The sequence below is a fragment of the Lepisma saccharinum genome, chromosome 16 (assembly GCF_977018435.1).
Source record: "Lepisma saccharinum chromosome 16, izLepSacc3.1, whole genome shotgun sequence".
In the NCBI taxonomy this organism is placed as follows: domain Eukaryota; kingdom Metazoa; phylum Arthropoda; class Insecta; order Zygentoma; family Lepismatidae; genus Lepisma; species Lepisma saccharinum.
The window spans coordinates 57,033,455-57,570,896 of record NC_139244.1 but is presented as its reverse complement, the minus strand read 5'-3'; the positions used below and the strand labels follow the sequence as shown (position 1 = coordinate 57,570,896).

The window sequence follows — 537,442 nt, the reverse complement described above, 5'->3', positions numbered from 1 at the left end:
AGACATGATTTCGACTACATCACAAACACTAACAGTAACACTAACTTAAGTCCCATGATTTCAAGTTTGTCACCATTATTTCCGTTTGTCGATCGTGACAGATCCTGTTACTGTAGTAACAATTTTTCGAATACGCCCTTCTGATTTTTTAAAAAGGTGTCCCCTTTTTCTTCCTTTTCTAATACCCTTCTGGAATCCTGATTCAAATTTTCAAAATTTGTCCCTTTTTTTTTAGACATTTTATTTCCTCCCGTAATCGCGATTCATGACAATTACTCAAAAGGTGTTGGCATAGTGGTAAAATCTGGCAAAATCTACAAATCTCTGGGAGGGTTTGTGAGGAAGTAAAAATAAAAGTATCTCCACTTTAGATCCTTCTTTCTATTTTGCTTGCGGGGAAATATGCCGACCTGTTTACCGCCTGCCTTGAGAGGCCTGTGTGTGTATATATAGCCCCTTTATGGAAATGGATACAGCTGTAATGTTTCACGTCAGAGAAAGGTCGTCGCAGAAAACATAGATACATGCCTGCTTAGAAAGGAAAATATACTTGTGTAATTTTGTTATTATAGTATATTCGTTTGTTTCTTATAACATCGTAGTGTCTAAAAGTAAATCTGTCCGCAAGTACATGTTGAAACTTCTAAAATATATTTTTTTTAAAAAGAAACATTCATTTTCCATGTTTCATTCCGACAAGAAGTAGCGAAACGTTATTGAAAATACAAATTTGAGGAAGCAAATTGTAAATTTGACCTTTATTTATTCACGAGAGTGGAGTGATACGAGCGCAGTTTAAAATCTGAAGTGTTTGGAATATCGCCTAATAAGGGACTAAATAAAGATTGACTACAGTCCAATGTAGCGAATCGTTCGCCTAAAAATATCAGGAAATTACCATACATGCAGAAAAGCCCCCCAAAAAAAACACAATGAAAAAAATGTTTGCAAATTGAATGCTACAGTCATATTTCAGTGCATGATAGTAACAGACAAATTATATTTAGTGTGCCAGCAAAAGGACTGTTCTCAAACGTATGGTATGTCTTCTTTTTCCTGCTTTTCTTATTTTGCGTCGCTTTTCTGCCTCTTTAGGCAAATCGTAACGATGAGCATGAATGAAGGCTAGATGAAATTGAAGAAGGGACACGTGCACACTATTATATAAAATTGATGGACGCTCACAATGAAACACGCTCGTGTCATCGAGTCCCATCGCCGCTTCTTCTGGCTTTAGAGACTGGCTACCACCACATTTTCTTTTCAAGTACGTAGCTCCTCAATTGTCCTCACTACGCTGGGGCCTGGGGCTACACTAAAATTTGGGGGGTTCCCACCGGGACAGGGGCAGCTCGCACCAAAGCTGGAGCACTAACCACTGTGCTACACGGGAGCCCTGTTCAGTAGGCCCGGATTCTCATTTTTTTTACCTATTTCATTCCTTACTTGGTAACGTCACTATTCTAACATATATTTTCTTTTCAGACATTTCTTAATGAAATAAATGAATCCTATAAGTCCTAAAAACGGCTAAAAGGAGTTAAGATCCTAAAAAAAGTCTAAATTGAACTTTTTAGCTAAATAAATGTGAAAAAAATGCTGAAACCTTGTTTTGTTTCATCAGAGTGAACACATCGTTAACTGTAGGGAAATATGAAAACTTATTCTCTCTCCCTCACACACACACACAGAGAGAAAGAGAGAGAGAAGGGGGGATGGAAATGAGAGAAGGGAAAGGGCATAAGAAAAATAGGGAAGCAAAGAAATAGCTTAACAATGACACGTTTTAAATTTTCCGGAATTTCATTGTTGTTGTGATCCAACAGATTTCCGTTTAAGATTGTAAATGTAAGAAAAGCAGTTACAGTTTAGAATAGAGAAGATAACAAAGCTAATCCAAGTTATTTCTGCTGCAACATGTCTAAAGTGAAAGCCGCAAAAAGTAATTTACTTCGACAATGGATTGTTAACGATTCTAATTTTTCAACAGATGGTAAGGTCATCTTTGTCAAGTGTGTCGAAAACAATTAAGTTGTGACAAAAATCACATTTTGAGCAACATAAGGAATCGACAACCCACAAAAATGCAGAAAACATTGATTCAGCTGTATATTTCTTCATCTGTGACAAGTTCTACGGTGGATATTTTTAATATGCGGTTGTGTGAGGCATTTGTATCAGCACACGTGCCATTGAATGTGTTGAAGAACAAGGTTTTACACAGTTTCCTTGAAGCAGTGTTGGATCTACAACCCGCAAAACCGCCGGGGGGAGGGGGGGACGGAGACAAGTAAACCTTAAGGGGGGCCCTCAGCCATTGACATAATAGAGAGTTCGTATATGCACATATAAAAAATAAACGTAGTTACTCAGGCGTACAGAAACGAATATAATATATAGAGGTAAAGGTAAAAGTAAAGTTCCCTGTGCATATAGCATCGTGCCATGAAGGCACATTTAGGGTATGTGGGGGTAGGGCTCACGTATCTTCGATGCCGGACATCTTGGAGGTGAGGTGATCAGCACCACGCTCCGGCCGCACCCCCCCCCCCCCCAACGGGTACCACTTGATTTATGCTGGGTGAACCCTGGATCAGCTTTTTGCGGGGACAAAGCCGGAAAAATTCCGACCTTAGATCAAATCAGGCTAAAATTTCACGAGAAAGCTGTGGTGAATGTTTCTTCAACCTATTTTTAATCAGAAAAGAGTTTTGACTGCATGTTTGTAACAAATGTATCATTCTACAGCTGTGAGAAAATTTTGTCATATACACAGTATATCACATCATCACCGGTGCCGAAACCGGGATGGAGGGACAGAAGGACCCGGGCCCATGCAGTTCTCGTTTGACCCCCTATAGGGGCCCAGTGAATATCTTCCAACATATTACATCACTTTTGCACACAGAAACTTCGCACACAACAGGTGGGAAATTACGCAGGATTCTGCTCTGAAATGAGCAGAATCAATAATGTGGGACTATCACTCAGTTTGAGGGTGTTTCTTGTACTTGTGCTTTTTCTATTTCAGTATTTCCTTTTTGAAACTGACAATGAATTAAGTAAAACGCATGGCATGTTATGAATGAATATGTGCGAGAATAGAGGAAGAAGCATTGGAATACTGCAGTCTTCATGCTCTTGAATGATCCAGTCCATTGCAAAATAGACTCCTTTGTTTCCTTTCGGAAATGTCAAAAATCGCTCCGCCAGATGAAAATTTTATCTTGGGCCTTCCTTTTTATGTAAATATGTGTGAAGATATTAAACTCCTATAAAGGATTGTAAGAATAAGTATTATAAACAGAATACGATAAAAAAATTCTCAGTCAGAAGTTAGTTATATAATTACATAATCACAGTAGTGCAGTGAATTTTTTATCCAGCTAATAAAGTTCGATGTACCCTGATATACTTATATATATATATATATATATATATAAAGAGAGAGAGAGAGAGGGGGGGGTCCTTTGGTAATATTTTGCGGGGGGGGCAAGATTTGTAGATCCGGCACTGATCAAAAGTACGAGCATTATGATTTTTAAAACGTGAATAAAAGTGACTTTCTTTGCTTCAAATGTTTCTGCGCAAGCCAATCATTGATGACAATGGCATTGTTGATAAAATACAAGTTTATTACCATCAGGATAAACAGCAAAGGTAACATTTCATTTTAAATCCAGTTTCCTTACGTTTGTGACATAAATAAGTTTGTTGGTACAATTTGTTCATATTTTCTGTTCTATACTGTGCGTATATATTTTTAAAAAGTCTCACAAGTGGGTTAACCACCCAAACAATTTTTGTTATGTTTGCGGTGAGTCAGTGGCGAATTTCGTTTGGGAACCTCACCTCACCGAGAAGCTTTTCTAACCTGTACTGGCATTGTTTTAATAAACAATTTTTCGTACTGTAAAAGTGAAACAAGCTGACTTCCATGTTCTAGAGATTAGAGTATTGTTTCTCAAAAATAGGTATCCATGGCTGGAACAAATCGTTATTATTGTGTGCAAAGAAATAAAAAGTGTGAGTAAAAACTAGATTAGGTCTATACTGATTTATTGAGCATGTGTAAATATTTACTTCTTGAACTTGTTTGGATGGCAATCAGGAAGATACTAGGGATGGCCAGATCCGGATCCTAGCGGATCCGAAATCCGGATCCGGTTGGTGCCGGATCATAAAATTTTTCGGATCCGGAATTTTCAGATCCGGATCCAGAATTTTCGGATCCGGATCCGTTTTGCCATCCCACATGCGCTTCTTTGGAAAGTAAGAATGTGCTTATAACATATTGTTACCTGCTAATATACATATATATATAATATACATACACGTATATATATAGTGTGTGTGCGCGCGTGCGCGATTTGTGATTAATTAATACACTTACAAGGAAGGTCTAAGTCTCCCCCTCCCATTTCCATGAAACTTGGCAGGTGTAGAGAGGCCCCCCCCCATAAATGTCAAGATGAGGAGAAATTGAAGTGGGGATCTCACTCTGAAATATGGCATAGGAAGAAACAGGGCGCATAGGGCCTCTCTATACACCTGTCAAAAATCATGGGAATCGGAGGGGGACACAGGGGTCAGATGATCCCCACGTCAGTTTGTCCTCATCTTGACATTTGAGGCGGGTTTTGCCCACTAAATAAGTTTTTAGCTGAAACAAAAAAACACGTGATTCTTCCTTTGGACCCCTCTATACACGTTTCATGGAAATCGGAGGGGAACACAGGGGTCAGATCCCCACTTCAATTTGTCCTCATCTTGACAATTGAGTGGGTTTTTTGCCCTGTAAAACCGTTTTTTAGCTGAAACAAAAAAACACGTAATTCATCCTTTGTGCCCCACTACACGCCTGCCAAGTTTCATGGAAATCGGAGGAGGACACTTAGATAACCTCCCTTGTTAGTCTTACACTTTGTAATTATATAACACTGCATATATTATAATGTTTTATTTTAATTTGTAAAACTGTAACTGTAGAACAATTGTATAATTTTTGTATAACATTTCTATCTTGTTATATGTGTTAAAGGTTTCATCCTGGAATGGAATGTCTCACATTTATGTGTGTTTTCATTTCCAATAATTCGAACGAATACATATTCGTTTCAATGGCATTTACAAAATCACCTCTGACATTTTATGTTAAACAAGTAAGATTATTTTTGTGCACGAGTGTGTTAGCTGATGCGTAGCAAAGTATTTTAGGAACAACACTTGAAAAAAATTCTTGTAGGACTAACTAATGAAAAATTTCTTTGTAATCGAAGATCATAATACCTTTTAAGGTGTGGTAATATTATAATGGGATTGAGATACGAAACTCTCGGATCCGGATCCAGATCCGTAACTTTCAGACCCGGATCCGGATCCGGAATTTTCGGATCCGGATCCAGATCCGTAACTTTTGGATCCGGATTTTTCGGATCCGGATCCGTTTGGCCATCCCTAGAAGATACGGCTATTCTCTCAAAGGGTCTTCGGTTCTATCCCATTTTGAGGCACATTGCACCGTTGTTCGGGTGCAAATTTACACTGTAGGTCCAGTTGCGATTGACATATCTGAGGATAAAATTGATTTAAATCAAATTTTGAAAAATATTCTCGACACGTGGTGATAAATGAACAATTGAACCTTTAAACACATTGGGCATAATAATATATATCCAAAAACCTGCCAGTTCTCCCCGGGGATCCGCACTTGCTGAGACAGTGGCGTATACTGGTTTTAACGAGTGGGTAACCTCCGACCCTTGATTCATCCACCCATTCCTGAAGTCTCCCTGCAAATTTACCTCATCATCCAGACAGGATTTATGAACATATGTGTGAAAAAAATTGACCTTATTGTTGCGACCACTATCGACTAATTGTTGTCATTGCAGTTAATCTACGTTTAGAATTTCAAATAATAAAACAAGAAAGTGTAAAAAACCTATAAAAAACAAGCTGTAACATAGAATATGAAAGGAATGTGCTAGTGAAATAAACCATGCTGTTGGATTGATTGAGTTAGGTTATTTTACGTCGCTTTTCTGCCACTTTTGGCTAATCGCGATGAGTTTGATTTGAGTTGGTGTTTTAAGTCCACTTTATGCACAGTAAGGCTAATCGGGACTGGACCTACAGTTTAAATTTGAATTTTGAATTTGAATTTAAAATTTTGTGAGCGTCAGCACTTAGGCTATTTTGTTCCCGTCACATTATACGGGGTCCAGCCCCTTACCATTACAAATAACAACTCTAACGTTGCATAACTAAAAATTTTAAAACCTTAAAATGTTCTGACTTCTGTTAAAAGCTGAGGCTGTAAACGCGCACTCCGCACACAGAAGGACATAAAACAGGACAACACACAAAATTATACTGGCCATAGTGCCAGTCGCCAGAGCCTCGTTAGTCTCTTGTCCAGGGTGCACTACGTGGAAGTGAGGTTGACTTTTGGGTGCCTACGTGGAAAGTACCCCTTACACCCCCCTACAGTTTAAAGTGGGATCAAATTGCGATCAGTGCTGATATGATGAAATTGATGAAGGAACATTTGCAAAGGCCGGTATTCGAACCCTGGACGTCTGACGTTGTAGGGAGCTGTGCTAAGCACTCCGCCACGGAGGTCGGTGTAATTCCTTGAAAATTTAATTTATTTAATTAATTATCTTCATCTTCAATATTTAAGCTTTTTCCCTTTGACAAATTCTGTTGAAATAGCAGAGATGAGGAAGACAGAAGCAAATGTAAAATGAGAATTAACATGGAATTGGTTTACAAATGTTATTCAGATTTCCCTGTTTCTCGCGCACTTTCAGATGTATTTCCCTACTTCCCGTTTCAGTACGTAATGTGTGAACCCAGAATTCCCGTTCCTGAGAAATTTCTCTCCTGTAAACAACAGAGCTCCTACGATACAAAGACCATCGCGGAAGAATATGCAGAAGAGAGCGCCAGCCGAAGGAAGGGCAAAGGGTCTTAGGTGGAGAGTTCGACTGGAGGACTCTCTCTAGAAGGAGGTTACCTGCACCTTCCCTCCCTGCCGCCAAGGAATTTAAAGGGAGCCGGTGAAATCTCACTCTGCCGAGATTCCACCAGCTGGAGAAAGCCTCCCGGACGGTTGAAAACATATTGGGATGAAAATAAAACTTCTTTCGAATTATAGCCGGGTCATCTCCGATTACCTAGATGACCCAGAGTATACGCCGCTGCTGTGAGTCAACTTTGAAATCTCAAAATAGAAACGTAACTCCATTGATTAGAAAATCATATTAATTATATTTTGGCTGTAAAATAGGTGCCCAGTATAAACCTTGGGCTCCTCTTATCTGGTGTGCTTTATGAGAGACATTGATATGTGTGGCTGAAGGAGTTTGTCATATGCCACTCGAAGTGTCCATAGTTTCGAGAAAATCGTTGAACCACTTAACGGATTCCTATATTTGCATTACAATAATCTCTGGAATAACAGCGAAGCAGTGTTGCCAACAGCACGAGAGAAAAACGGGCTAAATCGCACCCAAAATGGAGCTAAAATTCACATCCAAGGGGCTAGATTTACTAATCTTGGGTGTTTTGGTGCAATATTTCTGAAACTCAAGAACCACAACTAATCAATTGTCAAGATGAGGGGCATACGGTCAACTATATTAAATTTTCTTACCTTAAATAATTCATTTCCCCCCCGTAAATTGTGGTGCAGTAAATTACACAAAAGCATTACACATTTTCGGCATATTCCTCCTTCATATGTATGCACACGCACAGTCACACGAACTAGTCTCTGGTTGAGCCTCACTGTTACAAACGATTCGTCGATTCCGCATCGCATTTCTGTGATCTTTCAAGTCCAGATGCAATACAACTGAACAAAGATTCGCATTTTCTGGAATCTACGCTATCCGTAATTCGCCTCGGGCTACACAGCATATCAAAACCAGAAACAAGGGGATAAGTGACAATGTGCACTTGCTACCTGCTCCCCAAGAGGGGTCGCAGGACGAGCTTGCAGGTGCAGAGGAGGGTCGTCTTTGCAGTTTACTTTACTAAAAATACCATAAAACATTTCATTACTGAAAGGGCTAGATTTGTAGCAAGATTTCTCTCTGTAGGGCTAAAAAGCCCCTTGGGGCTTTTGCTGAATTTTGGGGCTGAGTACGTACTCAAAAGGGCCAGTTCTGGCCCCAAAAGGGCTAACTTGGCAACACTGCAGCGAAGACTAGCTATATCATAAAATACTATGATATTACTTCAGCTAAGGCCTGTGCTTCACGGACCAGCCCTTCCCATGTTTGAATTAAGCTGAGGTGGCAGCAAGGAGATCACTCCAAGAATTTGTGAAGAATTTTCTCGGAAATCATAAGGCATCTACGACTACAAATAACTTGTTAGGTAGCGTCTTAATAACTACAGAAACTGGGATGTAATATGCTCCTAAAAATCAATTTGTTGGTCTAACATTTGGACTTATTCCTCTCCCAAAAATGTTAGTGTAAGTGACGAACATGGAGAACACTTCCATCAGGAAATATACATCATGATATACCGTTACCAAGGTAAATGGAGCCCACAAATGTTAGCCGACAACTCCTGGACTCTCAAGAGATGTTCCTCAAGATAAATACAGCAGAAAATCCTTAAGAAGTAAATTTTTGGTCAGTAAGAATATGTAAAATGTATTAAGTTTCAATAAAGCAAAGTTATTTCATTACAACAAAAAAATTGAATTACAAAAATGTCAGATGGAGAAAACAGTAAACAGGTTTGAAATCAGCGGGAAAAGTACTATAAGAATCACCTTTTCTTTTCCATTTCACAGAGAAAAAGTTAAACTCTGTAGCCCAGTGTTATTATTTTACATAAAAATATATTTACATCATTTTCCCCCTGATTTCACAGAAGTTATAATAGGCCTATCACGAGAGAAATACAAACTTTCCTCTTTACAATCGTAATTATATGCACTGTTTTATAAATGTTAAAAGGTTGAATCTATGAGGAGGTTGAACATCTGAATTCAGCAGTAAACTTGAAAAATTTGTTGGAAATTCTACCTTCAATGTATGTGAAGATTTTGTGTAAGATATATCTCTTCCTGTTATACTTCGAGCATTTCAGTGTTGTATCGTTGGACCAATACGAAAATCCAAAACCATGAATGTCCTAATTCTTACTTTGAGATAAACGCATTTTAATATTCAATTTTCTAGAAAAAAACTAGGTTTTGCATTTGGATAAAGTTTGTCATCGGTAAAATGTGTAATTATTTGTGACTTGATTAGGCCATGTAAGTTAGCATGGGAAAACATAGTCCGAAACTGCACTTAGGTGTAAAATAAAAATTTGGACTTTGTGTTTTTGGCATTGGTGTGAGATATGTTGCACGACTGTACTTTTCCATCCACATTCATATCACATATTGTTCGTTATTCTAATTTTGCATGAATGGTAATTAGTACATAAATGTCCAGATATTAGACTGTTAAATAACACAATTACAATACTTGTATACCACTGATATGACGAGACCATCGTTCGTGTTGCTTGAATTGATCAATGTATTTGTATGATTTACCAGTTGTTACAAGTTCATATAAACATCAATCATGATGAAGATTTCATGCCTGTAAACATTCACCATAGTTTGTTGATTTTTGCTCTGGTAGTATCATTAATATCACAGAATCTCCCCCCCCCCCCCACCTATTTACTGCGAAGAGCAAAAGTAGGAAAAGTAGTGGCCTTTGATTAGGGTACTGTACTGCTACACAACGCATGCATAAGTTAACATTGTTCTTAGTAGAATGTAAAACATCGTTAGTCTATTTTTGGTTGTAAGTGCCGTGCTTTTCCATATTGGATATAATTGCCCTAGACGCACGTTCCCTTTGTGCGATAGTGTCTTGAGATGTTCTTTAAATGTGAGGCCAGGTAGGTTGTTGCCTTTCAATTCTGAGGGATGTCACTTCCTCCCATTCGGAGGTTTAGTGGATCACGTTTTCACTTTTTTGTGAATAATACAGAGATGATTTTATTCGCATTTAATCTTATTCTTATTTTTTTAGTCAAATCTTTAAAAGTTCTTGGATAACGTTCATCTTAAGGGAGGCCACGCGGAGATTTGTGCTACTTGTGAAAATACGTAGCAGTATCATCTGCATAAACTGCCAGCGTAGCATCCCTACTTTTACGCATATTGGACATAATGGCTAAAAATGTATCCTTGCGGGACCCATGCAGTTATGTCCTTCGCTGTTGATTTGTAATTGTTGAATGTAGCTATAAGAGTTCTGGCATTGTGTATTAAATATCTAGCAAAAATTCCAAGCGCAGCTCGGTTTAAATACCGGATCTCAGTCTGGTTTATACTTGTCTGTGTTAATACGGGAGCATTGTCTCCAGGCGAAATTGTTGGATTTCCTTTGCGTGGTAACTATTGCCTTAAGCCTAGGCTGGGTGGAAAGGTGTTTAGGTTTGAGCTCGCGGCTATATTTGCTTATAGTGGTGCTTAATTTGATTGCGTAGAACAATAATGGGTGTTTGGGTAGAGGCCCTAAGCCTGCTGTTCGCGGTGCTGCTTGATGCAAGTCCTTGCGTCGCGGCGTTCCTCATTTCTTGTCCGACCACGCTCTGGATCTATCTATGTCGTCGCATATGGCAAGCAGCAATAGAGCGTCAAGTGACCCGTCGCCAAGAAAGAGCCGAAGCAGAGAGGAAGCTCAACTTCTTCGACTGCCACTTGGGAGGACTATTGTCCCTGGACGGGATTCACAATAACCCCATTACATACTGGAATTTACATAAGTCATTCTGCGAAGTGGACGCAACAACGCTCTGCTTCGTACAGTACGCTTCTGCCGTTGCCTTCTGCTACAACGAAATCTCGAGCTGGTCTGGTCCCTCGTTACTTGTTGTTTCAGATGTTTGCTTCCCCCTTAGTCCAAAGGCTGTGTATTTTGCTGACGACGGGTCTCGATCTGATGCAACGGTCCTTTCTTCTTGTCACTCGGAAGATCCAGGATCAAATTGCATGGTTCTAGGAGACGTCGTCTTGGGAGGCAGCCAATCTTTGCTTTATCACTTTCAATTGCGCAATCGCACTTTGTTGGTATCACGTAGCATTGTCGGTAGAAGCGATTCTGTCCCTCTAGCAGCCATCGAGTTTCCCAGAGATGACCAGGACCAGAATAGGACAGCTGCTACAGATACAACGAATGATGACAAAGGACAAGACGCTCCAAATAGCTCAGTCAATGTTGCAAGCTTCACTTCAGACCATCCCACAGAGAAGGTAACGGAAGCAAATCCAGCAGGGTACCGGGATGGCACTGAACCAAGTACTTCAGACGCGAGCCGTCAGAGTACATTCTCTGATGTTTCTGCTGCACACGCCCAGATCTCCGAAGATCCTCGATCTCAGGAACAAGCAGTTGAGAAGAAGGAGGAGAAAGAAGAAAAACTAGGAAACGTGGAAGAGCCCTTTCTTCCAGATTCTCCTGCTGCAAGGTCTCCTGCTGAAAACAAGGAAGGTGAAAGTGAAGATGAAGCTGCCGAGAGATTTCCACAAGAAGAAATCGTCCGAGAGCATGAAGAAAGAGATAGAATGGTGTCTTATCTCAACGCAATGTTTGAGAATCTTTGCTCGACTGCTGTGAACGATCAAGAGGACAACATACAGCAAGAGTACGCAGTGTATGTACGTCAACTGGCGACTAGGAAACTGAACATTGCTGTAAATAAGAAGATTAATGAGAGAATATTTACTTGCAGAAGGAAACTGATGAGCAAGCTCGAGTATTTCTTAAACACCTTGCAATTGGAAATTTCTGAAAAGAAGGACGTTAAGAAGCGCGCGGAGTACGAGAGATATTTCAGAGACAAAGTAGACGCAGAAGTAAGTGAAAATCTGCGAAGTTTCAGACACAGGGTCCTTGCTATAGACGTGGTTTTGGATTCGTCCGGGAAAGGATCTGGTGGCTCCGTGTCAAAGGACAAGAGTAAAACACAGACGGATTCGGAGAAGCAGACAGGCACCGACGATCTGTTGTGGTTTTATAATGAAATACGTTTGCAGTGTCTCCGCGAACTGCGGCAAATGCTCAACTACTGCGTGAGAGTGTACACGAAATGCTTGAAAACGAGGGTCGAGGATGCCGAAATGCTCAAAGAAATGGTGGAAGTGGTTTCAGTAGAAAGGCAGAAACACATTGCATGGCTGAAAAAACTTTTTCGCCTTTTCAAGAACGAGATCGAGGAAGTAGTGAAGAAGAAAGGAGCTGAAGAATGGAAGGGGTTCTTCAAGAAGGAGGCAGAGTTGGCCGTGCTGGAGAACAGAAAGGAGTTCTTGTGGTTCCTGTACGGCATTAACAAGATGCTCCTTGAGTTTGAGGGATGGCGTGAACCAACAGCTCCCACTTGTGTTTGTCTTCGCAAAGTATTCAAAGTACTCCGTCGTGGCATTCGACGCTGCTTCTGCTCATCGTAGATATTTCTCACAACAGTAGTATTAGTAGTCATTGTATACAGGACACATTTAGTAGTTTAAGTTGTTATTGAGAAGACAATATAGTAATCTTAAATATTACTGGTAATATTTTATTTAAATATATTTTCGACTCATTTTTCACGAGTCAACCTTAGTTTTTATGAAAAGTGATTTTGATCTTCCTACTTATTTCAATTGTAAATTTTATTTTATTATTTCGTGGCTCCAGACACTAATGTCGAAACATGCCTCTGTATCATTCTACTGCAAATTTTCGAATGCATGTTTTTTTTTATTATTTCATTTCCTATTGGCTATTAATTTTGGCAATTTCTTCACACGGAGCATTGCATTCTAATGTACTACATTAGAATGTTAATGATAAGTGCACTCCTCTATACATAAGAATAATTAGCAACTTAACTAGGGTCGGAAGTTGATGACCTAAAACATCTACAAAATTACCTATGACCTTAAAATTGTTTAAAAAAATGGCCTAATTTTTTTTATAAAATAACCAAAAAAAATTCACTCCTAAATTAAAACCTTGCTTTTTTCCATACATTAAAAGAGACTAGTTAAATAAGCTCGGCAAAATCTGTTGTTTGGTGGCTTATACTACCGAAGCAAAGGCGAAAAAACAATTACGTACTGATGTAATGTTCTATATTTTTACTTCAAGATTACGTAAAATACAGCGCAAGGCCTTTCTGCAAAAGGCATTCACCTCCCTTTTTAAGTGGGCCTTGTCCAAAACAGTAGTCAGTCAACATCTGAAACTATAGTTTTGTTTCACGGGCATCAGATTATACAGGGTGTTTCTAAAGGTCGTTTACAACGCTTGGGAGGTGATTCCTCACACGAAAACAAGCAAAAAGTGTGAGTTCCATTTTTACGACTGAGGCTTCGTTTCCGAGATAGGAGCCTCGCAAAAGGTGACAAAGTGAACGTCACACCTAACTGGGACGAATACTATCACAGATAGAGAGGCGGTTCCAAGGGAATCATCAAGGAATCGTATGTGCTCAGTCTGGAAATCACTATGAAAAGTTCACTGCACGCATGCGCAATGGGGTCCTCAAAGGAATTGGGGATTTCCAGCAAGAACAATGCATGGAAAGGGTATGTAACGCAGCAAGAAGGACTGTGACAATGAGACATACGTTAAAGACAACACATCCCGACCTCAAACATCAAAACATGAGCACGGAACACAAAATTCGAAAAGTTGAGCACGGTTGCATACCCCAGTTACACGCGAGGAATGAACGAATCATGTCATGTGGCATACGAGAGACACACTACTCCACCAGGAGGAGGGAAAGAAAAACACAATATCAGATGATTGCGGGTACAGCAGTCATGAAGGTCAAACGTAGACTACGAGAGCCAGACTTGCCTGCACAGCGCTTCCAAAACTGGTCTCTTTTAAGCCACAGTGATCGCGTGCGAACACTCTTGGTATTGCTCCCCACCCCCTTTGTGTGGGGGTGTACAGTGACACGCACTGTCTGTGCATAAGACATTGTAGCATTTGTTGTTTGTTGTGTGTGTGGGGGGGAGGGGGATATTACGTAGTTGTTGCGTGTAAAAATACACGATGTCGCAATCATCTGATATTGTGTTTTTCTTTCCCTGCTCCTGGTGGAGTAATGTGTCTCTCGTGTGCTACATGACATGATTCGTTCATTCCTCGCGTGTAACTGGGGTATGCAACTTTTCGAATTTTGTGTTCCGTGCTCATGTTTTGATGTTTGAGGTCGGGATGTGTTGTCTTTAACGTATGTCTCATTGTCACGGTCCTTCTTGATTCCCTTGGAACCGCCTCTCTATCTGTGATGGTATTCGTCCCAGTTAGGTGTGACGTTCACTTTGTCACCTTTTGCGAGGCTCCTATCTCGGAAACGAAGCCTCAGTCGTAAAAATGGAACTCACACTTTTTGCTTGTTTTCGTGTGAGGAATCACCTCCCAAGCGTTGTAAACGACCTTTAGAAACACCCTGTATATATGTTTTGTTGTCAAAGATAGTTATTGCAATTACTATTCTTCAAAGATTTATTCAACTGTATTAGGTTCCACTTTAAGGGGGAAAAACTTCCCGTCTTCCCGCAAACAGAAAGAAATCAGTATTTATGCTTTACTTAGCTTTACCGCCCCCCCAAATCTCTTTAAAAATCGGCGCCAATGCATATCGCCCCCATCCCATTTAAAGAAAATTGAGTTGAATTGAATATGGCGGCCACTAATATGCTGGACGTCCGCTTGGAACACAACAATGGGGTTCCCCTTAAGCCTAACCTGTTTCTATCAAGTGTACCCAGCCTAACTCCTTTACTTTTTATAGGGGGTGTTTGAATCACCCTGTAGGCCCTCGTATGTCACTCTGTCAACATGAGATCAAGAATTACACACGCAGACATTATATATGTGTAATACATACATACATATATATATATATATATATATATATATATATATATATATATATATAATGTGTGTGTATGTGTGTGTGTGTGTGTGTGTGTGTGTGAAGGTAGGTAATATTTTGCGAGGGGGGCCAAGATTTGTAGATCCGGCACTGCCTTGAAGATATTTGTAGTTGCCAAATTCCAGATGAGTCTACCTTGGGGAAGAACTATTTGAAGCCCCTCTATGAGAAGACACTACCATTTTTTTTTTAGATACCATTAGTTTGTAGGTGACCATTACATGTGGCTTTGTGTTGATGAGACCATGGATAGCTGCGGCCGTTACATTTTCAATGTTGTCATCGGGAAGCTCGATTCTGCCGAACCTGGAATCCAGTCCTATGCAAAGAACCAGAGAAAACAAATCACAACACTATAGCTTGTGTTGTTGTAGAAGCCCTACGTATCTTGTGGCCTGCAGAGAATCGAGATGAAAAGTTTCTGTTCCTGCTTAGTGATAGTGCCGCCTATATGATTAAAGCAGGTGAGGTTCTGTCAAGTTTCTATGGGAATATGATCCTCGTGACGTGCCTAGCCCACGGTTCACATCGGTATGCAGAAGAAATAAGAAACAATTTCCCAGGAGTAAACGATATTGCCTCTTCTGTCAAGAATTTTTTCCTGAAATCACCAAGTCGCATTCAGACATTCAAAGAGTTGCTACCAGAAATATAGCCTGACAAGTAAAGACCCGATATGCGCAGATCGCTGCGGAGCAGTTCCTATTACGTCATCCTCCCCACCACTCTTCTACGTACTGATCTGGCCTTGAGACTACGAGTGGTGCCAACTCAGCAAAATTAAGCTAAAACAAACACGATAAACTATTTTTACTGAGTAGATTGTCGGTGCCGGCTCATATCAGTTTATCCGTGGTTCATTTGATTTAATCCGGTCTTTGAAAATGCGAGCAGTGCGCGGATCGTAAACTGCAGTATTACGCACGCGCCTTAAGGTTTATAACGAAGAGAAACTACTGGGCGAATGACTTCATTTTCTAAATGCGACATCGGGCAGTGGCGTGGTTTTTTTTTTTTTTTAAAAAAAGCCGAGTGGAGTGGGGGTTCTTTTGTTTATCGTATAACAATCGCTACGAGAAGGCAATCTGATATCACGCTTGCCTGTGTTCTTTTTTAAAGCATTGAAATGTTCTTGCTCTTTACTCTTGGCTACATATTTTTGAAATGCAAAAATCAAATCATGCCGGGTCCAACGAAATCCACAATCTGCTCTGGAAAGCCCCTTAGAGGACAGGCCAGATAAATTGTTTACAATGTTGCAACATTTGCGAAATCAGGAGTTACACAAACTTAACTATAACGTTGTTGAGTCCACAAGAGCCGCCACGGGAGTATCTAAATGGATGGTTTCTCAAGTTTTAAAAGAATTGGATTGGATTGATTTGTTGTTTTAAGTCCACATCATGCACAGTAAGGCTAATCGGGACTGGACGTAAAGTTTAAAGTGGGATCCGAACCACTATATGCCCCCACCGGGAATCGAACCCGGGATCACTTGATTACAAGGCGACGACGCTAGCACTACGCCATCGGGGAGGCCAAGTTTTAAAAGAAGGAAAAGAGTCGTTGGCGAAAGGTGAGCTGAATTTCTGTACTCCGACAGGTAGAAAACAGCCCAGGAAAAAGCGAATACAAATTTCGTTGAAAATCCTCAAACCATTCCGCTCCCTCCAGGTTGCAACACTGAGAACCAACGTCGCTGCGGAGAATGGAGTGGGGAAATGTGGTGTGAGCTGCGCAACAGCTATTTGCATCGTCTTGTTTTTAAACTTGTCAAGTTATACCTCTTCCTCCAGAGCCAATCACCACTCGCTGGGGAACTTGGTTGTCAGCTGCACTCCACTATGCTGAATATTATCAGGAAATAAAAAGTATTGTGGATAAATTGGACACATAAAGAAAAAAGACTATTCTTTATACTATAGCTATAATAGCGAAAAAACAGGGCACCTAGGAATCGGATTTATGGTACGAAAGAAAATCAGGAAAAATGTATTAAGCTTCACACCTCACAACGACAGGAACTGTAAACTTAGAATGAAGGGCAAATTTCATAATCTTTCGTTAATATGTGTTCACGCCCCTACGGAAGACCCATCTGACGAAAATAAAAGTCAATTTTATGAACATTTACAGTTGATACAAGATCAGACACCCAGACACGATATAACAATAATACTAGGAGATATGAATGCAAAAGTAGGACGTGAAAATTCATAGTTGTCAATAACAGGCCTACCACTCTCTACACAATGAATGCAATAAGAATGGTGAGTTATTATGTGAATATTCAGCTAGTAATAACATGATGATAATGAGCACAAGATTTCATCATAAAAATACCCATAAAGGAACCTGGATCTCACCCAATACAAAGACTTTGAACCAGATAGATCATGTGCTCGTTAATATAATTAAGAGTAGTACGTTCCAAGACGTTAAGACTAGACGTGGTTTTAATTGTGATTCGGACCACTTCTTGGTCCAACTGGAAATAAAACAAAAACTAACAGCAATTAAACACCAACAGATTCAACTACAAAAATGGAACAAGAACAATCTAAGTGACTCTAAAATGCAAAACCTATATAGACAGTGTTTGCAAAGAAACCTAAAAGGAAAGGATGAGTCTCAGGATACTAACATATGTAATGACCCCGAGTTTGCCATTACTTCGTGGTTTTATATTATTATATTTTATATTATTATTATTAGTAGTATTATACAGTTAATAATTCATATATATATTCATAAATATGGCCGCCTTTATAATCAAAATTATACACATATCTACAAGTATGAAAAGCGGCAAATTTAAGCAATTTACATAGTTTCAACATTAATCGTTTCATTTGCTTTTAAATGTTCTAAGGAGTGTTATAAGTTTCATTTTGATCAGTGAATTGAAGCCGAAGTTAATAATTTCTGAGTTAAATTCCGTATATCTATTTGTTGTTTCATGTTTCTGGCAAACGCCGTTCGTTTCTCTTATATTTTGAAAGCCATTGTTGATGTATTTAAACTCTTGTGGGGTGAGAAGATCACGTGCTTTTCATTGCATTGTTGCCACCACATACCTAAATTCACTGTGCCAGATTACTGTACTTTTCTAATATATTACTGTTGGCTTTTATAGAACTTCCTAGTATTAAAAGGGTTATTGTGTCTGGTAACACTGTGTAACTGAGGAGGTGTTTTCGCCTTCCAGGAAAACGGTTAGTAGTCGCGCGGAGAGATTTGAAGTAGCCAGAGGTGCTTCGCGTTACGGAAAAGATAGGCTTACGCATCTCGTGCTGTACCGTTCAAAAGTATTTGAATTGTAATTTTTAGTCTGACATGATATACGTGCGTGTCTAAAATAAACGTAAAGTTGAACATATTGCGGTTTTTCTTTATTTCGAAAGTGTATTTCGTACTTGTGGATACCTGCATCAGGAGGAAAACCTCGTGGGTTGTCATTGGACTTCACCTGTGGATCCAAGGGGAAGGAACGCGGTAATTCAGCCCGATCCCTGGGATTATCCAGCATGCTCTGCTGAGCTTATAAGGTAAGTGTACTGGTGAAGTGCACCGCTACGTGGGACGTAGCACATAGAATGGAAGGAATCAATACTTGAAGCAACTAATGAAATATTCCAACCCCAGAAAAAGAGAACATTCAATGAATGGTGGGACGAAGAATGTAGATTAGCTATAGATGAGAAGAATAAAGCAAGAATGAAATGCTTAAACAGAAGAACAAGAGCAAACCAAGAAGACTACATAAAAAAAAGCAAAAATGCCACAAAGATCTGTAAAAGAATAAAAAGAATGGATAAATAATAAAATCAGAGAATCAAGTAGGGAAAATGAAACTAGGAAATTCTATAAAGAAATTAAATTTTTTAACAAAGAAAAAAATTCAATGATTCCACTATGTAGAGATAAACAAGGTAAATTAATTTCAGAAAAGAAACTTGTATTGGAAAGATGGAAACAATATTTCAGCGATATTTTAAACAATGAAGAAACACATAACAATACCTACCTAAGAAATGTAAATCAGATAAATTATGAAGAGTTCGACGTCCCAACATATACTGAAATAAATACCATAATAAATAAGCTTAAGAATAACAAAGCTACAGGCCCAGACAAAATCTCAACAGAATTAATTAAAATGGGTGGACGAACCTTAAAGAAAAATATGTATGACCTTATAATTAAAGTATGGAATAGTGAGCAGATCCCAGATGACTGGTTGGAAGGAATAATTTGCCCTGTATTTAAGAAAGGTGATCGTAAAGACTGTAAGAATTATAGACCAATAACTTTGTTAAATGTAATCTATAAAATATACTAACTAACTAACTCCCTAGCCTTCTTAAACCCGAAGGTTCATGGCTGCAGCAACACAGGCCTTCCATCTTTCCCTATCTTGATCAAGTTCTATATACTCTTTTCCATCCCCACCGATTTCCATTAGGTCCATCTCAAAATTGTCCCTCCATCTTCGTCTTGGCCTTCCTACAGGTCTCTTACCATCAGGTTTCCCAACAAGAATCCTGTAAACTCCTCTTTCCTCTCCCACATGGTCTGCCCACCTAAGTCTTCTTGATTTAATTATTCTAATAATATCTGGACATGAATACAAATTATGTAGTTCGAAATTATGTAACCTTCTCCACTCACATGTCTCCTCATCCCTTTTAGGTCCAAAGATTTTCCTAAGGATCTTATTTTCAAATACTCTCAATTTATGTTCCTCTTTCAATGTAAGGGACCAAGTTTCACATCCATATAATACTACAGGCAAAATTGCTGTTTTGTATATTTTAACTTTTAGTTTCTTAGATATTAAACGAGAAGACAAAAGTTTATGAAGAGAGAAGTAACATGCATTTCCTGAATTAAGCCTACTTTTTATTTCCTCTTTAATATAATTTTCATTTGTTAATATTACTCCTAAGTATTTGAATTTGGAAACTGGTTCAAACGAGTTGTTATCAATAATTAGATTTTGATTATTACCTAACACTTGGTTTCGGCCTGTAAGCATATATTTAGTTTTCTCTTTGTTAACTTCCAAACCTATCTCTTTAGCAGTTTTGAAAAATATTTTAGCATTATTCTTAATTGCATTCACATCATCCCCCAGTAAGTCTACATCATCTGCATATGCTAATTATATATATATTTATATATAATCTATAAAATATATGCTATCTTATTGTACAACAGACTAAATGAGTTTGTAGAACATAAAATTGGTGAATACCAAATGGGCTTCAGATTTAACCGATCAACTAGGGATGTGACAAAGCTGAAAATTTACCGATGCCGATGTACTCACCGATAATTTTTTGAACAGATGCCGATATTTAACCGATTCCGAAACATAAGATTATTAAACAAAAATGGGATGTTATTTTCTGCATAACAAAAATAAATTTGGTATGTACATTTCTATTTCATATCATATGTATATACATATAAATTCTCAAAAGATGCGAATGTACATTTGCATCTACAAAATGTTATGTGAACCTAGAGATTTAACTTTAGTATACAAGCAGTTCTTTGAAATGCAAAATGAATTCCTGTTCTGCCAGATTCAACTTCAGAAATACGAGATTTGGAAGCACTTCAGGAAGTAACCTACTTCTTCTCTTATCGCAAATCTGTTCAGCAACACTGAACACTCAATCACTGAATACTGATGCAGCAGGTATGCTCAAGTATTTTCTCACCACTTGCTTACGGTTTGAACACTCATTTTTGAATTTCCAATACAACGGCAGATCCTGGTTCAGCAATGTACTGTTTTATTTCCAATTTATAGTTAGGTTGATCCTCTGAATGAGAGTTTGCAATAATTTTATTACAAAAACTCTACAATAATGACGAATGATAACCAAATTTTCAATAAATCTTACAAAACTAGAATATAAAACTTATTAGAAGGTTAAACTGTAGTATAATCTGTACCGGTTTAAATATCGGATTTTTGCCGATTCCGATACCGATATATCAATTTCGGTCGATTTTCATACATCTGTAATCGGCTTCGGTACATCCCTACGATCAACCATAGACAATATTTACATGATATATGTAAATTGTCATGAATTTAATATCGAGCTACATAATGTGTTCATAGATTATACCCATGCCTTTTGATTCTATTAAAAGATCATTAGTCTCTGAATGCCTATTACACTTTAATGTTCCAGTAAAACTATTAAACCTGATCCAAATTACACTACAGAATACTAGGGCCAAAGTGAAAATTAATAATGATCTTACTGATCAGTTTGAAGTAAAATCTGGAGTGACCCTTTGGCAGCACTCCTATTCAGCATCGTAATGGATGTGATAATATCCAAACTTGAAATAAGAGGTAATATCTCTACCCGATTAAAACAGCTATCTGACTATGCTGATGATATATTAATAATGGCAAGAACAAAGCAGGCCATGCTAGACACATTCATAATGTTGAAAAATGAGGCAATAAAATATGGTCTAATAGTAAATGAAAGTAAAACAAAATATATGAAATGTGGGAAGAAACCAAATAAAGAGAATAAACTAATAATATACACAATGAGTATTGATAATGTTGAATCTTTTAAATACTTAGGCTCAATTTTGAATACCAATAATTCAATAGAAGAAGAAATAAGAGAAAGAATTGTAGCAGGAAACAAAGCTTTTTATGCAAATAAAAAAATATTACAAAATAATCTACTCTCAAAAAAATCAAAACTTAAGTTATATTGGACAATCATTAGACCAGTGACAACATATGCCTGTGAAACATGGGCACTGAAAATTAGTTTAATACAAAAATTACTAATATTTGAAAGGAGAATATTTAGAAAAATATTTGGCCCCTCCAAATTGAGCGATGGCTCTTGAAGAATAAAAACAAATAACGAGTTACACCAGTTGATTAAGCATAAGAATATAATTCGATTCATAAAAGCCCAAAGATTAAGCTGGTTAGGACATATCGAACGATTGTCCAATGAGAGAACAGTCAAAAAGATGTATAAATGGAAACCATTTGCCAAGAGGCAGTAGGTAGGCCTAAAGTTAGATGGGAAGATGATGTTAGAAATGATATGAGAATAATGAAGATCTCGAATTGGAAGAAGGATGCCCAGGATAGAATTAAATGGAAGAAAATTGTTGATCAGGCCAAAACTCATAAAGAGTTGTAGCGCCAAATAAGAAGAAGAAGAAGAAGAAGAAGAAGAAGGATAAATTTGACAGCAGCGAAGCTGCTTGCATCTCGACGGCGAAAAATGCTCTACATAATAGCAAAAATATCGCTTCTCTTGCATTCATAAAATCCAACTTCCCTGACTTTCCTGCTACCATTGAACACCTGGAAGGTGCATCACTTCCAATAAACGAAGCAATGAACATCATCGAAATACTTTCAAAGAAGGAAGTACCAGAGGTATTGGGCGGTGTATTCTCTTCAAAGCTCTCTAAAGTCCTGGAACGAAATCCTGGTTATGTGAAAATGAAGGACATATCTGCAGCTCTCCAAGGAGAACAAATAAGTGGAGAATTACCATGGGGACCTAAAGAACTTGCATGTATGAAGTATGCACCACAAGAACGTCGTTAGGGAGGGGCCTGAGGGGGGGGGGCACTGGCTCTACATAATAGCAAAAACTGGTCCCCCGAAACGTTCACGTGGCCCCGACAAACTGTTCTACATTTGCTGAAAATTTTACTTTCATGATAAATATTGCAAAATAGTTTTTCATTATTTTTTTTCTTTCAGTTAGAAACACTGTTCTTAATTTGAGTGGCACGAACCCAAAACCACATTTCTTTCTCGTTTTCCTGGTTCTAGCTATAGTGGATGTCAGTGTAGGAACCTAGAACTTCGTTGTTTCTCGGAATTTTGAGGGAGCGGTCTTTCCACCAAGTGTTATCCCACTTGAAGACCAAGCGCCGTTATATTCCTGTGTAATACAAGTTGAGGTTGAGTGTATACAATCTGAAGCTCATGGATTGGTCTTGTAAGGAACGGGCCATGTTTCGATCACACTCCATGTAGGAATGGTCCCTGATCGGGTAAGTCACTGTAACAGTTTTTAAACGCTTTCTGATGTGGATAAGATAATACAAGAACCTGATTATTGTATAGTTTTTATTTTGCCCACAGAGCAATGTTAAATGTTGAACATCATCTCCAAGGATATGAAATACAAAATCAGAAAGCATAGATGCGACATCGTCTGCACCTTTCTTCCCAATAGTCTCATCGTAAGTGTAAAACACTGAACTGTTAGTGGAATGAACATGAACATTAAATAGAAAAAATGACAACTGTCTCTTATAATATACATCATTGGTACTAATATTGGGTAATTTGAAATTCTTTTGAAAGTCAAAACATACTGCCTCACGTGAAGTCATCTTCTGACTTGAGAGATGTGCTTGGCGTTTCCTTGTAAAGAAAGAATCTGTCCTTCGCAAATGGAGCTCTTGTTGAGTGTTGAGGTCTTGCAACTGTGCGTGTAATTGAGGTTTCTCTTCATGAACGGATGAGTTAGACAGTTTGTTCTCAAGAGTTTGTTTATTGACTTTGAATGCATCACATGTGCTGCACGTATCTGTCCGTGGATAACCAAATGCGATGTTGAATTTTGTGTTGAAGAGATGACGATACGTTTCATATGATACAGGGTTCGTGTTTTTTTCCCCTTATACATGGCATGGAGCTTTTTTATGTTCAATTCTTCTGGTAGATAAACACATTCACTGTCATGAAGGCTATAATGAGATCTCCTGCTTCTAAGGGATTTTATGTCAGAGTATGGCATTTAGAGTTTCCCGTTTTAATTTGTTTGTTCTAATTTTATGCTTCCCAAGCTCATTTTTACCAACAGAACCCGTCAGTGCTAGTTTAGACTGAATTGTCTGTACACGACTTGCACTGATACCAAGTAAAGCCAAAAATACCTTGTAACAAACAGGTAACTCAGCCATTACACCACCTCTAAGTACACGGACTTTGTAACTGTATGAATGTGTATGTAAATTGGCGTCATCCTGATTTTGTCTTGGCCTTCTTCGTGAAACATCGTTAACAGTAATTAAACCCCCTAGATAAGAGTTTTGTGCATTATAATTGTCCATTCTATTAAATTGCACAATTATGTTATTTCTTTCTGTAGGAGGTATCACCGCAAAGCATTTCAAACGAGAGCACTTGCAGTCTGTCCTGTTTCGTGAGTACTACACAGCATTTTCTTTCTAACATCACTCACCCTTCCAAGATGGGGCCTCTTCTTTGTTCTTCCAAAGTTATCCACTTCTGGGTCACTCATGGCGAACACTGTGAAATCAACAAAACCTGCATTCAAACTGACAATGTCAGAACTGAGACGACAATGCGTCTGTGAAGTAAAGGCTGTTGTTATATTGCGCAATGAGTCCGTATCGTACGCGAATATCTATTCCTACACAATGGATGGACAATCATCATTTTTGCCCTGTAACCCTAGGACATCTATCGTTTTTCCCCTGCACACGTTTTTTTAAACCTTCATTAAATATGTGTCTCTCAGCACTTTTAGCCTGTTTTGACATTTTAAGCGTTAGTGTGGACTGCCTTTAATATCAAGGAGGCAAAATATCAATTTTTGTGATTTTGTGACATTCATCTTTTTTCCCCTGTACCCTTCATATGCAAACAGTTACAACTGGTCCCGAATCAGAGCGCAATACACGCTAAATAAGTATAATGGTGGCAGGATGCCTCATATCTTCGGATAAGTAGTATTATTCGCACCAAATATCTATTCTACTATTGACACAGTCTAAAACACGCAACGTGTTAAAAGTAATTATCTTCACAAACTGTACGATTTCTCGAGTCGCATATTTTTCTCGATATCGTGAAGACCGATTTTGAGAATCCTCCTAAACAAACTATGCCTCCCCGATTGCGCAGTGATAGCGTTGTTGCCTTGTAATCGAGGGATCCCGGGTTCGATACATGAGTGGAGGTGCACAGTGGTCCGGATCTTACTTTGAACTGTAGGTCCAGTCCCGATTTGCCTCACTGTGTATAAAGTGGACTTAACTCAACTCCTTAACAAACTTTTCGAAGAATCGAAAATTTAAACAAGAACAAGTAAATACATTTTTGTAATTTTGAAGTAAATTATTATTATTATTATTGTTATTATTTTGGGTATTTTTGGTTCGTATGAATCTGCCTCTCACAGTAAGCTTATTTTGTTGAGTCAAGTACAATAACAAAGCCTTGCAATAAGTCACTGGAACGACATGTGAGGTTGCACATATATTTAAGCATCTATAAATAAATAATAACCCGTGGTTCGACAGCACTGAAAGGGCCTTGGTCTATCTCCCGACTGCCAGTCTCCCTCCCACAATCCTACCTAGAGGTGTGGAGATCTTCAACCAGTAATGGGGTGACGTGGAGTCAGCACGTCGAACCCCCAACCGTTATAGGGGATATCCGTAAAGAATAATTATATTCTTGAGGTAAGGAGTCGTTGTCATTGAACAAACTTTATTGATTTATTCCATCAGCATTATTTAAAATGTAGTGCCATACTAACTTACCAACTTAACAAAGGCACATTGATTGCTAAATGAGGCATTTTCCTTGTGTTGCAGAGCAAGTTCAGTTTTTGGAGTATTACAATGTTTTACACAGTCCGTTCGAAGGATTTTTAGAATATTGATGTTTTGTCAAAGGGACCACCCCTGTGGATCTTTTACAGGTTTCATCGTATTTAAGAAGGTAATTTTTCCGGTGCAACTTTCCTGCGTACAACATGTCTTTTGCCACTCAAGCTGAAGAGCCGATTCATAGGTGCAACGACCTTGGCAGAAAGAAACTCTGATTGGCACCATGTTGACAAAACACTCAAGAAGTCCCGCAACCGACAGAACTCGAAGCGCTCGGATCCTACGGTGACATACACTTTGGTTGAACACAAACGGATGCATTGGTAGAAAATGCGGTGATTTTATGGGCCGTCCCTTTCTGGGAAGTCGTGGACCTTTTGAAAACACACTTTCCCTTCATGCACACCAGGGGGCCTAAGCCAAGTCACCCCTTCCCACAAAATCTTCTCTATATCTGGCTCTGTTTATCGGCCGCGCCGAAAGGCACTGCAGGTAGCTAGGACTTCCTGGGTTAATTACTTTATGGTTCAGCATGGACATAGGCTTTCTAATTGCAAGAGACAAAATTCTACTGTTTGTCCCTTTTCTGGCGGGAGATGAATGACAAAGATGTCGCGGTTCCTTCATGTTCCCACACTCAACCCTTGTGCTCATAACCTGCAATGAAGGGAAAGGCCATAATAAGCCTTTGTAATGTACCGACTTTATATCCTTCTGCTTCTTTTTGCCCTACTGTGTTGATTGGTCGACAATTGATGACTGTCAGCTAGTTCGAAGAACAGTTTGATCCAAGAAGTGGTTTCATAGCTTCTGTAAACGTGAGATTCCGGTAGAATCACGGAGTGCTTGAGATCTCATTTTCATGCATTGCGAGTGAAATTTCGATTGATTTGGTTCATTTTACTTTGCTCTTCTGCCACATTTGGCTAATTGCGAAGATGGGGATGAGTGATGATATGATTAAATTGATCAATGGACACTCACAAACACCCATGCTCAGTCCGGAATTCGAACCCACCACACCTGGCATCGTAGCCAGCTCTTTTTTCTCTGGAAAAAATTGAAGTAGGATCGACTGATCGACCAAATGTCCAACACATTGATTTTCTAAATTGGTGTCCGACTACCACACAGGAGACCGGGTTAACTCCCAGGGCGGTTGATCTCACATGTGATGAAGAATAAGTCACATTTTAATTAAGGAAGGAAACGAGGTATGTAGTCAACTTTATATAGTAGTGTGCATGCTCTAGAAATAATACGTTTCAAAATTCTGCATATTTTGTGATTTTTCTTTATTTAGCCTCCACCAGGGTTGTCAAAGGTCCATCTACCCATAACTTCTATGGGTTTTATTGGGTTCCGTTGCAGGACCGGAACCTTTCTTCTCGCACAATTTAAATTCGGTCCTAGTAGTGTATTGATCCATTAAAAAAAGGTTACTGGATCGTATTTAAATTGACCCGGAAAATATTCCTGCACCGAATTTTAATTGATCCTGAAAAAAAGGTTCTTGGACAGTGTTTAAATTCAGCCGCAAAACAAGGTTCCTGCACCGTATTTAAATTCATACGGAAAAAGGTTGCTGGACCGAATTGAGGCCTAGAACCCATTTACACTTGCTGATTTTCTCTCCCGGATGGGGAATGAATTTATTTACAATACCTGGACCAACAACCCTGGGATTGTTAAAGATTAGGGAACGGATACATTCTAATTTGTTCTATAGGATTCCGTTATAGGACCGGAACCTTTTCTGTCGCACAATCTAAATTCGTACCAAGTTGCGAATTGTTTCAATTCAATACGGAACTTTGACCTTATTTAAACTGATCCGGAAAAAATGTTCGTTGACCATATTTAAATTCATCAAGAAATAAGGTTCCTGGACCGAATTGAAATTCATCTGGGAAGAATATTGAATTGAAAACGTTACAGATGAAGAGGTTCCTTACGGTTCAGAACCCATTTACGCTTGCTAATTTTCTCTCCTGGATGGGAATTGAATTTACTATTTAAAATTCCTGGACCTTGAACAACTCTGGCCTCCACCCGCAAATGCAGACGATGTGGCTGCTGCTTAAGCGGGAAAGTTCACTACACATACAAATAAAATTATTCAAAAGTTATATAGCGAGTAATAGTTACTTCCATAATAATATCATGAAATATGGAGAGCCAAATTACTTATCAAGCATTTTCTATTTCACTATTCTAGTGGGAGCAAAAATCTTTTGCCCTTGCTGGTGAACTCGGTTCCAGCACATTCAAGACGGCATTTTCTAATTTTCATTTCTATTTGGGCCGACAACTCTGTGGTGGAGTGGTTAGCAGGTTACGCTACGAAGCAGAATGTCCCGTTTTCGAATTCCGGCCTGAGAATGTGTCTTCTTTGTGATGGTCCTTTCATCAAGTTAATCTTAACTCATTCTCATCTTCACGATTAGCAAAAAGGGTCAGAAAAGTGAAGTAAAATTAACCAAGTCAATCAATAATTTCTATTTCGTTATTTTACGCCGCTTTTCTACCTCTTGGGTTAAATGCGACGATGAGATTGAATGATGATCCGAAGAAATAGCGATGCGAGACATGATGCAACTACACCTGTCCAAGGTCCGAACTTTGGACATCTGGTTTAGTAGTGCGTCATGCTCATGCTTCGGGAGCGGAATCCTTTGAATGAAAAACTATAAAAGTAGGGTGAAAGAAAACAACATTGTACTGTGCAATAAAAGTAGAGACAATTGGAGAGTTCTAAATAATCTTTTGAGGCTCGAATCATCATTTGAGGCTTGTCGTAGCCTTTTATGATGTATATTTTGAGGGCACAGAGTTGGCAACACTGTGGGCTCTTACTGTAGCTTTTTATGAGGGGGGCCTATTGCCCCCCTGTTTACATCTGGCAACACTGCCGTAGATTTTTTGACAGTGTTGTTAACCTACTGGGTTTTTCACTGTAAATTTTCATCAAAGGGCCTGAGGGGTCCATGTATTTTTTATGTCTGGCAACACTGTTGGGGGCCTAGTGTTGGCGACCTGTGGGCTCTTATTGTAGCTTTTTATGAGGGGGACCTATTGTTTTTTTTTATATTTGGCAACTCTATTGGATGTTTCTTTTTTGAGGCTTGGGTTTTGCCAACCCATCCGAAGAAAATTCCACTATATGATCTTTCACTGGCTAAGCTAACCTACAAATAGGAGTTGGCAGCACTGACGAGGCTCGAATTATTATTTGAGGCTCGAATCATCATTTGAGGCTCGAAATCATCATTTGAGGCTCGTCGGTGTTGCCAACCCACTCTACAAAAATTCTACTATATGATATTTTGAAGCCTTTCACGGTGTATGTTAATTTTACTAGCAGTGTTTCCTACTAGCAGTGTTTCCAACTTGTTGTAGCCTTTCACGGTGTATAATTTTTTTAGCTTTTTGTGTGTGTGTGAGTGTACGTGTGCCCGAACAAAACGTAGCTTTTCACGATGTGCTTTTGATAATGTATGTTAACATCACTAACAGTATTACCAACTTGCTCTACAAAACACTAAACTCGCTGAAATGGCGCTTGCTGAAATGATGCTCGCTGAAAATGGACGCTCGGGGTCAGTTCTCGGAGAGAGGTTAATTTAACCTAATTTTTTTTTGTACGAAGCAAACATACGTAGGGGGTAAAGAAAAAGGGCTTTAGTAGTGCAGGTGGGCCGGTTGAACGTTATTAAGTGAGGATCAAAAAAAAACCTCAAAAAGTCACTTTCTCTCCACGTTCCGCGACTCATTTATTGCGGTGATGATGTTTCGCAGCGAAGAAAACAGCACCAAAACATCAAAAAACTCACTTCAATTCACTGAAGTAAACCACAGTGTTGCAAAACCTACGAAAATTTCATCAAAACCTCAAAACCTCACTTTCTCTCCACGTTCCGCGCATTTATTCGTTGCGCTGACACAGCGTGATGAGTAAATAATGCACTCTCTCATCCTTTGAAGGATGAATGCACCTTATTGTAATTTTCCAAGTCCTGGTCAAATGTTTATATATCGTGACCTTTGTAAACCTCTTTCGGGAACGATGTGCCACACACACACACGCGCGCGCGCGCGTGTATTGTGACGAATGCACTCCCTCATCCTTGAAGGATGAATGCACCTTATCGTAATTTTCCAACTGTGGGACCAAATGTTTATATATCGTGACCTTTGTAAACCTCTTTCGGGAACAATGTGTCGCACACACACACGCGCGCGCGCGTGCCTGTATTGTGACGCAAGCAAACAAAAAAAAACTTTGCGTGTCATTACAAAAAAAAAAAACTTTGACCGTATTCTTAAATAACTAACAAGGACAATGAATCTTTTTGGCTTCCGCAAACAGATCAACATGGAAAGTGCACCACCAAATTCCAATAACCTCTTACCTTCCATGTTATCCAAACTCAATGGTTTACTGATCGTTCACCTCAACAGCATTTGGACGAAACTGGACGACGATGTGGGCAAGATGTTTTATGTTTTTAATAACAATTTACATTTCTACGAAATTCCGATCGACGGGAAACTTCGGATCACCGTGAATCCCGAAAACGCAGGCGAAATCAAAATTTCTACCGGCAAGAACATTTTTCGAATCAAGCACGACAAGATGCTTTCTAACATTACGTACGATGTGTCTGCAGGAGATTATCTTTACATGGAACTCCTCGGAGATTACGACAAACTCATTCCTCTCTTTGTAGAATTACGAATCGTCTATCCTATTATAAATAACCGTTAACCAAAAATGCCTAACGACATTTTCGGCAACACCAAGCGTGTAGACCACGCAGAAGAGATTCTCATGTTGGACATTCGAGTTAAGAAGTTGAGGACCGATTTGATCGCTTTGCAGGAAACCTTAAACAAAAGTTTAGAGTCGGAAATCGCTACGCTCCAAACGCAATGTCTCGACCCCATTCTGAAAATCGATTCCGAACTGAAGACGCTGATAAAAAATTATGTCGACGTACCTTCTTACGACAACGTTCAAAATATACAGTTGAGCGTGGATTCGCTTCAAAATGATTTGGCCAAATTACAGCAATTTCAATCGAAAAATGAAGATTTGGAAAAATTGAAACTCGAAATCGAAGAACGAACTTCCGCAATAGAAAATAATTTCTCTGAACTTCAAACCGTCGTGAACGATATAGATGCAGAACGCTTACATGTCGTCGATTCCAAATTACAAGAAGAATTCACCAGCACGTTGGAAGAAATTAAATCCAAGTTGCAGACTTTGGAAGATACAATGACGAACCTACCTTCGTCGGACGAACTGCAGGTCATCGGTAAAAGCGTCGCGAACATAAAAATTCAATTGGAGGCGTATCGAGATTTCGAACACATTCAAACCACCATCGCTACGCTTCAGGCGTCCTTGGAATTGATCAACGAAGAAATTAAAAATATTCACGCTGAAGCAAGAGCGTTGACGAGCATTCAAGACACGTTAAGCACGGTTCAGCAAAAGATCGAATATTTAGAAAATTTGAACGTCGAAACGAATCTCGCTCATTTTCATCACGTACTCGACAACATACAGGGTGACTTGGAATCGTTACGGACGAGCGTGCCTTCGAGCGAAGATTTGGAAAAATTGAAAACGGCGGTGACGGCACTATCCGATTCGAACGACATCAAAAGTTCATTGAGCGATCTCGAGAGTAGGGTGGCCAATCTCCCCACCTCCAAAGAATTGCACGCTTTGAAAAGAAACATATCTCGAATGCTGAAACGACTAGAAACGGAAACGGCGAACGTGGAACAGATTCGAGACGAAATTAGTTCGCTGGTGTCGACGCTGCCCACTTCGCAGAGCGTCGCCGACCTTCACACGCAGTTTACAGAGATGCGAAGGATCGTGAACGATCTTACCGAGAAGAGCTCGAAATTGAATCAAGTCGAGAACCTTCAGAACATCGTCGTCAACATCAGAGATCAAGTCGGAGTGCTGGAATCCACGCAGGAATCGACGCTGGCTTCTTTCGGTGCCAAGTTACAAGAACTCAACGAAAACTACAAGCAGTTGAACGTGGAAGTGAAAATCAAACCGTCGTTGTCTGCCGTAACGGATACCATAGTCGAGCATTTGCTGCCCATCGAAAATAAACTCGGACACGTTCACAGTAATCTGCTCGGCGTCGACACTAAATTCGCTAAACTGCATTCTCTGCAAGCCATCGAAATCAACAGCGTACCCAATCAACAGAGAATCTCCACGTTCGTCGAAGGTAACAAACTGTACATGTTACATCCTTATCATCCGTACTACAAGTTTCTCCTCGATGGTACGATTCAGATAAACGAATTTTCGTACTGGTCTCACGGTAGAAAAGCTAGCGTTCCCACCATGACTTTGATATCGAATCGTGGTGTCCAGAAAGCAGGAAACATTCCTCTGGCACGTTGGAACGAAACGCGCAACATATATGAAATACACGAAGACGAAGATCTTACCGTTTTCGACGTGAGTGCCGGCGATAAGCTGATCATTCAAAACACGAGCGAAGTGCCACCCTCTTTGAATCCCATCACGCTTGTGCTTCTCTTGAAACGTAATCTCTAAAAAAATGTCTAGGCAAGCCATCGTCGAAGAATTGCATAAACCTGCACGCCGTAACTACGAACGTTTGGCTGTGGTAACCAAGGGCATCGACGACCTCTGGCAAAGTGACCTCGTGGAGATGAGTAGCGGCAATTTGAAAAACGTACATAAATTGAACAAGGGCAACAAGTACCTCCTCACCGTCATAGACACATTTTCGAAATTCGCATGGGCTCTACCTTTGAAGGCGAAAACGGGAACATGCGTCACGGAAGCATTCAAATTAATTTTTCGCGAAAGCGGCGGCAGACAACCACGGTTTCTGCAAACGGACAACGGTAAAGAATTTTACAACGCCGTATTCCAAAAGTTTATTCAAAAACACAAGATTCAACATTATTCGACCTTCAGTCACATCAAAGCCAGCATCGTGGAAAGATTCAATCGAACCTTGAAAACACACATGTGGAAACGATTCACGCTTCGGGGAAATTACAAATGGGTCGACATCCTGCCGGAACTCGTCGACACCTATAATGATACGGTACACAGAACGATAGGCATGAAGCCAGCCGACGTTACCAAGTCCGACGAGCAGCGTTTAATTTCTACAGTTTACTGTCCAAAGTACACACCCACGACAAAAAAAGCTAAATACAAAATTGGAGACCAGGTGAGGATCAGCAAATTCAAACGCACCTTCGAGAAGGGGTTCACAAAAAATTGGAGCACGGAACTTTTTACGGTGGTTCGAGTTTTACCTGGAAACCGACACACGTATATAATAAAAGATAGTAGCGGCGAGATTTTGAAAGGAAGATTTTACGAAGAGGAACTCTCTAAAACGAAACACCCCGACACGTACCTCATCGAGAAAGTATTGCGTAGGAAAGGTGACAAACTGTTTGTCAAATGGCTGGGACTTCCGGAAAAGAGTTGGATCGACGCGAACGAAGTGATCTTGTGAGTACGTGGAACGTGGTGAAGCGTCTACCGGATCCGGAAAGTCAAACGAGAAAAAAAAAGAACGGTGAGTTGCTTCCCGACAGCATCCGCTGTCTGATCGTAGGTCCTTCGGGGTGTGGGAAAACGACACTGCTCGTGGACAATTTTCTCCTCGCACCGAATTGGTTAGATTGGAAGAACAGGCACCTGTACGTGTTCTCGAAAAGTTTGGAGCAATCCAAATACCAGCAACTGATGAAACTGTACGATGGTCTGGACATTGCAACGTTCGCCTCGGAAATAAAACCACTCGACGATTGTCGTGAAAATTCAGTCGTTGTGTTCGACGACGCCATCCTGGAAAATCAAAATGAAATTCGCAACTTTTTCACGCAAGGTCGTCACAAAGGAATGGATTGCTTCTACCTAGCTCAAACGTTTTCCAAAATTCCAAAACAGTTACGACAACGCTAATTTCATATGTTTGTTTCGTCAAGATCACACCAACCTCAAGCACGCGTACGATGACTACGTAGGCGGAGATATGAACTACAATCAATTTTCGGAACGCTGCTGCTCTACTTGCTGGAACGGTGACGATTTCGGATTCGCGACGATCGACATGACGAGGAAACCCATCGACGGAAAATATAGAAACAAAATCAACGACTTTCTAAACGTTGCAACGTTGTGAGAAACGATGTGTATAAATAACGTCATGACGAAACGGAAAATCGAAGACGAAAATCTCAAGCTTCGCGATTACCTCGCGAAACGCTTCAAAGGTTGGAAATCCGAGAATCGCGGATTCTACGAAGAGAAGAAACGTCAGGATCAACCTGTGATCGATGCCATCAGCGGTCTAGGTAAAGAAATTAAAAGTGTCACGGAACAAAATAAAAATTTGATCAACGAACTCGTACCGCTCGCAGCTAAAAGTTACGCTGTACCCACGCCCATTTCGAGCATTCCTTCGACGCCGTTCGAACTGAAGGATGCACCGGCACGACGTCGAGCCATTGGTAGCACGTCGTCTTCGGATAAAATCGAGTTGGGACCTTTGGCACGAGACTACCTGAGTACGGGGAAATTCGACAAGGATGAAGTGTTCGGATTGTATCCTAGCATGGAAACCAGCGAAGGCGGTGGTGTGGTGTGGAAGATTGGGAAATCGAAGGTGACCTTCGAAGGCAACGATATTAAAGTTAATTTAGGCGAGAAGGATAGTTGGACCAGGTATCCGGGTACGATGGGACTGTGGGAACTCGTTGCCAAAAAGCAGCCGAAAGATTACACCGACGAAGATTACCAGAGTTACAAGGAAATTCTGATCATGACGGATGCCTTGTACCAGAACAACGACGCCTCGCAGAATAGGGTGAAATCGAGCAGCGGCGAGAAGTACAGGAATCTCATCAAACCGATTTGGAACCAGGTCAAAACAGGCAGCGGCGTCAAACGCTACAACACGTTACCCAAAGAATTCGTTTGGGTGGACGACGTGAGGAAGCTCGTGGACCGATTGTTGGTGATAGCCGGCGAAGAGAATGCAGGCAACCGTAATTTCTACAACGAGAAGGTTGGCATCGTGGACATGATCAGCACGAAACTTTCCAACTTCATCGTGAACGACGACAAGGGCATAGGTTACCTGATCAAAATCATCAACACGCTGCCTCCGAAATTTTGGAACGTGGCCGAAGGAAAAGGACTCGTGAACGACATCATCAACAAGTTACCTTTCGAGATGCATTTACCTGGCTACCAGTACTGCGGACCGGGTACCAAACTCGAGAAAAGATTGGAGAGAGGAGACAAGGGTGTGAATCCGTTGGACGCCGCATGCAAAGATCACGACATCGCTTACAACACCACGCAGGCGGATCTGGATGCACGTCACGAAGCAGACAGAAAATTGGAACATGCAGCTTTCGAAAGGTTCGTGAGCAGAGACGCATCGTTGGGTGAACGGGTCGCCGCACTGGGTACCACCATCGCCATGAACACAAAACAAAAATTGGGGTGGGGTATATAAATAACATACCGTAAAAAAACTACACAAGAAAAAATCTCAGAACATTTATATATAAATAACATACCGTGAAAATAACACATAGAGCATCAACATGAAGCCCAAGGGTGTCGTGTACCAGATACCATACTCCAATCTTAAAAATCTAGGTGCCCTCGATGGGTTACTCACCAAGAAACAACGCGAGAAGAAACGTTCTTGCTTGTCGAAAGGACACGGAATGAAATTGCTGCTCAGCACACCTCAATTGAGACGCTTGCAGCGTTCGCGGAAACAGCAAAAGATCGGAGGTTTCATATTCAGCATCCCGGCCATCCTAGCAGCATTGGGGGCCGTTGGAAGTTTGGCTGGCGGAAGTGCCGCCATTGCGAAAACCGTCATCGACTCGAAGAAGAACAAGGCGGAATTGGAAGAACAGAAACGTCACAACCTGGCCATGGAGAAGAAAGGGGGGAAGGGCGTGATGAAGAAGTTTAAAAAAAAGAAACAACAGCACTCACCAACCGAGACATTGAATCTCTGATCGAGCCGTTACAAATCAAACACTTCAGAGGAGTTTTCATGTCCGACTCGTTACCTTCAAGCGTTAAAAGAAGAGAATGCGGAGTAGTCAACTTGGACGGTCAAGAAAATCCAGGCACGCATTGGATATGTTACCACAAAAATGATGATAAAGCATTCGTTTTCGATTCTTTTGGAGGTGTTCCACCTACAAATTTAATTCATTATCTGAAAACGAACAAAACCTCTATATACTACAACGACGAACGCATTCAAAATTTCGGAGACGTGAACTGCGGTCATCTCTGCCTCTCCGTGCTCGCGTTTCTCTCTAAAATAAATAACCCTACGATCGAGGATTTCCAGAAAGCATTGTGGAACCTCAAACAGCATCACTAGGATGGGCGTGTTCCATCTCACGAGCGAATCTTCAATCTTGAAACTCACGCTGCACGACGACATCGTCTATCCTAAATCCGTGGCTCTGCGTGCATTCTACAGCATGTACCTCATACCTAACGTCACGCAGCACAACAACAAAATTAGCGTCGGAAGCGAACACATCGTCGTCACGCCAGGACAATACAATCTTTCCACTTTGCAAGCTCAATTACCCAAAGGCACATACCTTTCTCAAAATTCGGTCACGCACAGAGTGGAAATCCTATCCGCGACGGAGACCGTGGACCTGGGCACCATGGGAGAACTTTTAGGTTTCGAGAACAACCACCCAAAACTCGAAGCTGGCATCAAGCACGTAGCAACCAACATTCCTAAATTCTTGGCCATAGAGACTCTGAACGTACACTGCAACGTGGCGGAAGGCATGATCACGAAATCTTCGGACGGATTATTAGGAAGTCACAAGCAGACGGGAATCATAGCCACTTTCAAACCAAGTTCCGAGTTCATGGAACCGATCATCTACACGCCCTCTTCGCCGATCTATTTTCCAGTATGTCGCAACCGCATAGACGACATAGAGTTGGTGGTGACGAACGAGAAAGGAGACGTGGTGGATTTCGCAGGTGCCACTACGACGGCCATCGTGGAGATCAACGTATAATAAATAACCATACATGTAAAATGGAGCAAATCGAAAGTTACGAATTGCAATCTTTCCCTCCCAACCGTCGCACGTTCGCCAATCTGAACGAAGCGAACAGGGAGATCGAATACGACGTGGACGTAGGCGACGGGTTCATTCATCCTCACAGAGCGGACCTCTACCTTCAATTCGACGTGGTGAAGAAGGAAAGCGGAGACGCGTTTCCTGCAGCAGCAAACTTGATACTCGTGGACAACTTCGTGCCTCACCTGTTCTCGCAGGTGGAGGTGAGGAAACACAACACCGTCATCGACAGAATAGATTATCCAGGCATCACGTCGACGGCAGTGGGAACGTTGAAATTATCCAAAACGGACGCAGCGTACTACCAGGCCGGGGGATTCGAAGCCGGGACCAAAATATCGACGAGAAGTCACACGGTGCTATTTCCCATGCGTCTGCTGCCTGGTTTCTTCTCGGACTACAAGGAGATCATGTGGAAGGGAGGACTGAGGATCACGTTTCGAAGAGCGGCCAACGACAACGACGCACTAATGCGATACGCTACTTTGGGTCCGGACGGCACCACGCCGATAGCCAATACTTTACCCGAAGCAGCGAAATGCGTCATCCGGAGCATGGAATTGAGAATGCCGGTGGTGGAATACGAAACGAACTACGCCCTCAAGTACAAAGCGGAGATCTTGAAAAGTCCGCAGGTGCCGATTCACTTTCACGGTTACCAGTGCGTGCAGAAGATGGCGTCGGGAAGTCACATGGAATTCGACGTGACGACACAGTTCAACAACATACAGTTCGACATGCCAGATTTCGTCGTAGTGCTTTTTCAGACCGGGAGGGACAAGAATCAGGAAAAAGATTCCAGCAAGTTCGACGACTGCAAGATCAAGAACGTTTATCTGAAGAACGGTAGGAACGAAGTGTTCCCGCGCGAGAATTACAACCTCGACATGACCAAAGACGATTACCTCAAACTTTACGAAGCTTACACGGCTTACAAACGCGTGACCGAGGGAAGCGTGGACGTGTACTACGCGCCCAGCGAATTCAAAACACGCAGGCCGATGTTCGTCATCAACACCACGAAAAGAAAGCAAGTGGTGGTCAACGATCGTACCAACATCAAGATTGTATGCGAGTTCCACGATGCCTTGCCTGCAGATACTCTGTGCAGTGTCATTCTTATTGCAGAGAAAACATTTGTGTATGACGTCAAGAATGAAAGAGTGACTGAACAGTTTTAAATAAATAAAAAAAAATAGCACACAATAAGAAATGTGGAATTTTATATATATAAGTACAAATTGCAATTAGCAGTTTCCAGAAGTTTAATTTTGCTGTGCCATGCATGCATGTAATCGAGGAAGTGGAAGTAAATTAAAATTGTTTTTTTTTTTCGCATTGCCTATTACTTTTTGTTACACTCTGGGCAGGCCTTACTAGTTTGGAGGCGATAGTGGCCCCACGGAAGTGTATGGACCCCACATTCAAGAATACACCTCTTGTCGTCGTGTGCATCCAGAGCAACTTTCCTGACAATATTAGTTGTAAGCACATGATCGACGCTTTGGATACGATGCTCTTTTTGTAGAATGGGCGATTTTGTTCTGAGGCACTCGAGGTAATCCTCAAACTTGAGGTGCTCCCGAACCACTTGCCTGCTTACACCCTTTGCCTTTTTTGTTACAGAACCCTCAGCCCGGATCGCATAGGCTTTGGCACGAAGTCCAGCAAACTCCACAATCACATCCCCGTCTTTCTCGTCCTTGAGTTTGCCGGGTATTTTTTTGTTCCGGGGCAGAATTCCATACCGGTTTAGCTGGGGATAGCCCGATGTGTCGAAGAGCTTGACAAGAGCTGGAACTTTGGCTATATCACCATACGCATCGGCCGTGCGAACATGGTACACCAAGCTGTCTGTGTCTGTGTAGAGGAGCGAGATATTGTGGTTGTAGTGTGCACGTAGTATGCCGTAATATGTCTCGAACATGCACAACTTGCTCAGATCCAAAACTGCAGCTCCCACATAGATGGGCTTGTTGAGTAGCACCTCGCCCCGGTTCATGTGAATCAGAGACATCTGTTCGTTGTAAATTGTTCGAGACCTGAACAGCGGGCTTGCAACAAGTCGACGACACTGTGTTTTCTTCGTCACCAACCTCACATCAACGCGATTTCGCACATTCTCCATGGTCTTCCCAAATACCGCATTGTTCATTAATTTGAAAAAATCGCGATCAAGTTCCGAAGTGGCAGTAGTGCGATGTTTGGTGTTCAGTTCGATGTACGGCTTCAACCATGGAGACTGCCTGAACAAGAGCACGCGGTAAACTGCTTTGACCGAGACCCCTTGCTGCATTAACCACTGGAGGTTCCGGTAGTGTAGCACATAACGCTTTTTGGGCTCCAAGTCCATGACGAGCTTCGGTTGATCCGAGCCAGGTGGACACTTGAATTCCGGAGCAGGCGAAAGGTCACAGAATGTATCCTGCAGCTTCTCGGGGAAGTCAAGGTCCACCTCGGCAAAAAACCCAAACTCGTCGCACTCTTTTTCGATGTCGTGGTATAAAGGATCAACCCACTTAAACTGTCCTGTTGGGAGTGGCTGCATCATGGAGTGCCCGTAAAGATTATTCACATCAGTGTACATGATGTAGCTTGATGGTTGGGAGGGGTCGTAACCAGTGGCCATGTGGTGATTGTTGGCGTGTGCGAAGCGTTGCGACACTTGGACCATGCCGCCCCGGATAGCTCTCTCGATGAAAAGCATGATATCAATATCGGAGATAAGTAAAAGTTTAATTTTAGTCAGCAGGAGCATGGCCGACCATGCCAGTCCAGGAAGGCTGTAAAAATATACAGGGTCCATGTTGTAAATTTTTATCGCAGTCGCCCGAAACGCCTGGAACACATCGGCAAGAAGCGTCACATCAAGCTTCAGGTATGCATCGTGGTAATCACCAAAAGTTCGGCAACCCAACTTGACCCACATAGACTGAGCATGCTTGTACTCCTCGTCGGTAATACCTGAACCTCTCAGCTGGCTGTAGAACTTATCCTGGGGAGGCAGCAACTCTTCTTCGAACTTGGAAGGGTCGGTGACGTATTCGTAGGGGTAGACCCCTTTACGTCTGATGAGTGCGACATCTAAGTTCGGGAAACTTGATGTGGTAATGGCTAGTTGGTCGTCTCTGAGCTTCCCAGCAAGAGCATCCAGGCTTGCCTGGAGGAACCTCAGAGAGTCGAGGAACCGAAGCTCGATGCTCCTGCTTTTTGAGTCGGGGATCGGCACCCACTTGCTGACGCTAATATAACGCTCCTCGTTTTGTGCCAGGACATTGATTCTTGCATTGTCGTACCCTAGATGTGTGACCAAGTGATGGAAATCATATCCCGAGCCATTGTGAAAAAAGACCGGTATGAAGCGCGGGTCCCTGGCTCTCAAGTTACACCTGTTGCACCACGGGCCAATGTAGCTTCCGGTCCCATAATGGTCATGGTGGTGGACCTTTTTGTTATCGTCATTGAAGACTGAGTTGCAAACAGGACAATTTAGAGCCATTTCGTGCTGATGCTTGTCTTCCGGAGACAGAGGCAGCATGGGCTTGGGGGCCAACAGCACCTTCCCTATCTTGATGCCTTCCTGTTGCATTCTCTCCAGGAAGTGTTTGACCGGGTCGGGACCGCGATACACATGGGGCTCGGAGGCAATATGTTGGTCTCGCCACACCACAACATAGGAGTAACTCGAGGCCTCGTGGATTTGGAAAGGAATAGTAGAGGATGTTTCGGGGTTGGGATGGCAGTTAGACAGAGGTTGAAGAAAGGCCTCGAAGTCTGCTACAATATAGGCAGGATGCTTCACCATAGCACTGTGCATGCGAAAACACTCTACTGCACCAGGTTCGGGCAGGATAGTTCGTGCAGGCTTGTTGGTACCACAGTAGAGCATGTGGCGAGCTAGCTTCTCAGCAGCAATGTTGGGTCCTCGAGAGTGTTTGAATTTATAATGGTTTCGGTTGTCGAAAGTGGACAGGCACCTGCGACACACCACGATGTGACCATTATGTCTATTTTTCTGATTTGAAACAAGTCTGGAAAAAGAGCGAATAAGCGTATAATGGTGGCAGGTGTTATTCTTGATAAGAAGAAGGTCAATTTGCTGTGCACTATCATCATCTACATCACTTACCCGAATAGGGTAGACGATGTTTGTTTCGGTGAGACCGTAAACATTGATGGCTAATTGCAGGCCCAACAAGTCACGAGCACGAACCTCAAACTTGCGAATATGCGAGACTTCTACAGGGTAGGCAATCCCGGCCATTGCATCCTCCAGTTCCGACTCATACTGCTTGTAGTGTGCAACATAGCGTGGACTGTTTTCCCAAGGTATAGGGTGCAATGCTGCCAGCACCGACCAGAGGAAGCATTTGGTGTCTTTGTTCTGAATATTGAGAACAGCTTTCCTTGCTTCAACCTCGGGTGGCAGGGCAATATAGCTAGACCCTGCCAGTGGCAGGAACTTGTTAAGTGTCAGACAAAGTTCGTGGGGGTCGCCACACAGCGAACCGCCCGAGCCTTCAGCCTGATGCTCCTCGTGCTTTGCCACAAGCTCCTCGACAAACTTGTCGTAGATGCTGTCGAGGTCAGTGACATCTGCCTGATGCAGTGTTTTTGCTTTTGTGGCATGGAAGAATTTATATATTTCATCAGACGGTTTCTTATACTTGCAGCATAGCACAGCATAGAATTTAGTGGAGTGTGTGGCCAATGCATCGTTGAGGATGGATATTATCTTAGCTCGCTCACTCTCCAGAAAACTACGCACATCGCAGAAGCTGTCTGATGTTATGTCAAAGTCTTCTAATAAATGCTCAAACGCAAACCGGTCTGCTTTCTTTGCCAGCTTGACGCGTTTGGCAGGTGGCGATGCATCGAGGGAGGTTACTTCTACCTTTCGCTTGGAAGGTTGCGGTAGAGATGTTCCAGTGCCCTTGCAAGTAAGCTGGTGTCGCTTGAAGTTGGTAATAGTAATATTTTTTCCACACTTAGAGCACAGTTTGGTCGCACATATTCGCTTTCCCGGCACACAAGTACGACAGTGCCTTTGAAAATTTTTACTTGACACAGCAGTTTGGCACGTAGGGCAATTTTTTACAGAACGCATAATGCAGATATTTTTTGGGGGTATGTTATTTAATACCCAATGCTGTGCAATGCAAAATATAATTGTTAACTTTTTTTAAAAAAATCTATTTTTGAAATATTCTCTATGACCTTACTTGGGTTTTTCCGCCAAATTATATGCTTCTAGTCTCCTATACTTTGGTGGAGTCCGTTCAGGTTCTATCCCCCGCCATGTGGGTTCCTTTGTTAATTTAGTAAAGGTGAGATTTAGACAGCCAATAGAAATCTTGCTTACTTAAACCAATCAGAAAACACCACGTATAAATTATTAGCCAATCAAAATCTCTGTTTTTTACTCGAGACACTAAGCCAATCAGAAAACAACACGACTGATATGACATCATTATATTACGTAATAACTTGTTGCTACACACTACAGCTTACAGGTTGGCAAAATCTGATATGAAAGCAGATAATACGCTTAAGTCTTATTTATATATAATTTTCACGAACGTACAATATTGTCAACAGTATGATATTTGAGCAGGTCGCTTGTCACCTAAACACTACAGCTTACAGGTTGGCAAAATCTGATATGAAAGCAGATAATACGCTTAAGTCTTATTTATATATAATTTTCACGAACGTACAATATTGTCAACAGTATCATATTTGAGTAGGTCGTTTGTCACCTAAACACTACAGCTTACAGGTTGGCAAAATCTGATATGAAAGCAGATAATACGCTTAAGTCTTATTTATATATAATTTTCACGAACGTACAATATTGTCAACAGTATCATATTTGAGCAGGTCGCTTGTCACCTAAACACTACAGCTTACAGGTTGTCAAAATCTGATATGAAAGCAGATAATACGCTTAAGTCTTATTGATATATAATTTTCACGAACGTACAATATTGTCAACAGTATCATATTTGAGCAGGTCGCTTGTCACCTAAACACTACAGCTTACAGGTTGGCAAAATCTGATATGAAAGCAGATAATACGCTTAAGTCTTATTTATATATAATTTTCACGAACGTACAATATTGTCAACAGTATCATATTTGAGCAGGTCGCTTGTCACCTAAACACTACAGCTTACAGGTTGGCAAAATCTGATATGAAAGCAGATAATACGCTTAAGTCTTATTTATATATAATTTTCACGAACGTACAATATTGTCAACAGTATCATATTTGAGCAGGTCGCTTGTCACCTAAACACTACAGCTTACAGGTTGGCAAAATCTGATATGAAAGCAGATAATACGCTTAAGTCTTATTTATATATAATTTTCACGAACGTACAATATTGTCAACAGTATCATATTTGAGCAGGTCGCTTGTCACCTAAACACTACAGCTTACAGGTTGGCAAAATCTGATATGAAAGCAGATAATACGCTTAAGTCTTATTTATACATAATTTTCACGAACGTACAATATTGTCAACAGTATCATATTTGAGCAGGTCGCTTGTCACCTAAACACTACAGCTTACAGGTTGGCAAAATCTGATATGAAAGCAGATAATACGCTTAAGTCTTATTTATATATAATTTTCACGGGCGTACAATATTGTTAAGAGCACCAGTTTTTGTAGAGCTCTTTTTTTCCATCTTCCCTCTATACAGTGAAGCTGTAGAAGACACAATTAGCTAACCTAGCATACAACATACCTTCCTAATTAATATGGATATTGTCACACATTCCTCTTATTTTATACTGTTGTAAATGGAAAGAATTATGTACGGTAAATGTTTTGTACATTATAGGGAAAAAATGCAAAATATCCCCCAACTTTAATTCGATCCACCTCTGAATCGAATTTTTTACATATTTTCACGCCGGCACATATGTTGTTCTATTTTGCTTCTTTTACTTGCCTTGCTTAATTAACTCTCGCTAATTAGCATTTTTTTTGGAAGAAGTCAACTAGAACAACATATGGCGGTATGAGAAATATGCAAATTAAAGAATATTTTAGTAATATAAGGGCCCTAGCAATTAGCTTCGTCGACTAAGAGTACTCTTTTAAACGTCTTCAGCTAGATCGTATTACTAAGCGAAGACGTTTAAAATGTTTGGGTGTTGAAAAAGTTTGACTTACTTTTTATTTCTATTGTTTGCTAATAGATGGCGCTGATAGTACCCCCTCCCCTCCCTCTCCCTCCTCCTCCTCCTCTGCTGTATGACAAATAGCACAAACATAAAATCAAGATTTTGGAGAGCAAAACATAAAATTTGCATGCATCTGATGTCGAACTAGGAACTTTATCTTTCGGGGAGTCAACATTATTTTTTTACTCAGTCGTCATATAACATGAACACACGCAAACATTCACATGTGCTTTTATTATTTTGTGTTCGGTAAGTACAAGTATATTCTTACATAAATTATTGTTTAATTTAATAAATTGTAAACTCGGAGCCTGCTATACTAACATTCCTTCTGTGTTTCATTATACTATTGAAAGCAAATATTGCGTGCATACGGAAATAACACAGAAAAAAAAGCGGATGGAAGCAATTTAAAATCAGTGGAGCAAGGTTAGTATTACGAGAGCGTAAAAACATGTGCTTTCATTCAACTTCGAAAAATAAGAATAAATGTGTGCATACAGAACACATATGCTTTCTTTTCACAGTTGTAAAATCATATAAATTGTACATGAAGTAAGTTGCGGGAAGGCTCTCTCTTTTATGTCTGTGTATATGTATGTTGTACAATTAGGTACAAGTATTGTACAATTAGGTACAAATTGTTGTACAATTATTTCCCCCAATTGCCCAGTTGGAGTTGGGGGCACAACACTGGTACTATTTGTACCCACAGTGCTTACTCATGTATTTTGTTTAATATTTTATTTCAAATTCACTGTCAGAAACTAGTGTTGCCAGTTCCTGGATGTAGGTTTACCTACTCTGTTGGTTGTCACTGTCAAGCTCCCAGTATTCGTACAGCATAACAAGCCATAACCCCCCCCCCCCTCAAAATATATACATTGTATACGCCAAGATGCCCAATAGCGTAGCAACACATCATGAAAAAACATGCCAAAAGAACCCAGTGGGTTTATAAGTCAGTGCTGCCAACTCCTATTTGTAGGTTAGCTTAGCCTGTAAAATATCATATAGTGGAATTTTTGTAGAGTGGGTTGGCAACACCGACGAGCCTCAAATGATGATTTCGAGCCTCAAATGATGATTCTAGCCTCAAATAATAATTCGAGCCTCGTCAGTGCTGCCAACTCCTATTTGTAGGTTAGCTTAGCCAGTGAAAGATCATATAGTGGAATTTTCTTCGGATGGGTTGGCAAAACCCAAGCCTCAAAAAAGAAACATCCAATAGAGTTGCCAAATATAAAAAAAAACAATAGGTCCCCCTCATAAAAAGCTACAATAAGAGCCCACAGGTCGCCAACACTAGGCCCCCAACAGTGTTGCCAGACATAAAAAATACATGGACCCCTCAGGCCCTTTGATGAAAATTTACAGTGAAAAACCCAGTAGGTTAACAACACTGTCAAAAAATCTACGGCAGTGTTGCCAGATGTAAACAGGGGGGCAATAGGCCCCCCTCATAAAAAGCTACAGTAAGAGCCCACAGTGTTGCCAACTCTGTGCCCTCAAAATATACATCATAAAAGGCTACGACGAGCCTCAAATGATGATTCGAGCCTCAAAAGAGGATTTAGAACTCTCTTATTATGTCTACTAATAAAGCCATATTTAGGTCCTCTAAAGAAAACTACAACTATTCAGTAAAATTAATTTTGAAGGACGAAGCCTACGAAGTGTTTTTCCATTCGGTGACGCGTGGTCATCACATCGAGTCCCATCTAGTTTTGAGAGTGGAATTCGCTTACATATTGATTTTAAGTAGCTTCTCAATTGTCCTCACGATGTTAGGCCATCACAGGAAGTTTGGAGTTTCTACCATGGATCGAAGCTTGAAAAACTAGAGCGCAATAATTTGAGCGCGCGGGAATTTTGTTGTTTCTATTGTCATCATATATTCAGTTTTGCACGCGCAAAGAAGATTACTTTTAAGAAATTAGATGTGCATAAAATTTCATATATATCGTCATCATTCTCCAATGTGTACAGTACGACGCCACAAAAGACTCGTGCATGTCCCATAGAATAGTGGTTAAGGGTGTCGCCTTGCACTAAAGGCCGCCGGATTCGATTCTGGTATAAATAATATACATGGGATGCCTATCTTGAACTCATTACACAAACATTTCATTTTCGCACCGTTGTCATACTTGTGCACCTGATTCCAGCACCTTTTTATATCTAAACTGACGGAAGAGGGTTCTCTCTACTTCTCAATTTTCTTCGAGCAAATTTACAAATCTAAGGAGTAAGGACTAATGACATTGGATTCACTGTTGCCAACTTCGCTCTTTTGGAGCCAGATCTGGCTCTTTCGTGCACTCGTTTGACTGTGAACTGTGGCACCAGCCCTCTGCCCCACCATAATGCCACCACTGGGTCCGGCCCATAAAGACCAACCTTTGCCATGAGTGTACATTTTGACGTGACGTCATATTCATATATGGGCTGCGTCACCCACCCCTCTTTCCTCCTCAGGTATTTTTATATATAGCGCTGTGGCTAAGGTGAAGATGCCAGTATTATTATCCGGGAATCCTTTATTTTCGATTTCATATAAACATCATTGGATTTTTGAGATTGGTGATGATGCCAAATCTAGGCGGTGAAAACTAAGAATAAATTGCCATCACTTTTAAGCTAACGGTAATAGCAGCGCCCCCACCCCTCTGACCCTAGGAGGCACTTTATGCAGCCTTCGTTAATCTAGCTCCTTGCAAGTCATCTTTAGCTCTATTAATGGTAAATGTAGCTCTTTTATGCACATCAGGTTTGGCAACACTGCCAGAATGGCCCTTTGAGGTAAGGAGAAATGCATTAGGTTTATATGACCATTATTTTATTCGTTCTCTCGGGAATATCAAACATCCAACGTCGTAGAAAAGTACATGGATTGAAAAGGATACGTTGAACTATGTCATAGTAGAAGGAAAAGTCGAAACTCCCATTTGATTACCCGTAACTTGAATTGATAGATTGATTGATTTGGTGTTTTAAGTCCACTTTGTGTACAGTAAGGCTAATCGGGACTGGACCTACAGTTTATAGTGGGATCCGAACCACTATGTGCCTCCACCGGGTATCGAACCCGGGACCCCTAGGTTACAAGGCAACGACGCTACCACTGCGCCATCGGGGAGGCCCCGTAATCTGAAGTTGATTTCCCATAAGGAATACATGGGATTCTGTAAATACTTATTAATCATATGTTTCAAACATCGTGTCTAGCTTACTAATCAACTTGAAAAACAGTTTCCACTTGCAACATGGAGAGAAATTCATACTCTCTTGAATACTAAACCCTTTTCTAAATAGCAGTGCCCAATCCGACGATATTGAAATAAATGCACAACTAGTGCGTAATTGTCCCTCCTCGCCTTGAAACGTTGTTATTGAATTCGGCTGAGCGCCGTAGAATTGGTCAACACATTCCATTGAAGCCAGTATTTCAGGATGTATGTGTCCTACTTTTATTGCCGGTGAGTGTACATGAAACAAGCCATGCACACATCAAGAAAACTGCAAGTCAATGCAGTTAGTTGTATCACAAGGAGATGAGCAAGCTCTTTCACATCATTCATGTCCTCTATCTTGTGTTGGAAATAACTTCTGATAATATTTGTGACAGAAATGAAGTTTTGGAAATGTTTGCAATTTTTGTGTCTATGGAGCTTGACAAACAGAAGATGGTATAACTCCCTATGTCTACAATGTCTTTCATGCACTTAAAACGATGATAGTAGTTATGGTACCGCGTTGAGTCCGATAAATCAATTGATTGGAAAAGATCGATCAAAGATCAATTGATGATGTGGGTCTATTGTTCTTTTTTTTATTCTGATTGGTGTGACGTCATAAAATGGGCGGGGCTTATTTCGTAAGGAGGATTCTGATTGGTTGTTGGGGAGGAGGAAAAATATTCGGGGTTTTCACGGTGACGGTTGGTCGGAATTGGAGTTTCCGGCGTCTGAAAACAGATGACGTTGATGAGCCAGAAATTCTGCGAATTTGTAATTTTGTGAGGAGCGTTTTGATTGGTTGTTGGAGGAAAGCGAGTGTTTGACGGTTTCTCGGAATTTCCGGCGTCTGAAAACAGATGGCGTTGATGAGGCTTTTAAGGCGTGCGGTGAATATTTCGGAACTGGAGTACGTGTTTCCGGTGTCTGAGGAAATATGGCGTTGATGAGTTTGAATAGTGATACGTGTTTCCGTTATTTGAGGAGAGATGGCGTTGATGAGTCATTCTGGGGAGGAGGTAACTGTTTTTCTCAGAATAGGGATCTTTCCTGCTTGGCTGAGAGATATGGAATTCTTGGAACGGTTGAGTGATATATGTGGCGTGTTTGTCGGGCTGAAGATATGGGTTTCCGTCTGTTAATGGGTCTGTGACGGTTGAAGAAGAGAAGGGAAACGGTTGGGCGTAATCTTCTAGGAATTGTGCCTGTTTGATATATGTTTAACGGCAAACGTGATGTTGGAAAATAGAAGGTACAAATAGAAGGGATAAACGATAATAGGAACTGGGAACGTTTCTTGTGTGGGGAAATGTTTGTTCGTTTGTTGTAGGTAAGAAATGTGGTGTCTGTTGAAAATAAGGAGGATAAAAAGAGGAATAGGTGAAGATGGGGTTCGATAAAAGGGGAAAATAATATATTCAAAAATATGAATTATTTGGAGGAATCTCGTATGGGTTATGTAACACTCAGGATAAAAAGAATTGGAGGAATATTTACCATTACGAGTATATAAATTTTGGGATAAAAGATTAGTTGATGAATAAATGGGGGTGCGACAAGAAAAGAATATATGAGGGGTGTTCACAAATAGGGGAATTGCTGTCAATATTATTATATAGTAGTGGAAGGAACTATTAAGGGATATACTACATTTTCGGAAAGGAGTTAAAGTTCAGGGATATACTAAAAATATTGGAAAAGAGTAAGGGTGTTATTGGTTGGATTTAAAATAATGTGTGGCGGCGAAGAGTTTTGAAAATGTTATGTGATATTGAGAGGTGTATGGATATTAAACACCAGCAAGTTTGAATTTGATGTTTTCAAAATTCTTCTAAATATAATCCAGATGATATTCCCGTATTTCCATATATGTTTGTAATTTCTTGTGCACACACGATTTCGTAAGAATTATGAAATTCAGTTAAGGATATAGCTATTTGATATATAAAAGGTGTCCTAATAGGGTTATAATAAATGTTTAAAGAGTCCCTGTTATATCCATACAATGCTACGAAAATTTCCATAATATGTTCCAAACAGGAAACATCTTTTGTACATTCCAATAACACCCAGAAAATGTTAAAAAAGAACAAGTTTTATTCATATCTAAATCGTGTCCAGATAAGATTCAAATGTAGTCTAAAATGTACTTTTTGTATCCACACAATATCCAAAGTACGTACAAAAATGTAACGAAAGTATATTGTCTATATAACGTCCACTTGGTGTACAAAACATTCTAAATATGATCTCGAATTGCCCATAACACATCCAATTCTGGATATCCCCTGGGTCCTGTCCCAATTACCCTATATGTGCATAAAACTGAAATTAAGCAACAATCGAGCCAAAAACAGACCCCGGTCCCAATCACCCTAAATATGCATGAAGTGAAGGTGGACACATTGGTCAAGATATTCAGCTTCATTATCGAAAGGAAAAAAAATGCGTCAGTATTCGGTGATTTTGTAGAAAACACACAGAGAGCGCAATATGTACCTTCGCATTTGTCGTTAAGAATTTGGTTCGCCTACCCACTTTTTGTCATTTGTGTCCCCGCACTATGCTAAAACTCACCTGCGAGGGAAAAGTAAACTGTCCTTGCCTCCCAGTTTTGTCACTTTGCTCCCCTAGTTTGGATGCCCCCCCCCCAGTTGTGGCACTTTGCCCTCCTAGTTTTGGAACCCAATCGTCGCCACTGTGAAGAACCTATACTAAAGAACCCGTATGTTAACAAAGAATGCGTAAAGAAATATCTAAGAAACTGTACTATAGTTGAAGTAATAGAACAGTTTGTACATACAAGTAAATGTTAGTATTGTGTCGAAATAAATAGAAGTAATATACGTACAAAATTCTCTCCCTCCATCAATACAACACTGTACCAGTAAAGACGTTACGGAAGAATGAAAACTCTGCAGTGATGGTCAAAACACATACATATCAGTTCTGTGTAGGGTTTAGTCATTAACAGAACAGATGCAACTTCCTTGCTGATTATGCATTCCAGAGATAACCAACCACAACTTCCTTTCTGAGTCTGCGGGCAAGAGATAATTTTAATTGCGGTGTACGGTTTAGACATTATCGGAACGGAGGAAACTTTTTGGTTGGCCATGTGCTGTTGAAGCGTCGCCAGAGAAGGAAAACTTTGTAATGGTTACAACACATATGATCGATGTAGACTAAGTTGCTCTTGCTTCTATCGTTATCATATAACGATTTCCGTCTGGAATGCGAATTCGATAGAGGTCTATTCATAGAAGCACGACTTCCTTGTTACATCCTGCCACAGAATCACTGGTGTTAAAAATTAAACACTCACAACCGAAAAATGGAGAACGTGCCTGTGAAAACAATTTAGCTAACCGGGGGCTTTTAGTAGAGGGCCTACAGTTTTAAAACGTGGTACCGAACACGCCCAAATCTGTAATTAGTTTTAGGATAGACAGGACCGGGGTCCCTTATCTGCAATTAGTTTTACTCGGGGACAAAGAGAGTCGGAACAGGGGTTCTTTGAAACTTGAGTACGGGGCCTACAGTTTTAGAAAGGGGTTCCAAACGCACAGACTCCGAATGTATAATTACTTTTGAGGCAAAGAGGATTGGAGCTGGGGCCCTTATCTGCAGTAAGTTTTACTGTGGGCCAAACAGGGTCGAAACATGTGTACAGAGCCTACAGCCTTATAAGTGGGGTATGTGTAGATTCCGAATGTACAATTACTTTTACTCTGGGGCAGACAGAACTGTAAGTGAGGGCAATTTGAAACTTGAGGTCTGGGGAAAATAGGGCCGTAACTAAGGGTCCCTTTGAAACTTGAGGTCCAGGGTAAACAGGGCCGTAACTAAGGGACCCTTCGAAACTTGAGGTCCAGGGCAAACAGGGCCGTAACTGAGGGCCTTCTTATTTCACGTTCTTTAAAAAATGTCAACTTTTTCAAAAACGAAAATGTCAACTTTTTTAAAAAAAAATCTACTTTTTTTAAAAAGAAAAAAATCAACTTTTTTCAATTTTTTTAACATTTTAAAAAAAATTAACTTTTGAAAAAAAATTAAACTTTTTTTAAAAAATCTGGAGGCTTTGACGATTCCGGTCACGACGAACCGCGAAAACTGCAGACAAGCTGGTACTACTGATCGATTGTAACTTGCTCCTCCAGGTACCTCGGAACGGACCTGGTGAGCTCTGCGAAATCATCTGCGTCTTCAACGCCTAGCACATAGTGATGGTAAGCATTTCGCAAAGCCTCCCATGTCGTATCACATGTTCCTGAAAATATGTGTGAATTAATATATGACAGTGATTACAGTCTGTGTAAAATAACTAACATATTAATCTATCTATTTTCAGATGGCAACACTCCCGCTGAAGTTCAGTTTATTGTACGGTGATGTAAAAGAGGAGACGGCTGCAACGGAAGAACGGAGAAGTCTATGGAACAAGGGGCATCGACGACAAGTGATTGCATGCTACGTAAATTTATGTGAAGAGAATGGTTTAGCCGAAGATCTACTGGAAAAACTGGAAGAAACGTGCAAGGACATGGAGATACGAATAGATTCACTTGTAAAAATATTTACGTATATAACCGGAAGAAAAAGAAATACACCTGTGTTTTCTGATTTTATAGAAAATGTACGTCTGTCGCTCAGAATACGTTTCGAACTGATGGAGGTAGTTAAGAGTGTGAGAAATGAAAAAACAGAAAATAAAAAAGCGGGGGGAGAAAAATGGAGGAGCGAATGTTGGAAATTTTGAAGAAAAGGTAAATAAACGAATAAACAACACTAACATCGTTAACAAACTAACACCATTTATTTGTTTATTTTTTATATATACAGTGAGAGCCATGAGTATTACTCTTCAAATTGTCTATGACTATTTTAAGCAATAATGTTGATGTAGAAGCTGTTTTGAATTTATGAAGCTCTTATTTGGTCAAATAAAATACTGCATAATACTAATGGATCCCACTGTACATGGTGTTCGGATGTTGGTAGTATGAACATAATAATTATGGATGCCACTGTACATGGTGTTCGGATGTTGGTAGTATGATTTGTAAATAGAGTAAATATATATATATATATATATATATCCAAAACCTGTATCGAATATATAGTCCGAGTAATAAACAGTTTATACATACAAATTAATGTTATTGTGTAGAACTATACTTACAAAATTCTCTCCGTCCATCGTTGTACTATAACTGCTGTACCGTTAAAGATGTTGAGGAAGAATGAAAACTTTGCAGTGATGGTCAAAACATATGCAAATATATCACTTCTGTGTAGGATAACGGAACGGATGCAACTTGCTTGTATCATTCCTGAGATAACCACAACGTCCTCTTGCAGGCTGCATGAAAGAGATAACTTGATTCACACAACTTCCGTGTTACACTGTGACCAGAATATCCAGCACGAATACAGCCTTCTAAATGAATATAATGCTAAACTGCACTTATTTCATTGTAAAAACATAAAGGAAACGGGAATTGTTTATAAACATACGAGGGTATCATAGAAAAGGTGGTACCTTCTCGGGGTCCGATCGATTGATCAAGTGACGAATTGAACCGATATTGCAAATCCGTTTTATGCACTACGGCTAATCGAAACATAACTATATGAGGGCGTGGTAGAAAATGTATTTTCTTGAAGGTCCGATCGAATGACAGATTGAACCGATGTTTCAAATTTGTTTTATGCACAGAGATGCACAGAGACTAATCGGAACAGAAATATAGGAGGGCATTGTAAAAATGTTGTATTTTTTGAGGGGCCGACCGAATAACGGATTGAACCGTTGTTTCAAATCCGTTTTAAACACTGAGGCTAAATGTAACAGAAATATACGAGGACATGGTAGAAAATGTGGTACCTTCTAGAGTTATTTTGACCGTAGACCCCTTCCATATATGGAAAGGTCTTGATGTGCAGATTCCGAATCTACAATTGCCTTCACTCTAGGTCAATTAGGGTCGGCTGGACAGCTCTTTAAAATTTTCCGGACACGTTTTTCAAAATTTTCAAATTTACCTACAACAACTAGCTGACAATAAACATCACCCACGATTACTGTGTAATATTATACAATAAATTGTCATCTCAGCTCCTCATGACAATGGGGGCCGCCATCTTGGCCGCCATGTTGGTTTTTGTTATTTTGACCGTAGACCACCGTCCATATACTCTATGGAAAGGTCTTGACGTACAGATTCCGAATCTACAATTGCCTTTACTCCAATTCAATTAGGGCCGGCTGGACAGCACTTTAAAATTTTCCGGACAGGTTTTTCAACTTTTCAAATTTGCCTATCTTATGCCTCTCAAAACACTACTTCGATAAAAGTTGGAAACAACCGCCTACGCGCCTAAAAATTCGCTTTCTCTTATCGCCTCGAACGCGTTTTGAGAGGCATAAGATACAAGCTATTAGCAGGGTGGGGTGTCACCTTCGGGTATCGAAGAAGGGACGGACCACCTTGATCATAACGTGACGAAATTAACATTATCTATACTTATGTTCTTTACCACTATTGGCCTCCCGATTGCGTAATGGCAACAGCTTCGTCGTCTTGTAATAAAAGGGTCCCGGTTTCGATACCCGGTGGAAGCACATAGTGGTTCGGATCCCACTTTAAACTGTAAGTCCAGTCCCAATTAGCCTTACTGTGCATAAAGTGGACTTAAAACACCAACTCAATCAATCTTTACCACTATTCCTTTGCCTTCGCGATAATACAAAAGTGATAAAACATAGATCACATGACATCACAAACTATACCTTATCTAAAAAATTCATATGCATCCTTTTGCAATTTCTTTCCCAGTATGGCGTGCCAATACTCCATATTTTACCAAATATCACTTAAGTGATAACAAATCCGTCTTGACACATTTTTCAATTGCCAATCATCCGATTTGTAACAATATATCACATGACGTGTAGAAACTGTTCAATTTCCAAAAACATAATTCGCCCTGGAACATTTTCGGATAATAATTCATGCTCAATATTATAAAAAGTTTGTTCTCTGATCAAATTCAACACACGCCCATTTCTTACTTCCATTCATTCCCAACTGTTTTCCCTATTCACTATTAAGTCCTCCAGATTGTTCCAACGGTTTTTCTTATCAAGGTACGAAAAAGACATATAAGGGGAATATAAGATGTCCGTAGGCGAATGTCATCGAGTATCGAACCAGGGATCCCTTTAATATTTTCAAACTTGTCAGTTTACTGTTCAGTTTTCTGCTAATCAAAGGTTTTGTGTTGTGTTTAATTGCTTTATCGCAGATCTGTGTGAATCTAATGGAAAAGAAAACACAACAGTGCAGTAAAAAAAAAATATAATCTCTTTCATTCTCAACATTTTCCCACTACCACTATTAAAAACCACCCCCTGCTTTGTCGCAGCTCTGGTGACTGCGATAGGAACATTTACTTTCCTGTTCAGACTGACAGCCTCTTCAACATATTTCCAGTTCACTAAAACGATGTCCTGATTGATGAATACGACTCCTCCGATCATTATATTTGGGTCAGTCATTTTATCGAGAAAATCTTTCAATTCCTTGATGATGTTTGTCTGAGAAACGTTGTCCCGTTAGCAGAACTTGCCCCATAAAATATTAAGGCAGAGTTTAGCCAGAGTACGATTTCCAGGATTGACTTCGATACTGTTTTCTTCCAATAGAATAACCTTCTTATCGAAATATTCCTGTATGTACTTCTTCTTATCCTCGTCGTTCTGACACCATGAAGGCCAGCCGTTCGCTTCCTGTTTATTTTCAAGAAGGTGTTGACATAACCAGCAAAAGTCCTCCAGTTTTTGTGACAGGGTCGTACATGGTTGTTTTATACTTCCACGCATCCGACAACACTTTGTAGCCTAAACTGCAAGCTTTACGCACTTCGGCGATGACCCAAGTCGCCGAAAGTGCACGTTGTTCATCGGAATGCTGGCACGTACCATCACATTTTAATCTGATAGCACATTCCTTACACAATATAAACATCTAAAAGTTGGAAACAACCGCCTACGCGCCTTAAAAATTCGTCTCTTATGCCTCGAACGCGTTGTCGGATGTGTGGAAGCATAAATATAAATATAATATTTTATGGGGCAAGTTCTGCTAACGGGACAACCTTTCTCAGACAAACATCATCAAGGAATTGAAAGATTTTCTCGATAAAATGACTGACCCAAATATAATGATCGGAGGAGTCGTATTCATCAATCAGGACATCGTTTTAGTGAACTGGAAATATGTTGAAGAGGCTGTCAGTCTGAACAGGAAAGTAAAGGTTCCTATCGCAGTCACCAGAGCTGCGACAAAGCAGGGGGTGGTTTTTAATAGTGGTAGTGGGAAAATGTTGAGAATGAAAGAGATTATATTTTTTTTTTACTGCACTGTTGTGTTTTCTTTTCCATTAGATTCACACAGATCTGCGATAAAGCAATTAAACACAACACAAAACCTTTGATTAGCAGAAAACTGAACAGTAAACTGACAAGTTTGAAAATATTAAAGGGATCCCTGGTTCGATACTCGATGACATTCGCCTACGGACATCTTATATTCCCCTTATATGTCTTTTTCGTACCTTGATAAGAAAAACCGTTGGAACAATCTGGAGGACTTAATAGTGAATAGGGAAAACAGTTGGGAATGAATGGAAGTAAGAAATGGGCGTGTGTTGAATTTGATCAGAGAACAAACTTTTTATAATATTGAGCATGAATTATTATCCGAAAATGTTCCAGGGCGAATTATGTTTTTGGAAATTGAACAGTTTCTACACGTCATGTGATATATTGTTACAAATCGGATGATTGGCAATTGAAAAATGTGTCAAGACGGATTTGTTATCACTTAAGTGATATTTGGTAAAATATGGAGTATTGGCACGCCATACTGGGAAAGAAATTGCAAAAGGATGCATATGAATTTTTTAGATAAGGTATAGTTTGTGATGTCATGTGATCTATGTTTTATCACTTTTGTATTATCGCGAAGGCAAAGGAATAGTGGTAAAGATTGATTGAGTTGGTGTTTTAAGTCCACTTTATGCACAGTAAGGCTAATTGGGACTGGACTTACAGTTTAAAGTGGGATCCGAACCACTATGTGCTTCCACCGGGTATCGAAACCGGGACCCTTTTATTACAAGACGACGAAGCTGTTGCCATTACGCAATCGGGAGGCCAATAGTGGTAAAGAACATAAGTATAGATAATGTTAATTTCGTCACGTTATGATCAAGGTGGTCCGTCCCTTCTTCGATACCCGAAGGTGACACCCCACCCTGCTAATAGCTTGTATCTTATGCCTCTCAAAACGCGTTCGAGGCGATAAGAGAAAGCGAATTTTTAGGCGCGTAGGCGGTTGTTTCCAACTTTTATCGAAGTAGTGTTTTGAGAGGCATAAGATAGGCAAATTTGAAAAGTTGAAAAACCTGTCCGGAAAATTTTAAAGGGCTGTCCAGCCGGCCCTAATTGAATTGGAGTAAAGGCAATTGTAGATTCGGAATCTGTACGTCAAGACCTTTCCATAGAGTATATGGACGGTGGTCTACGGTCAAAATAACAAAAACCAACATGGCGGCCAAGATGGCGGCCCCCATTGTCATGAGGAGCTGAGATGACAATTTATTGTATAATATTACACAGTAATCGTGGGTGATGTTTATTGTCAGCTAGTTGTTGTAGGTAAATTTGAAAATTTTGAAAAACGTGTCCGGAAAATTTTAAAGAGCTGTCCAGCCGACCCTAATTGACCTAGAGTGAAGGCAATTGTAGATTCGGAATCTGCACATCAAGACCTTTCCATATATGGAAGGGGTCTACGGTCAAAATAACTCTAGAAGGTACCACATTTTCTACCATGTCCTCGTATATTTCTGTTACATTTAGCCTCAGTGTTTAAAACGGATTTGAAACAACGGTTCAATCCGTTATTCGGTCGGCCCCTCAAAAAATACAACATTTTTACAATGCCCTCCTATATTTCTGTTCCGATTAGTCTCTGTGCATCTCTGTGCATAAAACAAATTTGAAACATCGGTTCAATCTGTCATTCGATCGGACCTTCAAGAAAATACATTTTCTACCACGCCCTCATATAGTTATGTTTCGATTAGCCGTAGTGCATAAAACGGATTTGCAATATCGGTTCAATTCGTCACTTGATCAATCGATCGGACCCCGAGAAGGTACCACCTTTTCTATGATACCCTCGTATGTTTATAAACAATTCCCGTTTCCTTTATGTTTTTACAATGAAATAAGTGCAGTTTAGCATTATATTCATTTAGAAGGCTGTATTCGTGCTGGATATTCTGGTCACAGTGTAACACGGAAGTTGTGTGAATCAAGTTATCTCTTTCATGCAGCCTGCAAGAGGACGTTGTGGTTATCTCAGGAATGATACAAGCAAGTTGCATCCGTTCCGTTATCCTACACAGAAGTGATATATTTGCATATGTTTTGACCATCACTGCAAAGTTTTCATTCTTCCTCAACATCTTTAACGGTACAGCAGTTATAGTACAACGATGGACGGAGAGAATTTTGTAAGTATAGTTCTACACAATAACATTAATTTGTATGTATAAACTGTTTATTACTCGGACTATATATTCGATACAGGTTTTGGATATATATATATATATATATATTTACTCTATTTACAAATCATACTACCAACATCCGAACACCATGTACAGTGGCATCCATAATTATTATGTTCATACTACCAACATCCGAACACCATGTACAGTGGGATCCATTAGTATTATGCAGTATTTTATTTGACCAAATAAGAGCTTCATAAATTCAAAACAGCTTCTACATCAACATTATTGCTTAAAATAGTCATAGACAATTTGAAGAGTAATACTCATGGCTCTCACTGTATATATAAAAAATAAACAAATAAATGGTGTTAGTTTGTTAACGATGTTAGTGTTGTTTATTCGTTTATTTACCTTTTCTTCAAAATTTCCAACATTCGCTCCTCCATTTTTCTCCCCCCGCTTTTTTATTTTCTGTTTTTTCATTTCTCACACTCTTAACTACCTCCATCAGTTCGAAACGTATTCTGAGCGACAGACGTACATTTTCTATAAAATCAGAAAACACAGGTGTATTTCTTTTTCTTCCGGTTATATACGTAAATATTTTTACAAGTGAATCTATTCGTATCTCCATGTCCTTGCACGTTTCTTCCAGTTTTTCCAGTAGATCTTCGGCTAAACCATTCTCTTCACATAAATTTACGTAGCATGCAATCTGTTTCTCCACTTGTCGTCGATGCCCCTTGTTCCATAGACTTCTCCGTTCTTCCGTTGCAGCCGTCTCCTCTTTTACATCACCGTACAATAAACTGAACTTCAGCGGGAGTGTTGCCATCTGAAAATAGATAGATTAATATGTTAGTTATATTTTACACAGACTGTAATCACTGTCATATATTAATTCAAACATATTTTCAGGAACATGTGATACGACATGGGAGGCTTTGCGAGATGCTTACCATCACTATGAGCTAGGCGTTGAAGACGCAGAAGATTTCGCAGAGCTCACCAGGTCCGTTCCGAGGTACCTGGAGGAGCAAGTTACAATCGATCAGGAGTACCAGCATGTCTGCCGTTTTCGCGGTTCGTCGGACCAAAATCGTCAAAGCCTCCAGACTTTTGAAAAAAGTTTAATTTTTTTTAAAAAGTTAATTTTTTTGAAAATGTTAAAAAAAATTTGCAAAAAGTTGATTTTTTCTTTTTAAAAAAAGTTGACATTTTTGTTTTTGAAAAAGTTGACATTTTTTAAAGAACGTGAAGTAAGAGGGCCCTCAGTTACGGCCCTGTTTGCCCTGGACCTCAAGTTTCGAAGGGTCCCTTAGTTACGGCCCTGTTTACCCTGGACCTCAAGTTTCAAAGGGACCCTTAGTTACGGCCCTATTTTCCCCAGACCTCAAGTTTCAAAGGGCCCTCAGTTACGGTCCTGTCTGCCCCAGAGTAAAACTAATAGTACATTCGGAATCTACACTTACCCCACTTATAAGACTGTAGGCTCTGTACACATATTTCAAAGAACCCCCATTTTCGACCCTGTTTGGACCACAGTAAAACTTACTGCAGATAAGGGGCCCAGCTCCAATCCTCTTTGCCTCAGAAGTAATTATACATTCGGAGTCTGTGCGTTTGGAACCCCTTTCTAGAACTGTAGGCCCCGTACTCAAGTTTCAAAGAACCCCTGTTCCGACTCTCTTTGTCCCCGAGTAAAACTAATTGCGGATAAGGGACCCCGGTCCTGTCTATCCTAAAACTAATTACAGATTTGGGCGTGTTCGGTACCACGTTTTTAAACTGTAGGCCCTGTACTACAAGTCCCCGGTTAGCCTGATTGTTTTCACAGGCACTCGGTTGTGAGTGTTTAATTTTTAACACCAGTGAATCTGTGGCAGGATGTAACAAGGAAGTCGTGCTTCTATGAATAGACCTCTATCGAATTCGCATTGCAGACGGAAATCGTTATATGATAACGATAGAAGCAAGAGATTCCAGAATTATACTCCATATATTTCATGCTGTTCAGTCAGGCATCACATGCCTCATAGTATTATCTAATGACACTGATGTAGTTGTTCTCGTCCATCGATATCTATTTGAACTATTCACAAAAGGATTGGAAGAAATGTGGATTAAAGTGGGAGTGGGTGACAAAGTGCGTTATGTGCCTCTACACACGCTGGGGAGAAATCTGGGAGCTACGCTTTGCATCACTTTAATTAAGGCACACATCGTTACAGGTAGTGATGTTACAAGCAAGATAGGAACAAAGCCATCTTCACTGAAAGCATCACCAGAAATATTACTAATTGGAATTGCAGAAGAAAATACTCTTGTCTGAAGAAGCACTTGATAAAGCAGAGGAATGTGTTGTTCAAGTTTTACATCCCCCCTCAAAGTATAAGACATTTGATGAGCCACGTTATTAATTACACAAACAGAAGCACATATCTAAGCTACCACCCTCATCTTTCTCAATAAGAAATGGACATTTGAGAAGTTGTTTTTTTTGTTCTGCAGAAATGCTTAAAACTTTTACGAAGCTACTTTCCTGATGGAACCCTGCAACCAACCGATTATGGATGGTGAAAAGATGCAAATTGCGTACTAAAGCCTGATATCTGCCTTCTTGAAGTGTCTTCTGAGCTACTAATACAGTGTACTTGTAAAGCATGTGCTACTAGTTATTGTAAATGTCGTATGAAATATTTACCATGTACTGAGTATTGCAAATGCGGCGAAGAATGTAAAAGATATTGCGGGAGAAAAATAAGAAATTATATTATTTTTGCAGATTGTTGCAATAACTTGCAAAAAATATTTAAGTTCAGAGTTTTCATAATTACCATGTGTGCTTTATTGGAATATGATTTTTTAATGTGTGCTTTATTTTATTTTTTAAAAAAATCCTTTATGTTGTGTAAATGTAACTTTCCAAATAATTGTAGTCAGTATTTGTTCATATTATCCTCTATAGATGCAAAAAAACAGATTTTCTGAAATAAATAACAATCAGACAACTTCAGTAACCATTTTATTCCATTCCTCACCCTTCAAAACATATACCGCGTGAGGCACCTAAAAGTACCAGCTGAAATAGCGAAGAAACCAGAAACAGTAGCGATGTGAGGTTTGCGGTAAACAATAATATCAAATGGGGCTCGTAAATCGGAGGTATGGGGTGGGTCGAAAAATATCGACAAATGGGGCATCTGGAGCAAAGTCATATTTTTTTAAATGGAACGATATACAATAACATGCATAATATAAAAGAGCACACGCAGAGAAACACAACGCCGTTGGTCTCATGCATCTACTGCACATAGGAACAAAGATATGGCCATGTGAAAATATGTAAACAAACTAACAAGTGGCCCACTTGACCGTCAGTACCACGGCATGTACAAGTATGAGATGTCGGAAGCCATTGGACAAGATGAAGACAGAACGTGTTAAAGGAAGAAAAAATACAGTAGACATCGTCAGCACCATGTATTTGACAGTGTTACAGCATAATGAAAATGACCATGACAGTATGTCGAAGAACCACTGCGTAAGAAGCGAAAACCTGTCAAAGTGTGTGTTCGAAGTGGTGGCCGTCAGCTGCGATACAGGCAACGAGGCGCCCACGCAAAGATCGTTGCACAGAATGTAGCATCTCGTAGGGAATGTCCCTACAGGCCGCAGTAATGCGGTGTTGCATATCCTCTGGAGTTGTTGGCACATCCCGGTAGACAATGTCCTTCAGCTTTCCCCACAGGAAAAAGTCTAACGGTGTCAATTCTGGGGAACGAGCCGGCCATTTGACAGGCCCTCCACGTCCAATCCAACGATTTGGAAATGTATTTTCCACACATGCTGTAGCGCGTCTTGCACTGTGAGCTGGGCACCCGTCATGTTGGTACCACATTTCCCTCCTTGACTGAAGTGGTATGTCCTCCAATAGTACAGGCAGTTCATGTTGTAAAAACTGTATGTATCGGTCAGCATTCAGTGTCCCTTGTATAAAAAAAGGGCCAATGAGATGTTCACCCACTATAACACACCACACGTTCACACTCCATGGGCGCTGACGTTCCATTTGGCGAAGCCAATGTGGATTTGTCACCGACCAATAGTGCATGTTCCTTAGGTTGACATTTCCATGATTGGTAAAAGTTGCCTCGTCAGTGAAGAGGATACGTGACAAATCGGGTGTGTCGTGTAGTAACATCCATGTGCAAAACCGAACACGGTCCACAAAATCATTCCCGTGAAGTTCCTGATGGAGGGAGATATGATATGGGTGAAACTTGTGTGTGTGCAGAATGCGCAATACACTTGGCTGACTCATCCCAGCATCCCTGGCAATTTCACGGGAGCTAACGTGCGGATTCACAGCAACAGTGACGAGAACATTTGTTGCACCTGCCTCACCTGTAGTTGGCTTGTTCCGCACACGTGCTCGTGGTGTTACACTTCCGGTGTCTCTTAATTTAATAAATAACTTACCAAACAGACGTCGAGATGGCTGTCGTCTGTCCGGATATCTCTCTGCGTACACACGGTAGGCTTCTGAGGCATTCTTTCGGCATTCCCCATAAATCAGGATCATGTCTGCTTATTCTGTATTTGTGAACACCATAATCTTCGCTGTTACCACTACGACTGCTTGCTATGAACTAACACGATCTCGTGGACCTGCTATCAAAACTTGCTCTGCGTAAAGGCAGTTCTGTCAGGCACCTGAGAAGTCTTACATGCCGTGGTACTGACGGTCAAGTGGGCCACTTGTTAGTTTGTTTACATATTTTCACATGGCCATATCTTCGTTCCTATGTGCAGTAGATGCATGAGACCAACGGCGTTGTGTTTCTCTGCGTGTGCTCTTTTATATTATGCATGTTATTGTATATCGTTCCATTTAAAAAAATATGACTTTGCTCCAGATGCTCCATTTGTCGATATTTTTCGACCCACCCCATACCTCCGATTTACGAGCCCCATTTGATATTATTGTTTCCCGCAAACCTCATATCGCTACTGTTTCTGGTTTCTTCGCTATTTCAGGTGGTACTTTTAGGTGCCTCACGCAATATATATATAGTCTTGTAAAGAAATGGCGAATGGTAGCATCGTCGCCTTGTAATCAAGGGGTTCCGGATTCGATCCTTATAGTGGTTTGGATCCCACTTTACACTGTAGAACCAGTCCGGATTAGCCTTACTGTGGATAATGTGGACTTAAAACACGAAAGGAACATCTTTTTCTTCTGTAGCCCTCGCGAAATCCACAGCCATTATTCGGGAAACTAAATGCAGAATGAACTCATTAGCTTAATGGCTAATACACCAAGAACAATGTTATTAGTGTTTAGATTTGTAAATTTGCTGGAAGAAAATTGAGAAGTAGATAAAACCCTTTTCCGTGGTTTTAGATATAAAGTGCTGGAACCAGGTTTACAAGTATTGGCAACAGTGCAAATATGAAATGTGTGCGTAATGAGTTCAAGCTAGGTATCTCATGTATACAGTTCATACCGGAATCGAATCCGGTATCTCTTAGTTCAAGGCAACCGCGTTAAGCACGATTCTAAAGGGCTGGCCTGAGTTTTCTATGGCATCTGATTGTTCACTTGGGAAATGATGACGATAAGAAATTATATGCACACGTCTAATTTCTTAAAATTAATCTTATTTGTCTGTGGAAAACTGAATATATGATGGCACTGGATAAAACAAAGTTCCACACGCTCATATAATGACACTCTCGTCTTTGGTTCGGCAGGTTCAACAACCTACCCGGGTTCGATTCCCGATGAAGGCACATAGTTGTTCGGATCTCACTTTAAGCTGTAGATCGAGTCCCGATTAGCCTTACTGTGCATAAAGTGGACTTAAAACACCAGTTTAATTAATCAATCAATCGAAAGGTTCAAGGTTCGATCGCTGGTGGTCAGGCCGGTAGCCAGAATTTGATTTCGGAAGGGTAATATCGGCAGCCGCCATCTAAAGACGAAAAGGTTGTGTGATTGACTTTTCCCAGCGTCCACCCCAATGTTTTTTTTTTGTTTTGTTTAATTTTTTTTTCTTACTTTCGAAAGTTAGCGTGGGTCGTGGGAACTGTCATAGACGTCACCCCTATTTTTGACCACCTCCTTCGCACAGCATGGTGCTGTCGCAGTATGTGAATTTACCACCATGCGACTTTCACGGCCGAGGGACAGAATTCAAGAGCCAGGCTAGAAAGCTGAAAAAAATGTAACAATAGAGCTAGGTCTCCTAAACGCAATGCGCACCTGGACGTCAGTGTTGCCAGGCATGTCAAAATTTCACCGGCATAAGTACGTAAACGTATCAGTGTGTCTTTTTCTCTTTCAACTTTCTAAATCTAGTGATTTTCTTCCATCTTAGATGGCTCCACACCCTCCATTCTAGGGGGTAGTCTCTTCCGATTCGAGTCGCACCATATTTTCAGACATTCTCACGTCAAGCCTTTTCTCTCTCCATCTGTGCGACCATATATTTGTCTCTCGAATATTTACAAGCCTGTCACCATTTCGAAAGCATCCCTTGCATGTAAATTTCAGAATTAAGCTCAAAGGAAAACTATTTACCTTCATAAATTTCGAACCTAGGCATGTTTCTGTCAACTTTAATAAAAGGGTGATATATATATATATATATATATATATATATATATATATATATAACTTTGTAAACTTGCGAGGACACACACCCTCCATGTTCATTGTCAATAGTGCGTCAGTAGTGCATATTGGAGAAGAAAGTGCAAGCTCCTGATTGGTCAGGGGAGCACAATAGTGCAAAATAGTGTTTCCAGGAGTGTGGAGAGTCCTAGGACAGGGAGTCTAAGTTTCAATGGTGAAGAAGTAAGGAGGCGAAGTGGTCGCTCTCGAAAAGTTCTTTGATTCTTTGCCTTGTACGCATATGAGAGCAGTGCGGATCTGTTGACGCTCGGACACGTGAACGGGCAAGTGTTGAAGCAGCGTCAAGTACGGCGAGTCCTACATTAAGATGCCTGCAGAACAGCTTATACAGTGATCAAGCGCGCTGAAATGGACTGAACCGGAGACCACCAAGGAACCCACCAGTGGTCCTAGCTGCTATACTGCATGCATTATGTAATTGGCCAAATAATTTCAACTCTTCATTGCTAATTTAGTTTGTGACAGTGTGTGTAAATTTTATAAATGTGTTTGTAGGTCATTATTCTTGGATCAGTTTTGTTTCATGCATCAGTTAGCCAAAATAATATACATTAAAATTATGGAAATAATAATGATCAGGGACGTAGCTAGGTTGATCAGTTCGGGGGGCCCAAAACTTAAGATTTTTTTTTCTATCAAACCATTAAAAACTAACAAACTATTAATATACCATATAGGCCTACATAAGTATATTATGTACAGTATATATATATATATATATATATATATATATAATATATATAACATCTTATTGGAAGAGAACATTATTTTCTCCTGTAGCCCCCAAACATTTACGGATATAGACTCGCGAAATCCACGGCCATTATTCGGGAATCTAAATGCAGAATGAACTTATTAACTTAATGGCATCTAGACAGTCTTTAAAAATCCATGTATTTTTTGAGACACCAAGAACAATGTTATTAGTCTTTACTCCTTAGATTTGTAAATTTGCTCGAAGAAAATTGAGAAGTAGAGAGAACCCTCTTCCGTCAGTTTAGATATAAAAAGGTGTTGGAATCAGGTGCACAAGTATGACAACGGTGCGAAAATGAAATGTTTGTGTAATGAGTTCAAGATAGGCATCCCATGTATATTATTTATACCAGAATCGAATCCGGCGGCCTTTAGTGCAAGGCGACACCCTTAACCACTATTCTATGGGACATGCACGAGCCTTTTGTGGCGTCGTACTGTACACATTGGAGAATGATGACTATATATATGAAATTTTATGCACACATCTAATGTCTTAAAAGTAATCTTTGCGCGTGCAAAACTGAAAGTGCTCAAATTATTGCGCTCTAGTCTTTCAATGTTCGATCCCTGGTAGGAACTCCAAAATTTTTGTGATGGCCTAACATCGTGAGGACAATTGGGAAGCTACTTCAAATCAATATGTAAGCGAATTCCACTAAAACTAGATGGGACTCGATGTGATGACCACGCGTCACCGAATGGAAAAACACTTCGGAGGCTTTGTCCTTCAAAATTAATTTTACTGAATAACTGTACTTTTCTTTAGAGGACCTAAATATGGCTTTTTTGCACACTACAATGTTGTTTTCTTTCACCCTACTTTTATAGTTTTTCATTCAAAGGATTCCACTCCCGAAGCATGAGCATGACGCAGTACGAAACAGTTCGGACCTTGGACAGGTGTGGTTGCATCATGTCTCGCATCGCTATTCCTTCGTATCACCATTCAATCTCATCGTCGCATTTAACCCAAGAGGTAGAAAAGCGGCGTAAAATAACAAAATAGAAATTATTGATTGACTTGGTTCATTTTACTTCACCTTTCTGACACTTTTTGGCTAATCGTGAAGATGAGAATGAGTTAAGATTAACTTGATGAAAGGACCATCACAAAGAAGACACATTCTCAGCCGGAATTCGAACACAGGACATTCTGCTTCGTAGCGTAGCCTGCTAATCACTCCACCACGGAGTTGTCGGCCCAAATAGAAATGAAAATTAGAAAATGCCGTCTTGAATTTGCAGGAACCGAGTTCACCAGCAAGGGCAAAAGATTTTCGCTCCCACTAGGATAGACAAATAACAGGAAATGCTTGATTAGTAATTTGACTCTCCATATTTCATGATATTATTATGGAAGTAACTATTATTCGCTATATAACTTTGGATTAATTTTATTTGTACGTGTAGTGAACTTTCCCGCCTAAGCAGCAGCCACAGCGTCTGCATTTGCGGGTGGAGGCCAGGGTTGTTAAAGGTCCAGGAATATTAAATAAATTCAATTCCGGTCCAGGAGAGAAAATCAGCAAATATAAATGGGTTCTGGACCGTAAGGAACCTCTTCATCTGTAACGTTTTCAATTCTGTCCATGAATTTTATTCCACATGAATTTAATTTCGGTCCAGGAACCTTATTTCCTGAAGAATTTAAATACGGTCAACGAACATTTTTTTCCGGGTCATTTTAAATAGGGTCAAAGTTCCGTATTGAAATGAAACAATTCGCAACTTGGTACGAATTTAGATTGTGCGAGAGAAAAGGTTCCGGTCCTATAACGGAATCCTATAGAACAAGTATGCGTTCCCTAATCTTTAACAATCCCAGGGTTGTTAATGGTCCAGGTATTGTAAATAAATTCATTTAAAATCCGGGAGAGAAAATCAGGAAGTGTAAATGGGTTCTAGGCCTCAATTCGGTCCAGGAACCTTTTTTCGGTATGAATTTAAATACGGTGCAGGAACTATTTTTTCGGTAAAATTTAAATACGCTCCAGGAACCTTGTTTTGCGGCTGAATTTAAACACTGTCCAAGAACCTTTTTTTCCAGGATCAATTAAAATTCGGTGCCGGAATATTTTCCGGATCAATTTAAATACGATCCAGTAACCTTTTTTTAATGGAACAATACACTACTAGGACCTAATTTAAATTGTGCGAGAAGAAAGGTTCCGGTCCTGCAACAGAACCCAATAAAACCCATAGAACTTATGGGTAGATGGACCTTTGACAACCCAGGTGAAGGCTAAATGAAGAAAAATCACAAAATATGCAGAATTTTGAAACATATTATTTCTAGAGCATGCACACTACTATATAAAGATAACTACATACCTTGTTTCCTTCCTTAATTGAAATGTGACTTATTCTTCATCACATGTGAGATCAACCGCCCTGGGAGTCAAACCCGGTCTCCTGTGTGGTAGTCGGTCACCAATTTAGAAAGTCAATGTGTTGGACATTTGTTCGATCAGTCGATCCTACTTCAATTTTTTGGAGAGGAAAACGAGCTGGCAGCTTCACACTCGAAATTTCACTTCGCCTACCCCCGTGGTGGAGTGGTTAGCACATCGTGCTACGATGCCAGGTGTACCGGGTTCGAATTCCGGACTGAGCATGGGTGTTTGTGAGTGTCCATTGATCAATTTAATCATATCATCACTCATCCCCATCTTTGCAATTAGCCAAATGTGGCAGAAGAGCAAAGAAAAATGAACCAAATCAATCGAAATTTCACTCGCAATGCATCAAAATGAGATCTCAAGCACTCCGTGATCCTACAGGAATCTCACGTTTACAGAAGCTAACTATGAAACCACTTCTCGGATCAAACTGTTCTTCGAACTAGCTGACAGTCATCAATTGTCGACCAATCAACACAGTAGGGCAAAAAGAAGCAGGAGGATATAAAGTCGGTACATTACAAAGGCTTGTTATGGCATTTCCTTTCATTGCAGGTTATGAGCACAAGGGTTGAGTGTGGGAACCTGAAGGAACCGCCACATCTTTGTCATTCATCTCCCGCCAGAAAAGGGACAAACAGTAGAATTTTGTCTCTTGCAATTTGAAAAGCCTATGTCCATCCTGAACCATAAAGTAATTAACCCAGAAAGTCCTAGCTACCTGCAGTGTGTTTCGGCGCGGCCGATAACCAGAGCCAGATGAAGAGAAGATTTTGTGGGAAGGGGTGATCTGGCTTAGGCCCCCTAGTGTGCATGAAGGGAAAGTGTGTTTTCAAAAGGTCCCCGACTTCCCAGAAAGGGACGGCCCATAAAATCACTGCATTTCCTACCAATGCATCCGGTTGTGTTCAACCAAAGTGTATGTTACCGTAGGATCCGAGCTCTTCGAGTTCTGTCGGTTGCGGGACTTCTTGAGTCTTTTGTCAACATGGTGCCAATCAGAGTTTCTTTCTGCCAAGGTCGTTGCACCTATAAATCGCCTCTTCAGCTTGAGTGGCAAAAGACATGTTGTAGAGAGGAAAGTTGCACCGGAAAAATTACCTTCTTAAATACGATGAAACCTGTAAAACATCCACGGATATTTATTCGGGGGTGGTCCCTTTGACAAAACATCAATATTCTAAAAAATCTTCAAACGGACTGTGTAAAACATTGCAATACTCCAAAAACTGAACCTGCTCTGCAACACAAGGAAAATGCCTCATTTAGCAATCAATGTGCCTTTGTTAAGTTGGTAAGTTCAGTATGGCACTACATTTTAAATAATACTGATGGAATAAACCAATAAAGTTTGTTAAATGACAACGATTCCTTACCACAAGAATATAATTATTCTTTGCGGATATCCCCTATAACGGTTGGGGGTTCGACGTGCTGACCCCACGTCACCCCATTACTGGTTAAAGATCTCCACACCTCTAGGTAGGATTGTGGGAGGGACTGGCAGTCGGGAGATAGACCAAGGCCCTTCCAGGGCTGTCGAACCACGGGTTATTATTTATTTGTAGATGCTTAAATATATCGTCGATGTTTTCACGAACTGGCGAATATGTCAACTCCCCTGCATCACGAACCGGCGAATGTGCAAAATTTGACATTTTGAGTTTTTAACGCTGTATATGTTGGAACAACTTGTACTTTGCTCTCACAAAGTTTCAAGTTTCTATTAAATATTGCTTAGGAGATAAAGATGGACAACGTTTTGACGAATATGAAAACTAGTATTGTGATAATTTCACGAACCGGCGAATATGAAATTCGCCGCTTCGTGGAGAAAAACATGATATCATTTTACAATCCATTCAGGATGTGTCAGTTCGACTACATTTTGCCTAACAGATGCCGCTGTAATGAAATGTTTTGTATTTCATTTTTTCATAAGAAATATAACCCATTTGTAAGATATCAGTTAACATGTAAGGCACAGTTGTTTGTGTTGAACAATGTACAGTCTATATTTTGAGACTTTCAATGAAATTGGCAATCATCTGGTTTACTTCTCGCAACTAAATTATTTCGAATGGTTTATAAAAGAAATGCCATATTTCTTTGATGATATTTTGAAGAATAGCCTTCTAGTGGTGTGGCTCGTTGTGTAATTATTCAGAAGATATGAATAAGGACGTGCTTGTGAAGTGGACTGATGGCTGTACTAACATCGTCAGAAGACAAGAACTTACACTCCCCCATGGAATGAAGAAGTTGCAATATGGAGCGAAAGTAAAAATGTGGTGGGATCCTGAGAAAATTTATTATGAAGGTGTTGTGATCGGGATGGAAGAAGATTCTGAAAGTGGTGATACAGGTGATGAACTTCCTCCGTCAGTGCCAAAGAAGAGCTCAGGTGGTCTGATCAATGACTCGAGTGCAGTAGTTAGTGACGTTGACAGTTCTTCAGAAACGTTAGCGGATGATGAGGACAAGGATCCTGATTTTCTTATATCTTCCAGTGATAATGAATCGTCCGTACATTCCTCACCGAGGAATGTTCACGCTGTATGTAGTTCCTTGCATTGTGAAGAAGAAATATTTGCTGCATGCGTAACGTGTCAGGATTTGGTTTGTTACAATCACTTCATATTGGATTGCGCCGAGCACAACAGACGTGTTAGTGTACAAGAGAAAAACATCCCTCCGGGATCAAGCCACACAGATTTTAAAGTAGATGGTTCTCAAAAGGAGGATGTTACTCCAGTAAAGCGAAGGGTTTCCGAAAAGGAAAAAGTAAGAAAAAATGTAAAAGCCTGTCGTTCTTTGGGTTATGAGTATGTAAGTGAAAAGAGTCATCAAGTTATTCCTTCTCGCAGATTGCTTCGTCCACGTTGTGAGTCACGGACATGCCAAACAAGAGGATTGAAGTGCAACGATTTTGATGTCAACACAAGAATGAAAGTTAATAATGCGTATTATAATTTAGGAAATGTTTCCCGAGAATGGTTGAGTACGTTCATCGCTTCCAAAGCTCCTGTAAGGTCAACGAAGTCAGAAGACAAAAAGAGGAAGGAAAGAACGCTTCATTATTTTTTACCAGATGACCATAACGTAAGACAAAGAGTATGTCGTAAAATGTTTCTTAACACACTTGCAATTGCTGAGAGACAAGTAAGGACAATGCTAATGAAGTTAAAGAACCAGTGCATGGTAGAAGAAGAAAAGAGAGGTGGACGTCAGACAACGTTAAAAGAAAGAGACGAAAAAATGCGTACAGATATTAAAAAACACATAAATATGTTCCCTAGGATGGAATCTCATTTTTGCCGCAGAAGTTCTAGCCAACAGTACTTGTCGTCCAATTGAGTATTGCAAAGATGTATGAACTATTCAAAAAAGAATTTCCAAACAGCTCGGCATGTTACTCCTTATACAGATCAGTTTTTAAATGTATGAAGTTAAAATTTCGTTCTCCAAAAAAAGATCTTTGTGGTTTGTGTGAGACGTACAACTCATTGAAATCAGCTAATTGTTTATCTAATCATTCTGACTTGATTGAAAAATATAACAGGCACATACAGGAAAAACAGAAGGTGAGGGAAATTAAAGGTGCGATGAAAGATACAGCTCTACAAAATCCACAGGAGTTCGTGGCTGCTTGCTTTGATATGGAGGAAGTCATAAATCTACCACAGAGCAAACGAACTGAACTGCATTACAAAAGAAAATTATCAGCCTATAATTTTACAATTTATGAATTAGCTAGTAAAAACGGCCATTGCTACGTTTGGCACGAAGGATTAGCGAAAAAAGGTCCGAATGAAGTTGCAACAAACTTAAGGAAGTTTCTGCTGATGAAAGATGAACAAGGTGTAAAACAGGTAGCGTTCTTCGCCGATGGATGTGCATCTCAGAACAAAAACAGTATCCTGCCCTCTATGTTCGGTTATTTTTTAAACAATGAAGCACAAAACATCAACACCATACATGTTTTCTTCTTCGAGACGAGTCACGGACAAAGTGAAGGTGATGCTATTCACAGTACAATTGAAAACGCACTTCGACGGAGTGAAGATATCTTCATCCCTGCCCAACTCATCCCGGTAATCAGGATGGCAAGAAAGAAACAACCATATGCTGTTCATGAGTTGCATACTAAAGACGTCTTAGATTGGAAACAATATTCGCAGTACCTGCGTATGCTAAAAGTTAGAACAACAAATGAGGGTCAACCCGTGGACTGGACAAAAGTCAAGCAAATTCAAGTGCGCAAGGGTTGTCCCAATATATTTATGAAAACGTCGCATAACCTAAACACACACTCAAGTATATCACTTCCTAATCCACGCAGTGCTAAAGAGGACAATTTACCACCAAGGGCTTTTACTTCAAAGCCAAAACTGCCTATGAAAAAATACCAGGACTTGCTGTCATTATGTCAAGGAGTAATACCAGTAATTTCTCATCCTGATTATAAAGACTTCTATGTCAGATTACCTCACTAATTGTACAACAATTTTGCGTCTATTAACTTTGTATTTGATAACAGACTAGTGTTGGTCAATGTATTACCATTTTGTTCCTTACATATTATTTCCTGAATTTTATTATTCTCGAAATTTATTTGCGGGTACGTCTAGTGTTGTGTGAATTTTTCTGTTTCTCACTGTTACGTATTAAACTGTTATGGTGTATGTTATGATTAGTGTATTAAGGATTGGCCTCATATTTAACTCTGTATAAATATCCAATAAATAAGTTGAAAGTTTTAGCCTTGAACTGTAAAATCGCAGTTTCAGTGAAAATTACAGTGACGAACCAAGCTAAAAATATTCCATTTTTTTTTTTGTTTTCACGAACTGACGAATAGATTCAATGAAATCCTTTGTACATTTATTGTTCATTAAAATTCTTTCTACGGTGTTCTTTCTCATGTGAACTACCTTCTCACACAGCATTTATTGTTATCTCAAAATATAGTTTAGCTAGAATATTTTTTCAATGATTCGCAAGTAACGCAAAATTGGCTACTTTCAACTTCGTTTTTCTCAAAATCAATATTTTTCACATTCGCCGGTTCGTGATGCAGGGGAGTTGACACATTCGCCAGTTCGTGAAAACATCGACGATATGTGCAACCTCACATGTCTTTCCAGTGACTTATTGCAAGGGTTTGTTATTGTACTTGACTCAACAATATAAGCTTACTGTGTGAGGCAGATTCATACGAACCAAAAGTACCCAAAATAATAACAACAATAATAATAATTTACTTCAAAATTACAAAAATGTATTTACTAGTTCTTGTCTAAATTTTCGATTCTTCGAGAAGTTTGTTAAGGAGTTGAGTTGAGTTGGTGTTTTTAAGTCCACTTTATGCACAGTAAAGCAAATCGGGACTAGACCTACAGTTTAAAGTAAGATCCGGACCACTGTGTACCTCCACCCATGTATCGAACCCGGGACCCCTCGATTACAAGGCAACAACGCTATTACTGCGCAATCGGGGAGGCATCGTTTGATAAGGAGGATTCTCAAAATCGGTCTTCACGATATCGAGAAAAATATGCGACTCGAAAAATCGTACAGTTTGTGAAGATAATTACTTTTAACACGTTGCGTGTTTTAGACTGTTTCAATAGTAGAATAGATATTTGGTGCGAATAATACTACTTACCCGGAGATATGAGGCATCCTGACACCATTATACTTATTTAGCGTGTATTGCGCTCTGATTCGGGACTAGTTGTAACTGTTTGAATATATGTGGTTTACTGCCGCACAAGCGGTCGTTCTTCAATGTACTCAAGCTCAAAACATTGTTTGGCAACACTCAACGCCCAACCCTGCCTGTTGTTGACCTGCGACTGCTAGGGGTGGAAAGACCGCTCCGCTCCCTCAAAATTCCGAGAAACAACGAAATTCTAGGTTCCTACACTGACATCCACTATAGCTAGAACCAGGAAAACGAGAAAAAATGTGGTTTTGGGTTCGTGTCACTCAAAATAAGAACAGTGTTTCTAACTGAAAGAAAAAATTACTGAAAAACTATTTTGCAATATTTGTCATGAAAGTAAAATTTTCAGCAAATGTAGAACAGTTTGCCGGGGCCACGTGAAGGTTTCGGTGGGCCAGTGCCCCCCCGGGCCCCCCCTTAACGACGTCCCTGATAATGATTATGTTTGCATCTCGATTTACCTGCTCATATTAAGTTTCACCTACATATGTTGTGTTACAAGGAGTCAGTTGAGGTTGTATGTATAGCTAGCCGTGGATTTAATTTTTGGGAGTTCCGACATTTCCGATACCGTCATTTGCGACACTAAGGCAAAAACTGTTTTTTTCCCGTCATAAGCGACACTGCTTCGATTTTCCCCTACGATTTTTAATTTGTTTACCAGAATTAGCGACATTTGCGTACGTGCAGCAGCAATAGCGTCTCTGAAGAAAGTATTTCCCGAGGCTCAGATCAGTGGTTGTAATTATTACTTGAACCAATATTTGTGGCGAAAGGTGCAGGAGTTGGGACTGACAAACGATTACAAAACAGATCCAGGCATGCGGCTGTGTATAAGAATGTGTTCAGCTCTGACTTACCTCCCTGTGGCTGACGTCGATGATGGATGGCTGTGTGTGATGGAAGATGCTCCAAACCACGACATATTGAGAAAATTTTTGGATTATTTCGTTGAACAGTGGATGAACAACTCTGTTTTCGACATTTCCATGTGGAACTGCTCCCAACAGCGGCACGGGACTAACAATGTAGTCGAGGGATGGAACCATACACGCTATGTCCAACGTGGATACGGGCAGCGCGGTGCGTGCGGTGCGATGCGAGCAACGCGGCAGTCGTATCCGATCAAACCTGTAGTCAGCAATGAGCCCGTCCTACGTGGACACGTTACGCGTGCGATTCGTCCGCTCGCAACGCACGCAACGTTTGATTTTCAAACAGGTTTGTTTTGTATCGCATTTGCCGTCCGGTGGCGAGTCGCCGAGAAAGATGGAAGGGCTTATTGTAGAAGTGCAAAGAAGAAATGTGTTGTGGGATAAAACAAACCCTCGTTACAAAGATCGTTTAATTGTTGATAAGGAGTGGGATTCCGTAACAGTTTTCACGTTTTAAGTATTTGAAAGTCGTGAGTGGATGAACAAAAACATCAAATTGTATTCACTGAGAAGGAATCACAGAATACGGTTCGTACATTTTCTGCTGCTCTCGAAGCGCGGTTGTTTGCCTTCGAGAGCTGTAGGTTCCTGTCCATCACATTTTCGTCCAAGACGTTTACAAGAGAATCTTTTTCTATGTCAATTATAACATTATGCAGAATGCGAATTGCTTTAACAATATGAACAGCATGCTGTACACTAGTTTCAATTGGTTTCAATAGGATCCTAAATTTCGCAGAACTTATGCCGAAAGCACACTCCACTGTCATTCGAGCACGCGATAAACGATAATTGAAATATGACGCGGCTGCATTATTTGAACTCTTCTTTTAGAATATGGTCTCATAAGATATGTTCGTAATGGAAATGCTTCGTCTCCTACAAACACAAATGGGTCTTTTTGATGGAAGTTGGACAGCTGCAAATCTTTTGGTAAGAAACCATTTTCGACATTTTGATAAAGTGCTGAGTTAGAATATACACCAGCATCACTTTCTTTGCCATATGCACCCACATCGATCATTAAAAATCTGTACCTTGCATCAACAACGGCCAAAAGCACCGAACTGGAAGCCATGTTCGTCGCAACTGCTCATCACAATCGCACGCAGTAACGTTGGACACTCCCGGCGTTCACGCACATATCTGCGGTGCGGCGCTCGCATCACACCGCACGCACCATGCTGCACGTATCCACGTTGGACATAGCGAGTCCTAACGTGTACCAATTAGTGAAGACTTTAAGATTAGAAGCTGTGTACAACGACTATACGTATGTGAGAGGAGGGCCTTGAATCTTAAAGGGAAACGTCAGGGACGTCGATAGGGGGGGCACGCGGGTGCACTGGCCCCGGCAAACGTCCACGTGGCCCCGGGAAACTGTTCTGTATTTGCTGGAAATTTTACTTTGATGACAAATATTGCAAAATTATTATTTAGTAAATTTTGCTTGCAGTTTGAAACACTTCTTCAATTTTCAGTAGCACGAACCCAAGCAAGGCATTTCTTTCCAATTTCCCTGTTTCTTGCTTGTTGAACACAAACAGATGTATTGGGAGGGGATGCAGTTAATGGTTATATGGTTCGCCCCGGTCAGGAAAGTCTGAGATCTATTGAAAATGCACTTTTCCTCCCTGCTGTACACCAGATCCAGGATCCCCCAAAACCCACGCTTTCTCTTCATCTGGCCCTGCATTGGCATCATGGGCGCCGAAAAAACGACACAAACAGGAAGATTTAGCTACGGGTGGCTAGAACTTTCTAGGTTAATTATTTTATGGTTCAGAAAAGATATCCCCATGCGTTTCAAATTCCAAGAACAGAATGCTATTTCTTGTCCCTTTTTCGGCGCGGGAATGAATGACATAACGGTTCTTCTCACATGCACTCAACCCTTCTGCTAATGACCTGCCCTGCAAGGAGGAAAAGGTCACTTTCTGAAAATTCGGAGAAACATCGAAGCGATCGGTTCATCTGTTGATTTGGTGGACAGTTGATATCTGTCAGAAAAGTTTGAAGTAGGATTTGTGGTCCGATCGGTGTAAACTTCTGTAAACGCGAGAAGATAGCATCACGACGTGTTTGTGATCTCGTTTTCCTACATCACGAGTAAAATGTCGAATGACAAGCTGCCAGATTGTCTTCCTCTGGAAACAATGGATCAGGATCGACTGATCGACCAAATATCCAACATATTGGCATTCTAAAAGAGTCTGACTGCCACACAAGATCCTGGGTTCGAATCCCAGGGTGGTTGATCTCATGAATAATGAAGAATAAACCAAGTTTCAATTAAGGAAGGAAACTAGGTATGTAGCAATTGTTTTTACAGCCGTCTGCATGCTCTATAAGTATTATGTTACAAAATTTGTATATATTTCTGACTTTCTGTGATTTTTCTTCATTTAGCCTCCACCTGCAAATGCGGAAGCTGCTGCTGCTTAGGTGGCAAGGTTGGCTAGACATACAAATATAATTAATCCCTAGTCATACAGCGAATAATACTTATAATATAATCATGAGTTATGGAGAAGCAAATAACTTATCAAGCATTTTCTGTTTCTATTTGTTGTGCAGTGGTTAACAAGGTGCATTACGATACCAGGAGTCCTGGGTTCGTATCCCGAACTGGGCGTGTGTGTTCTTTATGATGGTCCTCTCATCAATTTCACATCACTCATTTTCATCTTCATCTTCACGATTAACCAAAAAGTGTCAGAAAAGCGAAGCAAAATAAACCAAATCAATCATTTATATATTTCTATATTACGTCGCTTTTCTACCTCTTGGGTTAAATGAGACGATGAGGATGAATGATGAGCCGAAGGAATGGCAATGGGACAGACATGATACAACCATACCTCTCCAATGTTCGAACCTTGGACCTCTGGTTTCGTAGCGTGCTATACTCAGTGGAATTCTTAGGAAGGAAAACTGTAAAAGTAGGGTGAAAAGAAGCAAAGTTGTACGATGCATAAAAGCCATGTTTAGTTCTTCTAAAACCTTCCAATTATCGAGTTCGTGTTTTAAGTCCACTGTATGCACAGTAAGGCTAATCGGGGATCCGAATCACTATGTGCCTCCACCGGGTATCGAACCCGGGACCCCTTGATTACAAGGCGGCGACGCTACCACTGCATCATTGAGGAGGCCGAGAAAAACTTACAATTAGTCAGTAAAATTAATATTGAAGGACAAGGACCGTGAAGAGTTCTTTCACTCGGTTGCACGTGGTCATCACATCGAGTCCCATAGTTTCGAGAGCAGAATTTGCTTCCATATCGCTTTCAAGTACTTCGAAAATTGTCCTCACGATGTTGGAACAGCACAGAAATTTTGGAACTAATACGAGCAGGCACGTACCCAGGGAAGGGGCTCCGGTGCTGCAGTCCTTTCCTGAAATCCTACAAAAATCTGATTTTAATAATGTGTAGTAGTAATTAAATTTACTTTGTTAACAGGATCAAACATCTTGTATATGGTAAGTTGCAATATACCAAGAAATTCATCTTCAGCTCATTTACTCCTCCCCCCAACTGTAATGACTGCCTACCGGTAGAAATAGGGAGCCACCGCATCATGGAGGCAACAGTGCCTCCGGAAACAAGTTGGGAACAAAACAAATCAAAAATTAAATCCACGCTAGCTATACATACAACCTCAACTGACTCCTTGTAACACAACATATGTAGGTGAAACTTAATATGAGCAGGTAAATCGAGATGCAAACACAATCATTATTATTTCCATAATTTTAATGTATATTATTTTGGCTATCTGATGCATGAAACAAAACTGATCCAAGAATAATGACCTATAAACATATTTATAAAATTTACACACACTGTCACAAACTAAATTAGCAATGAAGAGTTGAAACTATTTGGCCAATTACATAATGCATACAGTACGCGTACTTAGTGTTGTTCACGGGACGAGACGGGACAGGCTTTTAAAAATTTGAGACGAGACGAAATTGACCATGTGTCATGAGACAAACGAATATTTTCGAAACGAGACAGCATTTCCACGAGACTTCAACGAGATTAGACAAGCTAAAGTCTCGTCTCGTGGGCAACACTACGCGTACTGATATACGTATATATATATATATATATATATATATATATATATATATCATCGTTGGGGCCCAGTCTTCTGATATGGTCCTGATGTCACGTTTGAAGAGATATGGATGGGGGGGAGGTAATAGATGAAATGATAGCGGTCCTTCAGTATAGCAGATAGAACCACTGGTGGGTTCCTTGGTCGTCTCCGGTTCAGTCCATTTCAGCGCGCTTGATCACTGTATAAGCTGTTCTGCAGGCATCTTAACGTTGGACTCGCCGTACTTGGCGCTGTTTTAACACTTGCCCGTTCACACGTCCGAGCGTCAACAAATCAGCATTGCTCTCATATGCGTACAAGACAAAGAATCAAAGAACTTTTCGAGAGCGACGAGCCTCCCTACTTCTTCACCATTAAAACTTAGACTCCCTGTCCTAGGACTCTCCACACTCCTGGAAACACTATTTTGCACTATTGTGCTCCCCTGACCAATCAGGAGCTTGCACTTTCTTCTCCAATATGCACTACTGACGCACTATTGACAATGAACATGGAGGGTATGTGTCCTCGCAAGTTTACAAAGTTATTAAAGTCGACAGAAACATGCCTACGTTCGAAATTTATGAAGGTAAATAGTTCTCCTTTGAGCTTAATTCTGAAATTTACACGCAAGGGATGCTTTCGAAATGGTGTCAGGCTTGTAAATATTCGAGAGACAAATATATGGTCGCACAGATGGACAGAGAAAAGGCTTGACGTGAGAATGTCTGAAAATATGGTGCGACTCGAGTCGGAAGAGACTACCCCCTAGAATGGAGGGTGTGGAGCCATCTAAGATGGAAGAAAATCACTAGATTTAGAAAGTTGAAAGAGAAAAAGACACACTGATACGTTTACGTACTTATGCCGGTGAAATTTTGACATGCCTGGCAACACTCACGTCCAGGCGCGCATTGCGTTGAGGAGACCTAGCTCTATTGTTACATTTTTTTCAGCTTTCTAGCCTGGCTCTTGAATTCTGTCCCTCGGCCGTGAAAGTCGCATGGTGGTAAATTCACATACTGCGACAGCACCATGCTGTGCGAAGGAGGTGGTCAAAAATAGGGGTGACGTCTATGACAGTTCCCACGACCCACGCTAACTTTCGAAAGTAAGAAAAAAAAAATAAACAAAACAAAAAAAAACATTGGGGTGGACGCTGGGAAAAGTCAATCACACAACCTTTTCGTCTTTAGATGGCGGCTGCCGATATTACCCTTCCGAAATCAAATTCTGGCTACCGGCCTGACCACCAGGGATCGAACCTTGAACCTTTCGATTGATTGATTAATTGAACTGGTGTTTTAAGTCCACTTTATGCACAGTAAGGCTAATCGGGACTCGATCTACAGCTTAAAGTGAGATCCGAACAACTATGTGCCTTCATCGGGAATCGAACCCGGGCAGGTTGTTGAACCTGCCGAACCAAAGACGAGAGTGTCATTATATGAGCGTGTGGAACTTTGTTTTATCCAGTGCCATCATATATTCAGTTTTCCACACACAAATAAGATTAATTTTAAGAAATTAGACGTGTGCATAAAATTTCTTATCGTCATCATTTCCCAAGTGAACAATCAGATGCCATAGAAAACTCAGGCCAGCCCTTTAGAATCGTGCTTAACGCGGTCGCCTTGAACTAAGAGATACCGGATTCGATTCCGGTATGAACTGTATACATGAGATACCTAGCTTGAACTCATTACGCACACATTTCATATTTGCACTGTTGCCAATACTTGTAAACCTGGTTCCAGCACTTTATATCTAAAACCACGGAAAAGGGTTTTATCTACTTCTCAATTTTCTTCCAGCAAATTTACAAATCTAAACACTAATAACATTGTTCTTGGTGTATTAGCCATTAAGCTAATGAGTTCATTCTGCATTTAGTTTCCCGAATAATGGCTGTGGATTTCGCGAGGGCTACAGAAGAAAAAGATGTTCCTTTCGTGTTTTAAGTCCACATTATCCACAGTAAGGCTAATCCGGACTGGTTCTACAGTGTAAAGTGGGATCCGAACCACTATAAGCATCGAACCCGGAACCCCTTGATTACAAGGCGACGATGCTACCATGCGCCATTTCTTTACAAGACTATATATATATATAATATATATATACATATATAATGTATGTATACAGTATAGGTTTATAGGGTGTATATATAGTTTGTTAATTTATAATAGTTTTATAGAAAAAATCTTACGTTTGGGCCCCCCCCCCAAACTGATCAACCTAGCTATGTCCCTGGGAAACATAGACGACGTCAGTACATTACATTAGATGAGAGAATACAAAGAGCGTTTGCCGACTATGAAATGCATAGGGGGGAATGGCGTACGTTGAGAAATTAGAATGAAAATAGTTAAGATGTTGGTTCAACTACAAGAGAAACGACGCATTCTACATTTCTACATTGACAAGGGATTGCAGTCTGCTCCTATATTGACAAGGGATTTAAACAATCCGTCATTGACAAAGGATAAATACATCCTGCTTTTAAACACCCAGCTTCCATGATGCCAGTGTCAAGGAAAACTAATAAAGGTTTTAAAAAACACACAAGCGTCCATTATGTTGTCAGTTCTAAGTCTGGATACAGTGTGACGGGAAGCTATTTACACTTTGTGTCGCAGATGACGGTGTCGCAACTGTCATGGAATATATTTTAAATACAGTGTCGCATATGACGGCAGAAATGCTAATGTCGCATACGACGGTGTCGCAAAAGTCGTGGATTCCCCGTGCCCAACCTTCCCTCTACTTTCCTGTTGAGGGCAATGGTGTCAGGCGGCTCAGCTCATTACAGAATTCTGCGAATCCCAGGTCAGTCGACCACCAGCTCTTGAAAGAGACCTTTCTTTTCAGCCCCCATGTTTACAACCCCGGCAGGGGTTCTGTGACGTCAACAAGATGAAACTTCTCAGAGTGCCTGCTATTTCCAGCACTGTAATGTAAAGTATACAACGCTCTTGTTTTAAAGAGGATATAGACATATTGAAGAGCATCGCAACACAACTTGCATAGAATACATAAATGAAATGGTGCATAGAAAAAATTACAAGTAAAGTTATCCACGGTTAATGCTGGAAAAAGAACTGGAAATGAGTAGGGTGACCAGACGTCTTCTTTTATCCGGACATGTCCTCCTTTTTAGGTGTCTGTCCGGCGTCCGGGCGGATTTTTTAGAAATCTGTAAAGGTCCTCCTTTTTTGGAAAGAGTATGGCATCGACCATAGCAAATGTGCTGCATAGAGAATGTTTCCACACATAACGATCACCATATCACTTGGGGCGCGTAAAGTATTCTAACAATGCTCACGTAGCATCTGGGAGCTGAACACGATCACTTTTCCGACTGAGTCATTAGTAGGGTGCGGATTTATAGGCACTAAAAACCTCACAAAGAGGCACAAAAATGATGAAAATAGGCACTTAAAAAGGTACTATATACTAAAAAATACACGAAAATAGATACCCTAAAATTTAAAAAAGAAAGATATTAAAATGGGTAATGAATGTGAACTTATTTCAATTTTTTTTTACAATATTCAGTTTATACATAAAAGTGCGCTGACGATTAACAAACTATTAATACTCTTTTGACCGAAATGCACATTTGTGGGGAATCGTCAGTTAAAGTAAATCTCACAAAAAGAGCTTGTGCTAACGACTGTGCGGATTTCAACAAACGATGAAAAGAAATTGCATCTATGTGACAAAAAAATGTAAACAGTGTTCGAATTGAGAGCCTCAAATCTGGCGAATACCATATAACATCAACAAAGCCTTCTTCAATGTAGGGAAAAGGCACGTAATAAAAACCTGAAGTATGCAAAAATTGAAGAATAGCAATTTTTGACACGATTAAACGAAATAGGTACTAACCCTCGAAATAGGCATTTATAGGCACTATAAAAATGCGTTTTCGGATTAGAAACCCCATGAAACGAACTTTACACATTAAAGCCTGTGTTTTACTACAAATAAATAAAATAGGCAAAATTCCACAGCCTAGTCATTAGTATTATTCTAACTCGTTGTTTCGCCATTTGAGACTGCAGGAAAGCACGTACTCTGTAAAGGTAAAGTGCCCCCCTGTGCTTTGCACCACACCATGAAGACGTATAGGGGGTGTGGAGTAAGGGCCCCAAACTTCCTTGATCGCGGCCGAAGGTGGGGGGTGATGTGATCAGCACCAAACCCCTGGCGCCACCTTTACCCCCCCCCCCCCAGAGTTTCCTCCAGGTATCCACTATATACGACGCTGGGTGAGCGTATGAGCCGCTTGAACAGGTAGGAAAAAATCCCGGATCTCCCCCGCCAAGGATCGAACCTCTTTCTTGCATGGTAGTCAGACGCCCTAACGACTGAGTCTGTGCAGTTCCATTTCGATTGATTGATTTGGTTTATTTTACTTCGCTTTACTGTCACTTTTGGCTAATCGCGAAGATGGGTATGAGCGATGATATGATGATTTTGATGAAGGGACACTCACAAAGAACACCCATACCAGGCCCGGGATTAGAATCCGGTACCCCTGGCGTTGTGGCGCGGTGTGCTAACTAGTCCGCCACGGGGATCGGCCAGTTCCTTTTCGAGTTATATACATAGGCGATACAGAAACGCGTAGTGAGAATTTTGATTATTAAGTAATATTTACTTTCATGAAATAACGAAGTGAAAGTGTAAATTCAAAAATGATATTGCAAGAAAATATTCGGCTTTTTTTTAATTATCATGGCGTTATATTCGTGTCCATGTCCGAGACTAGTCTTTATATACACAGCCAACTCACTCTTGCAATGTAATATCTGATGCAATATAATACAAACAGCTGTTCTCGACTCTTTGCGAAACAGGAAGTAAAGCTTTAGTTATGCAGAAGATAGGGGGAGAGGGGAATTGCACGCTAGGTTACTGGGGACACGCAAAATACGTTAAGCGAACTTAGTCTAAAAATCACCATGTTCTGCACATTTGTTTGCTCCTAGATGGCGCTGGCGGCATGATCCTCCTGCCATGGCAATTCACTCTCTGTCCCCTTGGCAGCCCTTGGTAGTATCAAATTTGTCGTAATTTATACATTATTATATATTTAATACATACATAATTTGTTATATCAGCAACAGGTTTCCCACACAAAATTTGTTTTAGTGAATTTGCTCACTTTTGGACAGTAAAATTAATCAGAAATATTAACTGTACTTCAAATATTAAAATTGTGTGTATCTCATGTCGAACTAGAAATAAAGAAGTCAAACATTAAGCATGCATGCATTTCGCTTTACATTTTGAAAAGCGAATGTTGTATGAGGGAGAATAAATAAACAGGAAACTGAAGGTTAGGAGACCGGAAAATTGAACAAGATCACGGTTACTACAAATACCGTTGTGTTTTGTCACGACAGTAGGAGAAACAGGTAACATATGGAGTCTGTATAGATCTACAATTTTAAAAATTAGAATTCCAAAATTAGTGTATATTGCATTCGAGCATAGGTGCGTTGTCTTAGTCGCATGTTACGGATTAAACTGGTGGTCCTGGGTTCAAATTCCACTCAGTGCGCGTTAATCTATTTTTTTTCAGCGCCCATCCTCAGCGTTGTGAGGATACCTAGCAAGTCACGTAAAAGTAAACAGTTCTAGAAGGTCCTAGAAACTTATAGGAGCAACAGCCAGTCATATAATACAAGCAAATTGATGACAGGAAAAGCAGCTCGAGCAGCGTTGCCAGCTATAGATGTGAGTGTTGTCTACTTTCGCGTTTATCAGAAATAGACATCCAGAACCTTAGGGAGGGAGTACACTCGTTACGTGTCATCTGGTCGACACCACCAGGATTCCCCTCGCGAAACTACAGCGTAGAAGATTACAAGAGAGCTAGAATACACACAGCGTAGGAGATTGCAAGAAGCTAGAATACGCATCATAGAATATTTGCAGCTTGACTCTGTGCTTCCATGACAGTCTGCTTTTGGAACCTGAACAAGTTCATAGGCATGGTTATTTTTATGCGCGTGAGTTGGAACACTACGTCATCACTGAGCACCGTAAGGCAAGCGCCAGGAGCCCCATTCCCAGGCACAAAATCGATGCACCAGCACTACATGCCATCCATTTACGTTAGGTTGGGTTGGCAACACACCGATTGCTCGGCTAATATGAGTTGCCAGGGTAACGTAGTTCAGGTCGTAAGATGCCATCTACTTAGGTTATATACGGTCGTCATAGAGTACGACGTTAGTTTAGATTAGAGTGTGAAAGAGTAACATGACTCGGCAAATTAAGTTGACAACATCGTATGCCAAGGGCTCAGTAAGGTTAACATACATCGTGAAAGGCTGTGAGCTCCTCAAAATATACAGGGTGAAAGGCTACGTCGAGTTGCTAACACTGGCGGTGAGGTTAACATACGGCGTGAAAGGCTGTGAGCCCTCAACAAATAAAAGCTATGTGTGGGTGGGTGAGCGAGGTTAGTTTAGTTCGTAATAGATTGTGCTTGATCGATTAAGGGTTGCCAACTCACTAGTTGCAGGTAGCTTTACCTCGTAAAATATGGTATAGTGAAATGTTCATGGGTGAGTTGGCAACACTGACTGAGTCACATGACCTGGATCGACCAATCAGAGGAGGGATGCGAGCCCCACTGAGCCCCATTTCCAGTTTCTCAACTGGTCTTGTACCACTACTCTCGCCCTCATCATCGCCCCTTGGCTCTTTCCGTCGGAAGCTCTCACAAACAGTCGCTGCCAAATTACAGCTCGACGACGGATGCAAACTACACCACTCTGGGAAGAACCTCTTCGTTCTGTCCCTCACCCTCATAATCGTCTGTCGGCTGTTTCCATCGGAACATCTCGAACAGTCGCTGACGGAGTACTGCTCGACGATGGAAGCGAACTTCACCATTCTGAGGAAACCTCTTCGTTCCGTTCCTCGCCCTCATACTGTCCTCTCGGCTGTTTCCGTCAGATGCTCTCGAACAGTCGCTCGTCGAATACTGCTTGACGACAGAAGAGAACTTCACCACTCTGAAGGGAATCTCTTCGTTCTGTTCTTTGCCCTCATCATCGCCTCTCGGCTGTTTCCGTTGGAAGCTCTTGAACAGTCGCTCATGGAGTACTGCTAAACGACGGAAGAGAACTTCACCACTCTGGAGGGAATCTCTTCGTTCTGTTCTTTGCCCTCATCATCGCCTCTCGGCTGTTTCCGTCGGAAGCTCTCGAACAGTCGCTCATGGAGTACTGCTTAACGACGGAAGAGAACTTCACCACTCTGGAGGGAATCTCTTCGTTCTGTTCTTTGCCCACATCATCCCCTCTCGGCTGTTTCCGTCGGAAGCTCTCGAACAGTCGCTCTTGGAGTATTGCTTAACGACGGAAGAGCACTTCACCAGTCTGGAGGGAATCTCTTCGTGCTGTTCTTCGCCCTCATCATCCCCTCTCTGCTGTTTCCGTTGGATACTCTCGAACAGTCGCTCATGGAGTACTGCTTGAGGATGGAAGTGAACTTCACCACTCTGAAGAGAATCTCTTCGTTCTGTTCTTTGCCCTCATCATCGCCTCTCGGCTGTTTCCATCGGAAGCTCTCGAACAGTCGCTCATAGAGTATTGCTTAACGACGGAAGAGAACTTCACCACTCTGGAGGGAATCTCTTCGTTCTGTTCTTTGCCCTCATCATCGCCTCTCGGCTGTTTCCGTCGGAAGTTCTCGTACAGTCGCTCATAGAGTATTGCTTAACGACGGAAGAGAACTTCACCACTCTGGAGGGAATCTCTTCGTTCTGTTCTTTGCCCTCATCATCACCTCTCTGCTGTTTCCGTTGGATACTCTCGAACAGTCGCTCATGGAGTACTGCTTGAGGATGGAAGTGAACTTCACCACTCTGGGGGGAACCTCTTCGTTCTGTTCCTCGCTCTCATAATCGCCTATCGGCTGTTTCTGTCAGAAGCTCTCGATCAGTCGCTCATAGAGTACTGCTCGACGATGGAAGGACACGTAACCACTCTTGGGGGAACTCTTCGATCTGTTCCCCACCCACATACTCGGCTGTTTCCATTAGAAGCTCTTCAGACGAATCAGCTTTCCAGTGGCCTTTCAGTGTGCTTTGAGAATGGTTCACCTTAGCTGATGGCCAAGCCTCACATCTTGTATCTTCTATCGTGGTTTATTTGACACTTGACAGTGATTGCTCTTCACTTGGCACGTTACTCATATTCACTGCCTTTTTCTCTTTCGGTCACTATTCTTTTTCCTTTTTTTTTTTTTTTTTTTTTTTTTTTCTTACCGCAAACCATACGTTTAGTGTAAATCTGTTTTTAAACTGCTCTAATTCCATGGAAACTCTTTGTCGATTTTTAAAACTTCAACAATCAGAAATATCCATTCCTTATGCAAGAAAATTTGCATATTTCCCATTGTTTCAAACAATTCATGTACAAAGTACAAAGTAATCTAATTTTAAAGATTTAGCAATCAGTGACTGTCAGAACTACAAATTTTAGGCCCTTCCATAGAATATTACTAAAGGCACACTCTATATAAAATACATTTACTTGTGAAAGGAAATTTCACAGCCCTTGCTGTTATTCTCTCTCTCTCTCACACACACACACACACACACACACAGAGAGAGAGAGAGAGAGAGAGAGAGAGAGATATTTGCAAAGATTTTATTTGATACTTGTTGGCATCGCTTTCGACCACTTTTGGTTTATCCCGATGATGAGGATGAGTGATGATAGAATTAAATAGATAAAGGGAAACTCACACAAAACACCCATGCTCAGGCCAGGATTTGAACCTGGTAGTCCCATCGTAGCATGCTGTACTAACTGCTCTACCACAGAGGTCGGCGTACCTCTGGAGAGCTAGGTAGATTTTATTGTGCTTTTCATACAGAAGGTTTGCAAATTCATGTGAATCTGAGGGTTTTGAGAGAGAAGTCACTTTTGATAGCCGTTAAAAGAGAGAACAATTAAGCTGGGAATGATGGCCCAATACCTGTTTCATAATATTTCTGCAATTGCTCTGCTTTTGCTATCAGTGTTGGGTTGGATATGCAATGGGAGTTAGGTAAGCAAACAGGTTTGAGGGCCCCCAAGTAAAGAAAAGTTTCATTATTTTCACGGGTTTTCATCTCTAAAGTATAAAATAAATCAATTAATCAAAAACGAATATGTTAGATTTTCTCTTTCCTTCACTCGGTCTTGCAATCTCTTTGGACTACTCAAGGTGTGCCCCACTTTCTGCTTGTTCTTGATCTGTATTGTAAGGATGATATGTTTCAATAAAGTTTTATTACATCATTGGTCCAACAAAAGTGCTCACTATTTTATTAGGTGAATGAAGTAGTTTTAAGTGTTTCATATTTTTGTTATTTTATGTCCTTTTCTTGTACAAGTTTGGCCAATCGCGATGATTAGAATGAAGGAACACTTGCAAAGAACACCCATGCCCTCACCTAGACTCAAACTTGGAAACTTCAGTGGTGGTAAGATCGGAAGTCAACCACTTAAGGTGCTTGACCAACGAGCTCTTTAGAAACAGTTTTTAAATATGTTATTTACTTCGGATTACCACTCTAGCAAAGTAATTCAGTCATTCAAAACACTAGAAGGGTTGCTATGATCTTTTGATTATGAAATTTCCTGACATTTCCAGGTTTTCCAGTGCAAAAATGAAATTTATCCAGGTATGTTTATCATCATTATTTTTGCTTTCGAACCATTTGTTTTTCAATCACATATGAATGGCTTATTGCAGAAAGGGACCTGAGTCACATTTTTGAGGTATCGGAGTTAATTTTTTCATCTCCACTGTGTCTAGCAGCATACTGCAGGGGGGTGCATTGAGGGTTGCAAAATTAACTATTCATTATGTTGAATATTTGAGCCAACAACGGCACATTTCTTTCTTACACTATTAATATTATACGATTTTTCATTGTTTTTCTCAGAATTGTGCAAAAGTGACTCAGGTCCCTTTCTGCAATAAGCCATTCATATACAGAGTGTCCGAAAAGTCACGCAACCCGGTGTTTACGACCGTATAACGGAATAGCGAAACGGAATGAGAAGAAACGCTTTCTGCCAAGAGAATGCCCTGTATATTGGGAATTTAGAGAGACAAAAATATGTAAGAACATGCATGTTTTAATAACAAATAAGCAAAGTGTTGCCAAAGGCGGAAAAAAAATATTTGCAAATCGTGTGTATTGATGCACAGAACTTATTGAGGTAAATTATTGCAACGTTTCACAATACCAACGAACAATTTGGATGGCCATCTAATGAATTTGACAGAAAAAGAACTTTGACGAAGTTTCAAAAACATTGTAGAAGGGAATAAATGGGCTGTTCCAAAAATCAATGTTTTCACAATAATACGCAGGACACTGGCAACACTGTTGGTGTCACGTGTCACTACCAGACGTGTTTCACCTCAGGCTATCACACTAAGGCACTTTTAACGACAAAGGAGAAAGTTGGTTATTCTCGAACATATGCAATAAATTACATACACCTTGCAACCCTGAAATGTGGGTACAGAAGAACGTGTATCAATTGTTATGTTTTCTGTACCTTAGGTGGTTGCCGTTTGCCGCGAACTGCATTCCAGATTGTGTCTACTTATGCTGACGTCCTGTGTGTGTTTTTAAAATGCCATATTCTACACAGGAAAGAGTGTTTATTGTTGAAGAATATATCCGAACATCGTCATATTCTTGCGTAAGAGAAGCATTTAGGGATACAAACATTTCAGGGTTGCAAGGTGTATGTAATTTATTGCATATGTTCGAGAATAACCAACTTTCTCCTTTGTTGTTAAAAGTGCCTTAGTGTGATAGCCTGAGGTGAAACACGTCTGGTAGTGACACGTGACACCAACAGTGTTGCCAGTGTCCTGCGTATTATTGTGAAAACATCGATTTTTGGAACAGCCCATTTATTCCCTTCTGCAATGTTTTTAAAACTTCGTCAAAGTTCTTTTTCTGTCAAATTCATTAGATGGCCATCCAAATTGTTCGTTGGTATTGTGAAATGTTGCAATAATTTACCTCAATGAGTTATGTGCATCAATACACACGATTTGCAAATATTTTTTTTCCGCCTTTGGCAACACTTTGCTTATTTGTTATTAAAACATGCATGTTCTTACATATGTTTGTCTCTCTAAATTTTCCCAATATACAGGGCATTCTCTTGGCAGAAAGCGTTTCTTCTCATTCCGTTTCGCTATTCCGTTATACGGTCGTAAACACCGGGTTGTGTGACTTTTCGGACACTCTGTATAATCTGTTAATTATGAATATTTACTTTTGCAACTTTATTTTTAGTAAATTTCATTCTATACACACACAAGAACACATGAAAATTCAAAGAGTAAAATGTAAAATTGTCGTAGAAAATACTGCTTCTTTGCTTACATTTTTAAGTACACAGCATCTGGAGAAATTGTTGTTGTATATAGGATATATAGGAATTCTAGGAAATGTCAACAAGACTAAGATCTATAAAATAATAGACGATGATCTCATCTTCACCAACCTTTCCAATGATTTTGATAGTATTGTCAATGTATGAGTACTTTAGTTATCAATCAGATATCTGGACTGCAAGTTTTACTTTTATATTCTTTTTAATATCTAGCATTATAAAAGTGGAAATTTATTACAGAATTCGAAGGAATAATAATTTTGCACAAGACTGAAAATCATAAGAATGAAAGAAACAAGTTTCTAAACTGAATATCTTATGGGAGTGGATTCACAAGAACCGAATCCAGAAATGGAAGTGAACTGCTTCTTCATTTGCAACTTTCTCAATTGCAAGCTCCAAAATGCATGTAAATTTCAGACAATCTGCATAATTCCTTGATTTTTCCCTGACAAGCCAAGTTCCTTGACATTTCCCTGTTTTCCAGATGCGTAGCAACCCTGCACTAGGTACCGAAAACATGTTGCTGAATAAAGTTTCAAACTATGATGGTGGCAGAGGATATTTGTGTGTGTAAAAAAAAAAAATTAAAAATGGAAGTATCAGTCAAAAACGTCCATGCATTCCTATTGTTTTCCAAAGCAGAAATACTTTGTAAGGTCCTGCAGTAATAGGAAGCAATGCGAGAAAACATTTTCATTTACTTGTTTGCTTGTGGATTATTATTGTAACATATTCAAGAAAACCTGCACCCTGGCTACAGCTCCCTCTCTTGATTGATATTGTACTGCTTCTATCCAAGGAAGTATTAACTGGATCACAATTGTGTCTTATGTTGTATGTGCACTGAAAATACTTTCTGCTTTCTGAGTTAACCTGTAATGGACATGGTGCCAGATTGTAACGCAAAGGTCGTGGCATGGTCCTGTGGATCACCAAATTGAATTTACTACTTCCATGACTTATTTAAACATTAGTGAACATTTTCACAAATTATAGTCTATTTTGGACCTTCTTTATGGAATTATAATAAACTTTTATCCATTATTTCCGTTACCTAACGCTACAAAAATATGTCACATATTCCTAAACAGCTCTATAAATACATTGACACATAACAGCAAGATACAAAAAATCATTTAAGTTCTTCAATTATCACAGAACATGCATGAAGTTACCCAAAAAAGTCACATAAAAAAATGTCTGCCTAATGTCAAAATGAGGGAAAAAAAATTCTTTCATCGTAGCGAGAGTCAGTGGAAATAAGTGCTTCATTATCACTTTTATCAGACTCCAGATCTGATAACTCACTTTTGCTTCCAACTTCAAGTATTGCAAGGATATTTCCACTAAAAGATGGATTATCGCACCAGGTTCCATACCAAAAGACTTATGCAAAGGGCATTGTGTGGTCTGTGGGATCCACAAAAGTCAATTGCTGAAACTAAAATGTAGCAAGCGAAGTGGTGCCGGAGGGTTACGTGATATTCCAATATATGAAGCTACTGAAAAGGAGAGGGAAATGTGTTATTGCTTCCGAGAACAAGTATTGTTCCAGGCTGCAGATCCCATGGACCATGCCATGTCCATTACAGCTTAAGCATCATGACATTTGGTAAGATTCTTATAACTTTACTCAACAAACTATTTGTGTCAAAGAACAGTGATGCTGACTGGAATTACAGAACATTTCCAGAATCGACATTTCGCAAGACAGATATTCATGAATCCAAATCAGAATATACATATTTATTGAAGCATATTTTCCTAAAGCGTTTATGTTTCCATGAATTTGTTTGGGTGGACAGATGAATTATTCGTGTCATCCCTTCACAGCGTGCATACACATGTTCACATTTGATTCAGGGTTGCCAGCTGATCCATTAACAGCAGAGCACAAGTTCACATACAAGCTAAATTTGTCAAAAGTAGCAAAACTTTTATACTGTACAGTTATCAGAATACTTTAAAATATCACTTTGCTTCAGAAATCTTCGTAGGAAATAGCAGTGAAAGCTATGTTAACTTTTATATTTTCACGTCAAAAATAAAAACATTACATTTTATTTTAATTCAAGTGTGTGTTCTTTTTCTGTGCATTACTGAGAAGTGTGAGTCTACCTAGCACAATTTTATTATCCAGTGAAATAAATATTACAACAAGTGTTAAAAATAAAATATAGTCTGAAAAATTCATTTTCACAAACAGCCACTTGAGGTTCGAAAACAAGAACAAATAATCGATTGAAAGAGAAATTTCTCTGGCAGTATTTAGTTATTTAGAGAAGTGTTCACGTTTTATCCCCTTACCAAAAAGTGAAATTTTCAATTTTTAATGACTTTTTTGGCTTTCTGGATCACTGTGCAGTGGTAGAGATGGTTCATCCCGAATGGATTTTCTTCCTCTCTTTAACCTGTCAGCGAAATTGTAAACAGTAAGAGGGAAGGTGAAGAGTCCTTGCACACGTTAACCAAAGGGGAGGCGGATGTCCTTGGGTAGTAGCCCTTCCAACATCAAGAAATCAACTGCAACTTCCTGCTCAAAGTTGATTTGCCAGCCAGATGGAGTAGGAAGGAGTGACAGGGCACTGCATTACCTTTTACCATTTTAACTTTTTTTTTAATCAAACTTACCTCCCTATGCTTAAACTTTGACTATTCTTGTCTTATCTCCTGATGAAGCCACATGATTTGGTGAAAGCTAGAGGAAAACACTAAGTACATGACAAAACTGGACTTATTTAATGATTAAAGTATTTTTTTAAAAAAAATATGATAAAACAATAATTTACAATCATAGCATTTATTTTCATGCATTGCCCACAGTTCAACCTCAGAATTGAATTTTCTAGCAAAAATAAGGGACTTTAGATAGATTGATTGAATTATTTTTTTTGGGGGTGTGTCGGCACATTAGGTCATTTTGTACCCTTCAATGTACGTGGGAAAATATCCCCTTAGCTAAAAAATTCTGACTGGAAAATATAAAACAAGGAGCATAAAAGGCCCCTTGAGAAAAATTTTAAAGTGTGGGTGTAAACGGACCTGCACAAGACAAATATAACACATTAAAAAATAAGAATTAGCTAAAAGCTTCAGCACAGAAGGTGGAAGAGACCAGCTCTTCTCAAAAACAGCTAAAAAATATGTGATAAAACAATGTTGACATCACCCAACAGGGATGACAAACACAGCTGGGAAAATTAAAAGTCTGCCAGATGAAAGCAAATTCGGTACATTCAACAAGAATATGCCAAAAACAACATCACAAACATGACACATCAGAGAGTCCAGCACTTGCAGCAAGTGAAAAAAATTTAAGTACATATATATTTGCAACTACATGCAAAATGTTATACCTGGTGAAGTCTTTGATATTTTTATATGATTTTAACAAAAAAACAAAAAAATACAACCTACCTATCTTTGAGTCATATATGAAGTTTTCATTCTCCTTTCCTTTTTAGAACTTACATATAACAACACACACAACAAAAAATACTGACAAAATTAATTTATTACAAATTTCTGCTTGAGATTACATTTGTTTATTTTTTAATAGTTGAACTCAATATTTTATTATGAAACAGTAACAGTTCACACCTTTATTCATCTTCGTTGTCTTTCATATACTTCTCTGTAATGTCTCCAAATCTTTCATCCTCAAACTCAGCACCCACAGCACAGGCCAAAAGAGCTTGAATATTTCTCTGTTCACCACTTCCATAAATATAACCATTTGCCTTGTCAACCGCATTCTTCACTCTTAACACACTCTTCTTGTCACTTATGTTTAAAGGAATGAAGGAAACCAAACTATAGTCCTCTACTAAATTAACAATAGACTCGTTTAGTTTCTTATACTTCTGTGTGAAGGGATCATCATCTAACTGTTCCAGTAGATACCTTAAGTCCAACACTTCAGCGTAGAAGTCTATGCCGAAGGTCAATCTTCCATACTTTTCTATGAGGTCTACTTTGGAAAGCACATTCACGTGTGGCAGTTCTATCTGCAGCATAGTGGAGAGGGACATTAGAAGAATGGAAACAAATTTACCTAAAAAAGAGACAATACAAAGGATGAAAACATTATGTTGCATATTTCTTCACTTGCATTTCAACGCAAGACAATAAAAGTTGTGCCGAGCCAATACTGATGTATTAGTATCGGCAGATACCAGCGATATCAGTATTGAATGGAACTTGTAACCAATACCGGCAGATACTTTTTCATCATTTTGATGTTTCACGAGCTGTGCAAAAATGCTCGCGGGATCAAATTACCCTTGAAATTATAAAAAAAATTTGAAGTTTCTTTTCATTTTCCACCAATTTGGTGTGCAAAATTAAATTATGTGATAACATAACTTGAAATTTAATATTCTGATGCATTTCTTGAATATTTTAAAGTAAAAATCTTGGTAAATTGATACATATAATGGAGTGAAATACCGTATTTACTCATGCATAATGCACACTATTTTCCAAAAAGTTTTGCCCCAAAAACTGTGTGTGTATTATGCACAAAATAATTGGGACAGCAAAGATGAAACCACAAATGTTTTTACTATGTTACTGTATGTTAAAACATATATAACAACAGGTGCAAACACAAATTACCAGGTTGGGTTTCCTTAGTAATAATATTTTTAACACATGTAAAAGTGAAGTGGTCGTTTTCGGGATACGAAATGCCATGCAAGAAATAATAGAAAATATCTTCCTGAACACTGCAAATCCATAACTTGGATGGAGCTGCCTTCAACTTTTTTTGCTTCCGCCGTTCTCTTACACTTGCCTCACCATGTCGAATTTTTGATCTGGAGCCCTGTTGTAACGCTGTTACGTCTTATTTCCACGTTTAATAAAACACTCAAATGCTGATCAAGGGAAAATTTATTGTAAAAAAAATACACTATAAACGTAACGTTTCCACCCTCTAGCAGGGTCTTCTTCAGACAAAGACTCACAATAAATTCCAAATGAAATCAATTCAAAAATGAATTTATTGTGAATCTTTGTCTGAAGAATACCCTGTTAGAGGGTGGAACGTTAAGCAGCCCTGTTGTAGTTTTCCTGCATATACCGCAGAACTTGCAATTTGAAAACAGCAGCCCTCTTTCACATTTTGACGTCACAAAATAAACAAACTTGTTACAGAAGTCATAGCCTTGGGATGCTAAACACAGTGGGGGAGAGGGGAGAGGTGGTGGTGGGTTGGTGACTTATCGTGTATTATATATATATATATGACTATATTCTTGTCTTGGTCAACATTACGACCTACAACTAAGAAAGCTATTTCTTGAACCTGGATTGTACTGCACATTATATGAGAGATATAATTTTTTGTCACTTTGGCCCATCAAATTCAGGGTGCGCATTATACATGTACACGAATTATATATGCATAAATATGGTGCTCACCCAGTAATATTAATCAATATTTTGAACAACTTTTATTTATTGCAATTTTCAAGCATCAGTATCTGTATTGGTGGGAATCAGTTTAGAGTATCGGCATCTGTATCGGTTCAAAGTGGTATCGGCTCAGCCTTACATATAATCAAGGCTGGCTCAATCTCTCTTTCAGATGATACCGATACTTTTAAAGATTCCCACTCATAACGATGGTTGAACATTTAAACAATTAAAAGCATATTTAATTGAATAATAATATTCAACTATTCAACTGCAACTATACCACATCAAACAGCCACAACTTTGCTTTAAAATATCCACAGAATTACCATACAAGATAATTGGAATATTAAAATACATGCCATTTATTTAAATTCGTACATTAAGCATGGTTAAGCATATAAGTGTTGCTTTGTCTGTGTGCATGTATATTCTATTCAATCCAAAACATAGAAAAAGACATAAGTCTGTAAGATTTTAGTTCATATTTGAAGGTTCGAATTTTCAGATAGTATCAAGTTTAATTTTATATCATGGAACAGATGTAAAACAAAAAATAAAAGAAAATTCAACGAAAATGCTCTTTTTTTTTTGGGTGAAGTCAAATCTTTGGTTACTTTCATGGTTTATTAATGCCCCTTCATCAAATTCATCTACTTGCCACTCATCCCCATTGTAGCAATTAGACTTTAGAAGCAGAAAACGACACCAAATAACAAAGTAAAAAAAACTTGGTACGTGAACATGGTTAGCTAACTAGACGTGCTTGACTTGAAAGTGGAATTCAATTCATTGTACAGTGTGCCTCCACTAGGAATCAAACCCAAAAATATCTTCATTGCCAGTACACAATTAGAGAAGTCCACACTTTGCAGGTTTAACTGTGTTGAAAATATACAGAGTGATCCATTGAAGTGCAGACCACCGAGTCGGTGTTTGCACTATCGGCAAACCTGCGGTCTGTCAGCACAGTAGACTGTTTATAAATCTATCCCATAATAATATGGGGGTAACGAAGGGAAAATAAGGACTTTTTTCAAACTTTACTTGTTAATAGTAGTAACAACGGATATATTGTTTCGTAATTTGAGTATGTCATACCTTCATATGTACACTTAAGATAAAAAGAAGACAGACCTGAAATATTGTGTGTAGTTTTCAAGAAATGCCATGTTAATTGTTGCCACATGATGCTGTGCAAATTTACAAAATTGGACCTTTGTCCTTGCATTCCCCCTGGACCCCTAATTGTTGCATGATGCTAAAGTGTTGCTTTTTCCTCATTATTAGTGTACAAGTCAAATATATGAGGAAAAAGCACCTTTCTAAAAATCTACCCCATAATATTAAGTGTGTACAAAGGAGCAACGGTGGATATATTGTTTTGTCATTTGAGTATGCCATACTTTTGTATGTATACTAATGAACAAGAGAGACAGAACTGAAATATCATGGGTAGTTTTGAAGAAATGGCACGTTAATTGCTGCTTTGAGGTGGTGGGAGAAAGATCTCAATCCGTCATCAATGGAAATACCTACACAGGAGAAATATCTCCCATCCGTCGGCTAAAGGTTAAAATATATATAGTATTATGTCTTACCTGGATCACTGCAGTAGTGTGAGTCCACTAGATGAACTGTGCACAGATGTAAACCAAATTGAACCAGCTTGGACATAATATTCTTAATAGATTTATGGTGTGTGTACAGTTCAACCTAAAACACAAGTGAAAAACATCTTATGTTTGTATCGTATTGTATTTCGGTTGTTTAACATATTTTTTCTACCTGTTCATGGTGATCAAGTTAGATGAAGAACACACCTGCCCTCGTTAGGATTCAAACCCAGAATATTCAAATGTAATCACGAGGAGAGTACTCAAGCTACAAAGCATGCTATACATGTCTTAAAGGGCAATATTATGAGTACTTTATGTGTTGTATGTCCAATATTTTAGGGCATGAACATGAAGTACCAACACTGATGCAACTGACAATTATCCAATATGGAATGCTAAATGTTTCATGAGAAAATTGAATGATTATACCAGATGTGCCGGTTAATAATTCTTAATTATGTCGCTGGATGGCGCTGGAAGCAAGGGTTGCTGCACAGTCTCAACTGTTACGTCAGTGCATTGCCAGCACAGTACCTGTCAAAATGCCGTGGATGTGCAACAGAGTGCGAGTGATCGTGATATTGGGTTTGTGTGGTAAACATGTTGACCTTCAAACCAAATAAGGAGCATGTGCGGCACGTCCTAGTTTTCTTGTTCAATCAAAAGAAAAATGCGAGTGAAAACCATCGTATCCTTGTGGAAACGTACGGTGACAATGTCCTAACGCAAGACAAAGATCTTGAACTTGAAAGACAAAGATTGCCCGGGCCAGCTGAAAAAATTCCAAGATGCCGAATTGCAAGCACTGTTGGACAAAGATGATATGCAAACGCAACAACAACTGGCAGAGAAGTTAAATGTTGGTCGCCAAACCATATCTGATCGTCTTCATGCCATGGGAAAGATCCAGAAGGCAGGAAAATGGGTCCCACATCATCTGAACGACAGACAAATGGAAAAACGAAAAACGGCATGTGAAGTGTTGCTTTCTCGGCATGAAAGAAAGTCTTTCTTACATCGGATAGTGACTGGGGACGAAAAATGGATCTACTTCGAGAACCCAAAATGCAAAAAGTCATGGGTTGACCCAGGCCAACCTTCAACATCGACCGCAAAACCGAATCGCTTCAGAAGGAAGACACTGCTGTGCATTTGGTGGGATCAGAAGAGTGTGGTGCACCATGAGCTTCTGAAACCAGGTGAAACAGTGAATGCTACCATCAACAACTCATCAATTTGAACCATGCATTGATCGAAAAGTGCCCAGATTGGGCGACAAGACACGGAAAAGTGATTTTGCAGCACGACAACGCCTCATCACACACAGCGAAAGGCGTCAGAGACACCATTTCTGCACTTGGCTGGAAATTCTTGCCCCACCCGCCATACTCACCAGACTTAGCCTCTTTGGACTACCACTTGTTTTCATCAGTGTCTCGCTCACTTTCCCAGCAACACTTAAACAATTACGAAGATGTCGAACAATGGCTTGCTGACTGGATCACCTCAAAATGTGAAAGATTTTTCTGGAAGGGCATCCACAATTTGACGGACAGATGGGCACAATGTATAGCTAGCGATGGTGCATACTTTGAATAAAGCATTTGTTACCTTTCTCCCCAGATACACTTGTTTTCTTTCGGATCAATTACGAGTTATTAACCGGCACACCTGGTAATCTAATTTAATACAGGGACCATAAGTTATGTAACCTTGTGATCTGACAATGGATGAAACTTTAACATAAATTTTGACAGCTCTAGTAAATTGTATGAATTTGGACCATAATTAATATATAATAATATTATTAATGCAATTTACTTTCAATGTAACCCTCACCCTGATAAGAACAAAAAAAATTATGTTACCTGCAAATTCAAATTTAACCTAGCCAAAATTAAAACCTTTGGAAATACAACTCAGTTTAATTACATGTTTTTCACTCATTCTGCCAGCCCAAATTTTCTGTTTCAAGCTTTTCTTGTATTTTTAAATACATATTAAGGCACATAGTAATGATTTAACTTATTATAAATGTTTACAGTATACTTTTAGACTGAAAACATGAGAGATAAAAGTTCCCCCTACATATAGCACCATTCCATTAACGCATATTTAGGGGATGCGGGGGTAGGGCCCATGTGGTAGTCAGATGAAAAGTGACAAAACAAATCCAAAATTCTTGACTGTTTCATGACTTTTTCTTGACCTTTATTTCTTTTTCTTGACTTTTTTCCTATATCTTGACCTTATTTTACTTTTTTTAACATTTATTTAATTGCCCAATACTTTGTGATAGTTGGAAATTAAGAAAATATATATTTTTATTCAATTAAACACCCTAACCTGTACTTTAACAAGAAATTTAGAAAATTAATGCTTCAGACTTCATCCTGGATGGGGAATGGCCACATTATTGTAAGTAAATATATTAAATAAAGTAATGTAATTTTTAAGAAACAAAGTGAACAAATCTCAACTCAATACAATTTTAAATTTGCAAATATTCAATTTTATCAAATCCCAGTACAGGTATATAACAATTCACTATACTGTAAAAAAAAAAAAAAAAAAAAAAAAAATAGAAATTCTTGACCACAAACATAATTTCTTGACTTTTTCTTGACTTTCTTTACTGGTAGACAGCTTTTATAAAATTTTCATTATATGAGTAATGTTAATTTGTAAGGGTACACTTGCATGAGAGTGTGGCACAGAAAGTATTACAGGGTGGCTAGAAACAAGCAGAAATAAAATTCCCTGACTTTAAATAATTAAAAGTTGTATTGACAGTTCAAAAATGTTTATGAATTATCTTATTATACTAATTATCACAAATCAAATATAAACAAAAAAGAGATGAGATATGAAAATTGTAAAAATCACTGATACTATGAAAGATATGCAAAGTTCATGACATTTTGTAGAAATCACGTACCTGTCCAGGGCAATCAAATATGAAATAATGATCCTTGAGGTGGTTAATTTTCTCGAACAACCAATCTGTATTCTTCTCAATATACTCCATGCAATACATTAACCCCCCATTGGGGCCAAGATGAAGATTCTCCATCACATCTTCAAGTGAAATTAATTGAGAAATATCAATAGCTGGTTTATAGGCCATACCATCATTAGCAGGATCTGAAAAATGTATAGAAGTAAAAATTAATTACACATTAATTTAAGACCTTTAAAGCTTTCATTTTTGAACTGTATTTGTTAATTCTATCCTTTTTCATACAACTCTTATGAATAAAATCTAGTAGCAAATAGAATAAAAAATACACAGGGAGCAACTGTAACACATGTATCATGACGTTAGAGCACAATTGAAACATACTCCTTAAAAATCTCTCCAGTGCTTTGCACAAGCAACACACATTTTCATGACGTCTGCGTGGTGAGCTACCAAGCTTTTAAACCTGAAGTCATACATTAGAAAATGGAAAGAAAATTTCAGGAGAGATATTGAAGCAATTTCAGAAGAAGAACTGATACATGCTAGTGGAAACTTACTACAAAGATGCCGTAAATGTGTGGATTCAGGACAACATTTCTGTACCTCTTGTAAGGTACGTGCTTATTGTAATTGTTACTGTCAATGTAATTGCACGAGATTATTTCATTACATAGCTACATTCAGTTGCAAACTCGCATTCCAGCTACGCGGATGTTACATCCAGTTGGCCGGCAGATTAGCTCTTGCTGCCCGGAATGCTGGCCGCTGCTCCGCGGACGAGTCGGCCATGAAAGGCACTGTATGTTAATGACATTTTCTCCTCTTAACCCTGCATTAGGCATGTCATTTTCTTTAACATGCATAGGTGTGTAGGGTGCACATGTCCCCCAACCCTTTAACTACCTTTAAGGTATGAAATACATCATGAATTATACTGCGCATGCATGCTTAACATTCTTTCTTTGTCTTTCTTCTATGATCAGCTGTAATTATCTGCTGCACTTTCTAAGTTATGTAATTTTTAACAACCGAAGAAGTGTCATGTTCACTTTCAGTCGTCTGTCACTACCTCATACCTATGTGTCCTCCCCTTTCTGACTAACCCACTAACATATAACATCTGAATCTGCTGCATGCTCTCTCTATCTTTCTAGTTTTGATATCTTTCTTGTTATGTATTGCATAAGTTAACTTTATAATAATGGGTTAGAAATGCAACAGAATAACACAGCTGAGATTAGAACAAAAAAAAAGAGCATTCAGTTACACAAAAGCACCCATGTGCAGTATAGTTGACAGTGTTGCAATCTTGCAATGAATGTCAACTGGGAGACACTTGTGCCTAACAGAGGGATACAACCATATATATTTCTTGCTATTTAAATTATGATGCCAAATTATACAAAAGTTATTAATTTTGAAGAGTCTTAACTCTACAACCAGAAAAACTAGGATTGAAAATGTCCACATTTGTTACTCTCTCATCAGCCATACACACAAATCTTATTAAAATCTTAGTGATCAAGTTTAATTTTTACCCTTTACTGTGCGGATAGCAATGCTACTTTGAAGTGGCATATGTAAAGGAGGTTAGAGGTTACATTACCTCCATTCGGCTAGTTGTGTCACTAAATTTCAGATCCTAATAACAAAAGACAAGCTAACGTGCACTGGAATCTGAACCACTGAACTGTGTCCACTCTAGAAACTGAACCCATGCCCCCTAACTCGGAAGGCAATTTTCATGTGCAAAAGTGCACCTAGTCAGAACAAAAATTTAAAATACGATTCTCACCTATATTTACAACTGCAACCTTTCTACCAACAGATTCCAGGAACTGGCTCATTCCATTGCAGTACGTTGTTTTTCCACTACCTGGAGGGCCTATCACGAGCTGACCATATATTGCCATGGTTAAACCTTAAAGGAAATTAACAACTTGCATTTAATTATAGTGAATACATGCAAAGTGAAACACTCGTTTGTAATTAATTAACTTCGTGTTTTAAGTATATTTTATGCACAGTAAGGTTAATCTGGACTGGATTTACAGTTTTGGGATCCAAACCACTATGTGCCTCCACCAGGTATCGAACCCGGGCCCCTTGATTACAAGGCGACGATGCTACCACTGCACCATCAAAGAGGCTGCCACACTCATTTATGGTTCAACTTAAACGTTAATGTACATTCTTATTATTAAGAATGGATATTTTAAGATAAGAAAAACAAATACCAAGAAAACATTCTTTTACCGCTATTCAGGGACTACAATTTGTTTCGGTCTTGAGTGGTGGGTTATTATGTCTACATAGTCAAGTCCGAAGAAATCTTAGAAAGCACAATTGTGTTCTAGAAGTAAAAATCCCTAGGCTACATCATCTACAAACAGTCTAAAAAGAAGACCTTGTTAAAGCCATGCTGGAACTTTGACCAGTACAAGCAAAGGTATTTTAGAAAATTCCTATCCATTCTGTTATTCCAAATTCTGAAAAATTCCATCTTTTTTAATTAATGTTATTTTTAATGTGGTTTTCTTTTGCTATTGTCTAGACATGTGTAATACATTTGTGGAAATAAGGCAATTTCCTTCAAAACATGTATCCAGAAAAGACCAAAAGCAAGTGCAGATTAGCTTGAATGCTGTAGAAGAAATCCTAAACAGACAACATTTTTCTGAACATGAAATATGGTAGCAGTTTCTTCAAATGTAAGGGAACTTTAGAAAATGACTTCACTGGTGCAGACCAAAGATAGAGCATGCCTTTAATGTCTAACGGTAAACCAATAAACAGAACTAACTGGAAGGATTATCACGGCTCTATAATGTGCCCACAGCTACAGAGGTCATAAACAGAAGAATTTATTGAAATTTCCTCCTCTGTGGCCGGTCTAAGGCGCTGTGCTTTGGACTTCGACTGCGAGAAGGAATGGGTTCGAGTCCACCTGGGTTGAGTCTCTGGGTTCTCGGCTTGTGTATAGGACTGGTGGCAACCCACCACCGTGAGGAAATTGGGGAGCTACGAGTGAGGATATCTCCTATAACGGCTAGGGTACGACATGCTGACCACACATCACCCCATTACTGGTTGAAGATCTCCACACCGAGGTAGGATTGTGGCAGGAAGACTGGCAGTCGGGAGATAGGCAAAGCCCCTTACATGCTGTACAGCCACAGGTTATTATTATATTATTATTTACTGAAATATTATATCAGTTACTATTATATCTACTTTGTAAAGATGGGGATGAGTGATGATATGATGAAATTGATGAATGAACATTCACAAACATCCATGCCCAGGCCGGGATTTTTTCCAGGACTCCTGGTGTCGTAGCACGATGTGCTAACCACTCCACCATGGGGGCCGGCACAGATTCATGTGAAAACAAACCCAGGACCACTCAGTTACAAGGCAACAGAAATATTCTAACAGAGACCAAGAAAGAAAATCACACACAATCAATGACATTTATTATGCCTAAGCTGTCCAACAAAGACTGTGGCTCACAACATTGCTTAATATTTATTATTTAAACATTTCAAAATGTACGTCACTAAAATACAAATGTGCCATAAGTGTATTACTATCTTACGTGTTTATATAATAAATAAATATGGTAACATAAGGCACAAACTGGACACCTTTCCTCCATACAAGGAGAGTTCATTTAATATCCAGGCACAATTTTTTATCAATATATAGGCAAAAAATTTTATCCTAAAATGGCATATCGAAGAGACCGCCGGAGCACTGCAGGGAGATATGCTAACATCTGAGTATGATGCAACAGTTGTGGCATGACTGTAACATGTTCAGTGTGACACAAGAAACGATGGTTTGAAGGAGGTGCATGCTGTCTCATCATGCAGTGAGATGGAAGAATTAAAGGAATAGTGAAACTGTGTTCATTTTTGTGAGAAGCTTGGCAAGTGGCCATGAGTCATACTACAACATTCAAATGGCATGCACACTTCAGGGACTGACCAATTATCCATGACCTGAGCACCCTTCCATAAGTCGGAGCGAGAGGAAATTTGAAAAAGTTAGGGTGCTGGTTAGAGAAAATCGTTAACTAACAGTTTGAGAAATTGCAGAAGAGAGAAGCATCTCTGTGGGCTCATGTCACCAGTTTGTAAGGGAAGATCCTGGGATGTGGTTTGTGTAAGCACATGAAGTACCTCCGCTTCTCACTCAGGAACAGAAAGAAAATTGCGGTGAAATTTGTGAATATCTTCTTGCCAGTGCTACCAATGTCACCGTATTCACAATCACACTGTATCAACAAAGCATGCATCGATGCAGGGGATGAATCATGGGTGTATGGTCAAGACAAGGCAGATTGTCATCACAGCGGAGGACAAAAAAGTCCACCAAGACTGATAAAAAGTCAAAGTCACATTTGTTGACAACATGGATGGCCTTGTGCACCATGAATTTGTCCCATCTAGACAAACCATAAATAAGGAGTACCACAAAAATGTCCTACAGCACTTATAGGATGCTGTTCACACAAAAAGCCCACAGAAATGATATTGGAAAGATTTACCACGACAATGCTCCTGTTTATGTATTGATGTTGGGACAGACTTCTTGGTATAGAAAAGTATTCTCAGGTTCCATAAACCCTTATTTACCTGACCTTACCCCTTGAAATTTATGTTTCCTGAATTGAAAACACACTCAACAGTCAAAGACAATAAACGTAACACGATGAGAGTATTGAGGGACAATTTGAAAGAAGAGTACCACCATCTCCTTCCTCAAGTGGCAGCAACATTGGACTAATTGTACTTACTAACAGGTAAGTACTTACAAGGGAGGTCATCTAAGTATCCCCCTACGATTTCCATGAAACTTAGCAGGTATATAGAGGGGACCAAAGGAAGACATACGTGTTTCTTTGTTTCGGCTAAAAAACTGTTTAAGGGGGCAACCCCCCCCTTTCAAATATCAATTTGAGGACAAATTGAAGTGGGGATCTGACCCGTGTCGCCCCCCGATTTCCATGAAACTTGGCAGGTGTATAGAGGGTCCCAAATGAAGAAATAAGTGTTTCTTGTTTCAGCTAAAAAAAAAACTGTTTTAGGGTGCAAACCCCCCCCCCCCAAATGTCAAGATGAGGACAAATTGAAGTGGGTATGTGACCCCGAAATCACGTAAATACGACATAGGAAGAACATGCACATATAATGGGAACACACAGCACAGAACTGTAGGTATGTCGGTACCAAACGCAAGTGCTATCATTAAGGACGATGGCGGTTGAAATTCTGTGCTAATAGTATTGGCAGATACACAAGTGGGACACTTGAGATATGAAGTGCATAGCACAGGCAAACACAGCTATCACCGACCAGACGAAGAAAGGCAACTATGCCACGCGATAGCATAGAATGACAAAATGTGTTACATAACACACGGGACATGCTTGACACAAATCATGTGCAATGCACCCACCACGACGTATCACCTATGGGCAGTCTGTCAGGAGATGGCTCACAAGCAGAGGAGATAAGAGTAAGGAAACGTGAAATGGTGCCAGGAGGCCACACTTAAACACAATTATCAGGTGTGCTGTAGTGGGAAGGTATGTACGATAAGACATCATGAATAGAAATTCCTTATGTGTGACCCCTAAAGGCTCACAGAAGAAAATAACGATAGCACTTGCGTTTGGTACAGACATTCAAACAGTTCTGTGCTGTGTGTGTTCCAATTATATGTGCGTGTTCAACCTGTGCCAGACTTACGTGGTTTCCGGGTAAGATCCGCACTTCAATTTCTCCTCATCTTGATATTTGAGGGGGGTTTTGCTCCCTAAAATCATTTATTTAGCTGAAACAAAAAAAAACACTTATTTCTTCCTTTAGGCCCCTCTATACACCTGCCAAGTTTCATGGAAATCGGAGGGGGACACAGGGGTCAGATCCCCTCTTCAATTTGTCCTCATCTTGACATTTGACGGTGGGGTTGCCCCCTAAAACAGTTTTTAGCCGAAACAAAAAAAACACTTATTTCTTCCTTTGGGCCCCTCTATACACCTGCCAAGTTTCATGGAAATCGGAGGGGAACACAGGGGTCAGATCCCCACTTCAATTTGTCCTCATCTTGACATTTGAGGGGGGTTTTGCCCCCTAAAACAGTTTCTTTAGCCAAAACAAAAAAGCACATATTTCTTCCTTTGACTACGAAAGACGTGGATTGGGCATGCTGGCCGTGATGATAGTGAACGTTTGTGTTGGCCTCCATGTTCCCCCAAACTTACACCCTGCGACTTTTTTCTCTGTGGTTTTGTCAAACAACAAGTGTATCGGCCACCTTTACCACCTACCATCCAGGATCTTAGTGTTCACATCACAGAGCCCTTTGCATTAGTGGATCGTCCAATGTTACAACGTGTATGGCAGGAATTGGACTATAGGCTCGGTGTGCATCGCGTGCCACAGGGAGCTCACATTGAGCACATGTGATGTGATGTGAACCAAATATAATACAAAACTTTTTGAGTTTCCCTTTCCATTGATACCACTTTCATGTATCTGAGTGTTATTCAAGTTTGTAACCAGAAAGATCATTTGTAAAAACCTTGTATTACTATTACTCTCTGCAAATACACTGCTCTCCATAAATTAAGCAACAAATGGTGACCTCTTTCGTGCACGCGCGTCTTCGACTCCAATACCTGGTACGCCAGAAATCCGTGCGAGGGCACGATGATCGCACCTTATGACTCACCTGTTTTCCCTAACGCATTCGTTCCTTTCTTTCAGCGTGCCCACCACTCTTCTTCTCTTTTCTCCAACTGTTTTCTCTTTTACCTTACATTTTCTTGTTGTTGCTTAATTTCTGGAGGGCAGTGTATTTATAGTCAGAGTAATTTTACATTGATAAAATGTAAGTGTGCTTATATGTTTTGAATGAAGAATATTATTATAATCTTTATTAATGTCAGAAAAATTATTATCATTTCATTCCTGATAAGCCTACAATACTGTAATATTTTAAGACAAAATTATAAATTTACAAAGTTTTATTCATTTATGAAATAACATGGATTTTATATATTTACCTTTATAACTAATCCCTTCAGCTACCAAACTTTGTTCTGTAGAAGAACTTGTGTAAGAGCTTTAAGAACTTTGGGGCTGTAATCTTTAAGCGAAATTGAAAACAAAACTGGTTTTGTCACATCAAGTTGCTCTGCTAGGAATCTGACTGCAACATGAACGTCTTCATCATCTTTACCCAGAACAGGACTGCAAGAAATTAAGTTCACAAATTACCTCCTGCAATAATAAAATAGGTGAATTATAATAATTAAGAACATTACAAATAAAACATATACAGTGGAACCTCAATTTTACGTTCCCAGATTTTACAAATCCATGCTTTATATTTTCAATCTTGATGATCCCAACACAGTAAAATGCTAAAAAAAAATCCTCATTTTAAGCATTCCTGCATTTTAAGTTTTTTTCAGCTAGGTCCCATGTTAAACATAAAATTGAGGTTTGCAACGTGCCACCACAATCGCAACTCCCGGTAAGGAGTCACGAATTTGGCAACACTCTGCTCCTTGCTCCGGCTGGTCAGTTGGAAGCATGAGTTCTCACCCAGGGATCGGGATTAAGACGATCCACCCTTCCCCTGGAAGGTAACCACTGACATGTGACAGTGAATAAAACTAAATCATTATTTTGTTTTAAAAAAAAAAACATCCAAAACTTTAATACCGAATCGCGCGTTACACACTTTTTCGCACAGTTCAAACAAATGATATGTTGGGTCCTGCTCGCTCGAAGGCAATGATTAGTAAAATGTGTCACGACAGAAACCGCGCACCGCCTCTACCGTTAACAGCAAGACCTCAACTGCTACCTCAAGCGCGAGATGTAGTATAACAGATTGTTCTTTCATACAATGCTACAAACTCATACCATAAAAACAACACAAGAAAAACTGATAATTTATATGTCAGAATAATGCTAAATAGCAATAGTAAGCTTAATTGTGGTTGGCAACAATTGAGAATGCCAACGTGGAACTTTTGACGTCACCATATACATGTAGCATCATTCCCCACTCCTAACATAAACAGCCAATAGGAAAAAGTTATTTTATTGAAAACGAGAGAGAAATACTTTGCTATAATATTACAATAGTAAACTATGAAAACAAATAACGAAACTGATTTGATAAAGTGATTCACATTTGCCCTTGCACATAAAATGATTAAATAAAGATTTAGTTTACGTATTTATAACGAAGACAAATTACTTCAATCTTGTACATTGTTTAACAAAAATCGATATTAAGAAGAAATGTATTTAACTTGTGCTTAAACAACAAAATTTGCGTGAAAGATAGAAATAATCCTAGCCATCTTGGATTTGACAAATAACATAAACGTTGCATAAACTAGGAAGAATAATTATTAGCCTATAAAATATGAATTTGATGTTGCAAAAATACGGGAATAGTATAATAACATAAGATAATACATAAATATATACCTGAATTATGAAAACAATTAAATATAAATAATTTAATCCAAGTTATTAACTTGAAAGTATACGGATAATATAAATTCAAATATATGACTGAAATGTGCCGAACATGCCGGTCGTTACAGGTTCATTCCGAGACTGATCACAGGAAGCAAGAATGATGAATAGATTTTCTCGGATTAACGACCAGGTGAGTTGTGGAAAATATTCCAAGCTTTCGAGAGCTAAAGTCAATCTTGAAAGCTCGGAATATTTTCCACAACTCACCTGGTCGATAGCCTGAGAAAATCTATTCATCATTCGCCGCCAGGAAAGCTTAAAGTCTTACTTCAGGAAGCAAGAATGTTTTCCTTGCAAGTCTCGTACAACAATGAAAACATGTATATATGAACATTAACTGATACCCAGGGTGTGCTCAATTTCACACAACACTCATTGGGTCCCTTGTGTCCTAGCAACCGTACCTGTGAGGGACACAGTGTCCCAGCCAGCAAACATTGCTATTCTACATCTTTATGCAACTCTTTGAGGGGCAGAACAGCTTTTAATGAAATCACTTTAAATCTTTATTAAATGCATGATATCGGTTAGTTATTTAAATAACTTTTGCTCATTACTAACAAACGGACATGGAATTGCACATTGTGGTGTTACCAGAGCAAGGGATAGAGTAGAAGTATATAATTTTTTAAAGGGCAAGTTTGTCAAAATCCCTTTCTCCTACACATGACAGTGACGGAGGGCCTCCTTGTTAACATTGGCTTGTAATCTAAGAGTTTCGAGTCCCAGGTTCAATTCCCAGTGGAGGCACATTGCAGAATGATTCAGGCCCCATTTTTTTTAGCATAAACACTTGAATCAAACTTTATTTTTGCATGATAGGCAGTCATCAAATTGACTGGATCTTAACAATAATAATAATGACAATATATGTTATTTTAACAGACTCAAATCTGGCACGCCATAAATACAGAATCGTTCTTTCATTGATACTGTCCGACAGCAGAAGGCGAGACTAGCTTGAGAATATGAATAAACTCGTGATAAAAACATGCACAAAACAAAGCTATAGATTTCAGATCAGTATTTTGTTTGTACGTGCTCTGTTGTTTTGCTTATTATTGCTCACTTTGTTGTCCTTCATGATGTCTTCTACAACTACATGTATAATACATAGCATATTTTGCGGGCAATGATTCAGCAACAGACGATTTTCATGGAACCTGTTTCCCTTATCCATGTCACCTCTATTTTGCAACTGAACCCGTCCAGTCAGTGCATGCTCCCCTGTGCTTTGCACCACGCCATGAAGGCATAGGGGTAGTGAAGTTAGGGCCCCACATTTTATTGACCATTGCCGAAGGTGGGTATGATGTGATCAGCAACACGTCCCTGGCTGCCTTTACCCCCCAGTTTCCTCCAGGTACCCACTTTATATGATGCTGGGTAAACGTCGAAGCTCCTTGAACAGGTGAAAAAAAAATCCTGATTCTCCCCCACCGGGGGTCAGACCTTCGTCTATAGCTCCAACTAATTTCAAAATAGTCATAATTTTTCTAGGAGCAGTTACATTCTTCATTAACAGTTCAATTAATGAACCATTGCAATATAAACTGACCATATTAAATGTGAATAAAATGGTTGGTTTTACTGGGAAGCCAAATAATTCAGTTCTGGAATTAAGTGAGAGGATTGGGAGAGAATAGAACACAGAAAAATTCCTTAATGATTATTTTCATTCAGTCATAGGCCTTCCAGGGAAACCTGTCAGTTTGTGAACTGGTGTTCCTATTTAAAGATTATTCCATTGAGTACAGTACACAACGGTGACATTTATTCAGGGATGTGACCATTGTTGCTCATTATTGCATCTAATAATAGGTAGTAAATGAAGATAGGAAATATTGCCACGGTTATTGTACCATTTGCTGTTGTGATTAAGCGCATGGCAAAAACTAAATTATAGTTCAGGCGTATCATTTGTACTTATGTAGTAGAAGTAGATGGAGTGCATACGCTGATGTGCACCCACAGAAATTTGTTAGGTAAAAAAAAAATAAGTAAAAGGTAAAGTGCTCCCCTGTGCTTAGCATCATGCCATGAAGGCGTATAGGGGGTGTGGGGGAAACACCCTACACTTTCTTGATCCGGTTGTGAGTGGGGATGATGTGATCAGCATCATGCCATTGACCGCCTTTACCCACCAGGGTTTCCCCCAGGTACCCATGTCATTCGACGCTGGGTGGGTGCCAGGGCTGCTTCCAACATTACAAAAGTTCCCGGATTTGAACCGGCCGGGATCGAACCCGGGACCTTTAGCATGGTAGTAAGACACGTTACCGACTGAGCCACAGCAGCCCCGAAATTTGATAGGGTGGATCATAATCCTTAATTAATGTCATTTTTCTGTGCTAATATAACACGTTTTAAAGGAGTGAGAAAGAAGAGAGATGTATGAAGCTGTAGAGAACGAGAGACAGAGAGCCAGGGCTCGAAAAATGCCATTCGCCAGGTCGGCATGGCGACTGAAAATTTCAGCCTGGCGACTGTTATTGCAGTTTTTTTAAATTTGCATGTACAAAATTTTGAAGATTCTAAGTTCAAATTGCAGTACAGTGTATTTTTTTTATCAACGTTTATCAACATTCCATAGTATCAGTAACAATTTCGTACTCTTTGTGTCCCACCCCGTCTTCCTGCTGCTTTCTCTTGGCAAGCACTTCGTAATTAAGCACTCGCATGATTTAGCCATGTTTTGAATTCAGTGATGCTCATCTTCTTATATTATGCACAATTGCTAGTAGGTGGTTTCCTGGTGCCTGATTTTCAGAGCTGGTGCCTAGCTCTGAAGAAGATTTTTCAAGCACTGATTATTACATTATATTGTTGAGATAGAAATGAATACTGGCCAAGAGAACGGCACCAAATATTGAGGATAAGGCATAAAGAATGGCCACTCTAGGAACATAATAAAATTCAAGTATAATTCCCAGTTGTCAAGGCAAAATTTAAAAAAATTCAAGGGTACAAGCAGATGTTGTCTCTATTTCAACCTTGTGTATCATGTATTCAATATATTAACAACAAAGGTTCTCAGATTCCAATGTATTCAAAAATCATAATTCAATTAAAATACAGAGTTTACATTTGCCATTTCAAATACTCAAGACTCGAAATATATGTACAAACACAAGTCACAAATGTTACGAGATACACTCATGAACAAAAAATTTTTAACTGCGTAAGAATTTGAAACTCAAATTTACCTAATGAACTTCAAGATTCTTATCTTGCAATAATCTTCTGTATGTCAGACAGATTGTTCTGCAAAGGATATTAATGAAGTAAAGAGACTGAGAGAATTCTGCACCCACATTTCTTTAATGTCCTTGATAAAAATAAAAGTGATATGGTAAAAAACTTGCCTCAGAACATTTATAATTATGTACAAATTCAATGAGGTTTGTATTAATAAAAGTTGAAATTTTTTACGTCAACGGAGAAAAAATTCATGCAGAATTCCCAGAGCCAATAATTCATGCATAATTCCTGGAATTCAAAGAACTCCCGGTTTTGTGTTACATAGAAACAAACAAATTTACCTATAATTGATGAGGAAATGATAATTTAAAATTTGCGATGACAATAAATAAACTTATATGAATTCTTTTTCGAAATACTAGAATCAGCTGCTTGTAGAAACTGCCATTTTGAAGGTAAATCTGAGTTCTCCACTAGGAAAATGAATCGTAAGTATTCGTATATGACGCCAAAGTCATACATCCATCCTGCCTATTTATAAAAACAATTGTTTTTCGAAAATACAATGCTGAATAGTTTAACAATCCCTAATTAATTGTTTTCAGTTACTATGATAAGTAGAGCTTACTCGATGTTAAAGAAAAATGATAAGTACAGATTTAATCTAAAACAAATCCAGGTAACAATGGTGCTTAATTAGATACTATAAGGATAATTAACCAGACATGTCAAATAATTTGCTTCAATAATCTGATTAATACCTAGCACGTAGCATACAATACCAATAACTCATAAGTCCAAAGTAGAACCTAAATTCTTACGTCATATTTTCATTCAAGCACATTTTTACATTTAAGCCAAGGCTCTCATAGGGCTGTTGCGCAGTGGTTATTATATTACATTTTTACACACAAAAATCTGAAATATCGACAGACTGCATCAATAGATTACTCATATTAATTTTCCCTCTTGCATACATCAATGGATTCTACATATTTGTAGTGATCTTACACAAAACCATATACAAGATACACATTTAAAGTTGTTTAAAATAAGGACACATCGATGTACCAAATACCACAATTTACCTCGAATCGCACAGTTGAGTTTAGATTATATATAAATAATGTCTTTATCATTTAGATCCAAAAATCTATTAATTTGATACAGCTGTTTATTATGAAAAAATGAATATGTTAGTGGAAAAAAAAAACAATATGTAACTAGTCACCAATTAGTCTGTCAAAAAATATAAATGTCAAGTCGCTTAATAATATTTCAGTTTCATGAAGTAATAAGTTAGCATGCATGGAATTTATGCTCAATATAAATCTGGTTTTATTTGAGACATACAACAGGGTATACGTAATACAGACTTCTTTAAAAGTAGCAAAACTACTTAAGTGAAATAGTAATGCAGTTACATACGTATCTTTAAAAGTACAAGTAGCATTGGAGCATGATTAATTTGCATATATAGTTAGTCAGGGTCTGACAAAAATTACACATTAATATTACAATGCTAAACAGAACAGTTTTGTAACATTTGCATCCAAGTACTGCTAATTTTCACTAAGTATTTATTTATTATATTCGTTGAGGTACGAGTAGAATGCAAAACAGTTTTGGCAAAACAATATGAATTATACATATATTAATGCAGGACTTGGACAATGCTTTGTCGACTTTCAAAAATAAATAAATAACTTTTGCCATACTTCATTGCATTCACATTGTATTGGAAATACACAGGAAAAGTAATCACCTAGAAGATCCTGATTCCATAAAGCTTGGGTCACACACCATTGTCTACTCAATAGCTTTAACATGGAATTTTAGTGAATCATAGATGCCAGTGCAAACCTCCTGAACTACATGACTCAAGACAAAATCATCCTACTTCTTTTTAAATTATTATTGTGTAAGCACAGACTTAACAGCAGTGTCAACAGTTCACACATCTTTGATAAACGTTAAAACTTAAGACAATGTCTTCTTTGCGTAGTTATGTTTCAATTAATTTTTGGGTGAACACAGACGACAGTGATTACTCCTGAGCCTTCCCAGGAAGGACGAGCATTGCACTGCCAAAGTCCATGCTCTCAAAAAATTGTGGTGAGATCTAGAAAAGCTCTTCGCCTATGTACGGATAGGATGCTTCAATTTGTAGTATGTTCCTTGTTATCTTATATGCAAATGATAAATATTTGTACTAGAGTCCTTAGGAGTTATCATATTTTTATTACAGTTTTGTAAAAAAAAAAAAAAAATCATTTTCCTTACAGTTTTCCTTCAAATTTGGTAGAATTTTTTCATTACATTGTTGATGATTCGACGTAACCACCCTGGGCATATCAAATTGACCCCTCACCCTGTAAAAACACATGCAAATGGTCATACAACATACATACATATTGTGCGTCCATTTGCTTGCTAGGCCGAGATGTCGGGAGAAGTGTGGCAAGCAGCGCCATCAGAGATGCAGACATTCTCGTTCAGTAACGTCCCGCTTAAGTTTACCCTCAAGTGTTTTGCTTCTCTCGGAATCATTTGGATGTTTCTAATGTGCAACACTGTCAAGATTACATTGCAGACTAAACCGTTAAAAGTAAATGGTTTTCGTGGGCATTGTTTGCAGTCTGAAAGCTCCGAGCTTGAATTGTTCTTTCCTTCGCGACTACAGGTGCCCTGGACAGAGCTGCAAATGGAGTGAGGAACAGACCTTGAACCAAGAGCGTGTTAATTTCGTACTGCGTGAAAGAGTGTGGTTTTTGGTTACTTGCCGTGCTGCTTCTTTGTGTAATTGCAGTGTGTGTGTGTTGGGTGTAAGTGAGGCGATTGAAATGCCAGCCGCAAAGTTCACGTTAGAACAAAGAACTTTTATGTAATGACAGACTTGTGTCGAGACGTGTGTAGGCAGTTTGCACAGAAATTCCCTGGCGTTTCACCTCCAGGTAGAGAGATGGTTAAATTGTCCTTAAATTATGAGAAACTGGATCATTAAATTTTAGAGTCCCTAAGCAAAAACGACGGATGCTAACCAAAGAAAAACTCAACCAAATTGGGGCAGTGTTAGAACGCTCTCCAAACAAACCTCTACACCATGTATCACAGAAAGTGGGTGAGTCAAAATCATCGGCACATACAGCCACTAAACTACTGAAACTAAAACCATACAGTCTCTCTATAGTGCAAGAATTACAGGTCCCTGACATAAAATAAAGATATGTCCATAAAAATAACTGGGACGTTACTAGTCGAAAATGTCAACATCTCCACTAGCATGGCCTGCCACACTTCTCCCGATCTCTCGGCCTCACAAGGAAATGGACGCACGGTATATACGTAAACTTTAAAACAGACAATTCACCCGATATAGCCTGTAGGCTGAGACCTATTAGTTATACATGTACATACTACAGTTTAAAAACCTTGGTCTTTTGGTGATGCAGAGAAGCACACCTTTCGGACTCTGGGTTTGAAATACCCACCTTGGTATACACCTAAACCACTCTTCAGGTGTGAACCTCTTTTCAAAAAGATGCAACAGTTTATAGATCTATCCCACAATAATATGGGGGTAACGAAGGGAAAATAAGGACTTTTTCAAACTTTGCTTGTTAATATTATATATATATATGTATAAACTGTTTCGTAATTTGAGTATGTCATACCAAGATCAAAAAGGATAGAACTGAAATATCATACACTGTACGATACTGATGTACACTGCTGGTCAAAATATTGATCATCCATCTTCAACGGAAATACAGGTGCGGTTCCAAAATCGACCATCAGGATGCTAAAGGATAAAAGGCCGTTTCGGTGCCATCCATAGTGAACAGTAGAAAAAGAGGTTTATTTACTGTTGAAATGCGCCAACTTCAATTTTCAAACATGGATTCTAACACAGAAATATTGCTTTGTATTACAGGGAGTCCATAAAGTCCTGCAAAAAACTAAAACTCTATAACTTTTTAGCTGTTGCGTTTAACAATACACATTTTGTGGGTGAGAAGGGTGGAAATTTAAAGTTTTGTTCTGGCCACACTGCTCAGTGACGCTTGCACTGGTAATCACGTGATCATGTGACAAGATGGCACCCATCCAGGAAAAGGCACAGTGTGTTCTGTGGTTTGCAGAGTTAAAATCTTGTGTTTCAGTGCAGAGAAAGTTCCAGACAACATATGGGAAACCACCCCCAGCAAATTCAAGTATCAAGAGATGGTATGAAAAGTTCAAGTCAACGGGAAGTGTGTCAGATTTGCCACGTAGTGGAAGGCCAGGATCGAGTGACGATGTGATTCAGTCAGTGCAGGACAGCGTGCATCGGAGTCCAATGAAATCGCTGAAAAGAAGATCGCTGGAACTGGGAATACCGAAGTCACCATTACACAAGATCGTACGCAAGAAGGTGAAGGCCCAGCCCTACAAGTTCGGCAGTTTCTTAACGAACAATTTCAAGGTAGATGGATTGGCCGAAGAGGGCTCACACCTTGGCCTGCAAGATCACCAGACTTGAAACCTTGCGATTATTGGTTGTAGGGACATGTAAAGACCGAGGTGTATTCACAGAAACCAGCTAATCTGGATGACCTAAAAGAAAAAATAAGAGATGTGATTCTGAATATCCCAGGAGACCACCATCAGCACGCAATTCTCGGTTTCACAAAAAGACTGCAAGAGTGTTTGGACGTGAATGGTGCACAATTGGAGGTTTGGCGATGAACCTAACAAGCAGGAAATAAACTTTGAACCTTGCTGTAAGTACACACAAAATATCTTGTTAATAAACTTAATAGTTTTCAAGTTATCGAGTTTTAGTTTTTTGCAGGACTTTATGGACTCCCGTATTAGGGCTTAAGGTTTGCAGTTCAGAAATATTGCTTTGAATTATTCGGAACATGGACCCTAGTACAGGAATACGGTTTTCATTGGGAAATGTGGTTTGTAGCATTGTAAGGTCACCTGGGAAGATACTTGAAACAAAATAGTGTTTGCCCTTGGAATTTCTATTTTCATTATAATTATACTTACTACATTGCTTTTCTGTCCCCTTAAGCTAACAGGATGATGAGGATGAATGTTGATGAAAGAACACACACAAAGTAACAACCATGCCTGGGCTAGGGCTCAAATAAAGAACCTTTGTGGAGGGAAGATCATAACTTGACCTCTGAAGCTCTCAGCCACCCAGGCAGCTCAGGCTCCAGTCTCTAGAGGAATGATGGACCTCAATGCATCGACCAGGTGTCACTCAACAAAGAACTGCTTGGCTGTTCCTGGTTGTCAATAGGCTGTTTCGTAAACGAGTTAAATGAAATCTAGGTATATGAGAACTAAATTGGCAACACTGTTCCTTCTTCCTTCCCAATTCTTCAAACCAGGCCAAGAATAAGCTAGGTTGTTATTCCTCTCATCATAGGATGGGGTCGTTTGCGATAACACACATGTGTAAATGTGTAAACAAGGAGCAGATGGGGAGGATAAAAAAAATAGGGGGGAAAGATTTCATTTCTTTTAACTTGGTAGCAAAACAGCCTACTGAGGACCAGGTGGGGGATTACATCGAAGGAGTGTAACGTGCTTTTGCATGTATCTTCAATAAAATATCTGTACTGCCCATGTTGCCACTACTTTAATTCTTTAATGACAACTCACATATGTAATCCAGGTTTTTTCAAAACTAGTATGAAATTCCCTGACTGTTTTAGCCATATGTTGATATCCATGACTTTTCCATGTTCTGTAGGATTTCCAGGTGAGTGGGAAACCTGGATGTGCAAAAATATAAACAGATTATAAATAACTCTTTGAAATGATATGTGCCTACTTACTATATATTGTAGACTTCACCACCAACATCACGACCTTCAGTAATAAGCTCCCTATTGACTGTCAATACTGTTCCAATCTTCTTAAACTGTGTTAATACAATAAACAGCCTATCACTGAAAATATAAAGACAATAAATATACTTAATCTAATGTACACAAGAATACCAACAAAACTACAATTTTCACTAAATGTCAACTTAATATGGAGCTTTGTTTGATACACGCTTCATGTTGAGTGTTTGATACAGTTGGAATACAATTAAAATATATATATATTTAATATACATATATATAATATATATGATCTCATGAAAAAATAATAAAACTAAAATATCAAAATATTAAAAAGCATTCATAAATGTAAAAAACTCATATGATAATATTTATAATTTAAGAAAACAAATCCATTATTGTTACAACCATGTTTGTTCCTTGTTGTTTTACACAGAATGAAAGTTAAAATGAATCATTGCAAGTGTACGTTAATGATAGGGTTGCTATTTTCTGGATTTTCCAGGAATGGTATCATTTGCCCCGGTATCCCGAAAAGTTTCAGGATGCACTAATGTCCTGGAATCGGTGGGAAAGCAAAAACGATTAACATTACCCTTTCATTAATTTCATTATTTATTAATTACATTCCTGTACAAGAACCAATTAATTAAGGTAGAAAATTGATTGACTGAGTTGGTGTTTTAAGTCCACTTTATGCACAGTAAGGCTAATTGGGACTGGACCTACAGTTTCAAGTGGAATCCGAACCACTGTGCCATGTGCCCCATGGGGTATCGAACCTGGGACCGCTTGGTTACAAGTCAACGACGTTAAGGTAGAAAATGGTTTGTAACTTTAGTTGCAAACACGGGTCTTCTAAAATTAGGCTACAACTTGGTGTATTCATTTTCCTCTACATCAGGGTGTCTACAATTTTGTAAAAACAAAATTCCTTCACTTTTCCAGGTTTTCCACACCAAGAATCAAAATGTTTCACACCAAGCCATTAGGGCAATTCATGCATTTAAAAATGTGCCTAAGAAGGACACAACATTTTAGCTAAACACAAGACTTGGAATCTCACTTAACCAAAGTTTACAATATTCACTTCATATGCTAAAAGTAATAAGAGTGAAACTGGCAGTTCGAGAGGGGTATCAGAGATGAGTTTTTACGTAATATTGGTCATTGAAAAAAATATTTTTTTATAAAAATCATAACATTTATAGCATAAATAATACATAATTGTAGTAAAATTTAGTAACATATGTATTAATCCTAATATCAACCAAACACCAAAATTGCAACAAGCAAGTGGTAAATGCCACTAGCCACTAACTGTAGTAGATTTATAACTCAAAATAGTTAAAACATGACCCCTTTTTCTAGAGTATTTAATATATAAAAATCTACTGTAACTACAGATAATAATCAATTTTCCAAACTGAAGTTTAATTTAGATAAGGTATAACTTACACCACATGCCTTCATTTCACTAAGTAATGAAGTCCAGCTTTTGGCATGTACTTTGCTCTCTAGGTTTCACCACACCGTGTGGCTTCCTCAGGAGTTGGGCAAGACTAGTCAAGGTTTAAAAATATGGGGTAGGTAAGTTGAGGTTAAAAAAGGTTAAAACATAAAAGACAATGCAGTGCCCTGTCACTCATTACTTCATCTCTGGCTGGCAACTGACTGCCCTATTCAATATGGCTGCCTGGCTGACAGGAAGTAAAGAGGCCATTTGTTATTGTGATCTGACTGTCGTTTGCTTTTCAGGATTACATGTTGGTAGTTTTTTCTAATAGTAATTACCATCCTCTATCTAATGGTCCTGCATATTCATTTAATTTTTCTGGTGTTTTTAGGATGGCAAATTACTCTCTTACATTGAGTTCAATTGGTCCTTTTGCACTTTTGAAAAATTTGGTTTCTTTTAAATGTTTTTGTATTCAAATAAATGTTTTGATAAACCTGATTTTTGGTGAAAGCTAGAGAGCAAAGTAAGTACAGTACATGCCAAAAACTGGACATTATTACTTAGTGAAGTTTAATTGTCCACAACACATTTAAAATTTCTTCCTTGCTCATTTTTTCCTTTGCTCAAAACCTACTTTTACTATACTACTACAAAAATATTGAATTTTCCAGAAACATAGTAAATTTCCCTGACATTTCCACTTACTTTTCCAGAAAAAGTAAATTCCCTGACGTTTCCAAGATTTCCACACTGGTAGACACCCTGAGTAGTCAGTCTACTGCCTACTTTTGAAAATGTTTTCTAAGTGCAGTGCATAGCCATAAAAATTATAATGTACATACTTTATCGGGTCTGGCACCTCCACCCTACAGGTTTCCAGTAAACAGCATCCTGGATTGCCATTTATGAAATATAGCAAACCTAGTTAATGATGATGATAAGGATGAATGATGACGAATGAAATGGTTGGAAGAACAACCATGACTTGGGCAAGATTGAAACCCAAGACTTTCAGAAGCAAGGTAATGTGCTGGGCCACCACAGTGACTTCTAAATGCTGACCAAGACGTAGACATCCCAATACATGGAAATATTTCCTGATATGTATGTATATCCCAGGACCAAGTGACTAATATTCGCATAATTTCTCCAAAACTACTATGGATATTTCATTCCTGTTTTCTTATATCCATATGAGGGTATGTCATACTTAAATAACAAAGTAATACAAGCATTGTATATATGTCAAAAATAAAAATAAAGTGTGGGATATTCAAATCTTTTATGCAAGAGCTCCTGTTGCCCCCAGAATAAACTCATTTCATAGAAAATCTAGTATATAGGTCTAGGCCTAATACAACCTAAATTGCGCAAAGACAAGTTGAAAATAATTTTATGGTTAATTGTAAAAAAATGGTAAAATGTAGGACTGAGCTGACAGCAATTTCACCTGACAACAATACTCATGTTGACACACTTACTGAGTCCCACCAACAATGATACCTGAAAATTGTAACAATTAAAGTAGTTCAAAATATTTATAAATGTTAATATGCAACTGTTCCACTGGAATCATACCATAGCAATCTAGCAGAATTGTACTTTAAAATAGTCATAATTTCACATGAGATATTAATTTAATCACAAACTCCATTACTCCTCATTTTGCATAATTTACAGAATAATCAGACTCTGCAAAAGTGTCATACAGCAATTTTGCATGTGTCTAGAATCTCCAGAAGAGTATTAGCCATTATCAGGGATTAAATTTCAATTGAGATTTTCAAATACCGATAAATAATAGAACATTATAAAACATGAAGTCTCACCTATAATTGCTGAGGACAATGTCTGTGTGATTTCCATCAATCCTAACTGCCAGAGTTTTTGTCCTCACAGGGTTCGACATCTCAATGGTTTTCTTGTAAATTTTTATCCATTACCAATGTTCAATTTCCTGCAAAATACAGTTCAGCATGAATACTGGTTACTTGTCCCTAAAAAAAAATGAGCTCCATTCTTTCTTACAGAAATCCCTTGGTCTGAATCTTTAATAATAATCTTTATAACCAACTGCTGTTGCTTCTTAATTACATACATTACCGAATGTTTCGCATTTTTCTGGCTGCAGCTTCTCGTATCTATACTGCGTTAACATGGGGGACGATTAACCCACTGTACTCCCTAGAGAATTATGTTGAATTTTATTAATCAACAGATTTCGATGTTTTATGTAATGTAAAATTGGTTCTAGATTGCAGGAAACACAAATACCAGAGATATTTGATCCCAAAGTATGGCCCGCGTAAGTAAAAACCTGCCCTCTCGGAGTGCTTTCACTGCTTTTTATTAGTACAAATGGCATGAGTTTACAATACCGGACCACTCTCCAATTTCTATAAAATTTCGCCTACTTACTAATTTCGATGTCCTGATGACGTATCTGTAGATCATATTTGGCGGTCACTTGTTAAAACTGTACATTTACGTGTACAACTTGTAAAATAACCTTGCGATTTACCACGGTGATTGTCCATACACAGCAATTCGGAACCATCTTTCTTTCGCAATTAATTACCTAATGGTCTTCCTTTACGCACAACAATCTTGTTGACGACAGACGAGGAATGCCTACAAGGTTAGGTTAGGCCTGTTAGGTTAGGTTCCATTAGCATAAATACAAAGAAAAATTAATATTTTAGCTAAGAGAACTATACCTTATCTTGCCTGTTGATTTCCTCATGTTGGGAAAATGGCGTCTTCCGTGGAGCTATTGTTCTTATGGTAGGGTTACGTTACGTTAAGAAAACATAGTTTATTTCATTTTTTTCTCGATTTCCATACTTGACCGCCAATTATTACATGCAGATTCGTGATTAGGAGTTCACAATTAGTGAGTAGACGAAATTTCATAGAAATTGGAGAGTGGTCCGGTATTGTAAACTCATTCCGTACAAATCGTCTGCATGCATACTAAAATAGCAAAAGAATATGTCAGAAATTACTATGAACCAGTGGCGTACGCAAGGGGGGGGTTACCGGGTTTAAACCCCCCCCTTGAGCTTTTGAAATATTATGGAAAATGCTGTAGAAAAAATTAAAAATGGCTAATTTATCACAGTCAAAGATCTGCGACAGTAATAATAATAATAATAATAATAATAATAATTTGAATTATTATTCCCATGTAGCATGAAGAAAAACACAATCTAAGCGGCCGAAAAGTTCAATTTTGCTATTTTTTTTGCAAAAAGTCGCGCAGTGACTCTCGCGAGAATTGTGAAAATTCCTTGCTTCGTCCTTATTGCAAACGTTCTTCCCGGTACTGATTTCACATCCCCTTGTGAACTCTCAAGTGATGCTGAGTCTACATCCAAATCATTAAATAATGTTGAAGAAGTCCTTTGCGAATCACCTAGAAGTGATAAATGTGTTGGAATGTCTATAAATTTACTTTTCAACGAAAACATAGACTCAGTGGAATTTAGCAACATGTATTCTCGCACTTCATCATCATCCTGGGTGAGTTCCATAGGTAAAGGTAATGTAAATTCCCCCGTGCATATAGCACCGTGCCATGAAGGCACACATAGTGGTGTGGTGGGCCCCAAAGATTCTCGATCTCGAACTATTTTGCAGGTGATGTGATCAGCACCATGCTCCGGCAGCCTTCATCCCCCAGGGCTGCTCTCAGGTACCCATTGCTATGAGGCTGGGTGCGGAGACAAGGCTGGATAAATTCCAACCAATTCCGGGAATCGAACCCGGATATCCCACGAAGTTGTCAGACTAGACCAGCGCGGCTCCTTGAATGAGTTTCATTATTCGATTATTTCAATAAATTTAATATATTTGCTTGTTTTTATGGATTTTCTTCACACTTAAAATGTCTCACTTATCATATACAAATAACCGTTGACTAGACAATTATTTTGAAACAAAAGAAATGTAATTTTGTTCTATTTCTTTCATAAATAGCAGCTGAATTAGTAGTAATTATTAGTAGTAATTAAACTAATTAATTAATTATAAGAATTATTAATTTATTATTATTATTATTATTAATTAATTAAAGTATAATAAAACAATGGTAATGTGAATTTGTAGAAAGTTTTCGAAATAACACCCCCCTTGATGAAATCCTGCGTACGCTACTGCTATGAACTACAAACCTAATAATGAAAAAGTATAGCTGCTCTTGTGTAATGTTATGATGAGTGCTGTATTTACTTGGCACAGAAGCATTTGGGTTGTTTGGCTTCATGGTAAGGTAATATGCTAAGGTAACAGATGCACTCTATTTTTACAATAACACATTTCTGTGAGCTAAAAACAATGGAAACCAATCATAAACAACATAATCTTCATAAAAGTAAAGTGCTCCCCTGAGCTTTGCACATGCCATGAAGGGCTATAGGGGGTGTGGAGTTAGGGCACCACACTTTCTTGATCATGGCCAAAGGTGGGGATGATGTGATCAGTACCACACCCCTGGCCACCTATACCGCCCAGTTTCCTCCAGGTACCCACTTTATATGACACTGGGTGGGTGCTGGAGCCCTGGAACAGGTGGAAAAAATCCCGGTTCTCCCCTGCCGGATAATCTTCATAGACCATGCAAAATACACAGTGCGGCAATTTGAAATCAGGACAGATTTTTTCTCTCGGTAGGTGGCGCCACTATGATGCGAACAAGTGAGGGGTATCTCACAAATAATCAATGCAGAGCTCGTTGACCTTGAGCAATATTGCTGCTTGTGGCTTTGCTGAATGTGGGCACGTGTCGTGAAAGTGTGTCATGATTTCAACATGGAACAAAGAGCAAACATTCAAGTTTTGTGCGCTCTTGGGTAAAACTGCTACGGAAACATTTCACACGTTGCAGCAAGTCTATAGGGACAATTGTTTATCCTATATGTGTGTATTTGAATGGCACAAGCATTTCAGTGAAGCACGGGAGTCAATTGAAGACAACAAGCATCCAGGTGGAGCAAGGACGATAAGAAAACTGGAATTGGTTGAGAAAGTGAGAACAATCATTACAAATTTCAGACAGACTGTTACTGCAGCATTATATCTGGGGGTACTGAAACATTTGATGCAAAGAACAACATGAAATGTTTAATGCAAAGAATAATACATGTCACAAGACTGTGATTGTGAAGGATTTTCTGGCCCTAAATGGACTCTGTGTATTGTCATACCCTGCCTACTCACCGGATCTGGATCTGTGTGATAATTTTCTATTTCCTAAACCGAAATCTGCACTGAAAGGTTCCTACTTTGATGATGTATTAACAATCAAGAAGGCTACGACATGCATTTTAAACTGCATTACACAAAATGAATTCCAGCAATCCTTCCATGCACTGGTAGACATTGCACTACAATGTGTGAATGCAGGGGGGTCCTACTTTGAATGGTCCAAGGTAAGTAACTTTCAATGAAGACGTTTATTTTCTACAGCACCAGCCCTGATTTCAAATTGCCGCACTGTGTATATCACTTTCTCGAGGGAGTACAGTGGGTCAAGGATAACAAACAAGGTAAAGGTATCCCCTGTAATTTGTGCACTGTGTCGTGAAGGGAAATAGGGGGTGTGAAGGTAGTATTACATATATTCTCAATCTCAGGCACATAGGAGATGATGTGATCAACACCACTCTCCAGCCACTATTACACCAGTACTGATTGATTAGAGACTGGTTGGGCCCCAGAGCCACTTTATGCAGAGGCATTGTCAGAAAAATTTCCATTTGGGATCATTCGTCACCAGGAATCGAATCCCAGCCTCCTACGGACAGAAAAATTATGTTTGAACAGTCAATCAATCATCAAAGAATGGAAAATTATCCAATGAATAGCATGTTCAATGTAACTGTCATTTCAGCTAATTGTTTTTTTGTTTTTTTTAAGGTATTTTGGAATTTTGACCCTTTTCCATAATTCACCAGTGTGCATCAGGCTGGTGAAACAAAAATAACATGAAAACGTGGTGAAATCTGGACTGCTTCATATTGAAACAAATGAAGACTAGATTTTTAACTCTTTCGCTGCGGAATTCTCTGGCACACAATATCCCTTGGCTGCGTAATTAAATTTGAAAAAATATTTTTTTTATAAACAAATAATTTTCACAATTACATTGCGTTATATATGAGAGAGAAGTTACAAAATTCATTCCTTTCACTGGAAAACCATTCTGTAGTCCCTGGTGGTATGATATTTTGAAAAATTTTGAAATTTTGAGAAATTTTGAAATTTTGAAAAATTTGGAATTTTGAAAAATAAATTTTAGAAAGAATAATTTTAAAAAATTACATTGCAAAATATGTTATAGAGAAATTACAATAGTCATTCCTTGCACTGGCAAACCATTCTGTAGTCCCTGATGGTATGGTATTTCTCAAAACACGGGATGACGTAGAGTGGTGGAGCGGCGTGGAAATTCGTAAGTAGTATCAAGGTACTGGGTGGCGAAAACTTCAGTTTGTTCTGCTGTGTGTTCAAATACTGAGCGGGGGAAATATTTGATAAAACAAGAAAATGGTGTGCTAAATACTGTACTGTCACCAAGTAACTTAGCACTTGCCTGTGTCGAACTTCCCGCACCTAGATCAATGCTACTTTGCACTCTGCTCCATGATGTTACGGACGGCGGTACAAATTCTTCATCAGACACTACACAATCACTGTCACCACTTGAAGTCTCATAAAAACTGTCGCTATTATCGTCACAACTTAATTCACCTTCTGATTCAACAGTTGAGTAACATCATTATCAGACAAGTGTTGACGACTTGACGAAGCCATGTTTTTTACATTCGACACCCGCAGCGAGTGGAAGTATGAACTCGCAATAATGCGACTTCCGCGGAGCAAGGCACCTGGCGTGCTGTGCATAAATGCGACGAGCGCAGCGAAAGAGTTAAGGGAGTTGTATTTTCACATTTATTAGGAAAATGTCAGTGAAAGGAATGGAATTTAAATGATACTTCATGAAAACTGCATGTTCTCACATGTTAATCTCCAAATTTAAAAGTTCACTACAAATATAATTGGAAAACTTTGAAAGAACAGCAAAGGTTCTGGGTTCAATTGCCCCTACTTTTTTTCTTTTTTCTTAACTCTAGCAAATATTTTTTACGAATATTCTTTTTTATTTTGTTCTCCATTCTGTCATGATAATTACTACTCTATATCGTGTACAAAAAATATAAATAAAAGCATTGACTGTGAATAGTAGTATTGTGGCGAACATTTTCTCAAAAATAAAGAAAATGTATACCTTTCATTTACATATTTTGTCGAATATAGCAAATAATTTAATATGCAAATGTTCATAAAAGTGTAGTTTTTCGTGTAATTTTTACATTAGTTGAATTCAATTATGTGTAGCTTCATGTAAAACCGTCGTAAAAATATGATTTTTTTGTGATTGAACCTTGGTTATGTGGAAATATCTCAGCCAAATACAATAATATAATTGTGGCTGTGGAACAGCCACAATTAATGATTAATTATGATGTTGCAATCTCGGAAATGGTCAGTGCAATGGTCATGATATGCATATCAAAATGATGGCCGTGGAATAAAAATCAAATTTCCATATCTCATTCTTTCACACTGTGCGAATTGAAAACAACAGAGCGAATTGTTTTTCTTGGCAACCGGTTCCCGTACGATTCACATCGTTGCTAAGAGCAAGTGAGCATTGTTGGCCAGCGTTTCCACTTGCCCTTGAAACTCCGCGTCTAAGCAGCTTTGACACAGAAATGAGCCGAAACAATGTGTTGCGCGAAGGAAAGTATTGTAGAGATGCCAAAAGTTTATTTTGACACTTCTGTGTTTATATTCCTGCCATGAATATTACCTGAACACCCACATAGCCATAATAATTCTTATGTGCATTCTGTCCAGGCAGTCAGTCTCCCACAAGTTCACGAGTATTGAGCGATAGCGGTTCTGTGAAGTGATTTTTTTGTTGCATGATAGTGGCAAGACGGTAATATCATAGTGGTGCAAAAGAAATGAGTCAGTGCCAAGAGATATTTCGATGAGGAGAAACGAATGGGCACATCTCACGACATAAACCAAAGTGTCATGTGCACGGCGGATGTTTGGGGGTTACGTCAGCACAGTGAAAAAGGTATCTAAAGAAAAAAGGAACAACACAAATTTGCATCGACCCAATATTTTATTGGGCAGGTTTTTGTAAGATGTGGTGAGAAGAAAGATACAGAACTTTTATTTTAATTATCCAGTTCAACAGAATCCATTATGAACAGCATTTTATACTTTCACTCATTATATTTATTGAAAATTTACTAGTTTTTAGTCCTTCTGTCTCTCTAAATGAACCCACAACTCCTTGCTTATTACAGCAGTTGCAGCTGTGTAAGAGACTAAAATATAAAAGCAATATTTCAGGTGGAATGTATAGCAACACGTTAAATGCTGAAACCACCACCACTACTGGATACAATGCTCAAGTGAATTTTGTGATATAAACACAATTTCCATGCATTTTTGCTCAAAATATATTTTCAAATGTTAGTTGGTGTGATGGCTTCAAATGCGCAATTTTTTAAATTTTTATGTGTTGTAATCGCTAGTATGCACCTCGCTCTGTTTTCCTTGCTTATGAAATCGGTGTACACAGCAGGTGCATCATTATTGTATACAGAGAAGACTGGATCTCTCATCGAACATCGTTGCACCCAATATATGTGTAAATAAAATAATACTGGTAAAATTACGTTCATATAAATCTGAGTGGCGTTGTTTTCTCTTTCTTTAAGTTCACTTTATGCACAGGTAGGCTAATCGAGACTGGACTTTCAGTTTAAAGTGAGATCCGAACCACTATGTACCTCCACCGGGTATCGAAGGAGACGACGTTCATATGAAGTTAACAGCTAGAAGAAATCCCCCCCCCCAAAAAAGATAAACTGCAGTACAGCAGTACTACATTTGCAGTATGAGAAATATCTCATTCATTATTTTATGCTGCGACAATACTTTGGATAGGCTAGACAGAATGCACTTGCACGATTTTCGTAGCAAAGTGCAGTGAAACGGCAACGCTGTGGAAGTCGCCTGCAGCCCGCTGAGTCTGAGATTGGCTGCACCCGGGCATACGTCATACACCCGTTACCATATTAGGAGTGCGAAAGAATAATTAATATCTGGAACCATATTTGAGGTACACATGCCAAACTTCTGGAATTGGATCATATGCGTTATATCAACAGTTTTTTTACAATTTCATTGAATTTGTAATTATGCATTTCAAGTTTGCACGTTTCCCTAAAACGCTAATTTTTGAAGCATCTAGTAAAAATATGCATTTAATTTTTTCTACAGAGGTGCAGAAATAATCAAACTTCAAGTACACAAAATCTTAAAATTATATGTACAGTCGATTATGAACTGTATGGTGTTAAGTTCCCCATTCGTGAAAATTGGAAGAAAAAACTACACTTTTCAGTGATTTTTTTATTATAGTAAGACAACAAAGTTAAGATTAATTTTCAGATAACACTTATTAAAAAGTAGATACTTGAAGCTTTCCAATGAGGTATATTTGAATTTTTTCCTGCCACGAAGTACAATTTTACAAGCACGTAAACAGAGGGCTCAATACTTTTGTCATGGATAGTAGTCAACGGAGAGGTGAGACACTTTAAGTGTGAAGAAAATTCATAAAAACAAGCAAATATATTAAATTAATTGGAATAATCATAATATGGAACTCATCCAAGTTGCCGCTGAATGTCCGAGAGACTTTCTCTGGTTGGTGGAATCTCAGCAGGGACGGAATTTAAATGATACTTCATGAAAACTGCATGTTCTCACATGTTAATCTCCAAATTTAAATGTTCACTACAAATATAAATGGAAAACTTTGCAAAAACAGCAAAGGTTCTCCCGTGACATTTTTCTGGATCCTACTTAGGTAAAGTTGGAAATTAGTAATTAAGAAAATAAATATTTATTTATGTTTCGTAAATTTCATGTTGCACAGTTGGATAGTTATTTTCCAATTAATTTCAAAGCCTCACTGCCAATAAATATCCAATTCTGCAACTCTGAAACATGAAACTTCACGTAGGTACTACTTAAACCATGTTCACAGCATCCATCATGAATAGGTAGGTTAGTATTTTGAACATTGATTGAATAATATTGTCAGATGTCATGCACACCGGATACTGCCCTTTAACATGACCAATGTTGCCAGTACATCTCGTAATTTAAAACTTTTTTACACCTTATTAATTTTTTACCAATACTGGACGTTCTATCTACAGCATGATTTTCCAGTTTAATGTTTAAAAAAAGTATTAAAAAAAATGGTTGTCTTGTAATCAATGGATACCAGGTTGGTCCTCAGTGGAGACATACTGCATAAAGATTCGGATTCCATTATAAAACGGTAGGCCCAATCCTGATTAGACTATCCGAGCATAAAATGAAATTAAAACAAACTTTCACATGTTTGTGCTGATGATGTCACAAAAATGAACCAAATGTTAATATGAAACTATTATATGTATCAGGACAATTAAAGACTTGACTATTCATAATATAAAGGGTGCCTCAGAAATATTTTAGTTTTTGAATCCCCCCTCTGGGGCAATTCACACATTACAGAGAAATGAGATAGATTGCAAACGCTTGGCAACATTGTTCATATTTACTTGCCAAGGAGCACTTTATTGGGTAGCATGTGATTTTTGTGTTTGTGCGTTTTATAAAAATGATGATTCTTATGTTGTTGTGCATCGTTTGTACCGGCATCATTATAACCTGGCAGGAATGAGAGACTCCCAAGTGAAAATGTAATTAAATATTGGATGAGAAAGTTTGAAAACACTGGAAGCACTATGACGAGTAAACTGCCGGGACGTCCAAGGTTATCAAGATCGAACAGAAACGTTAACCGTGTGTGCCAGTCTGTTAGTGAGGATCCTCGCCAATCGTTAAGATTGCATGCAGCTTCTTTAAATTTGCATAAGTCAACAGTTCATCTCATTATTCGCAAGGATATGCATTTCCACCCATACAAAATTGTTATTACACAAGAATTAAAACCACACTGCCACAAAATTTGAGAGAATTGTAGCAAAGAATTACAGATTGAAATGAATGCTATTCCTCCTGCAATGCTTCGGCGAGTGATCTAAAACTTTAGTTCAAGAATAATTGAAGGTGAAAATATGAACGGTCACCATTTGTCCAATACTCTTTTCCACAAATAAAAATTTAACGTTTAATCTTTCTTTTGGTAATAAATTTATCTTTATACAAAAAAATTAAGTATTTATTTTAATAGTTTTAAAAACAAAAATATTTCTGAGACACCCCCACTCATTTGCAGAACTACATGCGCATATACCCCATTTAATACTTAAGATCAGTATGTTACTACAAGGGGATTTAGATCCCAAAGAAACTTATAATTGCGAGTACCGTTCTTAGAAAATAGCTGGATTTTTGATTGAATGATATAAAAATAATGAGCCTCCCTGATGGGATAAATAATGATGTCACCTTGTAATCAAGGGGTTCCAGGTTTAATTCCCAATGGTTCGGGTGCCATTTTAAGCTGTAGGTCCAATCCCAATTAACATGTCTGACCATAAAGTGACAAATAAACTTTACTGAGAGAAAGCCAGATTTTTTTAATGGACTCTTTTGCCATTTGTGGCCAACCTATTTCAGTCTGTGGCTCAGTTTTAGGGCCACCGTTCACTAGGACAGTGTTTCTCAACTGCCAGGCTGTGGCCTAGTACCGCAAGAGTTCATTAGATCACGTGTTTGCCAACTATTTTAAATCTGATTTTATATTTGCCAACAAGCCTACACAAATAGCATACACCAGTGGTTCACAAAGTGTGCACCGTGGCTAGCTTACAGGGGCAACGTGAAATGGTCCAAAATTTTTACTGGAATGATATGATTGTTCCAAATAGCCTATGTGCTTGTTTTGTACTTTTTACCATAGGTGTGTGCAGACCCTATGATTAGGAAGGGGAGCAAAAGCCTTGATAAAAGCTGTCGGGAAAGAAAACCTCGCTTCTTCTCACTGTTTTTAGTTTCATTGTATTTATGCTTGTATATACTCTATGTGATCAGAAGTATCCGGACACCCACCTGAATAGAAAGTACAAGTTTGGGCAACCCCTCCATCGAAAACACTGGCAGTCAATACGGTGTTGGCCCACCCTTAGCCTTGATGACAGCGTTCACTCTCCCAGGCATACTTTCAATCAGGTGCCGGAAGGTTTCCTGATGAATGGCAGCCCATTCCTCGCAGAGCGCCCAAATGAGAAGAGGTATTGATGTTGATCGGTGTGGTCTAGCACGAAGTCGGCATTCCAAAACATCCCAGGACTCTGTGCAGGCCAGTCCATTAGTGGGATGTTGTTGTCGTCAAACCACTCCCCCCACAAGCCCTGCAGTATGGACGGGTGCTCGGTCATGTTGAAAGACACAATGGTCATCCCTGAACTGGTCTTCGACGGTAGGCAGCATGAAAGCTGTTAAAATGTCAACGTAAGCTTGTGCCGTGACATTGACATGTAAATCAATAAGAGGGCCAAGCCCCCTCCAGGAGAAACATGACCACACTTTAACCCCACCACCTCCGAATTTCACTGTCGGCACTATACAGTGTGGTAGATGTCGTTCGACAGGCATTTGCTACACCCACACCCTACCATCGGACCGCCACATTGTGTACTGCGATTCATCACTCCACACAATAGTTTTCCACTGTTCTGTGATCCAGTTTCGACGCTCCTTGCACCACACGAGGCAGCGTTAGACATTTGTCTGTGTGATGTTTGACTTATGGGCAGCTGCTCGGCCATGGAAACCAAGTTGCCGCACCTTGCGCCAAACAGTAATGGTGCTTGGAGTAGATCCTGATGCAGTTCGGAATTCCTGTGTGATGGATGATTGATGGTAATGCTGTACGACCCTCTTCAACACTCGATGGTCTCTGGAGGTCAACATGCAAGGTTGGCCTGCACGCTTTTGGGTTGTACACATCCCTTCACTATAACATTGGAAACAGTGGACAGAGGGACATTTGGGAGGGTGGAAATCTCACACACAGACTTTCTACACAAGTGGAACCCAACCAAATGACCACGTTAGAAGTCTGCGAGTTCCTCAGACCAGGGCATGAAATTTCAAGTTTGAAGTCAGTCGCCGGACCAAAATCTTTGGTCGCCATTATTTTATATTGATAAATAATAAAAATATGAGCAATTATTAAAAAGAACATACCTTAGGAATTAATGTTTATGTAGCGCTGTCGTTCTGCACTAAAGTACCACTTATCAGTTGCAACTGCTGGGTCAAACACTGACGGGGGGGTTCATTTACGGAAACTCTGAGCAAATCATCCAGTGTCTCAGTCTTTAGAGAGTTCCTGTAAATAGTCTTGAGTCTGTTGTGACAGCTGAAACCTCTCTCACATGAAGCTGTGCTCACTGGTAAACAGCACAAAATGTCAAAATGTGGAGCAAATTGGGGAATCTTGCTGAACACTCCTCACTGTAAATCTTCTCCAGCATCTGATTCAAATTCAGAGAAGGAAACAAAAGTTTGTATTCTGTCCACTCTGCTAACAGAATATCCATTTTCTCATTATAAAGGCTCGGGTTCAAGTACATGTAGAGCTTCTTTATTTCTTCTATCCCAAACTGAAGAATATTTTCTTTGGGAGGCCAACCCAAGGTGTCGAAAACATGCAGAGATGCAATCACATCTGTTGATATAGATTGCAATATTTCTGTGATGTACACCTTCGCATTGTTAATTAAGTTTCCTCTAACAGTCTGAAACTCTTGCTCTCTATTTTGAATGTTTGTGAGCTGCACATCCCTGATCTTTCCTGAAATGGATACATGGTCCAAGAAATCTTGTTCGCTTGGTCCAACATTAGATTCCAGATCAGCCAAAACTGAAATACAGTGTTCAATTCTTATTTTCAGAGATGAAATCAAAAGACTCTTATTTTGTAGTGCCACGCTTAAAGGGTTCAGTTTCCTGTAAATATCCAAAAGGAAGTACAGAAGCTTAACAAATTTAAATTGCTTCAAACTTTTCAGCAAACCCTTAGGTTTAGTACTATCATTTTCTTTTCCATGGGTCATCTGTTCAAGATGGGTCACAACAGCTTCCCATGATTGCAAGAGATCTCTTACAGAACTTTCTTTGCTGGCTAACCACCTAATAGTGTGGATATCACTCAGTTTTAGAATTTCTTCTCCTATAACTTCTGCCGTTTCTCTCAAGAGGCGAAGTCTTTAGCAGAGCCATGATAAAACTGAAAAATATTCCTAATCACGGAATCAAATGCTCTAAGACATTTAACTCCAACACAGCTAACTGCAAACGGTGTGCAAGGCAGTGAATATTTATAACTTTATTACAAATATCTTCATTTGCACACCCAATCCTGATTTGTGCCCGACCATATTTGCTGCACCATCAGTACCCAAGCCTACAATGTAATACTTGTTTCTGTATTTATTTGAACCTATTGCCCAATCTAAATAATCAGTTATGGCTGTGAAGTGACCAGCAGAAGTAGCGTTTGGGAGCTCCATTACTCCTAAAATGTCCTCTTTGATGTGACCATCAATTCCATCCACTTATCGAACATACACATTTGCATGCTCGACTGACTATCTATCTGTGGATCCATCAATCAGAAGGCTGATGTACGTACTTTTCTTTATTTTCTCCACTAGATCTAACCTGAAAGTTTCAGCTATGAAATGAATAAATTCTCTGCATTGCTTTTTATTGCCATACTTAGGTAGAACACTCACACTTAATTTTCCTGCCAAACACAGCAGATCTGCAAAGTCTTTAAATGGCTTCTCATGTTTAGCTACATAGTATGCTACATTAAATAATTTGTAAGATGGGGTCGGCATTGAGTGGACACGGGGTTTTCAATCGGCTCGCTTTCCAAAACCATGTATGAATGTTGGATTGAGATGTTCGGGCATGTTTGACACGCATTTGAAACAACAAAATTTTAGTCGCCAGCCCCAAACTTTTGGTCGCCAATGGCGACCTGGCGACCGGAAATTTCGCGCCCTGCCTCAGACCATCCCATACTGCTGTCTCACACTGTCTGCAGACTACTGAGTTCGCTGACTATGTGTTCCACACGGTAGATGGCAGTACTGTGTCGCCCTCTATGATAAACACATGTTTCACGGTGTGTCCGGATACTTTTGATCACATACAGTATGTATAAAGCAAAATAGGCACAGTATAACAAATAAATAAATTGTCTCTGAAATGTCCTATGCTCCATTTCTTCTTAACAATTATGTTCATGCATTTAACATAAAACTGATCAGCAGCAAGGGTCTGAATTACTTATTAGCTATAACTTCTCTCTCTGGTAATTTGCAAAGTATCACAGAAAACAATAAAATTGCGAGGGAAGCGAGGGACAAAAATTTTAGATCCAAATTTTGGCAAATTTAAAACAATATTGAATGCACCGCTGGCTCTGGTGAAACCAGAACAGTGAAACAGTGGTGCAATCATGTGTGTTTTTTTTTTACGAGTTCCTGTTTCTAAGGGACCTTAATGGATACGGGTGTTTTTGTTTTAATGGGTTTTTATATAGTGAGTTTTTAAATTGAAACATGTCAAGGACTGTTTTTAAGTGTCTTTAACCAACCTTTTACCTAATCATCATATTACACTTTACAACACAGCATTATGTTTTAGTGCATAGATAAAATTATGAACCTGATGAATGGGGCAGTGGTACCCTGAAACATCATTCTTGAACAATTGCATACTTACGTAAGTAGTTCTTTAAACTCATTTTATATTATTTTTAGTATTGTTATTCTAAAGTTTGTGTTAACAGGTATAAATACAAATCAAACCATGTAAAAAATGTTGGTGTACCATATGCTCAGGATTAAACAATCTGAACTTGGCCCAAACTTGCAATGTGGAGTGTATCTGGAACTGAATCCACGTAACTCAACACAGAGTGGCGGGATGCTGGTAGTTTTATCTTTTGCCCTATAAGATCACTAAAATTTGTGTCAAATAGCTGTCCACCAAATAAATAAATGTAAAAAAATACAAAAACAGCAGTTTTAGGCACACCAAATAAGCTTCCAAAGTACTTTAGGTTCTAAAATAAACTCTTCTTGTTAGCATGCTGGTAGTGAGTGGTTAGAATGGGAGATCAGAGAAATGAATGCCAAACACACTTTGCTTTCACAAAGAATTCAGCCACTCCCACCCTCTATATGCAACCATTCTTCTCAGAACTGCAGAAAGGTGTAAAACATTGGTGTACACATGCATGAAAGGAAGTGTGGTGATACTAAAGCAATCCCACCTATCATATCATAATCTACTCAAAATTAATTAATAGTAACCCTAAAGTTCAAATCACCAACCCTGAGACCTTCTGTAAACAAAACCACCTGCATGCAGAAAGCATTACAAACTCATAGAAGTAAAATAATGCACACAAAAATCCAACATTGTTACAGGATTCATTACATAAGGTAAAACAACCGCCAATTTGTAGTATGGGATACACTGCCGCAAATGATGTCTCACTTTAAACCCAATGCTCTTTCTTTTGTACTTATTGCTTCACCTTTAAGGTTAACTCTTTGCACCAGTAATCATTTCCCATAAATTTAACTTTTCTTGCATGCAAATTGAATATATTTTACTTGCATTTTTTAGACAAAATGATATAACATGGTAATGTATATTTCTAAGGTTTGATATAGATAGGACTGTATTTGAAATTTGTTTGTAGATTTTATGTAAATTGTATCTTATGTAAATCAAATATATAATTGGCATAAACAGCCATATGCAATGCTGAAAGTCCAATATATTGATGATGATGATTAAAACAAGACAAAGAAAGTTCTTAAATTTATTGTGGTTGGAAACTTTGTCAAGCATCCTAATAACGATTTTTGTTCTGCCAAATAGGTAACAGTAGTATAAGCCGGAGACGGATTTCTTAAAATTTACAGGAGAAAAGACGAGAAAGTACTTACGGAATTGCGTTCTTGGGGACTTTCTGAAGCCGGGGAAATTGTTTTTTAGAATCGTGCAACGTATTTTGTCTGTAAATAAGGTATTTTTCGTCAATCATGCATCTCCATTGTACGATTGCTTGTGCCGCCATTACCGTCGACTACGTGAATCAAATGTTCCGTGTGTTCGGTTATGTAACCCCCTCACAGTGTAGCAACCACGCGGAAGTTTAACAAGATGACGTGTGAGCGGGTTGTTTTTTTTCAATGTAAGGTAAGACTCTAGTTTACGTCCTTTTCCTAAGGAATACGTGTCATATATCGTTGGAAAGCTTATTTTATAAGCAATTCAACAACGTAAATCCCAAAGCGAGCAAAAATTTCCTGAAGGAGTGAATCGAGAAAAAACGATGTTGTCCGGATATGCATAATTGAACGTACTGAGGAATTTTTTAGATGATGAAGCACATATTTAGGGGTGAAATAAGTGCTAATGGAACCTAACCTAACAGGCCTAACCTAACCTCGTAGGCATACCTCGACCCCGTGAATGGATAGTGGGGCTATCGTGAACAGAAAGTGTAAAAAGAAAAAGGTACTTACCCGAAGAGATGCCAGGTGCCGCACCGCGAACGCAAAGAAGCAATCACCATGCAGACAAGGACGTAAAGTAGAGTCTAGCCTCAATTTTCGCTTAAAAACCTTTTGTAAATAGTTTGTGCGGCATTTATCGGTTCATAAGTTTGGAAACACTGCACATCAGCTTGCGATACTGCATATCAGCTGACGACAGACAACGTGAGTCAAGATTTGCCTGCCGAATTAGCAACGACCAATAAATTATTATAATGTTAAAAATAACGCTTTTTTCATGGAAAAAAAAAGTGATCCCCAGCTTGAAAAATGTTCCGGTATGCATATGAGGTAAGTAACAATGATTTTTATTTTAAAATAAACGAGTTTAACGTGTCTCCGGCTTATACTACTGTTACCGCCAAATATAGTGCACTTCGTAAAATAACTTGGTGACATGGCAAGGCAAGATAAGTGTGAACATTTTGTAGGAATATGCATTATAACTTTCAATGAGCTTAGAGATTTGTGTACATAATGATATTTTATAACATTGGTTATTTTCTAAAAAATAGTTCATTGGTTATTTTCTAAAAATAATCATGTGAACAGCAAGGAAGTAGTGCCACTTACTAATATTGCCTGACTTGTCCTTACAATAATAACATTGCGAGTTCTATGCGTGCGGGAAGGTCTCAGTGTTCTCCGAGCTTGCTTTCAAAGCACCAGCAAGGACAGCCTTTGAAATGGGGCGATAAACAAATTCTACTCAATATTTATGTAATGTTCTGTCAGTGGTATCCTGAGAAACCAGTATAAGAAGTGGTTGGTATCCCAGTGCAGTGGTGTGTCAGTGTCTGCAGTTTTATGGGTTATGAAAGAGAGAATGGCCAGGAAAGGAACAATGTATGAGGCTGCATATTCGTCTGTTCTGAGAGCAAGTTTTCACATTCAGAGGCTCTTCGCTGCGGTGAACTATGAGTTCACAGCAGATGATTGCGGTCATGAATCAGCTGACGTGGAGTGATACATCAAATCGGTGAGATGGTTTGTTTACAGAAGGTCTCAGGGTTAGTGATTTACACTTTAAGTATATGTAGGAACTTAACAATAGTAACATTGTAAGTATGTAGGAACTAAATTATAATGCTAAGAGCATCATACTAAACATATACATTTCTATATTTGTTATATTACATTACTTCTCTGCCACTTCTGGCTAAATGCAACAAACCTACTCATAAAAGCACTGGAACCCTACACAAATTGGAACTTGTCAATTCGCCCTGCAGTGATAAAGTAATAAATTTGGGAGTCGCTGATGTTAAGTTTTTATGCATAAAACACATTCCATTCACGTTTCACCATCAAAAATGATTTACACTGAAACAACTCCTGCTATAGCTCGACCACAAGGAAAAAAAACTTTCCTCAAAAGCGTTCGCGCACCTTCCCTGCCGTTATCGGTGCTCTGTGCAGTGTTGCCAGGTCAGATTTAAAAAATCGGGAGATTGTCCCTTGGGAAACCAGAAGATCTGCTACAAAATCTGATGATCTAAAAGTAGCGAATGAATGACCTTCTGGGGGCAGCATAGGCGTGCGCACTGGGGGGGGGGGGGGGCAAGGGGATGACTGCAGATTTTTTCCAGCGAGGGGGAAACAATATATTTTTATCAGGTGGGTAAACGAGGAATATTACCCCATAATAATGTTGCCCTCTCAGAAAACACTACTTGAGTTTGAAATTATCACGTTCCTACATCCCTATTATAATAATGGATATAAATTACTGCGACTGAAATCAACTCATACGTCTGAAATAATAGGTACTTTTATGTCAACATTCATTTTCCAGAAGGAGAGGGGGCGGCGACCATCCTTGCACTTCCTTCTGGACGTCCATGGCGCTATATAATTTTGTAGAAAATGAAGTATTTTCAAGCAACTACGGGCGAGGGGGTGCATTATTTCCTTTGTAATTTAACTATGCCGCTTCGTTCTCTAGCAAATTTCTTGTTATTAACACTCACATGCTTTATTCGTCAGTTATGCTGCCTCTATGTTGCTGCATTTAATATATAATAGACACACACACACACACACATACATGTATAAAATAATTTGCCCACGCCACAAAGTCAGTGTTTCTACCTAGTAAGGCAAGGACGTTTCACTGTGTTTGTGTCACTCCATCCATTTCATCAGTTTTTCATTCATCCATGTTGTCGTACTTACCTGTAGAGGCACAAAAGCGACGTAAAATAACTATAATAGAAATAGATTTTCGGGTGGGATAAAATACAACCATCTAAAAATAGTAATGTTAATGTAGTAATAGAAATAAAATAATAATAATGTCCTAGCACAATTGAGTATTGTTTGGCATAATTTCACAGTTCAAACAGCACTTTTCATGGCTGAGTGGAGTTCCACTCTACCTCTCCCCTCCATGTTCAAGTAAGATGAGCAGGAAATGTGTTTTTGAGCAAGCCGTTGGAGGTTCCATACCAATAGTTTATTAAGGAATTCTTCCGAGAAATCAATAGGTCTGGCAACACTAACGTGAGCCGGGCTGAAGTCTCCTTCTCCCTGTCTTTTTCCCCCACCCGCCAGCGCGATGGGGTCTGCGCAGGTTTCTTTCTTTGTGGTTCCACTATACTCAGTGTTTCTCATCCTCTGCTGAAAAGCATTCACATGGAAGGGAAGAATTACGTTGATTCGTTTTACGGTAAAAGTTTCATATACCGGGGACACATTTCTTTATTTTTACAGAAGAAACTACTTACGGAAATGAGTTTCTCTAAGGTTTCCAACGTTCATCGAGGTATTTTCTTTCATTGTGGAATCTATTTGACCGGGAAATGATATATTTTTCAAGAGCAATATCTCATCTACGCACAATTGATATTGCTTTCCCTACGTGAACCGGATGCTGCATACGCTTCATGACATAACACCCTGTCAGTGTTTCCAACTTCTTTTTTTTAAACTATGCTTGCCTAACCTAACCAAACCTAACCTTATCGGAATGGTTCGTGGGGCTATCCGTCAGCTACCCGTGTATAATGTACAATTTGCACACGTGACGAACACGACAGCAGGTATTTTTCGGTGAAGAAGGTTGGAAACACTGCATACCCACTACATAGTCACGTTTTGCCCGCCATATTATGTGTTAAGTGAAAAAAAGGAATAACAAAAATTACTCTCTATGTGAAAAATTGGGTAACAGTTTCATACATCGGAGACCCATTTCTTCAATTTTACACAAGAAACTACTTATGGAAATGAGTTTCTCCAAGGTTTACGTTCGTTGAGGTATTTTCTTGGAGCGATTTTACAATACCGGGAATTTCTCCATTTTGTTTGAAATTCGGCACACTCACTAAATTAGGGCTCCTAATCACGAATCTGAAGTTAAAATTTGGCGCTCATGTGTCAAACTTGCAAAATAAGAGGGTTAGTCATCGCAACCGACAATGCACAATTGCTCATTATTTATCGCAAGATTTTCCCTTTTGAATACTTAAAGAACGAAATATATATATTCCTGATATTACTACGACCCTAAAATTTAACTATGTTTCCTAACCTAACCTAACCACGCACCAATGGTTCGGGGGTCTAGCCCCAATGGTCCGTGGGGCTAGCCATAATTCAGGAATTTCTATACGTGAGCGCCAAATTTTAAGTGCAGATTCGTGATTAGGAGACCCAAATTAGTAAGTATCCGAAATTTCAAACAAATTGGAGAAATTCCCTGTATTGTTAAATTATACCCAACCGGATGCTGCATACATTTGATGACGTAAGCCCCTGTCAGGCTAAATTTTCGTATCCCCAAAACGTATTTCTTCAATTTTACAGGAGAAAGTACTTAGCGAAATGGCTTTATTTATACTTTAGGAAGGTCTTGGAAGTTTGTTTTCACCTCGTTGAAATTTTTTTGCCGGTAAATCATGTAATTTTCGACATTAATGTCACTCCGATGCACGAAAGCTGTTCCCTTGATGTCCGTCTACTATGTGAATCAAATATTTGCGAGCGTTTCATGACGTAACAACCGGTCAGTGTTTCCAAATACGCGGTTTTGTAACTGTGTAACAGTTCTAGAACGTAAATAAACGTGAGTTACTGTTCATCATTTCTGATTACGAACTTGCGACAACATGACGTGCACAGGATCAGTGGCGTGCTCAATGTGAGGTTGATGGGGGCTATAACCCCCCCCCCTTTCACCCAGTATCTCTAAGGCTATTTATGAATGGTTCGTGGGCTATTTATGAATGGTTCGTGGGGCTATCCGTGAATGGTTCGTGCGGCTATCTGTGAATGGTTCATGGGGCTATCCGTGCATGGTTCGTGGGGTTTTCGAACCCGAAAAAAATTTCTAATTTTGAAAAACAAATTTAACTGTGTTTCCTAACCTAACAGAACCTAACCTAACCTTGCCGTGCATGGTTCGTGGGGCTATTTATGAATGGTTCGTGGGTCTATCCGTGCATGGTTCGTGGAGTTTCCGAACCTGGAAAAAATACAAAATCAGTAACACGAAAGTAGGTATTTTGGTAACAGTAGTATAAGCCGGAGACGGATTTCTTAAAATTTACAGGAGAAAAGACGAGAAAGTACTTACGGAATTGCGTTCTTGAGGACTTTCTGAAGCCGGGGAAATTGTTTTTTAGAATCGTGCAACGTATTTTGCCTGTAAATAAGGTATTTTTCGTCAATCATGCATCTCCGTTGCACGATAGCTCGTGCCGCCATTGCCGTCGACTACGTGAATCAAATGTTCCTTGCGTTCGGTTATGTAACCCCCTCACAGTGTAGCAACCACGCGGAAGTTTTACAAGATGTCGTGTGAGCGGTTGTTTTGTTTTCCCAATGTAAGGTAAGACTCTAGTTTACGTCCTTTTCCTAACGAATACGTGTCATACATCGTCGGAAAGCTTATTTTATAAGGAATTCAACAACATAAATCCCAAAGCGAGCAAAAATTTCCTGAAGGAGTAAATCTAGAAAAACCGATGTTGTCCGGATATGCGCAATTGAACGTAATGGGGAATTTTTTAGATGATGAAGCACATATTTAGGGGTGAAATGAGTGCTAATGGAACCTAACCTAACAGGCCTAACCTAACCTCGTAGGCATACCTCGACCCCGTGAATGGATAGTGGGGCTATCGTGAACAAATCGAGAAAAACCGATGATGTCCGGATATGCGCAATGGAACGTACTGAGGAATTTTTTAGATGATGAAGCACATATTTAGGGGTGAAATGAGTGCTAATGGAACCTAACCTAACCTCGTAGGCATACCTCGAACCCGTGAATGGATAGTGGGGCTATCGTGAACAGAAAGTGTAAAAAGAAAAAGGTACTTACCCGAAGAGATGCCGGGTGCCGCACCACGATCGCGCACCGCGAACGCAAAGAAGCAATCACCATGCAGATAAGGACGTAAAGTAGAGTCTAGCCTCAATTTTTGCTTAAAAACCTTTCGTGAATAGTTTGTGCGGCATTTATCGGTTCATAAGTTTGGAAACACTGCACATCAGCTGACGATACTGCATATCAGCTGACGATAGACAACGTGAGTCAAAATTTGGCCGCCGAATTAGCAACGACCAATAAATGATTATAATGTTAAAAATAATGCTTTTTTCATGGAAAAAAAGTGATCCCCAGCTTGAAAAATCTTCCGCTATGCATATGAGGTAAGTAGCAATGATTTAAATTTGAAAACAAACGAGTTTAATGTGTCTCCGGCTTATACTACTGTTACCGGTATTTTTCTATGAAGAAGGGTGCAACACTGCACAACCACTGATCATGGACTACGCTAGTCAAGATTTCTCCGCCATATCGCGTGTAACGCAAGCAAAAGCGAACAAAATAAAAATACTCGATATTTCGAAAATTGAGATTATTTGCCTGCAAAAAACGAAACGCGAAATAGAAGAATCGTTACGAATGCAGAATATGTAAGTATCAATGTGAAAAATACGAAAATAAGGGAATTAGAGACGTTTGGTGGTTACCGAAATTTTAATCCTGTCAGTGTTTCAAACCCCCTTTTTTTACTATGCTTGCCTAACGTAACCTAACCTTACCGGAAATTGTTCGTGGGGCTATCGGTCAGCTATCGTGCATAATGGTTCGTGGGGCTATCAGTGAATGGCTTGTGGGGCTCTCCGTGTATGGTTCGTGGGGCTATCCATTAGCTACCCGTGCATAATGTATAATTTCCACCGGTGACGAACACGATAGTAGGTATTTTTTTGGTGAAGAAGGTTGAAACACTGCATACCCATAACATGAGTCAAGATGTGTCCGCCATATTGTGTGTTCCAGAAGGGAAGAAAGAAATAAAAAAAAAAGCACTCAGAATGTGAAAAATTGAGTTTGTTTTCTTGTAAAATCATAATGGCACCTTGAACTATGTTCCACAATACACAATTGGTACGTACGAACCAACCGAAACACAAAATATCCGATTTTAATGTGTCTCCGATCTATGAAACTGGTACCAAAAAGGGTGTTTGTTTTCGTGTAAAAAGTATAATGGCACCTTCAACTATGTTCCGCAATACACAATTGGCAAGTACGAACCATGCGAAACACAAAATATCTGATTTTAACGTGTCTCCGATCTATGGAACTGGTACCAAAATTAGTGTACTTGCATTTATATTTCATCATTTTTCCTATTACCCTTTTTCCTTCTAATATAAGTATATACTTACTGACACAAAATTAATTTCGAACTTCTTTATTCTTCAATCAGAGAACCGAAATCACGAATTGTCCAGTACTGGCGTCATGGCACAAGAAGGCAGGTAATTTGAACATAATTACAAATGCAACAACAAATTATCTGGGGAGGGCTGTAACTGTACATTTACAGTCGAACAAATGTGAAAAAAAAATTTAGGGGTGCTGAGGAAATATTGGGGGGGGGGTGTCAGGAGTGGTGTTGGGAGTATGGGGATAAATCACTAGACAAACTTCACGACCACCTAACCTAGGGCCGTTCAAAAACTGGGCTATCTCACCATAGCATTCGAATGGGGTTGTTCCACATCCTTACTCCATGTTCCACACACTTCATGAGTTGGTCTATGGGCTGTTCATTGTCAAACTTTTCCGGTGATGGCTACGCTCATTGCGAATGCGCGCAGAGGCGAAGCGTCCGGTCATCGGGAGATGCTGCGGAAATAAAATGGTAGTGTCTGCTGCCACGTTCTTTTTCTGCTGGAACCTCAAAAAAGATGCGCGTGGAAATAGACTCGGTCTTTGTTTTATCATGATTTCATCATGCTATGTATGCAATTACGTCTGTAACACATACTGTGAAGTTGTGGCGATTACTTTCACAAAAATATTAGGTCCCTCAGTATTCTTCTAATAATAAACCTAAATGCTCTCGTAGTTAGGTTACGTTCTGTTAGCATTAAAATAATATCGCTAAATGCTTTCTAAAGAAAAAGGTTCTAAATTACCTGTACATTCATTCCCACTAATCATAAACTTGCATTTCTCTCGTCTTAATCTGTTCTTAAGATTTGTAACATTCTCTTAGCAGACGTATTACGTGGCAGGAGCAAATCTAACGCTTATTCTTACTGCTGACACGTGCGTGGCAGCAGACTCGGCCAAATAAAATTGCTTTTTAAATATTTTAGAGAAAAGTAAAAAATAAGTCAGAATACTCGAATATTTGAGCGAAATTAGTCACTCGACGCCATGAAACAGCCAGGAATTCTATGTAGGGGGGCGAAGTCAATCCTAGAGGGGGCAATTTCTTAATATATTGTGTCGCATTGGAAGGTATAGCAGGGTACACAGAGACACTTGCCCCCTCGCCCAAAATAGATAAATAACAGAAAAGAGATGATATCTTAAATCTGCAACGAACAATAAAAACTTCGAGCAACATCAAATAGCAATATTTCGATAATGATCTTCCTACATTGCCAAAGAATCAGTGGCGTGCCCAAGGGGGGACTGGTGGTGGTTATACATCCCCTTTTGGTCCAATATTTTATAAAAAGAACGTCAAAGGCAGGAAAATATGGCAAAATGAGGACTGACTACTTAAAAATGTAGAAGTAACCCCTCCCTTTCGAAAATCCTGGGCAAGCCACTGCAAAGAATATAAATTTTAACATAAATAAGCTAATAGAGACTGTATCTACTTGATATTTACAGGTCCATAATGTTAATAGATGATTAATATGTATACCAACAGCTTTGGGCCTCTCTGCAAAACTGATTAAGGGAGCCCTTTATAAATTATGCTTCATAATGATTCCCTCTAGTTTCCAGTATGCAAGATTTTTACTCACAAAGGAATCTAACGTGAATCCAACAACACTATTGTGGTGTTTCTTGTATGTACGCATTGCTTGCATTGTAGAATTATTTCCCTGCAGAACACTGGAATAAATTAAATAATGAAAATGGTAACATAGATCCAGTATGGAGTTTTCTTTTTCACAAATGGAGTAAGCCACCATCTTTAAAATTTAATGTACCAGAAAACATCAAGAGACTTTGTGAAAACAATGATGAATTTGAATTACCTGATGATATTTGGGATTCATAATTTTTTAAAAAAAATCTGAAATAAAAATAAAACAGACTGCTTGTTTTCAGAGTCAAGTTTCTATATTACAACAATGTAACATTGACAACATCCACTATATAACAGATTATTTTTGTTTAAAAAATTACTAACCATTGTTATAACTGTATCTTTAGTCAAAATGAAAATAAACGTCCGATGAAAGGAGCGTGTGTTTTCCTGAAACGCCACAAAGAAAAAACTGTTTTCTTATGCTTGTAATAACCGTAAACTACAGGAAAATAACACTATTGTGTTGTGTTATGCAAGAAAAATAGAATTAATTAAATAAAAATGGTTACATATTATCTACACTTTGATGAATTGTGTAAAAATTTGTAGTACATTTTTTTGTACTTGCTAGAACATTAAAACATGGGTCCCTTAGTCCACCACGGACTCTATTTCCTTCAAAGGGGAGACTCTTGAATCACTAAAGACAATGTTTACCTGACAAACAAATAGGAATCCCTTGATTGATCAATGACTTCTTGGATTACAGTGTCATCATTAATATTCCATATTAAGTTTCAAAGAAAGAAATTGTTTTTATAGGGTGAAAATAACTTTACGGGGACGCCATGGCATTCTCTTTAACATTTATTTTTACTATAGATCGTTTGGTTCCCAGAACCGACTTCCGCCGCCCCATATCTGTGGCTATGAACTTGGATTATAAGAATAGGAGATATTGCGAGCGAAGCGATCAAGAAAATTTTACGAAATGTATTTTATTTGTATAGAATTTGAAATGGAGGAGGGGGCAATTGCCCCTCTGTGCTCCTTGCAAGTGCCCTTGGCCATCTGGAAGAAAAATGCAAGGAACACGTAAAAACTAATTCCATCATGAGTATCCAATTGTCCTGCTATTCTTAGATTCTCCTAGTCTTGTTTTTTTACTTCAATGTTTGCTTCTCCTAGAATGGACTTCCGTCCAAGGTCGGGGATTGGGCAATCCCCCATGCCCCCTTGTGCTTGCGGTACTGTTTATGAGTGTCTCTTCATCAATTTCACGTCATCACTCATTGTTGCGATTATCTAGAAGTGGCAGAAAAGCAACGATAAGTAACAACAATTAAATATCCACGTGAAACAAAAATTTAAGCAGTTTCAAGTTCATAGCAACACATCCAAGAAAAACACCCGACACCTTTAGGCACCTTTAACACAAGACTACTCAAAATGTCACAACTGTTCTAGATACTGTTGCGAAATCATTTTCCGAAGTCAGAATCTGGAAGGGAATTCCCCCCTCCCCCCAATCATGATACGACATTATACGGAATCCCATACACGCTAATAAATCGCAAAATCAATAAGTGTCTTTGTTATATTGCTAGAGTAACACATGATATAATTGTAAAGATTATTGAGAATTTCAGGTAGGAATGTTCTGTATTTTTAACAGGGGGCAAACCAGGCTGTCGGGGGGGCAGTCGCCCCCTAACCCCCTCTAGCTACAGGCCTGGAAACAGCTAGAAATACGCAAGTTCTACTCCCCGTGCCCAGACGTCCCGCTACGTTTCCTGTTGAGTGCAATAGTGTCAGGCAGGCCAACTCATCGCAGCAAGTCTGCGAATCCTTCGACCGCTTTTCCCCCGCTCTTGAAGTTCTGGTCACAAGAGGCCTTTTTCAGCACCCTTGTTTACAGGCTTTCAGTGACGTCATAAGAAGCAAAAGCATAAATCTCCCCACAGTTAGTGCTAGAAAGAGCTGGGGGGGGGGGGGAGAGAGCAGTTCTGGATCCATTGTATTTCCTTCACAGTATTTTTCCTTTTCAATTTTTTTTTCTTCCTTTTGATCCTGCGGTTTAAATATCGTTTTTATGAAAATAATGTTCTTACTTTACAAAACACGAAGTACTTCAATGTTGTTTTGTGTTACTATGCTTACGAATGACAAGACTGATCAAGATTTTTGTTCTCGAGGTGACACTTAGACAGAACCTTACTTTCACACCAGGGATGGTCAACAACATCAGAATTCCGGAAAATTTAAAATCTCGATTCGGAAATTTTACTACCCGGATTTCGGAGAGAGACGTTTAACAATTTTTCCATTTTTCGAGTAGTTTAGTCTTCCTTATTTTACGATCATATACAACGTAGAAGAAAATGAATTTGGCCATCTCTACTTCACACTGTTAAATTGACAAGTTTAAAAACAAGACGCTGCAAATAGCTGTTGCGCAGTTCACACCACATTTCCCCCACTCCATTCTCCGCAGCGACGTTCTTTCGCAGTGTTGCAACCTGGAGGGAGCGGAATGGTCTGAGGATCTTCAACGAAATTTGTATTCGCTTTTTCCTGGGCTGATTTCTACCTGTCGGAGTGCAGAAATTCAATCACCTTTCGCCAACGACTCTTTTCCTTTTTTTTAAACTTGGCCTCCCCGATGGAACAGTGGTAGCGTCGTCGCCTTGTAATCAAGGGGTCCCGGTGGAGGCACATAGTGGTTCGGATCTCACTTTAAACTGTACGTCCTGTCCTGATTAGCCTTACTGTGCATAAAGTGGACTTAAAACAACAAATCAATCCAATCCAATTATTTTAAAACTTGAGAAACCATCCATTTAGATACTCCCGTGGCGGCGCTTGAGGACCCGACAACATTATACTTAAGTTAATGTAACTCCTTCTGATTTCGCAAATATGTTGCAACATTGTAAATAATTTCTCTGGCCTGTCCTCTAAGGGGCTTTCCAGAGCAGATTGTGGATTTCGTTGGAACCGGCATGATTTGATTTTTGCATTTCAAAAATATGCAGCCAAGATAAAGAGCAAGAACATTTCAGTGCTTTAGAATAGAACACAAGCAAGCGTGTTATCAGATTGCCTTCTCGTAGTGACTGTTGTACGATAAACAAAATAACACCCCCCCCCACTCGGCTTAAAAAAAAAAAAAGAGGCCACTGCTCGATGTCGCATTCAGAAAATGAAGTCATTCCCCTAGTAGTTGCTCTTCGTTATAAACGTTAACGCGCGTGCGTAATACTACAGTTTACGATCCGCGCACCGCACGCATTTTGCAACGTCCTGCTCGAGAAAGGGTGCCTACTAGACCTACACGAGCACGTCAGCGGGATGCAAGTCTACTAACTTGGCCACGACCAATCAGTAGCACCATACGCTCTGCAAAGTTTTATCCATTATGCTAACCTTTTCTCCAGCGGTGGTATGAGACTCTATTTCACTCAGGGTTCGGGAATAAGTACACTGTCCAACGTTAGAGAAAGTTTAATGAATGTAGCTGGATACACTTATGCAACTATAAACCTTGTAAGTTTAGCACACGCCCGTGTAGGATATTACACTCACTTGGCCAATATATTGCCACACAAAGGGGGAGAATGGCTTCTGCAAACTGCCGTAAACTGGGAACAGATACACTGCTGCTGCTGCTGCCCTCTGGGGTTGTATCCTTAGCTCCAACAAACGTCAGGAAGTGCAGTCCTTTACTAGCGCCGACTTCTGTAGCTGCAAGGTTTTACAGGGAACTGTTGGCTTTCGTGGAACAAAGGGGCATCTATTAGGGTCACCCTCACGATAACCGTAGTATTTCACCTGACCTGTAATTTTACCTTCTGGGCGGTTGCCTAGAAACCCAACACCACACTACCCTGGCGGGGTGCCGCAGGTTGATTGGGGAAGGAAACCTCTCGCAGCAAGCGGAGCGGGTCCTCTCACTCTAAAGTGGAGTTTTTCTCTCTCGCCAATAAGCGGAGTGGGTTCTCTTGCCAAAGGCAGAGTTCAACCTCTCTCGCTGGAAGGCGGAGTGCGGCTTCTCTCGGGTGCTTGGCCTCTCGCAAGAGCGGAGTGCTCCTTTCTTCCGGGTCAGTTGGTAAGAGAGATCTTATCGTGAGCCGACCTGAAAGCCAACTCAAGAAAATCTGCTCCACGGCTGGTTATATAGCCTCGGTTCAGGTAGCGCCTCTAGCGCCGTTCACGCGAACTACGTGGAACCGTGCTAGAGCAGGCAAGGCCGTCTCTACCGCAGACGATTGAACTACGTGCTCAAGGCACAAACAATAAATACATATTATAATATTAAACGTGTGCTAAACGTTAATATACAATTATAAGATAAATATTACATATTGTTTGCGACAACGCAGGGCCTTATTAACATAATAATAATAAATTACTACTAATAAACACAATTATCAAAGCCGGTATTAACACATGTAACATTGAACAAGTAAATAAAATAACTTTGAACATAATAACATGGTTACATATACACCGAGTAAGTAAACATTAGCGTTACTAATGAGAATGATCTCTCAGGATCATTACAATTTTCAAAGACCGGATTAAATCAAATGAACCACTGATAAACTGATATGAGCTAGCACCGACAATCTACACAGTAAAAATAGTTTGTCATATTTGTTTCAGCTTAATTTTGCTGAGTTGGCACCACTCGTAGTCTCAAGGCCAGACCAGTACGTAGAAGACTGGTGGGGAGGATGACGTAATAGGAAGTGCTCTGCAGCGATCTGCGCATATCGGGACTTAACTTGTCAGGCTATATCATCATTATCAATGTACGAGTAGAAATCCCCCTCCCCCTCAACGGTTGAAAGATTGCCCCTTTCATGCTCGGAACAGTGTGGGCGAAGATACCATAGAAATTCCCTTTTCAAAAAAAATAAATAAATAAAAAAAAAAAATCCCTTGATTTACGACGATGTGTGGGTTGCCTCAAGGTCCGCTGACTTGTTTGCCGCCTGCTTTTGGAGAAACTAGGGGTCTACAGACCTTGGGTTGCCTCTACTCATCTACCGGTCTCAAATGGAACGGGATTGCAACACTGCTGTATCGTGAACACAACGCTAGCAGTACCGCGATCGAAAAGAGTGAATCTTTTCTCTTTTCTTACGTGCAGCAAACAGCAGAAAACGAGCACAGGGCGACTTGTGTTCCGAGCGAACGTATCTCAGCGTCAGGCGCTGGTAATGCGAACCCGATGGGGCGATTGGGCTTCGGAACGTTTGATGTTTTGAAGGAGATAGTGACCAGTGAATAAATATAAGAAAAAATAATTGCATTGCAGATTTATTTGGGTGTGCACGTATGAATGTGCGAATAGGCAGAAGCCGCTACTGGGCTGTAATACATTAGGGAGCTCGATATTCTTCGGAATTTCATTAAAGCCGAGTATTGCGAAGTGGAGTTTTACATATTCAATAAGTTCCGCGTTCTCCTTTTCCTGTTGTAATAAGTGTACTCGCGGTCCCCTAAATGACGTATCATTCATACCCCGGCACGGGAGCCAGACGTCATTATGGGTACGGGAAACCGGTCGTGACTTACTTACGGTCCAGGTTTTTTTAGTTCGGTACTGAGACGGTCGTTTATTGTCGTACTAATGCGAGGCGGAGATAAATACCTTTGAATGTTACACTGTTTTGTTTACCTTAGATATGTAGACTCGAACAATAATAACACACTAATAGCATTATACCAGATTCCTGAAAATCATCAAATAATAACACTGACGAACGAAAAAATGTGAATATATTGTATCAACAAAAAAAATATTGGAATTAACAAACTGTTTACATCGACTCCTCAATCACTCTCTCATTCTCTCTCTCTCTCTCTCTCATTCGTACTCCTGAGGTATATTTTACATGTGAATATACATACAAATCATGGATCTGATCAACATACCATTCCCTTTTTGTTTGACCTTTACGTGAATTTAGGTCATTAGTCTGCCAGCTCCTGTGCTCATTTAAATTAAATATGCGCCAGCCCTCGGAAAGCAGTTATCTAAAACAATTGGGTCGGCGTGTTTAAACCTTTCGTTCGAGTGAACGCGCACATCAAGTCGTAAGCACGACATTTACCAAGTTTCTCGGACGGGGGTAATACACATAAGCCTCTCTCGTCCATTGAGAACAAATACACCATTACATAGTGATGCAAACCTTAATCGGCTCCAGCTGCCCGAATACACAAATCAATCGTCGGCGCGAGCAAAAATTACATCAAAAACCACTATGCAATAAATAATACTACACCCGCACGACCTTACAATATAAAATACGCTTTCCACAAATAAAAGAGACTAATCGGTCAACTATTGACAAAGCAATAATTTTCCTCAAATCATACTCAAAATTAGCACCAACCCCAGCGGGGCGGTCGGTTACACAAAAATGGAGCACACCTTGACAATGTACACTAAAAATTAACGTAATGGAATGGAGCTTCTAACTCTGAATGCACACGATCAAATTATAACATATGAACATGAAATGACCTTTTATATAACATTACTAAAAAATATCAGACACGGAAGTTAGGTTCGGGGTTCCTGAGTCACTTTGCAAATATGTGAGACTTCGGCGTTTACGGTACGGCGTTGATACAAACAATACATGTTTACATGGACATAGACCATCTGAAGAATACTCTACCGGGCTCTGCTACATCGCGTGGTCGTTCATCTTTCCTGGATGCGGGGTTTGCACTAGGTTCCTTTGCGGCGAAAATGTTCTTCGAGGTCAAACGCGGCGAAGGATGATTGCGACGATATTGGGCACTTTCACTTTCATAGAACGTTGCGTGTATCTCTTCTCACAAGCGTCGGCTGTACGTGGTCACGCGCCAGTCCGGAATCTCTCTAGTGTGTCGGGCATCAATCAAGAGTCGTCCTGGAATCATCTATCTCTCTCAATCGGGCTTCTGTCGGGCGCTGATTTGGAGTCATCCTTCTCTCTCTCTCTCTCTCTCTCTCTCTCTCTCTCTCTGGTAACGGGCTTCTGTCGGACGTCGAACTGGAAACGTTCTTCTGGGCGTCGGGCAATGTTTGGCTTTTGTGTCGGCTTTGGCGCTGGCTGGCTGGTTTCACCGGATGGTGGCGGTGCATCGTTGCAGGCGTCGGGAAAGTCGACGGATTCCTTTCTCTATCTTTTTAGCCGCCCATTTTTATGGTAGTCCACGGTTGGTAAAAACAAACCACCGCGTAATGCTTCACCAAATAAAGCGCACACTGGTAACTCTCTATCGACAATTCGCTCACGGTACGTAAGAAAAACAAAGTCCACGGAGACAAAACAATAGTCACGTGAGAGTATAGCGTAGTTAAAAAGTACTTAAAAAGTGTAGTTAAAAAGAACACACGAAACAAGATAAAATAAAATAAACAAAATATAAACGTAAATATAAACATAAGCAAGCCAAGACAGTACGAAGGTAAACAGATTACTTTCACAATGCATTACTTATGTACAATTTTTTCTAAGTTGGTGATAAAAGACGAATATGAACTGAAAATATCTACTTGGTTTGGAAAGATATTGAATTGGTTCGGTAGCCTATGGAATAATGAACGTTGTATGAAGATAGTCTGGGAGTTGCAGTGTGGAAAGTTTCCTTGCTCCGTGTTTTATGTCTCGGCACTCTGAGGGAGAGTTAGTGGAGTGGAATGCTACATCTTAGGTTTCCATTAATGATCTTATGTAGTAATTTCATATCTGCAACGTATCTACGTGATTCTAAAGTATTTATGTTTAAGTTTACAAGCAGATCTCTCTTAGGTAGGTGTCTCTAAATCGAACGATGGAGAGGAAAAAGCTGAGAACACTCTCGATTTTGGAGGTATGAGAAGGGGCAGCCATGTTCCAGATGGGTGAACAGTATTCTAGAATAGGGGACACAAAAGTTTTGAAGTAAATGGAAAGTGCTTTGAATTATGGTGGCCAACACTTTATTCTCTTTAAAAATATGTGATCTTTCTTGTAGTCAACTTTATTTTAGCTCCAGATGTCCAAATGTTGGCATACATTGCATATTGCAAATTTTGTATATCTGTTCAGAAATATTTTAGTGGAATATGATTAAGTTCCTGATAGCCTATTCCATATATTTTACACTTGAAGTGTTAATTACATATGTATTTTCCATTTTGGATATATACTCTATGATACTACACCATTACAAAACTTTGGGTGTATTATAGGTGTTCTGGGTATGGAGATATTAGTGTGCAGGTTCTCAGGCGTCACAAACATGGTTCACAGGATTTTTCCTCTCCATAATACTCGTACATGGTTCAAGTGTAAATCTCCAAATATTGTGTGCAATTAATTAAAATTTTAATCATTATTACAATTTATAGTGGTCATGTAGTATTTGATAGTGGTCATGTAGTATTTGATAGTGGTCAGGTTTGTGACCTGAGAAAGCTTATTATGTTATTATGCAGATATTAATGGCTAGATTGGTGTATTTATTTTCTATTTGAATTTGAATTTGAATATAAAATGTTGGGTGCGTCAGCACTAATGCTATTTTAAACCCGTCACATTATACGGGGTCCAGCCCCTTATCATTACACATAACAACTCTAACGTTGCATAACTAAAATCATAAAATATTAAAATCTTCTGACTTTCGTTAAAAGCTGAGGCTGTAAAGGAGCACACAGGACAACACAAACAAAATTATACTGGCTATGGGGCCAGTCGCCAGAGCGTCGTTAGTCTGCAGTCCAGGGTGTACTACGTGGAAGTGAGGTTGACTATTGGGTGCACTACGTGGAAGGAGCACCCCTTACACCCCAGTGACAATAGTGAATGCAGGTATTAGTGATTGTCAGCAGAGGCCTGCACAAGACCTGGAGCAGACCCGTTCGCGAGACATCGCTCCTAAAATGTCATTCAACCTGCGCAACACCTTCCCTTGAGCAGCTTGCCTCACCACCTGCCCAGATCGTTCTTGGCAGGTACTGAAAACCCGACGGGTACCCGCAGTCGTAAGATACCTAGTAGGTCTCAGTGCGTTCATTCAATCAACTGCACGCCCCTCCCTCTGCATGACGTAGTTGCTTCGAGTAGAAACTACACCGGGCGCACACCTGTCTGCAGTGTTGCCAGCTGCTATAGATTTTCACTACTTAGAAACGGAACTCAAAGCTTCGTAAGCCACATCGCCAATGAAATGAGATTTACGAATGTTGCTACTCCCCCCACCACACACACACACATTGAAATAGGTTTTCCGTAGCAGGATCCATAAGTACCGTGCGTCCATTTCGACCTTCAGCCAAGAGATCGGGAGAAGCGTGGCGGGCGGCGCTGACGGAGATGCCGACATTTGTGGCCTGTAATACCCGCTTATTTTTATGGACATATGCATACATTTATATAAATATTGCAAAACGAGCGCTAACCTGTGTTATAATTCATCATCTGTAATTCATTCAAGTTCTGCCCTTATATACACAAAAAAATACGCTTTAGAAACGATGTTAAGAGCCACAGATAATGAAACATTTTAATCATAGTTTTGACCAGTAACGTCCTCCTTAAGTTTATATCCTTGAAAGAGTTTTGTGTCGATCGTTTAGAGATGTCGAATGTGCAACACTGTATCAAGATTACGCTGCAGACAAAACCGTTAAAAGTCAATGGTTTTCGTGAGCTTCCTTGCAATCCGAAATCTCCGAGCTCGAGTTTTTTGTTCCTTCGTGACTAGATGAAGACAGAGCTGTGAATATAGTGGCAAACAGATGTAAACCAAGAGCGTGTTAATTTCGTACTGTGCGCAAGAGTGATTCTTGGTTACTTGCCGTTACTTGTTTGTGTTATTCCAGTGTGTATGTGTGTTGTGTCAGTGAGACGATTGGAATGCCAGCCGCAAGGTTCACGTTAGAACAAAGAATTCTTATGTATGACACTTACGTGAAAACAGACTCGTGTCGAGACGTGTGTAGGCAATTTGTACAGACATTCCTAGGCGTTTCACCTCCACATAGAGATACGGTTAGACATCTTGTCCTTAAATTACGAGAAACGGGATCGTTAAATTGTAAAACACCTAAGCAAAAACGACGGATTCTAACCGAAGCAAAACTCGATGAAATTGGTGCAGCGTTAGAACGTTCTCCAAACAAACCTCTACGCCGTGAGATGGACGTGTCAAAATCATCAGCACACACAGCTTCTAAGCTACTAAAATTAAAACCGTACCCTTATAACACAGGTTAGTGCTCGTTTTGCAATATTTATATGAATGTAAGCATATGTCCATAAAAATAAGCGGGCATTACAGGCTGCAAATGTCGGCATCTCCGTCAGCGCCGCCCGCCACGCTTCTTCCGATCTCTCGGCTGAAGATCGAAATGAACGCACGGTATATGTCATAAACAACCAATATACATATATATATAGGGATATAGGGCAGGACTGAAACATGTCACGTTCGACGCTGAGGTCGCGAGTCGAACAACACACTGTTCTACTGCGAACACCAGGGCCGTAGCCAGCCAGGAGCATTGTTTGGGGGGGGGGGCAAGTACCTGGATAAACGTGCCAACTACAACAATAGCAATAATAGTAATAAAGTAGCATCAAAGTCATTATTATCCTCATAAATCATGCAAAAAAGGGGGTAGAAGTCGGTTCTCACGCATTTGTGTTGAAACAGAGGATTAGAAATATTTTTTCAACTCGTCAATTTCACATTAGCTAATAATGCAAAACAAGCACACAAACCGTTTTTGAAAGAAAGAAAGAAAGTGCATGATAAATGCATTCGGAATGTACATACATATGGCATGTAAAATTTCCATCTACAATATTTTCTCTTTACATGGAGCGACGTAAAATAAGAAATACCTATGCTAACACTTAATTGTGTACATATTCAAAGTTTCATTAAAGTATATATATTATTCTAATACATTACGTAATCAATTCATCCAACTCGTAACAAACCAACATTAATAGCAAATAATATCACGGGCCGCCATGGCATTCTCTATTTTAAAACTTTTCTCACTTAGATCGTTCGGCGCCCAGGACCGACTCCCGCTACCCCCTAGCTACGGCACTGAACTTGATGAGACTGTATAATATATTATAATATATTTCTACTTTCATAATATTTGAAATCAAGGGGTTGCAATTGCCCCTCCGTTCCCCCTCTGCAGGTGCCCTTGGCCATCTGGAAGGAAAATGCAAGAAAAATATGAAAACTAATTCCATCCTGAGTATCCTTTAGCCCTGCTACTCTTAAATTCTGCTATCCTGGTTTTTCTTGTACTTTAATGTTTGACCCTCACCCTTGCCCCTCCGCTAGACTTAATTTCCGTCCAAGGTTGATGAGCAATGCCCCCTGCCCCCCTCTGGGTGCGCCACTGCGTGCCTGGTTAAGGCACCATGCAACGAAAACCAATTAGTTTTCAGTGAGGAGATTTTTCTTTGCTTGATCATTCAATTAGATATATGAAGCTGTAATATTGCGTGCATTTCCTGGCAATAAGATAAAAACTGCTTACACTGAACTGAAATCGCTAAGTATATAAATTCTCCTTGGAGCAGAGAGCTTCGCCTAGGACTTCGTAGGATTTAGAGCTACGTAAGTAGGCAACACTGGCTGCAGCTGTCCACGTGGTGAAGTAACGCCTGGAGCGACACGCTGCCGGAGGGCTGTTTCCTTCCAGCAGGTTTTGCATGTGCCTGGGTCTTGTTGAATGCCCAGTTACCTTGTAAGTGCAGAACGCCTTAAAGACGCAAGTCGATTCGTTGCCGTAGGCCGCATAGCAGGTATACCTGTTCTCGCGGGCAAGCGGGCAGCGGGTAGGCAAAAGTGAGACTATGCAGGCCTCTGATTGTCAGTGCCGGATCTACAAATCTTTTCCCCCCGCGCCGCAAAATATTACCAAAGGCCCCTTCTTCTACCTTCTACACCCTCAAGTTGATAATGTCACATATAAGGGCCTAGAAAGTGATTCAAAAGTCCCTTAACACCCCTATAAAAAAGCAAAGGACTCAGGCTGGATACAATGGGTCATGAGTAGTGTTTTTTGTGGTATTATTGGCACAAAAATCATACAAATGAAGAGCTTTTTGATTAACAGACCCGATTTGGCTACACTTAAAACTATGCCAAGATGCCCATATGCCCAAAATTGCCCAAGTGTGATATGCTCTCAATCCCAAGACCCCTGAATTCTAGTGTACAAATAAAGAGCCTATTTGATTAACAGACCCGATTTGGCTATACTTAAAACAATACCAAGATGTCTATATGAATCACTTGGACAAGTGTGCACACAGTTAAATCTGAAGAATCACACACTGTACAAATGAAGAAGCCTCAACAGATTGATTTGACCATGTATGCAAAAGCTGAATCTGTGATATTGTTGTTTGTAAGCCTGCTAAAGATATAGTCTTCTTGATATTGTTATGGCTACACTTCAAACTAAGCCAAAAATGCTCATAAGAGCTACCCACACCCATGCACCCACATATATTTACTTCCGGTCCACTTCCGGTTTAAGTTCAGAGAATTAATATGTTACCTGGAATATGCCCAATATTTTAATTGGGCACCAGGCCCAACTTGCATATCTAGTACTAAGACAATGTAATATGCAAAGGCCTTCTAGAATTGCTCTGTGACTCTCTCATTTCTTACATCAAAGACATATGATTTTTCACCTATAAGAATAACACTACATATAGTGTCATCAGGGAGTGTATCGTGGAATTCACAGATATTTTTAATGTTTGTCCTGTCATTAACCACAACTTGTGTCCTTTTTGAAGTATTGATGACAAACATGGGTCTCTGTGCTTTGAATTCATCTGGTGTGTAATACATGTCAGTATTGCCAGTAGTGACCCTTTTGTATGCTGTAAATGCCTCGTATAATTTAAGGAAATCATCCTTGGACTTGTTTAAATTATAATTTTCTCTAGGAAACACCTCATTTCTGCCATTTTTAAGATATATGTTCTTGATGTTGCAGCTATCAAATTTACATGAAATTTTTTCCTGATTATTGTGTCTTCCAGTCTGAAACAGTACCACCACAAAATCTGGCATGTCATATTGTATACTGGAGAATGAGTTTGTAGCATCAAATTCATAATAGCTACCAGTGGCAGGCTTCTGCACACATTGATATGTATAAAATTGTAAAGGCACCTGTGGATTTTTTAGGATATCTGCTTTGTATTTAAGAGCATAACTGGCTTCATATTCAACAACTGGAATTCTTAGCTCCATAGTCTGAATAATGCACTTGCCTTCATCAGGTAAGGTATTAGGCAGAGCTGCCCCGGTAGTGTTTAATGTACTGTACCTCATCAAAGCATTATTATTATTGGCAGCTCTTCTAAATGTAATTCTTAAACCACCCTTCCACATAATATCTTTGTAATCTGAGAATAATCCAGGCAAAAGGCGCATGGGGAACAGCACTGTGTGGCTTTTAGATATTATTTTATCACCAGCCTCAAATCCGCCTATTTTGTAGTAAGAAGCCTCGGTTTTGGATAATTTAAGTGTAGCCAAAGTTGTAGAGGTAATGACAGGGTAATCTACTCTGTTTTTAACAACACCATGTTTTCTGATCTCAATTTCAGAGAACAGATGCGGCACAAAATTGTCTACCAATCTTATATTTGAATTTGCCGGATAATCTGTACCATCAAGCTTTACAACATCAAACTTGATATATAGATCTGCTCTGTGGGGGTTTATAAAGCCGTCTCCTACATCAAGATCAACCTCAATCTCTGTGTTGGGTTGATTTAAATTTGCAAAGGTCCTCCTGTTTGGGGGGAATGATTGTAGCTCATAACTCTCAATATTTTCCATTTTTTTTGTATGTATTTTTATTTAAATATTAATTTCTATGATTGCAGTTGTTGTGGCTCCAGCAAAATCAACTAATTCTTATTTTTCATTAGTGACCATCAACTCAATGTAATCTATTCTATTATGGCACACAGGAAAATATAATGTTGGTGATGGAGTGTAGATGATTGGCTCCATAAATTCAGAGTTAGGTTTGAATGTTGCAATGATGCCAGTTTGTTTGTGAGTGCCTATACCATTTGATTTGGTGATCATACCCTCGGCCACATTACAGTGAATATTCAGAGTTTCTATGGCAAAGAATTTAGGTATATTAATAGCAGTGTGTTTAATGGCTGGTTCAAGTTTTGTGTTGTTCTCAAAGCCTAACAGCTCTCCTATAGTACCCAGATCCACTGTTTCTGTAGCAGACACAATCTCTACTCTGTGAGTGACAGAATTTTGAGTTAACACTATACCTCTGGGTAACTGAGCATTTAGAGTAGACAGATTATATTGCCCTGGAGGGATAACAATTTTTTAATCACCAACTGCAATCTTGTTGTTGTGGTGTGTAATATTAGGGATCAAGTACATGCCATAAAATGCTCTGAGAGCTATTGTTTTGGGATAAACTATATCATCATGTAATCTAAGTTTCAATATTGAATTTTGGCTGGTGAGATGGAATACTCCCATGATGCTTCAGATACCACAAGGCTTTTTGAAAATCTTCAATTGATGGTTTATTTATTTGAGACAGATATCTAAGATCAGATAAACACAGATGTCCACAATTAACATCTTTGAAATTTTGAACACGGGCATTATTGTAATAAAGATTAGTTGATTTTAGATATTTTACTAAATTTTCAGGTGGAACACCTCCAAATGAATCAAACACAAATGCCTCATCTTTTAAATATTTAAGATAACAAATCCAGTGAGTGCCCTGATTTTTGTACTTATCCAAATTAACTATGCCACACTCTTTGTTGAGTGGTTGTTCTGGTAAAGAATCAGACATGTACACACCTCTAAAAATTTTGATGCCCAGTGGCTTGATTAAAGCTTCAATATCTTGGTTTGTAAGCGGCTCTTGTTTTTTTAAACTTATCCATGGCTCTCTTAACACCTTTGCCTTGTTTCTATATAGCCAGATTATGGCGCTTCAATTCATCTAATTCTGCTTTATTCTTCTTGGCATCTATTACTGTTTTTGCTATAGCAGCTGATCCCCCAGCCAAGCTGCCAACAGCCCCCAAAGCTGCTAAGATGGCCGGGATACTAAATATGAAGCCCCCTGTATGCAATTTTTTCCTGGAATGGTGTAATTTTTTTAATTGGGGGGTACTAAGTAATAATTTCATACCATGGCCCTTGGCAAGACAAGAGCTTTTTTTCTTGCGCTGCTTTTTGGTTAAAAGGCTATCAATAGTTTTAAGAGATTTAAGACCTGCATAAGGTATCTGATACATAACACCCTTGGCCTTCATTGTAGGTTTATTATATATATATATATTCTGGGTTTACATAGCTTAATTAAGTGGCTTAAATTTATTTAATTTATCACAACCCCCACCCCAGTTTTGTTTGGTGTTCATAGCTATGGTGGTCCCCAATGCTGCTATTCTCTCACTTAAAGAAGCATCTTTGCTTACAAATCTACCAAATGCAGCCTCTTCTAATTTCTTGTCTGCAACATGTCGCCTATCAAAATCAGAATGTGTGTTGTATGCTATGTCATGGTCTCTACAAGCAGCATCTAGGGGATTAACACCAGGGTCACCTCTGTTTAGCCTTTGATCTAGTTTGGTGCCTTGACCACAATACTGATAGCCTGGTATGTGTAGTTCAAATGGCAGCTTGTTTATGATGTGATTAACCAACCCCCGACCCTCAGAGATATTCCAAAATTTGGGGGGTAGAGTATTAATAATTTTTATGAGATATCCAATCCCCTTAGTGTCATTCACTATAAAATTAGACAATTTGGTGCTTATCATGTCCATAATTCCAACCTTTTCATTGTAAAAATTGTGGTTGCCAGCATTTTCCTCCCCAGCTATCACCAACAACTTATCTACAAGTCTCCTGACATCATCAACCCAGACAAATTCTTTAGGCAGGGTGTTGTAATGTTTGATTCCACTACCAGTCTTGATCTGTGACCATATGGGCTTGATTAAGTTGTTGTATTTTGCTCCACTGCTAGACTTGACTCTTTTTTGTGTGGGATCATTGTTCTGGTATATAGCATCTGATTTTTTTAATATTTCTTTGTAATGCTCATAATCTTGATCTGTAGCTGCCAGGCCTTTTCCTAGTCATCAGTTCCCACAATCCAGGTGTGCCAGGGTACTTAACAAAACCACCTCTTTCTCCAAGATGAGATTCTGAATATACAATTAGATCATCTCCCATAAATGTTACTCTAAAATTGCCAATTCTATGTATGATGCTACCATCACGCTCTGTGTCAGCATATAAGCCAAAGACCTCATCTTTGTTGTCTTTAGGTGTGCTTAAATATTTTTGAGCAAGAAGACCCAATTCAATAGGATCCTGAGTAGCTTTAATTCTTCGAGGAGCAACAGGACTAGGTGTATGAATACTAGAAAGTGGGGTGATTGGATAATCTAATATGTTCCTAGCAGCTACAGGTACAAGCTCTGTGATCAAATTTTGATTTTGCTCTGTAACAGTTTTGATATTTTTACCTAATTCACTAATAGCATCAAGAATAGGTTGTTGTGTTTGCTTGTGTTGTTCATAGATTTCTCGGTTCTCTGATTTCCATCCCTTAAATCTTTTTACAAGATAATCTCTTAATTTAAGATCATCAATAATTGGCCTTTTCATGGTTATTTATATATATTTCAATGTCTAGAAAATTGTTGATTTTATTTCTGTATTTAACACTATTGGGTTTCCTTGTCATATCAATTGTGACAAACCCATAGCTGCCCTGGTTCCAGCACCTACTGCAAAACTTGGAAAAATCATTGTAGCTCAAGTCACCACCTACATATTCATCATGTATGTGTTTGAGGTTGGTATGATCTTGATGAAACACACATATAAAATTGCTGTTGTCTCGGATCAGCTGCTTCGGTATTTTAGAAAAAGTCTGTGCCAGGTAGAAGCAATCTATGTTTTTGTACCGCCCCTGTGTAAAAAAATTTCTAACCTTGTTTTGATTATCCAGTATAATGTCAACAAACACAACAACAGAATTATCGAGACATTCATGAAGTGGCTTAACATCTGGTTCAAAAGTGACTATATCCAGTCCATCATATAGCTTCATCAGCTGCTGATATTTTAATTGTTCCAAGCTCTTAGAGAAGACATACAAGTGCCTGTTTTTCCATTCTAACCAGTTGGGTGCCAATAAAAAAATTATCAATCATTAGTGTAGTTTTACCACAAGCCGATGGCCCAACAATAAGACATCTAATATTATCAGGCAGCAGCTTGCCATTTCTCTTAATCTGCTGTTCAAGCTCTGGCAGTCTTTTTATAACATCCCAGGTGTTCATAGTATCACTTTGTCTGCCTCGATCCAGCTGTGTTCTGGGAGTCCTAGCCATTTCACCAGTATCTTGTTGCCTTTTTTGCGGATGGTTTTTTCTATGAGATATGTGTCAGGCTGCTTAGTTTTGCTGAGTTCTTCTTCATAGAATCTGCCTTAGAGAATTTCTCCTCGGTGGTCTTTTATTATATATGTGTATCGGGTCCCAGGTTTAACTTGAACCACTGTAAATAATTCAGTGCTCCAGTTTCTGGTAAAGCCTCTTTTGAATAAGTGCTTATATTTGCTGATTCTTACTTGATCACCTACCTTGTATTTGGCTTTTCTTGTTGTTGGCTGGTATCTAGGATAATAAACAGTACTGATCAATTTTTGCTCATCAGATAAAGTTACCTCAGAGGGTTTCATGTTGATTGTGTAATGGACCGAGTTATTATATCTATCTAAAAGTTCTGGTAGGATACTGAGCCATTTATAATTACCTTGAAGTGTAAATTGTTTATACATATGATTTTTTAGGGTTTTGTTGAATCTTTCAACAATAGAGGCCTTGAGATCACTGTAACTCGAGTAATGTTGTATTGACTGGCTTTTAATAATTTGTTGGAACACCGAATTATAGAACTCTTTGCCATTATCTGTTTGCAAATAGCGCGGTGATCTTCCACTCTGATTGATGATTGTCCTGAAGGCGTCTGTAACACATGCTCCAGTCTTGGATTTGAGTGGCACAGCCCAGGCATATTTTGAAAATGTGTCTATGACAGTGAGTAGATACTTGTAGCCCTTGTTGATCTTGTCTAAGTTTTTCAGCTGTCCACTTGCCATTTCAACCAAGTCACACTGCCATAAATCATCTATGCCTTTTGTAACCACTGGCAGTCTCTTATAATTATGTCTGGCTTGTCTGTGTAATTCATCAACAATAATTTGTCTAGACATAGTATGTAAACAAGAATATTGCAACTATGGGGTGTTCAGCAGCTGATACTACAGGATTTTCTAAATATAATTTGTCTCCTATTTGTATATTAAATTCCAGAGAACCATCATCTTCAGCATAAGATGTCTCTAATGTATTGGGGTCTGTAAAATCCTCTAACTCTACACTGGTGATTTTTGCTTTGTTGTCAGCATTTGTTATTGATAAGGTAGGGTAGTGGTGTGCCTGTGGTTGTAGCCAATATTTGATCTTGATTGGTCTAAGTGTGCCCCCAACAAAAAACTGGTAATAAAATTGTGCAGGGGACAGCATATATATTTTGCCACCTGGTGTAAATGGTGAATCATATTCTTTGTTGGGGATACTGTACAATTCAAGAATTACTGTATGTTTAGGATTCTCGATTAGGCCAGTTATTTCTTTTTCTGCTGTAAGCAATCTACTTGTTACAGATTCAAGGTGCTCATTGATAGTCCTAACAATCTCATCGTGCCCTGGTTTAATTATTATGTCTACAGCAAGTTTCTTGTATTGTTGCACAATTTCTTGAAGCTGGGTGGCAAAAACAGACAGAGCATTTGCTTGGTTGGATTCCATGGTCCCTAGCTGTTGCTTGATGTTGGCTACAATTTGCTGTAGATTTTCAACAACTGCCAATTTTGAATTTTGAGCTGTAAGATCATGAACTTGTCTTCTGATATCCTCAAACAGGGCATGACTTACTTGACTTATTTCCTGTTACTCCGCTACGGAGCATAGGGCCTCAACGAAGCATCGCCAACGGACTCTGTTTCCAGCCATCTTCCTTATCTCGTTCCAGGTCTTTCCTGCTTCCCATATTTCTTGCTCTATTGTCCTTCTCCAACTCATTCTTGGCCTTCCTCTCCTACGTTGTCCTTGTGGATTCCAGCTCAATGCTTGTCTCTCTATTGCCGATGGATCTTTCCTCAATGTGTGGCCAATCCACTTCCATTTTCTTCTTTTGATCTGTATTGCCACCGGTTCCTCTTGCGTACGTCTCCATAGATCTTCATTTGAGATAATATCTGGCCAATATATTCCCAGAAGTTTCCTTAGGCATCTGTTTATGAATGTCTGTAGGTCTTTAGTAATTTTCTTCGTTACTTTCCAAGTTTCACATCCATAAAGGAGAACTGACTTCACATTAGTTCTAAAAATTCGCAGCTTAGTTCGTATTGAAATTTCTCTGGCTTTCCAAACTTTATATAGCTGAATAAATGCCACATTTGCTTTCCTAATTCTTGATCTAACATCATCTTCTGTTCTCCCTGTATTTGTCACCAAACTCCCCAGATATGTAAACTCCTTAACCTCTTCAATATTTTCCTCATTCAAGTGGAAATTTTCCATCTTTTTTACATTTGTTCTTAATGATTTCGTCTTTGTACTATTTATCTTTAAACCAACTCTTTTCCCTTTCTTATCCAAATCTCCTAATTTATTTTCCATATTACGGTATGTGTGAGACAGCAGACAAACATCATCTGCCAAACACAAGTCTTCTAGGTGTTGGGTGAGACTCGAATTTATACCTCTCCTTTTTCCTTCCGTTACCCTCTTCATTACTTTATCAATTACCATCAGAAATATTGTTGGTGACAAAATACATCCTTGCCTTACTCCTGAAATAACTGGTATTGGATCCGTAAGTATTCCCTCATGCACAACTTGACATGTGGAACTATCATAGGAGTTTTTAATAAGATCAATCATGTTTGCTGGAATGCCATATTCTTTTACAATTGTCCACATTTTCATTCTATTTACAGAGTCAAATGCTTTTTGGAAGTCCACAAATATAAGGTACATATTAGAGAAGTATTCCATACTCTGTTCTATAATAATACGCAGTGTATTTATCTGATCTATACAGGAACGGTTGCTTCGAAAGCTTGCTTGTTCTCTCCGGATCTTTTTCTCAACACATCCTTTAATTCGGTTTAAAATAATTCTACTTAGAACTTTACTAGGAACTGAAAGTAGTGTTATGCCTCTCCAGTTATTGCAGTTAGTGATATCTCCCTCCTTAGGTATTTTTACTAGTAAACCTCTTTTCCAATCTTCTGGTATTGATTTTGTTTTCCATATTTTTGCAAAAAGTGGTTGTAATATTTCTATTGTCATCTCCATGTCTTCCTTAAGAATTTCTGGTGAAATGTTATCAATTCCAGGTGCTTTACCACTCTTTTGTTCTCTCAATGCTTTTTAAATTTCTTCTTTTGTTGGTTCTTTAGTAGTTATTTCATCTTCTATTTCATATTCTGGCATTTCTTCCGGTATTTCAAGCAAATCTTCTGTCCCTTCTATGGTTTGGTTTAATACTTCTGAAAAATGTTCTTTCCATCTATTGAGCTGATTTTCCTTATTCGTAAGGAGTACTCCATCTCTATTTCTCACTGGGCAATTCCGTATGGTTTTCTTTTGAGACAAGATCTTTGTAATTTGGTATACTTCCTTCATATTTCCCTCATTTACTGCTTTTTCTGCCTTCCCGGCTAACTCACTGGTCCATTTTCTACGGTCAGCTCGCGCACGATATTTCACTTCATGATCTTTTTTCCTATATTCTTCTTGTAATTCTGCTTTCTTTTTCCTAGTTTTACACATATTAATCTTCTGCTTAATGTGTTTCCTTTCTTCTATTTTCCAAGAGATCTTATGTATATTTTTATGTGCAAATAGTGTACCTCCAATAGTCATTTCATTTGAGGCACACCAATCTACAAACATTTCCCCATTTTCATTTCTATCACCTAGACCATGCTTGCCAATCACTTGCTCCAGTCCAACATTTTCCGAGCCAATTTTAGCATTTAAATCGCCCATTACAATAATAACATCTTTCTTCTTAACCTTATTTATAGTGTCTTGTAATTCTTTGTAGAACTCTTGTTTTTCTTCTATTTCTGCTTGGTTTGTGGGTGCATAGCATTGTATGATGCTCACATTTCTAACCTTTGCCTGTAATCTGACCATAATTATTCGTTCAGATACAGGCTTCCAGTCCAATATACTTCGAGCAGTCTTCTTGTTTATGAGTATGCCTACTCCATTACGATGTTCATCATCTTCATTTGGTCTACCTGAATAGAGGAATGTCATACCACTAGATGTTTTCATCTCTCCAAATTCATTCCAACGCACTTCGCTCATTCCCAGGATGTCTAACTTATATTTCTCCATTTCTGCTTCTACTTGTTGCAATTTTCCTACCTCATATAATGTTCTAACAAACCAAAACCCCACTACAGTTTTCTTTTTAAGTCCAAAGGTCGTCAACAGTTTGTCCGTCCGGCTATTTCCTCGTTTGGTTTCTTTAATAATATATTTTAAGGGTAGTGGGTTATTGGCCCTCTGACCCCGAGTGCCATGATGGGGCTGCCGCTGCCATCTTTAGGCCTTGGCACTTGCCACTCCACAATGTGGGACATAGATGCAGATGTTCGCATTTGTTTGTTTGGGACTGGTTGGAATATTAGGATAGGATATATTAGGTAAGATGGGGCGTTGCAGAACGCCTTAGTCTGGCTTCTCTTCTGAGACCTGTCCAGCATGGGTGACCCTGCTGGCAGAAAATCTACCGCTGGGATAGCTCTCAGCATCAACAAAGCACGCAAACCCCTCCGCCCGCACGGTCAGTGCTACTTTAAGGCGGCGTTCCCTGGAGGGACAAACAGGGCATGCAGTTCATTAATATGTTGATTAGTTGGTAGAGTGGCCACTGTCTGAGTAAGCTGTTTGATCTCTGTCTGGATATTCTTGATATCTTCTGATTTCAATATGCGATTCACAGCTCTCTTAATATTCTAAAGTTCCTGTGATGTAGGCAGATTTGATACAGTATTCTGCAAAGATTCAAGTGACAATTTCACATCATTTAATTCAGAAGCATCAGCCACACTACGCATAGCATCTTGAAGCAGGGTTATGTCTGCCTGAGTAGGTGTTGATTGTTGTAAAATTTCAAGCTTTGTTTGGATATCATCGATCAAGTGATGAAAATGAGATAGCTCAGATTCAGTGTTGAGGTTTTTAAGTTTTGTGATCTGTTGCTGGACACTGACAAGGGTGTCTACAATACCAGGCAGGCGAGATTCTAGAGTTTCTTGTACATTTGTCAGATCACTTTGCACTGCTGCTATTGTACACTCAAGATGGCTTATGGTACTCTGAATTTTTCCAAAATCTTCATATGTTTCAAGTTGCAGCTTGATGTTGGCAACACTACGAGTTATAGCACTCAAAGCATCAGAAGATGGTAAGTTGTTCATAAAATTTTCAAGTGTCTCAATTTTTTCTTTAACCTCGGCTATGGCATTGTTCAAGGGGTCCAGATTAGGTATCTGTAGTGATTGAATCTGTTCCTTTAGAGTGGAAATCACTAGATCAAAATCTTCTTGTGAGTTTATGCTTTTGACAATTGTTTGGAGCTGTGTCTGGACATTATTAATCTGCTCTTCCAATTGTTGTTTCAATTGCTCAGAGTTGTTAGCCTGAGTCTTAAATTTGGCTTGAAGAGCTGCTACAGCCTCCTCTAAACTTTGAAAATTATCTAATGTGGCCAAGTCAGTATATTTTTGAAGCAGCAATTTGAGTTCTGAATCAATTTTAAGAAGAGGGTCCATGCATTGTGATTGTAAATTTGTAATTTCTAGTTGAAGACTGGCATTGAGTGTGGTTTGTAAAGCTTGTAAATCACTTCTTAATTTTTTGACACTGACATCAAGCATCAGAATCTCATCACTGTGATCTTCATGCCTTGTATGGCCAAATATATCATTAGGCATTTTTGTTTTAGTGGTTATTTATTATAAAATATCTAATTCTTAATTCTATAAAAAAAACGTATAAGCTTGTCATAGGATCCTGGGACCTCAATATATAAGCAGTCACCAGCAGAAACAGTATATGCAGTGCCAGAAAACATGTTTGAGTGCTTAATTCTATAAATATTTCTCCCTATTGAAACCTTGACATTACCCTTGGGAGTTGTAATAAATTGTAATTGACCACCTACAGGTAATTGGTAATGATTTAAATTATTGTTAGATATGTACAATGTTTTACCTGTTTCATCATCAATATCTGTAAGTATGCTGTTCAGATGAATAATTAACAAAGCACTTAGTTTAGATATTATAGATTGTATATCAGAAGAGGGTGCTGGTGTTGGCAGGTCCATAATAGCCTGTTTTTTGAACCCAAATAAGTTCATAGGCATGTTTATTTATTTCAAATCATGTTCTGTGTTTGGGTATTGTTTGCCACTTTTCAAATCACAATGACCACATGGTAGAGTATGTATGCCACATGATAAAATGCATCTCTTATCATCATGTGGGTCCAGAGCCACTTTTCTTACAACATTTGTAGTCAACAAGTGATCCACACTCTGAATTCTGCATTCTGATGTTCTGATTAAACTCTGGGTTTTGAGACAATTTTTGTAATCTTCAAATTCAAGCTCTTTTTCTACAGTATCTCTACCAATGCCCTTGGCCTTTTTGGCAACAGCACCACTACATGTTTCAAAGCTGTACATCTTGGCCCTTAACCCAGCAAATGCCACAATAACATCACCAAGTGTCTCATCTTTTAACTTGCCAGGCACCTTTTTGTTGTGGGGTTGAATCTTTGTATGTTCACTGGTATCAAAATATTCAAGCAATGCAGGCTGGGACATATCTTGATAGACATCTTCTGTCTGAATATCAAGAATAAAGCTATCTGTATCCATGTACATCAGTTTTACACGATTCCAATATCACAGCCCCTACATAAATAGGGTTATCGAACTTAATCTTTGTTTTTTCATGTTGAAAAGTGCCATATTTTCATCATAAATTCTTCTATAATTGAAATTAGGCTTTGCAATCAATTTTTTGCTCAGGCTGGGGTCAGTAATTAATTTAACATCAGTATGTTTTCTGACATTTTCTATGGTTTTGCCATACACTGAATTTACCATCAATTTAAACAAAGTTTTATCAAATTGGTTCATTGCAGTTGTTCGAAGCTCTGTGTTTGTATCAATATATGGCTTCAACCATCTTGAGTGCCTGAACCTTAAGACTTTGCCAACTTTGGTCACTTGAACACCATGATTCATTAGGAACTGGAGGTTTTTGTAATATATGACATAACCCTGTTTTGGCTCTAGAGTCATCATGAGCTTCTTCTGTTTAGAGCCAGGTGAACACTTAACCTCAGGAATTGGGGGCAGATCAGAAAATTTGTTGTGTAAATCATCAGGAATTGTCAGATCAACTTCTAAGAACAGGCCATAGTCACTGTCATCAAAATCCTGAAGATCTTCTATATTGAAATCTTCAACCCACTCAAGCCCTGCATATGGCAGTTTATCCATCATAGCATAACCATACAGGCTGTTGGCATCTACATACAGTATATAATTTGATGGCAGTGCTGGATCATAATCAGGAATATATTTGTTATTTGCTCTGGCATATCTCGGAGAACATTGCACCATGCCTCCTCTTATACATTGCTCCATAAACAGATACATATCTTGATCTTGGATCAGATCCAATTGCATTTTAGTGTTTAAAAACATTGCAGACCATGCTAGGCCTGGTGCACTGTAGAAATACATTGGATCCAGTTTACAATTTTCCATCGATGATTTTCTAAATGCCTGAAGTATATCAGCTAAGAGAGTGACATCAAGTTTTAAATATGCCTTGTGATAATCACCAAATGTCTGGCATTTTAAATTGTTCCACATCAACTGGGCATGGTGATAATCATCATCAGTGATTCCAGATGCCCTGAGTTTACTGTAGAATGCTTGTTGTGGTGGCAGAGAACACTCATCAAATTTAGAAAAATCTGTAACATAGTCATATGGATATACACCCTTCCGCCTAATTAATTTCAGGTCCTGATTTGGAAACAAAGCACATGTGATTTTGAATTGATCATCAGATAATTGACTGGCCAGTGTAGCCAGGCTAGCCGACAGAATTCTGTAGGAATCAAGAAATCTTAAGTGAATGGGAACACCATTAACTTTAATTATCTTGCTAATAGCAATATATTTCTCATCATTTTTTGCTAAAATACTTAAATTCTGCTTGTCAAACCCCTCGTACCTGATCAGATGATGAAAATCGTAATTAGATGCACCACGGCAAAATATAGGGACAAATTTTGGTCTCTGGATCTTAATATTACAGCTATTACACAAGGCCATTTTGAATTTACCATCTGTATGAGAATGGTGATGCACCTTGATATTTGTATCTGAAAATTCAGAATCACATACCGGGCATTTTTCTGCATTGTTGAAATCTTCAATCTGATCCTCTGTTAAAGGCATCATGGGTTTTGATTTTAATAAGACATTAGATGCTATGTCATGGCACTCATTTTCTATTCTATGTGCAAATTCTTTGATGGCATCTGGTCCCATGTATAAATATTCTTCACTAACAACACCATCCTGTACAAGAACATAATAAAAACTAGAAGGCTCATGTAACTGGTATGATGTAATTGAAGATTCATCAGGATCTGGGCTGCATAATGCAAGGGGTTTGAGGTTTGATTCAAAATCACAGACTATATATGCTGGGTGTTCCAACAAGGTTTCAAATTTTTTGAATTTGGCATTTTCATTTGGCTTAGGCATAGCCACAAGAACAGGTTTATGGTTGCCACAGTATTTTAAATGTTCAATTAAATTGTTTGTAGCAATTTCTGCATTTTCTTCACAAACACCATTCACCATTTTTCTACCATCAAATACAGTCAAACATCTTCTACACAACTTGAATATTGTATTGGATTTGCCTTGTTGTTTTCTGACTAAAGCTTCAAGACTGTGTATCAGAGTGTAATGATATGTGTCATCCCCTTCAATTAAGAGCAGATCAATTGGAACAGCATCATCATCATGAAGTGTACTGATTCTGAGAGGTGCTATCAAGCAATTGCCACGGCCAGTAGAACAAATAAAAACATTAATAGATAATTGTTTACCATTGATATCCCTGGCCTTTTTTTCAAATTTATCAATATTCTGAACAGACATTGGATATTCTAAGCCCTCCATAGCTTCATCAAAATCATTTTCATGCTGTTTATAATAACTTATTCTCTTTGGATTATCTGAAACTGGATACAAAGCAGCTAAAATACACCACAAAAAACATTTTTCATCATTATTTTCTATGTTAACCAAGGCTTTTTTGTTTTTGATATTGGCAGGTAATGGCAGATATGTAGATCCTTGTAATGGGCTGAATTCAGAAATATTAACATAGAGCTTGTGTGGAGTTCCGCATAGGCTCCATCCTGATTCTTTTGCTGCAAATTCAGAGTGTTTAATATTCAATTGATCTATCAAACTGCTTATTATTTTGTCTGAATTTGCATTTGAATATATAGCTACAGTTTCTGTTATGTGGGGCTGTGTAAATTTTGTGCCATTTGGTTTCTTATATTGTGTAAACAATTTGAGGGACAGCTTATTAGAGCCATTTTGTGCATTTAGAATTGCCTGCACATCAGGATTTATACTGTTCAAAAAATTCTTAATGTCACATCTTGGCTCTGATTCAAAACAGTGATCCCTAAGTTGGCCTTTAAAACTGCTATGGATAGGTGGTGCATAGCGTGGCTGCTTTGCTGCTCTAGCATTAACAGGTGTTTCAAGCTTCCTTTTCAGACCAGATGTAGATGGTTGTGAGGGCAATGTTGATGACTGCACATAACAAGTACACTTATGCCTATTGTAATATGCTTTGCTTAATATTTTATGGCATCTTGGGCACAATTTAGTAGCTTTTCTGCATTTTTCTGGATCACAATTATGCCGGTGCCTAGCCCAATTAGAACTTGAAATATTTTTTTTACACTGATTGCAATATTTCAAGTTTGGCATTTTTATTGTTTATTTATATAAAATTTCTTGCTCCAAAAAAAACAGAACTATGGATAGTATGCCAAAACAATTATAACAGCAGTTACTGGCTGAGCTGGTGCTTTTATACCCAAACAACAGCAATAACTAGGCTCTGGTGATCCCCAATATACAGTAGTTTTGCTCTATTATGCTGTTGTATAACACACTTTACCAGGTATCAAACCCGGGAGCTATCAGCTGGATATGAGCTAAAAACAGTCAAAATTGGATTTTAAATCTGCAGTGAATATTCTCAAAGTCTCACGTGTGGGGATATTATTCTGCCACATGTATTTCAATCTCACACACTTTACCAGGCCTCAAACCCGGGAGCCTCTTGATTACAAGGCAATAATACCAACACTTTGCCATCAGGAAGACCTACACACTCTACCAGGTATCAGACCCGGGAGCTCTTGATTACAAGGCAGCAATATTAACACTTCTCCATGGGGAGGCCTTAAACCCAGGAGCCTATGATTACAAGACATATAAGCCATGGGGCTATGCCCACACACTCTACCAGGTATCAGACCTGGGAGCCTCTTGATTACAAGGCAATAATACCAACACTTTGCCATCAGGAAGGCCTACACACTCTACCAGGTATCAGACCTGGGAGCTATGAGCTGGATATCAGCTAATACAGTTGTGCAGTGAATATTGTGAATATTCTCAAAGTCTCACGTGTGTATATATTATTTCAGAGCATACCCTTTTGGAATTGGACTCAGGGGGTGATGTCCTTTTAGTAAGAATTTCCCCCTATTACACAGAAATATTAATTGAAGTTTCATTCCCTTCCAGTGAATTGGAGTCAATAGCATACAGGCCTGACACATGCTATCATGCAAAAGGAATTTTCCCTAGAATTATACAGAAATATCAATAATGCCCCCTTTCAGCTTATATGCGTGCCAGCATATGAACGCCCCCAAGCGTGCCAGCAATAATGGAATATAAAAGCCCCCAAGCGTGTATAATTTATTACCAGGTCAAGCAATGCATCAATCTTCCCGATCATAACTGTCTGACAGACTAATGCATTTCTGAGCTAAGTAATTACTGCCCCGGGCATAAAACTGATCAAAGATTAGGAAGAAAACAGGTAACAGTTCAATTTGCAGCCTGCCTTTGTCCAAGGTAATCCTGTATTGTATTAGATATCTTTAGCAGGCTTACAAACAACAATCTCACAGATTCAGCTTTTGCATACATGGTCAAATCAATCTGTTGAAGCTTCTTCATTTGTACACTGTGTGATTCTTCATTTGTACACTAGGGCTCAAGATTCTTTAGATTTAACTGTGTGCACACTTGTCCAATTGATTCATATAGACATCTTGATATTGTTTTAAGTGTAGCCAAATCGGGTCTGTTAATCAAATAGGCTCTTCATTTGTACACTAGAATTCAGGGTTCTTGGGATTGAGAGCATATCACACTTGGGTAATTGGGGCATATGGGCATCTTGGCATAGCTTTAAGTGTAGCCAAATCGGGTCTGTTAATCAAAAAGCTCTTCATTTGTATGATTTTTGTGCCAATAATACCACAAATAATACTACTGTCATGATAGAAGATAGAAAAAAGTTAGGCTTAAGGGGGGCCACATTAGTGTGTTCCAACAGGACGTCCGCCATATTGAATTCAACTCAAAATTTTTAAATGGGAAGGGGGATACATTTGTTACAATCATGCAGTCATAACATTTTTACTGATTAAAGGCAGGTAGAAGGAACCTTCACCACTGCATTTCTCCCGAAATTGTAGCCTGATTTGATTCTAGTCTGACTGCCACGCAGGAAACCCGGGTTCTAAAGTCGGAATTTTCCCGGCTTTGTCCCCGCTCTAGGGCACACCCGTGTGTCTGTGTGGGGTGGGGGGTAAAGGCGGCCGCATCGTGGTGCTGATCACATCACCTCCAAGATGGAAATTGAAAATATTTGGGGAACTCCCTCACATATCTTAAATGTACCTTTACGGCACGGTGCTATATGCACAGGAAACTTTAACTTTACCTGTATATATTACGTATTCTCGCGTCTATAAGCCGCACTTTTTTCCCCCGAAAAGTGGACCAAGAAATGGGGTGCGGCTTATACACGGGAATGATAAGAAAAGCATGTGCGGCTTATACACACGAATGAGAAAACATTTGTGGCTTATACACGCAAATGAAAGAAAGTGCAGCTACTGCTAGGATACTAAAATACGTACGTTGATTTGTTATCTTTATCTCATAACGGATTCATTAACAGCAAATCCAACAACAATGCATCTGTAGAAGGCTTTGCAACAATATGATATCTTATCTTTAAACTTTTTTTTTGCAACAATATGATAATATCTTATCCTTGAACACGAATGATCCATACTGTCGTATTGATCTGGAAACCATTCAATAAAGTGAAGTTGTTAAAGAAGGTTGTGGGCCTGAGGTCAAGGTTGGTACTATCAATGGGAGGATGTCTGGCAGAAGAATCAGCTACGATGCTTATTTTAAAATTCAAGCGACAGCTGAAGGAAACGGCAACAGATCTGCAGCGCGATATTACAATGTGGACGAGTCTAACATTCGTCGATGGAGAAATCAGAAGGGACAAGTTGCTGCAACAAGTGGCAAGAGAAAGACATTTCGTGGTAAAGGAACCAAATTTCCACAGGTAGAAGAATTTTTGGCCTTTGTGAATGAGAGAAGAAGTGCTGGCTATGCTGTAACCGTAGACATAATACGTTTTCAAGTTCGTGAAGTAGCTTCAAAGTTAGACATCAGTCGTCAAGCTTTCCGAGCTAGTACGGGATGGTGTTCACGTTTTATGCGTAGGAAAAGTTTATCGCTTCGCCGTAGGACAACAATTGCGCAACGTTTCCCTGCAGACTTTGATCAGAAAATTGTTAAATTTCACAAATACGTGATTCAAATGCGAAAGTCCAATGATTATAGCTTGTCTCAGATCGGCAACGCGGACGAAACACCTATTTACTGGGACATGCCTATGTCCAGCACAGTTGCACAGAGAGGCTCGCACACCGTATCGATCAAGACCGCGGGTGCAGGGAAACAACGATGCACTGTAATGTTGGGTGTTCTCGCGGATGGAAGGAAACTGCCACCGTATGTTGTGCTGAAGAGTAAGAATGTGCCAAAGGAGGCATTCCGCAGGGTATTATCATACGTGCCGAGGAGAAAGGATGGATTGAAGAAGAACTGGTATTGGACTGGATAGACAAAGTGTGGAATAGAAGGTCTGGTGCATTGCTGAAGCAAAAGAGTTTGCTGGTGTGGGACAGCTTTCGTGGTCACCTAACAGACAAAATACAGACAAAATTCCAACAGTTGAAAACGATGTAGCTGTGATTCCTGGGGGTCTAACGTCTGTACTGCAGCCCCTAGACGTTTGTGTAATTCGCTCGTTTAAAGCTGCGTTCCGGCGTCTGTATGATGACTGGATTAGTGCAGGACGAGCTTACAGCAACAGGAAAGATCAAACGTCCGACTGTCAAGCAAGTGTGTGAATGGATTCTGGCAGCATGGGAAAGTGTAAAGTCGGAGACAATTGTGAAGGGTTTTCTGAAGTGCGGCATATCCAATGCCCTAGATGGTACGCAGGATGAAATGTTGTGGGATGATGATGATAGTGATGAAGATGACAATACCTCTTGTGCAGAAAATATTTCAACGAGTAGCAGCAACGGCAGTGAATAAGGGCTTTGAGGACTCAAACTGAATGATACGGTATTAATATGTAGATCATTGCGCTAAAATAAAGGTTAAAATACTTTTAAAATACTTACTTGAAATTGGCTACCTACGCAAAAAAAATAATTCAATCGTGCGGCTTATACACGAGAAATTTTATTTTCCTGAAATCTAAGGCCAAAAACGGGAGTACGTTTTTACACGCGTGCGGCTAATAGACGCGAGCATACGGTATATTCGTTTCTGTTCTCCTGAGTTACAAACTTTCTTTTTTACATACGCGAACCTTCTACTATGTCAATGGCTGAGGGCCCCCTAAAGGCTTACTTGTCTCCGCCCCCCACCCTCATTGCGGGATTTTTCGGCTTGTAGATCCGGCACTGCACATTATTGATCAATAACAGTATAACTTATTTGATTTAATTTACTTTGCTTTTCTGCCACTTGGTGTGTTTGTGTTTATATTGTGTTATAGTTGTGATGTGTTTGTGTGTGTCTTGTGTAGTAGTTGTGCTGTCTAATGTGTTTGTGTTCGTCTTGTGTAGTAATTGTGCTGTCTAATGTGTTTATGTTTGTCTTGTGTAGTAGTTCCTCCATTCATATTGGGGGTTAGGCGTAGAGCTGACAACTCTGCACTGTAAAAAGACATGTCAAGAATCAGCAATATAAGGCCATGGATGTTCCCAAGGTAAAATATTCCGGAGGTAAAATAGTCCCCCGTTCGGATCTCCGGGTGGGGACTACTTTGGGAGGTCCCTGGACTAAGGATAAGATCTACATTAGGAATAAGGATATTAAATTAGGCACCTGGAATGTTCTGAGCCTTTACCGGCCTGGGGCATTTCAGTGTACAGTTAATGAGATAGTTAAGTATAAATTAGATGTAGTAGCTGTCCAGGAAGTTAGGTGGCCAGGGGAAGGGAATTGTAAAACTAAAAATTATACTTTTTTCTATGGTGGTACTGAAAATCATAATTTTGGAACAGGCTTTTTTATAAATAATAGAATTATCTCGGCTCTTAAAACAGTAGAATTTATTAATGATAGGATATCATATGCAGTTTTACAGGGTAGGTGGTGTAAAATTATTTTAATAAACTTACATGCACCAACGGAAGATAAAGATGATAATACTAAAGATGATTTTTATACAGAGTTAGAACAGGTCTTTGATAAATTTTCTCAGTATGATATGAAAATTCTGTTAGGTGACTGTAATGCACAGATTGGCAAAGAAGAGATATTTAAACCCACGATTGGTAAAGAAAGTCTTCATGAATTAAGTAATGATAATGGTATAAGATTGATTACTTTTGCAACCTCAAAGAATTTAATTGTGAAAAGTACCACTTTTAAACATAAAGATATCCATAAATATACCTGGTCTTCTCCAGATGGTAAAACTCATAATCAGATAGATCATGTTCTCATTGATAAGAGAAGACATAGTAGTATAATTGACGTTCGTACACATAGAGGTGCTGACTGTGCAAGTGACCATTATTTAGTAATTGCTAAAATAAGAGAAAGACTCTCAGTGTTAAATCATAAGCAACAAAATCTAAAAGTTCTAAAATTTGATACAGGAAAGTTTACTGATGAAAGAATTAAGAAAGATTACCAAATTAAACTGTCAAATAGATTTGATATTTTGCAGGATTTAAATGATGATGAAAATATAAATGAAACAGACGTAAATAAGAATTGGGAGCACATACGTAATGCAATAGAATCAGCAGCTAAAGAAAGTATAGGATACCATAAACCGAGAAAAAGTAAGCCATGGTTTGATAATGAATGTCATAATCTAATAGAAATAAGAAATCAGGCTAGACTTAGGTGGTTAAATAACTCTGATGATACAAATCTAAACAATTATAATAGAATAAAGCGAGAAGTTAACCGCACGTTTAGAAGTAAAAAAAGAGAATACTTGAAAAGCAAAATTAACGAAATTGAAACAAACAGCAAAAATAAAAATATCAGAGATTTATATAAAGGTGTAAATGAGTTTAGAAAGGGGTGGCAACCTAAAGTAAACTTGATAAAAGATAAAGACGGTGATTTTCTAGCTGACCCAAGTGATATTCTAAATAGATGGAAGAACTACTTTAATGACCTTTTAAATGTCCATGTAGGAGATAAATCAGAAGTGAATGAAGTACACACAGCAGAACCTTTAGTTCCAGAACCTAACTTGACTGAAGTTAAAGATGCTATTAAAAGGCTAAAGAATAACAAAGCACCTGGCATTGATTTAATACCAGCTGAGTTAATTAAATATGGTGGAAATTCATTAATATGTCAAATTCATAACTTAATTTGTTTAATATGGAATAAAGAAGAAATCCCTCAACAGTGGAAAGAATCCATAATTGTTCCTGTGTTTAAAAAAGGTGATAAAATGAACTGCAGTAATTACCGTGGAATTTCTCTACTCTCAACAACATATAAAATATTATCTAACATTATTTTAACAAGACTAACCCCATATGCTAATGAAATTATAGGTGATTATCAATGTGGATTTAAACGTAACAGATCAACTACAGATCAAATTTTTCACATCAGACAGACGCTTGAAAAAAAGTGGGAATATAATCAAAATGTCCATCAGCTATTCATTGATTTCAAAAAAGCATATGATTCGGTCAAAAGAGATAAATTATATAATATATTAGTCGAGTTTGGAATACCTAAGAAGCTTGTTAGTATGATAAAAATATGCACCAGTGAAACAGAAAGTAAAATTCGTGTGGGTATTAATATGTCTGACAAATTTAGAATTCATGATGGGTTAAAACAAGGAGATGCATTATCTCCATTGCTCTTTAATTTTGCCTTAGAATATGCTGTTAGGAAGGTAAAAGAAACTAAAGAAGGAATAAAATTAAATGGTGTGACTCAGTTGTTAGCATATGCAGATGATGTAGACTTACTGGGGGGATGATGTGAATACAATTAAGAATAATGCTAAAATATTTTTCAAAACTGCTAAAGAGATAGGTTTGGAAGTTAACAAAGAGAAAACTAAATATATGATTACAGGCCGAAACCAAGTGTTAGGTAATAATCAAAATCTAATTATTGATAACAACTCGTTTGAACCAGTTTCCAAATTCAAATACTTAGGAGTAATATTAACAAATGAAAATTATATTAAAGAGGAAATAAAAAGCAGGCTTAATTCAGGAAATGCATGTTACTTCTCTCTTCATAAGCTTTTGTCTTCTCGTTTAATATCTAAGAAACTAAAAGTTAAAATATACAAAACAGTAATTTTGCCAGTAGTATTATATGGATGTGAAACTTGGTCCCTTACACTGAAAGAGGAACATAAATTGAGAGTATTTGAAAATAGGATCCTTAGGAAAATCTTTGGACCTAAAAGGGATGAGGAGACAGGTGAATGGAGAAGGTTACATAATTTAGAACTACATAATTTGTATTCATGTCCAGATATTATTAGAATAATTAAATCAAGAAGACTTAGGTGGGCAGGCCATGTGGCACGAATGGGAGAGGAAAGAGGAGTTTACAGGATTCTTGTTGGGAAACCTGATGGTAAGAGACCTGTAGGAAGGCCAAGACGAAGATGGAGGGACAACGTTGAGATGGACCTAAGGGAAATCGGTGGGGATGGAAAAGAGTATATAGATCTTGCTCAAGATAGGGAAAGATGGAAGGCCTGTGTTGCTGCAGCCATGAACCTTCGGGTTTAAGAAGGCTAGAGAGTTAGTTAGTTAGTTTCTGCCACTTTTGGCTAATCTAGAAGATGAGAATGTTTGGTGACAAGATGCAATTTATGAAAGGACAATTGCACAGATACATGGAGAGGACACAACTGAAGAGCCACAAATCATTTTGCTGGCGTCAGACCCTCGTTACATAATGGTCACACTGAATCCCATTTAAGCCGAACATTTATATTATTTGTGTTTATTTTTTAACAACAACAACAAAAAAAAATGAAGCACAGTTTCGTAGCTCACAATTGTGAAAGTTCTTGAATGATGTTTATCTAATTGCTTACGTTCATAGTCCAAGCCAATAAAGCTTTTCATTGTCCACCATTTCCACCCAAAATGCAAAAGGATGCATCTACCAGCTGCCGTTTGCAGCAGCGCGCACTGATTTGCTCCGCCCACTTGCTTTCTCCGTTTCTCTGTTGTTGTGCGGGGCCTTGTTCCACACACTCTGAGTATAGTTTCCTCTTGTAGCACCGTTCCGATTTTTCTCGTGTTCTTAAATATCTTCATTGTTGCTTGAAAGTAATACTCAACAATGGTTGTATCACTCTCGCTGTCTGAATCGACAATATTTCCATTGTTTCTCTATATCGTTGCCATGGAATTGAAATTATTCAGACGAATATGAAACAACGTATAGCATGAAAAGGTTTATAATATTTTGCCAACTCAGCTCTTCTTGTGTCAACGCACAGCTCAAGAAACGGACTTTCATGTATTAGAGGGTAGCTACAATGTCACGCTAATGGTTAATTATCAGTCGACTAGAAGGAGTGTGTTTTTATACACGTCGGGTTTCATAAGTGCTAATTCAAAGAAATGCTAACAAGAAAATGAAAACGATGAAATGAGAGATATTAATAGCAGACTTATTTCAGGTAATGTTCATTACTCTTCTATTCATAAACTTGTATCTTCCCGTCTAATGTAGAGAAATCGAAAATCTGAACGTTTAAGAAATAGTAAACGTAATTTCTTTGACTAAAAGAGGAATATAAATTAAGAGTTTCTGATCATTAAATATTTAGAAAATATTTAGAACTAATACTGCTTTCTATTCGTCTCCGTGAGGATGGAGAGGAAAGAAAGAACATTTAACAGAGATGATTCAGTCGCCAGAGCCTTCTTAGTCTGCATTCGATCTCGTTCATTGCTGTGGAGATGTTTTTATTTGAGTGACCTTACTAAATTGATCGGCGAAAGTTACACAACCTCACCCTTCTCTATAGGGCAATTGGTTCGAAAGAACCGGCTTATCTCTCGAGCAGATCCTCAATTCTTTCCGAATCAGAAAGCCTTGATACCAGGTCGCGCGGGAGAACTAAACTACTCATTCCCCTTCATAACTCCAATTTTTATTAAAATCTTTCACCGTTTCCACTTCTCGTCTTTGGAACTCCCTGCCCCTCGAAATCCGGAACTCATCTTCAGCAAATGTCTTTAAGACACAATTGAAACATGTTTTACTGGGCACAAATAGTTAGAACATTAGTGCAAGCTTATACGTTAGTGACACATTGAATACAGATAAGTTCAGAAAACCACTGAAAACCCTTACTCACCTTAATATTTTAAATCTCTGACTGCTGTCATGAATGTGTGTGTGTTTTGATGCATGCGCGTGAGTAGAGGTTAGACTTTTCTTTGTAATTTTATACTTTTATTTCTTTGTTTTCAATATTTACCTTTGTACGAGTGTATTGGTTTAATGTTGTTTTTAAATTTTCATACGGGTCTCCTTGATGGCGCAGTGGTAGCGTCGTCGCCTTGTAATCAAGGGGTCCCGGGTTCGATACCCGCTGGAGGCACCTGGCACAGTGGTTCGGATTCCACTTTAAACCGTAGGTCCAGACCCGATTAGCCTTACTGTGCATAAAGTGGACTTAAAACACCAACTCAAACTCATTTAATTTCCATACACTAAAATTTCGGTGTAAACATGGTTAAGTGGTAGAAAAGGCAGAAAGGCTTAACCACCATGATAAACAATACGTAATAAACAAATAAATAAAATGACACCCCAGTAATGAAGCTTCAGTTGGTAAGTTACAAATTCATTTCTATTTGCAAATATCTAGCCATGGAGAGGCTAACTGCCTGGGGGAGCTGAAATCCTTTCGTAGCCACTTTCCGTCCGGTAAGTCACTTTGGAGGGGTCTCTCATCTCAAAGGTCATTCAAAATGCACGGAATGCGTGAGTATATATAAGGAGAGGTATGTAGTGCTCCAATGGATTATTATAGACGCATCTCTTGTGTTCTTTACATAACGCTCTTCCCTTTCAGCAAGAAGAAACACAAACCTCAAATGAGAGCCTCCTCGACAGCCTAGTGGTTAAGGTTGTCGCCTTGTACTAAAGGATTCCCGGGTTGGATCCCGGTGGGGACTCCAAATCTCAAATAGAGAGAAACTTGCCCCGAATGCAATGGTGGTGGCCTATTCAATGTCATTCATTAGGGTCCATATTAGTGGCTGGATGAAGATGAATGGCGTTAGATGGACGGGCACTCATAAAAGAACCAGGACTCTAACCTTGATCCATCGGTGCCAACAGTGGCGTCGCGTGCGGTTCACATACGGGTGTTCACAATAAATTTTTTTACTGATTGGAGATTTACTACTCTCCCTTGTAACTTCATCTTCAATATTGAACAAGTAAGAATAACAGTTCAACTTATTTTCAACAATTTCCCCCCAAAATCATGCTATATCTGAAGTAATACAATACTTTTTTATTCAATTAACACCCTTTTAATTACGTTATTTACAATTAGTGATGGCTAGTGCAAACTAATTAGTATAACATGCAATCTCAGGTATGTACAACGCAAGATTATCATACTTCGCAATATACTTTTTAACCAACCACATTCATACAGCATTGAAAGCACGTGCATTGTTAGCGGGACAGAGAGGAGGACGCGTCCAGTCCAGAAAAAAAAATATTTTTTTTTTATTAAGGGTGGGCCTTATTGATGGGACACATTTCAAATGCATATGTGGAGCATGTAGGAAGCAACATTTATTACGAAATATATTGAAAACACTGCCAAAGGACGGGAGTTTTGCACTGTGTTCAGTGTTTGAAGATTACATCCCTGAGATGTACACCACCTTGACGAGAACATTCCTTGGCTCTAACAATCATGTTCAGCATAGTTTTGCGCAGGGTTTCGGCTGGGATGGGCGCTACTCCCTTCGGATGTTGTCCTTCAGTGCATTGATGGTAGTGGGCCTTGTGGTGTACAGCTTGTCCTTTAGGTAAACCCTCAGGAAGTAGTCCGGTGGAGTTGGATCCGGGGATCTGGATGGCCAATGGACATCCCCGAATCTCTAGATGAGCCGTCCCGGGAAGTGTCGTCGAAGGATTTTCATTGACACTACTGCTGAATGACTAGTGGCACCATCCTTCTGCAGCCACATGTCCCTTAGGCCAAGCAGTCTCATTTCAGGTATGAAGAATGTTCATAGCGTCGTGTTGTACCGCTCAGCGGTGACTGTGGCGATGTCATGCTGTTCGTATTAACAAATGTTCTCGTCAAGGTGGTGTCCATCTCAGGGATGTAATCTTCAAACACTGAACACAGTGCGAAATTCCCGTCCTTTGGCAATTTTTTCCATATATTTGGTAATAAATGTTGCTTCCTACATGCTCCACATATGCATTTGAAATGTGTCCCATCAATATGGCCCACCCTGTATAAGATATTTGGGTATTGTACAGGATGTCCCCTCGCCCCGCCCACAATAACTAAGTTGTGATGCTTGTGATTGAAGTATCAGTCAATGTGACATTGCTTGTATTCCTTCTTTCCTAGTGTTTCGTATTTTCCATCCTAGCCATGGTTCAGGGAGAGATTGATTTTCGACCATTTAAAGCAAGGGTTCCCAAACTTGTTTGCTTCACGACTCCCTTAGTTTTTTCAAGACTTTACCGCGGCGCACAGAATATAGCCCTCTCTAACACTTGCAACACTCAGTTACTTGTAAGATTCCTTAAGTTAAAAATTAAACAAATATTTCAAATTCAGAAACATTTTATATGTAAAAAAAAAGTACTAAATAACCAAATATTTGAAACATTCATAGCATAGACTAACGATTCAGTAAAAATATTGGAACATTTCGTAGCGCCCCTGTAAGCTAATCACGGTGCCCCAGGGCGCCGCGGCACACACTTCGGGAAATACCGATTTAGAGCATATAGTAACATCTGTTCGTCGTCGTCATTAACATATTTACCCGTCGTCGCCTTGTAATCGAGGGGTCCCGGGTTCGAAACCCGGTGGAGGCACACAGTCCCGATTAGCCTTACTGTGCATAAAGTGGACTTAAAGCACCAAATCAATCAATCAAACATATTTACCATCCTTGATCTTATACATTGCACGAAACGAATCGTTCCAATCCAGATGCAGTCTCTCTTTAAGCGAGTCGCATGTGCAAATGGTAACAAACGCCCAGGATGTGTCCTGTGTTTGTCCATGAATTGCCGCCTCCAAACAATAAACAAGGAAAACAAAATTGCGCGTTCACAACGTTGCACCCACATAACCAATTGTACTTCGTGTACCAGTAATTTTTGAATGTTCTTCTAATAACGCATTTGGGAGTACGTACTTACCTCTTGTATAATGTAGAGGTCCGGCTGGTGAGGGCCCATCGTTTTTACTTGAGTTCGTTCTGCTTCGCTCAATCGCGAAAATGACTTTTCTTTCAAACTCCTAACAGTATTCACAAAACACAACACTACACCACACACACGCGCGCACGTCTGAAAGCCAGTGCACATAATTTCACCCAACCGCTTGTCAATAGATATTTTGCTCTCGACATCGACACTAATCGCATTTTACCCGTTGCCGCCAAAGAGCATAGGCTTTTCTGTTGCCCCAAAAAACTAACGGTACTTGATCTTTCCAAAACAAACGTGCCCCTTACAGTTCTTCCACAGCAACTGTGTTGCCAACAATTGAAACGCAGAAGTTGCTAAATCTTCAACATGCGCTAACTAAAAATCGATGAATCAAATTTGCTGGTGGGCCTCCCCGATAGCGCAGTGGTAGCGTTGTTGCCTTGTAATCAAGGGGTCCCGGTAGAGGCACATGGCACAGTGGTTCGGATCCCACTTTAAACTGTAGGTCCAGTCCCGATTAGCCTTTCTGTGCTTAAAGTGTACTTAAAACAACAATTCAACCAATCAAATTTGCTGGTGAAAAATGCAAAATGTATTTTTAAAAAAATGCTGTGGGGAATAACTTACACCAGGTTTATTCAAACTATGTGCGTTTATATGCACATAAAAAATGCATTTAATTTCAATTGTGATAATTTAAATGCATATATTATTTCAACTTTCTAACTTCAAAAAAGAAAATATATATATATGTAGCAAAAATACAGCTCTAGTTTTTTGAAAGTTATATTTTGTTCTTTACAATAAGTATATTCTAATAACGTAGAGAATAGTAAAAATGATTTACTAATATCAATTGATAACTTTTTTCGGTAACAACTATTTAGGCCATACGACCCCATACTATTCTGAGTATAGTTACCAGAAAAATGGGCGTTGAATTGATGTAAATGTTGTCGGCACTTTCCTTTGCAATTTAAGTTGGTGAGAGTTATTTCCTTGGCATGAAAAACGTCGATTACTAAAGAAAGTTGCACAGTCTGAATTGCCCTTAGACGCACATGCGCAAATCATATAAACTTTGAAAGAAATTATGCAACTCCTGCAGACTAGTTTCTAAAGAAAAGTCGCTCGTCACTATTCCGTGAATTTTAGCGCCCACTGGAATTTAAAATCCGACAGGTTTAGCGACTTCTCACTAAAGGTTGCAACTATGTAGCGCCAATCTTTTCGAGTCCTCCTAGACATGCCTTGTATATGCTGCACCCTGGTGCCGAAAGTAAGAAGTATTGCCGCTTGGATCAGGGTTCGCACCACAATGTTCGCACAGCGAAGTGAACACTTTCGGGCTATAGTGGCCAACGAAGCCCCTTAGCTGCCAGTTCACAACACACAACACAGCAACTGTGTTCATCGCAATCCGTGGAACACCATGGGAGTCAGTGTTACCAACTATCTAGAAAAGTTATCAGACGTGAAAGACGTCGTGTCAGTAAATTGTGTGTGTATACTCGAACATCAAAAAGTATTATTTCGAAGAAATATATGTGTGTGCATTTAATATGTACGTAATTTAGAACATACACATGAGTGTTCACGTGCTCATGCGAACATTATCAGGCGACGCACCTGGGTGCCAATGAAATAGGCTGGCCAGAAAGACATTCTAGCAGTTTCTCTCTATTAAATTTAGTTAGGTGCAGGCTGCGCATCCCAAACCCAGTCAAAAAGAGATTTACAGAAGTGCACTTGTGTGTCGCTTCCAGAAAACAATATTGAACCTACTTGGAGTCTTCTTTGAAGCCGTCTGCGTGTGAACTCACCGCGAGGAGTAAGAAATGGTTGACTTCACAATAATAACCTTTTCTCACTGTTTAATGAGAAATATTTACAGATTAAGAATTAATATGCTTTCAATAACAGTTTGCTCATAAGTTCCAAGTATTATACATTTCACAGAAATTAGCAGTTAATATAAAATGTACTTTATCTGCCATCTATTTATTACAATTTAAATTCATAATGTATATTTGCCATATAACCCAGTCAACAATGTAATGTTACCACAACGTTGTGGCAACGTTAGCCCCTAACATACCTAACGTTGTTACAATGTTGATACAACGTTGTGAAAACGTTGTGTCAACGTTTAAGGGGCATTTATTTCAACGTTGCTGCAACGTAGGTTGACAACGTTGTGGCAACATATACTGAACATTATGTAGCAACGTTAGGTATGTAAGGGGTTAACGTTGCCACAACTATTTTGCAACATTACCTTGCTGCCTGTGTAATTTACGAATATAACAACAATGTATATTTAAAATATGGTTATTTCGCATGGTAAGCTATTAGCAATCTTGCCAAGGCATTTTTGTATATAACACATATGCAGAACAGAAAAAACTCATGTTTGTAACGTCACGGTTTCTTTTTACATATTATAAAAACTTTTCCTGCTCCACCAAAATAGGCAATTGTTAGTCTGGAGAGTTTGATGAATTAATCAATCTCTAACTACACCCTGGTAATCAGTTTTCTTTTCTTTCTTTTTTTTTTATTTTGAAGTATGTACTTTTTTTTCCCCCTCCGTTCATCCGTTTAGAGGGTTATGTCCCTCTCTTCGGTACGTGCTAATACTTTTAAATATATAATAATAATAATAGATAGGCTAAGTGCACTTTTTTACTGTACTTAGCTCCTGATTATATAGTCTGGGATAAAAATACGTATTTAACAGTTGGGCTGAAAAGTTCGTAGGCTAACATAGTAAAAAATATTTTTTTGACAAAATTCGATTTTATTATTCAATATAGTTGCCTTTGAGGGCGATACAACGATTATAGCGGTCATACAATTTTTCGATGCCATTTTTATAGTACGATTTCTCTTTAGCCTCAAAATAGGCCTCAGTTTCGGCGATTACCTCTTCATCAGTGCTAAATTTCTTTCCAGCGAGCATTCTTTTAAGGTCTGCAAACAGGAAAAAGTCACTGGGGGCCAGATCTGGAGAATATGGTGGATGGGGAAGCAATTCGTAGTCTAATTCATATAATTTTGCCATCGTTTTCATTGATTTGTGACACGGTGCATTGTCTTGATGAAACAGCACTTTTTTCTTCTTCAAATGGGGCCGTTTTTTCGTGATTTCATCCTTTAAACGCTCCAACAACGCTATGTAATAATCGCTGTTGATGGTCTGGCCCTTTTTGAGGTAATCGATGAATATAATACCATGCGCATCCCAGAATACTGATGCCATAACCTTGCCAGCCGACTGTTGCGTCTTTCCACGCTTTGGATTCGGTTCATCACGTGCAGTCCACTCGGCTGACTGTCGATTGGACTCTGGAGTGTAGTTATGGAGCCATGTTTCATCCATTGTAATATATCGACGGAAAAATTCGTGTTTATTACGGTTGAATATCGCTAAACATTGCTCCGAATCATCAAAACGTTGTTGCTTTTGATCGATTGTGAGCACGCGCGGCACCCATTTTGCACACAGCTTTCGCATGTTCAAATATTCATGCACAATATGTCCAACACGTTCCTTTGATATTTTTAAAGTCTCAGCTATATCGATCAACTTCACTTTACGATCATTTAAAATTATTTTGTGGACTTTTTTGATGTTTTCGTCGGTAACAGCCTCTTTGGGGCGTCCATTGCGTGCATCGTCTTCGATGCTCATTTCGCCTCGTTTAAATTTAGCAAACCACTTCTCAATGGTTGATTTTCCTGGTGCAGAGTCCGAATAATGTTTATCAAGCCAAGCCTTGGCTTCAACAGTATTTTTTTTCGCCAAAAAGCAATGCTTTATTAACACACGAAATTATTTTTTATCCATTTTTTCACAATAACAAAAGCTGCTTCACTCACAATGCTATATCTCATGAACTAATTATCCGGCAGCTGTGAAATTTATACACGTATCTTTTGAAGGTTAGTACTAAGTAAAAATCACATGGATTTAATTCTAGTAACGCCATCTATGAGTCAGCCTATGAACTTTTCAGCCCAACTGTTATCATGGGAGTTTCACTTGTATTCACCACATTTCATTTTCTGATCTTCCTTACAACTTCAGTATTCATACATCTTTTGAAGGATAATGAAACACATTTTTTCACTAATTACAATCGAAGATATCCTTATTTGTATTTACTAAAACTTATGTTTGTTTTGCATTTGAGTCGCACTGCCATCTAGTGTACGCTGTAGGAAATATAAGGTTTGGTGGTCTGCACACACAAATTCAGATTAAACAAAACACTCCGATCTGACGCTTGTGGCGCTCATGGTGGTGACCATCCAAACTAAAGCGTATTCAGTGGAATGTTTTTTTTTGTAACGTTGATGCAACGTTATCACAACGTTGTTCCCCTACATACAACATTCATCATAAATACAACAAGCATACAACGTTGTGGCAACGTTATCACAACGTTGTTCCCCTACATACAACATCCATACAACGTTGTGGCAACGTTAGTGTGTTGACTGGGAAGTATTCGAAGGATAAATTAATTTTCGTCATGCAAAAAGGAGCTTTTACACCTAAATGCACATCGTTTCAAAAGAAAAATCAAGGAACAAATCTAGGCTCTCAAAAAATGGTAAAAGTTCGGTATATCGGAGACACATTTCTTCATTTTTACACAAGAAACTACTTACGGAAATGAGTTGATCTAAGGTTTATAACGTTCGTCGAGGTATTTTCTTTCATCGTGGAATCTATTTGACCGGAAAATCATGTATTTTGCAACAGAAATATCTCACCGACGCTCAATTGCCATTGCTTTCCTACGTGAACTGGAAACTCCATAGATTTGATGATGTAACCCCCTCTCACCATTAATACTCATTGTCATGATTAACTAACTAACTAACTCCCTAGCCTTCTTAAACCCGAAGGTTCATGGCTGCAGCAACACAGGCCTTCCATCTTTCCCTATCTTGAGCAAGTTCTATATACTCTTTTCCATCCCTACCGATTTCCCTTAGGTCCATCTCAACGTTGTCCCTCCATCTTCGTCTTGGCCTTCCTACATTGTCATGATTAAGTCCGCAAAAATCCCGCGCGACTTCCTAAAACTTCCTTTTATTTTACACTAATTTTGCACGAAAAACTATATTTTGTGACTACATAATATCTATTTTAATATTCTGATGCAATTCTTGAATATTCTAAAGCAAATTTCTTGGTATGTTGATACATATAATTGGAGGAGAATATTTTGAACAAATTTTAATTATTGCAATTTTCAAGTATCGGTATCGGTATCGGTGGGAATCGGTAAGAGTATCGGCATCGGTATCGGTTTAAAGTGGTATCGGCTCAGCCCTAATCATTATTATTAAATTCCAATGAATTTGAAATATGTTTTGCTTGTTGATGGAATATGAAAATGGCTCTTGAAATTGTTCACAGGAAATTCTTGAGTCAAGGATTAAATACTTCAGTTTGTTGACATCTTGACGTTTTCCGTTCTGTGGATTTTAAGGCATTTTTACGCGTAAAATAATGAATGAAATTAAATAGCAAGGAAAAGAGTATATTTGGGGATTTATGCAAATTGAAAAGAGTATAGAGTATATGAACCTCTAAAAGAGTATAATACTCTTAAAAAGAGTATGTCTGGTCACCCTATTAAAAAAAATAGAAATTAGAATGTTTTGAGCAGGGCATTGACCTTTATAAAATGAATTTACCATTCTGTGGTCGCACAACGGTTGAGAACCACTACACTAGGTGGCCAAAATACACCACATCTTGTTCCATGACCAAGTTTAGTGGAGTGGCCGCGATTAGGGGGCGAGGGGAGGGGCAGTTGCTTGATGCACTTGAAAGCCAGAATACAAATATTTACGTTAAATATAAATGTAAAGGAGTTTGATATTAGATTTAGTTTATAGATATAGTTCAGGAAGAAACTGTATCATGAAGGATACATTTCATTAAGCGTGTTAAAAGATGTACCAAGATTTATTATTTTTCTTTGCTTTACGTGCAAATCCAAATATTGAAAAGTGCCTCCCCAAGGTGTAGTGGTAATGTCGTGGCCTTGTAATCAAGGAATCCCAGGTTTGATACCCGGTGGAGGGACATTGCGAAGCGGTTTGGATCCCACTTTAAACTAGATGATCCTATCTGTGCATAAATTGGACTTGTCAAACATTGAAAATTATACTATTTACAATATATATTTATGCAAAAGTACTCAAGTTATGTGAGTGTGTATGTATAAAAACCTACTGAAATTTGAAGATAATCAAAAAAGCAGTCATTTTTGCGAACTGCTTTGTCTAGCTATGAATTCCATGTTGAAAGTTGTACTTTAAATTTAGATATTGGCATCTTTTTACAGTAGAGAGATAAATGAAAGCTGTGAAATAAGATAAATGCAGCCAAGTAATGTATTTTCATTGATTTGAAACACTTTGGGGGGAAAAGCCGAAAAAAGCCCAGCCAAAAAAGCCGCGGAAAAAAACTCAGGTTTTTTTCTAAAAAAAAAAGCAGTTTTTTTTTCGACCACTTCCAACTCTATTAAAAACACTTCATGTACAATCTAAAATTTTGACAAAAATTCTAGCAACCCTTCTGGTATGAAGAGGATTATCCTGTATATATTCATTAATTCTAAAACATTGTGTGACTGGCAGAATTGATATGAGATTCGGCGAAACCCTGATGTTTAGGACAGACGATGTTTTGAAGCTTTCTGACCAGTGGCTGTCACAAGGGCTTTGCAGACACCGCTGTGTGAAGGAAGGTGTACGGGGAAGGTAAAGAAGACCTTTTGAACAGTCGGTTTCTTACCATGGTCAGCAAGGCAATATTTGTTCCACATCCACAATATAACGAGCATACAACGTTCCCGTCTATGAAGCTAAAACCAGCTTGCTAGAAAGCAGAAGGAAACATGATACTTTGTATTGTATACGATTCCATTGTTCCAATGTGAAGCCAACGACTCCAGCCAAGAATGATAAACAATATAGTCCATTACTGCGACAGTAGTGGGAAGAACATCTAGAGATGCGGATAATTCATCCAACATGCCATTTACAAATATTAGACAATTCATCCAACATGCCATTTACAAATATTAGACAACTCTGAGTCAGAGTCCTAAGGAAAGGACTGACACTCACTAATAGACAAAACTCGACATGATAAGACCTTAACCTATAGGGTACAAACCATTTACAACTCATTTAACAAAAGCGCAGGGCTTCCATATATCCAAACAGACTTTCATAAAGGTGTGCATCAAGCACCTGAAGAATAAATAATGTTGGTTTCATTCTAGTTGTTATTGTCCGATTCTACATTCTTAATTTTTTAAATAAATAAATAAATTCACACTGACGATAAAGAAACATAAACCTTACCAGAAAATATATTTTATATCGTCTTGCTTTGCCTCAAATTTTTCTTCGTACGAAATCCCTCCATTAATTAACACAGGCGCAACCATAGTAACATTTTCTATTCTTCATGGTAACAATAGGATTACTATTTAGGTATTAGACGTATATTTAACAAAGTAGTTTACCATGACACGTAGCCAGGGGGAGGACTCTGAAGCCCCTGGAAATCTCACAAATATCTAATTTATACTGTGTAGTGGTAATTAATTTTACTTCATTAGCAGGCTTGTATAATAAGATGTACGAGTAATATAGTGAGAAATTCATCTTCAGGGCTTCTCTATCTCCCACTTTTTGCCTTTACATAACAGGCCAGTGGTGTTTCGAACTATATTTATGATGTAAATAATGAAGTGTCCACGAATATTCACACGTATAAAAAATATTACAAACGCTTATAACCTTTTGGTAAGGGAAAGGGTGGAAAAGCGCTCATGTCTAGGAAATTTTTGAATCCGGTTTGAAAAGTTTATTTTTGCAATATAAAGTACTTACATTTTTAGAATATTTGCTGATTCGTGTTGTAAGTTAACATATGAGGGGTGATCCAAAAGTTCACGGCACATAGTTGTTCGGATCCCACTTGAAACTGTATGTCCAATCCCAATTAGAATTTATGTGTGTGAAGTGCACTTAAATACAAAAGCAATCACTCAATCAAAAAGTTCATGGCATTAAATTTAAGAGATCAATAAAAAAAAAAAATTCTCAACTTGCTTTACTTCTAAAGAACATTCTCAATTGTTTGAAGCATAACAGTTACTGCAGGCAGTACAAAGGAAACAGCAGAAAGGGTTCCACATAATAATGAGTTGTCTTTCATTTGAGCGAGTAGTATCATGACCTCTCGCTCACTAGGAGCCGTTCAAACGAATCATCACGACCCTTCTTATTTCTCGAACACATGCCTGAAAGGGGGGGGGGTTAATGGGAGAGGGTACAATTGAAACAGGTGATTGAATAACAACTTTGTCCTTGAAGATTAATATTATGTATTGTATTTGCGTGCGGGGGTGGATGTAGGCGCCTCGGTGGTCAAGCTTGTTAATTGGTTGACTTTTGACATAGTTCAGTGAATTATACAATTGGAGCCAATATGGCCGCCATAAGACTTGCAGGACTCTAGTATCTAATATAAAACTAAGTTAGTAGTCAATGAGAGCGCGGTGGAAGCCACCCTACCAGAGAACATATCGCAGGTATTTGTAAACGTTGTATTATGCAACAAAATACAGTGTAATATGTATATTTGAGAGTCTCCATTATGTGTAATTGTCTACAGCATCACAACCATTCCTGAGAAGGCTATAGGCTGCGTCCCGGTACATAGAAGAGGTGCTTCTGTTGGTAAGCGGACGTGAACAGATATCGTCACTGAAGTTCCCAGATTCGAATCCCGGGATGGGTCTTCGTGAATGTCGTTTGATGAACTTCCTCTAATCACCGTTCATTCTCATCGTCGCGATTTGCCAAAAGTGGCAGAAAAATGACGCTAGTAACTACATCAAAAAAGGTGAAAAGGTAAAGTGTTCCCCTGTGCTAAGCACCACGCCATGAAGGCGTATAGGGGGTGTGGGGGTAACGCCCCACACTTTCTTGATCCGGTCGTGAGTGGGGGTGATGTGATCAGCACCACGCCCCTGACCGCCTTTACCCCCCAGGGTTTTCCCCAGGTACCCATGTTATTCGACGCTGGGTGGGAGCCGGGGCAGCTTCCAACGTTAGAAAAGTTCCCGGATTTGAACCGGCCGGGGATCGAACTACAACAAAAAGCTAATACAAAATACATTCATGTGCATCGTTCTTAAAATTAATTCAATATGATTTCAAAGTTTCAACAAATGCCCTCTTTGGGAGAATTCACACCGAACCGACACGTGACACGTGTCGCTTGAGTATTTTACCAATTGAGCGCTATTTTCTGGGACCTATCATGCAGCTAAAGTGTGAAACGTTTCTGTTCATTAGCTCGTTCCCAAGCGACATATGTCGCGTGTCGCTTGAGTCTAGAGTCTCCGTTAGTATCATAAATTTCAATATAAATTAAGTTGAATACAATGATGGCAAGTTTGTATGCATATTATCTGTGATTGGTTGGCTGCGATCACATACCTATGTATAGACGTAACTTTTAATAATTGAGGACTAAAAGTGGTAAACGTTGTAAGTGCCAAAAGTGAAAGTGTTGGGAAATCGCATCGTTCCGCACATCAGCACGTAAGAACGTTCACACTAGTGACCTCTTTACACGCCCTTTGAACTACTTAGAGGGCTACCAGCCACATTTCACGTTTACCACATTATAAAGCATGGCACATTTCACAGTTTAACGTGCCGGCCCCTGTGGCGGAGTGGTTAGCACATCGCGCTACGACGCTAGGGGTCCCGGGTTCAAATCCTGGCTTGGGCATGGATATTTGTGAGTGTCCATTCATCAATTTCATCATATCATCACTCATCCCCATCTTCGCAAATTAACCAAAAGTGGCACAAAAAGCGAAGTAAAATAAATCAAATCAAACAGTTTTACGTGGAAAACGGTGTTTGAATTATTGTGGCACTTAATTGTGGTACCAATTTTAGTCTTCAATTACCGTTACAAATCCTTACATAGTTTTCAGTGCAACTTACGACTAAGTAAGTTACGTAAAAATAAGGGAGGGGAAATTACCGGAATAGCTGATCTTCATCACCTATTAATTGCAGTGACTATTTTTCAAACGACTTCTGTGAATTGTGTAGAATTCGTACAGAATTCGTATCAGCGACTTCCAACACAACACAAACCAATTCAATTGTTCCGTCGGTCTGGCAATGACATATATCATTCGCACTAACAATAGTGAGAATCTAAAATTCTATAAAGTTGTAGACCTAGGAAATTACAGTGTAAAGAGACAATTTATTTTGATTTCCTCGTTCGTCCCTGAATGCTTGTCCAACAGATATATTTTTACAGTTTGGATAAAACTTGGGAAATAGACTCGATCCAATCTTTATGTTACAAGATCACAACTTATCTTGACGGGTTAAGTTATTTTGAAGTTTCGACAACTTTGTTGACCTGCCTTCTATTTTCGGTAGCCTTATCTCCATGTGTTGGTTGCAATTCTTATTTTTGTCTCTTCTATTCCTGTTCGCACGGCTGTCGTGTTACTTGGGTATGAGAATCTTGAAACATTGTATAGTTATATTTATATTGCCTTGCCACTAGGGTGACCAGACGTCCTCTTTTATCCGGACATGTCCTTCTTTTTAGGTGTCTGTCCGGGGTCCGGGCGGATTTTTTAGAAATCGGTAAATGTCCTCCTTTTTTGGAAAGAGTATAGCATTGACCATAGCAAATGTGCTGCATAGAGAATGCTTCACTCGGGGCGCGTTAAGTATTCGAGCAATGCTCACCAAGCATCTATGAGCTCAACACGATCATTTTCCCGACTGAGTCATTAGTAGGACGCATATTGAAGGCACTAAAACCCCCTGAAATAGGCTCCAATATGATGAAAATGGGAACTTAAAAAGGCACCATAAACTAAGAAAAGGCACCCTAAAATTAAAAAAAGACATTAAAATAGGCAATGGATGTGAACTTATTTAAATTTTCTTCTTACAATGCACAGTTATACTGTATTAGCACTTCAGTTTATACATAAAAGTGCGCTAACGATGAACATACTATACAGGGTGGACTTTTCAATTAATGGAAGCGTCACACTGTAATTGTTCGCGACAACCATTCATAATGCGCAGCTCTTCATGGATGTATCCGATTAAAATCTTGTGCAATGGCATGCGAACTTCTCTCCCTAGACATCACTTTGATCTCGATGCATTACCGATGTGCTAAAGAAATCTTAAGGCATTTTTCTAACACCTTGAAAAGGAGCAAATTGGTACAAGAATTCAGTCGTAACTTTTTACTGGTTAAAGATACGTCGAAAAAACCTTCATCATTGCATTTCTGATAAAATTCTAGCCTGATTTGATATATCATATCACCTTCCTATTTAAAATTCTGAAGTTGAATTAAAAATGGCGGACATCAAGATGACCGCCGACCGTGCGGGTGGCGTCCATGTAGTTCCCCCTTGGCCTGATAATGATTGGTCATCACCATTTCCATGTTGCGTACTGCAGTAGCCTTGTACCGGGGGTGTTAAGTGATTTTTTGAAAACAATTTGCACCATTGTAACAAAAAAATATTTAAAACAATGTTCCAATTCAGACCATCAAATCTGGCGAATTCCAGATTTCAGTCAGTACAACATCAACAAAACCTTACATCTTTCAATATAGGGAAAGCCAAAGGCACGTAAAAAAGCTTAAGTATGCAAAAATTGCAGAATCTCCTTTTTTTGCCACGATTAAGCAAAATAGGCACTAACCATTAAAATAGGAATTTAAAGGCACTATAAAAATGTGTTTTCGGAATAGAAACTCCACGAAACGAACTTTAATGTTTACAAATGAAAGCCTATGTTTTACTACAAAGGAATAAAAAAGGCACATGCTAATTTCCGCACCACACTCATTAGTATTAAGCGCTGAGACTGCTGGAATGCACGTAGTCTGTGCAGTTCCTTTTCTGTTGATTGATTTGGTTTATTTTACTTCGCTCTTCTGCCACTTTTGGCTAATCGCGAAGATGGTTATAAGCGATGATGTGGTGATTTTGATGAAGGACACTCACAAAGTACACTCATGCCCAGGCCGGAGATATTTCAGTCTAATATCCAAGAATTAGAAAAGAAGTAAAATTCTGTGCTTCAAATTATAGATATTCTTTGTCATTTGTTAAATAACAGATTAGGAGATTGCTTTCTTTGCTTAAAGGTGAGAGATTTTCTGAAAAGTATCTGCGAGCAAAATGTTGGTAACATTTTTGTATATTGATTAAATTATGAGTAATGGCAAAATTATAGCCATTTTTTCCGATGTCCTCTTTTTTTATGACTTTGTCCTCACTTTTCGCCATGGTCTGTCCTCTTTTTTGAAGGCATGTGTCTGGTCACCCTATACTTGCCACGTATTGCCTTAGGGCCAGGTAATAGGAACAATAGGCTTAATTTAATCTACTCCGAACATGGCGAGTTTTATGTAGTAAACTTTAAATTAACAATAATTGAAATGTTTTGATTCGATAGAATAGACGGCCACTACACCCATGGAAGTGCTATCCAGACATAATACTGCTTGATTTTCCTTTTCATTGGATTCCATTAATAAACTGACATATTAGATTTGTTTCTTAAGTAAGTCTAGACATTTTGTGAATGCGTCTTCTTGGATCTCGATCGCCTATGGTATTTATGGTAGGATTATGGCGGTGATGTTGTTGTGCCCAGAATTTCAACCTTTCGCATTGTATGAATTCAAATAGCGTTTCTTGGTCTCGATCTGTGCCAGAGATTATTCTTAGTGTCGTGTTCTGGATACTTTGTAGTGGCCTTTGGTAGGTTGGGGCACTGGGCTGCCACACAACCCATGCATAAGTTAACATTGTTCTTAGTAGAACGTTAAACATCGTTAGTCTATTTTTGGTAAGTGGCCGTGCTTTTCCATATTGGATATAATTGCCCCAGACGTGTTTTCCCTTTGTACGCTAGGTTCTTGAGGTGTTCATTAAATGTGAGGCCCTCATCGAGTAGTATACCCAGATAGGTTGCCTTTGAATTCTGAGGGACGTTATTTCCTCCCATTCGGAGGTTTAGTGGATCAAGTTTTCTCTTTTTTATGAATAACAATAAGATGCTTTTAATCGCATTTATTCCTCTGTTGAGGATAGAATAATATACCTAATAATAATATTCAAATCATGGATCCGAGTTCTTGTTTGTCTATGGTGATCAAAGAATCGTTTCCTGCACGTTAAGATTTTTCAACTTGGTCACCTGAAAAACGTAACATCGAGGTTACGAAAATTAAACAATCGATATATCTCTAACCTTAAATGTTTATTTAATACATACATAATGATATTAAAATCACAGTAAACCCTTAGCTTAAATTGCTAAATGATTTTGCATGGCATGCAGAAGTAACTTCAATTAATTTTTGTCTACTCAAAACCAACTCCTTTAAAAATCAATAGCCACACTTATGTAATCATAAACAAGGTTTTGGTGCTACTCAAGGGGGACGCTTTGGTTTGGGGCCTTCCTGAAGGCGGCGCCCCGGTCGCCCGGTCATTAAGCCGCCCCTGACTATTTGATTGTAGCATATTCTGTGTCCATCCAGAAAGAAAAATCTGAATCCGCATATGTAAACAATGTAAACTTTTTGTGTTGAGCTATTAGAAAATAGGTTCTGTTAACCGCAGCACCTTTCGTCTGTCAAATTATTTGAAGTACAACTTGCATTTACGGATGTAGAGGAATACAACGTATCTCCCCCCCCCTCTGATCCTGCGTCACTGACAGTAGCCACACGCTAAACTTCGTTCATGAGTAAAAAAATATACGTATATTTTCAAGTGTAAGTTGAAATTGCATTTTAAAATTGTCTGCGGACGAATAGGAATTAACTGAATAGGTGGATTTTAAGTATTTAATACGGTGACCAGCCAGGACAGTCTGTTTTTTTAGTGTCTATGCCGATTTCTTTAACGTAAAACGAGATGCAAGAATGTCCATTTTTAGTGACAATGATTTATCGGCATAGAATTACTGCAATACACTTTCTCTACTATTACTTTGAAGTAAACACTATGACATTGTTGGCTAGAAATTATTTCACATTAACAATTTTCTTAAAATATTCGAGTTTCCTCTCTGTTTACATGGAACTAATGTATCCATTGAAAGAGTGTTTTCGTACATGAATGATTTGTGGACAAGATATAAGAAAGCTCTTTCAGTACAAACTTTGGAAGTTATGTTGATTAATAAAGTGAACTTTAATCACACGTATATCAACTTTTAAAAAATGTTATGTAATAGCATGTACTGAAGAAGATAAAATATCAATGAATTACTTTTAATTTTAAAGGACTGTTTGGATGGAGTGCAGTGCATATCACCATATTATGTAAGTTATCTACACGGCATGTATTTATTTAGTGTTCAAACAACTATTTAAGACAAACAGTTTTTACATTAAAATGTGTACAGTTGCCGTCCGGTTTTCTCCCATTTTTCCTTCAGGAAAATATGAAAGAATATCCCGTTTTGTTGTTTTAAAAAGCTGGTCTCATTAGAAGAGCGCCATTGAATTAACAAACTGTCTGCATTAACGTCAAAGTTTCCCTGTTTCTTTGCATTTCACTCTCTCCCGGCTCTTCGCAAATGCTTATCATTCGGCCTGTAGATCTTATCATGTCTAGGGCAAACCGCTACTTGAAAGCATGCCAGCAGCAAGGCCGTCGCATCAAATGTAGTGACGCCAAGAGACGAACACACCTGTTATCGTAATACGTAACAGGTTACAATGCAGCGCGCGTTAAAGAGATGTTATGAAACACTGCCCTCATTCCAGCATTCAACCCCTCCCCCCGTAGGACAACTTCATAGCCTATTCATCATGTAATCAGTTCCGTGGTTGGTGTATCGATCGGCGGGCGCCGGACTGCCTCAGAGCATGTGACCTGCGCATGTAGTCGGCTAAGTGTCAGTGTTGCCAATCACGTCATAGTTACACCAAGCCTACTACATTTGTACCTTGTCAGATATGTGAAGATCTAGCACAATTCTTAAGTATCGCATTTTAAGTATGAAGTGTTGGGATCTATAGATCTTTTTTAAAATTATGACTGCTAACCATGGGTGTCGACAGTATGTTTTTCCTATTTTTACATTCCAACCATTACATGTTTTGAAATAAATTCAGTCGTCCCTTTTCCCGAATATGTTTATTGACCGCTTCACTCTCGTCAACGAATGTTTCTTTTTGCGTTTCTTTTCTATGTCCTCTCATTAATTTAATCTAATCGTCACAATTAACCAAAAATCGACAGGGCAGTGACGTAAAATAACAAAATAATTTAATTCTCACATTTGGTATAATTTTTACTCACCTTCCTACTCACCACCTACTCAGCTAACTGAAGGAAGTTATGGGCAAATTTCAGCCACAATATTTATTTTGTATAATCTCTTACTGAAAATCTCATTTATGGAACAATTTCTATATTTTCACTTAGTTTTTTGGAGATAACTTAATTCTTCAGCTATTCTGTTGAAATAATAACAATAATAATATAATTTCTATCTCTATCACAAAAACAAGCTCTTTAGTTTTTACTAGTGCTGTCGAAACCGGTTTTTGAAAAAAAAAAAAAAAAAAAAGTGTAAATTCACCAAAACAGTTTTCGGATTTCAAAACCGAAAGTGTCCAATTTTCAATAGCACCATTTTTCCTGCTACCTGGGTTCGATATCGGGTGGAGGCATATTGTACAGTGGTTTGGAATTCCGCTTTAAATTGTAGTTACACTCCCGATGAACCTATTTGAGCATAAAAATCTACAACTCTTGGTTAATGCGATGATATAAAATCTTCTAAGGGAACAGGACCCGGAATTTGAAAACAAAAAATGTTTTAACGTAAAATAGCTCGTCAATATTCTCCCTTCTCTTGATATTTTCTGTATCTTTCCAGCCCTAAAGGAGTACAATCCAGGCCCGTAGCCAGGATTTTATTTGGGGGGGGGGTGGCTCATTCCTTATCAGCACAGGCGACACCATAAATATTTGTAGAGGGGGGCAGGCCACTGAAAAAACTTGATCAGTAGACATAATAATGCCAATAGTAATTATTACCATGGTTATAATTGTAATTTTACAATAATAACTATTATATGTTATTAAAAATTAACCAATTTTAATCCAAAATTATTATTATTATTATTATTATGTAAATGGAATGGAGAGATTTTGCTACTCGATTCACCGTATTCACAATATCCAACACAACTATAGTCAAATATTTTTCTTACATTTTGTACAGTTAGTGTACTGAAATTCATAGTTATTGTATTTTATTATTAACCTTTACACATTCCGTTCAAAAAAGGCTTTAAAAGTTTATATTGTGTAACCTCTCACATAGAAAACTATAAATTTTGGAAGCTGTAGATTCATTTATCCTTTGGATTAAATGGTAGAATATAAAAATATAACCTGGGTCCTTCCTCTTTATACACTACTTTTTTCGATGTAATGTTTAATCCTGCTAAGTAAGTAACATTAATTACCACTATACACAATTTAATTAGTTATTTGTAGGATTTCGGTGGGGGGTTCCGCCCCCTTAGCCCTCCCCTGGCTACGTGCCTGGTACAATCTCAAATGCTCCTACAGAGAGGTAGGATTCACTTCCTTTTTATATCTGGAAAACCATTTATCCTTTTTCTATCATCACGCACGATTAACCTAGAAGAGCAACGTAAAATAACCAATGCTTCTTTCACAAATTAGTATACTAGTGTGTCAAAGGGTGTTTTGAAAGTGATGGAAAATGGGTAAAAAAAATATTCTATTGTTTTTCTTATATTTCTGTGTTCTTTTATTGGAAACGCGGTAATAATGCAATTATAACGCATAACACATTCCTGCACGTGTAGTACACCTTTATCTTCACTTGGCACAATTTCTAACTGTAAATAGATTTTTTTCTCTTCGATGAGTTGGCAACACTATTCCATATCTATTGCACGTTCTTCCTTTCTGCTGGCCACATTGCTTGTTCGTCGGCGCGACAGTCGCAGTTCATTTGTTCGTGCGGAAAGTCTATCGTTCCGTGTGTCTGGATTACGATTTAAAGCAGACGAACCAGTCTGAGAAACTCGAAACCGGTTGCGAAGCATACCGAAGACAGAAATAAGCATCCACAAGAAAGGGTTTTTCTTCCGTTTGGTGAAGTGGGCCCCGTATAGACCCTTTCACGAGTCCCAGCGAAGTGGTGGATTGGGGATCGCAGACGTAAATATTGCCATTCCTGTTCTGTTTCCTCTTTTTTTCTACTGGCGCACACGTGAAAGCCGTCCACACCAGCCTGAATTGTCACCCATCCCAAACGCCACAGGACTGACTCTTCGTTACAGCACCGGCATTGTAAGAGCTTTACACGGAACAGTGTACTGAATTTCTTGTTTTTGGTGGTTCTCGACGTTAAAAGGCGTAAGACTCTTCAAGTGGAAGCCGACTGGTGAGTGATAAATTGTTTGAATTTTATATTGTTGAACTTATTGTTGAATTGTAAATTGGTGAGGATATTGCTTATTGTCATAGGGGTGTTATTAGGTTAAACGTCAATTTTCCATTTGCGATGAGGGTGTAAGGGTACCCTAAACCCCCCGTGGGGGTGTATCATCGTTTTAGTTTGTACATGTTGGAACATCGACTAAGTTAAATATGTAAATCTAATAATGTGCCTGTTGCAAGTGCTCGAAAAAAATATTTAACATGCATTTTTCTTTATTGCATAAAGTTTTATCTGTGACTGCGTTACACTTAATGTGGCTCATAAATTACGTTTTGTATATATTAATAATATGCATTACATAATAAATAAACCACACACATGCATTTTCTGTGCCACATTTTCCTGAATATGTAGACGTACGTGAGCGTGTGTGCTGTGTGTACACACATGCAGGTTTGCCCGTCCATCCTTAAACACATCAGCCTCTAAACGTTTTGAGTGCGTTAGATTCAAACACCCGCAACGTGCAAACACAACTTCTGCGACCTACATCTTCGAAATAAATGATTCTGCGACTTTCAAATCCCGGAATTACGTTTCCAGTAAATCGAAGATTATTTAGCACTAACATTCTATCTTAGAAACGATTACCCCATCCTCCCACGCATTTTACAAAAAATATCTAGCTTACGGAAGTCAGACCTGACATTATCTTCGTGCCACAGCAATGTCTTACTGGGGGACCCTTTGTTTTCACCAAAGATAATTCAGGAGTAAGTTTTCCCCCCCAAAATTTACAAATTGTTAGAATGTTAGGGGGGAAAAGTGGCGTAGCGGCAACCCCTGCAATACGGGAGGCCCCGCAATGTTTTATCTGCGCTCCTGAAATTTTATGTCATTTCAGAAATTCAACACACAGCATCGGTTATTTTCTTAAAATACCAAATAGACAAAATGTAGGTCAACAATGACAAAATTTGAACTCGAAATTCACTGAGGTGAGCACTAAATAGAAACGCCCTATCGGTGAACTTAGACTGCATATCAACAGAGTTACTGTAATTTACGAGCCAGTGGACACCACAAATAACTGCACGATTGTTTCATTTATTTATTTATTTTCATGTGGAAGGTGGTCGAGTGAGCATAAGACAGTGTCTGCGATAATAAGCAGGGGCGTACTGGCTCAATCAAATGGGCCCTGGTAACTTAACCTGTGGGCCCTCAGAAATGCCGTATTAATTTACTTGCTCGCAGATCGCCTAAAATAGGGGGAACATACCTCATCTCACACCTTTATAGATATACCGTTTGTCGGAATCTTTTAGAGTATAAATTGTCTGCAGTTATGAATCCAGTAGAAAGATTCAGTTGCTCGGACAGTCTGTTTTTCAGGTATGACTTGAGATGACCGCACCCCTCTCAGATTTTCTTCATATTTGACATACTCACTAATTGAGGCCTCCTAATCAAGAATCTGAAGTTAAAATTTGTCGGTCACGTCTAGAAATTGCGAACCACTGACGCTAGCCCCACGAACCATTGGCGCGTGGTTAGGCTAGTTCGGTTAGGTTAGGCAAACATAGTTAAAATTTGGTGTCGTGGTAGTATCAGGAAACAAAATATTTCGCGAAAATCGACTGTTTCCATTTCGAAAACTAACGCCTTATTTTAGCTTATTTTGCAATTTCTAGACGTTTCCGACAAATTTTAACGTCAGATTCGTGATTAGGAGGCCTCAATTAGTGAGTATGCCAAATATGAAGAAAATCGGAGAGGGGTCCGATCATTTCAAGTCGTTCCTGTTCTTTACAACTGAACAAGAAATGTCAAATTGTTTTAGTAAGCAGAAACGGGGAACATTGGTTCGTAAAGAAGAATTTGCTTATCTTTGCACTTGATGTGTTGGTAGGAATGGCTATTTGGTCGCTGAAATAACTGTGCAAACGATAATTAACGATAAAAACTATCTGAAGTGGGGATTGGATAAGGAATCTATGGATTACAAACTGGTCCGATCTGAACTTCCGGTAATGTATAAAACTAACAGTTTAATCATCAAACGACATACAAGAAGCTTTTGTTCGTGAAAGTTGACATTTAACGAGAGCTTTTTTGGTGTGTATCAGTGAGATTGCCACGAAGTAATTGAGTTCAGTAGTTTTATCAATCAATGAACGCTTGCGTAAAGATCAGAGTGCGAAATCACTGCAGATGGGTGGGGGGGAAGAGCAGACACACACACACACACACTATATATATATATATATATATATATATATATATATATATAATGTTATTAAATGTGTCAATTATTAAATAATCAAATTATATTATTAAATATACAATATATTATATCGATTGTCTTTAATTCAAAATGTAATTGCAACTTGAAGATTTTGATGTACTGTTGATGCTATAAACAATGATTTGCGTAAGGGAGGAGGGACAAAAATTAAGAGACATTAAGAAGATAATAATAGTTTTCTGTATAAAATTCACATATAAATGCTATTACGTGTTTTATTAATATATTTACGTACTTCGTGGTTGCTAACGAAAGGCGATGAAAAATTAAGAAGAAATAAGTCAGTCTAATTTCTGTGTTCTGGTGATTGCTGGATTCAGGGTCCTAAGAGATGAGGCTCTTTGTTGTCCGTTCTTTTTGTATGTTATCGATATTTTTTCCAGTCAAATATATCCGAATCCCATCGTTGTTAAAACAAAAACTCCTCCCGGAAGAGTTTGGTGGAGGGGGCGGATTTCAGGACAAGATCGTTAGTGGGGGGAATCCCCCCCCCACACCGGGATTTCGCACCCTGATAAAGATACAACGTTCCAATTTGGAGACAACGATGGCGCGCGTCTCCTCACAAATTGGAACCTTAATTTTTGCAGTTTTTTGTCAGTGATTTCAGGTTATTCTTGGCATGTAGTTCTCAACATGTCATTCTGCTTTGCACAGAGTTCAAGAAGGCATTTATGACGTTATCATTAGTTCAGTTAATATGTGCGTCACACGTGCAGACGTTCACTGCATGCCCGACGAGTGATTTATTGCAATAAACAGAAGAGGATAATAGTTTGGCTCATTGACATGGATGCGCTGTAACCTTGTGGCAGTACAACCGCACTCCTCATTGGCATCTTAAAGTTGCTGTGCAATTGTTATCTTTACCATTTAAGAAAATCAGAACACAAACACACAAAACTCTCAGAAAATTTTTTTTTGTAAATAACTTCGTTGCAGTTGCTGTTATACTTAAAAGTAAATGTAAGTTACTTTTCGGTCGACCTCATTGATGGAGTTGTCAACGCAACGCGCTGCGATGCCAGGGAATCCGGGTTCGAATCCTAGATAAGACGGCGAGAATTGAAAACTGAAAGTAAATATAGGATAACAAGCTATTAAATAAGGCAAGAAAACACACACACACACACACACACACACACACACACACACACACATATATATATATATATATATATATATATATATATATATATTAAATAGAGCATGTTACGTTCTCGCAATTTCTACACCGATGTTTCAGTGTTCGAGTTTCGACCTGGGTATGAGTATTCTTCGTGAGTGCCCATCAGTTTCATCTAATCATCACTCCTCCTCATCGTCGTGATTAGCTAAGCTTGGCAGGAAAAGCGACGCTAAGTAACAAATACAAATCATTAGAGATCATATACGTCACTCGTATAACGTTTTTCGTGGCATGACATTTACAGTTTTTTTCTTTAAATTTTAATTTAGCGATAAATTAAAATTAATTTTCAGCAGGTAAAATCTGAACAGTTAAAAAAGCAAACTCCATATATCCGAAAACATTCGCCATGTAAAAACATTCCTTAAAAAAACCTAAAAAAACGTTACTTTGTTGTACACATTGAGGAAAGAAATCGAGGCATGTTCGGGATTAGGCTATGTTGGCAAATATGGACCCTTATGTCTTAGTTGTAAAAAAAAAAGTTGAGCAGTGGCGGTTTCTGCATAGACCCAACCCACCCAGTGTTTCAGACAAAAGTAAATGTTCTATTGTAATAGAAAAATACAGATTATAAATTTTTAGGTTTGTTCGGAACTGAAAGCGTACAGTCAAGAAGCAGGGATTTTTTCCCCCGGGAACTGCGAATTTTTGGGGTTAAAATTAGAGGAAAGCGGGAGAAACATCCTAGGATGTGCAAAAGACAAGGAAATTAAGCGTCATGCATTATTGCACTGCTTATTTCAGACTCACGATTGCTTCTTGTTTTTCTGTTAGTGGAGAATAAAAACTTGAAATACCATATCATTCGTTTCAGTTTGAATTCAGCTGTTCGTAAATGAGCTAAGAAGTGCAAGGACTTTTAAGTTAAACGATTAATTAGTAATGAAGACTAGATATGTAGCATTTTTTTTGTTAATTTTATGCGCAACGAGGTAAAGGTGCCCGAAGTGGAAATTGCTAGTTTGGGGTTGCTGATTGGTCGGATTTGGGAATGGGTCTTACTTACAAGGGAGGTAATCTAAGTGTCCCCCTCCGATTTCCATGAACCTTCGCAGGTGTATAGAGGGGCCCAAAGGAAGAAATACGTGTTTTTTTTTGTTTCGGCTAAAACACTGTTTTAGGGGGCAACCCCCCTGAAATGTCAGGATGAGGACAAATGGAAGTGGGTATCTGACCCCTGTGTCCCCCTCCGATTTCCATGAAACTTGGCAGGTGTATAGAGGTACCCAAAGGAAGAAATACGTGTTTTTGTGTTTCAGCTAAAAAAAACTGTTTTAGGGGGCAACCCCCCCCCCCCTCAAATGTCAAGATGAAGACAACTTGACGCGGGGATTTAACCTGATTTGCCCTGATTTCAATCTTCATTAAAAAAAATACAACATATACAAACATACACACACAAAAAAGAAAAACATTCTTAATATCAATATTATGATGTGGGACATTTGGTTTAGCCAATTATGTTTGAACCCCTCCTGAAATGTACTTGTAGATTCGTGCCTGTCTGGAAACAACATTGTCATATTATTTACAAATTTAAATTCATTGCGTAAACTCCAAGTGTTGTCTTTGGTGAATACCGGCAAGAGGCACGACGAAAACAGACACGAGAACAACCAATGTGCAACCCTGCTGTACAACCAAGTAGTCGTTCTCTTCCATGTTGCAGTGCAGTCGCAAGGTGACCTTGACACCGATATCGATGTCTGCGCTGCGCATATCTGGAAATGTTGAATCTCTTTGAGTTTCGGGGTTCTCATATTTCCCCCTCCGCTGTGTGTGTCACCCTAATGTTTCCATTTTTGTAGGTTTTAATTCGGTGCCTGTTTCTATTGGTGACGAGCCAGAATGACGTGGATAGTGGAAACCCTCTGGATGTTGTCGCTGGAAGACATCGATCAATATCAAACGAGATGGAGAGGTTGCAACGTGTAGGCGTGGGTCGAATGTAGCAGACACTGCTCAAGCATGAATATACGTGTAGTGTAACTTGTGGATATGGGCGTCGCCAGAAAATTTTGCAGGGGGGGTCGGGCAAATGATAGAAGTTGAATAGTAGAAAAAGAATAAGTATTATTATTATGAACTAACAAAAATAAATTGAATTCGAAATAATAATAGTAGATAATAATAATTATTATTATATAAACGGGGAGAGACCATCCACCAAACGAGTGAATAACAGAAAAAACTATTTTTCATTATTTATTTTGCAATTTATGCAGTTCGTATCTGAAATGCATTTTGATATTAACTTTTGCACGTCTCGTTCAAGAAAAGGCTTTAAATCTTAGGGCGAATTGTTTTTCATAAATTTTGTTGTGTGACCTCTCACCAACAACTGTAATTATTTGAATTTTGAAAACTGTGGAACCATTTGTTCTTTGGATGAAATGGTAGAATGTAACCCTTGTTGCTTTATTTTTCACTCAATGTTTTCAATCCAATGCATTTTTACTTTGATTATTCTGTTCGAATGCTAACTAAATGAACTTTATTTATGTTCTTAACAATAAAAGCAACAAACTTTCGGCTTTCTTGTATCTTTATATGAACGATGTCAATTTCCAGGGGTGTCCACCGACCCGACCCGTTCGACCCCCCCCCCCCCTCCCGACGCCCATGTCCGTGGAGCCTACACAGTTGCGGATTATCGTCTCGTGGGGCGAAGGCGAATTCCCTTTAATCAAGCTCTCTCATTCAAGGTTTTCTTAGTTCTAGACGTCGTCTCCGGGGCTCTTCAAGACTTCAAGCTGGCAATACTGTATATACCGTGCGTTCATTTCGATCTTCAGCCGATAGATCGGGAGAAGCGTGGCGGGCGGCGCTGACGGAGATGCCGACATTTGCGGCCTGTAACGCCCGCTTATTTTTATGGATATATGCAGACATTTATATAAATATTGCAAAACGAGCACTAACCTGTGTTATAACACGCAAAAGTTCTTCTGTAATTCATCCAAGTTCTGCCCTTATATACACAAATAAATACGCTTTAGAAACTATGTTAAGAGCCACAGATAATAAAACATTTTAATCATAGTTTTGACCAGTAACGTCCTGCTTAAGTTTATATCCTTGACAGAGTTTTGTGTCGATGGGGATCGTTTGGAGGTTTCGAATGTGCAACACTGTATCAAGATTACGCTGCAGACGAAACTGTTAAAAGTCAATGGTGTTCGTGAGCTTCCTTGCAATCCGAAATCTCCGAGCTCGAGTTTTTTGTACCTTCGCGACTAGATGAAGACAGAGCTGTGAATATAGTGGCGAGCAGATGTAAACAAAGAGCATGTTAATTTCGTACTGTGCGCAAGAGTGTTATTCTTGGTTACTTGTCGTTACTTGTTTGTGTTATTGCAGTGTGTATGTGTGTTGTGTCAGTGAGACGATTGGAATGACAGCCACAAGGTTCACGTTAGAACAAAGAATTTTTTTGTATGACACTTACGTGAAAACAGACTCGTGTCGAGACGTGTGTAGGCAATTTGTACAGAAATTCCCAGGCGTTTCACCTCCACATAGAGGTACGGTTAGACATCTTGTCCTTAAATTACGAGAAACTGGATCGTTAAATTTTAAAACACCTAAGCAAAAACGACGGATTCTAACCGAAGCAAAACTGGATGAAATTGGTGCAGCGTTCGAACGTTCTCCAAACAAACCTCTACGCTGTTTCACAGGAGATGGGCGTGTCAAAATCATCAGCACATACAGCCACTAAGCTACTAAAATTAAAACCGTACTCTTATAACACAGGTTAGTGCTCGTTTTGCAATATTTATATAAATGTCTGCATATGTCCATAAAAATAAGCGGGCATTACAGGCAGCAAATGTCGGCATCTCCGTCAGCGCCGCCCGCAACGCTTCTCCCGATCTCTCGGCTGAAGATTGAAATGAACGCACGGTATATTAACGGGTGTAGTGTTCATTTTTGGATGACTCGGACCAGTAGTTGAATTTTAGATATAAACAGTGCAGTAGTCCCAAAATGTTCAGAGGGTATACGCTAAGTTTCTAGAAACGTTAAACGGAAACCCTGTTTCCATTAACTTGGGGTTATCTTTCCATTAAATATACAGGGTGTATCATAAGTAACGGCGCAAACTGACACAGTTGAAAGTACACGATAATAGAAGCAAAAAAGTCTCAGTAAACATAGGTCTGCAAACGAACCGCTTTCGAGATAATTGCGAATGTGTGGTTACAAGCCGCCACTGACTTCATTGTTTGTAAACGTCGTCCTAGTTGGTAAAATCCTAATAATGTGTGCGAATGTGTGGTTAGAAGCCGTTACTGATTGCATTTTGTAAACACAGAGTGCTTTACTCGTTGCGCGTTCCGAGGTTTGCTCTTTGTTGACAAAAAAAAAAAAATCCAAAAGGCGGTGTTGTAATCAACCAGGATGGATACAATCAGTACAGATAATTGTACATGCTTGTAACAAATTCCGATGAACCGGGGGTGTTCGAAAGAATTCGAAACTCCATGCGGAATCTCGTACAGTATCGCGTCCAGATGCAAGGACGACACTATGAATACCTCCTTTAACAGGTATACGAGTGTACAGTAATTGTAACATGTAACATATTAACGTTTGTTATCTGCAGTAGTCACTTATGAGCCACCGCCACCCATCTGCTTGCGGACTGAGGCCATTGTCCAACTTATGCTGGCGTAGTAAGCAACCATAGAGACATTGCAATTTCATTTACCGTAGAATGTCTATAAGCTTTAGGCTTCCAGAGAGCAAGAAACCACTGCTCTTTGCTGTGTATGCAAGAGGCGTCATCTTTAACTAACTAACTAACTCCCTAGTCTTCTTAAACCCGAAGGTTCATGGCTGCAGCAACACAGGCCTTCCATCTTTCCCTATCTTGAGCAAGTTCTATATACTCTTTTCCATCTCTACCGATTTCCCTTAGGTCCATCTCAACGTTGTCCCTCCATCTTCGTCTTGGCCTTCCTACAGGTCTCTTACCATCAGGTTTCCCAACAAGAATCCTGTAAACTCCTCTTTCCTCTCCCATTCGTGCCACATGGCCTGCCCACCTAAGTCTTCTTGATTTAATTATTCTAATAATATCTGGACATGAATACAAATTATGTAGTTCTAAATTATGTAACCTTCTCCACTCACCTGTCTCCTCATCCCTTTTAGGTCCAAAGATTTTCCTAAGGATTTTATTTTCAAATACTCGCAATTTATGTTCCTCTTTCAATGTAAGGGACCAAGTTTCACATCCATATAATACTACAGGCAAAATTACTGTTTTGTATATTTTAACTTTTAGTTTCTTAGATATTAAATGAGAAAACAAAAGTTTATGAAGAGAGAAGTAACATGCATTTCCTGAATTAAGCCTACTTTTTATTTCCTCTTTAATATAATTTTCATTTGTTAATATTACTCCTAAGTATTTGAATTTGGAAACTGGTTCAAACGAGTTGTTATCAATAATTAGATTTTGATAATTACCTAACACTTGGTTTCGGCCTGTAAGCATATATTTAGTTTTCTCTTTGTTAACTTCCAAACCTATCTCTTTAGCAGTTTTGAAAAATATTTTAGCATTATTCTTAATTGTAATCACATCATCCCCTAGTAAGTCTACATCATCTGCATATGCTAACAACTGAGTCACACCATTTAATTCTAGTCCTTCTTTAGTTTCTTTTACCTTCCTAACAGCATATTCTAAGGCAAAATTAAAGAGCAATGGAGATAATGCATCTCCTTGTTTTAACCCATCATGAATTGTAAATTTGTCAGACATATTAATACCTACACGAATTTTACTTTCTGTTTCACTGGTGCATATTTTTATCATACTAACAAGCTTCTTAGGTATTCCAAACTCTACTAATATATTATATAATTTATCTCTTTTGACCGAATCATATGCTTTTTTGAAATCAATGAATAGCTGATGGACATTTTGATTATATTCCCACTTTTTTTCAAGTGTCTGTCTGATGTGAAAAATTTGATCTGTAGTTGATCTGTTATGTTTAAATCCACATTGATAATCACCTATAATTTCATTAGCATATGGGGTTAGTCTTGTTAAAAGAATGTTAGACAATATTTTATATGTTGTTGAGAGTAGAGAAATTCCACGGTAATTATTGCAGTTCATTTTATCACCTTTTTTAAACACAGGAACATTTATGGATTCTTTCCACTGTTGAGGGATTTCTTCTTTATTCCATATTAAACAAATTACTTTATGAATTTGACATATTAATGAATTTCCACCATATTTAATTAACTCAGCTGGTATTAAATCAATGCCAGGTGCTTTGTTATTCTTTAGCCTTTTAATAGCATCTTTAACTTCAGTCAAGTTAGGTTCTGGAACTAAAGGTTCTGCTGTGTGGACTTCATTTACTTCTGATTTATCTCCTACATGGACATTTAAAAGGTCATTAAAGTAGTTCTTCCATCTATTTAGAATATCGCTTGGGTCAGCTAGAAAATAACCGTCTTTATCTTTTATCAAGTTTACTTTAGGTTGCCACCCCTTTCTAAACTCATTTACACCTTTATATAGATCTCTGATATTTTTATTTTTGCTGTTTGTTTCAATTTCGTTAATTTTGCATTTCAAGTAATCTCTTTTTTTACTTCTAAACGTGCGGTTAACTTCTCGCTTTATTCTATTATAATTGTTTAGATTTGTATCATTAGAGTTATTTAACCACCTAAGTCTAGCCTGATTTCTTATTTCTATTAGAGTATGACATTCATTATCAAACCATAGCTTACTTTTTCTTGGTTTATGGTATCCTATACTTTCTTTAGCTGCTGATTCTATTGCATTACGTATGTGCTCCCAATTCTTATTTACGTCTGTTTCATTTATATTTTCATCATCATTTAAATCCTGCAAAACATCAAATCTATTTGACAGTTTAATTTGGTAATCTTTCTTAATTCTTTCATCAGTAAACTTTCCTGTATCAAATTTTAGAACTTTTAGATTTTGTTGCTTATGATTTATCACTGAGAGTCTTTCTCTTAATTTAGCAATTACTAAATAATGGTCACTGGCACAGTCAGCACCTCTATGTGTAGGAACGTCAATTATACTAGTATGCGTCATCTTTAAAATTACAAAAATGGTGTTGTGAAGTGTTGCAGCCTTGAGGTAGTTTCGTAAATAACAGTGGATATCTCATGTAAATTTGAACTGTGTCTTGTCATTTTTGTCGGAATTTTAAGTTTTTCCTTCATTTAAGAATCTTAATATACAACGTTGTATTTTAGCTTATTCCACGTGGAAAATATAAACATACTCAGAATTCATAGGAACTTAGATTGCTAGCTGATTTCAACAGGAATGCTTGCGCTGATATAGCGGCAACTAATTTAAACGTTCCAAAACCTGCAGGTTGGCTGTTGGCTCTCTTACAATTATCTGCACAGTCTATTGCATTAGAACAATGCACGTCTTTCCGCCGTGCAATAACATTGCCAGTAGATTGGGATCTTGTGGAAGTACTTTTGGCCCGACTCGACTGCCAAGACATAACCCAAAATGTAGCAGAGTTGCAAAAATAAATTTTGTACTGCGTGTTAAAAAACGTTTTTTGAAGTTGTAGAAATGCAAGTTTAAAGTGTAAATGTGTGTGTGTGTTGGCGTGTGGCTGTTTTTTTTTTTTAGGTTCTATACTGGTCTCATTTCCAGCTGACGGCTGGGAGACAACGAATCAGCAAACAGTTGTATTCTCTTCGACTGACATCGGGCATTTTCGTGTCACAAGGCACCGAAAGTTGCTGGCGGGACGATACAAATGAGCGTCGAATGCACAGCATGTTGCCAAACGTACTGTAAAACTGGAGAGAGAAAGAGAGAGAGAGAGAGAGAGAGAGAGAGTACTACACATTGCACGGAAAATTAGTACACAAGACACCCAAACACTAAACAACTGACAAAAATAGACGTACGTTTGGCAACGTTTTAACGGGAGAGCGATGTTACCCTTGCAGCTTTTACTTTGCAACTGAGGTTGTTGATACTCAAGCCACACCCCCCGAAGACGATTGGTGGACAGATAGAGCCATGTAGGTTAGCCGCCAATCGGGCCTGCGATCAGTATAGAATCTCTGAGGCATGCTGGGAATGTAGCTCCCCGTCAATGTATTTGGAATAAGGAAGGCACGGAGCCACCATGGGCATATTTGACCTACTACTACAAAAGCGTAGAAGGGCTGTTACGTTGCTTGAAAAGGAACCAATCAATATCAACCTTGCACATTACCCTACACTTGATTAGGTCATTTCCACGCGACTTGTCACTTCGATAAAAGTGACTGTATTTGACAAATACGTTTTGCTAAGAATTTGTTGCTCCACAACAACTTGGCAACACTGAAATCCAGTTACAAGCTCCTGGCGGCGCCAGAATTTTTCGACCGGGTGGACAGAAGCTGTATATTGATAAATTAGGGTGCGCAGTACAAAAGTAAGGCATTAGGTGAGTTTGACTAACACTTCCCCCCACCCCCGTCTCTCTCACTCGAGATTTCCCGATTTGGACGCAAGGAATTCATCAAACCTAATCATCGTATATTTTTTGCAGATCATTTGGGCTGTAAGTGTGACCTTTTCGAACACACTCAAATGTCAACCTCCCTCCTGAATAGTACACCCTGGAAATTGTATCCTTGTAGGCAAATTAATCTCTGGCGCCTGTAACCGCAGTCAAGATTATCCTCTTGATGTTTTCTCTCCTTGCGTGTTTGTGTTCGTCCCTTCATGGCGTTCATCTAATTACCATTCAATCTCACCGTCACCATTGGTCAAAACTAGCAGAAAATCGAGTTGAAATATAACAATGAGTCAAATCAGTCTTGATTAGTTTCCACCTATAGTGTGTCAACAGTTCATAGCACTTGGAAAGTTGAGGTAGTAATTTCAGCTCCACAATGCTTCATTTTTTATCAAAACAGGTAACTCCGCGAACAACGACGTGGTTTTATCTAAGTCTCAAATATTTTTGTCTGTACGCAAAAGAAATGGTTTAAATCTCAGGCCAATCCATTGGTGTCTGGTAGGAGGGGCTGCAAGTGGGGCACGCCCCCCCCCCCCCTGGGGCTTATTCATTACACACATATATACTACGGGGTATCAAAAAGTAATGCCTCCTCCCATCCCAGATCTTTAATAATGCATCAATCAAGATAAACTATACATCATAGTGAAGCCTGAAGCCTCTTCTACATATGCCTACTGTTCCATATAATCACCGTTCAGTTCAATGCATCTACGCCAACGTTGAACCGAAGTGTCAAATCCATGTTGGCAAAACTCTGGAGTTTGTTGTCTGCACCATGTCATCTTTTTTTTTTTGCATTGATCTTGCAGACTTGAATTTTTTGGGACGTGGAGAACCACTATGGTGCCATTGCATCGATTGCACTTTGCTCTCTGGGTCATACATATACGCCCATGTTTCACCTCCAGTGACCTAATCTTTGAAAAAGTCGTTCTGATGTGCTTCAAACGCGGCCAGGAGCTCTTGCGACACTTCCTCACGCCTAGTGCGCATGTCTGCAGTCAGTTCTTTGGGAACCCACTTAGCACACTTTGTGGTATCCTAAGTCACAGAATAAGGCCCGGCGTTTCTTGCCCTCCGTCAATGATGTTGATTGACGTCCGCTGCGCGGTTTATTTGCAATAGCCTTCGTTGAACCTCTTCACCCAACATCTGACATTGCTCACGTCCACTACAGTGTCCCCATAGACATTTGTTAACCTCCTATGAATTTCTACAGGGGCGGGGGCAACCCTCTTTTGCCAAGAACCCAATCACAGCAGCTCTTTGTTTATGCCTCAAATCCATGGCTTCCTTCAGTCAATCTGAAACATAAAGTACACAAGTTGTTAGTGAAGGTCTAATATATCACATAGTAATAACACATCAACAACGCGCTTACACATTACAAAAAAATATACGAGGAGGCATCACTTTTTGATTCCTCCACGTTCATTTCATTCACAGTAATTTGTTAATTATTGGAAGGGTGCTGCAGGAACATGATAGCTTCCATTTTAATAAGTGTTTTTTTTTTTTGAGGGGGCAGTACTATTATCGGAGGGAATATGTCTTGTTTGCGTCCTCTTGAATAAGTTACCATGCTTGTCACTCCCTGGAAAGAATGCTGCAGACGTCCATGGGCCAATCATAATAATAGTATAATCCACCTGTTAAATGGACGCATCTTATGTTATGATAAATTGATACGGTTTAGTTCTTTCTATTTATATCGTCTCTCCGATGACATAACGCTGTTGTCTTATAATTTAGGGGTCCTTCCCCAGTTGAAGCCAATGCACACTCGTTAGGACTACAGTTTAAAATGAGGATCTAGTGACAATTAGTCTATAACCCAAGTCATGTCAGATGGTTAGTTATACTTTTCAATATTTTTGACATTCCTAATATCTTTTTTACTTCAATATATGGCTGATTTCAAAGCAATTTTTCTCCATTGAAGGCTGGGAGCTGCAACCATCCAAATCCTCCTAAATCCTGATCTCTTGATCATATAGCATACCTCAGAATTGTGAGTATCCCATAAAACTTCTAAGCCTGTTGATTGCTTCTAATCATAGCAGTGTTCATCACATTACATTTTAAAAAAGAATTCTGATAGTGCCTTTAGCTCTCCAATGACAAAATTTAGGAAATAGAAAGAAAAGCTTACATTAATTTCATTCAACAAGATATTTGCTCTAATCTTTGTAAACTTACTTATTAGACAATTCGCTAAATGACAGCAAAGCTCGTTATGGGATGAAGCTTGTGAACTTTCTAGTATCTACAATATTCACAAGTAAGATATACATGGAGCGAGGACCAGCCTATACTTACAGAACCGTTTACATTTCCCTAATTGTATATATTTATTGAATTTGATTGGGTGGGCACACCCCTGTCGCCGTCCCTGCGTCCTGTAGTTCATTAGTTGAAGAGAATTGGCTGAGAATACAATGTGATATTTTCCATGCAAATTAAGTTGTCCAATGTGTATATTCCGTACTGTCACTGGCGTACGCAGAGGTACGGTGGGGGGGGGGGGGCTACAACCTCCTTCGATATTTTGAGAGTGAGTCTACGTTTTCAAATAAAGTGCACGAACATGGTGATTGACAATTTTCACGGTAATACTCATGGATCCCATTATACTATCCACCTTTAAAATTTCAACCCCTTACGCCAGAGCGTACTGTAATGATTGATTGATTTGGTGTTTTAAGTCCACTTTATGCACAGTAAGGCTAATCGGGACTGGACCTACAGTTTAAAGTGGAATCCGAACCACTATGCGTCTCCAATGGGTATCGAACGCGGTACCCCTTGATTACAAGGCGACGACGATACCACTGCGCCATCGGGGAGGCCCTGTAGTGTAATGAGTAATCAAAGCACGAGTGGTTGGTCATCTTTTAAAACCTTAAATATGATGCGTTCAAATATTTGTACAGACTTCATTAGTGCCAGTGTCCAGTTGTCCATAGTCGCCATGTTAAACCATAGGAGCATCTCCCCTTCAAACCCCAAGGCTCGAAGAAACATCCCCCACCCCCAGCTAATATTTTCCACTTCCAAGCGCTGGTTAGTGCCGAAATTGACATAAATCTAGTTGGGTTGTTTTAAGTCCACTTTATACACGGCCAATCGGAACTGGACCTACAGTTTTAAAGTGGGATCCGAATCACAATGTGCCTCCACCGGGTATCGAACTTGGCAACACAGTTCAGGTATGCGACATGATAATTAAAAATCCAGACTCCGGTTATCTATTTTTAGGAACAGGTGTCTGTGTGTGATGTCCCAATCGAACTTGACCTTCATAAGCAGACCATGCGCAATCGCGCCCCTCCCCCTTTCTGTAGCAGGACTGCGCAGACCAAGTACAAATAAAAGAAGAGAACTAGTTTGTCTGGCTGCTCGTCGTAGGCTGCTAGATTGACCCAATTACAATGGAGCCCAGTTGCTTTAGCGGCATCTGCAGAGCCTGGAGTTGACTCTTGTTAAATAATGATGCTGTATTCTACAGAGAGACTAACCAACGGAAAGAAGTGTAAATCACTATGTAATAGTCATTTCCATTAGTCTCCAACGCGGGCACCCAAATGAAATTTTCTAAGTGTGGGAGTCAAAATCATCAAGTTATATGTGATATTGAAGTCTAGGAATGTTAAGTGATATTGACGTGTAGTCCCGTTTCGCCTAATTGCTTATCAGCACAATATAATGTGAATTATTACCTGGCCGCCATCTTAGGTGAAACAGGATTATCACCTTTCGCCAAATCCCATTTCACTGGTTGAAAGGGAAATATTTCAAATGAGGAAAATTTTAACTGTCTCTCAGCATGGAGGTACGTGCTCTGTTTTGTTATGTTAATTCATTCTTAGCTCTCCTTGATGTTAGAACGATCGGCCCTACGAATAGAAAAGGGACAGATTAGGTTAGTTTTCGTATATATTTACAGTATACTTCGTGCATTATTTACAGTATACTTCTTTTAGATTATAGAAAGTATGACAAACGCCCCCTACTGCTGGATTGTGACAATGCTCCTTTTTAGGTGCAACACCTGACTGTTCGTAATTAGCATGTTCCTAATTGTTTGCTCACTTGCAATATTTCCCTTTCAGCCGGTTTTGGCGAAATGGGATTAGGTGAAACGGGATATCCCTTTTCACCACAATGGCGGACAGCTGTCAGATCTGATTAACAGGTATTCATAGATAAGCCATTAGGCGAAACGGGATGCCATTGATACTGACGAGTAATCCTAAGAAAGAAGGATTAAGTAAAAGTCACAGACAAACTAGGGAAGAAGGAGAGTAGGAGAAATAGGAAATGACAGAAAGCAATGAAAGATGCGGGAGAGAGAGAGAATCCATGTCAAGTGGTCCAATCCTTGTTGCTCGACAATTTTTAAAAAATCTATTTTTTTTCTGTGCACTTACTTTACCATGTTGTTAGTTGAAAACAGTCATTATTTTAATTTTAGTGGCTGTAGGTTCCGAGTGGCAGCCATATTTGTTTTCAAAGATCCGCCATTTGGTGGTGTCGTAAGGGGGTTACCGAATCTGAAATATACCTATTATCTTAATTATCTTATCGATGTGGAACAAAAACGAAAATGATCAGCAAACTGTAAGCTACAAGACTGTGTATTAGCCATTGTTATATATGAATTATGAAAGGGTGAAATTTACGTTTGAAAAAGTAGGTCATTGATGCTAAAAGTCCCGATTTTAGCAGATAATATTTGCAAGAAGGCAAATGGTCAGGAAGTTGAGCTTTACTGGATAAAGAGCTCTGATATAGATGTGCTCATTCACCAAGTTTCAACCCTTAGACATGCCCCCCCTTTTTGTCTAGAAATGATTAAAAAGTTAGAAAAGTGAAAAAAGGGCACCTTTCACAGGTAGATAGATATCTCTGGTGGGGGACCTGATAAAAATATACAATCCCTCCCCATAACAATTCGGTATGAATATATTATGTACCAACAATTAGGATTTTCAGATTTCATTATAAGTACCTTTAATATTAACACAAATGTATACCTACAAATAAGCATATGCCAAGTACAGATAAATGAGAGTTTACTGTATATACATCATAAATCAATTGACAGTGGACGAATAACTCACAAAGGGGTTTATTCACACACAGTAAATATTACTTAATAATCAAAATTCTCAATATGCGTTTCTGTATTTCGTATGTATGACTCGAAAAGGAACTGGCTGCCAGCCTCCGTGGCCAAGTGGTTATCACAGAGTGCTACGACGCCAGGGGTTCCGGATTCAAATCCCAGCCTGGGCATGGGTGTTCTTTGTGAGTGTCCCTTCATCAGTTTCATCATATCATCACTGATCTTCATCTTCGCGATTACCCAAAAGTGGCAGAATTGCGAAGTAAAATGAATCAAACGAAAAGGAACTGCAGAGAACACTTGCGTTCCAGCAGTCTGGAACGCACTCAGAGGGCGAAACTACGAAATAGGATAATACTAATGATTCAGTTGAATAATACTAATGATTCAGTTGAATAATACTAATGATTCAGTTGAATAATACTAATGATTCAGTTGAATAATACTAATGATTCAGTTGAATAATACTAATGATTCAGTTGAATAATACTAATGATTCAGTTGAATAATACTAATGATTCGGTTGAATAATACTAATGATTCGGTTGAATAATACTAATGATTCGGTTGAATAATACTAATGATTCAGTCGAATAATACTAATGATTCAGTCGAATAATACTAATGATTCAGTCTGATAGTACTAATGAATCAGTCGGATAGTACTAATGAATCAGTCGGACAGTACTAATGAGTCAGTCGGACAGTACTAATGATTCAGTCCGACAGTACTAATGATTCAGTCCGACAGTACTAATGATTCAGTCCGACAGTACTAATGATTCAGTCCGACAGTACTAATGATTCAGTCCGACAGTACTAATGATTCAGTCGGACAGTACTAATGATTCAGTCGGACAGTACTAATGATTCAGTCTGATAGCACTAATGATTCAGTCTGATAATACTATTGATTCAGTCGGATAGTACTAATGATTCAGTCGGACAATGCGATCGTGTTCAGATCCCAGATGCTAGGTAAGCATTGCTCAAATACTTAACGCGCCCCAAGTGATGTGTCTTAAATGATGATCGCTGTGTGTTCTCTATGCAGCACATTTGCTATGCTCGATGCTAAAAAAGGAGGAAATTTACCGATTTCTAAAAAAAAATCCGCCCAGACGCCGGACAGGCACCACAAGGGAGGGCATGTCCGGATAAAAGAGGACGTCTGGTCACCCTGAACGTAGATACCCGAAAGTTTAGGGGTGTTTTCTTCTCATTACTTAAGCACTCACTAAGAAGGCATTGTTTGAAATTCAATCTATAAGGGGGATTTTACGTGAAAATATTTATGAGCAAACGTCCTCAACGTCAACAGTCCTCGAGATCTGGGTCTCTGGCATGCTTAACCAACTGAGCTACCGAGCCGGCCTGGCTTCGCCTGATTTTTTGATGGCACTGTTTTACCTGTGCGGAATTGTCTTTGTCAGTGCTACCACAACGGTATCTGTTGCATATGAAACAACTATAACGTCTAAGTTGCCTGGTGAATATAATTTTATTTGTTAAAGTGCCAGTTTTAATCACATCAAATAACAGTGTCTACCATAATTTCCTTTTGTTTACTTTTCGCGAAATTTCGACGCTGTAGAAAGTTTACATTTTTTGACGTATATTCTCCATCATGATTTAATTCTTTAATTAAACGAATAGTGTATATTAACTACTTTTGATTGAAATATTTGAACACGATTTTCATGTAAGTAATACAGTAAAACCTAATGGGGGGATAAGTTGACCGGTTTAACGAAAGTCCGGATTAACTTAAATAACCTAAAAGAACAGTAGAAAGTACATTAAGACTCCCTTTATAGCAACAAAACACGGTTATTATGGTGTATTTAAAGGGCATAGGCCTAAATACACTATACAGTACAAAGTCTGCGGGAAACAGAATTTCATCAGTGGTTGACTGCCTTTTCTTTGGGAAGTTCTCTTGTTAACTTCTAGCGCCATTTAAAACCTTGCATTCTGCTTTATTTATTTATTTTTTTGCCTTTTGCCTGTCCGGATTAATCGAAGTCCGGCTTATCGGGTCCGGATTAACGAGGTTTTACTGTACTTTGTTTAGAATATATCAGTAATTTGGATATTTTGGGATGCAAAACAATCTGTGGAGTAAGGAGAAATGAAATGAGTTGCTTAATTGTAAGCACCGGTGTGTTATAAACTCGAAATACACCTTACAAACAATTATTTTAATCTCGCGCAGGCCTCCCTGAAGCGCAGAGCCTCGGGCGATTGCCAGAGTTGCACCTCCTTAAGGCATATGTGCTCGCATATACATATATACAAAAAGTAAACCTCCTGCATTTATTTTTCGTTGTAGTTTTCAAAACCAACCCCATTCTTAAGAAAAAAAAATTTCATAGTGCCTCGACTTGCACCGTATAATTACGTTTAAGTTCATTTTACAATATTCTCACTAAATTTACCTACTCATGCTTCAACTCTTGAGGGTTCATCTCCACAACGGTAAAGGAAACTTGTGATTGTATTGTATTTTATTTAAGAAGTTCTGAAGAACAAAACTGTGACCTTTCGCGGAAAGTTACTACATTGGAAATCGAAAGTCGAGCGCGTGGGACAGCACACGAAATTAACCGAAGAGTTTCAACATAGGAAATGTTTTATCAGAGTCGAGTTGTTAACAAATATAATTTATTTCCGTAGGCAGATATACAGGAAGACGAGCTTCATATTATTTTTTTCATTATATAATGTGGGAAGTAGTCCAGAAAGGTCAGCTCCTTTAATTTACGCAAAAAGGAAAACAAAAACGAAAAGTTCATACGTAGGAGACTGCAATCTGATATAGAAGGAAATATTTTTAAAAAATTATGATGAAAATAAATTCTGGTGAAATGTCGGACAACAATAATACGAAGTAAATTCAATTTGTGCAACTCGTGGAAATGTGTGTTCACAGCGTTTTTGTACCTATAAAGAAACTGTATTTTGCCGACGTATGCATTCTTTCTTTCCGTTATTTCACTTTAGCCGCGTGTAATACAGGGCCTTTGTAATTCAGGGTGTCAAAGGTAAGGTACGTAAGAAGTTTCTGACTCTGAGTGATGGAAGATGCTGACGAAAGGGTGGAGTTGATTTTCCAGAGTGGCACACGCGGTCTCCAGACCTGACACCAATGGATTTTTTTCCTTTGGGGTCATTTAAACAGTGCTCGTCTACTCAGTTAAAATTCAGAACATTTAGCATCTGAAAGAAGGCATTGGTCAATCTGCAGGCATGATTACGCCGGACGTTCTGCAAAAGATTCTGGAGAACTGGAAACGTCACGTTACAGCTAATATTCTATTTAAACTACCCTTTGATTGAGGCACAGTGGTTCGGATCCCACTTTAAACTGTAGGTCCAGTCCCGATTAGCCTTCCTGTGCATAAAGTGGACTTAAAACAACAAATCAATCAATCGAAACTACCCTTTGATATTAAAATCCAATTAGCACTCATCACCAAATGCATTGATGTTCAAGGTGCACACATTAAAGATATACTATAAATCCCTGTATATCCCTATGTAACCTGGCTTTTGACTCACCCTGTAGAGTGCTGCACAGAGCATTTCGCTCGAACGCCAAATTCTCACTGAGGACTCTAGATATCGTACGGAATCGAGAGCAGAATAACAGGCAAAACGAACGGTACACGCTCCAAGCCCAGTAGTAAACGTACAACCGTAATTTGTCTGTCGTTGTGGGCCCTCAAATATGGATCGTGAAGTGAAAGACGCAGCGAAATTGCAACTTCAATAAACATAGCAACTGTCTCCATGTTAAAATGTAGTTTAGTCTATCATATCAATACAGTTCATTCATTCATCCCTCTATTTTCGACCTAACAGCTTTTATGTCGTTTTTTATCCATTACAATACACATATGAAACATACATAATTGTTTTACATTAAAATTATCAGTATTTTCCCCTAAAAAAGAGAGAACATTACCCCTTTTACAATTGTGTGCTACACTTTCTTAAAAATGTTAAAAACTATAACCCATTCGCACATCTGAATTGACAACCAATCCTTACAAATTTATTGGAAACTGAACCTTTAGATTATTTATACAAGATATTTCTCTTTCTATTATATTTTGGGCAGTATTATATGTTTCTCGTCTGCACTTTCCAAGCCACATTCACATCTCTTATTGTTCGTTATTCCAATTCAGGATAAATGTTGCCTAGTACACAAATGATCCGATCTCAATCTATTAATTAAAACAATTACATTTCTCGTACCACTAATATGATGAAACCATGGTTTGTGTGGTTTGAATTCAGCAAATGGTCTGTATGATTCAAATGTTACAAGTTCATTTCGACACCAATCAAACCATTCATTCAAATTTTCTTCTTTACTGTACGGAGAAAATCAGTATAGTAGAGTTATATGTCCGTAATATTCGGAAGGCACGTTGCTTTCTTTGCACACTCACCAGTATGGGAATTGCCTGTAATATTACTTACTATGTGCTTTAACCCAAGTAAAGTCAATGGGTTTTCCAATTTTTTTGTATTATTTGGACTAATTGAATACAATTTATAATATAAGGAAATAATTTGTAAAGGCTCTTGTAAGAGGATTTATGCACCTGTAATACACTTTGCGAGTCGTTCAGTACTAGGAACTTTCTCAAATTGAAGTTTTGGACATATATTAAAGCTTTGTAAATTGCGTTAAGATTCTGCCGTAAATATTGAACAGTCTTGGGGAAGTCGAAATAATAGGTCTGTTTTCTGTTGTGGATCGTACACTCCACATCCAACTCCTGACTCACTTTTAGATCCATCTGTGTATATGAAATAAAAACTTTGCCATTGATTGAAATATTCCGATATGTGCGAATAACGAGGAAAATTAATATTATCCAGAGACTGTTGAGGATAATCTAATAAAAAAGGAGGTTGTGAACGCAGCTGTAGAACATCCTGGTATTCTTGAGAAAAGAAATTGTACAATTGTATCCATACATCACTTTTTTTGTTTATTATCTTACCTGTTTCATACAAGTATGATGTCAATACAAAGAAAATTCCTGAGAAGATGTTTAGGCGTTATGAACAGCACTCCAAACGTAGTAGTATACATGGAAGCGAGTGAATGTTCCATTTCATGTAGACAGAGGATGTTAGCAGCAAATATACTCTTCAAAGTAAAAACGTATGTGAACATAATATGCTCTCGGCAGCACTCTACAGGGTGAGTCAAAAGGCAAGTTACATAGGGATATACAGGTATTTATAGTATATCTTTGACTTGTATGGATTTAATTTGATCCTTCCTGGTTAGTTTTTCATCCTAGATGCAGTGGCGTAGCGTTATAGTACGCCAGTACGCCCTGCGTTCCCAGATTTAAAATTTCAAAAATGCGTAAATGCTGTAAATATAAAGTAAATTTTGACTAATTTCATATATGTCTGACCTTCATGGCATTATAATAGCTATTTTTCGCGATCCGCTTGCAACGCTCCACTAACAACACTCGTTCTAGCATATTTTTTCAATGCCTTTCCTGGCCGGACGCCGAGCAGGTTCGGCAGTGCCTTCCTGCCTTTTGAAGCAGACGCATTGTATATTTTATCGCACGAACAGCGATGTGCATTAAAAACTAAAAGATCAACACAGTTTTTGTCAAATAAATTGCTGAAGTCCTCGTGGTAGAAGTTCCTGTGGCTGCTCTACCACTTAATAATAATAAAAAATAGTTTTGCGGGTTATTATTTTTTCGTTATTATGTAACTGCTTAATATTGTGTCAATGGAAATGTTTAGCATTCATTTGAAAACTCTTAACATCGAATGGTCTCTGGACAAAATTATTTTAAAATGTTTATCAACATTCTCAAGACGTAATAAACAGTGGTCTGAATTACTAATCGGCACTGTTACGTTAGTAGAGTGTACGATAGTTGGATCATCCGCCCACCTCCGTGGCAGAGTGTTTTGCACAGCGCGCCAAGACGACAGAGGCCCCTGATTCGAATCCCGGGGTGAGCACGGGTGTTCTTTGTGAGTGTCCCTTCATCAATATCATCATCACTCATATTCATATTCGCGATTAACCAAAAGTGGCAGAAAAGCGAAGTAAAATAAACCAAATCAATCATTAGTTGGATCATTCACAACAATGACGTCTACTGTTGTCCAGAGGCTTGTGATTCAGGTAGGTTTTATAATGATTTGTGTCATGCCGAAAGGTATACAACACCAGAGTTCAAAACATTTGTTGCATAGTGAGGCATCAAATTTTCTAGCTAAAAACTGCATGGATGATGATGCTTTATTGCAAACCCAGCTGACTTCAAGCAAATAAACAACACCTGTGGCGACTAATTCCATAAGTAAATCATTAAGCAAAAAAGGGCCGACCTTTCCTTCGGACTTGGCGTTCCCACCCGAAATGCCCATGCTACGCCACTGCCTAGATGACACCTAAATATTTTACTCTAGATTTAATGGGAATTCTTGTTTTTCGAGACATTGAGTGGTGTTCCCTTTTTACTGAAAATTGTAAGATTTGATTTTTTTCCTTGAAATTGAGAGTTTTTTTTACTTTCAAGCCACTTTTGAACTTTCAGTATTTGGTCCTCTAGAACAGAAAAATTCAGTATGAATTTGTGTCGTGGATATGTAGATACAGATATCATCTGCATGTTGAAGATAGTTGACTGTTGGAGTTAATAGCCTTTTCATCCCGATCATATATACCTATATGTTAAATAACAGAGGACTTAAAGGGCTTCCATGAGGTAATCATTTGCAGGTTAAATACAGTCCTCTACTTTCATTGAAAAAGTGGAAATATATAGATGTTTTACTAAATAACTTCCATAATATCAAAACATAGTTGTGAGATATTTTTAGCTGTTGTATTGTTTGTATTTTGATATTAATATCTACATTATCATATGCTGGGCTTACATCTAAGAATGCAGCTAATATCTGTTTCTTTTCAGTGAGTCGAAAATGTAAGAGGAAAGGGTGATTAATATGTTCTAATATCCTAATCCCTTTCGGAATCCAATATATTTGTTCGTACTGAAATATGTTCTGACTTTCTAATAACCATTCTATTCTTTTTTGTATCTTTCCTATGACTGACGTCAAAGCTATATATATATATATATATATATATATATATATATATATATATATAGGTCTATATGATTTACCTACTTAGGGTCTTTGCCTGTTTTAAAAATTGGAATAATCAACTGTTTGGACCAATCTTCTGGTACTTTTCCATTCTTTAAGAACTTGTTAAAAATTGCTCACATCGCCGTTAGCGCTATATCTGGTAGGTGATTAATAAATGAATGTGTAATTCCATACATCCCTGGAGCAGAATCTTTACTGTTGCCGATGATTTCATAGATTTCGTCCTTTGACATTGGCGTTGTAAAATCTTTCGCCGAACGTTGTTTTGGTGTGTAACTATGTAATTCATTTGGTGCTTCAATTACTTCATCTAACACTGTATGTATAACTTTTTGAATGAATTCAGTCTTCCAATGTGAATTTAAAGGGACTAAAGTTGAAGTGCGAGGATTTTTAAGCGACAGATTTTTTTCCATAAATAACCTGGTTTCATACTTGGATGTAAAAAAAAAAACAAAAAAAAAAAAAAAAAAAACAAATCCGTGATTTTCTCTTTGCTTTTATACATATCCTCTTTGATTTGGCGATAGCTCATCTGAATGCTCTCCAGTTCTCTGGAGTTGGATGATTTGAGTATATATTTACTAACTCAACTCTGTAATTTTGTTTCATCGCGCTCTTTCGTCCACCAATATATCTTTGGGAAGTCTTGCTGTAAAATCTGCACAGTACTTTTCTGAAATTAACGTTAAGTCTATAGAAGTGGGATTACTCCCATTTCGAGGTATATGGGTAGGAGATCCATAATTTATTGTAGTTAACTGTTCCATCTCCATCCAGTTCAACACAGCGTATCTGCTGCCTGTCGACCCCACAATGGGTGATGGCAATTAAAAATGTCCAGTTATGATTAATGGAGTCTTGAATTTAATACATATAGACCTTATTTCTTGACTGTAATTTTATGCGATGTATGAGAAGATGGTATATAAATCGAGATAACATTAAATATTTTGTTCAAACTTTGCACTTGGATTCCTACTACTTCTACCCGATACTCCTGAAAAATCACTAAATTGGGATTGAATGATATGGGTGGAAATGCCAGACTTTCATATACAAATATATCCACTCCTTTTCCGCCTTTTTGATAAAGTATTGCATGATATTTTTTTTATTTCTAGAGAAACTCGTATTCATCTCAGACTTTAGACATGATGAGAGGATGATGATGCTCTTCATCAGTTTCATGAGTTCTAATTTTCTTGAAGGGAACGAGCATAAATTCCCTTGTATGTACAAACAAGAACATGATTTTCATATAATTTTTGTTGAATATTGTAGTTAACATTGATAATCTGATGATTCAATTAATTTCAATAACTGTGACATTATATTTGCACAATCCACTAGAATATTTTTAATTTGTTGGAGATTGTCATCCACGGATATATTCGAAGTTAGTTTCGCCATTACTTGTAATAAAGTAATCATAATTTGTTTTTGAGATTCATACTGAGGCATATTTTATCTGTAATTTTGTTGTTGTTTCCGTTGTTTTCACAGGGGTTGAAAAAACTTGGGAATCTGGAAAAATATGATCTGTTCTTTCGTGTGCCTCCATTATTTTAGCCTCGTCATACGGCTTCAATTTTTGCCTGCCTTTATTTATTTGAACTTCTTTACCTTTAACGAGCGTTCCCTGTTTTCGTTCAGCATAATTATTCACTTTATAAAATTGAGTCTGAGGAGGTTTCCATGAGTATCTTGATGTATCTGGTTCCTCGCCTCTTAGAGTGACCAGCACTTCATATCTGTTACTATAGGCCTATATTAGGGTGGGTCAATAAAAATTAAGCTCACTGCGCTAAAGTTGCATTATTGCAAACAGTAACGTAGGGGAAATAAAAACAAAATCTGATAAGATCTTCAGTTCGGGCATGAAGATAAAAAAAAACAAAAAAAAAAAACAAGCAAACATAATATTCAAGTTTTCATTTTCCTATAATTACTTCATTTAATTTTTCTATCGTAAATAGTTTATTTGGCTTTATAATAAACACATATTAACAATAAAGCGTGTATAAAATAATTAGTACTTAATTTACTTATATTTAATTCTTAAATTGTGTAACAAATGTAGGGAAATTACAGAATTTACAACATTTGGGCACCAACAAAAGTATATTTTTAATGGCGTTACTTGATGGTAACGTGTTTTACAGACCACGAAACATCTTTCAATGTTTTTGCGAGAAGTGACTAAAAACTTTTGAGTCTGAAGAAACCAAAGAATATACAGATTTGGCAATAATTTTATTTTTCATCGTAAAACTCCTCAAGGGCTACAAACTTGTTCCAGTGGTGTCGAAGCGTATTTATCCTATTGGAGAACTCTTCAGGTTTGGATCATAAGAACAAAATAACTCTTCCGCGGCTTGAATGACGGCATTGGTCAACTAACCGCGGTCATGGATTGTTGCCATGCCAATCGCTGAGGTGTGCGGTGATAGGTTTATATTACACTCTCAAGAAGAAAACTTGCACGTTGTCAGGGTATATTCTGTTTCGTTGATTGGCAAGATCTAACTTCTAATAACCTTGGGTAAGATGTCGGTAACGTGAATGAAGGCGAATGCACGGATTGTGTAAAATATTGTTTTGTGGTTAATAAAACCAAATGCTTAAATAACGAAGCCGAAATCATTGTACATGGTTCATCGCTTATTTTTAAACGCTCATCATTTATGACGCAGTCGGTAGGATGGATAGAATGAATGATAGTTTGAGCAAGGACATTTAAGTTTTGAACCAGCTATGGAAGTGTGGATTACACTAACCTCATCACGTGAAAGGAATTTATTGTTTCGGAATCATGGTTCAGCGGACAGAACTGTCAGGATTTGACACAATTTATTTGGATATAAGACAAGGTTTGTCAATTACGGTAGATCATTGCTTCATCACCACAGGAAAAATCGACCGAAAAAATGGGTTGGAAGACAGGATTTGTCACAAAGTTCATCGGGTTATGTACCTAAGAATTTGTCCCGGAAATTTCGAAGAAGGTTATTAATCGAAATATTCGGTGAGATGTCAGTGTTGTGAAAAAATCTTGCTCAATGAATCATCAACTTAGTCCTTATTAACAACACAGCATTATCTATTTGTTCAATTCGTTACAAGTATTGGCAAATCTACTCTGAAATGTGCAAGGACAAAACTTGGACATTATTTGTGATTTTTTTTTACTCTTAGTTGTGTTCTGTGATTAGAGTGCATTAACTAACGAAAAAAATGGAAGTACATAAACTGCTTCATCAAACTATTATTATATCGTTATTAGGTCGAATATTGTTTGCTTTCAATTGATAAAGAAGAATGGCATTAACAGCTTACTGCCAATCCAGAATAATGTCACAATTATACATGTACCGAAATCGAAGTGATACTCATCAGAATGGTGCTCATTAGACCAGAGTAAAATATTTATAAACTACAGAAGCTTGATTATTTTGGTGGACTACCAAAGGAACTTGCTGTAGAAAGTACAGTTCATATATTCTTAACTTTTAACGCGGTTTGCGTAATATTCAACAATGTAACGCGTTTTGCGTAAATTTTCTCTGGAAACATCAATTGAAGTATATCGACGGTTAGGTGCATTTTTACATCTAGTGACTGGCAAGAGGATCACTGATATAAGATAACAGACACATGAAGAGAACTGAGGACGAATTTGGACATTAATTTTTAGTGTAGTACATGAAGTACAATGCAAGAGGCATATAGGAAATCGGCCTGATTATAACAAAGGTTTACCGATGGTCTTTTTAACGTGTATTTCGTAAGTTTATTTTACACACCTGCATTTTAAATGTTGAAGATTCCTATATAATGCAGTGACAAAGAGAATCTTTTGTATTTAATTTTAAAGTTCAATTTTAATATTTTTTGTACTCTGTAGAGGAATGATAGGTTTATATTACACTCTCAAGAAGAAGAAGACAACTTGCACGTTGTATATTCTGTTTTGTTGATTGGTAAGATGTCTGTAACGTGAATGAAGGCGAATGCACGGATTGTGTAAAATATTGTTTTGTTTTTAATAAAACCAAATGCTTAAATAACGAAGCCGAAATCATTGTACATGGTTCATCGCTTATTTTTAAACTCTCATCATGCGGGAGCATTGTCCTGTTGGAAGGGGACTCCTCTGGTCAGCATGGTGGCCTCTTTCCTTGGCTTTGCTCTCCGAGACGTTTCAGTGGGTCATAATATACTCTCTGGTGATGATGCGACCCCTTTCAGGGTAATCAATCACCTCACATTGGGAAACTTAGCGAATCCCCAAGAAACTGATGCCATTACCTTCACGGCTGACGGGGCTACCTTGGCCTTCTTTTGTGTGAAAGATGATGTATGCTTCCATTGCTTCGATAGTTCTTTTCTTTCCGGATGATAGTGGTGAACCCAGCACTCATTCATAGTAATGAATCGAGCAAGAAAATTGTCGCCATCTGCTTCAAACAGTTCCAAATTGTCCCTTGACATCTTGTGCCGAGGGCGCTTCTGGTCAGGAGTTAGAAGACGTGGGACCCATCGAGAAGAAAGTTTTGAGAAGCTAAGCTCTTTCTTCGAAATGTAATCGTCTCGCTTATACGAGATGCCCAATCTGTCTGCTACTTGACATGTTGGCAATCGGCGATCTTGCATGATCATGTCCAAAACAAGGTCAATGTTATTGAAAGCCGCTGGTCTCCCGGACCTAGTTTATGTTGAACAGTTTCTCTTCCATGAACTGTTGTATCCAGTGCTTCACTGTGGCATATCAAGGGGCAATGTCATGTAAAGTATTGAACATATCTTGATGAATTTCTGATTGAGTCATCTGGATTTCTTATGGTGACATTTCTTTGAGATGAAAGTATTTGATCACCGCGCGATGCTCCAATTTATCCATTTTCAACAAACCAGTGCACCTTCTTCAATTCAAGACCCTGCAACAGAAAAACGAGAAATGTTAGGTACATGTACACGGGACATGGAAGGTGGTACTATTAAAAATATAAATTGGTTTGCCTAGCTACCAATTTTCTGTTAGGCTCAAAAACTTTCAGTCGCTCCTCGTATATGAGAAAAAATATGCCATATCTACGTCCCAATCTACGAAACCGAAGCACCTGACAGATCTACCTTTATATGTTAGACCTTATCGTACAGTACAAGAATAACAAAACTGCAAATACCGAACATTGAAGCTATTTTTAATATTTTAAATTCATTGACAAAAACGGCTTAATATCTGCCAGTGGAAACTACAGTGGAAATGTGAGAAAATTGTCTTGCATTTGTAATCAGAACGTTTAATGTTCCTAGCCAGGTGACATTAAACTCCGTATTCTCTAATCAAAACCATACACTACTTGGCTAGTCTCCATATACAGAAACTGAAATGGGACAATAAGTTTGGATTTGTTAAGTACATTATTGTAAAATTGAATTTTTCTTTTCGGCGATTCAACTGCAGCAACTACAAAATACATTGTTAAACTTAATACTATTGTTACTCTAAAATAACTGAAACGTGTCTGTGTGGAATATTCAACCAACATTAATATTAATAAGACTACTTCTGTTTATACATTGGAACTGCATTTCTTCTTTTTGCCATGTACCTATATTATATAGTGTACTACAAAAAGTAACAAAACTTACTTTTACTGCTGCATTCCTTCATCTGGGAGCCTTGATGGTTGCATAAGTTGACGCAGATTTGCTGCGCTTAATGTTTATATACCTTTGTTTTTCTCTTTTGCCATGTCGCCGCGAACTGGAGTTCCACATTCTGATAGGTGCCTCAGCCTTAGATATTTTGGTGAGTCAATCGCTCTCATACCACCCTCCATCCTAAATCCCCCTGGCCTCCTTTTAGAGACCCCCAGGTTCCTCTGGGGGTGGAAAACCAACACCGAGGAGGAGGTCCTGGTCAATTGGAGACTTCCAGGTCGGAGGAAACTTGGGGTAATTCCGTAGTAGTAGAGGAATACGATAACGTCTGTCGCTATTTAATATTCGCAATTCATTTGCACGTATTTATAACTAATTTGCACGGGTTTTAATTCATTCGCACGTACTTAGAATTCATTTGCATGTACTTAGAGTACTTTACATTTATGTATTTGCATGTTTATAACTTTTTATGAATATATATTTATTTATTTTATGAAAAATATGTATATAGAAGGTAATTAGAGGTACTAAATGTTATGCATATGGTTTTATATTCATTACTGCAAAGTATGTAATGTATAAATCGATAATATTAATGTTTATAATATTGAAAATAAGTTTTCTATGGTTTATGAACCGCTATGAACGGTGGTAATGGCTGTAGGTACAGGTTCAATTACGATTGGGGACGGTCCCGGTACTCGAACCCGCGATATGTAATATTATTAATTAGTACTATGTAATAATTGCATTATATTATGAAACACGATGGTTTCACACGCCAGACAGGAGACTGTCTCAGAATTTCGACTCCGCTCTGATGCCAGACAGAGAGAATGAATTAATATTCCGCGCAGGTAGACGAGAAAGGAATTTGGGGGAAGAGCGGTCAAGGTCAAATGACGTCACAACGTTAGGACAAAGAACGAATCTGATTGACCAATCAGAGAACGCGTCGGTAGATTTTCAGAACCGGTTTTTTCAAGGTTAACCAGCACGCAAGAACAGGGAAAAGCTATGCAATACTGTAGGGCAGGGGGGATTCAACCAGACAACAAAGAATGTCTGAGAATGCGCAGCAAGGGCAAATCTCTGAAGCTATGCGTCGCTTGTAGAACCGGTTTCCGCCGCCAATTAATATTCCGCTCAGGTTTGCCTTCAAGGCACAGGACGCTTTAGCGCAGGTTTTTTTTTATCTGTACTATGAAGAAGGGAGAGCTATTAGGGACGGGGCCTACAGTTTTCACCATTTGCTTTTATCACGGGGTAACGAACCTAGGACCCTTTGATTATTGATTTAGGTAGTAAATGTATGTTACTGTGTGCTATTTAACTTAATTTTGAGTTTATTTTTTACCAAACTTTGACTTTATGTCAAACATTTTCACAGCTTATCCTTATTTTTACAAAAATAACACTATTTGTACTATTCAGGCAACATTTTTTATTAAATTTTGGACTCGCAAAGATATTTTTACAACTTTTTAACTTATTATTTTACAATTTTATGTTAATTTTTTACCAAAATAACACTATTTGTACTATTCAGGCATCATTTTTATTAAATTTTGGACTCAAAGACATTTTTTTCTACTTTTAACTTATTATTTTACAACTTTAAGTTAATTTTTTACCAAAATAACACTATTTGTACTATTCAAGCAACATTTTTTATTAAATTTTGGACTCACAAAGACATTTTTTTCTACGTTTAATTTATTATTTTACAACTTTATATTAATTTTTTACCAAAATAACACTATTTGTACTAATCAGGCAACATTTTTTATTAAATTTTGGACTCACAAAGACATTTTTTCAACTTTTAACTTATTATTTTACAACTTTAAGTTAATTTTTTACCAAAATAACACTATTTGTACTATTCAAGCAACATTTTTTATTAAATTTTGGACTCACAAAGACATTTTTTCAACTTTTAACTTATTATTTTACAACTTTATGTTAATTTTTACCAAAATAACACTATTTGTACTATTCAGGCAACATTTTTTATTAAATTTTGTATTTACAAAGAGATTTTTTCAACTTTTAATTTATTATTTACAAGTTTATGCCTATTTTTTACTCAAATAACACAATTCTATCTGTTCAGGATAGACTTTTAGTTACATTTTCGACACACAAAGTGTGTGTTCTCAACTTCTATCTGTTTATTTCACAAGTTTAGGCTTATTATTACCAAAATAACACAATTCAGTCTGTTCAGGAAAGACTTTTAGTTATATTTTCGACACACAGAGTGTGTGATCTCAATTTCTATCTGTTTATTTCACAAGTTTAGGCTTATTATTACCAAAATAATACAATTCAATCTGTTCAGGAAAGACTTTTAGTCGCATTTTCGACACACAGAGTGTGTGATCTCAACTTCTATCTGTTTATTTCACAAGTTTAGGCTTATTATTACTCAAATAACACAATTCTATCTGTTCAGGAAAGATTTTTAGTTACATTTTCGACACACAAAGTGTGTGTTCTCAACTTTTATTTGTTTATTTTACAAGTTTAGCCTAATATTTACTCAAATGACACTATTTATATTATTCAGGCACCATTTTTATTACATTTTGGACACACACACACACACACACAGAGAGAGAGAGAGAGAGAGAGAGAGAGAGAGAGAGAGAGAGAGAGAGATTTTTCCAAGTTTACAGGATTATTCTCCAAGTTTACTCAAATAACACAATTTAAATGTGTTGTGAATTAGATTTTGTACACACGACGTGTGTTTTGTCAACTTTAACCCTTTCATTTTTAAGTTTATTTTACCAAAGTAAGACGGCTTAGTCTATTCAAGAAAGTTTTCAATTATATTTTGGATGCAAAAGTATATTTTGTCAAGTTCTACCCTTTTATTTTACAAGTTTAGGCTTATTTTTACTCAAAGAACACAATTTCATCTATTTAGGCAACATTTTGTTTCTTATATTTTACTCACAAAGACATTTTTTTCAATTTTTAATATATTATTTCACAACTTTATGTAATTTTTTATTCTAATAACACAATTTTAACTATTCAGGCAACATTTTTTATTGCGATTTGGATTTACAAAGAGATTTTTTAAGTTTTTGTATTAAATTTTCTATTTATTACGTTTTGTATTTCACATTCACTAATTTTTAAAGTTTTACTTTTTATTTTTATCTAAAAACTAAAGAAAAAAGTATTTTTAACTAAAAGTTATTTTATAGTTTTCGGTTTTCAGATTTCCACAATGCTATTTTTGGTTCTGTATTTCTATATTAGGATATTACAGTTCTAAGGTGTGTATAATATTTCAAAGTATTTTCAGGGTGTATTTGTTAATGCATTTGGATGATAACTATTAGGTTTTTGGACGAACTAATGTTAAGAATATTTCAACCAATCAGAAAACGCGTCGGTTTTATTTCAACCAATCAGAGAAGGCGTCAGTTTGCTTATGAGGTATAAAAACTGCGTAAAAGCAAGCAGAAGCTATTTTGAGAAGTATTTCTGAAGCATTGCGTCAGAGAAGACATCAAGTTGTGATTATTGTCTGAGATTTGAAGACAAAGAACTCAAAAGAAGCTATAATTAAGGTAAGTGAATTGTTACATATATGTATGGTGCTTTTAAATAATGCGTAAATGCAAATATTGAAACGAAGAAAGCGTCAATGCAAACCAAAAAGAATATGCGTAATGTGAACAAGTACTACAACTATTTTTCTATTTTCAGGTGCTTCTAATTTTGTGTGTGTGACTGAAAGGGACCATTAGTAAAAGATGGCGTCTTCAACCTCCACAAACAAGGCTAACCACACTGCGGTGAGTACCTCGCAAGAGATTTTACCACTGGAATGTATATTTCTCCACTAGTTTTTGAAATAATATATAAATCCAGAAAACAAAGAAACGAAAAAAGTAAATACAGAAATGAATATGCGTAATATAAACAAGTACTACAACTATGTTTCTATTTTTCAGGTGTTCTTATTTGTGTACCTGTGAGTGGAAGGATCTATTACTGGAAATAACGCCAACAAAGTAACCAACAAGGACATGAGTCAAATAATTGCATCATGTCCATGTTTTTCCAATTATATCTATAAGGACTGTGTGTTGGAGACTTTGAAGAGGTATACACCTGGCAAGTATATTATATGCTGGGGATGTTATTCTAATCAAGGCAACCAATTAGCCCACGATTGTGTAGTTAACCATTTCTACGAGTGTGAGTGCGTATGCTGTAAAGATGAAGATTTACTCTCTGAACGTTATTTTATTTGCCAAGGAGAACGCTGTTTGAATAAATGCCAACGATGTTTTAAGTGGATGTGCGAGAGAATCCAGTATTATTTACAGGACTTGGATAACACAAAACATATTTTTGATTTTTATATTACTAACCATGAGGATGTTGCGGATGCTTTGACGGCACACGAGGTACAGACAGAATACAAAGCTTTTTATAGTGTATTATGTGAAATTTCAAACAATATCGAACTAGTGAAAACTCTTATAGATCCTATACGCTCAGCAGAGCTTACTTATGGTAGCACAGGATTTTTGTGAGAGTTGAATAGAGACTGACTAATAACACCGAAAATGGTGCAATACATTATTGATGTACAAGGATTTATTTATAACAGAAAATTTATATTGCGTGAGATTTGTGTGAGTTCTACAAATTTGGACACTGTGTATTATGCGCTTGTGAGTGTTCCCGATTATTTCAAAGAGAACAAAGAATCGCGCTGGGTTAAAGACAATCTCCATGCATTAATGTATGATATTCCTTGTGGATGTGAAATATACTATGTCCGGAGGGCAGTTAGGAATTTGAACTGTCAAGGTGGTACATTTTTCTGCAAAGGAAAATCCCAAATTATCAAAGATTTGTTTAATATTGATAACATTGTTGATTTACAAACTGTAAACTGTCCATCCCTTAAGAATTTGTATATGTTTCAAGGAGGATTGTGCAAGTATCATTCTGATACTTCTCCCCCAGCTGAACAAGGTTGCGCATTCAGAAATGTTCAAAGACTTGTATGTTGGTACAATAATAAAAATATTAATGTGTAATGTATTTAGTGCAAATAATAAAGATTTGTGAAAAAGAAATGTTTTCTATGTTGTTATTTAGTTTTAAAGCCTTTATTCAAGGTATTTTCAAGTATTACTGGTTTTTTGGCTGCATCAACACATGGGTTATTTCTATTTGGTTTATTATACGAGGCTACAATCACTATATGTCTATGAGGACTAAAATCCACTGATTGAACCTTAAAGCTTAGGTTTACTATGTATATTGATTAAACACAGGACAACACGAATCTTACAGAGGATTGTAGGAGGCATAGACCCACAAGCCAGAGCATTATTAGCCTGCAAGAACAACTTGTATGTTGAATTGTGACTGTTTAGCAATAATATTTATAAAGTTTAAATCATTTTCATTAGATTACATATATATTTTGGATTCAAATAAAACACTCAAGTTAAGTTTTTTAAGTTTATTTTTATTTAATATACAAATATAGAATATATCAAATTTACATATATGAAAAGTACTCTACCAAAGAGCAAAAGTCACATAGGGATTACGATTTAGCCGATGCTGAAATTCTTCCATGAGGGATTTGTAGTAAGAGAGAAATTTTTGCCACTGTTTAAAGTTGAGGGTGACTCCACCAGAGATGCTGGTGATTTCCACTTTTATATTTTCTCCACTGCCCTCGAAGGTGAAGTAAGGTTCTCCTATAATGTCTATAGATCTGAATCTGTCTTTTTGTGTGGGGAATCTGTTTTTGTAAGTGTCGAAGATCACATCTGATTTGTACTTTTCTTTATTTAGGACAATGTATTTTTTTCATGTTTCAAAATCAATTCAGTGTCTGCGAAAGTACCTCGAATAATGATATCCATGTTGGCATCGATGATGAATCTGGTTTCTGGTTTTATGTTGTTCATTTGGTGTGTGCCTCTGATAGACTGCATTTTGGTTTGGTATCAATAAAAAGTTTTAAAAATATGCAACTAGTGCTACAAAAGGAACGGAAATTATCGACAATTTCTGGATTATAACTAAAATTCAGTTTGCCTTTTACATATCCAATATTTACATACCAACACTAACTAGACTTCGATTTATATAAATGTAGCAGGAACTATATTTCTGAGAATCAAACTATATTAGGATTATATGTTAAACTTATACAAAACCAGATTATTCTATGTAAGTATATTTATATTGACTGGATTATTTAACAGATCAAACAGAAAGAAGGCAAATTCCACTAAACGTAGGTGATTGCATGAAAATAACTAGGTCAAGGAGTGACCAACAGTGAGCTGAGGTTATATATAGAGGGTCGCTCTTCATAATTCTTACCTTCGCTGGATCGGCGAAGGAACGCACTTGTGGGCGGTAGAACCTGAATGGGCTCCACCAAGACATCGGAGACTCGAAGCAGATGTCTTGATGGATGAACCCAAGTAGGGTCATAGGCGCTAGGGTCAATTTGGTTATTTCTTCTTGTATGAGGAACCAATTTGGCCAACTCCCCACATTAACTTACATTGCTTATAACTAATTAAATTTGAAGAAAAATTATAATCTCTTAGACTGTAAACATATTTTATATTTAGGCTGCACAAGATCCAATGATAAAATTAAAAAATGGTAACCACCCAGACAGGGACTCGAACCCTGGACAGATAGGTTAAAACCCATCTGAGCACAAGGTATTCTTTTTTTGAAAAGTTAGTTATGTTGAGAAATATCGTTTGAGAACTCTTTTGGTCTGGGTCGACAGAGAAGGAGACAGCATTTCCAAAATTTTACAGACTGGATGTATTTTACCACCACTATAGAGGTCTTTACTATATGTAATTCGAAACGCTAGAGTTCAGTTAGCTTTCAAAATTGAAGTTACATAGTACAATATGTTGAAGTTTTTGTGTTTGGCACGCATAACAAGTTACACTATATCTAATTACGGACATATAATACTAAAACTTTGCTAGTAGTTGATGAGATGACAGTAAATTTGAGAGTTTTAGCATTATTTGTCCTGAAATGGATATAAGTGTAACTTGTTAAGTGTGCCAAACACAAAAACTTCAACATATTGTCCTATGTAACTTCAATTTTGAAAGCTAACTGGACTCTAGCGTTTCGAATTACATATAGTAAAGACCTCTATAGTGGTGGTAAAATACATCCAGTCTGTAAAATTTTGGAAATGCTGTCTCCTTCTCTGTCGACCCAGACCAAAAGAGTTCTCAAACGATATTTCTCAACATAACTAACTTTTCAAAAAAAGAATACCTTGTGCTCAGATGGGTTTTAACCTATCTGTCCAGGGTTCGAGTCCCTGTCTGGGTGGTTACCATTTTTTAATTTTATCATTGGATCTTGTGCAGCCTAAATATAAAATATGTTTACAGTCTAAGAGATTATAATTTTTCTTCAAATTTAATTAGTTATAAGCAATGTAAGTTAATGTGGGGAGTTGGCCAAATTGGTTCCTCATACAAGAAGAAATAACCAAATTGACCCTAGCGCCTATGACCCTACTTGGGTTCATCCATCAAGACATCTGCTTCGAGTCTCCGATGTCTTGGTGGAGCCCATTCAGGTTCTACCGCCCACAAGTGCGTTCCTTCGCCGATCCAGCGAAGGTAAGAATTATGAAGAGCGACCCTCTATATATAACCTCAGCTCACTGTTGGTCACTCCTTGACCTAGTTATTTTCATGCAATCACCTACGTTTAGTGGAATTTGCCTTCTTTCTGTTTGATCTGTTAAATAATCCAGTCAATATAAATATACTTACATAGAATAATCTGGTTTTGTATAAGTTTAACATATAATCCTAATATAGTTTGATTCTCAGAAATATAGTTCCTGCTACATTTATATAAATCGAAGTCTAGTTAGTGTTGGTATGTAAATATTGGATATGTAAAAGGCAAACTGAATTTTAGTTATAATCCAGAAATTGTCGATAATTTCCGTTCCTTTTGTAGCACTAGTTGCATATTTTTAAAACTTTTTATTGATACCAAACCAAAATGCAGTCTATCAGAGGCACACACCAAATGAACAACATAAAACCAGAAACCAGATTCATCATCGATGCCAACATGGATATCATTATTCGAGGTACTTTCGCAGACACTGAATTGATTTTGAAACATGAAAAAAATACATTGTCCTAAATAAAGAAAAGTACAAATCAGATGTGATCTTCGACACTTACAAAAACAGATTCCCCACACAAAAAGACAGATTCAGATCTATAGACATTATAGGAGAACCTTACTTCACCTTCGAGGGCAGTGGAGAAAATATAAAAGTGGAAATCACCAGCATCTCTGGTGGAGTCACCCTCAACTTTAAACAGTGGCAAAAATTTCTCTCTTACTACAAATCCCTCATGGAAGAATTTCAGCATCGGCTAAATCGTAATCCCTATGTGACTTTTGCTCTTTGGTAGAGTACTTTTCATATATGTAAATTTGATATATTCTATATTTGTATATTAAATAAAAATAAACTTAAAAAACTTAACTTGAGTGTTTTATTTGAATCCAAAATATATATGTAATCTAATGAAAATGATTTAAACTTTATAAATATTATTGCTAAACAGTCACAATTCAACATACAAGTTGTTCTTGCAGGCTAATAATGCTCTGGCTTGTGGGTCTATGCCTCCTACAATCCTCTGTAAGATTCGTGTTGTCCTGTGTTTAATCAATATACATAGTAAACCTAAGCTTTAAGGTTCAATCAGTGGATTTTAGTCCTCATAGACATATAGTGATTGTAGCCTCGTATAATAAACCAAATAGAAATAACCCATGTGTTGATGCAGCCAAAAAACCAGTAATACTTGAAAATACCTTGAATAAAGGCTTTAAAACTAAATAACAACATAGAAAACATTTCTTTTTCACAAATCTTTATTATTTGCACTAAATACATTACACATTAATATTTTTATTATTGTACCAACATACAAGTCTTTGAACATTTCTGAATGCGCAACCTTGTTCAGCTGGGGGAGAAGTATCAGAATGATACTTGCACAATCCTCCTTGAAACATATACAAATTCTTAAGGGATGGACAGTTTACAGTTTGTAAATCAACAATGTTATCAATATTAAACAAATCTTTGATAATTTGGGATTTTCCTTTGCAGAAAAATGTACCACCTTGACAGTTCAAATTCCTAACTGCCCTCCGGACATAGTATATTTCACATCCACAAGGAATATCATACATTAATGCATGGAGATTGTCTTTAACCCAGCGCGATTCTTTGTTCTCTTTGAAATAATCGGGAACACTCACAAGCGCATAATACACAGTGTCCAAATTTGTAGAACTCACACAAATCTCACGCAATATAAATTTTCTGTTATAAATAAATCCTTGTACATCAATAATGTATTGCACCATTTTCGGTGTTATTAGTCAGTCTCTATTCAACTCTCACAAAAATCCTGTGCTACCATAAGTAAGCTCTGCTGAGCGTATAGGATCTATAAGAGTTTTCACTAGTTCGATATTGTTTGAAATTTCACATAATACACTATAAAAAGCTTTGTATTCTGTCTGTACCTCGTGTGCCGTCAAAGCATCCGCAACATCCTCATGGTTAGTAATATAAAAATCAAAAATATGTTTTGTGTTATCCAAGTCCTGTAAATAATACTGGATTCTCTCGCACATCCACTTAAAACATCGTTGGCATTTATTCAAACAGCGTTCTCCTTGGCAAATAAAATAACGTTCAGAGAGTAAATCTTCATCTTTACAGCATACGCACTCACACTCGTAGAAATGGTTAACTACACAATCGTGGGCTAATTGGTTGCCTTGATTAGAATAACATCCCCAGCATATAATATACTTGCCAGGTGTATACCTCTTCAAAGTCTCCAACACACAGTCCTTATAGATATAATTGGAAAAACATGGACATGATGCAATTATTTGACTCATGTCCTTGTTGGTTACTTTGTTGGCGTTATTTCCAGTAATAGATCCTTCCACTCACAGGTACACAAATAAGAACACCTGAAAAATAGAAACATAGTTGTAGTACTTGTTTATATTACGCATATTCATTTCTGTATTTACTTTTTTCGTTTCTTTGTTTTCTGGATTTATATATTATTTCAAAAACTAGTGGAGAAATATACATTCCAGTGGTAAAATCTCTTGCGAGGTACTCACCGCAGTGTGGTTAGCCTTGTTTGTGGAGGTTGAAGACGCCATCTTTTACTAATGGTCCCTTTCAGTCACACACACAAAATTAGAAGCACCTGAAAATAGAAAAATAGTTGTAGTACTTGTTCACATTACGCATATTCTTTTTGGTTTGCATTGACGCTTTCTTCGTTTCAATATTTGCATTTACGCATTATTTAAAAGCACCATACATATATGTAACAATTCACTTACCTTAATTATAGCTTCTTTTGAGTTCTTTGTCTTCAAATCTCAGACAATAATCACAACTTGATGTCTTCTCTGACGCAATGCTTCAGAAATACTTCTCAAAATAGCTTCTGCTTGCTTTTACGCAGTTTTTATACCTCATAAGCAAACTGACGCCTTCTCTGATTGGTTGAAATAAAACCGACGCGTTTTCTGATTGGTTGAAATATTCTTAACATTAGTTCGTCCAAAAACCTAATAGTTATCATCCAAATGCATTAACAAATACACCCTGAAAATACTTTGAAATATTATACACACCTTAGAACTGTAATATCCTAATATAGAAATACAGAACCAAAAATAGCATTGTGGAAATCTGAAAACCGAAAACTATAAAATAACTTTTAGTTAAAAATACTTTTTTCTTTAGTTTTTAGATAAAAATAAAAAGTAAAACTTTAAAAATTAGTGAATGTGAAATACAAAACGTAATAAATAGAAAATTTAATACAAAAACTTAAAAAATCTCTTTGTAAATCCAAATCGCAATAAAAAATGTTGCCTGAATAGTTAAAATTGTGTTATTAGAATAAAAAATTACATAAAGTTGTGAAATAATATATTAAAAATTGAAAAAAATGTCTTTGTGAGTAAAATATAAGAAACAAAATGTTGCCTAAATAGATGAAATTGTGTTCTTTGAGTAAAAATAAGCCTAAACTTGTAAAATAAAAGGGTAGAACTTGACAAAATATACTTTTGCATCCAAAATATAATTGAAAACTTTCTTGAATAGACTAAGCCGTCTTACTTTGGTAAAATAAACTTAAAAATGAAAGGGTTAAAGTTGACAAAACACACGTCGTGTGTACAAAATCTAATTCACAACACATTTAAATTGTGTTATTTGAGTAAACTTGGAGAATAATCCTGTAAACTTGGAAAAATCTCTCTCTCTCTCTCTCTCTCTCTCTCTCTCTCTCTCTCTCTCTCTCTGTGTGTGTGTGTGTGTGTGTCCAAAATGTAATAAAAATGGTGCCTGAATAATATAAATAGTGTCATTTGAGTAAATATTAGGCTAAACTTGTAAAATAAACAAATAAAAGTTGAGAACACACACTTTGTGTGTCGAAAATGTAACTAAAAATCTTTCCTGAACAGATAGAATTGTGTTATTTGAGTAATAATAAGCCTAAACTTGTGAAATAAACAGATAGAAGTTGAGATCACACACTCTGTGTGTCGAAAATGCGACTAAAAGTCTTTCCTGAACAGATTGAATTGTATTATTTTGGTAATAATAAGCCTAAACTTGTGAAATAAACAGATAGAAATTGAGATCACACACTCTGTGTGTCGAAAATATAACTAAAAGTCTTTCCTGAACAGACTGAATTGTGTTATTTTGGTAATAATAAGCCTAAACTTGTGAAATAAACAGATAGAAGTTGAGAACACACACTTTGTGTGTCGAAAATGTAACTAAAAGTCTATCCTGAACAGATAGAATTGTGTTATTTGAGTAAAAAATAGGCATAAACTTGTAAATAATAAATTAAAAGTTGAAAAAATCTCTTTGTAAATACAAAATTTAATAAAAAATGTTGCCTGAATAGTACAAATAGTGTTATTTTGGTAAAAATTAACATAAAGTTGTAAAATAATAAGTTAAAAGTTGAAAAAATGTCTTTGTGAGTCCAAAATTTAATAAAAAATGTTGCTTGAATAGTACAAATAGTGTTATTTTGGTAAAAAATTAACTTAAAATTGTAAAATAATAAGTTAAAAGTTGAAAAAATGTCTTTGTGAGTCCAAAATTTAATAAAAAATGTTGCCTGATTAGTACAAATAGTGTTATTTTGGTAAAAAATTAATATAAAGTTGTAAAATAATAAATTAAACGTAGAAAAAAATGTCTTTGTGAGTCCAAAATTTAATAAAAAATGTTGCTTGAATAGTACAAATAGTGTTATTTTGGTAAAAAATTAACTTAAAGTTGTAAAATAATAAGTTAAAAGTAGAAAAAAATGTCTTTGAGTCCAAAATTTAATAAAAATGATGCCTGAATAGTACAAATAGTGTTATTTTGGTAAAAAATTAACATAAAATTGTAAAATAATAAGTTAAAAAGTTGTAAAAATATCTTTGCGAGTCCAAAATTTAATAAAAAATGTTGCCTGAATAGTACAAATAGTGTTATTTTTGTAAAAATAAGGATAAGCTGTGAAAATGTTTGACATAAAGTCAAAGTTTGGTAAAAAATAAACTCAAAATTAAGTTAAATAGCACACAGTAACATACATTTACTACCTAAATCAATAATCAAAGGGTCCTAGGTTCGTTACCCCGTGATAAAAGCAAATGGTGAAAACTGTAGGCCCCGTCCCTAATAGCTCTCCCTTCTTCATAGTACAGATAAAAAAAAACCTGCGCTAAAGCGTCCTGTGCCTTGAAGGCAAACCTGAGCGGAATATTAATTGGCGGCGGAAACCGGTTCTACAAGCGACGCATAGCTTCAGAGATTTGCCCTTGCTGCGCATTCTCAGACATTCTTTGTTGTCTGGTTGAATCCCCCCTGCCCTACAGTATTGCATAGCTTTTCCCTGTTCTTGCGTGCTGGTTAACCTTGAAAAAACCGGTTCTGAAAATCTACCGACGCGTTCTCTGATTGGTCAATCAGATTCGTTCTTTGTCCTAACGTTGTGACGTCATTTGACCTTGACCGCTCTTCCCCCAAATTCCTTTCTCGTCTACCTGCGCGGAATATTAATTCATTCTCTCTGTCTGGCATCAGAGCGGAGTCGAAATTCTGAGACAGTCTCCTGTCTGGCGTGTGAAACCATCGTGTTTCATAATATAATGCAATTATTACATAGTACTAATTAATAATATTACATATCGCGGGTTCGAGTACCGGGACCGTCCCCAATCGTAATTGAACCTGTACCTACAGCCATTACCACCGTTCATAGCGGTTCATAAACCATAGAAAACTTATTTTCAATATTATAAACATTAATATTATCGATTTATACATTACATACTTTGCAGTAATGAATATAAAACCATATGCATAACATTTAGTACCTCTAATTACCTTCTATATACATATTTTTCATAAAATAAATAAATATATATTCATAAAAAGTTATAAACATGCAAATACATAAATGTAAAGTACTCTAAGTACATGCAAATGAATTCTAAGTACGTGCGAATGAATTAAAACCCGTGCAAATTAGTTATAAATACGTGCAAATGAATTGCGAATATTAAATAGCGACAGACGTTATCGTATTCCTCTACTACTTTCCGTCTTCCACCCTGATTCCCACCAGATCCCTCCCGCCACTTGGGGATGTATCCCCCGAGTTCCCAGACGCTGTGTCAGTGCAGTGGCGGTGTGCCCAGAGGACGATTCGCCGTGGCCAGCGCCGTAAGGGGCGAGAGAGGCTCACACCAAAGAAAGACATGAAAGGCTACAGTACTAATAGAATAAAGGACGGAAAGTAGAGGAAAAGGTCTAAATATGGGCCCCCTTTTTATGTTGTAATTTTCGGAGGGAAAAAATTAATATATCATGCACCTGCCTTTTTAAAATGCATATCTATGAAATATATACTTAAATGTAATAGCATGCTAAAGTGTAGAAGGTCTCCATTTTTTTTTTAAAAAAAGGAATTTCCCAAAAAATTGTAAAATGATGTATTTCAAATTGTGGTGTAAATATGGGCTACTAGTGGTAATATCACAAAGAGCATTATTTTTTTTTAAAAAAAAACAGTCATTTATCGCTAAAACATTATAAAATTCATATTAATGAATAATCTGTTGTTTTGAAAATCACGCGGAGTGGGAAAAATGGAAATTAAGAAAAACATCCAAATATTTGTTGAAAATGTGATCTCAACATTAGACCTCATGTCATAGCCCATATTTAGACCATTACCCTATTTTTCTTCTTCGATTTATTTTCGCTCTCTGTGGTACATATTTCACAAACAAATCATGGCATTATAAAAGCCCACATTTGTTTTATGTACCGCTAATATCATAACCTATACAAAGCAGATGAGAATTCAGAAAGCGCTGAGTTAAAACATACCTGCAAAAAGTTTTCGGAAGTCGCAATTCTATAACAGCGTCCAAGGCCGAAATTAACCACCACTTTCTCTTGCGAATTGGCGCCGCAACCTTTGTCCTTGACAGATAACCAGTTAGTTCCCTTAGCCTCTGCCAGGGTGCAGCACCCGGGAGCGCTGATAACTCCAAAACTCATATTTAAACCTTCGCCCATATTTAGACCTTCTCATCTACTAATAGAATAAAGGACGGAAAGTCCTAATAGAATAAAGGACGGAAAGTACTAATACAATGAAGGACGGAAAGTCTAATAGAGCGGAGCACTACGGGAGGAATTGAGGGAACTATAGCGACTCCAGCCACCTCCTGGCAACCGAAGAGCACCCTAATGACAAAACATTCCGCTTCATAGGAATGCTACCTCAGAAACAGTTGTAACACAGAAACTCCCCCGCGTACTCTAACAGCAAATTTGGACCTAGCTCTACGTCATTGTTCCTTGCCTCTTGTTGCCAGTGATCATCCCTAACCAGGAATAGGTATTGGAGAGAATCGGGGCATGAAGCCATGGACGCCTACAGGAAGGAGAATACCTAAGTAAACGTCTAACTGACATTATGACATTAGCGTGACCTATCAAGCCACAGATATTTGGATATTTCACGAGAGACCGTATGGAAGATCTTGCGAAAACGGCTGAAGCAGAAGCCACACCGCTTGCAGTTGCTCCAGTCACTAAAACCAGAGGAAAAAGTCTTTCTCTTGAGTTTTGTACACAATTTTAAGAGCATATGGAAGAGCATGATGACATTTATGATAAACTTGTGTTAAGTTATGAAACTACGTTTTGTCTAAGTGATACAGTGAACAGGCACAAGGTGCGAATGTGGGGAACAGAAATCCCATCCATGACGTCGTTGAGCGTATACGTGACTCTCCGAAAATCAATGTTTTTTGTGCAATCTCAAAATTTATAGGTTACAAGAGTTCCATTAGTACATCGTTTAAGCAAGGATTTAGAATATTAATTGTACTACCTGTTAAAATGTGAAGTTAATAAAACGAAAAACTGGGAGACGTACTTCAGAAGTAATGAAATATGTACTGACAGTTAAATAAATTAATATCGAAATAACTGTTGTTAAATACCTTGCAGTTATTAATGTTAGTATGTAACATCTTTATAATAACGGCTGAAATATGAATGGCTGTTGGCTCCAGAGGCACTTTAAGAGATTAAAAAAGTTTGACTGTTAAGATTGGCTTTGCCTCTAAGATAAGAATATTTGAAACTAGAAGAAATATTATAGAAGGTTAGATAAGTGGAGATAGAAATAGGTAGTGTGTGTTTCGAAGTAATCATAGATGAATGTTTTAGTATAAAATCTATTGTGTCAGCGACACAATAGATATCTTCATTCCGTCAATCAATCAACACCCTCTGGGGAAAAGAAACTGTTACATCTCCTCTGAAAATATCTTTATGGAACAAAGTTTTAAAGCACTGATTGAATTCTGCACCGAATGTTCTGTGTATCAGTGACTGCGGTAGCGGAAAGATCCACGAAGATCATCTGTTTTGTTAATCATGCTCCTTTTCGCAATTTATTCAGAGAGATGGAATAACAACGTGTAATAACAGAAAAAAGTTGCCTGAGCATATTGCGTACTTTTGATTGACTTTTCTGATAGTAGCACCATGAGTCACTGGATTCATTTTGTTTCAATGCATGTCGTAGGTAATGCTATTAACGAATTTTAAAGTAAAATAAAAGTTGAAAACGCAGCTGTATATTTTAAAACGTAACAATTCATTAATTATTGTGTGTGTGTGCGTGTGTGTGTGTAATGCCACTGTTTTCTATTTCGTAGCAACGAGAAGAATCATTAGTTTTTTAATTTTTCAAGGTTTAGTTGATGGATGAAGTCTGAATAACGAATGCTTTTATGCTAATCTTTGTAAAAATATAGAATATATTTTGTACCCTTACAGAAATGAAGTTTATACAAAAACATGAGATCCCTATTTTAATACGTCATTATTCTCCATAATTTAAGATCGGAGATGTGTAAACGAAAAATGTCATTTTAAATGCGTGTGACTTCGAGTTATAAGAACAAAAATAAGATGTCATTAAAATTGATTTTTACAATTAAACTACAATAAAACTTGTGAAGAAGTATTTCAAAATTAAGTTTCATGTAACTATATTAATAGAGACGACCATTTATAAGGAATTCCATCTGGTGCAGGCCTTGAAGATTAAATTAGAAAGCTACCTTTTAATTAGTAAATTCGCCCCTCCCCCTCAAGATCCCCCCCAAAAGTATTTAATTATGAATTAGCGTGTCTACTATTATCCTATTACATTTAATTATTATATATGCCATACTTACTTTGTTTTCCTCGTTGATAACATTTTGGCTTCAACATCTTTCTGACTGAAAAGTCAATAACTGTTCAATCACAGATTTGTATTTTTCATTATGCATAGATATTTTGGCAAGATGTATCTAGGGAAACGGTTAACTATCGTCATTGTTGTGCTGGTATATTTAAATGAGGCAACAATGTCAGAGACAACTTATTTAGTAATATTACTAGTTGAAGGCCGTACTAAAGCCGATATAATTCTATTAACCTTGATATACAGTAATATGTGTACTAGTATTATTCTCACATTAAAGTGACATTCCATTGTATACGAGCGTGGGAGACTCGAACGAGTACGTACAAGCGAAAATGGTTCAATGCACTGTGTACTGAGTGTTCCGTATACTACACTATAGTAGGGGTAATTCCGAAACGGGACAATAATAAAAATACCGCGTTGTAGTCCCAAGTGGTAAATGTCTCTCGTTCTCGGTCTTGTCTCGATTTTTAAATATTCTCGTCCTCAGTCTCGCAATATAAAATACATAAACAATATACAGTGTGTCCGAAAAGTCACGCAACCCGGTGTTTACGACCGTATAACGGAATAGCGAAACTGAATGAGAAGAAACGCTTTCTGCCAAGAGAATGCCCTGTATATTGGGAAAATTTAGAGACAAACGTATGTAAGAACATGCATGTTTTAATAACAAATAAGCAGTGTTGCCAAAGGCGTTTTTTTTTTTTTTTTTTTTGCAAATCGTGTGTATTGATGCACAGAACTCGCTGAGGTAAATTATTGCAACATTTCACAATACCAACGAACAATTTGGATGGCTATCTATTGCATTTACTAGAAAAATAACTTTGACGAACTTTCAAAAACATTGCACAAGGGAATAAATGAGCTGTTCCAAAAATCGATGTTTTCACAATATTACGAGGGACACTGGCAACACTGTTGCTGTCACGTGTCACTAACAGACGTGTTTCACCTCAGGCTATCACACTAAGGCACTTCACACAAAGGAAAAAGTTGGTTATTCTCGAACATATGCAATAAATTACATACACCTTGCAACCCTGAAATTTGGGTACAGAAGAACGTGTATCAATTGTTATGTTTTCTGTGCCTTAGTTGGTTGCTGTTTGCCGCGAACGGCATTCCAGATTGTGTCTACTTATGCTGACGTCGTGTGTATGTTTTCAAAATGCCATATCCTACACACGAAAGAGTGTTTATTGTTGAAGAATATATCCGAAGATCGTCATATTCTGGCGTACGAGAAGCATTTAGTGCCAAATTTCCGACTACTCCCTCTCCAGATAAGTCGTCAATTTTCGTCTTGTGCAAAGGTTTCGCCAAACTGGGTCAGTACATGACAGGCAATTCAGGGCGCACTTCTGTGTTACGAGCTGATGTTCTGCAGCGTGTTGAACAAAGAATGGTGACGTCGCCACAAAAGTCTTTTCGGAAGCTCGCCTCAGAATTGGACTTACGCAAATTGGACTTACGCAAGTCAACTGCTCACAAGGCTATACGGAAATTGAAATTTTACCCGTATAGAGTTCGTGTTGTTCATGAATTGAAAGCGGTGGATGTCCCGGCACAGTTGCGTTACTGTCATTGGTTTCAATCATTCGTTCGACAAAATGGTGTCAATGTACTGAATAAAGGTTGTTTTTTTTTTTAGCGACGAAGCGTGGTTTCAATTGGATGGGTATGTCAACAGCCAAAATTTTAGGCATTGGGCGACAGAAAACCCACATCAGTTGCATGAACTACCCTTGCACTCTCCGAAAATCGGTGTATGGTGTGGAATATCGCGATGTCGTATTGTGGGACCGTTATTCTTTGAGACAACAGTGGATACCGCTGTGTACGGGGATCTCATAATGCAATTCGTTGCTCTCCTGGAAGAAGACAAACGTGATGCTTGGCTACAACAAGATGGGGCAACTTTCCATACATCTAATGAATCTCTTCGTATGCTGAGAGAATTTTTTGGTGATCGTCTAATATCCAAGGATTTACGGCCCAGTCGCTCGCCCGATTTAACATCTGCAGATTTTTTTCTGTGGGGTTTCTTAAAAGGAAAAGTATACCAAACGAGACCCAGAGCATTGGAGGAGCTGAAACGAAACATTACAAAGGAAATTGATAATATCTAGTGTTGCCCACGAGACGAGACTTTAGCCTGTCTCGTCTCGTGGAAATGCTGTCTCGTCTCGAAAATATTCGTTTGTCTTATGGCACATGGTCAATCTCGTCTCGTCTCGAATTTTTAAAAGCCTGTCCCGTCTCGTCCCGTGGGCAACACTAATAATATCGGTTCTGCAACCCTCAGGAAGGTATCTGAGAACATGATCAAGCGAACCAACTTATGTATCCAAGAAAATGGTGGACACTTCGAACATTTGCTTTAATTTGTAGGGATACCCACATTTCCAGGGTGTACTACGTGGAAGTGAGGTTGACAATTTGGTATCCTACGTGGAAGGTCATCCCTTACACCCCCGTTGTTATTATAAACCGACAATAAAGAATATATATGGTGTTTCAAAAATACTTTTACAAACTTTGAGGGCTGGTTTCTCAAACCAAAACAAGAAAGAAAGTGCATATAAACATATGTCCGAAAATCCTTAGTTTTTCAGTTATTAATGAAAGTTTACGTTCAACGCATTTCAACGTATAAAGCGTGTCACAGAATACTTTCACAACGTATGGAAGTTACCATAGTAAACAACTCATGTTGAATAACATTATTCTGTTTGACGTCTCGGTGTCAATGCTATGAGCCATCGAGAAACATTTTATCGTATTTACAGCAAGCATTTGGACTGATTTTTCGATAGATTCTTTTGTAAAAGGTTCAGACAAACTGCATCATGACAAATTTTCTGTCGTTTGATTTTTGAAGTTGCTTTTGCAGGAAGTATTTACATTGTACTCTGCAATCCAAAGTGTTAAGTTCCTCTCAGCCAGCCCGTTCAAACAAAGATAAACCGGCCCCTCTGGCGGAGTTTTTAGCACATCGTGCTACGACGCTAGGGATCCTGGGTTCGAATCCTGGCCTGGGCATGGATGTTTATGAGTGTCCATTCATCATATCATCCCTCATTCCCATCTTAGCCAAAAGTGGCACAAAAAGCGAAGTAAAATAAAGCAAATCAAATCAAACAAAGATACCTGTTTGAAAATATAGTATACTTAGAAACATTATGTAGCTTGACTCACATGTAATGAAGTTTCTTTGCCAGTGGACTGAAGTAGATCATTATAACATCTTGACCAAGAACCTAACATAACAACCAGCATAGTTTGTTTTTGAAAAGCGTGTTTGATATGCTTTTGACAGTCCAGTAAACGCAACGTAGACCTAGCCAAAAAAATATGCCAATATAGTTTCCAAATATGTAGATTTTGTTTCGAAAAAGTGACAATTTCGGTTTACTTTTTTACTATCTCAACCGATATCAAATATTTTTGTCATATTGCTCGTATTGTTCAGAAGATCAATACTGTATTACATACATTTTCGGTTTGGCCGCATTATATTACAGTAAAACCTCGTTATTCCGGACTAATGGCGGGGGGATAAGTTGACCAGTTTAACGAAAGTCCGGATTAACTGAAATAACCTAAAAGAACAGTAGAAAGTGCATTAAAACTCAGTTTATAGCAACAAACACGTTTATTATGTTTTTTCTTAAGGGCATAGGCCTAAATACACTATAGAATACAGTACAAAGTCTGCGGGAAACAGAATTTCATCACTGGTTGACTGCCTTTTCTTTTGGAAGTTCTCTTGTTGACTTCTAGCTACATTTAAAATATTGCATTCTTCTTTTTTTTGTGTGTTTTTGCCTGTCCGCATTTAGCGAAGTCCGGCTTATCGAAGTCCGGATTAACGAGTTTACTGTATTTTGAAAACAACATATATAGCATATTTGGACAAATCGTAATTCCGTCACTCACTATTTTGTAAAAAATTAAGCACCAGAATACAATTATTCCTAATATTAATGTTTCAGACAAAAATTCACAATTCACAGAAATTGGGAAATGTCTGTGTGCACCTGCTTAGAAGGTTTCCATGAAGGTAATTCCGTCAAATGGATTATAGACACAATGTCTGCGTAGCACGCTTGGAGTTGTACTACATGAGTTGTCAATACATTGAGCACGGCAAGTCACATATTGTACTTTACATGTAAGTATATGAGGAAAATATGTAATTACATGGTTGTCCAAAACGTAATTACGTCATGTGAAATTGCCCTCATGATTTCTCAATGTAAATGTAGCAGTTATTCAGCAAAGAGCAAGAAATGCTATTTTTATGGGATGCAATACTTTTTGATTCTGCCTCCCCCCCCCCCCCGAATCAAACCCCAAGTTCGTCACTGCGTCCCCAAAGTTAGGGCGCGAAGTTACGCCCATGTAAATCATTAATATTTTAACATATAAGCTCTGTGGCGTAAATGGTGGAGCAGTCCAGGCTGAACTTCGCCCGAGAATAAAGAATTTCTAATTCTTGTAAACATTTTCCAAGCACTCTTAACTGAGAATCGATTGAAATACGACGCAGTTTTCCCAGCAAACAAGGGTGATTTTCCACAGGAAGTAAATCTAATTAGGTCGAGCTGTGGTCACGGGGTTTCCAGACAGGGAGGCTGACCTCATGGAGGAGATAATTAGAGTGCGTCACCTCCACAATTTTGTTTGTCAGGATTTGTTGCGTCTTTGTTTGCATTGAAGAGGCTTTGCGTTGCTTTAAACGTGTTGCGCAAATGTTGAGCAAATAGTCATAGAGGATGAACGCCAGAATGCGAATTAATAGAAAGATGCTTGGTGGGGTGGGGATGCAAAGGAATTTCCCCAATAGACCAAAGTATCCCAGCCTTCAAGCTATAGATCGCACCTCAAAATATTTAATACTAAGAGTTGCATAGAAATTGTACACCCAACGGCAAAAGAAACAGTAGGCGAATTGTCCACCATTATTTTGATTCGATCTGTATTACAGAATGTAATGATATTGAATTGAAGTAATGACGTCAATAAGCATAGGGAAATGTCTGTTTCGAACCAACATAGTTTCATTCCATAAAACAACATAGAATGTAGAATTAGAAAGTAATGAAAATAGCGGTGGACAATTTGCCTACCATTATCTTTAACGTTGACTGTACATGTATGCCTGTGTTTGGAAAGTAATTAACCGAGTTACAGTTTACAGTTAATACAGTTTGTATGTATGTATGTACCACATAGACAGGGGTGTTTCAAAAATACTTTTACAAACTTTGAGGGCTGGTTCCTCAAACCAAATCAAGAAAAAAAGTTCGTATAAACGTATGTCCTTAGTTTCTCAGTTATTAATGAAATAACATAATGACACATCTGTTAAACATTGTCAGCTTATTAGCAAGTGTTGAAACTGTCGTCAACTCTGAAACTCATAAGAAATGTTCAAGATGCCCCCCTTGCTTCCACACACGCATGCACGCGTCAGATCATGGACCGGCGCACCCTTGCACATACTCCCACACGATGTCGAACGGTTTCGCAGGCTTCCATGACACATTGATTTAGTGTCTCTGCATTAGGAATGTCTGCTGCATAAAACCAATTGTTTTAGGTGGCCCCACAGATAAAAATTGAAAGGATTGAGGTCGGGGGAACGTGCAGGTCATGGAACTGGTTCTCCTCTACCTATCCATCTGTCATGATAGATATCAGCCAGTGCATCTCGAACAATGCGACTGAAATGTGCTGGAGCCCCATCATGCATAAACCACATGCTTCTTATTTGCAAGGGCACATCCTGTAGCAAGGTTGGAACAGTGTTCTGAATAAAGTTCCTGTAGACGGCGCCTGTAAGACGTGCTGGGAGAACATATGGACCTACTAGACATACACCTACAATTCCAGCCCACACATTAATCTTAAATAGATGCTGGTGTCTAGCCTGAATTGTACCATGAGGATTTTCAAACGCCCACAAATGTTGGTTGTGAACATTTGTTATTCCATCTCTTCCAAATGTTGCCTCATCTGTAAACAAGACAGACGAGACAAACAACGGATTGGTAGTTTGTGCAACAAACCACTGTCAAAAGTTCACCCGTGGTGGGTAATCGACAGGCGAAAGACCTTGCACACGTTGAAGATGATACGGATAGAAGCCCTGGCCTGCCCTGGCCACTTGTTGTGTGCTGATACCCGGATCTTCTGCAACAACCTGTAAAATTAGTTCTTCCTGGTCAGGCATACGAGCGACTCTTGGTCTTCCTCGATACATAGTTTGTGATGCTACTGATCCTGTCTCAGCAACACGACGATAAACAGCAGCAAATGTTGGATGACTCGTCTGATTTCGGTATGGAAACGCCATCTGATACAACCGTGCAACCTCGCGTCCATTACCATTCGTGCGACCGTACATAAAAATCGCATGTGCCTGCTCACCATATGGATATCCTTCCATGGTTCACCTGACCTGCAACACAAGAGAAACAGATTACCCAGGAATGTACACAAACGACAAATGTAAACAAGTCTCCTTGGCAACACATCGCCATCTAGGATACAAAGAGTACATCGTCAGACTTCTATCGATAACATAATTCGATTATCTAACTATATTAATTTTATTATTGGTTACAAACTTAAGTTGGTGGATTGTACGTTAAAATGCGTTGAACGTAAACTTTCATTAATAACTGAGAAACTAAGGATTTTCGGACATATGTTTATATGAACTTTTTTTTCTTGTTTTGGTTTGAGAAACCAGCTCTCAAAGTTTGTAAAAGTATTTTTGAAAAACCATATATATTCTTTTATTGTCGGTTTATAATAACAACGGGGGTGTAGGGGATGACCTTCCACGTAGGATACCCAATTGTCAACCTCACTTCCACGTAGTATACCCTGGACTGCATTTTGCAGACTAACAAGGCTCTGACGACTGGCAATATGGCCAGTATAATTTTGTGTGTGTTGTCCTGTTTTTTGTCCTTGTGTGTGCTAGGTGCCTTTTTAAAGCCTCAACTTTTAAAGAAAGTCAGAATATTTTAGTAGCGACACGACATTACAGTTATGTGATTTTAGTTCTAGTAAGGGGCTGGACCCCGTATAAAGTGACGGGTGCAAAATAGCCTAAGTGCTGACGCACCCAAAATTTTAAATTCAAAGTTAGGAAACGCGAGGCCCTGTGCGAACTATATCCGCGCGGCGATTATATTTTGAAAAGTGAAAATACACACCTTTCATTCCTTGTAAAATCCTTTACTCAAACCACAGATAAATGTAATATAAACCAGATATTGAACTGAGGTAACCATCTTCTCTCAGATTTACTGTCCGCAAGAAGTTCTTCCAGTCACAACTGAGAGGCGCCACTGGCACCCTTTTGCTTTCTCGTCTAGACCAAAAGTTTTACAAGAGATCAATCAAGAGATGGCGCTGCTGAATTTCAATCACAGATATCTGTGTTTCAACCCACTGGCGAAGCGTGACGTCAGAAGATACGATTATCTGTACTCAAACTTCCTATCGCCTCCACACACACACACACACACACACACACACACACACACACATACACACACCGCCCTCAAAACTTGCTAGTCGGGCCTTGTTTCGGCATTTCCATAATTTTTTTTTATCTCGTGCAGTTTTCGAAGGGGAATTTCCTTGATCGACTTTGGAGGTAAGGGAAGGGGAAGGATTGTATGTATCAAAGTGGAGACAGTGCAAACAGGGAGGATGCTTGTGCACATTATCCTAGCTGGCAGGATGTTTTAAAAAAGAAAAATCTCAACTGTGAGTGTTAGCATCCCTCTGCGTTTCCCCCTTTCCACTTCGAGCACTGGTATATGATATATTGCTACATTCGACAAATGCACAAAATAGAAATAACTCATATTACACGTTTAAAGGGTATCATCATGAAATTCATGTTCCCGCCGCCATTTTTCAAAAGTGCATAGCTTTGATGATTTCACATCCACTTGGGTAACTTCGTAATCTGATTTTTCCACAGGTTTTTTTTTTTCTAGGGGCAGGATCTATATTTCAAGGATGATATCACCCAAGTTTTGCCAAGGCGAATAATGTGCCTAGCTCTAGACAAGAAATAACAAAATAGAAACGAAATATGATGAAACTTCTTTCTACTTTTGGATTTTCTATCTCTTGGCTTAAAAGATGAGTGTTGAAATGTTCGACGGGACAAACACAATGCCTGGCCAGAGTACGTACCTAGGGCTTTGGCTTCATGTCTCTTATCACCGTCACTGTGGCAAGAGTAAAATCAAAAAGTAGGCTATGTCTTTGCAATTCTATTTAGTGATCGAATTCCAGTTAGCAATACTATCGTTAAGTGTAAAATGTCCATCCAGTTCCAGTCCCATATTTACTGTATTCTTTGTGCTCATATATTGTTATTTTCTTATTTACATGCACTTGCAACTAATATTTTTCGCACCTCAAACTTTACATTGTTGTCCTTCTATTTAAAACATTACACGCGAGATTGCGTGTTGTGCTATCACTCCTGAACATATTTTCCTGTCATCGTTGACAAGATTTGAATATACCACATTAGCCTACTTCTCCACGTTGTTGTACACAGGATAATTTGGATTCAAGTGAGGCATTGTTTAGCTCAAATTGTCTTGAAAGTCAGGGAACGAAGAACAGTATTGTCTGCATATTTTCAAAAGCATTCCTGTGGTACACTTACCGCCACTTAGTGGCCTGTCGCCTGTCAAACGTATGTTTAGTGCAAACATGGCGACTAACCTTTAGAACTGAAAATCATAAGAAAGGAAAGTTAGTAAGTAAAATAAGTATAAACAGTTCTACAACTAGAATATGTGAAGGAGGCAATGAGGTAAATAAGGCACTGTGTCCATATTTATAGATTAATGTCCTAATCTGTCGTTTAAATTTGGCCAAATTTCTCTCCTTTCTCCAGCCTAGAGGCAGTTGATTCCATACTTTACTTGTTAGAGATGATAGTGATTTTGATCCGTATTTTACCTTGTTACATTTCGGTACTCTGATACTATTGGTGTTATTAGATCGCAGACTGGGATAACGTATGTTACTACAGGTAATTACTTTGCCGCTTATATAGTGGTGTGCTATACTACTTTCCATCTTAAGTCTTAGCATCTCTTCCATCGAACTTACTTCCTCTTTTCTACCATTTATTTCTTCCCTCTCTCTCTTCTGTCCCTGCTCTGGATTTCCCAGATGTTGTAGCGGCTTATGCGGTCATCTTGTAATCAAAGGGAGCGCGTTAAGTCCCCGATGGAGGAACACTGCACACAGGTCCAGTCCCGATTAGCCAATGTGAATGTGAAAGTGGACTTAAAACAATGCCAAACTCTTCTTTCTTTCTTTTTGCTCGAACTGCCTCTCTTCCCTACATCCTCTTTCTCTCTTCTCTCTCTCTCTCTCTCTCTCTCTCTCTCTCTCTCTCTCTCTCTCTATATATATATATATATATATATATATTCCTTTCTCTATTACTTCTTGACCTTTGTCCATAATGTAATAGCAGAAGCGGTCGACTTGTAAACATAAGGTTCGGGTATCCGAGAAACTCAATGAAGACACATTCACAGTGGTTCGGATCCTTCTTTAAACTGTAGGTCCAATTCGAATTAGTCTGTCTGAACATAAAGTAGACTTAAAATTATGTCGCGTCTATGAATCCCATAAACAAGACCACATTATGTATCTCATCTCATACGGAAACAAACTTTTCGATTTTGTAGTTTAGTATTTTGTTCATTACTTGAGTCATATGCCAAGGTATAATCAGTATTTGACTTCTATTTCAAGTTTTTCCACTTCAAACTCTGCAAATCTAATCATTGTAGTTCGCTAAGTGTAATTTGGCACATACAAATTCTTTGTTCAGCCTGTCAAAATTGTTGGATGGATTTGCATAATATCGTCAAACCCAGCACATTATTTCCGACGTTAATTTCTTAGGTTGACATTTGACCACACGAGGTCAGTCCATAAAGAAACCAAACTTTTGAAAAAGCCCGCCAATGTATCGATAATCGCTATGCCGATTGGTGGCGCCGCGTGGTGGCAAACTCTACCGGGAATGTGTGAATGCAGTAGGCCATCACTCTGAACAACTCTTATATCACAGGTTGGTACTCGTTATGCAATATAAATACAATTTTCTGCATTCTAAAGATATCGAAACTGCCGGCATCCGCGCCTTGACTAGCCGTTCTGCAGTCACGCGCTATCTCGGCCAGGTGCCAAAACGAACTCACTGTAGAAATATCGTTTGCAGCGTCACTCTACGCAGTTTCATTTTAAGTCTGCAAGCGTTTGAGTGACAACATGTTTCGCGTGTGCTCCGATTATATAATAAACTAGCTGATTGCCTGGCGTTGCCCGGGTATTTATTTATCCCAATCTTATCTTAAACAAGAAAATAATGAATTCTAACTAGAGTGTAAAATATCTTGGAGTTGAACGGCATTGGGAGTGTCACTATTCATCTTAGCGACCCCGAAAACTATGAACTCCACACTAATATAGGTCGTTTTACATGTCGCCCCCTTCCCACCCCCACCCCTATGGGTGCCAGGGGTGTCTTGGAGTTGAACGGCATTGGGAGTGTCATTATTCATCTTAGCGACCCCGAAAACTATGAACTCCACACTAATATCGGTCATTTTACATGTCACCCCCTTCCCATCCCCACCCCTAGAGTTGCCAGGGGTGTCTTGGAGTTGAACGGCATTGGGAGTGTCACTATTCATCTTAGCGATCCAGAAAACTATGGATTCCACACTAATATCGGTCTTTTTCGTTTATTTGTACATGTCGCCCCTTCCCACCCCACCCTAGGAGTGCCAGGGGTGTCTTGGAGTTGAACGGCATTGGGAGTGCGACTATTCATCTTAGCGAACCCGAAAACTATGGATTCCACACTAACATCGGTCGTTTTCGATTATTTTTACATGTCACCCCCTTCCTACGCCACCCCTAAGATTGTCAGGGGTGTCTTGGAGTTGAACGGTATTGGGAGTGTCATTATTCATCTTAGCGGCCCCGAAAACGTATTTATTTCACACTAATATCGGGCGTTGTTGATTATTTTTACATGTCACCCCCTCACCCCTAGGGGTGCCAGGGGTGTCTTACCCCCACAGTATTTCTTTCCAGGTTGCAAGTGATATGCGTACCAAGTTTGGTTGAAATCGCTCCAGGCGTTCGAGATTTATGCCGGAACAAACATACGCACGTGAGCATTTCATTTAATTTTAAAAATTGAGTTTCGGGAGCACTTTGACACGTGCCCCTTTAATTTTTCGTCTTTTTCTCCTACACGACGTTATGGTTCTCTCTTCTTGGATTTGTTATTTCACATAGAAGTCACGGATCCTAGGTTTGAATTCCTATGTTTGCTCCCTCGTCTTATGTCTTCTTAAGTTTTCTCTTCTTTCTTCCTCGTTCCTTTTTTTTCTCGCGCCTTTGTATTTACAGAAGGAAGGCTGTGGAAATTGCTAATCTTGTCACTTTGTTCCGCTAATGACTTCATTTCTCTCTATACCTTTCACAATTCACATCTTGAGCAACTTGTTTGATACAATTCATCCTGGGTGTGAGAAGGTTTTTCCTTCTGTAACTTCCTCAAACAATTCTTTTCACTATTCCTTTATGTCTCGTCCCAATTATAGAAAAATCTTAAATATCTGAGTATTATTTCTTTGTGGATAACTGTAAATGGTTGGGGCATTATGTCAAAGTGCCCCCCTGACTCTCAATTTCTGAAAAGAAATGCTATAACTTTATTTTATCTTTTGAGTCAACAATGTAGACTTGTCATTTGGATAAAAATTCAATTTCTATACAGGGTGATTATAAAGTCCCATGACATTTTTTGGAAATCGGCGACTAATAACAAAATAAATGGTACTACAGTACAGAAGAGACGCCAAAACACAAAATTAACGCTTCTCCACATGACCTCCACAAAAGTGACACTTTTCCACATGAAAAAAGTCTGTGGGCCATTCATGTTTGTGAAACAATCAATCAATGGAGGCACTTACCTCGACATGTTACAACTGTTCCTAGAGCCACAGTTGTTGGACGATGGTATCCTTGGTACAGTGGTCTTCGAACAAGGCGGCGCACCGCCCCACTGCGTAACCACTGTTCGAGAGTACCTCAACATCACCTTTCCCAACAGGTGGATAGGAAGAGGATCTCTTCACCTGACCTTACCCCATTGGATTTCTTTGCTTGGGGTTTTATCAAAGAGAAGGTCTACAAAACTAAGGTTGCCAATCTCACAGTGCTGAAAGAACGCATACGAAATGATCACTCCGGCTATGTTGGAGAAGGAGTTTAATGCTACCTTGTATCGTCGGGAGACTTGTTTTGAAATTGATGGAGGTCATGTGGAAAGGCGTTACTTTTGTGTTTTGGTGTCTGTTTACCATTTATTTTGTTATTAGTCGCCGATTTCCCAAAAATGTCATGGGACTTTATAATCACCCTGTACATAATTAAGTTAGAAGGTATTTTGCATATTATTCGTTTTTTTTTTACTTTTTATTTGTTTTGTATTGTGTCCCACCCGTGACACCAAAAAACAATTAACTTCTCCTTTAAATGTTACATTTCCCCCTCAACCCCACTAGAATATTAAAAGGTTAATTACTTTCTCTCTTTATCTTAAATAATTTATTTTTCATAGTTTGAAAATTCACAGAAATTAAAATAAATTTCTTAAGTAAAGAGGCAGTGTTTCTCTCCCACCCGCGACACAAAATTGTTCACTTAGAGCTACGTATAATTCTTGGAAAGTATTTTCAGGTTAGTTATATTTAATCGACAGTGCCTAGTTTCATAATTCATTGCGCAGAAACTGTAAGCAAAATGTTGCTTAACTATCAGTAGAATAGTTAGTTTAATGGCAAAAATGTGGCGGTGACGATGGAATGCTCTGATTATATTGTCTCTTATTTAATTATTTTACTCAATTCAATAGCTAAGAAAACGAGCCAATACTACTGATATCATTGAAAAAAAAAAACCCAGTTTGCAGAGCTGTTCTCTATGTTTACTCTGCCATGTCCGGGTTACTATTCATTAACACCTACACGACTGACGTTCGTTCTTTTTCAATGCGAACTACATTCTAAAGGGTCGTGAAATCCTGTGTCAAAGAAGTACTGTGTCTGAATATGGGAATTGCAATGGCAAACTAACACGAAGTTATACGTATGTTTTTGTCTGTAGTCAAGAATGTGCACTTTTGTCAATATTTATTCAGGACAAGTTGTATGCATTGACAATGTTACAACTAATTTGAAGCTCGTTTTCGTACGTAGTCCTGGGAGCATTGTAAGAAATCACATAAAGTATGAATGCCAAAACGCAAACGATTAATTTGAGTTTTCAGTGCTCAGTATATGTGGTAGCAAATGAGACAAATTTGAAGGTAATCGCACTTCTGTATCAGCTATGTAAATAAATGACATCACTGTTACAAGTTAACGTAACATTTACAATATTCCACCGTTAAAATTTAACAGTCTACCTGTTACTTTATAAAAACGAGAAGGGATAGTTATTTTAGTGAGTGCAAAGTAGTGCATTTGGTGTCTGCACCGTTTGCACTACGTTTTGGAGCGGTGTAGTGTTTTGTGTATGGTCACGTGGTGCGCGCTGAAGAATCAAATGAACGCTTAAAGCAGCAGACCGGCATTTGTTGAATCTTCTGCAGCGAACTAGACTGGGCCAGTAAATAATGGTCTAAGGCCGTTAATTTCCACTGTCATCCAACCACCATGAAAAACTGTCATTGTATAGTTAAGCTAATTAGTGAAGTTTTGATAGGTCAGTTTTTAAAAAGCACACCACTTCATTTTATAAGCGTATTATATAATATATTATCTTTATGCAAGATAATATTCAAATTTATATAAAAATGGTTGCGTTCTGTTTTGTAAAATAACAAAGACTGTTCAATTTTAACGATCGAGTATTGTAAATTGTACATTAGCTTGTAAGTTCTAACAGTATCGTTCTCAGATCGATTTCCGGTGCTTCTCAGATTTTTGGAAAAATTATATATACCTTTACCATACGTAAAGTAGCAGTTTGAGTGTAAGCCAGATGAGTAAGCCAGAATAAAAATACGTGATCGTAATGGAAACATTTCTCACTTGTCACAACTGAATAAACAAAACACCGATAGTTTTTAGACTGAGCAATAAAAATCAATATAGAAGCAAAACATAGAACTATGCTTCAGTAATGAATCTGAGAAAGCATTTTGTTTACCTTGACCCCTCTAGTTGTTTAAAAAAAAAACTTAAGCTGATGTAACGACCAAGCACTAATGATGTCTTGGGTTATATAAACGATTAACCGTGACACATTACGGTCATCAGGTCTCAATCTTGTATGTCCAATACGACCTTAATTCTGTAGGAATGTTTTTCTGTCGTCGTCTTCCTCGTTAATAACGTCAAATGCTCATTTTAATGCATTGTACGGGTTGATCTTTGCACTTATCTCCGTGAAGGCCAAAGTGAGTGCACTGGGTCATCAAAACAGATAGTAAGTGAGTGCTTTGGCCTTGGTCATTGGCTGGCTCGCTCCCTACGTTGTTGATATCGTCAGAATATATTTCCAATTTCCAATTGTCAGAAATCATTCCCATTGCTGAACTCTCGTTTGCTTATTGTACGAGAACAATAGGCACAATTCGTGTTAAGGTGTTGGAATTCTTGAATCCATCCTACAGTTATTCAATGGAGAGTGCTTTACAACTCCAGTTTTCCATGCGTGGCCTTGCCTACGTAACTGATAAGATAAGAAGGTTGTTGTATGACGAATTTCCGTGGGAACACAGATATGGGTGGTTTCTTCCGAGGAGAGCATGAGTAGCTAGTAAGGGTCTCAGAGATATGTTTTCTGTTGAAATTTCACGTGTTACAAAGATGTTGCCCTGTGGTTTATCTACTATTAATAAATGTTCAGTGACTTGTATCTCCGTGTGTAGCTTGAAATGTTTTCAATGTCTAAGTTTGAAAGTGAATCCTGCATGCTAACATAATTTTACTTTCTCTTGCTGCTGACGCGAATACATGTCAAGCTAGAAATTTACTTCATTATGGAGGGCTTTTAAAATAAATATGATTGAAACGCATGGTTACATTTACAAATATTTTGAGAAGTGGCGTGCGATGACATTCATAGTTGGGCAAAGAGCGCCAGAAAAATTAAGATACTCAACAATATTTAAGATATGTCTACCTTCAAAACGATCTTTAATAAATGGCTATTTGAAGGTTCGTACAGTGACACAAAAAAGCTGGCTTGTCGCTTGCGTATGACTCAGAATGGACTTTTTTCTCAATGGTGTACATCGTGTCGCCTCGGTCTGTTTACAGCGCATGCGCAGTTAATCACGTAGAGTTCCTTAGAGTTTTTCACTACAGCGCAACTTAACCAGTTAACTTTGGACTTAGTACCTTGCCATATGTGACTTAATATTGAAAATACCTACAAGTTGCTTGACACAAATAATAGTCCTCCCTCCCCTTTTCCACCAATGTTCTCCCAACAAGTTTTTCGGCAACAATCAAGAAGAGAGGGTGAAACTGAACCCTCTATTGTAGAGGCTGTACACTGAAACATTCAGGGAAAGTTCCTATTGTCGCATGTGCTCTTGTCGCCTTAACTGCGGTATGAAATCACTTTATCGCATGTTATTTGTCGCTTGTCATTTCGATCTGAAAGCTTCCTAGACAATCCGTAGCAAAACTGACAAACATTTTCTCTCTCGGACGGGAATAGAATTTATCTACAATTCCTCGACCTTTAACCAACTCTGGAATTGTGAAAGATCCAGGAATCCAAACATTCTAATGGGTTCTATTGGATTCCGTAACAGGACCGAAACCTTTTTTCTAGCACAATTTAAATTCGGTACAAGTTCAATACAGAACTTTGACCCTATTTAATTTGATCCGGAAGAAAGGTTCCTGGACCGTATTTAAACTGATCCGGAAAGAAGGTTCCTGGACCGGATTTAAATTTATCCGGGAAAATGGTTCCTGGACCGAATTTAAAATCATCTGGAAAGAATGTTCCTGGACTGAATTGAAATACTTTACAGTTAAAAAGATTATTTTCGGTTCAGAACCCATTTACGCTTGCTGATTTTCTCTCCTGGACCGGAATTAAATGTATTTAAAATTCCTAGACCTTTTAACAACCCTGACAAGCGGCACGTGTTGTCACTTGAAGAAAGGACCAATCGAATAGAAGCTTATACAGCGTCTGACGTCGCAGCAATATGTAACATTGCTATTGATTGGTTCGTTCTCGAGCGACATTTCTATATTCTGTCCCGGTAATCTGTGAAGCAAGGCCGCGCATAACGGTAGATAAGGGGAGAAAGCTAGTGGTCGGAGCAAAGCAGTACTAAGGTCTAAATCACCATCCCCGAGACCTTCTGTAAACAAACGGTCTCACCGATTCGATGTATCACTCCGCGTCAGCTGATCCATGACCGCAATCATCTGCTGTTACACTCATAGTTCGCCGCACCTATTCATTTTATATAAGAGCCTCTGAATGTGAGAACCCGTTCTCAAAATATCAGACGAATATGCAGCCGCATACATTGTTACACTCCCGGCCATTCTCTCTTTCATAACCCTTAAAACTGCAGACACTGACACACCACTGCACTGGGATACCAACTTAACCACTTCATTTACTGGTTTCTCAGGATACTACTGACAGAACGTTACATAAATATTGAGTAGAATCTGTTTCTCACCCCTTTTCAAAGGCTGTCCTTGTGTTTTGAAAACAAGCTCGGAGTAAACGGAGACTTTCCCTCACGCATAGAACTCGGCATGTTATTTTTCTAAGGCTAAGTCAGGCAATATTACTAAGTTGCACTACTTCCTTGCTGTTCACATAATTATTTTTAGAAAATAACCAATGTTATAAAATATCATTATGTACACAAATCTCTAAGCTCATTGAAAGTTATATTACTAAAAAATGTTCACACTTATCTTGCCTTGCCATGTCACCCAGTTATTTTACGAAGTGCACTATATTTCGCGGAACAAAAATCGTTATTAGGATGCTTGTCAAAGTTTCCAACCGCAATAAATTTACGAACTTTTTGTCTTGTTTTGATCATCATCAATATATTTATTGGACTTACAGCAATGCATATGGCTGTTTATGCCCATTATATATTTTATTTACATAAGATACAATTTACATAAAATGTACAAACAAATTTCAAATACACTCCTATCTATATCAAACCTTAGAAATATACATTACCATGTTATATCATTTTGTCTAAAAAATGCAATTAAAATATATTCAAAGAAAGAAGCCAAATTTATGGGAAATGATTACTGGTGCAAAGAGTTAACCATAAAGGTGAAGCAATAAGTAAAAAAAAAGAAAGAGCATTGGGTTTAAAGTGAGACGTCATTTGCGGCAGCGTATCCCATACTACAAATTTGCCATTGTTTTACCTTACGTAATGAATCCTGTAACAACACTGGATTTTCGTGTGGATGATTTTACTTCTATGAGTTTGGTTGAAGAATGGAACTTATGGTGTAATAATGCATTAGAAAGCGTTGGTGAAAGTTATCGTCCTTATGTTGATTACACTAGGAAAAAACCTTGGTTTTATAATTGTAAAGGTTCAATAAATGCAATTGTTTTAATAAATAGACTAAGAAGTGGTCACGCGAGAACATATCATCATTTATTTAAAATACACATTTTAAAATCTTCGAATTGTGACTGTGGTGATTTAAGGGGTGATGCTCATCATATTATTTTGGAATGTCCAATTCACTCAGAGAGAAGAAAGACTTTATACAAAACATTGTCAAAAATTAATGTTCCTTTCCCTATTAATATGACTTCAATGTTGTATGCTCCAGATATTAGAATTGGATATGTTATACTTGCTTTTTTGAGAAAAGCTGATATAAAATTATAATATATTTTTGTTACTGAATGTGTTAATGTAGTTATATAAAATTGTATTTAAGAGCGTTTATGAACTTTGTGAGTAAAATTTATATAAAAATGTATCTTATGTACTTATAATGTATGCTGGGCATAAACAGCCACATGTAAGCTGTAAGTCCAATAAATCTTAGTTGAGTTGAGTCTATGAGTTTGCAATGCTTTCTGCATGCAGGTGGTTTTGTTTACAGAAGGTGTCAGGGTTTGTGATTTGAACTATAGCTGCGCCAGCTGTTATCTGCACTCACTTCCCCTGTCAAGCCTTCATTGGTCGAGCTCTCTCGAGTCGGTACTTGCGCAGACACTTGTTTTCGGTTGCTTCCTCCAGCTGCTGCTCTGGTAGATAATGATCCATTTTTATTTGTGTGGGTGACATAAATGAGAAACTGCGCTAGCAGTGATATCGCCTTTTTTGGTGTTCCTTTCTCGATAATTGTTTCCGTGATTGATAATTATACAAGTTCTCATGTGTTTTCACGGATGTTCATTCTCATTTTTTATTTCGTGCAGAGGATTCTTGAATATCTCGCTAAGGACCTTGTCGGATCTACACAATGATGGAAAAGGGAGGAGGAACCTATTGCTTATCAACAACGTTTATGTATTTTCAATCTTAAGTCGCATATGGCAGGGTACTAAGTACAAAGTTAACATGATAAAATTGGCCTGTAATGAAAAACTTGCCTGAACTGCACATGATAAATTTATTCCAACTTGTTAGCGTGAAGTACATTACTAAGAGTCGTTTGTTTGACAAACAAAATATTATTCTGATAAGTTGTTCACCTTATTGTCCACTACACGCTACGAAAGTTTATCGATACTTCTTCTATACTTCACACAATATTTAGGAAAAGGTTAGTGAGACAGTGGAAAAGAAAAATCATTCTTGTTGTGGGTCAGAGATCTCCTAACCTCTTCCAGCACGCGCAGTCCAAATGTCAAGTCCCAAACCCCAAATATGACTTTTTTATTGATCTAAAAATAAGTGTTTTTTATGTATCTAATGTTTACTAGCTTTGAAGTAACAAAAATTAAAAACTGTCCAATTTTAAAGTAGCTTATAAATGTTTTCCCTGATAACAAGCCAAAAAATATGTTTACTTGTGCCAAGAACATGTTTTCAGATAAATATTAAAGGATCATAATTCAACATAATCTGACAACCACGGCTGAGTGCTGGAGCCACAATCAACTTCATGTATTTAGAATTGAAGTTGACACGTTAACATTTTTTCTTTAACCATGATTTATTTTTTGGAATGTGTGATTTGTACGTAAAATCACTATTCCAAATACAAATAACTCAGATTTTTTGTCTAATAAGAGTAGTTTTACAATTGAAAATTAAGATTATTCTAAGACAACACGGTCCTGGACGCATCGATGAATCGATCAAAATGGTGGAAAGATATTTCTGCATTAAATCACCATCTCCGAAGAACATCTACCATTGGTACAAACAATTTGAAGCGACTAAATCTGTGTATAATAGAAAGAGCAGTTGGCGGCCGCATGTACCGTATGAGTCTGTGAACAGAATTAGGGATGTGTTTGCAAGAGGGCCAATAAAATACACTCACAGTGAAAGTCGTTAGCTGCAGCTGCCCGAGAAACAGAAGCACAACCACGATATTTTCTCGGGGGGGGGGGGGGCAAATACCAGGATAAACGTACCACTAATAATAATATTAAAATTTCATTATTATTATTATAACAATAATAACACTATTATTAGTAGTAGTAGTAGAATCAAAGACGTTATTATCCTCGTAAATTACGCAACAATGGGGGTAGAAGTCTGTGCTAAGCCATTTGGGTTGAAACAAACTATTTGATTTTTTTTTCGAAACTCTCAGTTTCACATTTATGGAAAACAAGCACACACACTGTTTTTTTTAAATACAGAAAATGCATGATAAATGCATTTCGAATATAATTCTTCTATTTTTTTACAACAAATATAACTTCCATGTGCAACAAATGTTTAACACACATGCAACATGGAGCGGCATAAAATAAGAAAATACATTACAACTTGCAACACTAAATCGTACGTGTTCAAAGTTTATTTAATACATAATATACAGCATATATTATTTAAATACATTACATAATCAATTCATCTACCTCATAATAAGCCATCAGCAGAAATTATATTAATTGTCTCAAATGTGCACGCTTCTTTTCCTCAAAATAATTGTTCATACACTTAAGACAAATTCAATTAAGAGAAGTTTTACATCTCTCCCTTGTAATTTACTATGCATTGAAGAAAACAATGATACATTGCAAGCGAAGCCAGCAAGAAAATTGTAATATCCAATTCTTTGCAAACTGAAAACAATACTGATTTAATAATTTCACGGAGGCGCCATGGCATTCTTTTTTTTACAGCCATTTTAATTTAGAACGTTCTACACCCAAAGCCGATTCCGGCCACCTGCTAGTTACTGCTCTGAACTTGATAAGACGAAGAAATTGCGAGCGAAGCAAGCAAGAAAATTTTTACAAAATGTATTTTTATTTGCCTAAAATTAGAAATCAAAGAGGGCAATTGCGCCTCTGTGCCCCCTGTAGGCCCCTTGCCCCACTTAGAATTGATTTCCGTCCAATGTTGGAGGGCAATGCTCCCTGCCTCCCTCCCTGTGGTTGCACCACTGCCCAGAAAACCATATATTCCAAGATGGTGGGGATTACTACTGAAACGCATGCAGAAATGTTTTTGGACCATTGTGATCGAATCAGTCTTCACTAACTCCAACACACAATACGCCTTCTGCTGGTCATTCGACATTTTGCCACAATAGCGATCCTAGCGGAACAACGACAAAGAAGCATAAGAGCCCCAATTTGGAATAAAACTTCCAGAGTTTTTCTTTATATCGATGCCAAGTTTCATTTTCTATCGTAAACAGTTCCGTCATAATGACCGTGTAAAGTTGTTTAATTCTTTTTGACGTACCCTGTATTTTCTACTGTTATTTCCCTCTTCTGGCCTTTTCTCTTAATGTTTCTTGTTATCGTCTCCGTTGCCTTTTCATGAAATGAAAGAGTGTAACAACTTCCAGTACAACGCGCCCCTCTGAAACTTGCGGAAGTCAGTCCATGCGACAAGTCAGGATGTTTCTAGAGAAGTCTTTCTTTATGCGTTCGCGGGTCATCCGAATGCACAGGGTGTCCGAAAAGTCTTTCCCTGATTATAAACTTTATTCATATCCGCTATATGCACTGTAGAGATGTGAAAGTGGTGCCAAAATGTTGGAAAACTAACGTTTTTTTTTTTTTTTTGCAGGTTTCAGTAACGTGGCTGCAGTGTAGTGACAGACACGTGGGATGGGGGTGGTAGTATAACCGCGTAAGAGATTATAAGAGAGAACGGAATAAATGCAAAGGAATATGTGCGAAACTGATTAATTCCGAAATCAAAATTGAACAATAATAAGCGCGAAAGAAATTAGAGCGAAACGGACTAAGCGAAGGTGTAGGAGCGAAACGTCGAAACGGATTGAATAAACGCGAAGGAATACGCGCAAAAGGTAAAACCGCGAAATGGTTTAACCGCGAAAATTTCACTTTCGCGCTTAATCCCTTTCGCGGTTCTGGCGAGCCGTGGAATGATCTACACGCCGTTTCGCAGAGACGCGGATCTAATGTTCTGCTGATTGATGGAAGATGATCCAAAGTGTTACCAATATTTAGAAATTTGAATAAGAAACGGCAAAAATTCCTCACACATTCAGATCCCGCTTCCTCCTTCATATTGAAAATATTCCTGCATCCCTACTCGTTTCTTTAAACAGTTCACACAACCGAGAAGTCTGTTTGCTTCTAGGACAGTCAAGTCAGTTCCTGGCACGCAGCCAGCTTACGTCTGCTTCCTGAATGCCAGGTACTTTCAGACGCGAACGACACACGTCAACTTGTTCAATTGCCGCAAAGTGCAAGGGGAACGTGAAGTGATACTACTGGGACAGTTCCAAGGTCCAACCTGCTTATCACAAGCACACCAGTTTTATCTCTCGCCTATCTTCATCCAGAAATGCACTTCCAGTGTAAAGTGGGATTCAATTTTTTGCGCAGAACTTCAGGTATTTACAAATCATATAATTCTTTGATCGGCTGTCCTTTGATTGTTTTATTCAGTCCATTCCAACTGTTTATTACTGAAAAAAAAACACGATTTCTACAATAAAATGAATTCAGCACTGCAGACTAGGATTTATGTACGTTATGTACCAGTCTTATCCGTACAGAGGGAGTGGAAAGTGAAATAATAAAGTACACCGCTAGAGAACAAAAAAAAAATATCTTGCTCAAATGATGTTCACAACAATGGTACATTGTTATCTTCACTCGCCTTCCTCCACACCCTGTGGACACCCATCTGATCCAAAAAGTTTATTTTGGTCTCATCGGAGCAGATGAGGTTCGTTGTTCCAGAACTCCTGGTCTTTATGCACATGGTTTTTTGCATTCTCCATGATATCCCTCTCTGTACAATGCACGATGAACGTAGGGTGACCAGATATTTGTTGACCAAAAAGAGTCTATAGTCTATAGGTTTTAGGCGCGCATGCACAAAACATAAAAAGAAAACGAAAATAAGGGTGCTATTTGTTATTGCTCCTATTATAGCCCCTATAAAATAGGCCTACACTCTACAGATTCAAATTACTTATGGGTCTAATGTAATTAGCTAATTACAAATACTTACTCACCAATGGGATGATGCTTCTGGGATGATTTTGCTGTCTTGGGTACGTTGAAATCGTCCTTTATTGCCAGTCCAAACTCTTCACAGGTCATGTCCACATTGAATTTCACTTTCATTACTTGTTCGAGCGCTGACACCAGGAGAGTACTTTTTCCTCTCGCCAAGAAGTTTTAATAACACTGAAGAGTCTTTCACAATCAACATTTGAAGCAGGCAGAGTAAACAAAAAATTTATGAGAGGCACAATCACTTTTAAATTTGACTCAGCCTGTACTAAATCTTTATACACTGACCTCCACTTACCCATCATTGTTTCTTTTCCCCCCAATCTTCAAGATGTTTTTCAACGGCTTTTGAAATTGCGCAGTAAGTGTCAAAAATATCATTATCATTAAATTCCAATGAATTTGAAATATGTTTTGCTTGTTGATGGAAATATGAAAATGACTCTTGAAATTGTTCATAGGAAATTCTTGAATCAAGTAGTAAATACCTCAGTTTGTTGACATCTTCAAAAAAACTATGTGACCATGTTTCTAAGTATTTTACCACTTCACAATAAAACCTATTTGAAACAGAGTATGCATATTCCTCCTTCATGCTCCCTTGTTTTACAAGTTTCATAAGAAAACTTTTTGCTGAGAATGGGAAGATTCTGTTCTCTTCTGTCCCTGTATTTCTGTAGGAGTTGAAAATATTGAACAGAAACTTCAATTGCTGTTATATCACCCCTTCCAATACGTATTTTCATAAGGCCTGGTTATATTGACACTTTCCTCGCGACATTGTCTTCTTATTAGGTGCAGCATAAATAAAGTTCACACACAAAAACAAGAGCCACTAGTAACAGGCACAGACTTGAATGTCACTACTTCACAACAGCCACTTATAAATGATTCCTAAACACTAGACTAAATAAAATTTAACATTCCGGCGCGCTTTGTCAAAAAGTTGATTGTTGATGTCGATGCCATTCTTGTTGATATCGCGAGCGCGAGGGTAGTGCAACGGAGGGGAGAGTTTGGGACAGAGAGCACCGATGCCAGATCTTCCAAATTTTCTCCCACCGGGCGTCTTACGCACAGATTACACAGAGCAACTGTTTTGATTCTCGTCTGCTGGCCGAAAGAGGTCTCAACACAGGGTGCGGCGTTCCAACCACTTGCAATGCTTTTTCCGTTCTGTGAATCTTAACGCATTTTTACGCGTAAAATAATGAATGAAATTAAATAGCAAGGAAAAGAGTATATTGGGGATTTTTGCAAATTTAAAAGAGTATAGAGTATATGAACCTCTAAAAGAGTATAATACTCTTAAAAAGAGTGTGTCTGGTCACCCTAATGAACGGTCAAATTGCTCACTGTCTTTCCTGTTGCATTTTCCACCCGTAACCTCAATTTTGGAACACTTAATTTTGGATTAGCCTTTTCTCACCACGAAACGTTCCTCTCTTTAAGTTAGCCTCTTCTCCTTACTTCTTCTTGTCCGATTCTTTGTTGAACCCTCACATTTGAATTTATTTACTAAGCCAAGCGTCAAGCTAAGTTTGCAGCAGGTCTTATGTATCAATCCGCGCGAGAACTAAGCTCAGAATCTTCCGTGCCAGTCTTGCCACAACCGCCGAGCTGCTTACATCGCAGACACTGAGAAAATCCACAGTATTGCCAACCGCACAACACATCAAAACCCGCATGCATGTCAAGCAGAATGTATTTTTGCTTCTTTTTGTCTCCTGAAACATAAAATTTTAGAAGTACTTTCTGCTCATAGATTATTTAATAAATGTGTCATTACTTAATATAAATGCGAAATAACTTCTAAACATGAGAGCATGTGTGTATATTTCGAGCACGCAAAAAGAAAAATAAACAAAGATAAAAGTAAACAACGATAGGCCCGTATTGAATTTAATGACAAATTATTGTTTTTGGTTTAGAAAGAAATACATTTATGAAAAACTTGGTTGCTTCGTTCGCAATACATCCGTTACTGTAAGACACACGCACTTCAAGTTATAATACCAGCGAAAAAAAGCATGATTTGTTATATGTGACAATCAGGTGCATTGTCTGCTGCTATTACTCTGGTTTCAATTTATGAATCACTTCACTAAACCAGGATTCAATTCTTGGTGTCTCCATTTCTTGCTGATAATCGCCCTTTCTTTGCACGGAACAGTAAATATGCGCCTTCAACAAAGACGTCATTGCCGCCAGTGGGTGAAAAAATAAGCCTCTCCTTCCTCCTCGTCTTTTCTCGTCGGTTTCTTCAGCCCTGGCGGTGGTTTTGCACGGTGGTGTCCTTCAATGTTTGGTCGAATGTACGCCCCTCCCCCCACCGAGTTAAAGCACGTCTCGTCCAAATAATGAACATGTTTGTTATCACGGCGATATCTTTTAATACCGCGGAGATTATTTTGTCGTCCATACAACAAACAATCGTGTCCTCTTCCTAAACTTAAACCGCAAATCATTCAGCACCCGTGATACAGTTCGTGCGCACATTGACGGCAAATCACCTCACGCCCTGTTTTACTTTGATCATGTTGTCGTAAGGAGGATTATACATTTAAAACAACTTGCTTGATTTTAAGAGCTTTTCCCTTCGGATGAAGACCAAAATAACACTCGGGTAAAACCGCACGCTGAACAGGAAACCTCGATTCAGCCATTCTCGCCGCTGTATAGCACCATTATTAATCAATCACAATAATAAATAACCCATAGCGCGACAGCCCTTGAGGGCCTTGGCTTACCTACCGACTGCTGGTCTCCCTCCCACACTGTTCCTCCGTCACCTGTTATAGCGTGGAGATCTTAGACCAGTATTGGGGTGTCGGGGGGTCAGCACGACGAACTCCCAGCCGTTGTAGGTCTTCTCGATCGGGTTACGCTCACTCACTCGGAGCTTCCCAATTTCCTCACGATGGTGGGTTGCCACCGGCCCTATACGTAGGCCGAATAAATTCCGACCAGAGCCGGATTCGAACCTATGCCGTCCCGCAGCGAACGATCTCAAGACGAGTGAACGCCTTAACCCGCTCGGCTACGGAGGAGGACCAATCACAATAAACATAGGGTTAAAATAGTGGAATGTGCAACACTGGTATCACGGATTCCACGCGCTCTGCAACGTATTCAGTCTTGCTCTACTCGCTCTTGATCTTCAGCGATTCTTCAGCGCAATACAAACTCCAGTTGGCGAATCTGCGGATCCTAGCTCGTCTACACAGTGATTGCAACCGATCAAGTACATATTTTTTTGTCTGTATATTACAAATTAAATAACTGTTTTCTTGCAAGTATGCAGTTGTTTCGGAATAGAACCCGTCTCAGTGGAACTATATTCTGCGCGCACGTTTGGATCTACATATGCGAAAACCTGCTGCAAAGTTGACTCGCATTCTGTTTTTTCTTGTTTTTTTTTTGCCTATCCGGACGGGGTCCGGATTAACGACGTTTTACTGTACTGAGTTTTTCAAACATAGTTGGATTTAGCTCTCAATAACCATTATGCAAGATTTTATTCGACATAATTTTAGTGGGTTTTGGTTGCGTCGTATTCAACTGAATATCGAACAGTGTGGGTCTGGCTAAGACAAACGTTTCTCATCATTAACTGTAGTTCTATCTTAACGTTGTGTATTTGTACAGGTGTTTCTACGTCATTGTAATTTCATCCATTCGGAGGGACACGCTTCAACGATATCGTTTTTCGTCATTGCTTTTCCGTCGTTGCCACATGGCATGCATTCAGTTTTCTTTTATCACCTAATTGCGATAGCTCAGAAAGAATGTTCCATCCGGCAGAACGAGGAGGGAGGAAGAACTCCATAGTTCAGCAATTAACTTCCCTTATATGAGTTTTGTTTTTACGTCCACTTTATGCACAGAAAGGCTAATCGGAATTAGACCCACAGTTGAAAGTAGGATCCGAAACATTGTGCAAAGTGCCTTAACCGGGCATTGAACCTGCGATCTGTTATATTGGGTTGATGCATAAGTTCGTAGCGTATTTTTTTTACCGTGACAAAATTATTAATATTTGATACTAATTTGAGATGAAAAAATGACATAAATTAGTAATATATTTTCCTTCATTGTCTATGACTGTCTACCAACGCTGGGGCAGACAGTTAATCTCTTTTGCTAATTCTCGAGTCGACTTATGTGGATCCTCGTGGATTAAAGCGTTTAAACTATCTTCATTAAAGCCTGATGGTCTTCCTGAACGTGGAGAGACGCCTAAGTCAAAAATGCCCTCTTTGTAATGACAAACGCATTTTCTTGCCCTGCTTTTTTCTGCCTTGGCAGTCTCCCCGTACAGTCAACGGCAAAGATAATGGTAAGCAAATTGTCCACCGCTATTTTCATTACTTTTTTATTCTACATCCTGTGCTGTTTAAAGGAATTAAACTATGTTGGTTCGAAGCAGGCATTGTTATCTGTTTTTTGACGTCTTTATTTCAATTCAAATCATCACATTGTGTAATTCAGACCGAATGAAAATGGTAATGGACAATTCGCATACTGTTTTTTCGCCGTTGGGTGTACAAGGGACAAATGTTTTGAGTCCCCTCCGCTGCCTTTGCCCCTATGTTAAACTCAGACAGAAGAATATGTCGAAATGTTTCCCCCCCCCCCCCATAGCCCATAAATAACACCACACCGTCTTTCTTCAAATCTGTAAAATTGAAGGCGTACTCACAAGCACAACAATGCCACTCCAATTGATGAACATTAAACGATAAACAAACTCCTAACACCGCTGTGTTGCCATACCAAACACAAACGCTACGAACTTATGCATCAACACAATTTATCATAATAACGACATTTCAAATATGTTGTTACTATTATGGATGGTGAACGTGCAGCTATGGCCAATTGTAATAGTCTGTGCATAACAACTATGATGGAATTTCTTTTATGTGTGATTTTTAAGTCCACATTGAAGTGTTAGAATGTAAATCCACCTTGTTATAAGTTAAAATATATTGTTATGGAGTTCCACTCGTGACATGCGTATTTCTGTTTATTATGTAGATTAAGACATAACAGGACCCCTTGATTACAAGGCGACTACGTTGCCACTACGCCATCGGGGAGGTCCAAGAGAGCGAATGTAATGTAATATCTTGAACTGCAACGCTGGGGAAAATATGTCTATGGAACATGCCTGAATATACCACAAATTTCCCCATAATCATCTGTCTTTGTCCTTATTTATTAAAACTCAATTATGAAGTGCAACCTGCTTCTTCTCGTAAGAATACAATCCGCAAAATGTTTGCCATGTCTGGAATATATCTTGCACAGTTGTTAATAAATGATGTACGAACACTTAATACACTGCTCTACAAAACTTAGGAACACCAAGGGAAGAGAAGGAAACAAACACAAAAAAGGGTTCACCCTGTGTACCATTTTGCAATGTTATTTTTGTTGCATAATGCATCTGGAGCGCTTCAAACATGCTCGATAGGATTTAGGTCCGGTGAGCATGCAGACCTCTCAATACGGGTGATGTCTTCTTCTGTTTCCAGGAATTCCGACATAATGCGTGCATGGTGCGGGCGAGCATTGTCATCCAGGTGTCGGGAAAAATGCGCCCGGGAAAAGTGCGCTCTCGCAATAAAAGTGGGAAAAATGCGCCCTCCCAAGAGTAACCACAATGAAAAGTGGGAAAAATGCGCCCAGCACACACGACCTTCACCAATATGATAATATGTTGATTAAAACAACCTTGACGCAGCTTCCCCTCACACTTAACACAGGCTTGGTACTGTCAGGAAATATAATTTTTTTAAAAAAAAAGAACAGTAAAAATATTCTCTTTTCTGGCGTGTTTAGAAGCTGGAGATGATGTTCTTTGTCATATTTTTTTTTACTTTTGTAATTTTTATTTTATTTGATTAAAGTTTTTATTTACATTTGTATTTCCATTTCTTGCGGCCTCCGTTGATGATCTTTTACTCCATTTTTTGGATGTACGCCAGACTTCTCAGACACTTGGTAAGGTCCTTGGGTGTGCTTGTTTTTTAAGTATGTATAATTTTGCTAATCTGTTCATCCAGTTTTATGTACGTTCGTTTCCTCTTCGTTCCTTCCAAACCGATGCTAGCCCTATCATATTTGTATCCGCTGTATTCCGCTTCCTGCTTCAGCGTCTTCAGAAGGGTGTAGAATTTGGGATGAAGTCGAACTTTCTCCTGCAGCTTATTGTTCCACCCTTCGACAACATTGTTCGTGCGGTACTTTGCATCTCCACAGTGCCACACATCAACTGGCGTACTATGGATTTGGAGCCACCCATCTTCAACGTCCTGGCGGGGGATCATTGCCAGAGCGCTCCACATGCGGACATGAAGCCTTACTTCTTCGTCATTCTTGTAGTCCGGTACCAATCCAACGTCTTGAACTTTGCGCCACAGGCAAAGTGGAAGTAGCATCCCTTGATGGTACAAGTCGGGAAGTTTGAAATGAGGGAAGAAATGCACACATCTTCGAAGTCAACCATGATTCTTTCTGGATTCCAACCCGGAAAACATTCCTTCATTTTCCCCAAAAGTAGGTCGTAAGTTTCTCTTATTTTGTTGGACAGGAAGGCGAATACTACTGGAGCGATGTTAGTCTCGTTACCTGTACTGCCAAGATCTGCGTGGATTGTATAGAGCTGGGCGAACTACTTGCTACACGATTTGAAAGTCCTGTCCACGAAGAACTGATTGTGATTCTGCAGTATTTCCCTGCCTTCGGAACTACAAAAAACGAGGATTCTCTGCTCGTCTCCTTCATCTACCAAAAGGAAACTTGAACTGTCGTCCATTTTCAGGTCTTCTTCAGATAAAACGATAATCTGTCTGGAATTTGGTCTCGACGATCTCCTTGTGCCTGCCTCCTCACATAATTCATGCTGCGTTTGAAGCTGGAGTACACAGGAACTTCCGCCACGAGGTCGAATCCTTGATCAAACAAGTGATCCATTTCTTCCTGGTAGAGCTTAGACATAGATTCGTCATCTTCTCTTGCTCGCTTCTTAGCTGCCACTCGCTTAATTGTGTGCTGGGCGCATTTCTCCCACTTTCTAATGTGGTTACTCTTGGGAAGGCGCATTTTTCCCACTTTTATTGCGAGAGCGCATTTTTCCCGGGCGCATTTTTCCCTGATTCGTCATCCATAAACAGGAACTTCGAACCAAATGCTACACGGAAATTGCGAAACATATGAACGCAAAATGTTGTTTCTCATCAACCCATCTCTGCGTACGCCAGTTTAGCGTGACCATGCTTAAATAAATTTGGAACGATGATGCGCGGAAGAGATATTTTATTGTAATGTTGTTTTCAAGATTTACAATATTCTCTAATACTCTACTGCTCTCATAATTTCTTGGTGTTCCTTAAGTTTTGTGGAGCAGTGTATATCACTATCATTATAAGATGAATGTCACTCCAAATTATCATTGACTCATTGTCCTGTGTTATCAGTTAACCCTACTGTTGATCTATCTGATACTCAAGAGCGTGGCTGGGGTATACGAACGTAGGGAAATTAGCCATAGGTGAATCACTTGGAGAAAACTTGCGGAGGGCGAGAGAGTGTGGATATTTCACACCAGTAGAACCAGTGAGGAAGAAAAAGAAACATGAATAATCAAACAGAAGGGGTACGAGAATATTCTGTGGGTAGGAACAAGGTGGATTGATTTAAATAGCTTTAAAGAAATAATTTATAGAATAATGTACTTAAGGATTTTGTACATATCAGGATCACTGTTGGTGAAAGTACATTAATCTCATAAGCATTGAAAGGTGTTTATTAGGCTGTAAGAAAGGAAAAGAAAATAAACAAAATATATGTGCTGATGGGGTGAAGCTCATACGAAAAGAAATGTAATATGTAAAGTGTACACACACTTAAATTTATCTTGATTTAAAATTCAATATTTTTGATAGGCAAAAAAAGCAAACATTTTGTGTAGAAAAAAAAATACAAAATACTAATCACGTTGAACCTTAAATAGTGTAATTATCATTAAACTCTAAATAAACATGGCAGCTGATATCTTGCAAGCTATCATTAAAAAAGATCCAAAATTCAGCTACAAAGACTATGAAAAATATTTAAAGTTACAATGTTTTACTTTCACTGGAATAAAAGTTACTGAAATTATTATAGTTTCATTAACACACTCAACAAACATGTTCATAGTAGGTTATACAGTATCAGAAACAGAAAAATGTATATTCACATACATTTTTTTTATTTGCTTTAATCAAACTGTTCAAATATTTTGCAGGGTTATTTACTAGAAAAATCCTTTTGATAAACAACTTGTATGTAAATGTATGGTGCCAAAAGACATACAAATAATTTTAAGCGTGTTACTTAAAAGAAATCGATTTAAATAAAAAAAATCCGATTTAAATAAAGAAAATCACCAAAAATGTTTTCTAAATAAAAATCGTGATTTTTATCATCCCTGAGCAGGACACAAGGTTAGCTCTATTTTTTCATGTTTAAATATTTAAATATCTTCACCATTTTTTTCCCTAAGGGATCCATGCATTTTCCCTGTAGTCGAATAAAAACTCTCCATACGTCATTGATTGATTGATTTGGTTTATTTTACATCACTTTTCTGCCACTTTTGGCTAATCGCGAAGACGAGGATGATGCAATGAAATTGATGCAGGGGCACTTACAAAGAACTCCCATGCCCGAATTCAAACCCGGAACCCCTGGCATCGTAGCGCGCTGTGCTAACCACTCCGCCACGTAGGTCGGCATCACTGATGCTTTCGATCCATCGTTTCGGTTAATCTAGTAATGGAGAAACGCCGAGTAAAATTCTTAGTGAAACCAGAAAGGAAAGAAAAAGTTGTTTGAAGAACTTGCTATAATTGCACTATTACATTAAAAACAAAGTTCTCATCACAAGATATCTTCCTGTATGTTTGTATATAGGTCTATATCCTTAAGGGAGGAAAACTACGTTGTTCCTTAATGTGGAAGGGAAAGTAGCCAACACACTTACGTAATAAAAGTAGTGTGCTTAATTTGCTCCGTATCAAGCCAGCTATTCTGCTCAATTCTGTTGTACAGTAGGCACCAAATGTAATACTAAGCAAGTTGCCTAGCGCCATTTTCGTTCACTTTTGTCTTGACATATTTTTTTACTTTTTCTTTCCAACTGTTTAATCCATGTTGGGAGATGACTGTTTTAACAAATGTTGTTAGCTTTTTGAGAAGAGCTAGCCTCTTACACAATTTCTATGCCTTTTATAATGTGTTGTGTACGTCCCGTGCAACCTTGTACTTTTAACTTTTCTCAAGGAGCTCTTTACACTAATTTTTAAGCTTTAAGGAATGGATTTTAGATAAGAGTATACAGGGTGTTCATAAAGTTCCGGTACCATTACAAAAAACATAGCTCCGAAACTACATGTAATAGAACAGTGCTGTTGAGCTACAACTCTCCACGTGTATACGCCATACACCTCAATGTGCGCCCCTCTAGTTTCTCTCAGAACATCAAGGCGGTAATCCACTTCTGCCCATACACGCCCCAGCATATCACCAGTAACAGTTAGAATACTCTTCTTCGAAGAGTAGCAACATCTGGAAGAGGAGTGCGGTAAACACAATTTTTGGCATACCCCCAGAAGAAGAAATCCAAGGGTGTGATATCAGGAGAGCGCGGTGGCCAGGGAATAGGTCCATCGCGGCCTATCCACCTGCTAGAGAAATGTTTATCCAGAAGACCTCAAACATCCTTGGATCAATGAGGGGTGCCCCATCTTGTTGAACAATTATGGTTGGCTGGAATTCCTCCAACTGAGGAAGAAGGTAGGTACTGTTTTTTTTTGTAATATTACCGGGGCTTTATGAACACCTTGTATTTCAGCGTACATTTGGAAGGGTATATGTGGTAACATACCCAAAAATTTCAATTCATTCATTCAATTCCTGAATTACTGTGTAAAACAGTTTGAATACTGGTATATTTGCAGTACATCACTGACCTATAATTACTTCTTTCGTCAGCAAATAGTTCATTTTAAACGTTTGCTTTTTTCTTCTGTATGTTAACGTGCTATATTGCTGCCACTATATCTCGAGGAGTCGGTGAACTTTGGCGAGCGTTAAGGTGTGGCTGAGTAAATATTGACAACGCATAAGCCATTCGACACACAGAGATATCCTGTCATAGGGAGGCATCCGAAGCTGATGAAAAATTGTCTTGGTCGTTTAGAAGGACAATGATAAATATAATAGTGGTCTGTTTCTCTTTAGTTAGAAGTAGAGAACATTGTTTATGTTTTGAATTTCTGTGATTTTTTTTTTACCGTAGAAAAAACTTTTCTTCGTGTTATTGGAGCTGATATGCTTCACAATGGAATCCCGATGGTCACATGACAATTACATTGCTTACCCCTGTAAAAGTTCGGAGACACCTTTCGAACACACACACACACAAAACAATGACCTCATCTAGCAGAGAGATGAGATAAACATAGGCACATCTTTCTGAAATAGTTGAGCACTTTCACCAATATTTTAGCCTGCTGCTCTATCTGTGGTCTTCCCCTTCCTCTTCAAGAAATATTTGAGTAACTTCTTACGCTTTTATATTCTTCCCGAAACTATAGAGGTAATTATGCAAAGTAATAGGACAGGGTCAGTAAAACCAAACTTCCTCTGTACTATAGAAATTTAACATGTCGCATACCACACGCCGTTCCGAAGAGGTTATTCAGCCTACGCTTGTCACCAGTCTTTAGCAGTCACTTGTAATGCAGTTACAAATCTCGGTTATTTTTTTTTAAAGAATTCTAACTGTAACTATTGTAAGTTACTTTTTGCAATACAAGTAACTTTGTGAACAGTTCTTTACGGCAAATAAATTATTAAATTGAACATTCGTAACGTGGGAAAAAGGTAAATTTGGCAACTCTGTTTCCAGCTATGAGTCTTCTCTGGATGCTAAGGTGAAAGGATATCCTTAAATTCGACTAATGCAAGGAAGTTAGGCTTTCTTGCACGCTAAACTTAGAACATCCAAGTTTTATTACAAATCATCATATCTGATTGTACTTGAAGACCTCAGTGTTTTGTTCAATCTCATTTTTTATCATCATATTTACATATATGAATATGTACGAACTAACTAACTCTCTAGCCTTCTTGAACCCAAAGGTTCATGGCTGCAGCAACACAGTCCTTCCATCTGTCCCTATCATGTACAAAAACTATATATACTCTTTTCTATCCGTATCAATTTCCTTTAGATCCATCTCAACTTTATCCCTCCATCTTCGTCTTGGTCTTCCTACTGGTCTCTTACCATCAGGTTTCCCAACAAGAATCCTGTAAATTCTTCCTTCCTCTCCCATTCGTGCCACATGCCCTGCCCACCTAAGTCTTCAGTATGTACCAGAGACATAAATAGTAACTAACAGTTACGTTTAAAAAGTAACTTTCCGAGTGCTGTAGATCAAATTCCCTAAACGTATTATATAGTTGCATTGTCTACACGTGGAATGTAGAATATCGTTTTTACATGAAGATGCGTCCCGCACCGTGGTCGTGCGGTGGCGCAAGCTTTGGGCTGCGGTCACTGGACGCGCGCAGTTTAGTCTCCTGGGGAGAAGCCTAACAACTTTTCTCCTGAGATTTCGGTCTGTGTATGAGACCGGTGGCTACTCACCATCGTGAGGAAATTGAGGAAATACGAATGAGTCATGGAAACCTACAACGACGACTGGGGGGCCGTCGTGCTGACCCATGGTGGAATGACAAACAGGTGGATGCACGCGCATGGCTCTCAAGCCATACGTCAGAGCTCTGACGTCAACATAGATGCCACAGCAAGGAGAGGGGGTGCTTTTCAGAGGGTGACAAGTGGAGTTTCCGGGTTTGTTCTTTTCTGTAGACCATTGAACTGAGTGTTTCATTTTTTGTTGTCTTCGTTTCACTTCTAGTGAGAAGAATCTAAGTGCATTGCGAAAGAAAATATGCCTAACTGTGCTATTTACGGCTGTAGCAATCATTCCAAAAAGACGAAATGAACTAATATCAAGTATTTTGGGTTTCCTGTTAAAGAAGAAGAATTTTCTTACGAATGGGTATTAGCTTGGGTATTAGCTTGCAGGCGAAAGGACAAAATAAACAATTTTATATCTGTCTCTCTCTCATATATATATATATATATATACACACACACACACACACACACACATACATATAATATATATGTGCATGTATTGTGTGCTTTCACGTATCACATTATACGTTGCTTTTCTGCCTACTTGGGCTGATTGCCCAACACAAATACTCTTACCCAGTTCAGGATTCGAACCCGGTAACTTCCGTGGCAATATCGCGAGTCAAGAACCCGGCGCCCTCAGTCACCGAAGCGACTCACGTATATGTATATATGCAGTCTTAGGTGTGTGTATATTTACGTATATGTATGTGTAAGTACAGTGGGATCCAAGAGTATTACCGTCCAAATTGTCCATCACCATGTTCGTGTACTTTATGTGGCCCAATAAGAGCTCCAAGAATTAAGAAAAAAAATCAAAATAAGCTATTGACAACTTCTGCACCAGCATACATAAAAATCCATAGCTTAAAAACACGTGGGATGTAAGAGAAAAATTAATGAAAATAGTCGTGGACAACTTGCACGGTAATACTCATGGATCCCACTGTACTATACATATGTGTAATAGGGTTATTAATGCAGTCTGTGTTATATGCTCTTTCGTGCTTCAAATTTATTTCTAAGTTCCCCGTGCATATAGTACCGTACCATGAAGGCACATTTTAGAGGTTTTAGGTGTAGGGACCCACACATTCTAGATCTCGGCCATTTAGGAGGTGATGTAATCCGTACCACGCTCCGGCCGCCTCCCTCCCCCCTCCCCCGTGGAAGGAAGTCTTCTGTAGAATACAGCTGGATCGCGAAACAATTATTGCACAGTGAAAACCCTTCCGTTCCCAACACATCTAATGTTTCTCCCAATATGATCAAATGCTTACTCATTTAGGTATCTCCAGTGACGTGCCCAAGGGAGGGTTGGTGGGGTCATTACCCCATTTGACACAGTCCTTAAAAAAAAAAAAGAACGTCAAAAACAGGAAAATATGGCAAAATGAGGACTGACCACCAAAAATAGTATGCGTAACCCCTCTCCCTGCCTAAAATCGTTGGCACGCCACTCTTTATCTCCGACACATTTTTAAAAACAACTCACCAGAAATTTTTATAATTTCGTATTACAGACTGAAGTAAAGCACCTTTAACACGATCAAATGAATCATGGACAAGTCCTTGAATTGAACGCTTAAAAGGAAATGATGTCGGAGACAACTCCATTTTTCTCTTGGATCCAAGGTTCGGTCAAAGAATTTCTATTTCGGAATGGTTCTAATTAACGCGCATTTATATCCTCAGTATATTCTAGAACGTTGCGCAGATAAATGATTTATAAATATTGCCAGTAGTTCGACTCCACTTATTGAAGAACATTCCCTCTCGCGCCTTCCAGAGATTAAAAATTAGAACGAATCGCTCTACCTTTGCTGTTCAGCTTCCAAATGCTGACAAGTCTCTACATAGTGCTCAAGTTTGCTGCGACAATACTGAAAGCTCAAGAAAAGTTCACGTGCAATATTATCAACAACAGGGTTATAGAACATTCTCCGTCTTGCCTTGATAAGTATTTCTCCCCTTAAATTATCGTCAAATTATTCAAAAACCAAAAATCCTAGTTTTATCTAATTTAAAAAGAAATATTTCCTGAAGGTGTGTGTGTGTGGGGGGGGGGGGGCTCGAGCCCCTCTGATTCCCATCTTGGATACGCGCTATTAACAATAACAGGGTTATAGAACATTTTTCGTCTTGCCTCGATAATTGTATCTCTTTAAATTATCATCACATTATTCAAGAAGACAATAACCTAATTTTATCTAGTGTAAACTGAAAAAATTCCTTTCCTGGGGAGGGGGGCTCGAGCCACCTGATTCCCACCTTGGAGATGTGCTAGTAACAATAACAGGGTTATAGAACATTCTCCGTCTTTTCTTGATAATTATTTCTCTCAAATTATCATCACAAAATCCTAATTTTATTTAATGTAAACAGAAAAAAATCCTGAAGGTGGGGGGGGGGTGGCCTCGAGCCCCCCTGATTCCCACCTTGGATACGCGCTATTAATAATAACAGGGTTATAGAACATTCTTCGTCTTGCCTCGACAATAATTTCTCCTTAAATTATCATCATATTATTCAAGAAGACAAATACCTAATTTTATCTAGTGTAAACTGAAACATTTCCTGGGGGATCGAGCCACCTGATCCCCACCTTGAATACGCGCTAGTAACAATAACAGCGTTATAGAACATTCTCAGTCTTTTCTCGATAATTATTTCTCTCAAATTATCATCACATTATACAAGAAGCCTAAATCCTAATTTTATGTAGTATAAACAGAAAAAAATCCTAAAGAGGGGGGGGGGGCTTGAGCCCCTTGATTTCCACCTTGGATACGCACTATTAACAATAACAAGGATACAGAACATTCTCCTATTGCCTCGATAATTATTTCTCTCCTTAAATTATCGTCACATTATCTTATTTCACACCACAAGAAACCAAAAACCTCATTTTATCTAGTGTAAACCGAGAACTTTCGGGTGGGGGGGCTGGAGCCCACTAAGCCCCCTCCTTGGATACGTGCCTGGCTCATTACACCATGGTTATGGTTATTCCGCGTGTTTTGAAGTTATATTGAGTCTGTAGTTGAAATTTGTTTCACGAAGAACGCTTCACTGTAAAGGGAACGGACTCCCTGTAGTCCTCGTCTGCAACGATGATGACGTCATGCGCCGGAAGGGAGAGTTTTCAGGATCGGCTTGCATCCACCTCTTTAGTCTTTACACCATGGTGCTGACCACACCTCACCCCGTAACTGGTTGGATGATTTTCCACCTTGGGAGAGTGGGAGGGAGGTCGGTAGGTAGGCCCAGGCCCTCACGGACTGTTACGCCACAGTATGCAGCGCATTCCGCTCAGAGGGATCGAGAAATAAATGCTCACTGTTTAAAAACTGAGGAAATTTTCATTTTACAAGATACAGGAACTCCGACTTTATACACCAATAGCGAATACACGTGCTTGCTCATGCGCGGCAATGTGTAATGCGGAAACTAGTCTGACGCTATTCAGTGGAGCAATAGACACGCGACGGTAAAAATGTGGACGTTTAGATGTCTGCAGGGCAACTCGAGACGCACACATAAAGTTGCATTGGCCATTTTCCTAAACTCTTGAGTGTTTCTAGATCAAGGTATGTAAAGAGGTGTTAATAAACCATTTTTTACACCTCAAATTATCAAATATTTCTCTATCCCTCCCTTACAAGTAGATGCACATCGCTTTGAATTTCTGTGTGTTTCTGTCCTGTGTCAGACTATTCCAAACTGTGAATCTAATTGCATGTTTCTTTGTCTTCCGCAGCTACTCAATGTCCGACGACTCCTGGTCGCCTCCTAGCAAGAATGGTCTGTACGACCCGAGCCTGGAGCGAGAGGCGTGTGGCGTCGGCTTCATAGTTTCCATCGAGGGGAGTCGATCAAACAAGGTAGGATTTCGTGACGATGGGTAATAAATTGCTTCTTCATGTTTCAGCTTGTCCGCAATTGTACTACACGTAGAGATTGTCAATCAATACGCGAAGGTCAACTAAGTTCACCTGCTAGAATCTGTGTTCCCTAAAATGGCGCTTCGTGATGATTGTTCTGGATTTCATTGAAATAGTTTTGAAAATTGTAAGACTGAACAACTGTCTACACATTTGTCTGTTCGTTTAGTCAAGAGGGCCTTTCACTGCGGTAACAAGGGCGGGGATTTAGGCTTAATCGCATACATTGTGCCCTCTACACCTCAGGGCCTCCCCGATGTCCCAGTGGTAACGTCGTCGCCTTGTAATCAAGGGGTCCCGGGTTCGATACCCGGTGGAGGTACATATTGATTCGGATCACACTGTAAACTATAGGTTCAGTCCCGGTTAGCCTTACTGTGCATAATGTGGACTTTAACACCAAATCAATCCTCTCGATATACAAGGTGGTCATAAACTCTTTCCAACATTAGAAAGTTTTATTACGAACAAACTATTAAGGCTTCAGCTGCATGGCTTGCGACAAAAGAAAGAATAACTCATAATTTTTCCCCTTTGTTCCATGTAGAGGCTGAGTTGGTATAGGAAGCGCTGCAATTGTTGGAACTGAAAGCGGCGTTTTCCTGACAGGTGGGTGAATTGGGTCCGACACTCTGTCCACCACAATCGCCAGACATAACCTCCCTCAACTTTTGCCTGTGGAGCATGTCAAGGACAGAGCTTATGCAACACGGTACCTGATCTGGACACACTGGGAAGAATGATAAGTGATGCTGTTGCTGGTGTCACCCAAGAAATGTTGCACAACATGGCGCGAAATGTAATAGCGCTTACGCTGTTTGTACACGCTCAAATGAATATCGAACGAGTCCTTGAATTGAACTCAATTGACAGTCGTTGAAGAGCGTTCAATGGAAAATGACGTGGTCCCTTACGTCACTTCCTTTTAAGCATTCACTTCCTTTTAAGGACTTGTTCCTGAGTTATTTGATCGTGTACAAACAGCTTTATATGTTCTTCGGGCGACAAAGGGGGCACATGTGGAAGTGTATTGACATTGTAAATAAACTTTGCGAGTTTCTCTCTTTTTTTACCACAAGCTATGGAGTTGTAACTGTAATACAGTAGTATAGTTTCTTTGTTGTACACCTTTGTAATTTTGGAAATACTACATGCCCACCCTGTATATGTAATATGTGTGTGTATGTGTGTGCGTGTGCAAAAGGGCTGAACCACATAGATGTTCGGAGGATTTTTCCAGGGAGGGGCAAGCAAGGTATTTTTTTCAAGGTAGGGGACGGGGCAAATGAGACATATTTTCCCTCATAATAGTGATGCCCTCTCAAAAAACTCAGCTTTAGTCTGAAATTATCATGTTCCGTCAGTGCCCTTGTAATAATTAAAGGCTGAATCACACGGAACTGGATATCTAGTTAGTTGGCGCTGAACTGGCCCGGATGTGATGGCTGCCTGGCTGACTGCTTGACTGGTTTGGAGGAATAGGACATATTCTAATTGCTACTAGCTTTACTCGACTGGATTCTGTGGAACAGCCAATCAGAGCAAAGTTTGGCCATGTGATGATAATCTGTGTGTTTGCAAAGGAGCGTTTTTTGTCTGTGGTTTGAGAGTGTTTGTTATAGTTTCTCAGTTTCTCGATAAAAAAAAGTAAAGAGATGACGTGCAGTGCATTCGTGTTCAGTTCATTAATATTTAGGTATTAATGCAAAGCGATGAGATGTGTAGGTGACAAATGTGATTAGCTGAAAATGAAAATCTTTATTATTACAAGTGTATTAATATATGTTTGACTTGTTTTGTAAATGAATCTCATGTATGAATAATGCAAACCCGAGTTATCAAAAAGCTTTTTCGGGGTACGCATTGATTACCATATTTTTTTCGAGCCAATTCAATTTATAGTCCATACTTTTCTTTTTTAATAAAAGCACAAAGCAGTAATTCTCCTACAACATTCTTCAAATTACTCGTCCATGTTTACAGATTGTCTGATCTGCGCAATGTCTTATGGCAACAAAAGTCGATCGACAAGCACGGTGACAAGCATAGTGCTAGTCGAAAACTAGCAAATGGGAAGCCAGTCCAGTGCCAACTAGGGCATATCTACTGGAAGTCCAGTTCCGTGTGATGCAGGCTTAACATAAATTACTGTGACTGAAATGAAATTGTGTAAAATATATACTTTTTATGTGGACATTCATTATCCAGGGGGAGACCATGGCCCCCCTTGCCCCCCTTCCAGACGTCCATGTGAACTGATACCATACCATACCGATACTGATACGCTTGCCGATTCCCGCCGATACCGGTGCTTGAAAATTGTAACAACTACAAGTTGTTGTTCAAATTATTGATTAATATTAATGGATGAGTGTTCCTCTCCAATTATGAGCATCAGTTTACCAGAATTTTGTTCTACAATATCCAAAACTTACATCAGAATATTAAAATACATGTAATGTCAAATAATACTGGTGCAAAATCAATGGGAACTTCGAGTTATGCATGACTTCTCGGATAATTGGACTCAGTGAAAGTGTCGTGCGCCAATTTTATGGGGGTTATTCCTGAGTAAACAAATATGATCGATCAGACAATTCAATTATTGATGGCGGGGAAAGATCTTCCGGTTTGGCAAATTTTCCAATGTAAACAAGTGGAATACAGATCGTCACCGAGCTTATTTTATTATAAAAGCTCGGATAGAAAATGGATCACTTGAAATTTTTGAGTGATGTAGAGAAACAAAGGTACCTAGAAAAGATTGGATGCAGATATAAGGCACAATACTAACAGTTTTTGAAAATTCTTCTCCAGGTTCTAATGAAGCAATAATTATAAACATTGATATACTTCGATTACAACAGTAAAAGAAATAGCAATAATCACTACGGTTTAAATTATTGTTATACACTAATAATATATACCTAATTAAATCAATTTTATTATTATTATTGTTGTTTAATATTAACAACATGCTATTCGATCCACAAGCTGAGTGAATACAACTATTTTCCATTAATACTTTTACATTTCATAGTTACAATACTGAAATGCACAGTTATTGTATTTTGTTATTAACCTTTGCAAGTGTCGTTCAAGAAAGAACTTTAGAAGTTAGGAAAAAAATATTCACAAAGTTTGTATTGTGTGACCTCATTTGAAATTATAATTTTTCGAAATCTGAAAACTGTGGAACCATTCATTCTTTGGATTAAATGGTGGAATATGAAAATATATCCTGGTTCATGTATTTTTCACTCATGTTTTCGATCTAATGCATATTTTACATTGATTACTTTGTTCGAATACTATCCAATTGAACTTTATTTCTGTTATTAACCATACAAATAAGAAACTTTCTGCTTTTTTGAAACTTGAAATGAAGGATGCCAATTTCCAGGGGGAGGGGGGAGGGGTCGACTGACCTACCGACGCTCATGGATAGAGTGCTTATCAACAACCAAAAGGCAAATGCGTTATAATATGATTCTTAATAGTTCCAACTTTAAAATTTAGTGAACATATGTGCGTTAGACAATTATAATTTTCGAAACACGTAAAATATTTTAATTTGATTTGATGAAGTGCCGACTGCAGAGCCTACTCCCTCGTTATTATGTCCCATCCTTTCGCTTTACTGCCTAAATCCACTGATCTTTCCGTATCGGGTCTGTCTGAAAATGGTGAAAAGATATCCGAGAACAATTGTTTGTTCCCTACCTCATGTTGAAACCAAAATCCAGACAAATATTGTCGCCTTTTCCGAAGACACTGCCTTTACTCCTTTGAATTCAATGTTATTCTTTTCAAAACCAGAAGTGCAGTCCCCGCCCGCGCCATGGAAGCACAGAAATGTAAACATCCGGTGAATAGCGCCCATAGACACCGCATCAAAATGTTGGATAAGTATCCCGCTGGAATCAGTCAATAAAATGCAACCGATATTTTTTGATACCGATGCTCATCAGTCCTAATGAATATATATAATGCGTGCGCGTATGGGCGCATGAAATAATTTATTGAAAATAAACTTTGTTCCATCCCAAATCACTTAAGTCCCTACGTCACTGATTACTTCATTTTGCTTCGGTTTGTTTATTATGATATTGCTGGGAACAGTATAAAGATTTTAACCGTACCAAAAAGAATGGAGCCACACCCTATAAAACATTATTTATTTCACTGTCGTGGTGCCAGATTGTAACGCAAATGGAGTGGCGTGCTCCCGTGGACCACCAACTTGAATTCACTAAGTTATCAAAACAGTAGCGAACTTTTTCACAAATTATCATGTATTTCGGACCTCTTCATGGAATTATGATAAAATTTTTGTTCACTATTTCCGTTATTGCTGTTTTTATTACTCAATTTATCTAACGCTACAAAAATCTGTTCGTTTCTCGTAATCGGATCTGTATATATTTTCAGGGGACTGTAAGATACCAAAAATCATTTAGTTGTTCAATTATCACAGAACATACATGTAGTTACTCAATGAAAACAAAATCACACAAAAAAATTCTGCACAATGTCAAAATGAGGGGAAAAAGCTAATTGATCGTGGTGATAGTCAGTGGCGATAAGTACTTCATTATCACTTCTATGATCAGACTCCAGATCTGATAAATCACTTATTCAAGTTTATTTTTTATTTCAAGAATATTTTCACTAAAAAATGGATCGTCAACTCTGATTCTCGAACAAGGTTCCTTGCCAAAAGGATTACGCAAACGGCGTCGCGTGGTCCTTGGGACCCACAGGTGTCTTATGCTCTGAAACTAAAACGCAGATAGCGAAGTGGCGCCGGCAGGTTACGTGATATTCCAAAATATGAAGCTACCGGAAAGGAGAGGGAAGTACATGTTATTGCTTCAGAGAACGAGAGCGTTGTTCTAGGCCGCGGGTCCCAGGGACCAGGCCAGTTAGGGATTAATAGAATCTGTAATTTGTTGTGCTTGTTGCAACAGCTTATCATAAGGTCCACACTATGCAATACGCATTGTCTCTCCGTTTTATAATCCGTCCCTAACAGCAGGAAGAAAATGATAAGAAAACTAGGAATGCTTGAAATGCAATTTCACCTTTCTGTAACAACTTTCCTCAGTAACATTTATTATCGTTGGATCACCGTTTCGGCGTTACAGACGTTCAAAACGCCACATTTCACAGATTATAGGTGTTCATTGGAACTCTGGCACGCACCGCTTCACGATAGGAAGTAACGTTACTGATGCGATCAAATGGGTTCGGTTGCCAGCATGCAGGCGTCAGAACGGGCTTTTTTGAACGTCTGTAACGTTGAAATGACAAGAATGTTACTGAGAAAAGTTGTTTGTTTTGATGTCCTCTATACGTTTCTGTGGTCGCCATTAAAATGACACCCTGTGTATATTATATGTGCACATGTACACGCAACGGCAGAAGAAACAGTAGGCGAATTGCTCGTGACCATTTTCATTCGGTCTGTTTTACACAATGTGATGATAATGATGTGAAAAAAAACTTCAGTGTGTAGAGAAAAATACCTGCTTCGAATCAACAGAATTTCATTCCTTAAAACAATGCAGGATGTAGAATAAGAAACAGAATGAAAATAGCGATCAACAATTTGCCTACCATTGTCTTTGCCTTTGACTGCACATACGTACATATGTGCATATTCCTATTCTTCATTCGATATCGCAGTGTTGGAATAAAATTCGTGTAGAATGCAGCATGAATTCGTGTTCTGGGTATCCCGGAGAGAAAACATATCATATCAGCGCGCTGCAGCGACACAAACACGTTCCGAGTTTAAATTACCTTTGAAATTGCTTTGGATGCAAAAAACCCAATGCATCTGGATTAGATATTTGATCGACGCACTGCAGTGCAGCAACCTGGTTGAATCCCTGTGGGAATTTTGCAGAGTATGACGCGATACTTGCAATTTCAGCTTTCTTTATTATGTTATGTAGAGCTCGTTCTATCTCATGCCTTTCATATTCTTGTGGATGGCGGAAATTTGTATATCAAATCTGGACACAAATTATAAAGCCCATGATAGCTTAAAAAAATCTCCCATACTGCAACAAAAAGTTCTTCGATAAAGCATAATGTTATTACAACGAATTATTGCATGTATACTGTGTGTGTCGCCCCTGTCAACACATGCCTTTTAAGCAGTAAACTATTCAGTCTATGTTATAAAAATCTATGTTGTTAAGAATTAGTGTTGAATCTTTTCTCTAAATATTGTTGGATTTCTTTCCATAAAAATGTTATTGTTAATGTTACAATAGGTAATGAATTGTTTAACTTAAATCTGGAAAAAATGCTGAAACTATGGAAATATAAAACAACTATGTAGTAACCATGGTAAATTGTAAACAAAATTATGATATAAAAGAGCTAGACTTTTGTAAGCCTACGGGACATTCTCCTGGTTGCCGAAAGGCTGATGGTTCAGGGGACGTTGGGTAATATCTTGCTTCAATCTTCGGATTGGCTGGTGTACTTGTGCTCCATTTGGCAGATATTCCACAAACCCAACTCTGAATAAGGCCTTCTCCTGCATCATCAAAAAGACCAGGGTTATAAACCTAGGTACAACTAATAGGTTTAGGCCTACAAGTTGTATCGGGTGAACTGTCTGTTTGAAAAGTGTTGTCTATCATCGGAAGTTCAAATAAATCTCCGAGTAAAAGATCTTAATGATCTTTCATTTCAAACGTACATAGGTAATAATTAAAAATAAATCCTGCACCACAGACCACGCAAGGGCTTGGTTCTACTAACCCTAAGAAGCCTTTGAGAAGTCCGATAAAAGGGTTGTAACCAGAAGCCCTAAAGGCAGAAGGTGCGTGTCACGTGAAACTTGTAATAGTAATTATCTCTCCATTGTTTGTTCGCAGATCGTGAAAGATGCTGAGAAGTTGTCGTCTCGTATGAACCATCGTGGCGCCTGCGCATGTGATAATGACACAGGCGATGGAGCTGGTGTGCTGACCACGATCCCTCATACGTTGTACTCTGAAGAACTAAGGTAAGTGGGTTGTGTGTACGCGTATGTGTGTGGCTAGTTGAGGTAGGATACAAAAAAAAATATATATAAATATATGAATGTTGGTTTCATCTCTGCTGACTTGCTGAAAGATAGCTACGAGTTTCTACTTTATCGATTCACAATGATCCAAGATGGACATTTGATTACGATACCCTGAAATCCGAGTAGAGCATGGCCGCCATATTGAAAAATGGCCGCTGCACGGTTACATTTAAAGTATTGTGTATCTTGTAAGCGGCTTGTTCTATTGAGTAAATGAAGGAGACTCATTTTATTGAGCGTACAATTTCACTCAAATTATGTTCAGTGTAACTCTTTTACTGGAGCCATTCATTTATAGGTCCTCCACCCTTATAGCCGGCACGGTAACCGCCTTTATGACAGTGAACCTCTGTTACCGCGTTTACCTACGAAGGAACTTGCGGTCAAACAGTTGATTTGACCTACCGCTGCTCCCCTCTTTGGGCAACAAGCGGCAACCTTTCAAACACTGCTCCCCGAAGCAGTCAGCAGGGAAACAGGGTTTTGTCAAAGTAGCCGTTCTGTGCTATGATTGAGGACTGGTCCGTACGGCGGCACTATTACAGTAAAACCTCGTTAATCCGGACCGCGATAAGCTGGACTTCGCTTAATGCGGACAGACCCCCCCCAAAAAATGCAGGGTTTTAAATGTGGATAGAAAGGCAGTCAACCACTGATGAAATTCTGTTTCCCGTAGACTTTCGGGTAAACGTGTTTTCTTGCTATAAACGGAGTTTTAATGCACTTTCTACTGTTCTTGTAGGTTATTTCAGTTAATCTGGAGTTTCGTTAAACCGGTCAACTTATCCCCCACCCCTATTAGTCCGAATTAACGAGGTTTTACTGTATATGAAATATTTGTGATAACCTTCTTTAAAAATTGTGATATCTGCTACTACTTGAAATATGTTGACAAAGGAGCTTTGAAATAATAGTCAATGTTGATCAGTCTGAGTGATGAACATGTTTAAAATGTCATCTTCAGTTTCCGCTACTGACTTTACAAGAATAAACATTTCTGTGTGCAAAACAATGATTTCTTGATAGATGCAACACTTGCTCATTTTGAACAAATGTTACACAATCTGAGATTGTTTATGTACAGTATACTTACCGTATGACATGTATTCTTAGGAAAGAACACATGAGTTCTGAAGTGGGTTAACAATTGGAGAATCAACTGCTCTGGAGATGGGGTCTTTGAAAGTGACCATTGACATCTTCAATTTACGTTCACGCGGCATCATAACTTTCATGTTTAAAAGGACCTCATAGGGAAACCCTTTTAGAGAATATTTTTTTCACACCCATGAGTTCTTACATAGGTAAAATACCTCATTAAATTCTAGTTTGGTAGAAGGGTAGTGTGTCACCCTTTTCAAACCAGCGGTCCCAGTTGATTGATTTACTTTACTTTGTTTTTCTCTCACTTTTGGTTTGACTAATCTCGAAGATGAGCATGAGTGATGATGTGATGGAATTGATGAAGGGATACTCACGAAGAACATCCATGCCCAGACCGGGATTCGAACTCGGGGCCCCCTGGCGCGCATTTGGTAGTATCTCGAAGGCTTATTTGACTTTGAATGTGGAATCCATCAAGTTAAACTGCATGGTAACTAGCGTGCTATTTGATACTATTAACCAAGAAGTACAGAGTGGTTCAAAATAAAGTAACCGAAATTTTACTTTGTGTTTACTTTGTTTATTTTTTGTGTTATATGAATTTATACACTCTACTATTTAAGTTAGAACTCTCTACCGTACAATTACATGTTCTACGTCTTCCTTTCTTTTGAATAACATATCCCATGCACTCGGTTATTCTGGAAACCATTCCAGAGCACTGTTCGGGCGTTATGTCAGAGAGAAGCTCGTGTAGAGTTTGTGGAGGTGGTGTGAAACACTTCTCTTTTAACAGCCCCACAGAAATGCATCGGGTATTGTGAGGTCTGGACAGTGTTGCCAACAGCACGAGAGAAAAACGGGCTAAATCGCACCCAAAATGGAGCTAAAATTCACATCCAAGGGGCTAGATTTACAAAGGTGCGGCTGCGCACTGAAAAAAAAATCTGGTTCTTAATTCTTGGGTGTTTTGGTGCAAAATTTCTGAAACTCAAGAACCACAACTAATCAACTGTCAAGATGAGGGGCATACGCTCAACTAAATTACATTTTCTTAACTTAAATAATTTATTTCCCCCTTAAATTGTGGTGCAGTAGATTACACAAAAGCATTACACATTTTCGGCATATTCCTCCTTCATATATATGCACACGCACACACACGGCCGCACGCACGAACTAGTCTCTGGGCGAGCCTCACTGTTACGAACGATTCGTCGATTCCGCACCGCACTTCTGTGAACTTTCAAGGACCAGATGCAATGCAACTGAACAAAGATTCGCATTTTCTGGAATCGACGTTATCCGTAATTCGCCTCGGGCTACACAGCATACCAAAATCAGAAACAAGGGGATAAAGTGACAATGTGCACTTGCTACCTGCTCCCCAGGAGGGGTCGCAGGACGAACTTGCAGGTGCAGAGGAGGGTCGGTTAAGTTAATTCTTCTTTGCAGTTTACTGAAATACCAAAAAACATTTCATTACTGAAAGTGCTAGATTTGTAGCAAGATTTCTCTCTGTAGAGCTAAAAAGCCCCTTGGGCTTTTGCTGAATTTTGGGGCTGAGTACGTACTCAAAAGGGCCAGTTCTGGCCCCAAAAGGGCCAACTTGGCAACACTGGGTCTGGACTTCGAGATGTATAAGGAAACTCAGATCCTCTTGTCACAAGCCGATGTGGAAACAGTTGCTCTAACAGTTCTCGGTTCCCTCGCCCTATGTGTGCGGTGGCTCCATCCTGTTGTTGCTCGTCAAAATCCAAATTGTTAATTTCACAAAATGTCCTTAGGTCTGCTTGAATCCCCTCTATGACTTGCTGTCTGTATACCATGGCGGTTACGGATATTGTGTTATTGTAATTTCGGTTACCCTTTTTATGCACCACCCTGTATTTACAATAAATGAATTCACCGAGATTGGTTATGGCAGAACTTTGGGTTAATACCTACTTCAAATTATCTGGTTAGAAGCGCCATTTTTTTCTGATCATTTTCCGTGTGTGTACTATTCCGTAGTCTACCTGGAGCTGAACACAGTACAGTGGACAGAATTAGGACACACGTTCTGAGGATTCCTTTTATTAGCCTCAGTCGAGTCGACCAACTAAGGCTAATGGAGTCTGATGCTCCATTACTGGGAAATGCTTTAGTTCCATTTCAATGTAATCATTCCAAGCAACGGCGCACGCAAGTCTATTTTTATACGGAACGACAGTCCTCCCCCATCACCCTCTGGTACGGTGACCTGTTTTCGTCTTCGATCCATAGAGACATTTTTGTTTAATAGTGCTGCAGATTATATGGAATGCTTTGTATACAAAGGGTTGACATCCCACTGAGAAGAAATTCTTCCCTAACTTTAACCATACAATTTTCCAAACGGTCCTTTGATGCTAATGCCAATAAAGTTAATGCCCCCTCACATGGGCGTCCCCTGAAATATTATTTTACTTTACAAATCATAAAATTCAAATTGAATTGAAAATACTTTGTCGTTCATATTCGAGTCTACTATTAAGATAGTATAAAAACTGGATTCGCCCATCATTTTTTGATGAACAGTTCTTGGTCTTTGTACTTTTTCACAATGCACAGATATCAAACAGACACCACTTAATCAACTGTTCTTCGTGACACCTCTGGCCCATGTTTTACGTGTTGAAGGATACTGTAAAATAATAATATTATTATTAATAATAATATTCAAAATAACGGTGTGAATTATCAAGGTCAAATTCCGCCTTTTCGTAATTCCGAACTACCGAGAAATTCGAAAGGGTCTGATTTTTTCTGCGCCATAAGTTTCTGAAATTTCTTTAAATTAACAGCTTTTATCCCACAAGTGCAAATACAATCACTTAAAGGGGAAATAGTGTGTACAATTCGAAATTTTCACCGCATCGGGAAATATCGAAAATTTTCCGTCCCGATAATTTTCCGACCTGGTCGAGAAATGGAGAACTTTTTCAATCCCGAACGTCGAGATTATTAATATTTCCTTCCCAACAAAAAAAAAAAATCCGTGTAGCACGTTCCTAGTTACTTCAGTTAACATGATACTAATGTCTCATGTGAAAACATTCTCTCTGGATGTAACACTTAATTGCTGTAACTGACAGCCTGTAAATCGCAGACAACAATATTATTCGTAATAAAGTGTCGCTGCAATTTCTTCATTCGAAGTACACGAACTTTTCCCAGATATCTCATCGGGGCAAGTGCCTCCCGGCCCTCCCTCTGCGGGTGGCCTTGCCTTCTCACTTTAAACTTGATATATATATGAACAATTGTATGAGGATCATCATTATTATATCATCATAACCAAATACCTTACATACAGTCTCCGTTCAAAGTTATTACCCCGTTGGGTTGCAACTGTATTTTACATTCTGAAATAAAATCTATCTTCTCTTGCCCACCAGAGACATTGAACGACAACTTGTAAGTACGAGGAGAGAGTGAAAAGTTTTGAGCCTCGCAGCGAAGGGGTGTTTGAGCTACAGTTTCTCATTATGATTTCTCTAGATAATCACATAATCTCTATAATCACCCCCAGATCAGTGCACGGCACTTATGCATTCTGTGCTGCAATTTGTTTACAGTCATCTGGTAGAATGATTTGTCTCGAGTCTCGCACCACTGAATGACCGCCTTCGTCCGTGTGGAAGTGACGTCATCGAAGTGAATTCTTCATAGCAGGAAAAAGATGAAAATCTGACGGGGCAGGTCGGGGGAATAAGGTGGATGGGGAAGTGCGGTGAAGCCACACTCGACCAAACCAGCCTGTGCAGCGAGGCCTTTCCGACAGAGGTACCGAATCACGGCCCTGTCGGCCACTCTCTTCTCTGACACTTCATTAATTCTCAACCTTACGAAACAATAGAGGAAAACATGTGAATTTCATAAAAGTTCGCACAGAGTATTCTAAAACTCAAACCTTACAACCTCCAAAATTTTAACTACCTAGCATCAGTCCATCCATGTGAGGCTCAAAACTTTTTACTTTCCCCTCATACACAAAAGCATCTGCACCAATGTATTTGCTTTACTGAAAGTGCATCTGTAGGAGGGATACATATGCTACTAAGAGTGAACTTTTATTGCATTGTTTATCGTTGATTTTAGTTTTCAGACATCACACAGCATGTGATACCTATTCTGCACTTCAAGATAGGTTCGCCGAAAATTTTCAAAGCGATCCCTAACGTTTTTAAAATAATTTTGCGTTTAAAATATTAACATTTCTACTTTGTCGTCATGTGTATCCTAATATAAATCTGTAACAGTGTGCTTTAAAAAAAAAATACCTGTCGGAAAGTTAACATAAGTTCAAGAAGTCCGCTGATTGACTTCATATCACCTCTTACACATATGATACTCTTTCAGTTCCCATTTGGACAAATTATATAATAAGTGCTGCACCAAATGTGTGCAAAAATAAATTTCTTCATGTCGTGGCAACAGTTATCCAACTCTGTTAGAATATCCAAATAAAGTTTTCCATATGCATGAAATGTTAATTCATGGTCATGTGCGTTTACACCAAATCTTCACGTACGTTGTATTCAGCTAATTTTCACCTTCCACACCCCCATTTTTTTTACGCAGACGATATGGTGATGGAATGTTAACCTTTGGTGAAACACCGTCATTCCCAGTTTCATTTCCTGAATGGTCTCTGGTAACTGAATGTTACCGAGCGACAGTTCCCCTTACGCATTGGCATTTCGTTGTCGTCAGCATTGTCACGTAGCTTACATTCTTGGTATTGGAATTTAGCAGTATGGTTTCACCACGATTAGCCTGCGTGCTCTGCGGTTGACGTCATGATGTTTCTGGCGAAGGAAGCAACGTCTTTGCCACGCAGTTGCTGCGTATTTTTGTCAGTACCTGGCTGTTGTACAGGTTGTAATAAATGACGCTCAAACTTAACTTGGGTCGATTAAAACTAGGACATAGAGATTTACATCACGTTTTCTGCACTATATAGCCTCGTTCGTTGAAATATTTTACGACACTTTTAATTGTCAATTCACTTCATACAGGAAATTCCAGAACTTTTTGCCGGAATGCCAATTTCCAGCGAGGAAGAAGGGATATAAGACGCACCGCGTACAGCACCACATTTTTGTACACATTTTTTTTTTTTAGGGAAAAGCTTTATCACTGAATACTATAATTAATTTACAGTATTTGAAATACAGGACTACTGCAAATGAAATACACACTTTCATTGTATAAAACAAAAACTATTCGTAATATCGACAGGAATTTTGCGCTGATAGGTTGATGAACTGTGGAAGTTTCGATAAGACACATTGTTGGTGTTTGTTGTTCTGGCGCAACAATTGCTAAGATCGCTGCAAACACTGTTGAAAATTCATATTGTGTTCTTGAACTAGCCAAAACAAACTCCGTTACTGTCGTACAACGACATTTTCGAACACGTTTCGGAAAACCATCACCTATTATACAGTCGATCTACGATTGGTACAGAAAATTTGAAACAACAGGGTGTTTATGTAAAGGCAAAAGTCCGGGAAGACCCACCGTGTCAGAAGAAAAAGTGGATCGTGTCCGTGCTGTTTTCCAGCGAAGTCCACAAAAGTTCACAGGAAGGGCAAGTGTTTTCAACTACAAATGCCACAACAAACTGTGTGGAAAATTTTATGGAAGAGACTGAAAATGACGCACAAGGAGCACATATTCAACATATGTGAGTTCCCGAAACAAAACTTAAGGAATTACTTTATAAAACAGTGAAAAGTGTTTCCTGATAACATAAATAGTTTTTGATTTATAAAGCATTGTAAGTGTCTATTTCTTTTGTAGTAGCCCTGTATAAAGTAATATGTGGGTCTACTTCCAACATAGAACTTACCTAATGCAACTAGGAAAACACATTTTTATCTCCAGAGCTAAATGAAGTCACTTGAAACCTCTTCTAAATCAGAATCAAGAGTCCTCACACAACAAATTGTCCTCGGTACCATCCAGTGCATTACTAATGCCACACTTCTCCAATGATTAACCACTGTCTTAGTTTTCACACCATCCCATGAAGCTTTGATCCATTCACAAACTTCCTTCTTCCTGATGGTGTAACCTCAGTATCGGCATATAAGACGCACCCTGTTTTTCAGACATATTATTAAAGGAAAAAGTGCGTCTTATACTTAAGTACTGACCATACAACCGCAAGAAAAATCGTAACTCGTAATTCTACCAGGAAATAGCATTTCTCAAAGGATTCTGCACCTGGCTACCCTGGTTTGAGCTACAACCCCCCCCCCCCCCCCCCGAGGTCTGCACCTATGCTGTCTAATATAATTTACGAGGGACATTCCGAAAGTAAGTTTCGTCATTTTTTTCACAGAGAAGCTGTATTACAAAGTGAGAAAACACATTGCCATAACAAAATACAATCTTTCCTCAATTCACGACGGGAGGAGCGAGAGCAGAAGAGGGATGGCGCATGCGCAGAGTGCCGAAGAATAGAGATAAACGGCAGACTGGCATGCCCGAGCTTATTCGAGTGCAAACCAGTATGACAGAAAGACGTGTGCTGAAAACGTGGTCACAAATGGAAGTGCCACACACTAAGCAAAGCAGTTGTGGAACCTTCAAATGAAGAAATTGCAAGAAACAAGATATTTAGACCAGGGCTCTTGAGTTGAGGGGTTTTGTTCTTGGACGACAGTGCAAGATCCCACACAGCAAGGGTCACTGCAGAACACATTCGTCGTCTGGGATGGGAGAAATTGAATCACCCGGCCTAAAGCCCCGATCTTGCCCCATCAGACTTCCACCTTTTTCCTGCGTTGAAGTCAGCACTATCGGGACGTCACTTCGGAAGCAACGAAGAGGTGCAACAGGCTGTGAAGAACTTCCTTAAGTCGCTGGGGACCGATTTTTATTTACATTCTTCTAAAAAGAAAAGGTATCGTGCTCCCCTGTGCTTAGCACAACGCCATGAAGTCGTATAGGGGGTGTGGGGGTAACGCCCCACACTTTCTTGATCCGGTCGTGAGTGGGGGTGATGTGATCAGCATCACGCCCCTGACCGCCTTTACCCCCCAGGGTTTCCCCCAGGTACCCATGTTATTCGACGCTGGGTGGGCGCCGTGGCCGCTTCCAAAGTTAGAAAAGTTCCCGGATTTGAACCGTCCCGGGATCGAACACGGGATCTTTAGCATGGTAGTCAGATGCGTTACCGACTGAGCCACCGCAGCACAACATTTTTTAAAAAAAGAACGTCAAAGGCAGCAAAAGATGCCAAGGAGAGATCTTGACATTCTTCTGTTTGTAATAAAGCTTCCCTGTGAAAAAAAGAATGACGAAACTTACTATCGGAACGTCCCTCGTATTTAAGTTTTCTCACTTGTGCTGTGATTTGTGTCTCAGTGCTTTGCAACCTTTCCAATGTACAGCCACAGGCAATAATAATGGGGCACCTAGATCCTGAATTACTTGTTATGTGTATTGCCTAACTCGACGGCGACAAGTGATTATTAAAATAGCCAATTTCCAATTGTAACTTATACCAGCGCCGCAAAGTTAGGCAACACACACAACGCCTTGCACGGAAGCGAGTATATCGTGATTTTTATTGCCGGTGACCGTACATTTACACTTTTCACTAGCTTTACTTTTTTGAGTTCTTTCTCAGATAGGATAATTGGGAATGGACCTACAGTTTAAGTTGGATCTGAACCTCTGTGCCTCCACCGGGTATCGAACCTGGGACCTCTTAATTATGACGTTACCACTACGCAATCGAGGAGGCTCATTTTTCTTGATTTAAATGGTAGAACATTAGCGAATGATCGGCCAGCAACAAAATCAGTTCAAAATTCAATCCAAGGCACCCCACAGGAAAACAAGAACATATACAGTGGCGTACCCAAGAGGGGGAGGTTTGGACAACAACCCCCATTTTTGGCACAACATTTTAAAAAAAAAAGAACGTCAAAGGCAGCAAAAGATGCCAAGGAGAGATCTTGACTACTAAAATATTTATACTTATCCCCCCCCCCTCCTCGTTTCGAAAATCCTGTACACACCACTGGACACATAAATATGTGTAATTTGTTCAGATGAAACAAAATCCGCCCCAGCAGAACAGTCCGTGGAGCTACGACAACAGGGGTCCTGTGTTCGAATTACGGGCTGGACAAGGGTGTTTGTCAGTGTACATTCACCAATTTCATCATATTATCATTCATCCCCATCTTCGCGATTAGCCAAAAGTAGCAAAAAGCGACGTAAAATAAACTAAATCAACCAATCCATCAAATCAGAACAGTCATTTTCACGTTGGTGACAAAAAACATGAAAATTCGTGCAGTCCTCAATATTATATGGTCGCCTGGCAACCCCGGGCTACATTAGGGCATTAGCATTTCCTGAGTGGGTTAAAAAAAACATTCACGAAAAACCACGTGCCGTTCTGAGTACAAGGAACAACATCGTGCTAATTTTAAACTCTTTCTTCCCGTTAGGCTTAAGCACTCGTTTCTTTTAAAAGAACTTCCGCCGCCAGACAAAAAAAAAAGATTAGTACTACGCCTTCATTGAATGTTGTGGACCTTGACAAAACTTGCTCAAAGCAAACGCTTCTTCTTACGTAACACGGCCTTCGATGCATTGAACACACGCAGACAGTGACTGCGTGTCAGTGAAATTTATGTTTACCTTTCCTGCAGCAAATACAGGGTGTCTGAAAAGTCTCATCACCCGAGTTAAATACGTTTCTGAATATTTAGTGTAGTTCATGAGCAGTGGTCATGCGATGAACTGTGTTCAACGGTGTGTGTATCATGGCTATCAGCATAGGCGTGCGCAGACCCTATGATAAGAGGGGCAAAAGCCATGAAAGTTCAGTAGGCGAAAGAAAAAAACACAATCCATCTCACTGTTTTATTGTATTGATGGTTACGGAACAGGGGCGTATGTAGTGTGTGTCCGAACCCATCGAAAATAACTGTATTAGTAGAATCCCAACTTTAGTGGCATCAACCTTCTCTGCTCCCTTTATTTCCCATCTCTGTGGTTCAGAGACTAATTTACATATAAACATGGTTTCGTACAGCAGATTCAAAACAACTACACATAATACTCATTTCTAATGTATGGCCAATTTATTCTGCAGGCACATAGAGGTAACACAACTAACGAATAAATTAATAACAAAAACATTGCTAGACAACGAAGTGGGATAGTTCAATTATAAAGGAAATAATGCATTCTCATACCCTCCGCAGTTGCATGAAACTTTTGTGAGCTTGAAAATACTTTTTTTCTGTAAGAACACAGTATTGTTGAATAAAGGTGATAATATTCCTCTACACAAAATTTCTAAGTATTACGGGGGGCAACTGCTGCCTCTTGTCCCCCCGTGGCACGCCTATGGCTATCAGTCATCCAAATTTTAAATGCCAAAGACCTAAATATTCAGACACGTGTTTCAGTCTGGTTACAGACTTATGTGACAACTTATACTTCGAGTTTGAAAAACTTCAGATATTTATTTATTTGCCTCAAACAGAGAAAATGTCTCCAATTACAGGAAAGCTTACAGTTTTCTATTCAAATGATGAACATACAACAATATACGAGTACATAAAGTTATACACACACACACACACCCACACACAAACATTTAAGGGCGTTCGGAAATGAATTGGACAAGCTTTATATAATCCACATTTGGTATATTTTACCTGCAATACAAAGATCTACATTACCAGTAATCTCCCCCTGACTGAATGCACCGCTCTCATTTATCGGGAAGTTTCCTGATGACTTCAGAGAGCCACTCTCTTGGAGTAGAGTTGCACCATTCACGGACAGCGGTCTGGAGTTCTTCATTAGATTGAAAGTGTCGACCACGCAATACGTCCTTCATTTTGTCGAACAGTGCATAATCTGAGGGGGCTAAATCCTGTGAATACGCAGGATGTGGGAGTACCGTAAATCCTATTGTTGCCAATGCCTCCTGTGTGTGGCGGCTCGTATGCGGCTTCGCATTGTCATGCTGAAGAATCACCCCAAAAGCCCATTTTCCTTGCCACCTTGCCACCTCTGCTGAATTCTGCGTCGCAGCTTTCGAAGAGTTTCACAGTAGCTGTCGCTGTTTACAGTTTGGGTAGTGGGAAGCCAGTCCACCAGCAAAATTCCATCTTCATCCCAGAAAACTACCCATTTGCTTCTTGGGAGTGAAAGTCGGTCGAGGTTTTTAGGAGCGTGGACTTGCAGTGTGTTCCCATTCCATGGACTGCCTTTTTTCTCTGGAGTTTCGAAGAGGAACCAAGATTCGTCGCCAGTCACCAGTCTATCGAAAAAATGTTCTCTGTCTTGGTTGTAACGGCGCAAGAATTCTCTGCACATGTCCACCCGCTGTTGTTTCTGCTGATCCGTCAGATCGCGAGGCACCCACTGAGCACAAATTTTCCTCATTTGCAGATCCTCATAAATGATTGCATGCAGAGTTGCTAGCCCAAAACCAGTTTCACGTTGCAGTTGTTCCATTGTTACACGTCGATCTCCCACAATCAAGTTGCAAACACTTTGGATTCAGGGGTTTATCCAGGATTTTTCTCTTGGGGGGGTGTTGGAAACTTTTGGGGGGTGTAAGTTTGGGGATGTTAAGTGAATATTTTGGACCGTTTCTACTTCAATTTGTTCATAGATGTTTCCAGAGATCAACCCCCCTCCCTTTCCCTTCACGTATCATTTCAGTAGAAAAGATATAGTGAGTGGATAAAGTGTTTGGACTCTGCAGTAGTTACGTTAATAATGGATTCTCTTGCCGTTCTGGATGATGCTAGGTAAGCGGGATAAAAGTGCAATGGTTCTACCTCAAATTCTTTTTTTCTTGGCAAAACAACGAAATAAAAATATCAAAACATAAACAATCCATGAACAATTATAACAAAAATGCCACAAATTATGGGCACAGAAAGTCTTTGGACACTTAGTAAAAAAAACATTAAAAAGGACCTCTGTGAAACACGATCAATAAACCTGAACTGCCATATACGTACACTCGAAATCGAATGAAACGCCCCCCCCTTACGGTTATGCAACCCGGAATTTTATATCATCTAGTTTCGCCAGGAATAGCAGCTCGCGAGAAGCGTAGTGTTTCCAACTTTTGAATCTAGCCACAGATTCACGCGACCGGTTGGTGATCTTGCTTTCCTCTTGATTTGATTTTAACGGACAAGAAGTTTATTTTGAGAATGTCTCTGGTAATAATAACAAGTGTTATTAACATTTATGCTTGAGTTTTTTATTATTCTTTTACCACTTCCGAGCGAATATGTGAAGATTTGTTTTTTTCATTTTGCAATAACGCTTTCGGCATTTTTCCTTCAGAGTTATTCTTTTTGTTTTTAAATTTTTGCCGACATCTGATTTGGAAAACGTTCCACGAAGTTTGTTTTAAGTGTAAATGCATCTGGACATACAGTGTAGAGTGGGATTCGAACAACAAATATGAGCTTCCGTCGCGAATCGAACCAGCGCTCCTTTCATTATGTTTTCTTTCCACGTTTATTAAAATTTGCTTCCTTCAGCCTACTTCCGATTGTCGTATATTTCAATTCGTATTCCCGTTTTTTTTTCATTTGCATTGTTCGAGCCGTGATAACTTTCTCTGTTAATCTGGTTATTCGAATACTTTTTATACTTAATTTTTTTTTTCCTTTTCTCGATTTTCCCTTCGCACTCATTACAGATTTCGGTATCGCGCTTTTCCATATTTTCAGTAATTTAATTCTTTGACTATTTTTAATTTGCCCTTAGTCCGAATCAAGAAAATATGTTAGGAAATGTTTCCCGTGTAAATCTTATTGTATGGTGGTGTAAAATTGATGCCAGCTTTTTCTTGCGATAAGGGTTTTGAAAGTGCAAGGGTCTCATTTATTAACCATGGTGGGAAGGGGGGGGGGGCGGAGGGGTGCCAGAAACCTTCCAGTCGGAATATGCCTGAAACGAAAAGTATAGATCGACCAGAACGAAAAAAATCCTTGGGACGAAAAGTACCCGCGCAGATCTCCCTTCTTCCCTTCAGTTCGGACCATAAGGAAGCATGGTCCACTCTCCCCCGCCCCTCCTCGCGGGAGTACGGTGCACAGGAGTCGTGGGTCTGCGCAGGTTGTTTTGCTTGTGGTTCTACTCTTCCATCAGCATGTGGGTGCTGAGAAGGCTATGCTATCTGCGAGTGAGGGGGAGGGGGTGACGAGCAACACTGCCACAGCGAGTCGCTGTAAATGATTTCATCGTCTGTGCTGGGTGAAACCGGTTCTTGGTGCTCCTACACTTTTCCGATACATTTCTGCCAGCCTTTCTAGCGAAGCGAGGTCATATGTTCCAGATTCGAACTCTGGTCAGGCATGAATGTATCACTGAGTTTGTCCCGTCACAATTTTATAAATTGATAATTCATCCGTATTATCGCGATTAACTCAAGAGGCAGAAGAGTGATGTAAAATAACCGAAATAGAAATTGATGCATTTGTGCCTGGTGCTAGTGTAATGACGAAGTTAACTATTTATAAATGATGAAATAGGTAGCCCTTGCGCTCAAATACACTTATACCTTGGCACAAAAAAAAAAAATCTAACTTATCGCTGATCTCTTACTACATTTGGAATACAGCCAAGAGCGATGTAAAGCAATGCAATTACATTGTGAATGTTTCACATCCTATAGTCTTTCTTTTTCTCGTAGCGGGGGCGGGGGTTCATTCATTACAAATATCTAGGAATGGATTTAGCAGCAATCCGTGATATACTTAAATATCATAACATGCTGCGTAGCCAGGGTTCTTGGATCCTAGCCTCTGATAATTAGTTTTTCTTTTTCATTGTTTCTTCAATCTTCATCAATTTCCCTGAAGCATCATTCATCCTCTGTCGCCATTGGCTATATGTAAAAGTTGACATAAAATTAGTAAATTTTGAAAAGAAAACACAAGGATCTGCTTTTCTCATAGCTCGCCAAACATGCACATTTCTGTATTTTATGCTTTCAGCGCTATCATTATTCTTGGCAGGCAATGGAATTGAAGCAACTCGCACAACTAACGTAAACTACATATCACTCAGGCATGACAATTCTCGCGGGCAAAGTGGATTTTTTTGGCACATGGTAGCGCAATAACTATCTTCTGGCCTAGATTTAAATCCGTACTTTTTATTCCAGTTGAGTGATTGACTCACAATTTTGCCATTGAAGGTTTGGGTTGTATTTGGGTTATACGTATTGTGTTTTTGGTGCGCTAGGAAAAAGCAATCCCAAAGGTTCGCACTGAACAGAAAATTGTGTGCTTTTCCTCTCTCTCTTCCAACTCCGTCCCTCTCTCTCACCCCAAGTGAGAGGTATTTAACAGTTGGGCTGAAAAGTTCGTAGGCTGACTCATAGATGGCGTTACTAGAATTAAATCCATGTGATTTTTACTTAGTACTAACCTTCAAAAGATACGTGTATAAATTTCACAGCTGCCGGATAATTAGTTCGTGAGATATAGCATTGTGAGTGAAGCAGCTTTTGTTATTGTGAAAAAATGGATAAAAAAGAATTTCGTGTGTTAATAAAGCATTGCTTTTTGGCGAAAAAAAATACTGTTGAAGCCAAGGCTTGGCTTGATAAACATTATTCGGACTCTGCACCAGGAAAATCAACCGTTGAGAAGTGGTTTGCTAAATTTAAACGAGGCGAAATGAGCATCGAAGACGATGCACGCAGTGGACGCCCCAAAGAGGCTGTTACCAACGAAAACATCAAAAAAGTCCACAAAATAATTTTAAATGATCGTAAAGTGAAGTTGATCGAGATAGCTGAGACTTTAAAAATATCAAAGGAACGTGTTGGACATATTGTGCATTAATATTTGAACATGCGAAAGCTGTGTGCAAAATGGGTGCCGCGCGTGCTCACAATCGATCAAAAGCAACAACGTTTTGATGATTCGGAGCAATGTTTAGCGATATTCAACCGTAATAAACACGAATTTTTCCGTCGATATATTACAATGGATGAAACATGGCTCCATAACTACACTGCAGAGTCCAATCGACAGTCAGCCGAGTGGACTGCACATGATGAACCGAATCCAAAGCGTGGAAAGACGCAACAGTCGGCTGGCAAGGTTCTGGCATCAGTATTCTGGGATGCGCATGGTATTATATTCATCGATTACCTCAAAAAGGGCCAGACCATCAACAGCGATTATTACATAGCGTTGTTGGAGCGTTTAAAGGATGAAATCACGAAAAAACGGCCCCATTTGAAGAAGAAAAAAGTGCTGTTTCATCAAGACAATGCACCGTGTCACAAATCAATGAAAACGATGGCAAAATTATATGAATTAGACTACGAATTGCTTTCCCATCCACCATATTCTTCAGATCTGGCCCCCAGTGACTTTTTCCTGTTTGCAGACCTTAAAAGAATGCTCGCTGGAAAGAAATTTAGCACTGATGAAGAGGTAATCGCCGAAACTGAGGCCTATTTTGAGGCTAAAGAGAAATCGTACTATAAAAATGGCATCGAAAAATTGTATGACCGCTATAATCGTTGTATCGCCCTCGAAGGCAACTATATTGAATAATAAAATCGAATTTTGTCAAAAAAATATTTTTTACTATGTTAGCCTACGAACTTTTCAGCCCAACTGTTAGGTAAACTGTTGTTAGAAACGTATTTTCCGAAGAATATCCACATTGAAAATAATATTCCCCAATTGTTTTGATAGGGCATTTCTATTGCTCCGAACGAATTATCTCCGTAAGAGGACTAGGGCCTCCCCTATGGCGCAATCGTAGAGTCGTCACATTTTAATCAAGGGGTCCCGAGTTCGATACCCGGTGAAGGCACATAGTATTTCGGAACCCACTATAAACTGGAGGTCCAGTCCCAATTAGCCTTTCTGTGCACAAGTGGACTTAAAAAACAACAATTCAATTCAATTGAATCATCTTATCAATATTTTTAAATCTGCATGCACCTGCTTAATTTAATAGATTATACATTTATATTCATTGCGGACAGCGAGAAAACAATGCATTTTTTTAATGGAATGCATGAGTCAATAAAAATGTATATTTTACGGTATATACTCTTTTATATTGCATTGATTAAATAGTATCCTTATTTCCTAAAGCAAGCGTGAGTTTCTTTGCACACACCACGCAGGCCCTGCTTGACGTAAATCTCAGATGCAGTAACTTCACGGTTGCCTTTGCCACCACGCTTTGGCTTTAATTCGAGCCCCGGTAGGTGCTTCGTTCGAGATCCTGCAGCAGTTTTACTCGTATCTATGCCTTGAGCATGTCACTTGCAACGGAACCAATAAAATGAAACTTTCTGCACCGGAATGGGCGTGAAACTCTACATGCACCAATGATAAGCTGTTTTCAAGAGGCATGTGCCACGTGCAGCATGTCCCTTCGGTCCGAATGTTCCTTTACGGTATCATTTCATCATGCCTTACACTTCGGAATTTCCAAGAGAGGAGATAGTCCGCATGTTCTTGTGCGGCGGATCTGCTTTCAAGAGTAGATTGGCCAGCGAAGTCTTCCAATCGAAAACAATTTGGCGTTGATGGTGAGAGAGTGGGAACCTAGACAACTGAGAACAACGGAAGCTCTACTGGCTCACGTGTTTGATGTTTGGGAGATTTTAAGGAGAAGACCAAACATCTGCTCGTGGAATCCTTGCCTCGTCGACTAGATGATGTGCTTGAATCCAACGGCGGGTGGACACAGTATTGAAACTCCTCACTGTTTAACCGATGTTCTTTGCTACATCCCAGAACAAAACTAATAATTACACACATCTCCATATGAAACTTATCTTTCCAATTCTTTCTTCTTGATACCTTGGTGCTCTTGGTTACTTTTTCGCACACCTGAACCATTATATTATATTCTGTAATATTAATATTCACATTATTGACAGATTTGATTCACATGAAATTCAAATGCGCAGCACACATGCACCCATTCCTAACACTTAACTGTTAGTTACATTACACCTATCACGTTGCCACAGTTCTAAATCAGGGGTGTCCAGGGGGAGGGGCATTATGGCGCAGACTGTGATGGAAATTTGACTGAGTAAACAGGGCACAAGTTGAATTACGTCATCAATTAGCCATTGCTGTTATACAAATAGTCATTTGTAGATTGTCAGGGGAATTGTTACGGGTAATAAGTAATATTAGTGGGGGGGGGCGATATCCAACTCTTACATATTAGGCCTTAGATTGATAGGGAAATTATGGTGGGCGATTAATGAAGTTAGTGAGATTTTAAGGTAGCGGGATTGATAATTATTTGGGGGGGCAGGGAATCCCAAGTCTTGTGTATTACTATTACGTCTTAGATTGCTTTTTTGGAGGGAGCAATATCAGCAGGAAGTCTAAAATTGACATGGAAATTTTGTTGGGAAGATTGAGTATTAAATTTGAGGTGGAGGGGAGGGGAATGAAGTTTTGATAAAGTGGTATGTCTTAGATTGTGAAGGGATTTCTGACGATTAAGAAATTGACAAAGATCCGGGCGGGACTCGAACCCGAAACATTCGGTGTCTGGATCGTTAGTCCACCACTAACCCCGCTTGGCCGCAGAGCCGGTTCTCTTTGGTGGCCAAGCGCGTTAAGTGGTCCACTTCCGATACCACGAAATTTCCGGGTTTGAGCCACGGCTTCAGTATTGGTATCATGGCATCAATTTTATCTAATCGTCACTCATCCTCATTAGCCGAAAGTGGCAGAAGAGCGACTTAAAATAACAAAAGGTACAAAAACAACTTTAACACTCTAGTAATTTCTGATCTATAGATGCCTATTAGCTTTGATTGTTGACTCTTGAATGATAAGCTTACGATTATTATTGTTAATATAAATTGCCATCCATCAACAGAAGGACGGACCAATCGATCATTTAATTCATGACGTTTTTTTGGTATTTGTTGTCCCTTCGGATCAGCTTCGAAACCTAAGGAAATTATTAGATGTTTGTCTGAAGTTAGTGACAATGGTTCTTTAAATTCCTGTAGCTCTTTCAGCCGACGCGGGAACCACCTTTATGGCAGTGATCCTCTGTTGCCGCGTTTACCTACGAAGGAACTCGTGGTCAATCAACCAATTAGGCCTACCGCTCTGGCAAGAAACGATAACTTCACAAAGCCCTCTTCTCCGAAGCAGCCAGCAGGGAAACAGGATTTTGTCACAATAACCCTTTTGCTCTGTGAATGAACACCGGTTCTAACAACGTTTCTACTTAATTGGACATTATCCATTGTTTTTCCTTTTGATTGAACATATATTCTATCTATATATTTCGAGACATTTCAAGAGATCACCTCTTCTCTCATCTTCAGGCGAACAATTTTTGCTATGTCTGTAGTGTGATTGGAACTATGACAGTCCATGATTTTGCTCCAAATCCGGTCCGCTAAGCAACCAGTCTTAGATGCCCATTCGAAATCGACAGCTATAAAGCAAAATATGTTTGAAGTGAAGATCTTATTGAATGAAACATAGCTCGACTCACCCTCACATTTGCATTTTTTTAGATAACTTGCATGCACTTCGTATAGAAGACTGAAAATTCACACTATTTGGCATGGCAAATAGACCTTATTCCAGCTTCGCTGAAAGTTCGATGTATGTAATAATTGTCAGTCATGACGTTCAACGCCCTCTGCGCGTGTGTTGTGATGGGTTACCGTGTTTTAATTCCATTTCATGCTCAGAAAGGCTACCCGAAGTGGGACCTACAGTTGAAAGTGAGATCCGAACCACTAGGCAGTTGTGTCTCCACCAGGAATCGAACCTGGGACTCCGTGATTATAGGGGGTTAACGAGTTCATGGCTTTACAGTTTCGTGAATTGAAGGAAGCCAAGGTGAGAAAAATGTGAAGAAATGTCTTCTACACGGAACTAATTATGTGTGTGTATGTATGTATGTAAAACTTTCTAGCACATCCATTTTCCTACCTTCATTTTATCATCATTACGTTGAATTTTGCACCAGTGATTTTTCACTACGTTCTAGGTCACGTCACTTTGAGTCGTAAAGTATTGTCTGTAATTCAGTTTTAGTATAGTTTTTAGCCTCTCACCCAAGAATTTTTAAGGTGGGAGAAGGGAGGTGGGACTCAACTTCTGGAAAAAATAGTGCGAGTTCAATTGAGAATACGAAAATGGAGCGGAATGATTATATTGCTAAAATATCTTCAGGAAAGTAAAGCGTAAAATTGAATTCTGCCTCTGAGTGAGTCCATGATATTGTTTATGTTTGAAGGTAATATATTAAACATGACTATCAGCATAACCGAACGCATATAATGAGATGATTTATTAGTGTTACCAGGCTAAAGGTGTGGAGTGCGGCCTGTTGTCTCCTTCATTACGGAATTCCACATGTAAAAATTGATCAGCTCTTATTGCGAGTAACCATTATAGGCTTAGACCAAATTCTGGCGTTTATATTTCAATTCACTTCCTCAACAAATCCTTTCTCGATTGACTAGATTTTAAGCGGAGCGTCATTCACTTGTCTGTCAGTGTTCTTTTTTACAGAAGCAACAGCAGCTCGCTCGCACCCACAGTGCCCCGCCCACTCGACGAGACGCGTTGTCTGTGCAGTGCAGAACAGTGACAGTGTTGCCTCTCTATTCGATCTTTGTATTCTCCTTTGCCTGCCACTACACACACATTTCAGACAATTCTTCCCATACAACAAATGGAAAAGCAATCAGGCAACTGTTAAATGGCTCTTTTCTAGATTTTGTATTAACACTTTCCACGGTCAAGATATGTTAACTTGGTTCTGTTTCGTATTCCCACAATTTGGCTTCGTGCAGTAGGGCTTTATATTGCAAGCTTAAAAAAAAACGTAGGCAGGTATTTTAACATTTTAATTTTCATCAGTTGCATGATTGTATGAAAGAATATGGTGGAAAAATACACTACTTAAGACAATATCACTAATAATAATTGGCCGCCTCTGTGCCCGAGCGTGGTAAGCCGTCGGCTTTTGATCTCGCTGCCGAAATTCTCGGGTTGGAGTCCCGGCCTGGGTTTGATTGTTTACGAGTGTTCCTTCATGCATTTTATCATACACTAATCCTCATCGTTGCGATTAGCCAAAAGTAAAGTAAAAAAATAAAGATAATACTAGTAATAATAATAATATGAATCTAGCCCCCATGGTTTCTTTATGACTGTCCTCTTATCAATTTCATCGAGTCATCATTCATCCTCATTGTTGCGATTAGCCAATAAATGGTAGAGAAGCTGCGAAAAATAAGATGTAAAATAATAACAGAATTTTCTCCGCAGAATGAAAAATAAATGCTCCAGAACACATGCAATACAGGAAAAGAGTGTCCTGTAATGTGAGTCTGTAAACCAAATGTAACTCACGAATGAAGAAGTTTACGTGAAGGTTTCGTCTTCTACGAAGCAATACAGGCTTGGATGGCGCAGTGGTATCGTCGTCGCCTTGTAATCAAGGAGTCCCGGTGGAGGCACAAAGGGGTTCGGATCCCACTTTAAACTGTAGGTCCAGTCCCGATTAGTCATACTGTGTATTGTGGACTTAAAACACCAAATCAACAACCAACCAACCAATACAGGGTTGGAAACACTACGGTTATAGGTTTGGAAACACTGCTCTTCTCAGGAACTACTCTACCAGGCGAAACTAGATGATATAAAATTACGGGTTGCATAACCGTAAGGGAGGGCGTTTCTTTCGAATTTGTGTGTACCACTGACCCCTTCAACCTCTGGGCTCGCAGTTGTCAGTTCGCAAGTCTCAGTACCGGCAGTAGCTCTGCGTCATTGAACACGATAGTGCAACATGGGTTCCGGAAGGAGAGAGTTCAGTTTTTTAACGTCGGCAAGTTATCCGGCTTCACAATCAGTGCAAATCAGTGAGGGAAATGTCACGCTTGTCTGGAATTCCTAAATCAACAGTGCACGTGATCATAGATCGCTTTGGCGAAAGAAAAACAGTAGAAAATAAGCCGAGGACTGGACGACCAAGAGTGTTTTCTGTGCAAGACGAACGGTTTATTTTGCGAACTATAAAAAAAGACCCCAACGCTAGTGCTCCGACGTTGGCTGCAAGCCTTCAAGACCGAGCTGAGCAAGTTTCTTTCAGTACAGTTCGTAATATATGCCGACGAAATGCCTACCATAGACGAGTGGCAAGGAAGAAATTTTGGGTTAGTGCAAAAAACAGAAAGAAACGCCTCGAATTTGCCCTATACCACCGCAATTACGATGCAGACTTCTGGAACAAAGTCATTTTTTCGGGCGAAAGCAAATTCAACTTATTTGGGTCGGATGGTAGGCATATGGCATGGCGGCAAAGAAATACAGAGTTGGAGTCGCGAAACTTAATCCCAACTGTCAAACACGGGTGGCGGTTCACTCTTATTATGGTGTTGTATGAGTGCTGCTGGGGTCGGTAAGAGGGGAGGATGGATCAGAACATGTACACTGATATATTGAAGAATAATTTGAGCGCTAGTGCGGCTAAAATGAACTTGGGTAATGATTACTTGTTTCAACAGGACAACGATCCTAAGCATACCGCCCTTAATACAAAATTGTGGCTGTTATATAACACCCCGTCCTCCTCCGTAGTCGAGCGGGTTAAGGTGTTCACTCGTCTTGAGATCGTTCGCTGCGGGACGGCGTAGGTTCGAATCCGGCTCTGGTCGGAATTTATTCGGCCTACGTATAGGGCCGGTGGCAACCCACCATCGTGAGGAAATTGGGAAGCTCCGAGTGAGTGAGCGTAACCCGATCGAGAAGACCTGCTCGTCGTGCTGATCCCCCGACACTCCAATACTGGTCTAAGATCTCCACGCTACAACAGGTGACGGAGGGACAGTGTGGAAGGGAGACCAGCAGTCGGTAGGTAAGCCAAGGCCCTTCATGGGCTGTTGCGCAAAGGATTATTATTATTATTATTATTATATAACACCCCAAAACAACTTCACACACCCCCTCAATCCCCAGATCTGAACCCCATAGAAAATTTATGGAGTGTATTAGAGAAAGAGATAAGAAAAAGAAACATATCCAACAAATCCGACATAATATTAGTATTGCAGGAAGAATGGAATGCCATTTCACCTCAGATTAATGCAGATCTTGTTAAATCTGTACCAGACAGGCTCCGGGTAGTGATTCGTGCCAAAGGAAATCCAACAAAATATTAAATGCTTTTGTTTTTGCAGAAAATATGGACAAGAATGGCAAGTGTCCAAAGACTTTTTGTGTTCAAAATATGTGATATTTTCGTTATTATTGTTTATAGATGGTTTATTTTTTATATTTTGTATTTTCCTGTTGTATCAGATAAACAAGTATATGAGGTAGAATAATGTGGTTTTCATTCCACTCGCCTACCTGCACCCACAACCCTGAGCGGATCCCTTGTTTACGTACCATCAATGGTGTCCAAACACTTTTTACACTCACTGTATGTCAAATGCAGGAAAAGATGGAAAATATATTTTTGTGATAATGTTAACATTTCAGTCTAACGTTTCGAGTATTGCTCTCCAATAAAGTTCACCACTTGATTTAATGAATCGTTAGACAAAAGACAAGGGATGACATTGCAAAAGACAAGAGATGACATTGAAAAACACAAAATTTAAACGTATTATTACCAGAAACCATTTCATGCAATTCTTAAGCTAGTTTAGAAATTAGGAACACTTGCGCAATATTCTCTAACTTTATTTGTATGTTTCTTGTCGTAGGTGTAAGACGGAGTTCATCTTAGGGGGTGCCCAATTCATCGATGAAATATCAGTGAAAATGCATTGCATGGGTGTGTGTGCGCTTGCATGCCTGAATACAAATATAATATGACTCTTTAATAAATCAACACACTGCGAGCGAAGCGATCAAGAAAATTTTTAGAACTATTTCTTTGCAAACTGATAATGCATATTATTAATTAAACATAGCGACAATACTTTCATTTCACAGTATCCCACGATGTTTACTCTTTACAATCTTGCTTTGCTTGTTCGGCGCCCTCTTTACCTCAGCACATGTCCCCTGGCCCCTCCTGTTAAGCTTCAGTTAGAAAATATGCATATATATAATTTTAATAGTTCTATGTTGCGAGTGAGTTACAAATTCTACTGTTGTTTTCAAATCTCTATTTAAACAATGATTGACAAACTGAAATAAAGTAATGAAACTACGTATATATTTAGAGCATGGTTATGAAGACTTTAAAATATAGTGGGAAGTTGGGATGCAAGTTCATATATGCTTGGTATTGCTTTTGAACGAAATCGGTCAAGGAATTTCATATTGAAGTCCTATACCCTTACAAAACTTTGGAAAATACTCTTCACGCTGTTCAGAGTTTATCTTTCAAATACTGGACGAGAGACTCTAGGGAATTAGGAGTCATGTGTATCTCTGCCTTAAAAGAAAACTAAAAAACATGTGCAAATAAACGTATGGCATGTTAGCTGCAAAGGGAAGGCAAGGAATTTTCACTTCTAAATTGAAGGAATGTTTTATTTTCAATTATTTAAAAATTGAATAGCATTTATTTCACTTTCCAGCACAAAGAGCACAATGAACCAAACAAAATTTTTATCTCTACGTTTTCCAGCAGGTAGTGAGTGGCAAGCGCCGTCGTGCCCCCACTGGTGCGCCTATGGTTAGATATAAATTTGGGACTTAATGTAAATTAAATTTATTTTTATGTTTAATTCCTTATACTTCATTTGCTTCCTCTTAAAAGTTGCAAAAAATTAAATATGTCATTATGTCAGGGAACCGACTAGCCTACATATAAAGAGGAAGACAATTTTTACTAAAGCTATATCTTTGCAAACTGACAATAACTTTAATTTAATATGATGCCAGTAATTTCACAGGTCACCACGACATTAACGCTTTTCTATTTTTATCTGTTTTGCTTGCTCGACACCCCATTTGTCCTTAGCTCCCAGGCAACCACCTCGTGCGAACCCCCCCTTTTTTACAACTCTCTTTCTAATATATAGTTTTTTTTTTTTTACAGAGGTAAGAACTCTTAGAGCTACAAAAATGGTCACATACATCAACTATAGACGTGAATGAATCACTTCGGTTCTTCATGAAATATTTGCCGTTTTATATCGAATACTCTGTCAGTAAATTTTATATTGGTAAAAAAAGGTAAAGTGCTCCCCTGTGCTTAGCACCACGCCATGAAGGCGTATAGGGGTGTGGGGGTAACGCCCCACACTTCCTTGATCCGATCGTGAGTGGGGGTGATGTGATCAGCATCACGCCCCTGACCGCCTTTACCCCCCAGGGTTTCCCCCAGGTACCCATGTTATTCGACGCTGGGTGGGCGCCGGGGCCTCTTCCAACGTTAGAAAAGTTCCCGTATTTGAACCGGCCGGGGATCGAACCCGGGACTTTATGAATATCCGTTGGGAGAAATTATACGTACATATAGTGTCACTGCTTCTCTACTCACCCCTTTCGGTTTCTTTCTGTCTGATTTCATTCTCTTTGTCAAAATCCCGTATCTTCTTCAACCACTTTTGCAATAAAGTTTCAGACAGTTACACTAAGCAGAACGACAACACACGAACTGAGATGCTACACTGAGATTCTGACCTAAGGCCTAAGGCATTTGACAGTTCTCTTCTCTACCACTCCAAAATCATCCATCTCGCCCAGGTTACAGAAAATAGTGTTGCTAACCATAGTAACACAATTCACTACAAGAAGTCAAACCTGTATCTTTGAATATCTTCCCTTACTTTTATCGTACATTTTTCACATGAACGAATCGAAAGGAAAATGCAACAAAATGTAAATTTCATTCACTCAGGGGTTCAATTTACAAATCTGTAACGTATTTAAGAAATATTTATTTAGGTATTCAAACGCTGAACTGTCAACACTGTGTGCGGTATGTCTCCCTGGAAGGAGGGCGAGATGTCAGTTTGATATTTTCCAGATGGCAGTGTTCCTTCCAAAGCCTTGTCAAGGAAGCTGGTGTTTCCAGGAAATGACCATGCTGAACATTCCACCCTCCAGGTCCATTGGACTACACTTCTGGTAGAGCTACAAATGGTTCCTTTATGTTGGAGTATTGTTATTCTATTGCTGATATAAAAATCCATTCTTACACCCCCTACAGGGGGGTGTTCCACTTTTCTGCTTGGGGGGGGGTGTTAGGGGGGGTGTCTCATCACCCGAGTTAAATACGTTTCTGAATATTTAGTGTAGTTCATGAGCAGTGGTCATGCGATGAACTGTGTTCAACGGTGTGTGTATCATGGCTATCAGCATAGGCGTGCGCAGACCCTATGATAAGAGGGGCAAAAGCCATGAAAGTTCAGTAGGCGAAAGAAAAAAACACAATCCATCTCACTGTTTTATTGTATTGATGGTTACGGAACAGGGGCGTATGTAGTGTGTGTCCGAACCCATCGAAAATAACTGTATTAGTAGAATCCCAACTTTAGTGGCATCAACCTTCTCTGCTCCCTTTATTTCCCATCTCTGTGGTTCAGAGACTAATTTACATATAAACATGGTTTCGTACAGCAGATTCAAAACAACTACACATAATACTCATTTCTAATGTATGGCCAATTTATTCTGCAGGCACATAGAGGTAACACAACTAACGAATAAATTAATAACAAAAACATTGCTAGACAACGAAGTGGGATAGTTCAATTATAAAGGAAATAATGCACTCTCACACCCTCCGCAGTTGCATGAAACTTTTGTGAGCTTGAAAATACTTTTTTTCTGTAAGAACACAGTATTGTTTAATAAAGGTGATAAGATTCCTCTACACAAAATTTCTAAGTATTACGGGGGACAACTGCTGCCTCTTGTCCCCCCGTGGCACGCCTATGGCTATCAGTCATCCAAATTTTAAATGCCAAAGACCTAAATATTCAGACACGTGTTTCAGTCTGGTTACAGACTTATGTGACAACTTATACTTCGAGTTTGAAAAACTTCAGATATTTATTTATTTGCCTCAAACAGAGAAAATGTCTCCAATTACAGGAAAGCTTACAGTTTTCTATTCAAATGATGAACATACAACAATATACGAGTACATAAAGTTATACACACACACACACACCCACACACAAACATTTAAGGGCGTTCGGAAATGAATTGGACAAGCTTTATATAATCCACATTTGGTATATTTTACCTGCAATACAAAGATCTACATTACCAGTAATCTCCCCCTGACTGAATGCACCGCTCTCATTTATCGGGAAGTTTCCTGATGACTTCAGAGAGCCACTCTCTTGGAGTAGAGTTGCACCATTCACGGACAGCGGTCTGGAGTTCTTCATTAGATTGAAAGTGTCGACCACGCAATACGTCCTTCATTTTGTCGAACAGTGCATAATCTGAGGGGGCTAAATCCGGTGAATACGCAGGATGTGAGAGTACCGTAAATCCTATTGTTGCCAATGCCTCCTGTGTGTGGCGGCTCGTATGCGGCTTCGCATTGTCATGCTGAAGAATCACCCCAAAAGCCCATTTTCCTTGCCACCTTGCCACCTCTGCTGAATTCTGCGTCGCAGCTTTCGTAGAGTTTCACAGTAGCTGTCGCTGTTTACAGTTTGGGTAGTGGGAAGCCAGTCCACCAGCAAAATTCCATCTTCATCCCATTTGCTTCTTGGGAGTGAGAGTCGGTCGAGGTTTTTAGGAGCGTGGACTTGCAGTGTGTTCCCATTCCATGGATTGCCTTTTTTCCTCTGGAGTTTCGAAGAGGAACCAAGATTCGTCGCCAGTCACCAGTCTATCGAAAAAATGTTCTCTGTCTTGGTTGTAACGGCGCAAGAATTCTCTGCACATGTCCACCCGCTGTTGTTTCTGCTGATCCGTCAGATCACGAGGCACCCACTGAGCACAAATTTTCCTCATTTGCAGATCCTCATAAATGATTGCATGCAGAGTTGCTAGCCCAAAACCAGTTTCACGTTGCAGTTGTTCCATTGTTACACGTCGATCTCCCACAATCAAGTTGCAAACACTTTGGATTGCTGATGGGGTACGCGTTGACCTTGGGCGACCAGTGCTGACGCCTTTCTCCACACTTTCGTTTCCCCTTTTGAAATTTTAAACCCACTGAAACACTGTACTCCGTGAAGTCGCTGACCCACCACAAACGGCCACAAGTCGGCGATAAATTCCGGATGCCGAAACACCCTCTTTAAACAGGAACCACGTAGTCCACCTCTGACTACGAGAATCACCTTCCATTTCATAGCTTGTCCACGTATTCACTCACACCCGTTCACGTTTATGAGTCAGCAATTCTCTCTGGTAGTGGCGCTAGCAGACCCATCTTGTGGTGGAATGTAGAACTATATCCGACCTTTAAACAAAACAAAGTTCGCTTGACAGATGTTATTTGCAACAATGCAGTGTTGCCAGTCCAATTCATTTCCGAACAAAAGTAAAAAGAAAATAAAAGTAAAGTGTTCCCCTGTGCATAGCACCACGCCATGAAGGCGTATAGGGGGTGTGGGGGTAACGCCCCACACTTTCATTTCCGAACGACCCATATATTTATATACGTAAGATGATAAAGTGAGCATATACAACTGTAGGAATGGAACACACATCCATCCATAACACATACGTAATTTATTAATTACCGGGAATATAACCTTGACGTTTCATATAAATATTGTGAACTAAAAGCGTAGAAACGTAGTATTTCGGTTGGATGTAATAACATTCTAATATTGAACGAAAAAAAATAACAAAATATTCAGTTTATATGTAACATATACAGTCTTCAATAAATTTGATCCAGACTTATGGATATTTTTGGAAGAGTTCTCTTTCTTCATTATATCCGTTTATCTTACTTACATCGTTCAGGAGTGCTGTGTCATCAGCATATTTAAGTAAGTGAGGTAGGTCGCCATAAAGTAACGAATGAAATTTAAGTTCTCCAGAGTGGTTATGTGATAAAAATAAATATGAAGAAAACAAAGATAATGGTACGCAGCAGAAAACATCAGCTCCTAAGAGCAAACGCAATAGATGGAACAGAATAGAATCGATGAAGTGGAGGAATTTTGCTATCTTAGGAGCACAATAACTAATTATGAAAGATGCAGGCAAGTAGGATATAGTCGAGAAGAGACTTGGATGTGTTTGTCTCGTCTGTAGTTGCAAATGTCTGGTTCTCGAAGGACAAGTCGTGACCTCATCTCGTCTCTAAATACTATATAGTATGATTAAGACCAAATTCTTGAGGTATCTAAGGTGCAAAGAAGACAAAGTGTACCCTACATTCACTCCATATTCTGAGCTTGTATCGCACTTTAGAAACTTTACTTCCGCTCCTGAAATAATTACATTAGTATCGACATTACGTAAAGCTGGTAAATCTTTATGATATTTATATTCGAAATTTGATATATGTAGGTTTGCCTTTAAATTATTGTCTACTAGAATAAAATTGCAAAAATGAAAGAAAGGTTAAATCCAAATTTGATGAGCATGCTGTTTAAAATTATAAATAACAAAATAGACTGTATGGGGCTAGTATCTGCATTACAATATCGTGTACCTCAAATGAGAACTAGACCGAAACCAGAATTGTTTCATGTGCCAAAATCTAGAACAAACCATGTAAAGCTATCTCCTATTTGGAAAATGTCCAAGGGCTTGATATAAACGGTATGTCACTGCATTCATTCAAGAGAGCCCTGAAGAAAGGAGTGAGGGGGTCGTCTATATAGTAATTAGTAAAACAATTTATGTAGTAGACAAATGTATGTAATGCGCAAAAAGTATGTATGTCTCAATAGAACAATGTTCTGTGGCATAATTTATTTAATAAATAATAATAGGCCTATTAATAAATACAGTCTGTCACTGCACACCGTTTAACAGTGCATAGAGGTCATTAAGACCCACAACTTTTATTGATAACGTTTTTGTTTTTGACGCCTAGTTTTATCCCGACTACATGCAACAATACATCACAGGCTCACAGTAACCACTATGAAATGACCTTCCAACTGCTACAAACAAAATAATTAGGTATGGAGTTGGTACGTTTGAAGAAGTTGCATAATGTAACTTTGATTTCAGGTACGTTTTTGAAGAATCATACCAAAGTATAGAACGCGACCGAGAATATTGGACCCTAAGTCTCGGTCTCGTCTAGATTTGTCTCGCTTCGGTCTCGCCACTACAAGTCTCGAAGAGTTTGATCTCGGTCTAGCCTGAAATTTTACAACGCTGTCTCGGTACCGTCAAAATAGAATAACACAGTCGGAATTGTAGCTTTCCTGGCGATGTGATTCCAACAAGTGTTCTCGGGTTACCAGCCAAGTTAATTGAACGTTGGACGCTATAAGAACGTCGAATTAGCCTGGCTGGTAGCCCGAGTAAACTTCGTAGACTAACACAGGCATAGAAAACTTTTACCGGAAGAAATAATTACTAACCAGGCTGGAAGGAAGGCATTTTCTTCAGCACAGCACTGTATGGATGCGAACCACGGAAGGGATGGTGGAATAAGCGCGAAAGAGATTATGTGCGAAACGGACTAAGCGCGAAACGTAACACAACATTAAACGCGAAACGGAACAAGCTCGAATGGTTTAAACGCGAAACTGATTAAGCTCGAACGGAATAAGCGCGAAAGGAATTACAGCGAAACTGATTAATTTCGAAATCAAACTTGAACACGGAAATAAGCGCGAGAGGAATTACAGCGAAATAGAGTAAGCGCGATCGGAACAAGAGCGAAGGAATAAGATTGAAAAGATTAAGCGCGAAACGAATTAACCTCGAAAATTTCACTTTCGTGCTTGAACTCTTTCGCGGTTCTTCCTTTCGCGCTTATTCCCGTTTTCAATTTTGGTTTCGCGCTTAAATCCTTTCGCTATTATTCTGGTGATCCCATGGTCAGTGGCTGAGGCTGAAAAAAAAAATTAAAAAAAAAAAAAATTGGAGCCTTCAAAATGTCGTTCTGTAGGAGAATGTTGAAGATAGTCAGAGTATCTATCAAACGTAGATGTTTTGAGGCGTGGCAAAATCGATCATCAAGAGATGATCAGGATTGTTAGACCATATCCTAAGACATAAAGGAATAATGGAAAGTGCAATTCAAGGAATAACACAAGAGAACAGCCAGATTGGCAGGCCGAAGGTGGAATGAATGAAATGAACTGCAAGAGCTATAGACGAAATAATACATTAACGGGATATAAGAACTAATGGAGCAACGCAACAAAGTTAGAACCAGGGTGCGAAATCCTGGGGGGATTCCCCCCCCAACAATCTTCGCCTCAAAAATCCCCCCACCAAAAAAATCCGGGGAGAGTTTTTGTTATAACAAACAAAAGATAAGCAATTACTTTTAATTTCAAATATACTGTACTAAGAATAATGTCGAAAAGACACACAAATTAGTATAGTTGGTATTATTGAATGCATTCTCTCTCAAGAGATCATTAACAAATCTACATCAATACGCACGATAAAAGTAAAACAAGAATGCAAAAAAATAATAACTATGAAATCTAATTGATTTGGGCCCGAAAGCACAAACTAAACAAAAACTTACACATAATGAAACCACTTGAACTATTTCATAATTTATTTAATATCTTTAACCAGTTAGTAAAGAAATTAGCTGCTTTGCAATATCTGATATGTATAAAAGTATCAAATTAATTTCATTTACGTAATTAATAGTATATCGTACAATATACTCATATGTTTATGGGGGAGGGATTTTGAAGATGAAGAACTTTCTCCCCCCAACCAGTTTCCAATGATTTCGCACCCTGGTTAGAACAACATAGTATAAACAAATTCCACCTTCCCCCTTCTGTAAATACGAAGGCACGGAAATCAAGGAAAAGGAGAAAGAAGAGACGGACATGATGTGAGCAGGAAACTTGTGGGAGGGACGACTAGTAAAATTTTCAAATGGCAAACAAAGTTTAAGCAAACCAATGTCAAAGTTGAATACTAAAGAAGGTGATACTTGTATTATGTTCGGATTCATGTAATATGTTATTAATTTTCCAGTTAGATTCATCTGTAATAGCTATATATAACAGGTTTAGAATGCTCATAATGTGCACCTTGTAAAATTCTGAAGCTAATTTGATTCTTGTAGTAAATCATACTGCATAAACTTCCCCCTATCCAATTAGAAACTTAAAAGCTTTCTTCTGAAAACTCGGTACAATAAAACCTTCCATGTTGTTTCATGTATCGTGCTTTTTATGGGGATAAACATGAGCAAGAAGGAAGAGTATTTATAGCATTTACGTATTAAGAATATGTCTATCCATTTATCTTCCCAAGGTCTTCGTATGAAAAATGGGAATAGTCCAGAGGTATGAAGGTCGCCAAGTCTGCGGTTCAGGTCTCGGAATTAACTTTTCTGTTGCCTGTGCCTTTAGGCGCTAGATGGCGCCAGAAAATATGAGTGGGGAAGCAGAGCGGGTGTAAGTTTATTTTCTCGTGGCAGTCACATTTCGTGCAAGGAAAATTCGCATTTGTGCTAAAAGAGCGGTTCATTTATTTATTTACCTGCTTGCAAAGGAGGCGCACTGCTTCCTTTTGGTTCCGTCAGTGGCAGGGCGTAGGGATTCTAGACCAGTTCCTATCATTACAATTTGTGCATATTCCACATCACGAGACCCTCTGTAACAACGTAAAGAATCACTATCGACATAGTTGAAACTCGGAACTCGTAAATAGGGTTCAAATATTTAGGTAAATATACTAGGGTAAGTCAAAAATTATCCGCACTTTCAACATAAGTTTCTTTAGGTTGGCGACACAGCCTTCAGCGCTTGCGTGCTTAAAGGTGGTACTCTTTGTGGTTACGTGACCGAGGTTTTATCTTAATACCTTTATTTTTCTCTCATTTGTTACAGTGTAAACATGGCTGCTCCACTGGCAATGTGCTGAAATCAGTGTGACCAACCTAAAAAAAAGTTATGGTGAAAATGCATATAATTTTTGACTTCTCTTCGTATGTTTTTTTTCTGGATGTAAATATGAGCTCGCGATCGACTTAAAAATTCTGATCGTTGTGACTAGAGCCTAAATTCCGATTTTTATTGATAAAATTTCGACCCGCTAGTGTTGCCAGTTATGTCCATAAAATGTCACTTTTTCTGTTAACCATATAATCGCCAGTACCAAACCAATCCATATTGCTCGCAAATAACAGATTAACATTGCAACAGTCATCAGACGTGTAATTATGGCCCTTCGATAATTTATGATTGTTTCTCACTCAAAAATAGCATTCTGGAAAAATGTTAACGCTGACTTCTGGCATTGATTAATTCGGTAGCCGGACAATTGCGATGAACATAAAGGGAAAGGGCGGGTGAACAATTGCGATGACATTTTAAATCTTCTATCAAATTAAAGGGTGATAGTACACACCCCGTACAATACCTCTTACAAGAGAATTATGTGAAATATTGATATTTTCGAATAGAACACTGATTCCTCTCACACTTTTTCCAAGCTTGAGACTTGGTGATTTTAAAATCCACTTTATGGGCACAATAAGGCTAATCGGGACTGGACCTACAGTTTAAAGTGGGATTCGAACCACATGTGCCTTCACCGGGTATCGAACCCGGAAACTCCTTGATTACAAGGAGACAACCTTACCACTGCGCCGTCGGGGAGGCCACAAAATAGCTTGTAAACGTACTTGCATTACAACCACTTTTAGGTAAGGTTAGGTGAGGTGCACCTGGGTTAGTCATCCTGATCGTCGCAATTCCCCCACCATTAATTTGTAAAAGCCTGTCCCCGTGGTGGAGTGGTTAGCACATCTCGCTACGATGCCACGGGTCCCAGGGTCGAATCCCGGCCTGGGCAAGGATATGGATGTTTGCGAGTGTCCATTCATCAATTTCATCATATCATCACTCATCCCCATCTTCGCAAATTAGCCAAAAGTGACACAAAAAGCGAAGTAAAAATAAAGCAAACCAATCAATCAATCAATCATTTATTTGTAAAGTTACCTTTACCGTCAAAATAATCGCACTTGTCCGTAATTTTGTCTTCATTGCAATTGTCCTAGATTCGATTAATTCCTAGATTTTCCTGTATGGACTAAACTGATACGTTTAGCATTGAGAAATATCTCAATGGATGAGGCTTAATAATGCGGGAAACCCGGTGTAAATATCCCGTACGGTTTTCATGTTATATGCGAACAAAGTTTGGGTTGCGCGACTTTTGAAACACACTGTAGTTTGCTGAAAACTGGAACGAGACGACATCCAGGCGAGAACGAGACAAATTTTTACAATTCGATACAAGACCGCGTCTCGATAACATCCCTGTTGAGACTTCGAGAACAAGGTGGGCATTAGAATAGCTTTTGTGGAAAACACTGTGAACAATAACAACAATTACTTGTATTTAACAACACAATTAAGCCTTGCGTCTTCCTTATCACTATAAATAAAATATTCCAGATATATTCTCAATTGTTGCAGAATTGTAAAATGTTATATTGGTACCAGATGACATCAACATTATTTACTATAACACATATTAAGTAGAAAGATACTTCATATCTTGTGATCTTATCTAGGTTGAAAGACAAAATCATTTTCCGGTTTGCAAAATCACCGTGCCCGACTTTTTTTTTATTGTGATCAGAAGTGGATTTAGGTGAATGAAAGGTAGATGGAAAACCCACATCTTATATCGGGTAATAAATCTGTAACTCAAGACCGAAGACGAGTCTTAAGAGGATTCTACAACTATATTAAACAATTTGAGTTAAGCAATCACATGATGTTAGCAAAACCTTACAATTTGGTGTTTGTAGTAAGACAGTATGAAGTGTAACCCTAAAATAAGTTAAAGTTTTTGTTCTAAGTCCACTTTATGCACTGATAGGCTAATCGGGACTGGATCCAGTTGGAAGCGGGATCCGAAGCAATGTCTGCCTCCATCAGGTATCGAAACAAGGACCCTTTGATTACACGGTGATTATGATTACGCCATCGGGGATGATCACCCTAAAAGAAGCACATTGAAATTTCACTCGTGCATCCAAGAGCATAAGTAGGATCCACTAAATATTATAGATGGTTTGATTTGAATCTACCGATTGTTAAGGACAGTGAAACAGTGGCAAGGTAGATTTTTGCATGGTGTGCAAGGTGCCAATGCGTTGTGTAACTCTCAAAGGTTTTGGTTTGTGATTCAAATTTCTAGTTTGCACACTATTTGTTCTTGTTATTTCATATGTAATCTGTGTGTGTGTGTTTATTTCGTGCTGCTTTTCAGCCCCTTTTATCTAATTGCAACAATGAGGACAAATGATTATATTGTATTGGCGTAAGAACACTTGCAAAGGAACATCCATGCTAGGGTTATCAGACGCCTCTTTTACCCGGGCATGTCCTCTTTTTTCGGATCCTAAAAATGGTTCGGCCGGGAGTTTAGGAAAATGCGGAAATGTCCTCTTTTTATTTGTTTCCGTATTCAATTTTCAAAGTAAGGAAATACAACTAACTCTCTCAGTTGCAAGTGCAAAGACAAGATACTTTTCTTCCAACAAAGAAAGCGTTTTTACTGTTGTCGCCGGGCCGCAGTTTGGTTTCAAAGCATATGCGACTCTGCCGAGGTTTAAGTGTAAGTTTAAGAATTAAAATTGTGAGAATAATTACACCCAACACAAGAATTCAATCTAGTTTGTGTGTTTTTTTAAAAAATAATTTTGAAATATCGTATGTTTAAATAAAAGGTAAATAAATGAAAGACTACATATATAAATTCGATTGCAAATTATAAAATAGGCGTTGGCCTGAAACACTGCATTAATATTTTCGTAATCTGTAATGTAAGAGTTTAGTTGTACAAATTATATTTTCTAGCTGTGCCATAAGAGAGTTGTATAACACTTCTGTAAAATCTAAAAAGTCCTATTTTTTAAATTTTGTCATCTGTTAACGCTGATCCATGCTTAGTTCCACCTTCGTTTATTAGACTATGAGTCGATCACTCAACACACTTGGCCACCGAAGTGGCGGCGCATCTTCCTCGTCCCACCACTTCCTAAGGATTTCCCACCGTGCTATATACGTATCAACATCCCCAAAAGGAACTGCGAATATGGAAAGCATAATGTTTTCTTCCATTTATCTCATGTGAGCCTTCTTTTCTCGTACATCGATGTACAAATGGAGTTAATGGAGCCAGAAACTTCCACCTCGCTACTGGCGTACGCAGAAGGGGAGGGGGCTGATGTGGCTACAGCCCCTCCAGAAATTTTGAGAAAAATTAAAATTTTCAAATGAAAAACCAATGTAGTAACTCAAACCTTACCTTAAAAGGACCCCCATTAATTTTTTTTGTCTTTGAACAACCTTTCAGACGAAAGTTAAAAATTCTAATTGTGAAACATTTATAGCGCATGACGGTCGCCTGGAACGCAGCTATGTGATATCCACCTTTAGAATTCCAGCCCCCTCCGAAAAAATAAATCCTGAGTACGCCAGGGCCCCTCTCCTTTGGTCTTCAGTTTCCTGAAGAAAATAAGTCAGTGTAATTGTTTCACTTTATTTTCCTATTCATTTCCTGCTTTTTTTCATCAGTTGAAATCTTCACTAAGAAAATTCCTGGACGCACCTTTGTGCCATGAACTTGCACCTTTAATAATCTAACTGATAACAATGCAGTATCAGCTGCTTCATGTGAAAGGAAACAATTGTTTTTCGCCCACCCTGATAACTCAATGAGAGAGAATGAAAGTGAACAAGTTGAGATAAAGGGATAGAAGAGTGTTTCCCAAACAATCAACTGGAAAGACAAATATTTGCTCACAAGCTGAAGAGAATGGGCTGCGAGGAAAACACGCTTAAGTAATGAATGTTTCTTCCGTGAGCCAAACCTTGCTGATAATAACAAGGAAAACACTTATGATATTTATTCACGCCTTTAATGCTTCAGTTCGAAATGAAGTGTTTTCATTGAACACGTTTCTCCTTAACAGTAACGTTTTGTTTATGTCTTGGGGTTATGTAACAATGCATGCATTTCCACACTTATACAGGGTGACTATAAAGTCTGGAACCAACGGTAGATACAGGTGACTATAAAGTCTGGAACCAACGGTAGATACAGGTGACTATAAAGGTTGGAACCAACGATAGATACAGGTGACTATAAAGTTTGGAACCAACGATAGATACAGGGTGACTAGAAAGTCTGGAACCAACGATAGATACAGGGTGACTATAAAGTCTGGAACCAACGATAGATACAGGATGACTAGAAATTCTGGAACCAACGATAGATACAGGGTGACTAGAAATTCTGGAACCAACGATAGATACAGGGTGACTATAAATTCTGTAACCAACGATAGATACAGGGTGACTAGAAAGTCTGGAACCAACGATAGATACAGGGTGACTAGAAAGTCTGGAACCAACGATAGATACAGGGTGACTAGAAAGTCTGGAACCAACGATAGATACAGGGTGACTAGAAAGTCTGGAACCAACGATAGATACAGGGTGACTAGAAAGTCTGGAACCAACGATAGATACAGGGTGACTAGAAAGTCTGGAACCAACGATAGATACAGGGTGACTAGAAAGTCTGGAACCAACGATAGATACAGGGTGACTAGAAAGTCTGGAACCAACGATAGATACAGGGTGACTATAAAGTCTGGAGCCAACGATAGATACAGGGTGACTAGAAAGTCTGGAACCAACGATAGATACAGGGCAACTAGAAAGTCTGGAACCAACAATAGATACAGGGTGACCACAGAGTCTGGAACCACCGAGAGATACAGGGTGACCATAAAGTCTGGAACCAACGAGAGATACAGGGTGACCATAAAGTCCAGAACCAACGAGAGAACTGATGAACAGCAGAATTCATTAAAGCATGCTACACATGTCCGTCAACTGTCTGGAAACATTTTCTCAAACGTTTCAACATGTTTCCTTGAACTCTCTTTAAAACGCGAGGATCCAGAGCAGTGGTCATTCTTTCCAGTATATGATCCAACTGCACCATGGCTTATCGACATCTCCGGAAAACTCCTGCTGAACTCTGTCATCACTTCCCTCTGCGTCCATCCCTCTCGTCCACAAAGAAGAATTATCCGCATTCGCTTGTCTTTGGTCAATGCTGTAGCTCCACTGTAATCAGAAAACAATACCGTTATTGATTCTCAACTTCATAGCCACCCTGTAGCATTTACACAATATTAATGAATGAAGTTTCGAAGTACATTCCTACTAGCGGATAAAAAATATGAATACGTACTCTAGTTTGGTTCCCAATTAAAAATTAACCTGTAGACCGCTCGCATTGACAGCCCGCAGTTTCTACGGTTTAACGGATATCGAAGTAGCGACAGCACGTGCGGTGTTGCCACGTTCAACACACATTTTAATCCGTTGAATAAAAATCTGTACAAAATCGATTTCACAATGTGGACTGACAATGATAATGGGTTTTTAAAACAGTTGCAAATAGGTTCAAAACGAGACCAAGATCGTATTTGTAGGACTACCGAATACTAAGGAAAAGTTGTTTCACAAACTTGATAAGAACTTTGTTTTGGTCGATGTAAAAAAATAAAATATCTGAAAATTAAGAATTGTATTTAAAACCTTTCAACCTGCACTATATTTAAATTTCATTACGATCGGGCCACAAGTCAAGGACAAATCGAAAAGTCTTTGCCTCAATTTTTTTCAGCCGAAATAATAAACATGCAGGGAAATCAAAATATAGGAATTGTTCTATGTACCTTGCACTATTTTTCCATATAGTCACCACAGCGGTTCAGGTATTTGTCCCATCGCACCACTAGTATGGAGATGCTGCAGTTGTAGAATTTGGGCGGTTGATCGTGTAACCACCGTCGGACAGCGGTCTTCGCTTCGTCGACGCAAATGAACCTCTGTCCTGCCAGGAACTTCTTCAGTGGACCGAACACGTGGACATCACTGGAGTCAAGGTCTGCACTTTAACGCAAGTTCTGAGCTGCCGGTGTTTTGGCGAGGCTTAGTCCGGGAGACCGCAAAGTCACCTTCCTAGATGCCGTGGCCAAGCTCGAGCTAAACGGTTTGATTCCAGAGTACGTGTGACCGGATCGGTTTTTACCCCCGACGAATAGCCGACTCGTGCATAAGTGACGTTGAATAATAATAATTGATGTTAGCCAGCGGAAATGCTTTGCTGACTTAACGTTGTACAAAATATTAATACCAATAGTTATGAGGATTAGTATACTATTTGTATAAACACAAATCATAGTCAAACATAGATAACAAAAATGTATATTATATAACACACAAAAAAATACCTATTACACAACCCCTCGCTATCACTCAGCATTCACACACTCTCTCATACCGCAGGGGAAAGATTACATTAAGATAAATACATTGGCCCTTTTTTTAGACACCATGCAATATTGAGTTTTTCTTATGAATATTAAACTGCACCCGCAAACGTTAATGTGCTTAGAATTAAAGATACTAATTACATTCTGCCAACGGGCATGATACGTAAACTATTATATTTTTGCAATTTATTAAAACATTTAAATAATTGTTGTAGAATTATCACTAATGCGCCTCGGAACTTCAATAACATTAGGCATGGCACGCAACTCGTGCAACTTAGATATCAACTGCAAGGCATACATGTTTACAGAATGAAAAAAATGAAGACACTGAACATATGAACATACAGGGTGATTACAAATGATTAATCGGGTTTTGACGTATTATAGCTTCAAATATATAATGTCCACCCGTTTGTACTAATAACCAATGAAAAGAGCATATTTTAAAGTTTTGTTTATGTCAATGCAGGTTTCATTGTGATGCACCAGGCGGCAGGGTGATAACAGTTTGCAAAATGGCGACTAATCAACAGAAAGCATTTTGTGTGTTGCAATATGAGAAGACTGAATCCGTCACTACCGTGCAGCGTGCGTTTCGAAGACAGTACAGCATACAGCCACCAACCCACCAAAGCATTCTGCGGTGGTATCGACAGTTCAAGGACACAGGTTGCCTCTGTAAAGGAAAAAGCTCCGGACGACCAGGTGTAGCAGTTGAAACAGTGAAGTGTGTCCGAGAGGCATTCCTTTGTACCCCAAAGAAATCTAGACGTCGTGCAAGTCGCGAACTGGGCATTCCTCAGCCAACTTTGTGTGGAAGATTCTGCGCAAGCAATTACATCAGAAACCATATCGCATACAGCTGCTGCACCGTTTACGGGCAAGCGACCGCACCATCAGACGCAACTTTTGCGAACTTTTCCAGGAAGCAATGGAAGATGACGAATTTACCCCCCGAACTCGTGTTCAGTGATGAGGCAACGTTCCACGTAAACGGTCACGTGAATCGTCACAACGTCCGCATATAGGACACGGCAAATCTCCATGTTACAGAGGAGATTGAAAGAGATTCTCCAAAGGTGAATATCTTCTGTGCTGTTTCACGTAGCAAAGTGTACGGGCCCTACTTTTTCCCTGGGAAAACTGTGACGGGTACAATGTACCTACACATGTTGCAAGACTGGTTGTTTCCTCAACTGATAGCTGATATCCCCAACTTCATATTCCAACAAGACGGAGCTCCGCCTCATTGGCATAGAGAAGTGCGTCGCCATCTCAACGAGGAACTTCCAAACCGGTAGATAGGGCGCTGTTCTCAGGATGATTTGGCACTCTTCAGGTGGCCCCCAAGGTCTCCTGACCTTAAAGTTTGTGATTTTTTTCTTTGGGGATACGTGAAAGACAATGTTTACGTACCACTTTCGCCGACAACATTGCCTGAACTCCAGGATCGTATCACTGCTGCGATGGTGAACATTGACAGGGACATGCTCGAACGTGTATGGGTCGAACTTTACTACCGCATAGATGTTTGTCGTGTAACACAAGGAGAGCGCACAGAACATTTCTAATGATGTGTAAGAAACTTGAAAATGTGCATTTTCATACAATGTATCATTCACTATTTTTTATGTAATACTTTGTGCAATACATTCATCCAAAACCCGATGAATCATTTGTAATCACCCTGTATATTAAAAATAGCACGAAGTTAATTTACTTCCTCACTTAGCAAACTCGAGAGGTGATCTCTCCAAGAGATACACGATTTATGCAGTTTTAATCAAATATTTACCGAGTAAAGCATATAAGGTGACATAAATAAAAATTATTACTCAACAGTTCGGCGCAGAGCGTGGAAAAACAACAGTATGCTGTGAATATATCTTCCGAATTAGCAATTGTCGTGAAATTTAGATGAGGTTGGCAAGTAATTTAATCAATACCTTTGCGACTTTTAACTTTAAATACTGGTATCTTTTCGTCCGACGGCCGATCTTTGGAGTCTTGGGTAGATGATCACTCACACATATAGAAAATTAACAGTAGTATACTATACCATCTCGGCGTTCTATACGTTCCAGCGACGTTTACCGTACTCCTCTAAACGGCGGCGTGACGTCAATCCGCGGTCCTCCTTGCGACACTAACACTTCCCCACGCTACTTCTTTGTAGCGGCACTTCGCAATCTTCTCGGACACACCTTCCTTCTACGCTTCGACATCACGGCGATCATAGATGAGGGAAAAACTGTCTCTCTGCCATCTTGTTTGCCTCGGGATGGAGCGATTCATTGCTTCGCATCGTCTCTCTCTCTCTTTCTGGGAGACGGCGAAAACGGGCGAAGTTTCTTTACCGGGGGTATTCGTGGATTCTCACTGCTAATCTTGCGCGGGACGTCGGCATCGTCTCAAGACGCAGTAGGTGTCGCTTCATTATCTCAATCTTCTCTTCTAGACGGTAGATCTAAGTGTGGGCTGGTGTCGCTTCATCTTCCCATTTCTCTCTCTCTCTCTCTCTCTCTTTCTCTCTCCGTAGAATTCTCGTCGGGCGTCGGCGTCGAAGTACTCAGGAATGCTGATTCGACTGGCGGCTTTCGGCGGTATCATTCCATGGCTTCTAATCGGGCTGTGGGCGTCATTTGTGGCGATGTGGCGTTTGTGGCTTTTGTGGCGCTTGTGGCGGCGTTTTAGTGGTGTGACGTCGCGACGCTGAGCGATGATCTGCTGCGTTGTCGGCTTCATGCAGGCTAGGAAGACCCAAGGCCCCCTTCTCTTGTGATTAGCCCGCCATAGTGGTATTAATGTTCCTCGTCACAAAACGAATAACGCGAATCCAGTGCACAGGTCACTAATTAACACTGCGTATTCGTACAACTAGTCACTGTCACTCACTCACGCAGGATAAAATACACGGCGCGGTAGAAAAAGACAAAGTCCCGAATCTTTACTCCGACTGTCGCAGAGGTGTTGTCGGTTCGAAAACTGGCGCTAGACTGTAGACTGTTTGTTCGTTCTGCCACTATTTAAAGACAACTTGAAATTTCGAAATCTAACAGAGTGACTTTTAGGCGCGGAAATCTGAAGTTACGACGTTGGTGGTCAAGCGTCCCTTTTTTTGCTTGGTCCAGCTTCTTCAAGCACACGTGTTGCGTTAGAATGGGGTGAAAAGAATAGTTCTACCCTCATCCGGTACGTAACATGTTCCTCCAGTAATTGGCCTCCCGCGTGGACTTTCCTGTCGCCAAATGCACAAAAGTCGCTTAAAAACAGTGAAAGATTTATCACAGTCATTGTTAGTTCCGAGCTCCTACGACCGAAAGGGGGAAAAGTCGACAAAGGCAGAGAAACACAAAAGGTTCAGAAACGTGGTGTTTTTCTACCGAAGCTTCAAGAGGATACGAAGGTTCCAGAAAAATATAAAATAATGAAAACCTAGGATATAGAATAATAAAAAAAAAGTAGGTGACAAAAACTGGTTGTCATAGCACTATACGGTGCATGCTCTAGAATCTTCCATTCGAATGACTGAACTCTGTCGATGGTCCTGTTTGTCACATGAGGCTTGACGTTATCGTGGAGGCTGACCACATTGTCCACATCGATAACGCATTGGCTTTTTTTTCCTGATGGCAGCTCGCAGTCGTGAGAGTGCCGCAATAGCTGTCAACGTTGATGGTATCACCTTGTTGCATGAAATCAAGCAGGAGTGTCCCCGGCGATCCCAGAAGACTGTGAGCAATGCTTTGCGTTGTGAGCGAGGACGCACCGACCGCTCATTGTCATGAACGTCTTCTCGGCCATTTTTGAACTCACAGCACCACAACCGCACACTTCTCAAAGCGAGACACTTGTTCCATACGTCGGCTGCATTTTCCTATGGATCTTCATGGGCATTCGTCCATTGCTCCATAGAGAACGAATAACACCTTGCTGCTCATACGACGTGGTCGTGTTGAGTGCTACAGCCATCTTTGCAAACTGACAGCAGCGCCGTGCCGCGGAGCAGCCGAGAGTTAACGCTGGGTCGTTCAAAGAAACACCTATTGCATTGAATGTATATTCTGATTTCTCAATCATACTAATATTTCGGCTGAAAAAACAATAGGAGCCAAGACTTTTCGATTTTCTTTCTACCCACATGGTTTCACTTGTTAGCTGTTGTAATTCCATAAATATTCATAATTGATCTTGTTCAAGCTTTCTACACAGACGGGCCAAGGGAGAGGCAATCAATTATTGCATTAACAGCAGTGCTGTAGTCCCCAAGATTTTCACAGGGTATGCGCAGTAATATTTAACCCAGTGGCCGAATTGGAAATAAATTACTGCCGGTGTGCTCGTATGCACGGGCCTGTCTTTTGATACAATCCTTTTGTGTGTGATGTCTTAAATAATACATCGATTCTCATTCTATCTTTATCATCACAAATTGTAATAACTAATAATATATTAGACATTTACCGAATCACTACTGCAGAAATACCTAATACCACAAAAATCAGTCTTAAAATTAACATACATGATAACTGTGCTGTGATTGGTACATTGTTTAATTTATTGCACGTTATGTCATGTGGTAAATCTGTAAATGGCCGTCCTTTCTTGGTAATATTATATACAATTCTAAACACGTTACTGGTTGATTTTAAGTCTTTTTGATTTAGAATGTTAAATGATTCTTATATTTTGTTCAGTTTAGAACTTTTTTGCACATTCCCAGCGCTATTGTTGCGTTTCTCATGACGTATGATCGGCAATCGTGCATGATATGTATATATATATATATATATATATATATATATATATATATATATATATATATCTGAGAGGAGTTTGTTGGCGTTCAACAACTCCAATAAATAGGTACCAATTTAAAAACAATTACTACCGGTATGCTCTTCGCCATGAATTACAAAGAATTTTATTTCCTAAACAGTATACAAGATATGGTTACATAGAACGATTATTATTTTTTTTATGTATACGGATAAAAGTAGTCAAGCTACTTTCAGAGGTATGTGCTTATGCCCTGGTACCTGAAAATTAACCCAGGGCGTCAGTTCCGTGAATTTTTTACGGATTCCCCCGCTTTTCTTTGATTCATCCTTGATTTCCATTATTTTTTTAATTACAATAATTCACTGTGACATTGGCAAGAATGTCCCAGTGTGAAGAACCAAATTTGTTCGGTTTTCCTGAACAAAGTTGGTTTCACATCATTCTACAAGGTAAGAAGATTAAGATAAAGGTTAGAAATAGTAGGAAGTAAATAAGTGTTAGTGTTTAACATTAATATTATTTATGATCACAGATACGAAATTACATAAGTGTGTAATTGGGTGGGTAATGTTTTCTTAGGATAAGTTTTATTGTGTGTCGTGTGCATTAGTGTTGATGGATGAGATGAGGAATGGACATTAACACGATTCTATGAATGTTAAGCAGGGTCTATGTTCTAGTATGTTATGTTTGAGATAGTGAGAGTATTATTGGCTTTGAGATGTACGTATTAATAGTACGAAGAGATATGAAAGAACGAGTGGTACCTGATGCAAGGAGACTTGCGGGAGACCAGCAAGAGTTGGTCGGACTGGGATGAACATCGGTACGACGGTTGGTACCCGGGACATCATCAGGAAGGGAAGAAGTAGGGAGGGATTTCCTGGGAAGTATCGGGTACATTAGTACGTTCGGTAGTGGAAATATAGAGAATTGTCAAGAATCAGTGAGAGAAGTTTGCAGTGTGTTTAGTAACGAGAATAAAGAAGGGGGTGTAAGATTACAATTTAAGAAAGAAACGAAAAAGAAGAATCTGGGTTAAATTCGGTTGGTTCCTAGGTCGAGTCCTTGCAGTGTTATCCTTTGCCTATCTCCGTGGAGGCGTAACCTTTTTTCGTTTTGGCGTATCACTGTCTTCTGTATTAGTGTCTCCTTCTTGATGTTCCTGTGGGAGGTTCTGCTTCATTATCCTCTTGGTGATCTTAGTCCTAAGGAGGGATGTCCTGTTGTTGAGTTTGTCGAAGGTGGATTCTTTGTGATCTTCTGGGGGGTATATTACATTCCGGAGGTAGGGGTTGAATGGGGAGGTGAGTGATGCCGGATTTGAAGAGTGATTCTTATATTTTGTTCAGTTTAGAACTTTTTTGCACATTCCCAGCGCTATTGTTGCGTTTCTCATGACGTATGATCGGCAATCGTGCATGATATGTGTGTGTGTGTGTATATATATATATATATATATATATATATATATATATATATATATATATCTGAGAGCGAGTTTGTTGGCGTTCAACTCCAATAAATAGGTACCAATTTAAAAAAAATTACTACCGGTATGCTCTTCGCCATCTTAATTTACTACCGGCATGCCATACCGGGTCATACCGGCCCAATTCGATCACTGATGTAACCGTAAAAAGATCAGTGAGTAATGGCCAAATTACATAAGTATATATAAACGAAACGAAAGTAAATAGTATACGCATTGTAGCAGAAGGTATACACTAACGAGTAAGGTCAACCCTCGACTACATGCCTGATTAACAGGAGGACTTGCTATCATATAAACATTCAAGATATATCGAAAGTAGTTTTTTTTTTGTCCAATATGCATAAGATGCTTGAAGTCAGATTTCTCAATACAGTTGAGAAGAAGTCCATAAAAGTAGATATCAAAGACGCATTATTTGAAGATTTAGAGAAGAATCCTTAAAATATTTGATATAATTTTCAGTTCTGTTTTTTTATGTATTCGAGCGAGTAGTTATTCAAACCATGCAGTAGCCTAAATCGTATAAAATATCTAGATGATTGTACAATATAAACTACAGCATACCAACATCCTGGCTATCGAAAGATACGTATTGCTAATTAATTTTAATTGTCTTTGCAGAGACAAGCAGAACGTCTCCCTGCCGCCGTTCGGCCGTTATGCTACGGGAATCTTCTACCTGGACAAGACTCACCACAATGAGAGCGAGCGGATGTTTAGCGACCTGGCCGGAGAGTGTCAGCTGCGGGTGAGTACGCCGTGCTTTGAAACTAGTGCTTATCTGGTTTTATCGAATGTGATAGTTGAAAGCATAAACTGTTAAGGAATTCAAATTCCTCCCACTGCTGAGAGATGATCAGGGGCCCTTCAAGTATCTGAGCGATGCTCGCTCAGCAAGATCTTTGCTCGTTGAGCAGACAGATCATTCACATGACGCTGCGTGCTCATTGATCAAAATATCAATGCCTTTGAATAAACTGTGATTCAATGTGGCTGCGTCAAGTGGACAAGATTTTAGTGTTTCAAAAGCTGTTAATTATAGAAATAGTTGATTTGGACAAAACTGTCTAAATTTTCATTTTCCACACCCCGGTGTATATTTGGATGAAACAGCACTTTCATTTTAATACAATTAAAAAAACTGGAATATTATATTACCTTCTGTTGTTTGAACTTCCTCTGTAATTACGCTAGCTATGTAGTAAGCCGTTAATTATAAATATTTCCTCATTGGCCGCCAACCCGCCACCCTCACAACACAGTTTTCCTCTTCTTAGGCCGTGTCCGAAAGGTGCAAGACCGTACTTGAAGCGAGCATCTTCCGAGTATGGTCTTGGAGTGCGGTCTTCAAGTCGTGGACTGGAAGTGAAAGTCTTTCGAATTGCCCATCGACTGCAGCGCCAAATACGACCAGTAGATAAAACTCAGGACACGTTGTTTTCCCCGCGTTTTAAACACTTATTTTTCATCATAGAAATCACATAGCATTTTCAAATGTTCGTACATATACATTTCCACACATTAGAAGAACTATAACCAAGAACTTGCGGGCCCATAACGTATATCTACCTGTGTCGCTGGCTTTCTACCTCCGTGATTTTAAACAAATGAACAACGAATGCGGAAACCACGTGACCTAGTCACCAACCATCTGCACTGAGAGCTGTGCACTTGCGCACTTCTGTTCTTGGCGCTTTCGAACTGTACTAGGTGACATCACTTCCGCCAAGACCATACTTCAAGTCTGTACTTTGTACCTTTCGGACAGAGCCTTATACTTGCTTCACGAGATCGAAACACAAAAATGCTATTCTGTGGCTCATTGCGAGCAAGGTTCAAGTTCGCTCAGCGATCAAGTGAGCAGGGCTCGCCGAGCTACGCTTATTTGGTCGTCAAGTAGCTGAGCGATCACGTTGCTTGCTGAGTGCTCGGATACTTGACGCGCCCCAGACTGAAAGTGAAACCACATGGTGCAAATATAAATGGTTGCAGTCGTGCGACCAAGAAAAATAAACCTGTGTGAACTTAGTGAATGTACAGGTGCCAACAGCGCCTGGAGGAGTGATATTTGACACATTGTGATACGTTAAAATTGTCAATCAACTGTGCATTTCGGGTTTTGACACATTTATTACTGCCTTGTCATGGTTTATGTGCAGTGGCGTGCCCAGGATCTTCGAAATTGGGGTTACTTTTTAAGTGGTCAGCCCTCTTCTTCCAATCTTTTCCTGCTTTTGACGTTCTTTCTTTAGGAAAAACTGGGCCAAAGACGAGCGGTTATGACCTCCATGACCCCCTACTTTCTCGTATCCATATCTAAATTCCAGTCTCGTTCACTTCATGGTATCGAAAGGAAAGTCTCCCATCTCTTCGAACATTCATAACTAAAAGATACAAAAATATAACATCTCAATTATCAGCTGTAGTCTATATTTGCTCGATCATATACGTATATTCGCATCACTTGGTCCCTTAGATTAAAAGAGGAACATAAATTATTTGAAAATAAAATCTTCGGAAAATATTGGACCTAAAAGGGATGAGGAGACAGGTGAGTGAAGAAGGTTACGTAATTTAGAACTGCCTAATGCGCATTCATGTCCAGATATTATTAGAATAATTAAATCAAGAAGACTTAGGTGGGCAGGCCATGTGGCACGAATGGGAGAGGAAAGAAGGGTTTACAGGATTCTTGTTGGGAAACCTGATGGTAAGAGACTGTAGGAAGGCCAAGACGAAGATTGAGGGATAACATTGAGATGGACATAAAGGAAATTGGTAAGGATGGAAAAGATTGGATTGATCTTACCCAGGATAAGGACAGATGAAAGGCTTGTGTTTCTGCAGCTATAAAACTTCGGGTTTAAGAAGGCTAGAGATTATGATTTGTTGTTTTAAGTCCACTTTATGCACAGTATGGTTAATCTGGACTGGACCTACAGTTTAAAGTTGGAACCGAACCACTTGTGAAGAAGGCTAGAGAGTTAGCTAGTTAAATATTCGCTCGGTATAATATGAAGAACTAAAGTGAATTTGGGGTTTAGATAATGATTTCAAATGTCACACCAAGGTCTTGAAGTTTGTTTTCGAAGACCACTTTATGCACAAGGAGTCTAATCGGGAGTGAACCTACAGTTTAAACCATAATGTGCAGTGCCAACATTGGGAACAGAACCGTTCTCAGACTCGTCTTCGTCTAGGCTTTTACAAGTCCGTCCTATGCATAGGCGTGTGCAGAACCTCTTATTAGGAGTCAAAAAAGCCTTGATGAAGTCTGGGAAAGAACATTTTCATTTCATCTCACTGTTTTATTTTATAGATGGGTACAAAACAGGGCCATATATAGTGTGTGTCCGGACCCACAAAAAATCACTGTATTAGAAGAATTCCAACTTCCATGGACCCATTTTCTCAGCCCCCTCTTTTCTTTTTCCTATCTTTAATTCGGAGACTAATTTATTATATAAACATGGTTTCGCACAGCAGATTCCAAACAACTAGAAATATTTTCCAACAGTGGTGGTGATTTCTGGCCAGTTGCTCCCCCCCCACTTCTTGTCCCTCGCACTGCAGCCTCTTAATACCTTGTCTACCACCCCAGTTATGGAACCCAACTGCCGCTACTGATTTCCAATGTATGGGCAATCTATTCTGCAAACATATGAAGGTAGCGTAGCGCAACTAACGAATATAGTGTGTGGGATTTTAAAGTAACAAGAGAACGACGTTGGATAGTTCAATTACATAAGAAACAATGCACTCCCGCCCCCTCTGTAGTTGCTCTGAACTTGAAAATACTTTTTAAGAGCATAAAATTGTTTAATAATGGTGATAAGATTCCTATGCCCTAAATTTCTAAATGAAAGTATTCGGGGAGGGGGTTAACTGCCCCACCTTGCCACCCCCCCCCCCTCGTGCGCACGCCTATGTACCTATGGAGTGATATACATGGATGTGGCCACTGTGCGATTTAAGCTTCTTGCTTTGGGGGGGATGCCCACTCAGTAGCGTAAATTTAATTCAGGGTGGCTACTCACCGGGAATTCCTTGAATTCCGGGAATTATGCGTGAATTATTGGCTCCGGGAATTATGCGTGAATTCTACTTTAATTTTTCTCCGTAGACGTGAAAAATTACAACTTTTTTAATCCAAATCCTATTCACATTTTATGCAAATAAAAATAATTTTCTTAAAATTTTCTTAGTCTTATCAAGTTTATAACCATAGCTAGGACGCGGCGGGCGGCGGCCCTGGGCGCCGAACTATCTGAATGAAAAAATGTTGTAAAATTGATTGATTGATTTGTGGTTTTAAGTCCACTTGATGCACGGAAATGCTAATCGGGACTGGACTTACAGTTTAAAGTGGGATCCGAACTACTGTACTGTGTGGAGAAAAAATAATTGAAATCGTTTGTTCGAACACAAATGCTTTACCACAAACTTCTACCCCCTTTTTGCATAATTTACAAGGATAATAACGTCTTTGATACTACTAACACTACTACTACTACTACTAATAATAATAATAACAACAATGTTGGTCCCGGCGGGTTCGAATCCCGGCTTGGGCATGGATGTTTGTGACTGTCTATTCAATTTCATCATATCACTCATCCCCATCTGCGCAAATTAGCCAAACGTGGCACAAGAAGCGAAGTAAAATAAAACAAATCAATAATAATAATAATGTTATAATACTAGTATTATTAACACTATTATTATTATTAGTACGTTTATCCTGGCACTTTCTCCCCACCTGCCCAGACAAAAATTCATGGTTGCGCCTCTGATTGTAAATAGAAACTCAGCACCTTAAATTAAATATTTTAATTATATTACGTATACCGTTTAATTGAATTATCATTTTTGGACGTTGGAATCACATAGACCCTTTATATTATTAAGATATTTGTGTGTGGATGTTGAGAGGCGGCAATACGTAAGGTTGAAATAGAGAATACATCTGCTTGAATTTTTGGAAAGTTCGCCTTGAAAACCGGGAATTATACTTGAATTTTATCATAGTCCTAGAGTAGCCACCCTCTAATTTCATGTTGGGAGGTAGTTTTTTTTGGGGGTATGCAAATCTGTATATATGTTACCAGTTAGTAAACTATTGCCTTGAGGTTGTAAGTACCTTAAAACATTGGTACTAACCTAGGACATTAAATCTGATGATACTATTTATAAAAACTTATTATATAGTAAAACCTCGTTAATCCGAACCCCGATAAGCCGGACTTCGTTAATCCAGACAGGCAAAAGGCAAATAGAAAAAAAAAACAGAATGCAAGGTTTTAAATGTGGCTAGAAGTCAACAAGAGAACTTCCCAATGGAAAGGCACTGATGGAATTGTTTCCCGCAGATTTTGTACTGTACTGTAGATATTTAGGCCTATGCCCTTTTTAAAAAAAAACGTAATAAACGTGTTTGTTGCTATAAGCGGAGTTTTAATGCACTTTCTACTGTTCTTTTCGGTTATTTCAGTTAATCCGGACTTTCGTTAAACCGGTCAACTTATCCCCCCCATTAGACCGTATTAACGAGGCTTTACTGTATTTACATTCTAAGAAAACCCAAACTCGTGCTATGGAACTAGTAATACCGAAAACTTAACCAAATTTCTATTGCCAAGTTCAGATTTAATGTCCATCTAACCTGCCTACAGATTTCTTGTGAACACTTTAATACATGTAAAATTACAGCACTAGACGATGAAAGCAAGCTGCCTGCTATTGTCTCGGCTCGGTGGGGTTGTTCAGTTGCAGAATGGTGTCCTCGTTTACAGGGTGTATCTAAATTCCCATTACAGACTTTGAGGGCTTGTAGTGGGGACCAAAACGTTCAAGTTTTGCATAGGAACTCATGTCCGCTACAAGCAAAACACCACCACAAATTTGGGCGCAAGTTGACAGGTCGTGGTGGCCCAAATCCTTGGCCTGCACGTTCGTCGGACTTGACTCCGCTCGATTATTTCCTGTGGGACCACATGAAGAGCCTGATTTACGAGACCCCGTTGGAATCCGCGGAAGACCTGCTGGCGCGGGTTATGGCAGCGGCGGATGTTGGACTACCAGGTGTTGGTGATCGTGTGTACCAGAACATGATACGTAGGTAAGGTGTTCGTGTTGAAGTCAGTGGTCACGACATCGAACCCTTCTTGTAAGTGAACGCTGCAGCTATGCAAAAACAACGTAGGCTATAGCAGAAGTGGGCGAGTTCAACGTGTGTTGGGGTGGTGTTTTACGTGTAGCGGGGAAATGGTACGTTTCCGGACATGGGTTCCTATACAAAACGGGAATTTAGATACACCCTGTATAGTTAAGGAATGGTATACTGTCTGCTTTCAATTCCATCTTCTTTGAGGGTGATATAAACGTTCCCGTCATCACCCCCGTTAATTCGTACACTATATGTGGCAACAGGATTACCACAATATTTTTTAACGTTCTACTTATTCTTAGAGTTTTGCTGTGAGCAAGTGATTCCTATTTGGGAGATCGTCGAGATAAGTCTACAAAAATCCTAATTGCATAACCACGTTTTATTTTTATTACCTCGAGCAGCAGCCGGCTTCCGTGGTGGAGTGGTTAGCACAGCGCTCTACGACGCCGTGGGTGCCGTCTTCGAATCCAGGCATGGGTGTTCTTTGAGGGTGCCCCTTCATTAATTTCATCATGTCATCACGCATCTTCATCTTCGCGATTAACCGACAGTGGCAGAAAAGCGAAGTAAAATAAACCAAACCAATCAATTGCATGGGGTCGGTTTTACTTAAACTTAACTGTTTCACTTTCACTACTACCTTGTAAAATTCTTCTATCAACTGGTAAGAGTCTCGGGGTGTGGAAATAGTTGCTGTGAAGCAAGGGTGCCACAGGATTTTTTTTTAAATTTTAAAATTGAAATTAAACTGAAAACGCCTTAAAGATAGTATAATACAGGGTGTCTGACATAAAACCGGTACACATTATATGTATCGTTCATTACAGGCGTGCCAGTTTTATGCGGGACACCCTGTAGAATCCAATTAGGGAATATACAATATGCTTGATAATTGTGAGTAGTTGTCACAAGGATGCTTTGTCCAGTACTTTGGACGTGCTGCAACACACGGTGGTGCGTAATGCTGCCAAGTCAAGGCCTGAATAAATATTTTCTGCGCTTGCCATGATTTCTTAAAAGTGTTCTTCTTCTTGCTGCTTCTCAAATCCGATAAATTAATGAACTCACTAATATGCTCTGATGCTTTCAACAAATCTATATCTAGAGCCTGAAGAATTTGCGTCACTGGTTCAAACATAGCTGACAATCAATCAGTTTTTCCAGATATCTGTGGGGTAAGTGCCCCTCTGACCCCCCTCTACGGGTGCCCTTGTTGTGAAGGCAAATGGTGCTGTAGTGCTAAAATGTAATTTCCTCTTGTCGGCATATCGAACATACGAGTGCATAAATACTGTATTTGAATCATTGTTCACACTAATTCCCATGTTATTTCAATATTAGTTGAAACTTATGAGAACGCTTCAAGTTTATGATTTACACCACATTTATGTGTTTGAAACTTCAAGCAACAAGAACTTCAAAATAAGCAGTGACGAGTTCCAAAATAAAATTCTTACGTATGACAACTTTCACGTCGACGCAAGGAAGTTATTTGACCTCCAGAAGTATAAATCGTATAGGTGTGTTTCAGATATGGCCGTATTTAGGGGGGGCGGTTTAGGGTTCAACCCCCCCCGAAACTTCTGGCATATTGGATTAATGGAAGCTTAGAAACCAAAATTTGACATATTTTCAAAAAATTGTTTGCAGTTTCACAAAAATACAACATCGAGACAATTCTGAAATGATCGAGCTAGAATTTTCAAACATTTTGAATTCTTAAATTTGAGCGAAACGGGTTTCATTCTCAGAATCGCAGCCCACCCGCGACCCCTTCATTTTCACTTCTGTTGTCCTCTTTCCAGTGCTGTTCCTATATCAGACTGAAAGTTCCCTTGTGATTGTCCCAAAATTCCCTGTTCGATAAGGGTTTAAAAACCCCTTTATAAGAGTTCAAACCTAGGATATCCAGCTTCGTAGCGCATTACATTCACTACTCTTCACCCAGCGGTCGATATAGTACATACATTTAACCTATATGCGGTCCTATAAAGGACATACTTGTATAGTGTGTAGTGGTTGTATATAATGTTGTTTGGTAAATATAGGAACAATATGAGCGTCGGAAAGTGGGATCGAACTGGTCCATAGAACCCCCTCACCCCGAATTGACATCGTTTATTGCAAGTTACGAAATAGCAGAACGTTTGTTAGTTTTATTGTTAATATCGAAAATAATGTCCAGTTAGTATTCGAACAGAATAACCAAAGAAAAATGGCGTTAGATCGAAAAATTGAGGTTACAATACAGGCACCATGTTATGTTTTACCATTTAATCCAAAGAATAACTGGTTCCACAGTTTTCAAAAATCCAATAATTAAGTTTTATGTGAATGGTCAAACAACATAAACTTTATGACTAAAATTTCTCTTACTTTTAAAGCTTTTTCTTGAGGTACCTAAAACTTAATAACAAAATATAATAACTGTGAATTTCGGAATACACTGCATGAAACGCAAAATAAATAAATAAAAACCGTTGTGCTGCATATTCACACTTCGGATGGATAGAGTACAAAAGTCTCCTCAAGGATATAAGGACAGCAATAATAATAATAATAATAATAATACGTTTGTATCAATAAGTTATTTATAATGAAATTTTAATCATTATTAATTAATAATTATTATTGTTATTATTTCTATTATTCAAATTTCTTGCGATGCGCATGGGAACAATTACGAGTGAAACCCCCCCCCCCGAAATATTTTCCTGCCTACGGCCATGGTCACAGACTGTTTCATTGTGGCTTCGAGCAGACATGATTGAGGCCAGTTCTTGTAAACATTCGGAAACCAAGCGGGCGGGAGATAGTAACATAGACATTCGTGATTCAAAACAAACGTGCAATTGTTACAGATGTAACAAACGCTACGTAGTGGATATTTCCTTGGAAAAATCAAAATAAAATTGGTCGCAGACATGGCGGCTGTGCGCATCCTGACGTCACATGAAACCCACCTATTGGTGGTTTGAAAGTTCACAGTTGAAATTTGTATACGTGTCTTTACAAATCGTTTATCTCTGTTGCATAGTCAGCTGCGAGTGATTATTCCTAGGTGCGCACAATTCCCACACTTTTCTGTACCCGATATCAGTCAGGATTTTGCCCATCCTACGCATTTGTACATGAAATTGGGAACCTCTCAACTAATCAGTCCATTTAAGTCATTCATAACCCAACAATTTGTAGCCCTATGACCTTGTTTTGCATTTTTATCATCTTTACTAATGTTTGATTATGATTAAGCAATAAAACGTGAATGAAGCATGCTCGGCCCGTGATATCCATTGAACTGAATACGATAATAAAACGTGGAGTTCCTTCTTGAAAATATTCGTCGTGACAGGTCGTTCTGATAAGATAAGCAAATCATAAATGAAGACCTCCTGCCAAGCTTAAAAGGCAAATACTCCATGCGCTTTGCTTTACCAGAGACTTGTTCACTTTTAATTAAACAAACGCAGGGTGCGAATTAACGGGGGCTGCCGGGGATTCCCCCTCACAAAAAATGTTAACAAAACAAAAATATTGTTATACCTCAAAGAAAATGGAACTGAAAAGTATATAGTATATGCTTAACTATGTAACAATTGAAAAATCATTTTTTCTTTCCTGAGGAGCTGCAATTCTAAAGATGGATATTACATAGCTCTGTTCTATGGAAGGGGTAGGGGGCGGAATAAAAAAATATTGACAATAATTACTATTTTTTGGTCTTTATATTAAAAGTTGTTCAAGGACAGAAATGGTAATCGGTGGTCATTTTAAGTAAGTTTGAATTCATCACTTTTGATTTCCCGAGTTCTTTACTATGCTTTCATTTGTTTTGATTTTCTCAATTTCGGAAAGGGCTGTAGCCCCATCAGCTCCCCCTCTGCATACGCCACTGAAACAACGAATATTCCTTCCCCATCGTGAGTCTTATTGTACTTGTAAAGGAAGGAAGTATACTTAAAAATCTGTTGACCGTGACCTAGACGGTCCAAAAGTGGGCGTGTGATTTTTCATAATCTCTGGAGACCTCTTTCTGTGACGAAAGCTTTCATTTGCACAAGAACAAAAAATCCCTCTGTCGGGAACTTTCTGAACTAATATTTCTAGAAGTAAAATCGAGAAACGAAACTGTCAATTGAAATCAAGGCAGAAGCATTTCGGGCTCATAGTGTTGTCATCGGAATGAGAACGAAGCGCTTCTAAACTTCTCAGAACTCATTGCTAAACACTTGGTCATCAGCTAGCGGCTGCATAATTTTCGGTGCATCCAGTGACGAGCGGAGGTAACAAGGTACAGTCCAAGGTCGTTCAGTGATGTATGCGGAAATAACTTCCGGAAATAAGACGCAGAAAAATTGTCTAATCTGAAGAACCATAAGGAAGGAAGGACGAAAAGCTGAACAAATGTTACGTTAGTATCTGCTGTGAAACTAATATTTAAATACTCATTTTCATTACAGTCTGGTGATAAGTCCACCTGGGGACGCCATCAAATTGTTTCGAGGCAACGAGCTATCATGTACAAAGCATACCACCCATGAGCTAAAATATGCAACGTATACTCTAGCCCTGGAATCGGTGGAGGAAGGCCACGCATTACTGTAGAGAAGGGGAGAAAACGAGTGGGTGGAGCGAGGGAGTACACGCTGCAGCAAACATCAGATATCTGCAGTCACTTTTCCGGGACAGAGTATAATAACCCTCTCACGTTGATTGAATTAAAATTGTTGGTTGCGTCGGCTTCCTCACAGACAGTGGAAGAGACCAGCTCTTCTCAAAAATGTAAAAATATTTGATAAAACACGGTCATCTGCCAACAGAGATGACAAACATTTTGGAAGGTTAAAAGCCTGTTTGAGGAAATCAAAGTCTGCACATTCAATGAGAATATGCCGAATACTTAAAGCGACACATTGAAGGGTCCAGCCCTTGCATCAAGTGAGCATGAGTTAGACGGCTGTGTCCAATACGCAGTCGAGTGAGAAGAACTTCTTCGCGACGGGAGGAACGGGCCGAGACGAGGAACATCATGCACCTACTGTGGGCTTAAAAGCGTGAAGTTTGTTTCTCGTTACCACATCCCACTCTTCCTGCCAAGTGCCAAGAAGGCAACAACGAAACACATTCTGCAGGTCGCTAGCTGGCAGAAGGTGGACGAGAACGTCGCCATCTGCACGAGCAGGCTTGGAGTAATACACTCACGTAAGTCTTTGTATGAAAACAAAAATTAACTGTATCAGCTATATGCAACACAGACATGAAAAAATGGTACCAAAATGTTCGGAAACTATTCAAGTTTTATTGGCAATAGCAAAGAAATCAATAAATCTCCACGTGAGCACCCTTGGTAGCACGGAGAACATCTAGTCGAAATTCAACTTCTCGCCATACATTTAGCCAACATCACAGGAGGGATTGATGTGATGACTTGGGTTATCCGTTGTCGCAGAGTTGCAAGATCGTATACAGGAGTTCTGTAGACATTGTCTTTCACATAACCCCACTGTACCTCTAATAGAGCGCTCCTGATACTGGTGTAGATTTGCATAGAGTGGATTTGCCTTTGCACATTTCATTGCTTCGAAAGGTTGCTTTTTGAAGCACATATAAACGCATGTATGCTTTTTGTAATAAGCACATCACGCTACGACGCCAGGGTTCACGGGTTGGAATCCCGGCCTTGGCATGGATGTTTGTGAGTGTCCATTCATGTCATCACTCAAATTAGCCAAAAGTGGCACAAAAAGCGAAGTAAAATAAAGCAAACCAATCAATCAACACTTTATTCCCTACTTTCATTTTTCATTCTCGCTGAAAAGCTTTTTATCAGTCATCAGTGAACGTTTTGCCTTTTATCTAACTCTCTCTCGTCTATTCTTAAGGCTAGATTTGTTTTTTTCATTTCATATTTAAGGTGAAGTTACACCATTTGACCCTCAATAAATTGTATACGATGCTTGCAACACACACAGATAATGCTTAAGCCTCATAAATGTAACGTTTAAGTAGTTCTTCTAGGACATTTAACTAACAAAATGGGAATCGTTGTGGTGCGTTCATTCCTCCACGAGCCTTGTTATGCTTTCGTAGGCCACACTGTCATAACAGTATCTGCAATCAAGCAAGACCCCATCAACCTTATGGTGCATTTTTGTTATGGTGAGCTTTTGGATTGCTCTTTTCCACTTACCATGCCTTGTTCAAGTCCTGGTTGGAACGCCACTTTATTTTAAAGAAAGTTCCGAAATATCAATTTCCCTCTGTCAACCACATGTCACGTCCACGTGGAGCACAGTATATCCTCCCCTCAAACCTTTCCCACCAATAGCGTCCGTTTTAGGAACTGACAGCACTTGTCAAGTCCACGTGGAGTAAAGCAGATGTTGCCAACTCAGTTTCTTTATAGGTTTAATAACGTGTAGTTATATATGGTTATCTTGATGGTTGCGTTATATTGTGTTATGCTATTTTTTTAATACAATATGGAAACCTTTGGAGTGTAACGTTGTCACAGTTCGTGTTGGATGTCTAAACACTGCAGGTAAAAGTGACAACAGAGTTTCTTAGAAAAACAGATTCTGGCTCGAAACCAAATGCGCGTCCGGTCGGCTTTTTCTTGAGCTGTGTCAAAGATACCGAACTGGCGTTCCAATCAGGACTTGACGGATACTTCTGGGTTGTAACAGTCCCGTTAACTTCTAGTAGAATCGTTATAGTCCACGCGTTTACTTCGTTAGCGTCGAAGAACTGAAGAAAGCCGCCGCCACGAACGTGGGTGGGAATAAATAGCGGGCGAGTTGTGTTTGTCCAATCACACTCAAGCTTCAGCCAATGGGCGCAGCGGTCATTCTGCTCGTCTACTCCACGTGGAGTCTGTCACATGACTGCGGATGCGCTGTTGCCGTACTTTGCAACTTCAATGTGGAGACAGTGGGAAGGTGCTTGTGCGCGGAGAGACAAGGTGGCGTAGAGTAGATGTGTGGCAACACTATGCGTTGAATGTGATTGTTGCAGCTGGTGGGCGCGCTCCGTGAGCCAGCTGGTCGTTAACGTAACTAGCGCGTCGACTGTATGTACAACCCAGAAGTGTCTGTGACTACATATTTCTCCAAAGTTTGTGTCTATTTTTTAGCTACCAGTACCTGTTTGAGGCAAAAAGATGGGTTTACACTATGGACATCTCTGTTTCATTTCCCTTTTTGTGCAGAATAGGGAAGGTTCTTTAAAGTAGATGTACGTTAGCACTATACTCGGATACACGAAGTTAGGAGGCTGGTAGAATTTGAACTGTTGCCACAACTACATCTGGTCAACTGGAATAGGTTCTCGTTTTGCAGTTCGTCTTGGTAATATAGGCTACGGGATACAAAAAGGGCATCGACTTGTGGGATCAAAGATGACACTGTAATTTTCTAATTGGAGTGACGGTTGACGCTGGTACTAAGTAGCACTATTCTCCGTCCGTAATAAGAATAAAGTCAGTGTAAAAAAAGCACCTGACTTGTATCATGTGCGTCCGCAGGGGGACAAAGGGAGTGCCGTGCCCCCTTCCCAGAAGATGAATGTTAACCTAAAGGTTTCACACACATAATTTTATGATAACTTCGAACTGACGGAGTGTTTCTTTCAGGGGGCGACACTACTATGGGAGAATATGCCTAGTTTGCCCCCTGAAAAAATACATTGCTTGCCCCTCCTGTTGGCATCCACGACTGCTTGCTTGACTATCGGTTAATTCAGATGAAAGTGGATGGAGCCGCGGTGATCTACTCGGTAAGGCGTCTGACTGCCACGCAGGAGACCCGGGTTCGAGTCCCGGTGTGCTTGATTTCAGGGTTGTATCAGCGCTCTGAGGCTCACCCAGCCTTAAATAAATGGATATCTGGCCGCAACCCTGGGGAGTAAATGCGGTCGGAGCGTGGTGATGATCGCATGGTGATGTGATCCAAAATGGCCGAGATAAGAGAATGTATGCCCCACACCCATATCTACTACATAAGCTACATGACGTGACGCAAAGTGCACGGAGAACTTTACCTTATGCAGTGCATAAAGTAGTCTTACAGTTTCGCTATGGTGGCATGATTTTTATCAAACTGATATTACTACGTACCACATTTCTGCTCAACAGCTGACATCGGAATTAGCCAATGTGATTTCTCAAACCTCAAGAGCATTTCTTTACAATGACTTCGCTTTTGCAGAGGATAAAGAATAACTACATGATAAACGCTTCTCCATTAGGTGCGCGAACCAAAGATTCTGCCTTTCCCGTTAATGGCACCCGTGCACTTCATCCAACCGCAGGATTTTGTGGCCGGTGTGCTAATATAATACGTTAGTTCGCTACACGTTTTACTTTTAACACTGGTTGTAGTGCAGGTGCATCCCGGTGTCAGGCTGGTGCAAGGAAATGATGTTCAACCAAGTAGACGGATGACTGTGTTCAGCCACGGGGGGATAAGGGGAGGGGGGCAAGGGGACGGGAGAGAGAGAGTGAAATAACCCTGCCACCATAGCTCTCTCTCTATCCCTCTCTCTCTCTGAAAGGAAAAAAAAGAAAGAAAGATGCTGGGGTTGACCATTCTTGCCCCCCCCCCTTTCCAAAAAGTGGCACTTGGAAGAAAGAAGGAGCACCAATAGAGAGAAAAAAAAGAAGTGTCTTGAGTTTCTTTCTTATTCTTTCTTTCTTTTTTTCTTTTTAGAAGGAAAAAGAAAGAGACAGAGTGTGGATAAAAGGGGAAGGACAACTCCGCACCAGGGGGGTGGCAAGCGGGGGCAGAGTAAAAGAGAGAAGAAGAGAAGAGAAGGGAGGAGGGGACAAGAAGAGGGGATCCTGCCCACACCTTTCCCTTTCTTCTCCAGTTTTCCTTGTCCCGTTTCTCTTTTCCCATGATTGGGGGGGGGGGGGGTAGTTTCCCCACACTTTTGAAAAAGAGGAAGAGAGAAAAAGACATCTTCCCAGGCCCTTCCCCTTTCACCCCTAACTCTCCCTCTTTCCTTTCAAAAGAAAGAAAGGCGGAGAGAAAGAATAAGGAAAGATTGAAGGAAATAAAGATTCACCCCCTCCCCCGAAAGAAGGAAAGGAAAAGGATATTTAGGAGGGGGTTGCAGCACCACCCAAAGAGATGGCGGCCGAGTGAGATGGTTCCGGCCGCCTTTACCACCTATATTCCTTTTCTGGAATGTCTGGAGTAGCGACGCGCAGAGTCGAAAGCTTGTGGGCGGGGCCAGACTAGGTGGGGAAGGGTGCAAAATGCAGAATTCCCCTAGTAGGCTTGCGAGCTTTCATGTTTACTACAGAACTACTGGACCAGTCGAGTCGCCCCTTCCCGCGCGACCCCTCCTCTCCGCGCGTTCATTGGACGAGGCACACAGCCGCAACGTGCACACAGGACGCGTTCGCATTCTCTTACTCCAGACATTCCGGAAAGGGAGTATAGGGCGCCGGCTGTTTTCTTTCATCCCCTTTATTTTCCCTTCCGGTGTGGTTGGCGGGAGGGCTTGTAGGTGGATGAATCGGTGAAAGGGGAAGGACATGCGAATATAGAATGCCGCCGCCATGAACGTGGGTGGGGATGAATAGCGGGCGAGTTGTTTTCGTCCCATCACGCTCAACCTTCAGCCCAACTTCAATGTGGAGAGCGTGGGAAGGTGTTTGTGCGCGGAGGGTTAAGGTGGCGTAGAGTAGATGTGTGGCAACACTGTACGTTGAATGTGATTGTTGCAGCTGGTGGGCGCGCTCCGTGGACTTCAAAGCCAGCCGGTCGTTAACGTAGCTAGCGCGTCGACTATAACCAACTACACGCGTGAGTGCAGAGAGTCAAAAAGTGAATCCAACTAGACGGGGCTTACATGACTTGCACGAACAATTCTTACAGGTATGTTGGACGGCACACGAAACTACAGCATCGCAACAAATTATCGAAGTAATATGACAAGAAGGCATGCGAACATGTCAAAACTTCGTCTCCAGTAACAAGCCAAACCGTTATGCAACCGTTTGGTTTGTGGAAATCACATGAGCAAATCTTGTTGTGAAACAACCCGTGGCGGCAATTGGGTTCCAAAACTCGGGGGGCAAGGACAATTTACTTTCCTTGGTAGATAGGGTTTAGCATAGTGCGGGGGCAGCTGCCCCTCCCTCTATACGTCCCCCCAATCGCCGCCACTGGAAACAACTTATGTTTGTTCCAGAACCCAAAGAATTTGAGCGCTTTGAAATCAAGGAGGCCCACGTTCTATTCCTGACGGTTCGGATCCCACAGGTTCAGTTCTTGGAAGGTTACATGAACATAAAAGTGTTTCTAACAAAAACAACCCTAGAATGCCAATCTATTCTAGGAAGTTCACCATGTTCGTTCCCACATTATACAGGGTGATTCAAAAAGGACTTTACAACTTTGAAAGCATATAGAAATTTATTCAGATAACTTAGATTCGGTTGAGGTACCATTGCAAAGCAGAATACATCAAGTTTTGACTCACGTAGTCCATTAGTACCGAACTCGCCCACCAGTAGCGCTGTCAGCATTGTTCTTGAAAATTACTACTTTTACTGGTGCGGAACGTGCTCGCTGTTGGTTTCACGAGACGCAATCCGCAACTGCAGTGCAACGTAAGTTTCGTACGGAGTATCGTAAGGCGCCTCCTAGTAGGCCTACAATTTACTCTTGGCACCAAACCTTCGTTGAGGTTGGTTGCATGGCCACCTCGCTCCCCAGATTTGCCCCGCTAGATTTTTTCTTGTGGTTGTTTCATTAAATATCGGGGTTTTGTACCACCCTTTCCTGCTGATCTTGCTGAGCTGAGACTTCGAATTAACCCCGCCGCTGCAGAAGTGACGCCTGACTTACTGGCGAAAGTCTGGAATGAAACCAACTTCAGGTGGAATGTATGCCGCATAACAAATGGTAGCCACATCGACCCAACATGAATGTTGTTTGTGTTTTGCATTGCAATGGCACCTCAACTGACTTTTAAGTTATCTGAATAAATTTCTATATGCTTTGAAAGTTGTAAAGTCCTTTTTGAAGCACCCTGTATATACTAATTTTAAGTGATTTTTGAACTATCCTAACCGAGATATACTTCATATCAACTAATAAGAGAGGGGCAAATAGAATCAATCATTAGTGATTCGGCTATCAATAACAGAAGAGTACAAACCAGATTCATTCCATCGCAGATGTAGTGGAAACAGTGTTGCAAAAGCAAGTGACCGATTTATCACAATTTATTGTTTATCTATTTGCTTTATTTTTGCTTTTCTGCCACTTTTGGCTAATCGCGAAGACGAGGATGAGTGATATGATGAAGGGGCACACAAAGAACACCACCCAGGCCGGGATTCGAACTCGGGATCCCTGGCGTCGTAGCACGCTGTGTAGCCACGTAGGTAGCCGATTTATCACGGGGCGAAATATATGCTGTGTTCGGGTCAAGAGCACAAGTACTTTCGTCTGGAGAGACTATTCTTCACTAAGATGCCCATCCGAATATTGCCAGAAATGTTCAGGATGCGTTGCTTGGGGGGGGGGGGGAGTAGAAGGGAAGTTCTTGACCACCCGGTTTACAGCCTCGATTTGTCAGCATCTCACTTTTGTTTGCTCCAACCGCTCAGAAAACTCAATCGAGGCGTCGACTGCAATCAGATGATGCATTGAAGACCTTGCTGGAGCGAAAGTCATGTTTCGCTGACCGTGTCCGACATCTCCACACACATTGAATCGGCTGTTGAAGTGCCTATGGAGATTTCTTCCGAGGAAGTATACTGCATTCTTGTATCCTCAAACAATATGCATTCTCTGTGAGTATCATATTGTTTCTCTATATTCATAAATAAATAAATACATGTGTAAATCATCTTGAACATTGAACAGTTTTCATTTCATCATACCTCGTATTTATAACGTACAGAGGATGAGAGAGGGGGGAAGGAGAAAGGCAGGGATAGGGGATATATTTCGTTAAAACTATGCTATATCCTCTAAATGTCATTGTAGGGGTGTAAGGGATGGCCCTTTATCAAGACACACAAATGTCAATCTCCCTTCCAGGTAGTACATCTTGGACTGCATCTTACAGACTAGCGAGGCTCTGGCGTCTTGACCCATGGCCAATTTAATCCTCTATGGACTTGTCCTGTCCGTAGGCTATATGTTTGTGATTGTCCCTTTATCTCCTTCATCTTATCCTAATCTTCGCAATTAGCCAAAAGTGGCAGAAACGCGAAGTAAAATAAAACAAATCAATGAAAATCTAAATAATAAAACGCCTGGGACGAAGCGCATCCGGAAGGGGGAAAGGGCAAATTTCTTGCTTCCCCCGAGGAAATCCTGCGGATGCCCGTGCGTTGGACATACTGATTTGATAGTCTATCTCTAATTAATCACCATCGCTTTTTTTACTTAATTAGATCAATCAACACGATGAACAATTAGGTAAAATTGCTGAGAGGTCAAAGGCAACGAAACGTCTTGAGAATAACTAAGCTGAACTTTCGGTGAACAGATCTCGTGGTGGATCCAGAGCTTAAAGTGAGCCAGAACGCAAACCGGAACGGATCCGTTCCAGCAAATCAGTTTCGTGCAGGAACTCAGTTTCTGCTGCGACATGTATTTATTTAATATACTATATGAAAGTCTATCCTTTGTTGCATTAATTCTTGTAAACAATAGATGGAGAGCAAAAGAGAAATACTAAGAAGTACTAAATTTGTCTCCTGTCTGTAGGTGGTCTGGAAATTTAGAAGTAATAGACTATATTTCGGTCAGTGCTATTCGTTTAGATATAAATAAGAACCTAATTTCCTGAAATAACATACGTGATAGATCTTGTGTTTATATAGGCCTAATTACTTTGTATGCAATAATAATCAGTGGTTTTCTGGTGTCACACAAGCCTTACCGGCATATTTTTATAGGTGAGAATAAAACTAAAATATTTTATTTTAATGAAATAAATATATGTGTCTCTAAGTGGATGCACGATCGTTTTATGAACATACCACAGTATTTGGAATAGATCTTACAATGTAGACAATAACAAATAATAAGAAGAAGAAACCAACTTTAAGACGACCGAAACCTTTTTTCTTCTAAGAAAACACCACTAGCTACAGGGCCGTGACCGCAGCTCCAACTTGCTTTCACGTCACTTCCTCTCTTCCGCCGCTGTCCTCCCGCCCGAATGCCGTGGTAGCGACCGAGTCTGCAGCGTTGTCTGAATCAATACTCCGGCAGAGACGGACCCACGTGGGACGACCCTCGAAAACACTCTGGAAGTGGACGCTCGCTAAAGGGGATAATGGGGCATCTCAAGAACTCTGTTACTTTCTCACGATTTTAGTTAGGACTGTACCAAGACGGAGACAGCCACTGAAATAACGAGACGAGAACAGAGCTGCTCAAGACTTGACGAGCCGAGAACAAGATAGACCTCTGCAGAAATGGACACGAGACGAGACTTTGTATCACAAAAACTCGGTCTCCTACCAGCCTTTGTAAACAAAAGGTAAAAAAAAAGGTAAAGTGCTCCCCTGTGCTTAGCACCACGCCATGAAGGCGTATAGGGGGTGTGGGGGTAACGCCCCACACTTTGTAAACTAACTATAATATATCAAAATCACTTCACAATTCTCTTATATCATACATATCAAGCGGATGCGCGTGTTTAAAGATACGTCATATTTTGTTATAGTAAATATGAACCTGTGTATCGTGGTTCTGTAATTTTGTCTTAGAATATGCTGCTAGAAAGGTAAGAGAAACTAAAGAAGGACTAAAATTAAATGGTGTGACTCAGTTGTTAGCCTATGCAGATGACGTAGACTTATTAGGGGATGATATAAATACAATTAAGAATAATGCTAAAATATTTTTCAAAACTGCTAAAGAGAGAGGTTTGGAAGTTAACAAAGAGAAAACTAAATATATGCTTACAGGCCGAAACCAAGTGTTAGGTAATTATCAAAATCTAATTATTGATAACAACTCGTTTGAACCAGTTTACAAATTCAAATGCTTAGGAGTAATATTAACAAATGAAAATTATATTAAAGAGGAAATAAAAAGTAGCCTTAATTCAGGAAATGCATGTTACTTCTCTCTTCAAAAAATTTTGTCTTCTCGTTTAATATCTAAGAAACTAAAAGTTAATATATACAAAACAGTAATTTTGCCTGTAGTATTATATGGGTGCGAAACTTGGTCCCTTACATTGAGAGTATTTGAAAATAAGATCCTTAGGAAAATCTTTGGACCTAAAAGGGATGAGGAGACAGGTGAGTGGAGAAGGTTACATAATTTAGAACTACATAATTTGTATTCATGTCCAGATATTATTAGAATAATTAAATCAAGAAGACTTAGGTGGGCAGGCCATGTGGCACGAATGGGAGAGGAAAGAGGAGTTTACAGGATTCTTGTTGGGAAACTTGATTGTAAGAGACCTGTTAGAAGGTCAAGACGAAGATGGAGGGACAACGTTGAGATGGACCTAAAGGAAATCGGTAGGGATGGAAAAAAGTATATACGATGTAGATCTTGCTCAAGATAGGGACAGATGGAAGACCTGTGTTGCTGCAGCCATGAACCTTCGGGTTTAAGAAGGCTAGAGAGTTAGTTAGTTAGTATTGTGGTATCGTACTTTTTTTGTAATCAAAGGATCCTGAGTTCGATAGCCGCTGCAGGCACATAGTGGTTCTGTTTCACTTTAAACTGCAGGTCCAGTTCCGATTAGGCAGTCTGTGCGTAAAGTGAACTTAAGAAACTCGCATCACTATCAAATATTTATCGAATTACACGTTAAGTAGCAGAGTTGAATGAAGTGACGTGAGAGTCTACGTCATTTTTTCCCATTGTATTCAAAGTTAAAGTTCATTAATTCTTATTGAGAAACTGTTCTAAATAAAACCTTGGGAAACAAACTGTCGACAAATCAGAACAGGGCGTACTGAAATCTGTTATCGAAAAAGAAAAAAAGACGCAGAATGATGTTTATTTTTATACTGTGGCGAAGAGAAAGCGACGCTGAAAGTGTAAACACGTGGTCGTGAGACAGAAAAGGAAGAGCGGTGCAATATTGTTTGCTACCAGTATTTATTTAATCTTGATTGTACAACAGAGAATAATGCATATTCCTACAGCAGTCGTGTGATAATAAATTAGATATTTGTCACTGAACTTAACATTTTATTACTAATTAACAAAACTGCAAAATGCACTCTTATATCTGTTGAAATAATACGTGGTTTATGTGAAGATATTTTGAATCACTGTAATCATTCATTTTCTTTTCTGTTATCTCACATTATGCAATGCCGAGAAAATGAATCGCTCTCATTTCGCGTTTCTGGCGTACATCTTCCTTTGGGAAGATCATTGTGATCTTAGTGCGGCACAGCGTCGTTTTCTGCTACTTTTGGCTAAGCGCAACCATGAGAATAAAGATATGAAACTCATGAAGGGACACTCACAAAGCACACGCGTGTTCAGGCAGGGATTCGAACACTGGATCCGTGACGTCATAGCGCACTATGATTCATCTAGTCATCCTTGTCGTTATCAACCAATTTGTGACCGACCTCCGTAACTGAGTGGTTAGCATCAGTTTCATGTCATCACTCATCCTCTTCGTCGCGATTAGCCAAAAGTGTCAGAAAAGCGACGCTAAATAAATTTACTGTTAATATAATTGATATGTTATCAATTATATTAACAGCAAATTTATTTAGCGGCCTGTTGTTAAATAATCCATCTTGGAATAGGAGGTGATTGTCTGTAGTATCCGCTTTCCCCTTTAATCCACTTATGCAATCAACCGGAAGTGATAAAAAAGCAACCTTAAAAAACTCTAAACAAAACACACATTCCTGTTCAAATCTACAGGGATACTTGCTAAAAGAACCTAACGAACTGTGCCAGGAACAAATTCCAAAGAGATCGCGACACTCTTCTTTATTTTATCAATCGAAATAATTCAGAGGGAAAAGTTATTACGTCTCTGTTGTTTGTGTTCTGCAAAGTTTGCTTCTTATCAAGCAACACAGGCAAGGTCCAGTGGAAGGCTTTTAGTATATTCAGAACGGTGAAGCAGAAACACCATTTTCGTCATCAATACAACAACGCAAGTTCTCTTATCTACAAACTTTCCATTTAAGATAATCGATACGGACTTGTTTTTTCCAGTATATGTAAGGTCAATATTTGATATAGGAGCAGTCTGAGAGCGAGAACTAGTTTCAACTTGGTATAATTCTGCAGGTTCTTTAATCTAGGCGTTGAATATCTACTGACCCTTGAACTACAGGTTAGATTGCAGATAATGCTTTGTATAATGCGTGTTGTTATTTTACAAAACTATTATAATTTTTAACACACGATTGCGCCAATTTTAAAACTAACACTATCAGCTGTGAATGGCACACAGACGATAATGTTATTTTTAAGAATTTATTAAACTCTATTTCTTAGCACTAATATTAAACCCAAAAGGCAAAAAACGAAATATCAATAACTATATTTACTGAGGCAAAGTAGTAGCAGTGTTCCATTACCTTCGAAAATATGTTAACATTGAAAACAAAACAAAACACATTTATGAATTCATGCAGAAAAATGCATGATAGTGTTTGTTACCTTGGCGTCAAGGACGTATTTAAGGGGAGTCCAGGGAATCCGGATCCCCCCCAAAGTACTAAAATTAAATAATGAACATATACTTTTTAGTATTTTTTTGTGTATAATCGAGGCGAGGGTTGTTTATTTTTGTCGAACTTACTGGAAGGCAAGGATTTGATTGGAATTCATACCGCTTTGAATGATAGTACCAAAGAAAATTTATGCACCTTATCATCTTTTCTTTATTTATTTGACACTAATTTCCTTGCCAGGGCACTCGTTTTTATCAAATTTTTGGCAATCTTAACTGCACGTAAGCTACAAACAGTCTATACACCTACTCATGTATAAGATTTTAATTAATTTACGTAGAATTATTTTAATTTTAACATTATTATTATATGATGATGTTGTTGTGGAGACACTCGGTTCGGACCCCTTCCCCCCGAAATGTATTTCTAGATACATGCCTGCTTAGCAGTGGCGTCTCGTGGCCTCAAATTTGGCCGGGGCTTATATTTTAAAGAATTTAAAATATAATGACAATTCACATGAATTACAAAAAATAGGTATTTTTTTCTTCTAGACTTCAAAACTGGACTTACTTTTTTGAAAGAATTTAAAATGTAATGACAAATTACATGAATTACAAAAAAAACGGGTATTTATCTTCTAAACTACAAAACTGGACTTATTTTTTTTAAAGAATTTAAAATATAATGACAATTCACATGATTACAAAAGAAACAGGTATTGTTGTGAAACATACCTTTCTACGAACGTTGACTCCTGTTCTTGTGCTCAGCAAATTTTGTTATTACTTTTTCGTTGAAGCCCTCTATGTTTGAAATGTATTCTATCTCTATTGTAAGCAAGTGCCAAGGCATTTGGTCTGTCTTGTCCCATTGTATTTCTTAAGCAGGTTTTAATACGCTTCAATGTGCTGAAACATCGTTCAGATTCAGCTGTTGCCACTGGAGTTATTAAAACTATGTTTGTCATTTTTACTGTTTCTGAAAAGGTACCCTCTAAAATAATTTTAAATAAAAAATGAATGCAATCTACTGATAGGGTTTATGTTTTTCAACTCTTCACTACAATAAAGAACACGAAGTTCCCTCTTTAGTTTTCCCTCTTCTATGAAGGGATAATAAATCTGGGAACATGCCTCTGTTTAAAGATTGTTCTCTTTCTTTATGTCCTCGTAGAGCAAGTTCATGTCGATCACAGAATTTTAAGCAATCGATAATTCTATTTAATATATGCCTATTTTTCCGGACAAATTCATTGTGTCTTGTAATTGACAGCCTATGTCCTTCATCAATTTGTGTTCGAACATCAACCCTGCCAAACTCACTCAAACATAGCGAATGAAAGCCACCACAACACTACAGAACAACACGCGAGATCGAAAGCGACGCAACGGAACTAGCCCCGAATCAGAACTCAAATCCATTGCACTCTCCCCTTCTCTCTCTACTAGCATGTGACCTTCACTGTAGCGTAGGTGGGTGTAGGCCACGCCTTCCTTTGCGACGTGCCCCGAAAACGATAATTGACATCAATGCCGCTAGGAGCGCTGTCATATCCATTGCAACAGACGATGAATTTTACGTGGGTAAAAATCGCCCGTTAAAAGACTGTGTGATAGTTATGCGTTATGGTGATTGCTAATTACGTTTTTCTTTAGGGGCTAAGCCCCGGAAGCCCCAAGGGACGAGACGCCACTGCTGCTTAGCGATTCTCTCCTCCTCAACATTCTCTGTACTGTACGTCGTTGGCAATTTCTCTCGCCCACTGGCACCCAGGTACGTGCATGACCCCTTGCATCACTGACTATTGTCCTGACAGATAAATTTTATTTTCACACTACAGTAAATCGGGACATTTGTTCATTTTTCCTGTGTATGAGAGAAGGGTGTCAGTTGAGAGAAATTGTACTTGGGCAAGTTGTCTGTTTAATGCCCAAAGGAGTTACATCTGCAGTGTTCAGAAAGATGCTTTTTAAAAGTAACTAAATTACAGTTACTCATTTTAAAAAGTTACTTGAAAAAGTAATAGTTGTTTTTTTTGTTTTGTTTTTTTTAAAAAAAGGTATGCTGACTGTAACTAGGATGGTGTAGTAGTAATGTCGTTGCCTTGCAATCATGGGGCCCTATATTCAATACCTGGTGGAGGCACAAAGTAGTTCGGATCCCAGTTTAGAATGTAGGTCCAGTCCCGAATAACCTGTCTATGCATAAAAATGGACATAAAAAGAAAACTATACTACTACTGCTAACTATAACTAGCTAATTTTAAAAGTAAGTAGCTATAACCAGTGGCTGCGATTAGGGCCACTTTGCCTACCAAGTGAAAGTAATCTATCCTTGCCCCCTCAGTTTTGGAACCCAATTGCCGCCACTGGCTGTAACTATAGCAGAGTTACTTTTTTGCAATAGAATCAACGTTATCAACAGTCCTACAGTTACTTGAAGACATCTATATTGTTAACTCGAATTTGGCATCTTTCTTTCCAATTATGTGTCTTGGGATACTAAGGTGAAAGATTTGTGTCAGGAAAACTGGTACTTAGACCCTATACAAATGCATATAATGAAGCTGTTATTGTACTTTCATTACTAACAGTTAATATGTTTTATAGGTATTGTGCTGGAGAACTGTTCCTACAGACAGTGCAGGAATTGGAGAGGTTGCAAGAAATAGTGAGCCTTTTATGAGACAAGTGTTTGTTACTGGCGACCATGATGATGAGAAACTTCGAAGACAGGTATGTTGTACATCATTAAAATCTTTACATATTAGTGTTTTTGTGCATTGTTACTAAAATAATCAACTATTGAGTTTCAATAGACAGATTACTGATATCATGCTTCATTTAAAATCAGTTCAAGAAATTCTTATATGTAATCTGATCTGTGAAAAGCTGTTGTCAGGATCTTCTTCCATCTATTTGTTCCAATAGTGAAGGGGTTTTTAGACACACTGTTGGAATCAGTACTCGAAGTGGAAATTGATAGGTGGGAGGGTCGGGCCTTGGGGCAAGCTAGGGGAGGGAGGGGATGCTCATATGATTTAACATGGGACTAGTGCTAGGATGCCCTGAGTAATTTTTTCCTAGTTGAGGAATATACCATTTCCCCACATCTCTCTTCACTTTGAGTACTGATTGGAATTAATTGGTTCCTGGAGCAAATTGAATTAATTTACAGCCATTGGTTGAAATTAAATGTTGTATATTCCAATTCTTCTACTAAGATTTGGAATATACAATATTTAATTTCAACCAATGCATGAACTGGACTAATTTGAAACCAATAGATGTATAGAAAAGAATCAGCTCTTTTAAGTAAAATAAAAACTGGAGCCTACAACATATTTAAGCTCAAAATTAGTTGACACTTAAAAAAACAAAAAAACAAATGTAATCTACAACCACAAATTAAGAAATTAAATGCTAGAAACTTCTTATAACTTTTTGAATTTGAATTTAATTTTTTTGGGTGTGTCAGCACTGAGGCTATTTTGCACCCATCACACTATACGGGGTCCAGCCCCTTATCATAACAAAAATAAAATAATATCTGAAAACTAAAATTTCCTTACCTTGGTTAAAAGCTGAGACTAAAAGGGGTGCTCAGCACAAATAAGGACAAAACACAGGATGACACAGAATTATACTGGCCATGGGGTCAGTCGCCAGAGCCTTGTTAGTCTGCATTCCAGGGTGTACTACGTGGAAGTGAGGTTGACTATTGGGTGCACTATGTGGAAGGAGCAACCCTTACACCCCACTTCTTATAACTAAACATGCTAATTGTGTGTACAAAGAAGCATATATTACAAGGGTTGGATAAAAAGTAATGGCAACACTGCTGTCCCGTGAAAGGGGTGAGTCACAGCGCCACAAGCGTTTTGTGGCTGATAAAGGAATGTCAGACGAGGAAGTATAGTGAGTGGGAGCGATTGTATGTTATTCAGTCAAAAACAGCAGTGCTCTGAAGCAGAGGACGAGAGTGCAAGCACCCTAACAATATGTTTAGGCAAGAAGAACAACGTCTCTCAGGCAGACAGTCAACGCAGCCTACTTCTGCACCTTCTTGCAACACCACCTTCGTCTTGCATGAAGAAGGAAGCGACGGCACGGTGTCCTATCATCCTGCTTGACAATGCAAGGTGTCACACTGCGAACAATGTGACAGCGCTCCTGCATAACTGGTAGTGGGAGGTACTGGAACATCCGCCGTATTCACCGGTATGAGATCGTGTGATTATGACCGTTTTGTCAAAATGAAGGAACCACTGGGCGGGAAGCACTATGACACGCGCGAAGCCATCATACGTGCTATAGGGCGGTCACTGCGGGACATCGACAGAGATGGACGCGCTGACGGTGTATGACGCCTTCCATACGTGTGACAGAAGGTCGTAGAGATGAGGGGCGATTACTTTGAAGGAATGTAACACGTTCTCCTCTGCCAATACAGTCAAGTACCAATTATACCAGTGTTGCCATTACTTTTTATCCAACCCTTGTACATCAACATTTTATTTTCAAAACACCCATTTATCAGTGATTGTCTGTTCAGATATCTAGTAACCAGAAAAACAATGAGATAGAATTCTTAATAATTAAAATAATTTATAATTGTATGTTTAACAAACTTTAAAATATGTTTTTTTTTTCAAATGTAATTTTATTACATTACATAGAAAAAATTTATGCCATAGAAAATATGCGAAAGGCACAAGATGAATATAATTAACTTACAATTGAAACAACAACAAATTGGAAATAATAGTAAACAAAGTTCACAGAATTTAAAAATTGGAAACTCAGCACAAAATTACAGTTATACTCTGTAAAGTTTATCTCTGAAGCAAACGAACAAAAACAAGTCCCTGCGCAAGTAGTGTCGTGAGATGGCTCCACAATGAACATGTGAAAGGAACGAGGGATTGCGTGGAAAGGGGGAAGCTACTGCTGTTACAAGCCTTCGAGCAGCATGTACTGCTTCATTCTGCCCACTCGATTTCTCCCATTCTCTGCTGCTATACATGGCCTTGCTCAACAGATTCAGGGGATAGAGTATAGTTTATCTGGTCATTTTAATTGATTCCACTATCTTCAGCATTCACTGCGAGGAAATTGAGGCCTATTTAATTATACAAAAACGTTATTTTAACAAGTAAGTTACAAATTCTTATAATATAGAATGTAGAACACAGTAGATGAAAAATAATTTGTTCACTTCAATAAAGGAATATACAAGAATATAAAACTTCTGGAATGAGTTCAATGGATTTCTCATCTTACATTTAAATTACATTCTTTCATGACTCATGACTTGTTGATACATCTCTGTTCCTCCTTTCTTCCATAGGTGTTTGTCTTGCGAAAGCGAGCTACTCACACTATACCTAGGCCTGGTACAAGATTTTACATATGCTCACTATCAACCAAGATTGTTGTATACAAAGGTCAGTTGACATCAGATCAACTATGGACATATTTTCCAGACTTGCAGGTAAGTCATTCATTTGTGTTTCTTTCCTTAATTTTACTGGTCATTTTCCTTTGCATGTACTTTTCGTCATCGTTCGCTTTTTACTTTGATGGTTATTATCTTTTAGCTTGAAAATCGTGCCTGTTTAAGTTATGATTCAATTTTAAAGTAAAGAAAACTCTTTTTGGTGATGAAGATGATGTAGTGAACAAATCTGTGACTAAAGTCCAGCTTCAATTTTCAAATTCTCGCTCTCTCTAATTTATTTCAGATCATATATATCAATACTTTTATATGGTTGTAGAATTCAGGTTTGTTCGAAGAACAATATGATATTGAATAATCATTGAACATTGACAGATATATTAGCAAAGGATATAGGTTTCATTATTTTCTCCCTGTTTATTTATACCTGAACTTTTTAATGTAGTTACTTGTTATCAGTGTTTGAAATGAATGAAGTGTAGAGAGCAAAAGTTTAAAAATTTCTTCTTCAACATTTATATTTTTGTATAAGTGTTATCTAATAGAAGTATAAGTAAGTGAGTAAGTAATAAATAACTATTACATAATTACAATAACAATAGCATCAAAGTATACTGTTTAAGGTATATTTGATAAACCACAGACTATTTTAATTTAAGAGTATACAGTTGTATAGCTTATAAGGTCTCCCACATGGCCAAATTGTTAGCACTCTCACCTTTGGTGTGAGCACTCCTAGGTTCAGTTCCTAATGTGCCTAAAATTATGGTATCGACCCAGCGGACACTTGAAGATTTTCTTGAAAAACAGAAATTTAGCTTAGTTTAGTTTTAGTATAACTTTTCATAAAGATTTGACATGTCAGTTGTACTTTTATCACTTTTTCACCTTAAAATTAAATTCTGATTTTGCATAGTTTTGCTAAATAATTGAAGATAATACATGTATTCTCACAGGGGAAGAAATTTTATTTTTTTCTCATTGAGAAAAAGAAAAAGAAATGTGTGCCGGCCCTCATGATAGAGTGGTTAGCACATCATGCTACGATGCCTGGGGTCCTGGGTTCGAATCCCAGTCTGGGCATGGATGTTTGGGAGTGTCCATTCATCAATTTCATCTTGTCATCACTCATCCCCATTTTCGCAAATTAGCCAAAAGTGACACAAAGAGTGAAGCAAAATAAAGCAAATAAAAATCAATTTAGAAATGTGAAGCAGTGTTCAAATGAAACCTTTTGGGATGCCATCCATTCTACATTCAGGTTAAAGAGGAAATGTTTATGTTTGCAAGGAAATTTACAGGAGGTAAATACACATTATTGTTATTGACAATGATAACTACAACAAAACATTTAAATATTGAATGACCCATTAATTTTTATTCACATGCGATGTAAGGAGAGGTGGTAATAGAGCCTCTTTCATTTTGCACAGTAAGGCTAATTGGGACTGGACCTACAGTTTAAAGTGGGATCCGAACCACTACGAGGGTCACTATTTATATTTTGAGCCTTGGCAACACTGATTGAAGTTAGGTGCGATTTAACGTTTGCACAGAATCGTCTGGCATTATTGACCATAACGTACTTCAAATGTTTTGTCAATAGCTTCATTTGTGTTGTTTATGTTGCCTTGGAGATTGCGTGACAACAATAAAATGGAATTAACTCGTGAACATTTTCGTGCGATGATTTTTTACGATTTTCGACGTGGATTATCAAGACAAGAGTGCATCGATCAACTTACTTCCACAGTTGGTGATGAAGCCCCATCCTTTGCCATTGTGAAACGCTGGTATAACGAATTTAATCGTGGCCGCCATTCGCTCACCGACAAGATTCACGAAGGTCATCCAAAATCAGTTGTTGTTCAAGAAAACATTGATGCCGTGCAAAACCTAATACTGCAAGATCGTCATGTGACATACTGTGAGATTGAGGCAACCATAGGCATTAGTTCCACCAGCATATATAAAATATTACATGATCATTTAGCTGTGAGAAAGGTATGTTCTCGTTGGATCCCACACAATTTGACAGAAACTCAAAAAGACGTTCGCGTCAATTGGTGCAAACAAATGCTCAATAAATACAATTGTGGTGCTTCAAAAGACATATATAAGATTATAACAGGTGACAAATCATGGATATATGCATATGAGCCGGAACGTAAACAGCAGTCGACTGTATGGGTGTTTCAAGATGAACCCAATCCAACAAAAGTTGTTCGCGCTCGAAGTACATCGAAACAAATGGTCGCCTGTTTTTTCGGGAAAACTGGTCATGTGGCAACTGTGCCTTTAGAGGAACGTAGAACGGTCAACTCTGAATGGTACACAACAATTTGTTTGCCAGAGGTCTTCGGTCAAATATGGAAAACAAACAAACAAACACCGTCTGATCATTCTTCATCAAGACAATGCCAGCTGTCACACATCTCGTCTAACAACCAAATTTATGAACAGTCTAAAAATAGAATTGATGGGTCATCCGCCGTACAGTCCTGATTTGGCACCCAATGACTTCTTCTTGTTCCCGAATGTCAAGAATATATTACGTGGACAACGATTTTCGTTGGCGGAAGACGCCGTTGATGCGTTCAAAAACCATATTATGGAGTTGTCTCAAGAAGATTGGAAAAACTGCTTTGACAAATGGTTCGAACGAATGCAAAAGTGTATTGACCATAAAGGAGAATACTTCGAAAAACAATAAAGCAGTTTTCAATGCCAAATTCCTGTTTTTTCATTGTTAGGCTCAAAATATAAATAGTGACCCTCGTATGTGCCTCCACCGGGTATCGAACCTGGGACCCCTTGATTACAAGGCAACAATGCTCCCACTGTGCCATTGGGGAGGCCAGAGCCTCTTTCGTGTAAGGACAGTTCAAATAAGGTTTTGTGTGATGTTTTTCCCAATTCTAGAAACTTCAAGAAATATAATTTCAACTTTCACATGTCATTTTTCACATTCAAAAATTTATATTGGATTCTTTTTTATTATTGCATGGTGTTAGTTTAGTTAATCATGGTTATAAATGTGTTTCATATTATTGTAGATATATACGTTATGTATATGTAAAGCATGACAATTGTTTTTTCTTACAGAATCCTAATTATGATACGTATCTTGCATTGGTGCATACTCGTTTCTCTACAAATACTTTCCCCAGTTGGGAGAGAGCTCACCCGTTGCGGTAAGTATAGTGTGTTGCTTTCTTTGATAAAATACTTTATTGTTCTATGTAGTATCTCTTACTTGTTCCATTTCAAGTTGGCCAAGGAATTTATAGTATTTTTTCTTGTAAATAAGATGTTTCGAGTTTTACATGAAAAGTTTTTTACTTGTCCAAATACATACAACAATAAATTTATGTGCATGGTATTTAGTAATCCATTTCTTTTTTTAATAGATTCAGATTTAGATTATCAATTTTCATTTGGAGGATAAAATATTTTTATCCCACGCATTTCAGATAGTATTTTTCATTTGGATATAGTGGTAGAGCTGGAGTTTTATTATGATTATTAACCTATAGTCATATGAAAATGTGATATTTAAATCCACTGTCGTTACAGTTGTAATGCTAAATATTACAAAGATCCTAACATTTACTCATTTTATGACCAAATTTTCAGGCTCACCACGATCTTTCTTCAAGCATGTAAAACTTAAGAGTTCCTGAGAGTCTCTCAATATATTCAGATATTAGATTAACATCATAATTTGGGCAGCCATTCTGCAAAATATTTTTATTAATTGAAACAATATTATTTTAGTATGAAGTTATAGTTTTTTGAGTTTAAGAAATTTGAAAATATTGTTCTGTATTTCAAAATGAAGTTAAATAGTGCAGTATTCTACTTTGAATGACAAATCAAATTGTGAGTCAAGTGCATTAAAATTTATACTAACTTTGTAACCAAGCTAGTTTCATGTTTCAAAGAATGAACCGATTTAATATACTGGAAGAAATTACTTTTAGTCAATTATGTACTTCAGTATTTCAAGAAACTGATGTCATCAGTTCTGATGCTCACTGCCAATTAATAGAACTTTGAGAAGTCAGTTTTGCAGAAAATTAAATAGTTTATTCCAGTACGTTAATGAAGTTAGTGTCATTTATTTATTTATTTTGATGTAGCATAAAATTCATATTCTGCTGACCAGAAGAGTCCTGTGGATATTTTGATGTATTATAATTTTTAGTATTATCTTAGAAGGTAAAATCAAACAGATGTTTTATCCGTAGTTTCTCGCCGTGATTTATTATCTGAGAACCATAGAGTGTCTATCTTATGGAAACTCATTGTAAAGAAAAAAGGGGAAAAAAAACAGGAATTATAAATTTCTAGTTGGTTAGAATAGATTGGAGGCACACTGCATAGTGGTTTAGATCCCACTTTAACCTGTAGCTTAGCATAATATGGACAACTTTGCTTTTGAATGTACTCCAAGAAATGGTTAGAAAAAAATTGAATGAAAGTAAATTTTTAAGGTCTAATATAATAAATTTTATGTGAAAATAGTTACTTCTGGCAAAAATAAAAAGATCATTTAATTGAAGAATCTTGCTTGATAGATAATTTGAAAGTTTGATATGAAATAAGCACAAACATATAGAATTGTTCAGTTATTCGTGTTACCACATTAATCACTATTTTATAATAAAATAATTCTGAATATATGGTATCCCTGCTGGAAATTTCTACTGTAATCAATTGTACTTTGCTGTGTTTTCAGAAATCTACTGATACTAAACAGTTTCCTACTGAACACCTTCTGTAGGTCTAATGTACATGTACAGTAGAGGAACTGGAAGTGAAATGTTCTCTTCAGTATTTCATGTAATATTGCATGTAGTGTGTCTAGCTTAACATGTCGGCTGTAAATTCCTCCTGATGAACAATTTGTTATATATCTATTTGAAAATCTGAATGCAGTAGATGTTTCAAAACAGCTATTGACTTACTGAAAACAGTAGAGCGAATTTTCAACAGGGATGTGTAGCTTTTTCAGTCAACAAATAAACATCAATCTTCATCAGGAGAAAATTGTTACATTAAAGTAGTGTTCAGGTTAGGAAGGTTAAGAGGATAAGGAGTGAGTGTTTGTTAGTGTAAGAATAAACATTTGTTGAACATTTAATGGAAAAAGTTGTAATTTGTTGTCCATTCTTTTAGTGGTTCAAACTAACCCTAACCTGATTTACAGAAGGTCGATCTGCGTATGTGTCTCCGATTTTGAACCGTCACCCCTGTGCACAATCCAAATGGGCAAAGGTCAACTACTAAAACCCAGTCTTTCAAGGTATTAAATAGTGCATCGCTCCAATTCCTTCTCGCATATACCGCCAGCTGGTTGGGAGTTTTGTTGCGGGCTTGTCAAGTCCCACTCCCGACGAACTAACGTGTATATGATTTTGAAAATATTCAACTGCTTTTTGCCCCCAAAAATATATACCTGCTAGTTAAGAAATTATACAGGGGAAAGGTGAACTTATCCTAAACGGCATCCTGCACCCTTCTTCATTCCCTGAACAAGTAAGATTGTGTATCTTCTCAATATAGTTTTTATTTTCTTAACAAGTGCATTTTTTTTATTTTTACAATATCAATACATAACAGTGTGTCCTTTCAAACAAAAATCTGTTAACAATTACCCCTCTTGACAGATTTCACAAAAATATTAACTACGACGATCAATGTCGATTATTCTTTTTACATTTTCTTTAGGTTCCACTATCTCTTACAAACACTTATCTCCTTACAGAAAGCTATGTGCTACATATACATTCCTTCTTTTAACTACTCTCGTATTTTCAGAAATTAAACCCCGGTGCTAAAAAATTATTTGCAACTTAGTTTGCGATGTTTTCTAGAGTTTGACAAAGGGGGAGGAAAGCAAGGGGAGTGATTCAAGATTATCAATTAAAGTAATACGGTAAATTAAACCCTGTAGGTAAAATACTTAACTCCATATTACGTAAGGCTTCCACGTTCTTTTTGACGTCCCAGATGTACGGGAAAAAATACCTGAGTCATGCCCACCTTGCCTCGGGCAGCTATCACGTCATGGAGCACAGTTACTGGAGTTGATGTTGTATTGGTCGCAGCCGGGAGAGAACACTAATTCGCCTAACAAGGAAAACCTCTGCCCCGAGAAGCTCGTCAGGTGGCAGGGTCGTCGATCCCATGCGAGCTTCTGGGAGGCAGACTAAATTTCTCAGCGAACTAACAATTCTAAGCATCTGGTCTAATTCCTCTTATACAGGGTGGGCCGAAGAATGTGGTGAAATGGGATAAACGAGTCCCGATTCACCACATGGTCCTGTGGATTTTCATAAGGTAAGTGCTAGTCCAAAATCAGACACATACGCGGATCGACCTTCTGTAATCAGCCATTTTTAAATATTGTTATATTTGTTTCATTTTGTGTTTTCTTTCTGACAACAGCTTCTTGGCTCACAATGGAGAGATCAATACACTGCGAGGCAATGTGAACCTCATGAAGGCTCGTGAAGGTGTGATGCACAGTTCCGCATATGGAGAGGCACTGAAGAAGCTTTATCCTGTTGTGGAACCTAACCTATCTGACTCTGGATCAGTTGACTGCGTTCTGGAGTTCTTGGTGATGGCAGGTGGAAGGTCATTGCCCGAGGTAAGTTTTTATGTGTGTACTTCTGGGCATTTTACATAGAAAGGTTATATCGGGAATATCTTGATTAAGTAAGTGAGTAATGATATTTTGGTCCTCAGAGACAGATGTTGATTTTATCTACAGTAAGGGGTTGGGCTCCACATAATGTGACAAGTGCAAAAACCTAAGTGCTGATGCACCCACAATTTTCATTTCAATCATTCAATCATATGCCTAATATTCATCCTACATACACATAATTTAACAGGGGCAGCTCAATATAAAATTTTCACCAATGTGAGGTAAATTTTTGGTGCCCCCCTGTAATTTCTACTTTGCCACCCCCCTAACTTTCCACCCTGGCCCCCCTACTTCCAACCACCTCTCAATAAAGAAAATAACCATGTTATATTACAAAGAAAAATAATTGCCATTGAATACCTTGAGTGTTACTGTTAGAAAACATGTTTATTGTGGGTATTTATCTACATAAAACCTACATAATGATATAAAAATAACAGTAATCTATAATTGCTACATGATTTTGCAATATACTTACGAGGGATAGTTGAAAGAAACTAGTCTACCATTTGCAGAGAGTTTTATTCTGGAGAAAGAACATGACATGAGCAGAGAGAGAGACATCATTACACTATTCTTCCACATAGTCCCCAGTGACATTCAGGCACTTGTACCGCTTCACAAGTTTCAAGAAACCCTGTTCATAGAACTGCATGTCCTGTTTATGGATGAAGTTGCATACAACAGCTTTTACTTCTGCTGTTGTGGTGAAACACTTCCCTCCCAGTGCCTTCTTCAGAACAGGGAAAAAGTGAGTCACTGAGTTCAAGGTCAGGACTGTAGGGTGGGTGGTTAAGGTGCTCCCAACCGATTGTGGCAAGATGGTTGAGCGTTGCTGCTGCCATGTGGGGTGTCATGTTGTCATACAAGAGGATGTTGTTACCTTCCCTTACACAGTTGTAACCCTTTGCTCTTTCTGTCTGGAGCAAGGACTCTTTCAGACCTACACTGAAGCCATTTTGGGATCATGAACACTGATATATAGTTTAACTGTTTATTGGAATAGGTTAATACAGTCGCTTTGGTTGGGTGAGAAGTAGGGAGTAAACCTCAAGTTCTACGGCGAAGCTTCAGAGGATATTGAATGGTACATTACTGATTTTAGGAAAGTCTATCTTAGAACCTGTTCCACACAGGCGGTCTCTTTCCTATTGTGCACATGTAGTGCATAGCTAACACCTGTTCCACACAGGCAATATCCTTCCTATTACACAAAGGAAGTGTGGTCCCTAATACCTGTTCCACACAGGTAGTCTCCTTCCTATTACACACAGGAAGTGGGGTTCCTAATACCTGTTTCACACAGGTAGTCAGTCTCCTTCCTATTATACACAGAAAGTGCTTAGCTAACAACTGTTCCACACAGGTAGTCTCCTTCCTATTACACACAGGAAGTGCTTAGCTAACACTCGTTCCACACAGGCAGTCACCTTCCTATTACACACAGGAAATGCGGTCCCTAATACCTGTTCCACACAGACAGTCTCCTTCCTATTACACACAGGAAATTCAGTCCCTAATACCTGTTCCACACAGACAGTCTCCTTCCTATTACACACAGGAAGTGCGGTTCCTAATACCTCTTCCACACAGGTAGTCTCCTTCCTATTACACACAGGAACTGCTTAGCTAACACCTATTCCACACAAGCAGTTTCATTCATATTACACACAGGAAATGTGGTCCCTAATACCTGTTCCACACAGGTAGTCTCTTTCCTATTACACACAGGAAGTGCTTAAACTCACTATCTCTGCTAACGAAAAGCTGAGGTTTTCATACCTCAGGTTTTACTCTCCACCCCCTGTTGATTACATAATTTCCATATCGTAATAAAGAAGTTTTTGATACATACGTTCATTAATCATTATAAATTTTAAAAGTTGAGTTATTATACATTTCTTTCTTTTATCTTGCTTCTCAGAAAAATAAATTTTAATTTACAAATAGCAGCCACTAGTTAATTACATCAGACTATATTCAGGTTAGTTGCTTCATTATTTTAAGAGCTGATTCATGTAACAATAAATACATAATATACCATTTTTCAACTTATTTTTTAAAAATAAAACTGTAACACGGTTATGATTTTCTCTACTGGAAATTCCACATGCCCATTCATAGTGAACAACAGCTCGCACTTCATCCTGTGTCCATGATTGCAACACACCTTTGTTCTCCATGCCAGCTGGGAACACACTTTTAAACTCTTCCTGTCTTTAACGCAGCAGTACGCAGGCACCCTCTACAAGGAAGAGCCTGTGTGGCGGACAACAAAAGAAGGATAATGCCTGTATAACAACATGTTACCAACCCAAAAATCTCTATGCTTTCTCGAAATACACATGCAGGAATTTTTTTTCCAGACTATCCCTTGTGTTATATTATGAAACAATTAATTCAATCATTTCTTGTCTACACAAATCCAACTCTTATATAATCAGGAATAAGCTTTTGGCACTATTCAGTGGGGATGCCCCATTTGGCCACCTGAGAATGGTGCTCCAGGCAGTCTCCCAGCCCTTAAGCCACCCCTGTGCTTTAACCCCTCAAGCAGGGATTTAAATGCCCTGCCTCTGTACCTCGGGGAGTATTTAAATTGACCAATTCATTGTATTTGTTGTTCAGTGTGTTTCATGGACTCTATTTTCCAGGCTGTGATGACAATGGTACCTGAAGCATGGCAGAATGACTCACTCATGCCACAAGAGAAAAAAGACTTTTATCGTTGGAGTGCTTGTGCTATGGAACCATGGGATGGTCCAGCTTTACTCACATTTACTGATGGAAGATACATTGGGGCAATTTTGGACAGGTAGGCTTTGGTATTTCTCTCAAAAATTAAAATCTAGGCATGTTTAAAGCTGTTCACAGCATAATGTTTTCTTTCTTTCTTTTTTTTTGGAAGAAGTGTGAAAATAGAACAAAATTGAACTGTGGGATGATTAAGTAACCATGCACAGAATATCCTTGAAGTAGATATTTTGTGATTCTGTCAAAGTGATCAGTCATGTCAGTATTTCATTATTATTATTTTGCAAGTTTTATTAATGACAACATAATTCAGGTACTCAAGTTTTCCGCAAAGCTGTTTTAAGTAATTTACTATTAATTTCGGTAGCCACTGCCACGATCCTCATTGGAATTTGTTGTGTCGTTGCTTGGCACATTTCTTGGTGCAGTGGCTACCGAAATTAATAAAAAAATACTTAACACAGGTTCGCGGAAAACGTGAGTACCTGAATTATCTATTACCATACCTCTCATTCCCATAGTATGAATGACATCATGTATAGTGTTATTGGCTCAACTTGTCTTCTGTATGCTGATAACCTAAAAGTTTTTAAGGAAATCGAAACTTGTTCAGACAAGCAACGACGCTGGTACTATACAGTCTGTAGAAAAGTGTTATTTACACTTACACTACTACACAATACTAAGTGGTCTTATTCAGGCCAGGGAAATAAATAAATTATGGAAATGTGGCTGTCCTTTTGACCCTCCTGCCTTCCATTCACTATATATAGATACATACATATTTATGATAATTACTACAGTGCTTTTCATGGTCAAGTTGCCCGTGGAGTGGCAGCTAAATCATCAGGCAGTGAGAGTGTGTCTGCTGGCAAACTATGCAACACCTGCGTAATTGAAATAAGCTTGTGCAATTACATTAACAGTTACAATTAAAGTGAGCACGTACCTTGTTACAAGTGGTGTTGGAAATGTCCTCCTGGACCCACACATTTACGGCATATTTTTAGGAAATTTTCACTAACACGCATAAGTTGTTTTACTTCTGAAGTTTCTTCAGTTTCTCTGCTGATGTTTAAAAGCTTGGTAGCTCACCTTGCAGAAGTCATGGAAATGTCTGTTTCTTGTGCGAGGCGCCAGAGGGATTTTTGAGGAGTATGTTCCAATCTTACTTCAACGTCGTCTAGTCTCTCCTCAGCAAGCACACACCATTTCACCCTTTCCTTCTTATCAAGAACAGATCCTGCTTCCCCAAATTTGTCCACAAGTTTTCAAACACTGCCTGTGTGTGGAATGGAAACATCTGGAAATTCTGCTGCAAGACACCTTCTAACTTCCCTACAAGAATTTGTAATGACGTAAGAGTTATAATGAGGTAAGAGTCATACATAAATATTAAACGCATTGTTTTAAATTGTACATCTAGCATGGTATTATTAGTAGGGTATGGACAGTGATCAGAACGCTACATTTTAAAAGTAGCTTCGCTACAGCTACAGCTACTCTTCCAAAATGTAGCTTCGCTACAGCTACAACTACATATACCAAAAAGTAGTTCGCTACGCTACTCCTGTTCGCTACTCGCTACTTCGCTACTTTTGCGCTACTTCTGCATAAAGAAAATGAAAACAACCATATGGGTATTAAAAAAATCCCCTACTATAAGATTCTGTTATTTATTATCATGGTTCCAGTCATTCGATAATTTTGATAGCAGTATTACTTCAGTTACTTATTTTTACTATTGCCCGACCCTGTGGCCGAGTGGTTAGCACATCGCGCTGCGATGCTAAGGGTCCCGGGTTCGAATCCCGGTCGGGCTTGGTTGTTTGTGAATGTCCATTCATCAATTTCATCACTTCATCACTCATCCCCATCTTCGCAAATTAGCCTAGAGGCACAAAACGCGAAGTAAAATAAAACTAAATCAATCAATCAATCAATCATTTTTACTATAGTTTTTGAGAATACCATACCTATGCAAGTGGCATATCAGTTCAAATTTGATATATGAATATTGCAATTAGGGTGTTACCCAAATTAATGATTACAAGTATACGCAAATAAAATTTGGTAGGATTACGTATTTATGTTCACATCAACATATTTTTCTTTAGAATAAGCCCGACCCTGTGACCGAGTGGTTAGCACATCGCGCTGCGACGCTAAGGGTCCCGGGTTCGAATCCTGGTCGGGCTTGGTTGTTTGTGAATGTCCATTCATCAATTTCATCATTTCATCACTCATCCCCATCTTCGCAAATTAGCCAAGAGGCACAAAACGCGAAGTAAAATAAACTAATTCAATCAATCAATCAATTTTCTTTAGAATAAATATTTCATTTTTTATAGACTGATATGAAGTCAGCATTTTGAATGAAAAGTACCTGGAGCCCTTTGAATACAAAAGGGCCCCAGGTTCGATACCCAGCGGAGGCACATAGTGGTTAGGATCCAGTCTCGATCAGCTTATCTATGCATAAAATGGACTCAAAACGAAAACTAGGAAAAACGTCAAGTTGGGAGGATGAGATTCTCCATTCCCCACACTGCTCATCATTCATCATTCTTCCTCGTTCTCACAATGAGCCGAAAGTGGCAGAAAGCGACTATATATAAGAGAATAATTAAATAAACCATTCATCCTTCATTGTCATAATTGAGAGAAGTGGAAGAATAGATGAGGAGGTAAACAGAAGAGGATAAATGGATGGTGGACTATATCAAAGCGTTCGAAGATTAATATGGAACAGGGATGTACCTATGAAATGCAAGAAGGTAATATATAACACATACTATGTGCCAATAATTACATATGGAGCAGAGACTTGGACAATGCCATAGAGAGACAAAGAAAAGATACAGGCAGTGAAGATTAAATTTTAAGGAGTTTTTTGAGGAAGACTAGAAGGAACAGAATAAGGAATGAGGAGATCCGACAGACAGTGGATGTGGTGAAGCTTCATGACAGAATAGATCAGGCACAGATAAGGTGGTTCGGACACATGAAGAGGATGGATGCAGAAAGACTACCAGTACAGCGCCTTGAATAACGTAGTGTGGAAAACGCGCACGGTTCTGCGCTCTGTGGTTGGTTCCACTCGAAAATGATCCGCTAGAGGCGCTGCTGTTGACCCCGGTGCTTGATGTTCGACTGCTTATAATGAAAGTAAATGGAGTTTTCGCTGCAACGTCTGATTCTTTTACATGAAGCATTTCCATGAATGTGATAATTGCTATGATACTTGGTACAGATATTAACGAACATTCTAGACAGTCGACCACGTCCTGTTATCGTCATACTTTCGTTAACAATACGGGAGAAAAAATACGCATGGAATGCTCTTGGCAACTAAATTTTTGTGTATGAATTAGGTTCATTATTATTATTATCATCATCATTTCTTTTAAAGATATACACACTGAAGCATTTGTATTTTTTATATTTACTGTCTCTTTTCTTCCACTTTAAACTAATCGCGGCGATGATGATAATGATGATTTCATGAAACGACAAGGGGAACCCCACAAAACTTTCTTAGTGCCATCGACATGAGTGTAAGGCAACTTTCAAACCAATGGGACAAGCGACACGGGATGTTCACACTGTCACACTAGTGACACACACTTCCAGGCTGTAAAATAGCATTCATTGCACATGAGGGTCCAAACAGCACACGACACATTCGTATGGCGTATTCGCGTGCTACTTGTTACTTCGCTCGGAAAGCTCCTTAAAGGAAGGGTGCTGAGACCGAAGCGATGTGCTACAGGGGGAGTTCCCAACTAAGTGACAAGCGACATGGTGCCTTCAGTCTTATTAGCAAGAACAACAGATAGGCGACACGAAAAACCGCACATTACAACAACAGATCTAGGCGACACGATAAGCCACACGTATCGCTTTGTCGCTTCTGCGTCGCTCAAACTGGGCCATTTCCTCATTAGCTTACAACATGTTGCCGTGGTTTGTTATACGCGATGCAATGAGTGTCTTGCTTTAGTGAGATTGCGCAACAAAGCGGAACGCGACACTTATGGCTTGAGGATTTCACCAACCGAACGCTGGCCTGTGTTTCCCGTCATGCCGCTACGATGTGAAACGGTGCAGTCAGAGCTTGTGTCTCTATGGTTCAAAAGGCTGCATTGATTCCCGACTGCTCGCTTTCAAGTGACATTTGTGGTTAGTCGCCTCGGTATGAAATATCTCTCAGGATACTATTTATATTCTAATAACATAGAAAAATAAACTCTAATACACAGTCCAAGACCTGACGTCCGGAATCACATTGCGATGTTTCTTCTTGTGTTACGCATGCTATTTATTTATTAATTTTATTTTACTTTTCTTTCCAAATTAATGCCATTTCGTGACTGCAAATCACTTCACAAATATAACTGTTTCCATCAATTCACGTATCGCCTTTCAAGACAAACAAATCTACATAATATATTCCAAAAACTAACAAAGCCGCATTACTTTCATAAGAAAATTAGCACCGACATTGATCGCACTGCCATCTGTGTTTCTCATCCGTCTGGGGAACCAGTTTCTTGGGTCGTTTTCCACACTACGTTATTCAAGGCACTGTACTACCAGTAAGAGCTTACCATGCACAAGGAGTGGGAATAAGGCCAAGAGGGAGACCAAGATGTCAGTGGAAAGAGCAGATAGTGGAGAATGTTAGGAGAAGAGGACAAGATTGGAACACTGTGGAAAGAGTGGAGTGGTGGGAGACCAGAAAAATGGAGAGGCTTGACTTCTATGCCTACCCAGCCAGAGGCAGGAAACGGCGAAGGATGATGATGTCATGATTAGCAAAAGTTACAGAAAAGTGACGCAAAAGTGGGAGAAATATATAAATTTGAAAACTATGTATATTAACTAAAGAAAGACCTCCCCGATGGAGCAGTGGTAGCGTCATCGCCTTGTATTCAAGGGGTCCTGGGTTCGATACCCGGTGGAGGCACATAGTGGTTCGGATCCCACTTTAAACTGTAGGTGCAGTCCGATTAACCTTACCGTGCATAAAGTGGACTTAAAATACCAAATCAATCAATCAATCAATTAACTAAAGAAAATTGTTGTTTCTGCAGGAAACATACATACTTTTTGCAATATGATAAAATTATTGAGGAAACTGTCGTGTAAACCTGAGTGTTCTAAACGTATTGTAATTTTAAAATTTGTGAACAAATACTATCGCGAAAATAATTGTAATTCCAGAAACTCTTATCATTCTTGTAACAATAATTTATTGCTGGCGAGATCCTATATACTGACGATGATCAATGCTGTTAACGTACTGAGCCATTTATTGCTGGCACTATTCCCTTGTCAGTGCAGTGGAAAATCCATCGCTCGTTTCTGCACTGCAAGTTGCATCTTACACAGCAATTAATGACATTTTGGTGTCTCTTACACCATGGATATCCACAGGATTTGTTCCGGGGGTGACGCAAACGAGGCACTTTTTTACAGTGGTGCAGCAAACGAGGCATGTTTCTCCCCAAAATAGCGATGCAGCTAAAAGAAACGTAGCTGTTAGCAGGAATATATTCATATATGTTAGTTAGTTATCTGGATATCTGAATTATTCAGATCCTAATTAAGTAAATTACGCAGATATCTATAATCTACAGTCTAGATAATCTGTATCTCCATGTAATAGACTGTCTTTATGAACCTCCTGCAAAATTGAGGGTTATTGTCGATTTTTTCTGACGCTGTTACCACATTCAAAATTCATCTCAAAATGCTGAGAAGAAATGTAGTTGTAGCGAAATTTTCGCTACAACTACAGGAATTTTGTAGCTTCGCTACCGCTACAACTACAATTTTCAAAATGTAGCGTCGCTACAGCTACAAATTTTGTAGCTAGCTACAGTAGCGACGCTACAAGTAGCTCGCTACTTCTGACCACTGGGTATGGATTTATAGGTACTAAAAACCTCTCAAATAGGCAGGCAAACAGGCACCAAAAATGATGAAAATAGGCACTAAAAAGGCACCCAATAGTCAAAAGTGCACTAAAATTAGCTAAAAACTGGGTCTTTAAAAAATGTGCGACTCTTTTGTGAACCTTTATTTTACATGTTTCCTATTTAACATTGTTTTCTTGCCATTTTGCCTAATCGCGATGATGAGGATGATAAAATGAAATTGATAAAAGGACACTGACAAAGAAATGCCCCTGGCCAGCGCAGGAATAGCACGTGGAACCTTCGGTGTACTGATTGACTCCAAGCTTTCAGCTGGAAAAAAGGAATGGGTGGGTTGGCGTCGTTTTGTCCAAGCATGAGTCACCAACCAGTTGTCCAGTTTCCTTACCCTAATTGAGTGACATTTGAAATCTACAAAGATCTGACATCCCTTGCGACCTTCAAATCGTGCAAGACCAGGTTTCAGTAAGTTCAACATTAACAAAGACCTACATTTCTCAATGTAGGGACAGTCAAAAGTGCGTTAATAAAAACCCTGAAGTAAGCAAAAATTATGGAATAGGCATTTTATGGCACGATTAAGCAAAAATTGGCACTAACCCTCAAAATAGGCATTTATAGGCACTATAAAAATGCATTTTCAGACCAGAAACTGCACAAAACAAGCTTAAGACATTAAAGCCTATGTTTTACTACAAAGGAATAAAAAAAGGCAAATAGGCAAAAATCCGCTCCCTAATTATTAGACTGCAGAAAAGAACCAGTAATACGTAATCTAAAACAAGACAGTCTAAACTTGTTAACACCTCAACACTTCACAAACATGTGCAAACTGGACACCAGGTATCTGGATACTGATGCACTGACACTTACAGTGCCAAGGTCAATGTAAAGCTGTGGGTCTAAATGCCGGCAGAATCGCTCTCACGTGCTAGCCGCCGCTCCATGGTCGACTTGACCATGATAAGCACTGTATTTATACAGGATACAAGTGCTACATTTCAGTCTTCCTTTCTAGGAATGGATTGAGGCCTTCAAGATTTTATGTAACGAAGGATAAGATTTTAATTATGGCATCTGAAGTAGGAGTTTATGATACTGAACCATCAAATGTTGTCCTGAAGGTAAGAAAATAAAAATTAAAATGCAGTTATTTATTTTGAGATATGTAAAACTGTGGCCAAGTACTGTACAGTAGATTTAACATTTATCCAATTTTATTTCTACACTTATTTATATGTACGTTGGAGATTTAATAGTGGCAACACTGCTGTATATATTCAATGAATTGGAACCAGTGCTTTATGCTTATACCACATGTTAGTTTGATACCTAACCTACCTCCCAGTAAATGGATTCTTCCTTCCAACACTAGGCACATAGAGGAATAGAGTATCGTTATTGGCGGTCTCAAGTTGTGAAGTTACAAACCCAAACCCACTTGGACCACTATGAGCGTGGAGGAAAAACTTTCCTACTCTGTTCATTATGCTGGATGAGACATAGGCCAGAACGAACGAGCCAAAACTGAAATGCCAGTCGAACGAGTGCCGTCAATACCATGTCTTTACTACGAAAATCAAAATGTTATCCGAACCCCACTAATGTGAAAGTTATGGTGATTCTCATGTACACATGTGATGGTGTTATGTAAATGCATACCGTACCTCAAGGACAGACCGTCAATTACTGTTCTTTTTTTTTTTTAACATGACCTGTGACCTGCATTGCGAGAGAAGCAGCGGTGGCAACACTTTCTACTGAATCCTCCCATCATTTTGCAGGATTTTTGCTCGGGCACATGTAGCGCAACTTGTGGCTGATTTGTCAGCTCGATGGTGCTGGTAGGTGCTCTACTATTCCCCACTCCCCAAGCTTAAGCCCCTGTGACTTTGATTTGATACCTAAGATGAAGGAACGTCTTCATGGCATTCGCTTCTCAACTGTTCCAGAGATTATTCAGGCAATAGACTGCTCCATTTGAACCATCAACAGAACTGGTGCTGCTACAGGTATTATTTCCACATCACTGGCAATGGGTTGTACAAAATGCTGGTGACTACATCGAAGGGCTGTAAATATTTCACAGAAGCATCTCTTTCATATAATTTGTAAATAAATAGTTGCCACTATTAAATCTCCAACTCATGTACATAAAAAAAATCCACATCCTTGATAATCTTGATTAGTGTTAGCTTATTTTTGTACATATGTAAAGAAACACAAAAACACTAGAAACAATGTGTGAAAATACCAAAGAATGTCCTCCTTATGTAAAGGGTGCGGCAGAAATAGTTAGACGATGTAAAATGAACATAGAAACGTATCCCGATAAAGAAAGTGTTCATTGTTGGTTTTGTTTTGTAAAGTGGTTCAAAGCATTTTGTATGCATGTAGTTTTGGTCGAATGTTCATTGCGCATGCGCCGTATTTTAAGTATTATGTAATCCTTCGGTCAGTAGACATGGAGCGTTGGCCGAACGAACATTGTGCTTTCGCTGTGGAGTGTTTTTTGAAAAACAAAGACTCTGCAACAATTACGCAGCGTAAGTTCAGGCGTCATTTTAACATTGGTAGAAATGGACAAGTACCGACACGACAAACTATTCTTAATTGGGTGAAGAATTTCCGAGCTTCGGCGTCTGCAACATCAAAGAAATCCCCAGGTCGTCATCGTACAGTGAGGACACCAGGAAACATAGAGATGGTTCGAGAGGCATTGGAACAAAGTCCGAGGCGTTCAGCTCGTAGGCATGCTGTGTCACTTGGCATTTCAGATAGGAGTGTGCGGCGAATATTACACCAGGACCTACACTTCCACCCATTCAAAATTCAGATGATTCACAAGTTACTCCCTCAAGATTTCAATGAACGCGTTCACTTCTGTAACTGGGTGTTACAAATGACTAATGAGAACCCTAACTTTCTGCACAGGTTAATCATGTCAGACGAGGCTCATTTCCACATTAATGGTTGTGTGAATAAGCATAATTGCCGTTACTGGTCAAACAAAAATCCAAGGTTGCTGCATGAAGTGCCCCTTCATAGCCCTAAAGTAACAGTATGGTGTGGTGTCTCTTTTGATGGAATTATTGGACCATACTTTTTCGAGAACGAGGATGGTGACACTGTAACTGTCACGTGCGCTCGATATGTGGCCATGCTCGAAAACTTCGTTCTCCCAGAACTGAGACGGCGTTGCCTTACACGGGTGTGGTTTCAACAAGACGGAGCCACGTCACACACAGCAAATGCTTCAATCAACATTCTTGGGAGGATGTTTCCTGGAAGAGTTATCTCTCGTCGCGGCAAGGTTCCTTGGCCTGCACGCTCGCCGGATCTATCGACATGTGACTTCTTCCTATGGGGTTACTTGAAGCAAGTAGTGTATGCAAATAAACCTGCAACATTACAGGATTTGCATGACTCAATTCAACTTGCAATCCAACAAACCCCGCTCAACATGGTGCAACAAGCTGTGAGTGCGATGAGGCAACGTGCAGAGATCTGTTTGACTACCCATGGTGCACATCTCAGTGAAATAATTTTCAAGAAGTAATTACCATATGTAATGCTTTTGTATGTAAATTCTTGGCATATAAATGTTTTTTTAATAAAAGTTCATTAAAGTAATAATTTTGCAAAAAACCATCGTCTAACTATTTCTGCCACACCCTTTAGAATATGAATTAGATGCCAAAGTAACATTTTATGTACCTTGGGTGGTACAGAAATGTAAATTTCACATTTAAAAATAATCCACAGGGTTTTTTGTGATAGGAACAGAAGTTACTTTGACATAGCCTTTAGACAGGTTTTGATTTTGTTAACTCAGGAGCTGGGTAAATGTTCTAGTGTAAATATCAAACCCAACTAGTACACATCCACAGTAGAATTCAGCTGTATAATTGCTTATATACTTGTAGTTTATGTTGCTGATGTAATATTATGTTCATTAATTCAAAAAAATTTAAAGATTTAGTCCACTACTGTGTGTACAATTTTTAATGTGGTAATTCCAATTACTTGCAGTTTGGAAACAACATGTTAAGAGGATTAATGAGAATAGTACTTCAGATGTTTTCAGTTTTGTGTTTTTAGTATGCCAGAAATTTTTACCACTATTAATTAATACTTTCAGAGCCGTTTGAAACCTGGAAGAATGCTTCTTGTAGACACAGAAGAGAAAAGCATAATTCAAGATGTTGAATTGAAACTGAATATTGCAAGGAATAGGCCTCATGCCGAGTGGCTAAAGCAACAGGTATGATTTCTTATTCATGTACTTTTTATATTTACAGTTAATATCAATTTAGACCTAACGTTCTTGTAAACAACCTCTCTCAGTAGCAAAATTTAGGTATATGATATTAGGACAGCCTGGTTATTATTATTATTATTATTATTTCATTCATTCAGTCATATTTCACTGAGCCAAGTTAAAATATAATCCTCTATAGTAGAATCCCAATTTTATGCTCCCAAAGTTTACATTTTTCTGCATTATACCTTCAATTTTTATGGCCCCAATACAGCAAATGTAAATAATTTTTTTGCAGATTTTACATGTTCCACACATTTTAAGTTTTCTTGTCTTGCTCCCATGAAAATTATAAAATTTAGGTTCCACTGTATTTTTGCAAACAGTTTTTATGCTTGCAGATATTTTTTTAAAAATTTAAATAAACTGTACAGGAAATAATTTATATTGATATTAATGAAACCACAGTTAAGACATAATATTATTTCATATTTCCATTTTTTAGTACATGGGTACACTAAATACAATGTGTACGTTACAAAATATTTTTGTGGGTAATTTTGTTAAGAATATTCATTACATTGTTGAAATTTATGTCAAGGTGTTTTTATTATTGTTATTATTCTCAGCTCATAATGTGCAATGTTTCATTGCAATTTGGTTAAGAAATTATATATAATTTAATTTCACACTGTTAGTATATATTTTAGGGATGGGCCGATATGAAATTTTGGCCGATACGGATAAAGTACCGATATAAAATTTACCGATACCGATAACCGATATTCTACCGATCCGATATAAAATTAGAAATGTTCATTGATCTCCTTAATAAATGTGTTTCGTGGTGACTGCAGTGCAAAAGAAGTTTGAATATTTCGACATTTATTGTTCTAGAAAGAAGGGCATGGAGATTATTAATAAAAATTTCAACAAAATGGCAGAATTTTGCACTAAATTATCAGATATTTATCGATATATCGGATCGATAAAATAATCGGTAATTTTACCGATAAACCGATACACCGATATGCCTATATCGGCCGATACCGATAGTGTACCGATTAATCGGTCCCATCCCTAATATATTTGCAATATTATTCGCTGAAAGTTAAGCTTCCTGTAATGTGAGAAGTAGTGGACTTTTGTGTATTGCCCTTTCTTATTATATTTGTGGAAATTACAGTGTTATTTTCTTTTCCTTCCTTTGCTGTGACTTGATTCCTAGGCGGTAAGTGTAACCAGACTGAAATTCGTGGCAATAGTTTGAATAGATGTAGACTAGTTTTGTTGTGAATATTTTAAACATTGTTCTCATTGTGCATTGGTGCTTACATATTCACGTGTGTGTGTGATTAATCTTTTGTATTAATTTGCATTAAGTATTGAATCTAGTTACAGAAAAGAACAGTTTTTAATGTGTAGGTAGAATCCTTACCATCTGTTAACACTTATCACTGGAAATATTTTAGTTTGACCTTTTACCTATATATTCAGATAGATCAGTATCCCTGTATATGTAGAGTAGCTTAAAGCTTGCTTAGTTCTTGTATATTATAGGCTTTGGTATGTAGTTCTGATTAAATGCTTCATTTCATGTTAGTGGTGGTTGGCTAGTGTGTTCGTCCATGTAATAATTTCAGTACACAGCTCATGTAGTCTCAAACAAGAGAAATTAGGATTTAATATGTAGCATAACATTTGGTTTATCTCACACTAAAAATAAGAACAGCATATCTTGTGCTATGAATAAGAGAATTCAGATTGCAATTAGTGTAAGTAGACATTGAACACAAAAATATTTTAGGATCTTTCAGGTGATTATGTAGTATTCAAAATAAAGGTTCATTATTTAATATATTTTTCTTATGTTTTCTCCTTATTCAGCTACACAGGGTGTCTCATAAGCAATAGCTGTCATTGATTGCATTTTGTAAACACAGAGTACTTTACTCCTTGCAGTCCGAAGTTTGCTCTTTGTTTACAAAACAGAACATTTCCGAGAGGTGGCGTTGCAATCAAACAGAACATTTCCGAGAGATGGTACGGCTTATACACACACATTCGCACACATTGTTAGCATTTTACCAAGTAAGACGACGTTTACAAACAATGAAGTCAGTGGCAGCTTGTAATCACACATACGTGATTATCTCGAAAACTGCTTATTTGCAGACCCATGTTTACAGACTTCTTTGCTTCTATTATCGTGTACTTTTACCTGTGTCAGTTTGCGCTATTACTTTTAAGACACCCTGTATACTGAAATTAACTTTCATTGAATAGTTCCAGAAACCTGCATCAGATGACATACCAGATAACTGAAAATGCAAATACTTTTCCTATTAGCATTATATTAAATTACATATCAAAAATTTAATTGGTTCAAGATTAATTAGATATACTACATATTAGTTAATGTTATTGCCAGCAAAAATAGAATCATTATTCTATAATATATGTCATTTATTCCCATAAATTTTCTTTGTATGTTTATGTGATTGGAAACTTTGGTGTTGTAACATTCTGGTATCATGACCTTATTAACTATTGTGTGTGTGTCTAACAGACACACATGGGGAGCAAATACTCGTACTTTACTGTATTTGTATTTTGGGGATTAAATGTTATAAGCATTAAAATTACATATTAAGGAAAGCAATTACTTTAAATTGGAGACAAATACTTCTAAAATTAAATGAGATTAAATACCGGGTGTCCGAGAAGTCTTTGTATGAAAACAAAAATTAACTGTATCTGCTATATGCAACATAGACATGAAAAAATGGTACCAAAATGTTCGGAAACTATTCAAGTTTTATTGGCAATAGGAAAGAAATCAATAAATCTCCACGTGAGCACCCTTGGTAGCACGGAGTACATCTAGTCGAAATTCTACTTTTCGCCATTCATTAGCCAACATCAAAGGAGGGATTGATGTGATGACTTGTTGTTGCCGAGTTGCAAGATCGGATGCAGAAGTTCTGTAGACATTGTCTTTCACATAACTCCATAGAAAAAATCTAAAGGGGTTATGTCTGGAGATCGTTCAGGCCACGCCGTCGGTCCATCTCGACCAATCCATTTTCCAGGAAATGTCTGTTCAAGGTAGGAACGAACCTCCAGACTCCAATGTGGCGGTGCACCGTCTTGTTGAAAGATAACATCTGGGTGGTATTCTAGCAATTGAGGAACAGCAAACAATTGCAACATGTCGAGATACACTCCAGATGTTACGGTGTCCTCACAGAAAAAGAATGGTTCGATTATTCTGTCATGCAGCAGCGTGCACCAAACGTTCACCTTCGGGTTGCCCATGGTCGACTTCCTCACCTCATGAGGGGGCTCTTTACCCCAGATACGCACGATGTTTGAAACTGTCTCTGCACTGCTTTTTGTGACCTGCTCTCGTGAAACCACAGGACACACTCAGCCTTTTTCTGATTTGTGTACATTTCCGGTTTGCTGGACACTGGCACTGCTACACTACTGCAACGGTACAGAAATCTGAAACAAAAAAAACTTGAATAGTTTCCGAACATTTTGGTACTATTTTTTCATGTCTATGTTGCATATGGCGGATACAGTTAATTTTTGTTTTCATACAAACACTTCTCGGACACCCGGTATAATATTTAAATATTTTATGGTAGTTTATAAAGAGGTCCTAATTGGGTTTGGTATAGTCTCACTTATTGTAACTCTAGAAAGAGGGGTAAATTAAACATTTGGAATTCTAGGCATAGTTGATGATAGAAAAAATCTATGTAGCTGACTTCAGTATTATTTCATAGCAAATAATTGAAGTATCGTACACTTAGTGAACGTCGCAGAAGAGGAAACAAAAAGTTACACTAAGAAGCATGCAAGAGTAGTTGGTTGATTTCTCTGTACACAGTTGGAAAGCAGTGTTAAGTGTGCTATTATCTTCTGCTCAATGTAATGGTGACAAGTCTGTTGCCTGAATAGATTATGGAATATCCTGTTGAGCATGAATTATATTATGTACATGTGCATTTATATTTTCCATCTTGTTATTAATACTTGTTATATCACTTTGCACATAAGCAGTAAACTTTGAGCTCTCTTCATATTTAAGCATCTGCCCAGTCTTCTCCTATTTCTGACTCCTCTGTCTTTCATCGAAACTGTTGAAGTTTTGTGCTTGGGTTTGTAATTTTATTTAATAACTCCAGAACACTGATTTGAAAGCAATTTGGTGTTTAAAACTTCTTGAAGTTTTGTTCCTGCAGGAAACAGTTATGCTGTAAGAAATAATTTTGTGTATGTGTAGCACATGCATGTTCTTACCTGTGAATTTCTGCATGTAGTGAAGCATAAGTTCACATAAATATTCAGAGAGTAATTTTCCCATGCAAGTTCAGTGAGCACAGCATAAACTAGTGTCAGAGCAAAATGCAAATTTATTTGTAGGCAATATTAAAATACTCTTCTTGTTTAATTGGTTTCATTTAGGCACCTATATTAATATTATATAATTATAACATTTTGTATACATAATAATAATCATAATCATGTAATCAGTACCATACAGGGTGATTCAGAAGTAATGATGTAAAATAAAATGTTATTTATTCTGATATGAAATGACGCACCAGAACCATATTGGCATGAATTGAAAATACAATTATTAAAGTTTCTTACCTCATCATTACAAGAGCTCAGTGTGAGCACCATTGGTGACACGTCAGACATAAGTTCTGCCCAGACATGTCCCAGCATATCCTCAGCTATCAACTCCACTGCTTCAGTTCGTCAAGGTTTTGTGGCATACTAAGCAGATACACTTTCTCCTTGATGTATCCCAAAAAAAAGAAATTGCTGCACTGTCATGATAGACCCTGTACGAGCAAATTCCAACATGCAGAATGCTTTCTCTTGCTTAGATGTCACCATCTTGAGAGACTGCACCACTACCGCTCCTAATGGCATTTAGCTATACTACCTCACACAAACCAAAACTTACAACCTTGGACCTTCATTTCCTTCCATGATTGGCTACTTACCGTTTTTAGTACTCTTGCTAGAGGCCTTTCTTTTTGCATCATCACTTCTGAATCATGGTGTGTTAAATATTACATATACCCATTCTCTTTCATAGGTGACAATTGCTGATTTAAGAGCTGCTCACCAGGCAGCACCAAGGGTTCAAGTGAATGGGGACATAGCACTGATCAGCGACCTCAACGGAGTGAATTCCACTCATGATGCAGGCAAAGGGTGGATCCAGGATAGACGATTGTCTCTGTTCAGCTACACTATTGAGACCGTAAACTTACTCTTGTTTCCTATGATACAAACCAAGTAAGTACATGTTTTCAATCCCTGTAGATTTGATTTGTTGCTTTAAGTCTACTTTATGCACAGAAAGGCTAATCGGGACTGTACCTACAGTTTAAAGTGGGATCTAAACCACTGTGCCATGTGCCCCCACTGCGTATCGAACCCGGGACCGCTTGATTACAAGGTGACGACATTACCACTATGCCATCGAGGAGGACCACATGCCTATAGGTATCTGCACTACTAGGAAATGCTGCATGTTGATAAACTTCATGAGGGACTACCAAGTAGAAAAATGGTTAATGGTTTTTGACTTTGATGCATAGGGTTCAATGTTTGAATCTTGGGGGAGAGCTCCAAAGATATCGGTATTAGCCCAGCATTGTGAGAATAATTAGGGAACTGCTTGGAATAACAAGTAGCAGTCTCAAAAGCCAAAAAACTGCACAGATAGCACAGTAAGCTTGTTTCATGCTTGAAACGAGCTTATGTAAAGTAAACAAGGTTGCTGGAAGAATGTTGGCAAGCTGTAAGCTTGCATCAGGCTTAAATGAAACTGACTACAGTTACCACATGCCAAAATTACAGCAAGCTTGACACAGAAAGCTCCACACTTGATACAAGCTTGTCAAAGTCAACTGTCAGCCTGATTCAAGCTTTCCATATACAACTGGCTTTGACAAGCTACAAGCAAACTTGCTGCAGGCTTTTGTGCTATCTGGTGTGGTAGGGGACTCAACATGCTGATTACTCATTACCCAACAAAAGTTGATTGGTGTGTCTTAGACCTCAAAGAATTGTTTCACCACAGAGTTTAGTATTTTTTGAACCTCATAATACACATGGAAAAGAAAGAGGCCTGAAAGATTTTTTCAGAACTTTTGGGTGCATGCATTTTTCTTCTCATAGTCTTACGATGCAGTCTAAATGGAAATATTAGCATACTGAGACAGTACTATTGATTGATAATAGTAATGTAAGGTAAAGTTCCCTGTGCATTCAGCACCATACCATGGAGGCACATTTAGGGGATGTGGGGGTAGGGCTCCACACATTCTCAATGTCAGCCATTTTGGGCATAGCACTAATGTCCCTATATTTCACTTTTATAACGTTACCCACAATTTCAAATACTGAAGGGGGGCACCACCATAAAGGGACTCAAAATAGAAGCTTTCTTTTGCCTGCCCATGAGGGGTACTCTGATATTTACACACCTAATAATTATACTCAATGAACGCAGAGTGACCGCTCAATTCAAGCAGGGGTCCCCAAACCCTCTCCACTCCCTTAAAATCAAATGAATAGTCTCTCGTAGGTGGGCAGAGTCTGAAAGAGAACAATCTTACAATTAGCTGAACCTTTTTCTATTACTTATGCAACTTTCAAGGATCTTTTCCTCACAATAAATCAAATGATAGACAGCATGTCCAATTTCTCTTAACAGCAACTTTTAATTCTCCTTTTTCCAACAGCATTTAAACAACTAACAACTCCCATTAATCCCAGGCACATTCATTAACATCAATGTTGTGCCTTCCCTTCCTAACAAACCAGTTCCGCAGTTAATGGTACAACAAAACTAATTCATTATGCCACGTCTCCAATACTCTCACATAAACTACGTGCTCCCATTAAGCTAAACACTCTTTTTGCAAAAGTACTTCTCTTTGAGTTACAGGTCATGTATCCAGAAACATACAAAGGGCTCGCCAAACAACCACCCCTGAACCAACAGAAATATTCACAAACTTAAATCAATCTCCCATTGACTACAATTAAATGCAAAGGGCCAAAACACACATCTTTTTCCACAGTATTTTAAAATTGCTCAATCAGCAGTTCGCTGGGGCATCTCACTCGTTTTGTTCTCCCACCAAAATCAATCTACTTCACTGGTTCAAGTGACATACCTGTCAAACACAACTTCGTTCTGGATCCACCAGTCTCATCGTACTACAGCTCTGGATTGCAGACTGTCTCTTAGTGAGCAGGAATTCTGCAGCACCTGGCCTCTGACAAATAGGGACCCTTCCTAGTCACTCTGGCGACTCGAAATGTCCAAACACACTCGGTTTGCAGTTTGATCAGAAACCTGGGCTGGTACTTCCTGTGTCACGAATCTCTTCAGAACATCCAGAACATTAAATGGAGTTGATTCACTTCACTAGCATCTCTGGAACAAGGGGCAGTCGAGGAGTCTATCTTCTATCTAACTGAAACTGGCTTTGCACAAAACGGGGACTTCTTCTCTTCGGTAAAACACTGGGGCTGCTGTCAATCGTCTCTAGCTACGGGGGCCGCAACACTCGTGGATTCTCACCAGGGAACTCCATACCAAAAACCACACCATAATCCTGGAACAGCACTCCTGGGAAAGGACCAGGCATTTCCTCTCAAATCTCCTTCAACATTCTTCCATCCACTTCAACAATGCCACTAACCGTTCCTCACTCACTCTGTGCGTCATCTCTCGCGAAGCTCTCTAGGTGGCACTGCTGAGTCACAATCTGGTTTTTTCCTGACATCCTTAGAGCACTTCTAAATCAGTCCAAACAAGTTGAAGACGCCAGATGCACATGACGAAAATATCACCAATAGAGGTGATATTACTTACGTGAAATTTAAAGGACTTTCGTAATTCCGCGTTGCACAATTTAATGGTTCAATCCTATTAATTTCGAAGATCCACTGTCTTCATTCACAAAAGGGTACGGCGTTTGAAGCGGAGATGGTACCGCGTCAGTACATTGTTTGTTCCCGGGCGGCGGTGGTTGCGATTTTTCCCGTTCGGCAGCACTGGCGCGCGCATCTTGGTTTGCGTCGTCTGCTTCCTGTTGTCCGGTGGCGTTGCCAGTTGGGGGTTGGGGGGTTGGGCCGTGTTGCTCGGTAATGTGCCGTTCCTGTTCCCCGCGTGGCTGGAGGGGGGTCGAGTATGTGTATAGCATCTTTTCTTTTTCAGGTCGGGGATCTTTCTGAGGACAGGGTACCAAGTTGGGTGTGCTTGTCCATTGTCCAGGTTTAGTGCTGGTTTCTGCTGGATGATAGCATGGGTTTCTTTGATGGTGTTTTCTATGACAGAGCCGGTTGGGTGAAGTATGGATATGGAGGAGATGGTGTGGTTAGTGGAGTGGAGGTGTTGGGAGAGGCCTGATTTAGGTGTGTCGTTTTTGGAATCTTTTACATGTTCGTTAATCCGTTCTTGGACGGTGCGGATGGTTCTGCCAATGTAGGTGTTGTGGCATTGGCATGTGGTCTTGTAGACACCGGGGGATGCAAGTTTGGGTAGGTAGTATCTCTTGAAGTTGGGTAGTGCCCTTCCGATTTGGGATATGGGTTTATGTGCTACTCGGATGTTGAAGGGTTTGAGGGCCTTGGCAAATTTTCCAGATGTGGTGGGGTGGTATGGAAAGGCGATCCATTTGGGTTTAGGATTTTGGTTCGGGTTATCTCTGTTTTTTGGATGTCTGAACTGGGTTTCTGTTGGCGCTCGGTGTAACCGTTGTTTAGGCCTATTTCCGTTACGCACGCTATTTCATCTTGCAGGTCATCTTCTGTGCAGCTGTGTGTGAAGGCTCTTCTGTAAAAGTTCATCCATACTCCAGCTTTCTGTTTTGGTGGGTGGTTGGATTTTGCATGGATATACTGGGTGCCCGAACCTGGTTTCCTGTATACGGATGTGACGAACTTGTCTTGGAGTCGTCGGATGCTGAGGTCGAGAAAGTTGAGGCGGCCCTTTTGTTCCCTTTCAACGGTGAAGTTTATGTTGGGATGTATGTTATTGAGGGCAGTTAGGAGAAGGGTTAGGTCCTCTTCCTGTTTGTAAATGACTATGGTGTCATCGGCATATCTTTTATATCTTATATGAGCAAACTCTGGTTGGGTGAGAATTGACTTCTCGGAGATAACCCGAACCAAAATCCTAAACCCAAATGGATCGCCTTTCCATACCACCCCACCACATCTGGAAAATTTGCCAAGGCCCTCAAACCCTTCAACATCCGAGTAGCACATAAACCCATATCCCAAATCGGAAGGGCACTACCCAACTTCAAGAGATACTACCTACCCAAACTTGCATCCCCCGGTGTCTACAAGACCACATGCCAATGCCACAACACCTACATTGGCAGAACCATCCGCACCGTCCAAGAACGGATTAACGAACATGTAAAAGATTCCAAAAACGACACACCTAAATCAGGCCTCTCCCAACACCTCCACTCCACTAACCACACCATCTCCTCCATATCCATACTTCACCCAACCGGCTCTGTCATAGAAAACACCATCAAAGAAACCCATGCTATCATCCAGCAGAAACCAGCACTAAACCTGGACAATGGACAAGCACACCCAACTTGGTACCCTGTCCTCAGAAAGATCCCCGACCTGAAAAAGAAAAGATGCTATACACATACTCGACCCCCCTCCAGCCACGCGGGGAACAGGAACGGCACATTACCGAGCAACACGGCCCAACCCCCCAACCCCCAACTGGCAACGCCACCGGACAACAGGAAGCAGACGACGCAAACCAAGATGCGCGCGCCAGTGCTGCCGAACGGGAAAAATCGCAACCACCGCCGCCCGGGAACAAACAATGTACTGACGCGGTACCATCTCCGCTTCAAACGCCGTACCCTTTTGTGAATGAAGACAGTGGATCTTCGAAATTAATAGGATTGAACCATTAAATTGTGCAACGCGGAATTACGAAAGTCCTTTAAATTTCACGTAAGTAATTTTAAACCGCGTTTACCGCAACCACCAAGAGGTGATATTGTCACAGCATCACACTCCAGCTGCCTTTACCCTCCCCCCCCCCCCCCCAAGGTTGCTCCCAGGTACCCATTGATTTGAGACTGGGTGAGCCCTGAAGCTGCTTTATGTGGGGACAAGGCCTGAAAAATTCCATCCGTAGATCACCCACCCCTGGAATCGAACCCGGGTCCCTCATGGCAGTCAGACTCCCAACTGACTAGACCACCACGGCTCATCTATGATAACATTATTTATCTCATATTTCAATATAAACAAAATTTTTAACAATTTAAAATAAGAAAAAAGCAATGTTGAAGGAACATCATTTCAGTGCAATTGATTGGACCTTTGTCACTTTGCAATCAAGAGGCCCCAAGCTTGGTTCCTAGTGGGGAAATATTTTACAGTACTTTGGATCTTTAAACTCTAGATCCAGTTCTGCTTAGCCTGTCTGAGCCTACTTTTATTTAGTATTCTATCTTTTATGCCCGTATCTTCTTGTAGAGGTGGCCCTTTCTGAAGACACCCAAATGTCAACTTCCCTTCCACGTAGTACACCCTGTACTGCATTTTACAGACTAACGAGGCTCTGGCGTCTGGACTCATGGTCAGTATAATCCTCTATGGGACTTACGTTGTGTGCTGTCCACATACATTTGTGATTGTCCCTTCACCTACTTCATCTTATCACAATTCATCCTCACCTTCGCAATTAGCCAAAAATACAGGGTACTTCACTCACTCTTAGCCCTTGATTTTCGCTTATAAAAATCAAACTATTGGTCATAATGTAATGAAATTTGCTACAGACATACCTTGGTGTATGAGAAGCAGGGTAACATCAATGATGCCACAGTCTCTCTAGTCCTTGCATGGGCATGTACGTGCATCTGGATGATTCTGCGTTTAAATGAAAATCGTATGGATGTGTGCTTTCAGTCTGAGTTCTTGGCCCTGCTGTTGAGATGCACCTGATAGTGGCTCGTGTTTGTTCGGGTTTGGTTGAAAGTTCATGCTTACAATCAGTGGTTCATGATTACAGTACAGTTCCACTGAGTATCGACACATACTGTACTGCTTTGTTACTGTACTGTAATCATGAATCACTGATGTAAGCACGAACTTTCAACCGAACCTGAACAAACACTAGAAAATCAGGGACCGAGAGTGAGTGAAACACCCTGTAGCAGAAACACAAAGTAGAATAAATCAATTCATTCATTCATTCATTCTTCTTGTAGGAAGGAAGCTCTAGGTTCTATGGGTAACGATGCACCCTTGGCTTGCCTGTCATTGTTCCAGCCATTGATGTACGATTACTTCAAGCAACTCTTTGCTCAGGTATATATTTGTAGCAAGTAAATCTTGTACATAGGCAATCAAATAGAAAATTTTTACCTGTATGAATTCCACGTCTCACATATGTGCATTCTTGTTTATAATTCATTAATGCAATTGCTCTCAAAATTATTCCAGGTGACCAATCCTCCCATAGACCCATTCCGTGAGAAGATTGTGATGTCACTGAATTGTCCAATTGGTCCAGAAGCTAATATTTTGGAGCCTAGCCCGGAACAGTGTCATCGTTTGTTCTTGCCGCATCCAATTCTTTCACTTTATGACCTTGATGTAATTAAAGCAACAACCCATCGAGGGTGGAGGGTAAGTTTTGTTTATCATCATCTTGAGGTAACAATGCCTATTTACTATTTATCAAAATAGTACCTACGTATTATGCACTGATAACCATGTGTGAACTTAGAAACTGTGTCTTTGAAAAGTGACTTCTTTCCATTAGCTTTGAGCCACATAAATATGAAAAATATAGCAAGTTGGTTTATCTTTATTCATGAAAATTCATTTAAGATTTAAAGAAAATAATCGAGGAAAACATTGTATACTTTCAACAAATTGTATAATTGTTGTTTGCATAGTAAATTTCTATCTGCAATTCTTGATGTTTTAAATGTACACAAACATTTTAGTTTCCTTTTTGTCAGTTTTATACACAAATTTTCCTTTTAGTATCACCAGGACAATTATACATTTATGGAATTTTGCAGTTATATTGAATTCATTCGTTATAAAATGTACAATATTCAGTATAGCAGGAAGACACAGGCTATAGTAAAAATGAGTAGTGGCAATTTTTCATTACCAACAGATGAATCTTCCTGTTTACAAATTATTGTCATTTTAATATTCTAACTCCATGTTTTCTTATTTTCTTTCTTGGTTTCTAAGTGTAAAATATTATCTATGCAACTTAAACTTGTATCGAGAGGAAAGACATGTTCTTTGACATTTTCATTGCAACTGCTTTTCTCATTTTGAAAAGTATTTCAATTTATGTGTTAGTTTTCATACTGTGTTTAGGTTTCAGTAGAGTCTGAAATAAATTTCTCCATGTGGACTCATTTTGTCAGTGTCAGTTTGAATTTAATTGCTGGCTCTATGTGATGCTTTCTGGAGTCCAGCTATTCTGAAAGGCATGCAAAATAATAGACATTTTTATCATAGAGTATACATATCCTGAGAGTTATGCAATATGTACAATTTATTGGAAACTTCTGGCTGTTTGTATTTGGAGAAAATTCTTAAAATATCTAATCTATTACTTATAATTATGTACATCATTTATGTATTATTATTTTTTGTAGTCTCTTTGTAGACTCCAAGTAAGTTATATCCACAGCTTTGAAAATTGCTGTAATTTCTTGAATATTTATGCCCAGACTGCAATTTATAGTGTAATTCAATTTCAGACAAAAATCATCGACATGACATTTGACAAAAGTGATGGCCCTCAGGGACTACAGAAGGCTTTGAAACGAATACGTGAAGAAGCATGCTTGGCAGCACAGAACAAGTACCAGCTGATAGTTCTGTCTGACAGAAGAGCTGGGCAAGAAAGGTAAGTTCATAGAAATTAACTCACTTGCTCTCTTCCTAAGCCTGAAAGTTTATGGCTGTAGCAACACAAACTTTCTATCCATCCTTATTCTGGCCATTGTGGCAGAGTTAGAATTAAATAATTACCAAATCGAAGAGATTAACAAAAGAAAACTATTTAAGAGCAGTGGAAACTGACACTGTGAGATTATTAAACCATTTTACATTTTTAGCTAATGAAAAATTCAAATAAAATGTGTGTATTTTTTATTACTTAAAGAATGAAATCTTTTTTACAACAAAGGAGCACGTATTGCATTCTACCTTAAGAGTTTTTAGACTGCATTCCAATTCAATTTTGAATCAAGTCGTAAACTCGCTTAATAACAAAGAAATTGGGTCGTAAACTCTCTTAATAACAAAGAAATTGGCCCAAGTTTCTCAAATACAATTTAATGAAATATCTTAAACTACAAAAAAGGCACCATTGTACTCTAATTTGTCTTGTGTAAGAGATCTTAATAAACAGAAGGGATACAAATTATGGATCAACAATGCAAGTGAGATGAATTACAACGGTGGCTACTTACCAGGAATTCTGGGAATTATGCGTGAATTATTGGATCCAGGAATTGTGCATGAGTTTTTCTCCATATATGTGAAAAAATTGCAACTTCTATTAATCCAAATCTCATTGAATTTATACATATTTATAAATGCTCTGAGGCATGTTTTCGCAGATTACCTTTTATTTATCTTGAAGTTCATTAGGTAAATGTGAGTTTGAAATTCTTATACAATTAACAATTTTTTTGTAGATTAGTATATCTTGTAACATTTGTGACTTGTGTTTGTTGATGTATCAGTTGGGCTGAAAAGTTCGTAGGCTGACTCATAGATGGCGTTACTAGAATTAAACCCATGTAATTTTTACTTAGTACTAACCTTCAAAAGATACGTGTATAAATTTCACAGCTGCCGGATAATTAGTTCGTGAGATATAGCATTGTGAGTGAAGCAGCTCTTGTTATTGTGAAAAAATGGATAAAAAAGAATTTCGTGTGTTAATAAAGCATTGCTTTTTGGCAAAAAAAAATACTGTTGAAGCCAAGGCTTGGCTTGATAAACATTATTCGGACTCTGCACCAGGAAAATCAACCATTGAGAAGTGGTTTGCTAAATTTAAACGAGGCGAAATGAGCATCGAAGACGATGCACGCAGTGGACGTCCCAAAGAGGCTGTTACCGACAAAAACATCAAAAAAGTCCACAAAATAATTTTAAAAGATCATAAAGTGAAGTTGATCGAGATAGCTGAGATTATTACATAGCGTTGTTGGAGCATTTAAAGGATGAAATCACGAAAAAACGGCCCCATTTGAAAAAGAAAAAAGTGCTGTTTCATCAAGACAATGCACCGTGTCACAAAACAATGAAAACGATGGCAAAATTATATGAATTAGACTACGAATTGCTTCCCCATCCACCATATTCTCCAGATCTGGCCCCCAGTGACTTTTTCCTGTTTGCAGACCTTAAAAGAATGCTCGCTGGAAAGAAATTTAGCACTGATGAAGAGGTAATCGCCGAAACTGAGGCCTATTTTGAGGCTAAAGAGAAATCGTACTATGAAAATGGCATCGACAAATTGTATGACCGCTATAATCGTTGTATCGCCCTCAAAGGCAACTATATTGAATAATAAAATCGAATTTTGTGAAAAAAATATTTTTTACTATGTTAGCCTACGAACTTTTCAGCCCAACTGTTATTTCGAGTCTGAGTATGTGAAATGGCAAATGTGAACTTCGTGCCCTAAATTAAATATTTCAAATATATATACAGTTTATTTGAATTGAATTAGAATATTTGGATACACTGCAATCACACAGACCCTTTATATTGTTAATGTATTTGTGTGGAGGTGGGGGGGGTTGGGGGGAAGCGGCAGTAATATGTAAGGTTAAAATAGAGAAAAAATCTTCTTGTACCCTTGAATTTTTGGAAAATTCGCCTTGAAAATTAGGAATTATAATTGAATTTTGTCATGGTCCTAGAGTGGCCACCCTGAGTACCAATATTCGCATAAAGAAAGGGGAAAAGCAAACTGGAACACCCCAAAATTATTATAGTATAATAAATGGAAAGGAAGGAAGTGCCGTGTACATAAGACACTTCACCCCACCAGTGGCTGCTGGCCAAGTGCAACAAGTGCAGATGTTTTCACCTAATTTTCAAATTAATATTGACATTTTTCATATGCTTGTTAAATTAAACTATTTCCCAGCAGAATGCACACGATAATATTCAAATAATTCGGCGCTACGCACGTGAAGAGTTCGTCGTAGCATAAACAAACCAAGAGCAGACGCTGCCAGGTTGCGGAAGACTTTAGCCGGTTGTCATGGCAATGCTGACGTCACCTAGCGTTGGAATTGAACGGGTGTCGCCATCTAGGTGCAGCAGTTCTCTCATCGACAGAAAACATTGCATCCAGTGGTTGTGGAAAAATCGTTGCGTTCTTGCGAGATCTTGTTCCGCGTGTGTGTTTCGGATTTCCTATCGTGTGTTGTGTTCATGTGTTGAGCTGTGGTTTGTACAATGAACCCAGTAAATGACTCAGTGTGTAATTTGTTGCAGACACCATTTTCCAGATGGACGGATGAAGACAAAAAAGACGTTTTAAATTGTGGGGGGCTCACTGACACTATTTGTCCTTGTAAACCTAAGGGAAACCAAATAGGAGTGACATAGAGTCTGCATCGGAGAAGACTGAGGCTTGGAACAGCTAGGTACCTCCATGCCTGCAAGTTCTGTAACATCATTCCTTTCTATATTACCATGATCTCTCTTTCTACTCCTGGGAAATGAAAGATTTTGTTGTTTTGTTTCTCAAGGAATTGACTGTTCTTACACGCAAGCAGCTGCAGCATAAAGTGAACTCAAAAACAAACTCACACTCACTTACCCACCAAAACAGCTGAATAGTTTCATTCATAACTATTGTTAATTTTACATGTGTACTCTATTTATAATGGTACAATTTCCCTATCTGTGCATTCCTGCAAATGTAGTTAAATTTAAATATTAAATAATAATTGTAGTTGGAATTAAAAATAAATACATGGTTTAATAGACTCATGTCTGTGATTATTTGTCTTTTTTTTCTTTGGACCAGAGTTCCTGTCAGCACACTTCTTGCTTTGGGAGCTACTCACCACCACCTGATTGAAGAACGTCAGAGAATGAAAGTTGGTCTGATATTAGAAACAGCAGAAGCAAGGTAGGCAAATAGATTGGTGCTTTGGTGTTGAGTTTCTAAAACTTTATTTGGTAAATTATGAATCGGCCGGTTGCTAATCGTAAAAATCTTTGCATTCATCCATGTTATGTTATCAAAGTAGTAATTTTGTTAGGAGTGTATTAACACATCAAAATGTTACATGATTATATTACCAATATTTCAGTTCCACAATTTCCAAGTTCATATTAAAAAGACTCCACTGTATTTTTAATTGTTATATTGGGGTTAAATTGATGTACATTTAAACTTCAGTGAAACAACCTGACACTTCCCATATAGCACACAAATATCCAGAAGATGTCTAATGGATGTCTTCTGGATATTCGTACCAAAATTCTGGCCATCCATAGGATATCCAGGAATGTCCAGTAGACATGGGACTCCCCTGGATATCCTTATGTCCATCTAGGGGACATCCATAGGATATCCAGCCGGCCCCCATGGTGGAGTGGTTAGCACATCGTGCTACAACACCAGGGGTCCCGGATTGGAGTCCTGGCCTGGGCATGGATGTTTGTGAGTGTCCATTCATCAATATCATATACCATCACTCATCCGTATATGTTTAGAACACGTACTCCACTCTCTACCTCTCTCTCTCTCAGACTCACACACTGACTCACACAAATTCACACACACGTATCTACACATCCGAAAAATGCTTTGTATTCACACGCATATCAATGATAAGCAGAGTATGCAGAGCTCATTCTTCACTACCATGGCTAGGCAAGTTAACATCCTCAATGCAAACTTGCGTCTGGTATTGTGTTCGAGGAAGAAGGAAAGCCTCTTGGCAAAGAAAGTTCACCTGGCCTGGTGCGCATGCGTGACTCGCGGAAAAGACAATGGACATACGGATGACACAATTCCATTGGAAGAAATTTTTAAGTTACGATTAAGTACTGCATCACAGAATTTGAGTCCTAACATAATGAACTAGACTAGATACTGTGAATAAATATTTACACGAATATCAAAACATTTATGTCAAATTTCGGCCTCCCCGATGGCGCAGTGGTAGCGTCGTCACCGTGTAAGCAAGGGGTCCCGGGTTCGATTCCCAGTGGAGGCACTTAGTGGTTCGGATGCCACTTTAAACTGCAAGTCCAGTCCCGATTAGCCTTACTGTGCATAAAGTGGACTTAAAACAACAAATCAATCCAATTTATGTCATATTTTTAATAACAACTGGACATAAGACCACATATCCCATAAATATCGAGGACAGGAAATCCCCTGCACATCCAAAATGGGAAATTCTCTGGATATCTGGGATGTAATATCCCATGGACATCCTATGGATGTCCAGAGCTGGATATCCAGGACTGGATATCCATGGGATGTCCACAATATCTAGGACCTATTCTTTACACAAGGACTGATGTAGGGTGACATAGGATTTATTCTTTACACAAAGATTGACGCTGTGGTGACATAGAACCTATTCTTTACACAAAGATGGATGCTATGGTAACATAGGACCTATTCTTTACACAAAAACTGATGCTATCATAACATAGGACCTATTCTTTACACAAAGACTGATGTGATGGTGACATAAGACCTATTCTATACACTTACTGCTGCTTGATTGCAACATTTAGTTGGCGAGAAACAGCGGTATTCATTATTAGGGCACTATCTGTTAATCGAGCTCTTTCCCTTAATGGTTGATGTTCTGACTGTGAGGCAATTACTTGTTTTTACTTTTGTTACTGTTTTTGTTCACAGGGAGGTTCACCATGTCTGTGTGCTGCTGGGCTATGGAGCTGATGCCGTTTGTCCATATCTGGTCTTTGAAATTGCTCAAGCTTTAAGAAGTGAGGGAATATTAGATGCATCTCTTTCAGATGAAGAAATCTACAGGGTCAGTTTATGTTCATTAGTTGTTAAAGTAGCCCCTTCCCAAAGTAATTGTACAGTCTTTGTATGTGCTAATATCTAGAAACATGTAACTTGTTTGTTGCACTTCATTATGTGGGAAAAGTGGATTTAATTTGCCATTTTCCTGAAGGGGACATTAAATGCATCATGCCCTTGTTCAGTCGTTGTTTTTTTTTAAAAAAAATATATAAAAAATTGAAATAAAGTGTAATATGAATACTCAGTAAAAATTCGTATAATATATTGCGATAAAACTGATAATTTTCACATAATGCATTTTTAAAAATATTTGGGTTGTTCCTGACTCTTGACTTACCCTGTAAAATCCACCCTTCTTTTTTAAACTTATACAAAACTTCAATTAATTCATGAAGTATAATGTTTCCTGTACTTTGACTACGACTCTCATTTTGGGTGTCAACAACCTCAGTGGAAAGTGTCTGTACCTTTATTTTTGTTGTGTGTGTGTGTGTGTGTGTGTGTGTGTGTGTGTGTGTGTGTGTGTGTGTGTGTGTGTGTGCATACATGTTAGCAGTTATTGTTAATGAACTGTTTCATCATATATTTTGTACATTGTACTTAAAAGCAAATGTATTGATAAAGCCAAAACATATTTAGGTAAAACATTAAATATTTTGTTGAATTTGAAAGTTTAGTACATAATTTGGCTAGTATGTAATTTTTTGTCCATTTCTGTTTCAAGTATATTTATTAATTCACTATTTATTGCAGAACTATTCTGATGCAATGGAGAGAGGTATCTCAAAGGTTATGGCAAAAATGGGGATTTCTACTCTCCAGTCATACAAAGGAGCACAGATTTTTGAAGCTGTAGGATTGGCAGATGAAGTTGTTGATACTTGTTTCAAGGTAATGAATAAATTAAAATCAATTAAAAATAAAATTTTCACATGCTCATTGATTACATCAAGAAATCAAATAAATAAATAATTAGCTGTAGTATGTGCTTTAATTGCAGATCTTGAAAAAATATTTTTTACAAAATATTTATATTGTTGAAGTATGATTATTTCTAAGTGGAAATTATAGCATCATTTTTCTGAGAGCTTGTTACTGCTTCTTTTTAGAACTTGTTCCTAAAAAATCATGAGCAGTAGTTATTAATAACACTCAAGTACCTTTTACCATATTTGAGAACATTTTACATTAACCCTAGCGCTTCTGTGCAATTATCTGCAATGCCATTTCCCAAGAGTATAATGTTCATGAATATTCTTTTAAGTATCTTAATAGTAATAGTGTCATTTCATGTCAAATCAACCAATAAAAATTATTTTTGAACCTTTAAGATTCATATTTTTTAAATTTTTTGTTTATACATTGTACCTATCAAGAGGACAAAAAGTGGCAAATTTTAGTTTTTTTCGGCTCTTAGTTTTTAAGTTGTTAACTTTGTTAAAAGCAAAAATCCCAAAATTTAAAGACATTTTTCTTTAAACAGCTGTAGATCAAAAACTATTTTACCTAGAGAGCTCAAATTGGTGTCATTCTCTTCTGCTTTTAATGAGCTTTAATTTGAAATGCAACATGACTGTGGTATTTAAATTTTGTAATTTTTAAAACACTTTAAAGAAAGTTTTTGTTTTTTATATCTCAAAAACACAATTTTTAATTTTTTTGAAAAAATATGTGTTTTGAAGACATAAATTGACTATTTATGTGCAAAATTTCATAATGGGATGGCAGTGGGTTCGTATGGAATTTTTTTTTGTATTATAATGTGTGCAAAATTTGCTAAATTTGTTGACTTCTATGTTAAAATCATAAGTATAAGCTGAGTGGTTGATGTTGAAGTCTTCATATTAGTCTATTTTATAATTTTTGGACTACAAATAACATGAAAATATCTTAAAATTTATCACTTTTAATATGAAGTAAGCAAATTGAAAAATGTATGAGGAGAAGTCATAACAGGAATTTTATTCTAAACTTCATGTAGATTTATGCACAATGAAAATTTTTGTTTCGGCACTCAAAAACATTCCTTATCAACACACCATAAAGGTGTTGTGACGATCGAAGCGGTATTCACCTGAGCAGTACCTTGTACAACATGGCCGCTATAATGATAACTTGCACTGTAGAAGAGCAACGAAGTATTATTCGTTTTTTGAGGTCAGAGAGAGTGAAACTGAAATCTACAGCAGAATGAAGGTTCAGTACGGAGACAATTGTTTAAGTCGGGGGAAAGCGTACTAAATTAACAGATACGCTGATCGATCTGCTGTTTCACTGCCTCAGTTACCTTGCAAGCTGGCCTCCTACTCCGATGTTCATCACTGACATTTCTTCAGTCTTTAAATCTTTCCACCTACTCATACACTCTCCCCTGACTTAAGAAATTGTCTCCGTACTGAACCTTCATTCTTCTGTAGATTTCAGAAGGTTTCACTCCCTCTGACCTCAAAAAACGAATAACACTTTGTTGCTCTTCTACAGTGCAAGTTACCAGTGTAGCGGCCATCTTGTATGAGCTACTGTGCAGGCGCATACCGCTCGATCATCATGACACCTTTATGGCATGTTGATAATAAGGAACTTTTTTGAGTGCCGAAACACAAATTTTCATTGTGCATAAATCTCCATGAAGTTTAGAATAAAATTCCTGTTATTTAATTACTTCCCCTCATACATTTTTCAGTTTGCTTACTACATATTAAAAGCGGTAAGTTTTAGGTATTTTCATGTTATTTGTAGTCCAAAATTTATAAAATAGACTAATATGAAGACTTAACATCAACCACTTAGCTTATAGTTATGGTTTTAACATGAAAGTCAACAAATTTAACAAATTTCGCACACATTGCAATACAAAGAAATTAGTTTCCATAGGAACCCATTGCCATCCCATTATGAAATTTTGCACATAAATAGTCAATCAATGTCTTCAAAACATATATTTAAAAAAAAAAGTGTTTTTGAGATTTTTAAAAAAACTTTCAGTGTTTTAAAAATTACAAAATTCAAATATGACAGTCATGTTGCATTTCAAATTAAAGCTAATTAAAAGCAGAAGAGAATGACACCAATTTGAGGTCTATAGGTCAAATAGTTTTTGATCTACAGCTGTTTCAAGATTTCAAAATGTTTTCAAATTTTGGGATTTTTTATTTTTTCAAAGTCAATAACTCAAAAACTAGAGCTGAAAAAATCTGAAATTTGGCAGTTTTCGTCAAGTTTACTGGTATTACCACTGCAGCAAAAATTGCCTACGTATTTCTGAGATGTCAAGGTTCAGACTCCAGTTGATTTGACATGGAATGATCCAATATTACATATTTGACTTATATGAATATTTGATTTTAATGTTGTGATTCAGGCATAATGTTTATTTATATTGAAAAATGTATTTTCATTTGAAAAACATTTTTCTTTAGATTTCAAGATGAACTAGTTATGAATGTAGGCACTGAAATAGTGCAGAAATTATGATGATATAAGTTTTTAATACTTTCCTTTTTTAATATTTCCACAACATGATGTTCTAATTATATGTTATCACCAACATAGCAGAGAGGAACATAAAATTTATATATATAAGAAAATATGCCACTGACACTCCCAAGAGGGAAGAGGGGCTGGCTCTCAGAGTCCACAAAAGAAACATAATTTTATGTTAACTGTTGCATAATTTTATTCAAAATTTGATTCTTGGACATGTGAAAAACTACAAATTTTAACGTGAAGTAAACATAAAGTTGAGTCAATTTTCTAGTGCCAACCTCCATGGCAGAGTGGTTAGTGCAGTGCATTACGATGCCAGGGATTCCTGATTCGAATCCTGACAAGGATATGGGTGTTCTTTGTGAATGTCCCTTCATCAATTTCATCATATCATCACTCATGTTTGCGATTAGCCAAAAGTAGCAGAAAAAAGCAACGTAAAATAAACTAAACCAAATCAAAATCATACAAAATCACTTTTCTAGAAATATAATCTGCAGGCTCGAGGACCCCCTTCTCCCTCCCCCCTCCTTAGGAGTTCTAAGGTTATGAATAATTTTCATGTGGAACTTAATGACATTTAGAACTGTGAATACAATGAGATATTGTAATTTTCAGGGTACACCTTCAAGATTAGGTGGAGTCAACTTTGAAGTCATTGCAAGGGAAGCTTATGAACGTCACAGCCTAACTTACCAGAACCGTGAATGTGACACTCTTGTGCTACGGAACCCTGGCTTCTACCATTGGAGGAGTGGTGGGGAGAAACACATCAACGACCCTCTAAGCATTGCCAATCTGCAGGTAAAATTTGGTTTTTAAGTATTTGCATGAATGTAAATAATATACAGCATGTTTCAAAAAGAATATACGTATTTTGCATGTATATATTTATTAAACTTTAAGACATACAAAGATGAAACTTGACACACATACTTACGAACCTCTCAAGTTCAGATTACAGATGTTCGATATGTCCTCCAGCAGTGACACGAACAATATCACATCGATACTCAAATTCCTCCCATACTCGGGCAAGTATGTCCTTCGTCACTGATGTTTCGGCAGGACGGATCCGGTTCTTCAACTCTTCCAGGTTCTGTGGGAATGGTGGTACATAAACATTGTCTTTAATGAAACCCCACAGGAAGAAGTCACAGGGTGTCAAATCCGGTGACCGTGGAGCCCAGCTGATACATTCTAAGTCGCCAGCTCCTTGACGACCAATCCAACGGTTCGGTAGAGTTTCATTCAGATAATCACGCACTTGGCGACTCCAGTGAGGGGGTGCCCCGTCTTGTTGAAAAATGAAGTTGTCTTCGTGCAGCCTCGGAAACAACCAGTTTTGTAACATAGAGAGATACTGCTGACCGTTAACCGTGTTTCCATCAAAGAAGAATGGGCCGTAAACAGATGATCGGGATATCGCGCAAAACTCATTCACTTTGGGTGAATCTCGTACATGTTCAATGAATGCATGTGGGTTCTGTAGGCTCCAAATGTGAACATTATGTTTGTTTACCTGACCACTGACATGAAATGCAGCTTCATCACTAAACACGATGCATTGTGCGAAAGTGTTGTCATTGTCAATAGAATCAAGAATCTCGTTACAAAATGCCACACGTTTGTGTTTGTCATCAGGATGCAGAGCTTGTAACAGCTGTACCTTGTACGTCTTCATAACCAGCGGACGTCTCCCGACTGGCACGACGAGTTGATTTTGAAGGGCTACATTGGAAAGCAGTTTGAATTCATGCAACATTTTCTTCAGGAACACGAGGGCGGCCAGGACTCTTTCCTTTACATACACATCCTGTATCTACAAACTGTCGATACCATCTGCGAATGTTCCACCCATTCGGAGGATCAATTTGGTACCTCAACCTGAAACGTCTTTGCACTGTAATCACGGAATTGCACTTTGCAAACTCGAACACAAAATGATTTCTGCTGCGGAGTAGCCATTTCAAACAACTGACGGTTACCAAGCAAAACAGAACACAACTGACATCTAGCGGCTATTATATAAACTAGACTATGTATTCGTTTCTCTAATAGCTGAGCCGGGGTGCAGCGATCGATAGTTTGGACAAAATAATACTTTGCAATACGTATATTCTTTTTGAAACATGCTGTATATTGTTTATGTGCCAAATTCATTGCTAGTATGAATGTAATGATTCTAAAAAAAAATTGTCAAATTAAAAATATTCACGATTCAAATTATGCCATCTGGTGAAATTTTTGGGGACTACTGTATTTAGGACACGATGCTGTGTTGAAGTCATTCAAAGCATGGGGAATGTGCCAAAGAGAAATGTTTACTGTTCAGCTTTTGTCTCTAAATCGTTTTGTGGGTCAGAACTAGTGAAAAATTTTCACGTGTTTCCATCCTGTGGAATCAACAAAATTAAATTTGTAAATAAATCAGGGAAAACAGAATTGATTGACAGAAGACTGGAATGGGGGATAACACTGAAATAAATGCAGAAAGGAAATAACAAAGAATGCACAAGTCTGCTCACTTTATTTTTCGAAAGTTGTTTATATATTACTATGCAAGTAAAGTTTTAAATTGTACTTTACAAATAAAACTTTTTTCAAAAAGTCATGAAGCATCTTGCCCAATGCATCCAGATAATTTGGAACAGGTGCAAGTCTATTAAGTGCGAAAATGGACATAGTTTCAAAATGAATTAATGTCTTAAATGTAACCAGAGAAAGAAAATTGGTCATGCTAATATTGCTGGTTCATTCAGTATGATGTTGTTTTTCAGTGAAGACAGTCTGGGCATGAAATTGTGAATTCTATTATTATTATTATTAAACAGCCTGCCTCTTTGGAAGAACTACAACAATATGTTTGTTTTCCCCTGCCCCAGCATTTCAAGAACAGGTCAATTGCTTTATTTTCAAATTATTTCTGAGAGTCTCAGTTACAACCTGAGGGGCAGATGATACAGCAAGGAGTACATATATATACCGGGTGATCCATTTCCATTTCCACATGGCTGCGCTAATGTGCATGGTAACAAAGGTGGTGATCACATCACAACAGCGCACACAGTATGTTGCATGGTATGCAAATTTTTTTAGTATTACATGCATGATACTGCCGCCACACAGCTGAAGACTGTAAACCTCCACTCACTCAAAACTTACATCCTTTCTGCTTATATTACAACAAGCTGCTCGGAGATATCTTCCTTAACCTCTTGTAGATAACAGTTTACTTTTCTGACATCTCAAATGGATCACCCGGTATTAGTTTCGTCTGTGCATTTTGTGTGTTATTTTGCCTATCATAATGAAATGCTTCATTCTCAGAACACTTCACCTTCATTATAGTTCCTGGTATTCACATCGTATTTGTAATATTTAAAAATATTGTGCAACTTCCATAACAGACATGACTACATGCTACTACTACCTACTACTAACTGAACGTAAATAACGAATGTATCCTACATCCAGGGGCCATATTGGAATGACACTAGTGCTCAGGTGGTAATTTTAGTTATGCATAGTAAAGTCATTGAATTTGTATGTCAAGAAGTTCAGGAAACAACTATAACTCCATAGTACAGGTGCTAAGGAAGTCAAGTGACTGTATCATATCTATTCTATAAGACTATCTTACACTGACCACCTCCCAAGGGGGGAAAAAGAGACAAATGTGGGAGGAATTTTGACAACTCTGTTCATAAACACTGGGCAAAAATCCACGTGGTTATCAGTAAACCCTCTAATAAATCTTTGTATTTCCATATATCACTCCTGCACACTCACTTCTACTTTGCATGATGTGATTACACACAGGTCATGTAAGAAAGTCTCTCTCTTTGGTACCAGAGAAGATATTTTGCATTATGGAAGACAATGAAAGTATTAACGATAGTAAAAATACATGATGGCAAATATCCATGTTCATTTTTTCTTTTAAAGGAGGCAGCATCAAATAAAAACCAGAACGCATATGAGAGGTTTATAGAATCAACAATGGAAAGTGTGAGGGATTGTGCTCTACGAGGCCAACTAGAAATTGTTCCATCTGACAATTCTGTTGATATTAGTGAAGTCGAGCCAGCAACTGAAATTGTGAAGAGATTTGCAACAGGTTAGTGTCTAGATAGTTGGAAAAATATATTGTAAAATTTATCTTAATCATAAAGCCACTTGCAAGTATATTTTATATTTTTATAAAATGCTTATAAATATAAATGTGTAAAGTGTGTTTGTGTTGGTCGAAGTACCTATGTACAATAACTAATTGTTTCAGCAGGTTTATGTAATGACATAGACAGTGGGAAGAGGTGAGTAACAATGAAATTTAAACAAGAAATCAAAATTGCAAGAAATTTAAGATAGAAAACTTGACCAGCTTTATTTTGTACTTTGAGCATCATTTTCTCAATTTTTCTTTTTTTGAGAAATGAAAAATTAAAGAGAAAGATATTCATTAAATATCATATGCGTATTTCTATTAAGGATGGGAAAGATTAATCATTATAGGCATATCATTGTATTGGTTTATTGGTGAAATTGCCGTCAACTCTGCCATTTGTTACTATAATTCATATGCCCTGGTTTTATAAAGTAAATTTTGAAATACATATCCAAAGGTAAAACACATTAACACCACTTGTTCCACATATTATTTATTTATTGAGAATATTTCAGATACAACACAGTTGGCCATTTTACACTGAAGTTGTCAACAATGAAAATGCAAGGATTAATAATAATAAGCAAAACATATTTAAAAAATAATAAAAATAACAAAATAACACAAAAGTGAGTAGCAAATTAACAAAAAATAAGTAAAAGATGGAACTATTTGATATTATTTACAAACATTTCTTCTAATAGATGATTGAAAAGCAAACTCGGAGGAAAATATATTGATTCTTGATGATAGATCATTGTATTGTGTGGCAAGTCGGTAAAAGATAGATCTTTTTTGAATTTCAAGTCTAGGTTTTTCTGTATAAAATAATCTTGTATTGCGAGTTGAGCGTATAGGTACTCTAAAATGGAATTCCTAAAAAGTGTGTTATAGCATATTTTGCCATTCACAATTTTGTATAAATAACTGAAATCATTCTGCAAACGTCGCTGATAAGCAGTGTGTAAGTTTAGAAAAGACAAGAGATGTGGAGATGAAAAATTGGGTAATGAGGGAACCCTGTATCGAACTATAGCTAGGAAGAAGTGAAAGACTGAATCGATTCTAGAGAGATGAGTGGGACATGCCATGGACCAGACAGGAGAGCAGTATTCTATTATGGGGAAAATGAATGATTTGAAGTACAAGGTGATGGCTGAGATGTCACTAATTTCAGTGAAGCGGTACAGTAAACCAAAGAGAGGCATGGCCCTTTTAGTGGTACCTAAAATTTGCTCCTCAAATGTGAGCTTTTGGTCGAAAACAATGCCTAGGTCCTTGTGAGAGGATACTGCTTGGATGTTAATGCCAGAGACAGAATAAGATGACTTTAACAGGTTCTACTTGAGAGAGATGGTGAGAGTAGTACACTTTTCAGGTAGAGGTCAATAAACCATTTGTGTTCTTCAAGGAACATTTTCGTTTCTACATCAGATCAATAGAATATTGCTATCGGTACGTTTTATATCAGTACTTTATTGGCATTGGCAAATATCTCATTTCAGTCCATTCCTAATATAATAAACCGTTGCAGGCTGTTACTGTTTTTAGTTTGAGCACACGATACACAATAAACCTTAAAATATTGCATGAAGATATTATATTATTCATATCAAATATGGGGGGGGGGAGGCTGGAGAAACAGGCGGAATAACTAAGAACACCACTACATTCATCAACTTTATAAGGTATTTAACTAATCTATTTTTTGATACATCGTCCATTATCTACCCACATGATCTTTTGATCAACCAAAGTCACAACAAGCCTTTTATTTCAGTCTACCATATTTTGGTCCCACATGTACCCTCCCTGGTTATAAAAATAGTTTAAAGCTAAAGAAATATTGAGGTCAACATTGATGGGCCATGTAGAGTCCAGAGAACACCTGTTCGAACCATGTAGTCATCAGATCACTATAAACAAAAAGTAAGAAACACTATCACAAAATGGAATATAGTTTTCTGATAAAAAGAAAAGAAGCACTTTTAATGTCTTCAATATGCCACACTGTAGAGTAATAAGTTCCTTCAAAACCCCAAACATGCACTCCATGGTGCAAATAACCCATTGAGGACGAAGCCCTGCCATGCAGCTTTTCATTGTCAGGGGGTAGAGGTGGGGGTCCATGGTCAGCACATCAAGTCCCATCACCACTGCCTTGTGGCTTTTGACATCAGGGTTCATTACCATTACTTTCAAGACGTTCCCCAATCGCTCTTATGCATTTTGGAATGCTCTCTGGGAATGAAACATGAAACTGCTTGTACAACCAAAGACACTTCTGGGTTGTAACTATCCCATTTAAAGTTAATGAGATCATTACAACCCAGAACTGTCCGTGACTGTACCAAAGGGAAGAGCACTAATGATTAGACTATGCAGAAGCTCATTAAATTCCCTCAGGTGATGATTAATTTTCCTGGGGTTTTCTGTTTTTTCAATTGAAATATGTATTTTCTTAGTGCAAATTATATTATAATCAAAATGCAGGACATTTAAAATCTCAACTGTGTTCAACTACAGACTGTGGGCTTCCTGTCTAGTCACTTTCCATTGACACTGACCTGGATTTTTATTTGGAATGAACAAGGGTTGTTCAAAAATAAACTGAACTTTTACAGAATTGAGAAAATTATTATATTGACCAGCTATTTGACTGGTCTCCTTCAAAGTAATCCCCTCCACTGCGGACACACTGCTCCCAGCATTTCTTCCAGTCCTGGAATGCCTGCTGGAACTCCAGTTTTGGAATGGGCTGTAGGTTAGCGAATTCTCCTTGATCTCTTCTATTGTCTGGAATCTGTGACCTTTGAGGGTTGATTTTAATTTGGGGAAGAGGAAGAAGTCTGGTGGTGTCAAATCAGGGGAGTAGGCTGGTTGTGGGACCACAGATGTCTGGTGCTCTGCCAAAAACTGCTGTACAGTGAGTGAGAAATGAACATGAGCATTATCATGATGAACCATCCAGGACTTGTTCTGGCACATCTGTGGCCTGTTGCACCGCAACCTTTTCTCATAATCATTGCATGGCATGAACATAGAATGCTGCATTCACTGTGGTACCATGCAGCACAAACTCCGAATGGATGATGTCATGCCAGTCTAAGAACACGATCAACATCACTTTAACTTGGGATCTACTCATTCGTCATTCTCGATGGAGGTTCGACCCGATCTGAAATGTCTGTACCATTCGTAAGACTGTTTTCGACTGAAACATTCCTCGCCATTGGCTTCATGTAACATGTAGTACGTACGTCTCTTCAAAGTTTTCTGCAAGTTTTCACACAGAATTTCACACATACTCACTACTCTTCTAGTTCCTTCATGGTTGGGTAACTGAAAATCGCCACAGGCACTCAACACACCTGCACTCAATCTGATCTACTGCATTACTGCATTAGCAACAGCTTTGAAACTGGGCCACGTTAATGAAGATAACCTACATTCAGAGCTCAACCATCTTAGAACCATGCTACAACAGAATGGGTACAACATCAGTGACATCAACAGGGCAATAGACAAGGCAGTAACATCTCAGGGGAAACCAACCGTGGACAACAGTGTGGTCCTTAGAAGGGCAGATTCTTCACCACCCGGACCAGCCGAACATGGGGATGTGGTTCCTTCACCACACAGCCCCCCCCCCCCTCCTGCTAGCAACAACACAGGACAACATCCCACTACAACAGTTTTTTTCATTTTATTGGGCACATCTCTACGAAATTAAGTAGAATTCTTGCAAGACACTGAGTAAAAACCATCCACAGACCACCACTCATGACCAAGGCTCTTCTCCACTCAGCCAAGGATAACCTGCAGCTACGGATTCCAGGAGTATACTGTATTCCTTGCGAGTGTGGGACACCATATATAGGCCAAACAGGATGCACCATTGAACAATGACGCAACGAATGTGCAACATCTGATTATTCCAACCTGAAAAGCCAGGACTTGCAGAACACAGCATCACAGAGGGACACAGGGTTTTATTTGCTGACATCAAAATAATAGCCAAATGTGCCGGTTACTGGGACCAACAAGTAAAAGAAGCCATAGCCATATCTCGGGAAAGTACCAATCTCAACAGGGACGTGGGACTCCAGCTCAGCATGCCTGAAATTCACTCCTCCATAAAAACAAAGCTGCAGCCAATAAGAACAACAGGATCCAGAGCAAGCCAATAAGAAGACAGAATCCATATTCTGCATCATTTGTCTTAACCCTACACTGGTCTCCATTTCTATATTTCCTGATGATGAGAGCAATGAATGTGCTCAAACCTTGGAAACCAACATAGACTTAACGTGTCTGGTAACCCGAGAACACTTGTTCAAATCATGTCACCAGGAAAGCTACAATTCCTATTAACTGGTTCAATTAATGTGCAACAAAGTCAAAATGGCTACATTAAAGAAAAAAGTCAAATTAGCTGTACCAATTTATTGTACCGAAGATTCCACACGTATGGAGAAAATTACTATCGTTTTATGATTTGTTTTTATTCATACCGATTGTGTCGACGAGACAGCCTCGTAGCTAGATATTTTGATGCCCTAGACAAGATATTGCTTTGTCACCTGCCTTCCTCCTCACACACGACCAAACACCTCCTTCAATATTTTCTTCTTATGCCATGGTTTATCATATTTACATTTATGCTATGGTATGTGATATTTAGATCTTACAAATTTTGAAATGAAACAAGAACAATTCATTAAAAATATTGGTAATATTTGAAGATTTGTTGTTTGCTTTTCTGATTTTTAAAAAAGGATATTTCAGTTATGTCTTAGTGCCTGAAGAACATCTTTAAAAGCTTACTATTACTACTTGTTTCGTTATCGAAAATTCCAGCACTGTGTTGCAAGAATATGCATCTACCAAGTCTAAATTTATCCTTCACATATTATTAAACATAATTTTCGTCAGTAATTTAATATTATTATTTAAGTATACTAATTTGCAGACGTATCCCTGATGATTTTGTATCGATTCAGATTTAAAGAATGGATGGGGCCTCACATTCTAATCTCACCCAGGGCCTCGTGATATGTTCCTACGCCACTCATAGGTGGCATGAAATATCAACATTTAAATGGTCAACCAAAGTAACAAACAACATATTTTCTGTACCTGAAGAATGCTTGTTTTATAGAAATATTGTGTAACTAGTAACTAAGAAGTAAACTCTTACTTTTCCCTCAACACTGAAACAGCAACTACACGACCATTAATTTCTGCTTGATTTTTGCTCTTTCTAGGTGCCATGAGCTTTGGCAGCATTTCACTGGAAGCTCATACAACCCTTGCTGTTGCCATGAACAAAGTGGGAGGAAAATCCAACACTGGAGAAGGAGGTTGGTCATTAGATTAGTATTTTGTGTCTAGTTTATAGCAACCATAAGAAAAAATAGAAAAGAAATGCTTCATTCAGTGTTCTTATGAGAAAATATTTATTTGTATTATGGTTATTTTTATTTATTTATTTTGTTGTTTGTGAATATATGATTTAGCAGGGTGTCTACCAGTCAAGAATGTCAAGAAAAAGTCAACAAATTGTGCTTGTGGTCAAGAATCTTTTGATATTTTTCAGTGTAGTGAATGTACATTGTTATATACCTGGACTGGGATTTAATGAAATTGAATATTTGGAAATCTAAAATTGTATTTCTTTGTTGTGGTTAAGATTTGTTCACTTTGTTTCTTAAGAATTACATTCTTCTATGCATCAAGTTTTGTAAAAATATTAAATGTTGCCATTCCCGATCCAGGATGAAGTCTGAAGCAAGCAAGTCTAAATCTCTTGTTGAAGTACATCTTCAGTTTTCATCTTAACTAGCCTTGTGGTGTAGAAGTTTTTCATTGAATAAAAATATATATTTTTCTTAATGTCCAACTATACCTCAGTAGGAGGAGATTAAATAAATTGTAAGAAAAGGGAAAAGAAAAGTCATTTAAAAAATCAAGAATTTGGAATGTGTTATTTTGGTAGACGCTGTTTAGTCAGGAGACATAAGATAATAATATTCATATGTAAGAATGTGAATTATAACCACTATCTTCGAGATGGATTTTTTTTTTAATATCACTCTTAATTATTAAAGGTCTTTTCCACTCTTCCAGCTGCCAGTCCTAGTTCTGGCAAGGGAAGTGGGGAGCAGGGATTATGCCGGACACCAACCAAACAACAGCAGTGGCGCTGAGAAACAGGACATGGCGGAAAAAAGTACTAAGTGAACCTCGTTCTACTGGCTGCTGCATTTCTTATCGTGCTGGATTGGTTGCTTTCCCGCTCCCCACTTCCCTTGCCAGCTTATAGGTCACCCGCTGTAAGACTGATAAGCGCTATAGTAGTATAGCCACAAATTTTGGTAGTGGTTCTAAACTCCCTCCTTTGTGACTAATATTTTTTTAAAAAAAAGTCACATGCAGTGATAGTACTGTAAGAAGACAGTTGGCAATAGTGAGGCACTTTGTATCATGGAGGATACGTGGTTCAGTCTCCCACATTTCAGAAAGATCTTGTTATGTGTTCATTCCTGCATTTGTCTAAACAAAGCACACTGCTACCACTGGACCCCTATCAACATCTAATCATACTGCCATCTGGAGGATTGATCCTCAGAAAAGTGCAGTTTATTGTGTCTCCAAAAATCAACGCTCTTGTTCCTGAGTATGGGCTTTGGGTTTGGTGAAATGGATCATGACATTTTCTTACCATCAGGTTCATAGATGTCATCATGGCTGAAAGGTTGAAAGTCAGTCATCTTGCACGATGTTATAGCACAAAGCTATTTGTCAGAATAAATGCTGTGGACTGTTCTGATTTCTGCTGATAGAAAGATGTAATGTTTAAGTTAGTGGAGAAATGGAGCACTTAAATTTGGAAATTTTCATCTGCCAAGCTATGTTGTGAGCATGGTACATAGCAGGATGGCACTGAACATTAAAAAAATAGCCCCTGTTACAGTCATAAATGCAAAACTTTTAGTCATGCCATTGCTCACTATTCAAAAGGCAGTTAATTTGTATGTATGCAAAAAGCAAAGAATAATAAACATCAAGAAATGTTGTTCTGCTATGTGAAAAATATTATTCAGCAGAAGATGAGAAACCTATCAATTTTGCTTATCAAAATCTTGATAATCCGATATATGAAATTATGAAATATATATAGATCTCTGTCAGCTGTCTTTTCAATTGCTTTTACCAATATGTAGATCATTTTGTTTTTATCACTGTATGAAATAACTCAGGTGTACAGTTTTGTCGTGAATGTGCTTGCTTGCATAATACTATTTCAAGATACTTAAAACAACATACAGGTTAGGAAAAGTCAAAAAGATGGAAGCAATTTGTGATTTATACTCCTGTCACAAGCAATAGTTAATGCAGTGATCAGTGTTAAGTTTTTTTTTTCACAATCACTGCCATTTTGTGGAGGTGATGTGATCAGCACCCCACTCTGTCCACCCTTTACCCTCTCTCAAATTACCCATTTATTAGAGCCTGGGTGAACCCCGGAACTGGTCCATCCAAGAACAGAGCTGGAAAAATTCCCATTGAAAACCACACACTTTGGGAATCAAGTATGGATTTCTTACCTGGGACTCTCCCACATGGCAATCAGATACCCTACCAACTGGGCCAGTACTATACGTAGTTGATATATGTACATTTTTTTTACTGAATCAAATTAGAGTAACTATAGTTATAGAAAGTTATAACTTTCCAGCTATAGTACTTAAGCATTACACATTAGTCAAAAGTTGTCAACTAAAGGTTAAAACTAGTTTTCAACTCTGGTCATTCTACAAATTGCAACCGTTCTTAGGATATATTGTTAGGCATTTTAATGGTCTGGCATTTCAGTAAATAGTATAATTTAGTGCAAAATTTCATCATTTAGTTATTATGTCATAAACGTTTACACTTTTATATCATCATTGGTGAATTTCATAACAGTATCGATCCATCTCTACTATATAGCAAAATTGCATTACCTTTTTGACTTTTCCTTGTTCATAATATTTTTCTACTCCTACATTGTGTATTTCGTTAATCAGTTTTTGTTTATTAACTTAGGTGAGAATGCTGACAGGTACTTAAACCAAGATCCAGAGTTTAACAAGCGTTCTGCCATCAAGCAAGTGGCCAGCGGTCGCTTTGGGGTTACAAGTTCCTATTTGGCTCATGCTGATGACTTACAGATAAAAATGGCCCAAGGAGCTAAGCCAGGGGAAGGTGGAGAACTTCCAGGTTACAAAGTAAGCTTTATGTGTAACACTTTAATTTAGATTCAATAATTATATATTTAATCAGTGGTAGAGGTCAACAGGTTGCTGTTGAAGAAAAATTTGGTGTTTCTAGCCAGGTACATTTGACTTGGATTAACCCTACTGAAGTTGGCGTATTAATAATTGGCCAGTGTTTTGAAACTAATGAGCTATTTGTAATGAAGTTACAGCAAGTTACTTTTAGCTAATAAGTAACAAAAGTAATAGTTACTTTCAGAGTTACTTCTCTGTACAATTGAACAGAAAAATTAAATGCAATTTTAATATTGGTATGTGTAAACATTTGTTGTGATCAAATGTTTTGCATGACATAGTTTTTCCAAATGTAAGGGTTTGCATTGAATTTATGTACTTTGTATTCTCTCATGTGAGGTTTACTTTAATTTAGTGAATGTTAATGATAATTGTAGATAGCCACACCAGTGAAAAAGGACAGTTTGATTGCATTTCATGTGTGTTCACTTAGGATAAAATAGAAGTAACAATGACTTCATTATTTTTTTTTAACAAAATGACTCTTAACAAAAGTTCATTTTAAAAGGAAATTTCTAAAAACTGTAACTGCAAATGTAGTACCTTCAGGATTTTATTTGTGTTATGTGAGAGGTGTTCATCATCATAAAGGCAACCCTCATGAGGTCAGACTTAGCTCTTATCCTTATGAAACCTGTAGGGATGAAAGTGAGTGCATGTGATGGTTAGAACGTGGTTGAGTCGTCAGGATGAGGGGAGGTTAAGCCAGTGTGAACACCTCTTAATGAGCATAGTGTTAAATTTGTAGTAAGAATATGATGTGTCCAACTACAGGTAAACTAACTGTGTTTAGATTAACTTGTTTCTTTTGTATTAAAAATGGAAAGTGTGAACTTTTTAACACTTTCAGAACTAATCTTAAAATATCCAGTTTTTCCCAGGAGACAGTTTTCTTTCTTTTTTTTTTATTTCTTTTTCTTTTTTTGTTTTTCTGTTTTCATAAAAAAAGAACATAAAATACAAGTATGTTGTTGAGTGTGTTAATATTTAACATTTTTTATTTCTAAAATCTACAGTATTTAACATTTTTTATTTCTAAAATCTACAACACTTCCTCTTTCTACGGATATATAATATCTTAAATTTTATATAAATTTTGTCACATTTATGAATTTTTCTGTAACAATTTTTTGAAAGAAAAACGAAAATAATTATAACACTACATAAAGGTTACTGAAAACATATTTTGAATAGGTAATATAAAATTGTCCACCTCGGTGGCCATGCAGTCTAAGGAACTGTGCTTTGGCCTCCGACTGCAGGATGGCATGGATCAAATCCACCTGGGTTCAGTCTCTGGGTTTTTGGCCTGTGTATAGGACTGGTGGTAACCCACCATCGTGAGGAAAATGGGGAGCTATGAGTGAGTAGCGTAACCCAGTCTCGGAAATCTCCTCTAACAGCTGAGGGTTTGACCCCACATAACCCCATTACCAGTTGAAGATCAGCACATCTCTAGGTAGGATTGTGGGAGGGAGACTGGCAGTCTGGAGATAGGCTAAGACCCTTCCAGGCCTGTTGAGCCATGGGGTACTGTTAATATTAGGATCAAAATCACCATCATCTGTAAAATCAGAAGCAGAATCATCGTAGTGGTTATAAAGTATTAAATGTTTTTTTAAAGATTTTAACAAAAGCTCAACTTAATTTGACTCAAGTGCATGTAAAATTCAGCAATGAAGAAAACTTGACATGTAGCAGTTGAAATTTGAAAGCGGTGATTACTCATGGACAAGAGACATGATGTGCTTATAACCCATGTTCATTAACAATGGAATTTAATGGTGATGGATGGGTTATGCCCATTGCTAGTCTTATTGGACAGAAATTGTACAATGGGCTATGCCAGTCTCTCATCCGGAAAGGGTTAACATAGTGAACAAGCAACAGTAATAAACCAAGATGATCATTTTATTAATTTGTGTACAGGAGAAATTAAATGACACAAAAGTTGTTCATGAATTGAATACATTTAAACTGTATATTCTGTTATTGTTAACAGTACAGAATTTATGTAATATTGCTGACTGTGTGGATTTTAAAATTTCAGGTTACAAAAGACATTGCCAAGACAAGACACTCTGTGCCAGGTGTGGGACTAATTTCTCCCCCTCCACATCATGACATTTACTCCATTGAAGACTTGGCAGAGCTGATCTATGATCTCAAGTGTGCAAATCCCAAAGCAAGGATCTCTGTGAAACTAGTGTCAGAAGTTGGAGTGGGAGTTGTGGCTTCTGGGGTTGCAAAGGTAATGGGTCAAATAGATAATTCCTCTCAATATTCATCCATTATAACACATATCAACTTGTGCTTCTTACCCACAATGTGTTAAGAGTGCAAGCAAATTTTTGGCATAATGCAATATTTTCAGGTATAGGTGTTAATTTATTTATTTATTTTTTTGTTATGTGTTAATACTCAAGCCTAATGAGCTTAGTTATAATTTAATGAAAATTCATTTTAATTTAGGTGGCCATCAGTCATCCTCAAAATTTTGCAACTAATCCACTATGTGATTTACAATCTACCAAACCCAATGAGCATCTGTATAGATTTTTATATCTTTTCCCATAACTTATGGTACCTGTCAAGTATCCAATGCTCATTTTGCTACAACCCATTGTTTTTCACCATAATGGTTATTGAATTGCCTCAGTTGACTATGTGAAAGCCATGTTGTGAAATATTGAATACATTACTTTGACAGGAAACCAATGTGACATTTATTATTTATGCTTATTTTACATGGTTTAATAATAAATCTCGAAAGAAGAATTGCTCTGTAAATATTGGATGAATTGCTTCTCTTTTCATTAACACTGGAACCCTAACAGGGGTTATCAGTAACCCCAATGAGAAAATAAACTCCCTGTAATTTCAGAGTTATTAGTTTTGGAACATTAAACCATTATGTATTCCTCCCCCACTATTTGTACTTTTATATGATCGAGTCATTAACCGAGTTGATTCCTATCATTTACGTCAGTAAGACCTGTTTTGTAACAGTTGCGTTCTTGGGGTGATGAGCAATTTCATGTTAGGGTTAAGGGTGTACCTTTTTTTTCTTTTTTACCACCACCTCCAAAGTTTGGTCTTCAGTAATGTCTACGAGACCTCTCATCCGCTGTGTTGGGTCTTCTAAGTGCAGCAAAACAATGGTGAATGTGCTTCATAGATAGAAAAACTAAAACGAGGTGTGTAAACTGCGGTACCCCACTTTGCAGTGAACATCGCCATGACATTTGTGAATAATGCTTATAAACTGTACACTGACTTTTCATTATATTATATTGTATTGTACTATATTATATAATATATTGTATTATATAATATATTATATTATATTATATTATATTATATTATATTTTTTGTATCATATTATTGCGTTGGACATTACTGGTCATGCCCTGAGCAAAGTAAGACTAAAAGCTGGGTAACAAAATAAAGTACGTCATTCTGCAGTGTGAGAAACACCTTGATATTTGTAATACATGTTTGTTATCTGTCCTATTATTGTATTTTTCTGTGTTATAATGTATTGTCGTCGAATAACATGGGTACCTGGGGGAAACCCTGGAGGGTAAAGGCGGTCAGGGGTGTGATGCTGATCACATCACCCCCATTCACGACCGGATCAAGAAAGTGTGGGGCGTTACCCCCACACCCCCTATACGCCTTCATGGCATAGTGCTATGCACAGGGGAGCACTTTACCTTTATTGTATATCTAGTTATAAAGGCATGAGCAGTTAAAAGTAGATACACTGAAACAGTAAACCAGGTGGAGGGAATTGAGCAATCGAATTTGCTAAAATACATAACACTTCATTGTATTATGATGTATTTTCTTGTATTGCATTCATGTGTTAAAGGGTGAGTCATAAGTTTTGCAATATTTCCACAACCCAAACAGCGGGCACGTGTATATGCCATGAGCGACGGTAAGGACAAGGTCAAACTGGCCCAAGAGGTAGTGTGGCACGTGGACGATTTTACACGGAGGGTGCCACTCCATCAGTATCGTCAGTCAGTTGTGAGTGGCAGTGATGATGAGTGTTCAACAACGTCTGATCTGTGAACTCTTACTGTATGAGTTCGAACTCGGGCATAATGCTGCGGCAGCAACCTGCAACATTTGTCATGCAAAAGGGAAAGGTGCAGTGAACCACAGCACAGCAACACGTTGGTTCCAGGAATTTCGTGCAGGTTGCACAAATGTCGAAGATCAGCCAGGGTACCGGATCGACGTGGAATCTAGGAACTGGCAGGAAGGTGGCTGCAGACAGTCCAACACGAGGGGCTCTACTTTGAATGTTAACCTGCTTTCATTGTACTGGAATGAATAAAGGTATGTTGTGTACCAGAATATTGCAAGATTTCTGGCTCACCCTTGTAGTTTATTAGTCATAAAAAACACCTACTAACTGCAGAAGCTATTTCGTGTATATTTGAAGCAATCCTGCTAAAAAATAAAGTAGACATTAGTGTAGATTTAAGTGGAGTTACAGGCATCCCCATGTTAGTGTTAAAGAGTGCTAATTTCATGTAGGGCTCCAGGGTTAATGTAAAAATGAATGTTCCAGGGCAAGGCAGAGCATATTGTTATCTCAGGCCATGATGGAGGCACTGGAGCTAGCAGCTGGACTGGAATAAAAAATGCAGGATTGCCTTGGGAGTTGGGCATCGCTGAAACACACCAGGTGCTCGTTCTCAACAACCTCAGGTCTCGTGTGGTGCTTCAGGCTGATGGACAAATCAGGACAGGTGAATGAAAATTTGTTTCTTCTTTTCATAAACATTTTTTTTTTAAAAAAAAGTGTGTATTAGGTCAAGAGTTAATCTCATATATTTTCTCTTTCTCTCTTGTCCTCTCTCTTCCTCTTCTTTGGCTTCTTCTTTTTTTACCTTTCTTGGAGAGAGATAAAGAAAGGGAGAGAGAGAAATGCATCAAATCAATCATATCTCTCTCTCTCTCTCTCTTGCTCTTGCTCTGAGCGCTAAAGCGAGAAAATATTATCACAAGCCTGGAAAGTGTTAATTTTAAACATTTTCGATTATTTTTTTTCATTAATTAACTTGATTTTAGATATTAGTGTTTCTTCTTTAATGTTTGCATAACCACTGTTATATAATTTATTACATAATGATACAAAGCATGCTAGTTACTGCATGTATCTAAAGTTATGTATAATTTGGTAATGTTAGCTTGTGAAAGTTAAGGGAAACTGCTTGAAATGTCACTAGAAGAATAAAAGTCACTTCGAAAAAAAAATTATTGTGTCATTTTGTAATTTTATTTTAGCATTATAAAAAGTTGCCTGCCACATAGAGACTTCAGAGGTTGGTGTATGCATTTTTGTTGGATGTTTATGATCATTCAACACCTTTCTATGCTTTTATATATACTTGTGCCTCTTTGAGGGTTTTCTTTCAGTGTAGATGCTCTTCAATTATCTGACCAGGTGAAGAGCCTTATAAAGAATGAACAAGAGAGTAAAGTCTACAAGATATGCTATATTTCACCTCTTAAAATTGATTTAGTATATTTTTTCTTGGAAAATAAAAATCCAAAAATGAACTTTCTAGCATCTATTCTTTGTATTATTAGTTATAAATGAGGAATTTCTGCAGTATTGGTATTATCACTTTTCCGATTTATTTTTTCAGGATTTGATGTTGTGGTTGCTGCTCTTTTGGGAGCTGATGAATTTGGCTTCAGTACAGCCCCACTGATTGTCATGGGATGCACCATGATGAGGAAGTGCCATCTAAATACCTGTCCCGTGGGAATTGCTACACAAGATCCTGTACTTAGGAAGAAATTTGAAGGAAAACCAGAACATGTTGTCAATTATCTCTTCATGTTAGCAGAAGAGGCAAGTGATTATGTTTTACTACACACACTTTTCTTCTCTTTATCAATTTCTCATTGTCAACAGATTGGCAGTCCTTAACATTTAGTGTCTGGATGGTAGATTTTGTAGCCTGTATTTCCATTGAGGACAGGTGGTCAATATTTCAGCCAGCAGTGCACCACAGCAATTAAAATTTCTTGAAAACTACATACAATATTTCAGTTCTGTCTGTCTCGATCTTTAGTATGCATATGAAGGTAGGACATACTCGAATTTTAAAACAATATATCCATTGTTACTATTATTAACAAGCAAAGTTTCAAAAACTCCGTATTTTCCCTTCATTACCTCGACATTGTTATAGGATATAGATTTATAAATGACTAAAACTCATAAACTTCTGCATCTTTTTAAAAAATTAAAATTCTACAAGCAAGAATGAGTAAAACGCGACATTTTAAGCAATGTCCAACAATTAAGGATTCAGGGGGGGATGTGGTGGGCAAAGGCCTAATTGTTGAAATTTGCCCGGATCATGTGGTGGTACACGGCAGCAATTAACGTGCCATTTCTTGAAGACTATACACTATATTTCAGTTCTGTCTTTTTTGTTCATTAGTGTATACATCTAATGGTATTATTATATACTCAAAGTACAAAACCATATATCCACTGTTACTATTATAAACAAGTACCATTTGAAAAAGCCTCTTGTTTCCTTTTTGTTTAAATAAATTGAAGATAAAAGGCTATAAGTTTTCAACCATTACATCTTTTTGCACAATTCAAAATTCTAAGTGTAAGAATGCAAAATTTTTGAATAACATCTGACAATTAAGGTTCCGGGAGGGTGGGGCAGGGGCAAAGGCCCAAAGTTGGCAAGACTGGAGCTGGCAAGACTACCACTTCATGTAATATTATTATTTTTTACTCAAGAAGTATCAGTTTGATTTCAACGAAACTTTGCACGGTTGTAGGAATGTACCACTGCTACATACTACATTTTTCATTCACTTCTGTGTATTGAGGTGACTCGGGGACATACTGTATGCCAATTTTTTAAAAAGAGAATTCAACTTTCTTCTTCTCCTTTCTTTAACACTAATTATTGGGAGGCACAATGTGTAAATTTTACCTCCGCTGACTTCAAACAAAAACTCAGTTCAACCATAGACTTTTCCATGTAGGGAATTTTGACATAGAGATATATGCTGTGAAAAAATCATTATTTAGATTGTCTCCTGGAGAGGATAACCATTGCAAGAGCTGCTCTATATCCTTACGTTTGAAGAAAATTCAAGAAAACATGTGTTGAAACATTTGAGGAATGATTTGAGATGTATAGCAGACATGTGGAGAATGTTTTGCATTAAGAAAATATTCTATTAAACAGTTCTCGCATTGGTTCCAGACTTTATGGCATTGTGTATTGATTAGATACATGAATGTATCATTCAAGTTTTGCACAAAACTTTTTCAAGTTTATATTTGATCTGTACACTTTTAGCATGTGGGCACTAATAAATTTTATATTATGTACTTTATTGTTATTGGTAAAATAAATCTTATTGTCTGATTTCTGAATAACAAATGCTTTTGGTTTTTAGTTTGTACGTATTTCAAAATGATTCATGCAGTGATAAGTGCAAATTATCAATGGATATCAATTATATGTAAATCTTGGCTTCTTTATCTTTTTTTGTAAAACTGACAGCATGGAGAGAGATTCTGAATTTTCAGAAATTTACTGGTAATTTCATATTAAATATTTAAGAAGAGCACTAAGAAAAAATGAATTAACAATACATGAAGTTTCTAAATAGAAGCGTTCAAAATATACAATATAAGTTGTGCAAAACAGCAATTTAACAGGGTTGTGTTTTATTAATATTTCAGATCCGAGGATACATGGCAAAGTTAGGCATTAGGAAGTTCCAGGATCTCATTGGAAGAACAGATTTGCTGCGTGTGCGAGACAGCGAAAATCCAAAGGCTAAGATGCTTAATTTTGGTTCCATATTGAAGAATGCTCTGCATATGAGACCTGGAGTAAATATAGTTGGTGGGTCTGTTAGTCAGGTAAGTCATTATTCATTCCCAGCATAATCTACTTCTAGTGATACCCTAATATGAGGAATAGTCGGAAAAAACGTTTCTCTAAACATACGGGAATGAAATTAGGCAAGGGTAGAAGTTTATGCTGTAGCCATGTCATCGCACAACTATATGTGCTCAGAGGATTAAGGGAATAAAATATCTTATTGTAGAGTTGGTTTTTGTAATCCATGTGATACAAACCGACAACTGTGATCTTTCGAGCAAATACTGACACAAAAGTACCCCCGGAGAGAGGTTGGTCTGACGCTCGAACTAGGCAACGCAGCCCGGTTGACTTTGCCACACAGTGCGCAGGAACCAGTGGCTTTTCCCCCCACCCTTGCTTTGCTTTTCTCACATGTGGCACCAGTGCAATTCTGCCCAGCTGCCTATTTTCATGGACATGCGTTTAGTCTGCCAACTGCAACATAGTCCACAGTGACATTTAGGCACTTATTCCACAAGTTTTAAAAAAAAACTGTTTGTAAAACTTTGTTCTGGTGCATGGCCGATGCAGAGTTCAGTGGTGACATCATCGACAAATGCTTGTTTCCTTGAATTAGCTCATCAATACATCTAATGTTGTTCTCTCTAGTGGCTGTGGATGGCTACCTGGTTTTTGAATCATCCATCACACTTACCCAGCCATCTCTAAATTGCTGACACGATGGCCATACCATGTGCTTAGGCATTTCATGTGGCCCATACACTTCCACTAGCCAGTTTGGAATTTCCATACCAGAAGTCCCACGTGCCCATTTGTTGCGAAGAACAGCTTGTACTTCATCCTTTGTCCACGATTGCAACACACCTTTGTACTCCATACTGGCCAGGTACACACTTCTCAACTCTTCCTGTTTTGAGCACAGCAGTATGCTGGCACCCTCTGCAAAGAGAAAGGTCATGCATCAGACAACAAAAGAAGGATGATGCCTGTATACCTTTCTGGAAATACAAATACAGGAAACTTTTTTTCTGACTATCCCTCTTATATACAGGAATTCAGTGGCATGTCCATGCTTTTTGAAAGGAGTGGAGCGCATACCTCTTTAATAGTCAGTCCTCAATTTGCCATTTTTCCCCAGCACTGCAGAAATGTATTTAATGTCATTTTCCTGATTAATTTATTTTTCCTGTTTTTTCATATCTGCCTTCTATCATTTTGTACTTAGTCTTGTTCCCTGTATTTGTAATTACAATGTTGTTTCATTTTACATACATAAAATACCTTTACTTCTTATTCTACATTAAAAATAGAAAACATTCCATGTTATTGAAATGGATATAAAGTTCATATTGATTCACATGGACATAGCTGCAGATACAGTAATAGTGTGAGTAAAAACTGACACAAGACCACTTACAAGTACCTTGTTTTCTCCCCGAATTTTCAGACTGACCTCTATTCTTCTTTGAGTCATGGAAGGGTTAAAAATCATGGTTAAAATAGTTAAAATGGATTAAAAAGCACTCAAAAATAGGTGCAAAAAATGGCTGATTGCTGCAGAGATGTGATCAGGACATCAAGTTTTTATACTTTTTAATCCATTTTAATCATGTTTTATCACTTTCGTGACATTCTTTTTGTTCCATCCCTGAAGAAGTATTGAGGAACAAGAAACATGTGATTTTATCTGTTTTTCATATGTTGACGACATGTGGCATGAAATACAACGCATTTTATGATAGTATGATGTATCATCTTTATCTGGTAGTGATAAATTATCAGAAAATGTAACTAGTGATGTCTGGAAGTGAAAGGAGAGAAGGACACTTTCATGAGCATATTTTGTAATGTAGGTTGTTTTATTTTCTACTGTTCAAGTGATATATTCATCATAGTTTTATCTTGAATCATATGCCCCCCTATCCTTCTCCAAATGCTGAAATATTGGATGGAAGGTCAGTTTCCCATGTTTATATGTGTTCATTTTTTTTACTCACCTCCATGGTGGCATGGTTAGCACAATGTGCTACAATGCTAGGGGTTCTAGGTTTGAATCTCAGCCTGGCTATGCATATTCCTTCATTAATTTAATCATTATCATCACTCATTCTCAGTTTTGTGATTAGCCAAGGGTGGCAGAAAAGTGAAGTAAAATAATTTTGTGCAAGTAAAATAATCCAAATCAATCAATCCTGCCTTTTTTTCTTTTTTGGCAAGTCAGTTAGTGCAGTCAGACAATATATTTCACAAATAGACTAATATTAAATTTATATACATCTGATGAACAAATGAACTCTGCTCTGCTAAACAGTGATGACTCTTAGTTGAACCAGACTGGGTCACCCCACCTCACCTCCTAGAATAGTGGCTGCTCTCAGTCTGAGGTCACCCACAGTTTTTTTTTAAATATTTTTCTATCAATATATAATTGCATCATTATTACTAGGGAGCAGAAGTTGATGAAATGTCATCTTTTTCCTGACATCTCGGACACGATGCCCATTAGATATACACAATATTACACTTAGTCTACAACCACAAAAAGGTAAATTTTAAAGTGCAGTTTTTTGCATTTCTTGAGTCTTTTCACCAAAATGAACATATGCCTCTATATATATATATATATATATATATATATATATATATTGTAATTTATGAGCAAAAGAAATGCTAATTATTACTATACATGAGGGTCATCCAGAAGAAGGAATGTTTTGGTGAAAAACTCAAAAAGCAAAGTGCTTTCCGGAGAGAAGGAACATTTGACGGTAGCGCACAGCATCCTTCACCTACACCTCCTCAGTTTGAGCCCAGCAGCAAGACTGTGCAGACGTGTATGTGCATGATATTGAGCTGTGAACCCTGAACATGTGCGAAAAAATTGAGTCCTATCAGGTGTGAGTTGCGGAGTGTGATAAGGTTTCTAATGTGAGAAAAGTTCATGCTAGTGAAATTCATAAGCAATTGAAAGACTTGCTTTCTGAAAAAGCACTTTGCCACGGCTGATGAACTCAAAGTTGCTGTCACTACATGGCTGAATACGTTGGTGGCAACAGAGTGCAATGATGGTATCAACAAACTAGTACCTCTGTATGACAAGTGCTTGAATGAGTATGGGAAATATGTGGAAAAGTAAAGTAAGGTATGTAGTTTATGTACCATAATTTTTGCACACATCATTTGTGGTTTCTGTTTTACACCAAAACGTTCCTTTCTTTCTGGATGACCCTCGTACAATATTGTATGTTTACATTCAGACCTTTGACCTTTTTGTACATCCAACATATTCTACTCTGCTCCCCTTCCTTCAAAAATGTTTCTGGTATCTTAATCGCCACACACCACATACATGAGTCCAAATAAAAGGACATGAATGGTCAGTGTATTCACCCATGTGCATAAAATTTTGTACAGACTTCAAAGATGTGGTAGTACCTTTGCATCATTCTACTACAATTGCTGTCCAAATGGCAGCACTAGTCCTGAAAATTCTGGTTACCACCTTGTAGTGTTACTTTCAGGCATATTGAGTATTACAAAACAAAATGTTGTCTTTCCAGGATTTTCAACTTGAGAAGCGATTGGACAACCAGCTTATAGAAGCTTCGATGCCAGTTATTGAGGGAGAGAAAACACATGTTGATCTGGAAATGGATATACGCAATGAGGACCGTGCCTTTGCCTCAACCCTGAGTTATCATATATCCATGTACGTAATAGCATATTATAGCTTAGGTTAAAATTTAGAGTGGGGTGTGATGAAGCTGGAAATTTATTGGATCAGATGGACACACTGTCCTTTGTTATAATCTATTCTGATGCCAATATTGAACAGATTCTGATATTTCATTTTTCTTGATATAAATCCAGCTACAATAGTTTCATGAATGCTCCAATTACTTCTGTCTTATAGATATCATTTTCCATTATGACAAGCATTCTTTCTGACAGATCTATGAATGTTGAACATTTTTAACCCTAGAAAGCTAATGCATCATCTGGCAGACCACACATGTGGTGCCATTTTCTTGTCTCAGCCCCTTCAACTTAACTCTTCTGCTTCCCACCCCGTCTACCTTTATTTTGATCGTAGAGACTGACAGGGAAGTATCGGTGTCCTTTCACAAGTGTTCCTTTGGAGTGTTTTTAATTTTGCATTGTCTGGCAGACAAAACGTTAGCATATATGTACACTAAATCTTCTACTACAACTTCAGAAGATTTTGCTAACATTTTGAATGTGGAAATGCAAAAACTAATGCAATAAGCTGGTCAAGTTGTCTGCTGGGTCCACGCATGGGTGCGGCCATATTAGCCTTATACAACCGGTTGCTACGGTGGTTTCTGTCAGTAACATGGTGTTGGCTATAGAGTGTTGCTGAGGTTGTGGAAAGATGAGCTGAAAACAATGAAGGAGGGAGAGTTAGCATGTAAGGAGAACCACTTTCGTAGTTTCAGATGCACAAGATAAGAAGGCATCATTGAAGGAAGGGTGCAAGCAGGCATGAAGGAAAGAATATGATGTTAAGGAAACCGATACTTAGATGTTGCACATGTTGTGACTAGTACTTTTTCAAAAATTTTGCAGTAGTTTTCTTAATAATAGCTTTGTGTATGTGCGAAGAGATGTTAATTACCTTTCTTTATATTTACATAAACCAGATTAAATATTTTACATGACCAATGTAGCCTCTATTCCTTTGTTACAAGCCTATCACGAGGACAAAATGGTTGAACACAACATGTGCCGTTTCCTCTCCGTCATTTTCTTGTCGTTATTATTCCAACTTATCACGTTCTTTTATGCAAAAACATTGTAATGAAAACAAGTTGTTGTAGTTAATAATGGGCTGCCAAGCTGAAAACACCTTCAGGTCAGTCAGTAGGCTCCAGGCGCCAGGCATTTATCACATGTTCAATCTTCCGTTCAATAGTCCTTAATGCACACAGCGAAATGCAAAACTCGGAAAAGGGGCGAATTTCCAAGAAGTGGGAAGATAAGTTTCTAGGGAAGAGATTTCTTTCATATTGCTGTCAGTTTGTCATTGTCAGGTGTGTTGCGTTCCTGTGATAAAGTAACATAATTGTTTCAACGTTATTTTATTTATCTCAATTCCTCATAATCTATAAATGGGAGTAAAATATTTTCCATTAGAAATCGCTTATTTACAAGTTATGATTATTCAGAATTTCTAGGAATTCAAGAACATAATATATTTTGGAAAGATGTAAATGCGAACCTAATTTCCTGAAATAACAGACGTGATGCACCTTGGGTTTACACATTTACTTTGGATGCAATAATAATAATAATTATAATACAGTGGAGGCACATAGTGGTTCAAATTCCAATTTAAACTGTAGGTCTAGTCCTGATTAGCCTTACTGTGCATAAAGTGGACTTAAAACACCAAATCAACCAATCAGTAATAATAATAATAATATATACCATTGTTATCTTCATATGCATTTATTATTGTTGTTGATATTAGTAGTAGTAGCTGTCCCTATTCATTTGTGGTTGCTGTTCCGGCTATTGACTGAAATCACTTTAGACACTCCCAATATTACTACTACTACTATTAAAATAATATGTCAATGGCCTGACTACCCCTACAAGAATTTCTTTCGATGTTTATGGCTATGGACTACACATATTTATTCTTCCGATCGGGAAAATGCATTGTAGTTTTTGAATGCCCATTAGTGCAAAGGCACAAAATGTGCCTAATGTGCATAATTATTGTAATCATATGCATAGCAATAAGACATATCTGACCACTTACAAAGAACCATGTAACTTACGTTCATTTATCCGTCAGCAGGCCTGTGTAGCGGAAACTGAAGAAATCGTAAGTTGCCGGTCACTTTCATGAAAATACCTGCTTTTGTTTTTCCATTTCTTCTTTAACTTGTCACTTGTAAGCAATCTGCATTTTATGTACGTATTCTTCTGAATCTAATCTTTACTATAGTGTAAGATACATATTACGATTTTCGTTGAAAACCCCTGTCACTTATAACAAAATGTACCCCTCGTAATCTGTTTCCAATACTAAATGCATGGGGAAAGTACGAATAGCATGTTGTATTATGCCAGGTATCGTATTATGCCAAAGGCATGACTCGAATCCGGGACCCCGGGCGCCATAGTCCGATAGTCTATTTATTTCATAAAAAGGGCCCGAGTATGAAAGAAGCTGGAAAGAGCTTCTTTCAAGCAAACGCCACCTGCAATTTTCAGCGGATGTAAAAATCTGCTGATACGAATTCTTCCGGAATCGCAGGAAAGATACTGCAAACACAGCTTTACGTTGAAAGCACTGTTATTAAGAGATGCGGTCTCTCAACGGCCGAAGTTCGAATTTTGTTTAAATAGCTTGAGAGAATATTTCTCCGCCCAGTCGGTATCTGAAATCTATCACGTGCACAGTCGGTGCCTCGGAATTATACAAGTTGTTGAAATAAGAAAGTTATGGCATAAATAGTTGTTACCGAACGTTACAAAAGGAGTTACAGCGAGTAGTAGTACAATATCGGAAAGGAGTTTTATTTCAGCAGAGTTTCATCAACGAACCAGCGAGTCTATCGTCACTTCCAGATCTATAGGTAACGAATGTTCCTCTATCCTTGTCTTTCATTCTCTCACACCCTTGCCAGACCAGTCAATTGTACTGTTTAAAGTTAATCGTGAGTGTAGTTCTTATTTCACGGGGCTAGCCCCCTTGCTTGGTTAAGTGTAGACGTAGCTCTTCAGGGTTATACCCCCTCTTACGATACACCTCTCGCAGCCAAATAACTTCGAATATGAGGCTTCACATAGCCTATCTACGATCCCTTAATTCAAACAATCGGGTGATTATACGGTATACCGTTGCTATGGCGACAGCACCAGAAGTGACGTTCGCTAGACCAGCGTATTGCTCAACAACGATAAGGAAGGAAGATTTGTGCATTCTGCCCCTCAAGGAAGCAGAGGATGACCAGATTCTTCTGCTGCCGTTGCTCGAAAGCTATGTGTGATGAACACCAGATAAAGTGTCGTTTTGAGTAAAAAATGTAATTTTACATTCCTGCATGCTACTGATGTCTTTTGTAAGTAAATACTAACTTTTGTAGTAAATAAAATATATAATTTTAATATATGTGTTTTAATTCGGAAGAAATCAGTAATCCAGCAGACGAATGGTTAGCTTTAACATTTGGCCCAGGACACGTTAGCTTTCTAGAGTTAAAAAAAAAAAAAACACTATTCGTTATGTGCAATCAAGACAACAAAGGAAAGTAAAATATTATTTACATGTAGATTTTAATGTGTTGAATGAAATTGTAGATATAAATGACTTCCAATTTGCCACTTTTTTCTGGTTTGTTATGCCTATTGACCAAAATAAATGCTTGGACTTCAGGCTTTAATCGTAAGCAATTCAAATTAGAAAACTATTGTGACATTGTTACCAAAATACTCTTTACTTGTAAAGAAACTTATAGTATTTAATTTGATTTTTATTTAAAGGAAATATGGTGATGATGGCCTGCCTGAAAACAGCATAAACATAAAACTGAAAGGATCAGCTGGGCAAAGTTTCTGCGCTTTCATGTCCAAAGGGGTTCATGTTACTCTGGAAGGTGATGCTAATGATTATGTAGGAAAGGTAAAGAAAGCTTGTTGGGTTAGAATATCCTCAGGCACCTGATTTTTGTCTTAAGTATAAGTTTCTGTTTGCACTGTGTGTGTCTGCATTTACCGTGAACATGTTCAAGTCACTGACATCATTACAGATTGACTGTATAGTCAGCGAAAAATTTCCATTGTTAGCATCTTACAAGGAGAGGACTCAGCTTGGGAAACGAGTTTCGAATGGGACTTTGTGTACTGGTAGGGTACCCTGTGGGATTTATATGCCAAGCCTCTAGCACACACTAGCCGTATATTTTTGAGAAAAGGAACTTCAAAGTTTCGAAAATTTCCAAGTGTGTCTCATGAGGCGAAGATATTGTAAGTTTTACCAAGTGTCCCGGTGGCCCCGTGGTAGCGTATAAGTTTCATGCATCAAAGGTTCTGGTTTCTATTATCTTGAGCAACTATTTGTTGCATTTTATTTAATAATTTATTGAAATAAGAATGAAATAAAGTTTTATTACAATTTTAAGAGGAAATGCCCATTTTAATGTTTTTACTATTTTAATTATGAATAGTTTTTTTTCATATCTTCTAAAGTTTTCTCATCACTGTAGAAACATTTACATATTTAATTATCTGCGTATTACATTTGGCAAAAAAATATGTATAGCGAATGGTATATATTTTCCTTTTCAAGATAGCATATACCCTCAGAGAAAAAAAATTCAAGAATACTATTCATAATCAATGTTTTTATTTACTTTTTTATTTTGTACATGATTCAGAGTGGTAATCATTGTCAATGCAGAAAACAAATTTTTTCAACAATTCGTACATCAAAAAAAGGATGATTTTTTGCAATAAATAGTTGCTTGAGATAATAGAAAAAAGTAGGGTCATTTGAACCAAAAACCTTTCTGCTTGAAACACACATGCCCCTGGAAAACTTGGAAATCTTCGAGACTTCAAGTGCTTTTGTTGGAAATGAATGGCTATTGTGTGGCATATCAATACCTTCCTATAGGGTACCCTACCACTACAAGAAGTCCCGTTTCAAACTGTTTCCCAAGCCGTGCCCTCTCCTTGTTAGTGAAGAACAAGCTGTAATTCATACAGCTTGCTTGCACCCTGTTCTGAAAAACAAGCTTGCATTGTTGAGTTGAGTTTTACCATTACTTGACTTGTCTGTGTGAATGGAATATAAATTGTAGAAACTTAGGTGTGTATTAATGATTCCATATAATAGTGTCATATTTTTTTTCTGACTGTAGATAGTAGTAGTAGTAGTTGGAAAGTGTGTGTGCTTTAAGTCCCAAACATGTGCAAGGCAACTGAAATACTTGCAGTGTGTGAAATCAGGTCTTTAATGCAATTTTTGAATGCTTGGAATGTGCAATGAAGCAAAATTCAGTTTCAATTGTATGGAGAACATGTGATGAGTGATGTTATGGTTGGGAGATGGGCCTGGTTGTACAGATGAAGTTATAAATAAGGCACAGAAGTGGCTCTGCAGTCAGGTGATTAATTTCAATAATAAGTTCTTCAAAAGCTTGTATCTCAGTTTGATTCTTGGTGGAGATCCAGTCTCAATTAGCATATCTGACAAGGGAGGTTATCCAAGTGTCCCCTCCAATTTCCATGAAACTTGGCAGGTGTATAGAGGGGCCCAAAGGAAGAAATACGTGTTTTTTTGTTTCGTCTAAAAAAACTGTTTTAGGGGGCAAAACCCCCCTCAAATGTCAAGATGAAGACAGATTGACGTGGAGATCTGACCCCTGTGTCCCACTCCGATTTCCATGAAATTTGGCAGGTGTATAGAGGGGCCCAAAGGAAGAGGTACGTGTTTTGTGTTTCAGCTAAAAAAACGTTTTAGGGATCAACCCCCCCCCCCCCTCAACCTCAAATGTCAAGATAAGGAGAAATTGAAGTGGGGATCTGACCCCAAAACCACGTAAATATGGCATAGGAAGAAACTGGGGGCATAGGGCCCCTCTATACACCTGCCAAGTTTCATGGAAATCAGAGGGGGACACAGGGGTCACATCCCCACTTCAATTTGACCTCATCTTGACATTTGAAGGGGGTGGGGGCAGTTGTCCCCTAGAACAGTTTTTTAGCCGAAACAAAAAAATCACGTATTTCTTCCTTTGGGCCCCTCTATACACCTGCCAAGTTTCATGGAAATTGGAGGGGGCGCTTAGATAACCTCCCTTGTGAGTACAAAGTGGATTTATAACAAATATCTTGCCCATTCTGACAAGTGTGTTAAAAAAGGTGGTAACACTATTGGGTAATAGTTATGGTGTAATGATTCTGAATATTTGTGAAACATATGTGTGTCTATTTTCATTACCAGCCTATATTCAGTGATGTAAACCTAAAACAATTTCAATAAAAGCAGGAATAGTAAAAATTAACACTCTATTGAGCAAATGCACAGCACACTTGCCCTAGGGACATATAAAGAGCAACATCATCTAGTGGGCAAGTTATGAACTGAAATGTCGAACTTTGCATTAAAATTATTGGCAAATGATGTAGAAATGCATACATGTTTCCATAAACTCTCAAAAACTAAGAACGTATATGTATGTTATCCACGATTTGTGCACAATAAGGAAAACATTGATATACGTTCTCCAGCCCAAAAGGGTCAATTACAAGCTGTACATAAGAGAACGTCCACAAATCTGTTCAATAGAATGAGTATTGAACATCATTATTGTTCTTTTGTAACCTCACATTTGTTATGTTAAGCAAATACAATGTATCAGTATCATTCGTTTTCCAGGGTCTGTCAGGAGGAGAAATAGTAATCTATCCACCACAATGTTCTGATCCAGAATTTCAATCTGAGAAGAATGTGATTGTTGGTAATGTGTGTCTTTATGGAGCAACATGTGGGAAGGCCTTCTTCAGAGGCATTGCTGCTGAGAGGTTCTCAGTTAGGAATTCAGGAGCAGTCGCTGTTGTTGAGGTGAGCTTTACTATATTTTAATCTCTCTATTGTTAAGAATAAATTAGGTATAATTGAACAATTTATTATCATTCATATGAGGAAGTGTCAAATGGAAACCTTAAAAGTCCAACAAAAATGACAGGGCAGACTGTAAACGGCTCAAATTTACATAAGGTATCGACTGTTATTTACAAGATGACTTCAAGGCTGCAACACTGATCAAGTGAGTTTAACAACACCATTTTTGTCATTTTAAAGATGGCGCCTCCTACATACACATGCACCAGCAAAGAGCAGCGCTTTCTTGCCCTCTGGAAGCCTAAAATGCAATGTCTCTGTGCATGCTTACCATGCCAGTAGGTTTACAAGTAGAGGAAGAAGTTCGACAATGGCCTCAGTCTGCACTTAGATGGGTGAAAATGCCTTCTCGGTGGGTGGCTTATAAGTGACTGCACATAGATTCCAAACTAGGGTGACCATATGTCCCATTTTGACTGGGACAGTCCCGTTTTCGAGGCATTTCCTGGCCGTCCCATTCATTTTATTTAAAAAAAGCACTATTTGTCCCATTTAATAACAGTCTAAAAGTTAATGTGAAACCCAATTCTAAATTTGGGAGATACTTCAACTAAAAGAGTGATGCAATAGCAGTATTGCAACACCGCACCGGGGCAACACAGCTGACTGTTTTTTAAGCACTTCATAACAATCGAAATCTTCTGTTCATTGTCGTCGATCGGCCGTAAGCCTCAACCAAAGAAGGAAGGAATCATTGTCGTCAAGTAGTTTGCATTGTGAAGTTAGCTCGCATCGCGGCTGGTTTTTTTTTGTGCGTGTTCTGTGAGAATAAGCATGGCCAAGAAGCGATCGTGCAGTTTCAATTCGGACCTGCAAGAAGAATTCAAATTTCTTCGTTTAGACTCACTCAAAAGATAATTCTCATGTTGTGTGTCAGATATATGTTGTACGTTTTTCAGTCTCACACGGCGGAAGAAGTGGCATTAACAAACACGTTGTTTCAAAGAAACACAAAGAGGCTGAAAAAGCAAAATGTAGCACCTCTAGTGTCACGTCACTCTTTGAGGAAGTGCAAGACGAGAAAGTTTCCTTTAGGGAAGGAGTTTATGCGTATCATAGTGTGAAACATGGGCATAGCTTTCGATCGAATGACTGCACATCGAAGTTAATAAAGAAGCTTTACAAACTGAAATATTCCGCATCTTGCACTAAGAGTGAAGCAATTGTGTGTAACGTGTTGGCACCGTTATCTTTGGAGGATGTGAGGAATAATTTGGTGTCTTGCTAGAGTGTTACGTTATTGACGCTTCTAACAAGAAATCCGAGAAACTGTTCCCTGTGTTAGTAAGATATTTCCTTCCTGCGACTGGTATTCACCCAAAAATTCTTGAATTTGCATCACTGCTGGGTGAATGTTCTGAACTGCATGCTTGCTGTTGACGAAGGTAATCAAAACATATAATTTGCAAGATCAAGTTATGGTACTTTGTGCTGATAACACTAATACAAACTTCGGTAATGCGTCTGACTACCATGCTAAAGGTCCCGAGTTCGATCCTCGGCCGTTCAAATCCGGGAACTTTCCTAACGTTGGAAGCGGCCCCGGCGCCCACCCAGCATCGAATAACATGGGTACCTGAGGGAAACCCTGGGGGGTAAAGGCAGTGAGGGGCGTGATGCTGATCACATCACCCCCACTCACGACCGGATCAAGAAAGTGTGGGGCGTTACCCCCCACACCCCCTATACGCCTTCATGGCATGGTGCTAAGCACAGGGGAACGCTTTACTTTACTTCTGTGGTGTAAATAGGTGTGGAAAAAACTGTGTGGGCAAAGGCTTCAGTCTCAAATCGGCAAGGAACTAATTGGAATAGGTTGTGCTGCACATATCGTTCACAATTGTTTGCAACCTTACAATATTGAAAGTTTTACTGTGAAATTGTACAAATATTTTCATGTATACACAGTTCGTGTAGAACAACTTAAAGATTTTTGCAGTTTTGCTGGTGTGGAATATGCAAAACTTCTGGAACGTGGAAATACCAGTTTCTTGACATTAGGACCAGCACTGAAAAGAATCTTAAATATTTTTCCAGGACTGCATTCCTATTTTCTTTCACAAGAAAAGCCTCCTCTTATTTTAAAAAAAAACCTATTTTGTGACCCTGCTTTTGAACTGTATCTAATGTTTGTGATTGATCAATGTCAGATGTTTGAAGAGACAATACTTATGATAGAGAGGGATGACATATCAGCCACAGTCTTCATGCCACATTTGTTTATTAAAGAAGAAACTAATGGGAAGACAAGAAGAAAGATTTGTCACTACTCTGGTTAGAACCCATTTGTACTATTTAGAAGATTCTGGTGATATTAGAAGTGAAGAATTTCTAGCCACTGTTGATATTTTTTTACAAAACCTGCTTGGAATACCTTGAAAAATAGGAAACTAGTTATGGTGGAGTGGAGAATTTTCAGTAAGTTCTGCTGCAGAGTACACCTAGTTGGCGTAATATTCAAAATAGTGTGTCAACAATTCCTGAGAAATTAGTAAACTGTTTGATCAGTGGCAGTGTGCGAGAGAAATCATAATACAACTCCAAAAGAACTGGGAAGAAAATGTTTGTATTTCGGATAAATGGGTACAGGTGTTTAGTAACTTGGAAGCAAACCACATAAAGTACGACGTCCTATTAAAAGCTGTGGAAATGGTGTTGTGCTTGACTGGAACATCCACCCCTGTTGAGCGTGTTTTTTCAATCATGAAAAATATGTGTGGACTGATGTAAAAATCGTCCTTGCATGTATCAACAATGAAGTCTCTCTTGCTGGTGCGAGTAAATTTCACTGAGAGTTTTATGAATGATTACTGAAGAACAGAGCTGTTCTGAAGAAGATTGGTTCTTCAGATAAATACTTTTGACAGTCTTCAACTTCAACTTCTGTGTGATATTTATATCAAAGGGTGATCCGAAGGGACCAGGGATGTCTATATGTTAGTAGCCTAACAATTATTATAAAAAAAATTATAAATACAATTTTGCAACATGAGATCATATTTTATTTATTGTTTGTGATGTGATCAATGTATTCATATAATCCATAATTAATATATTTAATATGCCAATAATGACAATAATTTAATAATGAGACGTAATGTACTGTTCAGAAATTGGGGGGTTGGGGGGTTAAGCTGAGCTCCTTGGGATGTCCCGTTTTGGAAGCAAAATATTATGTCATGTTCCGTTTTGGAAGCAAAATATTATGTGATGTCCCATTTTGGAAGCAAAATATTATGTGATGTCCCATTTTGGAAACAAAATATTATGTGATGTCCCATTTTGGAAACAAAATATTATGTGATGTCCCGTTTTGGGAGCAAAATATTATGGTCACCCTATTCCAAATACTCTTCTTGAGGTAGCACTAGCTCAGACTTGAAAATATATGTGGATTAGCAATGGTCTGTACTAAAATGCATTGTAATTTGACTCTCCCTCGTGTAAGTAGTTGTATTGTGATGTTGGATAGGTCATGTGTAGGATAGGATATTTCCCTCTTCTGCCTGAAATTTAATTTTCAAAATGTTTGTGAATTATGGCTCAAGCATGTATTGAACCTGGGTCCTTAGCTCCATCAACTGAGCCAAACTCTGGTTTTACTCAAGTCTGACTACTTATCATTATTTCAGTGTAAAATGTGGTTCCAATTGCTTGTATTTGCTGTGTATTCCATCCTATAACTCAAAAACTTTTAATGAAACTCTCAAGATGGAATATGACAAGTGTTCTATAAAACTAGCTAAGTGGTGATAGGAGAAGAAATTTGAGGAATGTAAAGAAAGTTTTGAGAAAGGCATGTAGGATGAGAGAACTATACGTAATTGAGAATATATAGAAAAGAATAATTGGTTAATGTCAATTTAATTTGAAATTTGTGAGTTCAACTGTTCGTACGAGACATGTCAGGAAAGTCAAGATACAATGGAAGAAAATAACAACACAATTCACAGCATTGACAGAAACCTTGATCCTTACTCTTTCCAGTAGTGTTCATTCGCAGTGATGCACTGAGTCTTGTGCGAGTATCACATGCTGGAAATGGCTTCTGCGATAAAGAATCCCACCAACAATACAAAGTGCGGGCTGTGATGCGGTTTCTCCAGGAAAAAGGCAAATGTCCAGCTGACATTTATAATCAAATTGCGGAAGTTGATGGAACATTATGAATCATCAAAATGTGATGAAGTGGTGTCGGGCCTTCAATTCTTTTAAGAAGGTCATTAGAGATCACAGACAGCTTACCGCTCCTGTGTTCGTCATGGATATATGTTCTACCTCCCATGAAGGCACGACACCACTTCATCATATTTTGACTATTCATAATGTTCCCATAAACTTCAAATTTGATGATGAATGTCAGCTGGACATTCGCCTTTTCTCTGGAGAAACTGCATCGCAACCCACACTTTGTATTTGGCGGGATTCTTTATCACCGCAGTCATTTCCAGCATGTGTGACTCTCACAAGACTCAAGACTCATCACACCACTGTGAATGAACGCTACTGGAAAGAGTAAGGATCAAGGTTCCTGTCAGTGTTGTCAACTGTGTTGCCCTACATGTTTACCCTAAGATATATATCCGTTGTATCTTTACTTTCCTGACATGCCTCATGTATGTATACTTTCCCATTGTTTGATATAAATCATTGTTGTTCTGTTGCTTATTGTTGCCCTTTTTGACATTTGGTGTGATGGAAGCCTGATGAGAAATCAGAAATGTAGCAAACACTAAAGACTACAGTTTGCTTGTTTTTTTGTAGCAAGTAAAATGAAAATAAAATAATTTTAAAAGGTTTTTAAAAATTTAACAAATTAGTTTATTCAGAAGCTTCATGATTTCAGGAACATTCAGAAAGTAACTCAGGACTCAAATCTAGACAAAAACTGCCATTTTCTTGAAATTAATTACAAACAGCTGTCAGTAGAAATACATATTTCGGTTTTGGGAATATAATGTGATGTTACACACTGTAATATTAATTTTAGTAATAAGTACATTTTCGTACCATACTATGTCGTGCAATTCTGTCAAATTCAATGTAAAATAAACTCTTAAACATGAAATTTATGGTTTATTTGCTAACACAACATTTTCCTGAATTTGATTATCCTGTCTCTAATGCAAAATCAAGGGATATTTTTTGAGTTCAAAAAGAAAAAGAAAAACTTACTCAAGGAGGAATACAAAGGCATTCATTTGATTATTTCAGGCATTTTACATAATTATAAAATTATAAGAATAAGCCTATCAGAATGGAAAATATTTTTCTCATGTAATAAATGTAAAATTTTTAAAGCCACCTTGAGAGTTTACACATCATAACACCAAAATATAATTTTATGTACTAAATTTGCACTTTAAATTTAGTTAATTTTGTACCAACATTTTTTAAAACACACACATATATATATCTTCAGTTATAAGTTAAAAAATACATTTGAGGTAATAATAAACATTATGTATGATTTTTTTCTCTCCACTACTTACAGGGTGTCGGTGATCATGGTTGTGAATACATGACAGGTGGTTGTGTTGTGATACTTGGTTTGACTGGCCGAAATTTTGCAGCTGGCATGTCAGGAGGAATTGCCTATGTTCTAGATGTTGATGGTTCTTTCCGAAGGTATGTTAAGCATTCTCTTGAACAATGCAATATTTTTCTACCATTGTATTCTACTATTATTAGGGATTAATGTTTAATCTATAATAAGGATGGGCCGATATTAGATTTTGGCTGATACCGATAAAGTACCGATATAAAAGTTAAGGATACTGATAACCAATATTCTACCGATCCGATATAAAATTACAAGTGATTCACAACCTCCTTAATAAATGTACGTTACCAGATAAACCAAACTTTTGCAGTGGAAAAGAAGCTGTATATTTAGACATTTACTTTTTAAAAAAAAGTATACGATTTGATTTTATGTTTATCAACATATAAATTGTAACACAATTGCACAATATTGCATTAAATTTTAAGATAGTTATAGATATATCGGATCGGTAAAATAATCAGTAATTTTTTATAAAAAAACTGATACACCTATATGTGTAGATTGCCTGATACCGATAGTGATGATTAATCTGTCCCATCCATAATCTGTAATCTATCACTGAGGTTCGGTGACAATCTCAGTATGGAATTCAAACCACAAATAACTTTTGGACATCTGTACTGGAAATAAGTACTGCATTTGTTTTTACCATTGTGAAAGTTTTTGAATTGCAAGTTTTTAGTAAAATACGGCATTGGTATTATGTAGTATTTATTAATATCTCTACCTATAGATTAATTTGTATTTTCAATAAATTAATCAAAAATACAAAACTTTTGTACTTACGTGTAGCGAGTATCTAATATTTCAATTGACGTTTCGGGAACAACTGTTCCCTTCTTCAGGCTCTTTTTCTCGGCTACCAGAAATATGTCATAGCCATGTCAAATAATCTCAAACGTCAGGAAAAAAGGAAATGGTACAGTTTAGGTGAAGGCAGAATTTGGAAAATTTTTCTAAAACTTTTACTACCTCCATGTTCCCTCGTTTGTTTAAAACCATAGCTGTAAAAAGTTCTCGATCTAAAAACCTATATACAATTAAAATGTTAAAAAGACGCCCGCTCATTCACTTTCCCATGCTGACTGTTGGTTTATTCCTCGCCATATGCAGGAGGTTGTGTGTGTGCTGTTTCTCTCCTCACTAACCTTCCCCTCCAATTTCCCCTCTATTACGTCAAGTCAAGTTCGAAGTCACTTGCTATTTGAGCCTGGCGGATTACGCCTGGGGTGACTTGGAAACCTATTTTCTTGAATTCTTGTTTTTCCCATTTCTTGAACATCCCTGTCCATATTTCATCTACATTTCCATCTACTCTATTCTCCCTGTGTTTACAAATATAGGAGGCTTCATAAACGTTCCTCCTAATTGGTTTATTCTCTATCAAACTACTTTTCGTTTTCCAATTCCATGCCCTTCATCAATAATGTGGTCTGACAACCCTGTTTGGGGAACACCCTCTCTTACGTCTTTGTCGTGTTCCTTTCATCTTATGCTCATACTCCTGCCCGTTTGGCCTATATACTCTTTGTTGCACTGCTATTTAATACTGTATACTCCTTTCTTCCCCCCTTCATCTTCATCTTTTTCCATTCCAAACTTCTTATATTCCATAAAGTGTTTCTCTAAAGTTCTTGGTGCTTTCATTCCACATTTGATTCCATATCCCCTTACTACTTTTTCCACCTTTTCTGACACCCCTTTGAAATATGGGATTCCTATATACCTGAACTTCCCTTCGCCGTCCTTTATCTTCCCCCATCTTTTACGTCTTTTCCTTTACCTTTGCAATTAACCTCTTTTTCACACATCTTACGCACTCTGTTTAAGTGCCTCTTCATTTCCATCTCTTTGTACCCATTCTTTTTACCCACCCTCATTATCCATTCAACCTCTTTTTTAATTCTCCCTTATGGTTGCACAGCCTTATTGCTCGTACAAAGAAATTTAGAAACACATTACTCTTAGTCAGTTTTGCGTGTGCGGAGTCGCTGTTGATGTACATTTCCCCTGAAATGATGAACCCCTGTCCTTATGCTCTTGCCTTTTTTGCTAATTTCAAGATCCAAAAAGCTTATCCTGTTGTCCTTCATTTCCTCTTTCGTAAATTTAATTCTTTCTTCTTGTTCTCCCATTTTAGAAAACATTCTTTCCACGCCCCCGCTTCTCTGATAACCAGGATATTGTCGACATATCTACCGTAAAATTTAACCTCACTTCCCATTAAATTCAGGACTGCACTCTCTATATAGTGTAGAAAGATGCTGGATATTTTCCCTGAAACTGGGTTTCCCATGGCCAATCCCTCTTTTTGAACGTAAATTTTCCCATTATAGCAAAAATAATTATATCCTGTACAGAGGTTGAACCACCTTATGTATTCCCATGCTATCACCACACTAATCCGTTTCCCCATCAACCACCTTTGCAGGCAGTCAGCGGCTTTTTCTCTGGGAACACTGGGGTACAGGTTAACGACGTCAAAACTCATTATTCTATCTGAGCTTGTAATTTCTAGTTTTTCTATTTCCCATTTTACATCCCAAGTAGTTTTTGACACTGAATTCTGTGTTATCCCCGACTTCTTTGATTTTCGAAACCAAAGTTTTGGCCAATTTATATCCCAGGTTCCTTCCTTGTGTGTTTTTGGTATTCCAAATGCAATAGGGATGTTCCCTTTTTTACAGTCCTTGATTAAACCTCTTTTTCTCCACCCTAGCCAGTGTGATACTAGTTTCTATCCCCTTCTTTGTTTCTCTTCTTATTTTACTAATCGGGTTCTGACTCACCTCTTTGAAATCGTCATTGAAAAAAAATCATTCCTCCAATTTCCTTTTGTAATCATCTTTATCAATAATGACCATTTTATTCTCTTTATCAAAGCAGATTAGAAAAACATTATTGTCCTTGACCCATTTCTCGACACTATTCAACTTCTTTTTATACCACTTGTTCCTTTCTTTTTCTCCCACATTATTACCTCCCCCCTTAGTATTTTCCTTCCTGATTCGTTGTTCGATGATGTCATGAATCTTTTGCTTGACCTCCCTTTTCTCATCCTTGTCATCCAAAATGGCCCTTATTCCTTCCGCGGCTATGATAAATTCTTCTTTTTCTATTTCATCGTTCCCAATAGCAAATTTTTGCCCTTTCCCCATGATTACATTCAAATTTGGAGGAAGTTCTTTTTTAGTCAGGTTAAGCACTAGTCCCTCCTCCCCCTGCTATCCTTCCCCTTTTTTTCATTTATTCCTATATTGTTTTTCACTTTTCTCCCCCATTCTAGTTAATTTACCTTGAATCTTCATCCTATGCTCGCTTTTTGCTGCTTTCCCTACCTAAATGATTTATCATGATTACTTTCACACAAAAATTACTTAACTCTTAAGCTTCGAAACTTTTCTTGCAAAGGCTTAATGGATATTACCTCTCCATTCCCCCAAAATATCTAGACTGTTTGGGGAAAAAGCACTTAAGCCAAAAAATGCAATTTTACAGCTATTTACGTTTATTCTTTTAATAGCAAACATTGCAGACATGATGTACAAGTTGAATTACTACTGTTTAGAATCTTTACTCATGTGCAATGTAAAATTATATTCATAATATTTTCTTTAATTGATTCAGGGTGACATAAATGAATGCAACAGAAAATCGCAGTTTGTGACTTATGCATCTTTTGCCGAACACCTTAGATCAGTGGTTCTCAACCTTTTTCAGTCCGGGACCCACCTTGAAGGATATTACACTTCATGGAATCCATAAGCATGGGTGCTGGCAGAAATACTTGTAGGGATGTGCATCCAGTTTATAATCATATTTTTGCTAACATTGAGTACTTTAAGATGCCCTCATTTACAACAACATTGGTTGAATTTAAATTGTTAAAACAATATATCTTTGTAATTTAAATGTAATAGGTTTCTAAGTCAGTTAATACACTTTCGAGCCCGACTTCACGACCCACCAAAATGCTCCCTCAGGACCCAGCAGTGGGTCGTGCCACATAGGTTGAGAAATGATGCCCTAGATATAACCAGATCAAAATTTTGCACCACTCATTGATGATCCATTTTAGGAATACTGCAAAGTGTTAAACAATAAAGAAGAGAACACTGTAATCAGTGGCGGATTAAGCTTCCTCGCCGCCCCTAGGCACAAACTTAATGTGTGCCCTTCTCAAAAGAAAAGTAGTAACTTATTTGCACTGACCCAGTATGTAAGTTCCGTCTGAATATGATTGAAAATGGTTCCCCAAGGTCCCAACAGATTTCTGCCTTGGTTAGAGTGCCAACTAGCAGTTTTTGTGTTCTTCAAAATTTTCGTGTGATGCTAGAATATTTGAAATGTTTTTCCAGTCTGAAATGCCGTGAGTTGCGATGTTTGTCTTGCCCTTGAACAACCTTCATGATGCACAATAAATGGCACCAGTGCTGCACGAATATACCAAATAATTCCGCAAAATTGATTCTCCATTTAAAAGTTTACGAAAAAAACACTATTATTTAAAAATCTTGTCTTACCTGCTATGTGTCTTTGCGATTTAGAAAAATCGTTTTCAGCATTCTGATTAATTCCACGTCTTAGAAGAATGTCAATTGTAGGCTCATTCAGACACCACTCGGCAGGATCATCACTAATGAAATTTGCACTCTCACTGTCACAATTAGGAACTCCTACGAACTGAGGGGACACCACCTCAGGTGCACTTTCTTCCTCCACTAAACCCACAATATTTTCGACATTTTGCGTTTCACAGAGTTCACTCGATGTAGCCGCTTCCACTTCAATTTTTGAACTGCTTTCGGAAATCACTTGTTCCTTTCGCCTAAACAACGTGTCCACTGTACCAAGCTTTTTCTGTAAGGTTGGTTCTCTTTCACGCTTTTCGTTTCAAAGTTTACGATAAGCCACCCCACTTAACTTTGTTCCCTTCATGCTGCCTGCTGCATAAAAAAAAACCCCACCAAATCGCAAATGCACTAGCAACAAACTGAATGCACCAGCCAGAGAATACAGTAAGACAAAACTAGTTGCTGTCCACGCGAAAGCTGCACTCACTCACTTATCAGCAGTGTTTATGTGTTTATTTTTATTTTAAGACTGGCATTGTTACAGATAGGAGTTTCAAACAATCAGTCTTCTTTCCTGTCTGGCCATTAACAAAAGCTTAGTGGAAGATCGAGTGGTATGTATTTACAAAAACAAATCAACAAAGGCTGGGCAGCTTGCATTGTCATTGTAAGCGATAAAAGCCACAGCACGGGTTACAAACAAATTGATTGGCGCCTGAAGGAGGTAGAGCAACGAAACATTTCTTGATAACACATAAATCTGATACATCAAGGTTTCTTTCGTATGAAGCGAAAGTGTTACAAACCGTTGATTTGAAACATTGGTTTCATAGGTCTATATTGTTACTGTGTACGTAAGGCACTTTTTATTATTCTTGATATTCTGGAAAAAAGATTTGCCGCCCCCAAGAGTTGCCGCCCCCAGGCACATGCCTAGTGGGCCTAGTTGGTAATCCGCCACTGACTGTAATATGTTCATGTACCTTTTGCGAAAAAAAAATTAGGAGCGAAGAAAATCTGTTCGAAATGTATACATAATCTGCAAAAACAAAATAATTGGATGTATTCTGATTCATTGTGGGATGAGACAGATTATTCAGTTCGCGATTGTTATCAGCTAATACAAGCATGTCGATGATTTGTTACATAATTTACCAATTTGGTGTTTGGTGTACTCATTTAACTTAGTGAAAGAATCTGTCATTTTTTTGTTATTAGATATATACAGGTATATTCATATATTCAGTTTTGATGAGGTAAATGCCAAAATACATGATTCGTGTTCTGAACCAAACCAGACTAAAATCACCTGATTACAATTTTTGCCGGTGTATCACTGAATTAAAATTAATTTACAGTATTTCAAATATGAAGTAATATGTAAGTCTGCTTTCAACAAATAACTTACCTAATCTAACTATGAAAGAATTCATTTTAATCTTCTTCATCGAACACGGAAAGGAAGCAAGAAAGAAATTAATTGTCTAACTCAGAAGAGAGAAATTTTTCAGAAATTTAGGTAATCAAAAACTGAGTGTTGGCATATAAGACACCAATTCCTTCAGACCTATTTTTAAAGGCTAAATGTACATCTTATATGCTGGCAAATACAGTACATACATTAATTAAGGAGAGAATTAACCATCTTAATGGAGCATTTGTAATTTTAAAATTAATCAATAAAATATTTGTATCAGTAAATTTTTTATCGGTGTATGCAAAAATTGATATCAGTCCATCCATACTTTATATAATTGTAAGAGAAATTAAAATTAGTTAATCTCGTGAAAACTTGCAGAAAACTCAGAATCAACTCTATATTTTGTAGAGTGCCTAATTTGTTTTAATTCTATTTATTTCAGCAAGTCTAACCCTCAAATGGTGGAATTGTTGCCCCTGGAACAGCCTAGTGACTTAAAACTTGTTCAGTCATTGCTTCAGGAATTCCGGGAGAAGACAGGGTCATTAATAGCAGCTGACATTCTGGAGAATTGGCCTGCCTCAGTCTCCAAATTTATTAAAGTGAGTACACTATAGTCTTTGTCAACAACATTCTTGACCTTCTGCAAACACTCTTTCTTGCTTAGATCTGATGCATCTCTCCATGTCATTTGTTTTTCATTAATGTTACACTAGTAATGACTTGGTGAGCTTGGAAAGGCTTCACCATTGAATGTGCTGCTGCTTTCTGTCAATACATTCAATTCATGTTCAACCATAGAAAGCTAAGGCTTCATCAAATTGACGACACATTAAATACAAAAAAAAATAGTTTCCCCCACCCTTTCTTACCACATGATGCAATTGGAACAATCAGTACTTTAAACTGGATATGGGGGGGGGGGGGGGTTGGGGGGGTGATACTGTCTGTGTTGAATTGCTATCCACTTTATAAATTATTTGGTATTTATCTGTGTAGTCATTCTGACAAAGCATTAGCTTTAACGTAAGCAAATTTCGCATATCTGTGTTTTGTTTGGACAATAAAAAATTCACTTCTGTCATTCAAAATAAAATGGAACATTGTGGTTTTGCTGCTTTTCACGACTCATGGCACAGCATCCATCTATCAAACTTCTGAACCTCCTGTAATAATTCAGTTTTACAACTGAACTAAGGGCCCAATGGACACACTGAATCTAATGTGTAACCAAATGACTGGGAGCAGAAAGACAAGAAGATGGTTGCTCTGTGTCAGTTATGGTATGATAAATATTACTCTAGTGAACAGTTTTGTGACTTGCACACCACAAGGTCATCAATAGGGCTCGGATAATTATGCATATTGCATAGGCAAATGCATATTTAAGGATTTTTAACTAAAAATGCATATTTGTATGAAAATAAGTTGATTTTGTGCATATTTTTGTACCCACAACCAATACCAATCCTCTTTTCCTTATATTTTGCTATGGCTTTTTCCATTCTGTAAATGGATGTGTCATTTTTTTCAAACATTTTGAAAGCTTTATTGAAGTACTTTGCAATTCTACATGAAATGCTTTGCAACTGTGGTCATTTTGAGAACCAAATAATTCTCCATCCTACTCTTGTGGTTCTACTCTTGTATTTTTTAGATATCAAGATAACTGTTTTACAATTCTATTTATTAGGAATGATTCATATCTGTAACATCGAAACCTTGAAAAAATATAAGAATATTACCACAGAAGGAATATGTGTAAATCAAAGTTCCAAAAATGCTTTTTTGTAAATCTCATATTAAATCTGTAAAATTAAATAATACAAGTGTCAAATTGTCTCCCAACATGATATCACAAGGGATAAAGATAGAATTGCTACTTACAGATAGTTCCTTTCCAAACATTGACTAACACTGTCATTTTGTAATCAAGTAGTTCTGTGTTCAACTCCTGATGGGGTCAAATATATTGTAGTTCAGAACCCACTTTAAACTGTAGGTCAAGTCTCAGTTAACCTCCCTGAGAATGAAGTGGACTTACAACACTTTTTTTATTTACAAATTGTTAGGGAATGTGAATATTTTTGACTTACACCTTTTATTTCAGGTGTTCCCATATGAATACCAGCGTGCTCTGCAGCAGATGGCTGAAGCAGCTGAAGAAAACACTGTAAAAGACACAGAAATTGTAAATAGTAATGATTCTGCACCAAAACCTGACATGAAAGTTTGTGATATTGAAGAAACTATTTCTGACAGTGCAGTGGAAAAGAAACGTTATGAAAAGGTGTTAGATAAAACAAGGTCAGTATGAATAATATTCAACGTAGCATTTCCTCATTAATGTTTACACACTAAATAACACTATTTTGTTATGTATAGTTATTGTTCTCAATTATTGCCACTTCAGAACAAACAATCAAAATAGTATGTTCTTCTCAAATTACTTATCTGCTTTAGTTGGCACAAAGTAATGTGAGCCATATTAATAGTGACATTTTTACAGGTGTCAAATTTATAAATTTCTAGGGCTGACCAATACCGATGTCAATGTATAGGTGTCGGCCAATACCGGAATTTAAACACCAATACAGATTGATAGTTTTGCGGAGTCTCACTTTGTTCTGAATAAATAACAGCTATTTTAATATTCCAATGTAATTTTTGAATTGTTTAAAGTAGAAATGGACCAATGTGATATTTTTTGCTGATACTGATATAAAATTCCAAGTGGTTCATTCACATCCTTAATAAATGTAGTTACCAGATGAACCAAGCTTTTTCAGTGCAAAGGAAGCTGCATGTTTAGAAATTTACTTTTTTAAAAAATGAAAGAATGTAAATTATGTTTATTATCCATAAAAATTATAATGACAAAATATTGCACTAAATTGCAAGATATTTATAGATATATAATATATCAGTAAAATTATCAGTAATTGTACTGATAAACTGATACACCAATATGCCTATATGGCCAATACATCACAATTATACTCATGCATGTTTACTTAAAGTACAAAAGGGATGCATAAATAAGAATTGCAATAATTAACTTTCTTTCTTCCAAGTTAGTTATTTTATGTCACTTTTCAATCTGTTGGATTATTGCATTATTATGAATGCTGAAGAAATGAAATGGATGATGGGACAACAATGCCTTATCCAGGGTTCAAACCTGGGACCACTCTGCCATGGAGGCCAGCTACTATAATTTGAAAATAAATTAACATTTAACATATTGTGTTAATTCATTTTTTAAATAAGTTATCTAACTCTGTCCAGGGTCTCCCCAATGGTGCAGTGGTAGCATTGCCACCTTGTAATCAAGGGGGCCTGGGTTCAGTACCCGGTGGAAGCACATAGTGGTTCGGATCCCACTTTCAACTGTTGGTCCAGTCCCAATTAGCCTATCTGTGCATAAAAGTGGACCTAAAACAATAATCGATCAATCGGTTACTTTGTTCAGCCAGTGCACGTAAAAAAATGCATTTACCTTCTTTACAGAGGCTTTGTGAAGTACAAGCGCGAAACAGGAATGTATCGTCCAGTAGAGAAGAGACTAAAAGACTGGGATGAGATCTACAACTTCAGCCACGTCCGCAAAGGGCTGAGAGTCCAGGCAGCCAGGTGCATGGAGTGTGGGGTTCCCTTCTGCCAGAGCTCCCATGGCTGTCCACTGGGAAATATTATTCCCAAGTGGAATGATCTGGTTTTCCAAAACAACTGGAAGGAAGCTTTGAACCAGCTGTTGCAGACGAACAACTTTCCAGGTAATCAAGACACTAAATTAGTATTGTTTCTCTCAGGGTTGTTGAAGGTCCAGGAAACCATAAATTCTAATGGGTTCTATTGTTCTGCAATAGGATCGAAACCTTTTTACTCACATAATTTAAATTTGCCCAAAGTTGTTTATTGCATCATTTCAATATGGAACTTGGACTGGATTTAAATTGATCTGGAAAATACGTTTCCTGTATCATATTAAATTGATCTGGAAAATAAGTTCCTGCACCATATTTAAATTGATGTGGAAAATAGGTTCCTGTACCATATTTAAATTGATCTGGAAAATAGGTTCCTGTACCATATTTAAATTGATCTGGAAAATAGGTTTCTGTACCATATTTAAATTGATCTGGAAAATAGGTTTCTGTACCATATTTAAATTGATCTGGAAAATAGGTTTCTGTACCATATTTAAATTGATCAGGAAAAAAGGTTCCTGTACCATATTTAAATTGATCTGGAAAATAGGTTTCTGTACCATATTTAAATTGATCCAGATTAAAGGTTCCTGTACCATATTTAAAGTGATCTGGAAAATAGGTTCCTGTACCATATTTAAATTGATCTGGAAAATAGGTTTCTGTACCATATTTAAATTGATCTGGAAAATAGGTTTCTGTACCATATTTAAATTGATCTGGAAAATAGGTTTCTGTACCATATTTAAATTGATCCAGATTAAAGGTTCCTGGACCATATTTAAATTGATCTGGAAAATAAGTTCCTGCACCATATTTAAATTGATGTGGAAAATAGGTTCCTGTACCATATTTAAATTGATCCAGATTAAAGGTTCCTGTACCATATTTAAAGTGATCTGGAAAATAGGTTCCTGTACCATATTTAAATTGATCTGGAAAATAGGTTTCTGTACCATATTTAAATTGATCTGGAAAATAGGTTTCTGTACCATATTTAAATTGATCCAGATTAAAGGTTCCTGGACCATATTTAAAGTGATCTGGAAAACAGGTTTCTGTACCATATTTAAATTGATCCAGATTAAAGGTTCCTGTACCATATTTAAATTGATCAGGAAAAAAGGTTCCTGGAAACCAAAAAAGGTTCTTTACAATCTAGAACCCTTGCTGTTTTTCTCTCCCAGATAGAAATTGAATTTATTTACAATTCATAAACCTTTAACAACCCTAGCATTGTTAAAGATCAAGGAACTCGCCCATACATTCTAGTGAGTTCTATTGGGTTCCATAACAGGACCAGAACCTTTTGTTCTTACACAATTTAAATTTGGTCCAAGTTGCGTATTGTTTCACTTCAATACGGAACTTGGATCCAATTTAAACTGATCTAGAAAAAAAGTCCCTGGACCATATTTAAATTGATTTGAAAAAAAGGTTCCTAGACCACATTTAAATTGAACTGAAAAAAAAAAGGTTTCGAGACCGTATTTAAATTGATCCAGAAAAAAGGTTTCTGGACCGAATTGAAATGCTTTTACAGATAAAAAAGTTTCTGGACCGAATTGAAATACTTTACAGATGAATAGGTTCTTTATGGTCCAGAACTCATTTACGCTAGCTGATTTTCTCTCCTGGACCAGAATTGAATTTATTTAAAATTCCTGGACCTGTAACAACTATGGTTTCTCTCATACTTGGTTACCTCAGAGGTTACATAAAACTGTAGGTTAGGTGTAAACGGTAATCCATAAGGAGGCACCTTAACATAAAAATCTCATCAGATGTAAGTTACATTCTTGCAGAGAAACAAGACTGCAGTGGATCAACCGACAGCCAGTATAGTACTCTTGGGTTTTGTTTTTCTTTCCACATGAATTTGAAATCATAATTTAGTTTGTTTTTTAATGTGAATACAAAATTCCTTTTTCTGAGAGTACCTAAAATGAAGGTATGATATGGGAAATTTTAACATTTTCAAAAGCTTAGTAATTGTACAGAGTTGCAAGTGGTATGATACATCAACTTATATGTAAATAAAACTGCAATTAAAGGACTTACTCTCTATGTAGTTATTTTTATTGGTTGCGTTTGCAGCACACCATGAAGACATATAGGGATGTGGAGGTAGGGCTCCACACTTTATTGATGATGGCCAAAGGTGGGGGTGATGTGATCAGCACCATGCCCCTGCCTGCCTTTAACCTCCAGAGTTTCCTCCAGGAACCCACTTTATATGATGCTGGGTGGGTGCTGGAGCCACTTGAACAGGTGGAAAAAAATCCCGGTTCTCCCTCACTGGGGATCGAACCCGGGTCTCTCACATCGTAGTCAAATGCCCTGAAACAACTGAACTACCACGGCTCTATTTTATTGGTTGAGTGTTTCATATATTGTTATAAATTTAACAAAAAACTTGCAACAATTTTCAAGTATAATTACCTGTTTTCCATTCCCAAACTCCAATAGCTAGATGTAAACATATTGCAAGAACAATGCATGAACTGACAATCTTTCAACATTGTACTCCGATAATGTAAACATTTTTTTTAACCCTATTCAGTGAGGTGATTATGTCCTACAGCGATAAAAAATTTGTTGTTTATTAGTTGTTCTATAATGATTTACCAGCCTATATTGAGATTGTCCACATGAAAATTATGATTATTTTGTATTTAGGATGGTGAATTATTTTTTACATTTAATTCTATGCTATCTGAAGCTGATTTAATACAATTAGTGTGTTTTCCTTCTAAGTGTTCTGAAAGCCCCATTTTTCCTGTAGCTTTCCTAATATGTAGGTTATGTTCATGTATTCTTTTCTTAACATTTCTCTTGCATTGCTCCATGAGGAGACATTAGTCCCAGATTAAGATTAACCACACTTTCCCTGTCAACTTTTATTTCTGTTGAAGCAAGTATTTTTGGTTGTATTGAAGTAAAAATATGTTTGTTACAGAATTTACTGGAAGAGTGTGTCCTGCACCATGTGAAGGTGCATGTGTGCTTGGAATTAGTGAACCTCCCGTAACAATTAAAAACATTGAGTGTTCCATCATTGACCATGCGTTTGAGCAAGGGTGGATAAAGCCAGAAATTCCTGAAAAACGAACTGGGAAGAAGGTTGCTGTGGTTGGTTCTGGGCCATCTGGTCTGGCAGCAGCACATCAGCTCAACAAGGTAATGTTTTTACACATTATATCAATTCAATTGATTAAATTTTGTTGTGTTCGCCAAGTTACTGTGTATATAGGGTGTTTCATAAGTTCGTTTACAACGCTTGGGAGGTGATTGTATGAGTGAAAATAAGGTGGAAAGTTCATGTAACGAAATTCTGGAAACGGCTTTGTTGCCGAGTTATTGATGTTTGAAAATGTGGGAAAATGAATTTCCGAAGTGAATAATGGCAAAATCGGTGGAGAGAAGTCGTCGGTGTTGGGCGGTCCACTAAGATATTGGGTACGCTCTTGTCAAAAAATCACGCGGCAATGTTGTGCAATGTCGGCGCAAGGGATTCCCCAGAGGACGCGAACGAAGATGTTGACGGTAGTGGGGTGGGTGTGCGTTCTGCGCGAGCTGGTATCGATGAAAATTGGCATGTGTTGAATGGCACCAAAAAACAAAGAAAATTTCCTGAGCGAAGGGCACCATGACGTAAAAATGAAAAAATGAACTGTCATAGGTTGCATACCCTGAAGTGCACACAGTATGCTTAATGGAGATGTGAAGGGAACCTCATCACAGACGGTTTTCAAAGTGTACACCATATACTTCCAAGCAGAGGCGACAACGGCGAATCAAGGATTGTCTAGTGCGACCCAACAACCCCGGAGTTTCTGCTTCGATGCTGCAGCTACATTGATACTGCAACGAGGTCTTCGGCTGACACGACAGGTGTTTCGTAAACGAGGCGTTTCATCTCTCCCCAGAGGAAGAAATCCAGTGGCATAATTTCAGGCGATCGAGGTGGCCATGGCACAGGCCCTTCCCTGCCAATGCACTGATTGTGGAATACGGTATTGAGGAAATGGCGCACATTCCGATCGAAATGTGGGGCTGCACCGTCATGTTGAAACCACAGTCTTTGTCTCAGTGCCAAGGGCATGTCCTCTAGTAGTTCAGGCAAAACCTCACTGAGAAATGCTTGATAAGTGGGTCCACATAGGCGAACAGGGAGAATGTACGGTCCGATCAAATGGTCATGCAGTACCCCGCACCACACATTCACTGCAAATGTGTGCTGATGTGCCACTAGCAGTGCATGTGGATTTTTATTTTCCCACACATGACTGTTTTTACTATTGAACACACCAGTTTTCGTGAAGATAGCCTAATCAGTCCATAGTACCATATTCTGAAAATTGGGGATAGTTTCAATTTGATGAACAAACCATTGGCAAAAGTTCTCACGTGGGCCAAAGTTCCGAGGTAAAGGCCTTGCACTTTCTTCAATTTGTACGGGTGCATCACCTCTTCTGCCATGACTCGCCACACATTCACATGGGAGGTGTTTCGTTCGTGGGCTAGTGCATGGGTACTGGTGCCTGGATGATCCATCACTGCAGTTAGCACATCTTCCACAATCTGCCGTGTTCGCACACTTTGCGGTCGTCCAACTTCTCGACGAGGTGGCAACACTGATCCTGTTTCCCAAAGTCGAGTGTCTACAGTTTGAAATAAGGTGTGCGATGGTAACACCCTATTTGGAAAACGTGCCCCATACAGACGCCTTGCAGCACGGCTATTACCTCCAGCCTCCCCATAAATCAGATGCATGTCCGCCAGCTCTTGGGACGTGTATGCAGCCATTCCTTACACCGGGCTACAAGTGTTTATGGCCGTTAACACTAGTACACTTCACAGAACACGATGGGCTGTGGCTAAGAATTAACACGTAACACTGCTAGGTCAAATGTTTGCCCAACACTACTGTCCAAGAACCTCACGTCTTTCATTCAACTGTGAATGCTTAACAACCTGCTGCTGGCACAGCACCTGAAGCACGAATGGCACAGACACGTGCGCTCCTTCATGAGAAAACCTACACTGTTGGCGCCCCTAGCGGGAAATGTGGTACTTAACGTCAGATCATATGGACACCCATCTGCCCTTCAGGGTATGCAACCTATGACAGTTCATATTTTTCGTTTTTACGTCATGGTGCCCTTTGCTCAGGAAATTTTCTTTGTTTTTTGGTGCCATTCAACAGATGCCAATTTTCATCGATACCAGCTCGCGCAGAACGCACACCCACCCCACTCCCGTCAACATCTTCGTTCGCGTCCTTTGGGGAATCTCTTGCGCCGACATTGCACAACATTTCCGCGTGATTTTTTGACAAGAGCGTACCCAATTTCTTAGTGGACCGCCCAACACCGACGACTTCTCTCCACCCGTTTTGCCATTATTCACTTCGGAAATTCATTTTCCCACATTTTCAAACATCAATAACTCTGCAACAAAGCCGTTTCCGGAATCTCGTTACATGAACTTTCCACCTTATTTTCACTCGTACAATCACCTCCCAAGCGTTGTAAACGAACTTACAAAACACCCTGTATATTGCATTGTGTAACAAATAATGCTTTTCTATTGCTATAAGTGTGCATGTGTGTAAATGCTTTCCATCTATGTGGTCGAGTATGCCTAGTGGCCTACTTTTGAGTTTCTGTGTTAAAGTCCCAGCCTGGTATCTAATCACCACTCATCTTCATCATCACAATTAGCCAAAAGTGGAAGAAAAGTGGTGCTAAATAATGAAAATACTAATGCAGTACAAAAATTATTTGGATGCTGTCTAATGATACATTATTTCCCTTGTATTATGGTTATTACAAGCATAAAAACACAGTTTTCTGTTGTGACATTTCAAGAGAACGCACGCTCCCTTCAGCAGACATTTATCTTTAGTTTGATTCAAAATAAATGTCTGATGAAGGGGACGGGAGAGTGTGTTCTGCTGAAACATCATGTAACGTAACAGTGTGGTCAAACGCGATCGCTCAATGTAGTTAATTGGAAACGGCTGGGCTGCGATCGCGAACAAGGTAAAAACAAAACTTTAATATCCACACTTCACGCTACAATTTTTTATCTTCTTGTGTCGTACTTCCTGCACCGTACTGCGAGAGTTTACGGGCAGCAGGCACAAGAAGCACGAGACAAAAGGAGACCCTGAAAATAAGAAACTAATGAATTACGCACGCTTACGTCGTAGTTTCGAAGGGTTCGTCAGTGGATAGCAATACTTGCCTTCTCCGCTGTATTCTAGGTTTAATACTTGCGTTGTCCCGATGTAATATCCTTTCTCCTTTTCCAACGTTGCTAAATGTATAATCTAACAGTTGTCTTTTAACGTTAACTTCAATTTCGGGCTTTCGACCAATCTTTTTACGTTAATCTAGTTGTTTAGAGCATGCAACCAATATAATTAAAAGATCTCCACGATTCAATTCAACAAATATATATATATTCAAAGTTCCAAAATAGTACACTTTACAAGTACACACAATCCCACAAAAGACTAGAGTTGGGAGTAATTTTAACAAACAATGTGATATTATCAACAACCCACGCGTCCTGCGCGCTATTTCAATCTTCTCACATAAATTTTCATTTTTTAATGTTAACAAATCACGAGCATGCACATAAAATGCAGTTTAATCACAACCTTGTTCTTGGCTGGGCGAGACACTAGAATAGTTGGCGAGCACAAATTTGTATCTATAAATTACCTTAAAATGTACAGTTTATAAAAGAAGCACCCCGCTATTATTATTTAGATCAAGGAATGCCTCTCTTTTATTCTTAATCAAATGCCTCTCTTTTATGCTTAATCAAATGCCTCTCTTTTATTCTTAATCAAATGCCTCTCTTTTATGCTTAATCAAATGCCTCTCTTTTATTCTTAATCAAATGCCTCTCTTTTATTCTTAATCAAATGCCTCTCTTTTATTCTTATTATTATTTGTCATCGCATCGGTAGTGCTACCAAAAGGCGGACAGGTAGGTTATTAAACTACTAGATAGTAAATTGGAACAAGACGGCAAAAATCGCGATTTTCTACTGGTTTGACTATCAAGTGCGCACGTGCGTGCATTTAACTTCACTGACACAACTTTTGGGTGATCAAAATGATATGCTTCACTATCAATCTTTATACGCTGCCTGTGCGTGAATAAACTTTATTAAATAGTTCAATTATGCGTCTAGTCACGTTTTGCGTAGGATTCTTTAGAGTATCAGATTATAAAACGCGGCAGCAACATATAGTACAAGTTCACGCGGGCATACGCACGCCTTCTTTCCTTGACTCCTTTGTTTTGTTTAACGCGCACTCACCAATATATGCATTGGTTTCAAACACTTATCAGAAAGTTCATCGAGAGCGACAAAAGGCAAAAGGGGGGGGGGGACAACTGAAGGAGAACTACTGTTCGTTTTATAGAATTCGTTACTCAAGGTTCCATAAAAAGTCAAAAGCAAATTATCAATCGTTAGCAGCGAATGGCAAGATCGCAAGATGTAATCACCATTCCCATATCACGGTCAAAGAGATTGTTTTTGTACATACCTCCACTAACGTTCAATACACACCAAGACCCACGCCATCCTTCCACTATAATCGTTCAACAGGCTTCTACGTGTTAACGGTTGGAATGGCAGGCTTCACTTCAGAAAACTGTGGTGGAGTAGTATCTCTTGCCGACGAAGGATTAGACGTCGTGCCCAAGGACAGGCACCTGCCGTTCGGAGCGGAAGTAGGAAGTAGCTGCGAGAGGCAAATCGCACACGCCGACTAACTCGAGCAGCATATTTTACAAGCAGGCCAGTGCGGCCGAAATCGCCGCTAGAGGCAGCACCAGAAGTCATCGTGAGGTAAAGTGACCTCCGATGGCTAAAAAAAAAGGGAACGTCGCTTTTTCTTCACTTTTTTTTTTGAATGTGTAATGTTTGTAAAGCAAAAATAATGCAAACGTTACAAATACCCCCCACTAGAAAAGAGAAAGGAAAACCCACTGATATAGAGAAGGCAATGCAAATTACCAAGAAAAATGTTAGCAGGCAAGTATATACCCATTATTGACCAACAATATAAGAAATGGTAAAGCAAATAACACTAGTAAAAAAAAAAAATCCCAAAAATTAACAAAACACACAATAAGCACACTAAATCGTAATCACCAATCAGAGTTCAACTCTGACAATTTTTCATAATTAATACATAAAGTTCAAAATTTTGAAAACCAATTCTGTTGTCGATCCTCCAATTTGCAGAACATCGTGCACACCTCCCGGTCGAAACACCTCGATGTCTGACAAACTTCAACTCTCTCCTGACTGAAACATATCTGCTACGTTGTCATTCCTATGCATGCATGAAAGGCTACGCCGAATTGTAAAGAGGGTTGTAACACTGAACCATTTCCCAAAAGAGCACCAGTAGTATCTCACGTCCTCGTAGGAGTAAAAACATAGAAAATAAAAAAAACCAGGAATCAAAAACTAGAAAAGAAGGAAGGAAGAAATAAGAAATAGGAAAGAAGAGGAGGGAAATTACTACAACAGGGAAAAGGAAGGTAGCACTATTACAAAGATGCAAAAGGCAGGTATAACCATAGGATACACAACATATACAGAGTCAAATTTCAAGAGAGCATAATGAGCAGTATTAACAAACACCTTTACAAAGAATGAATAAAATCATTCATAAATACACAAAAAGCCTTAATTTTAAGAATAATACCTGAGTGCATAACAATAACCTTGGGAACAAAATACACGATATATATATATACAAGAGCTATCTAAGAAAAAGAAGTAGGATATACATCGGATGAACCAAGCACCACCACTTAAGAATATCAAAGCCCGTTATGAACAAGGGACGGGGGAAGATTGAAGCGTAACAGCAACATCTGAATCCGCTAAATCGACCGATTGAGGAACAACCTCCTCGTCACGAATAACATATGGCTTGACATGGGAGACATGAACCTTACGGACGATTTGCTGAGTGTCAGGGTCAACCAGCATGGCGGTAACGGGACCCAGCATTTTAAACACCTGAGCCGGACCCAACCAACGCTCTTGAAGCTTCGAAGATATGTGAAGCAATGCATTGCTATGGGGAAAGGTACGGTAAAGTACCATATCACCTGGTTTCAAAGAAACCTGGGATCTGGAAGGATCATATTTAAGTTGGCGAGAACGCCAAGACTTTAATAGATGTTGGTAAGCCTCTCCCCAGCGCTGTGCCCGCTCCGGCGAAGGAGGAGCTGCCAATTCGGAATCAGTTTGTAACTCCCAAAAAAAATTCATCGGGCCGTCTATGTCTCGACCCAAAATAATTTTAGATGGAGATGTATGAGTGCTATCATGCTGGGCGGTATTGAAGGCAAAAGCTATGCTTTCCAGATGAGTGTCCCATTTGGAGTGATCCTTAGAATGGTAACAAATTAATGAAGCCTTAAGGTTCCGTATGAATCTCTCCGCTAAGGAAGGATTGGGGTAATAAGCACTAGTGTAAATATGACGAATATTTGACTCGAATAGAAAATTATTAAAGAGGTTGGAACGAAAATAAGAAGCATTATCCGAGACCAACTCACATGGAGCACCAAACAACAAAAACAAGGTGCGTAGCTTGTCAATTATATGATGGGATGTAGCCGACCTGAGCGGAAACAGGGACACCCACTTGGAAAAGGCATCCACCACCACCAAAATGTACACATTACCCTTAGTGGAACGAACAAGAGGACCAACCAAATCGATATATAATCGACGCCAAGGGTGTCGTATAACCTCAGAAGATAAAAGGCCAGGAGGTTTACGGACAGCTAGTTTGGCCCTCTGACAAATGTCACAAGAACGGACATATTTGCGGATATCAGAGAAATAAGTAGGCCACCAGAAAAGCGTCGCTATCTTCTTGATGGTTTTATTGACGCCTAAATGCGCACCACCAACAGGAGTGTCATGATAATAACGACATAATAAATGTCGAAGCACGTGAGGAACAACAACTAGAGAAGAAGTAGAACGAGGCGGCTGCCAAATCAACAGATCCTGATGCAAATGATAATGCTTAACCTGGTGATTATCCTTCAACTGCGTAATAATAAGAGACAAATCTGGATCCTGGCTTTGCAGAACCGCAATATCTGATTTATTGAAGGGAATGATATTGAATTTGGGAGCCGCGCAAGCCAAACTGGTACAAGACGGAGATGTTACCATAAAATCATCAGAAGAATGCATGCGTGAAAGACAGTCGGCGACCGGATTTTTAGCAGAAGAAATGTGTTCTACATGGTAAGAGAAACGAGACAAATACAAAAGCCATCGACCAAACTTACCAAATTGTTCAGGGTGTTTTAACAACCAAGACAGAGCCTGATTATCTGTTTGGAGAACAAAGTGTTTAGAAGTTAAATATGTTTCAAATTTCTTGAAGCCAAACACCACAGCACAACACTCCGCTTCATATATAGATTGTTTACGTTCCAAAGTCGTACGCTTTCGCGATGCGAATGCAATGGGACGCAAGGAGCCATCCACTTCACGTTGGTTTAAGGTAGCACCCAGTGCCAAACTGGAAGCATCCGTTTGAAGAACAAACTCCTTTGTAAAATCGGGCAAAGCCAGAACCGTATGTTCAATAAATGCGGCTTTCAAATTGTCAAACCGAGTTTGATCCTCGGCAGTCCACACAAAGGTAGTGTCTTTCTTCCGCTTATCTGTCAGAAAAGACGTACGATCGGCGAATTGGGGAAGAAACCGGGAATAATACGAGAGTAAACCCATGACCTGAGAAACACCCTTCTGGCTTTTAGGAGCCGGAATATCTTGGATGGCTGAAATCCGATCCGGATCCATAACCATCTGGCCCTTACGAACAATATAACCGAGGTACTTAATTTCTGACGCCATCCAAATAGATTTATCCGGGTTAACAGTAAGACCAGCCGATCGCAAAACCTGAAGGACCTCTCTAAGATGTTCCATATGGGACGATTCATCAGGTGAATATATCAATAAATCATCTGCATAGGTCAAAAGGAACTTGTATTTAAACTTTCCCAACACCTCATCGAGAACTCTTGACAATATCTGAGTTCCAAGGTTGATTCCGAACGGAACGCGAGTATATCGATACTGGCCAAAAGAAGTGACAAACGCTGTCAAGTCTTTACTTCTCTCATCTAACCGTATCTGATGGAACGACTGGCAGAGATCCAAACAAGAAAATACCGCCGCTGATTGTAGATGTTGAAACAATAAGTCTATGCGCGGTTGTGGAAATTGATCATACGCTATCAGGCGGTTAAGGTTCTTGTATGAGCATACTAGACGGTGAGTACCGTTCTTTTTGGGAACCAGAAAGGCCGGGCTGGAGTAAGATGACCAGCAGGGCTCTATGATGTGCTGAGCCTGCAACTCTTCAATCTGTTTCCTCATTATGTCAGTTTGAACAGGATTAAGTTGGAAGGGTTTTGATCGAAAGGGGATATCTGAAATTACAGGTATCGAAACCGGATCCAAAGTGCAGGTACCAACCTTTTCCGTAACCACATCCTGAAATTGAAGTAACAATGATTGTAAGGATTGGTTATCTAAGTGAACAGGAAGAGGATCGGTAATGACGGACACATGTGAAGTTTCCGGTGAACTCGAGGAGGAACCCGAAAGGGCCTCGGAGATAGGTATCTGAGTAAGTTCAGGGAAAGCAATAGGTACGCCCTCCTGATGAAAAGGAAAAGATAAAAGTTGCGTCTCAAAAGAAATGGTCGCCTTGGTATGGACCAAAAAATCCGTGCCCAAAATTACTGAAAAGGGGAGAGCATCCGACACCCAAAAGCGCCATTGCCAAGTAAGTCGGTCGAGTCGCAAAGGTAGATAACAAAAGGAGGATAAGGAAAACGAATGATTAGTAACATCTCTCAATTCGATGGATTGGTCAGAAAAAATGGGAAAAGAACCTTTAAGGGTATTGAACAAGGAAGAAGAAATTATAGATACCGATGCAGCGGTATCCAGTAACGCCAAAACAGGCTGTTGATTAAGGAGCACCCGCATTGTGGGTTGTTGAGTGACCTTCAAACAAAAATGGATATTCGGCGTGTAACAAAACAGGAGGTGTGTCCACCTGCATTGTGCTAGAAGGCAAATGTAAATTGGAACCGGGATCTGGCTGCGTTAAAGACGCTACCGTGGGCATACATGATTGAACAGAAGGAGGATCATGGGACGAAGTATCGCAATCCGCGGAATCGTCCGCCAAAGGCAAATGAGCCGGAATGGCCGCAGTGTCAGGTTGTCGCTGGAGATTCCATTTCAATTCCGACTGCCAGATATTTTGTGCCAAAAGGAGTAAATCCCCAACAGTTTGAGGACAAGAATGCCCCAAAAGTAACGCGCGAGCTGGAAAATTGATACCCTCAATTATCGTGCGTAACAACTGAGCTTCAGACCATTCCACCGGGAGGGTTTGACAAGCATCGAAAATATCACGAACGAAAGAATACAAGCTTTCTCCGGGTTGCTGCACCCGATGTAAAACCTCGTTCTGAAAGGGCAACAATAAGGAATATGGAACCAATCGATTCCAAACCATTAACTTAAATAAATGCCAGGGCAACTTTTGTAAGAGGCCTTCCATCCAAATCTCTGTAAGTGGGGGTAAGGTATACTGTAAGGCCCATAACAAAACAGACTCAACATCGAGCAATTCCAAATTAACAATCTTATGGAGTCTAAACATGAAATTGAACAAAAGGTGGATATCCCGTCCATGTAACAAAGGCAAATCCGTAAAAAGGAATTTGAAGGTATTAAAACGTACAAAATCACGCACGGGAGTATGTTGCTGGGGTAACAATAAACTACTAACAAAATCCAAAGTTGAAGGTGAGGGTGGAGGTAAAGGGGACGGTGCATAGGGAGGCGGAATATCAAAGGTCATCTCGCTATCCCGGAAAAAAAACTAGTGAAATATGTAAACAGACAGAAGTAAAACCTTCAAAAATATCTGTAAAAAAAAGAAGAATATTGAAAAAAAATCGTAACGATGAAAGATCCAAAGAAAAAAAAGGGGGGGCAACTGGAGGGAGGGAAAAAAAAATTTACGTTACAATTGTAACGAAAGGTACAATGTTGGTTGCTTAGATCGAAGAAAAAAAAGCAGTGCTACTAATTTTGAACTGCACCCAGTTACAAATTGCACAAAAGATAGTGTAACAAAAACAATATATGTGTAGGAAAGAGGGAGACCTAAAAAGAAAAAATTAATTACCCAAAAAAGGGGGAGGGTCAAAAACAATCGGGAGGGAAAAAAAAATTGTCAGGTTATATAATAACAACAGTAATGATGCCGCAATGAATCAAAGAAACCATGCTCTGCTACCAAATTTGTAACGTAACAGTGTGGTCAAACGCGATCGCTCAATGTAGTTAATTGGAAACGGCTGGGCTGCGATCGCGAACAAGGTAAAAACAAAACTTTAATATCCACACTTCACGCTACAATTTTTTATCTTCTTGTGTCGTACTTCCTGCACCGTACTGCGAGAGTTTACGGGCAGCAGGCACAAGAAGCACGAGACAAAAGGAGACCCTGAAAATAAGAAACTAATGAATTACGCACGCTTACGTCGTAGTTTCGAAGGGTTCGTCAGTGGATAGCAATACTTGCCTTCTCCGCTGTATTCTAGGTTTAATACTTGCGTTGTCCCGATGTAATATCCTTTCTCCTTTTCCAACGTTGCTAAACGTATAATCTAACAGTTGTCTTTTAACGTTAACTTCAATTTCGGGCTTTCGACCAATCTTTTTACGTTAATTTAGTTGTTTAGAGCATGCAACCAATATAATTAAAAGATCTCCACGATTCAATTCAACAAATATATATATATTCAAAGTTCCAAAATAGTACACTTTACAAGTACACACAATCCCACAAAAGACTAGAGTTGGGAGTAATTTTAACAAACAATGTGATATTATCAACAACCCACGCATCCTGCGTGCTATTTCAATCTTCTCACATAAATTTTCATTTTTTAATGTTAACAAATCACGAGCATGCACATAAAATGCAGTTTAATCACAACCTTGTTCTTGGCTGGGCGAGACACTAGAATAGTTGGCGAGCACAAATTTGTATGTATAAATTACCTTAAAAAGTACAGTTTATAAAAGAAGCACCCCGCTATTATTATTTAGATCAAGGAATGCCTCTCTTTTATTCTTAATCAAATGCCTCTCTTTTATGCTTAATCAAATGCCTCTCTTTTATTCTTAATCAAATGCCTCTCTTTTATGCTTAATCAAATGCCTCTCTTTTATTCTTAATCAAATGCCTCTCTTTTATTCTTAATCAAATGCCTCTCTTTTATTCTTATTATTATTTGTCATCGCATCGGTAGTGCTACCAAAAGGCGGACAGGTAGGTTATTAAACTACTAGATAGTAAATTGGAACAAGACGGCAAAAATCGCGATTTTCTACTGGTTTGACTATCAAGTGCGCACGTGCGTGCATTTAACTTCACTGACACAACTTTTGGGTGATCAAAATGATATGCTTCACTATCAATCTTTATACGCTGCCTGTGCGTGAATAAACTTTATTAAATAGTTCAATTATGCGTCTAGTCACGTTTTGCGTAGGATTCTTTAGAGTATCAGATTATAAAACGCGGCAGCAACATATAGTACAAGTTCACGCGGGCATACGCACGCCTTCTTTCCTTGACTCCTTTGTTTTGTTTAACGCGCACTCACCAATATATGCATTGGTTTCAAACACTTATCAGAAAGTTCATCGAGAGCGACAAAAGGCAAAAGGGGGGGGGGGGACAACTGAAGGAGAACTACTGTTCGTTTTATAGAATTCGTTACTCAAGGTTCCATAAAAAGTCAAAAGCAAATTATCAATCGTTAGCAGCGAATGGCAAGATCGCAAGATGTAATCACCATTCCCATATCACGGTCAAAGAGATTGTTTTTGTACATACCTCCACTAACGTTCAATACACACCAAGACCCACGCCATCCTTCCACTATAATCGTTCAACAGGCTTCTATGTGTTAACGGTTGGAATGGCAGGCTTCACTTCAGAAAACTGTGGTGGAGTAGTATCTCTTGCCGACGAAGGATTAGACGTCGTGCCCAAGGACAGGCACCTGCCGTTCGGAGCGGAAGTAGGAAGTAGCTGCGAGAGGCAAATCGCACACGCCGACTAACTCGAGCAGCATATTTTACAAGCAGGCCAGTGCGGCCGAAATCGCCGCTAGAGGCAGCACCAGAAGTCATCGTGAGGTAAAGTGACCTCCGATGGCTAAAAAAAAAGAGAAAGTCGCTTTTTCTTCACTTTTTTTTTTGAATGTGTAATGTTTGTAAAGCAAAAATAATGCAAACGTTACAATCACAATGAAAAAGTGTTTTCATGCTTGTAACAACCAGATACTACAAGAGAAATAATTCTACGATGCAAGCAATGTGTACATACAAAAAAAATTACTAATGTTGCATGTAGTAAAATATATGTATGTACTATTGTAAAGAGAGAACCATGGTGGTCTAGTCAGTAGAGTGTCTGACTGACTGATCTAAGGTCAAAATTTTTCCGGCCTTGTCCCTGCATCAAGCAGCTGTGGGGCTCACCCAGCTTCAAATTAATGTGTACCTGGGGGTAAAGGCAACTGGAGCATGATGCTGATCACATCACCTCCAAAATGTCCTAGATTGAGAATGTATGGGCCCCTACCCCCACATCCACTAAATGTGCCTTCATGTGACGGTACTATATGCACAGGGAATTTTACCTTGACCTTATTATTGTAGAGAGATCACCTCAAAGAAGAAACACAGACAGTATAAAACCAGATACAAGATTGATATTGAATTGAAATTTACCATGACTTCTGCTTCTTAGGTAACTTACCAAACTTAATTGCACTTCTGTAAAATATCAAATTTCACTTGGAACAAATAATTCCTCGGAGTACAAACCCTCTAACGCACACGAGTTATTGAGAAAACCGTGCAGAATTGGTGATACATAGTGGTATTATTAAAAACAGTGCCCCTTCAGTGGTTGTACATTTATATTTCATTGTTCCAATTCGCAACACAATGTGCAAACATTTGAATTGGTTAATGAAGACATTTTCCCAGGATATCAATCAGGTGATTCCAATCCCTGAAGATTAGATTTAGAAAGCTCGGAAGACTTTTCCTGGGATATCAATCAGGTGATTTCAATCCCTGAAGATTAGCTCTTGAAAGCTTGGAAGCCTATCTGGAAATCACCTGGTTGATATACCAGGAAAACCTCTTCATCAGTTGCCACCAGGAAAGCTTCAAGAATCATTTGAATTGGTTGCAATCTTAAACATGATAAATTATATTTATTTGAACAAAACATACCATATTTACTTTTGTATAATGCACACTTTTTCCAAAATGTTTGCCCCCAAAAACTGTGGTGCATATTATGCACGGAATAATTCAGACAGCCAACATGAAACCATGCAGGGTCATTCCATGATTTTGGGACACTTGCATGAATTTTTCATGTTTACGGAACCCTATCATGTTATATATTGTTGTAAAGCTTGAATCCTGCAGTTTCTGAATATGGAAACAGTATTTCATACAAGATAACGACACTAATGTGAAATGCTGTTGAAATAAGTTCATCAAAAAATGAAGAAATGTTCTGATTTTTATGGTACTTTGGATGAAAGAAAACATAAGGAAAAAGATAATAAAAATTAAAATGTATTACTGGCCAAATAATATGACATACATGGAGTGTGTAAATTTCTTAATGGAAGAAATATTGTGCTGCTAACTGCTCTTTGGAAGGTCCTGAATGTGGCTCGTATAAATGTTACATTAGTCACGGGAAAAAAAAGTATATATTTTGAAAAAAAAAAAAGGAATGAGCAATTGAATAGGTATGACATCATTCACTCTTGATCAGCATAGCAACAGATTTACAACCTACAACTAAAGCCATTTGCAACTGGATTGTACGGCGCATTATATACGGGATATATTTTTTTGTCACTTTTACCCATCCAAAACCAGAGTGCGCATTATACATGCACGTGCACTATACATGTGTAAATACGTATTTACTTGGAATATTATGTCAGTATAGTATTATTTGACTATGCACACACTGTTCTACTCTACAGGTAAGGAAAATTCTGGTATGAAATCATATGAATTGCATTTGATTATGTTCAAGTGCTTGTATGAAATGAATCTTTTGATTTCAGGCTGGCCATCTGGTCACAGTTTTCGAGAGAAATGATCGTGTTGGAGGACTCCTTCAGTATGGAATTCCCACAATGAAATTGTCGAAGGAAGTTGTACAGAGAAGAGTAAATCTCCTTGTGAAAGAGGGCATCGAGTTTAAAACAAACATCAATGTTGGCAAGGACATATCAGCAAAGGTATTTTCAATTTCCTTTTTATTTACAAATTTTAAAAAATACCATTAACTGCTAATACAGGATGACCACTCTAGTATCATGATAAAATTTAAGTATAATTTTCAGTTTTCAAGGCGAACTTTTGAAAACTTCAAGGGCACAAGCACCTTATGTATTACTGCCTCTCACCACCCACTCACCCCCCCCCTTCCTCTCGCCACACACAAAGATATATTAACAACATAAAGGGTCTGTGTGATTCGAATGTTTCCAAAAATTCTGATTAAATTAAGCAGTATATGTATTTAAAATATTTAATTTAAGGTGTGGAGTTTACATTTGCCATTTCGCATACTCAGACTTGAAATACATCTACAAACACAAGTCACAAATGTTGGAGGATATACTAATCAATGAAAAATTGTTAATTATATAAAAATTCAAACTCCAATTCAACTAATCAACTTCAAGATAACTTACATTGCAATAATCTTCCATCTGTCAGATAGATAGTTTACTAACAAAGTAAAAGGATTGAGAGAATTTTGTTCCATGCAGCTTTCTTTTCCTTTCTCGATAAAAATAGAAGTTAAACTGTGAGAAACTTTCCTCACGGCATTTATAAATATGTATAAATTCAATGGGATTTGGATTAATAAAGTTGCAATTTTTCATGTCTGTGGAGAAAAATTCACACAGAATACATGCATAATTCCCGAAGCCAATAATTCATGCAGAATTCCCAGTGATTATCCACTCTGTAGTATTTCTGAAGGGGAGGAAGGAGAGAAAAAAAGACATGAATTTGGGCACATAAAATTTAGTTAATTTACCTTGGCTGAGGATATATAATCAATTGTTTGTAGGTAATAGGCAGTGGCGTTGCATGAGCATTTTGGCTGGGAACGCCAAGTCCAAAGGAGGGCTACGCCTTTATTATTTTGCCAAATACTTTACTCATGGGATTAGTCGATATAAGTATTGTTTATTTGAAATTACAATTTCATCGTGCTTTGTTGCCTGAAGTCATCCGGCTTCTGATAAAAGATTATCAATGCATAAAAGCTAGCAAATGAGATGCCTCACTATGCAACAAAGATTTGGAACACTGGTGTTTTATAGCATTTTTTAATTATCAACTGCAAAAGGAGGCCAGGGGGCACTTGCCCCCCCCCCCCCCATGAGATATCTGGAGAGAATGAATTTAATTCAAATTTTGAAATTATAGCTTGAAAACATAGGTGAGGGGTGCCGTGAAAGACAGATTCTCTTAACTGGGGGAAAGCATAACTCTATGTTTCCTCCACTTATAACACTGCCCCCCCCCATACACACACATAAAATCCTGCGGGTGGCCTTGAACCCCGATAAGAATGTTTATCTTTTATGTAGTAGAAAATACCCTTTATTTACTGAAATAGATCCCTTCAACAGTAAAAACCACTAACAGCAAACCACCAAGGGAAAAAGAGTAATTAAGTAATACTATGAATGTTGAATCCCCACCCAGTCTTCTCATAAGACATCAGAAGATTCTCCACAAGTTGTTCCTAGTTCTTTGTTCTCCTGTTCCCCAGAAAACTTGCCACACTTGTCGAATTGCATTCCACGCAGTTCACTCACCATCACTGAAGAATTTTCTTCATGTTTTCATAAGTTTCCTTAATGTCAACTACACGGACAACAGGAATTGAAGTTAGAACCTCACCGTTGTGCAGCAAAACTGCTTTAAGATAGAACTTGGAGGAATCAATAAAAAGTCTCCAGTCCGCAGTCTTATGTGATATATTCATCGATGCAAAGAAGCCTTTGTCATGGCACACAGTCAGGTCCCCTTTTGTTTCAAAAAATGGAAGAAATTTTTGACTGTAGGAGTAGTACCTTCACATCACATCCGCCAGGTGATTCCATTGTTGCAGCTTTATTTTTGAGAAGTTCTAAGTCACTCATTCGAGCTGTGTTATCTTGTGGTTTACAGGATTCTTGTTGGGAAATCTGTTGGTAAGAGAACTGTAGGAAGGCCAAGACGAAGATGAAGGATAACGTTGAGATGAACCTAAAGGAAATTGCTAAGGATGGAAAATAATGGATTGATCTTGCCCAGGGAAGGCTTGTGTTGCTGCAGCCATAAACCTTCAGGTTTAAGAATGCTAGAGAGTCAGTTAGTTAGTTATCTTGTGGGGTTCACTAACAGCCGAAGGTGGTGAAATACTTCACTGAATACATGACATTTCAGTATGGAGTGCTGTTGTTGGGATACTACATTGCCAAACAGCCACCAGTGTTGCCATGATGCTATAATACTGCATGTATAAAATCTAACAATACTCTGGAAACACTGTACAACTGAATGCAAACTGGCCAATGTTGAGGGGATGTGAAGCAGCAAATGATGGGGTGATATACCGGAATGCGACGTGTCAAACCATCAGCAGTGTTGCCATATATACACTTGAATTGAGCTGGGTCCCATGAATGTGCCCCCTCTCCCCCACTCCCTTCTGTTATGCCAAAACGAGAGCCAATCGAACATTTTAAATATCATTTCTGTGTTCAGCATCCTCACATTAGTAAAGATTGGGTACTTTCATTTCTGTAACAAAATGTGTGTAGAATAGTGTAATTAAACGGAAAACCTTGGCACATCAAAGGTTATATTTCACCGAAAGCACTTAGCTTCTTCAGGTGTATAAAAACAGGAGTACTTACACGTAGAGGCTGTGGAGTTGCGAAGGTAGAAACTGGTATCTGTAGGAAGTTGAACTACATCCCAGATAGCATGTAAGTTAACTGCAAGTTAAATCGACATTTGATTTAACTTGCATTTAACTTACGTGCTATCTGGGATGTACACTGGCGAACTTTAAAAAAGGTCTCCCTCCTCTTAGTTAGATTGGAAGGTAGTTGGAAACACTTCATTACTCCTGTATTGGATAAGAAAGTGGGGGAAGGCAGTTGCAGACAAGGCCATCACTACTCTATGCGCACGTAAACTTGTTTCCGGAAAGCTTTCTGTTGGAGTCTTGTCAGGCATGATCTGGGCAGTTTGTGGGAGATTCTTGTGTTCCTATCCCCCCCTCTCTCTCTGAGTGTGTGTGTGTGTTTGTGACTGTCCCATTGTGCCTGTCCCTTCATCAATTTCATCGCTCATCCTCATCGTCGCATTTAGCCAAAAGTGGCAGAAAAGCGAAGTAAAATAAACCAAATCGAACATAAATAAGAAGCTAAATGGAAAAATATTCCATTACCAAAAAATAAAATATATAAATATACAGTAATTACTTTGTTGACACTCCAGTTTTTTTGGCAGTGTGTAGCTGTCTTAGGGTCATATTTTCGAATTGGCTGACCTCAAAATATACGAAGAGTGAACGATTAATGGAAATGGGGATGCACATTTCTATTACTTTAGTAAGCGTTCAGTCGTAAATCCTGTGGACACAGTGTGATTTTCATGCAAGGAAGGGTTCCTGGGACATCAACTAGGTCGACGTTTACTTATAACATTACGAGGGTATGGATTTCTCTCAACAAGTGCAACAAATGTTATGGTCATGGAAATTATTTATACAATTTCTTTGAGTAACATCGTTTTCTACCTCTTGAAATTAATGCTGACTGGAGATGAAAAGACACACGTGGCAGATTGTAACATGCTTTGAAGACAGAGGTCTTAAGTTCGAACCATGATTAAGGCATGTTTGCCCCATCACATCCATGTTATCAATTGGTCAATCATTCTCATCGCCACGGATTAGCCAAGAGGCAAAAACGCAACGTAATATATCCTAAATAGAAAATAATTCAGAAAAGGGGCAAGGAAATGTACATATCGTGCCGAGTCGAGGTTGTGTGTTGCAAGACGGAAATGTGTAACTATTATCGCAAGAGCACGTTCAATTATATTAGGGCAGAACCATATATCACACAATACAGGTGAAATTGTTGTTAGGTTGACATGAATTGTTAATCTGCCTAAACTCTTAAAATACTCTAATATCAGTTTTTTTGTACCACTTATTATTTCAATTTTGAGGGTCTTCATGACCGAGTGCTTTGCATACTGCTCTATGAAACTGGAGACCCTATGTTTGATTGATTTATTGATTTGCTTTATTTTACTTCGCTTCTTGTGCCACTTTTGGCTAAGTTGCAAATATGGGGGAGGCCTCCCCGATGGCGCAGTGGTAGCATCGTCGCCTTGTGAACAAGGGTTCCCGGGTTCGATACCTGGTGGAGGCACATAGTGGTTCCGATCCCACTTTAAACTGTAGATCCAGTCCTGATTAGCCTTACTGTACATAAAGTGGACTTCAAACACAAACTCAATCAATCAACTCAATCAAATATGGGGATGAGTGACGATATGATGAAATTGATGAATGGACACTCACAAATCCATGCCCAGGCCAGGATTCGAATGCTGGATGCCTGGCGTCGTAGCGTGATGTGAAAACCACTCTGCCACTGGGGCTGGAATCTATTTTCGAAGCGTGTGTAATTTTTAAGAGCTTATTGTGTTCGTTCATTTTTTTCTGGTCACTCCAACATTCGTCCTTATCGTTGAAAGTAAACAAGAGGGATATAATGTGGTCGTAAAAATAGCAAAGTTACCACATATGCCTGTCACGTGCCGAAAGAAATGACCTTCTTTGCTCGTTTTCTTTTTATATTTGTTTTAGAGCTAATGACAAAAGAGAGAAAAGAAACTAAAAATGAACAACCTATTTTCATTCATGAAGTAAATAAATCGCCAGCTCAGAACCTGATTTCTTGAGAGCTCAAAATGGACAATAAATATTTCTTCCGAGGCTGAATGACCACTGAAAGAAACGCTGTGCTAATTCCTTGATGACTCATGGTTAACATTGCTCTTCTGACAGCTGTGTAACTTCCTTATCTTGCATAGAGTTTCGGCATTGATGCTGGAGTGTTTTTGTTTGTTGCTTCCAATCTAACTATGAGGAGTGAGACCTTTTTTTAAAGTTCGCCAGTGTACCACAACTACATGTAGCACACACAAACTTTTAACTTCCTATAAATACCAGTTCCTAACTTTTTAACTCTGCTGCCTCCACATGTAAGTGTTCCTGCTTTTATATCCTTGAAGAAGTCAAGTGACCTTTTTATTTACATGTACATTTTTACATATACACAGTTTTAAGTGTGTTATCGATGTTTGATCTGAAAACACAATAATATATTTTTACTCACACATGGCATTATAGTATATTTTATAAAGGTGTTAGAGTATTCGAATGCTGTAATAAATACTAGATTTGATATAGAAATACACTTGAAAATTCATAATTGAAAATTCTGAGTGCACTAAAAGTGTCTGTACTTGCAGCAAATTGTATCATTTGTTTTTCTTTCTCTTTACTAGAAGGTGAAAAGTATTCTCTATGACTATTAACCAAGCATGTAATTGGTTTCTTGTTTATAACAGGAACTGTGTGAAGAGTTCGATGCATTGCTGTTGTGTATGGGAGCCACGTGGCCGAGGGACCTTCCAATACCAGGCCGGCAGCTGGAGGGAATCCATTTTGCAATGTCATTTTTAGAGACCTGGCAGAAGAAGCAGATGGGCAACCAAGTCAATCTACAAGGGCTGCTGGCTAAGGATAAGGACGTCATAGTGATTGGTGGTGGTGACACAGGCTGTGATTGTATTGCAACTTCATTACGGCAGGTAAGTTTGGTAACATACATTCATGGACTTCATATTGCATATTTATTTTATTATTTTGTTAAATATTTCCACTGCAAGATTAACCATAAGAATGAGTACACAGTGAACAAATGAAGAAATTCAAACTTTCGTATAGAAGATATTTAAGATATTTAAGCACTGAAATTAATTTGTAAAAAAATATAATCTGAATTTAATTGTACTCTGGCCAACAAGCTATCAAGGCAACCCAGGCTCATTACAATATTCACCATAATCTCCATAAATTTTTGTATTATACTAGATGTGAAGGGTTGAACTCTTGATTTTTGTAGCATGCTAAACTTTGCAGTTGCTGAGCTCATATTGCTTGTAGGCATTACATTACCTGTGTGAAAGTATACAACAGAAAATGACAGCAATACTTTTAAATTGTTTCAGTGTAAATGAGTAATGATTTTTGTAAACAAAATTAAACTCGTTATTTGACTTACCTTGAACAAAATAAAATAAAAGAAACAGCACAAACTGGGATTATCCATCCTCCCAACACAACCACATTTTTCCAAGCATTTGGAAATATGTTTTCACAAATGTACAATACATGGTCTTTTCAAAGCCGGGAAACATCTGTAACTCCTTTATTCTGTAATTGTTGACATTTGTACTTACCTATTCTGCATTGCGAAAGATTGTTTAACAAGGAATTTAGCATCTTTTTTTTTACGAAAATAATTTCCATTTTTAGATCGAGTAATTAATCTTCCTTGTTTTTCCCCTTCCGTAGGTATTTTTCGGTGAAAATGAGTGCTAATGGAACCTAACATAACAGGCCTAACCTAACCTCGTAGGCATACCTCGTCCCCGTGATGGTTCGTGGGGCTACTCGTGGATGGTTTTTGGGGGCTGTCTTCAATGGTTTGTGGGGCTACTCATGGATGGTTGACGTTAGCCCCAAGAACTATCCATGGGTAGTTGATGTTAGACCCAAAAACCATCCACGGGTAGCCCCACAAACCATTGACGTTAGGCCCAATAACCATCCTTGGGTAGCCCCAAAAACCATTGACATTAGCCCCAAAAATTCACAATAGCCCCACAAACCAAGGGGACGAGGTATGCCTACGAGGTTAGGTTAGGCCTGTTAGGTTAGGTTCCATTAGCACTCTGACGTTAGCCCCAAAAAACTATCCATGGATAGCCCCAAAAATCATTGACGTTAGCCCCAAAAACCATTGACATTAGCCCCACAAACCATCAAGGGGACGAGGTATGCCTACGAGGTTAGGTTAGGCCTGTTAGGTTAGGTTCCATTAGCACTCACATACAAACATGAATTAACAGTGAAATAACTTGACCAATGAGAGAGAACACTTGTACAACCTATCACAAGTCTACAGAAACTCAATTACGTAAGTAGTTTCTCCTGTAAATTTGAAGAAATCAGTTTCCCGGTTTTAAAAATTTTACTGTCATTATGATGCTAAATATACCTCTATTGTTTAACACTACACCAGCGCTACAATGACCTTGTTTACAAAAGTCTTGCACATTGAAACAAAACTTGATTTTCTCATTGTTATACAACAAACTTCATTGTTGTGTTTCATATATTTTTTAAACATTAAATGTGATAAGTTGTTTACTCTATTATGATACACGCAGTATTTAAGATGTGTAATTTTAGCCACATATAATTGCATTTGCATGATATAAAACATCTTTCATTTGTGTTCCTATTTTGTAGGGTGCTAAGTCAATTACCACATTTGAAATTTTACCAGAGCCACCAGCAAAACGAAGCAGGGATAATCCTTGGCCTCAGTTTCCTCGAGTATTTAAGGTTGACTATGGGCACGATGAGGTGAAACTGAAATTTGGACGTGATCCTAGACAATTTAATACTTTAAGCAAGGTAATTATTCCATATACAAGGTGCATAGAAATAGTCCTCTTTGCTGACTTTGAAAATCACAACACAATGTCATTGTGCTACATTTAAATGCTGTACAGTGTAACCTTGATTTTATGTTCTCCAGGGGACCAAGCTGAAAAATACTTAAAATGTTGAAAAATGTAAGATCGAGGAAAATTTTTGTATCAATTTGCTATGTTGGGACCAACAAGATTGAATATATAATGAAGAAAAATGTAAAATCCTGGAACATAAAATTGGATTCCACTGTATTTACTTTAGAATGATACCTTTGGAGCATTTGCTGAATCAATCTTGCTTCAAAGTCACAGTAATTCTTGGAAATATGCAGAAGAATATATGTTAATAATATAAAACTATGGAAATTCGTATTTTTCAATGTTTAAATTTTTTAAGATGCAAATGCAATATATATCCATCATTGACAAGAATATCCACTTTTTTACGTTAAGTAATTTCTATTAAGCAATTATCTGTAAGAGAGAATTCATGCCCAAGCAACAGGCGACACATATAGCTTGAGGATTTCGGAGTCAAATGCAGGTTTGTGTTGCCTATCATGCCACTATGGTGTAAAACGTTGCTGCTGATTGGCTTTTTCCCCAAAAGATATGAGTCGCTTGTCACTTCAGTGTGAATTCTTCCATAGAAGCAGCTTTCCCTACAGGTATTTTATTAACAATTAATTAGTGTGTCAAGAAATTTTGTAAAGATGGGGAGAAAACTAGTTGTTGTTTACATTTCAGAGCACCTTTTCATATTTATCCTTCCTCCTATGAAAAACTTAAGAAGTCTTCTCTCTGATATCATGAACACCACTTAACTTGTCCCTCTACCTTCTAATGATTCAATTATTCTAGTAACATTATTGGATGATTACATTGTGCATAAAGTTATCAGTAATTTCACCAACATAACCATTATAACTGCAACAGATTGCCTTAGAAGTTCACTTTACAAAGCCAGGGAATGCAATTATAGCTGTGTATTCTCAAAGCAATAAGGAAATGGAACATATTTGCAGTTAGACATAAAGTTTAATTGAAGCACTTGATTGGTAAAATTATCATCAATTTTACTAATAAATTGATATATCATTATGAACTGCAAAAGTCTACACTAGAAAATAGAAAGAATAAGACAGATTCAGCAGATTTACATTTTTTGTAATTTAAATTTTGACTTACCAACATTTGCTGCCAGTATGTCAACATAATTTTCATTTTCTCTGTATGTACTCCGAAACATTATTAAATGCATTTCTGTATCACAGGTGTTTATCAGTTTGAGCGTTTTTCCTAATTTACCACAAAATTGGTCTGAAAATATTTATATAATATCCCCAGTATTAATGTTAATTGTTGTGCAAGTTGTTTTCAAAAAAGTACAATTTTGAAAAAAATGTAATTGTACTCTTAATATTTTTTCTGGACTAATTTCCCATCTACTGATACTGTATGCTAATGATGTGTTAAATTATTTATCTTGTAGGCTACGGTTATTACAAGCATAAAAACAAAGTTTTTCGTTCTGACGTTTCAGGAGAACACATGCTCCCTTCATCAGACATTTATTTTTAGTTTGACTAAAGATACAGTTATAACAAAGGACTCTGAAGAAACTCTGTGAAAGCAATGATGATTTTGAATTGCCTGATGATATTTGGGATTCATAATTTTTAAATAAAAAATAACGTGATCAAAATTTTTAGCTGAAATAAAAATAAAACAGACTGCTTGTTTTCACAGTCAAGTTGCTGTATTACAACAATGTAACATTGACAACATCCATTATATAACTGTTTCTTTTTTGTTTTTAAAAAAAATTAACTGTTGTTATAACTGTATCTTTAGTCAAACTAAAGATAAATGTCTGATGAAGGGAGCGTGTGTTCTCCTGAAACGTCACAACGAAAAACTGTGTTTTAATGCTTGTAATAAACGTAGCCTACAAGATAAATAATTCTACAATGCAAGCAATGCGTACATACAAGAAGAACTATAATGATGATGTGTAGTTCATAAGAGACAGTCAGTTCTAAATCTTGACTCAATTGATTTTTATAGATTGTAAAGTGAAAAAAATGCTCTTTTTTTTTTAGGAATTCTTGGATGATGGTAAGGGACATGTTTGTGGCATCAAAACGGTGCTTGTTAGTTGGACCAAGGACGAAACTGGTCGATGGAAAATGGAAGAAGTTCCAGATTCAGAAAAGGTAAAAGGAATGTTACTTCTATTGTAGTAAATGTTTGTATGCATAAATGTACCAATTCAGTTACCAGTTATGAAAACTGTGATAAAATGATATTTGCAATTGGTAGGACCGAACTTAGAGCTTAACTATGGAGAGGCTAGAGCCAAAAAGTTTCCAAGCCCATAAAAATATCATCCAGAACTATTTTGATAAATAACTGTTACATGTGAAAAGTCATAAATTACTCGTTAACTTTGATCCTCAGGTTCCAGAAGGTTAACAAAAGTATAATTAACTTGCAAATTTCCATAAATTTTAAAAAAAGGGGAGGGGGCAGGTCCCTCTCCTTGTTCCCACCAAGTTATGCCTTTACAGAACAAGACTCATTTACAGATCTTTTGGTGGAAAAGTTGCAAGTCGAGCAATCAGAATACTCTTATCAAATTTTATCTGATCTCTAACGAAATCATTCTTGTTTCCCACTTGCACTAGAATATACTATGGGCACATATATACATGTATATATTTCTCTCCTTCCAAAGGTGTACAAGTGTGACTTGGTATTGCTTGCCATGGGCTTTCTTGGGCCAGAGCGTTACATTGCAAATGAACTGGGCATGGATCTGGATCCTCGTAGCAACATAAGCACACCGTCAGGTCGCTACAAGACTTCCATTCCACGAGTATATGCTGCTGGAGGTGAGTCACTTTCAATATTATTTTTGAATCAAATAAACAAATATATGAATGATAAAACATTGTATGAAACTTGGCATGTTATTACTTACCCATACAGCACACACATATCCAGGAGACGTCGAATGGACGTCTTCTGGATATTTCTGCCAAAATTCTGGATATCCTTAGGATGTCCCAGAATGTCCAGTAGACATCCATAGGACATCCCCTGGATATCCATATGTCCGTCCAGGTGATGTCCATAGGATATCCAGGAAGGATGTGTTTTGGACATTTTGTGGATCATTTTTGGATATGTTTTGGACATTATATGGATCATTTTGGACATGTTTTGGGCATTATATGGATCATTTTGGACATGTTTTGGACATTATATGGATCATTTTGGACATGTTTAGGGCATCCTGTGGATCATTTTGGACATGTTTTGGGCATCCTGTGGATCATTTTTGGATGTGTTTTGGACATTATATGGATCATTTTTGACATTCTATGGATTACTTTTGGACATGTTTCGAACATGCGTTCACGTAATAGGGACATTATCTGGATGTTTTTATTTCATTGTGGATAAGGATATATTCTGGACTAAAATCGTACCTAATCTGGACATTATGCTGATATTTTTCGCACATAGTTTGGATACAAAAATAACATTTGTGGACTAGATTTACACATATCGAAGACCTTGATTACACATATGCTTATAACAAGCACTCCATATCCAGGACTGGAGATTCTCTGGATATCTAGGATGGGATATCCCATAGATATCCAGAGTTTGATATCCACGGGGTATCCACAATATCCATGGATGTAATCTGGACATTGTGGATATCCTATGGATGTCCCTTGGAGATGTGTGCTTTATGGGTAGTGACTATTTGGTATTGAAGTAAATATATAAGGGACATGAGAACAGATTATCTCTCTCTCTCTTGAGAGAGAGAGAGAGAGAGAGAGAGAGAGAGAGAGAGAGAGAGAATATGAGAATGAATATATGTGGGCATGTGCGTGTGTATGTGTAGGGCCATGCATATTTCGTTGCATATACAACACATGTCCAGTGGTCAGAAGTAGCGAGCTACTTGTAGCGTCGCTACTGTAGCTAGCTACAAAATTTGTAGCTGTAGCGATGCTACATTTTGAAAATTGTAGTTGTAGCGGTAGCGAAGCTACAAAATTTCTGTAGTTGTAGCGAACATTTCGCTACAGCTACATTTTTCTCAGCATTTTGCGGTGAATTTAATGTGGCAACAGCGTCAGAAAAAATCGACAAATACCCTAATTTTGCAGGAGGTTCATTAAGACAGTCTATTACATGAAGACACACATTATGTAGATTGTAGATTATAGATATCTGCGTAATTTATTTAATTAGTATCAATAATTCAGATATCCACATAACTAACTGACATATATGAATATATTCCAGCTAACAGCTTCGTTTTTTTAGCTGCATCGCTATTTTGGAGAAAAACATGCCTCGTTTGCTGCACTGCTGGAAAAAGTGCCTCGTTTGCTTCACCCCTGGAACAAATCCTGTGGATATCCATGGTGTAAGAAACACCAAAATATCATTAACTGCTGTGTAAAACACAACTTGCAGTGCAAAAATGAGTGATGGATTTTCCACTGCACTGACAAAGGAATAGTGCCAGCAATAAATGGCTCAGCATGTTAACAGCATTGATCATCGTCAGTATATAGAATCTCACCAGCAAGAAATTATTGTTTCAAGAATGATATACAGTTTCTAAAATTATAATTATTTTCGCGATAACTTTTGTTCACAAATTTTAAAATTACAATACGTTTAGAACACTCAGGTTTACACGACAGTTTCCTAAATGTATTTTATCATATTGCAAAAATTATACATTGTTTTCAAATTTATGTATTTTTCCTACTTTTGCGTCGCTTTGCTGTAACTTTTGCTAATCATGACATTCTCATCATCATCATCCTTTGCCGTTTCCTGCCTCTGGCTGGGTAGGCATAGAAGTCAAGTCTCTCCATTTTTCCTGGTCTTCCACCACTGCTCTCTTTCCACAGGGTTCCAATCTTGTCCTCTTCTCCTAACACTCTCCACTATCTGCTTTTTTCACCAACATCTCGGTCTCCCCCTTGGCCATATTTCCACTCCTTTTGCATTATAAGCTCTTACTGGTAGTCTTTCTGCATGCATCCTCTTTATGTGTCCGAAACATCTCATCTGTACCTGATCTATTCTGTCCTGAAGCTTCACCCCAACCACTGTCTGTCAGATCTCCTCATTCCTTATTCTATCCCTTCCTCCACTGCCTGCATCTTCTTTTTGTTTCTCTATTACATTGTCCAAGTCTCTGCTCCATACGTAATTACTGGCACATAGTATGTGTTATATATTACCTTCTTGCATTTCATAGGTACACCCCTGTTCCATATTAATCTTCGAACGCTTTGGTATAGTCCACCATCCATTTGTCCTCTTCTGTTTACCTCCTCATCTATTCTTCCACTTCTCTCAATCATGACAATGAGGATGAATGGTTTATTTAATTATTCTCTTATCTAGTCTCTTTCTGCCACTTTCGGCTAATTGTAAGTACGAGGAAGAATGTTGAATGATGAGCAGTGTGGGGAATGGAGGAGCAGGAGGATCCCATCCTCCCAACTTGGCATCTTTCCTAGTTTTTGTTTTGAGTCCACTTTATGCATAGATAAGCTGATCGAGACTGGATCCGAACCACTATGTGCCTCCGCTGGGTATCGAACCTGGGGCCCTTTTGTAATCAAAGGGCTCCAGGTACTTTTCATTCAAAATGCTGCTTTCCTATCAGTCTATAAAAAATGAAATATTTATTCTCAAGAAAAATATGTTGATGTGAACATGAATACATAATCCTTCCAAATTTTATTTGTGTATAGTTGTAATCATTAATTTGGGTAACACCCTAATTGCAATATTCATATATCAAATTTGGATTGATATGCCACTTGCATAGGTATGGTATTCTCAAAAACTATAGTAAAAATAAGTAACTGAAGTAACAATGCTATCAAGATTATTGAATGATTGGAACCATATTAATAAATAACAGAATTTATTTACCAGTAGTAGAAGATTTTTAATACCCATATGGTTGTTTTTAATTTTTTTATGCAGAAGTAGCGAAGTAGCGAGTAGTGCACATGAGTAGCGTAGCGAAGCTACTTTTTTGAAAATGTAGCTGTAGCTGTAGCGAAGCTACATTTTGGAAGAGTAGCTGTAGCTGTAGCGAAGCTACTTTTAAAATGTAGCGTTCTGATCACTGCACATGTCATTGTGGACTAAAAATATTTATCCTTGATTAACTGTCTTATATCTGTGCCTACAAATACACCTTCTTTCACCTTGGCATAGGATACTGTGTGAAATTTCTTGCGGAGATGCTGGAAGCATACACCAAGTTACTGCAAATGATGTCACCCCTGCTTCTGAAATTCTTGACAGCAGGGAAACATTGTTGCTACACATATACAAACTTACAACAAACCATGGAACTGTATTAATTGGAAAGTTCACAAAATGCAATACATTGCAGACAAGACAAAGTGAATTAACGTGTACTACATATTAATGATGCGGTAACTGTGGAGCAAGAACTATGGGTGAAGGAATACAATGGGTGTCATTTTAGTGTTCAGCATCATGGATATACTAAAAAAAATTCTTCTCAAACCCCTGAAACATGTAGGCCTGTGAAGATATGAAATACACCACGAATTAATACTGCAAATGTATGCTGAATGTTGTTCTTCATCTTTCTTCTAAGATCAGCTGAAATTTTCTGCTACACTTTTGAAGTGATCTAATATTATGAAGTTAATGTCACATGCTTGGGAGTTGTCGCCATGCACCTAAATACATAAACAAATCAGTGTTATGTTCACGTTGTCACTTTCATGTTCAGTTCCGTCACTAACACATACCTCCTCCCCTTCCTCACTAACCCACTTCTGTATAACATCTGAATCTGCTGTGCACTCTGTCTTGGTTTGATATTTTTCTTGTTATGTATGTAGACCCCAAGCATGTGACTGACGTTAACTTTATAATTTTACAAGGCTTAGAATTGCAACAGAACAATACAGCTGAGCTTCTTAGAACAAAGATAAAATGTTCAGCTACACAAAAGCACCCACGTGCAGTATATTTCACAGTAATGCAATCTCACAATGAATATCAATGGGGAAAACTGGTACCCCACATGCCAGCATTGGTGAACATATCCAAGTCTAAAAATAGCAACAGTTGGTTCATGTGTAGGGTTAGCAAACGTCCTCTTTTTCCCAGACACGTCCTACATTTTAGCCTTATGGCTGGCATCCAGAAGGAATTTTACAAAAACCATAAATGTCCTACATTTTGAACATCACCTAATTTGAATAAAGAGAAATACAGGTTTCAGTCGAACCAAGTGAAATCATGGAAAAGTGGACTGTAATCCCAAACTCAATAGTGAAATGTATTTTGATACTGACAGTGCAAAAAAAAAGTGTGTTGTGGTAGAACGAAGACTGAAGCTATTGATCAACAATGTTTTCTGGCCACGTTATATCGATGCCACTGTTCACTGTCTGAGCAGAACTTTTTGCTTTGCAGTTTTTGGAAGTAATCAGCACAGAAAATTTCGGGAATATTTGTTTGCCACTGGGCAACAGCCCTTTAAGGGCCAAGGCCTGCCAGAATATAATTTCCATTGGGTGATGCATAGTCAGCACATCTAGTCCCGTATACACACTGTTTTTTGTCTTTCATGACTGGAACTCGCTACTTCTTCTTTTAAGTAGGCCTAGCTCCTCAGTTGTCCTCATGACACCGAAAGTTTCTTGAATCGAACCTTGGACCGTTTGCACCAGAGGTAAGAGTGTTAACAATTTGCTTACATACGAGCCTGTATTGTTTAGTTCTAATTGCAAGTTTAGGAATTTTGTATTTAACAAATCGCTAAAAAATCATAATTTTAAAAATGGAAATGTGTCAATTTTACATTATTTGCTAACATATTCTAGTAATGTGTACTGCGGATGATTTGTGTCCTACATTTTTGGATAGCATGTCTTTCTTTTCCCTTATAGTAAACTGGTAACCCTATTCATGTGCCCTGCATTCAAAGTAGATAAGGAAACTAGTGCACATCATAATAATGTGTACTATATTAATTTCCACATTTCAGATTGTCGTCGAGGCCAATCGTTAGTTGTGTGGGCCATATCAGAGGGTCGTCAGGCAGCTCGTGAAGTTGATGATTTTCTTATGGGTGAGAGTGCTCTGCCTGGTCCAGGAGGGATTCTACAAACCATCACACAGAAGGGTTAAGGTTTTGTAAGTTGCATACCCATAGGCACTTACGAAAGAATCAAGTAGCAAATACTGTATGACACCTACAACTAGACGTATTTCTAGCTCTTAAATGAATATACAGAGAGGAATCTCTCTTACAGCTCTATAGGCATTCTATCTGATTATTTTTTGTGCACTGCATATGCTTTGCTACAAGCAGTATGTTTGCTGTGAGAAGCAAACAGAAATTGGAGCATAAACATCTTATCCAATTAGAAATGGTTGACATCTTTTTTGTGTAAAATAATTTGGAAGCATTATTTTTGATTGTTATATTGTTGATGCTAGTCACAGAAATGTGTACCAGTGGTCCAGTTATCACATTTGGTTCAGGTTTTTATAAAATTGTATTTATTCCATGGCTATGTGTGCATAAAATCTAACTTCATTTAATGTTAAATTACTTTTTGTGAGGTAAATACTGCATTTTCTTGTGTTAATTGTTGATTACTGTGAGTATTACCAGTGTACACACACACACACACACACATATATACAGAACACTTCCCACACACAAGTATGCATAAGTGACCACATAATACAACACACAAGATTCACATGTACTTAGCAATGTGCATACCCAAGTAGAGAAATTTACTGAAAGGATTGAGTACGAGGAAAGCTTGTTGGTCAGGACTCAAGTACAGAGAGGAATGTTGGATGAACACAAGACAATACTTCAGTGCTTCCATTGTTGTAAATATAATCACTCTATATAGTGATTAGATTGTATTGTTGTTGTAGGACATGAAAATTGAGCATATAATGTTACATGACAATGTTATATCTGAATGTTTAAACAGAACAATGAAGCATATGTGACAACATACTTACATCATTCCCAGTTTAGTTTCGTACACTTACTTTGCATTAGCTCTAATAGTAGCTGTACTTAAATAATAATAATAATGAGTCTCAAATATGTTTCAAAGCCCAAATTAATAATGTACAACTTTTAGGGAACAGTAAAATTATACATACAGCCTTAATTTTAATCAAATGGCAATTTGATGTGTATATATATATTAATACACAATAGACAGTGTTAATTTTATGGGAGGTGAAGAAGGGATAAGATATTATTTTAAACACATTCAAATTCTTCTTGAACGAATATGAGAGAATAAATAACTGGCCATTGTTATTGTATATTTTAGTGTATGGCACAGAAGTTAGTTGATCATTTAGAAAACTGTTATTGTCATGCACTTGCATAAATTTGTAGAACCTTATTTTCTTGGATAAAAATAAAATATATTTTTGTGTGGCATCTTATGTGTTTAATTTTTCTTTGCTTTTTTCCACCAATAAAAAAAATCACTTATTATCAGGATTTCATGTTGCAGGACTTTAGACAGAGTAAGCTATTAATACACACACATGAAAAGTTCTAACATATCCGCATACCTGTTTGATTTGATTAATTTGGTGACCACTTGTAGTAGTCCACTTTACAAGCTTCCAGTCTCCGAATTCATTCACATATGAAGGTTCGTCATTTATGTTACGGGACTGTAGATGCAGTGAGCTAATATGCATGCACCAGAAGCCCATAAAGCAGACTACTGCAAATTCTGATGTGTATGGTGTCAATGGCCGCCAAAATTAATCGAATTAACCCAGGAGACCATGCATGGTGGGGATTTGACTGCAAATTTCTTTCTTTGCTTGCCTTTTTGCACAGCATGTTGGTTTGGCTCCTTCCCCCCACCGTATTCATGCTGGGCAACAATTTTAACAGTGGCTTTCTGCCATTTAGAAGGCACAGTTCAATTATTTTGAAGTGTTGCTGACCGTGCATGCTCTCTTGTGTTATAGATTTAACAATAGATCTTTATTGGATTTTCCTGTATCATTATGAACATGAAAGAGGAGGGTCGAATTCATAGGCTTCTTGAAAGTGTCAAAGAGCAACCTTGGAAGGCAATTTGAAGAGAGAGACTACATCTTGTTGGCAATGAAGAATGTGAATCAGAAAAAGAAAGAACATGCACCCACTGTTCATTCTAAATCTGCTGTGAACACACAGTTTTTTAATTTTTGGAATGTGCAAATGGAAATCTTGATGCCGATGAAGAGGCTGTGACATTAAAAAAAATAAAAAAAATAACTGGAGTAGTTAACGCAGAAAACATACTACAATTGTAAATACCTTTTAGTATCAATTTTGTTCTCTCTAAAACTTTTGCATCAAACTTCTGTAACATTATCACATTCTATTCTTACAATAATAAAAATGAATAAAAATAAAAACATTTACCTATTAAACTTTTGTAAAATTGTGTTTCTTTTGCTTATTATATTCTTACAAAAATAAGCAACAAAACATTTTTTTTTAAAAAAAAGTGTATTAAACTTTTGAAAACTCATACCATATATATATTGTATTAGAAAATAAAAAGAATATACATAAAAGATACAAAGAAACAAATAATATGAAAAACTAAGAAAAATTATTACAAAACAAGCCCAATAGACATAAATATTCGAGTGCGGTCATTTTGACCATTCACACCTCCTCACTTACGATGTTGCCGCATGTGTTCTCCAGAGTTAAATAAACAGGTACATCAGAGGCGTGGCGTGCATGTAGCCGCTGTTACCGCAGGTAACACCAAAATATAAAGAATTGAAGAACCCGTCTTAAAATATTATTACGTACATAAACTGGTAATATTGTCGTAAAGTAAACATTGCAGACTGACATTTTTTCTGACACCGGCAAAAGCGAAGAGGAGGACTGATCCGGTACCCTCCACAGGCAACATGAGGAAAGGGCCCTGAGCTCACGCAAGGAAGACTTCGAGTTGCGGCAAAGACTGACCACGGGAGGAGGAGGTGGGTTTTTGGCATGCCTGTTTAGCCGGCGCAGTTGCCGGTGATCCTTACCAGTGTTGCCATATTCAATTGATAGAAAAAAGCTAAGTCGCCTAATCGGGTCTAGCTTACTCTGAAGGTGTCCAGTAGAACTGGACTTCTTGCAGGTTCCGAAGGAAATATTGGGGAAGGGCCGATGCTGAGAGGAGAGGGGGCAAGGAGGGTGCTTCACGTGTTACAAAAGTAAACAACGGTTTGTGGGAGGGACTGTGCAGTGGGAGTTTTGTGACTGGTGTCTTTCGTCTTTATGTTGTTTTCGGGCATTGTCAATTAATTAATGAAGCTTGCTCCGAGTTCCGAGGTGGCGGGTTCATCCTATCTGGACCGTGTGTGTAATCGTGCGATAGAAGATATTTTGAAGCAATCTTTCGGTTCATTATTTTGCAGAAAAAATCGAAATTGTGGTGAAAGGGAGGCCAAAGCCTATTTTGAATGATTTAAAAACCAAGTTGTCTGCTGGATATGACCGACATTTCAATGTTTCATGGTATAACGACTATCCATGGTTATGTGGATGTGTGCAGGTGTCGAAACACTTTTGTTGGCCATGTACTCTATTTTCGAGTGAAAAAAAAAAGTGTCGAATTCAGATGTGGATAACATGGACCATGACCATGATGCACCCAAAAATTCAAATTCAAATGAAAAACTTCTCTTTATGACAGCATCATAGAAGTTTTTTGATTTGATTTGATTGATTTTGCTTCACTTGTGCCACTTTTGGCTAATTTGCAAAGATGGGGATGAGTGATGATATAATTAAATTGATGAATAGACATCACAAACGCCCATGCCCAAGCTAGGTTCCAAACCCGGGATCCCAGCATATAACTATTTTCAAAGTCGGATTGATCTGCTCTATAAGTAGCCTTCGATGTTTCTGTAAGTATCAAATTACATATTATATTGTCAACAACCAATGTTTGCCATTTCACTTTAGTCCTTATGTCAACATTTTTTTTCCTGATTAATAACTTTACCAAAATCTAGTATTGAATTGCATACGTACAGACGGGATCAAATGAAATGTACTTCCCTTTTCCTACCAACTCAGAAGCGAGTTGGAAACTCTTCATTGCTCCTATATAGATAAGAAAGTGGGGGAGGGCAGTAGCAGACAAGGCCAGCACGCAAACTTGTTTCCGGCAAGCTTTCTGTTGGAGCCTTGGCAGTTTGTGGAAGGATTTTGTGTTCCTACCCCCCCCCGCCTCCCCCCCTCTCTCTCTCTCTCTCTCACTGGATTGAAAAACAGGGTGCGACGATTATGCGATGAAATACGGTAATATACAACGATAAAGCTTTATTTGAAGATGGTAATAATAATAACCCGTGGCACAATAGTCCGTGAGGGCCAGGTCCTACCCACTGACTGCCGGCCTCACTTCCACCTGCCGAGGTGGGAATTATGGGGTGACGTGTGGTCAGCAAGACAAGTCTTCAGTCTTTGTAGGTTTCCCTGACCGCGTCACGCTACTCGTTTGCAGCTCCCCAATTTCCTCATGACGGTGGATGTCCACCGGTTCCATACACAAGACCAGGTGTCCCGGGTTTGAATCCCGGCCTGGGCATGGATGTTTCTGAGTGTCCATTCATCAATTTCATTATATCATCACTCTTCCCCATCTTCGCAAATTAGCCAAAAGTGGCACAAAAAGCTAAGTGAAATAAAAGCAAATCAATCAATCAATTGTTAGGGCAGAACCATATATCACACAATACAGGTGAAATTGTTGTTGGTTGACGTGAATTTTTAATATGCTTAACTCTTAAAATACTCTAATATCAGGTTTTCTGTTGCAATTATTATTTCAATTTTGAGGGCCTTCATGACCGAGTGCTTTGTATACTGCTCTATGAAACCGGAGACCCTATGTTCTATTGATTGATTGATTTGCTTTATTTTAATTCGCTTCTGGTGCCACTTTTGGCTAAACGCGATGATGAAGATGGTGGACGAAATGATGAAATTAATGAAGCGACACTCACAATGAACACCGAATGAACACAATGCCAAGGCCGGTCATTAAGCAAACTGTGCTAACCACTCTACCACGGAGGCCGGAATCCTTTTTAATGTATAGGAAAAATCGTTCTTTGAGATCGAACTAAGAACAGTTAATATGCGTCACCTCGGAGTTATTATATTTTAAATTTCGAACAATCAATTGAGATTTATTCCTCACCATTCTTTTGCCTACATCAAAACTTCCACACAATAAGATCAATTACACTAAGGACAATAGCGTTAGAGTCTGTGCTTTAAGGAATGATTAAGCACACGATGATGACGGAAAATAATTCATATGATTATGATTGATTTGATTGATTTAGTTTATTTTACTTCGCGTTTTGTTCCTCTTGGCTAATTTGCGAATTCACATGATTATGGTGATGCATTGCATCAGTGAAACAATTTTCGGTCATGGTGATAAATTGAAAAACGCAGGGACACAATAACCGATTTATATTTAATTATTTTATTTCGCTTTTCTTCCACTTTTGGGTAATGAAAGGTGTGTTAAGATGAAAGTTGTGAAAGGACAACTACAAACGTAGATGGATAGGACGCAGCCCAAACCCCACAGACCATTATGCTGACCTTATGTCTAGACGCCAGATCCTTGTTAGTGTGCAAAATGCACTCAATGGTCACAATGACGTAAGCATTCGTAGAATTAATTTGTATATATATATATATATTTTTTTTATTATTTTTAAATTTTTTTTTTTTCGAAAAACGCGAGCCAAACATGTGATATGCTCATTATTTCTCAGGAACACTCGCGGCCTTCAGCCAGTTTTATCCTTAAACAAAATTGCGGGTTAGGATGTTAATACACTTCCAAGACAATATCCAAAGAATAATGTCACATACGCGAAATGTAAAACATTTTTATTTTCTCGTCTCTATTACATCCCTGGGGAGCAAAAACGGATGGAGCGTGATGCTGATCATTGACTTCCAAAATGGCCGAACTCGAGAATATGGGGCGCCCTACTGCCACATCCCCTAAATGTGCCTTCATGGCACAGTTCTATACGGGTGACGAACTTTACCTTACCTTCACTACTACTAACTACTCATGCCATGAATTTTTGTATTTTCGATCCTTCGTTATGTCTCCATTGCTAACCTGGTTCATACCCAGTCACAACAGCAATTAGTCAATGCAATAAAATACGTCAAACTTAAAGTGAAACAGGTGTCGGCGCGAGCGCGCACTCACGTATGCACACACAAACACAAGTGGAGAGAGAGAGAGAGAAGCGGGGGGGGGGGGGGTTAGGAACACAAAATCCTTCCACAAACTGCCAAAACTCTAACAGAAAGCTTGCCTGAAACAAGTTTGCGTGCTGGCCTTGTCTGCTACTGCCCTCCCCCACTTTCTTATCTATATAGGAGCAATGAAGAGTTTCCAACTTGCTTCTGAGTTGGTAGGAAAAGGGAAGTACATTTCATTCGATCCCGTCTGTACCAGATTAATATTATATGAACTACTTGGAAGACATTGGGGGGGGGGGCATGAGGTGGGGAGGCGCCCAAGTCTCCCTTAAATGTCCTACTGATAACCGGTAACACTTTTAAAAATCCACGCCACGCCACTGAGGTACATGGATACATTGGCACATTTCGTGTATTGTGTATTAACATTAGGGCCTTCCCGATGGCGCAGTGGTAGCGTTGTTGCCTTGTAATCAAGGGGTCCCAGATTTGATACCCGGTGGAGGCACATTGTGGTTTGGATCCCATTTTAAACTGTAGGTCCAGTCCAGATTAGCCTTACTGTGCATAAAGTGGACTTAAAACACCAAGTCAATTGATCAGTGTATTAACATTATCATGCTATTCAGAAAATAAGTTGCATTTGGCTGCCTGTAAAGAAAACAGTACACACATTTGTCACAATGTCTGGTATCTTGAAGCCAATGACTTTCTTAAAATTTTCAGTCTACTACTGACCATCTTGTAAATCTTGAAATGCCTTTTTCAGGATGAATTATTTAAACTTGTTGGCATTATAGAATACTCTGTTAGCTTCATAACTGTGACCTTTGCACCAATTTAGCAGTATTATAATACATTTTCTAATAGTCTGTCATTTTCATTTTCATGTGGGAAATACGTTAGTGGAGAGCTTTGTGCATGTAGAGTGCTACAGGATTGTGTTCACTGCACATGTTCGGTAGATCTTTTCTTGCCCATAGAACTTTTTTCGTGGGCCACCAGATGATAAAAAGAACTTTGTGTTCCAGTGTGTCCCTCTCCCCATGACACGCTGTGCATGTATCATCAGTTTCCACAATTTTTGTAGATGTCCTTATATAGGATATTATTATTTATATTGGAGATGATTTGATGTAATCTTCTACCCTTGTCGGTAGTGTCCCATTACCTCTGCCAATCTATTTTTTGTTTTGTCCTTTATTTCTCTAATTGTGGGATAGAAATTTCCCATGTGTCGAATAAGTTCATCCTCCCAGCCTTTTTTAAAGAAGTATATCATTGCCCTTGTTTTGACCACCTAGTCTATGGGTTGTGTCCCCATTATCACTAAAAGAGCCTCTGTTGATGATGTCTCCCATGCACAGGTATTCCTCAGGATTAATTTCCTCTGAGATGTCCTTAGTTTTCTAATACAAAGTAACCAAAAAAGTTCTTGCTGCTTTTGATCATCATAAACAAAAAGGTATGCAAAGAATGTCACATACTGTTAGTCCTCAAAGTAATCCCATTGGCATCCAGCACCTTTTGTCAACATGCCTCCAGCTGTGCAGTGCCCTGGTGATAAATCTCGGACGGAAAAAACTGTGTGTGCTTGCCGCAAGTCTGCCTCATTTGCGAAGGATTTCCCACGAAGGTGGTTGTCCAGGGAATGGAAGAGGTGATAATCTGTTGGCTCAAGGTCTGTAAAGTACCGTGGATGGCACAGTATCTCCCAGCCAAGTCACTGTATGGTATCCTTGGCCACCCGTGCACCACATGCAGCTTGGCATTGTCATGAAAAAGCAGTACACACTTGTGATTAACCAATGCTGGATCCTTATGCTTCAGTGCCTGTTGCGCACATTTCAACTGCTGCGAGTAGAGGTCCTCAGTGATGGTTTGGCCCGTTGGTAGCAGCTCATAGTGCACCACTTGGCAACTAGTCCACCATACAGAGCATGATATTGCATGGGCGTGAAGGTGGTCTTGTGGCGTGAGGCACAAAGTCCCGTGTTGACAACCAATGTTGGGCACACTTGGGAGTGTCATATAGGACCCACTTTTTGTAACTGGTGAGCACTCGACCGAATATGGGTGTGTTGCTGTGCCAAGAAAGCAACGAGAAACAGTCTGTCACTTGTTGTTGCTTCTTGCCTTCTGACGGTGTGTGAGGTACCCTCTTGCTCAACTTGAACGTCTTTCCTATGTGATGCAGGTGCAGTCTGGCTGTTTTATCGGAAACCTGGAAGTGGTTGGCAAGCTCACCAGACCTTAGGCTGCTGTCCTCCTGTATGGCTGCCTTCAGGGCCTCATCATCCAGGACCTGGGGTCGGCCACTGCTGGGTTCATCACAAAGTGACAGATCTCCCAACCTGAACTTCTGGAACCAATTCCTATTGGTGCGTTCATTCACAGCATTATCCCCAAAGGCTTGACATATTCGGCGACTGACTTTAAAGTCATAAAGCAGACAACCACAATTGAGCTGCTTCAACACTTCCATTTCTCTTCACCCCTGCTCAAGCTATGGCTACTATGAGTGTGCAATATCTGTGTATTGGGCAAGACTATTGTCTCCACTCCCACCCAGACCACTTTTCCGGCACGTTGCACACATATTTTCCTATCAGTGATCACTTCTTCCCATGTGATGTTAAAAACGGCAAGAACTTTTTTGGTTACCTTGTATATGTAATATTGCTGGATAGAGCCATCCACACAGACTTACCATATGTAATGATTGAATTGTAGAGCACACTCAGATATGTTCTTATTATTGAAAGATGGTTGTTCCAAGAATGTGGATTCGCAGCAGGGACAGTGCTAAATGCCAAGAGCTGCACTGTGTTGTTTCCCATGGAGATGTTTGGTTTCTTCTCTGATTACAAGAAGATCATATGGAAAGGAGGCTTGCGCATCACATTCAAGAGAGCTCCCAATGATGATAATGTTCTGAAGCACTACAGAACATTGAATCCAGATGGGACATCTGTGGCTGGAAGTCTACACGAAACTGCGAAATAAGTCTCTCGCAGTGACGTCGACACTTGGGGCAGCAATCAGTGGCATGCCCAAGGTGGTTGATGTGGGTGAACACCCCCCCCCTCCCTTTAGGGCCCAGTATTCTTAAAAAAGAAGAATGTCAAAGGTGGGAAAAGATTGCAAATTGAGTAATGAGATGACTACTAAAAAAGGTAGGATGTAACTCCTCTTTCGGCCAGAAATCCTGGGTTCAAATCCCGGCCTGTCTACAGGTGTTCTTGTGTGTCCCTTCATCAAATTTATCGTATCATCTTCGCGATTAGCCAAAAGTGGCAGAAAAACAAAGTAAAATAAACCAAATCAATCAATGATTTGATTTAATTTTTGTTACTTAGCGTCGCTTTTTGCCACATTTGATTAATCGCGATAATGATATGATACAATTGATGAAGGGACACACACAAAGAACACCCATGCCCAGGTCGGAGTTCGAACCTGGAACTCGTACTGTCATAGCACGCTGTGATAACCACTCCAGTACAGACGTCTGCCGACAACAAAGACAGGAGTAAAGTGCTAATCATTCAGATACGTGGAAATCAGTAAAGCAAACAGCATTTTTCCTCAGTGGTATTTTTCAATTGAATTTTTGAAACACCATCTTTGTACATGATTAATGTTCTTTGGAAAAAAAAATGCATTGCTTGATTTTCCTAATTCCTCTATCTCATAATGTTGTTACTGAAGGATCCGGTTTCAAGCCCTAACCTGTGCATGTGTGTTTCTCTTGTATCCACCCTTCACCCATGGATGGATGGAAGAGCAACGTTAAAAAAATACAAATAATTTCTTCCCAGTGCATCTTCAGGGTATTGCAAAATCATGAGTCCAGAGTTATTTGCTCACCATTATCCCTCATGACTTCCATAAGCTCATTAGCTACTTATCGCGATTAAATCTATACAGCTAGAAAAATGTGATGTGAGGTGGCAAAAATTTGATATATTAAAGTGGGATAAATTGGTAACAAAATACTTTTTTTTGTAGTTTCTCCAATAATATTCTTTAGTTAAGTTCTGGGATACATTTCTCATTCCAAATTATTTCATTATTCACTACAGAGTACAACACACAGGAACAAGAATTCATGCTCGTCATGGGTTTGAATCCCAGCCTGGACGTGGATGTTCATTGTGAGGTCCCTTCATCAATTTCCTCAAATCATCACTCATAGTCATTTCCATGATAACCAAATGTGGTAGAAAAGTGAAGTAAAATAAACGAAACAAACAACAACAATAAGAACGCATGTTCTCTTGCCCAAATAAATACATCCGTATTTATGACCATTTAGCTAACCAGTTTCTTTTTGTTGGAGGCCAAGAGATTAGTATATTTAAATAAAACACTAGTAAGACAAGAGAGAGCGTGAGCAAATATTTGTCACATCTTCCATATTTGGAAAAAATAAATAAAATAAACCATAACATTTCCAAGTATTTTTGTCTGCACATAATACGTTCCCATTTCATAAACAATAAAACTATATTTTAAATCCCACATTATAGATACATATTATACAATGTGCATAAATACAGAGAACATAAGTACTGTAGACATTATCCCCCGAGTTCTTTAGAGGATTTACAAAGGAAGCAAAGGGAATCCAATACCCTATCTGTCCTATAGGAGATGGACTAGACTGGAGGACCTGATCAAAGCATGGGCTTTCAACCATTGGAGCAGGGGGCAAGGGGACAAGGGTGGTAGAGGCAGAAATCTTCCTTTTCCCTTTTGGCGGCTGTTTGTACCTGAACTGGTGAGACTGAGGAAGACCCAGCTAGTCCAGTCTTGCCGGCTGATCTCACCGAGGGACAAGAAGCACGTGAAAAAATAAGTGTTGCATGTAAACTTTGGCTTCAACAATAAATATTGTTATTTCAAAATAATTAGAGATGTGAGATTGATTGATCTATCTCTGCTAGACTAGCTACTCCTCAGTGCATGTCACTGGTCTCTCGAATTGTGCATCCCAGTGGTGGAATACAATGCCGATTATGCTCTCAAACTCATATTGAACATTCTCAAAAAATTCAAGAATCCCCATCGAATTACACTTACCAATGTGTACAGAAGCCAGTCTCTGGCAACCATTTTGAATTTGATGTCACGACACAGTTAAATAGCATCCAATATGATATGCCAGATTTTATTGTGGTACTCTTTCAAAGAGGGAGAGATGATAATCAGGAGAAGGATTCTAGGTTATTCGATGATTACAAGCTTGAAAAGTATGTACCTTAAAAATTGTCGCAATGAAGCATATCCACAGGAGAATTTACAAACTTGAACATACTAACTATCTAACTAACTAACTCTCTAGCCTTCTTAAACCCGAAGGTTCATGGCTTCAACAACAGAGGCCTTCCATCTGTCCCTATCTTGAGCAAGATCTATATACTCTTTTTCCATCTCTACCGATTTCCCTTAGGTCCATCTCAACGTTGTCCCTCCATCTTCGTCTTGGCCTTCCTACAGGTCTCTTACCATCAGGTTTCCCAACAAGAATCCTGTAAACTCCTCTTTCCTCTCCCATTCGTGCCACATGGCCTGCCCACCTAAGTCTTCTTGATTTAATTATTCTAATAATATCTGGACATGAATACAAATTATGTAGTTCTAAATTATGTAACCTTCTCCACTCACCTGTCTCCTCATCCTTTTTAGGTCCAAATATTTTCCTGAGGATCTAATTTTCAAATACTCTCAATTTATGTTCCTCTTTCAATGTAAGGGACCAAGTTTCACACCCATATAATACTACAGGCAAAATTACTGTTTTGTATATTTTAACTTTTAGTTTCTTAGATATTAAACGAGAAGACAAAAGTTTATGAAGAGAGAAGTAACATGCATTTCCTGAATTAAGCCTACTTTTTATTTCCTCTTTAATATAATTTTCATTTGTTAATATTACTCCTAAGTATTTGAATTTGGAAACTGGTTCAAACGAGTTGTTATCAATAATTAGATTTTGATTATTACCTAACACTTGGTTTCAGCCTCTAAGCATATATTTAGTTTTCTCTTTGTTAACTTCCAAACCTATCTCTTTAGCAGTTTTGAAAAATATTTTAGCATTATTCTTAATTGTATTTATATCATCCCCTTATAAGTCTACAACTGAGTCATACCATTTAATTTTAGTCCTTCGTTAGTGTCTTTTACCTTCCTAACAGCATATTCTAAGGCAAAATTAAAGAGCAATGGAGATAATGCATCTCCTTGTTTTAACCCATCATGAATTGTAAATTTGTTAGACACATTAATACCCACATGAATTTTACTTTCTGATTCACTCGTGCATACTTTTATCATACTAACAAGCTTCTTAGGTATTCCAAACTCGACTAATATACAGTGCGTTCATTTCGATCTTCAGCCAAGAGATCGGGAGAAGCGTGGCGGGCGGCGCTGATGGAGATGCCGACATTTGCGGCCTGTAATGCCCGCTTATTTTTATGGACATACGCAGACATTTATATAAATATTGCAAAACGAGCACTAACCTGTGTTATAACATGCAAAAGTTCTTCTGCAAGAAGTTCTGCCCTTATATACACAAATAAATATGCTTTAGAAGCGATGTTAACAGCCTCAGATAATAAAACATTTTAATCATAGTTTTGACCAGTAACGTCCTGATTAAGTTTATATCCTTGAAAGAGTTTTATGTCGATGGGGATCGTTTGGAGGTTTTGAATGTGCAACAGTGTATCAAGATTACGCTGCAGACGAAACCGTTAAATGTCAATGGTTTTCGTGAGCTTCCTTGCAATCCGAAATCTCAGAGCTCGATTTTTTTTGTTCCTTCGTGACTAGATGAAGACAGAGCTGTGAATATAGTGGCGAGCAATGTAAACCAAGAGCGTGTTAATTTCGTACTGTGCTCAAGAGTGTTATTCTTGGTTACTTGCCATTACTTGATTGTGTTATTGCAGTGTGTATGTGTGTTGTGTCAGTGAGGCGATTGGAATGCCAGCCGCAAGGTTCACGTTGGAACAAAGAATTTTTATGTATGACACTTACGTGAAAACAGACTCGTGTCGAGACGTGTGTAGGCAATTTGTACAGAAATTCCCAGGCGTTTCACCTCCACATAGGGATACGGTTAGACATCTTGTCCTTAAATTATGAGAAACTGGATCGTTAAAGCAAAACTCGATGAAATTGGTGCAGCGTTAGAACGTTCTCCAAACAAACCTCTATGCTGTGTTTCACGGGAGATGGGCGTGTCAAAATCATCAGCACATACAGCCACTAAGCTACTAAAATTAAAACCGCACTTTTATAACACAGGTTAGTGCTCGTTTTGCAATATTTATATAAATGTCTGCATATGTCCATAAAAATAAGCAGGCATTACAGGCCGCAAATGTCGGCATCTCCATCAGCGCCGCCCGCCACGCTTCTCCCGATCTCTCGGCTGAAGATCGAAATGAATGCACGGTATTATATAATTTATCTCATTTGACTGAATCATATGCTTTATTGAAATCAATGAATAGCATTGGACATTTTGATTATATTCCCACTTTTTTTCAAGTGTCTGTCTGATGTGAAAAATTTGATCAGTAGTTGATCTGTTACGTTTAAATCCACATTGATAATCACCTATAATATAATTAGCGTAGAGAAATTCCACGGTAATTATTGCAGTTCATTTTATCACCTTTTTTGAACACAGGAACAATTATGGATTCTTTCCACTGTTGAGGGATTTCTTCTTTATTCAATATTAAACAAATTAATTTATGAATTTCCACCATATTTAATTTAACTCAGCTGGTATTAAATCAATGCCAGGTGCTTTGTTATTCTTTAGCATCCTTAACTTCAGTCAAGTTAGGTTCTGGAACTAAAGGTTCTGCTGTGTGCACTTCATTTACTTCTGATTTATCTCCTACATGAACATTTAAAAGGTCATTAAAGTTAGGGTTACCAGACGTCCGGTTTTTCCCGGACATGTCCTACATTTTAGCCTTATGTCCGGCGTCCGGGGGGAATTTGAAAAATATCATAAATGTCCTACATTTTGAGCGTCACATAATATTAATTAGGAAAATAGGTAACAGAAAGAAAGTTACAAGTCTATGGACTACGCTTCCAAACTCATGTCACGTACACAAACTGCGTTGCTTTTCTTTGAAATAAAGGACCATAGATGGCAGCATGCAAGAGGAACAACGGTTATAAAAGATGCTGCATAAATAAGTTTGGAAGGTGGGTAAGAGATGGCACCACCCAGGAGAACTTATACGATTGTAAATACAGACAACGGAAAGAGCAGATGTGATGAAATAACGATTGTATATATTAATACTAATTATAAGGAAATAAATAAATAAGTTTAAAATAATAACAGGATATAAATAAGGAGAAAAGGGGAATTATCATTCAGTAATGGCATAAGTGGTTAAATATATAGAAAGGTAAAGAAGTCGAATTGCAATTTCGATTTTGTGTCTATTACAGTTCCCACGAACTGAGAGTTTCGTTCGGCTTTTGGGTTGTTTTCCCCAGGTGTAGCGCCATTTCTCGGCAGCACCCAAGCACATTTGGAGGCTCATACATTGTAGATCCAAGTTAAGGTTAGTGCCGGCCAGGCGGCGATCTTTAACGAACCCCTTTCTCTTTGTTTGTTTGGGAGATCTGTTTTATTAATATTTCCTTCCACCAATTTGAAAAGATCGATAAAGAAAAGAAAGAAGAAAAAGTACACAATATGTATTACAAGAAGAAGCAGCCGTAGCAATTATAAGAAGAAGAATCATTATTAATTATAAGAAGAAGCCTTATTAATTGCAAGAAGAAGGCAATTTAATTATTAAATACAAGGAGAAGAAGATTCATTAATCATAAGAAGAAGATGCCATATTAATTATAAGAAGAAGATGCCATATTGATCATAAGGAGAAGAGGCTATAAGAAGAAGATGCCATATTAATTATAAGAAGAAGATGCCATACTGATTATAAGAAGAAGAGGCCATATTGATTATAAGAAGAAGAAGCCCGAAGAAGATTGGTTAGAATTAATAAAAAATAAAAGTAGAAGAAAATTACTGTATGAAAGACTTCAAAAGTTATTTAATATTTGTACATAATTAATCAAGAATATAGTACGAATTGTACCCTCAGTAGTGGGTTAAATCTATTGTTTCTTTCCATATATTTGTAGCGTTAGTAACCCTGATCTGTGCCCAGAGGTATCTCATTGTCTCTCCCCTGTGCTAAGCTGGTAGGTGTTTACGCGAGGGACGTGGCACTCAATAGCGAAATTTATTTTGATTCAGTCATTGAGTCATTGCCCAAAAAGAAAATAGTTTGTCCTACTATTAAACAAACAGGAAAACGGAAGCACATAATGAACAAAGTTTTGGGATCACTTTCTGATAACGTCACTGTTCAATGCCTGATCAGAATTTCTTGCCTTAGGGTTTATACTGATGGAACGAGGTGTTGCCCATTCTTATTCAATATTCAATATAATTTAATTGTAAAGCAGGGGTGTAGAGAACAAAATTATTCATGGTGTCTGCCAGTCAAGAAAGTCATGGTAGTCAAGAAAAAGTAAAGAAATTCACAAGTAGGTCAAGAAGTCAATAAAAGGGAAATAAATTATTCTTGTGGTCAAGAATTTTTGCTATCATAATGACTGATTGGTTGATTTAGTTTATTTTACTTCACTTTTTTCTGTCCCTTTGCCTAATCGCAGGGATGAGGATGAATGGTGGTAAGATAAGATGGACGAAAGGAACAGTCACAAACATATAGGGACAACCGACACAAGCCCCACATAAGTTTATACTGGCTGTGAGTAGACGCCAAAGCCTCTTGTCTGCCAAACACAGTTCAGGATGTATTAATACGAAGTAGCAGATCTAATTCTCTTCTTAAATTCAGCTTCAGTTTTAATCTTAACTGGCTCTTTGGTAGGGTTTGTTATTAAATAAATATTTATTTTCTTAATTACTAATTTTCAACTTTACCTAAGTAGGGTTCGAATAAATATACATTAAGAAAAATGGAAAAACGGTATAGAAAGGTCCAGAGAAAGTCAAGAATTCTGGATGTGTTATTTTGGTAGACACCCTGGACACTGCTCAAGATGAAACTTTTCGAACCATTTTCAATTAAGGTAACTGCTGAATATTTGTTTGCCATTACAGGTCATAATTCAAATGTTGAGAGAGTACGTTCATTACCATCAGCACAACAGACTCACGAGAGAAATTATTTTTTCATGAAGTCTGTAAAATGTTTGTTTGGTACTGGTCGCTATAATTTCAAAGCATTTGATTGTCCACTCTAACATATATATAGTTTGACTAAACCTGAAATTTTGATAAAAATTGTCTCCTCTGAGAAGTACCGCTTAAATCATGTAGTGAGAGGTGCATTGATTAGCATGATTGCAAGTTTTGAAATTTTGCATTTAAAAATTCATTAAGAATTCATTTTTTTAAAACTGAAAAGTGTCACTTTTCAACTACTTTCTAAAGTGTTCTATAGAAATATGTATTATTTATTGAGAATATTTTGTGTCCTACATTTTGACTTAATGTCCTACATTTTGGGACAGCATGTCCTACATTTCCCTTGCAGCGATCTGGTAACCCTAATTAAAGTAGTTCTTCCATCTATTTAGAATATCGCTTGGGTCAGCTAGAAAATCACCGTCTTTATCTTTTATCAAGTTTACTTAGGTTGCCACCCCTTTCTAAATTCATTTATACCTTTATATAAATCTCTGATATTTTTGTTTTTGCTGTTTGTTTCAATTTCGTTAATTTTGCTTTTCAAGTAATCTCTTTTTTACTTCTAAACATGCGGTTAACTTCTCGCTTTATTCTATTATAATTGCTTAGATTTGTATCATCAGAGTTATTTAACCACCTAAGTCTAGCCTGATTCCTTATTTCTATTAGATTATGACATTCATTAAACCATGGCTAACTTTTTCTTGGTTTATGGTATCCTATACTTTCTTTAGCTGATGATTCTATTGCATTATGTGTGTGCTCCCAATTCTTATTTACATCTGTTTCATTTATATTTTCATCATCATTTAAATCCTGCAAAACATCAAATCTATTTGACAGTTTAATTTTTTAATCTTTCTTAATTCTTTCATCAGCAAATTTTCCTGTATTAAATTTTAGAACTTTTAGATTTTGTTGCTTATGATTTATCACTGAGAGTCTTTCTCTTAATTTAGCAATTACTAAGTAATGGTCACTGGCACAGTCAGCACCTCTATGTGTACGAACGTCAATTATACTAGTATGCCTTCTCTTATCAATGAGAATATGATCTATCTGATTATGAGTTTTACCATCTGGAGAAGACCAGGTATATTTATGGATATCTTTATGTTTAAAAGTGGTACTCTTCACAATTAATTTTTTTCAGGTTGCAAAAGTAATCAATCTTATACCATTATCATTACTTAATTCATGAAGACTTTCTTTACCAATCGTGGGTTTAAATGTCTCTTCTTTGCCAATCTGTGCATTACAGTCACCTAACAGAATTTTCATATCATACTGAGAAAATTTATCAAAGACCTGTTCTAACTCTGCATAAAAATCATCTTTAGTATTATCATCTTTATCTTCCGTTGGAACATGTATGTTTATTAAAATAATTTTACCACCTACCCTGTAAAACTGCACATGATACCCTATCATTAATAAATTCTACTGTTTTAAGAGCCGAGATAATTCTATTATTTATGAAAAAGCCTGTTCCAAAATTATGTTTTTCAGTACCACCATAGAAAAAAGTATAATTTTTAGTTTTACAATTCCCTTCTCCTGGCCACCTAACTTCCTGGACAGCTACTACATCTAATTTATACTTAGCTATCTCATTAACTGTACACTGAAATGCCCCAGGCCGGTAAAGGCTCAGAACATTCCAGGTGCCTAATTTGATATCCTTATTCCTAATGTAGATCTTATCCTTAGTCCAGGGACATCCCAAAGTAGTCCCCACCCGGAGATCCGAATGGGGGACTATTTTACCTCCAGAATATTTTACCTTGGGGACATCCATGGCCTTATATTGCTGTTTCTTGACATGTCTTTTTACAGTGTAGAGTTGTCCGCTCTACGCCTAACCCCCAATATGAATGGAGGACCACACCTGTCGTTGGTCAGCGGATCCCTCGGATCTAGCTGGGAGGATCACATAGTAGTCCACCAACCATACCCCACTTCTGCCGATTGTGGGACACTCATAGAGCCATGACAGGACAGCTCTGTAAATCCCAACAGAGCAAAATGTTGATCATTTCACTCTGTTGGTTGACTAACTGCAGTGAACAAGTCACTGGGCGATGAGGTCATCACATCCCTATGCCAAATCTTGAGAAGAATAGAAAAGAAAATAGAAGAAAGAGAAGAAGAGGAAGGAAAAGAAAACTTTATAAAGCATACACTGCATACAAGAAAGTTACAGCAGTACCGATATGTACTACACACCTGATGAATTTATGGACCGAAGGCCTATGTTTGTCATTCAACACCTCGAAGAGGAAGAAGGTTGTGGTGAATGACCGACAAATATAAAGATTGTGTGCGAGTTCCACGGTGCAGTGCCTGACAACACAGTGTGTAGTGCCTTATTGATTGGAGGCAAATCATTTGTGCATGATGTGAAGAATGAAATCAAAGAACAGGGGTGGCCAAAGTGTCAACCGCAGTATACCAGTCGACCGGCAAGCCACGAGAGGTAGCCCACGGTGCTCTGTCATATTATATGGATTTTATAATGCATAGTCACAAAATATTTTATTACTTACCTCTCTGTATTTTCAACTGTTGTATCAGGAAAAGAACTTTGTTTTAACTGTTAATTTCTTTCTTTATGAATCACATAATAATTAACCACAAAAATGTAAATGTTCTTTGCCTTCTCCATTCAGAGTAACCAACAATTTGTTATTGAATGACCAAACAATGGGCAAGCGAAAGCTTTCTTTTCCTACACTACATTGTTGTTAGTGACAAGGCTGGTTTTATTACATTGTTAGATGCAACATTGTTTGCACTAAATTCTGAGCCAGTAGGCAGTTATTCACAACCCTGTGGAATGCTGTGACGTTTGTCGAAAGTTTGCGATCGTAAGACTAAACTCACTGCTGTCGCAGTTTATTAGTCGTGCTACAAGCCGACAAGTCACGTGTGAACCAGGAACGAAGAAACAAAAGCCTTACCACTATCATAGTGAATGGGAGCAAGGGTTCTTACTTATTATGGTGAAAGATAAGTGTTTCTATCTTCTTTGTAACGCAACCGTTGCGCTCCCTAAAAAGGCTAATGTAGAAAGACATTTCTGAACCGTCCACCAGAAATTTGCTGCCGAATTTCCCACATGTAGTGAAATTCGAAAAGCCAGAGTTTATAACCTGAAGTCAAAGATGATGACTGCTGAAAAGTACAAAATAGTTGTGTATTTTTTTTACTGATAACCAGCAACAAGTGAAATGCTTTTGTTAAAATGAGTGTTTGTGAAAGAATAAAATTGTAGTAATTATATTAATGTAAAAAGAAAAAAAAATTACCTTCTCATTAAAAGGATGAAAAGATGCTAATGATGAACTGGGGAGATACAGCCTAAAACAGGTGCCAGGCCACAGTACTGAATTTAAAACTTATTTAATAAATAAATAAATAAATAAATACATACATAAAATAAAATAATCAATGTCAATTTTATGGTATTGGCCCTTTGCTTCCTTTTTTAGGCTCTCGTTGTTAGGTCTAATAAAATAAGTAAACCGCCAGTGATTCTTGAATTGTAAATTAGCCCTCAAACCAAGAAAGGTTGCCCACCCCTGTCATAGAACAATTTTAAACAAACACTTTGACCATATTTAGTCCCACAACCACCTGCACACTAATACCCTGGTTCCCCATCATTTATTAGTCTATCACGAGCATTCGGCACGATGCTTTCAAATGGCAGTGACCACAAGCCAGTGTGTGAATCCCACAGAAGATGATGCACCTTTTGTCATCCTGGGGGTCCAGTACAACCTTCTTCACATGATCCTCACTTTGCATTCGCTGCTCTGCTATCAATATTGGTGACCATGTAGTGAGGCACTCGACATAATCCTCATATGTGACTTTGTTCTGCACCATGCTCCTACCCACATCCTTGGTCTTCTTGGTGATGCCACCCTCAGCTCGAATGGCGTACATCTTGGCCTGCAGTCCAGAAAATTCAACAATGATGTCGCCATTCTTCTCATCTTTTAGTTTTCCTGTCACCTTCTTGTTGTGAGCTGGAATATTGAATCTGTTTGGCTGTGGGTAGGCAGAGGTGTTCGAATAATCAAGCACAGGGGAACCTTTTACATCCTCATACAGGTCTGGTGTTTGGATATTGTGTATGAAGCTGTTCATGTCCATGTAGAGCAGAGAGATGCGATTTCTGTAGAGGGGATTCACGCCATTAAAATGGAGCTTGAACATATGCAGTGGTCCAAGACCATAACCCCAACAGAGATGCGTTTGTTGAAGAGAATCATCATCTTGTCCAAATGGGCCAAAGCCAGCTGCTCAGTATATATATTTTGCAGGTTCTGAATGTCTGCCTTAGTACCAGCTTTCAGCATCTCCTGGGTGTCGGACACATCCTTCACAGCGATATGCTTCCTTGCATTCTCATGGTCTTCCTATACCCGGCATTATTAATCAGCTTGAAGACGTCCTTGTCCAAATCAGAGGAGGCATGTTGCATGTTGGTCTTAATGTAGGGCCTCAACGACTCCGAGTGTTATAACCTCAGGACCCAATGGGCACCGCATACCCCAAACCTTCGCTTCATCAGAAACTGGAGATTACGGTAATGCACAATATATCTCTTGATAAGAAGCTTGAAGTGATCTGACCTGGGTGGTGCAGGCAGAGGATCACTGAACATGGCATGCAATTGCTCAGGAAATTCCAAATCCACCTTAGCAAAGAAGGCATGTTCGCTATCATCAAAAGTACAAGATAATAAAAAACGTTCTTGCCGGTTTGATCGTTAGAAACAAAAAGGTATGCAGCAAATGTCATGGCCGCGTTCAGGGCCTCGTCATCCAGGACCTGTGGTCGGCCATTGCGGGGTTCATCACAAAGTGACAGATCTTCCGATCTGAACTTCTGGAACCAATACCTATCAGTGTGTTCATTCACAGCATTATCCCCAAAGGATTGACGTATTCGGCGACTTGATTCTGCTCCTGACAAGCCGACCTTAAAGTCATAAAGCAGACAAACCCGAACGAGCTGCTTCAACACTTCCATTCCTCTTCGCCCCTGCTCAAGCTATGGCTGCTATGAGTGTGCAATGTGTCTGTATTGGGCAAGACTAATGTCTCCACTCCCACTCGGACCACTTTTCCGGCACCTGGCACACATATTTTCCAATCAGTGATAACTTGTTCCCATGCGACGTTAAAAACGGCAAGAACTTTTTTGGTTACCTTGTACCTATATCTGTGGAAGGTTCAACCCATTCAAACCACCATAGGGGAGTTTCTGCATCATGGAAACCCATCACAGTTCTTCATCTGCGGGCATGAAAGCAGTTCCAGTTTGAACTTTGTTAGGTTAGGGATAACATCGCCGACCACTCCATTGTGGAAGAAGATGGGCACAAACAACCTGTCTCTAATTTTAAGGCTCGGCTGAACCTTTGGCAGCGGAATGGACGATTTTTTCAAACTTTCCTCTCCATTCAAAAACCTCTTTGATATTTCAAAATATGAAAAATTACATACGCTTAGAAATTTAGAATTCCTTCTAGAGCATTGACGTGAATTTTCGTGTATTTTTTTCACTGTTATCTAGATATCATCAAAAGTTTAATAGACTTACGTAATCTTTTGATAATATCTAGATAACAGTGCAAGCAAACTACATGAAAATTCACTTCAATGCTCTAGAAGGAGTTCTAAATTTCTAAGCGTATGTAATTTTTCATATTTTGGAATATCACAGCAGATTTTCGAATGGAGAGACAAATTTTTAAAAATGAAACACTGTGCACTGTACATTCGGAATTGTTCGATCATATTTGGTTCAGGCAGAAGCAATCGAACAGGCTTGTTGTGATTGGCTAGCTTGTCGAGAGCTGACCGAAAGTCATGACAATCTTGGTGGTCATGGGTATCAAACGTGGGTAAGCACCCATTCTAAAACCTCGATATGACAATGATGACTCCTTGCTTGGCTTCTGATCAATTGCGAGAGCGAGCGGATAATTGTATTCGTCCTCAATAAGCAGCAGGTTGATTTCCACAGCCTTCTCATCCTGAACAGCACTTATCCTGACAGGATATATTTCATGCTTCTGTGCTGCATAGCAAAAGGCTTGCCTTCCGGGTCTCGAATTTTGCAATGTCAGATATCCCTACCGACTGTTCGATAGCTTTCATTGCATGATCCAGCTCTGGCTTATATTGTCTTTAATGTGAAACTCATTGGGGATGTTCTTGTGCCGTGTGCAGTGCAGTCAAGACACACCACAAAAAGCATTTGTTGTCTTTGTTTTGAATATTTAATACCGTTCTCTTGTATTCAATATCTTTACGCAGACGAACATAACTTGATGTGGATAGGGGTGCAAATCTACTAAGTTTGAGAAAACAATTTATGATGAGTACCGCACAGCCGGCACAGCTTCCAGCCTGAACCTCAAAATACTTCCGTACGAAGTGTAAGGGAGATTTCAGTCCAAAGCGACATGCGACACGTTTCGCTTGGAAGTGGACCCTCGGAAATCAATGCAACTTTTCAGCCGAAGAGAGACGACAAACTGCACGTGTCGCTCAGACTGCGTCGTTTTCAAAATGGCGTGCATCGTGTCGCAACGGTCTGTTTTTTTTTCGCATGCGCTGTGAATGCTTTGCTTTAGACTGAATAACCTTGTGTCACTTGTAGATTGCTGCTTCGGTGTAAATTCCCCGTGTCGCGTGTCGTTTTCCGCTTCTGTGTAAATTATACGTGTCGCTTCGGTCTGAAATTCCCTTAAATTGATGCATTTAATTAACTGTAGTACTAAGGGAGATTTAAACCGAGGCGTCAACCGACAACCGCATGTGCGAACAACGTACCGAGGCGACAAGGTACACGGTCCGAGCGACACGTGCAGCTTGTTATCTCTTCGGTTCGAAATAGGGGTGTGCGGGACAGAATTTTTTGGGTCGGGACGGGAAATTTTTTAAATCACGACATTCGGGACGCGAAAAATTCGCAATTTCCAGAAGTTGGGAAATTTTCGGGACGGGCAATGTTAGAAATTTCTCTAAGCTCTGGAAATTTCGAATTCTACGTCATTTTCACTTCAAGTGATTGGTTTTGCATTTCTGGAATACATACTAACAATTTTCGATAAGTTCCGTAACGAATTATACTTTCTCTAGAAGCTTCAATCTGACCGAGGGTCATTCACTTGTTTTCACCAGCTGTCTGCTCCTCTGAGGTATTTTAATTATGCAGAGTGAAGTGTGTACACACTTCCTGAAACATTGGAGTGACAAGAAGCAAACAGGTAAATAGGCAGCAATCTGCTTACAGAATAGGATATACTTAACGAATCGTCGTGGAGGAAATCTCCACTGGCAGAGGTTGAGAGGGGAAGGCAGGCTTTGTAGAGACACTTTTGGAATTGACTTGAGACAGTGAGGAGTATTTTGGGAGTCTTGGAAGGAGAGTAGTCAGCCTGACTTAGGTTGAGAAGGAAGGAGAAGCCTAGAGAGAGTCAGTATTATTTTACGCTCGATCTTTGATTTGGTCATCTGTCTTCTAAGTCTAGGCAGGTATTTATCCTAACCTCACCATTACGATTCAGGTTCAAAAGTTCTAAAACCAGAGTGACTATTTGCCTTTTCAGTTTGTTCTAGTTAGTGCATTTTGTTTCAGGGTTGCCTCTTGCTGCTTAACATTTAAAATGACCATTCCGTATTTCCCGACTGCTCGGGATTCCGAAAAGTCGGGATCGGGACGGGAAATGTTTTTCCTGATCCCGGTCCCGACTTTTCTGGATCCCGCACACTCTTAGTTTGAAGGGTTGCGTTGATTACTGAGGGTTCGCTTTCAAGCAACACGTCCTGCTTGTCACTACGATCTGAAATCTACCTAACAATTAACGTTAACCAGTAGCGTACGCAGGATTTCATCAAGGGAGGGTTATATCTAAAACTTTTCCAAATTCACATTACCATTGTTTTATTATACTTTAATTAATTCATAATATTCATAATGAATTAATAATACTGATAATTAATTAATTAGTTTAATTACTACTAATAATACTACTAATGCAGCTGCTGTTACTACTAATATCACTACTAGCTATTATTAAGTAGTAGAGATCTACATAAATATATTTATGAAAGCAATAGGACCAAATTATTTTCTAGTAATTCGATTGTCAACAAATCCTTGGAGTTTTTTGTTTCTTTGTTACGAAATAATTGTCTAGTCAATGGTTATTTATTTATGATAGTCCATAAAAACAATCAAATATATTAAATTAATTGAAATAATCAAAATATGAAACTCAGCCAAGGAGCCGCAGCATGGAGCCGCGCTAGTCTAGTCTGACAACCTCGCGGGAGATCCCCGGAATTGGTTGGAATTTATCCAGCCTTGTCCCCACACTCAGCCTCATATCAATGGGTCCCTGAGAGCAACCCTGGGGGGATAAATGCTGCCGGAGCATAGTGCTGATCACATCACCCACAAAGTTGCTGAGATTGAGAATGTGTGGAGCCCCACCACACCACTACACGTGCTTTCATGACACGGTGCTATATGCATGGAGGAATTTACATTAGCTTTACCTACGGGAACTCACCCAGGATGATGATGAGGCAGGAGAATACATGTTGCTAAATTCCACTCCACTGAGTGTATGTTTTTGTTCAAAAGTAAGTTTATAGACATTCCAACACATTTATCACTTTTAGGTGATTCACAAAGCACTTCTTCAACATTATTGAACTTTGCGGCCGCTTAGATTGTTTAGACATATCGACGGATCCCAAACTACGCTGTAAAGATTTATGAGAAACACGCCAATACCGCTCTCAAAATCTACTATGCACGGCCACTATAATTCACACCTGGTTGTCTCGTTGTTCTTACCAACAAAACATTTCACAATAGTTAAGCTTATTGTAGTTCGATTTCAGAAATTCAAGTGTACCGCGCAAACAATGGGAAGGTGGACTGGTGATCGTGTGTTCTTGTAGGCCTAGCATTTGTCTACATTAGCAGCTTACAACGAACCAAGAACTTTATTTAATTAAAGCTCATTGTTCACAGAAAAAAATGCATGTTCTTTGAACATTGTTGCAGCTGATGTACAAAACAACTTTTTTCTTTTAAATCATAATTGCCCTCATATTTAATTTTCAAGAATTTGTGTTTATTTTCAAGGCATTCACTATTAAAGATGCTTGTGTTTGAAATGTTGTGCTTTTCTCCATACTGCATGGGAATAATAATTCAAATTATTATTATTAGTATTACTAATATTATTATTAGCATTGTTAATATTATTATTATTATTATTATTATTATTATTATTATTATTATTACTATTTATATTTTTATTACTGTTGCAGATTTTTGACTGTGATAAATTAGCCATTTTTTATTTTTTTCTACAGCATTTTCCATAATATTTCAAAAGCTCAAGAGGGGGGGGGATTAAACTCGGTAACCCCCCCTTGCGTACGCCACTGACGTTAACAATATGTTTGAATTGCTTACAACACCGACGTGACCATATCTGCTGTTAACTTTCATTAACCTTATTAGTGACCCACTTATCTTTTAACCAAAGGAAAATATTATTAATTCCAGTGGCGCAGGAATGGATTACTATTGTACCACCCAATTTTTTGAAAGGGGGGTAAAATGCCCCCTAAATCCTCAGATCCAAGTTGTAGCCCTTGTACCCCCTCAAATAAATTGACAGAAGCAAGGTGTTACTGTTCAAAATAATCTTATTTATAGCTCAAAGCAAAACGCAAAGGCGAGGCAAAGGATGGGTAAGCATTCGGGTCCTCGCATCCCATGTGGTTTATTTATTTTAAAATGTGATAAATAGAAATGAGAAAAATGAATGGAAAGGGCTAATAAAACTAAAACAATCTATTTTTATCCGGCTTTAACTTATAGTTAATTGTTACAAATTGAATCAAACGTCAAATATTGAGCATTTTAAATGAACCGGCTGGTAGCCATCTGATTTTAGAATATTCAGGAAGCCAAAAACAAGAACACTTTATGAACAAGATTCATAAGCGTAACACAATTTATGGCTTATCATAACTTAGGGGTTCAAGGACCATTATCCACAAGAGGAACAACAGAAAATTCAGGAAATTTCACAGATTTGGTGAAATTGCTTTCGAAATATAACCATTGCTACAAGAACATTTCAGACGTATACAATAAAATGAGATTCACAATTATCATCCACGTTTTGAAATTCAATATGAACTGATATAAGTAATGAGCAACAATGTCAACATGACTCTATTAAAAAAAAGTAAATTTAGCTAAGTCCAGAGATTTATCAAGTTCACGTCCAGCTTCAATATTTACTTTCTTAAGTTAGAAACTTCTTCTTTTACATCCTAGATTATTTTGTAGACCCTACGTGAACGTAACGTAACACACAACAATGTTTAACATTCAACAGTAATTGTTCATTGTTGTAGCACGTTACTATAGCTATGAAACTACATCCAAAAACTGATGGCCCGACACGGATAAGAATTCTATTCTACTTTTACTTAAGGTAAAAGTTATTTATTAAGTTTTTGAAACCGGATTTCCATTCAAAAGTGGGGAGATGCTGGCAGATGCAGGATAGTACATAAGTTGTTTTTTTATTTTTTATTTTTAGTCGCTTTTCTGAAATTTGTAGGTAATAGCGACATGTGGATCAGTGATGATGTGATTAAATTAATGAAAGGTCACTTACAAGGACAGGTAACACTTTACTATACCAGAGACGGATTTCTTCAAATTTACAGGAGAAAGTACTTACGCAAATCATTTTCTGTAGCGTTGTTGATGTTCGGGAATGTAGTTTTGATTCATTTTAATGCGAATGCATGTGGTTTTCTAAGAAAATCTATTTCCGACGCGCTATTGCTGCTGCCGCAATTTGCTTTCTGCAGGAGAGCACAATACGCGCTATTGCTGCTGCTAACAGCCGATGTTGTCCGTATATGCTAAATTGAACGAAAGGAGTGCTAATGGAACCTAACCTAACAGGCCTAACCCAGCCTAGTAGGTATACCTCGTCCCCGTGATGGTTCGTGGGGCTATCGTGAATTTTTGGGCTAACGTCAATGGTTTTTGGGGCTACCCGTGGATGGTTTGTGGGAAATAACGAACAACAGTAAGTACTCGTTAATGTAAGAAATAGACATTATTTTCGTTAGAAATTCATTATTTCACCTAAAGAAATGTTCCGCAATGCAGAATAGTACGTTAGCAATGTAAAAAATTGCGAAATAAATCATTGATAGGTGTCTCTGGTATAGTAAGTAAAGTAGTACCCAAGGACACCCATGCCCCAATTGAGATTCAAGCTTTGGAACTACTGTTGCAAGATCGAAAGCCGACTACTTAACATGCTCGGCTACCGAGCAGGCATGCTCATGTTATTAATGCTAAATTGATTTATTGATTTGCGTTATTTTACTTCCCTTTTCTGCCACTCTTGTCTACTCGCGAAGATGATGATGGAACATTCACAAAGCACACCCAACTCCAGGCCGGTATTCGAACCCAGGGCCCTGTTACGTTCCCCGGATTATTCTCAATGGACCAACTTACTTTTATTCCTCTACGGCGAGCATGAGACTTATCAGCCTGCTTTGAAGCCCTCAGGTAGTGGGAAATCAGATAAGGATATGTTTACGTAAACCTTACTAATCTTCGCACACCAAATATATATTTAGATGTCAGTTAATGTTAATATATTACACTTGCACTCGCAGGTACTACTTTACTATACCTGAGACACCTGGGAATCATTTCTTTCGCACTTTTTTACATTGCTAACGTACTATTCTGCATTCCGGAACACTTATTTAGGTGAAATAATTGAATTTCTTAGGAAAGTAATGTATATTTCTTACATTTACAAGTACTTACTGTTCTTGTTTATTTCCACACACAACATGGCGATAGCTTACCGTTGATCGTTCCTTGAGTTAGAAAAACCATTGCCGTTAGCCCAAAAATTCACGATAGCCCCACAAACCATCACGGGACGAGGTATGCCTACTAGGTTAGGTTAGGCCTGTTAGGTTTGGTTCCATTAGCACTCCTTTCGTTCAATTTAGCATATACGGACAATACGAGAACGTATTGTGCTCTCATGCAGGAAGCAAATGGCGGCAGCAGCAATAGCGCGTCGGAAATAGATTTTCGTACAAAACCACATTCATTCGCATTAAAATGAATCAAAATTACATTCCCGAACATCAACAACGCTACAGAAAATGATTTGCGTAAGTACTTTCTGTTGTAAATTTGAAGAAATCTGTCTCAGGTATAGTAAAGTGTTACCCACTCGCAATTAAACTCCTTATTACAAACAAAATTGTATTAAGATCATAATAGTTCTGGACTACACAAATTAACACATTCACATTTCCATAATCACTTCCATTATCCAGCAACATTCATAATATCTCTCACCTCACAATCAAATGTTTTAAGGTTAGTCTATAACAATAACAGACTACCCAATTGAACAAAACAAATTACGTCATCATAGACAATTAACATTTTAAACATATTAAACACTTAAAATGATACAATAAGTGGGTGCGTATCAACCCTTATTAATGTTATATATGTTCAAAGGTGTTTGTCTGTAAAATAGATAAACCCTGTGGCCAACAGGTTTTAGAGTGCCAAAGCCTGCCAACCAGATTTCAGTTAGATGACACCTAGTCAACTCATAGAGTCCCATCGCTGCTGCTGTCTAGTTTGCAAGACCAGATTGCAGGATGTATGCTAGTCAATATCCTTATCTGCTGTTTTGATTGTTGACATTACCTTATTGTGTAGCATACAAAAGATACACACAAGATTTGCCTGAAGTAGCTTGAAGAAACAGGAACTTTTCCTGCTTTAAACAATATATTACATTAGCATACATCGACCACTAATTTAATTTTTCAAGGAAAGGGGATTCTTGTTATTCGGATTGCAAGTAAAACTAGAACAGCTCCCGATAAGGTTTTTCCATACCTGTTTGGTAGGAGACCACGTGGAAGTTCCACCTACAGTCCAGGAAACAAAAGCAAAAAATGGGAGGTTGTCTGAAATAATTAGGGGAAAGCTGAATTTTGGTGTATTTTTAGACCATTATAAGAGGTGCAGTTTCCCAAAAGTCCCCACCCCTCCCCTTAAGATTTCCCACTACGCCCCCTGAGCATTCAATATGTCCACTGTTTCAGGAAATCATGCATATCGGGACGTTATTTTCTTAATTTCAGTGCCAACATAACTCTCTACAAATTTGGTCCATTTCATGGTTTAAATATTCCCAATGGTTTTTAAGTAATTTTAAGACAAACTGTAAAGCATGCATCTTTTTCTTTTTTACTTATTTTCTTTCTGGCACTGTATTTTCGTAACGAACGGTAATACTGGAAAATTATCCGAACAAAAGTTGTAGAGTATAATACACTGCCTGACAAAAAAAGTTAAGCACCCAGAAGGAGTGGTTGGACGTGAATGAAACTACATATGCTGAAAGTCCATGTACCTTTATTGAACTGATTACAATATAGGATGCAAGAGTCAAGCCCGTTGGCAGTTACAGGTGGAATGGTGGCGCCAGGTCAGTAGGGTGTCGCACCCCCTCTGGCCGCAATGCATGCCCTTATGCGGTTCGGAATAGTGTCAAACAGCCTTTGGATCCTCTCCTGAGGCACGTTCGTCCACAGGTGTTGCAGCTGTCCCTCCAGATCCCGCAGGTTGGCACTAGGACGGAGTCCCCGTCCAATGTCATCCCACACATGTTCAATGATAGAGAGGTCCGGGGATCGTGCTGGCCACGGGAGGACCTCAACATGCTCTAGGCAGTCCATAGACACATGGGCTGTGTGTGGGCGTGCATTATCTTGTTGGAACACTGTCCCAGGGTGCTGTGCCATAAGGGGTAGGACGTGTGGACGCAGAATGTCTGTGACGTATCGCTGTGCCGTCAAAGTCTGCCGAAGCAATATTAGAGGTGACCTGAACGCATATCCAATGGCTCCTCACACCATGATGCCAGGGGTCACACCTGTGTGTCTCTCCACAATGTAGGCAGGATGTACCCTCTGCCCTCGACGCCGCCACACCCGCACACGATGGTCATCGGAGGTCATGGAGAAGCGGGACTCATCACTGAACATGATGCGACGCCATTCGTCCTCTGTCCATGCCTCCCGAGCACGGCACCACACCAACCGCAGGTGTCGGTGTTGTGGTGTCAACGGCAACCGGCGCATGGGGGGGGGGGGGGTAGGACCCGAATCCGGCGGATGCGAGTCGTCGAGACACTGTGCGGGAACTCACAGGATGTTGTAGAATGTCCAGTACATGTTCTCGGATGACGGGTGCCGAAGTTGTGGGATCCCGCAATGCTTGGAGCACCATACGACGGTCCTCCCTTGGGGTGGTGTTTTTTGGTCGACCTGAACCTGCACGACGTTCATGGGTGCCCTCATGTACCCATTGATTCCAACATCGGGCCACTGTGACATCTGAATGGCCCACATGCCTGGCAATTGCCCGATAAGACCAACCCGCCTCGTGCAGTCCCACAATGCGGCCTCTGTCAAATGCTGTCAAATGCTGTCAATTGCTGGATCGGCTGTCTAACGCGTCTGCGAGGCATCGCCGGTGCTTCGTTTTCCTCTCTGAACTTCGTGCTGCACTGTCTGACTCACAGCAGGTGACTGGTCCCACCTTATCAGCAACAGGAGGTGACGTTACAAATGCCCTCTGGTGGGCGTTCTACACATTACAGATCCTTGTACATCTAATCATTTACTCACACATCAATGGTATGCAGGTATACCGAAATGGGGTAATCTTCGACCACTCCTTCTGGGTGCTTCACTTTTTTTGTCAGCCAGTGTATTATCTTTGATTTGATACCAATAATAACAAACTTACTACTAAAATTTGAAGGTAAGGGCACTTTTATTCACAATGAGCGCTCCCCTACTCTTGCCGCCTCCCGCAAAAATTTAGTTACTTCCAGTATTATCATTTGTACCACACCAGATAAGTTCAATGACTTTACGGAAATTAATTTTTGAGAAAATTTCAATGCATTTTGATATTCCGCATGACCCCCTTTCCATTTAAAAATTTTGACTTGAATCCAAGATGTAGGCCACATTCCTCACCTACCTCAAAAGGTTCGCCACCCAGCCCCATTCTTTGCTTGCGACCTCATATCTTCCATTTTCTCTTCCGTTTTCTATTTATTAGGGTGTCCTGGGTCTTTTGACTCACCCTGTACATTCCAATGGTAAAATTGCGTAAAATCTCTTCTGATGTACTCACCGCAGCGTGGTTAGCCTCGTTGGAGGAGCTTATAGACGCCATGTTTCACTAACAGTCCCTTTCACTCACATGTACACAGATAGAAGCAACTGAAAAATTGGAAAAATAGTTCTTTTTCACATTATGCATATTTTTTTTATATTTACATTCTTACTTTGTTTCATAATTTGGATTTACATATTATTTTTTAAAAAACACTACATATACAGGGTGTCTCATAAGTAATAGTGTCAAACTGACACAGGTGAAAGTACACGATAATAGAAGCAAAAAAGTCACAGTGAACATGGGTCTGCAAACGAGCCGTTATCGAGATAATCGCGAATGTGTGATCGCAAGCCGCCACTGACTGCATTGCTTGTAAACGTCGTCCTAGTTGGTAAAATGCTAATAATGAGTGCGAGTGTGTGGCTACAAGCCGTCATTGATTACATTTTGTAAACACCGATTGCTTTACTCCTTGCGCGTTCCAAGGCTTGCTCTTTGTTTACAAAACAGACCATTTCCGATAGGTGGCGTTGCAATCAAATAGATCATTTCCGAGAGGTGGTACACAACGCCAGGGGTCCTGGGTTCGAATCCTGGCCTGGGCATGGATGTTTGCGAGTGTCTATTCATCAATCTCATCATATCATCACTCATCTCCATCTTCGCAAATTAGCCAAAAGTGGCACAAGAAGTGAAGTAAAATAAAAGCAAATCAAAACTGAGAGGTGGTTCGGCTTGTACCCACACATTCACACACATTTATGCATTTTACCAACTAGGACGCGCTTAAAAACAATGAAGTTATAACATACTGAGTTGTATTTAGCTTAAGAAAGAGCTTAACACTTTCGTTCAAGCTACAAGCAGGATTTTCAGTTTTCACAAAGCCAGATTTACTGTGTAAAGCAGAGATGAAAATAACCTTTTACAAACTTTTATTTCTGAATTTCTAATTGACAAACAATTATGAGTAGGTCCTTGGTAAGTCTCCTTCACCTGATTTATACTGAAAGGTTCAGATACAGGATTTTACGGAGAATGCCCTGATTGTCTCGGTGAAGATTAAAAAATGTAACTATACTAAAAATTAACACAAAATATAAACTAATATACACATTGAGAAACATTACTCACGGTTGTATAGTTCAGCGCTGTACTTTTAACTTTGTAATGATCGACGCTAAAAAGGCCATATATTTGAGAGCTCTCAACACTTAAACAAGACTCACTATCAAAATCACTGAGCACTTATATTCTTCAACTTCTGATTAGCACTTCCTCTTCATTCCTCCTGTCTGTATCCTTAAAAAGTTGCTGTAGAAGCCATATCTCGTCGATCCATCACACTTCAAGTCCTTTCATCTTTCAAACTACGAGTTCACCATTCGTGTTCTCTTTTGGGCTCGAACTATCCGTGCCCTTTTATGTTTCGCGGTAACGACATCTAAAAAATGTCAACAGCTCAAACAACTGCAAACTTTTCGCGTTTTTTCAGCAACGCGCGCGCGGACATCAACCACAAAGACGTGACGCTGTAACTCTCTTTCGCCGACTGTTGCAACTACACAACGCCGAAATTCACAAGCGCTTATTTACGTTGTCTTTGGGACTCAGTCTATTATTTAAGAGGGGGAGTGAAGTCTTTTTCATCCTCATTCGTTCCGAAGCATAAATCCTACAACAATCGTTCATAAAGTCAGTGGCGGCTTGTAATCACACATTCGCGATTATCTCGAAAACGGCTCGTTTGCAGACCCATGTTTACTGAGATTTTTTTGCTTCGTATTGTCGTGTACTTTCAACTGTGTCAGTTTGCGCTATTACTTTTGAGACACGCTGTATGTAACAATTCACTTTCCTTAATTATAGCTTTTTTCTCTTCTTTGTCTGCAACACTGAGACAGTTATCGCAACTTGTCTTCTCCGACAAGTTCTTACCTCGTAAGCAAAACCCACGCTCTCTCTGATTGGTTGAAATATAAACCGACGCGTTTGCTGATTGGTTAATTTATCGACCGACGCTTTCTTTGTTTTTGCAGTCTCACCACTGTAATCAAGGGGTCCCGGGTTCGATTCCCGGTGGAGGCACATTGCACAGTGGTTTGGATTCCACTTTCATCTGTAGGTCCAGTCCCGATTAGCCTATCTGTGCACAAGGTGGACTTAAAACAACCTTGGCCTAAAACCGGTTCTGTAAATCTACCGACGCGTTTTCTAATTGGTCAATCGGGTTCTTTCTTTGTGACATCCGCACTCGTTGTTCATTTATTTGAAATCACGGAGTAGAAAGCCAACAACACAGGTTGAATATGCGTTATGGGCCAGCAAATTGTTGGTTAAATTTCTTCTAATGTGTGGAAATGTATGTGTAAGAACATTTGAAAATGGTATGTGAGTTCTATGGTGAAAAATAAGGGTGTGTGAGATACCGAAAAGTCGGGACCGGAATCGGAAGAAAAATTCCCGTCCCGATCCCGACTTCCGAAAATTATTTACCAACTTTTCGGGATCCCGAACAGTCGGGAAATTCAAAATTATCATTTTTAGATGTAAATTCTCTATGTTTTCTGCGTTGTAAGTGTATGACACTTCTCGGAAAGTATTAGTTTTCATTCCAGAAATGCAAAAAAAAAACCATCATTTAAGGGAAAATGACGTGCAGAATTCGAGACTTTTAGTGTCTGAAAATTTTTAACATTTCTCGTCCCAAAGATATCGCCTTGGTTGGTAAATTGCAAATTTTCCCCGTCCCGAACGTCGGTATTTAAAACATTTCCCTTCCCGATCCTGTCCCGGCCATAAAAGTGTGTCCCGCACACTCTTAAAATTAAGACATTTTTGCATTATATTTTGCACATTTTGTTTGTTTAAAACATGTTTATTTGTTCTTAATTAAAACACTGTTTAATATTTTTTAAATTGTTTTGTTCCTTTATTTAAAAGAAAAAACAAATTTTGCCAACCCTGGACCCTACAGTTGGCTATAGGTACTAACAACAGCCACATTTAAAGGTAAGGGTTTACGCTACAACTTTTGTTTGGAACATTTTCTTCTCAGATGCCTAAATTATTAATACATTAATGATAAAGATCAAATTAATTGTAAAAAATACGAAATTATTTTACTAATTCGTGATTAACTACTTAACGGTTGCTCATTTCGAAAAACCTAAGGTAACATTAAATATAGAACATATATTAAGCTTTTATTTGAAAAAACATGTCGTTGAAATCGGACTATTGGTTTCAGAGATAGAGTCGTTTTTTGTTTCTTTTAAATGTCAACATCCACCATCTTGGATTGGCCACCATTTCTATTAGCTACCACTTTGAGATGGCATAATATTTTTTTGGTATCACGCCCATAAACCTGTGGCATATAGGAAAATTAGTACCCTCAAATTATACCGAATTCTTGGCTTGCCCATGCACTAATTAGTGTCAGAGTCAACGGGGAGATGCGGCAATGACAAAGCAAACTTTAAAAATATTGCTTTTTAAATATTTTAGAGAAAAGGTAAAAAATAACTCAGAATGTTCGCGTGTTTGCGCGAAATTGGTCACGTGACATCATGATACAGCTAGAAATACGCAAGAGATTCGCTAAGTTTAGCGCATCGAATGGAGAGCCCAGTCCTATCCCCCGTGCTCAACCGTCCCGTTACGTTTCCTGTTGTGTCAGGCGGACCAAGTCATCGCAGCAGGTCTGCGAATCCAAGGCCCTTCCACCACTTTTCGCCCGCCCTTGAAGGTCTGGTCATAAGATACCTTTTTTTATTCAGCCCCCTTGTTTACAAACACTGCAGGGTTTGTGTGACATCAAGATAAAACTTCTCAGAATGTCCAGTATCGTAAAGCATGCAACGCTCTTGATTTTTTCTTTAGAGAAAAACACATATTGAAGAGCATCGCAACACAACTTACACAGAATACATGAATGTGCATAAAAAATATAAGTAAGCAAAAGCATAAATTTCCTCATGGTTAGTGATAGAAAGAACTGGAAAAAAAAGCAGTTCTGGAACCATTGTATTTCCTTCCTAGTATTTCTCCTTTTAATTTTTTGGATCCTGCGGTTCAAATATTGATTTCGGAGAAAAATGTTCTTGCTTTACGAAACACGAAGTACACTCTGTTTTGTGTTTACTACTTACAAATGAAAGACTCATCAAGATTTTTATTCTCGAGGTGACAGATATACTTACTCAGACAGAACTTTTTTCCTAGCACATCTTACCTTCACCCTAGGGATGGCAAAAAATATCAGGATTCCGGAAAATTTAAAAATCTCGATCCGCAAATTTTACTACTCGGATTTCGGAGAGAAAGAGCTTTAACAATATTTTTCCATTTTTTCGGGGTAGAATTTATTTAGAAAGTTTCGTCTTCCTTATTTTACGATCATATACTCCGTAAAAAAATGAATTTGACCATCTCTACTTCACATGTCATGTACGAAAACTGTTATCATCATCCCCCCCCCCCGCGCTCCTACCCGTATGGATGATTGAACCCTGACGTTTGGCAAGTCTTGCGATGACTACGTAAAAGTGTCACGCTTCGCCAATGATCAGTGTACACATTAGCACAGTGCAGGGGCGTATCAAGGTTTGTGGAGGCCCCTGGGCAAAATGTTTTGTGGGGGCCCTCATATATTTATTATTTTTTACTAGGAGCTTTATTAGCTCAATATGTTAACCACCAATTTTCAGCAGTTGAAATGGTAGGTCTACCTGATTTTAGAATCAGTAGTTATTCACAATCGAACATATCGCAGATAGGTTTGCAGGGAGAATAGCGCAGTAAAATAAAGTTACAGGACGAAAATTGAGAGGTCTAGTGAGCGAGGGAGCTATGCCACTTTGACAAGAAATGGAAATAAATTGAGTTTTCTAAAGCATTGCGTTGAGTCATAATTTGTATAACAAAAGGTATTTTTTTTCTCTGAACATATTGTTAGGTAAATTATTCAAAAGGAAAAATATGAATTTCAATATAAATACCATTTATTATGAACATGTATGGTATATTGATGTAGTATACCCATGTAGAAAAATCAATCTAGCACATCAAATACTTTGAATAAGGCTTAAATACTTTTGCCTGAGTGTAAATCATGTTCACAGGGTTACATATGAATTACATAAAGACAACTTCATATGTCTTCTGGAGGATCTTCACTTCCATTGTTTCTGTGGATTTTAGTTTTTTGGAAACACCATGAAAAACTGGAGGAATGTAAGGCATTATTGTCATGAGATCTTTTAACTTCAGGGCTGATATTAAATCTTGCACCGGTTACTGCAACACAACCTTTGCCACTCCTATTGCAGTGCAGACACCATCAGTAAGTGGCATAGCTCCTTCTCTCACTCAAAATGAAGATGAGGACGTATTCAAGAACTCAGAAAATCTGCTGCAGAACAAGCGGGAGCTATGCCACATGGTTGTAGTTCACATGATAGATGACAGATGGTAGGAGAAGACTGAAAACGGCAAAAAATAAAATTTTCAAGATTTGTGGCATAGCTCCCTCTCTCACTAGACCCCTCAATTGTAGCGCTATAGCAGCAGTAAAATTCTGCGTCTAAATGTCTACAGTATATTATGAAGAGTGAACACCCCACCGTAACTACAATATATAGTAAATACTAAGGGGGTTCAGACGGAAACAGAGAACTGAGCAGTAGACTGTACATAATTTATTATAAATGATATTATTTACAATTAAGAGTAAATATGTCACTACATATTATAGCCTGTGTAAGATTTTAGTTTCTCTCTCTCTGAGTGAAAGAAGGTAAAAGCCAATAGATGGCACTGATCGCAGGTCACGTCATTCAGTTTGCCGGTTGGATGTAAGAATCCTAAACCGATACACTCCACACTTCACTTCCAGCTGGCTCACGTTGAACATCACAATCCAACAGGGCACTCGACGTGACGGGAGAGGTCAACAGGGGACTTAGACGAACGTAGTGGTGATGGTTTAATTTCAGTTCTTTTGTAGATAATTAGTTTAATATTATTTAATTTTGTAGAGTTGTTGGTAGTATTATATTAATTTGCTTGTTGATCTTTACCGAGTGATCGTCATTACAGACAAGTAGGAAAAGGGGGAAATTTAACATAGAAATATTCTCTTAGGCAATCATTTGAACATGGATGAATAATGAGACCAATTAAATAGTCAGCACAAGGAGAGAAAGCCAATTATTAGTTAAGAATAACTAGTGAAAATTATCTTGATTTATGTATTAATGTTATCGTTGAGATCATAATTATTAATGACAGTTTATGTATGTATAATATTATTGTTCTAATACAAAATTGAAGTTTTGTTAAATAAACTGTCATCCAATCCTATCCAGTGAACTTTATGTTCTAGAAATTAAATTACTTGATTTATAGTGTATCACGTACCTATGGGGGTCCAGTATGCAGGTTCATAGCTATCTTTCATCGGTCAATCGGAAGGGTATATCTAATCCCAATTAAAACAAATAATCTTAAATCCGAACCCGAGCAAGAAAGAAAGGGCTATAAAAGGCAGAGCATGGTTCGATAGAACTATGACAAGTAATATTCATTATCGTAATTGGTAGAACTGGAAAAGAGATAATGTCAAAATTTCAGAGAAGTAATCCATTTGTTACGGTAAGTCAGATAGGGGCTCCGGATTGGCCACCCGGGATACGACCTCAAATGTCGTCCACATTTCAAAGACCATTTGCAATAGGGGAAGATCCATTAGATTTCACTTGTCTAGATAGTGGTAGAATTGAACAAGTGGAATGTTACAATAAGGAAACTCAAGTAAAAACCGTAACTGATTTAATTGATCTTGGGCAGGATAATGTGAGTAGTACACCTTTGAATGCTAATCGTGAATGTAATGTATTAGGAATTATGCCATGTGTATTTGAAGGAAATGCTTTGCAAAAGGTGTCAAATAAAATAGCTCATGACACACTGAATAATATGATAATACATCTTCCACTAATGCATAATCTAAACGCCAGATCAATTTTTGAATTTATGTTTAAATTACAACAAATCATTGACTTGAATCTATTTCCACTGCGTAATATACTCATTGCAGTAACGCCTAAAGTTAATCATCAATTGATAGAAAGTTGGTTGCAATTCATTATTGAAGGAAAAACGTGGAGTAACATGGTTGAATACTTGTTAGATAGATATGTAACATCATTAGGTAGAAATGAATTGCTCCAAGAATTCGTGCTTTGTAAACAAAAGGAAGATGAGGATGCACTTCAATTTTTGAAAGACAAAATACCAGTGCGCGAACAACCTTATGTACAGTCACGCGAAAAACAAAAGGAAGTGGACGATTGTGTAAAAGAACTTTTAGATCTTGATCTTATTGAGAAATCACAATCTGCTTATTCAGCTCCATGTTTCGTTGTACGAGGGAAGAATAATAGTAAAAGGCTTGTTGTTAATTACCAAAAACTAAATGAAAAGGTAATCTTTGATGGTTTCCCAGCAAATTTAATGCAAGAGTCGTTAAGTAACCTTAGCAAAGGGTCAGTGTTTTCTGTTATAGATGTTAGAAAGGCGTATCATCAGGTACGATTAAGTGAAGCTTCTAGAGATTGTACTTCATTCTCAACATCAACAGCAAGTTATAGATTTAAATCCGTACCCTTTGGAATCTCAATTGGGAGTGCTTGTCTAGCACGCATGATGCAAATAATGTTGGGAGATTTACGGGGTAAAATAGTTGAATATTTTTGCGATGATATAGTCATTGTTTCAAAAAATGAAAAGGAACATCTTGAACACATACGTATTGTGTTAGATAGACTCAAAAAATATGGTGTTACAATTTCCAAATCCAAAAGTAAATTTATGTTGAAAGAAATAAAATTTCTTGGTTATGTAATTAAAGACAAGCAAATGCATATTGATTCTGAAAGAATCAAAGCAATTCAATGTCTTCCACGACCTAAAAATCGTAGATCATTAATGAGAATTTTAGGCGTACTCAATTATTATAGTTCATTTATCCCAGAATATGCTCTAATAATAGGACCATTAAATGAACTTAGAAGCCCGAATAATAAATTTCGTTGGACTGAATTTCATGAAAATGCATTCAGAGAAATAAAAGGTAAATTTCTTGAGCATGTATTCCTTGCTCTCCCTGATTTTTCAAAAAAAATCGTTCTTGAATGTGACAGTTCATTGAAAGCCTATGGTGCTTGTCTAATGCAAGAAGATGATTCAGGTAAACTAAAGCCAGTATATTTCTTTTCAAGGAGATTAAAGGAGACAGAACGTAATAAAACAATATATGAACTAGAATTAACTAGTCTAGTTCAAGCATTAGAGAAATTCAAATATTTTTTGCAATGTAAAAGATTTACCATTAGAGTAGATAATATGGCCTTATTTCACATGTTGAAGAGAGCGAAGAAATACAGTAAATTTGCAAGGTGGGTTGAATTTATTTCTTCATTTATTTTCGATTTATATCATATTCCATCATCCAGTAATGTAATTGCAGGTTTTCTTTCAAGAATGTATGATCATTCTCAGTACGATACCGATGATTTAGATAAATCTGAAATTGATTCTGTTTGTTTAAACTTATGGGGTTTTCCTACATTGTTAAATTCCATTTTATCTGAGCAAGATAAAGATAATGAGATAAAGGTCATAAAGAACAAAATCAAGGCCAATGAACAAGTTCCTCATTATTGTGTGCGTAATAGAATTGTATACAAGAAAACTAGAAATAAAGGACAGCCATTCAAGGTACTAGTCCCCAAACACTTAATTGAACCGTTAATTCAATATTATCACACCAATGCCATAGGTGGAGGACATTCAAATTGGTCCAAAACTTTGAGAAAACTTCAAAGAAATTTTACTTGGGAAAATATGGTCGATGTTGTAAAGGATAGAGTAACAAGCTGTGAATTGTGTCAATTAGCTAAGGAAAGAAATAAAACTCCAATGGGTGTTTTGTCATCAGAAATCATTAAGCATCCCTTACAGAGAGTGAGTTGTGATATTTTGGGACCTTTGCCAAATTCAAATGGTTTTAAGTATGTACTAGTAGTAGTAGATAATGCTAGTAGATATGTTTGGTATCAAGCATTACGACAAGTTTCGTCGAAAATAATAATTCAACATTTGCAAAGATATTGTTCAAATTTTGGATATTTTTCTCAATTTTGTTCAGATAACGCTAGTTATTATACTTCTGAGTTATTCAGTGAATTTCTGTATGGTATTGGTTGCAAACATATTACAATTAGTCCATGGAATCCAAAAGCAAACTTGTGTGAAAGAATGATTAGAAATCTGAAACAAGCTCTAAGATGTTTTTGTTCCAGCAATCAATCGACGTGGTCAAAATATTTGTATTATTTACAATATTGTTTCAATAACACTAACCATCAATCAATAGATTGTACCCCTGCAGAACTCTTCTTAGGAAGGAAACTTTTTGATCCATTGTTGCAAAATTGGCAATTGACTGATAATGAAATGTTAGATTTTACCCAAGGTAATCAAATAAAATGGTCTCGTGCATTAGAAAAAATGAAAAGTGAGTGGCATAAACGTGAAAAAAGTTACAAGAAAAAATACAGTAATGTGACGTATCAAATCAATGATAAAGTAGTTGAAAGGACTCATCCTAAAGCATCATTGCTGGATGGTATTACAAGGTCATTAAGTATGCTGTATGAGGGTCCATATATAATCAAGAAGTTTTTAACCCCAGTTTCTGTATTGTTAGAGAAGGTGGAAAATCCATCTGTTGAAAAACGTTGTCATATTGATCAAATAAAACTGTATAGAGTATACAAGAAGTGAGTCAGTCAAACAATGGTGTTTTTTCATGTTCATAATCATCATATATATATTCTTGAATGTGTTGTCAAATGTGAGTTGAGATACTGTTGATTGTTTTGTATTGACAGGTATTCCTCAATGGTACAGATATGTCGACAATCAACAGCTAATGAAAAAGGAATCCTAAGGACATTGAAGGATATTTGTGAGAAACAACAATAGTATCTAATTGTGTTATTTTGTTTATTGTAAGCGATCAATATTGTTCTATATATATGTTAAAATCCTCCACAGGTAATGTTCAAGTATTGGGGGAGGGCAGTTTATAGCCTGTGTAAGATTTTAGTTTCTCTCTCTCTGAGTGAAAGAAGCTAAAAGCCAATAGATGGCACTGATCGCAGGTCACGTCATTCAGTTTGCCGGTTGGATGTAAGAATCCTAAACCGATACACTCCACACTTCACTTCCAGCTGGCTCACGTTGAACATCACAATCCAACAGGGCACTCGACGTGACGGGAGAGGTCAACAGGGGACTTAGACGAACGTAGTGGTGATGGTTTAATTTCAGTTCTTTTGTAGATAATTAGTTTAATATTATTTAATTTTGTAGAGTTGTTGGTAGTATTATATTAATTTGCTTGTTGATCTTTACCGAGTGATCGTCATTACAGACAAGTAGGAAAAGGGGGAAATTTAACATAGAAATATTCTCTTAGGCAATCATTTGAACATGGATGAATAATGAGACCAATTAAATAGTCAGCACAAGGAGAGAAAGCCAATTATTAGTTAAGAATAACTAGTGAAAATTATCTTGATTTATGTATTAATGTTATCGTTGAGATCATAATTATTAATGACAGTTTATGTATGTATAATATTATTGTTCTAATACAAAATTGAAGTTTTGTTAAATAAACTGTCATCCAATCCTATCCAGTGAACTTTATGTTCTAGAAATTAAATTACTTGATTTATAGTGTATCACGTACCTATGGGGGTCCAGTATGCAGGTTCATAGCTATCTTTCATCGGTCAATCGGAAGGGTATGTCTAATCCCAATTAAAACAAATAATCTTAAATCCGAACCCGAGCAAGAAAGAAAGGGCTATAATATACACGGTCCATCTACTAGACAATTGCCGACAGGTTGGTTCATTGTAGAAATTGTAGTAACTACACTTTCTTCAAGAAAATTCTCAAAGGATTTACACTTCTAGTAGACACACTTTTCTTGCCTTTTTCGCCGAAAATTCATCTACTATATCATCGAAGTCCAATTTACGAAAAAAATAAGAAATTAATGTTTAATGCTTAATAAACAAAGACTGGAGAGATCTTGTCCCATGGCAGCACGAAGCCTATTTTTCACTAATTTCTTTTTTGAGAAAGATCTTTCTCCGCTGCAGTTTGCTACCATTAAGACCAAATACATTCTAAAGAGAATTTCGACATTGGAAAATGTACTGTGGAACGGGTCCTTACATACAATATTATACATAGACAGTTCCATTGGGATGTCTTCCTGATGTTTGACATTGCTACTGCTTACTAGATGTGCAAACTGTATCAGCTCATTATCTAGCGAGGGTTGCAGGTCCTCCTCGTAGATGCTCAGAAGCACGCGAGCTTCAGATGTAATTTGTGATGGAGTTGGCACTGCAAGTTCATTTAGAATACTGAACCTCTTTGCAACAGTTTCATAGGGAAAAATCCTGCTTCAGATATCTACAAACAGATCGACTGAGAGTTGTACTACAATTGGATCCAGAAGAGTGTAGACATACGACAATATTGAAGTTTTTTTAATTTTAAAAATACAACTTCTTATGTAATTTTTCGCAAGCATAGTCAGGTGGATAAAAGATTTTTGTGGTGGAGGCCCTTCACACCTTCCTTTTGGTGGGGGCCCCGGGGCAATTGCCCCAGTTGCCCATAGGTTAATCCGGCCCTGGCACAGTGCAACACTCAATAATCGTTCCTACACGTGGAAGACAAACTCAATTGAATCCCGGCTTTCCGTGAGACAAGAACGTTTCGTTGCTTTCTCATAGATAATTTGCGGGTCTCTTCCAGCACGAAACACGGTGCGTGCCAGATTTGTACTTAATTTCCACAATAATGGTAATTGGTGATTCGCTTAATCATGAAACTTTGGATTGGACTCGGGCAAAATGATAGCAAAATGGAGACAGCATTTGAGACATCGGTGCGAGACTGGGGACGAGATTAGATTTTTTCGTGGGTCACGGCATTCAAAATATTAAGCTTTTCCCACGGGTGAACATGGCATCGGCGCTTCTACGGTACTAAATATAATGAAATCACATCTGCAGCTTAAATGTAAGTGCCTTTGCTAATATGTAGATAGTAGATACTTTTATGAAACAGTGAACAAAAATATTAACTGCGGGAACATTACAAGGTCTACCTGGTACGCAATTATATGACTGTCCCTTGCGAGTACGCAGAAAATACGCTAATGGGGATCTTCATTGCCAAACTTTTCCGGTGGTGGCGCTAGGCTCGTTGCGTTCCAATAGAATTTTGTTCGTCATTTTGTTGCCCAAAGCTTTACATTGGAGCGCAATGGGATGGCTATTCAAACGTTATTTTCACAGAAGGTAAGATAAATAAGATAAGGTAAATAGATAATAAAAATGTGTTCAATAAACCTTTAAGATTAGGTAGCAAGGCATAATAATAACACATGCCTCGACAGGCCTGGGCCTATCTCCCGACTGCCAGTCTCCCTCCCACGATCCTATCTAGACGTGTGGAGATCTTCAACCAGAAGTGGAGTGACGTGGGGTTAGCACGTCGAACCCCCAGCCGTTGTAGGAGATTTCCGAGACCGGGTTGCGCTATTCACTCGCACGTCCATGAAAATAGGCGGCTGGGCAGAATTGCGCTGGTGCCACATATGGGAAAAGCAAAGCGATAGCAGAACAATAGTCGTTGCTCTCAGTGCACTCTGTAACAAAGTCAACCGCGCTGCGTTGCCCAGTTCGAGCGTCAGACCGACTTGTGTCATCCCTGACCTTTCGAGCAAATACTGTCAGTTTGTATTACATGGATTACATAGACAAATTCTACAACGAGATCTTTCATCTTCGGAGTTGTGTTCCGACGTGGCAACAGCGTGAACTTCTGCCACCTGCCCAGAGATGTCCTGCCTCCGGAGGCTGGCCCCCTCAGCCTCGGCCTCCAGGAGCCTTGCGAGGCTGAGGCCGTGGCAGAGTTAGTGTTCGGAGGCTGAGGCTGTGTGAGGCAGGAGGCCATCCTTGAGCTTGGAGGCTAAGGTTGATTGATTGATTGATTTTAGTTTATTTTACTTCGCGTTTTGTGCCTCTTGGCTAATTTGCGAAGATGGGGATGAGTGATCAAATGATGAAAATGATGAATGGACATTCACAAAGAAACAAATCCGAGCGGGATTCGAACCCGGGACCCTTGGCGTCGCAGCGCGATGTGCTAACCACTCGGCCACGGGGTCCGGCAGAGGCTGAGGTTGTGTGAGGCCGGAGGCCGAGATGGAGTTCGGAGGTTGAGGGCCTGTGAGGCCGGAGGCTGACCTTTAGCTTGGAGGCTGAGGCCGAGTTGAAGGTTGGAGGCTGAGGCCGTGTGAGGCCGGAGGTCGAAATGGACTTCGGAGGCGGACGCCGTGAGTAGAGGTTGAACGCGCCAAGGCCTGTTTTCTCCATGGGTGGTCTTTTATTTGCACGTACTTATAACTAATTTGCACGGGTTTTAATTAATTTGCAGGTACTTAGAATTCATTAGCAAGTACTTAGAATACTTTACATTTATGTATTTGCATGTTTATAACTTTTTATGAATATATATTTATTTATTTTATGAAAAATATGTATATAGAAGGTAATTAGAGGTATTAAACGCTATGCATATGTTTTTATATTCATTACTGCAAAGTATGTAATGTATAAATCGATAATAATTAATGTTTATAATATTGAAAATAAGTTTTCTATGGTTTATGAACCGCTATGATCGGTGGTAATGGGTGTAGGTACAGGTCCAATTACGATTGGGGACGGTCCCGGTACTCGAACCCACGATATGTAATATTATTAATTAGTACTATGTAATAATGTATGTTATTATGGTATGAAACACGATGATCTCAGACGCTAGACAGAATACTGTCTCAGAATCTCGACTCTGGCGGTGATGCCAGACAGAGAGAATGAATTAATATTCAGCGCAGGTAGAGGAGAAAGGAATTTTGGGGAAGCGCGCTCAAGGTCAAATGACGTCACAACGTCAGGACAAAGGAAGAACCTGATTGACCAATCAGAGAACGCGTCGGTAGATTTTCAGAACCGGTTTTTTCAAGGTTAACCAGTACGCAAGAACAGGGGAAAGCTATGCAATACTGTAGGGCAAGGGGAGGGATTCAACCAGACAACAAAGGATGTCTGGAAATGCGCAGCAAGGGGAAAGCTATGCAATACTGTAGGGCATGGGAGGGATTCAACCAGACAACAAAGAATGTCTGGAATTCGCAGCAAGGGTCAAATCTCTAAAGCTATGCGTCGCTTGTAGAACTGGTTTCCGCCACCAATTAATATTCCGCTCAGGGTTGCCCCAAGGCACAGGACGCTTTAGCGCAGGGTTTTTTTATCTGTACTATGAAGAAGGGAGAGCTATCAGGGACGGGGCCTACAGTTTTCACCATTTGCTTTTATCACGGGGTAACGAACCTAGGACCCTTTGATTATTGACTTAGGTAGTAAATTTATGTTACTGTGTGCTATTTAACATAATATTGAGTTTATTTTTTACCAAACTTTGACTTTATGTCAAACATTTTACAAGTTTTTATGTATTTTTACAAAAATAACACTATTTGTACTATTCAAGCAACATTTTTTATTAAATTTTCGACACACAAAGTGTGTGTTCTCAACTTCTATCTGTTTATTTTACAATTTTATATTAATTTTTACCAAAATAACACTATTTATACTAATCAGGCAACATTTTTTTATTAAATTTGGGACTCACAAAGACATTTTTTCAACTTTTAATTTATTATTTTACAATTTATGTTAATTTTTTTACCAAAATAACACTATTTGTACTATTCAGGCAACATTTTTTCATTAATTTTGGATTCACAAAGACATTTTTTTCAACTTTTAACTTATTATTTTACAACTTTATGTTAATTTTTACCAAAATAACACTATTTATACTATTCAGGCAACATTTTTTATTAAATGTTGGACTCGCAAAGACATTTTTTCAACTTTTAACTTATTATTTTACAATTTTATGTTAATTTTTTTACCAAAATAACACTATTTATACTATTCAGACAACATTTTTTATTAAATCTTGGACTCGCAAAGATATTTTTTCAACTTTTAACTTATTATTTTACAATTTTATGTTAATTTTTTACCAAAATAACACTATTTGTACTATTCAGGCAACATTTTTTATTAAATTTTGGATTCACAAAGACATTTTTTACAACTTTTAACTTATTATTTTACAACTTTAAGTTAATTTTTTACCAAAATAACACTATTTGTACTATTCAAGCAACATTTTTTATTAAATTTTGGACTCACAAAGACATTTTTTCTACGTTTAACTTATTATTTTACAACTTTATATTAATTTTTTACCAAAATAACACTATTTGTACTAATCAGGCAACATTTTTTATTAAATTTTGGACTCACAAAGATATTTTTTCAACTTTTGACTTATTATTTTACAACTTTATGTTAATTTTTACCAAAATAACACTATTTGTACTATTCAGGCAACATTTTTTATTAAATTTTGTATTTACAAAGAGATTTTTTCAACTTTTAATTTATTATTTACAAGTTTATGCCTATTTTTTACTCAAATAACAATTCTACCTGTTCAGGAAAGACTTTTAGTTACATTTTCGACACACAAAGTGTGTGTTCTCAACTTCTATCTGTTTATTTCACAAGTTTAGGCTTATTATTACCAAAATAACACAATTCAATCTGTTCAGGAAAGACTTTTAGTTATATTTTCGACACACAGAGTGTGTGATCTCAATTTCTATCTGTTTATTTCACAAGTTTAGACTTATTATTACCAAAATAATACAATTCAATCTGTTCAGGAAAGACTTTTAGTCGCATTTTCGACACACAGAGTGTGTGATCTCAACTTCTATCTGTTTATTTCACAAGTTTAGGTTTATTATTACCAAAATAATACAATTCAATGTGTTCAGGAAAGACTTTTAGTCGCATTTTCGACACACAAAGTGTGTGTTCTCAACTTCTATCTGTTTATTTCACAAGTTTAGGCTTATTATTACTCAAATAACACAATTATATCTGTTCAGGAAAGATTTTTAGTTACATTTTCGACACACAAAGTGTGTGTTCTCAACTTTTATTTGTTTATTTTACAAGTTTAGCCTAATATTTACTCAAATGACACTATTTATATTATTCAGGCACCATTTTTTATTACATTTTGGACTCTCAAAGACACACACACACACACACGCACACAGAGAGAGAGAGAGAGAGAGAGAGAGAGAGAGAGAGAGATATTTTTTCCAAGTTTACAGGATTATTCTCTAGTTTACTCAAATAACACAATTTAGATGTGTTTTGAATTATATTTTGGATGCAAAAGTATGTTTTGACAAGTTCTACCCTTTTATTTTACAAGTTTAGGCTTATTTTTACTCAAATAACACAATTTCATCTATTTAGGCAACATTTTGTTTCTTATATTTTACTCACAAAGACATTTTTTTCAATTTTTAATGTATTATTTCACAAGTTTATGTAATTTTTTATTCTAATAACACAATTTTAACTATTCAGGCAACATTTTTATTGCGATTTGGATTTACAAAGAGATTTTTTAAATTTTTGTATTACATTTTCTATTTATTACGTTTTGTATTTCACATTCACTAATTTTTAAAGTTTTACTTTTTATTTTTATCTAAAAACTAAAGAAAAAAGTATTTTTAACTAAAAGTTATTTTATAGTTTTCGGTTTTCAGATTTCCACAATGCTATTTTTGGTTCTGTATTTCTATATTAGGATATTACAGTTCTAAGGTGTGTATAATATTTCAAAGTATTTTCAGGGTGTATTTGTTAATGCATTTGGATGATAACTATTAGGTTTTTGGACGAACTAATGTTAAGAATATTTCAACCAATCAGAAAACGCGTCGGTTTTATTTCAACCAATCAGAGAAGGCGTCAGTTTGCTTATGAGGTATAAAAACTGC

At 38.5% G+C, this 537,442-nt stretch overlaps 3 protein-coding genes across 5 annotated transcripts; 1 reads left to right on the top strand and 2 right to left on the bottom strand.

Moving 5' to 3' along the window:
* Nucleotides 1-93,420: 93,420 nt before the first annotated feature.
* Nucleotides 93,421-143,824, bottom strand: LOC146000096 (GPN-loop GTPase 2). Of its 3 annotated transcripts, none has more exons than XM_083137433.1 (8): nucleotides 143,704-143,824; nucleotides 120,835-120,962; nucleotides 117,535-117,648; nucleotides 106,999-107,185; nucleotides 101,719-101,844; nucleotides 99,900-100,105; nucleotides 96,944-97,058; nucleotides 93,421-93,978 (listed from the first exon to the last, which is right to left on the bottom strand). In XM_083137433.1, exons 5-8 carry the CDS (start codon nucleotides 101,834-101,836, stop codon nucleotides 93,527-93,529), a joined length of 891 nt encoding a protein of 296 aa, XP_082993559.1. In that variant the 5' UTR covers nucleotides 101,837-101,844; nucleotides 106,999-107,185; nucleotides 117,535-117,648; nucleotides 120,835-120,962; nucleotides 143,704-143,824; the 3' UTR covers nucleotides 93,421-93,526. The 3 variants fall into 3 exon arrangements, with proteins under 3 accessions (XP_082993559.1, XP_082993558.1, XP_082993560.1); XM_083137432.1 differs by lacking the exon at nucleotides 143,704-143,824 and adding an exon at nucleotides 143,395-143,593; XM_083137434.1 differs by lacking the exon at nucleotides 143,704-143,824 and adding an exon at nucleotides 134,966-135,075.
* A 57,697-nt stretch (nucleotides 143,825-201,521) lies between these two features.
* Nucleotides 201,522-489,881, top strand: LOC146000493 (uncharacterized). Its single transcript, XM_083138216.1, has 40 exons — nucleotides 201,522-201,971; nucleotides 287,265-287,388; nucleotides 294,345-294,475; nucleotides 340,005-340,131; nucleotides 364,819-364,944; nucleotides 367,559-367,702; nucleotides 370,772-370,860; nucleotides 374,120-374,324; nucleotides 377,039-377,199; nucleotides 384,099-384,204; nucleotides 387,222-387,344; nucleotides 392,464-392,666; nucleotides 398,651-398,750; nucleotides 398,886-399,071; nucleotides 400,175-400,323; nucleotides 403,480-403,584; nucleotides 405,340-405,475; nucleotides 406,225-406,362; nucleotides 409,576-409,761; nucleotides 412,906-413,077; nucleotides 418,393-418,488; nucleotides 421,217-421,398; nucleotides 423,512-423,712; nucleotides 426,047-426,227; nucleotides 427,131-427,339; nucleotides 429,215-429,397; nucleotides 432,923-433,071; nucleotides 436,878-437,016; nucleotides 439,777-439,962; nucleotides 445,517-445,650; nucleotides 452,025-452,184; nucleotides 453,693-453,889; nucleotides 455,093-455,358; nucleotides 458,252-458,472; nucleotides 472,588-472,764; nucleotides 478,193-478,435; nucleotides 480,162-480,329; nucleotides 482,452-482,565; nucleotides 483,087-483,243; nucleotides 488,445-489,881. The coding sequence occupies exons 2-40, from the start codon at nucleotides 287,272-287,274 to the stop codon at nucleotides 488,585-488,587; spliced, it is 6,210 nt and encodes a 2,069-aa protein (XP_082994342.1). The 5' UTR covers nucleotides 201,522-201,971; nucleotides 287,265-287,271; the 3' UTR covers nucleotides 488,588-489,881.
* A 6,751-nt stretch (nucleotides 489,882-496,632) lies between these two features.
* Nucleotides 496,633-497,196, bottom strand: LOC146000594 (histone-lysine N-methyltransferase SETMAR-like). Its single transcript, XM_083138346.1, has one exon. The coding sequence runs from the start codon at nucleotides 497,194-497,196 to the stop codon at nucleotides 496,633-496,635; it is 564 nt and encodes a 187-aa protein (XP_082994472.1).
* Nucleotides 497,197-537,442: the final 40,246 nt, after the last annotated feature.

Coding starts and splice junctions, on each gene's coding strand:
- LOC146000096 (XM_083137433.1), bottom strand. CDS start 101,836: ATGGCAATATATGGTCAGCTCGTGATAGGCCCTCCAGGTAGTGGAAAA. Junction 100,106..101,718: donor GGTTGCAGTTGTAAATATAG/GTGAGAATCGTA, acceptor TACATTTTTCAG/ATCCTGCTAATGATGGTATG. Junction 93,979..96,943: donor ACACTACTGCAGTGATCCAG/GTAAGACATAAT, acceptor TCTCTTTTTTAG/GTAAATTTGTTTCCATTCTT.
- LOC146000493 (XM_083138216.1), top strand. CDS start 287,272: ATGTCCGACGACTCCTGGTCGCCTCCTAGCAAGAATGGTCTGTACGAC. Junction 384,205..387,221: donor CATCAAATGTTGTCCTGAAG/GTAAGAAAATAA, acceptor TAATACTTTCAG/AGCCGTTTGAAACCTGGAAG. Junction 409,762..412,905: donor TAAGCATTGCCAATCTGCAG/GTAAAATTTGGT, acceptor TTTCTTTTAAAG/GAGGCAGCATCAAATAAAAA.
- LOC146000594 (XM_083138346.1), bottom strand. CDS start 497,196: ATGGAAGTGTTGAAGCAGCTCAATTGTGGTTGTCTGCTTTATGACTTT.